Source organism: Chiroxiphia lanceolata, chromosome 7 (assembly GCF_009829145.1).
Source record: "Chiroxiphia lanceolata isolate bChiLan1 chromosome 7, bChiLan1.pri, whole genome shotgun sequence".
Classification (NCBI taxonomy): Eukaryota; Metazoa; Chordata; class Aves; order Passeriformes; family Pipridae; genus Chiroxiphia; species Chiroxiphia lanceolata.
In genome coordinates, this window is record NC_045643.1 from 25,891,675 (window position 1) to 26,468,390 (window position 576,716).

At 38.2% G+C, this 576,716-nt stretch overlaps 1 protein-coding gene across 1 annotated transcript; it reads right to left on the bottom strand.

Moving 5' to 3' along the window:
- Positions 1-84,610: 84,610 nt before the first annotated feature.
- On the bottom strand, positions 84,611-374,748 carry CNTNAP5 (contactin associated protein family member 5). Its single transcript, XM_032692890.1, has 24 exons — positions 374,412-374,748; positions 304,589-304,699; positions 296,556-296,749; positions 247,285-247,432; positions 239,453-239,656; positions 237,145-237,329; positions 233,395-233,538; positions 222,272-222,536; positions 219,427-219,576; positions 218,110-218,281; positions 197,860-197,966; positions 184,628-184,747; positions 172,202-172,402; positions 146,106-146,262; positions 137,253-137,380; positions 136,829-136,999; positions 134,564-134,782; positions 128,473-128,712; positions 126,363-126,587; positions 110,375-110,505; positions 108,773-108,857; positions 99,779-99,997; positions 94,385-94,456; positions 84,611-93,367 (listed from the first exon to the last, which is right to left on the bottom strand). The coding sequence occupies exons 1-24, from the start codon at positions 374,485-374,487 to the stop codon at positions 93,171-93,173; spliced, it is 3,921 nt and encodes a 1,306-aa protein (XP_032548781.1). The 5' UTR covers positions 374,488-374,748; the 3' UTR covers positions 84,611-93,170.
- Positions 374,749-576,716: the final 201,968 nt, after the last annotated feature.

Here is a 576,716-nt window from a genome sequence, read left to right on the forward strand (position 1 = left end):
AGATTCAGACAAAACACTTCCTTTTGTGCTCTTTCTTATAAAAAAAAAAAAAACAAAAAGGCAGTATGACCTGATAATGCTACTGCTGAGAATCCCCTAGTGCTGGACAGGCCTTTAACTTGGAGGGAATGGACCTATTGCTTCAAAACTGAGCTCTTCCCCTGTCTTCCTAAAGGAACACTACAGAAGATCTATTTAGGTATTATGCCCTCATCAGAAAGCGCATTTAGAGCTGAGCAATGAAATAGTCCTTGTATCACTAATTAAAATTCAGTGGTGAGGTTGCTTAATTACTCCCTCCACTGAAAATTCTTACTTTACTTTTCACATTTATTCTGGTAATAATGCGTTGAAGAGCTCATCAGCCTCTGAAGGAAAGCAACAATTTTTCTCATGTACATAATCATTAAACTGACAAAAAGGCACAGCACTATACAGTTATCAGTATTAGCACTGCAGACCCTTCACTATTAAAATTCTTTGCAGCAGAGGATTAAGTGCATAAGTGGGCGGGGGGATACAGGGGGAAATGGTGGGAAACAACCAAGTTTGAGATCCTTCCCTTTTCTGTCCTAGCAGCTACCTCAAATCAATTCATGCTGAAATTCCTCCTTCCTGTACAAAAGCAAGATAATTGAGTGCATTTGATTCTGTAAAAATTAATGACCTTATTTGCTTTTTCTTTGTGGCTTAGACTAAAATGCTTTTCTTTTTTTTTTTTTCATTCATGTTCTTAGGATTTTAAAGCTGATAAATGAGTATAACTGCCTCCTGCACACTGCTTTCGAAAGCAGTCACCAGCTCTGCCAGTGAAATAAGTGGGGTAGAGGGTAGAATTCCCAAATTACCTTGTTGAAACTTAATGTGGGTAAAATAACTGGTTTGCAGCTCCTCAGCCGTATTCTCTGACTTCAGAGAATCAGAGTGCAGAGTGGAGACCACAAAATTTGACAAGAATAGCCTTCCCATGTATAAGCTTTCAGAATCCTTGCTGTACTGGGGAGAAGCAGAACTGCAGCAACTGAAAATAAACAAATACCTGCAGCTGTTTATTGTTGATGAATGCAATGTATCATGAGAGGAGTAGGATAATGTGCATTTTGAAAGCCTGGTTTAGTAGTTCTGAAGCAAACAAATGGAAATTAATAATAAGGTAAAAATTGGATTTAATACTAAGGTTATGAGATAAAATAAAAGGGGAAAAGATTCTGTTTCTTCACTCACTGAGCTGGGAAACTGAGAGAATTCCTAAGCTGCCACTACAAAAAACAATATATTTTAGAGTTGGAGATGAATTATCACAATTAACTCTAAGGGAAATCCATGTTCTGTTTCTCATCTTGGTCATGGCATGCCAAGTTCCAGCTTTCAGTTTTCATTTTGAAAAGCACGAATTAACACCAAACGGGGTTTTTTTATGTTCTTTGTAACGTCCTTTTGGGTCTGGCTCCCCAAAAGGCAGAGTTTTAGCTCTGACTTTGTAAGGCCAAGGTAGCAATAGCACAAAATACAATCACAGCTTAGAAAAAAAAATTTCCTATTTCTAACTAAGAAACTTCATTGTATTGCAGACTCCAGAGATCAGCTCATACTTACGTGCCTCAAAATGAGGAGAGGGCAGTCTCCAGCATGGCTATTTCACACCAGTGTATTCAGTTTTACATATGAGTTTGTCACCTGTGAAGATGTTTGACGTACCATCTGCTAGAGGCAGATAGGCATCTCCTATCCCATTATTTGGCAGATGAGGGAGGGGTGGTTGGGCACTCTCTTGGGATAGATTCTGTCCCTGATGGACAGTGCACCATTATTGTCAGCTTACCTAGAAAAGAAAACATGTGAGGAGATCTCATTCCTACTGCAATAGCCTGCAAAGGGACTGAAAAAAACAATGTATCAAAATTTATATATGGGGACAATTGCCTTCCAGTCCATTCCCTCTCTGTCAGAGGGAGGCTGACTGACAAGGTCCACAATTCAATGCCACCACGATAACTTGTTAGGAAATGGAAGACCCAAAAGATCCCCTGGATTTTCATGTCCATTCCCCCAGGACACCAGGCAACACTGCAACCTGTGTGGGACTGAAGGGAGGTGTGGTGTGATGCTGCCTCCAACTCTTCCTTGCTTCTTTTCAGGCAGAGCTATGGATCCTGAGGTCTCTATACACTACAAATAGGCCTGACAGCGCTGTCAAGATGGGTAGTTTACTAGCACTAAAAATCACTTTGAATAAAGAAGGAAATGATAGCAAATCTAAGCTGCTTAAGAAAATAGCAGCACAATAAATAATGTATGGAAATGGGATGTTTCTTTAACACACGGAGGAAGGAATGCTAAAGCTTTTATTAAGCAGTTAATGCCCTCTCTACTTATTATCTTTGGAGTTTTGAACATTCTGGCAGTCAGACATTTTAAAATTGAAGAATTTAATCTCTTCTACCATGAAAAAGAGGGACCCAAAATGGGATTTGACCTTAAGTTCCAGGATGTTCATTCAGTATTGCAGAGTTTGATGTTTTCTGTTGGTTTGTTTTCTTGGAATCATTTTACTATTGGTCCACAAACAAGGAGGTAAAATTCAAAACACGCACCTGGAGTGTGATGCAGACCTTCCACAGGCATTTTTGCACTGGAAAGTGCAAAAAAATATTTCCTTTAGGATAAAAACTACTGTATTTCCAAGTTTGCTGGTGTTAAGGCAGGTGAAGCAAAGTTCAGCACTTCTAGGAATCATATCCTGGGCTTGTATTCTGAACTTGAGACTTTTGTTCACTGTGATGACTTTGGACTGTTATTTACTTAACTTCATATTCCAATCCTTTGAGGTACATAAAAGAATGATTAAGAGGTAGAAAACCCACATGGCTTATATAATTTTGGCAGCATTGCCAAATCTTTTGATACAGTCTTACAGATGAATGTGCAGTTTTTGTTCGGAATCTGTTCTATATCCAAATTTCCTTATTGTACCATGAAATTTGGAGGCAAACAGTTGAAATACTGTGCTAAACCTGTTGATTTAGATCAGACTCCCTGAAAAGCTTAGAGTAAGTGATATAGTCTATTTTGTATGCATAACTAGAAAAAGCACTTGTAATGATTACAGGAGGATTCAATTTCAGGTAATGGAAGATATACTTTGTTTTGGTACCTCCAATTACTCTTCATTACATTGAAGTCTGTCAGAGTCACTATTGGATGATCCTTCTGAGATGGATGGTAGCAGCTTCACCACTTTGAATTATTTAAAAACAATCTCATTCTTCAGGCAAAAGTCATTGGGTCTAATGAGATACTAAAACAACATATTATGGGTGCTAAAGACCAAACTTAAATGATCCTTCTGACGTCTCTTTGTCTGGCTCTCTGAGTTACAAAAGTACATTAAATGGAGCTGAGGAAAGCAGCATACTCAGGGGCATGGCTTCTGGTGAGGACTTGGATAACTCACGCCCAGCAGAACACACAATTCAGAATTATATTTTCATCCTGGGAGATGATTTGTCTGAAAATGAATACTGTGCTGGACATGTTATAAAGCAATTATGCAGACCTTTATGTTTTCAAATCAAGAGATTTGCTATTCTTAACTTTTCTGAAATTTTTTGGGGGTGTGAAACAAATGAAAGCCATTTTTCCCAAATTATATGCTGGCTCAGCAAACTAAGCAAGCATAGTAATCATTCAGTGAATGTCACAGTGTAGCTGGTTATTTCTATTCAAAAATTATATATAGCACCTTCCCTCCCCAAACCTAGCTGGGGTTAAAGCGCTTTCAGAGGTTTCAAACTCTAATTTGTTGTGCTGGGTAACCGAGGATCTCAAGAATTATTATACTCCGTGGGATTTGCTATGGTGTAATCTTCTTGCTAAAAGACGTTTTCTCTTTTTATGTCTCTCACTAAGCACTACTCAGAACGCAATAAGGATTTGTATTTTCTTGCTTGCTTTCCTGAAAACAAGAAAAAGAGAAAAGCAAAAAAGAAAAAACACCACCACCTCTCCTCCCAAACACACACAAAACAAAGAGCCAAAATAACCTTGTGCTGAAAGCTAGCCTATTTGCAGTGACAAAATACAGCTGATTAATAAGGATGTGATTACCTTTCATACTTTCCACCTACAGGTGTCAATGATGGCATGCAAGGGTTTTTTGGACTGGAAAGAGGCCACCCTCTGAAACTATATTGAGATATTTGATTTCGAAGGATACCAGTGTAATCAGTTACCTCTTAGAATGAAATAAATGGAATTGGCATTGTTCCTGCACTCTGACGCCTTTGGAACGAAAAAAAGTATTTATGGCTGTGTTTCCAGAATTACACCATTCATAAAAGCTCCATTTGGGAAATCATTTGTTGGAAGGATATTGAAAATGAAAGGGGTAAATGGACAAGAGAATCACAACTCATATGGCAAAAAAATGTACCTGGTATCTTTTTAATACTTTTTTTTTTCTTATAACAGTGGGATATTGCTACCTTTTCTATGTCATTTTTAGACCAGAGAATATGTCATTAAAATATTTAGCTATTGAGTTAGCCTTGGGAAAATCCCTGTGACTGAAGAGTAGGAAGGAATCACCAGCTCAGCTGGTGAAATTGTGTCATAGTCAACAGTCCCTGAAGCTGGAGATATGATGTTACCTCTCCCATGTTAAATTTTTTAATTCAGTATTGAGCATATCATCCACACTCATGAAGAGAAGTGAGAGAAATTTCCTCAGTATAGCACAGGCTGCATCAAAAGTCCAAGAAAGAAAGGTATAGCCAAGAGAACTCCACATTCTGATTAGGAAAATATTCTACTTGATCAGTAAGGAGTTACTGAAAAATTAATGCCTGCAGAAAATCTGAGGGTTTCAGTGTAATAAACAGCTGTAGCAGTAATATGTAAAGACATCTTCTAAGTTGATTAAGTGCTAAGACTCCTACTCTTGCAAGCAAAATCTATATGATCTGAGCTATATGCTTGTCCACATTTTAGAGCAAAGAAAAAATATTCTTAAAAACAACAGCTTGAGGTGTTTCTTTTTTTTTTTTCTTGAGAACATGTGAGACAAAATGCTCTGTATCTATTTGTATTGAGAAGTAATGAACTTCTCAACTGATGAAGCTTAACAGTGACTTCGTGCTATCCCAGCAAAGCCGATGAGCCCAAAGAAGCTCTAACTTAGTGCAGATCTCAAAGATGCCAAGTGTGCCAAGCAAGGGGAAGAAATAATAAAGTCAGATTTCCATCCATTTGGTTCTAATGTACAACTCTTTCAGACCCCAGTAAATCTTGAGCTCTAATTAAATATTTTTCAGCACATGGGCTCTTTTCAACATCTGTTTACCTCTCCTGCTGTCAGCTATTAATGTTTGAACTACCAGTGCGGTTTGAGGGGTTGGAACTTTTTACGATTTTGGTTTTTTTCTTGTGAGATAATTGTAGAATTCTTTTTCCTTTAACTTGTTGCTGTTTATTTTCATATCAGAACTCCTGCTGGCAAATCTGATTGATAGTTGTCAAAGAGCTAAAAAAGTGGTTAGGGAAGCACATGCTTCCCTAGGAAAGTCTTCCCTAGGCAGTATCGGTAACATTTGCTGAGGAAATAGGGCTGAATTGGTTCTGATTCCTGGATACCTAGACCACCAGGTGCTCAAGAATGTTTTAGCTGTTAAAGCAGCATGTCAGAATAGAGATGGAGGGATGGAGCTGATGTCAAATCATCAACCTGTGAAATTAATTTTCTTCTTTTATTTCCTTTCAAAAAAAAGAGAAAATAGTGTGGTTAGGATGCAGGATTGAGATGTTCAAAACTATTCACAATAGTAGCTTTGAAGCTCAAAATGGAGAAAATACACAAAAAATATTATTGCAAATGTTCACATTCCTTCCCTCAATCCCTCCATATCACACTCCTTTCCCGTAAAAGGAAAAAAAACCCTAAACTGTACAATATTTGTTTGTCTCTGTGTGTGTGCGTTATAATCTGATTTCTCTTGTGATTGTAGTTTATTGACTTAAAGTTCACACTGATTTCCAGACACCAAATGTTTTACTGGGTCACCAGCTGGGTCTGCAGTTTTATAAGCTGTCTTGTTGCCAGGCTGCTCTCAGTAGACACAGCACTGTTGGGTGTGGGGTTATAGGGATGAAATAGAGAAAAGAAGTAAATAGTAGAGGAGTAAACAAAGGGAGAAGGCAGAGCATGGGGCAGATGGTTAAGTGGAAGATGGTGGTGTTTGTGGGAAGTATTTGTACAATACTCTGCACAGCGTGGTTTCTCTGAATCCAAACAATGCACCAATATACAATTACAGCTTCAGCTGGATGGTCCTGTAGCATTGAATACTCCTGTTGTTCCTTCCTTCTGTCTGTGTACATGCTGGATAAATTTCCTGTTTGTATTATAAGCATGTGACGTTATTTCTTGGGCTGAATCCTTTTGTATTTTATTTTGCTCTTCTTCACAGGACTCTTTGCTATTTCTTTCTTGAGTGGTGTTTGCAGCTTCTCCTAAATTTAAATTATCTGTGAATTTAAATAACATGAAGTTTGTTACTTCTGGAATGTAAATTATTATATTAAACAATCTAGATAGATCCTTTCAATTTTCTGCATTACATTATATTAAAGCACAGTGGTAATTAGGTAATGAACCTTTTTAATGAACCATTCATTCTTAGACCAGATCTGAAAATTAACATCAGTACAGAGCACTGCACACTAGCTTGGCTCAGTCTCTGCTTAGTTAGAGATGACAAAATGCAAACATTGAATCACTGAAGTCTGCTCAATCCATGTGAAGGGATTACATGAAGAAAATAACCTCCCTGATACAGAGACCACACTCTATTTCACCACAGAAAAAAGAAGAACGTATCATTTTGTATTTTCTTTAATGAGGATTTCACCAGGTTTAGTCACAAATTAGACTCCTGCAAAGAAGGGAGGATGATTGGTAAGACTTTATTCTGTTTGTTTTCTCATTTTTCCTTTGAAACTCCTTTTGATTTCACCAATATAAAGAACAGGCATACACATCAAATTAAATGTTTGGAATGGGAGGATCAAACAAATCTTATCAGGCTGCAGGACAGAAGAGAAATTATTTGAAAAGTCAAGATGTTCATGTCATCTTCTGTTCATCTCCTAAACAATGATAAAGGGTTTGCTAAAAGCTCTGGAAGAATATGGAGGTCTGCTTTAGCAAACAAGTAGGAGTTCAGGTTTTTAAGAGCTTTAGCCTCACAGCAGTCTTGTGCCACCGCAAAACTGAGACACAAAGACATGAAGTGATTTGGCTGTGGTTACAACAGGTAGAAGACCCCTCACCGTTGGTTCTCTGCATCCCTTTTTTTTTTTTAATCAACTAATCCCATACATGATTGGAGATCAAATACATCCCATTTTCTTTATAAAAGAAGAAACACACTGAGCTTTTTCTGAACCAGAGGGCTTTGTTTATAGGTGTGTGACTACTTTGTTTCTCCTAGCTTGAGCTGAGAGGAAGTAATTTTCAAGTTTACTTCTTGAAAACGGTTATGCTGTTTGTCCCTTTAGAAGCATCTGATATTATCCATTTTTAAAGAAAAAAACTAGGTTGCCCATTCAATTCCATCTACAAAAAGAATATATTTGCATTGAGACAGTCTTTTTTGTTTGTATTTTAACATAAATATTACAAACAGGTAATATGCAGACTGACGAATGCTATAGTTTTTCTATGATATATTTTGATGTTATATCTACAACTTCAAAGCATTCCCTCCTTGAATTATTTGTAAAGAAAGGAAATGTATAGTAACAGCCCATCATCTGTTTGTGTAACTCCCTCATGGTCTGTTGTAGTGATGCACAGGATGTGTTGTGTACGAAATATTTCTTTGTCACACTGGCAAGGAGATCTGAAATGGGTGGAGATCTGTGTGAGAAGGGCATTTCATTCTGTGACCTGTGAAATGCTACTCTCTCTTTGTCCTAAATTATTTTTAAAAATCCTGGAGGAATGTTGACAATGACTTTTGAAAATTATACTATCTACAAAGCTTGCCTTTCTAGTTGTATTTTATGAAATAAGAGAGAACAATTTGGGAAAATTACCCGGACACTTCAGTACCTGTTTCCAGATGAAATGTGGATGGTTTGTTTTATTGTAAATTCCATCTGATCTTGTCAAATTTCTCTTTTAAAACCAACAAGAGAGAACAAATTACATTACTAGCAATGGTGAATGAAACTGGAATGACTCAATTTTCTCCATGTTTAAGTCCCAGGCAATCCTATCTCTGCTTTCTAGCTTAGTGTTTTCTCCAGTGTCTTCTGGTGAGTACCCAATTGATTACATACCAAGACTCTCATGGTAACAACCAACCAAACCCTTATGGACATGCTGGAAGTGCTTTTCCTTCAGTGTCATACTTTTCCTTCTTGTTTTTTTTCCTTTCCTTTTTTTTTTTCAATTTTCTTAGACCAGCTGGGGTAACTCAGATAAACCAAAGCTGAATCTGTTTATTGTCAAAAGACGTCCAAATAGAATACTTTAACTGAAGTAAGATCAATTATGTTAAAAGGTCCATTGCTCACTAGGGGATCTCAGAGTCCCAAAGTACAACAAAATTTGTTGACTGAACTTGAGGAGTGTTTCCCCTTTTTTTTCAATTATTTTCTTTTTTTGTCTGTTTAATTGCTTCCTCTGTATTTCTACTCTGTGGGAGAGTTAGAGTGATTCTGAAACAGGAGGATGTCATATTTATTCTGTAGGCATTAAGAGTTCTAATTACTCCCTGACGATTCTCATACACAAAGCATTTTATTTATGATGTTTTTTCTTAAATGGTTAAACATCTATTGGTTAAATGCTTGCTAAACATAAGGACATCACATCCTTGATGCTGCTTCCCAGTAGGAAAATAAGAATAAGGAAATATTAGGTAGCTGCTACAGGAAAGTCTTTCCCAATAGACAGTAGGTATTTATCAGAAAGATACAAGCTGTCCTGTTTTTAAAAATATATATCTAATTATACCACTTTTTTTTTTTAATATGTGGTTCCATCTAAATGGCTTTCTTTTTGTTGCTGTTGTTTATGATTTTTCCTGTTTCACATCTGTCTTCTCTTCATCACATAAATAAAACCTTTTGAGGTTTGACTTTGTAAAAATATATCTCAGGTAGCTCATTAGTCACTGCTTTGTTTCTAAATTGGCAACAACATTTCTTTTAAAAGTTCTCACCTTCAGCATTCTGGAGATCAAATGAAGTGTGTGCAAAGAAAACCAAACCAAAGGACACAGAGTGGATGTTAAACAGGGAAAAGCCCTGAGTGGCTGCCCTAGGAATGTGAGCCTCATAAAAGTTGCCTCTGCATTTTCAATTTATTTTGGGACCTGTCCTTGCCTACTGCTTTTTCTCCCTTCTTCCCTTATTTCATATTGACTCTTGGGATTTCCTTTATTTAATTTGTTCTTCTCTTAATTGACATTTTTTCCCTTATCCCTTAACAACTCTGCTTTCTTGCCAGCTCCCCTTCTCCTTTTCACATGCAGATTGCATGTTGAGATTACTCATCTTACCCTGTCTCACAGTATTTTCAGCTGTTTATTTCGTATTTGTAAGCCACCATCAGTGGGAGAGGTGGCACTGGCATCTGATGCAAAACTGCACCTGCGTATCAGCTCCCATCTCCTGTTTAAAACATGGTTGTCAAAAGCCTTGGATGATACTCTATGTGTGTGTGTGTGTGTGTGTGTGTGTGCTGGCACAAGAGGTGGCACTGGGAAGAGCTGGTAGAGAAGCATGGTAGAGGTGGGCATTTTTAGGCGGGAAATGGGTGCTGACTACTCAGGTAAGGCCTTATTCCAACACTCAAGCTGTCTGGTGAATCTATCCCTCCACCCTTGGCAGGTTTTTCATATCCTGAATTTTTGGTAGCTTGTTCCGTGCTCTCAGCGTGAAATACATGCACATCCTAAAATGATGTCACTTTAATCTTGATGAAAATAAGGAAGAAATGATGGATGCCTCTGTTATCATTATATCTCTTTCATGAAACCAATAGCTTTTAAGATAAACAAAAGAAGACAGAGGCAGCCACATAAATCACTCTTGGTAGTGTACAAACTATGTGAACTAAAATAACCATGACCATCATGGATATTTGATTGTTCCAATAGAACATGTCAAAACAAAAGGGACAAAATGCTTAAGGTATAGCTATGTAATGAGAATGGAATGAAGCTTTGGGCTTGACATGGACTTAGGGCTTGAGGTTTTGTAGGTGCTGTATTGAGGCCAAAAAAATTATTTGAAAAATGATGTCTTTCTTGATGTAGCGTAGACAGGCATCCCAAAGAGCTGCAGCAAAACTGATGTATGTCAGTGGGGTAGTAAAATGAAGAACTGTGGGCAGGCAGTACAGCTTCACCATGGCATTGAAGGCTGAAGACTCAGAGCTGTTGCTGCCTTGGGAATGAGCTTTACCTCTTGCAGCAGTGTCTGGGTAAACACTTTATTTTGAGATGTAATAGACCAGTCCTCCAGCCATTGACTAGGTCTTGAGAGCTGAATACCATCAAGAAATGCATTTTTCAGTACTGAGTGATTGGTAAGTTTGGCGAGTCTTAAATATGTAACTCTTTGTGTGTTAGGAGCAGGCTGTGTGGGGGGCTGCAGATAAAAAGACATGACGAAATGGATTTCTTCAAAGCATTTTTATTTCCAGGGCCTACTGTACTGCATAAGACGTAAATTCAGAACAGGCCCACCAAATCCAGGGATGGATGGCATTTACTCTATTGTGGGTGAGATCAAAGTGAGGCTGGAAGATGTATGCACTTTATTGCCTGTAACGTTATGTATTATGCACACAAACCGACAACTCCTGAGTTCAGTTCCTGCTGTTAAGTGCTTTCCTCACAATCTGCAAAGGCAGATTCTTTAATTAACCTTTAAATGATAATTATTTCACTGGCAGTGCACCAACCTAGAATCAAAGTAACTCAGTTCATCCTGTATTAGGCTTGTCTCATGAAAATACGGTAGATTACCTGGAGTACCTTGGTGAAGCTGTAGACTGCTTCACCTACTTGTTTTTTGCTGTATCTTAGCAGATCTGTGGCAGATAGGATAAGGATGGGGATATACATGGGGCAGGGCAGACGATTTGCTTTCCTGAGAAAATTGCGGATGGAAAAGGCAGAGTGCAGTCAAGAGTCATTGGGGAAGCAACAAGAAAATGTACTGGGAAGTCCAAAGGAAAACTGGCCAGCTATTGTGACTTTGGAAATCACCTAAACAGACCTTACTGTGAGAAGTGTTGCTGTGCTGATAGGAAAAGATTTGCTGTGATACTTGAGAGACATACATCCAGGTAGCATTAAATGAGTGACACCATTTTCTGGCACTTTTATGAGCTGACCATGGAGTTGTTCAGTTGCACAGGTGGTTGGTGGACATGCCTGGCCTATTGGGGCTGCAGAGAGCAATAGACTAATTCCTCTCAAAACAAGGGAGGTAAACTGATTACCCAGGCATCTAACGTGTTTAATTTCTGGAGCATTCCCTCACTCCTCACTGAATTTTATGTGGTGAGTCCATGATATAACCTGATAGTTCAGTACCATCACCTAAACCAACATATGAAGAAGTGCCAAAGAAGCAGAGATGGAGGCAGATTTTTGCCTCCTTCAGGTCTTTCACAGTGTTGTGTCCATAAAAGCTGTGGTAGAATTGACTTTCCCAACCTCAGATAGAGATGCCAGTGAGTTGAAAGCATGTGTCTAAACATGTTATTATTCACTACAGACGTATTTTAGGGGAGACAATGATGTCATGGCAAGCAGCTTCTCTTTTCCCCAGAGCTTACTTGTTTCCTCCAAGTCTACAGGAAGAAACTACCATGGGATAAGGGAAGGAAAATGGTGGGTAAACCAGGAAATTTTTTCGCATCTGACTGGAAATCTCCCTGAGAGTGATAGTACTGTCTTTTGTTATTTAACTCCAAATATCTTGTCCCAGGAAGCTTAATGCTCCCATCTCTACCTTTTTGATTCTGTCAGCAGCACATCTCTAGAGGTGTGCTTTACCCTTCACTAAAGCCACAACGTGGCTTTGCACACAATTCACTGGTTCCCATTTATTCCCACGTGCTCATCAGCAAGTCTCTCAACTGAGTGACTGGAATATATTGCTGTGTCTAGGCTAGTAAAGTAAGAATAAATGGATGCGACCACATTCCTTATCTCCAGACTGCAGAAACTTTTGTCAATCCACAAGATAGACCGGGCAGAAGCTGAATACATAACAAGATCATTTGGGGTCACGGTACAATGATTAGATTCCTACAGCCTGTGTTACTGTAGATTAGTACTCTGGCTCCCTGGAGGAAAAACAAATTTGAAATTCTACGCTACAGCCAGATGCCAAGCAGGCCATCATAAACAGTGTGTGAAGCAGAGAAAAGCACACGTCCTTTTTAAGGTACTGAGCTCTTTTCCCAGCAAAGCCTAATCTTGGTCCTAAAGGGAAAACTCAGTTCAGCTTGCAATGCTGTGCTCAAATGGGATGTCTCTGGCTGCTTGTAAGGATCACAGGTGTGGTTTTGTAAACTTTAGGATGTGATGCTTCTTCTTGAAAGAAGGAGGGAGGTCAGGAATGCACAAAAGCTTCAAATGACACAAAGTTTTCAGAAGCTTTGTAGTAAGATCCAGACAAAACTGACCAGGGATTGCCTTTGTGTCATGGAATCAGTTATGCTATCCACAGAATACACGTGAAAGACCACAATCACAGAATATACTGAGGTATTGTACTGTTTAGAAATGAACGAGTACAGGGCATGAGACAGGCCAGGGAGATGGTCTTTATTCAGCACTGGCTAAGGGAAGTTTTCCAGTTTTTGGATGTCTGGCTGGAGTTTCATAGTGGTCTGATTACAAAGTAAAAGGCATTCTCCAGGTCAAAGCTAAAATTAATTTCTAGTCTGTGCATTTGCTCGTGTGACAGGGATTTATCAACTTTCCTGTACCACCTGACTTTTGCAGCATGGCAGCTGCTTTGGATATGGTTTGGCTTACAGAGAAAACGGGCTTAATCCTGATTTTGGGGCAGCTCCTTAGAGTGCTTGAGAGCAAGTGGTTTTGTCCAAAGTCTTGGCATCATGTAAGGAGAAAAGTTCAGATTTCTCTAGACACACTACATGCCTTCCATGGAGAAATACAGTTGTGGAAAGCTGAATTTCTGATACAAGCATCAAGCAGGGAAGTATAATTAAGCCCCATATCATAAGAAGAAAAAAATAATTCTCTTAACAGGGCACAAACCCAAATAATTCCCTAATCTTTTCTTTTTATATGGTAAAAGAAAAAGAAACATTTCATCCTGCCAAAAACCAGAAAGCAACAACAACAAAAAAGGTGTTAGTAAATGTGATCTTACTCCAGCAATGTCCAACCTAAGAGAACAATTTGTGCTTCTGCCAGTAGATACTGCAATTGGATATTATTTTGTGGCAGCAGAATTGTTGTAACTGCTGTGGAGGCACAGCACGCTGCTTAAAACCTGGCAACTTTTATGAACGCCGTTTATATTACTGTAGGCTTTCTATAAACAGTGGCAATAAAAAGCTAAACTGTTTTAGGAATAAGATGCAGATATTAGAGATGAGTTTTTCTGCAACAGTAATGCCTTTTGGCACGTGTGCTGGCCTTTAAAGAAAAAATAAAATAAAAATAATAAAAGTGTCTCTAAAGACTTTCTCACTGCAGCCTCGACAGCAAACAGAACCCCCTTCCCAAGACAGAACAGCAGCTGCAGAAATTAAACAGAGTTAGTTTTCTTACTAATCTTGCAAAAGAATGGGGACAGAGCTCTGCTTCCAGGTAGCAAAGGTATCTATTTTATGGATGAATATTCAGAGGACAAGGAGCAAGTTTCTTGGCTGTTCTCCGACACATGGTTCCACTAGGGAAAGAACAGCTTTACGGGTATTTATGTTGATCCATTTGAACTCATATATTAGGGTTTTTTGGCTTTTTTTTTTTTTTTTTTCCTGCAACTGTTGCATTCTAGGATTTTCCTTTGGATTCCAGTGGATTTTCTATTAGTTTCTAAAGTTAGAAAGGTTTTCTTTCAGTCAAGTTCAGAACAAATTTTCTCCAGAAAATCCCTAAGCTGAAAATGGTTGGAGGCTAAGGAGTGTGCTTGGTTTGGTTTTATATTCTTCACTGGACATGTCCTTTTGGTCATCACCAGAGACTGGCTACTAGGCTACTAGGCTTTAGTCTGAACTATTGAACCCTGTTCGTCTTTTCTTGTGTACTGGTGATGCTTTCCATTAAACAGCTGCTGGCCAAAAAGAAAGGGGAACATAGTGGTAAATATCTTGCTATTTTTAAGCTTCAACATCCTTTCATACAAGAACAGCTGTATACTGAAAAATCAGTCACGTAGACACTGCTGCACCTAGCAAGAATGATCCTTCTATCCCAGAAGTCCCCTCTTTTAAAGGGGGTGTGTATAAATCTGCTTTACGCTTTCCTGTGCAATTTAAACCATTAATAGAATCCCACACATGCCTAAAAGCGGAGAATTTAGAAAATTTCAAGTATGGTAAATTTATGGGGCACTTATAGGCATTTACACTTAATCGTGGGCTAATGGAGAAGTGTGGGAAGTGTTTTTGAAGTGTATGGAACTTTTCCCAACAGAAAGCTGTTTTAAATACATTAGCACCTGCTCCCCAGCCCAGCAGTGGTGCCAGGCTTTGCAGAAGTGTGCCTAAGATTAGGTGATAGTTCATTGTCTGCAGCACTAAAATTATGCCTACCCAAGCTGTGTTCAGTACCTACTATTTATCCTACCTGGAGCAAGATAACAAGAGGCTATGATATCTCTACCTACTCTCCTGATCTTAAGTGATCATTTCTCCCACGTTGCAGGAGGCTGTGAATATAAATATGGTTAAATATAGTTTACTCCCGTCTCCCTATTGTTCCACAGAAGCCTGAATTCTCTCTGCTGCATTTGGTATTAGCTATCTTGCAGAGCAGGGTACAATGTATACCCCTTTTTTTTTTTTTGAAAATCAGATTTTATTTTCCCTTCTATTTGTGGACTGCTGGTGAAGAGATCGATGTTTTCTCAAAATTATTCAGTATGAAAATAATTAGGGACATTGAAGCATAAAATTTGAGGGGAAAATGGAAAAGGAAGGATGCTTTACCAGTTTTACCAGTATATTGCTTCTTTAGGGTTTAAATATTTACTGAGCAGCAAGATTCAACATCCAAGCTCTTTGCATTGGATTGTCTAACTTCAAGGTTTTGTTTCTGTTTCTGTTTGAATGGTAAGGAATCAGGAATCAACACAATAGAGTTTTTTTCAAAAATAATTGCTCTCTACATTAAATCTGAAATATTCGCTTACAGTTGCATTTTGAGTAAAAGTTTAAGTCCATACAGGAATATGTGAGAAATGAGGGATGTGACTTAGAAGATTTATGAATGTATCTTAAGAAACTTATTTAAATCATTGCTGAAAAATGTACAGACCTTTTTTTGGGGGGGGGGGCACTAATCCCCAATTTATTAATTAAATAAATATTTCTGCAATTTTCGTTTGCTGAGAAAACAGATTAAATATAAGAACTACCAGGAGTCAGTCTGCTGTTTGTAGTATCAGTTAGATATTTGCCAAATATGTTTGATGAGCCATGGAGCTGACAGAGGCAGTCTCTGCTTCTTCCATAGCCTTCACATCCTTTCCCAAGTGAGGCCTTCCACTCAGAGCTCCAGGATGTTCCTACGGGATTCTTTAGAAATCTGCATTAAAAACTAACTGGGGACGCTGGTCAGAGTGTACAGCTGAGCCCTCAGCTGTACCCCTACCTCAGTAGGGGTACACTTGCATTTGGGCTGCTTTAAGATAGAGGGGGACCTGTGTGCAGTAAGCTGACGGGAAACAAGACCTGCAGGGTACCAGAATCTCTTCAAAGGAGCAGCTGGATATCACATGTGGATTCCTTCATCTCTGGAATCACCCTAAACATATTTTTATAGAATCACAGCATTGCTAAGGTTGGAAGGCATCTCTGGAGATTGCCTAATTCAAAACTGATGATCAGAGTAGGGACAACTAGGGCAGATTGTCCACAGCCATGTCCAGTTGCTTTTAATCATCTCCAGGGATGGAGACTCCATAACCTCTCTTTGCAACCTGTTCCAGTCCTTGTTTGACCTCACAATGTTGTTTCCTGTATTTTGAGGTGTTCAGATGGCAAGGCCACCTGAAATATAAATCCTGTTATATCTAGATTGAGTGCTGTGGTCACCAGTCTTGTTTCACTAACATATCCAGGTCCTTTTTTGCATAAGAGTGAGAAGTGCAGGAAGCTGTCTGCAGGGCTGGGAGCAATGTATCAATGACAAAAGATGCTTCAAACCGGTGTCCCTCTAGCTGCCAAAATCAGGGCATATTGCATCAAATTCGCAGTGGTCAGATTCATGTGATGGTTTAGAATATGTGACTTTAATTTACCTGAAGCTCAGATTTCTTTGTATCCCACCAGGAAACACTTATGTTTCCTAGGATATGTTGTTGCATTTAGAAATATACTCCACCTGTCCCCTGGGGCACACCGTTTCAGGGGGAAAGGAATCACACCTGTCACTTCCCTTCCTCCACCAGGAGGGCAGGAGCTGCGAAATCTCACTCAACTTCTATCCAAGGGAAAGAACATCAACAAGGTATACATAATTTCTAAAACTTGCTAGTGGCATAAACATACATGGGCAATTCACAAGGTAGGTAGGAATCAGTTATGCTAAAGGTAGGCACCCTAGGCAAAAGCACATTGATGTAGCTTTTTGCAAGGAAATAGAAAAAGCAAATAGCTTTCCTTATTCACTGCAGCAGCTCAAGGATGTCAGCTGCAGGAACTGATTAATCTGAGGTAAACCAGGGTGTGAATGTAGTGCAAGTAATCCTGCGGTCACTACCTGAGCGCTCGCTGTTCCCGACAGTAAATGCAGAACAGCTCATTGTGTTTCTCTTTTCGTGCTCACAGCCAGCTAATGTGAGACACATCCCTGCTCAGGCTTGCCTCGGGTATTCACAACCTGCAGGATGTGTGAGTCAATCTGTATGTCCGTCTGAACAAGCTTGCTTCAGGCTGGGAAACTTCTCAATAGGATCCATATTTTGCTGAGGAATTAGGAAAGGGGCCCTGTAATAGCATTAGAAGTGGTCTGCTGAGTCAGACCAAAGTTCTGTCCTGCGTGGAACTGCCACCAAAGGGGTCAGGGTGACTGTGTGAGCCTGGGCACTGTCTGAGGGTGATTCTCCTTGTGCTTCTCTGCATCTGCAGTCACTGGATTAGCAATGTGAGATGGCACATCCTTCCCTATCCCCATCAGTGTCTGTGGGGACTTCTTAGCCATGATATATTTTATTTATTTTGAAGCTGTTGGTGTGGCTTTCTGCCTCCAGCTTCCTGCTGCAGCAATTTTTGTTGGTTTTTATAATTTAGTGGGTTTATTTATTTATTTATTTATTTATACATAATAGTGTAGCTTTTACCTACCCTGAAGATCAACGCTCTAGACAATACTCACTTAATGTAATAGCCCTCAGTACCTTTCCAGTGAAGGAAGCTGGCCATCAACTCCCTTCTAATCATTCTCTGACTTTCTTGCATCTTTCTACAACAGAAGCAGCAACAAAACCAGAGTTCACCCAAGAGCAAGTTAAGGGGGGTTGTAGCATCTCCTTCTGCTCCAAAATGGTGTTGCATGCCTGCCAAATGAAAGTAATTAAAATCAGCACTGTTGGTTTGGTTTGAGAGTTTTATCTTACGATAACTGGATACTTGGGAACTTACTCATTGTCATCACTAGAACAAAGCTGGCTGAAAAATAATCTATACACATAATCTAACCACGGTGGTGTTGGATCAAGGGTTGATGATCTCAGATGTCCCTTCCAACCCGGCTGATTCTATGACTCTATGATTATTTGAGTCAAAATCTTAATATCTTTATACTAATTGTTATGTATTGATTGTATATACCTAGGATATGGCTTTGCATGACAGAAGATCAGTGTAGGACAAAATATGGCCCTGTGATTCTAAAGCATTGAAGAAAGGGACCATGTATCTTTCCCTTTCTTCTACAGACAAAATATGCCTTAAGTTCCTGAGGAATTCACTGATGCAGCAGCCTGTTACAATCAACAGGAACTTCACTTTCTAATAATGTCACACATAACAGCTTTGTTAGCATGAACAATCAGAAAAAGAAAATTTGAGAGTCATGCATGTGGTAGTGGAAACAAGATTTTAAGCTGGCAGCCCAAGAAAGAGACTAGAAATCATACTGTGTGATTCCACTGACGCTTGGAACAAAGTGATAACATAGCTCAAATGGCTCATAATAATCCTTAGGCTTAAAATTTGAAAAAAAAAAATCAATGTAGAAATCTGAATAATGAATATGTTTGAGGAACTCTATCCTTCCCAGAGATGAGCAAAAATAAAAGGTGAAATTTATCAGACTCACTACTGGGAATTCACTGAAATCTGTTCTGTGAGAAGTGATGTGGGTAGACATCTTCCCACTGCAGATCCACACAGCAACTTTCATAGAAATAATTTAAACTTTCCAATTCCATTGCTGTTGTAAGAACTTTACCACTTTGTACCAGCTAGAGTTTGTGAAATTCAGCTGCTTGCTATTACAAGCACTTGATCGGTCCCTTTGATTGGAATTTTTACCACAGCCACAAGCAACTTGGGTTCTTCACAACAGGAATAAAAGGATTACAGCTTGTAGTTAAAACTAGATGATTTTTTTTTCCCCTGGAGAGGAGCAGAGGAAAATGAGAACTAGGTTTTTCTTGATATTTCCCTGATTATTTTTCATCCTTTTTCTTCACAGAAATCTTAGGAAACAAAAATTTTTCAGTGATAGTGTGTGTCTCTATTAAAAAAAAGGTTCCGTAGAAGCAAAGACATTAAAATACTAACTGTCCTCAAACAACCTGATTCTCAGATGTAGTCCATCCCCCTGAGAATACTTAATTTTGATTTATTTGGCTGTGAGGTAAGGCAGCCTCTGGAACTCCCTTGTTGGCTCTTTCCACTTGGGAGGTTGCTGATATGGTTCCCCTGAGACTTGCTGGCCAGTTCTGCAGATACCTAAAGTGTAGATTTGTTCTGAAAAGAGCAGATCTAGAGAATAAATTAGGCTGTTTCAGTGTACCTCATACTCTTTCTTTGTTTGAAGAAAACTTCCTTTGAAAAGGCTGAAAATAATAGGTGTTTTCTGTCATCTGGCACCAAACGCAGTGTGATTCATGTCTTGAGGTTGTTAGGATGCTTCTCTGCAATCCCTTGGCCTGGTAGCCAGCTTGGAAACAAAGCTGGCCATCACAGAATATCTCTGTTCCGTGTTTGTTCTCTGCATGGCTGATATTTTTCTTACTGGTCCAGAGAAATCTCACTGTCTGTATATAAAACACATCACTGATTTCTTTGACTTCATTTATTTGCGTTCTGACAAATCCTTTTTAATCAGGCTATTTACTAAATTTGTTTTCTCCAGAAATAGCATGGCATTAACTTGTGACAAATGACATTTCAACTTGTGACATCTCAAATTAGTTTCAAGTGATTCTGAGTAAATTTGTGATTACATTAAGCATGGGTTTAAAAGAATATTTTGCCATCCAGTATTTCACATAGCAATGAGGCTTAAATCCTTCCCATCTCAGCTTTCTTTGGCACTGTGCAATGAGCTCAATGACTTCAGGGGCTAAACCCTTAAGGTTTTGTACAGAAGAACTAGAAGAGTTGAATTGCAGGGCGTTAAGAAGAAAATATGATAGACGCATGTCACAATAAATCCAGGTTCTTAAGGACCTGTTAAGGGGAGTGGGTGAGAAGATCCCCAGTAATCTTTATATATCTGACAGGTATCAGAGAGAAGTGTGTATCAGTATATCACTCAAGTGAACTCTAATCCCGCTTTGAAGTCCTATTAATCTGTAGGATTTTATGCATTAAATCATTTCATCTCTAAGGTAGTAGAAGTACATTTAAGAAGAATAAAAATTCAGCAGTTTAAAAAGTAAACATTAAATGAAGAAATTGGTTATGACTAAGTAAGAAGTTTCTGAATAAAATATTCACTTTCAAAAGACTAAATAAAACAAGATATCAACATGTCTCCATTCCTTATCAGGTAGGCAGAAAGAGGCCATCAAAAAAACTTCTAAATCTATAAACCTCTGGTTTTCAGTGTTGCTTATGACTGTTGTGTGGCCTCTGAAGCCAGGAGTAATCCTTACTGTGAGATTCAGAGAGGAGATTTTTTGATCTTCTCTACAGTGGACATTGGTCTTTTCCCAACATGTGCGGAAACTCTGGTGAAGGGCCAGACCTTGCAGCCTCTTTCCATGAATAGTGTGGGCAAGACCCCTGCTGGAACACTTGTGGCAAAAGGCTTAATGTATGGTTTGTGCTGTCTTCAGGACAGACATACTTCCCAAGTATCCTGTGGCAGCGATGAGTTGGCAGGTTCCCGCAGCCCCCCAGGGTGATCTTGGTGGGTAATTCTAACATGCTGTTTTATGTCAGAATCCTGCACACCCTCCTGTCAATGGCAGAAAGCTCTCAAACTGCCTACTATGTGAACAGGGAGCTTTATCTATTGCAGTCATGTGGAAAGAGCAGATCTTTCCTATTCTCCAGTACTGTAGCTATTCTACTGACTAAAAACTCAGTTAAACTAAATATTATTCAAGCTTATTATACTAGGTTTCAGCTGTGTGCCACTCCATATATCAAGGCTTCTTAAAAAAACTTGTGTTAAGAAGCAACTGTAGTGTCTACCCCAAAATGTTGTAAAAGTTTCCAGATCCCAAGAGATTATGAGAAGTCAGGGAAATGTGAGGGTTCTTTTAATAGCAATAAAAGTCTAGTCTGATTTTTATGGATTTTTTTTATCAGTTCAAAGCACTCAATTTGCACTTTTGTCACATTTTCTGTCTTTTCTCCAAAATCACAAGGTATGAAACTCAGTTAAAACCCAGTGAAAAACCAGAAAAAGGAAAATAAAGGCTGTAGTGTTAACTGCTTTTATGTTGCTGGGCTTAAAGCATCAAATATTTTGAAGTCTGAGTTATGAAAGCCAGAAATGCTCTCATATTCTCTTTCTTTGGAAAAAAAAGAAATCCCATTTAATGATAAATAGTTCAGTTTATTTTAAAAATAAAAATTATTGCCAAATTAAATAAAAGTAGCAATCATTCAGGAAAGAAATAATGAATATCAATTAATTTTTTCATATATATTCTTTTTACTAAATGATTGTGTTTAACTTGAAAAAAACTTAAAAATCAGTCACTTTGTCAAGTAACCACATATAAGCACCAGGGAACAATTAGGCTGTGGCAAAAGAGAAGCTTTTTTTGTACTAGGACTTCTGATTTCAGTTACTAGAAACCCTTGTTGCAGCTGTCTTCTTTTGTTCTGATGAACCAATCTCTGTCTTTCTTTTAACAGTATAACAAAAAGGCACATAATTTTAGAATTCAAAACCCTTTCTATGCATTTAATTTTGGCTTGGTTTGCTTTTGGTTTTGTTTTTTAGATCCCTGCCCTTGACAAGCAGTCAATCTTCAATACCAACTTTATGATTTATAGCTTATACAACTGGATCGAAAAAGCTTGTGAGGTTCAGGTTGTTATATCTGTCTTTTCCAGAACTACAGGATATAAATAAACATAGAAAATTTAGGCTGAATATGATAATAAAAAGTCACATATCTTGACTTCTGTATTTAGCTACTAAAGGCAGGAAAGAACATTTAATATGTATGGAAATTTCAACTCTAAACTGGAAACTTTATTTCTCAATCCCATGAAAGGCTTCTTAAGACTATTACAAGTGTGAACAAACAGAAATAATACTGAAGCGAGATGGTATTTGGAAACTCATTTAAAAGGTGAGGCATTGAAAACATTCTGAGTAGAAGGGGGATTTTACGTGTTGGAAGAATCCATAGCCTCCACTAGCTTTAAGGTTTGATCTGCTCTTCCTTCTGTTTTCCACGTGGCAACAGTGATTGTGCTGCTCTCTCAGGATTTGTTTGTTATGGAAAGGCCGGATTCTGCCCTATTCCCTATGCTGGATAACTGTGTAACTGCTGCAAGGTGCCCTGACAGTAAACAAGATGGTACTGGTGGGTGACCAGGGATAATTTTATGACTGGAATGGTATGTGTTTGCATGCATTTATTTTAAGCAAAATAAATAATCTGATAAGAAGGAAAGTCAATGTAAAAGGATAATACCAGACACATCTACTGTTATTTGTTTGGGAAATATGTCCCAAAATATGCTTGTAAGTACCATATTTCTAACACATTTTCCAAATACAGTTAGATTAAGGGAGTGGTAACTATACAGCTGTTTCTCTCATGTGATCAAAGTTCAAATTAATTTCCATAGAGACAGTTACAGAACAGCTGAGACGTAAAAATGCATAAAAAATGTTAGAATATTTTGGCAGTGAGAACAGAGAAAAAAAATCTGAAATCAGAGTAACATTTTTAAAAATATCTATTTTCCATAGAGGTGTCCCAAGAAAAATTCCACTTTAAAAGGTAAAATAGAGATTTGTTTCCAGCTGGCTACCTGCCAGTATATCAATTATATTTTTTGACCTCTCTACTGTTAGACCTCTCTAGCCTATAAAATGTTGTCTAGATCCATCATTTGGATCATTTGGAGAGGCAGTGAAGCTCATACTCTAGGAAGAAAGTTATCATAGGCAGGCAACTGCATGAATGGTTAGAAATTAGTCAAGCTTTTTGTAAGTCTCATCTAAACTTCTGGTAAACCTAATAGATCTTGGCTGGACATTCCCAGTCCATGTTCATCAAAATTTTCTGTCACTTGCAATGATATTTAGATGACTCATGTTACAGTGGGAACCTTCAGGGAGAAAAATGTTGAAAGGGGAAAAGTAAAGAGGAGGAAGAGGCTATAGTCCTGCATTAGTTGAATTTTCAGTGCCATTTGCCTCCCAAATTGCTGTTACTTTTTGCTGTAAATTTTCTCATCTCAAACTGTTTGGAGGATGTCCATGAGGTGGGAAACATAGCTCTTCATAAATCAGAAAGATCTGAACTTGTTGGATCCACCAAATTGCAGATGAGCAGAGTTATTTTCATTAAAAGTCTTTTAATCCTGGGAGTCTCAGAGGATGTCAGAAATAACAGATGAAGAAACAAAGGAGTCTGTGAGTGAAATACCAAACAGTAAATATATTGATCATACTGATCACGAACATTCTTTGTCAAAATGTCTCTGTGGACAGAGTATTTTTTTTTTATAGAGCATATTTGTCCAATAAATTTAGATTTCAGTGTTTTCAAATATTTTTGATGAAAAATATTTCTAAGAACTGACAGAAGTGGTTTAAAATATTTTTACATGGAACAAAGTTAATCCCCAATCAAACAATATCATAGAGGTCTGTGAGTATGGAGGAAATTTCAGTCTTTCTTAAAGTAGAGCAAAAAAATGTATCATTCATATAAATTGGGGATTTTAAACCAAAATCTTATTTTCCATTAGTGAAAGTGTTTTCAACCTTCTGACTTTTTAAACTGAAGAGCTGTCAAGAAGAAACACCTTTAGGTAATCCATTGCATTTATATCTCTCTCAAAGAGGTTGAATTCAGAGTATTGATTTACTTAAAAAAAAAAAAAGCCCTTATAGTCTCTCTGAACCTTTTACTTTTTCAGCTTTCTAACTTCAAGGCTTTATTGTATAGCAGATTTACATCTGACATTTGGAGTAAATTTCAAGAGGTCTCAGAAGAACCTAAGCTCTACAAGCATGTGGTACCCTTTAAAGTCTAACAGCAGAGTCACTCTAGTCCAGATCTGCTTTAAAAAAAGCAGAGCTGGGTAATTTGATGTTCTCAGACTTCAAATTTGTGGGCTGTTATGTCTAATCAGTGCAATCATTATAGTGTTATGCTCAAAAAAATGTTCTACAACACCATCTCTGCCACTCTAACATAATAACTAATGTGGGGCTCCAGTGATGTCATGCAATTTGAATTACTTAGTATAGTATGAGTCCACATAAACAAATATACTAAACTTTTAATGTAATCTCTTTCAAGTAGGAAAAATAGCAATACGTCAACCCATGTAAACTGTAAACCTGCTAAGCAAGATATCAGTGTGTTTTATCAGTCCTACCTCTTCCTATGAGTCATAAAATATTTTGTGACCTTTCCAAAACTCCTCACAGCCTTCATCTGTTTATCCATAGAGTTCTCTGTGACTGACCATGTGCCTTTCTATCCAGTCTCTGCTCACACTCGACTGTAGTCAACATTTGACACAGGAACTAGAGAGACACCTCCACAGACACAAATCGATCTTGCTATTGTTTTTGTTTAAAGCTTTCCCTTATTCATTCCCACTTCTCATTCACTTAGTGTTAGACTTATCCCACTGCATCTGAAGATTTTTCTTTGGTCTGACAACAGTCTGATAGTTTTCCATAGTTAACAGGCCAGTATAGCTGGGACTGCAGATATATATGCTTCTAGGTACACAGTTGTTTTTAATCCTTATTCATTCAACTGATTTGTGACTCTGCAAAATGAAAAGAATTATGCCTTGTTTGTGCTTTAGAGAGGGAAAATGCTATAAGAAAATTAAGGTATTTTTATGACTTTAATCCTGGTCTATCTTCTAGTTTTTTGACTGCATTACAATTTGGAGAAATTATTTCTTTTTGTATATCTGGTTAGCCATTCATCTGCAAAAAAAGCATTTAGTTAGAGGAAATACACAAAAAGCTCTTTGCGGTTTAAACTTTGATTTTTGGCTTTGGTTTTTTTTTAGTCTCTATATAGTTACTTATTTCTCTAATTTTCCAAGAAAAATATTCTAGATTTCTGAGTTTGCTTGTTTGTGAGCAAAGGTGATAGTTTTTTTTTCACACTGCTATATTTCATCTGAAAAAAAAAAATTCCTTTGTAGTAAAAACAACAATGTGCATGCAATTTGGGTGATAGCAGAATAAAATATAGCAGATCAAAGTGGAAGAACAACCCAAAGATCTCATGCCAACCACCGTGTCACTGCATACCTCAGTTTCCCTAGCTACCCAATTGTAGTATCTCACTTTTACCTTTTTGCAAATAGAGTGAATACCAAGGCTTAAACACTTACAAATCCATGGTTTGGGAAGCACTGTGACAGAGTGCTTCTGTCATGTGTATCTATTTTCTTGGACCTGAACCCTTCAAAAGCTGGATAATTTGTCCTTCTTGGTTACAAATTGCAGAAATAAGAGGAATACTAGTTTTTATTATTTTAAAATAATTTGTTTCAGGTCAGAAAACATGCCTCCTATTCACACTGGACTATTGCATTGTCTACCCTTGATTTGCAGTATTTTCTTTTTGTTCTTGTGATAATTGCAATATATTCAGTGTACGTGTACATCTTTGATCACTGTTCATCTGGTACCTCAGTGGGTAGCAGAGAGGTAAGAGGCTTCCCTGTGCATAAGACTGATATTTTGTTGACTTGCTGGTTATTGTATTGGCATGGCTTACAAAAGAACAAAAAACTTTTAAAAATGACCAAAAATCCGTTATTCCCTTTACGAACAGTATCATGAGAGTGACTAGCTGTGACTTGGGAAAAAAAACAAACAAACTAACCAAAAGCAAGCATCAAAAACATGATGCTTGAGGTGAGATAAGAAAGCCTTGCTTTCATCCTATTATGATCATCTGTGGCTGGAAGCCTGTGTGTCTAATGACAGAATATACAAGCAACAGGGTGCCCATTCCAGCTGCTATATGAGGTTGCATTTTCTTCCATCAAGACAAGTCAAACACAGATTACCAGCTGTCTGACACTTCCTTCATGAACAAAGAATTGGATCCCTCAGTAATTACTTTTACTGTGACTTCTATGAGCCCCCTTGTCAGGCCCAAAATTTGGATTAGAGTCGCATTTCTAATAGCTAAAGGGCTTACCTGAGATATGTAGGATGTATGCTGGACGTGTTCATGGGGATTAACGGTGAAATGAATTTCCAGGTTCCACAGAGGCAAGTAGAAAAACTGCCACTAAAGTCACTAGAAGTTGGATAGGACTGTTAAAAAAAAATTCCTAAGCAGATATAGGACATTTCTAGTCATACCTACAAGGAAAAATAGGAGATTTCTCCCTGTGTAATGGTGATGCAACATTTGAAGCTTTTGTATTTCCTTCTTTCTCACCCTGTATCAGACCTGTAGTTATCATGCAGAGCCCAATATGAGCTAGTTTTGGAGATTTGTGCTCCATATCACTACGTTATTTAGAAAGATACAGTACTCTGTATGCATATTTACATCAAAGAGTTTTCTTACACTTTTGCAGTGAGTGTAATACATAAAGGGATAACGTAGATGTGAAAAAGAGTGCAGTTTGAAGTGATTTCAATGGGAAGAGGGCTTTGTACAAATGGCCAATATATTTCAAATAGTCTTCATCTTCTGCAAGCACAAAAATGACTAATGCCTTCACTTTGAATGAAAAAGCTCTAGAAATAGAAGATTTTCATTAGTACTTCTTCCCTAATCACTCACAGCAACCATCAACTGTCTACCGGGAGAGTGGGTGGAGGAAGTATTCTGAAAGCCCATCAAAATCAATTAACAGACTTTAATAAATTCTTTGGAAGTTGAATCATTTGGAGTAAGCGCTGAAGGGGAAATGGTAAATTCTCTGAAAAAGTTAAACTTGCTTGGTAAAGTCCTAAAACAGTCATTACTCTAGAAAGGCTCAGATCTCTTTCATATTCAAATTTGTCTTGTTCCCAACTCAACATTCTTAGAAGTAAAGCATTTAGTATCTTGGGATAACTGTAATAGGGATAATACTTTTTTTTCCTTATCCAAGCCATCCTTACATAGTAGGTACATAATGAGGAGAGTCCAGAAGAGGAAAAGAATGTACAAAGCTATGAGGAAAGATGAGAGAATTTAGAGATTTTCAGTTCAGAGAGCAAAAAATGCAGAGGAAGTTGCTTGTGTTGTTTCTAAAATATGAAAAATATCACTGAAAAGGAAAAGAGAATAAACTGATTTCTGAGGATAGGTTGGGAAGCCACAGGCTTGTATTGAATTGACCTATATGTAGGTTAGACATTCAGGAAAGCTTCCTAGTAGTGGGAATTGGGAAGCAGTTAGAGATTGCCACGGGATGCATAGGTTTCAAAAAAGTTCGACAAATATCTGTCAGGGGAGAGCTGAGTAGAGCCAATCCTTCTCCTATGTTACCTCCTATCCTCTAAATGAAACCAGTTATATCTGTTGACTTGCAACATAGTGCTCTTTGGAGCAATAATTACCTACCACCTGCCAAGATACCGAATACTAAGCAAGTTTTCATTTGTTATTATCCTGTTCATCTACACTCAATTCCCTGACTATCTGTGTATTGCTGGTGATCCAAATCCTCATTAAGTTGGAGTGCTTTTTTTTTTTTAAATCCACGTACAAACCCCTAATCTTCTTTTTATTAAGTATTCACCCTGCAAATTTGAAAAAGTAGTAATTCTGTAAAAGCAGTTTCATGATCTTTGTCTTGCTGAGTTTACTAGCCTGTTGGTTCTGGACTTGCATATATTGCTGTTCAGTGCAGACTGTTGACCTTATTTTTATCATTGTATTCCAAAACAATTTTTTGTCTAAAATGCTAAACTAATTCCCATATAATTTTATACATATTATTTTCTTTGGCTGCTAAGCACCAGACAAAGGAAGATTAATCCTCTTCAAGGAGAGGGGGGGAAAAAAAAAGAAAAAATATGCTCTTGAAGCTATTATCAGCCAACATGTATATTTTTCCCAAACTCTTGCCTCTTGCATTATGCAAGCTCAAAAAATATTATAGTATCTAATGTCTCCTAACAGGAACGGGCTGTATCTAATGCATCAAATTATCACAGTGGCAAGATAACAAAATTAATTTTTTTCATCATTATCATACATACTGCTAAGTATTTTAAATCTATCATGTGTATGATTTGGTCTGAATTTATGTTTTAATGTTTTATGTAGACAATAGTGATCTTAGATCCTCCAAAGCACAAATTCAAAACCAATAGTAAGTTAGATAAAGCCAGGATCTTTATTGACCTGAAATTACACCCAAACTGACAAGTTCATTTAAGAGTGCATTTAAATCTATCCTTTTTCAGTAAATGATTTCATCTTAACTTTTGGCAAAATTTCAAAATTAAGCATAAATGTAGACAATGAGTCTTCAAGCATATTACTTAGTACTTCTCTAAGTAGGTTCTTAAACCCTGATAATGAACAAGGCCATCCTGATAGTAAATATTGAATTTAAAATCAAGCATCCCTATGTTTCGAACATTTTTTATGTTGTTTTTGGGTTTTTTTCCATGTGTAAACTTGATGATAGTATTAAAACCTAGGTATGGAGAATAATTTGCATTTTATACTTCCTCTTTCTGTTAGAAATTATTTTTCTCATAGAAAGTAATTTCCAGAGATTTCCCAAGCTCTCAGCTGAGATCACCATGTGATGCTGCCTTGGAAATGGGGGCTCTGGTCTCAGAGTAGAGTCTCCAACACTGGTTCACTGCTGAGGGAAGTCTCAGAAATTGTAATTGGAAATAGGATTATATTTTTCAGATCTGCTACCAGGTCTTAATTCAATACAAGTGTCAAAGAACTTATTGTTTTTATTTGACACAAAAAAAAAAATGAAAAAGGAATATCAAAGGGTCAAAGAGGAAGAAACAGCCATTTTTGAATTCCAATTTATTAATATAACAGTTCTTCATGGAGCAGTGCATGTCACCAAGCACTGGTTCAGTAATGGAATACTGACTGCTAGGAAACAAACTCTCCATGTAGGTGTGATCTGATATATTAACCAATATGTTCATAGTTTCAAAATTTGACAGGATCTAGCTGACTAAAAAGTTTTTGGTGCATGCTTCATTTTAATTGAGGAGTGATGAGGCTTTTGTGTGGGCAAGTTCCAGTGATACAGGAAAGGTTCAAAAATTACCTACAGGAATGTTTCTATGTACAGCAGACCTGACATGGGCAGGGGAATCAGGACAGAGCAGCTGCTTTGGGGGTTTAGACTTGGAAGGGATGTGATATGAATGGGGTGAACAAATACTAACAAAGTGAAAATATTTCTGAAAGTAGACTAGTTATCCATATCAGAAAACTGTACATGATGGAAGGAAGTTGAAGGCTCTTTTGACTCTTTTATACCAAGGTCATGATGGCTTTTTCAGACACAGTATTTTAATAGTTGGAGTAATTCATGTAGAGAGATATTGAATTCTCCATTCCCAGAAATCAGACTGGAAACCTTTTGAAAACTAGGTCAAATCAAAATTAGAGCCTTGATGTAGAAATGCAGACAATTGTTGACTCAGATCCTCCAAAGCACAAATTCAAACCAAATAGTAAGTAAACTAGTCAAAGTTACTTAGCCTGAACTATAGAAGGTGTTGGAGGAAATGATCAGCTGTCACCTCAGTCTTTAAAAGCGATCAATCTGAATTGCTACTTTACATCATGGTTTGACCTTATTAACATATTAACTATCAGACTATTATCTAGAATTCTTTTATGTTAGACTTTTTTTCTGGTACAGCTTTCTCTCTCCTTTTTTTTTTTTTTCCTTTTTCTTCCGATGTTCTGGTTATGTTATTTTTTGTCTTATAATCATAAAGAAATAAGAAATGCATTTTTAATGTATTTTTTCATTTAATTAAAAGCATCTGCTCATAGTTTATGGCCATTAATTCTCTAGAAAACAAAAGAATGTTCTGATTCTTGACATGACATTTCAGAGGTTGAAATTCCTACTAGGAATCTAGCCCACTAGTGACATGCTCTCACATCAGATTACCTAAACTTGGCAAGTCAACAGCTGAGAACCACTGTAGACAAATGAACCCAAATTTGGTCAGGAAGGTCATTTCCCTGGAGAAGCAGTGCACTGAAACTTCATCCTTCCTTCACTTTACGTATTTTTTCATAATAAGATATCACTTGTACTCTTCTGACAGATGTTGCCAAAATTGCTGTTTGTGTTAAATGCAATAAATTGTATTCAACTCATGGTGCTCCGGGACCTGTCACTAAGTCATTGAAAAAATCCTTTGAAGAGCATTTTTTACATGAGAGAATTTGGGATCTATCACAGACCAAGCAACCAAATGAAAATGTGTGAGTTAAGCAAAATAATAACTTGAGGATTTCAAAATGCCATAGCTATATCCTTTATTGACTCCAGGCATGGGAAACAGAAATACTGACTTTACAGGGTGATCTTTTCAACTCTACTGGAATTCAAATTCCAGTGTAAAATATATCCTAATTTTTTAAAATCCATCTTCTTAGGAACAATACTGCTGTGACTGACCTTGAAAGATTTGTCTCTTTATCAACTCACTCTAAAACATCCTGCCAATTTTTTTTTCAGTGCCTGGAGCTGATATGTATTGATGTCAGTTTTCAGCATTATTATTTGTTCTGCAGAGTGAACTTATTGTGTAATTATATCTACTGGTACCAGTAGCTACAACCAGTTATAATCCAAACAGAATTATTGGGTAAAACAGTCCTTTGCAGAAACCTCCTTCAGTTATTCTTGTGTTAAATCACACTGTGTCACTCCCAAAAGTATCCCACAACCAATTGTGTACTACATCCTAAGGGAAGGAACTGAAAATCACAATGGCTTCTAGATAAAACAGAAATGATGGCACTATCATCTTTCCTTCAAACTCTTTCTGGGCTTCTGTGATCCTTGCAAAGATCTGACACATTTATATGGTCCCTAGCAAGTGCTGATAATACTTTGCTTATGGTATAAAGGTGCCACTGGGAAATCTCAGAGATAAGCAGCAGTTAAAGTCAGGCTGCTTATTTAAGGGTCATACGTGTTAGATGTATTATCCACTGGAATTTGGGCATAAGCCTTTCCTTTGATTACTGCATCAGCTGGTAGTAAATAAAATGTAGGATTCCCAGGTTTGTCATTTTACCAATCAGTGCACTGCAAAAAAAAAAAAAAATATTTGGGGTTTGACTTGATACAATTCATTAGAACTCTCAAATTGCACATCTGCATTACATGAGAGCCAGCAAAGAGGCTCATGCAGGTTGCCAATCCCAGCCTCAGACCCCACGTCTCTGCCCAGAAAGTCATGGTGCACCCACCTCCCAAAAGGGATGCTCTTGATGGCACCTCAGCGCATGCCTGTGGCTGTGGGGAAACTGCTTGAGCCCACGTGGTGCCCTTGATCCAATACCTTATGTCTTCTACTATAAATGTGAGACAAATTTACACCCAGAAAGGACCACTTGAGGACATCACATTGCTAATATAGATATTCCAGCATAATCTAACTGCTGTCTGTACTCACTTCACCATTTTGTACCAGTCCTGGATTTTGGTAACGTAAATCATTCAGTAAGTAAAATGCTAATGTGACAGGAAGAGTTCTCTATGAATTTTTCTAGAACTTCTTGAGCACTGATAGCAGTGGAAGACTCAGTTCATTCAGCATCTGAGTGCCATAAAAAGCATTAAAGAGTTACTGACCACAATAATTACTATCCACAGTCAGACACCAGCACACATAGTGACAGCACACATTCCCTGTGGCAAGGACCTTCTGTACTTCCAAGTGTTCTATCACACTAGATGCATATAAGGTTCTTAATAATATTTTAATAACAACACAAGCATTAATTGTGCTTTGATTTTATGTAAGGCACACTTTTTCCATCTGATGTTTTCAGGGATGGGAAACTTATAAGAATGCTTACTGTTCTGTGTGATAGCAGTGGGGCTTTATTTGGTTCTGTGTGCATGAATAGCCTGAGGAGTTCACAAATGTGTTTGATTTAGCATTGAGTGAAGGATCTTAGAAACTGCTGAGAGGAGCAATGAGAAGCACAAGTTAATACAACAAGCAGTCAGTATGAAACTGTTTCATTAACAGAAAGACACCTTGTCTTTGAAAACTAGGTGGTTTTATTTAGTTCTCCTATGATGGTAAATTCTTGAGCTGAGATCAGAGTCAGATAAGGTCATAACATCTTGTTAAATTCCAACCAAGAACTAAGAGGTACACAGAATTCATCACTCATTCCAGAAATGGTTTGAACCAAGGGTTTTTGCAGCCAGACCCATCTCCTGATGCTCTGAAGACATCTTCTGCATACAGTTGCAGTGCTTAATTTATATACAAACATCTGAAAGCCTACACATTTCACTCTGTCATCACAGGACAAGGCATATACAAGCAGTTTTTCCAGTGGGAAATTAAAGGTAACTCTAGCCCAGCCTCTAGAGTATTTATTGACAAGTGTTTATTGACTGTCCTCTTGGGCCTTTCAGAGTCTGACAAAAGATTAAATAGGGACCTCTATCACATCCTTAGAAGTGCTGATTGAAAATGGTGGATCAGTGATTATATTGAACATGGATAAAAAGTAGTCATATATCACTGGGCTTTAATCTCTTTTTCAGAAAGGAAATCATATTGATCAGAATCAGAATGCTTAAAGTTACACCTTAAATGACAGTATTGGCACCTAGACATGCATCAATGAGGCTATTTTAATGTGTATTATATTATTCTGCCCAATTTTTTTCATTGGCTCTTCTATCATCCTTCTAAAAACTTATCGATTTCTTGTTTTCAGTTATGGTTGTTTTAGGCCAGGATGTTCTTTGTTGTGTTTACAATGCTGTTGCAGATTTCCACTGCTGTTGTAATTTCACCAAGATTGTTATTTGTTAAGTTACAATCCCTTGGTGTAAATACATAGTGAATCTAATGAACTTGCTTTCAATCTCTGTGTCTCTAGATCTCTGGTGCTGTTCTTATCAAAATAATCTTACTTGGAAGTTGCAGAATTATTCCTAAATTGTCAAACAATGCTAAAAAGAAGTCAAGAATACTTTTTTCTAGTTTTAGAAAAGTGACAGTGGGGTAAAAAAAAAGAGTAATTTTATGCTAATTTCTACATTCTTCTTTTTTTGGTAATTAAATTTCAAATGGTGAAGTTTTCACCTTTTCATTCTTACTGCTCTTTGTGCTGATTAACATCAAGAACATGGTGAGAAAATATTGTTGTATGTAAGTTTCAAACAGGTACAAATGTTATCTAAGTATAAATGCAAAGGGACTACTCTAGATCGTCACAACAGAACTCAAATGAACTATAAGCTATGGAAAGGACATCACCCACTTTTTGTATTTTGCATGTTTCTTCTAAAAGGGCATACAAACACTATCAGCATTTCAGGCTCTGGAAAATGTCTCCAAGACTTCACATAGGAGCTGGAAAAGTGCTGAAACTTTCTGCTCTTGCTGCACTAGCAATATTTTCCTGCCATCAAAGGTCATTCATAGTAGAAACAGGGGCTGGCTGAACTTGACATATTTAATAGATCCAACTGGCATGGAATACATGATTCAATTTGCAACAAAAGCCAACACTTTTTATTTATTTTTTTTGCCATATTTGTTGAATGAAGGAGCTTTTTTCTCATTTGGTTTGTTTAATTTGAAAGTCTGTCTGTAGATCAGTCTTCACAGTAATTGTGTCCAGATCATTAAATGTACCCAGCAAATACCATTGTTAATAAAACAGCCTGTTTGATTCCACACAAAAAAATGTTTTGCACATAGGCTACACTCCTCATCTTGTATGCAAATATGTGAAGAGACTACACATTACTGACATTACAGGAAAAGCCTGAAGAATCACTGGTTTGGATCTGAATAAGAAAAAGACCTCAGAATTTGCTTTTCTAGGGCAGAAGGATGAGAAGAATGGTTCATAGTTCACCATTTAATACTTGAAAAACTGGGTTCTTGTGGTTATTCTTTCTGTCATTTGGAGATTCACAGCTAGTTGTAGCTATAAACTGCAGTTTGTTAGGCTGATAGCACATTGGCTTACTAATTCTGCATCAGTTCAGGAAGTAGTCTGCACTGTCGCAGAATGGCAAGGAGTCAATATGACACATATGATGTTATATCTTTCAGCAAACTAGAATTCTTTGGATGTGAATTAAGTTTCAGTGTCACTTATAATCTACTCCAGAGTTGCTTTCTTTGAAAAAAAAAAAAAAAGAGAAGAGTATTCACCCTCCTACTGTCTGCACCATGTAGCTGAATTCACATAGAATACTCCAGGTCATTTAAAACAAGTGTCTTGGCATTCGGGACCATATGCTCCCTAAATAGTCCATCAAAGTCAGAATGCTAATATGACTTGCTGTTTTCTGCTGCTGCCATTTTTCCCAAAAATCAACCTTTCATGCAGACACTGACAATTTGGATGAAATCAGAAGAAAGCACAGATCCTCTAACAAGTTCCATTTTAAGAGATGTTTTTTAATCTGTAAAATGAGTCATAACATACTCTAGAGTAATGTCTTTTAAATTAAACATTTGGCAAGATGCTGTGCTAAGGTACTCCATGATGTTAAATGAATGAGAAGCAATTCTCTGGGATTGCCTTTCTAATAGGATAAACAAACTTACATGTCATCACAAAGACCTTAATTTATTACATTTTTTATTGGATCCACTCATGAACCATTAATTATTTGCACCATATGTTATTTTTCTTTTGTTCTTTGTTGTTATCAGCGCCTCAACTGTTGTGTACACAGTTGTAAACTGCTGGCCTTTTGCAAAAATCCATATTGAGTCAGCCCTTTCTGCTATGTGCTTTCAGGCTAGATCCTTCTCAGCATGGAAGGTGTGTGTTGATGTTTCATTTTGTCTGTTGCACATCCTAAAATCTTCCCTCAAAACAGCTGCATTCATTCCTCTAATCCGGTTGTACTTTCAGGTATCATTAAGTTTTCTGTTTGGATTTCTTTTATAAAGGCAGAAACTTTCTGAGGCCACCAGTGACTTCAAAGGATCTGACACAGAAATTTTTATCATCTCATTGCTTGTCTCCTGGTAGTCACACAGCAAGTTGTACTTTGCCATTATAAAGCCCAGAAAGCAGCTGTCTTTTTCTTATCACTGTCATCATTATCTGTTGTCCTCTAGTTATAATTTCTTACCTCTCGCACTGGTTCCCAAGCAAACAAGGCCACAAGCTAATAAGGGGCAGTCATTTTGCAGAGTCACTATTATTAATCCATGCAGATTAAGCCCCAGGCTTTGTGGTAAGACCTGCCTCCACAGACAGATCTTGGCTCAGTCCATCCTCACCCTGTGCTTCCTCTGGATGTGCTGGCAGCAGAGTACCTGAACTGTGGGGCTTCAACCCTCACCATTCCTATGCTGACATAGTCCTGTGACTGCCAGTCCAATGGCCAAATTCCTGGGAAAGCAAACAAAGAAGAACCTCTATATTCAGAATTTTCTTCTCCTTTGACCAGCCTTGCATAATAAAGGCTCTGTGCTGCTCAGCTGTGCTCTGACTTGGGTCAGCATCTGTCCTTCTCCTTGAAATATTGTTACCAGTAAGGGAATACTGCATACATAGCTGTCATTGCTTTGTACAACTGTATCAGGGTTTACAATCTACACATGCTCCATGTTTTCAAAGTTTCAGAGGAATTTTACCAGAAGGTATCACATACAATGGAATGTTTACTGTATACCCTGGCCACTGATTTGGAAAAGTCAAGAACAGTTTAGGAAAAGTCCTGTCATCCAGACAGCATTGAATTCGAGGGAATCCCATTACATTAACCTTTGGATTAGGTCTCTGCCTAGGTCCAGCTGAAGAAATGATCATCAAAGTTTTTCTGCTGGCAAAATGTATTGCAGATCACTTGTTTTGTTCCTGTCATCTGTAGGAACAAAATTAAGGCTGTTGAACTTGCCTTAAGGGAAAAGTCCTGGGATAGACTTCAGCCACTGAGTCGGGAAGTAGATGGAAAGACCTGTATACAGTGTTAGTTGAGAGTGTGTGATAGATTCTATTCCATTAACACACAAAAAAAGTATCACAGATAGGCCCAAAGATGTTGTTTTGATCCCACTATTCAACCCTTCTTATAATATAGATCACACAGTCATCCATGTGTTTATCAGCTATTTCTTAAGATGTACAGATGTGGATTTGGGATAAGAAAAATATAACTCATTCTCACCTCTGTAACTGTATTATCAAAACCTCAAATGTGGGTGTCTTCCTCTGTCACATGAGAACTTCACTTATTAATGAATGCTTTCTCTGCCTGTAGCTACCTAGTCCTCTGTACTTCTCTTTATATTCTTGTATATTTTTTCCATTTATACAAATGAGGAGAAATCAAAATGCAACATGACTGTATATAATTTGCATACTATACATACTGTAATTTCTCCACACTGACATATTGTCAACATCTGTAAGTTATTTAACTGCAAAAGGTGTGAGATGAGTTCCAGAGGAGTTTGCATTGCTAGGAAATAACTCCCTCTTCAAGTACACACCAGCTGCTTCCCTTTTTCACCAGGGTGTTTGCACCATGTCACCACCTGACATCATTTGCCCTGGAGGCTCCAGGAAGGAATAGAACGGTTGCCATGTTAATTAGAGGAGAGTGATAAAACCTGATGTTTTATTTATTTTCTTGAAGAGGGATTTGTGTGTCTTATCTTGTTTTATGGTAATATTTTTATGATGAATTTTTTGAAGTTTAGTACAGAATCACTTCCCCTGAGGAATAAGTGCTACAGCAAATTACAGAGGCCTCCAGCACTTGAGATTTCTCAGTAAAATTAACCCACCCATGACTGCAGTTAACAAACAGTCATCTCATGCTCAAGGAACCTAACTTAGCTCCTGATGACATCAAAGGTAGAATTACACATAAACACTATTAAAGTGTTTTCCTTTAATGACTGAAAGAGAATCCTTACTGTGTTTAAAACCGCTGCTTTAGATACACTGCAAATACCCAACAGCTGCAGCAAGTTATGTCAGGAAGGGAACAGGGTTACCTAGGAACCTCTCACAGAGGTTCAAGATCCGAACACCTTCATGGATGCTGGCCCACAGTGGCTTTTTTGCCTGACAAGCGTCAATGCTTGTAATTGGTTGTTGGCAGAACTCACGGAGCATGTTGTTACATTGCTGCTGTAACTACAAGGACTCATCATACTTGAATGAGGTCAGGGAAGTCTGGATGTAACAGTGCCCTACGGGAATTAAAAGGACACAACTTTTCTCTTGCAACAGCACTAGGCTTGAAAGCCAAGGAGTAAGAGAGAAGAATAGTTGTGTTTTCTTTGGACTCAGATTTGTTGTAGTTCAGTTTTAGGCTTCAGAGGAACAGACTACACTTCCGCACATAGTAAAACCTTTGTTGAAAATCAAAGGTTTCATGTCTTTCTTGTGAATTTCCAGAGGAATTTATTATTTAAAGACCAAAAGGCAAAGACATGACTTTTATAGACATCTTACTTTAAAGATCCATTTTATGTAAATGATCTGACTGGACCAATACACACTGTTTGGTATTTATATTATATTAGCTCCTAAAATCTCCAACCATGCATGTGGTTTCTCTTCAAGATACAATTTCCAGAAGCATCTATAACACAAAAGAAAGCTTAGGTGGTGTCCTGGTTTCATCTGAGATATAGTTACTTTTCTTCTTACTAGCTGGTATAGTGCTGTTTTTTGGATTTCATATGAGAATAATGTTGATAACCCACCGATGTTTTAGTGGTTGTGAAATCATACACACTCTAAGTCAAGGACTTTTCAGTGTCTCATGATCTGTGAGTGAAGAGGTGCATAAAAAGCCAGGAAACAACAGGATCAGGACAGCTGATCTGAACTGGCCAAAGAGATATTCCACACCACAGAAAACCACTCTCAGTATATAAGAGGGGTTTTTCTTGGGAGGCACCAATTGCTGCTCAGGGACTGGCTGGGCATTAGTCAGTGGGTGATGAGCAATTGTATTGTACACCACTTCTTTTTCTTGGGTTTTATTTGTCTCCTTTTCATTACAATTATTTTTATAATTGTTATTATTGTTGTTATTCTTTATTTTACCTGATTTCAATTATTAAATTTTTCTTAACCCACGAGTTTTACTTTTTTTTTCCAATTCTTCCCGCCATTACACCAAGGAGAAGGGAGTGAACAAGTGTCTGCATGGTAATTAATTGCCAGTTAGAGTTAAACCACAAAGAGTGGAGGGAAAAAAGAGTCCAATAAGAGAAAGACCATTTAGTTCATTCTGACTTTAATCACAGAATAAAATCAATTGCCATTCAGCAACCATTTAAGCATTTGTCTCATTGAATTTACCTCATCATCTATTTGAGCAAAAAGGGGTTTATACTTGGGTAAACAGTTTACCTCAGTAGGACCCCAGTTCTTGATTGTGACTACTTGAAGTAATCAAAATATGAATGACAACAAAAATACCAATGTCTCATCAATTAGACTCACGTCTTGACAATAATACCTCTGAAAAATTCCTTCCCTATTTCAAATTTTGTACAATTTATTGAAGTTTTTACTAAAAAAACTTCTGAGTTTACCCTCGAGCCCTTTGCCCTGGCTGTGATTTTAATAAGAAGTTGTTTTTATGCAAATACCATATTATTCACAATTTTTCAGTGTCTTGTGCTTGATTACATTAGCAGCTTGCCTTCTGTACTTGCAGTCTTGCTGCTAATAATGTTACAGATCATATAATGAAGTTAATAATGAAAGCAACTGTGTCACTTTCATCATCTATACCACCAGTGTACACTGTTGAATAGAGACTGCTGCGATAATTCTGGGAATACTCAATAACCATCACGTGTGAGAGGCTTAACCTGTCAGGTGTGGAAGCTTTTGACCATGGTCTACCTCTCTTCTCCAAGTCCATTGCTTGATGGGAAAAAAAGAAGGATTTTCATACTGTTTCCTAAGGGTCCATCTTTAGATTTTATTAAAAGTATTATTTGGATAGAATAAAACGTCAGTCAAAAGAGAATGGTACAAAGACACAGATTTTGCTCTAATTGTCACAGATTTGAGCAATATGTGCTTGCCAACAATTAAAATGCTTCACGTCACAGAACTGTTTATGCAGCATGTGAATTATTTGGGATAAGTTTCATTATGGTGATTAATATGCATGATGCTGCATCACAATATGAAACCTATCAAGCCTGGATTGTTTATTTTATTGTTGTTGTTATTTTGATGGTATGCCATTTAAAAACAAAACCACCCCCATCAATAAGATCTCAGTGTCTTTTCACAGGCTCAGTCTCAGTTTATATTGCCAAGATGTGATCACATTTTTGAAATGTTAATTTATATGCCTAGCACCTTTGTTACATATGCTTCATGAAGAGTAGTTGGATTTATAATGTGCATGGAAACTAATTTTCACACTGTTGGGCTTTCGAGCTACATAAGAGATAAACACTGTCGAGTTTTCTTGAAAGACTTTCAGTGAATGCTGGCTCAGGGTATGCACCCACAGACCTGTGACTTGGGTTTGTGTCTGAATAGTCCTGACTTCAAGTGAAAAGCAACTTGAATTTGAACTGCCTGGGTTTGCTTCTTTTTTATCAAAGCCTTGTAATGCCATGAATTCTACCAAAACCTTGACCCTGATGCATATTTGTACCCTTCTGAGAAACTAGGAGGAATCTAAAGTATTGAACAAAGCATAAAAGCCAGAGATTTTCCAACTGGTCTAGGTTTCATTTTAAATATCCCTGTGAGTTTTGGTGAAAAGCATCTCAATTGCATTATACCATGAAAAACTCCTCTTCAGTCCAGTTTCTGTAGATCTAACCTACTTCAATTTCTGTGAAGCTTTTCATATTTTGCTATAAGAGAAACAATTAAGATTGAAGGAAACAAAACTAGTAGAAGGCTGGTAAGGTGCATGAGAAACTGAAATACAACAAAGGAAAATATTAGGCTGAAGGGAGCTTTATAGTAGAAATACTGAAACCTTATCTTGCTTAATATTGCCTATCCACTCATCATTGTGACCAGAGTGATACACAATGCTTTTGAAACATGCTAATATTTCAAAGGTAGAAAGGATACTAATAAAGAAGAAGGATCCAGTTACTATACAGAAATTACTGACTGACCTTGAGGTCCTGGAGTAATGGAAACAGAAGGTCATACATGCCAGAACTAATATAAAATTTTGGGCAGTATTTATCAATATTTAGTACTAGGAGAGAAGGAAAATATGCCCGGTTTTTGGTCAATCGTGGTATGACACACCTATGGAAAAAACAAAATATCACTCTACTGTGTCTCAGACAAAATTATGTTGACAATAGAATAAGCAAAGTATTAGCAACTTATGTGCAAAGCCTTTGTAGTACTTATTTTTATTCCAGTATTGGGATTGTGTGGCAAGCTTTTGGTACTGGGGGCTACAGGGACAGTTTCTGTGAGAAGCTGCTAGAACCTTCTCTTTTTTCTCATGGAGCCAATGCCAGATGGCTCCAAGACAGACCTGCTGCTGGCCAAGGCCTGTCCTTATCTCAAGCCACAAGCTTCTCCTTATATTTTCTTTCCCCATCTAGCTGAGGAGGACAGTGATAGAGTGGCTTTGGTGGGCACCTGGTGTCCAGCCATGGTCAATCCACCACAATTCCCTGTATGTTTTTCTACTCCCTTGTGTTAGAGAATAATTTGAAACTTGAACAGGTGCAGAGAATAACAAAGGAGTTGGAGACATTATGTAGGAGAATGAAAGGTTTTTTGCATTTTTAACAGAATAAACTCAAGACTATGTTTGCTCTTTCTAAATTCCTCAGGAGAGGGAATCTACAGGATGGGTATCAGATAAAGGGCAAGGTGGAAAAAAAATAAAGTACATATAAATCAATTATGTTTAAATTGTAAGTAAACACCCCCATTTTCATAGATCAGCACACAGCTATTTTAAAGGGCAGGAATTATATGAGATGTCAAATGTTAACAGGACTTTGATAGTCTGTGAAGGGCCTTGTGACTCAGCTGAATTCTACCTAGACTTACACATGCTTGTCCCCCTAGCCGAGTGTCATGCTGTGAATATGACTTGTTCTTGCAAACTTTCATATTTAGCAATCAATCCTACCATCAAAATGAGATGTGAAAAGGGATATTTCTATTACAGACTGATGCCTTGTAAAATTCTGTGCTTCAGAAGTAAAGAGAAGAGATTGCACATGATGGACAAAATTCCAGAGAAATCATAAGGATGCTTTTATTTCTTTTGAAAAGCAAAAAAGAAAAAAACAGGTTTTTTCCTTAGAAAAAAACAGTCAAGAGAGTAGAGGTTTCCTAAGGAAAAAAATAAATAAATCGAGGTTACTCAATACATGCATAGAAACGACACAACTGGCACTGTCTTTGTCTATAAAAGTGCCCTGGGTTTCAGAACAGCTCCTTAAGTCCCCAGGTATCCAAAGGAGAAAGATCACGCTGCACAGCAGAAGGTAGAAGTGGTGATTTGTATTTCTTTTCCTCAATAGCATAGTCAAGCTCTGGCACACGTCCACTGATGTACAAGAAAGGTGAACTGTCAGGGTGTTGTGACTCAGTAGAAATATCTAACGTCAAATCTTGTAAGACTAAATAACACAGAACGTATTAGAGGCTAATAAACAGCCATTAACCACCCAGCACTCAGATTTACCAATTACCACACTGTTCTGGGCCATGGACCTGCTCGATGTGGCTGACAACATCACATTAATGAATCTCAAGTCTTAACCTCCTGGAATTCATGAATAACAATTTGACTCCATGTAACTTGATTACTATGAAATGGAAACTTTAGTTGAGTCTAAACAGTGGTTATGAGGTTGAGATGAGAGAAAGACAACCCTACTCCATCACTGGTAATTTAAACCCATATAAAACCAAGCACCTGTCACAGTGATAAATGGGTTTTCTTGTTATCTTACTGTCGGTATCATTTCCCAGTCAGATTCCTATCAAACACTGAGACAACACTGTGGAAACCAAGGTACAATTGTCTTCATTTTATTTCTCTTCCAGAGAAACGGGTAAAGGTTACAAGACGCTTATAAATGTGATTGATTTCATTTTCTTTGAGTCATTCCCAGAACACAATTTAATTTACTTGTATATGCAAACGTAAGGTTTTTATAGTCATCACAGAAGAGAGAGCTGCTCACTGTTTACTGATTTTAAGCTAAAACCACAACAACCCTGAATCAGGAGGCATCCCAATGGATTTCAACTTTCAAACTCCATTTCACTGTTTATGATTAAGAGAAAAAAATTTTTAATTTGTTTTGCATTAGATCAGTGCCTCAAAATTTTGAGTGCCCTCGGTTTGAGGAAGAAGACTGAAAGTATAATATGAATAAACTCCTTGCTTGCAACTCCAGTGTTCTACTTCCAGTCACGTTACTTTTTTCTTCAGTCAATTTTTTGGTTTAAATCTTTTGCAGAACAAATATAGAAAGATCGAGAAAGAAGGAAAGAGAAAATCCCCAATATTTAAAAACATTAAATTTGGAAGAATTGTTTGTCCTACAGTAAACAATATGCCTGACTATACAATCACCGTGGTCATTTCTGAATGTAGAAGCCATGTACAAGCTGTCACCTGGTATCCATACGAATAAAGAGAATTGTCTCATCCTGACCTATTTGACAGATTAATAATTAGCTCTATAATACTACAGAGCATTTTTCACCTCTTACATCTTCAGTGCCATGCATCCAACAAGAACATAGTGAACTTTCATTCTCTCTTTCTGGACTGTGGTCTTAAAAATAGAATTTGAATGTTCATGAGTTTTCCTGGAAGTTTCACAGAACAGCTTGTGAACATAGAGTGAGACCTCCAGAAACTAGAATAATATTGTTGATTTCTTTTAAGTCGTAGCTGATTTTCTCTCTTTTATAGAAAACTTGAAATAAGCAGAAGACTCAGATTCTTTCCATCTCTACCTGTTGCTTTTCCATATTCTCTCGCTAGGGTGACACAATGAGCAGACTGTAGGTTTGTCTTTCCCTTTTGAATCTATCTCCATGTAAAGGAAAACATTTATGTTATTTGATTGTGAAACAGAAGATGAGAGGGGAGGAGAATTTTGCCTGGTAATTAACAGGTTTGTCTCCTTTTGTGACAAAGGATCCTACTTTTAGAAGATGCTATAGCAAGTAGTTCTGTATTTTAGCTGGAGGTAAAAAAACCCCAACAATCTGAAGAAGGGAATAGAAGGATCCTTTTTAAGAGTGGCAATGGGGTTGTTTGTACATTGACAATAAAGTAATCCAGTAATGTTTCCTCAGGACAGTCTCCTATGGAGAGGCACTGCCCAAGGCTGAAGTGCAGACATCATTTTCTGGCAATAGACACAGTAGTCCTGTGTAGTCAGAGCAAACAGGAGGAAATTCTGCAGCAAAAATTCAGAAGTGGAGATGGGGAAGTGACAAGATAACACAGCAATTGTCAAAATGTTCAACTGTAGAATTTCTCTGAGATGTGAAATTGAGTCTTGTCATATATAACAGAGAATTGAAACCACTTCTTGAGTGAACCCTCATCTACTAAGTCTCTGTATCCAGAGTAAGTACGTGATACTTCCTCCTCCAGTGAAGTTTGGAAAGAAAGGAATGAGGTGTGCTAAACCCCTTGAAAAAAAGATCTTGTAAGCCAACATTTCAGGAGCATTTTTCAGACTTCATTCTGACAGGAAAGGGGATGAAAGGCACTTTTTCTTCTCTCCTATTACCTACTGGTTAGGAGTAAGATGTTCCTCCTCAGTATGCTCTCTGCCTTGCATACAACCTCAGCATCTGAATTTTCTGTCAATTCTGTGCAAGGGTTCAAATCCAGATTCCTACTGTTTCACTATTATAGCTCTTCTTATTAGGTTATTAGTGAAATCCTCTACTTGATTAAGAACTGTGTGATTTATGATGTTGCATAAGTCATCACAAAGAATAAAATCCTTATGCTTCTTACCTGTTTCCTCAGGTAACCCTTTTATCAATGGCCAGGCAACAGAGTCCATGACTTTTTGGGATGTAAAAATGGAACTTGGAAATGTGTAAAGTTTTACTTCTAGTTAAGTTGAATGTCATCATTTCTTTGAAGAAGGCCAAGAAGGCAAGGAAGAAAAGTACAATTTATCCACTGTATTGACATTTGGGTTTGGAAAGAACAAAAATACGTGAGCTGCACGTACTATTAATATTAATAAAGTTTAAAAAAATCTTCTCACAAGGGCTTTGTGTTAATCTTACATGATTCAGCTCCTGGCTGCATAAAGAAGATCTTACATATTTAATAAGCAAATTGAAGTAGTCCCAAATGAGTGAACAACATAGCACTGTAAAAAGAAATGGGACGCGGGGAGGAGGGGAATTCTTGTTGGAAGAGGTGGCTCAAAAAACACCAATATACTGGCATTTTTATGCCTCCTATCAAATGTCATTGTGAATTGAAAATGGAATGCCTGAAAAAAAGAAGCAGCAACTTTCTATATAACCTGATGATTGTAACTCCATTGTTTCCATGAAATCATATTAAAAAGGTCATCACTCTGTGTACGAAAATACCATGGCAGTTATTCTATTGCTCTTTCAATTTGGAATAGGCACTTGAATGTCATCAAAGAGAAATAGTTGATATTCTATAATTAAAAGTAGATTTTGATTTACAGTGGGGATTATAAGAAGGGATCCTTCCTTGCTGCTGATGTAGACATGCAGCTTATTCAGGAATAAAAGAAACTGTCTGAAGGATGAAAGGAAAATATGATTAAATTAAAATGTCTGGGGTATGAAAATGTGCATGTGAAAGGAACTGAAAAATTCCCCGTTCTTGTGGTGTTCTACAAGTGACTCCTTTGGGTAAAGCCTTTGCCATAGCAACAGATAAAACCTTTATGAGGTGCAAAGTTTTGCTAAGAAAATGAAAGTTTTCCATTCCAGTTCAGCTGATGTCTTGAAATGAAATTAAGTCTGGTATAAGATTATCATCCATTAGAAGATGTATTTTTTAAGGCTATAACAACAAAGAGTCTGGTGGTGTTTTTACAAAGTCAGATACACATGCGTCCTACATCTTTCTGGTGGAGATGAAGAGCATAAATCAGAGCCCAAATAAACTGTGGTTGTAGCTATTGTTCTGTCACTTCTTTCTCTTTCATTTCTCATCATTTTGATATCTGCATTGCTATCTTTGCTTTTAGCCTCTCAATAATGTCTTCCACATTCTATATTTTTCACATTTTTTACAAATAGTTAGATGGAAGCATTGGGAAAGATCTTAGCATTAGGGTGTAACTTTTCTTTCCACTTCTGCTGGATCAGTTCTTTGGTTTGAATTGCATCTCTTTCTACCTCTCTTTCTTCTATGGAAAATACCCAGGACTTCCCTCATGCCTTGTCCTTGATTTTTTTTTTTCAGTCACCAACAGCTCTCCGTGGCACCTGCTCCTTCAACAGACTTTTCTTTTGTTCATGGGGAGGCTCTCAATACCTTTTTTGCAGGATTTCAGCTCTTGTATATTCTCTATATTGTCTCTGTGGAGAGTCTAAAATTGAAATTTTCTCATTCTGTGCGTTCTTATGAAGGCTCCTAAAAGCAGAGATACAAAGGTTTTTATTATGTCATCATCCTCTTCACTGAAGGACCCCGGCTCTTCACAAGATACAGGCAGCTATCTCAGAGGATTAGGGTGAGTCATACGAGGATCATCTGATTGCCTGGCAGTCCTGTGAATTTCTTGGCATTTGCACTCTTGGAATTTAAACTGTGTCAATTATAACTTCACACGGAGCTTTTCCTCAAACTATGCCAAAAAAAAACCCACTTTCTGGTTTTATCTTGCCTTTTTGCCTTTACTATGAGGAACATCAGTTTCTGAATGGAAATTCTCTGTGCTGCAAATTGCTGAACACTCAACTCCCTTTCCTTTCCATGTTTTCTATCCTGGGCCATGTAGTTATTTCTCCTCTTTGGGCCCTTCTTTATTCCTCCTTGCATGAGGGCTCTCTCATGATATTTTGGGAATGGTATTGCAAGATTAGAATTACAACATGTGAAATGGAAACCTCTGTCCATCACTTTGCAATCAGGACTTTGCAATGCTCTTTCCTGGTTGCTATCAAATCACTGAGTTATGCTTTTCCCTGCTTCTTTGCTTTTATTTTTATCATCAACTTGGTCCACAAGTGCTTTTTGAAATCTGGAAGAGCATCTGAGTTGCATCTCCCCTGTCTCTGTCTTGAACACAGATGCTCAGGGTCTCAGCTGGGACTAAAGAAGGCATTGAAAAGGGGCTCAGAATAGAGGGCTGTGCTTTTCCACTGTCAGCAGTGGGTTGTGTTCTGTACCCAGGAGGCTTCCCACTCACTGCCTGTGGGAACAAATGAACTCTGGGGATAGCAAAGCAAAATATGGTACCACTTGGGGGTAATCTCATCACCTCCCTCCTCAGCATCACTGTGTGACTGAGGCCTAAACTGCAGCACTACCCTGTTCTTAAACTATTCTGTGGGATGTGCAAACAGGGTCATACCACAGGATGGAGAACCCACCTCAAAAGTAAAATAAAATTACAAAATAGAAAACAATGTTTTTAAAAAAAGTTTTCAGCCATTCCAACTCAAGACATTTCTTCCTTGCAAGTGCCAAAATATTCTATACATTCTCTTTTCTGAAAACCTTGAGGTATGTGATTAAACTTACTTTTCAGAGTAATTTTGGTATTAAAGTACCTCTTTTACTGCCTCTGGCACTTCATTCAAGGAGAGGAAGTAGAAAGCAAAGTGAAAGACAAATCGATTAAATGCAGAAAAATCAGTCTTTTCTCTAGAAAGTCAATTTTTTTTTTATTAATCATCATATGATTTATTTTCCTTTAGCTGGCATGTAACAGTAGGGAGAATAAGGATGTTGATTAGTGGCTCTTTTTATCCTTCCAGTTCAGCACAGACAAATGCAGTCAGTTACCCACCTGCTTACATGGATGTGACTGCCTCTTGCTTTCAGCATGCATATTGCTTTTGTCTGATGTGTTTGACTGCACTTGAATTTATATTTTGATGTATATATATTAATAACTGGCCTTTGAATTAATTATTGATTCTTTTTCCTAGTGATTACTTTGTTTCCCAAGCACTCTGTATGCATCACAACCTCCTTGAACTATAAAGACTACAAAACTGCCTTTTGCAATCAGAACAGGTTTGAATGAACTGGAATTTGCTTATGTCTCACTGCAGGAAATTCTAGATTTTGGGTTTCTCACAACATGCCCCACATACCATATTTTGGTATAGGCAATCTGATTTTGGAGCAGTCACTGGAATTACTTCTGTTGACTACATAGGCAAAAAGCTGAGGCCAGCAGGTGTCCGGGGATGAGGCAGGAGGATGCTGCACCCTCTGCTCTGCTGAGTGCAAAACTAGACAAGATAAGAAGCCTTCTTCTCAGGAAGCCAATCCTGGCTCAGGACTAGAAATTAGTGATTTTCATATGGCTTAAACTAGAAAGTTAATGTTTACTTCAGTAGTGACTTGTACTTTACAAAACCAGTCATAAGTTTGGTCCATGATGCAGGTGGTCCTTTTCCTTCCCTTTCCATTCAGAAATTATTGTGGGAAAGAGGAAATAAAGTTCTCCGTGGACAAATTCATGTACATTTTAAATTTTCTGAATGTGCCATTTATTAGGCTGCCTGTTAAAAGGTATATGCATCATAGTGATTTTCTCTTGACCTCTTCTTCCTTGTGTATGGAGGACTCCCTATGTGTGTTCCCTCTGTGGTAGAAAATTTGATTTATCTCCTTTAAGCAGCTGTATGGGGACCTGACTTTCCCCTTTCCATTTCTCTCTGAAGGTCAGACCTTTGAAAAAGGTCTTCCCCCTTCCTGTAGGCAATTCCTGGAAACAGAACAAGGTAAGCAAAATACAGCATCTGCAGGTGTTCATTCACTGAAAATGTCAAGGCTATTCAAAAGCTTGTTCTCTATAGCAATTACTTGCCCTGCATGTCAAACAAAGACTTCACCACTTAAACTTCTGCTTTCTGAGCATTGCACTGTATGTGGATCCCAAAATCCAAGGTCTTCTAGGAAATCCAAGTTACCAGTGAACAACAAGGATGATGGACTCTGAAAGTTCGGGATCCAAACTGCTGCTGTTACTATTTTCAGAGTTCTCGAGGTGATTTACAAACCACTTAGGAAAGTGGAAAAGACTCTCAGTCTTTTTCAAAGATGGTAATCTGAGTCACAGGAAGGTGCAGTGAGAGCACATTAGCACAGGTTGGCCATACCTGGGCTCCCGAAAGCTGACCCGAGTTGCTGCTGGGCTTGGATCTTCCAACCCAAAGGAAAGCCAGATGGTGACAAGACCTCTTGTCCATCATCGGGCAGAAGTCCTGTGGAAGCACCAGGATCTAGAGCCAGAGGTCTTTTCAATCACAGGACACTGTTTTTATTTTCATTTCTCCTTCTACATGCATCTTCCCAGCTTGGTATGCTGCTCATTATCTATTATAGACTAATGTTGTAGCTAATGGCTGAAACGCTTTCACTGCAGTTTGTTTTTAGCCACAGTAGTTCAGCAGTGTTCAGTGACCAAGATGTTCAGCAATGTTCAGAAAAAGGCAAGATTTCCCATGGCACTTGCCCTCCTGTGCAGCATGTTTTTGACATCACTAATGAAATATCTTCAGTTTGCTCTGTTATCCAAAGGTACTGTATATCTTTTTGAGTAATGCCTGTGAGTTCATCACTTTTTATATGGTACTGAAGTATAGCTAGATATAAGGCTCTGAATTTTGGCATCTGTGTGTTTTCATGGTAGCAGAACTGTAAATGCCTGGGTTTATGTATTTATTTAATTTTCTCTAAGCAACAGTTGAGTGATGACTTAATATTTTCTGTCCCAGATGAATTCTTTGTGAGCATCAAATAATGAAGAGTTCAGCAAAAAGCAACCCAAAGTGCCTCACCTTTATTTCTGGTATCTCAGTTTTTGTCTCACCCCAAGGATTGCTAATTCCAGTGGTCAGGTTAATGTGAAAATCTAATTGCTCATCTTCCTCTGCATGATCAGACCTTTGGGGTTTTTGGGTTTGTTTTTGTTTGCTTTTGTTCCACATCTCCCAATATTGTTCAAGAAAGTGCAGAAGAAAAGACAGAGTTAATTTAGTCTCTCAGATGAAAAATCCCTCAGCACTGACAAAACCTGCTCTGCTTGTGCCAGGTCTCTAAGAGCCTGAAAATCAAATTAGGCACAGAATTATTACAGACACTGTTTTCTGTCAACAACTTGAAAGAAAAAAAAAGCAAACCCTGAAAAGCCAGAAAAAGCTTTCTCTAGAAATCTCATTAAGAGATGCTTCCCAATCCATTTGCAGCTTCTGACTCCAGGTCTGGTTTCCCCGCTACCAACTGGCTGGATCTGAAACAAAGGTTACAAACAATGTTTTAGAAAGTCATTTAAAGTGAGCAGAGAGATTGCATGCCAACTTGAAAGTATGATAGCAAGAAATCTCTGAACTTGCTTTGTCAGTGATGAGAAAAACCTCAGCAGAGGTTGAGCTCACTGGGGCTGAGGGAAGGGGATTTAATCTCAGTATTCGTCAGTTTTCCACTGCAATGGCTTGTGCCACTGAAGGCATTTTCTCCCAGGGAAGCTGAATGCCAGTGTACTGGAGCTACCTTCTTTCTGGCTAAAAAAGAAAAAAAATTCCCTCCTGCCAAGTCTTTATCTGTGGTCACAAGTGAATTTCTAGAGCAGATTAAGAATAGCACAAACATATATGACACTTCCCCCAGTGCACTCTGAAATGCCATGTCAATAATAATAGTCAATGCATTCTCTGTTATGAACTTAATCACTTTATTATTGAATGCATATCATCTATTAACATCTACAACAGCCTGTAGCTACATTCTCTACAAGTCTCCTGCACCCTGTGGGGCAAATAATCCATTTTTCCTCTTTGTTTTTTCCTGTTTGTTTTGAACTTGGTAATGAGAAGCTTCACATAGCATACCCTAATTTTTTTATTCATGAAGAGATGAACAATTAGTTTATATCCAAACTCTCCATACTCTTCACAGTCCTCATGTTTCCAAAGTCTTTCCTCACCCATAGGAGTCTCTAGATATTTGCTAAACATTGCTGTTTCTCTCTGAAACCTTCCCAGTTCCAATAGGTCCTTGGAAACAAATAGCAGGATGGGACATCTTCCTGCACATTCCATGAGGTCTACAGCATCATCTACTTAGGACCATCTGAGCTTACTTGTATTCACTCTTCCCTTTCCTGCTGGTCTCTTCAGCAGCATGGTAGCTCACAACATATGTGCTGCACAGCTTGTCCTGCCTTTCCTGGAAGATGAAGGGGGCCACAAACTCTTAGCTAGCCCCCTAATTCTTCCCTTAGTGTCCACTGACCAGCAGAATTGGAGGTAAATTCAGTTGTCAGTGTCAATGGAGAGATATTGGGCTAGAAACCTGAGCCAGCCTGGCAGCTCTTGTATGTGTGTAATTTGATGTACTTGGTTTGTTTGTCTGTCCTTGTTCAGTCTTGGCTTGAAGAGGCATAACCACAAATGGAAACCACCTATGGGGAAAAACTTGCATTACAGGTCACACAAGCTTTATTGTTTCAATTGTGCTTGAGCTGTGAGCAGAGGGGTTTGCAGGGTATTGCTGCTGTTGGAGTTGTGCAGTTGTCACTGTTAAAGCTTGAGGCTGTTGGGCAGCAGCAGGTGAGCTTGCAATTTCAGTTTTACAGAATTTTTCTCTTTTCCCCTCCCCAATATCCCTAAGCTAACTTGTCACATTGAGCTGCTTGTTTTTGCTCTCAACTTGTATATGTAAACTTGCTAATGTGTGGTTACTACTTCCCAGCAGGCATGTAATGTAGGCATTGTGAATCAACTCGGATCTTAGATTTTTGTCTTGTTTTGGGAGAAGGGGAAAGAGACAATATTAAAAAAAAGAGCAAATCTAGGAACAATGAGTTAAAATCAAGAGAGAACCTAGGAGAAATATTTGTAAAACCCCATCTTGCTTTCTTTAGTTACTAGGCAAGACTCCTATAAGCTACTTCTAACTAATCAGAGAGGATGTAAAGAAATTGAACTTACAAGTATGGATAAATTTTGTACTTTTTTCTTGTCACTCCCTCTAGACATTTTGCCTCTTTTCATTGTGTCATGTTGAAAGTAAAGTGTTTGTTTTGATCTCAGCTTTTTTTCAGCACAGTGTGCAGCTTGTTTTTGCAATAGTACTTAATGTCTTGTGAGAAATCCTGTTGAGGGCTTTCAAATGACTCTTGTTTGCAGACACCAAAAAATAGAATAGTTAGAAGTGGGAGGAGAAGAGATAGAAATGAGCTGAAGGTAAGGAAAATTTTTCTAGGAAGAAAGTTGATAAAACTATAGAGGAATATTGAATTTTATGTTGTGGGCAGATTAAAATGGGACAGTACAATATATCTTTTGGAATGTGAACTTGTATTGGACTTGAGGGGTAGATTAAATACTTTGATTGTCTTTGGGAATGAGATTTTAAAAAGCAGTCAATCTGCTCTTTCTATTTAACTGATAATAGTGTTCAGTCAGCATTCAGCACACTTTGAATATCCTAGGATTTGTCTCTCTGGTTTTATAAGCTGAATCTTCAGCTCTTTATTAAACAAAAATATCCTGCAACTCAAAGACAAATTTTTCTGAAATTAGATGTGTTTGTAGGCTCCAGGTTGCAAACATGCAGTCTTATTTTGTAGTATTTGAAAACCTATCAGGAATCCCATGTTTTTGCAGCATCTTGGATCACTGATGAACTTCTTTTTGATCATCTGCCTCATTTCCTCAAGTGTCCTCTTGTGTGATCGACTTTTGAAGCATTATTATTCTAATACATCCATCACTGCTACAGTTGTATATCCCTACCTTTGTTATGTTTTACTCTGTCTGACAGAGGAAGGGCAGAAAAGAACCCATTCAAAACACCCCAATTTGATCAGCACTGGCAAGAGGAAACAAAACCCTGCAAAGACTCACCTGACTTTCTTTGAGGAACATATGGGAAAGATCAGCATCATGATGTGCAAAGCAGGTCTTAAGTGTACATCACAGTGTTTCCTGATCCTGTCAAGCTCTGCAGGGCACAACTGCTCTTCTTGAGCTAAGCATGCAGCCTGAGCGAGTTGTTGTAGCAGCCATAATTTTGAATCATAGAATCAACTGGGTTGGAAAAGAACTCCGAGATCATCAAGTCAACCCCTTGATCCAATACTACCGTGGTTACTAGACCATGACACTAAGTGTCACATCCAGACAACTTTTCTGAAGTAGTAAGATAGACTAGATATCTCCAGAGGTCCCTTCCAGCTCAAGTTTCCCTATGACTATGATTCTGGAATCAAGAGTCCCTTCAAGCATGTCCTCAGCTTCTGTAATGACTCACTGAAATTATTGTAGGTCTGTAGTTTTAAAACTACCAAAGGATGGCTCTGGGTACTGACTTGTGAAACTGCCAAGGACAGGGCACTGTCAAGACATTTTAATGTTCGAGACACAGCTTCACTTTCTTCTAGGTTCCTTCCAGTTCTGGGAAGCTTTACTTGTCCACAGGTGGATAGCAGTATTTCCATGTTTCTGCATGCTTTTCTCCTGAATAGAAGCACTGAAAGATTTCCTGCACTTTTTCCCTCAGGTGTACTCCTTGTTGTCACAGCTCTGACTAAAAACACATCAGAGTACAGTTTGATGGAGCTGAAATAAGATAGATATGATTCCTAAGACAGGTGTCAGTCACTGAGAATTAGCAAAAAAGAGTAATCAACTGGGAATGGCTACAGCACCTAGCTTAACTGCAGCACCATAGATGACACTTTTCACCTTTTAAACTATTTGTTAACAAGGGTTGAATTAAAACCACATTTATCCCTGTGCTGCTTTTTTGTTTGTTTGCTTTTCTTTTACCATGCTTCCAACCTTCCCTAAAACGATTATTTATTTCTTTCTAGGTTGCCTCTGGAGAGGGGACAAGTCTCAAAACTTAAAAGACTAGTGAGATAGTAATCATTGGTTCACATTGTTTCCCTTCCAGCTACTTGCTGTAAGCAAGAACAACAACAACAAAAAAATAAATATACAAGACTGAAAGAAACAGAGCCTGAGGAGAGAACATTCATATTGTCATTTAGATGAACTATGCAGCTATCTCTCTTGACACACCTATTCCACAAACATGTTTCTTCTCAACCTGGTATTCATTTTCTGTCCTTCTTCATTACATTAGTGATTCTTTTTTCCTCTCCTACTCTGACTACAGTCTGAGCCCCTTGCTTATTTTTGGCTATATTAGCCAGGTTGTTTGTATTGTTGTCCCACGGGTGACCTAGGAGCTCAAACTAATAACACATATTTCTTTGTCAACATTTTACTCTCCAAGCTTGTTGAAGACATTCTATATGTCCAAATTGCAGTGATGTATTTTGGCGATAATAACACAGAAGTGGAATTAATGCCTTTTGGACCTTTCCTTTCTAGTAAGATTGGACTGGCCTAGATAAATGGTTTTCTCACCTAGCCTATTTTGGTTTTCTTTTGTTTCAAAACCCCTGAATTTAATAATGTTGGGTTGTTGGGGTTTTTTTCTCCTAGACCTCCTCATAGAATTTTTTTGTTTGTTTCACTCTGTTTGTTCTTAGACTACAGGATCTTCAAGTTCTGGTCCTAACTAAAAATAGAATAAACCTGGACATTCTAGTACCATGAAGGTGGGATTGGTTTCATTTACACTGCAAAATGCCTAGGGATAAGACTTATGTATTTGTAGAGTATTTATCATAATGAGGTTTCCTGACTAGGATAAGGAAAATCTCGTGTGTTTGAGATTCCTGACACATGATTGAAGTAATTTTCATGCTAAAGATAAATTATTTTCAGAAAGAAGGTAGAATTATTTTTGGTCTCCCTCATTTATATTATCATTAAACTTGTGCAAACATTGTACCTTCAAATCTATGAAAAATTTGATTGAAAATGGCCAGTACAATCAAGGCAGATGGGCACACAAATGTCAGATGGTCACAGGAACCTTCTGTGTCTTGAGAAAGTAAGGTTGAGAAGAACTGGCAAAGAATAGTTAACTATGCAATAGCGCATAGAAAGATGCATGTCAGAGCCCATTCTCCTGGGAACTCAGTCCCACGTTCCTTAGTAAAACATTAACAATAATAATTTTTTTGCAAGCAATATCCACAGACCTTAGGAAGCAGAGATAAAGACCTTAGGAAACAGAGATAAAATCTGATTCTCTTCTAAGACTCCATCCACATGCAGACGCAAAAAGTCCTGACCTACAAATGTTAGGATAAGAGAGGATAGCGAAGCAATGGAAAACAGTAGAAGAAAATAAATTTACCTTATTCTTAGCACATAGAGGACTTAGACACATTTTAATTTAGACCCAGATGCTCACAGAGAGTCAGGTGCCCTAGGCCCAATGGCTCTCTTGGTGCTTAAATCCTTGTGAAGTTTTGTGGGGGGGCAATTTGCTCAAGGTCATGCACATACTATCTGCAGAACTGAGATCCAAATGAGACTGGACTAAATGTCATTTCACTGCCTTACCCCACTTAATCGTGTAAGGTAGAGTGCTTTTGGATTTCTTTGTTTTTGTAATGCTACTGCTGGACACAAGCAGAGGTTTTATTTCATTTTACATTATTATTTCATTTTACATTATTATATCATTTCATACAGAGACAAGTTCTAGTCATAGGGTCATGCAAAAAAAAAAGTTTGAAATTCAATTATAAACCATTGGTATACCTATTTTAATTTTAGGGTTACAAAATATAGAAATTAACCACTGTAGTTAGAATTATTGCTGTAGAAAGGACACTGGGTTTTTTTTGCCACAGGTTACTACCAGTAACTCAGGCTGGTTATTCATTTCCTCTTCCAGAGGTCTGTGTGAATATATTAGCTCAGGAGCACTCAAACTGTGGCTCCAGTCTGGAGCATCCCAAAAGTGGCATGACCAATCCTTTTGCTGGCTCCATCCTACCCAGCAGTGTGGGTACAGCTGCCTCCATGCATTGTCTCTGTAAACTCAAACACAGCTACCAAAGAGAGCATAGATAAAAGTGGTCAGTTCCCTGAGACTAGAGACATCAGGAAGAAATAATGGTTATTTCCTCACAGGGACCAATCATACTTAATTTATTTAGGTTGACACACAAAAAAAGCGTGAAGACCCAGAAGGCAAAAAGGCAGTGGAAAACTAGGCATGTTAATACTACTAAAAATGGGCATAAACTGGATATGTATATATTTATAATAGAAACTGGATGATGTTTTCTGACCTTCAGAGATTCTTTTCAAATAGCTGGACAGTGTTTAAAAGCCCTAACTTGTTTTAAGAGAGTATGGATCCCTTTTCAGAAGTACTCTGTCTGAATAGCTTAGTAATTTTCTTTCTTTTTACCTGAGCAACATGACTTACCTCACAGGGAACTTTGTGGGGAAAAATGAATGGATGACTGTGGGATGCTAAAACAGCTGTTAAATACTAGGTAGCCGTAGGGGTTTGGCTGTGAATACTGCCAATAACTCAACATGTAAGATGTGGGATGCCTTGTCTCCAGGCTATCCTGAAGTTTATCCTACTGTATCCTTTCAAATTAACCAGATTCCAGCAATATGTTATATAACATACTTGAGCCAGCACATAGTGAAGGTGAAAAGAAATAATAGTTTTCACACTCATATAGGAGATTCATGTAGGTAAAATGAGCCACAGTATTTGAATATCATTAAGAGCTATACATGCATTTGGGTGTTAGTTTGTATTTATCTTTGAAGCAAAAAAGTATGGCAAGGAGCAGGTGACAGGCTTTCACCAAAGTATCTACTTCAATAATTTCTTAATGATAAAAGCATTTAGAATATATCTAAGAGATAAGAGCTTTTCTGATCAACTGAAACAAATGTGAAGGTTAACTATCTCCCCATGGTCATGATATAGATATAGATAATACAGATATAGATGAGATACAGATGATTTAGGAAACCCCAAAGCAGATAGATTTGATATATTGTAAGCCTTTTCAAGGAAGCAGATTTTAACAGCTTGTGCATATTCTGTGAGTTAATACTTTCTTGAAATGCGTAAGGCAAACACAAAGCGTTAACACTTTCAGGGATCTCTGCTGGAAGTCGGGGATATTCCCTTCGCAGTCAGTAAAGTTGTGTCTTTGGGTGTGTGTCAAGCAGCCAGGGGGAAAAAAAAGAAAAAAGAAAGGAAGTGGATTCTACATCAAGGAAACGAGTATCCTTAGCAGGTGTAAAGTGATATAATTCCAACATGCACTGGGATTACAACCCAACCTGCTGATCATCTCTACAGTAGTTACTATTGCAACAGGTCCAGCAGGATTTCCTATTCTAACCCGAGGAAATTGCTCAAGTGCCAGTGTAAATATTCCTAATGTGCTGATTTTTGGTGGCAGCTTGCACTGGGGGCATCAGCCATCTCTCATTGCATGTTCTAGAAAGTAGAAATAAAATGAAGTTATCTCACTTGAGCACTTATCCAAGATGAAATTTTCATCTCATCAGGCACAGTGTTAGTGCCTTGAATTCTAAGCACTTGGCCTTCTGCTGCTCTAAACTGCTATGTGAGCTCTAAAGCAAACCAATGCCCATTTTTCTTATGTCAGTGTTTCTTTTTATTCCCATACCAAGACAATTCTTGGCAAGGTCACACAATGGGCTCTTTTGCCTGCAAGCTGCTGCTTCAGAGCTGATTGGAGAGAGCTCCAAAATCTGAACTTCAGCACTGGTTCTTGTTTATCTCAACAACATTTTCTTTTTAACTTCCTCGTATCTTGAGCAATACTCAGTATATTTGTGTGTTTATGTGCAAGTATGCAAGGGTGAACACCTATTGGCTTGTGACTACTATAAATTAGGCACATAATTAGTTATCATCCTTTTCATAAAACTCCTTCTACAAGACTAAATTGTTGTTTACTGCCCAACTCCTCTGGATTCAAGAGAGAGAATCAATCTTTTTTGTTTCTTTATTATTACTGTTGTAATTGTAGGTTTGCTCACCTCTGAGGTATTGGAAGTACATTGTAGAGATCATTAAATTTATTGCTTGTGTGTCTAGGGAAAAGAGAGAAGTGGCCAGACTACTTACATCTTTATATCAACACCTGAGCATGTCAAAGATTAAAAGACAAGCTTAAGTCATTTTTACAGTTCTCTTCTAAGTACACTTCTAAGTTCACTACAGAATTCTGACTCACGCTGAAATATTTCCTATCACTGACATTTGATGTTTGCCTCAGTTACTTATCAATTATCAAACTTTAGATATTTTGCCAGTAATAAAATCAGGGTGTTAGTGTGGATGGGCTGTTCTAAATTTAGACAAATTGCCTCTTCTATTCTCTTTAGTTTGTACTCTTGAGAAGAGTTGATAAGTGTGAGGTACCCAAATGCTTTTGAAATTCAGTGAGCTTTGAGATTGTGTTGCTTTGAATAAGTACACAGAAACTATGACAGTAATGTAAAAAGACTCTAAAGGGTCGCTGTAGTCTTAAATTTAGCCTTTAGATACTCCTAAAGAACTTCCAATTGTATGATTGCAAATTATATTAGGTAATATTATGGTTTTTCTCTTATTCAGGAGGTGCATTGAAGTATCTTTGTCCTAAACATTGTACTCCATGTTTATAGAATGGTGGCTGCAGTGCCTCTGAGTCACTTTATGCACCAATATTAGGAAAATGTTAAAGAAGCCAAAGAAACACGTTTATTCTTTTTTGTGCAGGTGTAAGTCTTCCAACAGCCTGAGTTGCACTCCTTTCCTTATGGCTGAGAGTAGTTATGCAGCAATCATGAAGTTTATTCACGTCTGTAAATTTGATTTGTCTTGCTCTTCTGAGGCAAAAGGGTTGGTTTTCCACCTTTGCTTCAGGTACACAGGGTGAGATCTGTGGAAAAGCCTGGCAAAGCTCTTTTTGCATTGAGTAGCAACAGGAGATTTTGCCTGCAGGACTTGAGGGATTTTATCTGCAGACTGGAGGACAGTGATTCTAGAATGACTTTATGCAGAAAGGTGTCCTGTCCTCATTATGTCTGCATCAAACAGCTTCCTTTGAACAACAAGGAACTCACTGGAGTTGTGACCTTCCTTGCAAACATGCTTGGAAGTGGCATTGAGGGGCCAACAGTTGAAGTATGGTTATTTTTTTCAGCTTTTCTTCACAGCTCAGCTGTCCTTCTATGTTGTCAGGCTCTCCAAAGCAATTTTTTGAGCCGATCTTTTCCAAAGGATCTGTGTGCTGGGGAAGACTGTGAAAACGTACCCAGTGTTACCTTAGTCAGAGCTGCCAGGAATTCCTTTCTATTACATTAGCAATTGGAAAATTGGGGACTTTTTTTGTTGTTGTGTTTTGTGTTTGGTTTTGTTTGGTTGGTTGGTTTGTTTGTGGTTTTTTGTGAAATGTAGCTGCAATGGTATTTCACATATACAGCGATTCTACAGTCCTTCCAAGTTTACTATAGCTGGAGGAATGGCTAAATGATGAGCCAGACTCCCTGTTGTCAAACCAGAGCACAGCCTTCCAAAGTGAACCTGGTGCTGCTTCCTTTCCTGTCTCCACTGATTTGTGAATCCATAATCATCAGAAAGTGTGATTTTGTTCTTGTTTCTCACACTTCCCCTGAGCTAACTGTGACTGTTATTGTGTTTTGGATTTGGTTTCAGGTTCCAACTGAGATTTTATATCTTTGATACAGAGTGTGAATTAAAAAAAAAATGATGAGGAGGAAAAACCTAGTTTATAATGTGTACGCATCTTCTTGTGGTTTGAGGGGTTTTCCAGCCTGGTCTACGCACATATCTTTTAACCCCACAGTAACCACTGTAATTGGTGCTGATGCCTTAAGGTCCATCTGTTTTTTGCTTTTTCTAGTTTTTATAAGCTTTATAATTAGTTATACAGTAGAAGTAGATTTAGAAGCAGCAGCCCTTATTCCTTTACCCTTAGCATAGTAACTAGACACATTCCCCAACCCTATCACCCCATTCCATGCTCCCCATATCAATTCTACCCCTGAATTCCATTAAAAAATGTTTAGTCTCCTGTCAAAGTAGGCCTATTTTTTTTTTAGAGAACACTTATACCTTGGCCTAAACCGCAAAAGTACAATCAAGAACTGGGTGAATATATGCCCCTTGTACTCTGAAGAAGATGATGATTGATGAAAAGAGGGTCTTGAAAACCCCCAGCCCCAATTCCCCAGGGGCAGACTGAGGGTGGATCCGGACAAAAGCCACAGGGTGGAAACATTGGACAGACAATACTATAAATTGTAACATCTGTACAGAGGGACTGGTGCGCGTCCTGTAACCTTATGCCTCAGAGGTACAAATTAAAACCCTTTCCTTATATCACCTCCAAAACTAAATTGCCTCGGAGGTTTTTTTCTCCCTGAATTTTCTTTAGGCAACAGTGCACTTCATTTCATGAGCATGGATCGAAAGGTGAATGCATAGAAGAGTTCAGCTGCTCCAAGCCCATGGAACAGCTCTTCTCTCACTGAGCTGCCTGCTGGGATGGGCCCTTGGTTCACTGCACCATAATACATGTTTTCACTTAGAGAAAACAAAGAGTAATGAGGGGGAGGTGGATGAAACCTGAAATTCAGGAACAGGAATTTTGGGATTGTTTCCCACAGTCTTCCTCTGCTTGATGCCTCTATTCCTCTACAAATATGAAAAATATTGCAGAAAAAGTGAGGCTCAGGTAAGTGCCAGGCTTAAATCTCCTTCAGACATGGATCTGAAAGAAGTATTTGCATTTGGGTTGGTGAGCTGTTATGGGGGAAACTAAGGATTGTACAGAGTGAGGGATGATCAGACATCAGGAATTGTGGGGACTTTAGGAAAACCGAAAGATTTATCTTATTTATCAATAACGAAATTATATTTTTACACTGTATTCTACTTGGAACACTTAGGCTCAATTCAGATCTCTAGGTATGGGATATAAAGAAGCCAGAAATTCTGTTCTGCTTTCTTCAAGTGACATAGTATCTTCACTATTACAGTTTCCTTAAGTCTAAAATTGAAATAATCTATCTTCTAAGAGACAGCATGCTGATGATTTGTTTCATATCTCACTCTAAAAATGATATATTATTATGAATCCATCCCTTCTTGCAGCAAGTGTGTGATGATAAGGAATCACTGTACCTTTAAAGCAAAGGCAAAACACAAAATAACAGTTGCTCCTTTGGCATTGATGAGTTAACATGGATTTTTCTTTTTTTTTTTTTTTTTTTTGTATCCCAGGCTATCCAGACTTAGGAACTCAGTAGCAAATTGCTCACAATGCATTCCTCTGAGGCTTCTTATTACAGAACTCCTTTGAAAGGTTAATTGCCAAACTTTAGTTTGGGACTCTATAACGCAGTTCAAAACTCCATAACTTTACTTACATATTAGCATAAATATGGCAGGTGATAAAAAGAGTTGTTTTTCATATTATTTTGAAAGGTTGAGCTCATATCATTATTCATGATTGAGTAAATAGTTTTTTATTCCAGAGTACTAACAGCACTATAAATACTCACTTTAAGGCTTCTGGATCTCATCTGACTCCCATTAAAGTTGATGGAAAGGTATATCTTGATATACATGTTCTTTAGATCAGACTCTTCACCTAAGATGACTGTAATTCACCTTTCCTTGGTAGTTTTGGGCAGTATTTTCAAACCTGCCTCAACAGAATAAAGTATAAAAACAGATGGTGTTTAGTCAAATACTTGCATTCTCTCCCTCCCTTCCCATGAGATGACGGAGGAATTGTGCAAATTACCCTGATTTCTGCCTTCCTTGCCCCATCTATCAAAAAGGAATTATAAGACAAATCTTTTTTATAAAGTCCTTGGAAATCTATCAGTGGAAAAATGCTATGGAAAAGTTGGATAAAAGCGTGGGCCAGACTGTAGGGTGCCCTAGATAATATCTAAAATCAATCAAGAATGTTCATATATATGTGTGTATATATATATATAATATGTGTGTGTGTGTCTGTGTTTGTATGCATGTATATATATTTATATATATTATATATGTATATCTACATATAAAAATATAGAAATATATTTGTGTGTGTGTCTGTGTACACACTATGTACACCTAGTGACAGTAAAGAGATGTCTAAGCCAAGTAAAAAATAAATTAAGATTATGTTAGTTTTGGACTCTGCTCTCCTGGCAGGAAAAGTCCTGTAGATCATCCTGTCACTTGACTGTGGTCTGGAGTTGGCTGCAACTCTGAACAAGTCCTCTGCAGAATATTGTCTCCTGCAGATAAAAGTTGAGTGGCTATTTCTGTAAAGGAATTTTGTCTCTCTGAGCACAGTTTCAGGACACAGCTGCATTTACGTGAACCTTGTTATAGCATTTCTTAGATCATACCAGAGAGACTTATGACCTTCATAAAGCCAAGAAGGACAAACATTGCTGCTTTAAAAGCTTTTAGGAACTGATCATTTTTCATGCCCACTTGTCTGTGGCAGTTATAGTAAATTTGCTGTTCTCTGCATGGCTCCAAGATACACTTTCGCCTATTACAGAACCACAACAAAAATACTGTAGTAATATATGACTCTGGCTTCAAATGCAGTTGTACTGCTTTGGTTCATTTCCATTTAACTTAGTAGTATTAGATACACACCAATGGTTCTTCTCCCTCTAAAAGGTGACACCTAGAAGTCCATAGAAAGGAGGTTGTTTTTCATGTGAAGCTTTCCTAGATCCAGATGTCCCTGAAAGTATTCTTTTTGCTCTAATAGTAAGTTATCACTATAATCCAGAATCCTTTTTTGCTCTGCTGTGTGTGTCTACTAAGAAACAGGTCCTCACCCAAAGACCTTTCAGTCTCAAGCAGTGTGTAATTTCCATTGTTTTCGTAATTATTAATTGCTAAGTAGCACAGTGATTCCCAGCCTCAGGATTTATTAGGCCATATGTGAATAACAAACACAAAGTCTTACTACCACAGAAACAGGAATCCGAATGGTTTATCCAGACCTGCTGTGTTACATGCTATACAAACAGAAACAGTGCTCTGCTAACATCAAATATCTTATTACTTAAATGTAAGACAAGATAAAATAGGTGCAGGCTCCGGTACAGGCTCCGTGGAAACAAAGGTAGAGTCATGATAAACTCCCCTGAAAATTCAACCCTTAAGGATAGCAAAGTCTAGCTTGATCTTTCTTAGCAGTGCTGTGATATAAATAATTAACACTTTGCTAGAGAGTGCCCTTCAGGTAGAAATATACAGTCAATTAAAGTGTCCTTAGCGTTACTATTTTCTTTGTTTCTAATAGTTTCCAAAACCAGTATTTGTGTTCCCTTTTTTATTAATGCCTAAGGAGAATCTGCCAGGCAAAAAAGTGCAACCTTAACTGTGCAGTAATTCTAGGATGTTTGTTTTGAGATGATTTGGTATGTTTCAGTTTGTTTGTATAGCAGTGGAATACGTTTTTTTTTTCCCCAGGTGGCATTTACAAGGAGTTCTGGCATCAAGTCTGCAAGGCAATGTGTGCCCAGATTTCAAAAAAAAATGGCTCTATTTCTTAATAGAGCTTAATAGCTCAAAATGGAGATTGGAAAGAGACAGAATATACTTCTGTGGGAATTTTCACAGACCTTGGTCAAAAGCTGTAATATTTGTTTTTATTGATGTTAGTCAATTAGACAACTGAAAAATATTCTCCCACTGGAATGGAATTCTGTAGAGCACTTAAAAATCCCAAATTAACAATGGAACATAAAGCAGGTCATTCTCTCTTAATTTTGGTAGTAATTATTGTTAAGGTTTTTATAACCCAGATATATCAACATTAGAAAACAGTGCAATATCCTGAAAGAGAGAGTAAACAGGAGAAAAATGTAAATAGCTTGACTTTTTTCTAATTTTTCCTTTATTTTGTTTTATTATTTTAGGAAAAAAGGAAACAGTAAGTCACAGGAAAAACAGAAAAAACCTCAAATTATTTAGGAGACCTGACTTAGCATTACAAGAGGAGATGCAGCTAAGAAGTGCATGGGAGTATAGTCTCTGTGTTTGTAGTGCTGTATGTGACCCTGAGTCGTGTTTTCCAGTTGTGTCAGTAGGTCACAGCCTTAGGAAATAAACCTGGGGACATGGGCAGTGAGGGAGCTGTCCACAGTGGTGGGGTTCCTAGGTTGATCAAAGTCCCAAAAGGGAGACGTATACACATAATGTATATATACATGTAATGTATATACCACTGTGGAGGTATAGCCAAAGATTCTTGCCAGACAAAAATGCAGAAGAACTGAATCAGGCAATAGAATTTAAGATCTAGGGAATTTATAAGACTTCATGGAAAACAAACAAAGAACAAGATGCTAAATAAGCAGCCTCAAATATGCAGGCACTTTTTTTTTCCAGAAATAAAAGCTGAGCATTTCTGTGAACTGAGAGACTACAAATACTACAAGTTTAACAATAAATTATTGAGACCTGGTAATACTACAAGTTTTCGGAGTTAAAGGAAGACAGACCTATTCCATGCGAGCCCTCCCTGCAAGCTCAGTGTCTCTGACACTGTATATACTTTACTTCACCAAGGAGGAGAAAATACCTTTTTTTTTCCCAAACTGTGGAACAGACACCTAGTCTGTAGTTCAATAATGATGATTCACAATGTGGTATCAAACATTAATGTTCTTTATAACATCTGGAAAATACTGACTGGAAAATTAAGACGAGATTAATGTTCCTTCTGATGTTTTTATCCTCTTCACGCCTCATCATCATGCCCACTGTACCATGAGATCAACAAGATTAGATATCTTTGAAATATGCTCACCAGCAGAATGTGATATTCAGGCTGAGGTAAGAAGATAAGAGCAACTGACCTGCAAGATTAAGGTGACAAACTAGCCGTCCAACAGGACATCTTTATTCTAAAGAAGTGAAGTATGAATCCATGATACATAGATGTGTTGACTTCTCTTCAGCTGAACCATAACTCATAAAAGTATAGACACATATTTTGTTTCTGATTGTTCATGGTTCAAGTGACAATGAATTACAATGGTCAACACAGAAGGGGGGGGAAGAAACAAAGAACTTTGAGTAAATAAAATGAAAAAAATTAATAAATAATAATGTAAATTGCATAATATATAATAATATAGTGTATATACAAATTATATATGTATAATATATATGTATAAGTAATGTAATATGTTTGGTAGATGTGATTTAAACAAATGCAATATGTTTATGTATGTAAGATATATGTATATCATATATATGCAAAATGGAATATTTGTAGAATGCATATATATACATGTATACATGTAATGTATGTAAAAATCAAAATAACCCATTGTCCATGTTCCTAGAGAAGTAACTCAAGAAATAATGGGCTCAAAATGCAGCTTGATAGGTTAGACATTAGGAGAAATCCTAACAATTATGCTCACTGATCATAGGGAACAAAATTTTATATTGCCAAAAATGAGTATGAACATCTACTGGTCATGATATAGCTATATTTTATACTTAAGATTACCTTTCAACATCCTGCCAGCCTTATGATACTATATCCTTCTAAACTTTTAAACTCTGAACATCAGTAATGTGTTTAACAAAATTGGTCCAGCACTGAAAGGACAAATTGCTTCTTTGGATTTATGTGCTATATATATATATATATATATATATATATATATATATATAAAAGAGGCTATGTAATGAAGAACATGCTCTTCTGTCCAGCAGAGAGTGAGTCATTGCAGGATTTATCCATATAATATAGAAGAACACATAAGCTTAAGAGACAGTTCATTATGAATAAAAGTTGAAAATGGTCACCCCTTCTGACACAAGGGGATGTAAGACCCCAGGATCTTCTCTCAAGCTCATGAAAGGGGTTTTATGTCAAGAAGATACAAGGCCTCAAAACCCACCCAATGGGTTTATTAAAAGGGCCTTTGGTTCTTTTGTACCTTGACGCTGCCTGTGGGAAAAATGCTACAACATTTTCTGGGGGTCAAAATAACACACTTTTACTGACAAACTTTGGTAAAAAAAGGAATTTGGCAAAAGTTTGAAAAAAACTTTCGGTCAACATAAAGCATTTCACAAAGCATTGACTTAGCAAATTCCAACCAATCTAGGTTTAGGTTACTGAATTAGCAATCAAGGGAAGTTAGGAGAAGAGGGAGGGAGAGGGAGGGACAGTTTTATTTGCTCTGAATTCTTGTGGCCACTCCCCCACACAACGTGATTTACCAGTTTCCCACCCCCCGCACTCCAAGTGGTTTTGAGCCAGTACTAACTTTTCTGCAGACTTTCACAGGGGGGCAGGAAAAAGCCAAATAACCAGGTGCATTTGTGCTAATAACTAAATATTCCACACAACGTAAGTTTTAATATGACAATGGGAAACAATTAAGAAATTTTCTTCTTCGTGAGAATTACTGGATTTTTATTGCTTGGAATTTTTGTAATGCAAGCATGTAAAGGGTAACTACTGTGTCTTTTTCACGGCAGTCTCCAAGATTTGTGCAGGAATATTGCAGGACTTTCACGATCAGATAAAAAGGAAGTAGTTTGAAAAGGGTACCACTAAATAAATGCATTCTAGAATAAATGTTGAGTAATTCAATCATCGAAATGTATGAACAGAGTGAGCTCTGAAGTGAAACACAGTGACCAAAGAAATTAGTGGAGCCAAGTTGCTAAGCAGAGATAAATAGGAGTTTAATTGGTTTTATACATCTCAATTGAGGTACTTATTCATGTGCAAAAAACTCACAACATTAAAAATAATTTGATTTAGAAATTGTTTTCATGGAAAGCATTTGGTATGAAGTTCCTCTATCAATGTAATATAATGAGAGCAGAAGAGAAGATATTTCCAATTAAACACTTGAAAGCTTCATATCCATAAATTAGTTGGTAGGCAATAGAGTTTGCATGAACTATGACTCTGAATAGGGAAATATACTCTCCTCAGAAAAATCATGCAGTTGAATGATATAAACATGATTTGAAAATTCTGATAGGTCAGTAGTTACTTTTGCAGTTAAATGAAAATTATGCTTTCTAATATGTTTAGCTGCTGTTTTCTACTGATGGATATCAAAGTAACTTCAAATATTTGGGTTCCCATATGACTCAGGGAAGCAACAGAAGTATGTCCATCCCTCATTAACTACCTCTTTAGTACTGTTTTTTATCAGTCTAAATTAGTTTGGACTGCCATTACCCAGAAATTTCCAAGCTCATGCAGACAAAATAAATTAGCTAATGGCTAGATTATCCAGTATCATACCCTAGTTTTTTTCTCCCATTTCTTTCTTACCTCATTCTTGCTTCTCAGTAAGACAAGACTGGTGAAAACAACATATTTAGTAACTGACATATTCAGTAACTGACATATTCCAGCTGGTGAAGGATGGTAGCTTCAAACCTGTTTAGGTCAAGATGGAATAAAACCTGAATGTCTTCCTGGGGGGTCTTTAGTTGCTAAAGTTTTCAAGGTGACCTCAGTTCTCTTATATGCGAAGTCTCAGCTGGTCAACCTGCTCTTCAATTTGGTCAATTTGTAAGGACCACAAGCACTGGTTCCCAACTATTTTGACCTCACCCCCTTCTTCTTGCCTTTGTGTTATATGTCTTGTGTTGCACTGCTGTCACCTTACCTGCTGGGACTTCATTTTGCAAGTGCTCTGTCTGCTGTCACTTTTCTCTTTGATACTTACTGGCTTTGGCATCACCAACATGGAAGCCACCCTACGCTGTCCAAAAACGCTTACCAGCTGAGATGGTACTTTCACAGAAGAAGAAAACACAGGGTTTGACTTCATCAGTGTGGAACCTGCCATCTAACTCCAGCTCCTGACTGAGTCTATGTGAGCCACCTCTTTCTGATTAAGAGATGTGTCCAAATGAAGAACTTCAGACACTTAGAGTTTGGGGTAGGTTTTCCAATGAATTCAAACATCAGCTTTGGGCTATATGCTTTTATTCCACATAAAGAATGCTGTGGGCACAAGAGCCCTGTATTTGTCATGGGTTTGTGAAGCAAGACATTTAAAAAATATGTAAAAGTTTATCTAGAATATTGAAAAAAATGGCTATACTTCAAGCACTAGCTCAATAATTCATTCTCTAAATCAGTTTAAGATGAAGTCAAACACTGACCTAGATTATTTCTTATAAGGGAACAAGAAACTTTTGGGCACTGTTCTTTGTTGCAATTTAATGAAACATGCATAATTCAATGAAAATAAAAGAAAATAACCTTCTGGTTGAAAAGCATGCTTTCAAGACAAAAAGATATGTCATATAAATACTGGTATAACCGAATGAATGTTGAGTTTTGAAATACTAAGGTTTAATTAAAACTTTATTTCAGTAAATAGAAGGTTATAACAGCTCAGGTAAAAAAAAAAAAACAATGTAGAGACTTTTTCCTAAATGGAAATTAAGTCTGTTGCATAGCCTTCTCAACAAAGTTTTGAAATATGCTATTTTGTTTCTCAAAATAAAGCTTTGTGTTTTGACCAACATAATGATCATTGAGCGTTCTGAACATACATATAATAATTTTTATCTCCTACATAATTTTCATCAAACTTAATGTTCTAAAGTCCATTAGTACGGAAAAAGAGTGGAGAAACATATTTCTGCAGACCTATGTAACGAATGCTGAATGACAGCTACTCTGGAAAACAAGAGTTTCTTGTCTTTTAATGAAAGTCAAGATCATCAGATTGCTAGCTTTGCTAAAGATGATTGTCACATAGTACTCATCCCAGACAAAAAGGATATCAGTGTGAAAGTTTTGTGGCTGAGGTGAAAACATGGACTGATTCATCACACCTCACTTCAGAGCCTTGCATTCTGAACAGCAGAGACTTTTCCCTGAATTAAGAGAATGAAGATTTTTATGAAATTAAAAGCCCCTTAACCTCCTCTTCCCCTACTAGTTAGGGGTTAGCCAGCTGGACGTGGCATTTATGCACAATTTCTTTCAGCATGCTGTGCCATGACTTCAGTCATTTGATGGGTTGCAGTCCGACTGTGTGATGCCATGACTCTGTGATCTGCCGTTGGACAAAACCCAAAGGTTGCTGAATTGGAGAGCACCATAGGTAAGAAAATCTTTCAAGATCATCCAGTTCAACCCTAAACATAACACTTCCAAGTCCACCACCAAACCGTGTTCTGAAACACTACGTCTATGCATCTTTTAAATACCTCCAGGGCTGGTGACTCAACTACTTCCCTAGGCAGCCTGTTGCAATGTTTGACAACCCTTTCAAGGAAGAATTTTTTCCCAATATTCAATCTAAATCTCTTCTGGTGCAACTTGAGGCTGTTTACTCTTGTCCCATCACTTGTTATTGGGGAGAAGAGACCAATCCCCACCTGGCTACAGCCTCCTGTCAAGCAGTTGTAGAGAGTGATAAGGTCACCCCTGAGCCTCCTTTTGTCCAGGCTAAACACCCCCAGCTCCCTCAACTGCTCCTCACAGGACTTGTGCTCTAGACCCTTCACCAGGTTCATTGCTCTTCTTCGGGCATCCTCAGGAATGGAGATAAAAGCAAAGAGCAGAGAAAACCATCTTCTATACTAAAAGCATTGCAAACTTGTTCTCAGGAAACCTGAGGAAGGGATTGTATGTCAACTGGAAAGACAGAAGGGAACAAAATACTTGGGAAAAGTTGTCAACTCCTGTGGCACAACTGGTGTCTGCTCTGCTTTCCTCCAGGTAGCTGTTTCAGGAGGGTTTAGCAGCCTGATTGGAGTCAGTTATCAAAGATCATAAGAAATGACTAATTTTTTTAAATTGTTTTTACTACATGTTCCCTACCAAAGGCAACAAAGGGTAAAGACTGTTGCAAAGCTTGGAAGGCAATACAGGAATTTCAACTTTCTACAGGTTACCTTTGATTCTTCTATTCCCTTTGACTTCTGGGCTTCGTAGCAGAGAAGCAATCAGCAGAAAACCTGCTAATCTGACCACAGTAAGAATGAACTCAGTACTCTAATTTTTTCTAACCAATCCACTTTTATTTTCCAGCAAATAGAGACTGTGACTCCCGCTTTGGGAGTCTATTCCCTTTGCTTGAATTAACACACTACAGTCAATTTTTCCCCTCACGTTTGACACAGAAAGCTATTTCCCAGCTGTTAGAAGTAGATACTTAGCTGCTTTTAAAACTTGAGGAGTTCTGTAATTGAAACACTAAGTTATTCTGTGCACAAAAAACCTCAATAAGTTGCTGCTCACTCACAACATATGCCAAATTTTGGGGGTTGTGCTATTTTCTTTCTTTTTCTATTGAAAACTTAACAGAAAAATGAGCTTTTCTTCAAGAAGAGGAAAAAAAGGAATTTTTTTTTTTCCTCATTTAATAGTTTTAGAGGATATATTTTTTCCTGGGGTCATGTTGAACTAATATGTTTTAGTCTATTGCTTCAAATGAATAGGTTTAAAGTTGAACATATTCAACAAGATCAGACTTACTTGTTGTATAGGATCTGGAGTGAGAATACTAAATACATTTTTTACCAGAGGTAATGCTAACATCTGGAGAAATATACAGTCAAGTGTTGTAATTCTGGTGTATTAAACTGGCTATATAATTTTTAAAAGTTCTCTTGAAATACAAAATAGTGTTAACACCTTGTTTACATATTTTATGTATATATCTTTCTGTGTATGTTCTCATGACCTCTGAAGCTGGTTAAGAAATAATTAGATAATGTCTTTAGAAAATGTATCTTGCCTTTAAAGTTTTCAAGATATTAAAACAAATCAGCCATTTATAAAATATAATGCATTCTAAAGCCATCGACTCTTTCATATCTTTTATCAAATAATTTATAATCTTTCTTGAGGGTATACGTTAATTTTCTTACAACAACTAGAGCCAAACTTCTTAAAGGTATTTTACTCTAATTCCCAGGGAAATCAGTGTGGATTAGGGACTTAAATTTGCATTAGACTTTTAAATAATTTTGAGAATCTGGATATAGGCTCTTAACCACAATGGCATTTGTAGCAATTAAGAAAAATAATACTTGAATTATAAGTATAAAGTAGTTTTCATTATTGGCTGAAACTTTTATCTGTCGATACAGCTAAGGTAGTTATATTTATACAGCTTGTAAAAGCACTGTTTCTCACCAGGCTATTGTAAGTTTTTCCATTTTGACTAACTTCGTGCAACACAGCATTTCTATGCATTTGCTTTACCAATCACTTTTCTTTTTATCCAGTAACTGTCCTTTTAATTAGCTGCTGCTAATTAAAAAAAACTAAAAAATATCCAGCCTGTTCTGAAAACTGGTGATAGTCTTTGTATTTAATGAATAAGGACAAATAGAAGTTAAGCTCATTAAGGCTTACAGGGGTTAACGAGCAGGAACATTAGTTGAGTGTTGCTCAGAATTGTAAAGGGGCACTTCATTGGCATGTGATCCAGCCTAACACAGGGGCCAGATCTGACAAGGGGTATGGGGACATGAACAAAACATCACAACTGAGGGCAAGGAGTTTCAGGCATAGTTACTTTTGTAGAATAACCAGCATGTTGTGAAAACATGTGGTAGCTTTTCCTGTGATAAAAGAAGGGTGAACTGCGTGGTGCAGCGGTTGAGAGCTGTGAAAATTTTGGAGAGAAAGCCTTTGCGTGGAGGCCAAGCACACCCCAGCCAGTAGTGCAGCTAATCATAACCCTTTGGGACTGTCAGAAAAGTCAGTAAGTCAAGGCTTTTGGGAGAGCTGTGTTGTATACAGATAGGAATTATTGCATTACACTGAACGCTGTTGCTGCATACATGAGACATGGCCACACTGGGACTATCGCTGCACATGCGGCATATATATTATACATATATGGGTAAAATGCATATGGTGTTTTAGCTAATTGCTGGGCCTGTGCTCAGTCCTACACTGTGGTACACCAGAGCATTCCCAAAAATCTCTTAAGGTTCAAATTGCAACTGCAATAATCTCCAGGTCAGGTTATTTAAAATAAACAAACAAAAAACCCTAAACCAAACCACATTAAACAAACCTCTTTCCCTATTGTGTCAAACAGACCCAACAAGATCTAACTGCACATAAGTTAATAAATGTTTCATAAATTAGGGTCAGCCACACAGACGCTGTGACTGAAGTATTTAAGGGAATTTGTATTCTACTGTAAGGCGACCACTGTTTTTTGTAAGGCAGCAGAAGATGCTTGCATTGGTAGGAGGAAGGTTATACATACTGTTTCGATTCTTCCAAATTTGGATGATAAGGGGTAATATGAGAGTGACGGGGAATAGAAAACCCAAATCTAAGTAGAAATATAGGTGAAAACAACAACTAGGCAAAAGCAAAATAGAGCCAAACAAGGCCTAACAGCAGCAAAGATAAAAATTTATTAAATAGGGGACATAATTAGAAAAGATTGCAGCCCTCATGTACACACAGAGTATTCAATATTGAATTAGGCCTTTGCGAAAGGTGTTTGCTATTGGCATCCTCTCTGAGCAGAGGCTGGTGGTTTTTAAGGATCTCTGTGAGAGGGAGCTTGACTGGTTTTAAATAAAGGAATGAGCTTGCTTTGCATAAAAGTACTAAACTGTTTGTATTAAAGACTTGAGCTCTCAGATCTCAGAGGAACCAGTGACATTTACCTCGGGTGTTGACCATTCTTTACGCATATTTGACCACTGCCTGGTACAAATTCTGCTAGGGGTAGAGTGCATTGATTATTCTAGAGGAAGCTTTCTCTAGTCATCAGCTGAGAAAGAAAACAAATCCTTGATGACTTGGAAAGGTCTTGGCTTGTCCCTGGTATTTTTAGGTAAGCTGAAGTATGAGGTCTCTGAGGCTCAAAAGTTTCATTTCAGCTTCCCCAGGTCCCAGAATCATGTGTTACAAAACACATAAATAGGACTAGATTTTTTAATCTTCTCTGACCTTTCCTGCACAGATGTGTTTTTCTAATTCTTCATTGGTGATAATAACTTCTCTGCACTACATTTCTATGGGGGGAAAGCATTAATAATAATTAAAAAGAAAAAAGTATCCACTGAGTTATCAGCAGAATGGTTACATTTGGAATTATTCTTTCCTTTTTCTTATGTCTTGGATTTTAGGATCAACAAGTAAACAGGAGGAATAAATTAACCTTCATCTAGCTCATTTATGTGCATCTTATTGACCTCCAGTATGAAAGGAAATGTGGCTGAACAAAGATGGAGATTATCAATATTAAAAGGTCATTTTCATTATAATTAATATAACTGGGGTACTGAGAGATGCTGTGGCAATTAGTTTTGTTTGGGGTCTAGGGAACAGAGAGCATCCAGTCTGAGTAGCACAAAAATATTGTGGGGAGTTTCTTTGAAATAGTGATTTATTATATTGAATTGCAATATAAGATTAGGACTTCTACCAGTGTCACCATCTTTGCACAGTATAAAACCAATCTTCTTAGCCAAAAAGCTAGATCAAGATGGGACAGCCAGCAAATGCTTTACAAAGGCCAGACCAAATGCCAGAAAATCTAATCTGTCTGCAGAAAGATACCACATCTCTGATAAGCCCATGCCATGACCCAGCCTATCTTGAATCCTAAATTGGACAGTTTGTCAGCTGCAGGCCAACCCCCCTCTGTCTGTGTCAGAGGCACTTTTTCCTGACTTGTGATTTATTCTTTTCCTTCATGGGAAATTACATCAATTTGTTACAGATCAGGACCATTACTAGTGCAAAAATACACTTCTGAGACTGTTTTGCAGATATTTGACTTCTTGAGTAGCAGAAGGTTTCTGCATAGAAAACTAACCAAAACTGGGGAGTTTGTAACAAAGGATGTAGTGGCACTCACTACCAAGGTTTATTTCAAGTCCCCATTTCTTTAATATGATTTGAAAACCACCCCATCCTTTTGGTAAGGGTCTGACTTGTTATGTGAGAATATACAAAGGCATGTTTAAACCACATTCTGTAGACTGGGCAGAGGATTATGCCTTTGTATTTTAAACTACTTCCTAGTCTATTATTACTGAGGGTACATGAAAGTGTGTTATACTTTTGGTCCTCTAAAGAAACTAGTCTCCTTATCAATGTGTGGGAGCTGTGAGTGTATGAAATATATAGAATGTTGCTCACCTACTAAGGACCATTATGGATTGGTAGTGGTGGTCAACATCATTAACGTGTTCTGTATGGGTCAGTAATATCATGTTAGATTTCTGACAGGAAGCAGTCAGTCTTCAGGAATTAGGAATGCATTACCATAATGACTTCTAAGACATCTGCCACTGAAGCTTTGAATACTTTAGTAGATGCTCTGAGCTACTTCAGGGTATGAAAGCCTCCAGGTGAGAGAGCTGGGATGATATCTTCAAAGAACTTTTTCAGAACTGAGAATATTCAAAGGTACCTTGAAGATATCTTTAAGTCCACACTTTTCTTAGTAAGTAGTTATCCTTTGCTTAGATATCAAAAATTTTAGCAAACGTGCTTGAAATTTGACAAAGTCTTGGAAAAAAAAAAAGACTCTTTTCTAAAACTAACTATAAAAAGGGAGGGAAGATAATTAGGAAAGAAAAAATGCAAAAGAAAATGAATAAAATATATTCTTTTATTAGTTTTGCAAACAAAAATGATAGAGAGTAACAGAGCCAACTAATAAAGGTGTTTTGCTTCACTGTGTTCAGAGAAATACCATGTTTAGTTAGCTTTTGTAGCAAATCATCTTGAAAGCTCTGGGGATTTAGTCATATGACCATGGAGGTCTGGGTTTACTGAATATGTTCTTTCAAGACTTCTTACATGTGTGAAGAAATCAAAGCAAGCAGTTTCACAAGGAGAAGAACAAATGAAATCCAGTTTTGTGTGGATTTGGATGTTCTGATTGAATTGTCCTCTCGTCTGATGAAATCCTGGCTGAAGCTTTTCCTGGAGAGGGTTCTGTCAGCTGCCTTTCCCCAGACGGCAGCAAAGGAGCTCTCTTTTCCTGCTTTACATGTCTCTGTGCTTCCTTGAAACTCGTAGGAAAACAAATTTGTTGAATCCACGCCCTGCCAAATGCCCGCACAAAGGATACTTGCGTGCCTGAAAGTGGCTCCCTGGTGGAACACCAGCAGATGGCGCTTGGGAATGTAGAATGCTGCTCACTCCATTCGAGGGAAAGGTGATATATTTGTGTCACCAGTCGATAAAGGATAGCAGGTAAGACATGACTATCTTACAGTAAAACCATGGTAACTTGATGACCTGTAATTTCTTACAACAGAGAGAAAGGCACAGTTTGGGTTTTGGTTTTTTTTGGTTTTTTGTTTTGTTTTGTTTTTTTTTGTTTTGTTTTGTGTTTGTTTTTTTTTTTGTTTTTTGTTTTTTGTTTCTTTTTTTGTTTTGTTTTGTTTTGTTTTTTCCAATACACCCTGGAAATATTTAACTCTTTGTATTTCCCTCCCAATACAGAGATCTTCCTATGACTCTTGACAGACTGGTGGTGTTTGCCTTTGGGGCTCAGAAACCTTGGAGGAAGATTCACCAGGATAATGGGTCCTCCCCTGAGGTTCCCCCTTCTCCCAGTGGTGTTTTCTCTCCTTCTGGTCAAGGCATCCCCACCGGCTTCTGCAAGAAAATGCTGCAGAGGAGGGGCGGCAAGGGCAGGAGGTCTTTAGAGAATGGCAACAGCATTTAATTAGGACTGGTGGTGGTGGGAAGCAATGTTGAAGCAGCTGTACCTCCTCCATGTGCTGTGATGACAGCTATCCTGGAGCAAGACACATGGGGTGACTCTTTGGTGACTGCCAGGGAAGTTCCTGCCATAGGAAGAGGTAGTTTTTTACTTCTCTGTGCTGCTTGCTCCAAGGGAAACGTAGTAAAAGTCTGCTACCCTTGTTGACCTAGTCACCACACTTTCTCTAAAGCTCTGCTACCAGTGCTGCAATGCTGACTTTTAAGTTAGCTTAGATTTTTTTTCATGCTATTTCTGCACTATAGAAATCTAGTAAGTTAAATGTCCCATTGCCAGTTATTCCATTACACAACAAAGGCTAAGCAGGAGATATTTATTATGACTGAAACAAATAACAAAAAAGGAGAAAAATTTCAGGTGTTGGAGTGTGCGTGGAATTTGTGTAATTTTTCATAGATATCACTTACCATTTTCCTAGCAACTCTACCACAAGGGACCTCAGAGTTGTAGATGGAGGCAAACAGCATACTTTAATGTGAGAGAGAAATTCTGCTAACACTTTGCTAGAGTAATAGGCAGAATTATACATTTGGGTCCCCTGGAAAGGCTGGCATTGCAAAGGGCCTTTTCATTCCAAACGAGCAGTTGAATAATAGTTTTGACAACTTATCGTGAAGAAAATGCACAGTGTTTTTGAGAAAGGGTTTGTTTTTCTTTCAAATAGTTGCAAACAATTTCACCTTTACTCCATTGCCTCATGATAAACATCTGAGCACCCTCTTCTAGCCTTACTAATATGGTATATTTCATATTCTTTAGAAGATTTTGAATAACTCATGAAAATGTTGACAAAATCTTCACATTTCTGCAAATTATCTATAAGCAAATAAATCACTGTTTTTCCATTAAAACTGCATCCAGAATTCTTATTATTACCCAGATTCACATTTGTTTTCTATAAACTTTTCCCTTTTAGGTGGCTTCAGAAACACTAATCCATAAAACCTTGCAGCCAAATCTGAAATTCCATTTTATAATGGTTTACAGTATTGGTTCAAACAAAATCGTATCATGAGAATCTTTCCATGAATCAAGATCACACAGATACACTTAGGGGTGAACAATCTTGTTTTCTACTCCTTGAAACAGGCAGTATTCCTACTCACTTCAGCTTGTGTTGGAGCAGGAATTAAACATTTTGGCCAAGTTGCACAGTGAGTCAGTTTTAATGGAACAAATTTCAAAGCGTTTTACTACACTATCACCTCTTCCTACGTTCATATAATTTAAATCCTGAATAGAGATCAAAACATCCATTAACCTTCCACAATTAGCCCTAAAATATTTTGTGAGATTTAGAGCCTTCTACTTGCAGAGAGGTGAAACAGTAGATAGAGAGAGAGGGGTGTGGAAAAGAAAGAGAGTGAGATCTCATTTAGTCTATAGTTGACCCTTGAGGACAGATTTAGTTGATGAAGAAGAAAAATTAATAACTGCAAAAGTAAACAAACAGAGAGAATTGGACATCTCTCTGGAGGATGAGGGTGAGAATACATGAGTGTTATGATACATGACAATTCTCAGCATTCAGAGGACACCGGGCTACCATTCAGCAAAACCAGAGGACTATACAATGCTGAAAAAGTGACAATATTTAAAAAAAAAATCTGCAGGTAAAGTAAGAAATTATCTGGAGAAATTCCTGCTGAGATATTGTGGTAATGGTTTAGAAGGTAATGTAGTAACTGTAATCCCATGGAAGCTGTGTATTAATAACAAGGGATGCTAGTTTTGGGATAAACATCCTAGTTGGGTTAACAAACTGCGTCACTATCTATTACCTGGCAGAGAAAAATATAAGCAGCTAATTAATGCTTTGGGGACTTAGGGGAAGAAAAAACAACAATGAAAAAACCAAACCTGAGTTCTCCAACTTCTCCAGGGATAAGAAAATGAAGGAGAGAGAAAATGATTTATTATTTTATGTTATTTTATTTCAGCCAAAACTTTGTCAGAGGGCTACAAAGCGTAACTCAGCTTTAATCAGCAGAAATTTTGAGCTTGATTCATTTCTGAGTAACATTAAGTTTCACTGGGTTTTTAATGATATAAATGTAGAGCTCTCAAGGTGATCTAGTCCTTAATAGTTACTAGTGAATTTGGCCTACACATTAAATTAGTTAACTGTACTATAAAGACGCTAATGAGGTGAAGGGTAAGTCGGTAATTCTTCAGTAGCATAATTCAAATGAACTATGAAGGATTTTATTATGGTATAATTTGTTTGTTCTGAATAGCAGAGTCTGTAACGCTAACTAGTGGAAAGAACTTTTGGTTGGGTGGAGAAGGTTAAGATACCTATTTATCAGTAGAGGTTATTTATACATAAAAAATTTTAAAAAACCCAAAACACACAAACAAGCCTAAACATAAGAAATATAAAAATAAAATTTCAAATATAGTGTCTCTAGAAAAGCAGTTTTTGAGTACTTTGAATGGAGATAAGCTGTAACAATGAGAGGATACTGAAAGAAAGGATATGGACTGTTTGACAATTCTGGGTAATGATAGGAAAGCTGCTGGAACAATAGAAGTGGGAAAAGTAAAGGTCCCTTTTGACTCACTCAGAAGATAGCTTTGACTTACTGACATAATTGGAAAAATTTCTGCTGATTTTCTAGGGAACTAGGGACTTTGACTCAGGTACTGGTGAACTGCTTAAAGGCTCTTGAGCAGTGATGGGGTGGAGTGGGAAGGCAGGGGACAGTTTTGAGTTGAAATGTCAGTGTGTCTCGACATCCCAGATGCAAGACTTGTAAAAAGTAGTCAGCTCCCCTGTTTCACCTGAATGTCAAAAACTCCAGCCTGCATATGGTGAACATTAGCTGTGGAAAACAGCTGCTCGATATTTTTTTAACTATGTTGATTATTTTTAGTTCAATGCCTCTTTAAAGCCAAACTTTTCCCTTATCACTGTACCCCTGAGAAATCTTCCTTCTGGCGGATCCCCTTTGAAATTTGTTTTTTGCCTATAAGGTGCAGATGCTTAGCAGCAAGCCTGTTTTCCTTCCTTTGAAACCTTTTCTACTGAGAATATGATAGGAAACCTCATCCAGATTTCGTGCTGTTCATGAAGTCAGAGAATTATCTTGAAGACTTGTGACTTCACTGGATTTTGTGACAGAGTGTGAAAAAATACAGATTTGATTAAAATGAGCACTTGTACTGCAAAACTTTGCACACTTGATCATGTCTTGAAAGTGTGCAAAGGTGTGCTCTATTTAAGTTTGCAATCTACATGTTCTCTGTGTGTGTATGTGTGTGTGTGTGTGTGCATGTGCACAAGTCAGCGCAGTTGTTGCAGTTTCACATTTTCTGTAAGGAATTCAGCTTCCAAAGTAAGCCTACATCTATGTATTGAAAAGTGAGTTAAGGGTGAAATCTAGTTGCCTAAATACCAGCATATGGTGCTATTATAAGCATTTTTGGACACACTACTTCTTCTTTATCTCCTATTTTGGTCTTTCATATGAAGCCCTTTATGATGTTTGCCAGCTATACAATTGTGTTGGATAGTGCAAATATTATTAGAACTGTATTTTAAGGAAGTAAATTGAACCTCTAAATTATGTTACTCAACATGAAGCTGAATCCCACACTTGTCAATCAATCAGGATATAATTTAGCCTCACATTCACATAATTTCAAGTAAAGGACAGTGTCTCACCTTAGAAAGGCATCAATTTCCATTTAATTATTAAAAGGATTCTGTTTCTGGATTTTTTATCTATACTCAGTAAGCATCAGCATCTGTCTGTTACCTTCTCAATAGACATAAATTCTTTCTAGTCCTGTCCATGTTGCCCATCCTTATGGGCCTACAAATGCTGTAAGTTTGTGTTTGGACTCTTGGTCAGGTATTCTGTGAGAGTGAGAAAGCAACAAAGTGCATAAGTATGAGAGCTAGACTCAAAATATGTGTAACATTTCTAGCTGTGAATGCCAATTTTTTTTCCAATTATGCATAATGCTAAACCTGGAAAGTAACACTGATAATGACACTACTGTTTTTGCATATTCAGGATCAGGCTGTTTTGTGGTGCTGAACATTCAAAAGCCCATGGAAGTGAATTATATATTTATGTTGTTCCTGCCCACTGATCCTGCCCAAATGGATCAAATTAGTGCAATGCTGGAACTGCAAATTTAAACTCTTCTGAATGGAGCTGGAAATTACTCTGATTCAAATCCTTGTGGGTGAATATAATTTTTTACTCCTAGTTCTGGATCTCTTTCCACAGCATATATGACGTACTTTATGTTTGGAGGCAAGGACAAGTTTGTTGTATCTTTATATTTTGGAGACCAAAAGTTACCTCTTCATAATATTTCTCTAGAGACTTTTTCTTTTACTAGACTAAGAAAAGAACAAGAAGACATTCATTAATGGAACCTCTACTCCGAAACTAGCAGATATTGACAGTTTTTTGGCATAAGGTGGTAAATGTCAATAGATGAGAAAATATCATGGAAATTCGGACCCCAAAAGCTTAAAGCCTCAAAAATATTCACAAGTCTTTCACCAAGATTTTAACATATTATGAGAGCACTTTAAAATCTAATGCAAATTTAAATCTAATTAATTTCCTACCGGGGCAGCAAACACCTCTTCTGTTTAGTTTACATGAATATATTGCTAGACTGAGTCTGAAATATAATCCTTAGCCAGAAGGATTTTTGAATAGACTGTTCTTTGAATATGACTCCAGATCCAAAAAGCACTTCTTTGGTACATACATGTAGTACTGCTGTGAATGTTTCCCATTTTCCATCCTGGGAAATAGTTTCTGTAGGCACTCCCCCAGACCCAAGCCTGCCATTGCTGGGATGGAACAGCAGTAGTCACAGAGCTGGGAAGATGCATTGCCCCTCAATAATTCAAAAATACCTGAGCTCAGGAGCCCCCTGATCTCCCTGAACTCCCCTCCAGTTAGGTTCCCTTTCATACACAGTTCTCTTAACTACAAAAACCTGTCTTGCCACTGCACTCATCAGCTCCAATGGCAACAGGAACCCGTTTTGCAGATCTCGTTATGTTTCAGAAAGCTGCTGCCTCTCTTCTTTGAAGAGCATTTCCATAGTCTTTCTCATGGAGCTCCCACTTAATGAAAAATCTTCACAAAACATTAAAAAATATTCTTCAGAGACAGCTTTGTAACGAAGTTGCAATTTGATTCTTCTTTACCTTGAGATGTTCAATCTTTCCTTTTAAGATGATCAGTTTGTTTGATTTTTTTAATAGCAATTTCTCATAATGGAAATATTCATTATTGTCTTCTGTTATTTATTTAATGGCATCAACATGTAACCTCACCAGTGAGCAGCAACCATGCTAGAGTCACAACAGGAAAGATAGCAGCTGAAGTAAATATGAAGGAGCCTTTTTAGAAAACACCATGACATTTATATATTGGCTAATTCCTGGCTTATTATTTCCCATCTCTTTTAGTGAATCATAATACATTCACTAATTGTCCTCATTATCACCATCAAAGGAATGAGTTTCCATTTCTTCAGGCATCTGTCATATTAACCCTACGTGTCACTTAGATTCAAAGCAGCCTTCAAAGTCAGTATTTCCCTTTATGTGGAAGCTGCTCAGCACTTGAACTGTGGTCCTAAATGCATGAGCCTTGTGGGCATTTTGTGCCAGTCAACAAGTGAGATTTAGGCTGTTAAACACCACATGAGATAGGAGGTAAGAAGCAGTGCATAACTTCTCTTGCATCAGCAAACTCAGGTCTTCCTACTGTGAAGGAAGGAATGTATTCCATGGAGATAGTGATCAAGAGTTTTTTTCAATAGCTGAGAAATGGAAATCTATGCCTGAGGGGGCTTATACATATAAACATATATACACACCCCATACATACATACATACACATATGAAATGTGTATGTATTTTATGTGTGTATAGAAGTGTTTTATATATTGGCTGGATGAGTATATATATCTGTATATGCTTATATAAACCAATATTGGTCTTGAGAAGTGATTGTCTTTCTTTCTCACAGTAGTCTCTTAAAGTGAGGTGCTAGGTTTCAGATCCCAGGACCATTATCTGCCCTAGGAGATAGATGAAATCCCTTTGGACTCAGTCTACAGAATTGCTTTAACTGCATAATGCGGAGAAGCCTCTGGATCAGATTGTAAGGATCCTGCACAACAGTCTGCTTGGGAAAAAAGAATTCTCTTTCTGCAGTCACTTTCTTGTTGCAACATTTACTAAACTCTTGGCAGTTTTGGTGGGGGGAACAGAGCCACAACATCATCTTTTCCCTATCACTTTTTAAATTATCTCCTCCCAGTTGAAAGCAGATTTATTCTTTCTTCACAACAGCTTGCAGCCTTTTAGTAGGACAGGGTGAACTAATGAAGGGGTTGAGGTGTTCCTCCATCCTGGGCACCAGTAGTAGGAAACAGAGCTAATGTCTGGTCAAGGAATCTCCTCTCTGAACATGGCCTGAAAGGCACAAACTGTGAGAATACTTGGTGTGAACGGGCATCTCAGGGTATGTGTGTCTGTATATCAATAAAAACAGGCCTTAACTGTGGATCTTAGTCTTTTGTATAAACCTCAGCCATACAGTGCTTGTGGAGGACTTCACATTTTTATGGGTTCAGAGAGGTAGAGAAGTCCTACAGTCACAGTCCTGCCATGTGACTACTTACCATGCCAAACTGTGACTAAGATAAATCAGTAGAGAAGCTGTTTCTGGTTTTCTTACTCCCTAACCAAATTCAGGTGGGGGATTACCTTAAAGAATAGAAGGTCCTAAGCAAGACTTAGGATGGGATCAAAAATTTAAAAGAAATATAAAATTTCCTGCCATTAAAAAAAAAAAAGTCTTTTTGTCATTGTTATATTTTAGGCATCAATTCCTAGGACTGCTACCTAGCTCTGCCAACCATGTGGAAGTAAAAAAGTCCATTGTACCTTTCACTTATTTTGTTAACACTTATATTCTTACCTCACTTCCAGCTGTCTACACAATCCTTCATTCAGGAAAAATGTGCTTCATTTTAACCATATAAACTATCAGCAGACTCTTAACTTAGGTTGTTGAAGCTGAATTGTTTCATGTTGAATTCCTCATTTGTTATGTAGCAGCTTCTAGCCTTTCACACATTCAGTATCCACACATTGTCTCCATCAAATCCTGTTCATTTCCTGCTCTGTCCTGTTTATTACAAATTATTTTACACTAAAGCCTTTAACACACAAAATATCCGCATCCTTTCCATACTAAACATTTCTTTTCTCTGTAGCAGTATCTTAGTAATGGCAGAGATCCAGCATCCACCTTGTGCTTGGATATAGTCTCCTTGTTAAGTTAAGGATAAAGCAGAGATCTAACAGAGCTGTCAGCTCCTAATTTCCTATTGCCCAACACCTTGCAAGGTGGGAATGAACCAGTAATTTGGACAACTGACCACCCCTTTGTACCTCCTAATGAGGCAGAAACACTGTAATCCATCACACAATGGATTTCTTTCCGCAGTAATACTGTTGTGTGTGAGTGGTTTGTAGTAGACTCTAGGTCATACTATTGATGTAGTTTCAGTGTTTTGGCTTTGCAATGTGGTTTGGCTCCCATCACCGTAGAGGTCTAACGACATTTTGTTAGAAAAGGGTGCAGGGAGTAGGGCTAAGGAAAATAATTTGGCGTAGAGAAAAATATATCTTCTGTAGATTAGTTGCACTACAGTGAATTCTGACACCCCAGCTGGTAAAATTAAACATTAAGTTCTTACCAGGCTGTTTTCTGTGACTATACGTTGAAAAAAAAAAAACGCAAGGAAAGGTATAAGGGAAGTGAGGTTGGTTTGTCTGAAATCAAGGGAGCTGAAGAGTATGGGGAGCTGTGTAGATAAGATAACTAAACAGATAATTAAGGCAGTCAAACAGAGAAAAAGGGCTGCTGCATGACAGGAAGGGATAGAGCTATTCTTTCCATTCTTTTGTCAGTAGGACAAGCTGTAACGGGCTTAAACTGAGGCAAAGGCTATTTAGCTTAGGTTTTTATAAAGGAAGAGAAATGATCTCAGTCTAAGAAAAGTTAAATACAGACACCACTGGTATGGAGGTTTGGAAGAACAATGTGGCCGTGTATGGGAGCTTTTTCTGATTACTTGCTAGGCTAACAGGTATAGAAAAATAAGCACTGACTGCAGCTGCCTAGTACTCATGCTGTGGGAAAAAAGCAAAAAAATATCACACCTGACTGCAGCAGGGCTCTCCTGCCTTTCTTTCACAGCAGTGTTCACTTAATGGTATTTGCCTGTATACATTTGCCAATGGGTCTTTAGTTGAAGGAATAAAGCTTTAAAGTAAAACACCTGCTACTCATGTGGAAATTGCAAAAGAGGTGATTTTTTTTTTTTTTTTAGTTCTGCCTGATAGAAAAGGACAGCAGGTGCTGAGGAAGATTTGACCACAACCCTTGATGATATCTTGTCCCTTCTTCCAGACGTTGCTAACTAGCCATAAACTGCAATAAATGATGTTTTGTCAGGCTGCCAAATAGATATATACATTTTCATTACACTAATGCAATTATTTAATGTAATCTTCTGAATAATACTTCAAACTCATTGCATTCCTGCTCAGGAAGAAAGAATCATAATTTTTGGAAAAAAAACTACCAAAAAACCCCAAACTCCCCCAAAACAATGGGGAATGCTAAAGCCCCCATATAAGACATTAAGGAAGAAGAAAATAGTTTCACTCCCTCCACTCAGAAAAACGGAAAATGATTCACACTGACATTTCTGGACTGTAAACCACGCAAACTTAATTTTCAAGGTCTGGATTAAAAATTGTAGGAGTCTGTACTGCCCTTACAAGCCTTTGAAAGGTTACTGTTCCCACTATATTAGCTATGAAGAGGCTGAAAGATTTATATAGCTCTTCCCTGCTTCTTTTTTTTTTCCCCTGAGTAAAGTAACTCAATATGGGATTAATTGTAACTTGAAGTTTTGTCTAAGCTAAGTGATGTATAACCCCCCTTCCTGCACCTACAAGGGGTCACCAGCAGTTTTCTGTTGGTGTAGGATGGCTTTGGTGCCTGCATGATGCATGGTTGGTTGTGGACTGGGATGCCTGGGGAAGGCTGGATCAGCCCCACGAGGTGGGTATTGTGCTTGTAAAACCCCAAAGCAGGTACTGCAAAGCTGTCTTGCCAAATAGTACACCTCCACCCAAGACTACAAACCCTTGTTAATTCTGCCTTCTGGGGATCCATGAGTGAAGCAGGACACACTTGATGTTTATGCAAGGCTGGGGACAGAGCACATGTGTGTGCACACATGTGCATGGGTGCCTGGAAAGCTACAAAGCTATGACTAGGCATGTTTTCTAACCAGAACCAAGACGTCTCTCCAGATAGGACTTTTAACCAGCATGGGAATCTGTGCCCTTATGCACCCCATGCTGGGTGCTGCAAACCAGCAGTTATGAGTTGTGTCAGGTATTTGGGTGATGACCAGATATCCTCTGATATTAACTTTTAACCATAGCTGAAATCAATAAATCCTGGTTGTGGGCACTTTTGTTAATATCCAGTGAGACGTGTTGGCTTAGAGTTAACATATAAACTGCTCAAAATGTTTTCCCGTAATCAGCACTTTTTAATGTTCGTTCAGCTAGAAGATAAAATAAAAACACAGGAGGAGGCATCTGTCTTCCACACAAAATCATACAAAAAGTCTTTTTTTATTAAATATACATTACTTACAGTTTAAGTCTTTCTTCTGTACAACAGTAACCATAGAAAACAAAAGAAGCTAAGGCTAAATTTTTTCAACCCCCAAACAGGGTATTAAGACATGTTACATTGTCTACAAAACTGACTTAGACTGAGGCAACGTCCTGTGGAATTTTCTTTAGAAAACCAGATAGTGAAAGAGGAATAATTTAAATCTCCATTTTGCTTTTTACTGTAACTGAGAGACTCTTACATTAACCTTGGATGGATCATTAAAACAAAAAAAAAGATTTTTTTTTTCACTTTGTTATTGAAATGAACAAAGTTCTGAGAGATTTAGTTAATACAATTTGAGTAAAACAAAGTAATATGAATCATGAAGGGCTCATCTGTAGAAAGACTCAATTTTTTTTAATTACAAATATTTAATCTCAGCTGTCTTTTTGGTTTTTTTTCCTTTGCTTTTTAGGGCGCCTTTATTTTCAAGTATTGTACACTTCACCACAGTCCACCCAGGAATGAACTCCAGAAAAATCCCATAAATTCCTTCAAAAGTCGGTGGGTGGGCTCCCAAGTCGGTTGGCAAGACACCACCTACAGACCACCCTTCTCCATACACACATTTCCAGAAACTCCTGAAGGTGACTTAAGCCATATCATGGGCTTACGTGGAACTGAAGTTCATTGCCTTATCCCAAGTTTTATCCACAGTGCTGCTAGAAGACAACACAATTTCAGTGAATGCAACTCTTGTCGACAGCAGTAAAGGATGACGAATATAAGGTCCTGACTTGAATTCATGTATGTCAACCCCAGTTTACAGGAGATCATCAGTGCCCTTGCCTAGGGCAATATGAGGCTAAATTTATCTGTGATGTATCTACATTGACCTAAACAGGATTACAACCAGGTCTGAAGTTGGGTGTGTTTCTTTCACGAAATGGGTTTCAAAGCAGATCTGGTACTACAATGTTAAGGTTCCCTCTATCATATAGATACAATGGTCTATGTTACATATTTAATGTGCAAAACTCACAGAGATTTTTATGACTGGATGTCTGAAAAAAAAAATGCACCTCTTTGCTCTTGTAAGCTCCTGAAACTTCATAGTATGGGTTTGGGTGTTGGAGTACTACACTGAGTTGTGAATGGGAAGTGAGACTGTGACTGACAGTATCTAAGCTTTACCTCAGAAACAATCATTCTTCTTCTGTAACAATATGTGTGCTGCACTGGCAGCACTGACAAAACACATCAGAAAATGCTGTGCCTAAATGATGTAAGATGGAACTGTAAAGGGCATGCTAAAGTGAGTAAATAATTTCCCATGCAGAAATCGTATCAAATGGACTCTCTTCAGGGTTGTGGGATTCAAATTTGTGAAGAGAGTAATGACCAGCATATCAAGAAGCAAATGCTGTTGCAATGTGAACAGCAACCATTAGTTCAGAGAAAAGCTGCCGCAAGCATCCTAAATGAGGGAGGGATGGGGAGGGGTAAGACTCTAAGTAAACTCCTTTCTTTGGATCACCTGTTGCACCCAGTGTTTCATTAAATATTATTTGTTGAGGGAAACTATCTCCAGTTCTCCTTTGGGTTATCTGGGAGAGTTCCAGTGATCTAAGTGGAGAGTGTCGGAGCAGTATCAGCCAGAGCTTTGAAATCCTCTCCCATGTTTGAAGCATATCTCTCATACTTTACAAATCATCGGGTCAACTAAGGCTATGTTTTGGTAGGGTAACTAGTAATTAACTCCATGGCAAAACTCACCTAAAAATACCTGAAACCCTCATATCCACCTGATGGTTACCATGTGTGTCTTCAAAAAATGTAATTTTTCTGAGAGATTTTGCCTCCTTCACTGCCTCATCACAATTTTAGTTTGGAGTGTTAATGTCCCCATTTCCCCTTAGAGGTCACCATCTCTAGGTGACTACATCTCCATGATGAAGTGCAGTCTCCCTTCTAGTTAAACATACAGCTGACATTTTGGTTTCTGTGACTGCCAGAAGAAAAATCATAATCTTAGTTAGAACTGTAAAACAAGTTCCTCTGCCTCCTACTGCCAATCTGATAGCTCCATATGTTACAGCAAAAAGGAGAGAAAAAGAAAACAGGTGAACTAGATACGGAGTGACACTGTCAACACAAACTGTTGCCTTAATCCTTCCTTAGCTCGGCTTGTAGACTCAGTACATTACAAACAACAAACAACGAGCTTACAAATTACAATAGTTCACCAGAAAGTGTGCTTTTTTTTTTTCCAGTTTTTGTTTTTTGTCAGAGTAACTTAGTGCAAAAGATCACAAAAATAAGTACCAATACATTGATATATCCAGGCTCCTATATGCATGACTCAAAATAAACAATAAAAGAAAAAAGCTACTCCAGACCCAAAAGAACAGTGCGGTTAGAAGTTTCATGTACAAAAGGAGCACAGAGGAGGGGGCCGCCCACACCGAAAGAGGACATGAAGAACTTTGCATGGGGAAAGGAAGTGCAGTAAAGTGCAGGGAACAAATCATGCTTTGAAGCTGTGATAGTAACTTGTGAACAAAACCCCCAAAATCTTCAAGGACATGGTGCAAGAGGTCACCAAGAGGTCTCTCACCAACCTCTAAAGACTCTGGATAAGGCCCCTGGTTTGACAGGGATGTAGCTATATCACTCGGCTTGTTGGTAAGTAGGCATTAAAAAATTGCATGAAAGCTTTGAAATAGCACTTGTCTTAGAGCCTCACAAGGTCTCACACTTTGCTTGAGTCTTTTACTAAGTGTGCTTTCTGAAAAATAAAAAAAACCTCTTTGTCTGTGAAAAACTGGCAGTGCAGAACAATACTTGATTCTGATCTTGTTTAGGGTAAGCTTTGTGTGCATGACATCGACAGACAGCGATGACATGAGATGGTGGAACACAAAGGGATCAAGTTCTGCCTCCTCTACACTCTTGTTGATGTGGAGGACACACGTCAACTGCTTGGTTTACACTGATGAAAAGGAAGTTGATTTTGTTCTGAAGATGGGAATTTTTTTTTTTTTTAAGAGATTCAGCTTATCAAGAGTTTAGGAGTTCTGGATGGGCACTTACTATAATTTGCAAAGCCAACAGGTATCAGACATATCTGCTTGGGGCTAACAGATGCAAGATATGACAGACAGGGGACACGCCTCCTTAGTGGAGCTGCAGATATACCCTAGTTCCTCTCAAACGGCACCAGACATTCAGGACTAGAAAGTCACCTGAAGGGGCTGAGTTAGCTTTAGATTAGGAGATGTGTGGATCTGACTACATGTATTATGTCTGTCAAAGCTCCCACATGAGGCAAAAAATGGATCTTGGATTTAGAATACACTGGAAGGAGAACAAACCTCTTCCAAGCCCCATATATTACTGATTGGATCATCGCTGGCTCCAGAAGGTATTTTGACACTTGATTTTCTTGAATTTGGCTACAAGTAGATGCATGCATTTACTAGGCAGAGATGTCTAGTATAATTTTAGATGCAAAGAGGTGTCCTTCCTTGACCCAGTTGTCATCTCAGTAAAAAAAAAATCCAAGTCACTTATAAGATCTGTGCAGATGTGTCTACTGGATCTGCAAAGCTAGTGTAAAATTCCAACATGTAAGCAAATTCTGCTAGAAGTAGCTAACCTATTGCCAGGAGACTACCCTGTCTCTATCATCAATGGAGAGAAAGATGCATCTCTAGTGATTCATTTAATCTTAAAGGATGTTTGAGACACTTGCCCTGTCTTCGTGGACCACAGGGCTGGACTGGACTGGATGACAAGTGTAAAACAAGTAGCAGGTAAAACCAAATGCAAAATGAAACAAACCGAAAAGACTCAGACAAAAGCAATATCCAAGAGCTTTCATAGGTCTAGGACTCAATCTTATGTTCAGCAAAATCAATAGCTGACTTCATTAGGAGAAGATTCATAACCTCTCACCATAGTGAAACAATATGATGTATTGATTGCTCCTCACCCAATATGTGAAACGTGATCAGCTAAATCCTAATATACTCAAAGATCTCATTAAAATAAGGATTTGTCTCACACTGTAAAAATTGGGCAATTGATAAATAGGATGAATTAAGTCTAACTATATCAGGTTAAAATAAAGCAGAGAGAAAATGTCCTATGGTTGTAATTGGCTATCAGTTTTAACTTAAGTATCAGGGGCATCTCATGACTGAACACAATTTGATAACAGTACAACTCCATATGTCTGGTTTTTACAGTTATATTCACCCAGATAAGAATTTTGGTTTAGCCAATGTAAGTTAAAGCTGTGTCTTTTGTTTGGCTTTGTGCTGAGCCATGGCAAAACCAAGAAAAACTAAAAAAGTGTACATGTAAAAAATTTACCCAAAACACTCACACTGTCTTGACCCTAGTAAGTAAATAAGGACAGATGAAATACTAACTGCCAATTACATAGGTGACTTACTGAGGACCAACATTTTATTTCCAGAAGAGAAATGGGATTCAATTTTCAAAGGTATTTAAATCTCTTGTTGTATATTAAAACATTTCACAGGAAGGCAGAAGCAGAAATTGAACTGGAATTAATTTGAGTTAAATGCTCATCTTCTACAGTAACTTACTTAAGCATTGATCCACCCACATCCACCTCACATCAAATTCCTTTGAAAGCCCACCCTTCACCCAGGTGGCAGCCTATGTCACACTGAAAGCTAGTTGGATTTAGCTTTCCAACAGACAGCTTTCCTTTGTTTTCTATAACCAGGCACTGGGATTCTCAGACAGTCCTTCCAGGCATCCAACTCAGACTGCATGACTAAATATCTTTATAAGCATGGCAGTTATTGGCCAACTCTTTTCTGGAAAACAAGAATTTGCAGAGCCTAAATCCATATCTAAGATACTTAGTAATTTCACAGTCTAAAAATCCCTGCCTAGCAGTAATAATTTTCACAGGTTACATATCGTATCACCAAAAGAAAAAAAAAAGAGGCTTAGTATGCTTCTACCAGTCCCTTACTTTTATTATGAAACTCATTTTAGGATAAGGAAAAAACCCAAACAATGCTCCAACAGTTCTTTTCCACTGAAATGAAACACGACATTTTATGTATAAAAATTATTATTTTATGTTTACTTAAAAATGTTATCTAGAATAATAGCTAAAAGAAAAGCTATCCCATCTAAAGAGAAATTTTAACCAAAATAACAGAGATGGTTTTTAATAAATGGGGAAAAGGTCCAATTTGAACTGTGGAAAATGAAAGAAATTGTATTTCTTCTTTTTTATAAAAAAATATTATTAATTTTCATTAACTGGTACTGAAGGAAATCCAATTATGCCCTCAGTAAAGAAAGCATTACAACAAAACAATAAAAAAAAAAGGAGTTAGTATTAGGTTACTTCATATAGTATCTTTTAGCTACCATTTAATAAGAAGAATTTTGGCATCCTGATTTAGAAGTCCATACAAATGTGCTCATTGGTTCAGTCCTGTAGCATAAGAATATTCCCATCTCAGCACATCCATAGGTACAGATGCACACGTCTCTGTATACTCATGCAAGCATTTATATATGTGCAGTTCTTTCTTTTTACAGATGCACACCAAAGGTAAGTTTTCAAAGAGTTTTTACCAGCCTGGGCTATATTAAAGGAGGATAAGGAAAAATGGACAAATTAACCACTTGACAGTGTTTTGCCAGATGTGGGCTGGCACAGAGCATTGCCACTACACCTGCCTTCTAGCCTGGGACTGAGCCACTGAGCTGTATCTGAAACATTTGCAGCAACACTAATATCTACCTTTGGTAACGAGAATTTGATCCTCCTTGAGAAAGCTTAGCATCTTGCAGAATAAGGTCCTATGATGACTGAAAGCAATTTAGTTACTTTAGGAATGAGAGGACTCTGCTTCATTGCTCAGTCTCCCTTCTCCAGCTACTCTGCTGCTGGAGCTGCTTTTTGCTTTATTGTTGCACTCTGTAGTAGTTTTGTTCCTGGAAACTAACATGTAGAAAAACAGAAGGATGTTTTGCATCTGCTAGTTCATCTAGAGAAAAATACACAATTGGGGGCATTCCCCTTCTTCCTATTCCATTCTCCACAAAGTCAATTAAGCACGTTAGGAGTTCAGAGATGTCTCATACACAGGCCATTTCAGAGAAGATGACTCAAACATGGACCCAAACAGGAGCCCATAAACTCTTATTCCTCCCCTCCAGCCATGCCAAACAAAGCAGCTTTATCTGGGGAAAGGAGAAATAAAAATAATTTCTTTGCCAGGATTTTACTGCAAAAATAAAGCAACGCAAAGGGAGCTCAGCTAATCACAGATCACAGATTATTCTGAGTTGGAAGGGACCCACAAGGATCACCAGACCTATTCTCAAGTGAATGGCCCATACAGGGATACAAACCCACGACTTTGGCATTATTAGCACCATGGTCTAACCAGCTGAGATAATCTCAGGGTCATGAATCCATTATTACACATCTCATCACACAGAAACACTCTCAGTAATCACATGAATCAGCCAGCATGTGGCAAAAGGGCTATTGTTGACTATGATTGAGGAAGAACAGCACTAATAGTAATTTCAATATAAATTGCTTCATAAAATTGCTCAGTTAAGAGGTGGTCTCACATATTCCTCTTTGCATGAGAATGATATAATTCTAAGATTGTTTTCTCTTCACTGGATGTTCCAAAGAAGTGATGAAGAACCACCATATCCAAACTGTCACTTATTTATTCTTCCTTGCCTGCTCTCTCTCCTCATAAAAATCCCCCAAATAAACAGCTACTTACCTTTGAAATGCACTGCCTAGAAAAATAGTATCTGTTGCATGGGTAAGCTCATCTCTAGCTTGCTGTGGCTTATTACCTCATGCTGTGATTCTTTGATTTTATGTAAAAAGGACCCTCATGTGGAAACCCCAGGATGACTGCAGCAGGGTGTAGGGCAAAGAAAGAGATTCAGCTGTAAAATTAAGTGTCTTGAATTAAGAGTACTGCAATGAATAAGGTTGTTTTTTTTCCCTTAACTGTAGGCTTCATTCAACTACTGTCAGGAACCTTCAAGTCGTACAGCAAATTCTATATGCTCTTTAGAAACCCTGAGAAGACAGATGTCACATGCAAACAATACAGTGTGCAAACCTGCCTTGCTGGGACTCCTCCATTTCTGACCCTTAGGATGTCTGTGACTGAAAAAATGGTTTTTAAGCCTCACATTGTAACCATGCAGCACAAGTAATATGGGTGGAATTCAAGTCTTCAGTATTGTTCCCAATCAGGAAAGGACAGAAGACTTTAGAAAAAAGGAGAGAAGATTAATTTGAAGTAAGAGTATTTGGGATCTTTTTTGTTTCCCTAATGTTGTTACTTGTAAACAGGGTTGTTTGATATCGGATCTATTTATCTTTGGAGAAGGTATTCCAACTTCTACAAACAAGAAATACCAATCAATCTTACATGCAGTTTTGGGAGGGTTTTTTTGAGTATTTGGATTTTTTTTTCTTTTTTTAAAAGAACTTGCAGAAGGTGTGCATCATGTTTAAGAGTAAACTATTTTTGTTTTTCTCTCATCTATGTATTTCTTTTTTTCCACAGCAGCAACAGTGTTTAACCTAAGTGCATGATAATCCTCCATATAGCATGAACAGGCATATGCTGCATTTCTAAAATTTCAGACAAATATAGAGCACCTAAGTCCTAGCAGCTTCCTAAAACCCTTGGAGATTCAAGCTACTATTTTCCATGCTTCAGCTAGTTATGCTAGAGTATGTTGGGTCTACATAGCCAGCCTTACAAGATGGAGGTGGAAGAGGTGAATGGGAATGACATTTATTATTGATACATATATTGTTGGAAAAGTGTTGATAAGCCTAAAAGTTACAGTAAAAGGACAGGAGGTTGGGGGAAGGAGCTTAATGAGGACAGTTTTATTCTCCTTTACATTATACCAGCTTCTCAGCTGGTATAAATTAATGTAACACCATTTAAATCAATAGACAATATAACAATTAATAACATTTGAGAATTTGGCCAGTTTTTTATGATTGCTGTAAATGAGCCCATGAAATAAATCAAGTGTTTTGGTCTCATTCTTTCCCTCTATCCTGTCCCAGTACCTCTAGAGCTATGTGTTCAACTACTTTACCTGTACTTTACATAGTCCAGCTCTAATGTAAAAGTGATAACATAAATAGCTCCAGAGAAAAAAACACAAATAAATGTAGGGACTTTGAAACATCCAAGAACTGACAGCAGACACAAGGTATGCATGTGAATCTTATTTTGTGTAGGGTGAGATAACAGGTCTCTTGAGCTGAAGAAGTAAACTGTAATTGCCAGGTTCTTGTGCAGAGAATGAGGCACTGTGATTGTTCTCAGTGTTTCCTGTGCAGGGCGGTCTTTTCCAAATGGAATAGCAAAAAACGAACGTTTAAAAAAAATTTTCAAAAAAGAAAATAAGGAAGGGAGAAAGGAATAAAGAAAGGAAGGTTAGGGAAGTAAGAGCAAGAATAAATTGCATTGTCCATCAGATAAAATATTCCCGTTTGCACTCGCTCACTGTGTTCTGCAAGTCAATGTCAGCTTTAAAGTTGCTCTCGAGGTTTTCTGGGTATTCCTTCTCCTTTTTCTGGCTACTTCGATGTGCTTGTTTGTGCTGATAGAGGAATCTGCTCATGATGGCAATGATGCAAAAAATGATGAATATCACAACTGCTATTACACCTATAAAGAGGTAAAAAAGAAAGGATAGAAAGAGTAAAAACCAAAATAGAAAGTCCAATTACTTCAAAAATGCATTACCAATGCACAGCAGCTAGTAGATATGATAGATAAGCTCATCTCAGTCTGTACACAACCATATGCCTCTATCACACCCTCCATGGCAGTTTTTATTTCTATTTTTTTGATCTTAAGAACACTCAAAGCTGCAAGTATTGATGTAATTGACCTAATTTCCATCAAATTTTGCTTTCACTGGGAGTAAAGTTGGTTCACTGTGTTTGCTTTTGAAAAGGTAGATCTGTATGTTCATACAAATTCTTGCTCTGTCATATTTTCTTCTGTGTTATCTCTGGAAACCTTGCATGAACCTCGTACACTTTGGTTTATAGCTTTTAGATATTATCAAAGGCAGCTTGTTACAGGGCATTCTATAAAATAAACAGAGATAAATTGTCTTCTAGGCTGTTAAAGGAAAATGCAAACCATACATGAAATTACGAGGACAATTTTCCCTAGTATATAAATACTTTCATATGATTTAGTATATATATATACTTCCATATGACCTGGTGAGTTCCCCTACACCACCAGATTGCAAAGAGAGAGTTCAAGAAGTATGGGATATATGAATACTGTGTAGAGGGTCTCAGCAGGGCTGTGTCTAAAACAGTTACTAGTTAGCTGGGTCTTAGAACACAGAATCACATGGAATCAGAGAATGGCTGGGGCCTCTGGAGGTCATCTTGTCCAAATCCCCTGCTTAAGCAGGTAGACAGACAGAGTTTGTTTATATTTTAGAAGACTCAGGTTCTTGATGATCCATGTATGGCCACAGTAATCCATAATGCAGTTGCCTACCTAGGGAGTTTGATACAGGTACACACTAATAGAGCAAATACTAGACCTGCATCATATTACAAAAAAAATTCAGCTAGGTTTCATGGAGCCCAGATTTAAAGTCTCCTAGATGTTTGCTTTGAATTATTTTTCTACTGTAATCTTTAAAAACAAAGTTACCTCCAATCACAGCTGAATCACTTCTGACTGCATTGGTGAGAGGTTCTCTTTCATCTGTCTTCCCGAAAGGATCTGCAGTTGGTTAAACAAAACAGAACTTATTTTCTGTATCACCTGTGTTCATTTTCTCTGTGGCATAGGCAGAAATGTCCTTTTACTCTCATGAATTTTAATTTGTTTTCAATAGATGGGATTTGGGGGATTGGAGAACTGAACCAGAAAGCTCTTAAAAATAAAGTGAGTTTGCAGAACAATTTTATTCTACATCTTCAGGAACAAAGTCTGTTAAGGGTATATTTAGAAGGAAACAGAAAGACTCACACTAACATCTGAAAGTGATGTTTCAGTTCATCAGAAGAGTCAGAGAGACATTTGAATTAAATAGCCCATTAGGAGCTTTTCTCAGTCAGAGCTGTATTATTTTTTGTTGTTGTTACCCAAGAAACAATATTAGAAAGAAGCCAAAGGAAAGGGACACTAGACAGATTTAGACATGACCTACATTTGTAGATACAGATATTAAAGTTGAATTCAATCCCACGAAGAGAAACAGTCTCTGCTTAGGACAGCTTCTTGGAAGGGATGTTTTTATCTCTGTTGCAGAAATGCAGTGGTCAAGTTGGATCCAAAACAGAAGGGGATCAGTAATAAATTCCTATATTAAAGGCTCCTTGATGCTCGAGCTCTCTTGTACTCTGTCTGTAAATGACTATCATTGAAACACTGAGCCAAATAGCTCACGACCTGTTTCAAATTCAGCTCCAAATCCAAGAGGTCAAGCCCTCCTTGAAGTCAGTGGAGTTAGAGTAGTGTACTTTCTTTTTAGCACTGTATGTTTCAGGAAATGCCACGGTTTTTTACTGCTAACTGAATCTAGCTTTTCTGCACCTTCACAATTTTCTGTTCTCTTCAGCTTACTCTCTCCTTTGACAGGATTCATATTTGTGTTTCTCTCCTTTACAAGCCTCCAGAGAATGTACGTAGGGAGGGAGTTAGGGATCACTGTCTCTGCTGTGTACTATATACTGATTTGCCAAACTGATTTCTGATGCAAGAGATGAAAGCCCAATTGAGAAATTTGGTGTTGCAATGTTTATTGTAATTGAACATCCTTGCCTTAGTGACTGATTCAACCACATTTTGGTATGCCATTGCTGAAGAAGATGAGTTTTATTTAAACAAGCAACAATGTAATATTTGTGCATCAGGTGGTCCTGAATTTGTGATGACGGTGGCTTTAGGCTATTTAGGTTCTTAAAGGGCACACTTTTTCCTTAGTCTCTACATCAATGATACCAGCCCTAAAAAGATGTAGAAGGCATGGGCCTCCAAGAGGCTTTGATGTTCTGAAAGGTGCAAGTCTACTTGCTAGTTTTAGGGGTGGAACATACTGAAAGTCAGGGTTCCCCACACATGCAGTGCATGACTCATGACTGAGCTACAGACACAAAAGGGAGTTCTGGGGCCAACTGAATACCTCCAATACACCCATTGTCGACACTGAATGTTAAATGCCAATGACAGATTTGAACACTCAGATTGAGGCCAATTTATTAGACCCTCCTTGCTTGGAAACTGTGTGCCTAGAGTGCCATTCCCAAGAAACAGTCACAGCAATGCTTCATCTCATCTACTACATTTGTGGGAGTGGAATGGGAATAAAAATGTATTTTTACACACATATGTATATAGATAGTATCATAGAAAAGGTTATGTTGGAAAGCAAATCTGAAGGTTATTTAGCCTAATCTCAGGCCTTTGAGCCCAAGGTCAAAACGGCCAAATTCAAAATTAGATCAGGGTTGGTAATAATTTTGTACATGATGAGTAGATTCATCTTGCTTTATTTTTCAGTATCTCAGAATTAGTTATATAAATCAAAATTAGTAATTTAGGCACCTTTTATTTAGTAAAAGAGGAAAAGAATCCAAGAATACTTTATACCCTAGATGGCTGTCAAAGATTGACGGTGTGACTCACCTCTTTCTTTCCACAAACTAGGAGGGGACAACAATCTTTATTTCAGACTCAAGATGATTTACCTTTCAGAGGCTGGAAGTTTGGTGAGGTATTTTTTACCCCTGCCCTCAGCTGACACCAGTGAAATCGGTTGCAATTAAAAATTCACATCTGTTCTACAACAGTCCTCCTGTACTAGAGAAAAATCTCCAGCTGGTATCCAGTGCATGGTAGTAGTTGAAAAGAGTAAAGAAAAACTATTAAGTATGTATGAAAAAGCATGAAATAAATTTCTACCTTAAAAATTATGTAAGACATTATTCGTGCCTAAAAGATTATGTAAGATTTGACACTAAATGTGACTAGCACTCCACTATTTTTTGGCTACTGTTACCAGAATTTAAGCACTGAGAGGAAACCAGAATAAATGTTGAAGGTCAGTTTCAGAATGAAGGCCAACAGATACAGGCCTTAAGAATTATATTTGCCTGAGAAATAAAATCAATATACAAGTAGAGGAGGGTTTGTTATGGTGCAGCAGATGGCATGCAACAGCAGAACCATTTCCAGTGGGAATACAATAAACTCTGAAGTCAAGAGAAAGCAATACTGGGTCTCATTTGAGACCTGAACAGGACATCCTTCTCCTTTTAGATAAAACTGAGGGTGGAAGCACTCCTGAGGTCAGAAGGTCCCTTAGAAATCCTCTAATCCAAACCCCTACTCAAACCAGAGCCTACTACAGCAAGTTTTTCAGGGCTGTATCCATTTGGGTTTTGAATATATCTAAGGATGAAGATTTCAAAACCTCTCTGGGCCTCATGCTACCTTTGGTAGATATCCTGCTTATTGGGATGGACCATTCTTGATCCTGGAGGAGATGATCCTTGAAACAAATCTCCTGGATCCATCAGGATCTCACCAGGGTGGTATCCTGTCGAATTCTTCCAAGCAGGTCCATGAGCAGGTCAAAGGTTCTTCTGCTGAAGTCTGGTGTTGCAGTCATGCTTTCTGTTTTTTTTCCTTCTGCTGAGGGTCCTGAACTTCACCATCTCATAATTGCTACAGCCAAGGCTCTCCTGGCACATCCCTAGCCAGTTACAACTTGTTTGGAAATACCAGGTCCAGCAAAACTAGCACAGTGAAAAAGGGACTTCATCATTTAAGATGCCTTTCTGAAGCAAAATCTTTCTATGTAGTTTCTGACTTACAAAAGTGTTTGACATTTTTTACTTTAAATGCATGAAGACCTGCTCTTCAGCTGTAGTAGACAGACAGTTCAAGACTACATCATTCACACAGCTGAATCTGCACTGTCATTTTAAAAGTATTTTATTATTAAGAAAAAATACCATAGTAAAACTCCATTATCTTGCTGCCATCAGTGTAGAGTTCAGAATACCAAAACCTCTACGTGTGCCTCAGCAAGGAAGAAGGTGATCCGCAGATCTTTGCTAAATATAAAAACCACAGTAAGTCACCTTTCATTCTGTGTTTCCTAATCAGAAAGAGTGTATTTGGATAACTGAGCCATGAGTGAATGGATTTTATTCCATATCTGTCTGAGAGGAAACTTTCTTGAACATGAGTATTCCTTTCTAAAAGAAATAACTTCAATTGTTTTCAAGTTTTAAATATAGAAAGCTTTTTTCACACATTTAAAGAGTTTTCCTAGAGGGCTTTTTTGTTGTATCTGTACATTAGAAAATAGACAGAGACATGTACAGTCTCCTTTGAAGTTCTGTTTTTCTTCTCAGACACTCAATAATGAGAAATTGGGAAGTGATGAATTGAGATAGGAGCAGTACATTTAAAAGTTAATCCTTAACTCTGTTTTCTTTTTATTCCTTAAAATGTGTCCTTTCCATGTATAAATGTAATTCTCAAGTACATCTATACAAAGAATAATTTGCTACAAATTGGAATTTTTTTTAATAAGACTCTACCACCCAGTGCTCTTACTGTAGCATTTAAATACATGAAGTCTTCAGAACTCACTCGTTCTAAAGATCTTATTCAGGCTTTAATCAAATCCAGTGTGAATAGTGAGACAGTAATGTCAGTTAATTCATCATATTGAGAGGAAATCATATTTTAGAGCACAGAGTGACAAAGACAGGGATGAGGTTTTATAATAATTCTGCATTTCTGATGTACAACTGCTTAACTTTGACAACAGTGTGCAACTGATTGTGTGCTTTAAATATTTAAGTCCGAATGCTACACTCTGCTCTGCGTTCTGTCCGGCAGTTCTGAGCCTCAGGTCTTACTGCTTTCTAAACTCCTTACAAAAAATGAGATCATCGAGGTGACAGATCACAGGGCAAGGAGTTCATATTTTCAGTATCATTGCCCATTCAGTACTCACAAGACACATTCCTTCCGTGCATCAGAGTAGATACCTTAGACAACTCCAGGCAGCGAGAGGAAAGTGGGGGGCTGGGGAGAAGCACATGCACACTGCCAGCCGCTCTCAAGAGTAATCAGCAGCCTTTTTCCCTATGCAGAATGCTAATAGCATCATTTGTTTTCTGCTGAATATCTTAGGCAGAAGCAGTAGGAAATGGGGATTTGATGCAAGTACAAATGTCAAAGGAATTGTATTATGATCTAAACCAGAGTTTTATTAGTTATCAAAAAAGAGAAAGTGGCTTTAGAGGTCAAGGTGTAAAAAGCTGCCCTTAATTTGTACCCCTTTCTGGTCATTAAGAATTCTGCCACATCCACTGGTGAATAAAGCAGTAACTTGATTGTTCCTGTTCATGGTGACAACACTTCCAGCTGCTCTCCATTTCCTTCTCTGCATACAAATTTGCATATGCAAAATACTTAAGATTCCCAGAGGACAGTTTCAAGATTGCAAAAGATATACAAACTATTGGGATTATTTTACTGGTACTGCTCAAGTAGTGCTCTTTCTCTTTAGCCTGAGAGAATGAAGTACAAGCATTCAATGGCAGTCACACACATGTCAAGGGATTTTTACAAAAGTTTTTGTTCATTTCTGACAGGGTGGGAACAAATTTGCCTTGTTTTTTCTATGACTTCTATTGCTTCATCACCACTAGGATATGGAATGTGTGTAACATTTATGTTCTCCTTTGAGATCTGCAGCACTGGAGTTATCTGGAGTGGACAGGAATGGCAAATCAGGTGCATAAGGATATTCCAGTGCTGTTTTCACTAGGGCTTTGAGAATTTTTTGTTTGTTCTACGCATGTTTTAGGCAATCCAGGAACTTAGACCGAGAACAATGACTTTTAAAGGAGCCTTGACTTATCCTGGTGCCCATTCTCAACACCCTTAATTCTGAGAGAAAAGGCAACTTTCCAGTTCCAGTATTTATACTGTCACAATTGCATTACAGCAAAAAGGAAGGAAACCCGACTCTACAGCATCATTTGAACTCCTCATTCACCTCTCAGCAGGACATACCTGATGAAGAATATATTGTTGTTGCTGTGTTCACATCAGCATCCATTATGGATGCACAGCTGGATTCAGTCAAGGAACCTTTGACAGTTACAGGAGCAACGCTGGGATGGCGTAAGGCAGCTTTCAGGGGAGCAATGTGGTTGTACTGAACAGAGGACAAGCAGCCAGTGAAACCGTAGGCATTTGCCTTTGAGACTTCAGGGTCCAGTGACAAACTATCTGCAGTACAACAGAAAAACACACTGGGAATTAACTGTTTTAGGAAGGCATTAAGAAAATGAATCCTTTTTTGCCTTATCACCAATTTTACTTCTGTTACCCAGTATTAACTGTTCAGTTTCTCCTTCAGCAGCCTATAAGTTCTCTCTGTCCTAACCCATGAGGTTCGCAACCCCAGTCCTTCCTCCACAATGCTACTTACATTGAATTAAGTTGGCTTGGACATAAAAGCCTGCATTACACTTCTTTCCTCATCCATTTTCTCTACTGTCTGGACAATATCTACCACACCATAGCTTCTAACCATGACAATAACTGTAATAATAAACAATAAAAGAGCAACACCAAATACCACAGGATTCGGGGGATGATGCTCTTTAACTTTTTTTACATCTGTTAACAACATCAGTTTCACAGCTATTGACTGTATCTTCAAGGCATTCTGTCTCTTCCACTCTTCAAATGAAGGACTCTGCTCTCTGTTGTCTGTCATACAATGCTTCATGTGACCTAATACTGAAAGGCTTGCTAAAACAGGTTCCCATCCTTTTCCAAGAGTTTATTATTGAAATTTTCTGGTGCCCCTATCATGTTACTACTGTTTTACAATCAGAATTCCCAGGAATACTCCTAGCTATGAGTCAGGTTCTCACTCTGCCAGCCCCATTTCACTAATAAAGAGCAAAACTATACCTCTTCTTATCTAAGTCAAAACCAAAACAAATGTCTCTGTGTTATTTTCCAGGTTGAAGATGAGATAGCACAATTAGCTTCTCTGTTGGTATGTGTCCATTTAAATTTCACAAAAAGAAAGCCAATCAAAGGCCAGAATTTTTTATATAATCGTAGAATCATAGAATGGTTTGAGTCAGAAGGAACCTTAAAGATCATCTGATTCCAACCCCCTTGCCATGGACAGGGACACCTCTCACTTGACCTGGTTGCTCAGAGCCCCATGCAACCTGAACTTGAACACTTCCATGGATGGGGAATCCACAACTTTTCTGGGCAACCTGTTCCAGTGACTCACCACTTTCACAGTCAAGAATTTAGTTTTAATATCAAAGATTGTTTGGGAAAGTGAGGGAAGGACAGTGAAGCCATCTTCTATTTTCTCCAAACTCTCATTTATTTGCTTTCCAGAAATCGAAATTCATACTGCTCAGAGGTCTCAAACATGATGTGCTTTTTATCTAAGTCAATCAAACAAGAGAAAAACCTAAAATGCACACATGCACAGTATCGAAATTTATTCTGTCTTAAAAATACCTGCTAAAAACAAAACAAAACAAAACAAAACAAAACAACACAACTTCTAGCATTGAAAACTTTGGAAATACTTCCAAGGACATTAGAAAATAAGGATTCCTATCAATTTTGTTTTTAAATTTTGAAAGAACAAGATGCTAAATTTTAAAATAAGGTCCAATTTTTCCATTATCATTCCAATACAATGATTTTACAAGCTCTCGGGATTTAGGCAAAAAAAGTAGATCTTCTCTTAAAGCTGACACTCCTACCTTAATTACATGAATTTCTTTTCTATATAAGAAAATATAGAGAAATCTCAAAACTAGCTGAAATCACACATCATTTTTGTGCTCAAGATCTGTGACTGTTATGCCAAACAGTTAGAGGCAATTATCCAAGAAAGTTTTATAATTATGTTTTAATGTCTTCATGGGAGTATAACATGGAAGAGTCTGGCTGTTTGTCAGCAAAGCAAGGTACAGTATGAGCTTGCTCTCCCAGGACTCTTACAGGAGAGATTCGCAGTCTGCAGACCTGTCACGGAGACAGCCTCTGGGCTCTGAGAGAAATGGAAAGGCAAACAGTGAGGCTTTTCCACTGGAAAAACTGTAGTCTTACAGAGGTTCACATCTGCTCTACTTAAAAGTGTGTATGAATTGACTGCATTCAGGTTTTTAATGAGATTTTGGCTGAGATGTTATAAAACAGACAAAGAATTTTTTCCAAGTCCCTGTAAGAAGGTTTATATATACTAAAAGACCGATTTACAGTATTTGCTGTCTTTGTTGAATTTATAAAACCCTTTGTAAGCATTCCTACTCTCAGCCTTTATTGTTTTCTTAGCTCTGACACAAAAGGTGAATTTGTTGGTATCTTTTTTACGCCAGGCAATCTTAGTTGCTCTGTTCTGCCCCAATGTGCAAAAGGTAAAGCCTAAGAAATAATGATTTCTTTTTTCATGCTACAGTAGTTTGAAAAGTCTAAGATTCAACACTTTTGACAGTATTTTTAAAAGTTACTTTAAGAACCAATTCCAGAAGTCTTTTGTTAAAGTAAGCTTTACATGAATGAGAACTAGGAGTTTGTTGTTGAAAGACTTTGAAATTTGAAAAAAAAAAATAAAATCAAAGAACAAACCAAAACCAACCCCAGAGTCCTCTGGTAAAAATCTCACATGCACAGAATCAGTTTGCTTTATTATACAGCTTTAGGTGTGTGTGTAATATCTGTTGGAAAGGGAGGCTTTCACTGTTCTCAACAAGAAAGGCTGCACAACTTGGATGTGAACGACTTGTGTTGCCCTCTGAATTCTTGAGAGGATAATGTAAATCTGTGATTGTGACATGATTCCCTCTATGAAAGGTTTATTAAAGGCCACTCTGTCCCTTGGAGTCTTTACATCACAATAAAATGTTTTTCCAACAGGTATTTTCAGTACATGACACAGCACTCCGTAACAGAAGCAAATAAGTAAAGTTCCAAGGTCTGTGTTGCGGCAAGGTCATATCAAACTTCTGTGGCCTTCCTCTGACCTGGTAATGCTGTGAATCTTTCCATGCATTTCACTGGCTTGGAAAATCACACTGAATTGCTGCTGATGGCTTCGTTTGATCTTCTGACATTTTAGCATTGCATTGCTGTTCTCGGTATTGGTGAATGAGTTACTTTAGCTAATTTCTCCATGAAGAGTAAGAAGGTAATCCTTTTTAGCTTCTAGTAATTTAACTGTTCATTCTCCACAAATTAAGCTTACCCATATTTTTAGGAAGTAATTTTTTAGCTTTGTGTGGTGAGTTGTGGATAGGTTGTCCTGGCTTCTTGTTGGGTCCTCTAGCTGATCCCTGGAAGCTATCTGCAATGTCACAGCTCAGCAAGCTTTGTGTTGGTTTTCCATGTTTTTGCAATGGTTTTCCATGATAATGAGGATTAATTCTAACATGTAGTTGTATTTTTTAAACTTTATTAATTGTATCAATGTAATTTATGTGCTGATTTATTCCTATTTACAAAAACAGATATCCTGTGCTTCATTGTGCACCTCTGCCATATACATCACACTTGTGATCTTTAATAAAACAATCTTAAGTCTTCATATCTCGGTAATGGGGAATTAATTTTCATCATTAATAGAATTCCACCAGATTTCTCTAGGAGCAAGCATTAATCTACTCAGCAATATATCAACAAATTGACACAGTAAATGATAGCCAGTATGACAGATAACTGGAATCAAAGAGAAGTACTATTTGTGTGCAAGGACAGTGTCTAGAAGACCTTCTTTCTAAAGGAATCATTGTGTAAAAGAGGACCATAAACATTATTAAATATATTTTAGTTCTTTCTTTATAAAAATTATTTCATGTCACTCAGAAACTTAAATCTGAGCCCAGAGTTTACATGTGTGCTCACTTACAGCCAGGAAAGACCATAATGGATTTTCTTAATTGAAATTTATTTTTAACGTCAGTGAAAGCAGACATAGCCTGTTTTAAAAGTCTATGCCCTAATTAATTAATTAATCTATGTAGACTGCAGGTAGAAGCACAAAGGGGAATTTACTCTGTATGCTGAAGCGCTGATTGTCCTTTATTTTGAGGCTGAGAAATAGAAATATGATTTTTAGGGGAGTTGAAATGTATCCATCACCTCATTTTGCCAAGGTGCTGAACAGCACTGCCAAGATTACTTTTTGGACATTAGTACCAGATTTGAACTCATGACCTTGAAGTAAAAGACCCTTGTAGTTTCCACACACTGCACCTGTCTCAGAAGAGTTCTAGCAGGTACTTTGTAGTTACCTCACATAATGTGCAATGTGAAATTTGTTACATGTCACAGTTTTTGATGTTTGAATCCTAATCTGTTGCAACACAACCAGTCCTGTGTGATTCTGCATGGGCTGAAAATATAATTTACAAAAAGAAGAAAATATGCAAGAACATGGAGAGAGGACGTGCAAAAAAATACATGCTTTTCCAGGATCAGACAGCTAAAATCAACTAAAGTAGCAAGAATTCAGACTAAAAATAAAACTTCTGGATAGAAGTAGATGGCCTTGGACACTTATTTAGATGGCATTATCATCAAGAAAAGAGGTGTTTAAGCATGGTGCGATCATATGGTAAATTATATTGATGGAGGAAAAGTTGGAATAGTTTTGGTCTCTTTTTGATAGAGACATGATGGCATATTGGCTTAGACCTAGGATTGTTTGAAGTGCCTGGGATAGCTAAACTTTGCTTATTTTAACTGTTGCCATCTTGGTAACAAATGCCTATCCTCTTTTATCCTATGCAGTAATTTCCATTTTCCTTAAAGCTTTACTAAGCTACTAGGAGAAAAACCAATAACTTTTAAAGGCACTCTAAACTGCACCCAAGAGACCTTTTTGCACAATATGGTCTGTCTAAGAAATAGGTATTTAGGGCAAGAAGACTCTGAATTAAAGAAATGAGTCTTGCAGTGCTCATAGGAGTCTGGCCAATATCTCTTGCAGACATTGCTGTATTGTTTAAACTGCTACAGCACAATATTCAGAGACTGTGACTTTAAAATTATCAAGCAAGTTATGATTTTGTAAGCTTAAAAAAGGGAATGTCTTTCCATCAAAAAAAATGGACTTCAACATTTTTCATAGAAACTCTCTAAAAGGAGGTACTTTAAGACAGCTTTTGTATTTCAGAGTTAATGACAACTTACCCCTTGTGATTTAATGATCCCATTATCATCTCCCCCCTATAATATCATTCTTGGGTGAATTGTTCTGTGATCTCTTCAGTGTATAGATTCCATTTTCTTCTCGTGAACTTTTAATAAGAAAAGCTATTGTAGAAATCATAAGAATTGTACTGCACCTACATAATGATTTTAATAAAATTACTTTCCAGATAAACTTTCTTCTACATATACTTTATATCATAGCTGAATGACTCAGTGGAAAGAATCTTACAACTTTAGTTGTGAGCTCAAGCTTTTAGAGATAAAAGACATCATGTTCCTGTGCTAAAATACACAATCTTTAATGCTAATTGATCACTTCGAAGGCAGACATAAGTTAGGTCAACATTAAAAGGTGCTAAAGAAATAGTTGCAATCTTTTTCTTCAGAATCCCTTTTACTCTGGTATCCCTACACAGCTACAATATTAAATTGCTCAGAAGTAAATACGCAATGAGATTCACTTCTCTGCATCAGGGATTATTTTTTACCATTTCACTATATTGGTGAAAAATTTAGACATGTTGGGGCACAATACAAAGTTTTCAAGGATTCACTAAGGTAAACCCCCAAACAAATAAATTATATTTTCCACTGCGATATCAGCTTTTTGTATAGAAGACCTAAAAATATGCAAATGTGTCTCTGAGATCAGAGAATTACAGAATAATTTAAGTTGAAAGACACCTCTGAAGGTCATGCAGTTCAATCCCTTGTTCAAAGCAGAGCCAGCGTCACAGTTAGGTCAGATTGTTCATGTGGTTAAATACAGCAGTATGATCTCTGCAAGGAGTACTTAAAGTAAATGAACTGGGACTCTGGTTAAGATTTCACTGAGGCTTTGCCATAAACTCTATGACCCTCTTGGGGTTGAATCCAGTACTCACTAAAGCCCACAGAAAATCTCCCATTGATACTGATGAGCTTTGGATAGGTCCTTTTGTACCCTGCCTCTGTATTTGTGGAGTAAAAATGACAACAAACTACAGAATAATAATACTTTTCTATTGCTGTTGGATACTGTGAGGATGAATTCAACAAACATTTGTTAGCTACTTGAATGATGCTTCTTTTTACTCCCTTGTCTTCAAAGCCACATTTATATTTAGATTGATCTTTCTAAGGCAGCTATATGGTCCCATTACTGTGGATCTGAAGAACTCATAGCCTTTAATGCTTTTATCCTCCCAGCACCCCTCTGATGCAGAGATGTTCTATTATCTATGCTTTACTGATGGAGAAGGGAGATAGTAAAGCTCAGACTGGTTCCAGTGGGAATAAAATGCCTGCTTACCTTTATATCTGCACATAAATGGCTTGCCCAAGGTCAGTCAAGTAGTCTGTGGCAGAGTGAGTGTCCCTATGTTTTGAATTTCAGGTGAGACTCCTCTACCTTAAGCAGAGGTTTTTTTGCCCAGAATTCAGAACTAGATGCAGGGCAACCATTGCAAAAAAATACAGAAGGTTTGAAAAGAAGAAAAAATTGTTAGACTGCAAATACCTTTTTACTAAAGAAAGTTTAATGGGGCTGGGGTGGGGGGACTAGAAGCAGGAGAAACACCATTATTTAATAAAACCTGGTCATTGTATAAAAATGCACTTTTCAAAGGTTCCAGCTGTGCTAAAATGGTTATCGTGAGAAAATCTGATGAGGAAGAAGTTTCAAGCTTTTATGATGTCCTGCTGGAAGACCTCTTTGAGATTTCTCAGTCCGTGGGAAATAAATGGTGGAGTCAAGAAAGAAGGTGGTATAATCATCTGGTTAAGCAGCCAGGATCAGGCTGTTAGAGCAGACAAATGAGCAGCAGTATGACAGGAAAGAAGAGAGAAAAATTTTCAGAAGATTATAGCATGGGTATGTAGGACACACAGAACAGAGGTTTCTTTACATGGTTCTATTTCAGTGAACACTCAAATGCTCCCTATGAATGCCTTTAGGTGCATAATCTCAGTGGCATCCAAAATAAACACTACAGGGAAGTCTGTGTCTATGTCAAAGCATCACATGCCTCTGGAAGTTTATGCTTTGCTGAGAACATGAATAATGACAAGGAAGAACTTGAAAGACATTGGTTTAAGTCACTAGTATTCACCCGATGAGCCATCATAAAAGAAGTTAAAATCGACATTTTACCCACATAATAGTGTAAATGATGATTTAACATATTTCTGTAAGTTCTACATTGTCAAAATGACAATGTTCAGCTCTCCTCTTGATACAACAAGGTAAAACACTTGACATTATAGTAGTAGGAATTTCTGGTTTGTTTTAGGGTTTTTTTGGATAAAACCTGAAAAATTAAATCCTAATATAGAAGAAAAATATGTGGAAATTCACTTAACATATGAGGAAGAAATCAGAATTAGGATTAGGCCGGAATTAAAGTGACTTGGGATGCACTGTGTGACTCCCAGTACAGCAATAAGACCTGGCACCATCTGGATTGCCAAGTTCATAGCTTTAGTGTCATTACAGAATATGAACTATTGCTATTACTAAAATAAAATCCCAATAAACTTTAGGGCAAGAGAGAAATCAAAGAAGTTTGTGGTGTTCAGTAAAACTGAACGCCAGACCTCTGAGATACATCTGGGCTTTTTGGCTTTACAACAACTTGTACTTGTGAAGTTAATCATGTTTTTGTGACTAAATCTAGTTTCTCTCCATAATGCTGAGCTGCACCATGCCAGCTTACTGGCTACATTTCTGAAGGTCTTTGTGCTACATTCTGTCTTGCCGGTTAGAAAAGTCTTGGTTTATTGATTTGGTGTCTCTAGCCGAAGCTCTAGGTAGAGGTTGCAACGAGCAATATTCTTGCAGATTTTCAGTACTATAGCTGACCGTTGACAAAATGGGAATTTTAGCTTGTCTCTGACTTGGGCTGAAAAGTGTCAGGTCCCCAAACCTGTCCACAAAGGTTTGGAAGATGACTGCATTCTGAACAAACATTAAATATAAGTAAGGGGAAAATCAGTTCATGTTCTTAATCTACTTAATAAAACATAATACAAAATACACTATTGTCATTACATAAAATTGCATTGCACAACTAGACACTAGAGGACGTCTGTAGTTTCTATGTGGCTGCCAGTCCCACAGGATTTGCATGCTAATAATGGAACATATAAAATTGCAATACTGAGATAGATGTCAGGCTTGATATAGAGGTCCAACTTGAACACAGGACTGAAATATATAGACATAACCAGGGAAGAATTTAGAATCTCATTGGAAAAGAATAAGACTCACACAAAATAATGACATACTTGACAACAAAACTAAAGAGTTCTGTTTTCCAAATTTTAGGCAGAATTTTCCTGGTCTTGTAATGACTTCGTAACGTGGAGGAATAAAGATCAAGTAACTCCATGCACAGAACATGCAGAGCTGTGGCTTCAGTGCTATAAGTAATATTCCTTGCAGAATTCAAATGGGAGTGAAAAAAGGGTAGAGAGGATGAAGGCTCACTGTGCTGTTCTTATCATCAGGAAACAGAAATAGCTGAAGAAGAGCAAGCTGCAGTCAGCAAAATGATATCATTAGGTTAAGATGCCACCCTATGCAGCCACACAGGCACTATGAATTACTTTACTGAAGGGAGCAATGGGAGAAGTTAATATTGCTATCAGTGCAAACAGGTAAAGCTGCCAAATTTTTGCATTGATGAGATATATAAATAGGAGTACTGGAATGTTCAGGCCAACTCTTACAGCAAAACCATCCAAACGAAACTCCAATCCTATCAAAAACCCAACATGCAGCACTATAACAACTGATGAATCAGGAATATTTTTGGTAGGACCTACCTGTGACCTTGCCCAAGGTGAGTGATTTAATGGCCTTAAAATCAATCTCAGAAAAGTTGTGTTTGAGTTTGAGAACTTGATCAACCTGGAAGAGGTCAATAAAATTACTTCATTACAACACCATGTAGACACTCCTAGATCACACTGCACTGCAAACTTCTGGGAACACTCTCAGCAGCAAATCAGTTAATTCTGCCCCCAGGTGTGATTCACTTTCTAGAGATAGTAAAGTGAATGTGCTTTGATTTTAGCATGAGAAGCTGAAAGGTACACCATAATAGTCATATAAAGAGCTTTGAAGAAATTTCCCCTGCTGAAAAGCTTAAAATATTTGACACTGAAACCCCCCTTCTTCCCAAAATCCATGTCTAGTCACTAGTCACTTCTGAATACACTTAAAGGAGACCTTTCTAGAAATGTATTGTGAAGAATTAATTCTGCACAAAAGAAAGCCACAGAGCAGCACATAATAGAAGACTGGAACTTGAGGAAAACCCTGGCTTTTAACATAACCTTTCTTCTTAGATAATCAGGCCTACTCACAGCCCCTAGTTGAGCCTTGTGTGATCATTTTACCACCCAGACATGGAAACTGGAGAGGAAAGAAAAATTGTGGCACTGTGTGTTTCTGCCTTCTTATCATTTTATTCCTTAAGATACAACTTCTCTATAGACTCTGCCACCCTTCCGTGCTAAATGACTGCGACCCAGATCTAGCCTTTTTGCAATATGAACTGTTATAATTAGAGTTAGAAAGCAAGCAGAAAGAGCAGTAAGATGATCCTCTTCTCCCTGCCTTGGAAAAACAGGTGATGTAGGGAAACAAAGTAGAGGAGGGTTCTTGTCTCTCATATGATTGTCACATTCAGCATGGCTTTCTTCTAGCTCTAGGACAGGGCATTGTCGTGCACATGGTGACTTCACTGTGCATTAAGGTAGCTTTTCCTTTTCTTTGAGAGAATGAGGTAGCTGGGGACACATTCTCCCTTGGGACACATACCCTAAATGTAATTACATTCCCAGGTGCTCATCCCTCAGTTGTTTTTCTCCCTTTCACAGCTTATTAATGACCCATACTGTGTTTTTCCTTGAGGACTACAGATCACACAGACATCACTAGGCCCCAGAACCAGCCCAATGCTCTAGATGAACTTCTGGGCAAATGTGTTTCCTAATTCACAAATTGTCAGAAACAAGAGAATGATTCCTCAACAGAAAACACCACTGTTGGGCATTCTACGAAGAAGGGTCTGGATGGAGCTTTGCTCTAACTACAGGGCTGCTCTGCTGCTGGATCAGCTTTGGTTGCACCAGATCGATGTGAAACCTTTGCCTCCTGCTGGCGATCAGGCATTGAAATCAGTGGGTCTGACTCACAGAATCATAAAATGGTTTGGGTTGGAAGGGACCTTAAAGATCATCTTGCTGTGGACAGGGATACCTCCTACTAGACCAGGTTGCTCAGAGCCCCATCCAACCTGGCCTCGAACACTTTCAGGGATGGGACAACATTTTCAGGGATGACACAATTTCTCTGGGCAAACTGTTCCCATGTTTGTGGCACCAAGTATTATTTAACACTCAACATAAGCCGTGGTATACCTGAATGATGAGCTCTCTGCCTTCTCTGTTAATCTTCACATGGTGCAGCTCTCGGTTGGCAAAATTTCCGGAGTCAATGGTGAAAATGAGAAGCCCATCTTTACTCAGCTTGTACCGAACCTGTAAACTTCCTAAAAAGCACAATAAAATTGCATGTATAAAACCTGTGTCGATAACGAGATATCATTCAATAACTTTGCTCAACATATAACTCATTTTCTTTTTATTGCAATGGAGCAACAAGGTTAATAAGTCAAGAAAGATGTTGACGAGAACTGAAAGAGTTCAAACTGTAATGAAAATTGTGAAGAAAATAATGCACTGGAGGAGTTTTCCTTCCTACTAGGAAAGGCTAGCAGGCTAACAAACTCTGCTATGGAGAAACTTAATGAATAACTAACTATATAAAAGCAAGTGTGTCTGTCTGCAGGTCAGACATTGAGCACTGCCACAGAAGCCGATCTACATTATCCTGTAAGGGATCACTTCCAGTAGAGGGCATGCAGGGCTTGCACTGCTCTATTAAACTTATATTGCTGGATTTTACCATTTCTTTTCATCCAGACAATGCAGAAGACTGTGACAACTGTGAGAATTATAACTTAATTTCAGACATTTAAAGGCCCATGATACTCACATTATCATTTACATGCAATAAAAAGTATTTTTACTTTTGCTGACATATTTGAAGGAATAAATGTAATTATTATACAAATGAATGCCAAACATCTCATTCAATCTTTGTATCAAAAAAAACATTGTGACTTCTGATAAATAACAGTACCATAACAAATTGAAGCACACAAGAAAACAAAGAATCCAGTATGAATTTTAGTCCTTTAACAAATGACTACAGGGAATATATATATATATATACAGACATGCACATGGGGCTATATATCGTATGTGTGTGTATATATATATATATATATATATATATATATGTAATCTAAAAGGAAAAGAATCTATTCTGATAGAATCTTTTCAAGCATACTTTTCTGGGAATTAAGTAGCAGGGAGAAAAATAAAATTCTGAAGTTTTTGAACTCTTTTTATGCATCAGCAACCAAAATACATGGAACAACAGTGATATCATAGAGTTTAAAACCTCTTCTGGAGCTACTTTATTACTGTCTCCAAAGAGAAAATGAATGTTGACAGTACCACAGCCCTGGGGAAAGAGTCCTACATTTATTTCCTGTTCTGAAACTCATCATAAAACACCCTGCCCTTCCTCCTTCCATTTCAGTGTTTGTGTTAGCACAAGATGAAATTATTTCAAGTATCACTAGATTTTGCAGAAAGCTACAAACTGTGGCTGTTACCTGTGCTGGATGGCAGGCACTGAGTTCCTGTTCATCCCTGTAGGATGTGTCTGCACTGTTTTAGCCCCAGGATGAGGTTCAGTATTCACAGAGGAGACACTTGTGTGCCCATGGTGATGCAGGGTCATGTCAGAGAAGCCCATGGCACACCTGCACAAGCTGCTGCAGTTGTATTGTGCACTGGAATGTCATTCAGAGGAACCTCTGACCCCAGAAGCAGTCTGGCTGTTAAATGAGGGGCGTGAACAGCCCTGTTGGCTCCTGTGTTCAGCCATATCAGTGCTGCAAGATGGCTTGCAGATGTAGAGTTAGTGAGAGAAGACATGGGACAGTTCTTCAGTACATAGAGTGGACATACTCACTTCCTTCAGCTTTCCAAGTCCTTCCTCAGTAAAGTCAGCTCTGTTGTTCTACAAGCTACTATAAAACCCCTTTATAAAGAGCTTAAAACAAGGTAAAAATTTCCTGCAGAGAAGGAATTTTTCCACCTCTACACACCTCACAGTGAAGTTGACAATCCTTCCGGATAAGACCTCTAGTCTAGTTAAGGTCATCCCTGCTCCTTCTCCCTCAGCAAGATGTTTGGCTCCTAAAAGCTGTCCTTTTAAAACATTATTACAAAATCCAGTATATCCCAGATGAGCACTGAGACCTGAGATTTGTAGGATAGAAAAAAAATCTTCCAAAATTGAGAGGAAAAGTGAGAATGAACTACTAGGATGAAGGCTTTTTAGCTGATTGAGAGGTCTACTGGATCAGGAGAGCTTTTAAAGTGAAAATAATAATAATAATAAAAGCATAAAAGGCATTTACTTTCTCACACATAGTCATGGACATTAGAGGGGAATTCGTGAAGAGATCAAGGTCAGTAAAAACTGCTAAATTATTCAGTGTTATAATGTAGGTTCTGATTCAGCTGCCCCGAATCATACTGCAAAGCTCCCAACCCTCATTGCATAGTGAGGGCAAGGAGCTACTGTCTCTCACCATGAATGTCACACTTTAAGTCCAAACTTAAATCACAATCACATTATCTGGTACTGAATGAAAGATGCATCAACAGGGATTAATATCATAAGCATCTCAGAACCTCTTTACTCTAGAAATACCTGAGAAAAGAAGCCCAAGTGCAAGGAAGTTAAGGGATCTTTTTCAGATTTGCTCACTGGACAGTGGAAGAGCCAAGAAAAAGTGGAAAGGTTGCCCTCTCTATGCAGCATGGCTGAGATGACCACACAGAATAAGATGAAACTAAAACACATTTTATATATATATATATATATATATATATATATATATATATAGTCTAACAGATTAATCCAAACTAAAAAATCATGTTCCAGTAGAAGTACTTTATAGGCTACCTCTTACCCAGAGCCCTTGAAAGGGATCTAAGGCAAGAAATGGAACAGGGACTAGGTTTGGTCTGTGACTTTATTTTGCAAATGTGAAAAAAAAAGTCACTGCTCTTTTTGAATGCTATGAACACACACGTATATAAAATATACTTGGTACTACACATGTAGGTGATCAGCAATAGCATCCAGTACATCTGTGCCAAAAGAGAGCCAGCATGACATAGACATGCAATCTATCCAGGCTCTCAGTTACCACAAACAGGGATTTACCCATTGACTTTGTCAGAGAAGCACTGATTTTAAAGCAGAAACCATCTGTTCCACTTGCTGGGAGACAATGGACGGTTCTTGACATCCATTAAGAACAGATCTTACTTTCTATAGTGGTGCAATTTCACTTTAAATCATGTAAAGACATCAGTGAATGGCATCTAATTTTGTCAAATTGCTTTGAATTCCAATGGCAACTTTTTTTATGGACAACTGCTCTTCAAAACTATCGAAGAGCTGGCATTTTGCCTGGGGTCAAATTTGCATTAATATAAACCAGAAGTACATGGTTTCATTCCTCAAGAGGTGTTTTGGAATTTACACCATTGTAGCTGAGAGCAGATTTTGCCTTGCATTCAGTACAAAAACTTCAGACTTCAGTTTTCAGACTACAGAATAATTTGTCAGGCAGATCGAATTGTCAGTTTACTACTTGACAAGTGAAATAAATGGATTTTTAATTAGGATTATTATTAAGGATTTTTTTTGTTGTCCTCTGAATTTTGATTACCTGGTCCACTGACTTTCTCCATCACATCAGCCTAGAATCAGCAATGGCAAATAAAACTCTGTTCATACACCAGCTCTCCCTGTTCTCTATTGTCTCTCTATTTTGCATCATTTTTGCCTCACATTAGGGATTCACACTAATCACAAGCAGTGTAATTTCTGCCAGTCTTATTGTACTCATGCCTGTCATCCTCTTTTCAGCTGCCCATGTCTGAGCATGCACACCTGGAGTGTCATAATGCTCAAGCAATGCACAGCCTGTTGTGTTCCTTCTCTAATGTATATGGAATTGCTGGAGGCAATTTCTATGAAGTCAATAAAGGAGGGAGGGAAAGGAAAAGAGAGCGATAATTTTTTTGGCCTTGGGCTGAAAAATTTTACTGGGCCTATTACCCCAGCAGTGTTAGGTAAGAGTAGCTTCACACTTGATTATTGCAGTCATCCATCTCCTTCAGCTTCGAATTCCACAAACTGCAGATCAGCATGGAGATGTGCTGTGCTAGCTCCAGAACAGCCTGAGAGGGGAGTGAGCTCAGCTTAGGCACAGTGTTACCAAACACAGTGTGGCCTCTTTTCACCACTTCTGGAGGAAATGATTTCATGTGGGCTGCCATGCTACTGTGATAAGACCACTGCCTGTCACAAAGCTGGCTTGCTACAAATCACTGTGGTCTTCAATCTGTAACCTGCAGTATTATAATCCATGACTATAGGGCTGAATGGCATATCATCTGCCTGAAGATATCAAACAGCTACTAAACCATTTTAACAGGATTCCTGGGGGTTCCCTTGTGCAGAGGGAAGTCCTGGGAAACAGAGACCAAAGGGCAGTATTTATGCCATCTCATGCTGGTGACTAGGTTGGGGGTGTCTTTTCTGAAACAAAACACTCCCAGGACACTTCTTTCAATGACGATGGAGGCCAGAACTAGTGCTTGCTAGAAGAACACTAATGATCCAGTTCAGCATAACCAACCTCCAGTCAGCTACAGGAATAGCATGGTGCCTTCAAGCTGCTAATTTTTGCTGAGGACAAGCTGCTGTAGCAGCTCTTAAGTCTAGTGGTAAAAAGGACGTGAAACCGGTTAGAGATTTCAAAGCGTTCAGCCTGAAGAATAAAAAGATGTTCCCAGACTGCACAGCGTGAAGAAATACCTTGGCCACGATGTTACACATTCTTTGACCCAAACCTCTGCTGATTGAACAGGAGAGCTGTCTTTCTTTTTTGCCTGTGTCTACAACAGGGCTGAGTAAAATATCAGAAACATATGCTAGTTTTGTGGCCTATGCCCATCAACTTTGCATTCATTCTGGACCACATAATCTAGAAAACAGAGCATGGGAAAATGGTATAGAGAGTGCTCTAGCTCAGGAAAAGGCTCCCTGTTTGAAAGATCTCACCCAGGGATAGCTATTTGGCAAAAAGATTAAAGAAGCTTTGCAGGAAAGAGAAATGGGATACCAGGAATTCAATCTGTAAATCCATCATTTGTAAGGAAAATTCTTGTCACACATGTCACCAGGACCACAGGTCTTGTGTCATTTAATTTTGAAGAACCAAACAGCAAGGAAGAGGCTGGCATGCCCTTGGAGTCTGAGACTTCTCTGTAGGACCTTCATTTAAGGAAACTGGTTTTAAATGAGCCCAGACTGAACCCAAAAACTCTTGCCAACTTCAATATCACTTTTTAATGACTTAAACCGACTGGAGCAGCTGGCATGACATCTTGAGACACTGAGAGAAGCTGAGGTTAATTCAGGGAGCACATGTGGGTGGCACACATGAAATGTACAAATTTATCACCATCATGTAACATCAAGAAAAATCATTTAAATTAGGGAAGTTGACAAATCTGATTTGGGGGAAATGTGTATGTATGAAATAGTGAAGCACTGTATTAGGAAAGTGGCCTTGGACTACTCCTGCCTGTCTAGTTGCCTCAGAGGCACCCAGAAAAAAAGCAGAACTCAGTCTCCACCCAGCAGTGACCTTTGTCAGACTGCAAGATGTTGACTATACCACCACACACATCCTCCACATTCAAGTGAGCTTTAGCTGAAAAGGAAAACAATTAAGGAAAGCACAAATTAAACAAAGGGAGGAATATTAGTGAGGCTATTGATGTTGTTATTATGAAAAAACAAAATAAAAAAATAAAGTATTTAGCCCGGAAAGCCATTTGCAGCTCCTAAGGTGTAAATGTCTGTTCACTCCTGATTGCAGAACAGCACATGACAGTTTTCAGTCATCTCTACCAGAAAATATCTCTCTGGCAACTTGCACAGTTTCAGTGAGGCAATGTTGCTCTTTATAGCCTAGATATTTAAAAATGAACCACCGTTTTCTCTGTCAGGAGCAACTGGCTAAGAAACATGCTCCTTAATTAGCAGCTTCTCCCCAGGGATATTTACTCAGTAAATTTACTCTTCAGTGGAAGTGCTGCTGGTGATTCTAAGAACAGAGCCCATCTCTCCAGCGTCCAGTGGTGTTTAACTAAGAAAGTACTTACATTTTTTTAGGAGGTGACTCTTGTTGTTTGTTTTGCATGGAATAAACAAGGAAGCAAAACTGTTGAACATGTTTGCTGATATCATTACTCAGCTATTGCACTTGCTTAGACAACACTGTTTCATCAGGTTTAAAAGAAAAATTCACCCCTCAATTTTTTTGTAGTCTCTTATGGTAGTAAAAAAATAGGTGGTTGTTTGAATGCCACCCACTCAATGCTTGAGACATTCAGGACTTAACGATCATATTTGAGCCATCCTATATTAAAAAATAAAACCCACATAAACAAATAAACAAAAAAACCCAAAAACCCAAAACAACCCCCCCAATACTTTCCCATTACATTGCATTTCTTCAATTTAGATAAAACCACACCCCAAAAGGACCCCATCTGGAGGCCCATGACCAAAGTTCACTTTTCAATCCTGCTAGGCAGCTGGACCCAGATAAAAGTAGCTAGTTCCCCTACATGACTGACAAATGTGTTTGACCTTTATAGATATCTCATTCCCACCAGCCGCCAGTTGGCTTTCCACAGATTGACCAGCAATTAACAAGGAACAGGTTGATGCTTTTTGCTCCAAAGGTAGAAAACACTAAAAACTGTCTCCAGTTCAGCTCACAGGCAAGCATAGACAGTGGTGCATTATGTATCCTGGAGATGATGGACACTGCCACAAATTTGGAATCTACCAGCTTGATGAATGCTGACAAATTGTCTTCCTTTATTGTGTCACAGTTTATCCATTGGTAAAACAGATGAATGTTCACATCCTTTGGAAACCTCCAAACAACCTCCACAACCTTCGTGTGAGGAGCAATTTAAAAACAATACTATTAGTCATTCTTATTATCCCTCCTTTTGTAGGTATTTATTTTTGCTGAAGGAAATGGTTACTGTTTCTTTTACAAAGTGATGCTACATTTACTATTTTTTTTTTCCCTGAAGGGCATTGAATGTAACGATGAAGGAAAGAGCTGAGGGTGTCAGATGCAGTTACATCTCCCTGAAAGTACTTGCTTTCTGATGGTGAGATTTATTCTGGTAAATTTTAACCTATACCTTTTCTACAGATTATTTGGAATTTTAAAAGACTTTCACTTTAAGACCCTTCATTAATGAAGGCTATCTTAGAATCATAGAATAGTTTGGGTTGGAAGGGACCCTAAAGATCATTTCCAACACCTCTACCATGGGCAGGGACACTTTTTATTAGACCAAGTTGCTTAAAGCCGCATCCAATCTGGCCTTGAACACTTTCAAGGATGGGTATCAAAAACTTCTCTGAGGAACACATTTCACTGCCTCAGCACACTCACAGTGAATTTCTTCTTAACATCTATTCTAAACATACCCTCTTTCAGTCTGAAGCCCTTGTCCTATCGCTATATACCCTTCTAAAAAGTCCCTCTCCAGCTTTCTTGTAGCCCCCTCTATGTACTAGAAGGGGCTCTAAAGTCTCCCCAGAGCTTTCTCTTCTTCAGGCTGAACCCCAGTTCTCTCAGCCTGCCTTCACAGGAGACAGCCCAGTCACTGTCTTCAGCCCTCTGATCATTTTTATAGCCCTCCTCTGGACTCACTCCAACAGGTCCACCATGTCTTTCTTATGTTGGGGTCCCCAGAACTGGACAATACTACAGGTGTAGTCTCACTAGAGTGGAGTAGAGGGGTAGAATCATCTCCCTTGGCCTGCTGGCCATGCTGCTTTTAATGCAGACCAGAACACGATTGGCTTTCTAGATTGTGAGAACACATTGTCAGGTCATGCTGAGCTTCTCGTTAACCAACACTCCCAAGTCTTTCTCCTCAGGGGTGCTCTCAATCCATTCTAAGTCCAGCCTGTATCTGTGCTAGGGATTGCCAAGAATCACATGCAGAACCTTGAATTTGGCCTTGCTGAATTTCATTATATAAGGTATCTGTGTGATACTACTGGATCTGATGCTCATATCTCTGCTCAGATCTCTCCTGTCTTTAAACACACACTAATGCCATTAGTCTCACGCTCAGACATCCAGTAGGCCCTATGGCTTCCATCTCCCACTGTACTTTTCATTTAAGACCTGCATAGCAGCCAAGGTGGCAGGAAGAGCTTTTATTCTTTACCCTGTGAATGAAATAAAAAGTATCATCCTATGAATTTTATTCCAAAAGTTCAACTGGGCTTTGAAAATTATGCATCATCACTAACTCTGTGTGAACCGCTGTTGGGAAAAAAGGACTGAGATCTGCAGTTGTGATACCCCGAGGAATTCATACCAACCTGCTTTCACCAAGATGCTGGCTCATTGTTTCCATTTTTCCTAATATCTTCTAACTGTACCTCTTTCCATTTTGGCAGTACAGACACCTGTTCAAGCAAGGACTTGTTTTGTGTTGACCTAACAAATAGCCATTATGTTCAGCAATGAGAACACAGAAAAAGAAGGTATGAACAGAAAAAAAGAAGCAATCAATTTGAGCACTACGTGATGCCTGAGCAGGAGAATGAGCAATAATCTTTTAGACAAGACTAGTGAAAAATAATCATATGCCTCTTCTTAAACCACCTTTTCATTCTTAAGTCATAATAAAGACAGCACATAACTCTGTGGATTAATGGTTTTCTGAGGTTAATCATGCTTATTTGTGTTGAGCTCTACACACACTGCCTGGCTGGTCATGAATCTCTGGGAAATGTCCTGCTCCTCTGACCAGTAAGTCCATCTAAGAACTGCCTATTTCATAGGTTATGTCAGTGTCTCTGAATGAAGTTGGATTCTTTAGAAAGGGACCTGATAATAACCTCTCAATGGAAATACTTGAGTTTATAACAAGCCACAATCATTGGCATACAAAGTACTGACTCCTGTTCTTAAGTCATCTAATGGGAAAAATTAGAGGAAGAATGATACATTTTCTTAGCAAAAATCCTAGTACAAGAACCATATAATGGTAGCATTGTGATGACTTTTCTGTAGCAAAATATATGCCTATACACACATATTTTCAGTAATTTACCTTCAAACACGATTCGATTCTGTGATCTTTCACAGAACCGTAGAATGGCTGAGGTTAAAAGGGATCTCTGGAAGACATGTCCAACCCCATCCTACTAAAGAAGGTATCCTACAAATCAGTTGCCCAGGGCCATGTCCACATGGCTTTTGAATACCTGCAAGGATGGAGATTCCACAGTTTCCTAGACAAGATGTGTCAGTGTTCAGTCACCCTCAGCAATAAAAAGACTTTTCTGATGTTCAGATGAAACCTCATGTGTTTTGGTTTGTGCCCATTGCCTTTTGAGTGGCCTTGTAATGACATCTGCCAGTTCTCTCTCAGCACTTGTGGGTGAATCCTACCAGTGCCCCTGGATTTGTATGCCCAGTTTGCCTAATGCCCATTCCCTGATCTGATCCTCTTTCACCAAGCGTACATCTACCTTGCTCCAGACATTTCCCCTCTTCTCGACCTGAGATTCTTGAAGGCCGATCTCAGTCTGCAAAGACAAGTCTCTATCTTGTAAAGACTAAGATATAATCAGCCCATTTCATCAGGCAAGAAGGACAAAGTCACATTTTCATAATTCACAGAGAATAACTGATATGCTACAGGAAAAATAAAATGTTAATAGGAATACCACATACAAGAGAGAAAAGGAGGCTTGCTTGGATCCAGACTCACTCTTCCAAGTATTATTGACTTGGGCTCTCTGTTGTGCACAAACAGCTATACTACTCCAAGGTAGTACTTAAGACAATGGTTCTGCTGGGCTTCAGCTCTCACTACACACAGCTCTCAGTCCACAACACAGATAATTCTTAAGCTAAAAATAACCGAAAAATTACTACTGTCAATCCTCAGGGTTAAAGCTTTCAATAAAATGGGTTCTGAAAGGCCCTCTTTTCAAAATTACTGAAGAGTTTATATATATGTATATAATCTATATATATCTATATCCATATCTATATCTGTATCTGCAGCATTTATTCAAACATAGGAACTTGTGACCCTCTGTCCTTCCTCTCATTTCCACAGAAATCCAACAATAAAAATGACTTATCAGCTACAAAATGTGAGCTAGGAACTCAAGCTTTCTAGGAGACAAACACCTCCTACAAGGAAATGGGAACACATATTTTCTTCCTAGCTGACTATCTGCAGCCAGTGGTCTGAGGTTTTATGCCAGACACCAGTAAGTTCAAAGTCGGTCTGTATATAGGCAGAGCACACATCAGTTATTGACTGCATGATCAACCTTTCTTGCTCAATATAATCCAATTACAGTTCCCTTGTTTTTCTCTTGTGGGTCTTCATGACGTCTCTTGACCCTTCAGTATGGTAAAATAATCTTCATGAGTACAAACATGTCCATGAATTCAGATAATGAAACAGATTCAGTTCTCTTCTCTTGGAAAGCAGAGATAGAGATCTGCCAGAGTCCTTGGCTGAATGTTGTGGCTGCTACTCCTTTCAAGCTGGTTTTGCACACTTAGGGATTTCGAGTGCCATATGTTAACACAAACATTAAAAAAATTAGTCTTGGGTGCCAAGTCTGCCTCTTCCCTTAAAGACATTTTGGTGCTGGATTTGAAGTGAAAACTCTAATCAGCATTCCTATTTTCTGTGAAGTGTGCTTCCAGTAGGGAAATGTGAAAGGGACCAGAGGTGTTTCTAGCCACAGGAATTTCTCTCTTTAAATAGAAGTTGATTAGGAGATCTCCTGCCACCCAAACCCTTTCTACTCATGGTACCACAGCCAGTCTCTCAATTAACAACTGGGGAAAATTTCTTTTACGTTCATCATTACCAATCAAACGGTCTCTAGCCTCTCACTCAGTAAATAACATAAGATTTCAGGGCCAACTATAACAACTGCATAAATTATATAGTGCCATCTGCCATATGAAATCATTTAATGGCTGCAAACCAGAGCTAGACTGGGAACAATCTTCTGTCAGTCAAAGACAACTGCTTGTCTCCTCCACAGAGCCATCTCCCACACTTCCCAACATGACTATCTTTCTTGCTCCTGATCTGTTAAAAATAACTATACCTGAACCTTGGCATCATTTTCCACTTCAGTCACATAAATTGTGCAGGTTGTTCAATGGCTATTCAGAGTCTGTAAGCCATAAGGTGTTCTCAAAAGGGAAGACAACTGCACTAGTAACAACGTAGTCTAGAGGGTCTTTTGGCAGCAGTTAGTTAAGGTCCTGTGGTATCCATGTCCCAAAACTAGAACCCACAAGGGGGTAAAGAAAAAGAACAAGAAAAATAACCTCCCAGATCCATCTCAGTCTTTCGGTAAGTCCTATTTTACCTAATTATTTTAGTTTTGCTCCATTGAACTTCAGAGTGTACAGCATGAACAGAATCAAAAGATTCTTTGCCTAAAAGACTGAACTAGATTTTTTGCGTCTTTTTACCACTGACTGACAAAAGCTTTGGCTGGTGGAGATGCAGCTCAACAGACTTGAAAGCAAAAACCATAAGGAGAATTCATATGCTTTCAATGATAAGGCTGCTTCTGACTTAGAGACAAGTGACTACAGGAGATTTTGAGTTTATTAAAAAAAAAAAAATCAATAGCTTCTCACTGACAATATTTGCTTCTTTTTTGTAGAGTGTTAATTCAGCTTACCACTGTTACACATTTTTACTTCTTTTCCTATTTACTTCAAATATCAGCTGATTTCAAGACTTTATAGGGAAGTGGAGCTGATATAAGCCCTGCTACTATATGCTGAGCATTAGAGACCTAACACAAGAATTACTCGAGTTGTTTTCATTTGTACTTCTGTTTTTAACTGTGCTTTTTTCCTTGTCTGTAATCTTTCCTATGCAACTTCAGAGTCTTGCTTTCCAAAAGAAATGGAGAACAGAGCTCAGTTTGATGGTGATAGGTGTTGGATAGGAAGAAAGAAAAGGACTCAAATTGTTTAGTTTCTTATGAGATCAGATAGTAAATACAGATAAATTTTCAATCACTCTAGGATAGTTTGAGATTCTATCTCTCTTCTTTAATGCTGGCTATCTGCTGTTTTTCTAGATTAGGATTCATATTGTTTCCATGGAGAAAGCCAACAAAACTGAGAACCAAAATATTTGGGAAAACATTTTCTAGACAAAATACTTCATCATATTCATAACACATTCGTTTACTTGCAGGGTAGGAGGAAGAGTGGGGAAAGGAGAAGCACTAGCAGTTTCTTTCTCAACATTTTTCTCCCCCATCAGTTATTACCTTTAGGGAACAAGGCAAAAATAACAATATAATGGCACTTTGTGAAATATAATAACTTTGTGAAATCATGTAAATGCAAAAATGTACAGTGAAAAGCTAGCCTGGGAAAGAAAAAATATTTTTTTCTTGGTAGTATCTTCCCATGATGTGGATAATTTCTGTGGACTGGTACACTGAAAAGGGTAATTAGAGCTGTTTACCAATTTTCTGTAGCTTAGTAACAGGCACCGTAATTGGAAATTTCTACAGAAATAATATTAAAAATGCACTGCCAATCCTGCCAATCATTACAGTACTGCTAATCTTTTGGATGGGGGAACAATGGGACTATGTAAGCTTTACATACATACCCATCTATATACGTGTGTATGGATTAATAGATAAATAGATAGATAGATGGATAGATAGACAGATATACCCCTATCTATACACAATACATACACATTTATATGTAGGTGTAATTTAAAAATCCATAAGTACAATATGTAAGACTGGAGAGGATAATGCTCTTATATGCACATAATTTTCAAAAGCTCAGGTATGATTTAGAAGCATCAGTATTAACTAATGGTGGAAAGAATCCCTAAGTCGTCTTTAAAAACATCAACTTTCAAAAACTCACCCTTAAACTGTCAGGACATGAGTCAACTGATCAGAGTTAAGAACAACCTCTGGGATATAGATGAGTTCTTTGATTGAGAAGTGCTTCTAGAAATATTATCTGCCAGGAACTACTGAGCATCTCATTTTATATTAAGTCATCTGAATGGGTGCAGAATTGCAACTTCTGCATTGACATATGGTGGTACCCAACATCTGTCATAACTTTACCTCCTCCATGAAGCCCCTGCCCTCTAAGGCTCCAAGCACTGGAAGAGCTTTCTGTGTGGGCAGCATTGATCTGATGGGTGAAGCCAGGAGGGAGTAGCTTTGAGTCTCCTTTTGCAGACCTGGCATTGGCAGGTTGGGTAACTCTAAAGGAATAATTTCACTACCAGAGTTCTGGTATCTCAATCGATACATACTGTTTCTTCTAATAATATGACCTTCTTTAGAGACTGACAGTGCAAAGAATGTTGGGGTTAAATGTACCTATTTATTAAATTTATTGGAAACAAATAATTTTACAGGAAATACTTCACACGTGACTGTATTAGATCACAGCTGCCTATACAAGTCCACTTTCATATAAGCCCTTTTAATATACTCTAACTATGAATAATCCTTGCAAATACTTTAATTTCTTTTATGTTAAATATTTAATACAGGAAGTCTGAAATACAAGAAACATTATTCTCATTATCTCTTTTATTAACTAATAATTTGCCCAGTTATTTTGCAGATAATAGAAAAGAGGAATAACACAAGGATAAAAGAGGATACAAGAGTATTAGCTTGAAAAACTGTTCAAAAAGAAGAAGTATTAAAGTATACATAGACTGTTTTAATACCATTTCTTAACAAGAGGAAAGGGGCTTGGGATTACGGTAAAGAATATTGCTGCTCACCTCTTAACTGAGAATGCCCATTCCCATTTCTCCAGGAACTTAACCTTTATTTAACAAATCAGTTATCCAGAAGGGACCTGCTTATATCCTACTATACTCTGCCAGACTCGGCAAGATTCCTTGAAAATGAGCCAATGAGAGAGATGGAATCACACTCACTTTTAGTGCTACAAAGGACATTGATATTCATAGTCCAGTAACTTTATGGCAAGCATAAACCTCTTGGAGGAAGAAAGAGTAACATATCTGAACCTTATTTTCATTGAAATAATTTCACTTCCAAAGGCTAAAAAGTAAAAGGATATGAAATTTAACAAATTATTACATTTGGGACAAAAGGTAGAGAATATACATGATTGAATTACTGTCTTGAAAGAAAGCCACAGAAGCATGCACAGAGTAATCCTGAAGGAGACTTTCAGGATTTAACTAAAGTCAGCTAGTTATCTTAATCATTCTTTGCATATAGTGCTATGTTTCATAGTCCAGAACTGTGGAGCCTGACATCTCACCAGCCCTCTGAGTAACTGTCACCATTATATTACACGTGAGTAAAAGGAGGTACAGATCTGAAAAAAGCACCATTGTTTATATTGCCTGACTGTGCTGAGAGCTGCTCTACTTAATTTCAAGATTTACTGAATCCCTGTCTCCAACTAAACCAAAGCAGAGATCTGCAGAAGCTGCAGCTGACACAAAGAAAGGTTAATCTCTTCTCCTGCTGAGTTGCTATAAGCTATGTCCTGATCCCAACCCCTTCCCCAACCAACACTAAAACCCCTACTTCCAGAACTTCTCAATTATAGCTTATGTATAGTGCATTTCATCAATAAAAGTCAATTGGCTCATGTTTCTGAGGTCATTTTAGACTACTCTGGCAGCAATAAAGGTGACTTAAATGGATATTACATTTTCATTCACTTTAGGGCTATTTCTAATTGCCTGAGTGGCATCAAGAGACCTGAGTGTAACTGAGAAGCAGATTCCAAGGTTTCACCTCAGCATGGTATAACCTCTACCACCCTGGAGCTACACACTAAAATATTCATATAGCTGAAAATCATAAACACTTGCCTCCAAGGGCAAATTACAGGTGGAAATCTGGGACTGGACAGGAGAGGGTTAGGGTTACCTCAGTAGTCCCACTTCCTTGGCACAACTTCACTTGGAGTAAATTGGTTCAGGCAGTTACTATTCCAGCTGCCTCTCCCAAGGATTAGGATACTCATCCCTTGCCAGCCTGAATGCTAGCCACATAACATAACCAAGAGAAACTACTGCAAAATCCACACAGAGAATAAAACCAGTTTTGATTGTTTGGTTTTTTTGGGGTTTTTTTGTTGGTTCCCCCCCCCCCTTTTATAGTTTCATTTGACAGTACTTGAAAGTGTAGTATTTTGGAATTTGAAAGGCTTCAGAGTGGTCTGGGTCATTCGGTCAAATGTACATATTCAACCACATGACATTAACTTTCTATTGTTCTGCCACAGGGTACTGACTCACCAATAAGCTTACTCATCACTTCCAGTGCTCCAGTGCCTGATAACTCTTGAATAATTCAAACATTCCCATTTGCCTAGGATGATGTTTGTCTGGAGTGATTTTTCTGAAAGCACTGCAAGGACTCAGGAGTCAGTGTCTTTCTGAGAAGACACAGGGCCTGAGCCCCTAAAATCTTTAAATGTTTTCAGAAAATCCCCACCTCATGTACCTTTTAACAGAAAATGGATTTACACCTCCTGTTTTGGTCAGTAAACCTAGAAAACGTTGACATTTTCTGGCTTTAATATTCAGACGTACTGACCATACTACATTGAAAAAATCCAGTGAAGAGCAATACATGTGCCAAGAAAGATAAAATTCTAATATATTTCTGTACCAACTGTTCTTGCACATACGTGGTATTTCTCATTCCCTTATCTTGGTGGCCTAATGGATCACAATGTGGAATAAATAGCAAGGAATTGCTATTACATAGTCTTGCCAAATGGAAGTCAAAGTACATTTTAAGCCCTAACAAAATGATTACTGAAAGACTGAACAGGCAAGTGTAGCCAAATGCCAAATAAAGGGACATAAACAAGAGTGATGGCCATTTTCATGAACCAAATATCATGAAGTTGATAAAGTTGCAGACACAAAAATTAATCAGTGCAGAATTCTATCCTGTTCTCACAAAAAAAAATCCAAAAACCAGAAAACAAACAAACCAAAATCAAAGCAACAAAATCTTTACAAAGTTACACTGGTCTCACTTTGGTAGCAAATCAAGACTACTTACCATTCTTGGAGAGAATCACGGCCAAATATTCATGAAAATAGGTGTTGATGTACAGTAGAAGGCTTGGGGTGTGTGCTGTGAGAAAGCTAAATGCAATATTCTCCTTGGACATGACAGCATCAGCATAAATGGCAGAGCTTGAGGTGCTTGCATTTTTTGTGACAGGATAAGGTTCTTGGAAAATATAGGTAACGGAAGTGCCGGCTTCAAATAATGCAGAAACCTCTGAAAACATATGTAAACCAAGGGAATAATTTCAACTATTGCATTTTAAAATCTCCCAGGAAGGAATGGATGTGAACTGACTACCTCAGAAACAGAACATTGCAAAATGCCCCTGACCCAGAAAACAACAGTATTCCCTCATTTGGATAAGCAGTGTGTCCTTCCTTACAGTCAGTTTGTCTGGCACAGTGAAGGATAGCAAATGGAGATATAAATTCAACAATTTTAGAGTTAGAATCAGAGCTCCACAAGAGGGAACAGCCTGAAATGTCTGTCAGTCTAATAAATGCTTAGTTCACCACCTTCTGACAACTGAATATTCTCTGTAAGGCAATATTCCCTGTCTTCCCTCCCAACAGTAAAGACAACATATTTGTTTTTTCCAGTCTCCTTTTTAAACAAATTCATTATTAAAACAACACATTGACCAAAGACACCCAGTAAGGAAAGCTATCTTTGGTAGCATCAAATGAAGAGGAACATCTACCTATACATGCTCAGATCCCGAGAATTCATGCTTCTGTTTTCAATACAGATAACATAGTCTGACCATGAATGACACAGATGGGATAACAGCAGAATTTTTGTCAGTAAAGTCAGGATGGTAACTCTCCAGTAGAGCAGCTTCACCTCTACAACAGTATCTCCTAATGGGACAATATGTGGGTATTTGGTATGCCTCTTGTGGCATCCGTGCCAAATCCTCAGCTTGTGTGAGGGAGCATAGTTCCATGGACTGCGGTACAACTGCCCCGGTTCTAGCCAGGACAGGGTTATTTTTCCATTAGCCAGGAGGGGGCATGGTCAGGAGCCAGAGGTTATTCTATGCCAACTCACGTCATTTTCTGGGGATGGGGGAAGAGGTCCCTTCTGGGTCGGTGTAGCATGGGGAGTATTGTCAGGGAGTTTTCGTGTAAATTGTTCGCTTCTTTCTTGTACCCTGTATTGTTAATGCCACTTTTCAGTTTTTAATCTCATTGTTGTTTCCAGTAAATTGTTCTTATCTCAACCTGCAATCTTTACCTTTTATGCCTCGAATTCTCCTTTCTAGTCCACTGCAGGGGAGGGGGAATGAAAGAGAGGGGGGAGTGAGCTAGAGCTAAGCCAATTTACAGCAACAGATGATGTAGCCTACTTAGCAAACCCCTCGCATTTGTGAGGTGAGGGGCAGCCATGGAAATTAAAAATTCATACTGCATATTGCTGTCACTGAGAAGGAATTTTGTTAGTTTCAAAAAGCATGCTCTCTAAATTAGAGGTTCCTTATTTGCCCTGCTCATTTTTCTGGTGTTGACAGCATCTTTTACAAGCCACCAGAAGGGTTCAGTGAGGACACATTCACCAAAGACTGAACCATGCAAATCAGTTTTCTCCTGAACGCTTCATGTTTATTTTAAAAATTTCTTAACGTTTGGATGGGTTGTCACAGAAATGGCAGAAGAACATAAAAAGACTACCTCTTTTTGTCACATCATTGCTCTAAAACTTTGTAAAGAAAAGCTCTCAAGATTTTTTTAAGGTGGACAAAATAGGATGAGGTTTAAGAACAACTAAACTAAATGTTCAGACATGGGCAAACACCTGTATGAAAAAAATTCAGCCCTATTTGTTTATGTCTGGGGCAAGTTACATGCAACTGAATACAGGAATCATAGCGGGAAATAGTTGCAAACTTTACTAGTACAGCTGACATCATTTTCATTTCTGAGGCCAACACTGAAGTCAAAAAAAGATCTTGTAGCCTGCTTCAGATAAACTCTTAGTAACGCTGAAGGGACAGCTGATAATAGAATGTATTGCAATACAGGGGACACCGAGCTGACATGAGTGAAACTGTGCTGTAGCGAAACGGTGCTGAAGATTAGAATCAAAGCTTGCTGCCTACCTTCCTTGCAGAAAGGTCCTTCATAGGCTGAGTCGGTACAATCACAGAAGTAACCAGTATACTTCTCCACACATTTACCTCCATTATGGCACAGGTTACCATAACTGCTGCAATGCCCTGGACATCCAGGTTTAACACCAGGTGTCATTTTAGCTCTCTCTTCAAGGTCAAGTTTCTGTCCATTTAAATGCAGAGATCTAATGCATCCCAAAAAGCCCTTCTGTCTGGAAGCTGTTCCTCCTGAAAAGGAGAGAAAAAGGGGTATTCACTCCTTGGTGAGTCTTCACAGTAATGAAAGCCATGAATTTCAATCTAGAGGTACAAATATGAATCCACAATTTTTTTAAAAAAAATTATATATTATATGCCAATACATAAAGTGGTAAAAGATGACAGATGGACAGCCCTGGGAACTAAAGGTCTCTATTTTTATGAAAGGACTAAAAAGTTGTATGTGACACTTTCTTTTTGCCATTCTTCTCTTTTTTGGCTTATCTACTCTCCTGTCTGGCATTAAAACTGCAAATTCATTTGGGAAAAAGATTAGTTTCTTTATTGTATGTTTGCATATCACCAAATACATGAGAAAATCAAACCAAAAACATTGTTGTTTTTTTTTTCCTATTTGTTGCCATAGTACAAAGCATAAATAACACCCCAATCCCAACAGCAGGTGAGTTAACCTGCTGATGAGTCCAGATAGCAGGAATGAGTCATGTTCAGCACCAGGCCTGCTGGCTGAATGGATATGACTTGGGTCAGAATTTATGAATGACTTCCCAACCTGACATGGTACCTGTAAATGGTTGTTGTTGCAAGAAACATGAGTTCAGGTCACAGATGTGCTATTTATTACAATTGTTAAATACAATTGCATTTCTTCCTGAAGACCAGACCTGTATGGAACTATGCAAGAGGGCAGTTTAGTCTCTACAAGGTATCTAGCTTTGCATCTGTCCAATGAATTTGCTAACAGTGTTACAATGAAGGTGCTTTTTCCATAAGAGGTGGTCTCTGAGAATAATAATTACAATTGTTACTCTATGAAAATATAACCATTTTTCTTATCATAGGCTTTTTTTGGGCAGTTGCCATGTTTTGCTTTTGAAGATACTGCAATTTCAATCGCTGCTAGGAAATCTAATTGTGGTTCAGGAGTTATCAGCATTTGCAGACTCTGAAATGTTAGCTTTATTGGTGATTCTCCTGCAAAAGTAGTATGAAAGAAGTTATTATTCTTCTGTAGAAGTTGGTTCTATATCAAATGTATGAGATAAAAGATTACATCATTTGATAAGCCCTTGCAGAAGAGTATCTATTTTTTTTCATAAATTAATAAAGTAAGATTTCTGCGAACTAACAGAATGCAGTAACAGTCTAAAAAGCAACCTCACCCAAACCCTAGTGTTCTGCAACACTAGGGTTTTCTTTCTGGAACACTAATAGCAGAAATACTGCATTCAAATTAGAGTAATTGAACTACAGACAGTATGCATGAGACACATTTATTTCATGTTAATTTTATGGTACTTTTCTCAGAGAAAAAAATATTTTCAAATTTCTCTTTAGCCATTCTTAGATATTCTTTACAGGAGAGCAAATGTTAGCTCACTTATTTTAGAGGCCCTCTGAGGACAAGAATCAGGCCTTCTGCATTTGCTGCACTGTGCAGCAAACCCTTTTGTGCTTGGAGATTTTGTTCCAAAACAAAACATATCATACAGAATTTTCAGTCATGTCCACATAAGTAGAAATGTGATTTCTTCCTTTAAGGCTACTGGTTACTTTGTTTTCTTTTGCACAGGAGGAAACCACAAATATTACAAGGATAAATGACAGTTTCCTTGCCTCTTCTCTGCACACATACAAATCCCGGCTGAATCGTATAAAGAATGAGTAAAAACTATTGCTAACTGTTCCACAGATGTCATGTTTATTGCACTAACCACATTCTTATTGCCCTCTAAAGCATTTGGAAGGCCATGTTTCTCACTCTTCTCCTCTTCTAATGTCTGGAGAGTATAGGGCTTAACACAGACCAGTTATATGATCCTAGATCCACACAGTATTGCTTAAGCAAATCTGTTTATTTTGGGCAGTTTTCTTCAATTCACTAGACCTAATCTTCATATCCATTCCCGCAAAGCAAAGAAAAATGGAAAACAAAAAACCAAAACTCTTCCTCAAATCAAGCTTTGCAGATTCTTCCTACTCAAATATGCCCGATGGACTGGACAATTCACTGTATGAGACCTAAATGTTTTATTCAGGAAAACAGATTTTAGGATAAGCCTATGGACCATAAAAACCGAAGTTAAGAGTGTACTGTGTTGAGTGGAGGTGACAGTCAAATGAGCCATACTGTTTTCAGCAAGGTGTTTATGCAGCTGAATTTTACTGAGGAGCCTTTGGGCAAAGAAGAGAGAATCTGAGAGGACAGGGCAAGAAGCTCACAACTGAGCACGCATAGCATAGCTTGGTGACACAATTGGCGAAATAATTAACATTTTAGCATTGAGTTCAGGATTTGCTTTAAAAAAAAAGGACTTTTTGCTGGAAAAAACTGATTAGGGAGGCTGAAGCAGCATGAATAAGTACTAAGAGCATCCTTGCTTTATGCAACCGATATAAAGAAAAGCAAAGGGCAGAGAAGTATAAGAATCATAATCAGGAGTAGGTGAACTTGCTGTGATATTCCACAGGAGACCTCCAAGTCACAATTGTTAGTCTCAAACTGAAAGATGTACAAAGCAGACAGGATACAGAGAAAGAGTTAGGCGTTAATTCCTCCTCTTGGCCTCCAAGGAGCCTACAGATGCCTTTAAAACCAATAACAGTAAACAAAGTATACCCTTTCTTTTCCTATCCTTTCTTCTGTCTACAAAGAAAGTTTCTCAGATGTTGAGATGCTGTTGGGGTTTGCTCTCCCTGGGGTACGACTGCCTAAAATGAACAGAGCAGGATCACTCAAGGATTCATTCCTTGCTCAGTTGTTCCCAAGACAGAACAAGGAACCCAAGCACTTAATTTTGCCAGTGTCCATAACATACCAAATGAATAGCACAAAAACTTCTGATCAAAGCTTTATTCATAAAATTAATTTCTCAAGACTTGTATTTTGTTTCTCTGATATTACTTCTCTGAGTTCAAATCCTGTTCTCAAAGAGGCCTATGATGACTGTCTTTCCCCTCCCTATGATGGAGTCTTATGGTCATGCCTTTGGCACTAGGCAAGGCAGAACTTCATCTCAGACTATGCCATGAGAGGAGATAATGATCCATCTCCTCCAGGACCACAAGGATATGCCAGGTACAGCTGCACTATACAAAAGTGCACATTTTGAGTGTTGAAAATGACTGTCCGTCGAAAGGAATGATTTTTGCCTCCCCCTTCTGAGCAAGTAATGTGCCAAATTGGCTTGTTACTGGGCAGTTTGGTGTAGTTGATATTACCTAACCTGAACATTTGTTTGGGGTCTGGTCTTTTCACTGTACTTTTTTTTTGTTTTTTAAATTAAGAGAAGAAACATAGCCAGGTGTAAGGATGTTCATGCTGTGACTGAGGATTATAACGTAGCCTAAAGCACTTAGGTATCCAAGACCCACTAAAAGAAATTGAAAAATGGTTTTCTAACTCCTTTAGGCTGCATTAAAATCCAAGTTTGTTTGAGTGTACTGGCAATACAAGTCATTTCTCCCTTCCACTTCCCACATACAGAAAGCTACCTCAGAAGCCTGCCACAGAGAGTCATTAAGACTGGGAACCCCTTAATCACTGTCAGTAGGCAGAATGCTGCAGAGACAAATATGTTGTGGATTATAGGGGGAGTAGGGAGTAATATTATGTGCTGTTGCTTCTTTCCAATTTACATTGCTGTTTATGTATTTATTTTTCAGATGGGATAAAATTCACTCTGCATGGTTGAGGTATTAAATCAGTAGCTTTTTATTAGAGATTGGAATGAGACCTTCACTAGGAACAAGCTATGCCACATCTGTGTATTATTGGAATTCTGCCACATTTCCCTGGAGCACCCAGGGACAAACAGTATCAGAATCAGGAAGCTGTCCAGGTTTCCAACTATTCTGACAGCTCTTAATAAAACTCAGAAAGTCACAAAGAATTTTGGCCTTCCATATGGCAGAGTTAAGGGCTGAAAAAGCACTCCCAAAAACATTTGTTTTTCTGTCCCTTTTGTTCATAGTTCAGTAAAAGTGTGGATGAACAACTGAATGCAATCTATTTATTTCTCGGTGAGAACTTTTCACTTCTTGACTGAGATAAATACCTATAACCTAGAGTTTTCTGTAGATATTAGAGTAAAATCGGTTGGAGTTCACTGCAGAAATCAACTGGTCCAACCTGTTCCTTAAGGCATAGCTACATTCAGATGAGGTACAGATCCACTTCACCACCAAAACTGATGGGACCTTTTCTGCACAGCTGTTACCCATCCACTCAACTCCCAGCTTGTACAGATGCATGATGTTATTCTGCCACAGGTGCAGGGCTTTGCATTTGTCTTTGCTGACAAGGGTTTCTGTTGGCACATTCTCTTGTGAGGTCCTTAACTACCATGGATTTCTATGATGCAATTCATCAATTATGTCACTTTAAAACCACAATAAAGTTGGTTCAGGTAACATGTTTATTTTGCTGAGGCTGAGAAGCAAGCTTACAGGCAGATACTGCTTTTCAGATGTGGAATGGTAAGCAGTTGGTATATATGACATACCTAATAGACGACCTATGATAAACCCTTCATATTTAGTCTTTTATAAAGATACAACCAAAACATTGCAAAAGTCTATCCAGTCACTAAATCTCCAGTTTTTCTAACTGGAAACAGTAACTTGGCTAAAATTCTCTGACATTTCTAAGGTATCTAGCAGCCCTATTGCCTTCAGACCTGGCCTCCCACAGAACACGCTCTTAGGATCAAAGTAGCATTTAAAAAACAAGTGATTAGCAGCATGCTTCATACCAGAAAACAGAAACCTTGCATTGTGATAGTCTTAAGCCTCCCTTCTGTGAGTTCTTCAGTGAGCTCCTCTCCAGCTGAGTCTAGCAGAGATCATTTTAGGGAGTATAAATCAACTGCTATGTGGGAAGGACTCCTGACATTGATGCAGCTGTATCTATTTATTATGGATTAATTCTTTGCATTCAGAGCCCAGTAATTACTGCACACATACACAATAAAAAGCTCAAATAAATACCCTAAAATCTACTTAAATCAAAGCGTGTGAATACACAAGTAAACTATATTAAAATGAATTGACAGATTGAGGTTTGCTACAGCATTTCAGCTAAGTAAGAGACTCCATTTTAAGGAAGGAATTGGTAGTTACCTGAGTGGCCCTGCATAAGATGTGAGATACAGCCCACTCCATCACTGAGCAGATTACTCAGAAAGACAGTGTTTGAATATGAAAAAGAGAGGATTCCCCTTGTAATCCATGATCATATTATCAAACAAAAGCTAGTTCCAAACCAGATTTCTTTTGCACAGGTGATAGGGAAACAAAATATATGCAGAGATGTTTTTCTCTTTTAATTTTTGTTTTCTCCTTTGAAAGATCACTTTTAGGTAAACACCTGTGTTTGCTTTGATTCTGTTCATAGTTCTCTCAGTCATGGGCTCAGTAGCCAAATAAGGGTTTCGGTAGGCACATTTGAAGGACCAGACTTTAAAGACCATACTTTCAATCAGGCTTTGCCCCAGAAATTTTTATGACAAATTTGTGACTTTTACATTGTGTCTAAAGAGAGAGATCTCATTTTCTGCAGCAAAATTACACAGCCAGTAATGTACAAAGAAGGAAGACTGTCAATTCTTTGGCAATAAATACCTTTCAAGTGTTTGACCCTAAAAATACCATAAAGTATAATATGCTTAAACTATGGTTAGTGCTTTGAGTGTAAAGGCAGTTGTTTGGGCTTACTTTGTGTTGCCTATGAAGGAATGGAAGAAGAGAAAGCAAAATTAGGTCACCACATACAAGGTCAAAGGTGAGACAATAGCATTCATTACCAAGGTATGAACACAGAAATACTGTTGCTACCCACGGAAACCCTTATGATCCCTACCGACAAACAACTGGCTGTTGAGCTGCAAGCGAAAGTGCCCCTCAGTAGGTGCCTCCAGCACCTTCTTGGGGAGGCTGTCCACCTGGAGAGAGGTTTGCTTGAGGTTCCTCTCTGCTCGGATGTAGTGCCACTGGTTGTCATTCAGGGGGCTGGGAGACTGCACAGTGGCTTCTGTGGGGCCATTCCCGACATCTATGGAGAAGGTGATCTCTTTGGGGGCTGGAACAGATAAACAGATGTGAAGAGGAGGTGAAGGTCTGATTTAAATTGTGGTTTTGACATCAAGAAATCTTACATAAATATAGGGTTCATTAACTTTTATGTCAGCAAATAGTACAGGATCATTTACCTCCCATCTCCTACACAGCAGCTTATACATAAATTTAAGCCTGCAGCCTCACTGTTTGATCTCTGCTTTGATTACGCCTGGCTGTGGGTACACATCTTTTTTTGTCATAACAGTTACTGTGCTCTAGAAATGGAAGTTCTCTTTATGAAGCAAAAGTGACAAATGCTGCACAAAAGTCACACAATGGTACCAAAAGATTTTGGACAAAAAAATGCTAAGATGGGAGAAAGGACGAAGAATCTCTTTCCAACTAAATCTTTCAAACTGCATGTACTTAACAATTACATAACTTGGCTGCATATGGTAGGAGAGAATCCTACAAGCATTTGTTTGCCTAAGTCTGACTCAAGAAGCAAGAAAAAATAGATGAGCAAACCTAGATCACTGGTGATCCTAAACCAAATTTGTATATATAACACATGTCTAGAGATAATAAGGCACCTAGAAACAGGACAATAGTTGAAAAACAAACCACATAATGGAGTCTACCTTGCTCTACTGGAAGCCTGAAGGAGGCTAGAACTTTTTAACATTCTCGCTACTGATTATTTTTCCTCTTCCTAAAATGCTAAATGCACCACGAGACCAAGAATCAGGTCCACAGATCACAAAACCAGAAGGTTGTAGGTAGACTGAATATTCATAAAAAACCTGTTATTTCAAGCCTCAAAAATCGGATAGGTCTAGTTTTGGAAGCTGCTTCTTAGATAGTTAAGATAGGAAACGCTCCATAGGGATAGACAAAGATCAATTCTGAGCCTCTGCATCTGCTAAAGAGCCGTTTCCTTTTGAAGCAGCTGGTCAGTAGAGTTTCCTTGATACAAGGCCTTTAGGCTGCAAATTCCATCTGGCATGAGGAAGTACAGCATCAAACTACTGGTGAGAAGCCAAAGTTTAAAAGATTTTTCCCAAACTTCTAAATAACTCATTTCTCTAGGAGTACAGATTCAACACAAATCCAGAAACTTTCACTAAACAATCTTAATTTACAGTATTTGTTACATTTGATGCCATTTTTACTTCTATATCCCTGAGAATGAACCACAGTACACTGAAGTACAACCAAATTGGACTTTGATGTGCAATTAACAGTAAATCATACCTCATTACCTTGTGATAATGCACCATGACATTTACCATTGGTTTAATGAATCGAAGGGCCTTAGGGCCCTGTTTTATTAATTTTTATGTTGGGGTTATTATAAGCATATTATCAAATGCATAGCACTCAGTTTGTTTTCCCTAAGCTTGACAGAATTTGGAATACAGAAGTCATATTTCATGTCAAAGCCACAGTACTCTTTTATCACTGATAAATATTTGAAGTTGTCAGAACAGGAGTGAGGCAAAATCTCACTAATTAAATTTCCTACTATTCTCCTTTATATGCTGAGTAGCAGTTACATTGCACTCACTATATTTTCAAGTATTCAAGACTCATTACAACTGTGACTGTCTTATCTTGCATTAGTGTCCTGTCCTTCATAAACTCTCACCTTGTAGCTGTACTACACACACTCAGTTCCTCTGAAATTCTAGGACTGCATCAGACTGGGTACGTTACTGATACAAGAATAAAATAACCATCAGAATGGTTATTTTTCAACTAAACTAAAATTACAGCCTATAGGTACATCTAACCAGTAATTTTTTTCTCTAAAGAGCAAAGCAATAAATATAAATGTTGAAAAAACTACATTCCTACACTTGTTTAAGAAAGATAAACATAACAAGGTTAAGCATAATGACCAAAACTATACAGGGAAACTCTTGACAGGAGCGGTAGACAAGTCTAGATTAATGAGTCTTTATGTCTCCATCTTATCCTCTTCAGGCATCTCAAGACATCAGAAAATATGTCCTTGCACTTGTCAAATTGGGCAAATACCCCAAGATTTCTTAACGATGAAACTTACAGCTTATTTCAATTCGTATGAAGTCTTTAATCCCAAGGTTTTCCAAGAATACCCCAGAGACCGCAGTAGTTTTGAAGAAGAAGGAGATGTCTGCACTGAACTCGGCGTGGAATGTGGGGAAGTGCAGATAGGAGGCCTCTGTGTTGAAGGAAGCAGCGTTCCAGAACTGTCCTGCAAACACAACCCCCTTCTCTATAGTTAATTGGCACAGGACAGCAGCTGTAAAATGCATGTGGAAAGCCACCTTTCATCAAAGAAATAAGTTTAAAACCAAGAAAAAGATAACTACCAAAAAAACCCAAAAAAAACCCAACCAAAAACAAACAAACAAAACCCCCCCAACAAAAACAAACAAAAAAAATCCAAACAAAAGGAAAGAGAGAACATTCTGTACCTATGGAAATTGAGAAGAGCTAGTACTCACTGTCTCCATAGCAACGCAAAGGGCCGATTTTCCAAGCAGCCTCAGAATTTGATCTGTTTGTGTCAGTGATCACTATCTGAGTTACAGGCAAATGGTCTTTGAAAGTAAGGAGGCCGGTATCATTTGTCCTGGATTATAATACACAAACAGAAAGAGACAGATTAACCACAGACAAAACCCTCAGCATTCCTTATGCAATGTAGCATTTAAAAGATGTTTACCGAAAGACAAAAGATCTTCTGCAGAGTTACCTGGGAGAATGATGACCAGTACACACTATTTAAGACATATACATTCATATGTATGTTCTATGCTCATATGCAGTAATGACCACTGGAGACACTATTTGGATACATGATTCTGTCTGGGATGGCTGTAAATGTGCTTCAGCTGTGCAGAAAGACTGTGAAGCCAAAGCAGAATGCTGCCATGTTGACCAACAGGCATTTATGTAAACTGGGCTCTACTGGGTTTTCTCAGCAGGATGAATTTAATGTGCATCAGGCATAAGTCAAAATTTGCATTTCTGTGAGTAAAGTTAGCTGGAGACAGATAACAGCATTTATTCTGGCTTTATGCTTTACCCAAGCAGGAAGAGGACAGGCGATGCCTGATCTAGCACACTTAGCACAGGGCAGCCAGACAGCTACTGATCCAACTTCAAGATGGCTGGGACATGACTGACTCTGCACACTGCAAAACCGGCTGAATTGGCAGAGAGAGTTTTGACTGAATCAGTCCTTTGTATTATGTGCCAGTGGAAATTTTCGTTCAGCAACTGAAATACTGAATGCTGATTTACTACAATGTCAAACTTCTCTTGTTTGCTTAGCTGAGCTTATTCTTCAGCTGCAACTAACTTACCCATGGCTGCTAGAAAGGAAGAGAAAAGAAAGAAAGATTCCTAAAGGATAATTTCTTTGTTTTCACCCTGACAAATTGTGTGCTGGACAAATTGTTGCCCCCAAAATGCAGCGTGGTGCTTCATAGCAGCCCTCAGGTCCTTAAGCTGATCCAGTGGCTTTGACTCTGGCAGGGTATACAGATGTGCATTCATCCCACTGTACTTCATGAACTCAGCTGAGTCCCTCAGGAACCCAACCCTGACCTTACCAGAGCAGAACTGCCCTTTTGAGGTATTTCTTTATTGATTGACAATAGAGAGGTGAGTGCTACTGAATGTCATCTCCATAGTGTTGTTTTTTTCTTCTCCTAGCTTCTTTTCTCAAGGTTAAGATATCCTGTACATCTGGGCACATAAGCATGGCACAGCATCCTTCACAGAACCAAATCTCAAGAGTTTTAGAGGAAGGAAAGATCTCTACCTCTGTATGGCCCAGATCACCTCTCTGCTCAGAGGTGAAAGACTTCATGCTATACATGGGGATAGTAACAATGACCATACCAAAATACCAGTAATCCAAACCTGTTCTTCCAGGCAGGTGTGACACAATGCCTCAGGAAACAGGTATCACTTTTTGAGTGATACTACTGCCAGAGAGTCTGACATTCCAGGCAGGATCCCAGACTTGCCTATATCCTCCTTGTAATGCCAACTTCCACAAACCTACCTCTCGGCGTAGTTCCAGTTATGGAAAAGGACACAGACTTCAGCAAAGAAATAATAATCAGGATGACCACTACAGCTGTGCTCTGTCACACAACCTTGGATGTTTGCTTGGCTAAGTGCTCTCCTCTGATTAATGTTAGAAAAAAACATAAGTATTTTGATCTTTTTTTATAAAGGCTGCATACATTGCATTGTTTTTCATTGTTTCTAATTGCATGCAGCACAACTGATTGTCTCATAATGCCAAGGGGAAAAGGAGAGGCACTCTCTCTGACCCTAACATTTTCTTCTTACTTCAGTGGGTGTCTGACATGCAAATAACTACAGGCAAAGTGCAGCAAGATGAAATTCCCAGGCACCAGGAAGAGTGATGCCTTCAATACAGACACAGAAGGAAAACTACCATGTAGAAATCAAAAGTACATGGTCTCCAAATCTCTTCACGGCAGACTCTCAGTAGCACACTCCTATAGCTTATTCTATCAATATTTGAAAGTTAGTGTAAATGCTCTCAATGCATTATGAAACAGATGTAACAAAAGCTGAACTATTTTAGTATTTCTTAGGAAAGAATGTAACTAAGCTGGCATTTACGTTTTTAAAATAAATTTTTCAAAAATCACAAAATATCTAGGGAGACCTCCTGCAAATTTATTTTAATTCAAAATATAGTGCAGTCTTTTTACTAGCTATGATCAGGATTAAAATAAAAATCAGTATCTTCCTACAACTAGCACTGAAAATATCTACAAAAACCCATGAAATAGTGACATTTTAAAGATATCTATTCCACATCTCTGAAAGCTGCATTGCTTATTAGATATTCTGTTATACTGCATGGAGTTCCTTTATATCAAATTTTATGATTGAGCTTTTATTAGTTATATGCCAGTGTCACAGCAAACTTCAGTAGCATAGCTCAACAGTGAGAGAGAAAAATATTCTAGAACTAATAAAAATCTTCCCTTCTTTGTTAACACCTTGAAAACTCAATCAAGCTTCTCTTCAAGCTCAAATAGCACATTTTATATGTTTTATTCTTTCACACATGGAAAAAATCCCCTCATATAATGATACTTATTTTCATATAAGCAGCCACTGAAATAAAACCTATCAGGAAAATATTCTGTCCTTCAGAGAATGTACCAGCTACAGGAACAACATATGTATTGTTGCAGTTAATTATTATTATTTCATGGTAGAAAATTAAGTTTTTATTGAAAAGTCAACACCTAGGATGTTTCAATTAAGAAAAGCAGATAAGAAAGTTGAAGACACTGTGAATGTTTCAAATTCCTGGTATTTCTTAAGTTGAACTTATTTTAGACTCCACTTACAAAGCACCACGATTCCTTTTCTCTACGTGGTACACTATGGCAGCCTCTCAAATGAAATGCATTATTCCTGAGAGAGGAGTAGAAGAGCTTCATGTACCTGCACAATAACTTCCTGGAGACACTGCTGTGGCACTACAAAATACAAATATACTAGGGCCTGGACAAAATATTTGGAATTTTTGCCTGAAGGGGGCTTGGGGATCACTTTTAATGTACTACGATTTTCAAATAAAATTGCTATTTTCTGATAGAAAGCATCTACAATATGATGTGCATATACATGATTTTGTCTTTTAAACAAAAATAAAACCTTGTTAGAATAATCATTTTTGTGTTTATTCTCAGAACTCCTTTTTACTTATATGTATTTTAATTTAGCAGTTAACACACACTTAAAAACAGATTATATTTGCTTTTCCACAGCTGCTTCTCGGGTTAGCCAAACCCACCACTTTATTTCTGTTCACGTGTTTCACATAGCACTCTGTGACCACTTCCACCAAGCATGTCCTTTGCAGCACACTGTGTCCTGCTTCTCAGCATTGAGAACTACAGGAGGGTAGTTCCCTTGAGGAACATCCTTGCGGGGTGATGTTCCTTGGCCAGGAATGTAAATTAAGTCCCGATTTCACAAAAATCAAGGCAGGTTTAAAATCACTTCCGTGAAAGGAGTGCTGTATGCACAGAAAATGGTACAAATAAATTAATAAACTTGAGAAGTAGACCTCCTGCTTATCTGACTTGGCACTCAATTTGGCACAAATTCAGATGAAAATCTGAAGGTTTTTGAAGGTGGAAAGAACCCTCAATGAACAGATATTTCTCTGAGCTCTTAACATAAAGGATAGTATCGATTTGTACTTCCCACAAGCAAATCCCAAACAAAACATATCTAATAATGCCCTTTAAATTAAATCACTGAAAATTTTTTATTTATGGGTATTAAATAAAGTTGGATGTCATTCGTTTACCCATGTCTGAAGATTAACGTCTGCATCTACCCAAAAGACTTCCTTAATAAGCTATGAGGCATGTTACACATCAAAAAAATGCTCTATTTATGGGCTGATTTAAAAAAGAAAAAAAAAATTTGCTGCAAGCACAGCAATGCTAAAGGTGATAATGCAGCAACTGGATATTTTAGGATGTAGTAAAGGTAGACTTACCTATAAATGACAAATAACTATTTTGATCATAACATTATGAAACTATTTTTCTTCTTCCTGGCTACCAATAAAAGCATGCTCAACAAACTCTTACTCTATGGTGTCCTAACAGCGTGAGCCATCATAAATTGCTAATCTCCAGGTAGCCATTTCCATATTTTTTTCTAACAGATGGTAGAACAGTGGTGCCATTAAATATAATTTATTCTCATATTATCCCCTATTGGTACGTTTTCCTCTTGAACATTAATGAAAACTCTAGTGGGAACAGAGCCTCAGTAGTCAGATATTCAGTACAGATTTTCATGACTACCACACATTTGGGGAATGGAATCAGCAGATGGCAATGAAGTGCATAAGGGATGGGCCTGTGAAACAGGCTTCCATCAGAAAAGGTTTTGGGGCCTGTGCAGGACATACCATTAATAATCCAAAACAATAAATTTTAATTGCTATGTTACCCATGATCTGTATAACAGGTGTAACAGTTGAAGGCAAGATGCATTGCCTATATTTGGCTGAATTAGAGAAGAGGTACAGAGTTTGGTAATGATAGTAAAGAACTGATTCCTGACACCTCAGGGTCCTGCTACAGTCAGCTCTCTGCAGGCATCTCTTTTCATTTGTTGACAAATGCAGTCATGACAGTAGATATCCAAGACAGCTCTATACAGGCCAGGTCACCTCTGGCAGGGTTTATTTATGAGCTCACAGGCTCTGTGGAGTTGCCTGCATTGCTTCTGGGGGAATGGATTCAATGTGGGATAGTGGCTGAGTAAACAAAACCTGTCAAATGTGAGCTTGTCAGGGTTTCTCTGCCCTGCTCTCCTCAGCCCTTCCAATTTTAGCATCCTGGCTCTGGCACAGCTTTGCACAAATACAGCTCATCCAAGCAAGGCTTCGTTCATTTCCATGTGGCTTTGCTCCTCCTCATACAAGGCTGGATATGCTCAATATATCTCTGCAAGACAAACTGTGTTTCACAATAGCAGTATCTATCTTTCTTTTTGTTCCCCTCCTTTTCATGTCCTGTGGTTTCCTTACTCCATGGAGTGCCCCAAAGACATGATAAAGAGGTGAGCACGTGTTTCTTTGGAAATGGCAAAGGCTTAGTTCCCCAGTGAAGGAGACTATTCTGGAAGATAAAAGGACACTCCTACAGTTTGAATAGGAAGACTGGAGAATAGAAATAGAAGATGGCTAATCAGCTACTCACTGGAATTAACAGTCCACCACACTTTGTTGAGAAGCCTGAGCTTCTTGTACAAAATGAGTTCCAGAGATGCCTCTCTTTCTATAAAAAATAAAAAGCTGTGAAGTTCTTCAAATTCACAAGGTTTCCAGGTGATAACTGGCTTCACTAAATTTTTTTCATTTGAAGTGGAAACTGGATTCTAGAGAGACCAAACCAGAAACGGACTTCAGGACAGTCATACATCACCACGGCATGGAAGTTTCCTCCCATTTAAATGCAAGGTGTTGGTGAGCAGCAAGGCTTTAATTGCCAAGGCAAGAGAACTTTGCTTGAGATGGAAGAAAATCTGGAAGAGGTACTTAAGAATCCAAACAATCTCATTATAACACTACCCTGTCTGTATTTCAGTAATGCTTTATCCTTTAGATCAGTTTAACACATTTCCCCAGTTATACCTGCATCAAGAATGCATCCTCTGTTTGACAGAGGGCATGTGTTTTGAAATAAAATTGCAAATCTGCCTCCTCTATACACAACTTGTCTCAACAGTTAACTATTCTCAGTGTGGGGGAAGAGGAAGAAAGAAAAATAAAACATTTTATGAACTAGATTTAGCTTCAGCATGAAGCCACTGGATCTCTATGAATGTTCCCAGCCACTAGCAAGTTTTTTCAACAGTCAGAAATTTCTCTTTTTTTTTTTGAAGCATGCATAAACTACAGTCAAAGAGCGTTTGACACCTTTCCAGATCCCTTGCTTGGTTCAAAAACTTAAGGTGGCAACTTATGCCTCTGCTTCCTCATCAGAGATCTTCTCCCACTCTCCGGTAAATACCATGAAGATGCTCCACTATCCTGCAGCGACAGAATTAGCTGTAATCATACTGCAGAGCTTGGAAGTATGATGGGGAGCTGGATAGAAGAAGATACTTATCAGTATAATGCTTTAATAAGAACAAAGGTGAAAAATACAAAAGCCTTCCCCATAGAGCACGTTTAATTATACATTCCTGTTCATCTGGCCAGGGGGACTAACTTGTTGTCAAGTAAGAGCCCAAAAATAGCAGCAGGCTCAGGTGTCTGCTCAGATATCATTTAAAAGTCAGCATGCCTAGAAGTGCATATTGTGTGCTGCCAAACACCTGGCTCAGGACTTTGTCAGGTCTGCCTTCCATTGTTTATGATTTCTTTGCTGCTCTGAGAAATTAGTAGCTCCTTCTATACCTGAGATTTAGTCTATGGAAAGCAAATCAAAGCAAAATTTTAGGCCTGTCTCCTCTTCAGAAGGACGTTCCAACTATTCTGGAGAGTTCCTACCTTGGAGCAGCATGATTTATCTAAAAGAGCAAAAATGATTTTCTGGTTTTCCACTCTGCAGCACCCATTTTATTTCATGCCGAGGCAAATAAATGCATCTACTGCTGTCTTGCTCCTTCCACTATAATGTATAGCAGGTTAAAGTCACAGTTCAGATCTCAGCAGGTTTCAGGTTTTAATGCTCGTTATATATCAGGGGGTCAGTGTTCTAGCAGGGAAACACAAAAGCAGTCTTCAAGAGGCATGAAATTTCTTATGTTTAGAAACTCTTCATAAAGGTCAGAGGTTTTTCAGCTTTTAAAAAGACAACCTGCAATTTAGAATGCTACCAAAGTAAAAATTTCTCATGGATTAAACACCAAAACAACTGAACCTCCAAACCAACAAATAGTAGGCAGTTTAGCAGAGGAGACTTCTGAACATATTCTGCTATTATCATGGAATTAGGAGAAACAAGTAGCTCTGTGAGCTGCCAAGCTAATGACGCATGATTTCCAACATCTCCCTCCCATGAGGGTTTTCCAAAATCTAATAGAAGTGTACGCTTCCTTAACTTCTTTCTTGTGCATTTTAATTGGCTTTTTCCCCTCAGCCTGGCATAAATTTTCATAGAATGTGTAATTTGTAATACTTTCGAGATTTCTCTTTCTCTCTTCAAGATGTTTGAAATGTGTCTTTTTATTCAAAATCATTGGGTGTGGGGTTAAAATGGAGATAAACACCCATAGCATAACATGTTTGGGTCTCATTTCCTGAGGAGACTTAGCTGAAACATTATAAAACTGCATTTAGCTTTCACCTTGCATTGGTTTGTATGACCTAATGGTGCAGTCCTGCAATCACAGACTGCAATCTAAATGTCTGCCAGCATAACACCTTGTTCTACTTGAGAAGTAGCTCACTGAAAAATGGAATGTGGATTATGAAAAGAGCCAAGCACTAGTAAAAACAGATGCTCTTGATGCTCATGTGTAAACCTTGTCAAAAGCGCATCTGATAAACAAACATTAAAGAAAAGATAGATTAACATGCACAGCCATCCTATTCTGTACAAATCACATTCATAAGCCAACATTTACATAAACATCTTCCTGAAGAAATCCCCTTACAGTTATAATTTTTGAAAACGAATAGTGACCCCAGGGAAAAAAATGGTCCAGGCAAATACTCACACTGTCTGGAAACCAAGCAACCAAAAAATCCCAACACTTACAGTGACAAGTAATTTCTGATTTTATTTTTTTTTGTATTTCAGGACTCTTTACAGTTCCTTTCTGCTCATTTTAAGTGAAGGTTTCACAGGGATAATTTGGACACTATTTCAAACACAGCCTATGACAGTAAGACATTTCTTGTCTACTTCTGTTATTCATAATTTCTGAACTACTCAAGGTTAAAATATCTTTTTTTTCAGAGAAAGGACAGCAGCTCCTATCAGTGAGTGGTCCAAAAGTAAGAGTGAATGAGAGTTTTCACATGAGTGTTTCAAATTGCACTTCCAACAACACTCATCTGGCATTTCAGTCCCCTCAAACATAATTAGGAATTAATTAGAAAGTTCACCAACTATCTCTTGGTGGTTGGAGTTCTCTGAAGGTGCAGAGAATGAGAGAAGATTGTGAGGTGGCTTTCCCAAATTCATGCAGCATCAGAGCACACCAAAAGTCAAAAGCCAGGGAAGGCTTTGAATATTCATACTGTAACTAAAACTTCCTATGGAAACTAAACCAAAGCCTACAGAAGCCAAAGCAAGTCTTATTGTTGACTTTAAAAAGCTTGGGATCCAATGTAAAAGAACATTAAGGTATATACAGATATACTGTCTCTTAGGAAAAATACTGTTCTTTTCAATAGTACATATTTCTTGTTTAGCTGTACCTGACTTTTGCTGTCTATGCTTGAATTTTCTCCTCTGATATATGCCCATGAACCAATCTCCCAGAACCTTTATTCATGCAATGCTCGAAATGAATAAAAATTTTTAAACAAATATAGTTACTGGATTCAGCATTCAACGAGAAATATTTTTTTTAAGACCACCCATTCCAGTAACGTGCTTCAGCCAGATATCTTGGTTTTGGTTCAAAAAAGAAATTTAAGATGAAATTAGAAGTCCAAATTCTAGTTTGACTTTCATTCTTGTCTGATTATACTCAAGCAATTCAATCTTCCTGAACTGTGAATCAGGAAAGGATTTAACCCTTCCTTTCCTACTTCCTATCACCAGCTCTTCATACAGACACTGCCATTTACATGTTAAAATTATTACCATTCTTCTCTATCTGCGTCACAGTTGCAAAAATATCTCATATCCAGACAACTTTCTTCCAGTCCACATGCACATTGTTGAATGCCCGGAAGAGATCCTCCCCAGTAAAGATGCTTTTCATTGGCACGGCCAACCCACCAAGCAAATGGCATTCCATCTGGATGAAGGGGAAAAACCGGGGAAAAAGAGAGAAAGAGAGAGAAAGAGAACTTGATAAGCAAATCGGATTCTCCTGAGAATGAAAAAGAGAGTGAAGGTGGACATGTTGGATAATACCGAAAGAAAAGATGTAAACTACAAAGTAACCAACCATAAACTTTGCCCAAGTTCCATTTTATGGAATAAATGTTGGGAAAGCAGCAGTTCAACTGTAATCCCATTTGGAGGAGCAGATGTTTTCCCCATAGGGCTCGTGTGCTAATCATATATAAGAACCTTGGTGCCTTTCAGCTGCAAAGACTTTTGACATGCAAACTCAACATCACTGTCTGCATCATCTGTGTCCAGTGTTTCTGTGTGACACTGGGGGGAGATCTGACCACTGATGGAATCTGAAAACAAGTCTCCTGCCATGACTCACACTGGGCAGCTGTCTTGTACCATGTAGTATTGGCCAAGGACCTCTTGTAGAGTCATCAAGTTTTGCAGAAGACTCTAGCTCTTAGACTGGAATTTCTTACCTTATATATAAAGAACAAAAATCTTCAGAAATAACGCACAAACTGATCTATTACTATAGGCTCCTCTCAAAACCAAGACCAAAATTTCTTTCAGTTTCCAAGGGAGTAGGACTATTGTTCTCCAAGGGCAGAATTTGTAAATGCAAAGCTCCGTAAGATATTAAACAAGGTAGGACAAGTGGGAAAAAGTATTTCCCTGCTTGAGAATCAATTTATCTCCGTGAAGCTATTTTCTACCAACAGGAGCTCTAAGATCTATGCATTTATACAAACAGAGATATTTTTTTTTAAATTTCAGAATCTGTAATGCATCAAGAATTAAGTATTAATAGTCAGATACAGTAAGCAGAATCAGATGTAATGAAAGTCACAGATTAGCATTTTCTAAGACTGAGTTTGTCTTCCAGCTCAGATAACTTTTTCATTGACTTCTTAATCCTTAAATCAAGAAATGTAATCAGTTATACTTAAGGTAGATGGCAAAATTTAGCAAAATTGACATATCAAGACTTTTTGATCAGAGGAGCCTGGTAAATTGAACTGCACTGCTAATGTAGAAAGATGCATCATTTTATTCTTCCACTTTACTAACATTGTTAGTAAGGAGTATTTCTCCTTATACAAAGCAAGAAAGACTAAAATATGAAATGCAATCATGGTTAACTGTAGAGTGTAAGGGACTAATTAAAATGAGTTTTAGAATTACTTGGCAAAATTAATTCATGTTTATTTTCCTTCTAAGCTTAGACTGCTGAACTGTAAATTCATGAAAAAAGGAAAATAAAAATAGGAAGAGCAACTGCATCCTCATGATACCAACAATTAAGACATGATGAATTTGACCAATACCCAGAGGTACTCATTAGAAAAACACAATTCAAGAACATCTAAGGATTCATCTTACAAAAATGTTCACACTCATTTTTTGTCTCATATTATTATCGACACATTTATGATTTCTTTCTTTTCTATTCAACTGATTTTTGTACAGAAGTTGATTGTTGCAAACAGTGAAACAGTTTTATACTACATTACTGGGAAATTACTTGGTAAAGCTTGGAATAGTAATGTTAATTGAATAAAAGGGTGATTTGTCTAGGAGTAGAAATAGATATTATACAGAAGTGCTTAATCTAATTTTAAAACTGTCCATTCTGAAAAAAAATATTTAGATAAAGATAAATATTTCAGGCCAATAGCAAATAATGGCATTCATTAATCAAATGCAATATGTGTCAGATTCTTTTGGCAGAAGTCATTATACACTTAAACATAACAGTGAAATAAGCAATCATTCACATAAATTAAGAATAAGCAGTTTTCTGATGTCTTTTTCAGATCTGTTGTTATTTGTTTTATTGAGCAATACCAAACAAACACATGCACATTCTGATTTATGATATAGACTGCGGAAGTGGTAGCAGAACCACAGTTTGAGTAATTTACAAGGAAATTAAATACAGTGCTAAAAAATAGAGCATTCAACATTATAAGAACAGTCTTAGATTGTCAAGGGAATAGACTATAAAAAAACAGTGTCTTTTCCAAAATTCTATTATGCAGAGTTCTGCCACCCTTTTCTCAAGATGAGCAAATTTTTCTCCATAACTAGTCCCTTAGAAATCAATTGTATTATTAAGGAATATTATGCCCTGATTCTTCAAAACGCTTTCCCACATGCTTAGTTTTTTAACACATGAGAAATCACAGAGGTATTCAGAAAAGCTCTTAAATCTAAGGTACTACAGCAACTTGCACAGTTTAGGAATTCTGAAACATATATTGTATGTCATATACCTGTAATGTTGAAGCAAAGCAATACTTCACTAGCAATGCCAATTAATCTATCTCTGATTTCTTTCCAGAAGTTTACTCTGTAATACCTGGGTAGAGCTGGAGGACGTCTTGCACTGAGATTGAATTTAGCCAACTTCTGTCGATTAAGATTCTTTCTTATTAGCCTGTATATTCTTTGCAGTAACTTCACTTCTGTAATTATGGTATTATCATTTTTTCAAAGCATTATCAATTCTCCACCACCTCAAAATTAATTAATTCCCTATGTGTGATGAAGCCACAGACCAAATCAATGACATTAATCAAGGATTTAACTGCACCCCATAACCTTATGGTAACATAAGTCAGTAAAATGCTACTTAAAAATTTCTAAGCTAAAAAGTCCACTAATAAGAAGCGCTACTAATTCTTTTTTGAGACTGGATGTGACACTTAGTGCCATAGTCTGGTATCTATGGCAGTAGTGGATCAAGGGTTGGACTTGATGATCTCAGAGGTCCTTTCCAACCTGGCTGATTCTATGATTATATGATTCATTCAGTGCTTAAACTGTACCTAAAAATACATTATTTAGAAAAAAAGTTGTCAAAAGCCTACTGTGCAAATAAAAGTATTCTTTTTTATATATTTTTGTCTATTTATAACAGTAAAAAAACTCCTATAAAATTTTTTTAGGGTTGTCTTTGAACTCCATACTATGATTTTGAAGGAGAACATGTGGGAAAAAAAATCTCAAACCAAGCAAAACGAACAAGCCCAAAGTGACTTAATTCACCAGTAACAGAACAGAGACCAGTTTCTTTTGAGTGATTTCCTTCTGTCCTGCTTAAGCTGCCTTTGGTAGGTTTTAATTTTAATAAAAAAATCTTTAAGAAAGGCATTTTTTTTGTTTTATTTTCTGCAGAGGACAATAACATTTTGAGTAATTATATTGTCTGGAAACCTCTGCGAACAGCTGTGATATTTATACTACTCTTTTTACCATAATTTAATATCATATGGAATAAAAAAAGTAAACAGGCACACTGAATACTGTATCAAAACAAATACTGCTACTCATTCACACTGCCAGGCAGATTGCAGAAAGTAAGGTTTTGGCACAGGTCTTCTGAAAGGAAAGAATAAGGGGTATCATCTTCAGCTGATCATCTTGATGTTTTCCTCTATCTGTCTCCATAGGCTGGTTCTTTGTGGTCTATTCAACAGCTGTATATGTGTGTCCAAAGAGCCAAGGCTCTGAAAACCCTGACATATACAATACTGCCATATATATAGACAAGAACTCTGTGTCCATCCAGCAAGGCACAGAGAGTAAGCTCCTCCCAGATGTCAGTTGTTCAGCAGATCCCCAGTACCTACTCTGTCAATGTGTTTAACTAAACTGTTCATTGTTAGCTCTCTGTATGAAATCTGTTCCAGCAGAAGCAAGGCTGGCACAGACTGTACAGTTAACAAGCACAGAGGCTGAGCACTATGAAGAGGAGAGCAGACACGTGAAATTGGTAACCAAAGATCCTTTGAAGGAGGTGCAGATTGAGATCAAATTCACCTGCATTCACCTGAGATCAAATTGCGTATCTGCCTCTTCCAGTGACAAGAATTGGTGAAACATGTATTCGGTGTCCTTCTACCAGCTTACAACAAAATATCTGTCTTCTTAAATCTCCCTCTTGCTGACAGTTCTCTCATTTTCTGTATTAGGAGACACTGACACTGCTAGAAATACAAGTTATTTTTAAAGGGTTAAGGATTGCTCAGGTTTTAAATGCCAAAATATATTTTTCAAAAAGTATTTGTATAGGCACTCAGAAGCTGGAGGAGACACAGAAACAGCATATTCCAGAAACATTTAGGACTATATCACTATATTTATAAATTCCAAGCAACTTTTGTGAACTCAGTTTGCCTTTATATAGGCAGAAATTCTTAGTATTGACTTTTATGTTTATACAGCATGAGTTAAACAAAAGCCATGCATTTTTAAAAGTATTATATTTAAAATATTTGTCAAGATTTGTCTGCATCATTTTCCAGGTCATTCTTGCTATCACAACAAACAAAAAATCTGGAAAAAATTTATGGAAATATAACAAGATAAACTGGATCCCGTGTTATACTCCTGTGCTTTACAAACCTAAAGTCTGACAGAGCGCTTATATACCCCTAACACAGCCAAGGTTTTTGGGGTACCCAAGTTACTGAAACAGGTCAGTTAAATGTCTTTTTCACCACCACATCAAGTCAATTTATTTGCATTTGTCTATTGAAACACTGAAACCGCATTGCACTGAAACAACATTCTCTTGGCAATCTTCATGCTCTTTTTTCCTTCCAAATTCAAACCAAGTTAAGCAGAATTGAATTTGTTAAAACTTACATCTATCAATTTTACTGATGAAAATGTAGATTAATTTACATCCATGCTGTTTTCTTCTAAGAGGAAAGATTCACATATCAAGAGTTAGTGAGAATTAGGAAAACACTGATTGTAGAATTGCATAGAGCAATCAAACCCAATTCTTTGAAACTGTACTCAAAAACATAAAATGTCTTTTTACACCAACTACTCCAAAAATATCAAATTCTGCAAATGGCTCACCTGATATATTGAACAATGTGAAACATGCAGTTAGCATATTTTTTATACATGTATCTGTATATATATATATACACATGTATATGAGGTAATTTCAACCTGAACAACTGAATTCAGAAGCCTATCCAGAGTATAAATTATGGTCTCAGCTAATCAATTTTTAAAAGGCTCTGAATAAATGGAGAAAGGGGTAAGAGAGTGAAAACAATGGATAACTGTGATTCAGTATTTTTTGCAAGGGTTTACCAAGATCTTGTTTTCCTATGTTTAATTTTTTTCCATTATACCATTTTCATAGCCTTTTTATATTAGAATTTTTAACATTAAATTGATGTAAAACCAAATTCTTCCACTTTTGCTTTTCAACAGAAAAAAAATACTGTTTTGATAAATCTAAAAAAAAGTACTTATAATAATTCTGGACAAAAAATGGACAAATTGGAGAAACATTTCATATTCAGTGGAAAACACAAAATTAATACATTCTCAGAGGCTGTTTGTTCAGTGAAGAAGTTTGTGGTATTAATGACTCAGAATCCGTATTGGTTTAAACAACAACTCACACCACGGGGAAAATATACTAATAACACAAAATGGGGAGAACTCAAGCTGTGCTGTATTAACCAGTACATGCTACACATTCTTTGAAGTGGGTGCTGACATATGACAGTGAAAAAAACTGCTCTTTGGTTTACAGCCCTCAGTGAGGGTCTCGTGGCTCTACCTCAGCAATTATGGAAGCAATACCTACCCTCTCTGCACTTCACAAAAGACCCTATTTGTAACTCAAGATCATGTTATCTTGGGAAAAAATCATTTATGTAATAAGGAAAAAATGAGAGTCCCCAGTGACATGGTTCCTTTGAACATTGTTTACTCAGTGAGCCATCAAGTACCCACTTGTTTTTGTACCATACTACTCTGCTTCCATATACCTCTTTACAGTACAGCCATAATGACCAACAAATACTTCCTCCTTTTTACTCAATGGCATGAGTAAATGCCATTTACTTCCCCATGGCAATTATGCCACTTTTATATTCCTTTTTCTTTCTTAAAATTGTAACCCACTGCCCTAATTTTCAGAAATGGCAAACATGGTTGTGCTGGAAATCACAGTAGGTCAAACATTGCAGCAAGACAATCACCACTGTGATTTGCTACTGAGTAGCAAAGGTGCTGCCCAATGTTACTAAGACTCTCACTGAATTTGATTACAATTTCTGGTCAGGTCCTAGAATCCTTATTTAGAGCAATTATCCGAAAGTGAAGTAGTCCTGCTAATACCAGTGGACCAACTCCCTGGGCAAGATCTATTTAATCATAAAATCTGTCCCTCATTCCAGACTTATTTTGTTATTTTCCTATTTGGTTAGGAAAAGGGGAAAGAAAGGCAGCACTTTGCTGACAGTTTTTTCTCATTATTAAGCTTTGCTGCCAAGGTGCACTGCTTTCACAGAGTCCCAGGCTGAAGTAATTGCTTAAAAAAAAAAGAAAAAAACCAAACAAAAAACCAACCAACCAAACAAAAAAAACCAAGACAAACAACAAAAAAACCCCATGCAGCAGCATTTGTCTGTTTCTCTTAAGGAGAGAAATCACTCTGCTTCTGGAACAGCTGTTATCACAGTGCGCTCTGTACTTCATATAATTGTTAAGATATTCTCACAGATGACAATGAGTAGAAAGAAGGTAAATAAACATGGACTTTTGCTTCTTCTAGATTTAACAGGAGGCTAATGAACAGAACCACTGAGCTGCAAAGACAGAGTTATGCAATCACACACAACATTTCAGTAAAAGCAAAATCTTCATCAACCCTTTGAGAGACAGATTTGAGGATGGGTGTAAGGATTTAAAACCCAAACACTTTGAGATGCTGAGGAAGATTAAATCTACATCCAAACGAAAATTTTATGCCTCATGAATGTCTCTGTTGAAGGCCAAAAAAGGCTGAAAATATTATGAGTACTTGCATTCTCCTTTGCCAGCTCAGGCTGGGTTGTTTTCTCAATAAATTTCTGGCCAAGTGACAAGTTTCCTGAAAGATGCAAGTGAGATTTCAGCCAGTAACAGAAATGATGCGAAGAGCTGAAGGCATGCAGGTTAGGAAAAACAACAATAACAAACAAACAACCCAAACCAAAAATGCAGAGAAGATTATAGCTTACAGGGACAAATGACAAAACAGAAAACAGCAGCTTTGAATCTCCAGCAGTTTTGCTGAAGATGAACTGGATACCTGACCCTGATGAAACCAAAAAATTATCTCATTTCCTCTATTTTCTGCATTCCAGCTCACCTTTCAATTTGAAATTTCAAGCACCCTCTTGCTTTCAACTCCTTTTCCTCTTCCTCATTCCCCTTTTCCTTTCCCATTTTCTCTGTTTAGCCTAATTACTCTAGGTAAATTGAGATAAATAAGCCTTGCATTGCTTGAACAGACAAGTCTATGACATCGTTGCATGTCCTGCCACATCCTTACTCTGTACTGGGACCAGAAACCCGTCAGTGCCCGGGATTCAATTGCAAGTGAATAATGAACATGGATAAGCCACAGTGGGCTCCAACATGACCCTGCCTGGGCCAGAGGAGCAAGACCTGCTCAGTAGATGTCTGGATTTTTTTTCCTGTGTCGTAGGTATAGCCAGTAAGAATAATGGCAATAAGATGAAGCCATCATTTCTTGCCCTGACACTGTTCAGCCAGCTCCTATGTGTTCATTCTCATCCTCATTCACCAGTACCCTCTTACCCATTTCCACTGAAAGGTCATCTCATGAGGTGGCTCAATACAGTGCCCAGGAAAAGGTCTTTCATTCTTAATCAGTTCTTCTGCATAAGTATAAAAATAGTGAGAGTAAGTAGTAGTGCGTGCTGAATTAATGGGCTAATAAAGAGAAGATAAACCAGATCATGTCATTCCAGTTCTTGTGGGGTTCTCTGCACCTGCAGCAGACCAGCATTCCTCTAGGGCCTGAGGAAGACAATAGGAATGAGAGTTACAGCCACACTGTATGCAGCTAGTAACACAGCCCACTCTCTCAATGTCCTACTGAATCCCGCTAACATTATCTTATGAGCTAACTGCTTGAGGTGCCTACGTGGAATGGAGGAAAGAGTGGAAGAGATGACTGAGTTTATGAGTTTAGACAGATCATATGCTCTTCTTTAGAACTTACTTTTTAAAGCATTTTATAATGGATGTGAAAGGGCTACAAGGTAAGGAGAGAGTACTGAACTAAAACACCTTATAAAATATTGCGAGGTGAGAATAGTAGTTTATCACAGCAATTTTTGTTCTTAAATGCTATTTAAGATTTCATAGATGAAAGCAATTTCAAAGCATAGAAATAAGACTGCAAAGGACAGAGGGGAATAGTTGAAGCATCAAAGACTGTGAATGGTGCATCGAACCATAAACCAATCATTTCACCACAAGAAAACCTGGTATTCAATGATTATTCATGGAAACGTTGAAGTGAGAAAACAACTTTCATAGAATGGTAAAACTACATTATAAGCAACTATCCCAGGAAAGACTTCTAGGAAGAAACACTTTGTAGTTCTTTCTTTTACTATTATTTTTCAGGAACAATTAAGTCCAGATACAGCAACTGGTACAAAAGCTTTCCAGTTTCACCAAAATCAGAGTAGTCGTGCTGATTTACAATGAGTCAGCATCAAGCTGTTCACAGGAAGACAGAATGGTTAAGGTTGGAAACTGTTTTGTCCAGCCCTCCTCTTAAACAGATTCAGGATGTGAGAATTCCTCTGAGAAACTCTGACTGTCACTGAGACAGGCAAGAGAACCATCCATAGGTATGCAGCAACTGAAATACAGGCCTGAAGGATTGATTTTCAAAGGGGGTAAGAAAGAAAAATTAATTATATATTTGATCCATCTTGAGTTCTGCATTGTCACAGCTCAAGCTCTTGGGACAGGGCATGGATGAAGAGTAACAGAGGGACCCTACCTACAGCACTTTGCACCTCATCCACTCAGTGTGGTACACCATGGAGCTGTACAGCAAAGCCCCCAGCTCTGCACAGCTGCCAGGCTCAGGTACTCTCACCTGCCTACCAGCCTGGGCCTTTCACCAGGAAAGCCCAAAATATGTAGGGCTGCAGCCTGACCTAATAGTGGTCTGAAAGTTGGGGCATAACTAAGAGCAGGTTGATTGTTTATGAACACAAGCAAGCTGGAGTAAAGTTGAGTGGAATTAATATACGGATTAATCCAATTCTTGCAGGAAGCCATGGACAGCTTGCTGGATCCTGCCCATGACAAAATGCAACTTGATAAACTAGGAAAAGAAAATAGATAAAATGAGGACATTTGGGACATTTAATAGGAGACTGGATAAGTTGCAGAAAAACATGCTGTGGAAAGCAATCTTTGCTCTGTCCTTTGGGAGGAACTACATACGCTAATAACAGTTCTTCTCCTCTCTTTATTTTGAAAAGTGTCTGAGTAAAAATGGAATTACCTTACTCAACAGAACTGTTTCCTATATGTGCAGTTTTAACTACCAGCATTAATAATGAGAAAAGGATCCTTATTATTGCTTTCTCACCCCTTCTAACATTTCACCAATACAGTCACTAGTGACTGAAATGGAGTGTCTTCGGATTTGACAACCCTCCACAAAAAACAGATTAATTTTGTTTCCATTGCACTTGCAATGGCAGCTTCTAGGAATAATAAAAACTAGATTTGGGTATAGAGAATCTTTATCAGCCATATTGATTCATGAAGCAATGAGAACACACCTTGTCCTTCAGCTCCCAGGTTAACACAGCATGGCTGACAGTTAGAGAATAAAATCTATTTACACTGAGTGAATCTGACCAGAAAGTCATTAGGACAATGTCATTTCCACAGTGCACCTTTCTGAAGTGCAACTACTAACTGTTTCCTGTAAGTGGCTGGTAATAACTGAATTTCATAGCTTAGATCGATCTTAAAGAAATCAGAAAATATCATCAGTAAATATGCTGAATTTCTGAACTGGAATAAAAATAGAAAAACGGTCTTAATAGAACATAAATTAGAAGAGATAACATATTGCCAATCAGTTTGAAGCCCCAATCCCTAATTAAATAAATTAGAGGATTTTCCTAAAACTGATAATAGCACTCTCAGATGTTATTGGGATGGTGTTTCTGTTTTGGACAGAATCCTTTGGAAAATGAGACCACATCTCAAGTTCCCTGTAAAATTATTTGGTCAAATGAGCATCTTTGGTAAGAGGGAAATCCAGTATCATGCTCCATGCAGCTCTAGATAAAAAGCCAGAGGGCTTTTTAATTATTATTTTGTTGTTTTGGGTTCTTTTAATGGCAAAAAAGGAAGATATTTAAATAATGTTAAACACCTGTAAAAGTCCATGTGCAGAGTACACAATATATTTCCTGTCTTCTGTAAGACAGGTATTGTAAACCACCACAAAATGACACCAACACATAGAAAAGAGTTTAGAGAATAATATAGTCACATTTCTGAGTCTTGCACTAATTATGAGCCAGAAAGGCAGCCTGGACAAGCAGAGATGAATCATGCTCTAAGCCTCTCCTCCTACTCTTTCTTCACATCCCTACTGAATTGAAATCTCACAGGGCCAGTTGAACTGGATTATTTTTTGCTCCTAAAACGTGTTAGTTGGCAAAATACTCAGTTGTGTTTACTATGATCACGAAGTCCAGCACAGCAGTGGAAAGAGTCCAGTTTTAAGTTCTTTGTCAAAAAATCCTTAAACAACAAACAACTTGTTGAACTACATTCCAGTATCTTTGGGAGGCTACAAACATTACTGCAACTCATTAAACTTCTTTATAGTCTGATGTGTTACAACACATTACAGAGCAATGTTAAATAAATAAATGTTGATTTGACACTGCTTTCCACTGCAGAGCAATTCTGCTTTCCTCAATATTACAATTAATGTCAGCAGTTAATGTCTTAAGTGGTGGAATTGGAAATTCGGGTACAATAAACAAATGCAGTCAAATTTTAACTTAAAGATATACCCAAACTAAAGCATGGCATTAGTTCAGCTGTCCCTGTCTCAGGCTGCAATTACAGTTTTGTTGATCAGAGCAGCAGGGGCACCATTTGTCATCCTAAGGAAGGTTGGAGTGCTGTGAAATTGGGCACTTTGGAAAAATGCAGCTGTAGCAGAACATATGTATACGCAAGACCATGAAATGAACTGGCTCCAAGCCAGCACATAAAGAGAAAAACAAGACAATGTAAATGAAAAAATTCATAGAACACTGTACTCAGAAGATGCTCCTATTGATATATCCTGAACAGCCTTAAAGGTCAGGATGATAACAATCTGTCTTCTCTGTGGAATTGCTTAATCAATTTGCAGCTCTTTTCTTCAGTCTGTTAGCAACAGGTTTCTATCTTTCAACTAGATCTTCTATTTAGTTTTTGATATTTAATTGGTCTCAGGTTGCTGTGTATCTCTCTATACTGTAACAAACATGAGTGTGTATATATATTCCTACACAGACTGTACTGGATAGAATATGAACTGCTCAGCTATACTCAGCAGGTCTACTGTCACTAACAGAGATTATTATTCAGCTGAAGATGGTTTTCTGCTCCTACAGCTGAATGCAGAACTCAGCTGTAGCTTTACCACTGCGGTCAATACTGGAATGGGCAGAGGCTGCAGAAGAACGAGAACCATGCAACCGTGAGAAGTCCTAGTCCTTCCTCTCTTTCCAAAAGCAGAACAGGCCTATGTGTCTTCTGTACTTAATGGTGAGAAAAAAAATCAACATTGGAGCCAATCCATAATCTACAACCTTCATGAAGTAAAAATTAAGATCTTTGCATACAATGTAACCCTCTACCACAGGCCTTTCATCACAGCTGATGAGACAAATCTTTCTGTGGGCTGCATTAAGGCTGTGAATCAAAAGTCCACAAGATCATCACATACATTATCATCTTTCCTTCCAACAGTAAGGCTCCTTAAGAGTGTACCTTCCTCAAGCCAAGTATAGTCTAATACAAATCCTGTCAACTACTGGTTTGGAGAGATGCAGACATCTCTACCAGATGGTAATGCTTGGGTGGAAACAATACAGCTGAGGCAGGTAAGTCGTAAGCCTCTTTCAGATTGGCGTAGGATTTGGACAGGGTATACATTAATACATGTCATTAGAGTTCTTCAACAGCTGTACAAAAAATAAATGGCTCAATCACTTCCATATAACTCTCTACATCATTTACCTGCTTTCTTTCCAAGACATGGAGGTCCAGCGGGGCAGGCAATGAAGTCATGGATGATCAGACCCAAGACTCGTATTTAAAATAGGAATCTCTGAGGGGAAAACTTCTTTAAAAAATATATGAGAGCCACTGCCACCAACCTTTTCTCTCTACACATATGCCTGTATGAGTATGCACACCTCCCTAATAATGGAAGATTTCTACTCAGATTTACATTAAGGAATTTATAAATACAAGTTACATATTTATGGCTGTAATACACTCCTAAGGATTATGGTTTTTCTCCCATCTGAAGAGCAGAACAAATGCAAAGGCAAACATTACCCTGATGTATGCTTCATTACAGAACAGACTGCAGAAACAATCAGCAATAAGAAACCTCTTTTAAAGAAAAGTGGCAACTTCCCTCCCCTCCTCTTGTCTCAGTACTTTTTTTCTTTCTTAAGTCAAATAATGTTTCTCAATGTTGATGTTGTGCTTTGTATTTTCTTCCATCTGCATTCAACTGGTCAAGATAAGGTGCAAATGCCCAGAGATTTAGGTAAGAGTTGTTGGTATTATGTAAATTCAGAGATACAGAAAACTGACATGCGTAAATGAAGCCACCTCCTAACAGGGGAAGAAATGTTTTTGTCTTTAGGTTTCTTTTCTCTTCCATAGTTGAGTAAAGGTTTGAACCATACAGCTTTACTTTAAATGAAATACATAAATGATTCCCAAACAGCTGGCCTACTTAACACTACTATGTAAACAACTGTTCACATTCATGCATGCAAATAAGAACATCAGCTAGCAAGTCTCTTAGGCTCAGATTAGTCTTTATCAAGTCCTCCCAGAAAACACTGGGGTGGAGGCCAATGAGTGAGTGAAGTGGGAGGAAAGAGAATTCTTGAGCTTTTTTTGGAGAATTGATCTTTGGAGGAAAGATAGATGATGGAGAATACAAAAAAAACCCCCAACTACATACAGAAAACTACATTTTTCAATGTGTTTGCTTTAATGGAAGTTTTATTTCCGGTCTCTTTGTAGTGGTTTCCTACTTTATCAAATATTTTAGCAGCTTGTTTTGTGAATGGACTTTGTGGCAAATTTTTATTTTTATCCTCCTTTGAAAGTACCAGGGTACCAGATCTGCTCCTACTGAACTAAATGGGATTCTTGACATTGACATGACTGGAAACAGGCCCAGGCCAGCTGTATGCCTCATTAGATACACAATTCTATAGCACCCTCTAAAATTCTGCTGAACTCTCTCTTTCAAGCAAATAAAGCAAGTAAACTCAAAGGCCATGAAATGTCACTATTACATTTCAGCACTTAAACTGAGGCACCTGATGAATTAGTCATCTTCTTGCCAGGCATCTTAGAAAACTGCAGCCCCTGAGGGATTTCCTCTGGCCGTTACCACTTATTGCAAAGTCAAAGAGAGAAAGTTAAGGTTATTGTTTTGCCTGTGGAATCAAAATATGCTGAGAGTGCATGTTATTCCCCAGACTTAGAGGTTTATTGCGTTTCTAATTCACACCTAAGGTCACCATATGTCAAGTGAGTATGCATTCTGCTACCATGGCTACTACCATCATTTTAACACTAATGCTAAATAGTCCTAGATTGGAACAATATTGTCTTAGAAACAGCACAATTTAGTGCTCATAGCAGAAGACTGGTCTTCTGATTAAAGATTGGAAAGCCCAGTGGTTCCATCTTTAGGTTTGTCAGACTCTCCAAAATCATAAAAATGATTCGACCACTCTGGACCTTTGTTTTCACACCAGAATGTCAAAGAACTAAAAGCCCCGAACAAACAAAGTAAACAAAGCTAGTACAGCAGCAACTGGGTCTTCTCTATCGAGAAACATTAATAAATTAATCAATCTTTGATCAAATTTCATTTAGCATTTAAAAATACAATATGAGGTTTGAAATCAGTTACTTGTGACCTGACAGGATGAGACCATGATGGCGATGCTTCTTCTGCATAATTCAGTAATGTGAATTTGACCACACAATTGTCATTCCTTGTCATTTAAGGAGTCTCACAGTTAAGCAGCCATAATTGTCCTTTGGGTGTTATCTTAAATACATTAAAAAAGAAATTAAATGCTTTCACCACATTATAGTTGGGACATTTTTTCAGAGCTAATTTCTATGTCTGTGAATTATTCATAACACACTTCAAACAGGCTCTTCTGGATAAGGTAATTGACCTTGTCTGCATGAAGCACCCACTACCTTGCCTTGGGATAATTAAATCTACGATTTGGTCCATTATTCAAAGGTAATGTCTTTTCATTAGGTTAGGCAATATATTATCACTCAACTAGTCACCTAATTCTGCATTTAACATATTCAAGTTTTCACTGTTTTGTCATAGGTTACACTCATCATAGCAATATCTCACATTTAGTAGCAGTGTAACAGCAAGACAGCATTCTCTTGATAAATGGAAGCAGGACTTTGAGGACTACAATTTCAAGATTTACTTGCATATTTGCAACCTCAGTTGGCTTTGTTTTTTCTGTGGATAAAAGCAATAAAGGAGATCTACTCAGTAAAAACTAGTGTCAGGTCAAAACTCAGGTACAACTATTTTACCAGGTGTCAGTAGTTTTGGAAATTCACATATTATCCAGTGGAAACACTTATGTGCTGTAGAAAGATATGTTAAATTACATTCATTACACATATATGGCTTCCACAGAGTTTTATTTTGCTGTGTAGAGAAACTCTTGGTTTGCCTGCCATCCAAGAATGCAATTAACAATGCTGGCTGTTGCTTAGGCTAGCTCTGAACCCTTTTGGCCTTCCTTGTAACAGTCTATCATTAGGACTCAATTCCCTGCTACATATTCCCTCAAAAAATCTTGCTCAGTTAAGACCAAAGTAACTGATTAATTTTTGCATACGCATGGAGTGAAAACCTCTGACAGAAAGCTAAACAGTTGAGCACCCAACTCTCTCCTGTGCTCCAACTACTTCGAAACACTTCAGCAGAATAAAGCAGCTCTGAATCTATTTTAGTCAGTCACTGTCAAAGTCCTCCTGCATGAGTAAACCCTTGAGTGGCACAGCGATCTGGAGGAGCTCCTGCATCAATCCCTCTCCTGGCTACAGAAAATGGCCAGAGATGGTATTCTAATTTATATTGCACCACTCCAGTAACCAGGCTGAAAGATACTTCTCCACCCCCCTCTCCTCAATAGCGTGGGGGACACCTCTCTATTTTAGGAACAGAGTACTGTCTTTTTCAATCTATCAGTGCTTAAGTGTTTAGATGCTGATTGCAAATACTGCACTAACAACTATGAATGAACTTGTTAACTTCTCTACATATCTCAATTTTTAAAATGTTCCTGTATTTTGTAGTTTGTTTTAGACTAAAGTGGAATTTAATGAAAGATGTAATAACCAAGGAGTTAATCCAGCATCTTGCTTGCCTAAATCCTTATAAATATATTGAATCCAGTGGAACTGATCCTGCATATCTTTGAGCTTTGCAATTTTTTAGTCAAATCATTCATTATTGTAGCTTTTCTCACCCTGCCCATTAATAGAACGTTATGATTATGTTAGCTATTCAAAGCTTTTTAATCATGTTATACAAACACAATTCAGTCTATGAATTGTTTATCTTGATTAGACATTGTTTGAGTGTTCACTTAAAGTTATGAAGCATTGTTTTAGAGTAGAAATAAAGACAAGGGCATCAAAAAGACTTCAAGGGTGTTACAGTGAACACTTACTCTGAAGGCCTTTGGCTGAATTCCTATTTGCATGAATATTCAGGAACAATCTGTTCACTCCTCAGGAACAAAGAAAAAAATCTCAGTATCATGGTCCAGAGTAATATAAAAAAAAGGACTATGAAAATTGTGAAATTGAAATGAAATTCTGGTAGGACGGGCAGAAAATAGTTGACATTTATCAACTAAAAGAAAGTAGCCAAGGGAAATATTGTTCTAAGCAAGATTACCTGCAACTGGCCTGGCTGCTAAATCGTATTTCATAATGGTTGACTGCCTACCATTGTGTAACCACAGTTGTGTACTGCACATTGATGGCTCCTGTCGCTATAATATGGTTATGTTTACCCATTAGTTTCTGCTTTTGTGCCACAACCCAGTAACTATGATATTATAGTGGTTCTAATGGTCTGTTTCACTTTGTTCATTTACCTATTAATTTTGGCAATGGCATATTTCACGGAACATAAATTTCATCCTCTGAAAACATGAAAACCTGTAGTACAATATGGTCAGACAGATTCTGGAGCTTTGTACAGAAGTAAAATGAACTGTCCAGGGTGGCATTTTGTGAAGAACATACCTCCCTCTGGAGGCATAGGCTGTATCTAGGGTGATTACTTCAGCAGTAACAGGATGTAATTATTCACTCAATAAAATTCTGCCTCTATTAACTAGGTACTTCTAATGTTCTGCAGATTGACTGGTGGCCCTAGTGTGTCTCACAGAGGTAGTAAACAAAATGCAACACAATCTTTTTGTCTGAATTCAGAACACAAGTGTGCAGTGGGAAGAAAGTGACCTAGAAAAGTGTTGCTGCTTTGAACACGGAGACTCTGGGAAACAGGACCACAAAACAGAACTTGAAAAATGCTCATTGAGGGAGAACCTTTCCCTGCTTGGCGACAGATATTACAGTGGCAAAACAAATGGATCAAACTGACTTTTCACAGCCAGAAAAAATGCCAAAGGGAGCTGAAACAGAGCCTACTTCATAAGAAGACCACTTGTCCTAGAATCTCACCCTCTGATGTTACATTAGCTTTCAGTCATAATGATTTCTCTCCAAAAAACAACCCCTAAACTTGTGCCTCACAACAAAGTAGTTTCATGTGGATAAAATCTGAGAGCTTGAAATCACAGTGACATGGGAGGCAAACAAATGCTAATGTACAAAAAGCCTTTAGCTCAAAGCCAAAAAGAGTAAAACTACTGGTCTTACACTAGGCCTGACAATGATCCAGCTAGTTCATTCTTCCCCCAGTAGCAGAAGGGCAAGGCACAAGAGGTACCTGTATAAATCCCACACACTTCAGAGATGTTCATCCGGGAGGAAATACTCTTCTTAAGGTTATTTATGTGGCTGCATGAACTTGGCCAGTGGTTTTAGAGTGGTACATTCAAATTAATCTAATGGTCCATACCAGTTTCAGGCCAAATTGGCATCAGTTGCTGCTAACCAAGAAATCTACCTGCAGAGGAAAACTACATTGGTTAACCTTTCTAAACACTAATGTTAAAAAAAAAAAAAAAAAAAAAAAGAAAGTCTTCTTCTGGGACTTTTGAATTCTGCTCTTGAGTGCAAAGAAGGCTCTTGGTATTCCTTTGAGTCCTGGACAGCTCATGTGGGAATATACCCCTTGGCTAAATCAGTCTGAGCCTTCCTCCTATCAAAGGGGCTTGTTAAAAAAACAGGCTCAAAAGCTTTTTCCTTTTTATTCTCAAACTTTCTGGCCCAGCAGATATCAAAAAAGCTTCTCTAAAGAAGGTTTTTAAAGTGTTATTTTCTTTCAGGTCACCACATCTTTCTAGGTACTTGTCAACTTTCAGCAAAATCTAGTCCTCTGCAAATCAGTCCAAGTTGGGGGGATGTAAACAGTTTTCAAAAAAAACATGCTTCTTGGAAGTGGAAGAATTACACACCTTTGTTTCCCCAAGGTCTGGAGACATTTTCTCCAAGCTTGCTTACCCTTAGCAGACACCTAGAAGAGCTATTTTTATGCTTCCCTTTAACACCAGAAAGTTCATATAAGAGTAATTTAATGTTTTACTTTAAGAAGGTTTTTATTCCACTGCTATTTGAATCCCAAGCATGAAGTAATCTCAAAATACAGCCTTCAGCTGATCCTCATTGTTTCTTTTCTCCTGTCTTTGCCTTCACACTTTCAAATACAGAAAATTCATTTTCCATAGGTTAGCTTCACACTGTAATGGGGTAAAATTCCTGGGCTTCAGATTAACAAGTAATGAATCTGAGCTCTAACTTAATCTATACAGAGTAAAAACGTGACTCCTTTTTCCATGTGCTTACATTTTCTTTTCTCCTATTTGCACTATATCAATAAGTTATGCCACTGATCATTTTGTGTATAGCCTATTAACACCTCTCTTTTCCTGGATAGGTCAGACCAATTAAAACAAAATCAAAGCATAGGGGTTCCATCCCATCTGATTTTCCACAAGTGCCTTGCTGGGAATGTACTTTAAAACAGGGGTCAAATGAACTAAAAACAATCATAAAACTGAGAGTTTACAGCCCCAAATGCATTTCTATCCTAAAAAATAATGTAAATAGAAATGTAAATCACTATTGCTCCATTCATGTGGCATAATAGTAGAAGAGGTCAGCTGAGCACTCTTCCACCTCTATGACTTACATCTGCTATTCTCCAGAATCAGAAGATTCTATGCACTCACCCAAATTTGACAGAGAAATTAGTTTAATGTCAGTAAGACAGTCTGAGTCCAAGATGCTCAAAGTAAGACAGCTGAAGGAAGCAGACAAAGGGAAGTGTGATGAGAACACACTCCCCACTGTGGCTCTAATGAGGGAGAAGGAACAATTTTCTGCTCAGGCAGCAATCCTGCTTTCTTTCTTGGATGGTGGACAGGTTGCTGTCATAGCTAATGACTCATTAATATAACAAACCATGGATTAGCTGTTTGTTTCTAGTCACCATTATTTATTAATTGTAAACAATATGCTGAGTCCTGCAAACTAAAAAAAAAATAAATAAAATACTATCACTGCTCACGATTAAGTAAATGCTGGCTGGAACAGCCTGAAATAATTCTGTAATTCTTCTCTTCCTCAAACTCTGTGGATGAATAGTTTATACAACTGAGTTTGTCAAGCCAGGGGTATAATTAAGACACATTTGGTTCTGGCATATATGTGTGTGTCATAAAACTATCCATTTCCAAACTCTCATTTGGACTGCAGAATTCCCTGAACTCAACACTTTGTCATTGCCCAGCTGGGAGCACTTCACTATCCCACAGGTGTCACGAGCTGATCAAAAGATATTATCAACTTTACTCCAAACCAGAGGTTTTTGAGATCAAAAGTCCCAAACTAACAGGTTACAGAGGTTAAGTAAACACCTTGCAGCATCAGTTCACAGCACTGACTTCCTTGCACTGCCACCAATAATAGTGCACACAATGAATTCCAGAATCCAGGCTCAAAATCTCTTATCTACATTTATATTACATTTACCTGTCCTATGTGCCTTCATTAATACCCCTAGTCAAGCTTCCTTTATATTGGAAAAGATCATTTCCATGTCAGTAAAACATAGTAGATCTATTCAGTTTGAAGTGACAAATTTCTTTTGTAAATGAACCATAGGTCTTTTAAAATAAAATAAAAATTAAAAAAAAATTAAAAACTGTTTTTCCAAAACTGCTCCTTAGACTTACAAAAAAAAAAAAAATTCAAGGGATGAAAACAAACAAACAAACCACCACAAAAAGCAAAAGAAATGTCCAGCATCAGCAGAATGAAGGATGTATTCCATAGAAGTAAACAGGAGTTACCCATACAAGCTCCTTCCTCACTACTCTATCAGTCCCCACTGTGAGAAGCATTTTTAAACTCACCTGACACATTGTGTCTAAAGAAAACACAGATAATGGTGCTCTAGTGTTCATTGGAGTAATCCTGGGAGACTCATATCCTTTTCGTGTCACTCCAGGTACCATTATAAGCCTGCCCTCTCCTGCAGAGGGGTTCAAAGAGGGAACACAGTTTCCTTCCACCAAGTTAGAATCCATTCAGTGTATGACTGAGCAAGGATTTCTTCTCATGCTTTTCATGGGAAGAAATCCTTCATTTGGCATCTTGGCTGCATTTCCCTCTCAGAGAAACACAACAGGACTGCATGAGAAGTAGCGCAAGTAGCTGCTATTCCTTCCCTGGCAGATATAGCATACCATACCTCACTGCCAGTCTGGAAAGATTGTATAGGGCAAGGGAAAGAAAGGGTCAGAAATGGGAATAATGATATTTCCATTGCTCACAGATGCATGCATGCAGGATGCCAAGTTACCTCCCTCATGAAACAGGTTTTTTATTCTGCTTAGACTACCTGCATTTTAATCAGCTGCACACTAAAACCAACGTAGCATCTTTAAAAATGGCCTCTGCATCTCTCCCTCCAAATAAGGGAGTATGTGGCATTGCTATGGCGAACTCTGTTCAAAAAGTCTCTAAATATAGCACAAGTTATCTAAAACAGTGCTTGTGAGAGAAGCTGTCAGCACTGCCATTTCGGAGGGGAGAGACAAGGTATAGTGATGGACACACAGATGGCAAGTCAGTCATTCTCAAGAAAGGAATCCTACTTGCTCAAGAATAATCACTGCACCTACCAATATAATCTACACCTACCACCTATCCACCACTCCTTTCAACATGAGCCACTTTTTGAGGGCGGACTGCCCTGTTCTATGTTATTTTGTGCAATGACAAATAGTCTTCTGGTAATGCAATAACAATTTAAAGTTATTTTGTGCAAGAACAAATAGTCCCCTGGTAGTGCAATAGCAATTTAAAGTCCCTGGAATGATAAATTGGAAATTATACTTAAAAGGCATAAAATAATAGTGAGCAAAACCCCATTGGTAAATGATGGTTTGTTATGGGTCATCTGAGATCACCTCATGATACATCTATGTAAAATGATTCATCAGAATCCAGGTTTCACACTCCTTTCTCCGTAAAGATTTACACTGCTCTAAAAAGTGGTGCAAACCACATCTCAAAAACTGTGGGCACTTCAGTTGAAAAAAATATTAGACCTAGTGAAAGTCCAAGAAGAGTAAGAGCACTGTAAAAACACTGGATGAGCAAAAAACTCTCTTTCACTGCATACTGCAATATAAGAACTCACTGCACTGAGCAAAATAGCAGCCAAAACCACATTAAAAGCCCCACAAATGTAGTTCTGTGAAACAGCAAGTGAGGAACTCTTGGAACTTGCTTTCTTAAGAGGCTGCAGAGGCAGGTAACATAATAAAGTTCAAAATGTGATTAGACAAGTTTATGAAAAACAGATCCATAAAGGGATACTAAAAGGGATTGGCAATAGCATAAACTCTAATGCCCTTAATTGAGCAATGGTGGGTGATGGGGACATATTGAGGGATGTGCTGAAGACACTAGACTTGTGTACTCACCTTAAGCTGCATCTCGCCAGCAGCCTCTATTGGAGGTAGCACCCTGAAGGACATTTCTTAGCAGCTTTGACATCACTGGCCTCATATGGGACTAAGGAGGGAGTGTGCACAGACAGAGCTCTAGCAACATATAGGGCTAGAGCTTGAAAGAAATTGAACTGTCTGAGCAGCAGAATTAAATCTTAAGCCTAAATTCAGAAATTAGGACGTGTTCCCGGCTGTGAGGTAGCGCTACATCTTTCCCTCTAATAGGGAGTTACAAAATGCAAATGCAGTGGTTCACCAGTGAGGGCTAACAGCTGCCTGACATAAGGGGTCACAGAGCTGGTGATGGCACATGGTGCAGCTTGACACTGAGATACGGGACTAGCTGGGAGGGGAAAGGGGAGAAGAGGAGACGGAAACCTGGGCACAAGTCATATAATAGTGGTACTTGACAGACCATAAGAGGGACAGGTAGGAAGATCAGGAAAGAGGTGAGTAGCTTAGGGGGGATGCTTGAAATCTAAGCCTGAGGTGACATGTTGTGGTTATTCTACTAGAAACAGAAAAATAAGGAAGAAGGCAGGAAAACCCCACCACCTACAAACATTCCTATTTATTTGATTTTGCTCTAGGACTGATCTTTTCTCAGTCCCTGCCTACACAAATGTACTCTGAACTTGACAGACTGTCAGCCAACTATTGTAAAGCAAGCTATCCTGCCACTGATATAGCCATCAGTGCTAAGTCCTTGATAAGGTGGATGTGAGGCAGATTCACAAATGTTAAGCATTTGAATACATCTACTGCTTCCAGAAAACTGAGCAAATTCAGTCAGATCCAAGGGTTTACTCAGTTAATAAAGTGTTTTCATACCTTCAAACATCTTGTATGTTAACAGTTTAATAAACATGCATGGGCACACAAGCATCTACCCTTGCACACATACTCTTTTCCTAGGTATTGCCTGAAATGCTCCATAAAGAAAGGAAATCAAAGACCTAAGGTGTTACATTTCTTTTCATAGTCTCGGAACACAGACAGAACATTTAGAGGTAGCCCAAGCTTCCTGCCCACCCCCCCTCTTCTCCTCCTAGCTTGACTTGGTCTCTGCATCTAAGGATAAGGTGGTGGTAAAGTCTGCAATCTTTTCCTAAGAGTGTGGATGACTTTCCTAATTAATGCCAACTGTCAGATTTGCTCTGGTTGTGTGTCTCTCTAACAGATATAGAAAAGTCACGAGAAACTTGCAATAACCGGTCATACAAGTTTCATTTGCCAGCACCATAAGAAATCCAGCTATTTCTTTGATGAACAGACATCTACTCTGATGTTCACAAACCTTCTTAAAAATCTGTCTGATGGCAGAGATGTACAAAAATGTAGTTCAGGGCAATTTAATTTTTGCTTTCAAAGACATGCTTGCAGCTAAACCATACTATGACAGTGAGAATTGATAAGGCTGTTCCAGACAGCAGGAGGTGGAGATGAGTAAACTCCTTTGCCAACTGCCAGACTGCATGTCTGACACGCTGCAGATGTAAATCCAAGTAACTCAATGGGGATACTACGCTCAATCACACCCACTGGGAATGTGCCTGTCTTTTCAGGGCAAGAGAGAATATAAAGAGAAGAAAGACAAATTCCTTGATATAAACTGGAACACCTTTATGTAGTCCAGAAGCCTTCCTGGGTTTCTCTCTGAGGCAGTCCTGCGTGCCTTGCTTGTCCCTTTCCCCCATGTCAAAGCTGTGAAAGCCAAAATTACTATGTAACAGCATGCAGCTTTTTTGGAGAGCAACACTACCAATGCAAGAGGAAAGAGAAATCTTTTTATTGCTTCTCTGTGAAACATGATAGTGTTTAGGTCCGGAAGGCAAAGATTTGGTGTGTTGGTGCTATCAGCTGAAATATCCTAATCATGTGTTCCATCTCCTTGAGAAATAAAACAAAACAAAACAAAACAAAACAAAAAAAACCCAACACCCCAAATGAAAGGAAGCTTAGAAATGGATTAGATTTCTTGAAGGAAGGGGAAATTTTATAGCTTTTTGTCAAGATCAGATGTACCTCTGGGATATGCCTTTCCACCAAGCATTCACCACTGGGCTCAGTCCAGAGGTATTAGTGAGGGGTGATATTGAGCAAACTGGACTAGGTCAGGTAACGTTTCTTTCTGGCCTATGAAAGCAATATTGTCATCAATACATGTACATCGTATACCAGCTTCTGAAGGAAGATCTGAAGTGTGGTTTATTAACTGCATTTACACATTATGGCAACACAGAGAGAATGTAGTGCTTCAGGCATTCAAAAGCCTAGGCCAAATCAAGAAACAAAACCTAAGAGTTTTGATCTTTGTTCTGTTGCTCTGACCCCAAATCAAACTCCCTCCAGTCATTTCTGGGCATAAACAACACAGGTGAGAACCTTCTGCAGCGAGTCCAACAAAATACCCTAAAGTTATTCACACTTGTAGCTCATATTCAACTTTAGGAGCAGAAATTCTTTAAGTCTTAGAGCTCTTCAAGACACCTGGGTCTCTAGGCTCTTCTATAATATACTAGCAGTTCACCTTAAAATTAACATCAATTAATAGAACTTTTAAGACTTTGAGGAAAACAATGCCTAACATTTAAAAATACTTAATACTAAGCTAAGAACAAATTGCCCTTATTTTGTCATTTCAAGGACTGAAACAATTTATTTTTGAGCATGTTCCACAACTTGCCAAACTTAAAGCATTAGACTACTGAGAAAGCTCAGGATAAAAAATCAAAAAATTGTAAGTGTAATTATAATGTATACAAAAGGAAGAAAAAAAGAGTTAAAAATGGCACTGTCTGCCACATGCGCAGCAGCGGCTTGTAATTTTTTATTATTATTATCTCTCAGATGAAGCTGTTGTAAAGAGTAATGAGTTGTGCAACTCTTGTGTGGCCAACTGTCAGGACCACAGTGGCACTACACCAACTGCAAAGGCGCAAGTCAGAATGCTGGACACCATCCCCACGCCCTCTCCTTTGAAGGATCTGAGTCACAAATTTGGTCCTTGACAAGTGGAGAACAAGCTGCCTCTCAGGAACCATCTTAACCAGTCTGCCTGTTGTTTGATAACTTTAGGCCTGAAGATGGACAGTTTGCATATTGTCAATTTACACAAGATTATCATTATTTTTTTTTACTAAGGTTTGGATTCTTAAGAAGCATCCCTAGCTTTAGAGAGGTCCCACATTCAAGGGGTGTCTCAAAACACACTCAGAGTGTATGTTCCTGCATACACATGACCAAATACCTCACAGAAATGTGCAAAAATCAAAACACATGCAGACCTGCTCTAATACTAGTCATCCATAAAAAAACATTTCAGAAATAATTCCTGTGGAATTTTATCTTTATAACATGTCAGTTGAGGTGTGGGATACAGAAGTCAGCAACACTGAAACCATGTGTAAGACATCAATTACCCCTCTTTATGAGCAGGTATGCCTGCATTTTGTTTTCCCTTTGTGCTCTACCCTGGATGCTGATATTAACATTTCATTCTTTAAAAAAAAAATAGCAATACAAGTAGTTCTTGGCTGGTAAAACTGATAATAACAAAAGACATAACTCACAGCTTTTAAAAATAAACTGACTGTAAGGCATCTGATTACTGGATACATAAACATTCAGTGTTATAGTAACTTTTTTGAAACCAGGAGAGTTTTTGATGCATCTCATTAGGCAATGTGTTTTTAACACAATAGGAAATCCCATTGCAAGGTCCCCTTCAGGCTTTCTGTGGGATGTCTTCTACACTACTAACAAATGTAAGAGTTGCTAATAATCAGAGAATCACCAGGACCATACAGACATTACAAGTAACCAGAGGAGATTTTGAAGACAGCCGGAAGCCTGCCCTTAATTTCATTCATCTCTCTGGATAAGCAAAGGTAAAATCCTGACATCAAGACAGAGCTGAGTAGAAGGCAGACATTCTGAGTAGCCACTGGAAATTTGGTACTGCAGAGAAACACAAATAGATCAGACCCTCTGCTTCCTTTTTCTGCTGCATTAAGTCAGGGCAAAATATATATTCCTGCTATTGCAAGGGCAAAGATAGCTTTAGCTCAGAAACTGTACTACCAAACTGTACTTAAACATCATTTTCAGGGCTGTGGGACTCAGAAGAGGGTACACACCTCCCCTTCATAACTTTAATAGTCTGGAAGCATTTGGGTGCTTTTTATATTTAATATAAAGATAGAAACAGTAAATTAATAAGCACATTTCTTTGCCAACAGCTAAATAAAGTTTTTGTGGTTTCTAGGCAGCACTTTCCATTGTAGAAGTTTTCAGGGTCTGTGCACACATGAATTTAGGGACTGGAAACTCCCCTGCAGAGCCCGTACACTCTTGCACCAGAGGACAAGCACTGCACAAAAGTATCCAAGAAATTAAAAGGTTTTTCACTCCATTCTGCATTGCTACTATTAATTTTGTGTTTGTTTGGTTGGTTTTATTTCTTCTCCTCACTTGCAGGTGGCCTGTACCTGCTGTATAATCAATAAGAGTTAAGAAGGAAAGATTTGGGATGGTGGCACTTACTCGGGGTATTCAGGAGACGTGACTTTTTGCAGTGGTAGGCTGCCTCCTGCTCGCAGTTCTCTGCACTGCTTATCACGGCTTCCAGCTGCTCTGCGCTGCTGTTGTAGTTGAAGGACATGGTGTACGGCTTCTCCCGGTCAGCTCCTTGGACTCTGGTTAGCCCTGTGCTGTTGTGCTGCACTGTAGTCCAGATCTTATCTTCTGTTAAATGAAAAATGATTGAATGGGAAGTTAAAAGCCAAACCCTTTCAACAAGCTGGGAACAAAAACCCAATTGAAATCCAATGCTTTACTGCATTGGAGAGAGCATCAGCAGGACCCTGGGCTCCAAAATGGTTACTCTGTGATGAAGACCAATAGGTCTTCATTAAAGGTCAACGTGACCCACAGAGATGTTTCTCCCTGAACCAACTCAAACAAACACTACAGTGCCTGCTGAGCAAGAGAGAAAGTACAAGCTTCCCGGGAACCACAGGAGATCTTCAGCATCTTCTACTGCCAGGTATCTGAATAAAATTAGATACCTTTCAGCTGCATTTATCCCTGAGAGAAAAGACATAATAGTATGGCTCATGGGGGTGAGAGTCATCTTTTGCAAACATATCTGTATCTGAGAGAACAGCCCACGCTGTTGTAATAACAAATGGAAGTAGAGAACTGCAGCTGATGACCTTGCACAAAATCACCACAAGCAGAAAGCAGTTTCTTGCCAGAAAGCTAAAACTGAGAGTATGTTCTTACCGCCCAGTTGGAAGTCAGATCACTCATTTTACTCAGTTCTGATTTTTCTACATATAAGTTGAATGATGTCCTACTTGGATGATGGTACAGAACACCATATGACTCGGCATCTGTAGTTAACTGTAAATATTGATGCTTTACCACGCTGGTGAGCCCATTCTCATTTCCTTCATTGCATTTACTGGCAGAGCAAGGCATTTTGTAAGCGAGAGAAAGTAGAATGTAGGCTTAAGCACAACCTGCACCCTTACAACCTAGGTCACGACCAGCATTGGGGTTGGCATGATAATGAGAACATCACACTTAGGAGCATTCAGCTTAGCAGGTAGGCTTTTCCTCAGCTGGTTCTGGGATAGCAATGGGCAAGGTAGCAAGGACAACTTGAACGTCTGGTTTTTGAGCTGGCCTGGAGTTAAAGGCAAACTCTTCAACAAGGATTCACAGGACTGAACCCTGCATGTGCCCCACACTATTCCTAAGAGTCACATCCAGTAAATTCCCTCTTTATCAAAGACCCTACTTGCCTAGGGAGGATACAAGATATTGAGAGGGCAAAAATTTAAGGCAGTAATTTCTAATCACCTGATGAGAGGGAGATTTCAATCTCACTTGCAGAAACATACAGACAGTTACAGAGGAAGAGGCGAGATTGAGGTAAGAGATTTCTATTTTGTTATTTAAGCTTCATCTTTGAAATCCTAGATAACACTGAATAGGATCTTTTCTAAGCTGATCTTAAAAACTGTGCATTTAAGAATTCAGATGGTTTTACCTGGACTGAGTTCTTGCAGAGCATGAGCTATCCAGTCACTCCCCAATACACTGGCATGATGAGCCCAGTAGCTCTGTGGCCACTGCAAGGCATTGCAGTCAAAGTAACAAATATCGGACAGATTAGTTCAACAGAATGCTAATAGGTGTATAAAAATCCTAAATGGACTATCTGTGCAAAGACACTGAGATGATTTAATGAATTGTCATTATGGAGGCATTCAGATGACAAGCAAATAACAACAACCATCTGGAGACTATTTAAAGAGGTTTGTTTCAAGACATGGCTGTGAGTTAGAGAGAAATTAACTGGCATTAACTGTAAGAACAGTTTACACAGAGTAAACCACACATTCACTCACAACCTTCTCATAATTTCTGTCATGGTAGACAGAAAGTTTGCTCATAGATCTGCAATTCTGTGGTTCTTATTGCCTTCAGGATGCTGCTTGTGCATCCTTTGAATTTGAGCTCAAAGAAACATTGTTGCAATGTGTGATACACAAAAGTTAGATTAAAGTCATAAGAAATACTACAATTTATTGCTTGTAATGCCTGTCTCAGTGGTTGTAATCACAGCCAACACTTTACCCTCTACAATCCTGCACATATATTGCTTCCAACACAATATAATTCAATGACTTTGTAACAGACATCTTGTACATCTTAAAGTACTGATTCTTATCAGCCAGTCTCTCTCTATTCTTTTGTTCTCTCGAGGCAATATTGACAAGAACAGAGTAGATTTTTCAGAAGCAGTTGAGGATGAGTTAACTTTCCTCTCACTGAAGCTGGTACAAGTTTAACCTCTGCCTTAACTGAAATATCTACCAAAAAGACAAACACTAAGTTGTTGATAATGTGAGGCATAAAACCAGGAGATGATGGAATAAACTGGTTGCTAAATTCCAGGTGAACAGTCAGAAGCACTTCCCTGCTGAGAGTTCTTAACATAATTTTAAGAAAATGCAATGCAAATCAATGCTTACAATAGTGGCTACAGTGCTGCTCAGGAAGAACAGCAGCCTAAGGCTAGAGTTTCTATGGTTAACACTACTGTACTTTCCAGGCTGTGCACCGATAAGGTGCCATGTGGGTACCTGAAAAGTCAAAAGCATCAACATCTAGTAATTTAGAAGCAAAAAAGGGTTACTAGGAAAAACTTACTAAAATAGCATAGCATAAAACTGTCTCCTCAAAAAGTGTTAGAAATTTAATTAATTGACATGTTTGAAATGAGATTGGACAAGATATCAACAGATATATTGTTAGCAGCAAGCACTCATTAACAAGTGTGTTGAACAGGCAAGGCAACAGGTCTTACTCATATTTTCCTCTATGATTTTTCATTAATTTTCACAGTCTTGTTATCATTACAGCTGCACTCAGCTGTCCCTCTGAGATCTAAACTTTGACATTCCAGAACTGCATTTAGATCTTTTAGAAATAAGCTAACCTGTTTTCCATCTTCCAGTTTATACAGGGAAAAGGAAAAAACAAATTAAATTTCTTTCTGTGCTCAAAGTAATTGTGATTTAGCAAGTACTTCAGAATGGAGTTAAAAAAAGTTATAGCAGATGAAAAGAATCCTGTAGTTACATTTCAGAGATTTCCTAATCTACACATGCCTGATCTGTTATGCTTAAAACTTCCACAGATTAGATCTATGCTTTGCTAGTCACTTCAAAGTTTCCCTCTTTGCTTCATCTTTGAAGTAAAAGTAACCATCAGTTCAGCTTCTCAAAAAAGATCTATGTTTGTCTCACTGATCTAGTGAAAGGAAAGTAACAGCCACCAGCAAGCAAACCTCAGACCAAAGAGGCAGGCGGCTCAACACAACACAGATGCACAACAAAAGTGCTGGTGGCAACAGGGTAAGAGGAGAAAGAGAGAGGTTTTCAGCCATCTCAGTTATGGTTCTTCCCATTTCCTAGGGAAAGAATAAGTATTTCTCTTTTAGAAAGAGGAACGTGAGGTGTAGAGGGGTTAGGTAAGGCACATGAAGTCACACACAACCTGCTGGAAGAATAAATATTACATTCACATCACAATAAAAAAGTTAGAGAAAGTTCCTTCTTTCTAAAGGACGCCCTTCTGTTTACATGCAGCAAATGTGCCTGAAAATGACTTTAAATTTAGTTTGCTTTGGATAGAGTGGGAGAGCCAACACTGCTCCCTCCTGCACCTCTACTGACTGAGGGAGAAGTAACTAAGAGCTGGAGGGCAGGAAACCCTTGAACCATTCCAAGACAGCAGCGAGACCATCACACCTGCTTCCATAGATCAGAAAAACACTCAAAAATAATCCCAGAATTTCTTCTGAAGGCCATCACCTTTCAGGTCAAGTCTTAGGGTTTATTCAAATACCATTTTCTCCAACTCAAACCTGGTATAATTTAGAAAAATGATCGTTCTGTTTTCTCAAATTCACTTGCACAAGTTCTGCTAGGGTTGCTCTCAGAATAAGTTCAAGGAATTACACGCTTACTGCTCAATCCCTGTGTACTCTGAAGTCTACTGAGAACAGTCTGTGAGCTTGGGCTTCAGGCATGATTAAGGACCTATGTAAGACATGGAGCTGCAATCTGGACATGCACACAGATCACTATAACTAGAAAGCAGTGCAACAGCTGTCTGCAACTTTGCTTCATGTTTTGCATGTCTTTACAGAGGCACACCTCTGCACCAATAACACTTACAGCTTTTGAAAGTGAGGCTTCAAATACTGTTCCTATTTCATAATGCAAGGATTTTTTTGTTTGTTTTGTTTTTAATTTCTGCTCTGTTTTGTTTACATTATATTTTAGGCAATGACACTGTAATCACAGATGCAAACCAAGCTGAAAACTGTTAAACTAGATAGATAAAGTTCTCGTTTCGTTTATTTCAGTGCAGAAGTTATCACTGTATTTTTACATCTGTCCATACTACATTTTTTTCCTGTTTACTCAACTTAACAAGCTCTTCTTGCACTTGTGAATCTGCACTGAGAATTAAAAAGCTGCGCTCCAGGCATAGATTACTGTTTATTTTTATCTTCCATTATTCTGCTTTATTATTTTGTTGCTTTCTCAGCTTGGTACAATTTCAAACTACACACAAGCTGAAAGTCATTCAAAACCAAATATGAGAGTGCAGCCACATCCTCTACTGCATAACCTGGAAGAGTTTATTGTAGCCTTAAAAAGCAGATTTCCTAAATGCTTGTTAAATTGTTTCCATAATTCAAAGGTGACAATGCTTTAATTTCAGGGCAATGCTACAGCTTTGCACCTTCACAGTTTTCTTTAATGGTCCAATTCACTAGGATATTATGCTGTCTGTATTTGGCCCTAGGAGATGCTTTTACAGCATGGAACTGCAATGCATTAAGCACATTTTAGACTCTGTCTAGCTTCGCCCATAGTTGTATCATCTTGCTGGAAACCTCCAAGTTGCTTTTGACTGCACACAAATTAAATTATGGGAAATTAGAGCAGCTGGAAAACTGGCTTTCAATGAATTCTGTATTGCCTAATTCTCATTTTTATTCTTCAACTTGAAATATCCCTGTAGAGCACATTCCACCCATACAAACTGCATCATTCCTTTGTGATTTAGGAGGTTTGTCACAAAACAAGATTATTCAGACTGATTAAATTGCCAACAAGCCAAACATATGGTAAATGCTACATGAGAGAGAGAAAAATAACTCTCAGAGTTCATACAATGCATTTGTTTCATGGTGCTCTACATTGAATGCCAAATTTTATCCTGAATGCTATACCTATAACTACAAGAATTACCACCAAAAAGGCAGATTCTCCTCCTTAAACACTGTACTGTTCTAAGCTGCAGTAGCAGTTTAAACCGTGCTGTAACACACACCTCCTTCAAAGAATATAAAAAGACCCGTTTCTTATCACAAGCAGCTTTAATTCACTGATTCCAAGGAAATGTTTTCCAAGTCTTCTATGAAGACTTCTATTTTTTACCTATTTTTTTTTCCTGCTGGTTGACCCAGCAATACATGCTTTTGCTCCTTGTTTTGTGCTCATCGGCCTCCTCCTAAATTCTGATTTAGCCACTTCCATCCAGTGTAGAAGAAGTGCAATGCATCTCCAATGAAAAAATTCATGACAGGGGGTGTGCGGGGATGGTTCCAGTCACCCCAGTCTTGCATGCAGTCCACTCTCTGACAGTACTGGCAGACTGCACCTGCCAGTGTGCTTTCCTCAGGGTTGTCCATGCCTGGAATCCTCCACTGTCTGTAAATCCTTCCTGGAAGCCAGTAACTGGCTCCAGGAAGGCACCAGACCCTCAGGTCCATAGACCTGCTGTCCCAGCCCTGGGTTTTCAACTCTCCTACACCCCAGACATGAAGTTTACTCACTCTGAGCCCATGTTCAAGCCAGCTCTGTCAGCAGAATGGCCATGCCAGGCAGCTCTGATGGATGAGAATGAGACATCTCTTCCACGGCACTTTGCATCATGTTGTGCTGAAGCCCAGAGACAGCAAACTCTTATCCTGACAGCCTACTTCTTCCATATTTCTTCTAATACAGGATATCAAGAACAAGCAGTGAGAAATATTCCTCTCCAAAACCTGAAGCAGCAGACACTGATCTACTTCCTAGTACAAAATGGACACTTCTCCACTTGCTGCACTTCCGACGAGTGCAGTCCTCTCTGCCTCAGTCTCCTTCATCTGAGTTGCTGAGAGACTCAAATCACTCTTCTGCTGTTTCACATGTCTTGTGATGGCTCAGATATCTGCATAAACCTGGCAGACAAGGAGAACCCATAGGAAACCTGCTGTTCTTCAGATGCCATACCAACAGGGTGGGTATGATATCTGCAGATGCCCAACATGGCACGAGACACCTGTGTCTGGGGCAAATGGATTCACCCCTTGCAACCGAGACAGCCAGAGTGACTTTGAGAGAGCCATAGGTTGCTTCTAACTTCTGAGCATGTAAACGTGGTAGGAGACTGATTAAGCTGCAGTGACCTTTTGTTAAAAGGTAGAGGCTAAAGGAAAATATCTACTGTTACATTTTTCAGTACTAAAACTTCCTTGGGGGCCTCCTGCAAATGCAACAGTGAAGGCAGCCTTCAGGACTTCTGCTGCGATGCTCATCAGAAATACAACAAATTCACTGAAAACAGCAAGGAAGCTGTTGACAGCACAATGCCTTTGATGTAATATGCCCACTAAAGATTTTTTATTTTGTAAGTTCTGGAATATTTAATGAAAATTCAAAATAGAAACATATTAATTGTCAAAACTGCAGTGTGATAGAAGACCTGTAGTGTTTGACGGGGTAAATTGTAAATCTTTAAGGGCTGCCTTTAATCTAAAGAGTTGTAAATAATTTGTAAGGAATTTCCATTCGTTTTTTTTCTCTAGTGATGAAGTCAATCACAGACAGTAAGCTGAAAGATAGAGTCCTTAAAAAAAAGAAAAAAGACAAAAAAAGACAAACAACAAGCAGTCAATCTAAATATTTCCTTAAGAAATTCAAAGCTATAAATCTTATGTAACTCATTCTGAGAATCTCAGGGAGTTTTACCATTTAAGTTCTTGTCCCAAAATTGTGTAGCTGCAGGTATTAAAACTAGAATTAAGGGTATGACCAACTCCCCCTCTCTATTCTTGCCTCAGTCTGACTGGTAACAGCACTTCTTTCCATGTGAGAGTCTACCAAGTCCATGGGAAACATAAAAAGGGGTGAGTCACTCGGTGTAACTGCAATACAAAGTAAAAGGATATGACTTCTTATGGAAAATAGAATAAGAAATTATATAAGCACGTGAACTGAGATCCTTGTGTAGAAACAAAGGGAAAGATAGATGCCATGGACAGTAATACCACTAATGTCATTATTGTTTTGAGAACATCAATGGGCATTTCTAATAAAAGGACTGAGGTCCAGTTAGCTCTGCTTTGTAGCAATCCATCTCTGTTACTCCAGTCTGCTCCTTGTTCACAGTGAAGTGAGCAAGCTGCTATAGAAATTTCCTCAGATAGTTGACCAAATATCATACTATAAGTGGGACTATTCAAACACTTAAAATATTTAGGCACTTCAACTACAAACACAACTTGCATTCTCCTAAATTCAGCCCTCTTTGCATGCCATGGAATACATATGGAAGAACAAAAATATAAATCATTGTTAGCAGAATGAGAAAAAAATAAAAAAAAGGAGGCAATTTATAAAAAAATGCAAGTATAACATTCATCATCTCTTTTACATTTTCTTAGAATCCCTTACTTTGAGATTTAAACACAGTTTCTATACAGTTTTTTGAGATAAAGAAAATAAAACTTTATTTTTTCTGCATCAGAGAAATAGGCAATATCTGCATTTTGAGAGGAGACTGCAAACCAGAGATGATCTGCCACAAGAAGAGATATATTTCTGTTAATTAATGATTCTTTCATTATGGCAGTTTCAAAAACAGGTCTTGGACTAGCAGCAAGACCTGGGATAAGGTTTCACCTTTCCCTAAGCTGCAGCCCCAGAGTAAAAAAAGGGAAGAAAAAAAATGCAAGCTATTTGAAGACTGGAAAAATATCTGGCTAAGATAAAGTTAACCATTGATTCAGTCATGGCAATTTCTAAGTGTTATTGATTTGATAGCCCAGGGTCTGCATACAGCAAAACAGCATCAGTAGAGAAGTATGGTGACAGGATGACTCAAGTGTACTTTTCTTTCAGATATCAAGGGTAAAATTTACTCTGGAGGAGAGGAGAAAAGGTCATTACAGACACTTTTCAGACAGTACAGTAAAACAAGTACATGGATGTAGATTGCATGTCTATAGGCTTTGTACTGCAGAATATGGTTATTAAAAGTTAAGTAGTACTCCAGACAGATCAATATATTTCTAAGCAACAAGAAAAAAGAACAAGCCTCACAATGATATAAAGACTGCCAGATCAGATGTACATAGGGTCTGTTAGTCATCTTCTATATTGATTGTTATCAATCTTCAATTAAGTGGAGATTAATTCAACTGGGCTAATTATCAAACAACCAGCCTACTGGGAAAATTTCATTCCCAGCCCTGGTGACTGTTCATTACATCAAAGCATGACATGATGCATTTTCTCTGTACTTAATTCCGAAAGAGTGTGGGCATAGAACACCATGGATGACGGGAAAATCCAGGTAAAGCAAACATAGCTAGTTTATATTCCCATGGAGATGGCCTGGAAACATGTTAGATATGTTCCCATAGCACTCAACACAATCATTCAAAATTAATAATCCCTGCACAGACCCGTTCACATCCTCATAGTGTCTCTCATAGCATTCAACTACACATGATCATGATTCAGGCACCTACATCTGGGTCACTTCCTGCACACACCTACATCCTACATTTGGTGTGGATTCCTCAGTGCTTCTTACAATTGATAAATTTCACTGTGAAAGTGACTTTGCCTTGTGTTCAATGGGTATTTAAGGTGAAGAAAACATTATGTTAATAAGATGCTGTCTTTTTTTTTTAGATCTAGTTTTGAGTTTGTTGTCTTTCACTGTCATTGAACTGTCTCTTTACTCCTATTGTAAGAAAATGCAAATTAGAGTGGCTTCTGTCAAAGAGGCCCATTCACTTTGAGTCTTCCCAATCTAAATAGCCTTGGATTATTTACTTTTGAGCTCTCTTTATACAGATATCTTTCCGTGCCTTTAATTAGGCACTTTACTGTTCCTGACAAGTTCCTATTTCAACAACATATTTTATTTTAGTAGAAATAAACAGCCTTCAAGATAAGATCCTTTTAAAGTGCTTCATGCACTCTTTCCTCTTCTTGACCAACTTAAATAATAGCGTGTCATCTACAATTTTTGTCACCTTGCTTTTTTAGCCACTTCTTCAGACAATGGATAAGTACATTTACCCACTCTAGTATCAGCAGATATTCTGTGACACTACTGTTAAATTTCTTACCATGCTGAAAATTGGCTTTATATTTTTTAATACTTTTTTTCCGCTTTTTTTCTCCCTGCAAAATTTCCTTTCCCTTATATCTCTCTTTCTCTTTGTATGACTGTCCAATTCCCTCTCAACACATACAATCACAATTTTCTGCTTTCTTCAGAATTTTTATTCAGCACTGGCTGCTAAAGTTGACAGGCTGCAAAAAATCACTGGAAACACAATAAATTAACTTGTATTCTTGTTACTTTCCACATCTACATCAGACACTGGATATCTATGACCAGGCACCAATATGCAAGAAAGCTGGTGTTTATGCTCCCCTGTTAATAACTGGCTACAAAAAAGTTCACTATCTGTTCAATTAAACAGAAAAAAATTAAAAATAACTTTAAACAGATGTAAGTGAACATTAAAGAAAACACTTTTCTCTAAATGCAATGATGCTGCTCATTTCTGATGATCTGATTTCTTCTTTGAATTCATCCGTCACGGATTCAAAGCACTGTAATTCCCAGAAGTCATTAGCTCTCTGCACCTCTACTTTAAAAACACCAAATGAGTCATTGCCCTGAATTTTCCATTCTAGCTCCAAATTCTTCAGCCTGAACACGTTTTGGGCATAGAGAGGTTACTGTTTCTTGAACTGTATACAAAAAGAACTGTCAGCCCAAGTAAAGTAGAAGCATCATTTAGCCCAGGAGCCCAACTCTGCCTTTGAAGGTGAATTGATATCCAGGGTAGCGAGGGAAGTCAAAAGATTTTCCTGAAAGTCATTCCCATTTCCCAGTGGTCTTTGCCTCACAGCTGCCTGAACAAGGAGCTCAACTAAACTTCCATATTTAATTGCACCTTCTGAATCTATCAGACAAGATTGGGGCTTTTCCAGACTGTTTTTACTCCCTTTATTTATTACATCAGCCTCCTTGCTGTCCTGTGGTACTGTTTCAAGTTGAATTCATTGCATCAGGAAAGAGCAAGCAAAAAAAACCCTCCCAAATCCTGCTGTCTAATCATTTGAGTATCCCTTAGCTCCTATATGATGAAAAATAATCAATTCCTATGTGCTTTCTGTATACCACAAGTGATCTCCACGCTTTCCTCTGGCAGTTCCTCCAACCATTTTTTAATTTATTTAGTCTCCCCATAGATGGAAACATTGATGTTCCCAACCATCTGTGTTTTTCCATTCACAGAAGGATTTGTAGAGATTGATATCACTGGACAATAATATTTTCTTTGTTCCTTGTACATACGTAATATAAAACCACAACTTCATATTTTGCTTTTCCCTGAATATAGGGTAATTTCAGAAAACTATGCAGAAGCATCACCTGAAAAGGGTAACAAATTGAGAATCCATTCCTGTGTACACAAAGTTATTCTTTGTATATTTTGCATTTAATTGATTATTGTAAACAATTTTTATGAGCATAAAAATGAGGTAAGTTCCCAGAGAGAAAAGAAGCTCTTGTGATTAAGGCACCCAAACCATATTTAGGTAACAGAGAAGTGTATTTTCTGGGCTAGGAGGTTCTGCCAGTTTTCCCCATCTCCACTCTCTCATAACCAAAATAAGAATGTCAGCAAGTTCATTACGGATAGAGAGAAAATCAGGTATATGCCTTCTGGATTTCTGCCAGATAAAATTTATTTGAGGAAAGCAAATGTAAGGTGTTTGTCAAAAATCCTACTTCTTCAGCAGAGATAAAAAGCACTGACAATGTTTTGATCACACATATTTATATGATAAATAATAAAAATGAGCACATTTTCTATATTGGAGATCAAGGAAGGATATTCAGACAGAAGGGTGAAACGCTGTTTCAATTCTTATGAGATTCAACAGTGAAGGAGACACATCTTATTAAATATTTATTACACTTGAATAAAAAACATACTTAATAATTAACTGTTGTGCATTTAATTAACATAATGATTGCCCAATTAAATAAAAGTGAAAATTTAATTTGAGACACTTTAAGCACAAGGAGATTAAGGATAAAATATGAATATCCTGAGTCCTCAGTTTTCACCACTGAGTGTGGAGGTGATATGTGGTGAAGCAGCTCAACCAGAATTAGCAGTTTAGAAAGAGTAATAAAACATTCTTTCATCTGCATCTGGCCACAGGAAGCAAAAAATGCCAAGCAGGAGACGGTCTGCGAAATTTCATCTCCATTTCAAAAATAAAAAGCACAAAAGGAGCCCTGTCATCTATCCCCATCCACAACAAGGGCTGTGTAATCTTTTCTCATACCCTTGTCATGACAGTCTCTTATACAAAATAGAACCCACTTAGGGGGAGAATTTTCCAGATAGGTATATTCATTGAAACGACTTTTATTTAAAGCTATAGAACTATAAGGTTAAAAAGACTCAACAACCTTGCCAGGCTCTTGCTCCACTACCTGTCTCTTTGGTGTCCCTCCTCCTAAGATTATCATGCATTCTCCTCCACACAGATACCAGGGACAATCAAAGTTTCCACACTTCAGAACGTCAAAGGCAGCACACTTGTATGAGGGGAGGTATTGCTGCTTAAGTCAGACTAGAAGATTTTACTGCTAGCTCAGTGCAAGGAGTTTAACAATAATTCCCAGATCTAGTGTTCTAGTAAAGCAGAGAAACTATTCAGTTACAAAAGAATGGTTTGGATTCTAAGTTTCTACTTCTTTATTAAAAACCATAAACTTCTCATCAAAAGTTATGATGTTATGAAGTGCCCTTTGTACAGTGCAGATGCCATTGCAACTTAACAACAGTACAAGGAGAGTTCTTCAAACTTAGTTTAAAAATCACTTTCGCAGGGATCCTATTTAAGGAAACACCTCAGAGTCAAACCTAAGTTCCTACAAGTTCTCTGCTTCTTCCCCACTAGAGATCTGTATTGTCGACATGTCTATCACTGTACTATTAAGACCATCTCACAATCACATTAGAGCCAATATAAAGCAGCCAAGACAAGGTTAGGTCATTACCTGTGATATTGCAAAAAACACGGAGTGGTCCAAGTGGTCCACTTCCATCAGAATCGATGTAGAAGAAACCTGATGTCTTCCCTTGGTGTCGGTAAGCCTCGCAAGAATGTTCATAGATAGCTTTAAAGGAAAGAGAGAGTCATTGCATCACAAACAAGGAGAAAGCAGTAAGTACTGCTTTAATTATTGTCAAGGCATATACTGGTTATATGCAGTTGATTAGCATGTGAAAGCTTACTGCATTTGGACCTGAATCCATGCTCAAAATCACACATGTATTTAAGTAATTCCTTGAAATTAATATACGCTGGCTTTAAAGATACAGGTATTTGTTTTGTTCTGGATTAAAGTGTGTAAATACTTAAGCAAATTAATATGAACTCTGAAATGTACCACATCTAGTTATGGAGTGGTACATATATGCATCCATATAAAGGTGTTTCAAAGACATAGATACATGCATGTAGACATCATTTATCACCTAGGTATGCATTGAAGTCTTGTCAGCACAAATAACAGATTTTTTGGCAGTCTACACCTTCCCTGTATGATAATTTTAACAGGAAGCATTAAAGCCCATTTGCCAGCCAAATGAAATCAAGTCCTTGTCCCCCAGCAGAAAACCTTAAGCTCAGATATGGTCTCCATCACAGGTGGTGTTTTTATGCTTTAGAACTAATTTTATACAATCAACTTTTTCTCTCTGCTTATCAACATTCTTTTCTTGGAGTATTAGTGCCCATGAAAATCCAAGTGGTTAATAAAACAAGCAGCAGGTCACCAAGAGCAAGAACAGAATGAGAAAAAAAATCTCATAGGTCAGTACAATTCTTATATTTGAGGCATGTTTTTAGGTAAGAGGTAACCGTCACTTCATATGGGGCAAAGAGAAAACTCCTGCAGAAAGGCAGTCCAGTATCAGAAAGTCACATGCATGATCCTAGACCTTGAACAACAAAAGCCTTTAATCTCATTTCAGATGTCCTGATTTTTTTTTTCTCACCTGCTTAAACACTTACCTGATTATACTGACAAAATTATTCTCCCTAACAGTTTATGATTGCAGTGTTGAGGTTGTAAATGCAACTGCAAAGTTCCTGGTTTGGAACTCAGGGAGCTTTGCAGATTGAGTGAAGGGCCAGACTTCCCCTCTGCTTCTGAAACACGGTCCCAGCCTCTCCTGTAGAAGGCAGGAATTACTCTGCAGCAGCTGGAATAGTTCCTCACTCCCACTCCTGTGCACATATGGATTCACATCCCTCCTTTCCCCTCACTTCCTAAAAATAGTTTCTCTAATGAAACAAATTTTAGAAAGACTTAAATGCTGAGCCCTGAAGTAGTGTTGTCTGACTGTTACTCTGAAAAATGCTACAAGATAGTTCATCACTCGGATTTTGGACGTTTCTTCACTTCTGCCAACAAAATAGAACCACTGTTCTAGGGGTTCCAGAATAAGAATTAAGTCTCACCAGTTGATCACTTGTACCACACACAGAAATATGCTTTTTCATTGTAAATTTCTCTCCTCACCAGATATCTTTAGCAGACAGAACACCACTGGGTTAAGATACTGCTTAAGGTACTCAGCACCTGGTGAGGTAGTGCTTTAATTAGCATCCATCCTATAATAGACAGAATTAAGAAAGCTTCATCCTTAGCCTGATGTAGAAAGCACTGTAGGAGTCTAGAATATCTCTAAATTCCCACTCTAATAGCTGGCCAAGAGTATATATTAAATGCAAATTAAGTAAAATCCCCAAACCAGAACCAATTCTTCCACTATTCACAACCTGAGGGGCTAACAGAGAGTCCCTCAGTTGCCGAAGTGCTGACAAAAGCAGTAGGGATATGGAGGTCAGGAGAGAAACTGTAACAGGCAATTAAGTAAGCAACCAAGGAATCATGGTTTGATCAATTTGCAAAGTTCTTAAACTGCAGTTCACTTACTAAATTTGCTGTCATCATCATTATAGGACACTTTATCTTGTCTCATTAGGGAATATGCCAATTGCTTCGTCTAAATTGTTTGCTGAGTATTTTTGAAGACAAAAGATGGTGTGAGGGGTAGAGATATAAAACAAATATATTGTCAGTGAACTGACAGCAAAACTTTTCTTTCTTTTTCTTTCTAAGTGTTCTTCTTCTTCACCGTCATTTTGTCTGGAACCCATATCTACTTTTTACAAATTAGTAAGGAAAGATGTGAAGATTCAGCCATTAATAATGCAGGCAGATTCAAAGAGAAATGATCTATTTAACTTTAGATGGCCCCTTTGTCATTGCAACTTTGGAAAAAAAAAGGCTATATGGAGCTAGAAGTCAGGCTGGGAGCGCTGAATGGGTATAAATCTGAAAGGATGCACAAGCTTCTGTGAAACTACAGTTATGTCTGCCAGAAGGAAATCCATCCTGGTATGTTTTCCTTTCAGTTATATGAGAAATCCAGCACCACATACTGTGAAGTAGCAGAAGTGGGAAAAGGCTATAAACGTCAAGCTAAAGCACATAAAACATATTCTATCATGACTTAGAGAAAAGTAGTTTTGGTGGACAGCTTATTTCATAACTGTACACTGAAAGCTTCACATACCTGTAGCTTAAGCATTTGGTACTGTGTACTTCTAAACCGGAAATGTATGAGCCATTGATTTTAGTTCTCTTTTTTGGTATTTTTTGCTGTATAATGCATCAAGGAGAAAATTACATTTGTTTTCCAGTCACTGGCAGATGCCCCCAGAGACATTTCGAGTGCACCATCCATTCTAAGCTCTGCTGAACTATTTTGTGGGCTAAGACAACAGCCTGCTTCAGAATAAAGTTATGCAACTCCATTTGCTGAAAAAAGCCCTGTTATGCCAGTGAAAACAACTTGAAGCTGTCTTTATGGGCCCATGAAAGACAAGATCTCTTTGCAGTCATTCTTCACTTTATGCAATCAGAAATATCATATGAAAGTAAAAACCAGACAAAGACTCAGCTGTTAAGACCCCAGAACCTTAGCTTTGAAAACTGCCCTCATATTTATGTTCTGTTTTGTGTCAGACTTCTCTGATATAGATGAAGTTTTGGGAACAGTAGGGAAACCATTATTGTAATTGTCATTAAAGAGTCACCAACAATTACGCATATAATAAGCAAAAAACAAGCACCAAGCATAATGATGGAACTGTTGACAAGTGCATACATTTTAATGGAAAACAACATTTGCAGTAATTACATCTTTTGAATAAAGGAGAGGTATTCATCAGCTCATTCAGACTAGAACCCATCATCAATTTTCAAACATTATTTTTAATCTAAAAAACTCCAAATAAATATAAAGAATAGTGATTTTATTCCTTTCTGGGAAGTCTTTTAATAGCATTTATACTTTTTTTTTTAAATTTTAAAATGTTTACCAAAATGGAACAAAAACAACAAAAAAAATTCTTGATAAGATGCTCATAAGATGCTTGTTTTCTCATTTAAATACTTTTTAAAAACATAATTTAAAAAATTAAACCTCTCAGTTGTATTTTGTCTCATAGAAGCAAGACTTGTTTCCTTCTCTAAGCCTTCCACACATTTTTTTGGCTAATTTTGAATAGCACCAGCCATTGAAGATAAAATGATAGTTTCCAGCAACGTTCGTTTCACTGAGCCAGAAACACCGTAAATCACAGTTTATGACTTTCAGCCCCTGCTGTGTTTCCTCAGGCCCTTCTGAGAATAAGCTGCGTTGCCACACAGCAATAACCCTGCTGTTCCCACAGGCAGGCAGGGTGAAGCTCTTTGCTTCACAGAGCTGCATTATGCCAGTGCTCAAAGGAAAGCGATGTCAGCAGCGCACACGAACTCAAACTCCCCCCCCCCCCCCCGCAAGTATGGCTTGGACCTCACAGGCAGGTATGGCTGGTAAAAACATTAGGGTAAAGTACAGCACAAGGCAAAACCCAAGTGTAAAAGGTTTCACAAGGCTATTGCTGGTAACTGGTTACGCCAGGAAGACAAAACAAGAAACAGCTTGACTTCAAGGTCCCAGATTTAGTAAGGAAAACTGGACATCAGAAGTGCCTGTTTTACTTGGTCACAAAGGATGTCTTTTATTGCTTTTTCTTCCCAGAATCACTTACAAGTTATAACATTGGACCTATGCTGACATTTTTGCTCTGTAAGGAATTTTTTTTAAAGGCTACTGCTGTGTTTCACAAAGAAATTTAAAATTCTCCCAGAACTACCTGCTGAAACCTGTGCAGCCTGAGAGCTCCATTCTTCACAGCAAGTGATGCTTCTCTAACTGAGTACTGTTTGTGCTCTTGCCTACCTGCTAGGATGAGCTGTGCTGATGGTGTTCAGTCATGCACAATACTGACAGAGTTCAAGATATCTATTTCCTAGCCCCTTATAATTTTCTGTGAAACACATATACCCAATTTCTCCCTCAGGTATCTCTTTCAGTCTTAAGCATCTCAAACTGAACTAGCTTTTCAGATCAACAACTCATCACATCAGAGCATTTGTTCTGAACACTGCTTTACTCACTGATCATAATGGGCATCTTTTCCTTTAGTTCTCACTTTTCTGCTTCCCAGGTGCTTAGGAAATCATTTGTCAAACTTTGAAGAGCATTTATAAAATAAACACTTTATCCCCAGACAGATCAACATCACCAAATTCTACACATTCTCTTATATCATCTGGGATAGAAACATTCATAAGCTCAAAAATCAAAACTATGGATCTGAAACATATACATTCCATGTTTTTTTCAAGCTACACACTACATCCCTACAGAAGCATCCAAGTAAAACTATAAGTATTCACTTTGATTGGTCAAGGTTCAAGCTACAGATCCATGATTCAGATTTCAGTGCCAGAAAGGCATTATCAGATTTTAATAATAATAACCTAGGTTGACCTTTTTGGTAAGAAAAAAGCCTGTAGAATTTAATTTTCTAATTCCTGCATCAAGATCCTCATGACTGGTCAGCCAGAGCACAGGCAGGAACTCTGCACCTCGCAGTACCGTCTGACAGGCATGGGGTTGCTCTCAGCTTGGCTCTGCAATTGAAACTTCAGCCTTGATTCAGTATGCTTCAAGAGCCTGAAAAATTGTAAATATGACAAATTTCATCACTGCTCAGCTCTCTGAAGTATCTGTTAAGTAAAGTAAGCTGTTAATCCAACTGTTTTAATTACAGTCCTTCAACCAAAGATTTTACCTCTACCATAGCTGAAATCTTTAACAGTATATGACTGAGCACAAACATTTGCAAGGTCAAACTTCAGTTGTTTCCAATAAAACATCTTTTCACCCAGTTTTTCATGAATTGCCCGTTACTATATTGCCATTTGGCTTCCAATCCTACTTTTGCTCTATGCAGTTCAGCTGCAGTCTCCAAGGCAGCCTTCAGGCCTCCCGTTCCGTTGTGGAGCTGCCCAGCAAGCCCCCATGTTCCTAACTTATAAAACCTGTCCTCTCCCTCAGGCCACTTTAATTTTGATTTTCACCTCCAGTTGTACTTTGACTAAAAAAAAGACAGTTCTTTGTACAAAGATTTGCAGTTTTGCAAATACCTCGAGTAATATATTTAAAGACCCCTGTCTTCAGTGCAGGAACCAACTTGTTATTCACCCAGTAAGATGCACCTCTTAAAATACTTCTTCCTGCTGGACTCAGTGTAAAGGTAACAGTGACACTCAGACTTCAGTTTTGCTACTGGGAAGACAACCTCTCTCTGCTGTGTACAGCAACACATTACTAGTATAGATACCACCAAGAGGTAAGTTCCAAATGAAAAGCAATTTGTTCGGTTGTTTTTTTCTTTTTTTTCCCCTCAGAGGATTCTGTCCTTTTCAAATTTAATGGACACCAAGATAACATTCCTCAAAAAATAAAAGTAAACCTTAAAATTCCTAATATTTCTTTCCTACTGTACTCCTAATTACTTTGGAAACATGAGCTAGAGATTCAGAATTTGACCTGTACTATTTATGATTACTGAAATGAATCCTGTAGTATTACTGTTTCAAGATTGGTTTCAAATAATCTAATAAAAGTAGCTGATAATTTTCAATTTCTCAGAAGGAGAGAACATTTTATGGTAATGTAATAAATAAAATACATTAAAGAGACCTAAAGAACTTTAATTCTTGATTTCATTGGGAGGTGCTGACACTGTCCACTTCCCAGATAAAACTAGCAGTGAGATCTATGTCACTTTTACCACCTCTAACAGTTGTACAGTTTTGAAAAAAGGCAGACAGAATACTTGCTGTCAGATCATTTGGGATTCATTTAACTGTTTTGTAATTCTCTGCATCTTAGACACAAAGAGTAATAATAACACCTTTAATAATAATTATTATTGTATTCAGAAGTGAAAACTTACGTTTTATTTAGACTGCAAAGGCCAGTAAGAGTTGGGGTTTCTGATGGGATCTTCAACCAGCCCTAGACTGACCTTGGACAAATAGATATGTACAAATGCTGACCAGACAAAATTAAGCATTCTCAACAAAATGCTCAGAGCTCCCGGAGCAGACTGGAGATGACTATTTCACCCTCTGCTTGTGGACCTCAGGCCTGACAGATTTGCTCTTACAGACTCAGACTAATGAGCATTCAACCAAGGATTTTTCTAAATAGCAAATAAAGCAATATGCAATGGGAGATTTCTTCTCATTCCAACAGCAGAGGGATTAGTACAGGCAATGAACTCTGGGAATGATCATCATTCTCACCCTTATAATACAATTGTCTTATTAAATGCCAGAAAATGAAATCTGTATTTTCGAAAACTGGATTTTGACAGCTCTGCTCTTGACAGACTAATGCAGTCTCTGCTATGGTGTGCCTGGATGACAGATAGATTATTTTTTCTTTTTAAAATATATAATTACTTTTACAAGTGTCACCTAAATGGATGTTCAGGACAGACACTCCCTTTGCACCTGGGGATTAGACAATTTCCTACCATCCAAACTAAGGCTTCCCCTGATCAAGCTGGGAAAGGTCATGTCAAGCCATCCTCCCATGGTACTCCCCTGCTGAGGTTTGGAGGTAGCTGTGTCAGTCACATAACCCAGCAGCCCCTTCCTGGCCCTAGTGCAGAATGACCTGCAAGTCCTGCTGCTGCAAGAAAGCAGTCAGGGACACCTACTCCATTTTAAGAGCAGTGTTGGAGGGAAATGAGCAATCAAAGACTTGGAGGATACTGTGCAAACCGTGGTATTTTAGTCTTGCTCCCCAAAGTACTGGTATCCCTGTGGTCATGGTCACACCTGAAGAAGGCAGGCTTCAAAAAGAACTGAGTTAGTCTCCCGCATACTCTGTTCTGCAGTAAAGCCCCAAAGCAAAATATTCTCTGTGTTATTTATAAGGAAATGTCAGGCAAAGGGAAAAACTTTTTTTAAATGAACACTACTGAGAAATGCAGATGTACAATTTACAGATACACGTACTGAAGGGAAAGCATTAATAACACAGTAACTTATTACAAAATAAACAATGAAAATTCATACTCCAAAAGCATGGTGCGAACAAAAATATGCAGGAACAGCAAGTACTGAAGGTTTGATATGAATATTAAATGCATTTTCTTTAGTCAAAGAACACCAATTGTTTAAACACACATGGAAAAAAAGCTGTTCCAAGAATCTCAGGTAGGAAAATTGGCTACTCAGGACATTCAAATTACATGACCAAACTCACTGTTAGATATCTGTCAAATCAAAACTCTCTGAACCTGATTTGCCCAGCCAGCAAACTGTGTACATATCTCCCTACCTTGGAATACAAGAGAATTACCATTGCCACAGCTGGCATTTTAAGATGCAGCTCCAGTACTGCTAACAATCTGGCTGAAGCTATATTAAGCTTTTCAGATCAAAAATGATATATGCTGTAAGCATATTAATATTAAAAATACATTTTCAAAGCCTGAAGTTATGTTAAGTTTATGCCATATCAATGACTTTGTGACATTTCCATTATTGGATGAATCTTTCCTCCAGCAATTACCTAGGCCAATAAGACACATACCTGTATGTGCAAGATAGATAACACACCAAAGCAAATATCCAGAATTAAATTACATTCTGTTAATTATCACCTTGCAAAGCTTTGGGACATGTTGACATCCCCAGAACATGAAGAATAAAACCATTATTTTATATTTCCCATAATTTTTATATCAATGTTCAGCAGTCTATGGAATTCAAAAATCCACCCAAGACTAAAAACCACCTGAAATAAAAATAATAAAAAAAACAGAAGGGGAAGATGAGGCTTTCTAAGGGACTAACATAACTCACAGAAAAAGGAGATTATTAATCATTATCATGTAATAATATTATTACAGTATTCTGTATCTCAGGGCCATTTTATACCGGTCTACTGCTCTCACTATCACATGATAATTACAAGAAATAGTAGTATGAAAGAGATGACTGTGCGGCTTTTCGACTATTCCCTTTCAATTAATACATATATTAATTTAAATATATACATATATAAATCAATTAAGACCTGTAATTCAATCCTCAGTTTCTCTATATACACCTATAATTCTGACCTACCTTTGGTTGCCTACTGTCTGTCTAAGCTAAGACAGTCTCCCTCTGTAGATGGCAGACACTGAAACATTTCAGGGGTGGTCCATAAATTTACCATGGCCACCCTATCTCACAGTGAGGCTAGTTAAGTTCTGGAAATAGTTCACACTTTTTACATATAAAGAGAGAGCAGACCACTATCTTAGATTGGATGTCACAGTATCAGACAGCAAAAGACAGATGAGCTGAATCCCACCCAGGCTTTTTTTCTCAAGCTGTGTACTAACATCAGTGTTTCTATTTAAAAGGGGAAAACAGAAAAAAATTATCTATTTTGCTATGGTTCACACATGTGATTACATAAGGGATCCTCTCCTATCTATCTGGATTATATCAGACTACTCCAATACCTGACAGATCAGCAGGCTACCCACACACTGTAGGAATGGGGAAATCATCTATCCCTAAAAAGGCTTCAGCTGAGCTAAACTTCCAACCTATTTAAATGCATGCTGTGTGAAACACATTTAAAAGATAAAGCAAAAAGCAAACCCTGCATTTTACAGATTGAAATGTGATTGTATCCTCAAAGCACTATCTCAGGTCCAGATAAGCTCAAGTAGCAACAAGCAAAGAGTATTTTCTAAGGAAAGAACTCGTACCATTTCAGTAGACGATACAGATCACACACCCTTTAATATACTCGCAAATTGGATCTTATTCCCAACAGAGGTGGAGAAACTAAGGCATAACAAAACTCATACACAATCAAATGTAAATCACCTACAGTTGGCTTTATATCTTATAGGGTTATTCCATGACTCTCAGTTTCCCCAAGCTGTGGGCAGTGAAATAGGTATCTGAAGACAGTCAGCACAAGGACATCAAATTGCATGTCCACATGCATTTGTGACAGCATGGCACTGGCACAATCTTTGGGGTTTCACAGCTACACAGAATACAGAGACGGAAACACAAGTGCCCATCAGTGCTGTGACTAGCCAGGAAGAAGATGTTTGCACTGGAGGATATAAGGATGAGAAGTAAATCCACAATGGAAAAAAACCCAATCAAAAAGTAAGAAACAAAACCCAAACCAAACAACAACAGCAACAACAACAAAAGACTTGGAAGGTACTGAGAATATTCCACGTGGCAGTTAGTGAAGAATGATTAACCATTACTAAGCAAAGAAACGTGCCTATGCATCAGGCAATAAGCTTTGCAGGAAAGAAAATATTAAACTCTTATATGCTAGTGAAACCCAGAAAACATGGGTTTTAGCACTATTTCAGAGAAGAGGAGAAGAACAGAAGCAGGACCAGATGAGACTTCAGGGTGAAATTTGTCTGCCACACAATAGCTATTTAATGGGACAGGACCACACCCATTTAAGTGGCAGACTTGCATGTGGATCAGGCAGATTGCCAAACACTCTGTGACACTTTAGGAGCTTCCGGTATCATAAGGGATTGTGAGTGAAGAGGATATCTGAGGTTTGCAGAAAACTAGCTGCCTCTGGTAAGATTATGTTAAGGCCACACCTAGAGCCAGTTATTTCTTTACATGTATCTTCAGATGCACACTTTTGCTTCATCCACACATCTTGAATTTCAACTACTCATTTTTAGTCATGACAGACACAATCTTGTCCCGCATATCTGACATGGTCTTGCAAACATTGTCCCAGCTGTGTCTTCTATCAACTTACTGTTCTGTTCTGACACTGTCTAATTCCCCTCTGTTGCATCAAATGCAAACTATTCATCTTTGCTTTTCATGGCACATTTCAGAATTATCTACCTGTCGTGACTCTGACATTTGCCTTCTCAAAAATGTCAAACTCTTCTGGTCATAGCCTTATATTTTTCAAACATGCACATTTTTTTACTGCTTTCTCCCATGTCACTCCATGTCTGCAAGCATTCAATTTCTTCCTCTTTTTAATCTCTGCCTTATGACTATTTGGCTACAAGAAAGCCTAGAAATAATTATGTACCTAGTAGACTGAAACTGCCACCTATGATGCTGATGAAGCCTTTCTGGCACTCTGCCACCTGTGCCAGCATGTTTTTTCCCCTCAGAAACTTAACTGCCAACTCTTTAGAAAAGGGATAGTATGTATTGTTAACTGTTCCTCACAGCAGGATCCAGGGTGGTCCAGGAATATTTGGAAGAAAAAAGTAAGATTGCTTACATATCAACCATAAAATGCATTTCAACACTTCACATATGATGACAGTAAGTTAGGGATACTGTCTCTTTAGATCTCAGTTCTTAAAAATGGAAAGGTCTCCCAGTCTGAGGTAGTAAAACATAAACCAATTAATTCTAGGTTGCAGATGCATGTCATACAGTTCTTCCTGGAAGCAAGGCAAAGAATGGGTCTTTTTACAGTTTTCAGCCACCTGTTACCACACCAAAAGGAGGCAAAACTCATGGTCGTGCAACTCACACAAAAAAAAGAAATTCAGACAACAATGAAACAATTCACCCTGTTTCACTTGCAGCAGATTGCCAGGTAAATCTTTCCCTTGTTGCTGCATGGACTTGGGTCTGAAGGGCAGTTTAATGAAAGAAATAGCCTCTCAAAAGCGGTACAAGTTCAATTTCAAGCCCGTCAGCCTCAGTGTTCAAGTAAAAATGAAAATCTCTTGAGATTATATTTCAAACCTTACAAAATTAGATCTTTTACTTGATAGAACTACACTGAATTACATGATTGGAGACTTTGCTATACGTTGAGAATATGAGTTATGCTGTGATCAAATCTGTGGCTTTAATTCACCTACCAAAAGGTACTCCTGTATGTCAACCACTATCACCTGAAAGAGATAATGTCTCTTCTTCTGCAAATTTCTTATCAACAGCCTGCATTTACCCACTGGCCTTTGAATTTGTTTCATTGCATTTCAAGCACATGAATGCATTTCTCTAGACTAATGCTGCTGTTTATCAGCCTTGCTTGGCTTACAGGGCAGCTGGCTCCACAATCTATCTGGAATCAAATTAGCTGTTGATAAGATAGTTGTAAATAAGCTGAGCAGGTGAATAGCTGTACATCACATCTATGCATATCTTGATCTACTGAAAAGTCTGAACACAAGACCTTCCTGAGAAACTTTTCAGAGTAGTTTCTACAGCAGTGAACCTTAAATAACTACAGCTACCTATGCGCCTTTGAGAGTGCAAACATAAGCTGACAGCAGTAGGAGGCTTCACTAGCTCCACAGAAATATGTATGTGGAAAACTGGTCATGAACCAGTTCTATGAGGTAACGAGATGGTCTCCTTCAGACAGAAGCCACACTGAGTTGGCACAGACATAGTGAGCCTCAGGCACCGAGCTCATATGACAGCACAGATGTAGCCTAGAGTTAAGTGTCCCTAATCACCTGTGATGGTCAATAGTGACAGCTCTCTTCCTTCCCCAAGGAGCCTCTCCCTTCTCACCAACTGACTTGGTTCAAAGGTTTGAAGAAGAGTGCTGCCTTTTGGAACAAAAAAAGCAATGGACAAGAAGTAAGCCCTCTTTTTAAAGCTATAAACTCAGTGGTTTTCTTCCCATCCTTCATCTGGCTTGGCATGATTTCCACACCAAGCCCCTGGCTTCCTTTCTGTTTACAATGTAGAGTTCAGGTTGACAGATCCACGAACAGACCTCTGAACAGCCTCTCCTGCCAGCTGCAGATCCCACAAATTACTTCGCCATTAACTAGCAAACCATTTACAGTCTCCAAAATTACAATACAGTTGCCAATATTCTCAGCTTTAAACCACTAAGTACCTTTCCTTCTCTTCTGCCTTTTAGCTTAACAGGGGGAAAAAAATGCATATAACCAATCTCATCCTATCTGCGGTCCAAGTGTTCATCAAACACCCGGAGTGGTTATAGTTGTATTCCTGGAATTGTTATTCTTACTCACCGTTTTTTTCTCTTTATTTCCCATGTTAGAACTGGAAGTTTGCCCTCATTTTCTGTTTTGCCTTTCAGTCAGCTGTATAAAGAGGCTTTATTTTGGCTTTTCTTTTCTCTCTTCTCTATTTTTTAAGAATTCACAGCATGTTGTGCCTCTACTGTTTGATAGGGTTTTTTTAACCTTTAAAACACCTTAATATTCCTTTTGCTGTGGATTTCAGGAGCTGAATGTTTCATGTACTGTCAGTTTCAGATACTATTAATAGCAGCAGCCAAAAAAAAAATCATAAACAGTTGAAAATTGGGTTCTTGCAACACCAACTTTCATATAATCTAGAAACAAAGAAGATAAGGGAGGCAAAATTGACATAAAGGCCTAAACACAGACTAAAATCAGCCAACTCAGCCCAGCTAAATTCAAGTAAATGTTGAATGACCAATGTGTCTATGATGTGGATGTAATATGCATGACTTTATGATTCTCCAAATCAATGTACAGTGTGAGGAAAAAAGCCATAGAAAAATTAGTTAACATAATCTGGTTTTGTTTTCTCCAAAATATTTGTCAAAACCATGCATATTTGCAAATGTATTCCTGTGTACTTTCCTTAATCTTCGTTTGGAAGCCTAGCCATGATGATGATGTCCTGTGTCCTCTTGACCCATTCAAACCAAGTCAGGACATGTTACGTGACCTCTCACAAAGCTCCTTCCTGGTTTATGTGCACCTTGACATACAAGCTGTAGTAGAAAACACTGTAGGTGTGGGTTTACTTACAGTTGTGACAGGTCGCTCCCATGTAGCCCGTATCATTACAGTCGCAGTAAAAGGTGGTCCAGGACTGAGAGCATTTACCTCCATGTTCACAGTAGTTGGGTAAACACCTAATTTGAGAGAGTTTTAAAAAATATAATTAATTATAAAGATTTCTGTAAAAACAATGTGCTGTAAAAAAATAATTAAACTCCTCATTCAGGCAAGAGTTTCCCAGAGCTGATTCACTGTATAATACTTATTCCTCTGATCTGTAATTCACCTCCAGTGCAAGCATCGAAGAAAACAACATTTAAACTATCCAGTAGGTAGGTTAAGATCACTCTGAATAAAAGTATTCTACCTGTTAGCAATTAAAGTGTCACAAACTTTCTGAGCACAGAACAAGAAAAGTAACAGGCAAAAATGCTATTGAAATCTTGTTTCAAAGGAGAATCCCCTGTTCTCTGATTAAACAGGAACCACTGTTATCAAAATTAGGCTGAGTTACATTTGTGGTAACACAAGCAGCATGCAAATCTCTGAAGTGAGAGGAAAAGTACGCTTCAGTTATGAGTTCTGTACTCTCTCCTCTTTTCCTCATTTTAGTTGCTGTGCCTCTGAAGTATTATTGTTAAACAAATTAATAAAAGAAGAAAGAGGCACAACAGCATGCAGCTCAGGAAGTGAACAGAAACAAAAGCTGTGGGAGATAAATTCAATCTCCAGGACAAGAAGTGAATGCTGATCTGAACTCCCCTGGTATAAATGCACGCAGTGCAATGGAGTTACACCAACCTAAATGGAAACAGATTGTTCTCTTGTTTGCTGTTTCTTTCATTTTTTTTTCTTCTTACTGTATATTAATCTCTTTTACACAGTATGTCTGACTTTTGAAAAATAAGTAACTTGTTTATACTGCTGATTCAGTTGCGATGGGTGGGTGGAGAGGAAACAGGCAACCAATTTGTCTCTTACACTACAGAATTCCATTAGGGTTTGCTTTGCTGTAATTTGAGATTCAAAACTTTTTATGTCCAGAGCTTTCTGTGGTGTTAGTGCTGAAGTCACTGATGCTACCTAGATTTTTGCCAGCTGAAGACATTGTATTGCAGTTCATCTCATCCTTAGAATTTTTTTTGCATATAAGTATGCATTTTGCCTTTAACTGTGGCTTTCAGTCTGTTTCATCTAGATTACTTACAATTAAAACCCATTTCATGCATGCAAGCAGAAAACCTGTATGTCCCTAACAGTCATCCATCTTCACCAGCCTTCTGAGCCTCACCAGCCAAGTTTTCATCAACCTACCTGAGCACAAGGCTGTTTAGAGCTGTCAAGCATTAACAACCCAAAGAAACCTGTTTCTGTGCCCAGAGGCCTATCAGACTAACCTTTCATTCTCAATATGCTCCAGGATAGTTCACACAAACATACCTACATTCATCTCAGTGTGAGTCTGGGATTCATTTTAGAACCCAGCTTCACTTGATCACTATTTATACCATCCTACATAAAATTATAAAGATCATAGAAAAATATTAAGATGAAAGATTAATTATTTTTATTAATGTTTACTCAATTATTGCCATTATTTATTATAATACTAGAGAAATAAGGAATTCAAGAAGAAAGTATACTATTTATAACTATCTGTAACATTTTTTAAAACAATTATAAAATTTATAACTCTTGTAAAAATCATTGTCATGGCTTCTATTAATCATTGGGCTCAAATACAAAATGAGGAAAGAGTATGGCAATTACATGGCTGGTTTTCCAGCTCACCAGGGAGCTTTTTCCAGTGCTGTGGGAGAACCTGTTCTTTCTAAAACAAGAAACAAAGGGGACGGCCAAAACCACTGGGCTTCCCCCACTCTTACAAGTCAGCTATTCTGAGAAGGGATAAGATTCTGTCTTTTAATGGTATGCTGAGCAATCATCTAACAGCCAAACAGGCTACTGGTGCAGTGACAGCCCAGCCAGCCTCTCTGCCATCACGTCTACTCCTAGTAATAGCGAAGTGAGATTTAGAAGCTTTGAGTCGATGCTGAAGAAAGCACAAGAGGCGTTACAGGATGGCACAAAGAGGACCTGCACCCTGCTATGTTCTGTAGGACTGTGACAGCTCCCTGAAACCAGTAGCCCCCCAGCAGCTTCATTCCAGAGGCAAAGCACAGTGGTACACCACCATTGTGGTGATACATATGAATTTTGCCAGTGAGAGAAGATTTACTCGTATTTGTGCTTTTTGTTTAGTGCCTGCCTTTGCCTCAGCGCACTGCCTTTACTTCTACTTGCTATTTAGTGATAAACATTCATTTATATCACCTGTACAACAGCAGTAGTTCTATTCACATCTCAGGGACGCTGGTGACATGAAACATCTGATGTTAACAGAGCTCTTTGAAGAGGTAAAAGAATAGCGTTGTGTTATTATCACAATTTACATCATCAGTGTAATGGACAAATACGCTTTCTGCCTATTTTAAGCTACCTTTTATTAATTAATCCAATGCAGTAGAGCTAATTACTAGTAATTTGCAGTTTCCAAAGGCCTGTATGTAAAGGCTTAGCCACATTTATTTCGGTAAAACAGTTTCCTTTAAAGAGTTTACAAAGTTGAAGGTCACTTCTCATTTCTACTTGTCTTGCAAATGCAGACACTTTTTCTTCCCCCAACAATGCACAAAATTCAAGTCAAACAACCATGTAAGCTTTTAATGATATTCATAAATTCAGAATTAAACTTTTTTTATTCCTTAGTCTATTTGCCTTAATTAGCACCAACTGCACTGATCTTGTTTTCGGTCAGATAACCAACCCTTCTAAGAGCTTATGAAAAAAATTTCTTTGCAACTCTAATAATTACCATAATCCCATTCTAGCTGAGCAGTTGTGTCTTCATTAGAAGCAAAATTTATCCTAATTGTCAGAGAACTCATATTTAAGAAATAGCTATGATTAAAATTAATCAAGGCATGCCTAAGTCACAGGTTGTTCCATTTGCGAACTGTCTCAGATCCTCATATTGAAGAATTTAAATATATGTAATTTAAAATTTAAATTAATATTTTCATTCTAGTGGAAACAAACAATTTTAGAAAAAAAAAAAAAAAATGCAGTGGTATCACAGAATGTTTCACAGACAAAAATTTGCAGGAGAGAGCCCCTGACCTATTTGCAATTGAAAAGAACAAACAGATCAACTAAATTTTTGTATCATAAATGAGATACTTGGAAATTTAAGGATTTGCCTAAGACATTTGTGACAGCCTAGAGACTTGATCTTCCAGATTAGTTCACAGAATATATTGTGATGAAAAATTCTTATTAAAAAAAAATAAATGAAGCAAATAAAATTTTCCCTCCTTAAGCTAAGCTGGAAAACACATCCCTCAGCCATCTAAGTGAGCAATATACAGAGCCTGCACAAAAGCTTTCACTGTCCTTAAAATGAAACATTCACCTCCAAAACTGTATGTGTGTTTCCTTTGCAATCACAGGACAAACTGCATAGACATTGTGAGGGGGGGAGAAATTTGGCCCTCTGATAGGAATGATGAAGAAATAACAATGACAAAATTACTTGAGTAGGAAGGCTGAAGGAGTTCTACACATTTGATGTTACGTTTGACTAGAATAAACCCAGTTGTGAAGGAGCAAGATTCAGGATGGGAACAGTTCCAGGCGTGGAGAAAAGCATACAGCAATTGGTAGGACTTTATTATATGGACCTTACAATTATTATATGGAGTTTACTGTTATTATGTGGTTTCATTGTATTCACACTACACAGTGCACAGCCTGGACATGCCATGAGTTTGCCTGCTGCCTTCTGCCTGCTCCCTGCTTCCCCCGCTCCTCCCCCTTCTGCCCGTGTCCCTATCCCGGTTTGTCCCCCTGCTTGTTTGTCTCATGCTCCGCCCTATGTTCTGGCCCTTTCCCCTCCCGAGCTGACAAAAGACAGTGTGCACGCGTGAATAAAGGATTCTACTTGCACAGTCCCTCGTGTCCCATCCCCTCTTCGGACCGAGGCACCCAGTATAGTCAATAAGCACCTCTGAGATTTTGTTATAGTCCGCACTACACATCCTGCCAGCACTACTCTCTGTCCTTCCTAAATAAACAGGAAAGAAAGGGAACCATCACAGAAAGAACAAAAACAGGTGCACACCCCCTCAATATTAAGACTGTCAATATATATAATTTTGAGAAAAGCACTAAATCCCTAAAACTCAACAACGTTGTAGCAAGAAAATACATGAAATTTTAGAAGCTTTTCTATCAAGAAAGTATTTTCCTGAATACTCTCTCAAATTAATTTTTATTTCAGCATGTTTCCTTATTTAAGGCCAGCAGCTATTTAATGTATCATTAACAAAATATAACACGAAGAGAGATGATTTCATATAGTAGGCATGCATATATGATGAAACTCCTGGTGTTGCTGTAACAGACTGTATTTTCCTTTGGTAAAGTGATGTCTTTCCCCTAAATTCCATAAATTGAGGCCAATTGCAATAACATGGGTTTTGTCCCTGTTGTGCTGAGCCACAAATTTGGTAAATTCCTTGCCAAAGGTTATTTTTGGGTTCAAGGGGAGACCAGACAAACATTTCGAAGAAAAATCTACCAATGGTACTACATAGACAACATATAACAGCTTCAGAGGTTTACCAAGGAGAAAACTAATGAAGATTAGAGAGCATCAGAAAAAGCATTGCAGAAGAACATCCCATTCTTATTTCCCCCCAGATGACTTTTTGTGGTAAAATAGTGGGCTAAATCTCCTTAACTAAAGGGAGAAAAGAGAACTACCAGAACCAGAGGGAGGATGGGAGAAAAAGTGTGTAAAAGCAATATTACAACAGGCTCTAAAAGAAATAACACTCTTCAGACCCTTGATTTTCCTCAGCAGACATTCCCTCCTCATCACCCCACCTTCCATCTTCTCTTTCCTCTTGCAACTTTAAAAAGCCAATCAACAACGTATTAAAAAGTCTTTTGGCATACTTAATCTTTTATTTTTAAGTCATCTACATTTTCTTTCCTAAACTTATTATGTTATGAGATCTCAGAGAATACAAAGAGAACAAGAATAATGTGAACAAAGACAATTCTTCTTTCCATGCTGGAAACCATATACTCTATCCCACTGAATGGAAGAAAAAAAGCCTGAAAGAAAAAAAAAAAGTATTTCTGTCATCTTAATAACTTGTCACAAAGGTAGGTTTTTCTTCTTTTTGAGATTTGCAAAACTTGATGACTGGACTTCTCAAATATATTAGTATTTCCATTGCTAGCCACCTTGGTTTTCAGAATCTGAACTGGCATACCACTGAGAGACCAAAATTTAGAAGATCTGAACATTGATGACAACAGCCCTCAGGGGTGTGACTGGGACAGAACTGTGGGAGGAGGTTGTGCTGGGACTGGCACGGGTGAAGGGAAAAGAGCCTGTTATCTATTCCTTAGATAAAAGGCATTTTTTTTAGGTTTGATTGCTTTGTTGTTAGAACACCTACATTTTTAATAGAGGTAAATGTGCTGACAGTTTGGCTTGGCATCAGCTGAAAGGATTTTATAGAAATAAATTTGAAAATGAAAAAGGGAAACGAATAAACCATCCTGTACAGACAGCTGTTCCATTTAAAATTCATAATTTTACAAAGCAAATGCAGAAAAGCCATCTGCAAGAATCAAACAAACAAACAAGGATAGGATATTATCTCCTACATATATCCCATATTTGGCCTTTAATTTACCAAGGCATTGCACAGTCCATGAATTTTGACTCTAAAGGAATAGCAATAGAGGTGAACTCTATTCAGGTACCCCCCACATCTCAATTCCACACTCAGGTTGGATTCCAAAAGCCACTTAAGTAGCCCTTTACCCACCTTCAAACTGCCTTCTTTCTCCACAAGGGTCTCACTCAGTACAAATCTCTCTCCCATGCAAGTGGGAATTCCCTACACTCTTAGAGACAATGCTAATTATCTCAAATGTCAGCAACTTTCCACAAGTAGAAATCATTGCAGTTATAGGAAGGAATTCATCCTGCTCAAACCAGTTCTTTACCTACCACTTACAGGATTTACTGAACGATACTGATCAATCTGAGAAATCTATCTTTATTTTGCTCTGAAACACAGTATTTATACAGACCAGTGATGCTTCATGGGCCTGAACCGTCATTTTCTGCAGCTGGTCTTGCGTGTATGAAACAAAGCCACGGAAAACAAAGTTAAGGCAGGGCAGGCAAAACCAACTCACGGCATTATCCAAGTAATCTGAGCATTCATTTTCATTCCCATTAAACAAACACAAAGCCTAGAACGCTGCCCCCTTCTCAAAGGGGGATTTTTGCACTGTGACTGCCTAACTTTTCAGGGACTTTGCTCTGTAAAAATATACTCTTATTTTATAACTACCACAGACCAAGTGCATCTGACAGCACAAAGATCATATACCAGTCTAAGAGCAGGAAATTGTTCTGCATAAGTTTATTACACTTCATTGTCAGTCAGCCCTCAAGCTATCACAGAGAGAAGTACTGCCATTACCTGCATTATTCAGCTAAGTTTAAACATTAGAATAGGTATGAGGAGATGGGGGGATGCTCTTCCGAACTGTGGGGATTTTAATTCCAACACCCAGCTTTGGATGCCTGTGGGTTTGGATTTTTCAAATCTTGCTCAGTTTTTCTGCATCCTGTCCTTCCACCCCAAAACCTGGGTTGTACTGAAAGGATTTCCAAGACTCACACTTCAAAATGAGATACCTGCAAGGATTTAATTCCATTAGTTAGGATGTCTAATTTGTGATGTAGGTGCATACTTTAGGGAAGGACCCAAGAGGTTCTTCAGCTCTCACAGAACTTAATGTATTCCTCTATTTCACTGTCTAATGATCTTTACAAGGGATTAACACATTATTATTTCCAGTGTTTTGCTTTGGTTTTAGTACAGAGAAAGTGGAAAAAACATAATTTCTTTAAGGACAATTTGATGAAAAAGGCATTTCTAACAATATTTTAATTTTTGCTGGACAAGCACAAAGTAAGTTGTCAGTGTCTTACAAAGTACCAAGTATGAAAAAGGGGAACTTTTTAAAAATTTTCCACAGTTTCCTTAATCAATATATAAACTGGAAGAAGATATAAAGCTTCATTACACCCTGAGCTATTTCTAAACATGTTCACTGACTCCTAAAACAGGTAAGGGAGACAAAAGGTGAGGGGGAAAATAGTCACTCACAGGACTGAAGTGATCTTTTTAAGATTTTTAAGATGACACAAAAGATCAGAAGAACTATTAACCTGGACCATCAGATCCTTATAACTAGGCAGGACAACTCCTCCTGTATGTAGCATTTAATGGAAAAACCCTAGATCCAGGTATTTCACAATCTGAAGGCGTGCAGTACAAATGCTTTGTTTTGTCTGAGGTGGGCAATATTTAAACCAATTTTGGGATTTAACCAAAATCAGAAATGTTTTAAAAAAGGACACATGACACCCCGTCTTATGTCTTCAAGTCATCCCAGCTTTGATCATCATCCTAACTAAAGGAGAGTAATCTAAAATATTCAACTTGTTGCTATAAGCAAAGAGAAAATAATCTGGACTATAACATAATTGCAATTTCTGAAAAAAAGGTGCTAAATACTGAAAATAGAAAAACTATAGAAAATTACAAGAATGGATGCCAAATTGTGTGTTGCTTGTTTTTTTTTTAATTATTCTTTCTACAATACACTGCAGGTATTTAGGTGGAGTTGAATGCAATGTTATGTGTTTGTTTTTTCAATCCCAGCCTGGGACTCTAACAAATAAAATTAAAACTCACTGGACATAATTAGCCAGGGTATTTTCTCATTTGCATGGCCAAATTAGGGGGCATAGAAGGATCATATATAGTTTGACTTCTGCTGCAGGGAATATGTTAAATCTTGAATGCGATTTGGGAAACATAAAAAAACCACTGAGCTTCCATTGTATTTATCCTAACACCCTTCACGTGAATTAGTAATTAATTTCCCAAAGGCCCATTTTGACAGTACAACACATGAAGCAATGTTAAGTTCAGCACTAAAAGGAAAAAAAAGTAAAATAAATACTATTTCTTGTAAGTAAAAATTGATGATAAAATCTAATAGAATCTACAGAGAAAATAGGCATAAAGAAAGATTTAAAAGGTCAGCTCTATTTAGCAAGGAAAAAGAACACTTTAAGATAATTTATTTAGAAAATATGATGAAGGATTTTCACATATAAAACATAGGTATGGTTAAAAGGATAGGACTAAGGACAATATTTGTGCTCTGCAACTCAAGCAGTACAGGGGAGCCAACTCCAATGAATCAACTCCGTACACTTCTCCCTAATGAGGTAAACTGCTAACACCAATCCCATTGCAGTGATGATTGAGTATACCACATGCTGCTCTCTCCATTTGTGTTTGCTAGGAGAATTGGAATATGCAGATGAATCTTGGTTTAATAAGGATGGTAACATCAATGTGTGCTTGTGTCTGCCCACTGATGCTACAGAGGTGAAACACTGCCAGGATTCATAAGAAAATATCTGAGATCAGGTTTTGTGTTCCTCATGGCAGATCAGTGGAATTCCCAGGATGTTCTACAAGATGCACCATTCGTCCATCTGCTAAGGTGGATTCAATGTGAACATTTTTTAGCTTCCCTCCCTCCCCCAGGTCACTTTATGGAACTGAAGTTCCCAGTGTTGCCCTTGACAAGTAGTGCCAGTAGTTGCTATAGCAAGGGAAAGGTGCCAGCCAAGGGAAAACAGGACAACTCTGTCAAAGCTTCATCAGTGCAAAATCAACATAAAGTGCAGCAGTCAGACTACTGTACCTCAGCAGTTGTAGATGAGGAGAGCAGCACATGCATTTATCTATGCATGCATGCAAACCTGAGCCTAAAGAAAAGCAGGCTCTGACTATGCTGGTAGTTTGTTTATGAATAACAATAGTTCAACATATAAAAGACCTTCCTAATCCAAAGACTACCTAATGTTATATACTCAAGTACAAATCACGTATAGAATTTATGACAATATAACAGTGGGTGTACAACAGTGTGCTTTTGCATCTGCCTCAGCTCTACCTCTGTCCAGCTAAACTGCCAATGAAAAGTTAACTGCTTCAAGCCATTTCAGTCCTGGCAGGAACAGCAGAATCATAAAAAATTTCAGACTCCTTAACAGAGTTTACTCTGTCACGGTGCAATTCTAATACTTCATCCTTTGTGATGGGGGCTGACAAGTTCAAAAGCATTAATGGAACCAATGTCATTGTTATGGGTGTGTGCCAAGAAGATTTGCCTCAAAAGCCTTGGGGAAGCAAACATTTGTCTAGCACCACCTTGAGGGGCAAAGGAGACTTCCATGAGATGTACCAATTCAGGGGAAGAGAAACCAGTTTTCTACTTACAGGGAAACTGTGCTCTTTAGCACAAGTTATCCCAACTGCAATACCTTCTAAGCACGTCTCTTTATAGACTTCAGAGGAGCTAGTAAGAGGAACCACACCAGATCTTACCTGTTTGTGTACATACAGAGTACAAGCACTCCTGGAAATGGAATTTTCTTCTCTGTGACTAACACTGCAAAGCAGTTTGTCCCGCTGCATGTAAGTGCATGAGATTAATCAACCCATGCCTTCAGACTGCAGGCAGCATTGCAGTCCTTGCTGCTGTTATTCCAAGGGGTCCATCTGCGGTAAGAGCAGCAGGCCTTGCTCAGCCCAAAGGGAGCATCTGTGCCGTATGATGAAGGGCTCGAAATCCAGTGTTTCTGGACTGAGGTATAATGATTTTCTGGCACATTTTCCTAATATCCATGGCAACTCTTGAGCTGTAATATCTCTTGAGCCCACATTCCTGCGTCTATTCTCTGAACAGAATGCCAACCACAGCAAACAACCAACTCAGCTTCAGGACTGAAGCTAGTATTTCTAGTCACAAAATCTGGCATTCGAGCCAATTGCTGAATGGGAAGTCCCAGAGCTTCTCAACAGTGTGGCCAAATCCTCAGTGTCTGCATATCTGTTTTCCTACCCATTTCATTTATTTTTAAATGAGTGACTGACTGAGTTTTCCCCAGGCTATGCCTTCCATTGTTTGCCCCCACACAGACAGACCCACACGCCCATTATTACACTGACGGGTAGAAAGAGAAAACACAGAGCAGAAAGTATTGGTATTTAGCAAAATTCACAGTCAGATTCTAATGCATTTTGAGATTACCACAGCTATGAAGTAATATATTTTGGTTTTGAGCAACAGAGGTACAAAGAGCTGGGCACAATGAAACTTTTGTTTTAAAAAACAGTGAGGAACTTGGACTTTGTAGTCCTAAGTTTATCACCTCCCTCCAGACTTGCTTCAGATCAACAGTGCCTGTCCTTCAGTTTCCTTACTGTGACAAGGTCACAGCAAAAATGCTGATGAAATAAGTTCAAGAGCATCCCACTGAACACTTTGCCAGCTTCCAGCCATCTGTGGCTTATGGATTCATGTACGCCTTGCTGGCTTTTTCCTTTACATTTGACCTCCACAGCATCTAACGACATCCAATTTGATGTAGTGTAAGATTTGAATTTGTGAGAAACAGCAAATTCTTGTTTATTATTCACCTCCTTCATGCTGCTCCTCATCACAAAATTCTGCCTAGCTTTTTCTTCTCCAGGCTGAAGAGTCTAAGCCTATTTAATCACTCTTTGTAGAGAACAGTTTGTGGCACACAAAAGAATAGAGTGTCAGTTTTAGAAACAGCCATGAGGCCTGAAAGACAGACTTATAGACTGCGTAGTCAGAGCTGCATACAGAGCCTCCTCTGAGTAGCCCAGAGAGGATGCATTTCTCAGAAAGGGCTGGTCAGGCCAAGGCTGAAGTCAGTGAATACATCCAACTGGATTTCAATTTCATCTTTGAGCAACTGAAAGAGAAGTTGCGAAGGGATCAACACACAGCTGTTGGCTTGATTAACTGAGTAGGAGATGTTTCTATAGTTATCCATTGCCTCAGTCCCTGCCTTCTTCAAGCAGCTTACAAACTTCTCACCCTCATTTTCAGTACATCTGAAAGAGAGGCAGACACCTGAACTCCAAGAAGTCATAGGATCTCATGAAAACAGAGGACCAAGCAGAAGGAAATCAAGTTACTTTTCATCAAAGAAAAATCCCTGCTTGAGCTTAACCACCATTCTAGGTATCACAGAATTTGCAAAGAAGATAACCCAAAAAAACCCAGGGCAATACATTCTGCAATCACATAGCTTCATCCTGCAGTTGTAAAAATGAATCAAGCAAGTTAGGGAAGTGACATATTAGTAAGAAGTGTTGCTCCTTTCTCCTTCATATATATATCTCAGGTTATAAAAAAAACCACCAAACCCTACCGTGGGCTACACAGTCCCTACTGCCCACTGCAGCACTCACTGCCTTAGAGTGTCTGAGAGATATATGTACTAAATGAGCTTTCTCACAGGTGTGAATATCCTGAGCTGAATACCTGAAAGATATTTCCCACTTGGTTTTGGGTTGGTTGTTTCATTGTTTTTTGGGGTTTTTTTGTTTGTTTGTTTGTTTGTTTTTCTTGAGCAGTGTTATGGTTGTTGACACTTCAGAACCCCCAAAGCAAGAACAAGACACAGCTGTTTCAGCTGCTGGAGAAGCCTGAGCAAATGCAACAGAATTGCACAGAGCTGGAGGCAGCTTGGAAGATCACTCAGTCCATGCTCACACCCCAAGGTAGAATCACCCATACCCATGTTCATTATTTCTCACAGACTCATCCAACTTTTGTAAAGCCTTCCAGTGACAGAAACTTGACAGTCTCCTCAGGCAATCTGTGTCATGGCTGCTTTCCTACACATCTTGGTCAGAAAAGATGATTATTCCCTTCAGTGCTGCAGCAGCCTTTGAGCACCTGAAGATCATTATTCTGCCTCCCCTCACCAATCTCTTGTGGTTGTTACCAAACAAGTTATATTTCTTCAAAAAGGAGTCTCTGCAGCATTGGAGGAAGATGTTGGAAAATTCTTTTAACTTTAGCACAATAGTGTTTGATCCCTATATCCACGGTTAATACTTAGTTTTGTACCATACAGGGCTTAGTAAAAATGTGGAGATTAATGTGGCTTTGTATTAACTCCCTAATAGCCAGCTTTGCTTCCTTATTTACCTATATCAGTGATTAATATGTACTAGCAGATGCCTTAGTTTTGAGAACAAGGATTGTGTGTCTGAGCAAAGAATGATAAGAGAAATACATTAGGACCTGACCACATATTTGAGGTACTCTCAAGGTGAACAGATTAATTAGAAGATCTGGAACCATATCCAAATAAGTCCACAGAAATAATTAGCATATATGCATACATTCCAGAAATGCAATGAATATGTAATAGAAATGTAGTGAATGTGTATTAGTTTCATGGATATAACTTGTTCTGTTAGGTTGCTGGGTGTGTACGTTAGGTCAAATGACCCCCATGCACCCAGCACCGAATAAAGTAGTATTGGCTTTCTAACCTAAAAGAGAGTTTATTTCCTGGTTTTTGGTGACATGGTTAAAGAACTTAATCAATCTGTCTTTGCAGGGCATGTTTTCCAGTCCTATTTTATGGGTTTTTTTTCATCAAGAGTGGGCCATTCAAGAAACAGTTTGGGTTCTGTATATCTTTATAGAGAACAGAAATTTAGACGCATGACTGATAACCAAGGACAGCTAAATGCCAAGTGGAAACTCTGGATAAGGTTTACTTTACAGTGTTTGCTTATCTCCCTGGTGCTCCTCACTTGGACACATTAGCATACCTGGTTTTTTTACCAGCTGCTTTTTGGTTAAAAATTTGTCCAGCTGCCAGTTATATCAAATTTCAAAATGAAGGCTCTACATAGTAAGAACCTAGTATTTTGGTATCAATGCTATGGTTCAGGGCTCCTGCTTAGATCAGGGGAATGGCATCAAGCATGTTTTCCTCTAAGCTAACAGGATAAAATGCTGCATGAAAAAAACAGCAAATGATCTGAGTTTCTGGCCTATCACAGCACTGAATAAACCTCAGGTTAGAGAATTATTATTAGCACTAGAGAAACGAAGACATTTGTTATCATTCTCCTGAAGAAACAGGTTAGGATTTGTCAGTTTGAGAAGGCTCAAGAAGATTCAACTCGCCTTTCTGCCCCGTGCACACACATTAGCCATAGAAGGGAAGCACTGTCATCTCCAGGGACAGCAGCCTTGTGCCTTTCATCAGTGTTAAAAAGACTGAAAGAAGAGATCTATGCCAGGCACACTGCAGCCGGCTGCTGCACTAGATGCAGCTGTGATTTCTTACCCTGCTGAGTGAGAAGTTTCTGTAACCACATCCCTAACCCATTTTCAGGAGGCTGCTTGACAGGGTCAAGAAATCTTTGCAAACACCATAAAATACTGAAGAGGGAAATGCATTTTTCCATTAGGAAAAAAGACATTCTCTTGTATGCTGTTTTGTTTTTTAGTTCTCTAAACCAGAAGTACTTATGAAAGTCTTTCCATCTTGTATTTGTAAAGGCTTAACACATGACCTGCAGGTGAAGGACAGGGAGCCTGGCCGTACACTTAAACCTAGAGACATAGTGGAGATCAAGAGAATGGAGTGAATCCTTTCTGACTTACTGCATCTATGAGAAGCAAATGAATTTTTTGTGCTGCTTACTACCTCCCCATCCCTTGACACTGACATCTGCTCTTTAAGGCGTTAAGGGCCAAAGACCAAAAACATTATTCCTTTCTTATTTCCTACTGCTCAGATTTTCTCCTGGAAACTTTAGGTTTAATATGTCTCTCCCAGAAGATGCCTCATTTCCCAAAAAAACACAGTTCAAAACACCAGGAGTGAGAGATGAATGGTCCCTGTAGCCATGGACTTAAATCTATATCACTCTGAACTGAAAATAAATTCAAAGAGAGTCTGCATTTTTTTGTTTAGGCCCATATGAGATGGCTTTTGGTCAGAGATGGTAAAAAAGACTGCATCAATGCTGAAAGATATCTCCTTTCCTCACCAACAAAAAGTCTCTGAGTTCAAGGACTTCATGGCACCTTCACTTCCAGACATCTCTGCCTTGTTACTTTCTGCTCTGTACCATGCCTCAGAGGGGAAATGCCAGCATGCTCTAAGAAATTGTATTTTGTGACTTTTTAATTCAGTGTGAAGCAAACAAGCCCTGATGTGCACCTGCCCTCCTAGCAAAGCAGAAACCCTGAAAAGGCAAAACAAAAGAGATGGATAAAATGAAATCTATTTCCTTTTAAAGATGGAGCAGACCTCTATGGCTTAGCACAATATTGTCTCAATTTTTCTTTATCTCTCACTGGAATGGGGATAAATGCACCACAGTCAGCTATGATCTCTAACACTTTATAACAGGAGCAGTGTAAGCGTCACACTTTTCAATATCCTTAGAAAAGACTGAGCACTCTTGTGGTGGGGGGAAACAGTTTTCCCCCTGCAGTTATAAAATGGTAAAACCCTAGGGGGTGGTGACCCTTGAAGTTTTGAAGTTTTAGCCAATGAGCGCTTCTGCAAAATATAAACATATTACAACCAGAACAGAAGAGAAGGTAGTTGTAGTTTGGTGTTAGAAGGCAGCCATGCTGTGAAAGCCATGAGCAGAAGGGGCAAGAGCCCCTCTGGGGGGCCACGGCCCCCCAGCCCCTGGGGGGAAACTCGGAAACAGTGTTAAACTGAACTGAGCTCTGTGACTGAGAGGCTGGAAGTTTTTCTCCCCTCCACCGTGAGCAGCAGAAGCGGCGGCAGCGTCCAGAGATTGTGGCTAAGAGCCAAGAGATAACTGAAGGAACAGTAAACAGCATGCAGCCAAGGAAGACTCAGAGTTGCTCGAGCCGAGATAGAGAGCCAGCAGCAGAGAGAGAGAACTGAGTTCTACAGAGGAAGTTGGGGTAAGAACTGAAACTAAAACCCCAAACTCCTTTTGTGATCTTTCCTAAGTGGAAAGGATGGACTCCTACTGAATGGAAGTCCTAAAACTGCAGCAGCACTGCAGAGAGGAGCTAAAAAGCTCAGAGAAAGAATGCAGAGGGGGGTGACCTTGGCCCCCCTGCTGCTTGAGGCAGAGCACGGGAACTCTGCAAAGGGGCTTGAATCCCCTGAAGATAAGGACCGTCACGAAGACCCCTGAGCTTCGTGATATGACGTAGTGAAGTGACCCTTGTCCTGGTGAACACATCCTATGGAAGAAGACCCTTGCTTGAAACTAGTGGCTGAGGGGGCTGGATACCCCCTCGTGTGTACTGGCAGAGATCCAGCTGCTGCGTAGAAGAAGAGAACCTGCTGCCTTAGAGACATTGCTGCTCTGAAGAAGGATCTTTCCTTCTTCCCTCCTGGACTTTTATTTGGAGGGGAGAAGAGATTTGATCCATTGTAAATACTTATGTCATGGTAGAGATAATTAAGATTGTATATAATGTATTGTAGTATTTATTTGTACAGTCATTTTAATATATTCCCTTTTCCCCCATTTTGAGTCGTGTGATTGTCTGGAAAACTCATATCACACCAGGTTGAGATGTAGGAGGGGGTTTGGACTAGGGAATTGGATTTTTGGGGTTCTCAAACACACTCTCTACTTGGTTGTATTTGCACAATCACACAAATATACATACTAAGAAGAAAAGAAAAAAAATCTAGTTAAACAGGATTAGTAGTAGGCAGGCAGTGGGGATAATGCCAAGAATCCTATACGCACAATGCTACAAGAAAAATTGCTTCATTCTACAGATTCGAGTTTCTGTTCCATAAGGTATTGGGAACATTGGTTTTGCAGGAGCAGCTTTGTCTTGAAGGAGGTGAAGAAGGGAATACTTTGCAGGGCTTGTGAAGCAGACACAGCTCTGACTTGAATAGACTCGGGATGTCTCTCCTTGCACAGGATGTATAACCTAAGGACAATGTCTAAGTACCATACAAGACGATTGCAAGTCAGATATGCAACAACTTGATATGCAACAGTGGAGACATTAGTGATGCTGGCATTGACGTGAGGACTAGAAAAAAGAAGTCTCTTAATAGGAGGTGGTGCTAATGGGGCTTCTTCCATCATCTGGACAGCCCATACTGCTGTGTTCAACTCAAGACTGTACAATGTCTTAATGTCCTACTGAAAGCACAGAATACGCAAGGTTTTCTGTTATCTGCTAATCTCAGATCTCACAGATACGTCCTGAACTGCCCATTCATCCAGGACCAGAACAACTACAGGGTGGACTTGTTCACAGGATTGCTAAGGCTGCAGGAAGCCTCTCAATGTCTCTAGCAGAAGCTACCTGCTTAAAGCAGGTTCAACAAGATGGTTAAGGTCACTTGTATCTCCAAAAGCATCTTCACTTGGCACTGTCTCACCAGCCACCAAATGGAAAGAAGGCTAAACTCTGCATACGTTTATGAACAGCCCTATTTTTTGTGCGTACTCTCTGATGTCCTGAGTAGTGTCAGGGGCATTTATTTCCAAAGAAATAGTTACTGAAGAATAGAAATAACAAATACAGGGAGACAGAAGGCAATAATGCCAAGTTCACCTGAACACACATATTGTTCAAATGCTAGAGATGAGTGATAGCGAGATAGTAAAGCTCAGTCCTTCAGATGAAGGTTCATCACTTTATACAGAGAGTCCCAGGGTGTGTATTTGTGGTACATGTATAATATACTTGCACAACTGGATTCTCTCTCCAAAACATACTGTGGGCATCAATAGTCATCCTAGTTTGTCATTTTTCAAAATAAAGTCGTTAATTCTCTTTTTAAGAGCAGGCACAAGTTGCAGTAAGCTGCCTAACCACTGCTTTCAGAGCCCAAGTTTGAATGAGCTTGGTCTACAAGACTGTAACAAATAAACTGCTTTCTAAATAGAGGATATTCGTCAAAAGAGGTTTTTTGCTTAGATAACGAAGACAAATGTCCCATTTACATGGCAATTAAGTTACACGATTCCCACATGCGCTAAAATTACAAAAACGTGTGCTATGCAGTGCACACAGCAATAAATCTTATAATTAAGAAAGGCAGGATCACATTTCTTGGAGAAGAGATTTTTACAGATTTTTAATACTCCTTATACAGACAGAACAAGCAGCTGGATCTTGCACAGCTGGAGCCAGATCCCAGCTTTCCTATAGTCCAAAGCCTCTGTGATACAGAGCACTAGTTTAACTACAGTGACTAGTTGAATTACAGTTACTGAAAGTGTCGGACATTTTGTGCATTGAACCAATTTGAAGAATATTTGAAAACTACTCAAGAGTACAATGTCCAGTCTACAGACTAGACATCAATGGAGTCTTTAGATAGAATCATAGAATCCTTAAGGTTGGAAAACACCTCCAAGATCATTGAGTCCAACTGTTAACCCAGCCCTGCCATGTTCACCACTAAAGTGTCACATCCACATGTTTTTTGAACCATTCCAGGGATGGTGATTCCACCACTTTCCTGAAGAGTCTATTCCAGTGCTTGACAACCCTTTCAGTGAAGAACTTTTACACAGCCACTCCTTATATGATTCTCTCTACAGACCCCTCCCCAGATCCACTGCCCGTCTCTGGACATGCTCCAGCACCTCACTGTTGTTTTTATAGCGAGGGGCACAAAAGAACACAGGATTTGACAGTGTAGCCTCAGCAGTGCAGAGTACAGGGGAAGAATCACCTCCCTAGTCCTTCTGGACACACTATTTCTGATACAGGCCAGGATGCCTTTGGCCTTCATGGCCACCTGGGTGCACACTGGCTTCTGTTTAGCCGCCGTCAAAACAGCACCCTCACATCCTTTTTTTGCTGGTCATCTTTCCAGCCACTCTGCCCCAACCCTGGAGTATTGTATGGGGTTGTTATGACCTGAGTGCAGGACCTGGTACAATTGCATTTCAATCTGTTATCTCAAACTTTGCACCTATACTTTGTTACAACTGATTATAACATAATATAAGCTTGCAGAACCTACAATTTTCAAAAATGACTAGGAGAAACACACTCCACAAATACTTTCATGTTCAGTCTTTCCCCAGCTCATCCCCTGGCTTAGGATCAATTTCCTTATTTATTTTCTTTGAACTGAACAACTTAACTTCATGAAATCAATTCTGTAAATTTAACTTCTCTCAAGATTGTGTCCCAGATGTGTAAAACGTATAACATGATTTGGACTACAAAGACCCCAAACATATATCCTTTCTTCTTCCCAGCAAAAGCACAGCTATTGGAGTTTTCAGACAAGGAGGGAGCACTGGCCGTTTCACTGAGTGAGAAGGTTTCAGTCTCCACGGTGCCAGTGAGGCTCACACCTTTCCATGATGAGGAGTATTTCTGAAGTTCAACCCAACACTTTCCCACTCCATAGGCTTCTCTCTTCCCCTTCAAGGCACCTCCACTGATACATCAAATCCATCTATAAGACAATAATTTTTGCCAATTGTAAATAACTTTTTTTTCCTTTTTTAAAATCTACCTTGGTTTTGTGATCATATCTACTCTATGATCTAGTATATCATACCTACTAGAGATCATAACTACTAGGGATCATGTCTCGTATAGATCTATCTGGATCATATGGTATGGACACACAGATTTAAAGCTGCCCAGAGAAAAGCATTTGAATAAAAAGTTTAAATCTTTACTAGATTACATATAACTTTTTTTGTGTGTGTGTGATATTCCACAATAATGGTGGTGTTAATGTAAAGCACCACCATTCTTATTATATTTGGATTCTTGTCCTAAATAATTTTTATGGTATGATCAGAGATTGATGCTTGTCATCCTTGGTACACCAAAAATAAGGAACATAATTTCAGTAGAACCACAGAGTTACACTGTAGCCGGCACTTGGTGACAGTGAAGGCATTGGGGACATCCCTCAGCACCTCTGCAGCATGCCAGAAGAATTTCCTTTTGTTTCAGCATACAAACACACCAACTGGTTTTGAATGGTCTACTTGATTTTAAAAAATCTGTTTTTCCAAGAAAACAACAAAATTCTTCCTGTTAAGTCTCAGGAAAAATGGTATTTTAAGTCCTTTTATTAAATCAGCTTTATCTTATGAATTTCATCTACCATTTCAGGCACACCAAGTGTGAAATTCACGTTCCCCTGAATTCAGTAACCATTAAACCTGGAAAGAGGTTTGATCAGCAAATTGAGTACTTTCTCCATACAAATTAACAAACATGAACATACAAATATGAGCATAAAGGCCTCAGATCACAGAGGTTTTGCCCACTTATCAAAAAACTGCAGCTCCAGCAGGCTGTTCCCTCCTACAGTAAGGAATAATGGAGACTGGCCTTTGGCTCCAACTCTCTAAGCAACATATCTGAAAAAAATACATTAAATGCTTACAGTCTTAATGCATTTCCAAAATATCCTTACTACTCCCTTAACTATCTGAAGCACATTAAATTTCCAGCAGTTCCATTTCCATTTTTCAGAACTTAACCAGATTAAAAAAAACCAAAACAAAACAGAACCTATTATTCCACATACTAACTTCAAAGCATACATTTGCAGAAATAATTCAGAAATATTTAGACACTAAAAATCCCTAAGAAACAAAAGAGAAATTATAAAGTACTTTAAAAAAATATCAGTTGCTCATTTCCTCTCTACTTTTACAAGAAAATCTGTGGTTCCTCTCAGGTTTCAATTTAGAAGGGATTTGGATTACTAGTTAAAGGTGTCTCTGGCAGATGCAGACATTTCATCATTATATTGTCTTGCTGAAAGGGCAGTATTGCACATAAGGTGTACCATATCTTCATCACGAATGTGCTGTAATGGCTAACAAGAAAAATTGTAAATTATTTACTTAAGCAAAACCAGCTAATATATTAAGGGGATGACATGTTCTGATAAATCAAGTAATTTTTCCTTCTCTTTCATTTCCTCCAAAACTTCAAAGCAATCTCATGTTGTTTATGCATAAAATTTAATCCTTTCACCAATCTGTAGTTTGATTGAATTTGCATACTCTATTTCCTACAAGTCAATGTGAAGAGAGCCTCCTGTAATTGAAACCATTTCCCCTCCAGTCCTCCTATCTTTGTTGTGGTATTTTCTATTAGTAGCTCTGTTATGCCTAATGTCCGTAATGTTGGCAGATTAGAATTTTCACTTAATGCAACCTGTATCTATAAACCACTAGGATGAAAAAAGAACAAATACAAGAAAGAGGAAATAATAATTACCTGTCTTTGATGCCACACAGATCAATGTATAAATCACTAAAATTCCCCAGGGAGCCTTGCTGAACTAAAATGAGGTCCTTGGGCTGGTTATCAATAAAGATGAGCCTCATACAGCCTTGAAAAGCAGTAATGGGATTTAAACACTGGGAATCAGTGAAATTGTCAGGGCACCCTGTGGGAAAAAGAGCAGAGGCAGAGAAGAATATTGGAATGTTCAACTATTTCTGCTGGGATTTCATAATGCAAGAACTCATAGGCTTATAATTCCAAATGTTTTTATTCCTTGCGCTACGCAACCTCCTGTGTTATAAATCCAGTTAGGGGATAAAAAATAGAGAGCAGCTAGCTACTGGAAATATCAGACTATGAGGTTTTCATAAGTGATAAGCAAAATCAAAATGTGATTTTTTTCATCTTTAAACTCCACAGTTGATAGCAACTAACTCACATTGAAAAAGTTGTACAAAATGTAAAATCATTATGAGTTAAATTCTGTTACTGAAGCAATGCACACAGTAAAAGGATGAAATCCTGTGGGTAGCAAGAAAGGCATTTGTATCTCTTCCTCAATATTTAGACAACTCTGAGATCCAAAGCCCCCTGTGCATCCTCACTTAGTGCTGTATCCAGAAGGTTCATCAAAATCAGACCCTCACTACAGGAAGCACTACACAGAAATGTATTATATAAAAAGACAGTTAATGACACTACTGTTATCTAAATTAATACTTGCACTCCAAAAAGGAGAAGATAGTATTTTTCAAGACTGTTCTTTCCATTTTAAAAATTGAACTAAATCTATATTCATTTCCACGAGAGTACCATACCTAAATACCTCTGTAGATGTGAGCCATGTCATCTAAGTTCTGAAGTCTAGAGCCACCGAGCCTGATCAGAACTGTGCTATCTACAGAAATATTGATAATACTAATAGTTCTAGGGCCTTTTAACAAAAAAGAAAAACCAAAACCAAACCAAAAAACCCCCAAACCCTAAATATCCCACTTGTGGTTAATAAAGTTTTGTAGATTTTGCATATTTTGCCAGCTAGATGTAGGTATCCATTGGCTACCACTACAAGTTATCCACTTTTACAGCTGTGCTTTTACTTTTACAGTTCTGCTTGTTCTCTCTCTGTCAGGCTTAACCAACACCCTTCAATCTGCCCACAGTGCTGTATACATTGCAGCTCAATTGGCTGTCCAAAATCAGTCATTCCGTTTGCTCTTAGCTGCAGAGTTCTCCCTGCACCTGGGGAGAACTCAATGGTGAGCACCTGAGGATCTGCATCACAAAAACCTGTCTGAAACAACCTACCTCCAAAATAGTAGCTGTTCCCAGAGTAGATCCTTGAGACAGTGGTTGCATGGCTGGCGGTGGCAGCGTTGTTATCCAGTGTCAGGGTAATGCGATGTCTTCTGGCGTTGATGTTAACAGAATGCCAAAGCCCATCGTGGAGGTTGGTGCCTGGCAAAAAACAAGTACAAAGAGTGAAAAAAGAGGTGCAAGAGACAACTGTGGTCTTCAAACCTCCTGTTGCTTCCAACAGGTGACCACAAATATGCAGTTGATCCAAAAAGAGGGAGAACTTTGAGTTGAAAAGAACTCATTACCTCTGGAAACAAACTGGCATAGAAGGGCCAAAGAAAGGGAAAGCTTTTAAGAGTATTTAAGTAGGTCATCTCTATTTTCATCTAATCTGGTGCTACAGGGACTCATCAAGCTAGCCAGATCCTTCACCTTTGTGGTAGTACATTAGTATCATTTTGTGCACCTTTATGTCTATCTTCAGTCTGTTGATAAATGCTTATAGGTCCCAGGAGCATGCAGAGATCTCTACTGAGCTTCTGGTACTGAACACGTGCTTGAAGTCACAGAGGATTAGATTCAGTGAGACAGTCATACCCTGCTCTCGGGCTCCATATGAAACCTGGCAGTCTCCAGTAGGTATTAGCAGGATTTGTGTTCCTTAAAACCCTTCAGCATCAATGCAGCACACAGTACTATTAATGGATGCACTTTGCACCTTTCTACATTGGATTTCAACATGGATCTTCTGAGAGCTGTGATTGTTTCTCTGACCAGGAAAAGATAAATGAGAGATAACAACACGAGGTAGCCTCTTTCTCTTTTACACGCTTGTGCGAAGTGGGATATGACCTCTCTGTTTCCTTATTCTGAAAATCGGTTTTCCACTGTGGCTCTTGAAACAGCACCACAAAGCTACAGAGAAACTCCACATCCACTACTCTGACAGCTGTAAAAATCACTGGGCAAGCTTCTGAGCTCACACACAGTGGTGCAGATCAAAAGTAACCTAATAACAGTTCAAAATATGCTACTGTCAGGCTGTAGGCACTGAGATCAGGTACAGACAACTAGTATTTACTCCCCTCCCTAACAGAATATTTTTGTTAATGCAGCTTTCAGAGAAAACAAACGAGCACTTAGCAACACAAAGAACTGTGGGAACAGTTCAAAACACAATAAAAAAAAATGTGGGTGTTATGTGTATGAAAAGCCATTTCATTATGAATTCGAAAATGAGACTATTTCCTCAGTAATGGCTGTTAACACATGCACAATTGCCATAGAATTAGAGGCTGGTTTTACAGCAAAAATGTATGATTTTTCAACTAGAATGAGTCCATTTTGAAGTGAAATATGTTGCTGAAGTTTGAAACTGTGACAAAACAAAATAGGTCCCATTTGGGGCAAAAATAGGTTCATTCTTGAGCAAGTGTGAGTTTATTGTGAGTACCTGACATCTGTGGAACATGGCATTTGCACTTTCTGCATATTTTCCATGTGTAAGTAGCCAGTTTAGCCATGTTTTGGATAGTACCAAAGGCTGGGCTAAGGTTCATGATTTCAGAATTACAAAAAACATACACATCCAAACAAATATTGACTTTGTCTCAGTTTTGTCAACAATTTAATTAGGACTGCAATAAAGGCTGGAACCTCAGTTTTCAATGTTCAATTGCAGCAAACTATGGCTGTGGCAATCCACATGAACAAGAATAGATGCAGGGCTGCCTCATTTTCTATAATAAAGGGGAACAAAACACACAGGGGAGCAAAACAGAACAGCTCTGCTTTGACAACTCTGTCAGTTTTTATCTCTGCTTCTTTTAATAGATACAACTATTCTCTTTTAGTCTTTACAGGGGATATTTTAATATTAAATGTTTTAAAACATCTGCTCTCATATCTAATAACAGTTATTATTATAACAATTCTATTTTATATACACGTAATAGTAGATATTTATTATTATTATTGTTATTATTATTATTATTATTATTATTATTATTATTATTATTATTATTATTTCATTTCATCTGAGTTCCATCAGTCCACCTTTGGCAACTGGTATTCAAACAATGCAAAAAATTAATTTCCCACTCTCCCCCTCCAGCATGCCTACATAACAGTATGAGGATGTGCAAAGGCCCTAGACTAGGAATATTTCTGTTTGGGATGCCAGCATGGCTTATGTAAGTCACGCTGGTATGGCAGCAGGGCCACTCTGGTCCTGCCTTTGTTGTACATCTGAAATTGTTTCCCTGATGTCTCTGTAATCCAATGCAAAGGTGTTCTGGTAAGAGTTTACAAGCAGTTTCCCCACAGTTTTAAATTAAAGAGGCATCCCACCAGTTGCACTGAAAAAAGCAACTTGCAAAGTGACTAAGGAAGCCCATGAGGGAGTGTAAGGAAAGGAAGCCCATGCTCACTCTCTCTGATGACTGTAGCACAAAGGGAGAGTGTAAAGCTACAGTCAGAGGAAGAAAATCAGCTTCAAGGCTTCCTTAACTTGTGCTGGAGAAAAGTACAGTGTCTGAGCTGCCTCCCAGCTGACTATTGAAGACAGGAAACAGGAAGGTCTTCATGTGACCTGACTGAAGATAATTTAGCATGACTGCTTAAGAACACAGAGGCCAATCTAATTGTCAGACAGTTCGAGTCTAGAGATCTCAGGATGCCAATTTTCCATGCTTAGGTCAAGCTGTACCGGGTGGCTCTATCACTGGAAATCAAAAGAAAATTTAAAAAAGAAAGTAAGATTCGATGCTTCCTTATTTCTTGATTCTTTCATCCTGTGGAGCTGAAACTCTGTGTTTTAGAGGGAGACGAACGAAAGTAAACAAAAAACAAGCACCTTCACTGATTTCCACTGGGTTCTCAGTCTCTTTTTGAATAAGTAATGTCAATCTCCCACCATGGAGGTAAACCAGGAGAGGTCCTGAATTTTCAGACAATTCGGTGAACAGAAGTAAACCATCTTTATTCCATGTTCGAAACTGGAAGCTGACTGACAAACCATCAATTTGAGGAGTGCCGGGTAGTAGCAAGTAGCTTCGACTGGTGCTCACAAAGGTGATGGGAACAATTTGTGGTTCTGAGCAAGAAAAGGTCACGTTCCCCTGCAAATCAAACATAATCAGTATGACTTTTTTTTTTTTTTCACTCATCTAAAAGCATTTTTATTTAAATAAGCTTACTGGATTTCTAATGGCCCTCGAGGCTGAAATAGGTATTGTTATTCAGACACAAATCTTGGGAAACCATTAGGAAATGTATCTGTCCATGCTGGGAAAACACATCTAACTTCAAAATTTTACTTTCATCCTAAATGGGAAAGATCGAAAAATCAAACCAGTTCTTAGAAGGATCTAGATGTGTCTAAATGTCCCTTATCAACACCACGCCTTAGCTGATTACGTCAGTCATCCAGCCCTGAAATCAATGGTGCTATTTGCCCAGAAGAGCAGCACATTTACTCAAAGCAGTCAGCAGACTCTGTACCAGCATGTATCACTGCAGTTTCTAGAAGAAACAACTCCATTTTGCTCAGCCATTGTAGATTACCCAACCAGGTCATTCAAGACGTAATAAAACCTTAACAACATATAAAGCCAGGAGGCATCTAAGGAGCTATGTCTTTTAGAGCCACTCCAGGAGATTGTTGCAGCCACCTTGCTTTGAACTAGGCTGCTTTGTAAAATACTAACTGTAATCTGACAAAAACATTGGAGTGTAAGGCTTTCTCCATGATAACACTTCTCATCAGAGCCCATACCTCACTATTGCAGGATAATTATAACCAACAGCACTTGATGGATGTGCAGGAAGTTGCACAGTGCTTGGGGAATTCCTCTCTGCCATCTCAGACAGCTGATGGAACTGTTCCCTATCACTTTCAAATGTCTTTCCATCTTGTATTTTAAAATGGAAAATAAAGTGTCAGAAATAGACTAAGTTATCACTGAATGAAAGAGCCCTTGATAGATATTTATCTATGTAGAGTTATTTACATATTACCTGCCCTGTGAGGTTCAGAATGCTACATACCAGATTTAGCAATGGCAAAAGGAATCCATGAGCATATTATATTAGAATGAGTTTTGAGATATAATCCAAAGTTTATCCAAACTCCACTGAACATCAACTACGAAGGAAGTAGGACAGAAATTTGTTCTCAGCCTTTAAAGTTTCTACTACCTGGTGGGTTTTACCTGCATAAGAGTTGCCACAAGCTTTTTTTTGCTATTGTTGTTGTTATATATCCACCTCAATATTCAATCAAAATCATGCCAAATTACAGAAAACAGTCAACTGCAGGATTATAAATAAATACAGTTAACCTTCTCTAGAGCTGTTTTAAGTTTAGACACTTTAAATGGCAATGACTATTTTCCTTTGGAATTTTAGACCTTTACAGTGCTTTCAGTACTTTACACAAAGTTGTAAGACATTTATTGATCATAGAATGGTTTGGGTTTGAAGGGACCTTAAAGTTCATCTCATTCCAATCCCCCTTCCACTAGACTAGGTTGCTCAAAGCCCCATCCAACCTGTCCTTGAACATTTCCAGGAATGGGTATCCACAAATTCTCTGTGAAAGTTTTTTCAGTATCTCATCACCCTCACAGTAAAGAATTCAGATACGATTTTTGTCTGAAAGCTCTTTCCAGATTTTTACCTACCTGCAGAAAAAACTATGCCTAGGCTGACTTAATGGTGCCAAAGAAGGCAAATGCTAAGATGAAAAAACATTTTGCAGTGCACAACAAACTTTCAGATGACCTTAAAACAAGCCAGTAAAGACCTTGTGTGGTTAATATGCTTCCAGCTGTTTGTAGCAGCACCATAACAAAGTATCACTGATGCATAGGCATATGCCCAAATATAAGGTAATGTTTCCGTCTGCATTTGACACGAGATTCTGAACATATACCACTAGTCCTAAATTCATGGGTTGCCTTCACACCTTGAAAAACTCAGCAACACTCCAGTCATTCACAGTATCTAGCAATTCATGTAAGCTGGGATATGCACAGAAGTCCTGTCCTGACACATGATCAGCAAAGAGTGTTGACTCCATGGCCAGCGCTGGAACATATGGACAGGAGCTACATATCTCTTCCCTTGCTTAACCTGGCGAGACTTCAAGCTCTGCAGCCTCTCCATTGACCAAATTGAAGAAGAGTGTGATTCTACCTGCCACAAGAACAAGCAGGTGGAAACGCGTAAAGGTGGTGCTGCAATATTCTATGAACATGAGATTAAAGGTATATATTTGGGATGGACAAGAGGTGTGTCTGCCTTTTGGGGGAGTTCTTTTCAGAAGGTATTTCTGTTACTCTTATTCAAAAATTGAGATCTCCATAATGTAAAGGCCTTAACTAGTTGCAGTCAGAGCTAAAAACTAACCAGTGTTTGTGGGGAGAAAAAAAGGTTAAATAAAGTTGATGCCATGTAAACTTAAGTCAGTTGAACTGACTCATTTAGGAGGGAAACACCTTCTAAAAGCAGCATTCTAGAGTAAAACCAGATGATGTAGTTAATACACACCAACAATAGCTGCTCATGTCCTTACACTGACCAACGCTGTCCACCTTCCTAGAGACAATAACATGAAAATCCGATTAAGAAATACGCAACTGTTGATTTGAAAAACATTTGTCCGCTGAAGTGGGATAGGTCCCCTTTACAAAAACTGTTAAATTTGTACTGAATTTTGTTCTCAAACAAGTTTTGCCAGCAGGTCTAAGTCAGAAAAGTAAACAGCTCCCTTTAAACCTGCATCTGATCATGAGCATTTTGCTTTAATTGGCAGCAGTTCTAGAACTCTCCAGGGTATATGCCAGATTTCTGGCAGACACTTGATTTTGTAATTGAACCCAGTTTAACTGAAAAGTTGAAGCTCATTGGCTAGGAAATGGGATAAGAACAGTCTAATCCCTAGAGACAATAAAGGAGATGCTCAGCTCTACTCAGCTGCTGGAAACTCTAGCTATACTATGGCATTCGAGAATTCCATTGAGTCCATCCTCAGACTGATTAACGACTCCTCTAACAAGCAGTGAAATCTTTCCAAAAGAGTTCTTATTGTTCTTACAAGAGAAAACTTCTGAACCTAGAAATGCAATGGAGTTATTTACAATTTTTTCACTGGCTGCCATGGTACTTGTCTCAAGAAAAGAGTGGAACCATCCCAGATTTCTGCAGGCAAGGTACAGTTTTAGAGATGATTCTTGTTCAAGTAAGGTGTTGAATCAACAGGCAACATCATGTTACAGTATTTTAAGAAAGAATCAAAGCTTTCCTGTTAAAAGAGAATGGAAGAACGCAGTTGCTAAGTGATGAGGATAAAAGTGGATTACATTAGAAGATCCTCTGAGCCATAAAACTCATCCAAAACTGACTGGAGCCTTTCCATTGACTTCCGTGGAACTTCAATAAAACCGGTATAACTTTAATGAACCATTTCAGTCTTTTCTGGCCTTTCTTCATGTAATACTGTGTACTGTTCAATGAAGAGAGAAGACAACACCATAGCCAGGGCAATTGGTATCAAGTTTCTTATACATTCTCCTTGTTCTCAGAGAATACTAATCAAAAATAAGATGCACTTGGGAAATTATTCAAACTGACAGCTGTGCTGAAATCCTCAGCACTTAGCCTACCAGAGGATCCAGGCCAAGATCACAGCTTGAAAAGAAAGAAGAATAAATGAGTATTTCTGAGCTCTTATTCTACCTGCAGATTAGAGCATCAAATGGGCACTTAACTTTTGTCATTAATCACTCTATGGATACTGTCCAATAAAAAGGATATCTTGCTTTCTGCAGAAGATTAGAAAGGAATACTTTATATGACAGGTAAGGGGACTAAAATCCCAGGCCTGGCTGAGATACAAATGTGGTAAACTGGCCAGAATATCTCCAGCTTAGAAATTGGAGGAGTATTTCTAGCTGTGAAGAGACTGAGTTTGCAGATGAATTTGGGAGCAACGTGACAGAGGAAAAAAGTGACCTCTGATGCAGTTTCAAAGGATAAGATGAAAAACTGTCATTCGACTGAACAACTGGATTTTGAGAATGAGGGAAGTCCCTTCAAATCCTGTTTTTAAATTAACTATCTCAAGCAGAACAGATGTCAGGAAACCCACATAGATTTCAAATACATTTCAAGACCTTGCTAAGCACTGAATGAAAAGCAAATCAAAGTGAGATCCCAGCTCCAGCCTTCTGAAATACTGTTGGAAACTGTCTTCAGACAGGATATGGGAGCACCAAGGTGCACAGTGTTACTCGAGTTAGGAGTAGTCCACTGAGTGAGCAACCAATCCATTCCAAGAGCAGGGGCCCATACCCACCCTATACTGAAGGGGATTCCTCTTTCACTAAGCAAAATTATGAAAATCTGAAAGCTTTCCTGATCCAAGTTTCATTGAAACTAATATAGCCCTGTGATAATCAGTCTCATGATAAAGAATTGCCCTATCTTCACTTACTGTAGGTATCATGAATGATGATAAAATTCTAATTGTTTATCATATTGCTTTAAGTTGTTTACACTAAGATAATGTTCCTAATGTGGAAAAAGTAGAATTTAGCAAAAAAAAAAAAAAAAAGAAGAAGGCTTCAAAAAAACTGAAACATTGTGACTGTGAGAGAATCAGGGATTAGATGCTTGGCTAAATGTTTATGGATGTTCTTTATCTCAGAGTCCTAAGATATGTCACTGGCCAGAAGCAGAACAAAGCATTTTACCATTTTTATGCCCATAGTAACTGTACATTATTGTTTCATTATATGGTACAATAGTTAAGAGTTGTTGATAAAAGATGGGAGCAAATATAGACGTAATTTGGAAAAATTACATCGTTTCTCTCAGAGAGACAGGAAAAGGAAAAAAAAAGACAGGAGGAAAAGCAAAAAAAGTGTGACCAATTAATATTTTCCCTTTGTGGTAGATTTGCCTTGTCTGGATGCCAGGTGCCCACCAAGGCACTCTATCACTTCCCTCCTCATGGGGCAGGGGAAGAAAATAAAGATGGAAAAAAACCTCTTGGGTCAAGATAAAGGCAGTTTAATAAAGCAAAAGTAGAGGTCATACACAGAAGTAAAGGAAACCAAAAGATTTATTCTCTACTTTCCATCAGCAGGTGATGTCCAGATACTTCCTAGGAAGCAAGCTTTCAGCAAAAGCAGTAGTTGCTCCAGAAGACAAACATCACAATAATAAATGCTATCCTCCTCCTTCTCCTTTTTCTTGGTTTTTATTGTTGAGCAGATTTATATGGTATGGAACATCGCTTTGCTCAGTTTGGGTCAGCTGTCCTGGCTATGTCACCTCCCAGGATCTCACCTACCCCCAGGCTCCTGGTGAGGGAGGAATATTGGAGAGGTGTCCTTGATGCTGTGCCAACACTGCTCAGCAGTAGCCAAAACACTGGTGTGTTATCAATACCTTTCTAGCTACCAACACAAAGCACAGTCCTCTGGGGTCTGCTAGGGGGAATTAACTCCATCTCATCCAGACACCCTCCTTTGAACAACAAGAAGGAATCAAGCCAGCCTTTCAAATTCACCTTGCCAGAAGTGAATAAAATAGATGTCTTAGATTAAACTGGCAAATTATTACAATCCAAGTCCAATTTTTGTTCCAGCTCAAGGTAAAGATATCTCCAGCTTATTAAGTTTTATTGCCTGGAACAAAACACAGCAGCAAGGATTTTTTAATTATTATTATGAAACAGAATCACATCTACCTTAAAATAGAAAAAATGTACAGAAAGCAATTCTTATCAGGATTTTTTTGGTTTGGTTTTGGGTTTGGGTTTTTTTTGGGTTTTTTATGTATTAGTTTCCTTTAATAGATTTTCCTCTTTTAAATTCCAGTTATCAGTGTATCATGGTATAACACCATCCTGAATGACTGGTGTGAACTGAACACAATCCTGGCTCTTGATTGTGATGGGTCAGCTTGCCCCCTTTCTGTTATGTCAGGTAGCCAAGTACCAAGTAGTTCCCAAGGCCTTACCAACTGAAATAAGACCTTACAAAATACATTAAAGCCTTGGCTTTGAAGCAAATTGCATTCCATCCCATTTTCCTTTTTCCCTGCTAACTCCTCTGACAATAATTAGCCATCTCTCTTCCTCTCCTTCAGGGACTAACTGCCTTATCACGTCCCACCTTGAAACATCCTGCTCCACTCAGCAGGTACTAACTGCCCTATTCATTCAATTTGACTATCCAGATAATATAATAAATAAACCCCTTGTTTTATTTATTAGAACAATTGTTTCTAACCTGTAATTTGCTGAAGGCTGATGACTCTCAAAAAGACCTTATTTGCTCAGAAACATGTCATTTTTTTCTGCATGTCGACTAGTCTTATTAAAAAATATGGTCTCTCTCAAAAGTCTTGCTTCACTTGTCATCACAATTATCAAAATCCTAACACAAAAAAAACTTTTATATCAAAGAGAGTTTATTATTACAGGTGTGTGCTGGATTATATATTTGCACTCTGAAACTCTAGAATTCTAGACAAAGCCAACTGAAATCAACAGGAAAAATGTCATTTAAACAGACTTTATTTCAAGACCTTAATTGCAGTGACATACCTAATTTCTTTCAAAATAATCCTGTTATATCATTCAGCAACAATAAAATGTGACCTTAAAATGAATGCTATTTATATAGACTTCCTTGCTACTCCACACTACAGGTAGAATGTGAAGGAGACTCATCTGAAGACCCAGAGAGCAGAAAGGGACACAGAAGAAAATATAAAAAGCTACTTTTACAGGAACCAAATATTTCTGGAATCTGAGTTCACCTGCCCTACCTAAAACCCAGTAAATTCAGTTCTCTTTCTAACTGTGTGACTCAAAACTTTCATTAAATAACTTAATAAAACTTTTTTTTTTTTTTAGAAGTTTGATCTAGTCCTTAGGAAGTTGTCACTAAGCATTTCAAACATTTTTTATTTATGATTCCTATAGTCTGACTGCAGTGCAAAAACTAAGGAAAAAAAATCTAACTCCTGATTCTTCAAATCCTAGTAGAGGCCTTCACAAATCACCAGCCTGATATTCAAAGGTAGATCAACACTTGCAATAGCACTTTGGTAGAACGAGACAGGCATAGACAAGTAAATACTTCTCAGGATGAAGGTATCTCAAATCAGCTTAATAAAATAGCATGTTTGGATTCTCTATAAAGGGAATGAATTATTAGTTTACATTCTTCTGTCACTAAGTATCTTTCCTTGCTCTTTGATGCTGGCAATTGGTTATTTCCCCAAGGCACTACAGTGATACATTTACATGTCACCACATCCCTTGCTGTGCTGAACTGTCACTCCCAGATTCAACATGGCAGCCCAGAGTAGAAATTCAAGTATATCTGAGGGCTGACAACTTCTGCCTTACAAATATCCTGCACTATTCTCAAGTCAGCACAGGGTTTGCTCTGCTAAATAAAAATACAGCTTCAATTTCTATTAGCCAGAGGTAATGGAAGAGAAAAGGGAGATTGTGTTTCTCTCAATTTCAGTAAGCAGAGTGAAACACAAGATAAAACACAGCATTTTTTCATGACCTCTTAATTTATTTTCATCGGCTAGACAACTTCCTATTTTGACATCACAAATCAGTGAAGCACAAAAAGACTTAAAAGGCTGGTCACAGGTCACATTTGAGCGATTTCTAAAGGTGCAGCCTGAATCTAGCAGTAGGTAAGCACTGGTGGCCAGGATCCTATAGCTATTTTCAGGATGTTATAGGTATCTTTTCTCTCATCTACTCCATTAACGAGATGTATTTAGCAACTCTCAATAGGTTTCTCTTCCTAGAACTTGTTGCATCTCCTCCTACATCTACATACACCCTTAAGCAAAAAGCCTTCAATGAGGACTTCTCCATCCCAGATATCAGCAGGCCAAGTTTCCTTCTGGGAAGAACAATTCTCTTCTGCTTCTTGTAAATGTGGCTCTTACGTGCATATTTTCCTGCCTCTAACTAATTGCCCAAGAAGCACAAGTAACTGCTGTAAACTCTGACAGTGGCAATTACAGAAATTTGACCAGTTGACATTAAAACCAGTAATCACTTTGGAAAGCACATAAAAGATCCCCTATTACTTCCCTATGCTCAATGACCTAGGGGAAGGAAAAACCAAACCAAACCGAACCCACAAACAAACAAACAAACAAACTGAAACACACACAAAATAAAGAAAACCCAAACAAAGAACCCAAAACACTTTCCCTGATGCTATCCACCCCCCAAGAAAAAAAAAAGCCCACAACATACCATCAGGGACAGAAGAAACCCCAGAGAGTAGACAGATATCCTGTCCAAACAGACAGGGCCATGCAGAGAGGTTAAGTATCAGGCAATATAAAAATGGAATTCTGAAGGCAAGTTTCAGTTCAAAGAGACACACTGCCTCGTTATCTTGAGATCCCTTCTCAAGGGGTTTTATTGCAACTCTGACAAGTGCAAATGAGTTACAGAAAAGAACAGGCAGAATGATAATCACAGCCACCACCCAAGAGTACAATACATACTGCAGTAATCTGTTATTGACAACCTGTAGTTTCTTCCTCTAACTCTAAATGCAGCTGATTTGAGACCATTATTTATATGGATGAGGAACTACATCATAAGAGGAAATCTATACCTCCAAAGCTGATGTATCATTCAGCTGCTTGTGTGAAAGATGTCAACAGTAAAAAAAACAAAAACAAAAAAACAAAACAGAGCTGATGGGTATGAAAACCCACAAGTTTGGCTCACTGACTGTGTTAACATTCACAAAGGCATAGAGTGAAGCAGAGACTGAGTGTTGAAGTCTGCCTGCCTTTGGAGGACAAAGCTGGTATTTCCGAGCATAATGGCTTTCTAATCCCACACTAACCAGTTTGTCCTCAATTATCTTTTCCTGGGAGACAAAGGTATTTTGGGGACTAACAATGCAGAACTATCCCTGATGGTCTCCAAGGCTGGGGAGAGAGCACAAGTATACAACACATTTTTGGAAGAAGTGATTTCAAGTCCCTGCTACATTTAATTATTTTTCTGTGCCTTTTTTTTCATCGCATTTTCACTCCAGACAACCTTAGCAACTACAAAGACATGAAGCAGAGAAGCTTGCAGCTCCCTGGGGATATGGCTGGTTGCATGACAACCTCAACGTGCTTGGAGTAAAAGCATTTAGTGCAGAGTAACTCTGGCAGGCAAAAGACTACATTTAGCTAGAACAAGTTATTTTAATTTGAGTAAGTTAATTGCTAAGGAGTGGCGAAGAGCAGAAGGTGGCAAAGGAAGACCCTGTGTAACCTAGAAGAACATGAGCATTGCCAGAGGAGAGAAATAGCTGTGATGCAAAGAAGGTTGAAGAACAGATTTACATGGACCATTTCTCATAGAAGGGTGTTCATCTAAGATTGTGATGTACCGTTAAGTGTGGCAACCTTTCCATGTATTTTGCATACACAAGTGTCACAGAAACTGCACACAGAGCCCCATAGACCTTGAGAAATGCAGTACAGCAGCCAGGCTTCGAAAACTATGGCATTATGTGAAAGAGATTGAAAAATGGAGACACATCCCCACTCCCTTACATTGAGGAAAGGAGCCGGATTCTGAGACTGAACCAAGTATTGCAGTAACGGAGTTTCGTTGCTTGAGGCCACTTATACCCAGACAATGCTATTCAGAGAAAAAGTGCATTGAAAATTTTTGTCTTTCCCTTTAGAAAGGCCTTCCCATTATCCAGCAGCAAAACAACCAGCTGTTTAATGACCTAAGAAGCAGACTAGGGCTCTTTGCTTCCCCCTTAGAAAGTAAGCTGAGGGGAAGAGAAATTTAACACAGTTCATAAGACTTGAGCCTTTTGAGTCCTCACTCATAACATCAGACTCTAGATTATTATAGCAAAGTCTCTCAGTCCCAGGGGAGCATCCTGGAGGCAGTCTTGACTGCCAGCAACACAATGCAGGACTTCTCACCCATCACCTTTCCATTTTCTATTTCTCTGTGTATTCAGCCTTGCCCTAGGCAGGGAAGGTGCAGAAAGAATTTCTTTGGTCTTCTGGCTTGCTTTGTTTTAGGTTCAGCATGTTCATATACACTACTACAAACCAGAAGATGCCATGAGAGCCAGAAGGAGTTTCATCTCCACGTTCTCCAAAGACACAGTATTGGCCAAAAGGCACATATCAAACATGGAGGGAGGCACAAGCTAAACAGAGAGCTGAATTATTTACAGTTTGTCAAGGCTGCATGGAAGTGTACTGTTCCCTCTTCTTGCAAAATAAAATGCTCCTTATCTTGCTCATAATACATTTAAATATATTTGTAATTTTGGATATTATTAGGTGTGAAGTTGCATTTGTGTTTTTTTGTTAGCAGATGGATAAGACAATAGTTCCTCTAGTTAGCCCCCACATTTAGAGACACTAGTACCAGATCAACGGTTCTCAGAAGTGTCAATATATTGACTATAAGAAACAGCACAAAGGAAACTATTTCCAATAATAAAAGAAACATTTATATCTTCTCTATAATGTGAACTTAAATATAAGAGTAAAATTTTGCTACTACTGTACTACTCAACAGTGATAGAGAATGATCCAGAAAATGAGACTTAATCTGAGTTAACCAGAAAAAAAACCTCTATGATTTCTATCATGCCATCAAAAATATACATTTTAATCTTGGAAAATTAATTAAAAAGTTTCTCCAAGCAATTTCTAATACACCTGGAAAGTCAGAGAAATGCATTAATTTCCACATGTGTCTTTCAATAACTCTCACCACAGGAGTCGGCACTGGCTGGTGTTATCCTCATTTTAACAAGCTAATCATGCCCATAGCTATCTAAATCTGAACTCTGATCATTCAGTGTAGCCAGCAGCACCAAGAGAGCACCAACAGCATGGAAGCAAAGAAGGAAAGCATGCAGTATTGCCTCTTACCACAGTATAGATCTGAGGTTTGCGCCTTTTTGCCAGGTCAATTATATTGACTCCATTGTAATAAAGGTTCTCAATGCACCCGTGGAAATTTTTCCTCTGAAAGGTTCCTGGTTTCCCCGGTACAGGAATACCTCCAAAACTGAGCTTTTGGAAAGAATAAGAACAGTATTATTTATAATATTATAATATATATATATTTATATTTTTATATATATTATATTATCATCCCAAAACCAAGACAGCAGAGCCCCACTTCATGCATCCAGCTGGGATATTATCTAAGAACAAATTCACATCAACAGAGGCACTTGGGAGCATGAAGAAGGATCTGGCCACCCCACAGAGGGAATCACAGCCCCCATCACAGCTGCTGGAGAAACACCTCTGCAGCAGACAGCTCACTGACTTGGAACAGCTCTGAAGTGCCTTGATACACCACCCCGGTGTCACCAGCTACCCACTCAGGAAAACACAACGCCCAAGGAAATGTTCACACAGTGTCCAAATCACAGCCCCACTGTCCTGAAGGATGACACCCAGCTGCAGCCCACGGAACTGCTGAGCAATGGGGGAATAAATTCTCCCTGCCTACAGAGCACTGGATTTGCCTGCGAGCTGGGCTCACCCCTTTCTACCAGTGATGCATCTGAACAATTTTTGTTTCAGCCAGTGGAGGGTAGTATCACAAACACAAAATATCCCATTTGTAGCTTGCATTCGTTTTCCCTAAATGTCATTGTTCTTTTGCCTTTACAATAGTCACATGTGGCATTTGGAACTGAGCAGTGTCATGAAGAAGCTCTGCAGGTTACACATTTGCACAAAACTTCTGCTGAGTTGTTGTCTAAGTATTGGCAGATGTTAGTACTGTGCAGGCTACCACTCATCACTCAGCTGGAGGGTTGAAAGTCCTAGGAGGACAAAGAGCCTAAGAAAATAAAGCTTCCAAAATCCAGCATAATTGCCTAGAATTCAAAGAAAAGAAAAAAATAAAAACAGCTCCCAAACCCCAGAACCCAAAAACCCTCTGATAATCCTACCTTCATTTTCCGAATGTCAGTGCTCATTTCTAATGGATCTACCAACCTTTCTGGCAAAACCTTACTGGTGGTACTACTCGGGTTTTATTCATTTTTCCCATCACAGTCAGCAGCACTGCGAGTGTGATAATGCAGGTGAGGATCCTACAGCCGTCACACTTCACAGAAGATGTGCTGCAGTCCTGCTGCATCCACTGCAGCAAGGGCAGGCACTGTGTGGCACTGCTCTACATGCTGACAGCTGCTGGAACCTGGTCAACCTTATTCCTCTGTCACAACTCCTAATGCCTTACTTCATTTCATTATTACAAAAATAAAGGGAAATTTGGGTGTTATTTTCCATTCCACTCTACATAACAAGCTGGTATACATAAGCAAATGAAATCTCCCTGGGTAACCTTGAAAGCACTTATTTGAAAACAAGTCCTTAATGAACTTGCACCTCAGTTGTATTAATTGATTACTTCAGAGAAATAGAGTGAACAGACTGCTACTTGCAGGTTTGTTATTGGCATGAGGGCTTCTGTGGTAGCAATTTTTTTTCCAGTGAGAATCATTAGTTCCTCCTAAAACAGCAGACTTTCCTTCTTTCATGTTCTGTTCTTAAAGTTTCCTGCTTAGGGACTCTGTACTGGAGTTTCAAAACCAGAAGAAAAATCAATACCAATTACACCACTGCATTATTAAGAAAACAGTTTCCTTTGTGAGTGGTAATAATTTTAATTACAAAAGTAATGGTTTTACTACCCTCAGTAAGACCTTTAATCCCTAAAGTGTGCTGAGATAAACTTTCAGTAGCCTATATTGCTGTAGTGTTTGACTGAAAGATTGTCCAGTGCAAATGGAGAAAAAACACACTGTGAAAAACTAAGCACCAGAGACCAGGTCTGAGTGCTACAGAGGTCAGTGGCGATGCTGATTAACACCAGCTGAAGAACTTTTCTATCAAGCTCCTTATTTTGGAATATGTGGAAAAAGTATTCTACAAATTAAATTGGAGCTTGAGTTTCCCCTAATCAACATCAAGCAGGAAGCAAGGAATTTTATTAATTTGAAATTAGGAAAGCTGATGAATCAATCATTTGTCTTTCCTCAAACCCATCTTAAAGCAGTTACAGCTTTGGCCCCTGATGGTTCGGTCTGAAGCTGTTGCAGAATCCCAATGCTCAAATGTGCTGTCCCTATTAAATATGCTCATGATTTGGTACAGCAGTGCCATGGGACAGGTACCATTCTCTCCATCCTGCTTTGTGAAATGCAAAGAAAGGAATTTCAGCTGGAAGTTGAAAGGAGAGAGCAGGCACCTGCCGCTGCCGAGACATCTGCTTTTTTCCCTTTGGTGTGCTGGGAAATGATTCTTCCCAGAGAAAAGAATTCAAAGTGCAGAGGGGAAACCTGTGGTCTCTTGAGCAATGAACCGTGCCAGCTCAACACATCTGGACAGGGTGATGGCTCTGACTGTGTCAGCACAACCCTGTGCCTTGTGGGTGATGGAGACTTGGCAGACAAGCACAGGGGGACAAAAATGAACATGTGCAATTTGCACACAAGTGTGCATTTTTGGGGGGAATGGATGAGGAACTGCCTTGCATACAGATATGATGATATATAATTTTTTTAAGGGTTTTTTTTTTAAAACTGTCAGCCATGAGCACTGAACTGTTGGAGTGATATAAACTGCACTCTGCCACACCTTGGTCTCATCAAAGGAGAGCACAGCAGCCTTGGGGTTTGTGGGCAGGCAGGATATTTCCTCTGCTCAGTCCTTCCTTGGCCAAGTTGCTCTGGCTCCCTAGATCAGGATGCTCTGCAGCAAATCCCCAGATGTGAAGGGACCTGGGTCAGAGCTAGTTGTTGTGAAAGTCACAGAATCATAGAATCACTAAGGCTGGAAAAAACCTCTGAGATCAAGTCCAACCCAGCATCACTGTGTTCATGACTAAACCATATCCCAAGTGCCACATCCACATACCTTTGGAACACTTCCAGGGGCAATGATTCCACCACTTCCCTGGGCAGCCTATTCCAATGTCTGATCCCATTTCAGAAAGTAAGTTTTTCCTGCTATTAAATTTAAACAGATCCTGGCACAACTGAGGCCATTTCCTCTCATTCTGTCGCTTGTTACCTGGGAGAAGAGAATGATTTCCACCTAGCTACAACACCCTTTCATTCTGAGGGTCTTCCATTCCTAGTGGGAAAACAATAGTTTTTACCTGCTCATCTCTTTTTGGAGCACTGTAATCCAAGCCAAGCTGTGGTTGGATAGAGGGACAACTCAGGGCTGGTATCCCCATGGTCATGTCAATCAAATGCAGGAATGGCGCATAATGTGCAAACAAAATCGTATTGGAGACGATGACGCAGCACCTCTCCTTACAGATAAGGGCAGTTGCTCCCTGAAGATTTGACTAGAACCTGGGCTGTAACTTTTCATTTAGTTCAAAATCTGCTGTACTTTGAAGTGTAAGCATAATCCAATGCATATTTGCACAGAAACTGGTCATTTTCTGAGACTGACATATGTAGAGTTGCACTGATATAGTTTATGCTTGTGAAGTATGAAAGAACTCTCTCTGGAAAGAAAGTATTAAATAAAGATCTTTGCTGGAAAGAAACAGCTCATAGAGTGGTTGCTTTCCATCATATTCATTTTATACCAAAATTCATACCTCATTTCCCAGGTTATAACCTAAAGGGCTTCACACACCTCATAATCAATATCCAAGTGATCTGAATCCCCCTTCGTTCGGAAATGTTGGGTGTGCTTGTCCACTGTGAAGTTCACTTGCTTGTTGAAGCGTTCTATGAGAACCGAGTGCCAGTGCTGGTCATCCAGGAGGCTGCCCAGGGTGACAGATGTGTGGCTGTTACTGAAGTGCAGGTTGGAGTCCCCTGGAATGGCATAGACAGGCAGAAGAGACCAGAGTTACCTCCAGGCCCTTTAACTGAAGCCTGGGAACTCAAAGGGAGAAAAGAGCAGAGTTCCCAGATGCAAACTGGAGCTCTGCAAACTGGAAACAGCCCTTCCCAAAGATTGCCTTAGATTCTTTGGGCCTCTTATTCACATATATGTTTGTATGCCCATAGGCACACATTTTTTTTTGCCATGAAATCCTTGTGGTGAACCAGGAGGTGGTAGTGATGCTGCACCCACACATTGCCGCACATGGGATAACTGCTCTGCCTGTACTCTTGGTTCTGCCATGTGTTTGAGGCCCCTGTGGTTTAAGAGCTTCCTTCACACAGCATCAAAATCTCCTGTCTAGTCACATTAACAGACCACTCCTGACACTTGAGTGTCAACTATGTGCTTTCTGTATTTTAAAAAGAAAATTGCACCTGTCCATTTTCACGGAAAAAAAGAAAGGCACAAGTCAGTGAGGCTAAAAGAGTGCAAAGTGTTTTGTTCAGTTCAAAAATGTTCTTAAACCTGGCCCAGATCTCCAAAAGTATAGATCAAGAATCATAAAAATATTTAAGCTTTAACTCAATAATTTCAAGCACTCTTGTGTTTTCCAGCTGGCTACACATCTGAACACTTCAGAGCCTCTCATTGAAAGGGAGTATGTATCCTTTTTGATATTCCAGCAGAATGGAGAGAATACATGCTCCAACACTGCAAGGCAAGCTGCAAGAAGATTCAAGAGCAGATAACAAAACCCTTCCTCATGACATATGAATGCACACAGAGAACTTAAAATGACTAAAACTGTATATCTAGGGCTACGGGTGAAGAAAAAAAACACAACTAATCTCAGAATATGTATTCATAACAGTATCTCCTCTGGAAGAAATTACATAATATAATTAAGAGTACTATATTCTTACCCTAAAATGAAACATTTGTAAGAGGAGAACAAATCAATAGACTCAAAGATTCCCACATTCAGAGGTTCAGGATGCAGCTACTTGGTCCACATAACATCCAAATCCCAAATCAAAAAAATGCTGCATTATCATTTCTACTCTTTGATGAAAAAAAAAAGAAAGAAAACAAAAATTGGAGACTAAACAATTAATGAGCTTATGTAAAAATAAATTCCAACAGCTGTGGAAAATCGTTACTGACTTTTAAAACAAACATAATTAAGCACAAGGGGAAAAGTGCCTAACTCAAACCCCTCACTATGAGAAATATGAGTCATTAGAGACTGCTGAGGCCAGTGCCACGGGTCACCCACAGATGAAGCTTGTGAAGATTCTGCAAGAAGGCTGGGAGAGGGGGTATGATAATTCCTACTGCAGTAGCTCCTGCCACTATCGAAGTGCTTTAGTGTATTAATCAGGAAAAAAAATCAAGCATCCTTTTATAGGGAGAAATTAAGCCAGCCTTTCATCTGTCACTCTTATCCAACATGATCATACGGTGATGGCCTTACAGCTATTCATAGTTTTCAGGAAGGAAAGTTCTAACAGTGTGCACAATTTTTCAACCGGAATGTTTTTATTAAAATTCTGTATTCTCAGCTCAGTTCTGAATCAATGAGTGAACGGAAAAAAATTAGACACAAACCAAAAATAAACCTTTTGTACTCCACAGCAAACTTTCTGGGAATGTTATTCATAAAAATAATACGCCTCCCCCCCAAAAAAAAAATAAAACAATGACAACTGAAAAAAGGAGGTAGGGAAAGAATCAAAACTTTTCATGGGTTTTTTTGTTGGTTTTTTTTTTTTTTTTTTAAATCACTGCTGGAAAGCATCAGCAAACAGAGGTCAAAAATAGTCACTGAGCAGTTCAGCCTTGGTCAGCACTAGTCAGAAGAGCCAAGGTACTTTCTTGGCTCAGCTACCATGTCCTGCATGACATTTGTCAAATCTATTCTCTTTTGCTTCCTCTCTCAACTTTTCCAAGTGCTACTTTAGCCATGAGCTGTCTTAAGTCACGTAGCATGTTATGTTGATATCAGCTAGAGCTTCCAGATACTGTCTAATAGAAACAATAGATTTATAAAAACAAACCAAGACAGTCCTTGTTCAGTAACATGCGAACCAATAACCCTAATTACCCTTACCCAGGTTGATGTGCAAGGAGAGCTTCCCTTTCTGAAGTTCCAAGGTAATGTAGTCTCCACGCTGTCCTTCTCCGTGGAATAAGACTCCATCCCCCTGCATGCTCTTGAACTTCAAGGAAACCACATCTTTGAATGTGCTCATAAGCTTCTGATTGAACCTGTAGAGAAGTGAACTTCTGCCATCGAAGTCTGCAATATCTGACTCTGGAAGACAAAGAAAATGACAAGGAGGGGCAGCATCAGGAGAGGGACCATATTTTTTTCAGAATCTTTTCAAAGACACCTTGGAGCCAGGTATAGTCATAAGCATTTATCCACAGGACATATGAGTTATTTGGGCAACCACAGCTCATCCATCTCCAGTCCTCTCCCTCTCTCTGGGGAAAGGGAACACCAGGATAAAACCAGAACTCCTCTGTGCCTGACTGCCGCATGCAAGACTTCTGTCTCATTTAACTTTTTGGAACATAAGAGGTGCCTTCCATCATATTCAGATTTCCAGAGCATTCCTTGCCACATTTGCTGTTCATGTCAACTACATTCAGAATGTTATTCATTAGTTTAAACACTTCAGTGCTCACTCCACTTTCGCAGCTTCACAAGTGTCTGTTGAGCCGGTCCTGCATGTCAGCCATGACTGCACCCACCTCTGCACTCAAATAAGCATTATCTTAGCTTCCGAGGGTTGGCTGCTTGCTTGTGATGGGCGTTTATCAACCATGTTTCTGCATGCAAATTCAGTAGGCTGGCAGGAATAGTCAAATATCAATTCAAAAAGCTTTTGAAAGGATTTCATGGGAACTGGGCATCTAAACTGATTATACACCTTTGAAAATCGTATTAGAAACATATTTTCCCCTTCACTCAGCCTCTAAAAACCCAATCACTGTGGTAGGAAACAAACCTTCAATTCCTCAATTGCAATTAATATTTTCTTTGGTAGCAGCAGCCTGCAGTACTCTCTTCACTTTATAAAGTGGTCTTTTAAGCAAAATGTATTTTTTAAAAAAAATTCTAAGATATATATATGTATATATAACCAGAATATTTTAGGTAGCTTTAAATACTTTTCATTAATATGTTGTATACAAACATCTGACATACATAAATTCCATTCCAGTTTCTATCCAACTGCAGTTTGACACATAAAATACCTACTTGTAAATGATAACTTTGTCAATTGGTATTTCCTGTTGTTAAGAAAAATATTAAAAATTAATAATGCCAGACAATGAAAAATCTGACCAGAGGTTTACTAAGCCACATAACTGCTGGGATACATGCACAAAGACAAATAATACCTTCCTAGTATCCAAGAAGAAAGAGCATAGACTATCTTTGTTTGCAAACCACATATTTTAATGATAACCCAAAACTATCAGTTTTCCACTTCCTTCTGAAAAATAACTGAAAGGTCTACACAATCAAGGATTCCATTCAGCAACTGTATTGCGATTAAAGTCAGTGATTTAAGTCATCTAATCTCCCTTGAGAGTTCTATCCTTTTAGGCATTAACAGTAGTTTCATCTTCTTCTCTTTAAAAAACAGAAATAATAGGACCTGGGGGGGGTCAAACTTTTCCCCCCCCCCTTTTTTTTTTTTTAACTGGACCAAAATTTAAAGAGGTTTGCAATTAAAAACTGTTACAAGCTCAAAAAATAAAACACCTGTTAATGATTTGTTACCATGGAAACTACCATCAAAAACTTCTGCCTGTCAGTATGACAGTTTGTACAGAAGTTTGATGGCACACTTACAAACTTGCAGGGAGCTCAACATTTAAATTTGATGCAAAATTCTGTAACTCCAAAACTGACTTCATTCCAAATCAGAAGGCAACTGATTATTTTTTATGAGAATAAAACTACAAAGAAACTAAATCCTGTAGCAAGTTCACTCCAGAATAAACTAAGGCCAATTTCTTATCTGTGATGGCAGAATTGTAACATGCTTTTTAGCATAATTTGTGGAACAGTTGCTAGTTTAGGAAGTATCATGAATATTCATGCCATCTGCTTTTATTGTTTTTAACTTCCGAATTAGGTGTTCAGAAACAGCTCCTTCAGAATTTCTGATTTCTCTCTATTGACACCTTGAGTGCCAGTTTCTATAACGGTAATTAAATTTTTAGTTTAGTTTTTTATGAATTTCCCCTAAGTACATTAAATGCTTCAATTTGTTTGAAGTAAATCACAAGTGTACTATAAAAATGGTTCCATCTTAACACAGGCAGGAGTTAGGAAATAGCTTATAAAAAATTTACAGTCTTTGATTTTCAGAGCATTTTGCAGTTAAAAGTTGATTTTCCTCCTATCTCTCAAAAACAAAGATACTGTAAAAGTAAGAGTGCACTGATTCAATGTCGCCCTAAGAACAGCCCTTTTTTCTTCTTCTTAAGATCCAAGACTTCAACCAGTCTCAATTCACACAGTTCAGTCCGTGTTCTTAACTCTCCACTAGAACACAGAATAATATGATTTCTTGAAGAGCTCTACTACTGACATTTACAGAGTATAACACAAAGGAAAACCTGCTTCTGAAAAGTTCTCCTCCACTAATTATCCGTTGTGAGCACCCCGGCCAATAAATAGCCCTGAATGGGAAGATGTCAGATAAATGCTAAAGATGTCAGGTAAATGCTAATCCTGCAGCGAAAAGTCGTTAGTGACAGTTTACATGACAACAAATCTTTGACTTCTTGTTAAAAACAGCCACTCCAGAAAACCTGCTTAGTGTTTACTTAGTGTTTATTTAGTCCATGTATGTCCATAATCCACTTGCAGCAAGAGAATGAGGATCAGAAATGTTTCCATTTTCAGAAAAACTGTAGTAATAACAAACTAAAACACAACATGTGATTTCATTCTGCACTGCCTGCTGGTTTACTTAAGCTCCCTGAAGACAGATTTTACTCAGTCTGGGTCTTTTCTACACCGTCCTCATCAACAAGGCTGTTGACAGGCTGGGAACAATATGAGAGCATAGAGTTTACTTGTGCAGCAATCTGCTCCCAGCAGACAGGATATACATTCATACTAAAAGAGACAGTCCTCTTAGTGATTTTGGAAAAGGTGAACACTTACGTAGCAAAGATATTCTACAACAGGAATAACTTTAGGAACAGTTGCCATGCGAGATAGGAATTTTTGGTCTTGCACTTCCACCACTGATCAGAAGCTTTAACTTCTGGCAGAAGGGAAAAGGACTGCTCCTGGGCTGAACGGATGTCTCCTCTGGCCGGTCATGGCTTACTGGCTTGAGTGACCCCAAAGCAATCTCTAGCTCCCTCTCCAAATCCCTCTCAGACATGCAACCCAAGGGATGATCATGGAACAAGCACTTCAGAGGTGAAGCTTTATCCCTATCACAGATCTATGCTTCTTGGTAAGCAACTGTTTGGGTATTTACCTTATACATTTGATTACAAACACTACTTGTCAATGACAATGAGATGTTAAGCAGTTCTCTGCAATGAGTTCTTTTCTATCTCATAGGAAGACAAGGGAGAGAATGGAGGAAGGTGGGGGGAAAAAAAAGAAGAAAAAGAAAAAGAGAAAGAAAACAGATCCAGTAAAAATGCCATTTAATCAAAAAGCACAATATCAGATCATATTCCCTAAAGCAATGACAGCAAAATACGAGAAATCAGAGTCCTGAACGGCTAATGAAGAACTTTGCTCTCAAAAGCAAAAGACACCCTGTCTCACAGCCTATCATTGTTTCTTTCTCCTGTAGTATCCCAGCCTATTAAGTGAACATATACCCAATTCTGCTGATGCTGTTAACCAGTTATAGAATATGATCAGCATCTTCAATGCAGCTATATATCTTATCCTATAAAAGCAATTGTGTCAGCAGATTTTTTTTCCTGTGCTAAGCTAACAAGACTTTTCCCAAGTATAAAGTTATACTTGTCACCCCTTGCCACCCGCAGCATCAAAAGCAATTGGTTTGCCATTTGTCTGAGCACATCCTCTGCTGCAGCTCTGCTTATCTGTTACAATAACACTGCTGAACCAACTGCTGCAAAGGGACAGCTTACGCACACTTCTACATGGAACTTTCCATTCAACTCATCATAAATCCTTTTCTGAACATGAAACATCGGTACATGTTTTCAGATCAAGATCATCTTCCTATTTCAGAACCTATTTTGAGGATGCAAGATGGAATCTTTACAGGAATTTCTAATAAATGTAGTTAACGTTCATTTAAATATATGCTTTCTCTGTAAGGAAGTGTACAACAATTAGCACATATTATCTGTGAATTCCAGCTTATATGAGGGTCTTGGAGGGCTTTACTCACAGGAACTTCGTTCTGTATAGGATAGAATCAGGCATAATTACAGTCTGAGATAACTTTACTGTTAAAAACATGTTTTATCCAAAGAAACAATGTCAATTGGCACCCAATTAAAGAGTGAAAAGAAAAAGGGAAAAGGTTAAAAGAAAAAAAAAGCAACAAAGCTTGTTGTTTGACAGGGAGGTTTTGGGAATGAATTCGTAGTAAATTGTTTCTAGCAGGAGCAACAGGAGCAATAAGCAATGGTAAGTGCCATTCATCAGCACAGTGCCATCACATGTTAAGTTAGCCACTTTGGCATCTAATGCACATAGCATGATTCCTCAGTTTATTTTGTTGTTGTGTCCTGGCAGAATATTTGGTGACCTACAAGACCTGATGCCTTCCACATGCCCCCTACAAAACAGTCATCACTGAGAGCTGCATTTGCAAAAATTAGGACAAGATTGTGTTCCTGGGACTTCCTGAGCAGAGGGCAGTCACACACAGAAAACACAGATAACAGAGCCTTCAGATGCCACAAGACTGTCACATTCACCTAAAAAGTAGCAGTGAAGCCACAAAACTCTCCTACAGCTGTCAGCTTCTACTCAAATATGCAAGGTCAAAAAGGAGCTGACGCGAGCAGAGACCACCCAAGGAACCACATACTATTTTGCACACCTTGGTGTATCACAGCCAGGTGCTCAGCTGCATGTTTGGATGTAGCTTCAGGGTTTAGCAGATGTGCAGCACCACATGACATTCACATAGTCTAACCTGCCCATGTCCCCAGACTTCTGGGGACAATGAATGGTGCCATTCACACAAAAATGATTTTCAGCTCACCTGTAAATGAAAACTGTTTCTGCAGTTTTCTGCCACAGATATTAATAAAAAACAACTTTGTTTTCAGATCAACTGTTGTGCTTCAGAGGCAACTTTTACTTGTAAGGTGGAATGGACAGCAGGTAGTCCAGCATCATCTGAATTTCACTTTGCTTCTACAACCAGACTTAGAGGCAGAAATCACACATGTACATTTGAGAAAAATTTTATTCACATGTGTTCTCCATGAACATATTCTCCTTTTTATCTCACACTTTAAGACTGCATCCAAAACTAAAATGCTGTGGCAAATCTTTCCTTCTACTTCAGTGGACTTAAGATCAAATACTCAGTGTTTTTTTACCTATAGAAGCCTTTAAGTCATTCCAACAGCTCAAAGAGAATTGGGGATGACTGGGAATTAGGCTCCGACAGATGGACCTTCTTTCATATACATACAGACACTTGCATGAAGATTGTGCATATTCAGGATTGTTCTTTAAGCTCAGTTTACTTCCTGGCTTGTTCAACAGCCTGTCTCTAGTAATTTGGGTTTTGTAATTTTTAAAAACTTTTTTTAAGATTATTAATATATTTCTTGTGCTAGAACTGAACATGGTGAATGAGTCTGTGTGCTATCAACAGTACATTACAAAATGCACTTACATAAGTGCAGCTCAGGAGCAGATATTCTGTCATTATAACACTAAAGTTGACATTTTATAAATGACCAAACATCTTTTGTACAGTGCAGTAGTGTCTGGGTGAAAATAGCCAAGATGGTGAAAGCAAATCTTGTAAAACGGGTATTGCTTGGCCTATGCAATTTACCAGAGAGAAATTTGAATGGCACATTTATATAAATGGAATAAATATTGCAACACTCTGTAAAACTTTTATGAAGCCCTTTATTTCTTTTCTTTAATCTCATACCTTAATTCTGCACAAGCATTTTTATTTCCTGTAACTGCAGGGTACAGGACAAAGATAAAGACTTAGATGACAGTACAAGGTAATTCAGCCTATGAGTGACTCTGAAATCTACTTTGTATCATATAAAATACAAATAATATGACATGAAAGTAGTGCTCCTGCAGTATATCACATGGACTAACACCAGAACAAATTCAGCCACAAAAGTTTCAACCTGCAGTTCAAGTTCTATTTGTTCCTGGTCTATTTGGACTATACTCTTCACTGCAGAGATTTGGGCGTCATTAACAGAAGAAAGCTCTTGAAAAGAGATTAGATGGCAGCTTTGAAATTGTCATCAAGGGCAGTTGATTTTGAATTATAGGTTTCAGTTCACATATTCACTGGTTCACCTGGAAAAAGTCTCTTGCCCTAATGACAAAGCATCTAGACCAGACTGTTTCAGGTCTGTACTTAATTGATAGTCCCCAGTGCCTGAGCATCAAAGTAAGTGGAGAAGCAGTATTTAAAAGAGGCTGAATCGATCTTACAGACCTACACACAGACCATAACAAGGATCTTCCTGTGAAACCCTGTGAATCAGTCCTAAGATCTGAGTGCAGTGATGAGGCCACTAAGAGTCCTGGAGCTGTGTCTCTGTTCAGTGGGATCATGTTCATTCATTCATGGCTAGGCTTTGCAAACGAAGATTTGGGAAGGGCTTTACCCACATTTGCTACAAGTGCGCTGGTGGCTACAAAGGCCAATATGAGATAGACAGGTCCTGTTGCAAAAGGTACAGCAGAGGGACTCCTTAGGTGGTATCATGTGAATCAAAAAGTTTAACAAACTTTTCTCTTTGATTCTGCTCAGATGAATTTGTCTCCCAAATATGTTTATGCTTATTCTCTTACAACCTCTCTCTGCACCTGGGAAAAACAGATAAGGACTAAGCTAAATGAGGAGGTGCACCAGTACAAGTGTCAAATGATAGTGACTTGTGCCATACTCCCCCAACAATATCTCACCTGTCTCTAGCAGTGTCTCAAGTCACATTTGACCATTTCACAAATAAAACTAGAGTCACCTAAGAAATAAATGCCAACTGGACTTGTGTTCCCTCATGTGTGAACTTCTGTTTTGCTTTCTTTTGCTTTACATTCACACTATTCCATGGTGACAGGTCATACATCTGAAGCACTATGCTAGGACGTTGCCAAAATGCCCCACGGCAGAAACATTTATAGGTTGCTCCAGAGCCCATGTGACAAAGCACTACAGACCATGTCTTAAAGGATCATCATCACACGGTGGCCAAAGAAAGCACTCATGCAAAGGCAGTTAGAGCAGCAGCAGATTTCTCTGCGCTCTGGAGCTATAAAATCATCAGCCTCAAATACAAGTATTAGCTTCACAATCCACAGCACTTCCCTCAACAACTAGTTAACGTGCCTTAAAAACAAAACCGAACAGTTTAAACAAATATAGCCCTACAAAGATCCCAATTAGCTTTGTGTCCTCCAGTGGGGTGGGAGGTTTTGCAGCATCTGACTGCCTTGCACTTGCAAGAAGCAGCAAATTGCTCTGTGGTGGGCTCCGCTCTGAGAAAGCTTCAGCAGCTGAGCTTGATGGGCCTGCACATCCCTGAGTAGAAAGGCAAGAACAACTACTGAAAAAAAATAATGATGTCAAATGCATTTCACATTACATTCTAACTCATAAAAATTGTACTGCAGCCTTTCAACAGCACTACCAGCATCAACAAAAAGCTCTTTGAGAAAATGTGGGTTAAGATGTAGCCACTTACTATAGGAGCAGCCGAATGCCTCAACTCTCAGCCCTATCTGCCCACCAACATTCCACTTCAGAGGGACGAAGCGCAGGAAGCGAGCTTTCATGGAGTGCAGCAGCTTGTGGTGAACCACACTGTCAGCGTTGCTGTTCCCTGTGAAAACCTGGAAGGACAGAGAGCCTTGGTGAGACATTTAGCAATGAGAAGCGAATGCAGCACTCTGAATGAAGGCTGTGAGCTGCCACCCCTCTTCTCAACTCTCAGTCTCACTAATTACTCAAAATTATTTAAATTGATTGTCAAGTTTTTTTCTTATTGCTGCATCTCTTATGGAGGGAGGGAGACAGCAGCACGAGGGAGACAGCAGCACACAGAGCACCTCAGCACAGTAGGGGGATGTATACAGGGAGTTACAAAAGCAGGTTGTAGATGGGGATGCTACAGAAGATGCTGCACGATTTATCCCAGCCCAGGATATCCCTGTACATTATAATACTCCATTATAAATACCCAGAGTCCCTTCAGCACAGTGAAGGACAAGGCCAGATTTAGCCTTTTGTGCCTTCGTGGATAGCAAATGATGGTCACAAGCCACTGAGTTTGTCCACAGCCTGGGAAGATGAATAGAACTGTGTATATATAGATATTCAACAGAAAACTCAAGCAAGACACAGGAAGAAATGAAAGCCTGAGTCAGTACACAGGAGAATCAGCATTTGACTGTGTTTGTACCTGAGAGAGTTAAAGCTTCCAACAATAGTCATTTAACTTTTTTACTTACCTATTTGATTAGTTGCCTGCAACTGCAAGTCAAAATTAATGACCCTATTTAGAATTATCACTTAACAAGAGCAAATTCTCTCATGAATGAACAATAACCAAGGGATTGCAAAGACAAGCCTTAAGACAAATATCTAAGCTGTATTCCTGCCTGAATAATTTTCAGTTCACCTTTACACCCTTACTCTCTAATATTGGCCCAGGAATATAATAGACTTCCTGCAACCCTCAGTTAGGACTGAACTTTGAAGCTAACAGTTTTGAAAAACATGAAAAACAAAGACAGAATTTACAAAAAAAAATAATCTCACAGGAGAGCTATATTTGTAAAAGAGGTCCTTTGCTTCGTAAGTATAAAATTTCATCTCAAAAAGTTGTACCAGTTTTAAATGTTTCTGCAGTTCAAAAACGGGCACCATTCACTTACATAATGCAACTGTGACCAAAAATTGCAATAAACCCATTAAAGCAGACCTACAATTCATTTCTGATGGCTGAAGGATGAGTTAAAGAGCTTAGGGGTTTCATCTCCACTCAGAAATAAAAGGACTAATTCCCAACTGTTTAAATATTTACTCAAATGAAAGCATTCCAACCTTTTTCCAAATGTTATTACAGATGGTGTAAAACTTCAAATTCAGTGTATTCCTTTTTTAATAAAACCAGCATTCAATTGTTTTATTAGAACATTATCATATATATATATATTCGATAAAAAAATATCCTGGAACATTTCTAAGGCACAATCCTTCAAAACCATACCATATTTATTTCATTTCAGCTTAAAACCTGTAATCTGGGAAAATTCTCTTATACATACAAGAAGCCTTATTTTCCACCCAGTCATGAATATATGCAAAAGACTGCATACATCTCACTCCTAAAACTTTCTTTGCATTTCATTGCTGTTATTGCTTGCCTCTGAAGAACAATTTTACTGAAATGATCTCTCACAATCCCAGATACGTCAGTGAAGGGCAACCCTTCAAAACATGTGATCTTGTGCTGGTTTTGGCTGAATTTTCTTCATGGTAGTTTGCATGGGACTGTGCTTTGGATTTGTGCTGCAAACAGTGTTGGTAATACAGAGATGTGTTAATCATTGCTGAGCAGAGTTTACAGAGTCAAGGCCTTTTCTGCTCCTCACACACCCTGAACAGAGAGAAGGTTGGGGAGGCAGAAGAAGGTTTTCCTCTTCTACTTACCTGTGGGTTTGTGTCTTCTGCTTTAGCTATTTAACTGTCTTTATCTCAACCCACAAGCTTTCTCACTTTTAATCTTCCAGTTCTCTCCCCCATCCCACCGGGGGGTGGGGGTGGTGGGGGGGGGAGGGAGAGCAGAGAGTAAACAGCTGTGCGGGGCTCAGTTAATGGCTGGGGTTAATCCACGACAGACCTATAAAATTATTTTTATTAGGAGCTTATCAGGTCAAAAAGAGCAAAAAATTTGGCTATCTCAATTGTCCTCAAAGCTTTGCTTATCCTGCACCTCTACTTCTGAACTTTTTATGCACAAGAACTTGTTTTCTACAAGTATAATGTAACAGCTAACTAATCTCTCACCAATTAGGCTCAGTTATATAATTAATTCTTTAATGGGGATTCTTGTTGATCTTAATTCAATTTTAACCAATTTTAATTCAATTTTAAGCAGTTTAACAGCTTTGTCCATCGGGTATGTTTTGAGGAGTGGCACAAGTAGCACTTCTAGATGTTCTGAGCTCATACTGCTTTTCACATAGCAGCCAAATTCAAATTCCAGCAGAGAGTCTTTCAGAGTTTTTTTCCTTATATTTCAAGTGAAAAATCTTGTTCTTCTTTGTAATGAAATTGTCAACAGAGGTAAGCTTCACAGTCAGAGCTGTGACAGTGCTCACATTTTTAGTAAGACAGTCATGGATATATAAGATGCATGAAGTGGAATGCATGGTTTTCTGTTTGCTCTGGAGGCTCATGTTCTTGGAATCCTGTGATTATGTAAAAGTCTCACCTTTCATAAGATAATAAAGAAAGAAGAAGAAAGAAGAAAAAGAACAGAGGGGGAGCAAAGAGTTTCCAGTCCTCCTATTGTGAGGACTGGATTGCTTAAAATACAGTGACTAGAGTACAAGCAAAGGTGAGAATTAAGAGCCAAAAGAAAAAGTACACTTTAATATAGCAACACTGTGAAACAAGGGTCTGTGTTGGTTTTTTCCTCATGATCTTCTCATACACAAGGCTGTCAATACTGCACATTGCATTACAAGCCCACTAGGTAATAACTTTTTTGGTTTACATAAACTCCAAAATATTCTGCGAGAAACACCAAGTTGAAAAAGCTCATTACCGCCAGATGTATCTCCTTGTAGTTACAAAGTAACGGGAAGTAGGTGATTTGCAAATACCATCGTGTGCCTAACAGCCCACAAATTCCTGCTTAAGACAGATAGGAACAGCAGTCCTAGTCAGCACAAGGGATCAGTGGCCCCTGGTGACTGCTGGAAGACCGTAGAGGCAGTTCACAACTGTAGCTGTAGGTACTAGCAGTCTTGACACCCCTCTGGTTGGGCAAACCAGCTGTAAAGACATTTTTTGCAAAGTTTGTGCAAACTGCACAGTCAAGCAAAAGGCATGGGAGCATCACTGCTATTTGCAGACACAGAGGCTGTCCCTGCCTCCAGGCAGACGGAGTGTCCAGTGCACTTCAGGGACTGCCTGTGCCATCAAAGGAGGCTGTGGTTTTGCCAGGTAAATCTGACACAGCTGTACCCCACCATTTGCAAGCTGCCTACCTGCAGGCATCTGTGCTAAGTAGCTTCCCTCAACACCTCAAAGAAGAGACAGAATTACCCATGTTCAGCCTCCAGATCAGTTAACTCCAAACCTGATATGCAAATATGTAAAAACATCTTCCGACATTGAAACAGTCACATTGGTAAACATAAACTATTCAGAAGTCTAATACATCCCTTAGAGCACTTTTTCTCAAGCTTCTCTAATAACCAAAAAGCTAATGACGCTTTAGGGGGAAAGAAATCAACAGGCAATGCTGTATCCATTGATCTGCACCTATGAGATGGTTCTTTGTGCAGCTAGCACACCCCTGCTTGCTGCTAACTGCTGGGCGTGACTGTGTATGCCCCTGGGATTGCTTTGATTTTCACTTTCAACTCCCACTGCTATACAGATCACCTTCTCATGCTTTATGGACCACTTGTGGGTTGTAGACCATTGAGTGAATAATAACACCAATTGTCACAGATGATCACTTGAAAACTTAGATCCACAGCTGACATAGAAATAATCCATCCATTAAAGAAGATGATACTAGGATACAGTACCAGATTTTGTAGCCCTGGAGGTTCAAATATTGATTAACAGTAAAGTTATTGGTGAGAATGGCAGAAATATGTCCTCTTGAGAAATGGCCTCTATTACAACTTTTTGTTGATAAAAGGATTAATTCCCAGGAACAAAAACAAACGCGCAGAAAACGAACCTTCACACCATTTCCCATGCAACACAGTTGCTCTGGGAGGGAGCATAACACTGAAATTTATGTCCTTTAACAAGCCCTGCACACACAACAAACTGATGATTTACCTGGGAAATTCTGCTTCTGGCATTCTATGGGGCTTATAAATCAAAAAAGCTCCATTAGTGCCAAATGTTGCCACCAGCTTCTTGAAGGCAAAAGTTTTTCCCCAGTGCCAGTGGCTGCAAGGTTAACAGTTTGCCATGGGCAGGGCTGCCTCAGACCAAGCTTGTTTCACAATGCCTGGCTGCACAGTGCTCTGCTGTGACACAAACCATAGCACCACAGTAATATTTTATGAGGCTTTTTTTATGAGCCAGCAAAGGCAGGTCCCACTGGCACGAAGAGGTGAGGTAAGAGCAGCTGCAGTGGTTTGGAACAGGGTCCAAATAGCTCAGTGCTGCCTCTTTGGCAGTAGCTGTCAGCATGTGGGAAGAATGAGAATGAGACAAGCATGTACAACGCTTTTCCCAGTGCTCAAGTCACCTAGCTCATGGATTACAGCGAAGTGGAACGAAATAAAATTCCAGTTTAAATGAAAAAGAAAACTTTCAAAAGAAGTTTAAATCTCAAAACAACCGTTCTTCCCTGGAATTTGCATGCATGACTCCCTCAGGAAAAACAACAATTCAAATAAATGGCCTATTTTTACAACTCTCCCATTCAAAGGGATCCCAAAAGCTTTCCAAGTGCAGCTCAGGAAAATGTCACACGACTGCGGTGAAATATGACAGTTGTTTGATAACCCTGCAGACACACATTTATTTCTTTACCTCATGCATTAATTCAGAGCTATGCCAGATCATACCAGTGAGATCTGATGTGCTTTAGACTGCCCTTTGGCCAAACTCGTAGATTGGTCTCCACCTTCAGACAGACAAGTGGAAATTGGGTGCAAGTAAAATGTCTGCTCATGAAAGCCTAATCAATTCAAAGGACGGGATCAGAGTCAGGACTTAGTCTCCCTTGCACGAACTCTCTGCACACCAAACAGCAACTTATTTACAGAGCTGCAGAAGGTGGTTCCCATAACAGCTCTGCTGAACACATTTTGCTCTCCCACTTTGTTAGGCAGGTAATGGGATGGGTTCAAAATGAGTATGCAAGCAGCAACATCGGCACAATCATCAACCCTGAGCGGTGAGCAGGCAGACCTGAGGTTAACTATCTTGTAGGGGAGATATTTTAAGACATATTGAAAACTCTCATTTCTGCCCAAGGAACTCTGATGAACTGAGTTGAGGGAAAAAAATAATCTGATTATAAATGTGCAGAGGGCATATAACACAGATGTTAGCAATTTGCAACATTTCAACCTTCAGTAAAAGAAATACAAGCACAGAAAAGAGCACTCCACCTTCAAATCTCACCTGTGACATCACAGTATGCTGCCTCCAGTGCCTGCAGAAAAAGGATGGGAGCACACTTAATTCAAGCTATCCAGAGCCTAGAGAAGGAACCAAAGTGAGATAAAAAACAGCAAAGCCTGTTGTAAATCCCCAAACTGCAGTACTCAAAGTAAAACAATGTCATTCTCCCCTTTAAACTTTCTTAACAGTATGAGAAAGATCAGGAGCCAGGAGTTTGCACTGTGATAGAGAATATGCTTCTTGGTGAACACCTCCCAGGACGTCCTGGACCATGACTTTTCAATGAAGAAACAATATGAAAATCTGAAACCAAGTAATAGTATGGGCCCTACATCCCTGCTTGTATGTGTGAGAAGAGATTGGATGCTACCACAACAAGGTCACAATACAGCCACAAATGCACCATACAGAAATTCAGCAGCCTCTGATTTTATTGGGATGCTACAGGGTTTCTTTTCATGGAACAATTATACAGCATCAGTGCCTGCTTGCAACACGTAAGTGTGGACAGGTTTGTGGTGACTTTTTGTAACAATGAAAATTTAAAAATACATTCAGATTCTGCTGCAAAATGAAACTAGCTGTCAGTTCGGACAATTCTAGAAACATCCCAGCTCTGACTCAGCCCGGCCCTAAACCACAAAAAGACGTAAAAACTAAAATATAACTTCAAAGCCTAAATGTTTTGGGGTTTTTTTACATTTCACCATGCCTACACCCTGTGCATACCAACAGTGAAAAACGCTGCTTTGCTTATGTAATGGAAAAAGTCCTACCTAATACATCGAGCTAGAGCTGTTAATATCTTGTCATGAAGAAACACAGTGAAATGGTTTTGCTGTCATCTCAATAGCTCTGTGCCCAGACTGGGAGCTGCTAAAAGCTCCACCTCATTTGGAGGGTGAGTTAAGAGCAGCTATCCAAGCACAGGGGTTCATGACAGGACCTGGTCCCTGGGAGTTGCTGTCTTTCAGCATTTGACCTTTAAAAAATCCTTTTGCTGTTAGAGGGGGTCAGACCATGGGGAGAAGGAAAGGATGACAAGGAGGACTGCTCAGCTCCTTGAAGAGCTGCAGTTTAGAGCTCTGTTTTTAATACTGTGCAGCTACACTTGGCACATGGATTCTGTTTTCTCACCTCTCTTTCTCAAAGGACAAGTTATATTTTGTTTCAGTGTTCTTTCAACAAATATCTAAAAATTAAGTACATTTTTTACTTCCAGAAACTTGCCTGCTTAGGAGAGTCAATTGGAGCCTTTTCTACTGATTCAAGCAGGTTTCACTCTGAGCCCAAGAGGAAACAGCTGTCAGCCTGGTCCAGGGACCAAAAGCTGGAGAGCGGGTTGTGTCCTCTTAGCACATCAGTCACTTCTGAGCATCTCTTTCTACTTCATGTTTCTTTCCTATTAATGCATCATGGTCTTGATGATAAAAGGTAACCAGTCATTTCTGGTTAACAGCCTTCTGAGCGGAGTTGCTTGTTTCCAGATGCATGTTTTAGCTTCCAGGTTGAATACTATGACTCCAACTAACCTGAAGTCTATCCTACCTTCATAAAGAGAAACCTCCATTCTGCTTATGTTTCTTCTTTCTTAACAGCAGCTACATTTTTCTCTCTGAAACATCCATCCTTGACAAGAACCTCAGAAACAATATCCTCTGGCACATTGTCAGAGCTGCTATTAGGGAGGAGCAGAGGGGAAAAGAATACGAGAGGTACCTGTCAAAATTATCCTCCCATAACATATTATCTGAGTAAGTGATAGCTTTCCATCTCATTCCTCCACCCACAAATGGAAAAAAAAAAAGTAAAAATTGGTCTAAAAAGAGGTAGTTTAACTTCCCTATACAAGAAGGATTGCAATAAATGGTTGCCATATGGTTGATCAAGCAGACGTCCTACTGGGACTGCATTACCTTTGTTACTTATTGAGGGGCTGACTGCTGTGCTCCACCAATGCAACATCCACCTGAGCATTAGTTAGTCACCTCTGAGCTACTGCCATTTTCTGTAGGCGGCAAGGTAGTCCAGGGGAGAGAAGATGCAGTAATGTGGCAGGGTCCATACTCATTCATCACTTCCTTGAATAATCTGCTCAAGTGAGAAGGTTATTTGCCGCTAACCTACCCCATTACACTGCATGCATACCTTTCTCTCTGGTTAGTTACTTTCCAAATACAGGAACAAATGCTGTTAATAACATCATTAACCTCAGAGAGATGGCTGCCCAGTGTAAACCACATTTATATTAAGGATGTTGCTTATTATCCTTCTGCTGACAGTTAGTAGAACTATTCACAGCTATTCCTACAAAACACATAATTTTTGCATCGTCAAAATCCTTTGCAACTAAAACCACTTTAAATTTTTTTAAAGAATATCCATTAAGACAATCTATTTAATATTTTGTTTTAAACAGGTCTGTATCAAACAAAAAATGTTTTTAATGATTGTGACATTAAAACCATGAAATTTCTTGGGTCCCTAAAGGACAATGAAACATTTCTATTTAGCCCAAAGAAAAGGAAAAAAATATTAGAGAACTTTATTTCTTTGTGCCTTTTTTTTTTAACTGTTCTGATTCACCCTTAGAAAATTCTAATTTATTTTCTTGCTTTGTTCAGCAGCACCTTTCCTTTCCACTTTCCAGTGGACAATTTGATCTTCAAACAGTTTGAATTAACATCAATCTATTTCCAGAGTCTATCAGACTGTATCTTGGCAAAGTCTGAGGTATTGTAGCCACCAGAGACCTTTCCCAATAGGCACCTTGGATATGGTGATCTCTTTTGAAGAAAAGGAAATTTACCAAATAGATAGTATATGAGCTACATCACTTGACCTCAGAACGAAATAACGGTCTCTATCTTCTACTATTTACTCATACAGATGTAGCCCAAGTGCCTGATCCAGTCTGTACTTGGGCAGGTTGCCCTCCTTCTTCCCAGCAATGAATCCAGTGCAATTTCCTTACCCTACTGAGACACTCTTTGCATACGTATGTGAAGTTGCATCTTGCATGATTGCATTTCATTGATGGAGAATTGATCCCTATCTTTAGTTTTTGGAATCAGCTCACTCTTTGGAGTACCTGAAGATGAAGCTGTTATCACTGTTAATATTATCACTGCTACATAAATTAATAATAACAGAAGCAAGAAGCAGCAAAATTAAACCTGTAAATTACAAGTCTAAGCTAAAAGTCGGCAGCTAATTCCTGTTTCTGTTCAGCCTCCTCCACTTTATCTTAAAGGCAATCTTACATACAGATAATATTTTAAACTATATCACAGCAAGGATAAATATTTCCCTAGTACCCTGACTAGATTAACCTTAGCCAACAGACTGAAACTGCTCTTCCACTGCCAACACTAATCATAGATTTCAGCTGCTCTTCTGCATAAATCTCATGGAGACCTTCATGTTTTACATTAAATTAGTGGGATTAACAATGCAGTGAATGTGTTTATGTCTGGCAGTGTTGGGGAACTCTGGGAGCCTTCCCTGTATTTAGCTTCATCAAAATACATTTAAACAGCTAGTGCTGTACACATGGTATCTCTCTGGTTATAATTTGCCAGACGGATCCAGCAAGATGACACCAGAGAGGTGTTAGTTCTTCCATGCAACACTGACCTCAGATGAATATTGTGCTCCATTATCTTATGTTATTTCCCTGTTATAAAGTTGGATAGCATTTTCATTTGGATCAGTAAAGGAATATATGTGGAAGAAGAAAAACAGGAAGGCCTAATTTTCTCCAGTGTTCTATAATGCACTGAAATACACATACATATCTTTTGCTATACTCTATGCCCACCTGCCCCATGGCAATCTCCACAAGGAAGAAAACACAGGTTGTAGTTGTAGGCAACTGCCTTCTGAGGGGAACAGAGAGTCCAATACGATGATGGATAGACACTCCTCTTCAGGAAGTCTGCTGCCCCTCCTGAAGTGCAGGTTAAAGACATCACGGGAAAATTTCTAGCCTGTATGGTCCTCAGACTATTACCCATTACTGCTCTTCCATGAAGCCACAGTTCGTAATTCAAGGGTGATCAAAAGACGCTTCAGGGCCTTGGGACTGTTGGTGAAGGAATATGAAGCACATGTTACTTTTTCCTCTCTCCATCCAGTTGTGGGCAGCAACATAGGAAAAATCAGATAGGCTCAGACCATTAATACATGGCTCCATGGCTGGTGACATCACCACAGCTTGGGGTTTTTCAATAATAATATGGCCTATATGGCACCAGACTTACTGGCATCAAACAGGATTCATCTATCTCAAAGGAGAAAAAGGGTCTTTGCCAAAAGCTAGTGGGACTCACTGACAGAGCTCTAAACTAGACTTGAAGTGGGAGGGAATAATAACACCCAGAGGGCTGGAGCACCTCTCCTACGAAGGCAGACTTGAGAGAGCCAGGGTCGTCCAGTCTGGAGAAGAAAAGGCACCTAGGACACCTTATAGCACCTTCCAGTAATTAAAGGAGGTTTGTAAGAAAGATGGGGACAAATTTGTTGGCAGGGAATGTTGAACAGGACAAGAGGTAATCATTTTAAACTAAAAGGAAATAAGTTTAAACCAGATATAAAGAAATTTTTTACTATGAAGTGTAGTAAGGCACTGAAACAGGTTGCACAGAGAGGTGATAGATGCCCCATCCCTGGAAATTTTCAAGGTCGGGTTGGAGGAGGCTCTGAGAAACATGATCTACTTAAAGATGTCCCTACACATTGTAGGAGGTTTGGACTAGACAGAGGATAGGAGAGTCCCTTCCAACCCAAACTATTCAATGATTCTGTATTTCCTTTTTCTCCTTTGAATAGGAGAATGTCCACGTAACAACCAAGATAACGGTTATCATTAAAAAAAGGCATCATAGACTGATCTTGTTGTGCCATACTCAATATCTTCTCTCAGGAATTCCATCATCATAAAGTACACAAATATGAGGTTAGCAATAACAATGCTTGTTTCTAAGGTTTGATATGCTCTGCTTACAAAAACACCATATAATTGCAAATTGGAAAATAATAACTTTTTGCCCATGTATTTCTCAAGACTTTTTTCAACCATGCCATGCTAAACTGCAAATTCTGCTGTGTTAATTCACCACGAGTTATGCCCTGTATCGGTATAAATCATTACTGCACCCTTCAGAGAAATTTTGTGGCTGTTTGTGTACATCAGTCATAGTCCTGGCCTAGTGAGTTACATAGACTTGTCTCTTACCACAGGAGAGCTAAATTTAATCGACATATCTTCCTCCTACAAAACCACTACTGTAATGTTCGTAGCATCCTACATTTGAGTCTTGTCATTCCACTTTCACGTTGAGGTCCATCACTGAACCACATTAAATTAATCTCGAGGATACTAAAGCAACTTAAAGAAACCACTTCTCTTCCTTCTGCAATACAGTAAGATGAGCCTTTGGCAGGTATATTTGCAATGTCTTCCAAATGTGCATCCGGCCATTAAGTTTTGACCACACATTTCATTATGCCGACCACACCAAATGATACTCAGCAGTAGGCTCTGAAGATTGTGATGTTCTTTAAACTATAGCACATAAAAAAAAAAACTTTCTGTTAGTGATCCAAGAAGGAGGTGGCCTGAATTTCTGATTCTGAAGTGTAGATTTTGCATGCATACATAGAACATCTGCAACTGTGGTAGGACATATGGAGTCATGATACATTTATCAGGTCCATGATCACAGTAAGTCATAAATAAAAAGTGCTCTATAACTTTTCTTTTATAAATTTAAAGAGGATGGGAACTTCTCAGTGAGTTGGAAATTTCAGGGCTTGTAAAAAATATTTCAAAATTAGCATAATCACTGTGTGGATAAACACAAGGAAAGGAATGTGGAAGTAGTTCCTTGCAACAAGAGTAGCTTCTCTGCAACTGCAACAGAGGTTTCTGTAAATGTGCAAACTGGGTTCCATTATGCTAGACTGCCCCTAGGACCTTCAATAAGAGTTTCATTCTTGTACTTTACCCTAGGAGGATCATCCTAGGGAAACTGTGTCTTTGCATCCTCTAACAACAAAATACGTGATGCTGATTTACACAGCAAGATCACCATTTTTTAAGAAGTTTTAACTCCCACACGAAGGCAAACAAAGACTGATAGTTGCCAACCTCTGCTGTACACCTCCTTTTAAAAAGGAAGTAACAAAAAATGAGATATGGAAATATTCCTAAACCTTGCATGCCACGCCATTAATTTTAGGAGCCTCACTTGCCATTTTGGAAATATAAGTATATTAAGAAAATGAATTTATTTCTGTACAGACCTGTAGCCATCACTTACTTTAATGGATACTTTTAAAGAAATCAAATCAGACTTATAGCTTAAGTGAAGGGAAATAGTTTCAATTAAGAGAAAAGTAGAATTTTAAAACACCACATCAATAATTTCAATATAATGCCTCTTGATACAAATTAAGAGGCTGCTCTACTCTGCACTGGTGTGGTCTCACCTCAAGTTCTAGGGGAAGTTTTGGACATCACAATATGAAAAAGATATCAAGCTATTAGAGAGAATCCAAAAGAGGGTCAGGAGTATGGTGAAGGATCTGGAGGCGAAGACGTATGAGGAGCAGTTGAGGTTGCTTGGTCTGTTCAGCCTGCAGAAGAGGAAACTGAGGGAAGAGCTCAATGAAGTTGCAACTTCCTCATTAGGGGAAGAGGAGGGGCAGACACTGATCTCTTCTCTGTGGTGACCAGTGACAGGACTCGAAACAGCATGAAGCTGAGGTGGGGGAGGTTTAGGTTGGATATAAGGAAAATGTTTTTCACCTAGAGGGTGGTTGGATACTGGAACAGGCTTCCCAGGGAAGTGGTTACAGCACCAAGCCTGACAGGATTCAAGAAGCATGTGAACAATGCTCTCAGGCTCATGGTGTGATTCTTGGAGTATCCTGTTCAGGGCCAGGAGTTGGACTCAATGATCCTGATGAGTCCCTTCTATCTCTGCATATTCTGTGATTCTATGATTCTATAAATTTGACAATTCACTTTTTCAGAGTCCTCTTTTGCCACACTTCTTGTAAGATGCCCTTTCTCCTTTCCCTTCCATATAGTTTTTCCCTAAATCATAGCTAGGCAAACATTGAGAAACTAGAAATCTTAGAACTGTCTCCGATGGTACCAGTATTTCGCATTTAAGTGTGAAAAAGAGGGAGGCTGAGGAGGGAGGAGATCAATTGGTGCCTAACAAGCTCTTCTCCTTGAGCTGTGAAATCTAGCACATGGGGCTCTTTTATTCTATCTCCTGATCATAGGTGAAAGAAAGGATCCGTGAATAGGATCCGTGAAAGAGCTTGCTTTTAGAACAAGAAATAAGAACACCTAACGTTTTTTGCAAATATTAAGATGAAGGCATTGTGTTTAAGACGGTTTTCTTTTTTATCCTGAAAGCAGTATGAGTAGCTACACCTTGAAAAGTCACAAAGAAGGGAAGAAAGAAGTAAGTGTTTTTAGACAATGTAACCCACAGGGAGGAAAATTAACCTATTACAAGATTTCCTTTCAATTTTTCTGCATACAGTGAGGCCTGCATAATAAGCTGGGTTAGGATATATGTTCACAGTTCAGTCTTCAAAGATGAGCTTGTTCTCTGGCAAACAGAGAGGAACTGTGAAAATACACAAATTTACCTTTTAATAAAGAAGGACACTGATATGCTCTTACGTACATCTGCATCAGTAATACAGTTTCATGCACATTTGAACCCACCAGGTTTCTGCAGTGTAGCATTAACAGACATCTGGAGCAGTACCCATGTAGAGAAAACAGAGAGTTAAAACAGCAGTTCTTTAAAACAGCATTAAACCAACACATAATGACTAAAAGAATATGCAGCTATTCTGCAGGCTCACAGAACTTTTATTGTATGATATCCTTAGATAGTGTCAGATTAACATTTTCAGAGTCAAATTTCTCTCTATGATGGTGTTCATAAAACTTACTGAGGAATGAATTGTGCCAAATTCCTTACTCTTGATTACAGAACAAGGCAGAAACAGACAAAAATGCATGCATTTTAACCAGTAAAGCATGGTCTCAGGAAATTTAGGCAGTGCGTCCATACAGGTCTCTAGGGTTATGTCAAACATACATGTGCTAATTCTGGAAGTCTAACTAACCTGGGTTATGCATTTTGTGTTTGAAAATACATCCCAGCAGACATACTAGTGGAAAACAGCCACATTAAGGAGGCGATGCAGTTGCAGGGTACAAAGTTTGTAAGAGTGGAGTGGGAAACACTGGTAAAAGAAAGGTGCTATGTTTAAAAGAAAGGTTAGAAGCCAATAGGGATAATGAGTTACTATTGATCATTCCAATATCTATATGGATTTAAATTCTTCCACATTAGTGTTAGATCCCGGTAACCAAAAACAGGAGCATGTGATGTCATTATTTCACAAAATGGTAAATAAGGCATTAAGAAAAGATTCAAGACTAGAGAAAAGAGGGAATCTTTTGTCACCTTTGAATAGGGAATGTAATCTTAAAGACCAAATTTTAGAAAACAGAAATGCATAATTGCTGGAGTTGATAGGCAAGGTACCCAACACGTAGACACAATGTGTGCTTTAGACTTATATAGCATGCAGGATAAAAACACTGCTATTGAGGAGCTACTCTGCAACACTGGCCACATGGCATTCAACACACAAGTGCAGAGATAAACACACAAACAAAGAAAAACTATTCTTTTAAAGCAGAGATTAATTTAAAAAAATAAAATACATAAAAAAAATATTTATTAGAAGTTAAAATTAATAACAGGATGAATTATTTTAAGAATGATATAAGTATTTTAAAGTTGTCATATCAGAGATTTAAAATAAATCAAAACCACTTATTCTGAAAACATATTTCTTTAAAAGGAAAGAAGTAAAAACCATTTGATAAAATCAGAGACTAAGAGAAGCTATTTGAAGTAGGAAGACTTCTTTCTAAAGAAGTCACAATTAAAGGATGAAAATGGAAACTGGGATCAGCTCTGTAAATACAGAATACCAAAAAAATGTAGAACTTTACAAAATTGTAAGTCATTCCATATAAGGCATAAAAACCTGTAATAAATAACTTCTAAAACATGTGATCTGGGAAAAAAAAAAAAAGCTGATAAAAACTCTGCAAGACAGCCTTGAAAAAGACAAGGCCATAGCTCAGATGGTGAATTTATTCTTTGCATCAGAGCAGAGTAGGATACAGCTTAGAGTATTTCTAACTTTAAGCTGTTTTTGAGGTATGGATGAGAAAAGTATTTTACATTGGAGCACTGAATTAACATATAGAATGAACAGAGGAAGTCCACTAAGGTCAGTTAATTTTTTCCACAATATAGAATTGCTCAACAATTAGCTGTGACATCTGTCCTATCAAGGAAATTTACTTCATTACCAGAGAAACAGAAGGTGGCAAATACAGGAACAAGTTTTAAGGGGCTTTGAGACAGACTGTGATACCAACATTCAAATAAATCCATAAATCAGTAAAAATTATTTTAAAAAATCAGAAAAAACAAACAAGCAGATTGTTATACAATGACTAAAATGCATCTTGTTTTTTAAGAGGGAATACAGAGCTCACAAATTTATCATTAGTTTTCAAAGGAATCAATTTATGGATTGATAACAATACAATTGCTACTATGCAATAGTACTTGTACTTCTATCAAGTTTTTGTTGAAAACCACTGAAAGAAAAAAACAACCCAAACCAAGCTGATACATGACAAAAGGGAATGTGCCTTTATGGGGATCTAGTCTGATCTACGCTATTTCTGTCTTCCTAAGTGTTGTAGAAGGGAGGACAGCACTAACACAATTTTATGACAACATGAAACTTGTTGGCTTGTGAAAATAAAGGCTTACTGAAAGCTGCACACGAATCTGATGAAATGGAGTGATCAGGCAGTAAAATGGAAAATAAATAGGATCAGCAAATGTACTACAGCATACAGACAAAATCCTTCTCACCACACACCCCCTTGAAATAGGTTGTAAATCCACTACTGTCATTCAGGAATCCTGAAAGCTTGTAAACTGTTGGAGGCAAGTATCAGTTCTGGACTCAAAAATGGCCAAAACCCCAAAGAGGTTATTAGGAATTGCAAGAAAACTTCGAGAACCAGCCATCCAGAAAGCATCAAAATAACATTATGTATTAACAGTTATGTGATTCCAACTTAAAAACTGCGGAGCTTTTGCCTCACCATCTGAAAAATATACAGTTGAATTGGAAAAAAAATATAGGAAACAGCCACAAGGTAAGTCAATGTTATAAAACCTTTTTTGGAATGTGGAAAGATTAAACAGACTGGGATTTTTTAGCCTCAAAAAAATGATGTCTGAAGTAGAATACAACACAGAGCTTTAAAATAATGAATAACAGACATAGTAGGAGATTGGGGAATGAAAGCTAAACAACCAACATAATTTTCAGAATACTTGTGGACCCAGCAGCTTTTGTTTTACTAGGGGTTTCTGGACATATGTTTTCTAGTCAGATTTTTAGGTCTGTCTCTACAAAATGTCAAATCTACTGCTAAATTGTGCTGATCTCTTCACCAATCCTCTAAAGAAAAAAAAAATCATCAGAAACCACAAAACTAATAAAATATATAAGGTCTTAGATAAAGAAGTATATTAAGATTCATAATTATTCAGTGTCTCGGAGCATATACTGACAGAAGAGTTGAAAAACATCTATTTCTTTTCCCCTAGTGAAATGTATTAAGAAAATTTCTTTTTTCAAACTTGTGACATTTCATAGGAAATTGTGAATAAAAAAAACCAAACAAAACCCACAACAAAACCTCAAGTAATTTTATTTGTGGATTATTTATTCATTAGCTTATTTTCCAACAACTAGACTGAACAGGAGAAATCTGAAAAACAATAAAAATTTGATTTCAAACTTTCTCCTTGAAAAATGTCACCAAAAATGTTCCTTTTCCTTGAATAAAAAAATCCCAGTACTGACATAGGTCATTTTTCAAAGAGAAAATTTATCCATAAATTGACTAGTCAGAACCAGGGATCTTAACTGGAAATTTATTTGGAAATCAAACACAGACCTGGCATCATGGTCCATTAGTTTCCTTCCTCGCCCTCCTAGCTGTCCATCCTTACAAACTCTATCACCCTTAGGAACATCGGTAGCTACATGGACATCCATGTAACTTAAGAAAATATTTTATACAATTTTAAAGACATCCTGATTTCTCTGAATATATTCATTACTTTAAGCAGGCATTTCTGCCTCCAATTCATCCAGAATTAAAGAACTGAGCAGAAGAATATTACTTGAATATTTTCACACAACTCTCACAAAAAAATTGTCTTAGGGTTGGACACACCCTGCAGGCGTCCCTGCTGGGGGTGAGGGTGGAGGGAATCCACTGGAAAGCTGCCTGCAACCTCAGACCAGTTTGCCCAGTTGGCCCAGCTTCCAGCAGCATTTTATACCCTTATGCCTGCCAATGTGCACCAAAGTCAACTGCAAACATCTCAGCTCCCCCATCTCTGGAAGACTTTAATTATGCAGTTGTCCAGACAGTTCTTCCTGCAATACTCTCCTGGCGTTCCTATCTTAGGACAAACCACACTGCGCCTCAGAGACAGCAGAAAGGGAGAGGGTGCATGTGGGAAGGGGAGGATGTAATAGGACCCAAATATCCATCGCATTTTGACTAAATTGATGCTACAAAAGCAGCACCTTTCTTTAATATATCTAATTTTTGCCATTGTTCTGGCATGGTTTAGACAAGCTCATCGGCATTCCAGTGAGGACAACCACTTATTTATCCTCCCCTCTGTCTCCAAGCCATAGGAAGTACCACACTTGACAGCTCGCAGGAATTTGCTGCTCAGTGCTGACTTTCTCCAAGGTTCTCAATCCAAACGGTATTTACAATCCCAAATCCAAACAGATGGAGTGGGACAAAGTGGGGAACACTGGGTCTCCAGGCCTAACAGCTACACTACCAGCTTTCCCTTACCCAGTGGAGCACAACTGGTAGATATCAGGAGGGTCAAGACATTCCCGAGAGCTGCCATTATCTACTAAATAAAACCAGAACCGAACATTTTAAGCAGATGAACTCTTTCCTCATTTTTTTTGGTACCGCAAAAGCGCATAGAAAAGATGTGATCTATTTCTAAGGTCATGCTAAGCATTAGTTTTCGCCGCAATTAAGTAAAATACCACAAACTATGCCCTTCTTTACCATAACCACCCAAGACAGAATCAATCAGGTCACCAAATGCAAACTTCTTCAAGTATCTTCACATGTTCCATATGTCAAGTTCCACACCTGGTGCTTAGGACAACGTCTGAGCCTATACATGCCCCAATCTATACAAAGGAAATAACAGCACAGAGTCAGGAAAACCTAACTGTGAGCTCTGTTAATTAAAGAAAACTAAAGAAAAATGGGATTTTGGAACCCACTGACTACAAAAGTGACAAACTAACCTAACTTGTGCCCAAGAGATCCCATTAATTATGTATTATTTATGTATTAATTTCTCTTTCAGTGAACTTTGCTAAGCCATTCCTGTCCCGGACTACCATAACATTAGGAGATTGCTGGCCTCCTAGACAAATAGAATTACTGTAAGTTTTGCCAGCAGAGCTGGAGGTCTCTTAAAAGGACAGACAGTACCATCTGTTAATTTTGTTCCGTCATTATTTCTTACAAAATGATGATCTCAAATCAAAATCTACCAGGAACTTTGCAAAACATCCAAATTTTTCATTCATACAATGTATCATACCCAACTAGATGGGAGGGGGGTTGAGCAACCAATCTTGTTAATTGCCTTCAATCAATTAAAACAGATTTCTGTTATTTCAGGCAGGAATGTTTGTTCTTGTTTGTTTTTAAACTCAGAAGGAAAATGTTTTATTTATGTGAAACACCCTAAAAAACTCAGTCTTCTGTTGGATAAATCTTGCATTTGTAAAGGCAAAAAATAAAATTTATGCTCATATGATGCAAGGGGATTGAGAAGTGAAAGAATTAAAGTAGAAAGAAAAGGCAATGGGAATGTTTAAAACTGGGACTCAGTCTTCTAACTCATATGATTTCATATGTCCAGATGGAGGTTTTTTTATGATACTGTCTTCATTTCCACAACTTTTTTTGGCTAACACACACTCATCCTGCAATTGTGTAAGCAAAGAATTCCCCACACTGGCCCAAGAAACTGGAAAGGGCTGTAGCATGACCTATGTTTACTCGTTATGTTGATGCTATAGCAGCTTTCAAATAGCCACTTGTACTCCTGCAAAAGGCTGACTGCAATATAAACAAATCCAGATGGCACTGTTTTGACATATGTAAAATCTTAAATCTGCCATTGGAGTGATGTGAGAAATCTCTAGCTTTCCACCATCCAATTAAATAAAAATAGCCTATTTTTAATACTCAGGCAGATGAGCACACAGCTATCACCAGGGAGATGTCCAGGGTATTTTAGACTCTCTCCAAAGATCCAGAAATCCTAAATGTATACGTATTGGTATCCCCTCTCTGGGAATGCACATCAGCTCTAGCATTGAAAGACCCATAGCAATTAGGTTAATTGACATTACATCCTATTGCTCCTTCCTTCTAATCTGGCAGAAAAATCATCTGGCCCCAGAAGGAGTTAATAATACAACACTACAAAGTGATCTGTGTCTGTAATATTTCCTCAATGCATCATGGGAAGAATGTGTTTAATTGAATTGTATAAGTGGGAAGGTTCTTTGATTTGATTTTTAGCCTTTCAAGTTTTTTCTGCATTTGCTTGTGCTTGTTAGTTTTAAATATTGAATGAAGGAAACAAATTAAACAAGAAAAAATGAAATAGGGAAACGACGTTAAAAAAAGAACATTTCTAGCTATTCAACCATTTATCCCAGATGACGTGACAGCACACTAAAAAGTATTTCACCACAATACAGAAACCCCAAACCAGAAGTCTGATTGCATTCTGCCAGGAATTTCAAGGAGCAATGGTTCCCCACAAAATACTCTCAAATCTACATGAACAACACAAAAGTTTAACTGCAGATAATTCTCATGTCTACTGTTATAAAGGGTCGCTGAACCACAAAGAAACTTGCCCACGATGAGGACAGGAACCTGTAACAAGATGCAAAAATCGATCCTTTAGCTCAAATTACAACCTTCTTATTAAAATAAAAATCAAAACCAGAGCATATTTTTAAATGTCCTTGGTCCTTGAGGACCAAAATTCAAAACTTACACTTTGGAAGCTGAGAAAATCTAGATAATATCTCTGATCAGGCTCCTCACCTCAAAAAGTAAGAAGGATTGGCCAGTGAAATCTAACAAGTAACATCACTTTACGTCAGTGTACCAGTGGGGTTACCAGTAAATTTTATTTCACTTAGAATTTAAATACAGGGTTACAGCCAGAGGAAAGCTTAGGGGAAGACTTTCATATGTGTTTGGACGACAATACTCATAGACAAAACACTACAGCTGCTGAAATATGTATCACATCCCAAGAACGTGATTAAAGAACATCACTAAAATGATTCTCAGCAATACATTCTTTCATCACTTAAATTCTGCTCATTTCACTGGGACATGCTTTAATCTACACTTGAATTTTGGTTTCATAGAATCATAGCATGGTTTGGGTTGGAATGAACCTTAAAGATTATCTACTTCCAACCTCCTGCCATGGGCAGGGACATCTTCCACTAGTCCAGGTTACTCAGAGCTCCATCCAGCCTGATCTTGGCTTGGCATTGCTGCAAACAAAAGACGCTGCATATGCTGTAATCACACTTCTTGTGTGTATATATGCAAAATGAAAACTGGTTTCACTCACATCTAAACTCTTGTGCCTTACACTTTCTAATGCAGAATTGTATTTCTTCGGTAACAATCATTATGTTTTGGGTGGATATAGTTTTTAAAGTAACATGTAATTTAAGAAATGATACTGAATCCAAATAGCTTCCTATTAAAACAAACAATTCACACTACGGACAACAAAGATGCTTTTGCAGTCTATTTTTAGAGAAGCAGTGGTACTGCTGAAAATGCTTTTCATGGTGAATAGTTGTATTAAAAGACACTCAGACAGGTTGAGGAGATGGACAGCAAACATTTTAAAAAATAGCACAGCTTAAACTGATAATGTGATGAAATGAGGACATTCAGTGTGAGGTTTTTCCACAGCTGTTTTATTTTCCATTGTCCCTTGAAATAGTATACAAGAAAGTGTATCTAATTTATTGCAGTAATATGACACTTTACACTGAAAAGCAGCTCAAGTAGAAAAGCCCTTTCAGGCTACAATCTGGCACTAAAATTTCCAAGACGGCAGTGTGCTCATTTCACCTATCCCACAGACTTCCTGCTTGTGACTCTGATATCTATGATTTTAAATCTGGAGTCTCAATTTCTTGTGTTTCAGTGCTCATGTATCTTACAGTAACTCCGTTTTGCCCTTAATGACTTACCAAGTCTGCATAATACTCAGCAATGAATATAAAAGCACGAATTATATATTTAATATTATTATAGTCAGGAAATCGTATTTCCTCTCACAAGTGATCTCCACCAACAGCCCAGTTCATTCTGTGCACATCCGGAGTTACCAATAGAAATTATATCCCTTATATACCATTGAACTACTTCTCAGTCTGACACTACAATCGCTCAGCTCCAGCTCACCTCAGGTAGCATGGCAGGAGGGCTAATTCAGCGTTCCAGTGTAGTCTACTTCCAAATGAATGCCACAAAAGAGGCATGTGTAGCTGTTACATCTCTAACCAATTTCAAGTCATTGTGATCCCACTAAAGTGAGGGAAAGCACATGAACCTCCACTGTTGATTGAACTGAAAAAATTGTATGTCTTTCTCCAGAAAACATCATGTTATTTCTATCAAATAACATTTTGTTTTCTCTTTTTCCATAAAAAAAATCCCTGCATGATTTTTGCTGACAGTGAGAAAAAGCATTTTATAACAGATTTGATATATGATTGACTTTGGCATCTGTCAGTTAAGGTGCAATATATACCCAGATAAATATTTCAGAATTAGCCACTACAGCTATTTAGCAGTTTAAATACTAGGACTAGGAAGAAAGTTCACCTGTCTGTAGTTTAACATACCTGGGTTGCTTACAGAGTGGGCACAGTCTCTCTGGTGACATCTGACGCGCACTCACTGACCTCATTGCTTTATTTGGATATCTTGGCCTTGTCTCAAAATGCTATACTGACTCCTTATCCATCGTTCCTGTTTCTGCATCCCATGATAACAGAAATTAACTGCATAAACCATAAGAAATTTCTCATGTGCTCCAAATCCAAGTCCCTGAATGAACAACAACAGGACATTAGGACTCAAAAAGCCATTTATCATTTTTTTGCCACTTAATCCAGACAGTCCCTGGGTCCTGACTCCTCATCTTTCAAATAGGAGTAAATAATACCTTGTCAGTCTTTTTCACCTACTTACAGCTTCTCTTAAGGAGAAATCATCTCACTTGGTGGATGTTTGTGGTACATGACAGTACACAGCTCTGATCTCAGCTGAGAACTCGTTATATACTTCTGTAAAAATCCTATAAAGTAATAGTAATGTAGAAACATATTATCTTTCTATCTCTTGCTAGAAAACCATTATCCAGTGTCCACTAAGCTATTACCACTAATTGTAGGTGTCAAAAAACTTGAGATCACTTAAAAGAACTAAAAATTGAAAAAAAAATCCATAAGTCAAAGTATAAATGGATTCTAAGGTATACAGAAACTGCAATAGCTAAACAGTGGATGAAAAAAATGGATAGAAGTGTTGTGAAGTTACAAAACTTTAAGATTAAAATTGCTTGTGAGAGGAAATTAATGGATTTCAATATCCTCTCCTCCATTGCCCTCCCCCCGAAAAAAAAAAAAAAAAGAAAGAAAGAAACATCTCTACTTTCAGAACCTGCTTGGATGCTGCATAATATTTGCATGGAGGACATCTGATGAGGAGTCTCTCACCTGAAAATGAAGTGAATACACAGTGATGATCCTAGGAGTTAGAAGAATCAAAGAAATTCAGAATCCAGCATATCATCTAAAAGGTACACAATGTTTACTTATTTTAGAAGAGATACTTCAACCATTTTTAGTGGGACTAAATAAAACAAATATGCTGGATTCAAATGGCTTATTTTAAGTGGGAGTAACTTTTACTTCTTTGACAAGATAAATATGCTGTTTCCTGTCTAGAAGTTGAAATTACTGACACAAGCTGGAGTGTCACATTTTAGGAGATCTAAGTGTAATTATTCTAACTTGTAGTTGGTCTGTGCACTTTCAATCGAAGGCAGAATTGATAGCAATTAGCATCTTAAATTCTTTATCATAAATCCATCTTTTCCTTCTCCAACAAACAGAATTTATGTTTGTAAGGAGGCATCCTAGGGAGGATAAGCGAGAGCACCTGCAGGGATCACATTCCACTCTGGATCTTTTCTCCTAGACCTTGCCCATTATTCGAATGGTTTATCCAATCCAAAAGACTGCAGAGTTCATACAGCTGACCAGAATAAACAATATCATTTTATTGTGGTTGTTTTTATTTAAAAATTATCACCTTGTTTCAGTGATCTTCCTGAAAAAACTCTGATATACTTTTTCAGGGCTTTTTACCAATGGTCAGGCAAGGAAAAACAAGGTGCTCCTGCCTGTTGCAGATACATTTAATATCAGCAGATATGGACCTCTCAGCCTAGTTTTGAGCTATGCAAGGCTCAATAAAACTACACACTCAGGCTTGCTTATTCCACTCATTTTTATTCTCAGGTTTTTGTTTTGTTTTATTTTGTTTTGTTTTAAGGCATGGTCATACAGATATCCACATGTTTGCATACCAACACATGCACACCCATCCATCTATCATCCTTTGACAAAAATATTAAGGCTTCCAAGCAGACTAAAAAGCTGGGAAGCATCAGCAATCACTGCCATAGAACCTACCGTGGACTCCTCCCCTCCTCTCTGTTATATGGTCATTTATTTTTTCTGCAGGACCTTGGTTTCAGTCAGCATGAGGAATGTTCCTAGAAATCTCTACTTTTAGATGCATTTCCTCAGGAAAGCAGTTGTTGCGTCTTAATACCTTCATCTTTTCATAACTTGGGGGATCAACAGTAAATGCTCAAGAGGAAAGGAAGCCAGAAAAAAGTAACCGTTTCATTCAAAAGGCCTGGGTGAATACACTTTAACGCTACCTGTACCTCAAAGATGGAACCACCAATTATGAGGTATCAGCTTTATGGAAACAAACTAAAAAGACAATGAAGAGATTTGTTCTAAAATACTGTTTACATTTCATAAAAAAATGCTTATTTGTGGGAAGAGTTCCTACAGTCTATGACAGTAAGTCAGAATAACTGATATTTTAAGGCTTTCAAGAACAATTTTGGAGTTTTAGGCTCAAATCCTTATTGACCCTCATCCACACCTGGAATGTGGGCATTTAAATGGATATCTGGAAGCTTGTTTTGAACTGTGCCTGAATGGATAGAGGGCCAACTCACTTCATTTAGTGCTGGTGCCTCTATCCCCTTGCTTTAAAAGTTAATCCTCTTATTGAGAGATTCATCTGGAAGCAAGAGACATGGTCTCAGTGTTCCCAGTGACAGGTCACTTCTGCCTCTCAGGTAACTACTTATACTACTTTGCCTTAAATTATTTGGGTGAGGCCACCTTGTGGAAAGGGTATGAGGAAAACCACACAAATGGAAATGCCAAGAGGAAGGAGCAAGGATGACTCTGCACATCAACAAAAGGTTCAGGCCCTAGCTGTCAGGAATATGCTTGTATACCAGCCAGTGATTTTTAAATGCAGAGCAAGTATCCATTCCTGAGAATAGAGAAGGTATTTTTATTCTGATAGCTACCTCGCACTATCACCAGGGTTGGTCTTTCTGATTCACAGCAACAATTTTAAATGCATCTTTCTACCGTCTCACAGAGAGCGGCTTAGTGCCTTAATGACACAGCTAGGGAGGCAACATCTCTCTCTGGCACAAGGCATGTTCTTGCTCTCATTTGCTTTTTTTTCTTTAAACAAAGTCTTGTCTTCAGCCTTCAGCTGGGGTGGGGGGACAAAAATCTTTTTAAAATGCTGTGATCTGATTTTCTTCATCAGGTAGCATATACAATGAAATAAACTAAATTTTTTTTCCAAATGCATATAAATCACTGAAAGACAGTTTCATTTGCTTTAAACTAAGATTCCAAATAAATTTTTCTTTGTGATACAATCAACTTTCCAGGAAATCATCATAACCCATCATATCGTTTGGATTATGTGAAAATAAACAAATATTTGTAAAATAAATTTTCTTGTGAAGTACACTTCATAGAATTTCCCATCAAGAAATGAATAATTATGGTTTTGGAGCTGGGTTTGAAGAGCATACAGTGAGTAAAACTTAAGACGGCATGTTGAGGAGAAAACAAAATATTGAATAGTTGCTTATTAATTAAAGACTATCCGGTTTCTATGCTGAAAGGAGTGGAGGATGCTGTGCAAAAAATAGTTTGTGATCAGGTAATTAAAGCCTTCCTAGTGCATACACATTAGGGGGTCTAATTAAGTTTGCAATGACATTTTCTATCTTTCAGTTTTCTAACTTCACAGCTTAATAATGTTCTTTTAACATTTCTTTTTCATTTGCAATAGCTCTCTGCAATACCTCAACAAAACAGTTATACATTAAAATGTTACATATAAGTGCATCTGCTTTTGATCTTTCTTAAAAGAATTTCTCAGTCTTTATACCACAGACATAAAATGAAATATGCAGCACTTTCTTGCCTACTAGGAAATTCAATACCTCATTTTTTTCTCCATAGTCACTTTGAGCCCTTAGAACATGTTTGGGATCTCCATATTCAGTTTCACTCCAGCTTTGCAGATAACCACTAAAGAGCTCTCTGTTACACAAGAAACAAAGTTGATGACACCTGTACCACAGATCCAGAGACAGGTGGGCTTACCATAGAAAACAGCTATTTCCCAGACTTTTACAAAATTATCTGTCTACAGAGCTCTCTGCTTTTCGTATGAGCCTGGGCAAGCCAGGTAGGAACAAAGAAATCTTCAACCCCATTTTTCTTCTTTCCTCCCTCTTTTACAGAACCAATTTAAAGCAAAGAACATGGTGTTAAGTGGGCAGATGCAGGAATCCTCTGCTGTTCAAAACACTCCTGTCCCAACTTTGCTTCTTTATCCTAATAAAGAGGGAAGCTTTTCATATTCAGACTTGAAAAGCATTCAGTCATAACCAGCTGTACCCCAGGAAACAATCAGGTGGATCTTCCTGGGCAGAAACTGATGCACAGAAAGTTCCACCTGAAAATGTGGAAGAACTTCTTGATTATGCAGGTGATCGAGCACTGCAACAGACTGCCCACAGAGGCTGTCTCCCTCACTGGAGATATTCCAGAACTGTCTGGACACAATTCTATGCAATGTGCTCTAGGATGACCTTGCTTGAACATGGAGGTTGGACCAATTACTCACTGGGGTCCCTTCCAACGTGACTCATTCTGTGAGTCTGTGAAACATGATATATACCTCAAAACAGAGGTATCACTTAGTCTGGTGCTGATGAACACCATATTTCAGCACTCACTTAAAATCTTCCCTCTTTCCTCCAGACACTCCAACAGGGCACAGGGACCCGCAGCCAATGGGCCCAGATCAGATGCCTTTTCCTCTGCAACATTTGGATGTGCTGAGAATGCCTGAGGCTGAATTGCCCAGCCATGCACTCAGTGCTACTCGAGAAATAGAGTATTATAACTAATATCCACACCTCTTCTCCATAGCCTCCATTCCTCCCCTAGGATTAATAGAACCAACCACACAGGATAAAGTACAGGTTACATATATATTAAAGAAAGCAATGCTTATAAATTACCTCTTCTCTGCAGTGGACAGCTAGAGCCACAACATCATCTTATCACTAAGATTTTTCTCCATCTAATTCTATTTGCTGTTCCTCAGTGAATATCAACAATAACTCATTTAGCTTTAATGACATTAAAAGTAGAGCCTGTCCTTGAGATAGCATCTAATTTTTCTTTATGAAAGCCAACATAAATTCTATGTACGAGGACTCTGACAGCCTGGTAATAGAGGTGTTGTTAAAGAGAGCTAAAAATACAAACCAAGAAAAAAAAAGTATCTTTCAGAGGAATCATTAGAGAAATTGATGAGGTCTGTTTGCTTTCCTTGCAATCTCTGAGGACACATTATGTATATAAAGCATGGAGCTAACACTAAGTCTGCCACACAAAGATACTAGTTGAACAGATCTTGACCTTTCCTTCTATCTACGCAATAAAGATAAAGGTTATTACAGGAGTTCTGCGAGAGCCCCTTGTTATAGTTATCTCAAACTTCATATGAGAGTTAGTAAAATTTTAGCTATTCTTTTCCCCTCTAGGCATCCCCCATGCAGGTGTCCTAGTCACAGGAGTAGGGGGGTTTTTTTTGTATTTTATTCCCTTCTTGTCAACATTGCTTTGAAGAACTGTCTCTTTAAGGACAAATTTCCTCCCGCCCTCCACACAGTGCAGGAGGCAACAGTGGCAGGGAACAAAGAGATTGGAGTTAGTACCACCTCTGCAGTTAAGACCTGAGCTTGACTGGATGGTGAAGAGTGGGTAGTTTAATAGCATAACTCCTTGTGAGCTGCACAGTTTTCCTAGTTTTTTTTTGCCTTTACCCTTGTTTTCCCATTGTTTCGTTTGGTTGGGCAGAGGCGGGTGGTTGGCAGGGAGGACCCTCTGCCGTTTTTTCCTCTTTGTACCCAGGGGACCACATGGGGCAGTGAATTCCCATTTTTTGTGGGTAAGCCATTTCCTTTGTATCTTTGTGGTTGCTGATATTTCTTTGCCAGTAAACTGTTATTTTTTCAATTATACCTCCTCGCATTTTATCCTCTCCGTATTGATGGGGAATAAAAGAGGAGGGTGTTCATTTTATTGGAATTCCTGCCCCAATATTTATCTTTAAACCAACACAGCAGGGGGAAAAAAAAAGGTCCCTAAATCCTAGATCAAAATGCAAATAGTTAAAGGAACCAGACTAAGGTTGCCCAGGCAACTAGTTCTAGTATTTCCTAAGTTCCTAACTTTCTGCTTGGCTTTGTAGCCTTGCTATTGATGTTTGCACATAGCTGTGTATATGAATGCAATCATTAATAGATTTGTGAGTTTGCGATATGCTCAGCTGAGCATTCCCTATTGCAGTGAGTCAATTTATCACATGTTAATTACAGAATTGACAGTACAGTCCTGAATTGTACATAAAATTTGAATAGAAACAACACCAAAATCTATAGGAAGCTTTTTACACAAGTGGATGTGGCACCATTCACCACCGTTCTCTGGGCCCAGCCATCCAGGCAGGTTTTTACCCAGTGAAGAGTGTACCTGTCTAAGACATGGGCTGCCAGCTTCTCCAGGAAAATGCTGTGGTAGATGGTGCCAAAGACTTTACTGGTGTCAACATCCACAGCCTCAACAGGTCCATCATATCCACTCAGAGGCTTACCCTGTCATAGAAGGAGATCAGGTTGGTCGAGCAGGACCTGCCTTTCACAAACCCATGGCTGGGCCTAATCTCCTGGTTGTCCTGCACGTGCTATGTTGTGGCACTCAGAATGCTCCACAACCTCCCCCAGCACTGAGGTCAGGTTGACAGGCCTGTAGTTCCCCGTATCATCCTTCCAACCCTTCTTGTAGATGGGTGTCACATTTGCAGACTGCCAGTCACTTGGGACCTCCCCATTTAGCCAGGACTGCTGGTAATGATGGAAAGTGGCTCAGCAAGCATTTCTACCAGCTCCCTCAGTGTCCTTGGGTGAATTCCATCTGGCCCCATAGACTTGTGCATGGCTAAGTGGTGTAGTGGGTTGCAGACCATTTCCCCTTGAGTTACAGGTGCTTCATTCTGTTTGCTGTCCCTGTCTTCCAGCTCAGGGGCTGGGAACCTGGAGAACAACTGATCTTACTACTAAAGACTGAGACAAGGAAGGCAATATGTACCTCAGCCTTTTCCTCATCCTTTGTCACTGTGTTTCCCCTTTATTGAATCCAATAAAGAACGGAGATTCTCCTTAGCCCTCCTTTGGTTGCCAACGTATTTAGAGAACCACTTTTTGTTTGATTGGTTGGTTGGTTGGTTGGTATTTACAGCAGCAGCCAGATTAAGTTCTAGCTGGGATTTGGCCCCTCTGCTATTCTCCCTACATAAGATCTCACAACACCCTCCTATGAGTTGACTTTGACACTATTTCATCAAAGACATGTACAGCAGGAAATATGGAGTGAATAGAATAGAGTGAAGGAACAGAATTGCCGTTATAAACTGAGATATGGAGAACAGGAGCTGAAAACAGAGAAGGTGTATCATAACAATCGAACTGCAAAACTGCTTAATGCTCTGTGGTGACAATACCAGAGATATTCCCACTGCCATTTCTATAGAGGAAATGCCAGTCTATGTTTGCTCTGAAGAAGATGCCCCAGTGCTGGGCAAGGACATACCTTCAGGTTGTTTAAATATGGATGGAAATTTTATGTTCTTAAGTGAAGCAATGCAAACCTCCAAATGCTTCCTAATGAAAAAAAAAATCTGTTGAGTGGAGCATTTTGTGGGAGAGAAAGCATCAAAGTTGCATATTTCTCAGTAGCTACTACCAGAAGAGAAAGTATAAAGTAAACACACCCAAGCTGTGCTTAGGCAGGCTACCCAATCTAATACTTCATGTCTTCTTATGCCAAAGGTATTACCAACACACTGATTTTGCTCAGTACTTTTATGGGTTTGAATTACATATGTACCTCAGGAATATGGGGTCAACATTACAGTTTGTCTTGTATAGCTTTAACTTAAGGAAGTAACAGGAAAAAACCTCAGTGTCCATGGGACAATTTTCTTGCAACACCTTCTTCTGCCATCTCTAACTGCTCTCCTTGGGGAAAAAACAAACACAACTGTGGAATTTTTTAAAATATATTTTATCAAGGACATTAACTGCATTCTTACTTTTACTGTCTGTGGGAGAAAACAAATCATCCTATTTACATAAAATGCTGATGAGAGACAAGAGTTGGTTCCTGAAGCAAATCAAAATCTTGTAGTATGTCAGTGGTGTATTTCACTGCCGTAAATGTTATGCATGACTTTACAGTTTGCCACACACACATCAGCCTGCAATAAGGAAAGGGCATCTTTAAAGTTACCAAGCACGACTGCTAATAGACTCTTTTTACAGAAATCCCCACTGGAGTCTGTAGATGCAAATGCAGATGCTCTGCCTGAACTGCAAAACAAATAAGCCTCAGAGGCAGCCCCACTGCCCCAGCCCTCTGTTTGTGCCCACGGGGGGGGGGGGATTTTTTTAAGTGTCTGTGCCCCTCCTGGCCAATGCATGCAACAAGCATGCAACATGGAAGATAGCAAGGAAGAGGATGATGTGGCTTAGGCCACATGTGTGCTTTGCAGTTTTTCCAAAGTCCTGCATTTAGGGTGGCTGAAGAACCTTGGGAAATTTCTTAATCTATGTCCCTCTTAAAAAAAGAATCAAATACATCAGTTTCTTTCATCATAAAGGTCTAATCTATTTTTAAGAACACTCATGGGAGTTTCCCTTTACTCCCTTAACTTAAAAAGCCAAGAGAAAACAGAATTAGGCTTCGTGCACCCATTCAGACAAACTATGATTAGACATGGAGTGGAACCCAATGAGTAAAATACTCCACAAAGAAACATTGAGCTGTGTTCTTGTATTTGACTTCAGCTTTCTGTAAGTCTTCGTGCAAATCTTTTTTCTCTTTGTGCTTCAGTTTCTCCAAGTTTGGTTCCTGCCTATCCTTTACTGGGTAGCAACAGTAGCAACATACTGAGCTTCCCAGTAACAACATACAGAGCTTTACAGTAACAACCCTTATTAAACTAACTCCTTGTTAATTTAAAACAAAAGTATTGGGGTTACTGCATGTAGTTGATCATAGTGTAGATTTAAAGCCAGTATTCCAAAAAACACAACACAATACTTTTTTAAAAGATAATGATACACTGTAAAAAATCAAAGTAGAGTGCATATCAAAGAAAGAATAGTTAATCATCTCTAATTAAGACTAGGCGTGTCAACAAGCTATCACTGCAAAACATGACTTTCATAAACATAATCTGGAGATAGCTAGTAGGAAAGACCTTAGAAACAAATTTCTAATGATGAGTGAAAAAAATCTGTACTTTCTGGCTGCTGTTCTGGCTTACTGGCTCTTGTTCTGCCAAAAGCCAGCAATTTTCTCTGAGTCTGCAAACACTAGCATTTTAATGACCCAGATGAGTAGTAACCTTTGCCAGGTTTGGGCAGATAAGGTGGAATTAATGTCAAGTCCTTTCTGAAGGGATTTATTTACTCTCTGTTTTGTCATGGATATTAAAAGGTCAGATCCAGCCCTGATCGTGAGCATCATTACATATCTCTTAATGCTTCCAGGCCACTTAGATCATGAAAACTAAGAAAAAAAATACTGCTAATATTCATGTGAGTCCTGAGAGTATCTGACACCCTCAGGAAGAGGAAACATCCCATTTGGACACCTGGCAAGAATACATTATAAATCTAGACTTACATGAATCCAGGCTAAAATTCAAGCAAACTTTGTGAAGTCATGCTACAGTAATCACTTACACAGAAAAATATTAATTTGAAAGTTGATGATTAGCCATCAGTGATACAGGAAAGTTGAAGGTCATGATTTTGCCCAGAAAGAATGGGGGGGAGGGGGGAAACCAAAAAACAAAACAAAACAAAAGTATCACAAATAAAAGACAAGAAAAGACAGAGAGATTTTTGTACTATAGGTAAATCTTGCCATGTTTATTTTTTAAAGTGAGTAGTAAAGAATTATTTGGAATTCTGGATTCATAATTTATTAATAGCACTGCAGGGCTACATGTTAAAAATTGATGATAAGGTATATTCGTCAATATAGTAATGAATGTAAGTGGCAGCACATAATTTCAGATCCTCTCAACTAAGTAGCACTGATATTCTGTCAGTTGAACAAATCCTTTTTCTTCTCCCTTTAATTTTAAATTAAAAAAAAAAGACAAAACCCTATATGCAATATTTTTCAGCCCAAAAACATAAACGTTACTAAACAGATATATTATCTATTAAAAGAAGTTAAAGAAAGCTTTTTTCTTTGTTCAAAAAATTAAATAGAGTAAAACTTAATACCAATATACAATAGAGTTTTAAAGTTCTTATAAGTATCCATGCACACAATAGGATCCTTTGGGGTTGTGTATTCTTATCAGACAACACTGCATTGTTCAGTGTACAAATTCCTTCCTCCTCCAAGTCCTACCTCTTTGTCCAGGATGTTAAGGAATTAACTTCCCTGTCCAACCATCCAGGAGCCACTCTGGCAGTCACTCTTACACTTCACAGCTGCTCCCTCCATAGTCAGACCAGGTCTCCTTACCATCTCTTAAAATAGTCTAATCTCTGTGCAATAACTAAGTAACCAAATAACAGCTTGATCTGATGCCTCCAATGGGAACCCTGAACAAAGTAAACCCTGTTCTTTTATACCCTAACAGTCTAAGCATGAGAGTCTGGGAGTCATCAGCTCCTGCTGTGTCTCTGAGTGCCCCCTCACCTGGCCGGGCCACAGAGCCCTTTCTTTATGCCACGGGTCAGCAGCTCACAGCCTCTTGCCTCAGGGACCTGCCACCCACAGCTCAACCCGCAGCTCATACTGCAGCTGCACACCTAGATACCTGCAATGAATGTATCTCTGAACAGGGATACTTGTCAGTACCTTGCTGAAGAAAATGCAAGGTATATCTCACTACAGTATTAACAGTTTCCAGGATGAGAACAGTTTAAAAAACTGGACAACAGTGGTGCTAGTTCTTAATAGTGAGGAAGTCACCAGCATTCAGAACTGATATTGGAGCAACCAAAATCCAAAGCAAATCCAGACTAACTTGCAACATACTAGCACATTAACAGCATTACTCAGTAAAAGGATCCTTTAAAACTTTGCTCTCTGTGTAGCAGGTCCAGAACTGCCTCAAACATTGTTAGAAAATTGCAGCGTATAAGGACTAATGAATCCTTGTGATGGCAGAATGAATTCCAAGGTCACATATAACAGACACAAATAAAAGCCCTACTTACTGCTTTCATTTTGAGAACAGTAGTGGACCAGAATTTTCGGTTGTATCCTACAGTCAACGGAAAACAAAAACACTGCTCTCAGATTTGTGGCTATGTCCTCTAGTAAAATTAGGATACAGTGACTTTTAGAGAACTAAGCTTGATAAAATTGAGACTTTTTTTTTTCTTGGTTTTTACTCCTGAAATCTTCAGTTCATGGTGTTTCTTACAGGAATGGTACCAAAGTATTCCCTTTGCTACTTATCGCAGCAGTGAACTATATTTTTTGTATGCACTACATTAATGTTTAGTAGCTAAGTGGCAACAAAACCTGTGCTATAAAAGTTAATAAAAATACTACAACAAATAGTATGTAAGGAAATTACATCCAACAAAACTGCAAGAAAGACTAAATAATAGAAGCAACAAAGCTACACTGAAGAGTGGGAGAAAAAAAGTATATGTAAAAACTAAAGATGAAAGAAAGAGGGAAGGGTTCTACAGAAGGAACTCTACCAGTCTCTATAAGCAAAGAAGATGACTCACTGATCTAAATAAACACTGAAATATGCTGATGTCCATGTGAAGTGAACACCTTCATTGACATAACCTTCACTGTGTCCCCCAATAGCACCTATTTTAACACTTGCAAATTTACTAGCTGCCATTTTCATATATAGTTTAGCCATTTACAGAATGAGCAACCCCAGGAGCATAGTGCCTTGCCTCAAAATATTCTGCTCATACATCTTAAATAAATCAATATATTATAAATATGTTTTTAATAGATTTATTATTACCTTCCTGTTCCACCTGCTATCTCACCCATATGCAAGCTGAGGGAATTTTATGCTAGCTCAAGTGTTTTGCTCAGTGTCACTGACCATCTCACACAGAGGCATGCCACAGAGGCCCAAGAAATATGTGTCTGCAGCAGATTTTTAAAGAAAAGGTCATGTCTACAACACTGAATTAGCCCTTTAGTGCAGAGTGATTAAGCAGCCTTTGCTCCTCTCTTGCTCCTGAATCTCAGCCCTGCTAATTAGTAAACTCAAGCAACTAAGTTCCCATTCCTAACACGCTCTTCTCTACCTTTTCCTGGGTAGTCTCCTGAGCGGCAGCTCACATATGAGATAAAAACAGACAAGCAAACAAAAGAAATGCTTTTTATTCCCTCATACATATTTTTAAAATGCTCTGATCTTCTACCACCTCTGAAGCCCCACAGAGAAAAAGGCCAATTGGCAGTTCAGGATGGTCTGAGTGCAAAGTCAGCTTGCACAAAGTAACTCCAAAGTTCTGTAGTGAGCTCCAGAATCCAAAGCATTGAAGGACACAGCTGCAGCTCCTGTAGTGTAGAGACTGACAGAGACAACCATTTATGTGGCTTAGTGAAATGCAGATGCATTTGCTCAGACAACAAGTGACTGAGTGGGTTTAACAAGCAGGATAATAGCTCAGGGTGTCATTTTGATCTGAATACATAATTAAAGGGGATAAAGAAAAAGGCTCAGGTTTAGAAGTGTCCTTGAATACCTGCAGCCTAATTAAGATTGATTTTGCCAATCACTGCTCAGAACATGACTGTTCTGTTTGCACTTGTTTCCAGCAAAACATGTCAGCTGCCTAGACATCAGCATAGGTTATACAGACATTCCCCACGCAAAAAACGGAGTGGGTTCAAACCTGGCCTATGATGCTTATATACAAATCTTACGGGCTGCTATCTTTTAGCTCTAGATTACTCACGACAAGTACAATCAATAAGGCTTGTTAGCCTGAGGCTCAGAAGGTCTGTAGCTGTTTTTTTCATCTTAGCCTGTATGTGTAATATGATAGGGCGGTGAGGGGGCACAGATGAAACAGTTCGTTATTTATGACAATATCAATCAATGCACTCTATTGCTAAATGAATTAAGTAGCACTGCAATAACTGGCTTTTCTGCTGCAACTTTGGTTTTTAAAAATTGCACAGAAGAGCGATATTGATCTGCCTAAGTCTACTGCCATTTTATTTCAGTTCTTTTGCAGTGGAACAGAGTCCCTTCTACCACTGCCCCAAAATTTATGTAACCATAAATCGAGATTCATCTTAAGGTCCACAAAAGGACTTGAGCAGATGCTTTCCTGAGAGGTTTAGAATCACAGTTTTGAATTTCAAAGGCATCTGGTTGACCCAGGAGGTTGGACTCCAGACCATTTCACACCATTTCCTGCAGCCCTATTTCTCTGGATGCCCAGACCTGCAAAAGTCTGTGCCGTCAGATATATTGATGCTGCTAATGTTGTACCAACTGAAGGTGGACCTACTAAAGACACAGTGGTCTCCAGTGCTAGCAGTGCCCTTCATGTCAATACAAATGGAAGTTACCAGAAAAGAATAACAAGAAACAGGTACTTTGGGAATGAAACACCTGAGCTCATTTGGAAGTGAAGGACCCAGGTTTAGCTCTGCATCTCATCTGAAGGAAGTCTCACCATTTCTTTCATTGTTCCCAGGAGAAAAAGAGTAATTTTTTTCTGGCTCACCGGGTCAGATGATCAGAAAACAACAGGGAACCTGAATGCAGCTCTGGGACAAAGCAGCTCACCTTATCATGGGAAAACCTCAGGAGATGAAGCATTTGGTGTTGATCAGCTGTACTTTCATCCCTGAGGGAGGTCCAAGGCATATCAAGAAAAATGACCCAAGATAGCAAGAAGTATATGGCTGCACAGAAATGAAAAAACTGTGATTTGAGCAATATAAATGCTGCAATTTCAGCCTTTAGCCAGCTATTAAGAACAAGGGAAAAGTTCAGTCTATTTGCCAAATCTGAATTACAGTGAACCCATTTATATAACAATGTGCTTGAAAGCTAGTAGGTATAATTGGGCCAGGAAGGTAGTGATTAACATATGATAAAGAAACAGGTCTAATTGCATGATTTAAGATGAATTGATAAAAGACAGACCACGGCTCACTGTCTATGGCTACTAGACATGTAGGACTGACTTCACTGCTACTGACTGCACTGCTACTTCAGCTGTGACATTGTGATGTTTTGTTTCGTCACTGTGCCTGCTGCTGCTCAGAAAAATAAACCCTCTAGAACCATTTGATGCTGTATTAAATTTTGTGCCTGAATGTATAAGGGTCCCTAGAAGGCAGCAAGAGGATTCTAGTTACTTGGTATGATAGATAAAACAGCACCAAAATTGTTCAACTTAATGTGGAATTGTGTGGTAATATCCAAAAATTTGGCTTTTTACCTGGACATCCATCAGTTACTCTTTAGCATGTCTCTCTCTTTTTGACTCAAAGACAATGTCATTTTTAGTTTTGGTAGGGTATTTTGGGGAAGAGTACAAGGATTGACACAAAATATTTTCTGGCAGGTACAAAGCTATGAAAAACACAGTCTGGGATAAAATGGCTTAATAAATAACAAGGTCTTTGGAGGTCACAGAATCAGCAAGATTATTCCCTTGAATGACAATATTAGGATGCATATAACCAGAGAAAGGCTTTGGTGGGCCCGGGATCAAAAATGAAACCTGGAGTCCCCAAATTCCATCTAATTTGACCACGGAACACCCAGATTTTATGCAGATAAAATGCAGAAAAGAGGTGTTTTGAAGTGCGAATTTGTTTATTTTTAGATACCCACTGAGAACATCCCCAAAGAAGAAACATAGGTGGCTTATGTGTGAGGGTTTGTTTTGTTGTTATTTTTTATTTGTTGCTTTTTTAAAACCTGGAAGAATAAACAACTATTGCACTTGATAATAAGGATTCTGTTAGTACAGATCAGACTTTGACTTGGTGTATGCAGCTAGAGGAAATTTGCTTCCTTCTACTTCCCTTTTACAACCAACTATACGAAGTAAAAGTCTGGGCTAATTCCAAGGGACTAAACCAATTATGATAAATAGCTTAATTTGTGAATATGTAAAATCAACTGATCATCACATAATTACTCAGACTCCCAAGGCTATGGTAAAAATGTGGCAGCAGAATCATTGTTATTTTTGTCACAGTAATTATAAATCATCATCGTTGCATTCTTGCAGATATGGCTGGATGAATGCCACCTGAAACTCTGCCTTTCCTCTGTGTCTCAGATTTGCTTCTTCACTGTCCTATGAATTTAATTTATTTTTACACACACACAACTGCTCTGCATGTTTGCCAATAACTCTTCAAACCAGCCTTAAATATCTGCGAGTCTTTAATTTCATAAGAATATTCCTTGCAGATCACCATTTCTGTTAACCTTTATAATGATGTATGCATAACCACATGCACATATTTCTCAGGCTGAAATAGTGCACATATTTCTCAGGCTGAAATAATGCACATATTTTACAAGGCTATAACCAAATAATGTCCATGGATTATAAACATTGATACCATTATAAGCCTTCAAGTACTAAGGCTAAGCACTAAAAGCTGACCTCCAGCTTGGTAGAGGGAAAAGTTAGGTGAAGGATAGTGTGAAGTCAAGGCCTTATTTCATGGCAATGTGCTGCTGCTGCAGTTTGTTTTAAAAATCACACTGCAGAGATGCATTTACTTCTAATGACTCTGGCCATGCCCAACATGTAGGCAGAAAGCCCCTCAAGATGTACAAATTGGTGGAGAAACAGCTTTCCGAGAGGGAGGAAAAAAAAGAAAGAGAAAAACAAACTGCAAACTTGAAAGCAAATGAGAAAACTAAGTAAGTAACTTTCAAGTTCAGCAAGTATGTAATTGCATAGTCCCTACTCTACAATATGTTATGTTCAGTACCTAATTACAGGTGTGGGATGAAATCCTGGCACCACTGGAAGTTTTATTGTATAGTTATGTGGAATCAACATTTTAGATGTCCTCATTTCTAAATTGCTATGCTTCATGGCTCATTCTGCAAATGTAAATGCATGAGTTAAGTGCCCATATGTCTGGCAGATCATGGCCTAAAATCTTCATTCACATGAGTAGTTATTTCTACCTGAATAACCTCACAGATTTTATAAAGTATTGTTCAAATCTGTGTACTGTTTGCTTTACATAGAGGTAACAGAAAGTGGTCCCACTAAAAAGGAGATATTAAGAACTTCCAAACCCCTTGTAACTGTCTTTAGATCCTTTTTCACTTGATAATTTCCACAGAGAAATTAAACATACCCCTGAATTCTAAAGAAAAGTATCCAGGTAATCTTTGCTATCCTCTTTACTATAATATATACTCAAGTTGGACAAAGAACCATAACAAAAGCAGTCTACTGTGGCTCTGTCCAGTATGATAGAAGAACAATTAAGGGCAAAAGTAAAACGAGAGAAAGAAGAAAAAAAATAGGGAGGGGGGAAACAGCATGAAGGGAGAAGTCATGAACATGCCTTTTTCATTCCTGCAGTACAGAAAATTCCCCTTTTCCTATAAGGAAATTCATAAGCACACCCAGAAGCTACTAGGTGTGATCTTCAAGGCCAACAGATTTCAAAGAATCAGTTTCTCAGAGGGTGACTATTTTCCCTTTCTTTGTGCATATTTCCATGAGTCCCACAGGTTCTTCAGATAGTAGGATGGGAGAGCACATGAATGCTTTCTCCTTACCACAATACCTAATCTCGATGTTTACTGCCAACAAGAAGTTGCTACCTGTAAATGTACCAGTCATGAATTATGTGACTGCTATACAAAACAGAGCTACTTGAAATTTTCAAAACCATTCTATGGGGATACTTTTGTCTTTGGCTGACTGAACTTTGTTATGGTTTGTCAGGTGTAATTTGTTAACACAATGTGCTCTCTACAGAAGTCAGCTGCACATTTCAGCTGTCTGCACTGATGTAATAAAAAACTTGAAAACAGATCTAACTCTGCTTAGACATTATAAAACTGTTCTCAACACCAAAACCAAGAGTTTTTATTTTCCTTCCAGAGGAAACAAAACCAAGAAGGGGCTACACATATCAGTGCACCAGCTTCAAATCTTCTTCAGCATAAATCATTCATGCCTTTGGTAGTGTGCTTGGAAGCACGTAACAAGAAATAAGCTGAAGTTAGAAAGTGTATAGATATTAGATAGTGTTTATGAAGAATCACATTAGATACACATAAAAGCTTGAATATATACATCTGGGGCACAAATTAAAAGCAAGGAAAACTACCTATTGTAAAGACACCTAACGAACAGAGTGGCAGATGTTTGAGCAATGATTCCATTGTAAAACAACATAGAAACCACGAGGTGGAAATCTCTCCTAAATTTCTAAAGAATAGTTTTTTTTTCTACATACTGATTTATAGTAAAAATACTGAAACGTGCTCTCTTCTTTGGAGAAAAAGTCTTTACCCTGAAGTACCAGGTGATGCAAGAAGACAGTATCTGAAAGATATTCTTCAGGAGGGTGATTCTTGGTATCTACTCTTCCAACTAAATTCTCTCTGTACCCATTTACTGAGTAATTAATCACAGAAGGCTTTTCAAGAGCCATGTTTTCAATATTTTTTATCTCCTTTTCCTATTTAAGTTTTTAACTGAAGTTCAAATGAGAAAGCGCTAAGAAGCATCTGCTGAGCATATGCAACTTGCAAATATTACCATTAATGGATACTCCTAACGGAAAGGTTTTTTCACCAGGCACACATATATCCTGACTGGTATGCAAACACTCGGTCTGAAGGACTCAGCAAGGAGAGCTGAGTAAGTGTGGACCAGCTCAGATTTATGGAAGGAGATTATACAGAATTGCTAGACATTGCCAGAGTCGCTTTAGTCTTTATAACAGTTCCCAAGTGGAATGTGCAAAGTTCTTTTGGATCAGCTTTCTTAAATTAACTAGGACAAGTTTGGATGCTTTCTTGACTTTCTATCAAGACAAAGACCCTCCCGAGGCAACCATGACATGTATTTTAAACTGGTAGGTTTAATTTCCAAATGGAAGTTATTGTAAATGAAACCATTATTTTTGAGAGCTGAAACTAAACATGAAATACTCTGAGGCAGTCAGTCTTTCCACAAAAATTCTTCGAAGTCCAACTAAACTCATCCCTAGAAAACAAGTATCTTCTCTGGAGAAGATTTGTCCATTCTTACCACTGATATGGGAGTCTGCATATTTAAAAATAAAAATACATGACTCACATTTAATGTTCTCTGAGCACAACAATTGACTAGTTTTTATTTGAGTCAAAGTTCATCTCTCCTTCAAGCATTAAAGGTATATATATGGAATTTTTAATTGGGTTTCCAGAATTGCATTTGTACCTTCAGCTCAGTACAAGAATATTTATTCTCTGAAGGTTGAAAGTTCTTCAAGTATTACTATTATTTTCTATTTTGGTTTGCTAACACTTTATTTTCACCTTGGATTACAAAGTCCACAAATGTAAACTAACTCCTGTAGAAAAGGTGTAGACAGCTCCCCAAAAGTGTAGGACACACATCAAAAAGTTTCACAGTTAAGCTAAATTTCAAAGGAACATGGACAGGCTTATTTTTTCTGCAGATAACAAATTTTGTTCTTACTTTTTTGTACCTGAAGGGATCTTCTAAGGTCTTCTATTCTTCCCCTTCCATGAAAAACAGCTTTGAGAATCAAATGTACAATTGGTATAATGACCTTCAAGATTAATGATTATATAAGTGTTTTTAAAGTTCTTGAAAAGCCACTTGAAAGAATATAAAATTGAAAGCCACTGAAAGAATATAAAATATGCACTACATATTTGGAAAGGTAATGTATTAAAAGAGGTCCTTCATACTAAGAATAATACTTGTATTCATTTTTTAAAATATCAGTAATCTCATTAATTATTATTTCTTTTTTAATTAGGCAGCATATCTAATAAACTATATTAAATATTTATATTTTATCTATATGAAGCATTAGAGAAACATTATTTTCAGACTTGGAATATTCCAGTACAGGCACTGGCAGTTTAAAAAGGATAATCTGATAAAAGATGTTTCTTAATGAGAATGAAAACAAATAATTTTAAATTTCTTTACACAAGGTAAAAAGTACCCTCTTCAGCCTCTGAAAAAATAAATTCATAATATGTTGATGTGTCTAGGGGGTTGGGAGAAAGGAATTCTGCAAAGATTGTATTTCCAACACTGTAAAGATGATGTCACTACAAAATTTCTGGGTTATCACAAGAGCATAATAAGAAAATATTACTTACCAGAAAATTCTAATTATGTGACTGTACTTATTTTTTTCTTTTGTTTTTGTTTGTTTGTTTGTGGGTTTTGCCTTTTTTGTTTGGGTGGGGGTTTTTTTTGGTTGGTTAGTTGGTTGGGGTTTTTTTAACATATAACAAGGTTTCCTTCAGCTTACACTTCAGTTAGGAAGAAAAAACAAAAAAGGAATTGATTCTGGGATAACGTAACCCACACTTGCACAACATGGGACTTTTGACAAATAGCTTAATAAAATTGAAGTTTTAATAAATTAGGGTCCTCTCTATAAATCATCCAGATCTATCTGATTTTCCATTTCTCCATTTCTGCACTGCCACTACACAAAGATCCAGTCTTAATGTTGAACTTTCTGTGAAAACAATGCTTTTTCAAGGAAGCACCTCAGAAACAGTTTGTAGGGGCATCTGCAGCTAATGGTAGGAAACACCAAGTATATTAACCCAAAGTGGAATACAAATCTGCTAATCAAGGAAACAAGAAGGGGATGAGCAGAAATAAAAGGTCCTTGGTTTCCTCTGATACTGACTGAAGATGCAATGACACAGGTCTATTGCCATCTTAGATACTGAAGCTCCGGTCATTGACTGTAGCTTTCTATCTCTTCGTCTGTCTCTCTTCTCATCTCCATTTCAAGTATCGTGGTGATTCTGTCCTTTCTCCTCCTTCCAAGGTGCTCACCAGTTTACAAGTATGTCTTATCACTTATCCTGGTGTCTGTATAATATCACACCCTTCTGCCCATTTTGAGGGGTTTACAATGCTTGCCTCTCCTCCATTTTCACTAGCCACAAGCAACAGGTTTCTATTTCTCTGTTCATGAGTTTGTCACTAGGGGAATAATCAAACGTTTAGAAAGGGCTCAGGGCAAAATCAGTACAATCTTATAACAGCTACTGAAGACCTGAACACTTCGAGTCAAGTCATCTTATTTATTTGGATTAATCTAATCTAATAGTGAATTAGTAGAAGTGACACACTGTTTAGCAGCACGAAAATCTGTCTTATTTTACAGTAAACAACAGTACGAGTACTCTTGTTAGGCTGTTTCCCACAAAAGAATTGGCTTTTCAGACAGCTAAAGCCACTCAGTTGTTCCAAAATATACCAAACAACTGGAAAGAAACCTACTGAACTCTGGAAGCATATGGATTAAATAACTATTTGTTCCATATTTATTCAGCATTTGTTAAGGGCACCTATTTGTAATTTCACATACCATAAAACACAATTTGCAACCAAAAATGATGAAAATTGGTCTACTGATATAAAAGACATGCTGGTTAAAATCCACTGTCTGAGAGGAGATGTCCATTATTTTCCACATTAGTCATCTAAGAGTGCCCACCACTAATATTTACTCTCTTAGTAGATGCCTGGAAGGGAAACCAACAACTTTCTGGCTGTGGCAGAAAAAACTGCTGGAGGTCATTGGAAGACATGTATGTTTTAGGGCCAGATGTTACCAACCAGAACCGTGCCAAGCACTCTTTCCACTCCAATCCGTTACAGACAACACTACAGTCACACCCTGTGTGTGTGGCACACACACACATAGTCCCTGGCATGAAGCACCAGAGCGACAAGATAACACAGAAAATCTGGGATATAGGAATGAGAAATCAAGGAACATTTCTCAGCCTTCCTGTGCTAAATGATTACAGAAAAGATTCATTTCAGGCAATTTGCAAAGGTGTAAGATTGGGAGGTCAGTAGCAACAGCACAAACTGTCAATAACCATGGTTTTTGTATTTTTTTCTGGGCCAGGGTGAACTGCTGCCAAACACCAAGCACAGAGAATTGCTGAAGGCATTACTGATGGATATCATGTTAATATCAGCATTAAATTCTCTAGACTCCACCTTAATATCACTTCACAGTTAGCCAACTATAAAAGTACAGTGTAAGGTCATGGAATTCATATAAAATTCAGTTAGCTTAAGGCTAACTTCAGTATCTCAACAGTAAAGGGTAATTTGCTATCTAAGTATAACCATTTTATTCAGGCATAAATCCATACAGAGTGCACTTAACAAAAACAGATAAACTGACACTTTGAATTATCCTCCCAACAGAAGCACTGCCCTGGTGATATCAAGAAAGACAGAGCTCCTGAGAATATACTCAGAAGACCACATTTACAGCCAGCTCAGTAAGCTAAACCAGAATCAGAAACAAATTAATAATATCCAAACAGCATCTCAGAAATCAGGCAGTCTTAAATCAGAACAGTCCTAAATACAACAAATGGATAATGGTTACCTCTTCAAAACTTTTAATAACATAGTTCTTCCAGGAAAAACAATGAAAAACTACTGGAAAACGTTGCTCGCTTCATTCCTATTTCAAAGTAGCAATTGTCTTCTTTTTTTTCTTTTCTTCTTAGAGCAAAAGTGATGGAAAAGAAAATAATCCATAGACACTTACCATTTAACACCTATTTGGCTGGCAATAATTACTGTACATAAAGGAGAGTAAATATATCTTAATACTAGTACAGCAGGAAGCATTATAATAAGACAAGCAGAAATTCATTCTCTAATCCAAGCAAACAATGTAGGACTTCTCATTGATACATGGAGAACTTTTCCATGCTTGGAGGGCATTAGGACTAGGAGCTAAAAGATGCTTTAGAATAAATTAGCACAACTATAAATCTGACAAGAAGATTAATATTCTAACTGTGTTCACAATAATTAACTCACCAAAACAGTCCCAGAGTCATTATCCAGCTAGGGTAGAAATGGGAAAGTTTACAGCACCCCTGTAGATTTATAAGCCAATTAAGAGTGACCCTCTTCTAGATTTCATTAGAAAAGCCTCTGGTTCAGCAAAAGCTCACACATACAAGTAAAAAGTTTCCTGATGAAAGGGAATGCAGGATCTTTATCACCTCTATTAAATACTTTTCCTACTCCCCTGTGAATTACATATTGCTATGGCATCCTCAGCTTCCTGTCAACTCTCCAGCCCTCACACAGCATTCTCACACCTGCAAGAAGCAGGACTGCCACTGTGGCACTTCTCCATGGGGTAAGCTCTGCTTTATACCTTGCATGACCGAGGTGTCATGGTCCAACATTAGAGAAGCTCTTCTAATATTCTCATATAGCTCTGTGCTTAGGGCTTACAGCCTCCCTTGTACCCAGAGCCATCTTCTGCCTTCCATGTGCAGTGGATGGCAGATTTGTAAGAAGTTTCACCAACCAACAGCCAGCAGCCAGCCACTGCTTGTGTATGTTTTTGCACACAGTATGAACTGTCCATGCTATCTACGCCATTTTCCCCCTTCATTGCCTTTCTGCACAGATTCATTGTTCTAATATAAAAGCCTTCTCTGCCATCGTTAGATCAGCCTCCCTTTATCTCCAATTCCACAAATTCTCCTTCTTCTTTCAAAACTTTGTATAAATAACAACTCTTTTCTCCTTTTGTTGCATACATCTATGCTTGTTTCATCTCCTCTCCTTTGTGCCTTCCTGCATAATTGCATTTTTCAGCTTGGTAGAGTATTTTTCAATACAGATAGCATAAAAATTGCTATCTAAAATGAAATAGTATTGTATCACAGTCTACACTTCTTTCCCAGTAAAATACACAATTTGGACTGACTCAAGCTGCGATGTGTATGCAGGTAAAGAAAATTCTGAATTATTCAACACTTAAAAACACTGAAAAATCATTTACTTGTTACAAGCCATAAGATTTATGTTTTATGTCTCCCAATCAATAGCTAGTGTGTCCACACATAGCTGATTTATCCATATTGAAAATATAATTATAAGTCTAGTTTCCTCTGAACCACGGAGTCCTTTTGTAACAAGATTATTTAAATACAAATGGGGTTGGAAAATTGGTTTTAAATGGCTAATCTGTCTTGTCTTCAACTCCAGCTGCAGAATTTACTAACATCATAAACACAGGCTGAGTGAAAACTTAAGAGGTTTTCTGATTCTCCTCGCGATCTGTCTATGCAGCACTCATTAACGGTGAAGTTGATGGGAGCTGTATGCATGCCATGAGAGGAGGATAATAAGCCTTGTAATCTCTATAAAGAGAAAGGGATTTTTACTAGTGATATGTCATATATGCTGGAGTGCAAGCGTCTCTCTTATCAGCAGCCCAGTAAAGAATTTATGTACCCCAGTCTCAGATGCACTGAAGGACACCTATGACATGTGGGTGGACAAAACCTATACCCATGTGACTGGAAACTGCTCAGAAGCACCACTTGCAATATGGAGCCTCAGACATTTGTGAAGACGTGATTTGGAAAAATTTCATTCGGGCAGAGGTCCTTGGGGATTATGAAAGGCACTACTGCCTTCCTGCTGTCTCCACCAAGTGTGGCCAATGGTCCACGACACGTAGTGGGGAAAGGCTGGGCCAGTGCATCCTCCTTCAAGAGACACTGCAGTTCTCCCAACTGGGAATATGCCGTGACTCTCTCTCTGGGTCATACAAACGGACTGGAAGAAAAGTACAGATCAAATCTGACTTGGGTTGAGCAGAGATTAAGGATTTCTGTGAGTTTTAATTTAACAGACATAGTGGAAAAGACATTTCAAGACCCTGTTTTCCTTTGCTGGAAATGCAAACAGATTAAAAGCGAAACCTCAAATTTCTACTTGAAATGCAGGTAGTTCCTACACCCTTCTTTTCAGCAACTCAATATATTGTTACTCTGTCAAGTGTTTCTCCACATAGCTATACTGCCTTCAAAAACCAGACAAAATAAGGGTATCTTATACTGATACATAATCTCCCCTTTCAACAGCTACAAGTGAAAGACAAATGGTCACCAGTGAGCAACTGGTGTGAGACATTCACTAGTATCCATATAGCAAAGCACAGTTTCCAGTTAGCTTTACTAAAGTAGAAGATATAACAGTGAACCTGACAGGCCCAGTGCACACTGATACTTTATACTGACAGAGCAGATGTCATATAATGATTTCCACATACTAATGATTTATATTTCACAGTCCCATCTGAGCTATGAGTCAGTGTTGACCACCACTCAAGTTAGGAACAGCACAGATTTTTGCAACAAAAAAGGCAATAAAGAAGGTAAACTTCTAGCCCTTTTAGTTATATAAAAAAATTTAAAAAGGAAAGTTTGAAAAGTTCAAAGTCCTGAGGGACATAGAGAGTACAAAAATCCTGTCCTAAGGAAAGACAAAAAGGTTTCAAAATTAAAGCCTGCAAGGAGGATGTATTTCCCACCTGAGATTTCTGAAGTGGTAAATTTTCCACAATAACCTAGATTTTAACCCCTCCACTCCCTGTAGATGTAAGGTAACCTGGTAATTTGCCACCTTGCCCAGACATAAGAAACTACTAACTTAAATCCTGCTGTGACAGACCACCCCACCCACCCAAAAAGCAGAAAGGGATTAATGTGCTAGGTTTAGCTGTTTAATTTTTTTCAGAGTAGCTGGTATAGGACTGTGTTTGGGGGTTTTGCGGGAAACAGACTTGGTAATTTGAGGATGCTTTCATTATTGCTAAGCAAAAAATATCACTGAACTAAAAACAGCAAAGATACAGATTCCTAAGTCTGAAACTACCAAACTTGTGATAGATTGGTACAGTGTACACTGTCGCTGATTGTGACAGTAGATGCTACCCTGGGGTGCTGCTTTCCTAACCCTGTGAAATGGTCCACTCCACTGCCTTGCCTTAAGTGAAGGGCAATGGTTCTTTCCTAGAGGTGTGCAATGCAGAACTTCCCTTGCAGTTATTCAACAACCACATGTTTAGGACAAGCACCATGTTGTGCCTGTCCTCATTTCATTCAAGGGTTTGGAAAAACTTCCAACACTCAGCTGGACAGCACACTTCTATGTTTCTTCTTAGTTTGAAAAAAACATACAGAAAGGATAACTGCCAATAAAACAGAAACATTGCAAAATTTGAGAATATAATTCTAAACATGCTTCCGAAAGTCTCTTTGGCTTCCTTCATTGTGTTCTGAATGGCTCTCTAGATCTAATTTAATTCAGTGAAGCAAATCCAAAAGTGTCAGGGAAAAAAAAAAGCAAATCAATTTTGTCTTTAGTTAGAATAAAAATTGAACAGAAGGAATTCTTGATCTTCATTAATTCCATGGGCAGGCATACAAGCTCCTAAGTGTTAATGAGACTTGCCAGTTTAGGTGGACTGAGGTGTCTAATGAAAAGTTAAATGAGCCCACTTTGGATTTTCATTATCAGATATTTCCACTAGTAAAGTTTGGCAGTGCATCCTAACAAACCCTTCAAGACCCCTGGGAACATGGAGCAAATGGTTCATCTGGACTGGAATTAAGTTACTGGCTTGCATGGTCAGAGTGACTCCTAGAAACTAATGTGAGGGGAAAATTATCCAAATCCTTTCTTAGAGTTACCTTTTCCACATACAAATTCTATTTCATTTTCCCCCATTTATATAGAAAATTAACCCCTGTAACCTATGGCGTTTTCCATTAGAAATATGTACAAAAATTACCTCACCAGAGATCAAGCTTCCAGATCTGCTGAAGCTTTAGAACTCATGTCAGGATCTGCCTTGAATCAACTTCATGGCTGATCACTCTAGTAAAACAAAAGAGTTCAAGATGTTCCTAAACGCTAATTTACCATTAAATGCCTGCTAAGCTTGTTCTTACTCTTGCGTGCAATATTAGATGTCAGATCAGAAACTCATAAATTGGATCCTTAGGACATGAAGATTCGCTATAGTAAATTCTATATGTTGTCTTTTCATGTTTCCCTTTAAGAAGAAAAAAAATTACAAAAGAAAATAAAAGTACAAGAGCTTCCAGAAAGGACTGAAAATTTTGACATGTAATAAAAAATTAATTTGTTTTATTATGAAATTTTAACAAGCCACATAGTATTTTCAGGCAAAGAAGCACTTAACTGACACCAAATCTGTAAAAATATCTCAGTTATGGATTTCTGATTCCCAAGGGTGGAAGTAAAGAGACAGATTAAATGATTACTATGTTCAGTCCAAAATTAAATTCCACTTGTTTAAAATATATTAAAAAAAGTATAAGTATCTGGAGCAAAGACAGCCTAACAAAACATTTTAAGTGATAGGTGAAGCGCTTGACAACTTTATGACTATCTTAGGGCCAAAGTTGCCTTTCTAAAGGAAGAAGGATTTTCACAATCCATAAATCAAACCATGATAAACCAAGGACAGTGACAATACAGTGGATTTTAAAACCTCAGAAGTTAATCTCCCTGTGCATGCATCCCCATTGCCTGTAACATGCTCAGGGAAAAATTAAGCAGCCCTTCTCTTGTCTTCCTACCGCACCACAGCTCTCATCATTCGCAGTCACTTTGTTCTGGAAGCAAAATCTGCTTTTGTGACATAGCATTTAACCAAAGTGTAAATCAAAGAAAAAAACATAAGTCTACTTGGTCACTCTTCACATGCTCCCTTTTATTTTCATGAAGAATCTGTTTCTTTTATCACCACATACTGCCATGCCACCAGGGTTGTTACTCTCAGAACCACAGAACATAGCACAGAAAGGATGCTACCATTTTTTACCGACTCACTAACAATTGCCATGCTCCGTACAAATGGAAGGTTTGTAAACTTTTCCATCCACACCTGTGGAGGCACTGCTACCCCATGCACTCCTGCTGACAGCATCTGGCATGGCTACACACTGAACTCGTGACACAGCAAGCATCAAGTCTGCATTAAAATACCAGGCAAAGCCTTGAGCACTTTTAGTGTATATGCTAAATCATCCCTTGACTTGTCCAGCTGAGGAGCAATTTACCACCCATCTCCCCCAGCATGAGCTCTGTTGTTCTGGTCAAACATGTATAAGACATAGAATTAATTTCCATATTTCCTGGAGAAAGCACACAGGTGATTAGCCCCATTTACCCTGTTGTGCCTGAATCAAAGCCAACCAGGCACAGAAGCATGTAGGTCATTTTGAGTGCCCTGAGCATCCTCATAGTCTGAAAAACAATGTAGTCCTGAGGGCCTAAACTTGTATTACACAGTCAGTCAGTGACATAACCCATTTACATCAAAACACTCTGTGGAGTCACTCGGGTCGGCTCTCTCACTACTGCAGCACTCCACTGATGTGAATCTGAAGCTGTTTCTCCACATGCCAAAACGAGCCTGAACCAGAAAGGTCGGGGGCCAAAGGGATTCACAGTTCAGACCTACCCAGATGATGTCATCTTGTCTGTACTGTTTCCAGTTGTGTCCGGTGTCGCTGAACATCAGCGTGTAACTGGTTACCCAGTCTGAGCTCCCGTACCGGCCCTGTGTGGCGACTGTGACAATCTCCACTCTGTCCCCAAGATCAACTTGCAGCCACTGCTGTTCATTTGACTCCAGAGGGGACCAACCACCAGCTCCTGGAAGAGATTAGATGAAAAGAATTTAGATGACAATGACAGCACAAGAAATTATGTAGAACCACATAATTATTTCAACTCATCACAGAGGACTCTAATTCTTGAACATGCAACTGTTTATTCATATTTTTGTATTAGGAAATATGCTACATGAGATGTACTTCCTTCAGGTTTTCTCCTTTAATCTATATTTCATAAGGAATTTCAAATTTCTAATAAATTTTAAGGAAATTTATTCTTTTGCAGCTGGACAAACATCAGTGAGGTTGGCACACCCCCTGTCACAAAAAAAAAAAAAAAATCATATCTATTCCTTCATTGCAATTTTGGGAATGCAGGCTTGTAACTTTCAGTTTGCTTTGACATCTTTTTTTTTTTTTGCTATGTTTTGAAAGAAATGCAAAAATGTTAGTTATCTTTATTTGAGCCCTACTAAGTATTTGAAAGAATGGTTTTACTACAGCTTGTAAATGCATTTCAGATAATTTGTTATAAATCTAGAGACCATTTGATTCAACAACTTAAAGTGCCTTCACACTGGAAAGTGGCATCTCTTACCCGAGCTTGTAATTCATGTTTGTCCTTTAAAAGTAAAGATATGCGCTATTGCTTCAATTCTTTCAGAGGTTAAACAGGCCTGCAGTAACACCAAGCCAATGAAACAGAACTGCAACCACTGCTTGCGTTTTACCACTTTGTTCACTATGAGGGCTTATGGTTAAAAGGCAAATCATTCCAGACTGGAATATATTATTTTATGTTCTCTTGCTTTCTTTTACACCCTTACATTATAGGCTATGTTTATTTTCCTTCAGCTTGTTTCTACTTACAGACACTTATTCTCCGTATACACCCAGTGTTCACTTCAGGCTTACAAATAAGCGAGTAGTGCAGCTGTGAAGAATACAGAAGCCATCAACAAAGGTTCCAAGGCAGCAAATTCTGAAGCTGCCTCTGCAACCCATCTTCTTTTTGTTTTGTCATTATTAATGAAGTTTACAAAAGCACTTACGTGTGACTACAGTGAACACAATCACATTGAGAAGGAAAGGGGGAAATACGGAGTTGATAGTAAAGGACTAACAATTCCTCATATAAACTACGGGAATGATTGCAAATAAGCATTCCAAACAAAATGCATCTCTAAACTTTGGTTATAAATACCTGTATTTATCTTAATATTTTAATATTATTAACTGATCTGTCTCAAAGTTGCTCCTTGAAGAGTTCATTGAAGTAAACAGAGTTGAAATATTAATAATGTGGTTTACAACAAAGAACACAATTTCAATACCTTTGCACTTTAAAAAAATGTCTTTGTTCTCCTAGAATGCATTGTACTTTCCTACTCATGACTGAAATTTCTTTGTTTAAGAATAAATGTTAGAATATTCATTATTTACAATACATTAATATAGGATTTATCCTAATTCCTGAAACAGAAACATATCTATTCTACAGCTCAAATTGAGTATTGTGCCTGCTCCCCCAGATGACTCAGTCTTCATTCCTCTACAAACACTCTCCAGGGAAAATAGTTTGCAACCAAACCAGTGAGTACTGTTTGTTAGTGCTATGATTTATCTTACCCTTTTCAATCACAATAGAAGTTGTCATCATTGTGATTATTTCACCTGCCTTAAATAGAATATGTTCTCCCATGAGCATACCATGAAAGACCTAATGAGAATATTAGGAACTTCATCACTCAATATTTCTCTGCCTACTGCATAGTTCTTTTACCACTAAACCTAGATATAGCTTATATAAGACTATAATACTTCCTATTAGAAGTCCTAATAACGTTTCTTCTCCAACCACCTTTTTTCTTTTTTTTTTTAAAGTGTCATATAAATAATACTTCTGTCTGCCTTTAAGACACAAAATTTGTAATTGTATTCGAAGGCAACAAACTGCAGATTTCTCCTACACCAAATTGTGAATAATGTACATACAATCCAAAGGCAAAATTCCTTTGGCTTGTAATATCCAGTATCTGAAATAGACTCTGAAAACAATAGTCGCTGCTTTTTAGTTTTATTCCAGGAACTGACCTGATATAAAAATTTGGTTCAAAAGTTGTGATAACAAAGTTGTTTCCTTCAAGGCTCCAAAGAGCCTATCCTAGATGTTTTCATAAATATTAAAAGAAATTTGGGAGTTTTTATCTTTCCTTTATTGTCTTTCTATAACATAAACAGCAACAACTGGATTGAGAAAAACACTTATAATAAATAACTTATTTGATGAGTTTCCCATTTAAAAAAAAAAAAAAAGCTTTGCTTTCTCTGTTCAGGTTTATACATAAATTCTTAAGTCAAGCTTATTAGCACAGGTACTTTCCAGTAGGATATCAAATATCATAACTACTATATCAAATATCATAACTAAATATTTACTCTATGTACTTTATGCTCTGCCCCTTTTGCTGCAAGAAGTGGCAGGAATGTGATATGCTTTCCACAAAAGTGTTTGGCTTTACTATGCACTGCTATTTTCCAGTTTGAGCACAGCGCCTCTGGCTTATAATTTCGAAGTCAAACAAATGATACACACTGAATGGAAATTTGGGAGATCTGTGGTGAGCTTGAGCTCTAAAATCACAGATTATATGGTTTCCCTGAACTATCTCTTTACATGAGCAGATTTGTCTGCTGGAAATGTCACTCTTTAGATGTAAGCACTGCATGACACAGCACCGACACCTGCTTGTAGCATCACCTCTTCAGAGCTGGTCTTGCAAGAGAGGTATCAGTTACAGACCATGCCTTTACAGAAGAGTAGCTGCTTCATATATCTTTTCCAATGGAGAAAAAGGCCCACTGTATTTTCCTCTCCCAAGCCTTCCATCATTACCATTTCCACAGATGGACAGTAATTCTACTGTTGTAAGAATGGCAGCTAAAATCCCTGCAACAGCAGAGCTGCATTGGCTGCATGACTGAGGGCAGAACTAAAGCTTTTCCCACTGGGCCTCTCTCACTTCTGCTAATAAAGCAAACATGTAGCCTCTGCTTGCTTTTGTGGTTATCCCAAATCCTCACCAAATACAGCTGTGAGTGCAAAAAATCAATATATTTTCATCCATATTTGGTCTGTTACACAGAGCAGGTGGCACAAAGGATACTGGATACTGCCACAATCTGTGTCTACACATCTCTTTTATGCACATCATTCCTTATAGTGTTTAAATATCCCATCCCATACTTTTTCCAATAAGTAGCAAAAAGGAACATCCAAAGTATAGCAACTATTTGCAGCCATTCGCTCCTCAACCCACTAGTGAAGCTTGTCCTGGGGATCGTTTGCAAGTGCAGACCCAAGACAAAGGACAAGAAAGCTCTAATACACAAAAACATGGGTTATTGGAGACACTATTTACAGGACATCAACCCCTTTGAACAGACACAAGAATAGCCCTGATATCCTTTTCCTGCAGTTGGGCACAAGGAAATTGAAGAGAACCTTACAACTTTTAGTAAGTGTGGCATAAACACAAACCAGACAAAATTTGGCTTTCATTATGCCCACCAGATCTAAACATTTGTCTTAGGTAATCTGGAAAGTACTAATATATGAAGATGTCACACTGCCTCTCACATGAAAACAAGAGAGACAGGATACTCGATAAAGTCCACGTTTGACATTTTACAACATGTCTGAGGGACATAAAATTTCTCCTTCTGCCCATCAGATTCCCACCTGCATTGACAAGATTCTGTACATTGTGCTACACCATCATTCCTCATAGTTCACACATTTCACATTTTCTATGGATCATTTCAAAGGAGACATTCAACATGGTATGGAGAAAATGTCCCAGTGAAGAAACAGTACCACAGGAATTTGATATATCGCTCATATTCTCCATGGCAACAAATCAAAATGCTGGAAATATGAGGAGAGCAAAGATCTGATGGTTTCTCAGTTGGAGACCCACATGATTCTAAGAAATATGATCAAATACTTTTTTTTCTTTTTCAGGCTATTTGTACATTTTGTCACAGTTGTTTCAAAAATTGTATTTAAGCCCAGTGTTACACAGTCAGTGCTTCTTGCTGTTCCCCAGGGCTGCTCAGGATGCCCATGCTTATTTGTTGTTCATTAATACAAAGCAAAAGGAATTATTATTTCCACCCTAAAGTGCCTTGCAAACAGCTCAACCGGCTTTAAATTGCACTAAAACTCCTGAACTTCCTGCTGTAACTAAGTGCTTCCCTGCTGCAGAATTTTACTTTAATGCCCAGATCAAACACTTCCTGGCCACAAAACAAATTCTTTTTGACATTATATATGTTTTATATTCTCATACATAATTGCTTATACTGACTATTCAGGCTAAGAGCTAATAAGAACTTAAAAATCTTGGGTGATACAGTGCTATTATAGCAATTTTCTTATTATTTTTTATTATTTATTTACTGTAAGTAAAAAAGCTGATAAATCCCTCTCATGGATAAATAATATATTTCATAACTTAGAATCACATTTATCAGAATTATATTAGCTGCTTTACTATTACAAGTACAGATTTATCAGCGTTTTAATTGAGCACTTTCAGTTGTTCACACTAAGCTTTACTCATGGGTAGTTTGTGTGTTTGGTTTTTTAAACAGCACATTCCACTACCACAGGCCTTTTTTAAACAACAGCCTTTTAGTTACTTAGTTATCTTTTACTGAATTAACTTGATGAATTAGAACTTTGTATTGATAAAGGTCTGGGTTGAGTTTTATAAATTCATCTTCACTTATTGTATTCATATTTACATTAACAAACATATTGGTCTGGCTTTCTACCTGGAGGCACTGCTCCTTGCAGCACTGTCTTATCAATTACAAAGCTAAACCAACTCATCAAAACACTCCAACACTATCAGAAAGCCATAGCCCAGTTCCTGTTAGTGGATATTATTTCTTGTAAAGGTATCTACTGTTTGCATTCAAGTGACAGTCAAAGAAAGTTTCTTCAGCCACCATCTAGTACTGCTTGCTGCTCCAACCCAAGATGAAAAACTGTGCTGGTTCTAGCACAGGTGACTTAGTTTTCTTCAAGTAGCTGATATGGGGCTTTTCCTTGGGATCGTGCTGGAAACAGTGTTGATTATACAGAGATATTTTTGTTATTGCTGAGTTTTATTTTGTTACTGCTGTGCTTACATATAGGTCAAGGCTGCTTCTGCTCCTCACCCCAACCCACCAGTGAGGATGCTGGGGTGGGCAGAAGAAGCTGTGAGGGGACACAGCTGGGATATCTGACCCCAGCTGACCACAGGAATATCCCTTCCGATGTGGTATCATATATTTCCCATATAAAGTTGGGGGGAAAAGGAGGAAGGAGGGAATGTTCTGAGTGATGGTGTTTGTCTTCCCAAGTCAGCATTACATCTGATGGAGCCCGTCTGCCCTGGAAATCACTGAACACCTGCCTGCCCATGGGAAGTGGTAAATGAATTCCTTGTTTTGTTTTGCTTGCACATAAGGCTTTTGCTTTACTTTTTAAAATGTCTTTGTCTCAATGCACAACTGTTATAACTTTTACTCTTCTGATTCTTTTCCCCATCCCACCAGGGGCGAGTGAGTGAGTGGCTGTGTGGAGCTAAGTTTCTGGGGTTGAGCCATGACACGTGCCCCACGTGGGTCTCAAAGGGTTTGAGATAATTACAGATTTGATTGGAATGTGATAGATGGAATTTATAGCTGTTACTGCTGTTTAGCTATTAATCAGCAGGCTTCTGTGTTTGCCATGGGGCTTGCTTCCCTTACTGTTTATTAGAGTCTAGTGCTCATTAGTAGCTACTTTCTGCTTTCGCTGCTTGCTGTACTGCTTATCATCCAACTCTGCTGTGCCTGGGAACAGTTTGATAACAGCAATGGCCATGTGCCTGGGCTGGCAAATGGCCAGGGCATTGCTGCTGCTCCTGTGCTACTCTACTGGACAGGCTGGAACTCCAGTGTGAACTCCAGTTGAAGGGGCTGTGACCTGTAGATGAGTCCACGTGGCAAAAGGACACCTCGAAGTGTCTGTGGCTGTGGATTAGCCCATGCCAGAGCAGGTACATCTCAAAGTGCCTGTGGCCATTGTTGCCTCTGTACACAGCTGGTGCACCTTTGGAAGGGATTGAGGCCCCAGGATAAGTCCACACTAGAGAAAATACACCTTGAAGCATCTATGGCTATGCATGAGGTCACGCTGAAGTATGTCAAAGCACGTGGCCATGGCCAAGCCCCTGACAGAGCAGGTACATGCCTGAAGAGACTGCAGCCATGGGTAAGGCAGGAGCAAGTTTACTTCTGAAAGGACTGTGGGTAAGGTCACGCTGGAGTGAGTGCCTATGTGGGGTTACATTGTTGTTGGGGGTTAAGCCATAATAAGTAGCCACATGAACTCTGCTGCCACCACATCTGCACATTCCTGCAAAAGCCCATGCAACAAAAGAATTAAGCAAGGTAGAATTTAACTTCTAGGTCCCTGAGTTGGCTTCAGCTCCTTGGTTACCATGTAAGCCTTCAAAACATGAAATAAACGTTGCTGAAACAACTCCCTTAGGGTTTGGTTTCAATACTCTGTCTTCCTGTTCCCATGATTAGCGCTAAAGGACAACATGCAATACCAAATCTCTAAAAAACTACAATACCTTACCCCTCACTACATGACAAAACTACTGTATGGCAGCTATATACAACCTAGTTCAATTTCTGACGTTAAATTGAAATAATTTTCATAATTTTAGATATTATTAATATCACTTTAAAATACAGTACAACCAGAAATAATATTGACTTTGAATCTCTTCCTTATTTCTGCAGATAAAATTAGTCTTTAGAGCCATTTGCACAATCTTATCAGCATATCTATTCACCATCCCAGCCAGCAGCTGGAGACAAAGGCAGGGAAAATTCAAACATCATGCTCAGTGTTTACAACTTTCTTCTGTTGAGCAACTACCACATGCCTTTTTACTTGTTGAAAAACTCTAGTTCAAGAGTATATATATGATATAATAACTCCCATCTAACACTTCTTTAATGACCTAGCAACTCCTTTTCATTACTGATAAGCATATAAGAGAGAGCGCTTCACTGTCTTTCTATAGATTCATCCAATAGTGTTTGATTAAAACAGACACTTCAGAGATGTTTAAGAAGGAAAATTTTCATTTATTTTCAATTAAATTCTTTTTTTCTAGGAGTATACTTTCTAATGATTCTTAAATTTTAAATCACATGAAATATGATAATACAGGCCTTTCAACCTTTAGAGGCTCTAACTTGGGAATAAAATGGGAGCCCATAACCCAAATTTGCAGTGGGATGTCAAATGATGCCCTAGATACTGCCAATGTCTCTTTTCTGGTACCAAGTTTCATCCTAATAGTTCCTCCTTGTGTGTGAACTCATTATCTGGCCCTCAAACATTGTTCATTGCAAATGTCTGCAAAGTTTTTATCATATTCACTATTTTTACAGTTGTGTCATCATTGAATTCCACTGGAACTTTATATCTAGTCACTACTATCTTTAACACCTACATTTTAGAGTAGGGCCTCTAAACTAATGACCTTCAGGCTCTTAAAATTATGGAAACTCATCAAAAGCAGAAGGATTATCTGAACTTCCTTAAGGGTGTCTCTACAAGAGAAGTGGAGAGTTTTGAATTTAATAGAAGCTTTCTATAATAAAGAAAGAAATAGCTCCTACGTAGCTCACTCTCAGAAGCATAAATTAATAGCTCTATTCAATTTGTCTCTTAATGCACTGCACACATACAACATAAAAAGTAACTCTTTGCAAATGTACTTAAAAAGAATAGTTTAGGCATGTCATACTGCAACCTTACCATCTCGTCTGTTGAGCTTTGCAAAGCTGGGACTGTGGGTACTGGAGAGCTCAGAGGAACTGGTAAGGGCTGTTGAAGGTAAGGGAGATATCAACGCATCATCACAATTATCTAAAAAAAAAAGCAAAAAACAAAACATAGAGGTCATTGTATGAGCAACACATATGTCAGCTTGTGCTATCTCCAAGTGGTGGTTGTTTCTGCTTAGTGGACAGAGACTGGAGTCAGAGCACAGTTGTGTTTGAGTCCTTGTGAGACTGAAATTTAACCTCCAGAATGACAGTCTGGCGGGACAGCAACTGATTGAGAGCTGTTGTTATGACATTGAATACTTCAGAAGCTGAAAAATATTTTCCTTTCAATTAATGAAATTTGATAGTCTACACTGCAGTTAGAGGGTAATGACTTATTGCAAAAGCCACTGGAAAAGTTCAGCAATGCCCTGGCAGACTTTAGAGGACAACCCAGGTGGTGTGTTCAGTAAAGTTTTTCCACAAAACAGGTATGTAATGTAGGAGTTACAACTTCACTATTTCTGTGTAGAACTGACACACAGGGACATGCCACCTGGCCTTTTGCAACACGTAAAAGTGTGTCCCGCACTTCACAAGAGTCACATGCTGCACTATCATCACAAAACCTGAACATTTCTTCCCCAAGCTCACACACAGACGCACAGCGAAATTAGTCTTGTTCACTCACATGAGTAGCTTCTATGTCCCTCCCCTCTTTCTTTTACATCTACATGAGGACAGATGGGCTAGGCTAACATTCAAGTTGAATCTTTGATCCCATAATATTTGAATAAAGATGGAATTAAGTAGAGTAGGTTTCCTCATTACAATGCTGTCACATGCACACTCAAGAACATAACGTGGGGTTTCAGCAGGTAATAATAATAATAAACCCCTCTCATTTTTAATTGAATATCCCATAGAGCAAAACATGGATCTAATTACTGGAAAAATCCTACAGGTCAGCAGAATCTCAGGCCACTAAAGTGTTCTCTCACTCAGAGTGTAAATATGCAACTTGCAAGGATTGGGAAAGCAGGGGATGGGAGAAAGGGAAAAGAAATAATCCATTCATGATACTTCAGGGCTACAAAAGACAAGAATAAAAGCAAAACTTGCTTTATGGTTATGACAACAAATTCAGAATTTCTTAAACTAAGTGATACCTTTTCCATAATGAGACAGATTATGCTAGAATATTCCTCCTCTCTTTTACAATGACTCTTTAAAACAGTACAAATATTTTTGTAATCAAAATCCAGCTCTATATGAAAGACAATCAGTGTAATCAATATAATTCATATCAGTGTATTGAATGATGGATATCAAAAGCAAAATTCTGTACAGAACCTTTTCCACCTCTTTGATTACCAAGAGCAAAAATGCCTAACAAGATCTAAAAGTTAGACAAATTAGGGACAACTGTGCCACCAATGTTGTAGCCCTGAGGATAATTAGCCAACAAAACAAGTTACCATGGTCCTGAGCAAATTCTCTATGACTTGTACCCTTTGAATTGCAAAGAGAACTTCTGACTGCAATGCAGAAAGGTCTGGGGAGGGCTGGTCTCCTGGTACACCATGAGATCATGCCTTAAATGTTCTATTTGGACTTTAAAAAAAAGGGACCTGTAAATTAAAATAAGGGTCTTAAATTCATTGTCACTTGCAACCTGAACAGAGACTTGAGCAAAAATCTCAAATGGTGAGTATATCAGAGCACTGAATTCACCCAAATTTCTGCATTCTTTAAAAACCAACAGAGGGAGTTGGAACCTCTCAAAAGAAAGTTCAAAGTCTTAGCGACAGACCTACATGACTATTCAGCAACTCTTAAAATGTGAATCTGGAAATAACTGAATGTAGAGATTTCAGTTTAAATAGTGTTTAGACTGCTGGCTCTCTTCAATCTCCTGTGGTTACTTCTGGGCCACAAGAGAACTCAGCACATCAGCCTGTGCTCCACAGTTGCTCATGGCAAGAGTCTCAGTGACAGTCTCTGGGTTCTCACTGTTCTCCAAAGGTAGGACTGGATGCCTGTGGGACACTGAGCGTCTCAGCATCACAGCAAGAGTAAACAATTTCAGAGTAACACATTTAAGGTTTTTCCCTGGGATCTCTGGAGGCTCTAGCCTGAAAAGCGACAATTAGTTCTACCTACCAGATGCTTTGTCTACATTTCCACATCCTTTGTTTTTGTCCCCATACACACATACCTGGATCTTTGCTGCTGTTGCACTACAACACCATTTTCACACCAAATTCTAGGATCCCTATTTTTTTTTTCTTCTACAAAAGAAAGGGAGGAAAGGAAGAAAAAACAGACCCACTACATCTAGAAATTCTTCTCACAAATAATATCTAACTATGTAAACACGTTAAGTTTAATGCTTCAGCATTTAGGACAGCGTTAAAAATTTGATGATAGTTCTGAGAGCACCAGGACTAATGCAGTCCAACTTCCAAGAGATAAGAGAGTAACAATTGATTGACTCCGTGCTTGCAGGAATTTCCTCCAAGTGAAGTTTATTTTTTAATGGATACTCTGACAAGATGCAAAATCACTCTTCTGCCCTTCCCTCAGTCAAAACTAAACTTGCAACACCTGAGGTTGCACCGACAGCTCTACATGCACAGACCAACAGTGCAGGACATGGCACAGTTTTTACATGTCAAATGAAATTTCAAAGTACAGTATAGTAAAGTGCTTGGGATGCTTCAGTCCCCTTGTACATGCACAACAATCCAGATCACATGCAGAACAGCTCTCCTTGTTGGAGACCATACATGTACAAACTGTACAGATTTGAGATTGATATTTCTTTGTAAATTTAGCTGAAATAGATTTCAAAAAGGTGGAATATGCACACAGTGAGGATCATCCCATTGGTCCTGCTTCCATGAGAAGGCAGTATTGAAAAACAAACAAACAAGCCATCCAACACACACCTCTCAAGATTAGAAAACTCTCACAGAAAGGTTGTTATTATCATATCTCCTTTTGTGATGGGTGCAGACAAGAAAGAGATGAAACATTTTGAGCTTATGCAAGATCAGAAAAGATCTATGGCAAAACCAAAAGCAAAGCCAATGTATCCTGATTCCCACCATATAATCCCAGCACACACATTTCAAGAGACTTTGTCTCCCCCATTTCGTGTGACAGAAAAAAGCTATTATTGCAGGTGCTCCCATATTTATAGTTCCTGACCTATAGTTCTTTTCACTTTGGAAGTCTGCCTGTTAGAACAGGAATTTTGCTTCTTTGAGCCAACTGCATTATATGTCTGATAAAAACGTAGGTTTTAACAATGAAAAATTCTACACTACAGAATTTAAAACATCTGGATGCTCGTGAAAGAGCATTTACTAACCAGTTTTCTCTCCTGTGTTTCTTTGTCAACAAGATAATTAGCAAAGAAATAATGACAAAGGTCTAATTGTATCTATAAGCCTTCATGCAAATAACATAATAATACAGATGTTTACTTGCATTTGAGAAAAGGTTGGTGACCTTGAATATGTTGACTTCTGAGAAAAAAGCAATTATGGAAAGCATTTAGAGTATGGTGTATTACCAGAACTTTCATAAGCAATCTTGCTTTAGAAATGAAGAAAAAATATTTACCTTTATCAACTTGTTTTTTCTGATTTTTATTCACTAATGATTTTTATAAAATAATGATAAATTAACAAAAAAGCAAAGGAGAAATTCATCAACCTGTTGTGAAGTTGTTTTATTGATCAGTTTTGATTGCTTTCTTGTAGCTTTAATTGCCTTCCAAATAAAAACAAGGAAATCTTTTCTCCCTCTTTCCCATGTATTTTAATTTAAGAGAAATTTTTTCAGACAAAACCACAAATATAATTTTTATCAGTTCAAAAGCATCTAAGTAAGATAACTAACTCTTAGGCTCCTTCAAAACATGCCAGATAATACCAGCTTTAGCGATTAGTACACAAAACAGAACTTCAGAAAAGGCCTTTTTACCCAAATATCTGAATAAGCTCTGTATTTTGTGAAAATGTGGTGGTTCTCTGTTCAGTGCTGCTCCACCACCGTTTTCAGTGTTTCTCGCTGTGCACTCACAGCAAGGAGATTTCCTCCAGCTCTTAGCTACAGTACTTGGCCCAGTTTAACACTGTTCAAGGTTCCTGCAGCCCCTAGCCGTGCTCCTGGCTCCTCTCTCCTCATGGTCTCAAACCACGGCTACCTCTCTTCCAACTACATCATCTCCCTTCTTTTCCGGCCTGTTGCAATATGTTGATTTTCACAGTGTGAAATGTAGCTTCTGATTGGGCCCTACACCAAGTACACCACCCCCTTGGGGGTTACCACTTTCTAACTCCAGGGGAAAACACTTTTTTTACCCCACGACAGAAAGCCTTTGACATCTGTGATAAGTATAAAAAAAAAATCACTGAGAAAAGTGTATACAAGTCCTAGAGAGACAGGATTTCAAATGCTTCTGAAGAATAACAGGTTTCTGAAATATAGATAACATATTACCAAAACTGAGTTTGCACAGAAATCAGAGATTCACACCAACTTTACTAGTTCTTGTAGTACATGTTTTAACTTGGTGTTGGTAGGCATGGCATAACCCAGTCTATAACCTTCTTCAAGGCTGACCCAGCATTCATCCACAGCAGTTGGTATAAATTTAGAAAATTTCTGATTAGTGGACACTGAAGATATTTAGAAAATCATAAACCCCAGAAACCCATCATAGTGACACTAATGTTTCTTACAGCGTGCCCCTTGAAGAGGATCCATCCCTGGCACACAGGTAGGTTCATTACCAGCCACAAGTGAGATGTCTTTACAAAAGCTTTGATGAAGACGACACAATTAGTGAAAGATTACTAATCCCCAGGCTTCACAGATCCCCCATACGTCAGATTTTAACTGCTTTTAGTAGTACTGTACCATCACCAAGACAAATGTGCAGAAAATATTTGACTGCGAGGTTCACATTGTTTTTACATGGTAGTATACTTTTAGTCATGAACTCCTATCATTATGATAAATAATTACTTACCATACTGATGCAGCAACAATCTCATATCACCATCAATGGAAAGTATTTGTCAAGCCACAGTAAGACTCAGGTCTGTGGTGCAGGTATTCTATTAGTGATCATAAGCATCATGAATTAATTACAAATGCTGTGACAGCAGTACCCAGAGTAAGAACATAGGACTAGTATCACCCAACAATGCAGTTGAAGGAAGTTTGGGGAACAGAACATAGCATGCAAACTATTAACAGAGCCAAAATTGCCTCCTCTCTACAAAATATACAAATTGAAGAAGATGAAGAAGAAGGGAAAATTATAACCCAGAGACTGGTGTGGTTAGGTCTCACAGTGGAGTCCACAAGACAAATTCAGAAGACAGTAAGTGACATGCCTCCTGCACCATCCTGTGGTAATAAAAGGCTTTTTAAGGGACTATAATGGTTTCCTGTAGGTGCTCTTCTTCAAGTACACAGGGCCTGGCATGTCACTGCTCACATATCTCTGCTGAACCAGACACAAGTGGTGTAGTGAGGACAGGAGTACTTGTGACCAGCTGTGCAAACCCTTGCCTGAACTGTGATTCCTGGACTTCAAAGGTAGTTTAACGAGGGCTTAAAATCACACAGACCTTTTGCCACTGTTAACTATTTAAATACAGATATTTCCATTTTATAGTAAACATGAAGGAGATTTCAGGGTAAACCAGAAGCCTTGTTGCTTACTCTTAGAGGTCTCGCTTGGAACTTAAAGATATTTTATTTGAGACTTTTGTTGCCAAGATATAATTTTATTCATTATTAAAATACCAGCAGAGTTACAGATGGTACTGAAGTTAAATTGTGTGCATCATTTTGATTGCAATTGTAAATTGTGTCTGTACTGGGATTTGAAGTTGAAAAGATTCGCTGGTATTTATAGGCTAGATAAAATTCCTCTTAGCATTACCCACTTAATGACATACTTTGTTTTAAAGACATAAACCATGCGTTTTGTACTATGCCTCTAACAGTCCTCAGGAGTGACAACTGATGCTTTTCACTTCATCTGTTTTTCTCCTGCCTTCTGTAGCTGCAATTCTCATTTGAAAATACAAGAAATACATACTTGGACTTACTGCGGAAATTACCCTTCACTATTATAGTCCAATGAGATATAAGTGTATGGAACAAGTAGGAGTGCTAAAAAAACACACACACAAAAGACACAGACAGTGCAGTAACATGGAGTATGGTTACATGTTTGGAAGAGATTATTTCTGTATTGACAGTCCCCACAAAAAAATCTCACCAGGACTACCACATACTACTACATTCTACTACCATTTTTACTACCATGAATATCTTAATATCTTAGTAAATGATTTTTGAAAACATGAAGAGAAAAACAACAAAAAACAAACAAATAATCAAACCCCTTGTTCTTCTCTAAAAAGAAATTCCTTTTTTCCTCCTTTTTTTTTCCCTAGAGACTGGCTACATGTACATGCACAGATGTGAACTCCATCTGTTGGCTGAAAGGCATGGCATATTTTTTGAGATATAAGACACTAGAGAAAGTACTTAACAACACAACATTCCTTTCTCTTTTCTTGTTGTACTGCAAATAAATATCAGTAGTTAAGCTAATCATGAACTCTTCCTAGGTGACTGTAAATTACATAAGTATTCTTTCATATGCCTGTAAAGGCATAAAATTATTATTCAATCAGTGCATTATAGAGTATCTTTTATGATACAGTGTGCACACATTTTTTTGTGTCTCACAAAAAGTGGTCAAGTCTAATTTTGAAAACCTCAAGGGGCTCTCATAACACTGATTCAATAGTGGTTCTTATTTTTTTACTGAAACAAGCATGTCTGCCATGTAACTCCTACTCACAATAGTAAGTAGGAATAGAATTTGAGGAACAGAGAGGCTACATGCCACTTGGGTTCAAAATGTGAATTTCAAATAACCATCAGTGCAGCTCCAGTAAACTAATATGCAGAAACAATTCTTGTTTTGAGAGGGTGAAAGAACATCAGGCTAAGTCAACTACAAACAAAAATTAGTTAAAGAAAAGTGGTCTGAATTTTAAGGAACAAATATTCTAAGAATCCAGTTCTGTCATAGTCCGTGTCATTTAGTTGAGTCATAATGTCTGCAGCTACAAAATGAAGATACTCATCACCTTATCTTATACTATATGCTCTTCATTATATCAGAGTCTCTTTGTAGAAAAGGAATGTGATGTTTCCAATGAACAGCAAATCCATCACAGAAATCCATTGAATAAGAGGATGGTCTGATATCTCTACAATTACTGAAATCACTCATATGGAAAATAAAAATAGACCACAACAAAAGGATGTGCTGACTCTGCCTTTCAACATTCATATTCCAATGAACAACCTGCAAAAGCATATCATTGTCCAAAGCCGTGATTTACTCTCAGCGGTTATAACAGCAGTTGTCAGGGTTTCTTACTACTTCCTTCTCAGAATATAATGTTTCTTGTGCCTATTTGGCTCTCCCTTCAACATTTCTGAGATCCTGTTAATATTAGAGTGCTTTGGTCTTTGACCTGAGAGCAGAAAGCTACAAAGCTGACCCAGCGAATGGAACAGGTTTTATACCTGAAGTTTGCCCTTTTGACATGTATTACACTTCAGGGAACAGACGGCATAAATCCCTTCATACAATAGCAGGAAAATGTATCCAAAGATTACCCTTCTGTACAGGAAAACAGAGGTAAGAGATTTTGTCAGAACAGGGCAGTTTTTGCTGTGCTATTTAAGAAAACCATGCAAGAACTTTTCTATGGCCTTTTCTACAATCCTTTTCCATGGCCACACAGCATCACATCAACATAAGCATCTTTTTTATCCTTGCCTGCATGAGATTTGTTACTCGTGCATTTCAAATGAAGTTTGAAAGTTTATATACTCCAAAGACCAAGACTGTCTTTTAGCATTCCAGAAGTTATAGCAGTGCTCACTAAAACAGAAACTCAGTCCCCTTCGGAAGCATCAGACTTTGCTACAAGCATGGTCTGTTCACCACAGGTCATCACTGAAGGAGATCAGGGCTCCATCAATTAAACTATTCCAAAAAACAGAATGGTATTTGACTTAAAATACGGTAATACAACAAAAACAACACTCAATTTGCAGGGAAAAAAATGCTAGTGTATGTGCACCCATCATCAAGGCTGCCAGGATCATTATTAGAAGAAAAACACAGAAATCATCAGAGCCAGTTGGACTGAGTTCTGTAGGCATTTACCAACAGAAAATTAAAATGCAGAGGGATACAGAAGATTTTCTGATGATGTTACTCAGTGTTAAGATTGTTCAGGAATTCACTGATGAAGCAGTTTTTCCAAGTTGTATAAATACAATTTTTTAAATGGAATGTAAATACCTGTTTCACTGAGAATCAAATTTATTGGGAAAGAAAAAAAAAAAAAAAACAAAAACAAAAACCAAAAACAGACCAAGCAGTAGAGAAACAAAGAAAAGCTTTCTGCATAACAGCAGCAGCACCTAGGTTATCATGCTGACTAAAACATGAAAACCAGTTTGAGAAAGACAAGTGCTTTATGTGCAAGTGGGGGGAGCTGACCATCTCAGGTAGCTTAACACAACTGGTGAAAAAATAATCCATTTTCTAGTCCAATTTGGAAAAAGAATAGCTCAACAGTCTAAGTAGAGCCATTATATCGTCTACCACCTTATATTCAGCTGAGTGAGACAGAAACATAGTTTGACTACTTAGAATCATAGAATAGAATCATAGAATCGCTAAGGTTGGAAAAGACCTTCAAGACCACGGAGCGCAACCTTTGACCAAACACCACCACATCAACTAAACCATAGCAGTAAGTGCCATGTCCAGTCACTTCTTGAACACTTCCAGGGATGATGACTCTACCACTTAGCTGGGCAGTCCATTCCAACGCTTAACCAACATGCCAGTGAAGAAATTCCTCCTGATGTCCAACCTGAAACTCCCCTGGCACAGCTTGAGGCCATTTCCTCTTTTCCTGCCACTGGTTCCCTGGGAGAAGAGGCTGGCCCCTACATGGCTGTAACCTCCTTTCAGGTAGTTGTAGAGAGCAATAAGGTCCCCCCTTGAACCTCCTTTTCTCCAGACTGAACACCTCAGCTCCCTCAGCCACTCCTCATATGATTTACTCTCTGGGCTCTTCCCCAGCTTTGCTGCCCTTCTCTGGACACACTCCAGAATCTCAATGTCCTTCTTGTAGTGAGGGGCCCAAAACTGAATGCAGGATTTAATGTGTGGGTCACTGCCCTAGTCCTGCTGGCCATGCTATTTTTGGTGCCATTGGCCTTCTTGGCCACCTGGGCACACACTGGTTCATGTTTAGCTGCTGTCAACCAACACCCCCAGGTCCTTTGCCACTGGGATGCTTTCCAGAAAGATTTTTCTGCTCTGGTTCCTATGGACCTCTACGGAAAAGGGCTCATTTATACAGGTAGACCTTGCAAAGACTGTCAGACAATGCCATATCTTTGTCTGGTAAGGTTATATTGTGCACATCTAAATTTACAGCTGCTATATCTAAGCAAACAACAGAGGCAGCTAGAAACGTGTGGAATGCTGATGAATTTCACAGGCATGCCCAGGTAACAATGAACAGCAATTTAAAAGCCGTCAATAACCAAGAGGTTGCCCCCTGAATTTTCAAATCAATCATGATCAAATGAATTCAATTTTTATTTTCCCTTTGAATCATAGTGAACTCATGGATAAAACTGATTAAGAGGGAAAGAATAGACAGCATGCTTTCTGTTTGGAGCGGTTCACCAAACGTTTTCTGTTTGGAAGAGAGCCTCTTCAAATTGTAACATGCAGGATAGCACACTGAAAAGCAATTATAACTCTGAGAATTTCAGTGCATCCCATAAGGCTGAGAGAATGTTCAATTTGCAGGCTGTGAGCAGGGATTAACAGAGATGAAGGTAGCAGTAAGTGCCCATGTACCGTTGCATTTAAATGTAATGTCATTTCAAGGGATGATAAGTAATCATTTCATGTCTCAATAACCTCCAACAAAAATGTCCTATTTAGCCCCAAACCACCAATTTTTAAGACTTTTCTATGCAAGTAAATGGTTTAGATAAGAGACTGGGCTGAAAAAAGTTCAGAATTCCCATTCTAAAGCAAGGTGAACGCAGCTTTGATGTCAGCTTAAAGATGAAAATTTTCTTCCAGGTATTTCTTAGGACAGCATGTTCCCTCTTCATCAGTCACAGTGGCACTTTTAGTGCCAAAGGAGAAAAGAAATCTACAGATCTCTTAGATCTAACATGATAGGAAGCAAGTAAGACAGTTTATAAACAAATTTTTCTAACTAACTGTGATTATTTTGGGAATCAGTACTGAGATCCTGATGCTATAGTCTTTTTTACAAGTTTATGTAACTTTAGGCTATAATCCCAAGCTTTGAACAAGATTCATGGCACTGTATGACCACAGTCCTCAGCCTTTACACGACCATAATTCTGGCCTATGACTTAGACTCACTTCAGCATCTCTGTCACTGAATTTTCCTTTAAAGTGAAAAGTATTTCATAACCCTCTGCAAAACTTCCATCACCCACTGACATTATGCAAGATGTACTAGAAGAGGCTCCCAAATGTAACAATAGAAGACTCCCCAGTAAGCAGTCAGAAGACTGTGTCACACCATGAGTGTGGTGGCAGCATCATCTTTCCCAGAGATGTCCTATCCATCACCTCAAATACAACCCAGAACTTTTAGGAAAGATTTGTGGTCCAGATACTTAACAGGTACAGGTGTATTTTAATCACCAGTTCAGTTACAGACCCATTCAGGATTTGAGTCTTGCTGAGGTCAGCTTTTCAAATGCATTATTTCCTGCCTTTATTTGTTAGGACAACACCAGTTTGAGGAAAAGGTGCTTCTCACTCTCGTAGCAAGTTGCATAGCAAGAGAGCTATGCAACTGCTTGATGATACAGAGGTGTGTGGATGAAAACAGAGAGCTACTGAGGGCCCACAGGGACTATCAATGCAGAAACAGTATCTTCATTCAATAATGATGCTTTAGAGAACAGATATGCCCAAAAAGATCCATTAAAATGGATAATATTTATATTATCTATTCTTAATAGACTCAGCATACACGTTCCCTTTATCAACATTAATGATGCTTTTTAATTCAGTATTCAGAAAAATCTGTATGAAATCTGGAATGCCTTTGACAATTCCAAAGAATGTGATTTTCTTCCTCAGTGGAAATCTGAGAAGCCAGCTAGAGTGTGGTGTCAAGGCCATACTTGTCATACCTAGTTAGTGACTCAGTCCTATTCAAAATCAACTTGCAGTTTAACATGCAAAGGGACAGACTTGATACAAACATAAATGCTAATTATTGTGATAATTTGAACCCATCTAGTGTTTTCTGCGTCATTTTCAGAGACAGATAGAAAGTAACTCTCCAGGATTTAACACAAAACATGGGAGTACTGGAGCTGGAGGAGCATACTCTCATAAGCTACGTGAGCACAACACAATAGAAAAAGAAGTGAAAAGGACATAACCAGAACAAGCAGGACTGTTCACACTAGGGTTATGCAAAACTTGCTCTGCAACAAGCTAACAGATATTAATAACAGAATTAACAAATAACAGATATAAAATGTACTAAGGATTGCAGTGCAGTATTTCTGTCACATGGGATTAAACAAAACCAGACACTCTTAATTTTAAAAAACATGGTAAAAATTCAGGCAATTAAAAAAACAATTTCAACAAGATGGCAGTTTTGATTTAAAGTATTGATTTAAACGCCAGCAGAACTCTAAGTGCTCTAAAGATGCCATTTTTCATCCAACAAGGAAAAGGTTCACTTTCTATCTGTAATCCTCCTTGTGAGGAACTTTACATACAAAAAATAAAAAAGTCTGAATTAAAGAAAAAAATCAACCAACCAACCAAACTTCTATGTTCCATTGTCCCCTGTGATAAACACTGTGCAAACCTGAGCCATCTTTGCAAAGTTTCCATAAGGAGCATTTGTAGATACAACTCTCAGATGTGGAACAATTTGGGTAATAATTTGATAACTTTATTTTCAGGTATGACAAACAGACAACTCCCCCATGCTTCTTAATTGCATGTCACTTTGTTTAGACAGATCCAGCTTCTTCAATACTGAATGACAAGCTCAAATGCTTTCATATATAATTATGGTGCAATACAGACATGCTTCCTTTAGAACAAAGAAACTGTATATATTACAGGTAAAAATCTTTTAAATACAGAGAAAAGCTCAGCTGTGTATTTTCTTACTCTCTTTAAATCAAATTCAGATCCTGCTTAGATTTCTGCTGGTTCACATCCCATTTTAATTCACAAACTCCCACAGGTTTTATCTCTTCAACAAAGCAATTAATAAAGCATGGCTCAAGCCATTAAAGGTTTCTTTTATGCCCCTCTCAATCCCTTGAGATAAATAGAAATTGATGTTTATTTTGAGCCTTTTGAAATCTGAATAATTTCTGCAAAGTTCTGCAGCCTTGAAACTAAAATCTAATTACCTGCAAGTGTTTGCAGATATAAGTATAAATTTAAACTCACTCCACTATGTGGTAAGCTTTTAAAGATCAAAGAGTTACCTCTAGCCTTGAGGCTCTTTATTTGAAAATGCACCTTAACATTTAACGGTGTCACATTCCAAAGCCCTGCACATTGCTTTGAAAGCATACCTCTCTGTGGTGGAAACAGCTTCTCTTGCTACTAGCACTAATCAAAAGGACCAGGAATATACCTTCAGAAGATCCATGGCCAGAGCCTCCAAACCAAGAAATGCAAAGCCCAGTCATCTCACAAGTAGTTATTTGCAGCATCCCAACTCACTACATCAGTGCAATGAAAAGGTGACAGTGATCTTTCCCTTCAATTTTGCCCTGGAGGAGTCAGCTACCAGATCTCACTCCCTTTCTTGCCAGTGAATAGAATCACGGATGAAACTCAGAATCAAAGAATGGCTGAGGTTGGAAGAGACCCCCAGAGATCATTTTGTCCAGTCTCCCTGCTCAAGCAGGGTTCCCTACAGCAGCTTGCCCAAGGCAGTGTTTTGATTTATGTTTGTGTTAGTAAAGCTCTTCCTTAACCCTTATGGGCAGCAAAGTAAGGTTGAGTTTGTAGGTTCATTAAATCTATCCTACCATACAACAGAACATGGCATTCAGGAATAACAAAGTTTTTCCTGATGAGCTTCAGGTGTCCTGATGGGCTGTAGTCTGGAGAAACTCTATGAAAAGCTGCCTTCTGTGTCCTACTAAGAGGAGAGCTTCAGATAAATTAATTTTCCAGGACACAAGAAAACCTTTAATATGATAGGAACATCTCAAAAAATTTGTTTATATGATAATGCAGAGCATTAGATCAAAGAGATGATTACATGGAATTTGTCACATGTTTCTGGGGAAGAGTCAGGGAAGCAGATCATTTTCTCTTCATCTGTATTATTCCTATCTGTTTTCTATAGAAATCAGTTCCAAATCAGCATGCTCTGTAGTCACATTTAGGTAGGTTTGTTCATTGGAAAGACACATAGAAAACATGGAAAGATTCAGGGATACTATTAAATAATGGGGGAAGGAGGGGAGGAGGGTCATAATTTGTTTTTTAACCTCAGGATTTTACAAATTTGTGAAAAAAATGGAAAAGAAACATGTCAGAAAGTTAACACCAAGGCATATTCTGTTACACTCAGTATTAACTGTATGAATCCTGTATTAGGTTGGACTACATGATTAGAGACCATATAAGACATTACACTGTCTTCTGCTACTATTCAAATTACTCCTTTCACCTAGATTGGTAATAAAGGGAATAATGAGGGAAAGTGTTAAAGCCCCTCCCAGCAAACCCATGAAGCTCCAGAATGACCTGAGCAGTCCCTGTCACACACTCATCCCTGGAAGGTTAAGTGGATTTTGATGAAGCCATCAGCTTGAGCTGCAAAGAGCTTGAGCCAATGCCAAATGAGGTCAAAGGGATTTTTTTCCCCTCCATTAGCTTCAATAGGCTCTGAATAAAACCCAGTGGGCTCAAGCGTGCCTACTAATTGTTAAGGGAATTAGAATTCCTGTAAATCATTCCAACTATGGTCACTTGAAACTGGAATGACAAAGGGAAATTTCATGATCCCCTGCATATCTCTGTGTGAACCACTGAACTCATGTTAAAACCATGATAATGTCTCAGAATTTAGGAATACCACCTCAGGCAATGCAAACCAGCACCTAGTACACCAGATTATCTCCTGTCCCCTTGAATTCCAGAGCAATAATTCCTCCTAAATTCAAGTGACTATTTATGTAGCCACATGAAACCCCCTAAATAACCTCTCTCAATAGTAAACCTACTTTTCACAAAAAGGTCTTGAAAGTTCATGTCTATTGGTATAAAGCAGAGACTGATTCAAAGGCCATGAGGCTATATTTTTTATGAATAACAAGTATCAAGTGATAAAGTTTTATACATATGTATGTATAATATCTTATTATACATTATGTATTAATATATAATAATACATATATATAATATTTTTTACATAAAGGTAGGCCAATTTGCTGATCACATTTACAACACAGTGCAGATAAGCTGTTGCCACTTGAATTTCATGCTGAACCGTTCTTTAAACATTGGAGACCAAAATGATGCTACATAGCCTTTATTTAGCTTTTTAGTGTTTTGCCATTGCCCTGGCTAACATTTAAATACAATCAGAGTCAGGTTAGTTCATTTTAGTTTCTTGTCTGCACAAGTGTTTTCAGAACAAGTCCACATTTGTGTGACATTCACAGACACACTCTGCAGATCTCTGTCCTAGCAGGGCTATGAACAGCAATGTCTGTGGGCTGCACACATGAAATCAAGCCAAGTCTAGTGAAACAAACAGGAGCAAGGCCAAGATTGTTTGCTGTTCAAGTCCTATACAGCAGCCCTAAGTGCAGTAGGGACCATGCAGGGCAGCAAATGCATACAGCAAGAGACAACTTTGGAATGGTGCTTTATAAAACATTAGGCACGCTTGCCCTTTCTCTGTTACTTTCTCCCCACATTGCAAACACGGAAGTGAGGCAGGAGACAAGGTCACACAGAAATCCTTTGGGATAAGTGGGAATTGAATGGCCTCCCAGAGCCCCTCAACACTGAACAGCTTTGCTCCCATTACTCTTTTTACTTGTTCTCACAGAATCACAAGAATAAGTCATTTGAAACTCAACAAATGCATGAAAAGTGCCAGAATTGAGTCAGGGAAAAGGACAGGGAAACTAAAGGAGAAAATTAGGAATACAGGCATTAAGAGAGTTGAATGGGACAAATACAATGAGGAGGGGACAAGCAAGAAGAGTTATAACATTCGACTTTTAAAAGAGCTCAGATCTGTTAGTGTGGTGTTTGAATGAAGAAAAATGGAGTGCCATGAGGATTGTAGAGCAGGAGCTAATTTAGGTATGTGACTGGAGCTTAGGTTGATTAGGTCATTCACAGCCTGAAGGTTTCTGGCTGTAATAAAGCGTATTCCAAACCATCCCTGCTGTGTCTCACTTCTGTTTATTTGACTAGTTCTGTTCAAGGTCCAGATTTGGCAGAGCTTCTGTTTCTCCCAATGTGCATTTCATTTCCAACCATCTGCTAAAGACTCAGAGCCTCTTCTCGAAAATTTGAAAGATTTAATGACAATTAGCTTGAAAATACTCTTTTTAATTTTATTAACAGATTGTAGAATCAAGAAAATTCACAGGGGAAAAATGCATTACATAGTATTGCCTTTCCCCATCACTAGACCTGCCTACCAAGCAGTGCATACAAGGCACATATGGGCAGCTGAAAAGCACTTTGAATTCAGAGATACAACATTAATCCTGTAAGAATAATCACAGCAGCCAACTTGTGCTATCATATAGTTTTACTGACTCAAATAAGACCTTGTAGAGATGCACTAAGCCATATTCAAGTCATTCAACAGAATCATGTTATTTGGTTTTAGATCCCCTACCTCTGGCCCAATCTGCTAGCACCCCACTCCCTCCCCAAATATCAAATTCAATAAATGTTGGAGTAAAGCATGTTCTCACACCAATGGTCTGAGACGTTTAAGTGGAATAAGACTTCACGTGGAAAGTTTCGTTGTTACATGATACAAGTACTATATGGGACAACATCCATATTTTTAATAATTTAAATTAATTTTTTTTAAAAGCCACTTAATAAGTTTACTTGTTTTAAGAGATCCATAAATTCATGACATTTCCATATGAGTCAAAGGCACTTGGTTTTCATTCCTTGGAAATTGAATTTTTTTTTTTTAAATATAGACTGTCACTGCACAGACTCTCAGCTTCATAGTAATTCATGTCATTGGTAACTTTTAGAAACTTAACTTATACTGTTAATGCAGCAAAACAAGGCAGGCATGTAATTATGCCCTGAAAATAAAAGCTTTTGTAGGTTTTAACAGCATCTCAGGTATCAGTTGAATTAATGTCACCTATCAAAACTACAAGTGGTCAAATAGGCATTATTGAGACATTATCTACTTGAGAGCGCATGTGCAACTACCTATACTTATACTTCTAAAGGAGAAATTATCTCCTTTGGTATGCTATGAAGCCACAATATTTTATTTTCTTCCAAATTAGAAGAGACATGAGGTCTTTCCTGCTGCAAGCCTGTACCCAACCCTGCCTTGTGGTCACAACAGAAGAGTACAGCTGCAGTCTATGGTCAGATGTGTGTATCACTTGGATTCCACTGTATACTCCGTATGCCCAAGCCACTGGTTCTGCACAGAACCATCCAGATCAGTGAAACTCAAGTCTGTTCTCAAAAATAGTTTCTCCACAAAAATCATACAGACCCAGACTCCTCAGCTGGAACTGGAGGTCAGTCAGCTTTTCAGAAAACTTGACATACAAAAATGACCTACAGTACATCAGGAGTTCTGTTTACTTTCTAGGCCTCTGAATGATGTAATCTGGAAACTTTTGGTTTCAATAGGCTGAGGATAAAACTCAGAAGGTGAGTTACTTGTGTTCAAACAAGGTACATTTTTCAGAAACAGGCATAAAATCTTGCACACACCCCCACTTCCCAAGAGGAAGCATTTGTGCAGTGTCCCTTACTGCAAACACAACTCAGTATTTTTAGAAGTGCAGAGGGAGAAGGTTGGATTTTGGAGCTAATGGGAAAGTAATAGCTAATAAGCCAAGCAACTGCAGCATGAAAATAGGACTGCTGTAAAATTAGCTTCTGTATTTCCATGCCAACCAGAGCGTGCTTACTCATTCATAATTAAGCTTTTCACACCTTATGGTCCAAATGGATTTCTGGCAACTTTTACTATCATAACACTCCGCTTAATAGCAGAGGTCTAGAGGACTAGGTCTCAGAGTCCTGCTTTCATATTTTATTTTATTATTTAACTACTAGTAAACAGCTTTTGTTTTAATTTCTTCTATTAACCAAGTAGCATTGCATAATCCCACAAACACCTCACAAGAATATAGGTAATTTGTACAAGAAGAAAAGTTTTTCTAATTCTAGAACTGGTTTTATTTTGAAAACTAGTTCATTTCCAATCTTGCAGAGCAGTCATTCTTTTCCAATACATTCCACAATCTTTTAACGTGCAATCTCAGTAACATTTAGTTTAAACAAACACTTTTATATCAACTTGACACATGGAATAAACTATACTTATCTATCTATAATTCAACAGACTGAGTATTGAGAAAGCTCCAATCAGCAACTAAGATAGAAAAGTATTGCAGGAAACTAGAAGTATCCAACACTTGTTAAAACAAAATTCAATATATCTATCTGCATTCCCCCCTTGGGGAAAGAGACCTGAATACGTGCATAATTAAGTCCCATGGGTATTCATATTCTAGAAGGAATTTCCACTTCAAGAACATATTTAAAAAAAATACCTTCATTGATTTTTATCTTTTTTTTAAAATTTCTCATTTTAAGGCCTTACACTAGAAATCTGAATTGTTTTAATGCAGTTCTGTAATGAACCTGTCATTTACATGTTTGATGCAAGGGGATACATTTCTCATTTCCTGATCTGACTTCAACAAACTACAAGCTGGAACCTATTCTCAGCTCAGACCTGAAACAACCTGGCATTCCACAAAACAAAGTTTGATTATTAAACATGGCAAGTTGTTTTGGGGGGTTTGTTTGTTTGTTTTTGTGAAACTTACCAAGCAATATTACTTGCATTGTTCTTACAAGTTCTCCAGCACCAGACCATGTTTTACCCTTATTATTTCTTCTTATTTCTTATCTTTTATACCTAAAGATGGTTGTTTCTGTTCTTGATGGCTAAAACATTTATAGTCAATTATCTTCATCCCTTTTTTGCATTAAATCACAAGTTTTCACCAAAATCTGGGACCCAAAGGTATTTTACATTATGCTATTCTGATGCACTTTGTGGTCCAGCCGCACCTCAGCATGTTCCCTGCTGAGAGATGACAGCCTACAGAGCAGATTTTACCCAATAGCTCCTTCCTCCCTTCTTCCCAAAGGATCAGGGAACAGCTGATTTCATAGTGAAAGGTTATCAGACAAGCTGAAGCCTCCCCAAGCCTGACAAATGTCCTGTCACTACTGCTTCTAGCTCATCCTTTCCTCCTTTTTTGGAAAGCAGCAGTGGAAGCACCTTGTGTGGTGCAGTACAGCAAGGTACCTTTGTTGCCCACCTCTGGTGCCACTGAGAATCAGATATCAGTGATAGAGGAGCCCATGACATAACCCTTTCAGGACCTCCAGTTTTGCCTTTTCAATGTGACACTGAAGTGCAGACAGAGGCCTCTCCCTCCACAATAAGGTGCTCCAAGCCATTGCTCAGTTTGCTCTATCTTTTAGTCCTCGATCATTTCACTCGGTTTTCGCTAGACTTGCTAGAAATTGAACCATCACATAACATTCAAAGTGAGTTTGTCCTTAGGCTATTTCTTCATGATTTTGTAGATGATTTCATTAACATGCAAAGGAAGAGAATCGCAGGTCTAGCTGAACTAAATGCACCAAATACTGTCACTGACTTTTTCCACCAAGGTGTTTTACTGTAGGCTTCATTTCATTACCAACTCAATAGACACAAATCCAAATCCCAGAGGATTCATTTATTCTTGGGATTATTCCCAACTGGCTATTAATTATGGGTGGCATTGGAAGAAACTCCTACTAATGCATCTTACACAGTCTTGCTCTGCATCTAGATCTATACATTCCTGAGGACTGAACGGACTGTTACCTTGTTTAACCTCCAGCATACCTCAGGCTCTACAACTCTGCATAGTCATTCTTATACCAAACACAACAGACTGTTGTTGGATGAAGTACTGGAAAACTTATTAGAGGTTTGCGTTTGGGTTAGGGATTTTTTTCTGTTTATTTGTCATTTTTTGTTTTCTTGCTTGTTTTTTTTTTTTTTTTTAAATTAGTATAGCTGGTTTATTTTAAGAGAAGAGTAAATTAAAAAAAAAGATACAAAAAAGAATTTATAGCATTTTTTTAAATGCATGAGGAACTACTTTTTTTTTTTTTTTAATGTGCAATCTTGTGCTTCCTTCCTGAACTGTAAATTACTGTAATCCAACCATTATTTTCATCTCTGCACATTTGCAGGGTCAGCACTGACTATATCTAGCTCCCCCAAAGGCAATTATGAAAATGTTCCTTCCTGTACTTTTCCTGCATAAGAACCCTAACAAAGGTGTTATTTAAAGATTCCCCCCAAGCCGCCGAATGGCACTGCTGCGTAAACACGCAAAAGTAAAGATGTGCTGATAAGATGGCAAGGGCAAAAAAAAAAGAAGGAAAAGAAGTCCAACATGGGCTTCTGGGCATGATTCAGCCCCTTACATTTTTCATGGAAAGAGTAAATGCATATCCCTACAAATCTCATTACACCTCTTTCATACAATCCATATCAGTCAAGATCTTCAAACACTGACACTCCCATGCCGCATTGCAGACCCTGGATTACTGATGATACACAACCAAGAAAAGGGGACATGAAGAGATGGACTAAATTAAATATTTTTAATATTAAAATTAAGCTTTAATATTTTGTTGTTATTTTAGGGAGGGGGAAAAAATACAGGCTAAAACCCTCCTTGTTGTTGATGCCATACAAAGCTGAAACCATCAGTGAGCCTTGTCAATTCCGCCCTATCAAGCCAGCAGTTTGCTCCTAAATATCGAGCAATTCTGGAAGGTGGAGGTCTAGAACCAAGCATGGAGCGTGGCGCTATCTGCCAGCATCAATAGAAATGCAAGTAAGGAGGGAAACACAGTGAAACATGAACTTCAGTTGAAGGGGTTTTTTTAAAATGATGAATGACCTGATACCTGAGGCTCTCTGCTCTGATTGCAACACACCAGGATAATATTTTTTCAGAATATTATTGCATTATTAACCAGAGAACGCATTAGTTCTCTCCAAGCCTTGCAGATCAGAGAAAAAGTAATAAAGACTGAGTTGGGTAGAGGAACAGCTGCCTACAGAGCAACTTGCTTCCTTCAGAAAAACAGATGAGAAAACTGTAGATGTGGAGTCCAGTGATGAAGGGAAGTTGCCTCTCAGCACTCCATGGAATAGGACTGAAATACAGAGAATTTTATGATCAATAAAAAGGTCAGAGAACTGCACAAGTGCAATGACATATAGATTATTTTCTCACTTCCAAAAAAAGACAAAAAGAAAAAAGGAAAATCCCAATATTTTTTATTCTAAAAAAACCCAACCAAATATTTTCTCCAAGTGTGAAATGCATAAATCATCTGATTCTCTTGAATAGCATTTTTTCCTCCAACTCATCTCAATTTTCTGAGGAATATGCCTAAGAAAGGAAATTAAATAAGCAAATTAGGAAAAACCAACACCTGACTACTTCAAAAATTAAAGATTTTAGAAAATTAAAAAGAAAAAAAAATGCACACCAACAGAAACAAGACACACACACACATTTTAGAACATTTAAAACAACTGAAAAATCTCGTTTTCCCTTTGATGCAGTACCATCAATCTGCAAACACCTATTCGCCTGACAAAAGACTACAAGCAACCAGAAAATACTCTAGGTCATTAATCTTTTCTATTTATTTCTTCTTGACCATATTCAATAAAGACATGATGCTTCTTCTGAAGCATCTTCTGAAGCACTGAAATAGCAAGACATAGTAGAAGGTACAAAATTTACTGATATCGCTTTTTAAAAAAAAGGCAAAAAATCACAGCCAAGGAACTCATTAATAATTACATAGATCCTCTGCTTTATTTTGTATTCTCCAAAATGCAACTCTTCATCATACTGTTTTTGTTCCCACATACCTAACTTTTGAACTCAAATACGCACGAATACAACCATCCACTTTTTCTTAGCACAAAATCAATCATCTGTAACTCCCAGCTAATTGCACATAGCCCCAAGTGTTATACAAGCCCTGTGAAACTGCCTGTAGAACCTACACATTTCTACTTCCAATTTTAAATGAAAACAGTTTAAAGAGTTTAACAACATCACAGCACCCATTTCTGTGATCACCCTCCCCCATCAAGAATCCTTCTCTTATTTTTAGCTGCTCTGCTGTTTCAGCTGTTGGGTCTTAAAGACAAGTGCCACACAGAGGCTCAAACAAGAAATATTGAAAAAATTGTTCCTGGTGGAAACAAACAAACAGAAAACAATACAGTGGTCAAGGTATTATGAGGGATAAATTAAAGCAAAAGGTATTCCCCTGTCCTAAGAAGATTCTTGGCTGTAAAGCTACAGCTACAATTCTGTACATTACTACTAGCAATAAACCCTCAGGGTAATTTTATGGCAATGTCTTCCCTTTCAGCCAATACAGTTTAACACAGCTTAGAACAGGGAAAAAGTAACTGTTTTTGCTTTATCAGTTTATATTTTAATGTTGGACATTGAGTTTAAGGATTTTTTATGCTACCAGTGGGAAGCTGTAACAATCCAAAAAAAATGTTCAGAAGCAACAACTTACTACATGCTCAGCCAAAGTGCAAGGGAGAGCAATTAGCTCTTAAGGGAAGAGACAGGAACATCTCAAGGTCATATATCTTTCTGGAGCATAGGAATACAGTTATCCCATACATTAAGAACAGATTCCAGTTGAGTAAACAAGAGTTTTTCCTCATGAAAAAATAACCATCAACTGGAGGCAAATAAGACCCATTTTCATGTGGTTTGTGTCAGTGGCTCAAAACCAGGCATCTCTGATTGGTACTTCATCGTGATTATCAATTCATACAGGGATGATGCATAGTAAACAGTAAAATACATCAAGTCCTGTCTACACAGAGTAAATCATACTTACAATACACTAGGAAAAATTGGTAATAATTGTAAAGGAGATGTCAGGCCCAGTTTTCATATTTACATGTGGGTAGGTTCAGGGAAAACAATGCCTCAGGGAATGAGAACAAAATGCAGATCATTCGGGTTCATCCCAAGAGTGTTTCAAGCAATGCTGGAAATAGAAACTATACAGCTGCTACTATTAGGAGACCATGAAGTTGTTGAAGTCCCAATTAATATTGCTCTTGAGGGAAAAATACACCTCCTTTCCCACCATTCAAATTTTTTCCTTGAGACTGAGCCAGCATACCCTGAAGGACAAGATTCACGGCAAGGACAAGTTCACTAGATGAACACTGCAAGAGAAAGCCATGCATTAGTAACTAGTACATCCTGATGTACTTGGTCACTCAGTAAAATGTGTCCTATTATCTTCAGTCTTACTGGTAAGCTCACCATGGCAAGGTGAGCTTTCTTCACGAGCTTTACAGGTTACAGCGAGGTTTGTGTATCCTGTCATGTCTTTCGGACTTGCTCTCCTAAGAGAAGCCTCAAAAGGTAGGAATTTGCCCTTCATTTCCCTACAACTAAGCGTATGAAAATCTACATCTTTACAAAGTTTTCTTTCATTTGAAGGTCAGTTTATCACCTCCGGAACATTTAATTGTAAACCGAAATGCGATATAAAAAATTCTCAGTACAGCCCTAAATGTGAGGACCTGGCTGAAGAGAAAAAACACCCTAAGAACATATGATACAGTGTTTTTCTTCAGCTTTGCTACTTCCTTCCATTGCTATTTTCTACCCACTTTTAGAAACAGGTGTTTCAAAGAGCAGTTACTGCAGTTAACATTTTTCTGAAAGACTTCATTCTTCAAACCACGACTGGGTGATAACCTCAGCAGAAGCAGCACTTTTACTGTGGTCATATATTGAAGAGACTACATTTATGTCTGAAATTTCTTCTACAGTGTTGTGCACAATATCTTTCCCCCCCCCTTTTTTTTTGTTTTATTTTTTTTTGTAATATCTCTTTTCAGTAAAGTGTAAGACCTATCCCTGCAGGGAAATCATCAGTATGGTTTTTGTTTGTGCACTGCTTTAATATATTCTGGTATTATGTAGAAGCCAGAAACCCTAATTTTCTCACCAAAAACAACTTATTCACTGAAGTAACAGATAGAACCCTTTATCTCCATCAAATTCACCTGCATACCCTGGCAATCAGCTTGTCATAATGAAGGTTGCCTTTGCTGATTCACCTCTGCCCACCAGATATTACCTACATCTATTAAAAAAAAAAAAGCAGCTGCCACTTGATAGTACTGAAAGTCACGGTATGTGCAGGAAATGGTGTCCTCCCTCTAAGTCCTGATAGCTTAAAATGTATTTGCCACCACAGATATTTCTGCTTAAAAGTACCACAGATCTCAATTATTTTAAAGCTTACTTTAGCTCAAGACAAAACTGAACAAGGAGTTAAGGACATACAAAAAAACCCCCAAACCAAACCAAAACAAACAAGCAAACAAAAAAACCCACAAAAAACCCACACAAAAACCCCCAAACCAAAACAAAAAACAAACAAAACCCCAAACCCCAAAACAGTTGATTTAGATTTGCACACTGGATTAATTACCTCATTTCATATCTTTTAAAGAGAGTATCATTGCACAAACCAAAAACCCTCTCTAGGTCTGAGCTGGAATTAAATGTGCTAAATCACTGTCAACACAGTAGTGAATATTTTCATAGTGAACACTGAGTGGCGAAGTGGAGCTTCACATGGATAATGACAGCAATCAGAGCACACATGGACTACAAGCAGTGAGCTGGTTCACTAGAGAGCACTTACAAGCAATTCATTGCTATAGAGAAGCAAGTAAATTCAGGACCATGTTTAGAACTATTAAAGGTGCTATAATCAACAGCTACTGCAATTTTTAAAACAAAAATGGTTCCAATGTCCCTGAAGTGCCAGAATAAATATTAATGAAATGCCGGCCAAACCCTCTTGAGTCTGAAGTCTTTCATTACACAGCCCTGGGGTCGCTGGCTACAGTAGGGCTCCAGGTCACTCAGCTCACCAGATAAAAATCAAAGTCTGTGTAATAAAGTCAGTAGGGTGAATGATACAGTCACCATCCTCAGTAATTTTTCTACAGGACCACTCCTCTTCGCTCATGTTGGAAAACATGAAGTGAATACAGAAGAGAATGGAATAGAAAGGCAGTTTCAACCCTCACCTTTACCCAGGAGACCTTATAGTTGGGTGAAAAAGTAGCAAGACGGTTTCTAACAGGTAGAAGGGTTCTATGTGGTAGGGTTAAAGTTTACACAAATTTGCCTGCTATCTGCAGAGAGGGGATTAGCGTTAAGTTGAGGAAACACAGGGGTGTGAGAGGGCCTTCATGTATCTGCCAATCAGCAAGGGCTTTCCTCAGTTCAGAACATATAGTTTCCACTTTCATCCCCTCATTCTCCATTGATTAGCTTTTGAAACTATCACCAGTTCACTGAAAAAATCTGAAGTAACATCATATTATATTAACTTTTGCTTGTGCATGTCAATGCTCACTACAGCAAGATCCAGGCTTTAAGGTCTCAGTCCTGAAAACAGTTTAAAGTGTCTTCACCACCCTGGAGCTCTTCTCATCCACCTGTTGGGCCAAGAAACTGTATAGATGGCATAACTAACTACTTGGGGGCTTCCCAAGGTGAAGATTGGCTGCAGGCTAGCATCAGCTCTGGTTTATCCCTATTTTCAGTCTCCTGTGTACAAGGTATTAATTTATGAATTGATTTAAAGGTATATATTGGATTGAAAAAGTATAAATAAGGGTATATAATATAAATAAGGGTATTATTAGCGACTGTTATTGGTTACATTAGTTTTAAAGATAGCTTTGGATACAAGAAATTTAATTTTGTTTTTACATCACCTTCCTTTTCTACTTCATTGCTGTAGAACACGTTTTCATCAAAACAGCTTAAAGCATGTGTTCTCTAAAAATCACAATAGGAACAACACCAAAAATGAAAAGATTACATTTTTATTTTTCTACCAAGATCTACCTGACCTGGACAAAGATCTTTAAATGAATATTCTGTAATATGCATGTCTGCAAGGAGGAAAGATGAACACAGTCAGTTTGAGGTAAAGTACCAGCTACTGAAATCTAAAAATCAAATTTATCATAGATGCACTAAAGTTCTGTTAATCCTTCAAAAGCCATGAAGGTTTTAGGAGGGTTTTAGTGAAAGGAAATTGAAGCACTCCTGCCTTCAGACAAATTAGGACAGAAAATCTTCTCCTCTGCTGAGCTGGTCTGAGATTATCAGATTCAAAATGATATCTCAACTTCTATTGTCACTTGCTACCAATGTCTGCAGAAAATGGTGTGTCAAAACACTTTATCATTTATGCAAGTATTATAAGCACAGGTACACCTGAAAGTCAACAGATTTTTTATTTTCATAGTAGTAAAATTCTGTGTTAACTTTACAAGAGTGATACTGATTTGCAGTAATCTTTAAGGTGAGGACTAATAAATATGTATGACATTCATCATCAGAAACATGGCTTCACTTACTTTCAGATTGCAATTTCACCTCTGCAGTGAGAAGTATGACTTGAGGCTTTTAATTTCTTCTGTTAAACAATAAGTTATGCAGAGGTAAACAAATTAGATGTCTGCAGCTTCTAGTATCAACTCAGACTGTAGAAAGGAGATATTCTGTCATGGTATTGTACAAGAATTGTATTGTATTTCCAGTTTCAACCAGGACCTTGAATCATCCAAGCTAGATGAATACAGAAATGATCAAGAGTATACAGTAAAGTATATAGTTAGTTTTTCTGAATATGTTTTTAACTCCTTTTAAAAAGTGATGCTGTTCTTCCTAAACCAATGTGAATCACATGCAAAATATCAATATATTTCCACATCTTCTTCAAAGAAAGGCTGTGCTTCTGGAAACCCAGCCTGACATATTTCCATCCTCATGCCAATTACTTCAGCCAAAAGACTTACTTTACATATTTAGGAAGGATTTATTTTTATTTAATGCTCCAAGTAAGCAAGGACAAGTCCTGAACAATGAATGAAACAGTAGATGATACTGTAAACACATTATTAAGTTCAGCACAACACTTCAAGTCAATAATACCAAAGTTATCAATTCTTTTCTCCTTTGTATCTGACTCCCTTAAGGTAGGATACTAGTTAGTGGAAATTAAGATCATTTTCTACATTCCTAGAGTTGTCTGTAAATTTTCTGTCATGATTTTCAGCTTATTAAAGCCAATTTTTACAGAATCTTAGTCTTCTATTGAGAATGCTTTCTCTGGCTGAAAACCAAAGTGAAAACTGACTGTATAATTTAAACTCAAGCCAATTCTTTTGTGCACATTTTCTTATTTAGTAGACTAAACTCAAAACTTGGAGACCCAAATGGGTCCTTGCTTTCTGCTCAGTTTGCATTTAGGTATTTTGGTATAAACTGAATAAGTAAGAACTAAAGGATGTGACCTCTAGTTTGCAATTACAGATTTTGTGATTATATCAGGAGCCCTTTTCTTTACAGATGAGCTTTCTAATTTTTCATAAATACATTTCTTGTTAAACACAGTAGAAGTACCTGGTCAGATTTTTCAGCTGCCAGTTTTCAAAATTGCCCCTGGGGTTTTGTGTGACTAAGCATAAGTATGTTCTTCTGTATTGAGATGGTGACACTGTCCATTAAAGTGTTATGGCCTGATGAGATACAGGTCATCATAAAGAAAATAATTTTCTCAATACATCACAAGGAGCAAATACACAGTGAAAGTATTAGGTATGTCTTCGTCAAGGAAGTGTCTAGTTGTCAAAAGGAGAGAAGATACAGAGATGAGTAAATTTTCCTTAAACTACAACAGACAACACCAGGCAAATATGGGTGACTTGATCCCACCTCAAATAGTTCTTGGGTATAAATATGTTCATTACATATACACAGCTGCACAAAGTATATTGAGGTAAAGTAGTAGTTACATTTTTTCGCTCTTGTATTCATCACCTAATGCTGTTCATTACACAAGAGATTTATGGATACAACTTCAGTTCACTTATACTATTGAACATCTATCTCATAGGTCTGTAATTTGAATACTAGCAGGACTGCCAACCTATCTGCAGCATATTTACATATTTAGAAGGAAGCAGCCACCATTCACTTGCATCTCAACTGTAATGCAAGCCCACACACCCTTTGCTCCAGTCTCCATAACTGGAATTAAATTCAGCTTTTATTATGCTATTCTGTAGAACAAAGGCATTTCCATAATAGCAGAAAAAAAAAATGAAAGTATCTGAACCCATAAGCACGTACCAGAATTCTATTTTATGCAGCTGTTGTTGTTCATGTAATAAAATGCCAATCTACAAATTCCACAGACAATTCACATATGGGGTTTTGTGGGAGATTCACATTGAAGGACATAACAGTGCCAGGCTGAGGATAAATGCTGAAAACAGCAACAGACCAGAATTGAACCTGCGTGACATTTTAAATCAGCAACATTTTAGGACAGCAACACTGAGGAAAATTGTTCTTAATCAAATCCCAGGTGATACTCAGGAGGGAGGATGACGACAGCTACATTATCAAGCCACTTCCTCAGCAAAAAAAAGCTTGAGATTCCTCTGACTAAGACAAGAATATGACACATTAAATTTAAATTTTTAGAGCTATGGTAAATTTAAAGCTAGTAGAAGGAAAGCAATTGGCTGCAGTGAAAATTAATTTCTCTGTATACTTAGAGAAAAAGGTAGAAGGTAGTCAGAGCAGGACTAATTTTCCCCTCGCAGAGCTTGTCCTGCTGATGTTATTTCCACCTTCACCCTGACAGTCAGCCTCAAATCTAAAAAACTAAGAATGAGAAGGCAAAGATGTGTTAAAAAGTATCAAAACCACAGCTAATCCACAACTTTTAAAAAGAAACAAACACAAAAGAAATTAAAGTAAAATTTCTTACAGGCTGAAAGAAAATGCTAAATTGTCCTACAGGCATAATCTTCTTTCTAATTGAAATATATGCAACTGTTACAGTGCATTGCATTATTAAATGCAACTCAGTAATACAATTTGCCTTAATGATAACTTTATAATAACCACAATGAAATATCACATATGATGTTTTAATGAGGATTATGGCATGTTAATTTTAAACTGAACAATAGGGCGTGTAATGTAATCCATGCCCTGTGCACAGTTCAACAACTGCTAACATGTTGGACTCATTCATACTGGTGCCTGGCATAGGTAAATAATGATCCAATTACAGAGCTGCTTGGTACAAATATTTATGGTGTCAACTATTTTTCTGAACGCTGAAATGAAGTTCTGAGGGCCCCATTTAACCCTTTTCTTGATCTTTTGTGCTGCTACAATGAGGAGAGTATTTACAGTCCCAATGTTCATTCCTGTATTTATTTTAACTTGGGAGCACATAAGTCAACTACCCAATATGGGCTATATTGACTGGTCTTCATGAGGATTCTCAGATATTTCTAAATAAAGGTTTTCTTTTCATCCCACATGTGAAGTTTCAGGAAATTTGTTATTCTTCTACGTTACCGTACAAGTCTGAAACAAGTTCGTCCCAGCCATTTAATAGGTGATGCTTCAAAATGATGCAGACAATCATTTGACATGGTCCAAATGCAGTTTTACTTCCACTGCTAATGTCATCCACTACAAACAGTTCCCACAAAGTACAGGACTCTACAGTGTAAAGCCTAAGCATGAAACACAATTAAATGCTACTCCTAAGCGAGCAGATGTTGAAGGGATTGTTCTCATTAAAACACAGTGTCACCAAACAAATCAAACTGGCACTATCAGTCTCCTATAGATTCAGGGGACTACAAATGAGTGAAAAAACCAAGACAGGTTATCCTGAGTTGCAGGTCAAAACTACCATGCTTTCTAGAAAAACTTGGATGCTGGAGTTTCAGATAAAGTAGGAGTTGTATTCAAAAGACAACCTCTGGGTTCAGGGAAAAAAAAAAAGCAAACCACAACAATAAAAACAAACAAACAAAACCCCCAGACCAAAACAAACAAAAAAGAACCCCACCTCTTGCCAGAGCTCCCAGAAGAGCCAGGTAGAACATAGTCCTTCCCTTGCACCAGGGTCACACCAAAGTGACTTCAGCCAGAGCTAAACCTTGCTCTGCAAGGCACTGCCCATTGTGAAAAGACAAAAGGGGCTGCAAACCTTGACAGCATTGATGCTTCACTTCTGTTACCCATATGTTCAAGCCCAAACCTGGCTTCTCCTTCAGCAAATCCCTGGATAAAAATGGCAGCAACAGGACATATTTTATTAAAAAAAAACCCAAAAAAACAAACCCACCAAAAGCAACATACACCCCTCTCTGGTACTTAGAACTAAATTAAGATATCTTTCATCACAGGAAGGCTAAGTAGCTGAGTTTTCAAAAATCCTTCCCTCCCCTCTGCATTTTCAGATGATTACATGACAAGCAGCAGACTAACGTAAAACAAAACATCTTTTCATGCTAGGAGGTTATTTTAGTAAGGCTTATGACATATCCTGTTTCATCTAAAAAAAAATACCAAAAATATCATTAAGAAGCACACACACATGCAAAAAAGCCTATCCTCACAAATACATAGGAGGAATGACTGATATTTCCCTCCCAGCTTAACTGTCGGATGAAATATGAAAATCTAAGAGTTGATTTTTTTTATTTTTAAAATTAATTTTTTTTAAAAGGATAAAACATTTTTACATGAATAAATGCTTCATTAGATCTCTTTATATTCTAGAGTTCTAACATGTCTAAAACTAGAAGTAGGAAGAGGAAAAAAAAATTTTTCACATTCCACCACAGTTGAAATTCAGGAGAGGTTTTTTAATGTTTCTGCCCTTCCTTCCCCAGGAATAGAGAGCTCCAAAGTGGTATCCCCAGATATGCCACCCGAACACAGTAAGTTCATTATGATTTTTTTCCCATGCCAGTCTAATTTTTCTATTTCGAAGGGAAATCTTAACCTGCAACGGACTATTCGGCATAAAGTTTCAGGAAAAAAAAGTCAATTTGCAAGAGGGAGAGAATTTAAAATAAAAAATTCATTTACATGAGTAATTTTGAAAAAGCAATAATGACTCTGGTGAAAAAAATGCCATTATCTTTCGGAGACTGGATTGCAATATATCAGGTCTTGATGGTCTTTCTTTAACTACAAAAAAAAAAAAACACAAAAAACCTTTTTTATGGAAAGGTCTGACTTAGAAAGAGAAAAAACCCTTAGCTGATAGTTTTCATATCTTCCAAACTGTTACAGTAAAACATATGGTACATACTCTCCTTCTTTGCTTCCCTCCCCAAAACTGCTTCCCTTCTCTGTTATTCTAAAAGGTCATCAATTGATACAGAAAAGTGCAACTTCTTACCCCTTTTATCTTCACACTGCAGACTGAAAAGAATGAACCAGGCTGAAGAGACATTTCTACAGGGAACTGCACTGAAGATGGAAAGCCACCAACTTACCCTCCTCAGAGCCACAAAGGTGCTGAGCTACCAGCCTCAACCCAGCTAGACAACGTCCCACTAAAAACTCCTTAAACAAGCCCAAATATATCTGGGTTGTGGATGATGGACATGGTACAAGATGGCTTTCTTCTATTCACAGAATCCTACTTCCTGGTGTTCAGAGACATATGAGATATACTCTTGAGAGAACCTCAGCTTCCCCAGTCACTGTATTGCACTGAAGCACAACTCTGAATGAACATAATGGCTGTTTTGAATTATTTAGGATTAAATGAACAGGTCATAATGTACTACTCATAGTGTAGTTAAACATGACAGGAATGAACAATGCAGAATGTTGGTGCCTACAGCTGTCGGGCTTTAAAAGGAGAGGCTGTGAGAATGTTTATTATTTGTTTCAGCAGCTGGTTACTATAGAAGGGAAAAACTAAGCTCCTTGGAATCATGCTTGACTTCTTTTGCAAATATTGAGCAACTGTATTACTGAAACACAAACACTACTGATACGGTCAATATAAGAACAGGAGTGTCCAGCACAGCAGATTTTCTACTGTATAATTCAGAGAGCATGTGTTTTCTGTTAAAAATCTATGAACAGAAAATAGAATTCAAGGGAACTAGTCCTTGTGATTCACTTGAAATAGAGATTTTACCTTTCAATACTTGCATGCACTCAACACTAGCACAAGTAACCAGCAACAATAATAATCTGAGCTTTCCTTTATCACTCAGAGGTACCACTTCAAGATTTTAGAGCACCTAAACCTCCTTTGACAAGGGTAGGGCAATAAGGAAGAAGTGAAATAGGAACCACCTTGGCTTTATCCTTCCAACCCAAAAGCACCAAACTGACTGAATATCATATCCTCTCCACAAGTATCCAGCCTTTGGAAAACAAACTGCAAAGAGACATCACCCAGAACTGAAAGGTGGAGAAGATGCTCAGGTAGTTTGCCAACAAAACACCTTTTTGAAGAGAAGCTTACTTCTAGATGAAGCGCATACACAACAACATACAAGAAAATCACAAACAGGATACTGGAATATTTTAAGTTGGACAGAAGTTGTTTTCTCAATGGTGGTATATGATTAAGAAAACTGTTTTTGAAAGGGTTTAATTTCATTTTTTAAGATATGCAGTCCACTTGTGTAATACTGACAGAAGTTGTTATTGACAAATTAGGAAACCAAACTTTTTCCCCTTGCTGACAATTCCCCAGTAATTGCAATGCAGTTCATTCATAAAAATAAACAGAAAAAGAATTTCACCTTTCTCTAGATTTCATGAAACAAATAACACAAACCAAACCCGTAACTCTTAACTGTGAAGGCTTTCACCAATTTGAAACTGGTTCAAAAAACACTTTTGAAATAAATTTAAAACACGCACGATAAGATAACACTTGTAACAGCTTCTGAGACAGCCCAGACAGATTCCAACACAATAAAAAGGAGTGGGTTCTTCTCCGTAATAGAGGGAGAATACCGTTTTTTAAGTATATTAAATTTTTGCATTTGCTCTTGAGGCATTGTCCTGCTAAAAGACAATAGCATTATACCAAGGTAGAGTGATAACATAACCATGCTTCATCAAGAAGATAAACATTAGAAAAGTGGTATATATTCAGTGGTATATATATATATGCTTTGGAATAAAGACCCACTCTCTGTTGAGAGTCAGCTATTAATTTAAAATGCTTAAAAAAGGGCATTAAAATTCACTTAACATTTTTTTGAGTCCTGTGTTGCACCTTAAGTATTTCCAGAGCATCTTACACTACAGTATTCAAACACTAAGTAGAGCAGTTCAGAATTACAGAGTATTGTGCTCTGAGGATTTCACAAGTGATTTTGCTCTTTCCATCTCCTTTCATTTTGCAAGTTGATAATTCCATATCAATGTGATGGGTTTTGATCCCATCTTACCTTTTCTCAGACAAAGAAGCACCTGACTATTTTCTCCGCAGATCTGTCAATGATTGTCCTTAAGCTTTCTTGGAACAGGATATTGTCAGTAAGTCACAAATGGAGCAAGGCTCTACTGTAGTACACCTTGTCCCATCAACACACTTTGCAATTGAAGGATTTTAAATGCAAAAAAACCAGCAAGAGGATACACACAACAATTTGCTGAGCTGAGGACCTGGCTTGCTGTACTGGCCCAATCTGGAAGGAATAAATCCAAGTTATATCACAACCAGAGCTAAAGGGGAAAAAAAAAACAAATGCACACACCTTATGCAATAGCAGAAAGAAACTGCTGCTCCACACACCATCTCTCTTTTACTTTGGCAGATTAGGTGGTGATTTTCTTGCCACACGTAGCCTGCTTCAGAAGAAACAGACTTTTTGACTAGAAAAAACGCTTTGGTCTATCAAGGAACAACAAATACACACAATAACCAATGGTTTCACTTGACAAGCAACCATGAAATGGGCTCCACATGGTTTAAAGGAAAAGATTCGGAACACAATAAATACCTAAGTGAGTAGCTGTGTTGAGGGCAGAAAACACCATTGATCCATTGATCTATCCCTTTCAAAATATTTCCTGATATTTCCCTGCCCACCTGCTACAGAGATATAAAATGAGTTAAACTTCCCCGCTAAAAGTAGAAGTTTTTTCTGACTTTATGGTCTGGATTCCTTTCATCCACTGCTTTAATAAGCCATGATTCAATACCATCAGATACGACTTTCCATCAAAGCTTTTTGACCAAACTTTATGCAGGTCAAAGACATGCATAAAACACTACGAGATCTGGTGATGGCACATCTATGACCCAGGTATAGTTCCGTATAACCGGAATTTCTACACATAAATCCTCGCCTAAACAGCACACGTGGCCCTTCAGAAATATCTTGCCTTGGGGCACCATTAAAAAACACTAAGCAATCCTACTGAAGCCAAAGGAATTACAGCTAGTATGAGAATGATTTAGGTGAAAACTAAAAGAAGTATCAATAGTAGCTACCCAGTTTTCCATTTACATAACTAAACAGGCAGATATTTTTCTGCATTTCCACCACATGACTGTCTTCAACTGGCAAATCAACAAACAAGGACTGGTCTAACAAGCACTCACTTTAGGTTCCTAGTGCAGCAAGAACTACATAAATCAGTCATTACTCTGACTTCTCAGAAGAAAACTAACCTAATAACACTCTGACATTTCAGCTGAAAGAATAAGAGGAAAACTAGTAAAAAGGGAAAAAATGCACTTCACAACTTATTTCATGAATTTCACTTTTTTTCATCATTCAGTGAGTTTCTACAGCAACAAACAAATTCAAATACTCCTTCTTCCCCAAAGCAGTAATTTATCTTTTAATCTTTGTGACTTCTCTTTTACTAATAAATACTGCAAAAATTGTGTTCTCTCTCTACTGATGCAGCTCACTTATTGCCTTACTAACTCTTATTACAGCTGAGACTTCCATAATTCTCTTCATTTCCACTCCCAGTTCCTTTAGCTAATAGGCATAATTTCCTTTTTTTTTCTTTGGGCAGCAAATATAATATTTTCTTAGTTTGCCTCATTATTTTTGACATCCATCTTTTTCAGTGACATATACTCTGAAAATCCACGTTCCTGCTGTTTTTGTTTGCAGCTTTATACATTTGAAACCTCTTTGGGCTCTGGTACTTGGGACTGCAATCTTTGAAAAATTCATTAAAAAAAAATTAAAAGAAAAAGTATACACATAGGCAAAGAAGTATCTGCTCTTTGTCCAACTTGTTGCAAACATTCAAAAAACCCCTAACCCCCAACTAATTAAGGAAGACAGCTTGAACAATTTAAATATTAAAAATGCATTTTATTATTTAAACATTTCATAAGAGGAACATGGAATCACAGCAGCAGACAAAACTGAGGTACAGTCAGAATTCCAAGTGCATAGTATGCTGTCAGAAAGAAATAGGATTTTCCTGTATTTGGTACAATATAAAATTTACAAACCCTGCAGCACAAAGAGGGAAATTGCCTCATGTTAACCTTAAGCACAGGGCTCTGAAACAGAGCTTTGGTCACAGCGTGTGAGCTCCTTGCTTCGTAGCCATCATAAATTCACTGCCAGTGTCTACTGAGGTACCATTCAGTTCAAACCCAGAGATCAGCTGTTAATTTTGCATTATTTACAAGATATACAAATGCCTCTCCCCCACCTCAGCTAAGCCTTGGTCTGTATTGCCTCGAGTGACCATGTTACCAACGTAGCAGCTGTGGATGAAAGGCAAGTTTGGCCTAGGGGTTTTTTGTTTGTACTGGGCTTTTTTGAGATAAAAGATGAGAAGAAAAAATTGAGGGCAGGACAGACCCAGATGAGCATCTAGCCTCCTTGATTCCCCCAGAGATTCACTTGCACATTAAACATAAATTGGCAGTTGGAGTTTAGGAACATCATCTCTTAGTGAGTGGATGAAGCTATAGCACCAAGATAGATGCATTTGTTTCTTGAAACACATATGTTGTGGAGGTTGTGCCTCATTCCTTGAGAGCTGATATGGTGGCACTGCTCTCAAAATGCTGCTGTCTTTGCTTACAGCAGCAAGAACAAAAAGAGGACTTTCTCGTGCACATCTTGGTCAGTCACCATATCGTTTTAGCTCTGCTTTGTCTTCCCAAACCCAAGTGAAACTGTCTCTGTTACCTGGTCTCTTCACAGATTCAGCTCAGTCTCATACCTTTCATACTGTTTGACAAGGGCCACAGTTTTCAAATTACTTCATTTCAAATATACTTTCCTTTACACCTCAAAGAAGTGTCAGCTCTCCTTTCCTCCTCCTGAAAAAGGCTTTTAAAACTCTAGAGTTCTTTTGACCTTCTATTCTTTGGCAAATTAAGGCTGGTAGCCTATTTGAAGCTGAAGACAAGAACATGGAAGTAAGTTAACAGCTTTCTTCATTGCTTTCTGAGCATCAGAATGTCTTTAGCTATTATATGCCTATCTTGATTGGGTTTCACACAGATCCCATTAAAAGTCACAGCACTAAGTGTTCATGCAAGATGTGCTTAATAAGGTACTCGTAGTTAGATGAGTTTTATTTCCCTGATAGATCCCTTCCAGACCCACACTGCTACTGTATGTTATCAGTCAGAAACCAACACTTCACAGCAGCTGTACAAGCTCCACAAATTTCATAATACAACTCCACATCAAGCAAGATCTAAGTAGTTCAAAGCTAATTTTCCAGGACCTTCAGAAGCTTTGACTAAACAACCAGCTACTGAAGAACAGTCCGAACACCAGAGTTTAACCAAAACATCTGCTATTTTTGTCATCACAGAGCTCTCAGACTTCAGGTCTAAATCATTCCAGGGTAATAGGGCATTTCCAAGATGCCACAGATTATCACAGGACTGCACTAAGAGACAAAAAAGAGTGATTGCTGGAACCTTTTTACTCCTGAAAATCACCATCGTTCCCAAGAGGTTGCCCCATCCAGAAGAGAAGCAGCACAACATTGATCTCGTACAAGTTCGAGCCTCCTCTTCAAACTCTACACAGACAGATTATTCCACTTTCTCACTAGTTCCTCAGTCTATGTCTCACTGCTGCATCTCAACAGCTTTCTCTCCAAGGCTGCTCTCTCCAAAACTTCCCCTGAAACCTATCCCACCGCAGCAGGCAAAACCCCTTTGCAGGCCTGGGTCTCTGCTGGCCGTGCTCAGGTGTAAATGGCCTCGAGGTCACAGCTGAGCAGGGTAACTGGGTCACTCTTGCAATCCTGTCAGTTTGGGCCAGTCCACAAAGACTACAGCATTTCCACTGTTATAAAGCAGGGTTTCTAAGTTTTGCCTCTGTTTTGCAAGCACTTCCATTACTCTGTTCCTTCAAAAAATTGCTACAGTTTTTCTCAGCAGGATAGGACAGAATAAATAATTTAATTTCACTCCAGTTTGGTACTGGATGTTGTTTTGAATGTGTTTTCCCATGCAAAGTTTTATCTGGCCTTCAAGCTGTGACCTAAGCACTACATTACAAACTACACCACTATTGCAGAAATGGATGGAATGCAAATATAAGCTCCTTTGCACAGTCTGGGGAGTCCTTGACAGTTGGACACCTGAGGAATCAAGTGAAGCAGTAAGGGACTGTGACAAAAACTTGTTAGCAGTGTGTCCTCCTAAAGCATTGGGCAATAAAAATATTATAACCAGGTGCATTTCTGTTATATCCCATACAATTCCATCATGCATAGTTGAAAATAATATCCTGTGCTTTGGACTACAATGCAGCATTAGAGAGCAGCAGTCTTTACTTTGCAGTGTCCTATCTGTAAGCCAATATCATAACAGCAAGTTGAAACCTTGAATATAGACTATCAAACACCTCAAGAAGCTCCTGCATTGCAGGAAGAGACCATAGAAATCTGGGTGATGCAATAACAGGAAACCTTCCAGGTGAATGTTTCTGCTTGGTCTCCATGTCTCTGCATACTCAGTGAGATTTTACAACAGTTCTCTTGGCTTCCTTTTTCCCCATCCAGCCATAATCCAATTTACTAGACTTTTCTTATTTCTGTATTACCACTTAGAAGATTTGAAAAAGGACATTTACCCCTGGATTCAATCCAAAAACACACTTAAGCAACTTGAAACATGAAGAACACAATTGGTTCAATTGTAGTCAGTGAAATAGAGCATACATCTAATTTTCAGAACGCCAGCTGTCCAGCAAAATCCTTTTTTCTATTTATTTTATGAAATTTTAAAGCAAAATGAAAACTTCAGACCTTCTTGAAATTCTAAAATGTTGCTATTCCTTTCTAAATAAATATGACATAAGACCAAGCTTTTTGACAGTACAGAAAACATTAACTTAGAGAAGAGCAGAAAAGTTGGCTTATTTTCTCTCCTCTACAACAAGCTGTACCACTCAAGTTGTTGTGAGGTTCTTTCTTTGTCCCTCTCCTTCTCAGAACCATGGCCCCTGCTCAAAGTTCATTTCTTGTGATGTTCTGTGGCAGGATCAGAAAGGAGACAGACAGTAATACAACATGAGTGACATAACTGAGCCAGAGACCCTGATGTAAGAGAACCAGCACACCAAGAACCTGAAAAATCCAATTTTGTGATGCACCAAATCATCTCCTATCTAAGTATTGAATAGATCTAAAGCATTCTGAACAAAATGGTTCACTTGGTGTTCCTGCAGAAAGAAAATTATAAAGATGGGCTTCTGGGAAACTTTATTTTACACTGAAGAAAAGTCTCAGACAAGGATGTTACAATCTGAAAATACTGTGAATGTACAAAATATAAAACAACCAAACAAATAACCCAGCACTGAATATAAAAAAGGCCATTCAGTAAATCTTAAAATAAAGAGAATGAGGTGAAAAAAAAATAAATTTATCCACTTCAAAGAATCACAAAGGCTGGGAAACTAAGTAATATTGTCAACAGGTATATACCAAATGCAGTTCATTTGCAGTATGTTTGGCTGTGCCCAGTTTGTTTTATATATGTGCTACAAGAACTTTTTCCAGTTTTTACCTAATTTATATACAAATTACAGTAATTAATGCCGTGACACATATAAATATACATGTACTTTGTAGCTTGCTTGGCTCCAAAATTGAGAGTTATGAGATAGGCAGAATGACAGCAAAGGGATAAGCAGATTCAGATGGCCAAAAACATAGCTTTTTCAAAAGAAAATTTGCAACTGTAATTATTCACTCCATGTCTTGTCATTCTGTAGGTTCTTATCTCTTCTACTTACCAAGGCACTGAATACTTGCTCTCTTTCCTAAAACTGAGAGCTTTTTGAGAAGACCACTACTGGCTGTAGATTTTCAAGGGTTATTTTTAAAGCTTAGAACTTTATTCTTCTTTCATTTACACTTATTCAATATAAAGTTCAAGATTTTTCATTCTTGCCTTCTTATTTTCTCTGCCTTCCGTTTCTAATACAAGCAATCATGTAGCTTGAGGTCTGCATATGAATTAAGTCATCCTCAGTTAGCAGATACTTCTGTGCAAAAACATTGCTCAGATGTGCTTTGTTAGGTTGAGCTACTGATTGCTTATTTCCAGAACCTGTCCTAACTGTCCGAGTAATGCACCTCAGACACCTGTGTATTAATATATAAGGGGTGGGAAGAAATTTTCTCACTTCTACAGGAATTAGTTTCACCTGTGAAACATGGCATTTCATTATTTACAGAGCAAAATGATTGTATTCCAAACATGAGACTTTTCCTTAATCTCCTGAAGTCACTGCCTCACTGTCTATACATTTAACTCTAAGAATATGTTATGTACTTCTTGGTGGCACTGATAGATGCTTTCATGATATGTTAGAATGTGTACCTAATCACCTAGACATAATGGAAATTTTCCTATGGCCTTTAACTCTCGTAAATTACTTTCTTGATAACCAGAAAATAGTCTTGCTGGTCATTTCTCCTTCATTATGTAACCTGGAATTTTGTAGATCTCCCTATTCGAGATCTGTCTCTTTTCCTCTGTGATTTAATTACAGGGTCTCTGACATTTTATGTGTGATAGCTAGGTAACACAAAGATGACTACTCATAGGCTTGTCTGTAAGTTCTAGGAGCTACAAACTTGTACCTACTTTCTGATGATCAGCCTCTTTCAGAAGCTCTATCTCTGATCTGACATAGCACTATAGAGATTCATATTTATTAACACTGTAAGTAGAATACAAACAGCACTGAAATTTGTATATGACCATGTGTCTTTGGATCTTACTATCAAGTCTGATTGCAAGTGGGATGAATCTATTTTACACTCACTTTGGTAATCACTGTAGAGAGATGAAAGAGAGCATACGGAAGAAAGATCCATTTAAAAGAAAAAAAAATTAGTGCCCTCAAATAGATACTTTTTCTTAATTCACAAAGGGTCTTTTCCACCAAAATACAGACAAAATGTAGCCATTCTGAATTAATTCTCAGTTGTGATACCCACAAAGAGAAAAACAAATAACTCAGAGAGCAAAAAGAGAACACCCTATTGACAAACTGCAAGAGCACAGCTGAAACCACAAATGTGTCTCTGCTGAAGCATCTGCAGTTCTGTTTGTTTCATGGATCAGGATACTTACAACTTCAAAAGATAATTTCTGCATTTATAACCCAGGAAGTTCACTAGTAGTTAGGCAGTGACAAAACTTCTCTAAGACAACGATGTAGCAACTTCAGATGATTGTGGTGTTACACTTGGTTCAGAAATTGCACACACATCTGAATTTTTGGCACTATTTCCTACTGACCAGCCCTGGGGGACTGTTTCACACTAATTATTTTCACAGCATACAGTCACACACATATGGACTCTGCAATTACTTTCCTTGGTGTTCGTTTCGTCCCTCTGATGTTTCAAAGAAGGAACAATACTGGTTATAACTCCCTATTAAATTTCAAAACTTCTAGTTTTTCAAATGAGCACTGCATACTGCCAAATAATCTGACTTTGTTAATGAATCTGAATTACAAAATGTATTTTCACTTTATTGCTAGTCCTTATCTACTATAATGGATAGAGACTCTTCCCTGCTAAAAGTGCAATGGAAATTAAAGCTAAGAAACAAACTGGGTTTTTTCCCAAAACAGCAGGAAATATATATACAACAACTTGACAGGCAGTAATTACTCTAAAGAAACATGAAAAAAAGAGTCAGTTGAAATGAGTGGTATTTACATGGACAAGATGTTTATTTTTGCATTGAATTATTTGCCATATGCAGTTATGTGAAATGGATCCAATTTAAATTTCCTGAATAAAGTCAACCCACACATACTGTTCAAGATCATGGTGGATTTTCCACTGAACAAACCACGAATATAGCAATACCATCTTAATTATGTTGCTCTAGGACATGAAAAATATCAAAAGGATAAATTTAATCCTTGCCATGCAGCTTGAATAACTGCATTCAGGAGAGAGGAAATGAGATTAGGGAAGAAAAGAAACTCACGCACATACCCACACACACTTATCGTCAGTCCTTTGTCTATCACTAAGTCACACTTGCCTGAAATATGCATGACCCAAAAAATCCTGAAATGGTACATAGGATGTAGTCATTATGAGATTCAGATACGGGGGAAATGCAGGTAAAAAGCTGAGACTGACTCTGAGAGAATCTCCCTTGGGTTGCTCAAGCCATCAATATCACAACACCAATCTTATGATCTGAACCAGCCCTAAAACGGACAGTAGGAAGCAGGAGTTCCGGCATTTAAAAAACACAAATATTTAATAGACAATTATTCAACTGATGAGGAGATATGTATTTCTTAAGTACTTCAATTTTCAACTGGTTTATATCCTTATTGATAGTATTGGTAGGATTAACTTGCTGCCTTTTGGTATGTTTAAGTCAGAAAATTATATGAGCTGCAGAGGAGTACCAAGAGAGGGCTAAGAAAAATAAAAAACTAACAAAGGCAGCAGAAAGCAAATAGTTCTGTGCTCTGCTAAAGTAGACTTTCAGTTCCACATCTACAGTAGAAATCCAAAATCAAATACAGAAGTCCTAGAATGCACTTATCTATTTACAGTTAGAGCAGTATGAGAGAAGGGATTTGGGACACCTTGTACAGATGTATTTCAGTGGAGATTTTGCACTCAACTCCAGACATAACTATAGCTGCTTCAGACACCTACTTCAAAACAACAAAATGACTGAAAAGGCGTAATTAAAGATATAAAAGACCTGAATAACAGAAAAGAGATGTTTGGCATTGTTTGATCTCTCTCCTTGCCTTCAGTGGTACTACAAAAGCAAAACACATGAGATTATTAGTAACAGAGAGTAAGACCCCTCAAAGGTCTCTATATCAGTCAATACAGAACCAGTCTAAGGAGGGACTTCTGCAGAGACTCGAAGAATAGCTCCTATCTCACTGTTCTCTGAGCAGGTAGTTAATTTCCTGGGATTTTACACAATGATTTTCTCAATCAAAGTGCTGTATATACAGCCTATCCTGAAAGCCACTCAGAAGTGTAATGGTGCCAGGTGTGGCTACCTTGTACTGTCTCCAGATCAAATGTCTCATTTGCAAAATTTGCAAACTAAACTTGGTAAATCATCACGACTTTCCAAGTGAGCTTGCTCTAAACGTAATGAAGGACCTAACTGGAGCAGAAGTTAATCTCTATCTCCATGAAACTCACCTCTACTAAACTGTTGTGAGTCTGTCTTCCTAGGAACATTAACGGTAACTCACAGTAATGTAGTTAAAACCAAACAAGTTCCTCCTGAAGCAAATGGGGGAGATTGTATCAACTACACACCTAGGAGGAGAAATTAAAACAGATGCTCAGTGCATTTAATCTTCTCATATTTAATAGACTGAATGTTGAAAAAAGTATTTCTTAATAGGTTTGTCATTAACAGGTGATGTGAAGTTTAAGAACTCACTAGAAAAGAATTACGCTTAGCACCCAACAATTTGAATGTGCTCCATGTGTACTCGAATATAAGGTGAAGTTAAACATTCACCAAAGAAGGGTCATATTTATTGCTTGGCTACAGCAAAGCACATATAAAGGATCTGTTCATTAGGTGGGACTCTCTTGTGCAGAGGTACCAGGGCTATGCTTCAGAGCAGGTCCCTCAGGATAATCTGAGAACACCCTGCTTCCCAGAGACAAACAATCCCATGACATTTGGCCAGTGTGGTAATTATTGTCATTTTTTCCTTGCATATGATCTTTATGTAGTTTTAATCCATATGATTAGGATACAATCATTCATATATCAAAAACCTGTACTACTTTAATTGAAAAAAACCCAAGTTCTCCAGAATTATGTATTTTGCTTATTGGGTTTTCTTCTTATGCTGTAGCCATAAGAAAGATGTAGAAACACGTAGACATAACCTCAGCCTCATTGGCTGAAGATGTCATTTGTTCCTGCTACCTGTCACCACTTAGGATCTGGATGTTACCTCTCCCACACTGAGCAAAAAGGATCTTGCACCTCCCCTGTTGTCTGCTCCAGACCAAGCAAACTGACCCTGCTCTGAGCAGCTCAGTGAGCCCAGACAGGTAGTCCCCGTGTGGTGAAGGAAAAGCTCTCACAAATCCCTCCAGCAGCACAACTGTGAGAAAGGCAGTGTCTAGGGGCTAATAAAAAAGGAAGGGTGCCGATGTCTCCAGCTGCCACAGCTGTTTACCTTAGGAATGTCTGTTCAGAGCATTAGATGGCAATAATGAACTGAAAAAACTGATAGGAGGTTATGTGTGAGTAATAACTGAGATTCTGTTCCTGGCTCTGCCCCTCCTTTTTCACAAGGGTCAAGGCAATTAATCCACTTCCCCCTGTATAAAAAATGGGATTAGCAACATTTATTAATTTACCTTAGAGTTACAGAAATGATTAGTTAATATCTGTGTGGTAATGTGAATATGTCAAATGGGCAATAAAGACTAAGTATGCTTTCCACCTCCATCAAGAGGCAGCTCACACCCACCTGTAATGTGTGAATTATGTATTTAACATTTCAAAGGTTCTTTCATAAATCACTCCCATTTGCCCAGAGGAGCCCAGATGGATTCTTGAAGAGCCCTTACAGGCCAACATACAAAGCCCCTAAATACAGGCATTGAAACTAAATTTGATTCAAGCAGGAATTTTAGATTTTCATGAAATTTGCTGGTGTCATAACCCAGTCTGAGAGAAAAGGTAGAAAATAAGATTTCATTTTTTGGGCTATAACCACTAAATTTGTCATACCAAAGACAGATTTTTGCCTTTTGTATTGTTCATTATTTTGGTGGGGTTTTTTCACACACACATTTAAAAAAATAAAAATGGAGGACTTCGACTCAAAGTCTGTATTGTGTAAAATGTTAGTGAACTTTCCTATAGTCAACTTTTGTTTATATGCCATCATTACAAAATTTACTTTACATCTAAACAGCTAATAAATAAATAAATACAATGACATAGTCTTCCATCTAGTGGAAGTTTCCTATGTATTGTTCCCAAACTACTTTTGCAGTAATGAAACCATTATTACTAGCCACAGCCTAAGTGCAATTAATGTAAATGCCAGGAAGATTCTACTCACATTTTTTCCACAACTTAATTGGGATGGTGAGAGTTTTAATAGCTCTGCACCTCTTTTCTCCTAAATGAGGAAAATCTCATTGTCCTTGTAATTCTTACTTTCATTACAATAGCAGCATGAGAGATGGATTAGGTCCCTAATGAGCCTTTCGAATGAACAGCCCTGTGAACTCGCTGAGGCATTGTAGTGAGAAAAGTACATTAGTTAGGCTTTGGCCTTTACAAATTGGCAAAAATTCAACGTGAAAATTTTCCCCCTTCATTCTCCTATTACATTGTCAAATGCAGGTTGTTGAAAAAGTGGGAGAAAATAGTCCCATGAGCAACTGCATCAAAGCATGGTATCTGTTCTCCATTAAAAAGTGTCTGTTTTTTCCCTTCATGTTTTAAGACTACTGGATCAAAGATTTTAAATCTCAATAAGCTAGAACTATGCATTAAGTATCCTTTTGCCACTGCATTTTCTTCTTTTATTCTTAATTTTCCTCATATAGCCACCAAAGCAAAGGCTAAGAGCAGGACTAGGAACACTATGGGTTTTATAATAATGGAAACTTTTGCCCTTGTTAGTAGTTCACCTTTAATTTTCATTGGAAATCTGCAGAAATTTGTGTGTTTTGATATCTGTCAAACAAACTACAATGCAACAGGGGACATCAAGTACAGAAACAAGAAATTCTGCTTTCTTGATCTGAAACTCAAGCCCCTGGAAAGATCAGTCACGGTCAAATGACCTTGAAGTAGGAGTTTGTCTTACAAAGTGACCCACGAAATCTGAACAGCAGTGATTCTTTTCCTCCCATACACTTTGCTGGATGAATCACAACAATGCCTCCATCTCTTATTTAAAGCCCAAACTCTGACCTAACCTGTCCTTTACATTTTAATAGTGCTTCGACTCTAGTGCTGAGGGAAACTATCTATGGTCCCTCTGACTACACTTGTTCATACTATGAATATTCATACAGCATAGTTTACATTAATACTAAAGGAGATGTGTGAATGAAAATTAGGTATGAACAGAGGCAAAGACATGGAGAATGTACCTGAAAATACAAGCCCACATAAATTCTGACGGGAAAAACCCCTTTATACTTCTCCAACCATTCCGGGGGGGGGGGGGGCATGTGTTCAACACCCATTAGCAGAAGAGTTACTTAAAAGAAAGTTTTCATCTTGAAATAATTTCTGTAACTAAAAAGAAGTAACTTCACCTTGGCAGAGAAGACAAAATGACAAGGGTTTCCCTGGGGCACAGCTGATGCTGATTTTCATGATGCATGAACTTTTCCACAAGGAAATCACCAGGGAGCAGTGTGACAGCCATCAGACCCCCCTGCCCCCAGCCCTTCTCTTGCATTTCTATCCCCTGTGCACTGGTCCCTACAGACAAGGTCGAGGCCCATCTTCAGAAGTTCAATTCTGACTACTGAAAAGGTGCAACAGCAGGATGAAACACACAGGAATTAAACGTAAAAAGACGTAGGTAGGCCCATGAGGCTTTTGAATCCACAGAAGGTCAAAGTCTTCACACACAGCCTCAGTAAAGCTACTCCAACAGCATCCCACCATGGTGAGACCGGAGATGGACCTGACAGAGTGCCTACCTCTTCTCCTGAAGTACCTCCATAATTCTAAATGGGCTTCCAGATAAATTGGAATGAAGAAGTTTTTAAAGTAAAGTATTTAAAAAGTGTTTCTTATCTCAACAGAGTTAAAGGTTTTATCTCAAATACATTGTAATCAAGTCTGTGGAAACCCTAGGTTTAATTTAAATATAGTAACAATAATTAAAAAGGAAAAAAAAACCACAAAAAACCAACCCCAAAACTGCAGTCATATGACCTCAGCCATCTAAAAAGGTTTCTTAAACAAGGCGTCTGGCTAAGTTTTGGTAATTGCATACGTGCCAGTTCTCAATCATTTCTTCAGCACTATAACTTGTAAGAGTAAATATTGCTAGCCAGACATCTAACAAGAATTATGTAAACATAAGTTCTTCTTTGAGGATCCACTTCAGAAAAAGCAGAAAAGGAAGCAATTAATATTTTTCACATTGATGGTAAAATTGAGACACAAATATTTACTTTGATAATGACATATTTGTGTGAGCACACAGAGAGCACCACAAGGCTTCTCCATTCATACATGCAGAGAGACACATAAGGTTCAGTGCCCTCAAGAGAAGGGAAAGGCAGGGCACCTGACATAAGTTCTGTCAGGCTGCTTGACCCCTCCTCCTGCTCCCCACATGGCAAACAATGCCGAATAACTCAGTATGGCACAGGGAAAAATCAAATGCCTCCTCCTAAGTCTCCCTTCCAGGCAAATAATCATGGCCAGATCCCATCCCCCTTCCGCACAAAAGTAAAGTCAACAGAGATTGTCAAGAACCTCAGCTCTAATTAGTCATTACTGAATGTTTTGACTGAGAAACTTTATGATGTAAAATGAAACTGATTTGCAGTATTTCTAATGCATCACAGTTTAATTAGCAATATCATCTCTCTGGGCAAGCTTCTGTCAATCAATCACATTTCAATTAATTCAGTTTGTAGCTGTCTAAATATGGGTGCTCCATGAATTCATGTATTAGTCATGAATGAAGTGTATGTTTGTATGAGGGGAGGAAACATCATCAGAAAGTAAAACTGTAAGAAGGCTGGGCCAGTATTTGAGATGCATTCAGAGGTGGCTGTAAAGGCTGCCCTTTTTTCTGCATTTATTTTTCCTCAGTGAATTTCATGATAACGTCCAAGTTAAAATTTTTCCAACTGGCTGCCCCCATAGTGATTTTGAATCTGGAAAGGGCTAGACCCCTTTTCATATAGCTCACTGCAAGCAATTTTCTCATGTATCTAAACTCTGAAATGCATGGAAGCTGAGAAAAATACAGGGTATGTTTCTGCACAGTCTGCACAGTGCTGACAATAGTAGAACCAAATACTTTCCTTTGGCAGCAGACCTTAACAGATATAAACTGGAAGATATCCAGGAAAGTGATATTAGCAGCACCAAAGTACAGCTCTAATGGAATCATTCTTCTGATCCTAGAAATGCTTTTGAACCTGCTGTTCATCGCATTTCTCATCTGTTCTGTCAACATAGGAACTATTAAAAGAAACCAAAAAACACCTCCTTGTTTTGTCAAAGGTAATAGGTATCAAGGTAAATGAAAATCTGCTCCCTAAGTCTTCTGCCAGAGTTTAGGGTCGGGCTGAATTTATTTTTCTTTTGAAAGTAAAAGTTATATGACAGAGAGTTGAATACATGGAAAAAATATCTGAAGGAAAAAAATAATTTCCTTCACCTGAAATACTGCTGACTGGTATTTACGACCAGTTCCTGGAAGCAGTGGCCTGTGGATCAACTGTGACCCTCTACTGCAATCATACAGTTCACATAAGATTACTTTCTTTCATACTACTACCAGTGAATGCTAACAAATCTCAATGTGCTGCTCTGTGAAAGGCATTTGAGAAACCTTCAGAAAGGAATAAGTTTCCTTTCCAGATGATGTATAACACAGAGCTCATTGCACAACCAATGCCAGACAGTATCAGAAATGGTCTCTCCTTCTATCAAAAATGTGAACCAGAGTTAAATGTCTGCATGGATATAAATATATGGAGATGTGTAATGTGAAAAGCCTTGTGATGTTTTGGAGACAAGGTCCAACATACATAAAAAAAAAGTATAAGGGGAAAAAATACAGAAATCTTTTTGTAGGCTCATAAGAGAATTTCTGCTGAAGGTACCCTGGACCCTTGTGCCAGCCTCAGTTTGGAGCTTTCCTTTGATACTCTACAAACTCTGCCCCTGCCACACATCATACTGTTATCCCTTCCGTATTTAATTTGCACCACCCCTAAATACATTTCTTAAAACTGCTCTTATACTTTGGTTTTTTTGATTGTTCTAAGAGATCTTTGCAAGTCATATGATAGGAGGGAAGATTTAACCAAACTCCTAAAGGATAATGTCATCTTTAGATCATGCTCATTATAATTCATAAGCACTTCTCTATTTGACAGCTCTTTGGTTGCAGTTTCAATCTTATGCTAGTTTTTTCTTGAGAGCCCTTTTCAATTTTCCACATTGCTAATAGAGCCTGAGGCGAAGCTAAAAATCATTTGGGCTTCTTGAAAGGATCAATAATTTTTGTGTGCTATGCATTTTAGAATACGCAGCATCACCAACACAAGTGCTGTCATTGCACTGATAAATAGAACACATCAAAAAACGTCAGAGGTTTCCACAAACCATTTAAAAAATTTTCAATAACTACCTGCAATCCCATGTGCAGAAAGCAGTGTTAAGCATATCAGAGACAAAAACAGGCTTAAAATAAAGTTACCAGAAGATTGATTATTAAATTCTTTGCCAAACACTGTCATTTTCTCTCTGTCCTGGCTTACATGAGAGACTACTCAGATAGAAGATCTGACAGTTTTGCTATTTTTAGGTTTATACTAGAACAAAAGCTGATGGAAACAAGTTCATTCAGCCTTCCCTATCACCCATACAAGTGCTGATCAAGTGCTTAGACATGCTGTACTCAAACAGTCAGCTCAATAAATTATTTGTTCAGCACCAGCAAATTATATTTAGGCGGACAGCATTTTTGTTCACGATTCATCCACTTACAAGACAAGCAATACACTGTAGTGAAAAAAAGAAGAAAGTATCACTAACAGAACTCTGTTTTTCTCAATTTAAAAATTCTAAAGAAACAGCTTATGGAGCACACTGGGGCTGACAAACTGAGTGTTACTCTTCTGGTGTCTATTTAACCCTTGCTGAGACCACATTGCTCAAGATATATTGAAGCCTCTAACGGACTAAATGGAAATGCATATTTCTCAGGAAAGTGACGTTGAAGTAGCATTAAACAGGCCATATAGCAAGTGTGGGTTTACATAAAGAATTCTCTGATAAAGACATTGCAGGTTTGGAGCATAAGAAAGGAAAGAAGCATAGCAAACATTCTTATGTTGCTTTTATCCCCCCACTAAGCTCCATTCTTTGCTTCTGCCTTCTCTGCTACCATTGCCAATATAATGTACACTGTCTCATCAACTGCCAGCACTTATGATGTCCAACCTTCATTTTCATTGCTTTACTCTTGAGATCGACTAGGAAACTGAAAATCAGCACACTTGGTACCATTCTGTGAGCAGGTCCTCTGCGCAGGCATCAGAAAATAAAGGAATGTCGTGTTGATGTGTTAGTGTTTTGAATCTCAAGTTGATCTTGCCTATACAGCATTCAACAGAATAGAGTGCAGTGGATTGTACACACATGTCTGACTTTTACTGCAATTCAAATACTTTAACTGAAAACAATTCACTGAAGAAAGCTCCAATGAAAATATCTACAACTGACCAAAGGCCTTTCATGGAAATATTAATTTTGACCAAATATTTTTTAGGCAGTTCCTAAGAAACAACAAATTATTTTTAAGAAATGGGTTCTACATCTCACCCCAAATGAAATTATCAAAACTTTCCATTGATTCAAAAGCTTCCTTTCCCCCCCTTGTGGGAAGAAATGAAGGGAAAGATAAAAATAAGAAATGGGGAAAGAACTGAAATCCGTATTTAGAGAACGAAGTATCATGGGGTGTATTGGATCCAGATCAATTGGATGAGGCTGAGCCAGATGCATAAATGAAGCCATCTCAATATGACTATCTGCACAAAATGCAACTTTTTCTTGCCATCAGGTGGGGAAGCTCGTTACCCTTTTCCCCCAGCTTTTCTAATCAACTGTACAAGCTGTGAGAGACCAATCCCTGCCATGCTGGAGATGTTCTCCATGCTGGAAAGGAGAGCTGTGCTTCAGCTTTCAGATCCAGAAACATTTCCCCACCTTGATGCACACCTCTGGTTTTTGGTGTCAGGAGAAGTCTGAGGAGCTCAGTGTGGCAGAAAAGGAACCTCCTGAGTAGGAGAGGGCTGGGCACTAAAGATGGGAAACTCGTAGGGTACTGTCCACAACGAAAAAGGGCACAGCTGGAGTTATGCATAACTTGGGCTGGGAGGAGAGATGAAAGAGAGCAGTGACCCACTCTCTTCCATGCCAAATAATGCACAGGGATGGTGCTAAATGCAGGGTTACAAGCTACCTTGAGACCCGCTTGGCCCACAATTAACTATGATTCTACTCTCCCTCCCAAGGAAGGTGTTATAGCTCTTCATTAATCTGACTGACAGATCTCCTACTCCCTATTGATTTAAATAAAATTTGTGAGGTAAAATATGAGATTAACCTAGGCCTCACACTTGAATAGATTTTTTTCTGGTATGTAAAGGGAAATTGTCTCAGTTAACTGCTGTAGAAGTAAACACATCTTCTATTCACTGCCTTGTTTTCCTCTGGCTACATATTTTTTTGTCTAGCCTGTTCCTTTGCAGAAACTGTTGCTTTTAAGTTTTAGGAGACATGCCTTTAATAACTCCCACATTTATTCCTCAGTTACTGTGCTACCACCCTTTCCTCAAATCAGCTCTCTTTCATCATTGTTTCTGAGCTAATTATTCAACATTAGCTGAACTGAACAGCATTTACCATTCATTAGGTATTTCTGAACCAGAGGCAATCATAAGACCCAATACTTCTTGGTTTTCACTGTGGCTTGTTAAGTGCCACGTTCCCATGGTTTAGCAGTACGTTTAAATTTGGCTTTGAATACCATCATTGGGAGCAATTTGTATGAACATCACAAATTGCAAGACATGAAAGATAATGTAGAGCAGGAATAGGAATCTTTACAGCATAACCTGATCAAGCCAGCCTGCTAAAACAATGCTGAAAAATCTCCAGTCTCTTTGGTGATACAGGGCTGAATCCACTAACTGGTAAAACAGGTTTGAGTCCACTGCTATTAGCAGGCTAAATGGCAGAGACCCCTAACAGGATGACATACATTAGAGACAGTAAAAAAAATGTTAAAGAGCAGGGAAAACAGTCTGCCTTGTGTCCCACGTTTTTGAATGGTACATTTCCATTTGCATTGAAATTTTCATTTTTATGTTAAAAAAATGGAAACAGGTTTTGAAGAAAAAAACAATTATCAAGTCTTTCCTTCCTGTTTCTCTATTTTTCTCCCTCCAAATGGAGGGACTAATTTTCTTTTAATATACCCCACCTTTGAGAAAATTTCTAAGACAAGAAGTGAAACAGGGAAAGGAGAGAAAGCAGAGAAATAAAAGGGATAGAAGAGTAAGTCTAACTGTTTGTCTCTTTGAACTAATAATAAAAATAAATGAGAAGCCTCCTTTTTATTAACAGATCAAACTCATTTCTCAGTAACAAAACTTTTAGTTCCAACTGTCATACTTTTCATATAAAAATAGTTTGAAACATTCTTAGCCTATTTCTCCGGTAGGATTCTGTGCGATGCTGCAGAAATCATTATTTCTCTGCAGCTTTTTCTCTGCGTGCTTGTTAATGGCTTTTGGAGTTCATATCCCTATGAAAGGTTAAAAGGGGATTTAAAACTGTGTCTTCCTCCTTCATGTCTCCAATTATCTTGGAGTTAGTTCTCAGCAAGGAGTCACAGAAATCCGTTTCATTTTCAGACAAAATTTAACATTCTGCATCCCTCTCCTCAGTTTTCTACCAGGATAAACACTGCTTTGAGACCCACCGTTCTGTGGGTACCTTCAGCTCCAGCCATGGATTCTGAAACTAGGACCTATGTCTAGAGTAACACCTCCCAGACCTACAGCTCTATACAGTTTAACACTGGCTAACCTCCATCCCTCAGTCTCTAAGAGATGCTGAAGTTTGAGTTTCATACTGAAAACAGAGGTTAAATATTATACAGGGAAAAAATAGTCCAGGTTTCATATTGATTACTTTCTCTAATTCAGAAGGCAAACAATTGAGCTTCTCTGTGAGGACTGTTTGACCTATCGGAGAAAAAGTTTTGGAAATCCTGCCACCATGCTGTTTTCTCCTTCCCAGCAATTTAAAAATTAAAAATAAAGAAGATGCCATCACTGATGAAATATCACACTTCTGTGTCATCCCTGACATGGTCAGTGTGTCAAGACACATGATATGGGACTGGAGATGAGAAGACCAAGGTTATATAAGAAATGATACAAAAATGCACGTTTGAAAGAAGACTCTGTGATAGAAAAATATGAAGGGCAGTACCTTCAGATACCAACTGAGAAGTATTTCCCAGCTTATCCTGTACCACTATTTTTCTTGATGACATATATGTGCACAAACCACTGGAGGAGATGCTACAAGTAAAATCAAAATAGCACAAGTGGCTTTGTCTTATTGGCAGAGAAGAGACTTGGGCAGCTCCCTGTGGAGAATGCAAATTAATGAGATTAGGGATGAAAACTAAGATACTGTACAAACCCAGAAAAGCAAGCATGAGAGACACCTGAGGTTAGTTGTGGATCTTTGGCCTTAATCCCTGTGTTTGCCAACAAGAATGAGCAAAGTAAGCCATGGGATATTTACAACCAATATAAACAAGGATACAGCACACGGAAGGGCCCTGGCACAGTGCCTGTACAGTGCTGTCAGGGCTCTTGCTTGTTCTTTAATGTTCAGTGTGTTGGTGTAGGCACATATGTGCTTATGAATATTCACAGGAATCTGCTTATTTCATATTGCCTTTTCACTATTCTACTTTAGTAACACCATACAAGAGGAAAGTTATTGGATTTTTGAATATGATGGTTCAAAGTTTTTATCTCTTTATTTCCCTTAATAGTTAACCTTAATTATATTCTCGATAATTTAATATTTGTAACCATGATTCATTATCAGAAATATGATTTATATACTCATATTTATAAATATGATAGAATATGTTAAATATTTTTCCTGCAACAATTTCTCCTTAAAAACAAGAAAAGTAGCATATTTTATAAAAGAAGCCACATAAACTTTGATTCTCAAAGAAGAATCAAAAAGCATATCCTCCTATCTCAAGAAAATTTTAAACTTGAATGCTTGGTTGTGGTCATTTCATTCTCCTCCCACTCCACTCTAAAACAGAACATAAGTTGAAATAATAAAAACAGTTTGCAAAATAAGATAGGTTTTAGTTCAGATCATTGGAAGATGAAATGAAAAATAAATATACCCATTCAACAAATGGAGTATCTTTATAAGTCAAAGCATCCCTTGATAATAACTCTGTGGCTTGACTGAGTCAGCAATTTTGAGGGGAAACAATTAAATTGAAGCAATACGAATCCACTCTCCTCCTTCTTAAGACTATTCAGGAAGATCAAGGAGAATCTAGGGTGTAGAAAAAGTTGGTAATTTGTTCAACCTCACACAAGAAATCTCTCTTTTCTTCTTAATGATGTCCAGCTGCAGTAACTTAAAATCCTTAATACTGCATAAAACAACCACAGAGTTTTCACAGAGAGGACAAGTCTTTAGACAGCATATTGATGCCATAAACTACAAAATCTTTTAAAATATTCTAATCCCATGAATTCCAAAGTTATTATCTGATTTACTTTTCCGATGGGACGCTAAATACATCACACAGAAAGGCTCAAGCTCTGCTTCATATAGAGGCAGTAGATAAGAAACTCTCCGATCTCCAGAGGGGCACACAATATTCTATTGGCTCTGTACAGGCTTTTAACATTTTTTGATCATGAACATTTGAAGGCTGCCACATAACCTATATATATATATAACTATATTTATTTTTAGGTACATCTTTGTATATAAACATATAGATACATATACATAAAGTGTAGATAATTACCTTTGAATGTTTGTATATAGACACATACTTGAGTGCAAATATAAAAATATTCAAACGAAATGGGAATTAACTTTGAATGCCAGGTTCCACAAAAGTTTGGACCTCATGACTTGGAAGAAAGGACTTTCCAGAGCCAAATCAGCAATAGATACAGAGAGGAGGTTGAAACAGATAAAGCAGACTCTGCTGCCTCTGAGCTGCACTTTTGGCCTGAACATTAGCAAACCTGATCTGCAGTTTCAGATAAAATTGTATACCTTCCTGCTTCTAACAGGGCTTGTATATCTTTATTTCGAAGGAGATTTTCCTGAAATCAGGAGTACTGCCAATGTTTTTCATTATTATCTTTATATCAAAAGGCCCTTGGTTTCCCTTTTCTTTCTACTTCATGTACACTTTCATCATAAACCAACACTTCCCATTTTATCAACCACCTCCAACAGAAGAGAGGCAGGATTGTATCTATCAGCATGACACGGAGAGGTAGAAAACTGTATTTAATCTTGAGGAAGAAGTAACAAGACTGCAGGACACAGGCTGGGCTGCGGGAAGCCAGGGGACTCTATGGTGGTAAGCCTGAAGGGCACATATGACAGTGATCCTGTGCTAAAAAGTGATGAGAATTAGAGTGATCGTGGGAGGAAAAGCAGCTCACCGTTTGGTTTTTCTGACTCTGAGACACAGATTAGTCATTGAATCAGAGGGCTGAACAGAATAAGCAAGAGGAAAAGTAAAAAGAAAAAAAAGAGGTCAAGCACTTGCAGCGTGACTGAAGACAAGGTGAAAGCTAGTGAGAGAACCGACTAAATGGCAGAAACAGAAATCAGAGCACATGGCCTGCATGAAGGTCCTTCTGCATGTACTCTTCCTTGTTATCAGAAGCAGCAGCAGGCTCTTGTGCAAAGGGCTCAGGAGGTGTAAGGGTAACTAATGATGTCCCTTTCTAGGCAGCTTCTTTGGTGTTCTTAAAATGGGACATAATGAGTACAAAGAGTCCACCCCTGACACCGCAGAAAAATATCAGTGCATGAATTTTATAGCGAAACAGAGAGTTTAATCATAGCAGATTCCTTTAGCTCATCACAACGTCTTTTTCTTGGTATTGCAGAGCATCAGGAGCTCACTAGCCATCATTAAATGAGAAATGATAGCAAGTCACAAATTAGCGAAATTCTTGGAAAGGATTGCATGCAAGTCAAATTCCTAATGACTCATCTTCAAAAAAATTGTAAATGCCTGATTAAACAGAATACTGAAGTTAGTCAGTCTCAGAAAATTATTCTCTCCTCAATAGAAAAAGCAAGAATAAAGGCAAGAATAAAATACAAAAATATAAAAATTTATTGATTTAATCAGGGAAAGCTGAATCCACCACCTCATTTTTTGTTTTATTCTACTAATTGCAGCAAAATGGGTTTCTATAAAACCAACAACATCTAAAATATTACCCTGCTCTGTATGAAGTACTGAAGGTATGAACACATGCAGCTTTTCTGGTAAAATGTATAGGTAAATGCATAGACATAAATCAACAGAAAGATCTGGACATACTTATTCAACATTGTGCTCCATTTACAATAGGAAACTGTGAACTAAAGTCACCAGAATTCAGGAGCAGCGTATTTTGAGGATTTGATGTCTCGTGGTCAGGGCTGAACACTTGACTTCAAGGTGGAGGAACTAACATTTAGATGATACAGTGAAATAAATAAAAAGAAGTTAAATTCCTTTAAAAGAAAGGGAAGAAGGAGAACTTATTTTCATCAGCTCTAAATACTTTTCAAAACTCAGAGTCTATTAGGAAGTATAAATACTTTTCTTCCAGTTGAACCATTCTGGTTTCTGATACTGTTTACTGGAATATTTGACTTCAGTGAGCACACACAGTACTCATTTCAGTTTACCATTATTTAAGTGCTTAATATTGCTTTTCTGAATGTTACGCTAAGAATTAAATCCTTTGGACCCAACTGAAACATGTTTATACTGTAAAACCCAACCTCAATTATCCTAATGAGATTCTGTAGCCACTTGCTTTTCAAACTATGAAGGCAAGTATTTAAATGTTAAATAAACAAACCATCAGGCCCAGAAACATAATATGACCTGAAAAATGAAGATAATTTCCCCAAAGATTCTTAGAAATAACACTGAAAGTGCTTTCTCTCATCCTTTCATCAAAACTGACCAAAAACCTTAGAAAACTATTCAGTCATTTCTAAAAGACATCTATCTGAGACAAGTCCTTTACTAACCTGAAAAATACCAGCGCTTTTCTGTATTCAGAAAAGTCTCTTCTATTACCTTGCTTATTTGACAGACACTTGATTCTACCAGAATTTCAGTATTTGAGGGACACAGCTTTTAATCTAGCTGAAATGATACCACAACACCCAAGGAGGTTTAATGTTGCATCCTGCCAGATCTCAGGTCTTTTACCAGCTGGTGTAATTGAAACTGCTTTATCCAGAAAAAATAAAGAACAAAGCTGGGGAAGAGCAGCCACTGTTGACTTTGTTGATATCAGGAAGGGGAAGGCTGAAAACAGTGGTTAGTGCAGATGGGAAGGTCCAAACTCATGAAGGAGGTGGTTCTATTCCTTTCCTATTTACACCTGTCCCATGAGAAGCCACTGATTTTCCAAGGTTCTGGCAGAGACAAAATAGACATGACTTATTATTCTGAATTCTCATTGAATCTCTTTTTAATTAAAGTTTTCCTTCCCTCCAGGGAAGCTTAATTAAAAAAAAAAAAAGTAAAAAAATCAAATTACTGACTTAACATAGGCAGATTGACTCAGCCTGATGCATTGCATAACTGAGGACTGTTTCACTTTGTTTTGATCTTCTTGGTCATTTCAGTGAATGAAGTGAGGTAATGTGCTATGTGGTATTCATAATAGGTACACTAAATAAGTAAGATTTATTCACTAGAATATGTAAGAATATTACAGGAAGCAGGTTTTAATCATTCTGACAAAACTACCATGGAATGGGATAATTATATGGTTGCGTTTAGCTTTAAGGATACTAGTACTAGCCTCAGACTCTCTGTTACTGTGCTTTGTACAAGAATAGCCTCAATGAAATATATAGACTTATTGATTAAAATAATGCTTTGGAGTTTCACGAATTACGCCCACCTTCTTTCATATATTTACACTCAAAAGTAGGTTACAGACATGGAAAGGAGGAGGGGGTTTCTATTTTTCCATTATTTCCTAATTGAAGCAAATAGAAATATATAGATTGTGGATATCTAAGAACTACTAAACTCTTGCCTTCAATATCGGCTTACTGAGTTTCCTATTTCTTAGCCAAGGGCTATTCCAAAAAACTTCTTATTCCTTGAGGGTTGAAGGTTTACTTTATTAGTCCCAGAATAGAAAGGCCTGGATATTCTCATCAAACTAGCTATTAAATATTGCCACCAGTCAGTGACATACTTAAAAATTTTCTGAAGAAACTGAAGAGACATTTGCATTTATATGTAGTCTTCAGAGCAGAATCTTTGCTCTTACCATCACCGGCATAAAGAGACCCCCCCACCAGGATAAAGACCTTGTGCTTCACACTTACTAACACAGAAAACCCATTCCTATCCTGAAGGAGTCAAAATCAATTACCCTTCTCTGTGCATCTTGTGGAAGAGAAGAGCAGGCATTTCCAGCTGTGAACTGTTTTTCTCCCTGCCTGAACAATGAAATAAGTGCCTGTCTTGGAATTTACAAAGCTTAGCTTGAACATGACTTTATAGATTTGCTCTAAATTTCCTCTAAGCTAAGATTACAGTTTCCCTTAATATAAGAAATAAAAGGAATAACCATTCCCTTGTGCAGGTCTTCTTGGCTATCTTAAACCAGTACTTTATAGTCATATTTAACTGGTTATTATTCTTTAACTTAATACGAATCCACCACTTTCATCACACAATTTTAGTTTAGCACCCATGCAAGCAACTTGGTGCAAACTTCATGCTCTTGTAGGGAAATGCAAGCTAGCTCTACCCACATGCCATGTAGGAATGACTGGAAGGACACACTGCTCAAAAAAGATGTTTTGCTTTCCTGGCTCTCAGCCAACAAGCCCAGAGCTCTCATGATGAAGATTTCATAACTGCAGATTTACACAAAGATCCTTTACGTTTTTGTAGACTGACCCCTATGGAAGTCACTAGGGAACAAGCACAATCACAATGGTTTGGAGACTGTTATTCATGGATGTAGTTAGTACTTCTAGAAGAAGCACTATTGCTTACATTATCTTACCACCTGGCATAAAGACCTCTTTCTCCAACCACCACTGTTAGGTGAAAGTCTGTATAAGATGTGAACATTTAGCCCTAATGAGATAAACCAGGTAAACTCAAGCTCAAAGCAATTAAGCACATCACCTAATGATACCCGGGAAAACTTTCATAAAGTCAATCATCAAACCCATGCCTTTCAAATTTGAAGAAGGTGCCTCTTCCCTACAACCCACAATTTCATCTTAAGAGTTAGGAGGTTTATGTTAATTTTCACATGTTACATTTTCCATGCAGCAGAAAAACAGATAATGCACTTGTAATTGTGGTGGTCCCTGATAAAGTCTGTCAGGTGCTAGAATACTGACCCCAGTGCCTGTGTTGATTAGATGAAGTTGTGAAAAAAACAGGCACTATAAATCAGATACTACTAAGGTTAGGATGGGTGCAAGATGGAGAGGGTAGGAGGAAAATCTGTTCTCTTATAGCTCTGACTCATTGTCTGCTTGCAATCAGAGAAAGGATTTCAAATTAGGACTTCCTTATTTAGTGCACACAAGTCACTGATGCCCCAATCCAATGGCAAAACTGGCAATGTTTGGATCAAGCCTGTTAGAGGAAGTGAAACAACATGTATTTGCTGTGAAATGAGATGAGTCATGGCAGTTGATACCTCCTTCTTCCAAAAGCTTAAGTGGAAAATGACTCGTGTTTAGTGAGAACATCTTTTTTCTTTCTTTTCTACTGAGGTCTCAAGAAAGTAGGTAACTCCTTTCATATGGGTTAACCTTGCCCAATAGAGCCAACCAACACTCCTCAGCAAAAGCACGGATGAAAAATACATCTCTCTTGCTTGTCTGAAAAACAATGTGGGCTTTTGCAAACACTCTGTGATGAATGTGGGTGTGTAAAGGAGTTTGTAATCCATACTCCTAATGATGCAGTAAAAAGACTACTTCACTCTCTGGAGGGGGCCCTGGGGAACAGTGTCAGATATCGAATGTAGATTTCAAAAAGAAAAGAGTTGATAATTTAAAAAAAAAAAATCTCCTTATACTTAAAATGTCTAATGTTAGTAATTTAGCAACCCCATGTACCTAATGTTATTAACAAAAAACTAGCTATATGGTTTCTAGGCAGGAACAAATTTTCATCAGTGGACCCAAGAGCACCAGCAGTGTGAGCTCATATCTGCCTGGAAGAAATACAAGCAGGAATAACCTTGGACTATCAGCTTTTCAAAGAATTTGAAATGTTTTCTATAAAGTTTGTGAAAAGCTATTATCACATAACGATCCTATGTGTTATAGTGGCTAGTGTTCACCTCAAATCAACAGAACAGGAGGATTCAGAAAACAGAACAACTGTTCATAAAAAAATGCAAGAAGTACACAAAAGTGTGTGCAACTTCAGCTTATTATATTGTCAGTAAGTTGGATACAAGGTTGGCAAAGAATATGACAGTAGGGCAAGCCAACACACTCTCATATGATTTTCTCAAAAGGAACAACAACCATCAGGAAAATGAACTGTTCTTTCTACTGACAGGTACAAACACAACTTCGATTGCACACATTGCCAGTCAGATTTTAAGGAAAATAAACTTTGCAGGAGAACAATAACAAGGATTTGCATGCTAGATGAACAGATTCCTGAGGACAAGATGATCTGAAATTCAACTACAAGTTATTTCCTTCATTTGCAGGAAGTTTAGACCAGGTTCTAGATGAACTGAGTCTACACAAGAATTCAGTGAATAACTGTCTAAGAATAATGAGAATTAATATTACATATAAGATGAGCTCTGCACTTAAGAAGCAGAACTGGGAAAAGAGAATTTGATAATCTATAAATATTTGAATGCTGCAAGCTACATCTGATTGAAATTCATCAAATTTTCATTTTCTTTTCCAAACAAACAGTCTCTGTGAAAAATGCCGTAGCTGTTTAATCTTCTTCAGGGTTGCTGAAGGAGGTTCTTCCTCTAAAATTAAAAGGCAACCTAGTTTTCTACAAAATTAAAAAATAATAAAACAACACAAACCAACCCCTCTGAATTTTTGGGGGCAGTTAGGTAGAAATCCAGTGCCACTGTTCTCTCTCTGTGTGAGGTTTCTCCCTTCTCTCTGATGCTCTGTTTCGTGTCCACATAGCAGTTGCACCTAGGGTAGGGCAGTCAAAGGGTAATGTACCCACCTAGAACGCAATACACCGAAGTTCATATTCTATTTTTTCAGAGATTTCCTCTGTAGCTTTACACAGAACACCTTAGCTCCTCTGGAGCACCAGTCTCTTTAGAGGCACTGATGCTCCCCTTCCCACTGACATGTCCATCCAGGAGGAGATGGGTAGACGTCCACCAGTATTTTCTGAAAATACAGCATCCTGCATGTCCCAGAGAATGAACTCTGACTAAAAAAGGCTCACTACAGGCATTTTCACAGACATGTAGAGATCATGTACCCTTACAGTGACTAAAAAGGCACTGTCACTATTATTGAGGCTGTTTCTGCAGGATTATTTAGAATAGCAGGTGCAATACAAGTTCTCCCAAGGCCAGTTTTGGAGGACCATATCCTGTGAACAGAAGCTCCCTCTCCATTCTGCTTCCCATTTCTGTTGGGTTTAGCTTACCCTCTGCACTGTGGAGACTGAGTGCTCCTTAGCTCGTTATCCTGTGGGGTAGGTATTTATCAAAATCTATTAAATATTTAGACCTTCATATAGCAACTAATGCTGCCAACTTGTTTGACTTAAATTATACCCCACTGACAAATCAAATTAGAGAAGATTTGAGTAAATCTACCTTTTAAAATAAAAGCTGATTTTCTCCATGTTCAGCCATTTGTGGGATTAACTTTTTTAATGGGTTCTTATGTGCACAATGTTTTTGTTTTCACAGATACTAGAAGAGGATGAATTATTCATTGGGGGGGAAATAAAATCTACAACATGCATTTTCATAACTTATTTAGTCCCTTTTGTCCTATTCATAAATCAATCCTGATTACTACAAACGAATGTGTTACTCCTAACTGTTCACTCATGACACACTTGGACCATTAATTCAGAGACCTCCTCATAGAGTGCATTAGGAAGCTGCCACTAGTAATGGGCAACCAGAAGAACATCCTTTGTGATCTCCCCTCTTTGCCTATGCATCCCAAACTCCATCTCCTGCTCCATTTCTTATGTATAATTTTACAGACAAAATACATATTCTCCAGTTAAAACGTGCTTTCCCCCCTGCTGTTCCAGTGATACATTTGCATGGAGGGAAGGAAGAAAATTGTATATTAATGCTCAGTAGGTTTCTTTTATGACCTAGAAGAAGGATAGAGAGCAATTGCTCAGTATCTACATCAGAAGTGGGGGCAATTGAGGCCAAAACATAAAGACATCACTGAACTAATATGGGAATGACTACAGATATGTCATTGGTGACATAGATCACAAGGTATTTATCTGTTCCTGGAGTGCTGACGAGCTGTCATCAGTGAAGAACCATTGTCATCGAGGAACAATGCTTCACCATTTAGAGCAGTAAATGGAACAAGCCAATTTTTATCCAGGCAGTACTGCATTTATCAACCTGTTATTGCCCAGCTGGGAACAAAGAGAGGATTCTACCCATTTGAAAATTATTATTATTATTTACTACTATATTGGCAACACAGTGCACTGAATAGTTTTAGAAGAAAAATTTATGCTCCAGAATTCCTAAGGGTCAACACTCAATCTTTCTCAATACACACAATAAAAGAGAGAATGAAAACACATTTGTTTCCTTCCCAGTCCAATTGCTGCAGTGCCACAGTGGTTAGCATCGAACACCATTCCGTTTCATGTGCTGGAGCTCTGTGCTGAACCCTAATTACCCATGTCAAAAGGGGAGCATCCCTCAGAATGACACCAGTTGTTCTTTGCAGCTTCCACTGCTGTGGTTGTTGCTGAATATCTTTTGAGCATTCCTAAGTACCAAGCTGAACGGAATGCAGTGCGTCCCACTGCAACTCTATGCTCTTTATGTCATAAAGATATCACAGATCCCAGGCAATTAACAGTTTGGAAAAGAGTACATTAATACCAGCTACTAAAAACCTTTTATAGTCTTGAATGGTATTCACCGAGCAATTACAAAGTTAGCTTTTCCTTGTTATTGCTCCTAGGAATTTATATAACAGTGATGCTCATTAAGAATACTCCTTAACCTCAGATTCAGAGTTGTGCTGTCCAGCATGGACATGGTGATGGCATTTTATTAGCTAATCACTGGTATAATGTGTCTGATGTTAACTACGACAGGAAGGAGTCACAGAGACTCTTCTCAGCAAACCTCCAGCATCTATTTCCATCTCATTGATAAGCCAGCCTCTGTGGTCAGGAATCTGGACTTTCCTAGCCCAAGACAAGCACACCAACACAATTCTGGAGTAGACACAACCTGCACATCTTGAATCCCAGTGATGATGTTGAATGCTACTTTAAATCTATTTACTTAAGTCATCTTCATTCCTGACAAAACAGAAGTTGTTGACCTCCTGTTATCCAAAGCCTGTTTCTATTAGACTCAAACTGAGGGAAAAAATCTACTAGTTCACTTAAAAAAAACATTTTCACCCTAGTTCACTAGAAGTTTCCTCCCACCCACAGAACAGCACCACACAAGGGTGTGATTCCAAGCCGGACTCCTCTCTGATTTGGCACGTGCAAAATGAGGGCAAATGGTATACTGCCACTGATACAGAAGGAGACTAAGGGCTCTAGGTCTGCTTTTGCCATGTGAATCATTTCTTGGCATTTCTTTCTAACACTAAAGCCTTAGTCTCAACCAAGAAACAGTCTCCAAATTCATATACAGCGTCTGAAAAGGAGTAGAACAAGTATCTCTCTTCCAAAACTATTTCCACAGACAACTTGTGTCATAGAAGAAAGAAACCTTTTTATCACAGATGTCCATGAACACATCACATCTTATTGTCATGTCTGTAGCACACTTGTAGTAATTGGGGTTATTCAATGACTACACAGGTTGAGACCTCTTGGGTTGCACTACAGACTGTGAGGTTGAACACTGGTGAGGTCTTTATTACGGTAGAGCACCACTGGATAAAATAAAACTTACCATTACCTAGAAGGCCACTTTGTCTCTGAGCTCTGTACCTTATTTTCAGTTTAAGTACTAAAATTGTAGATTCAAAAAACCCCAATTCTAGAGGCTTTTAATTCACAAGTTATAAAATACAATATAGTAAGTGAACCAGCCAGTACTCTAATACCCATTTAGTATCATAAATAGATAGGTTCATACAGACTTCCATGGCTTTATTCAGAACCTGTGTTGATAATACCTGGGCACAGAGTTCTGTAGAAAATGGACCAAGCTATCCAAATTCCAGAATACATCTACAAGAATGTAGAGAAAAAGCTAGAATCATGCAAAGACAAAACACAGCCAGAAAAACAAGTTTCACCTCTTGGAACACAGATCAAGCAAGATCCTTCTTGACATTTGCAAATGACTTCATGCTCTCTCTTTTACTAAGTTACTTTCTTTTATTTTTGGAGAAAATACCTGTTAAAATCTTAGATACTTTCTGCTTATATCTAAATATATCTATTCAGAAGGACAGCTAGATCACCACACTAGGAAATACTAATTTTTTTTTAACTGCTTAACAGAGCAGATAATTAAAAATAAATAAATCAATGTTTTGGCATTTTTCTCCCTCTCTAGATTCTAATATTGAATTGTTTTCATTATTTAAAACATCATCAGTTGCACTGATCTAGCGAACAAATGGCATTAACAGCCCAAGAGAACCTGCACAGGGCAATTAAAAAATTCAGAGACAAGATTAATACAAGTAAATTAATTATCAATGATATCAGTGCAGCACTGCATAAAAAAAAAAAAATCTCATTTCCCTCTAACTTTACAGAGATGTGCTAATAGGTCTGCTGTTTCCTACTTTACCAAGTGATGCCTTCAAAGTCTCCAAGAATTGCCTGTGATTTTAAACCTTTATTACGTCAGGATTATTCTCTTCCCTTCTTTATTGGTTTGAGTGGAGGGAGCTTAGTGAAGAAGGAAAAGGAAACAGTTCATGTCTCTTAAAGATACTTTACTGACAGCAGAAGGAAAATGTTCATGCAGACCTACCAGCTTGTTTCTCTTTTGCATTCTTCTTTCCTTCTCACATTAGACCCAGAAGAGATGTGTCCAGCGAGACACGGTGCAAATGTGGCCCTCGTATCAGTAAGACAGCATTAGTCTGAAAAAGTGAATGCTACGGGACCAGAGAGTCATTCCCCTAATTCTGGGGGTGGAAAAAAACCTAACAGAGTCCTTTATTTAAAAGAAGAAAAAAAGAAAAGAAAAAAAATAAAATAAAAAAAAAAAAGCACAGTAGGTTACCTGGTGCCCTACTTAGACAGCCCACTCCCTGTAATGCTTGGTAGAACTCCGGGGGCGGGTACGCCAAGGGGAAGCAGATATAAAGAGAGAGCCTGTCACATGTGATGCTGGCAGATACACCTGCAGTTCTCTGTTTCTCTCATTCTTGTCTCTTCAAGAGGATAGGGGAGGGTTGGTAAGACAGTAATTCAAGTTTGCCAAGCAAGCTGAAACCTGTCACATCTATCAAAAATCCATTTTTGGGGCTAAAAATAAATAAATGCTACCCCATGCTCCCCCTGCCTTCAGATTCTTATTCAGTTCAGTATTCAGCTATCCAAACTCCACTTGCTTCAAATAGCAGCAGAGAAAGGAGAAGGAGGGGAAGAGGAAATGAGAAGTAATCTGTGGATTTAGAAACTACTACATATAGCAGGGCAAATATGAATATGAACTAACAACAGAGAACAGGACATGACTGCACCATGTGGGATCAACTCAACTGACCCCTAAGGATTCTAGATTCTTAGATTCTCACATTGATTGAACATTTGTCTCTTGCTTATATATACTGCCTCAGTTTCCCATTGGTAAGAGAATGATTACAGTGATTAAAAAACCATCACTAGTCCTACACTGACTGGAGTGCTGGCAGAAGTCTGCACATGCCATGTGCTGGGAGAGCTTCACAAGTATGTTGTTCTACCCAATCACCATATTTTCCATTTGAAGTCTATACTTCGTACAGATGTACCAAGCACATTTGAAAACAATTTGTTCTTGCTGTTAATTTATAAGGAAAAACCTGCTGCATTTGCATGAAATTAAGAGCAAAAAAGAAAAGAAAAATGTCCAAGCAGACAATGTATTTGATACTGCGATAATAACCCTGGATAGATTCCTGTGGGCTGGTGATGCCATCTGCCTAGTCCACGCAGAATCCAAAGACCATTGTACCACTTAGAAAGACCATCTTTTAGACTCATTCAAAGCCAAAGAGTGCTAGTTGAGTCAAACTGATTGAAAGCTGGATAGTGACAGTCACACAAGAAAGGCTCTGATCAGCAGTGGGACATTCACAGCCTTTCTCAGGAAATCTCATTATTTTATACCATTTCTTCATTGATACATCTGAAGGCATAAAAAAGTAACATTTGTATATGTTTTTCTCCTAATATGAAACTAACAGGGGGAAAGTATGCCTGAATACTATTCTCTTGTAAAGAATATTTGATGGTGAAGGGCCTTGACAGGAAGCCATGTGAGGACTGGCTGAGAGCACTTGGTCTATTCAGCCTGGAGGAGACTGAGGGGAGACCTCATTGCAGTTACAACTTCCTCATGAGGGGAAGAGGAGGGAAAGGCACTTATCACTTCTCTGGGGTGACCAGTGACAGGACCTGAGGGAATGGCCTGAAGTTGTGTCAGGGGAGGTTTAGGTTGGATATTAGAAAAAGCTTTTCACCCAGAGGTTGGTCGGGCACTGGAACAGGCTCCCCAGGGAAGTGGTCACAGCATCAAGCCTGACAGAGTTCAAGAATCATTTGGACAATCCTCTCAGGCACAGGATGTGACTCTTGGGGATAGTCCTGTCTAGGGTTAGGAGTTGGACTTCAGTAACCCTTGTGGGTCCCTTTTAACTTGGCATATTCTGTCATTCTGTGATATGTAAGTACTGCAGCCAGAGGAAAAGATGTGTCAGATCCTCTTCACTGAGCCTGCAAGCATATGAGCCACAAACTGAGATCAGATAATCAATATTCTACCTATTTCAGCAGATCTCTTTAAAACTTAGCATTTCTGACCACACAGATAGAAAGGTCACTGTTTAAGAGACCTCATGCCTCTACCACAGTTGACCTGACAGGTCTCATTTGTGCTGTTACAAATCCCAAATACACCTCCTGATCTTGATGGCCTCAAGTATCCAGAGTCAAATTTTCTCCTGTAAGTCTTCACTTACACTTGTCTGACTCCGGTACAATTACTATCCCTGCAAAGGAAGGCTAAAATCAGAGTGAACACCCTTGTTGCCTAAAAAAAGTTTCCTTGTCCAAGAAAATGTATAATTTCTTCAGGTCTTTTTTCTATTTCACAATAAATAAAAATACAAACACACACTGCCTATCTTTTAACTGAACAGAGTTATTAAAGACAGATGTATCCTGTAAGGCCATATCTAAATCTACTGCAGAGTAGTGGACTGCACATTGACCATATATTTCAGTAAGGACTTTAATAGGATGTCTGATTCTACCACACACTGAATTTCTGCTGCTTCGACGGACAGTTATGACTGGGTTTAATTAAAAGGGTTAAAAGCCTCAGGATCAGCTAAAAAGTGCTAGTGAAGTGGAATAATAAATGCTAGTGATTCTGTGGGAGGAAGAGAGGCTGGGTTCTGGAACAGATACATGCAATAATTTCTGAGAATAACTTTTGCAATGGGAGTTAGAAGGTGCCACTTCACCAGGAGGTGTTTTAATCTGCTATATCTTCCTATCTTCCACATGTGAAAAATCAGTCAAGAAAAATAAAAGTAGGGGGGAGAAAGGCATAAGGTGTAAAATAGCAGTAGGTAAAATTTTAAAGATACACAACTTCAAATCAGGTGGAAGGTCACTAATGGCTCCTGCAATTCTTTTCCGCAGCTGCAGACTAGCCCTGAACTGATATAGCAAAGTGGTTGAGAAAAACATGAATTAATGTCTCTTTTTTTTCATTTTTTTATTATTGCTCCCTCCTTTCAACTTTAAAAAGGGAAAAAAAAAAGTGCTCAACAACTGTAAATCTTGACTTACTAAAGCTACTAACATTTTCAGATCACAGAATATGCTGCTAAAGGGCAACTAATTTGTCACATAGCAGGCAAGGCTTTGTGTCTCCTTTTCTACCTGATAAATGTAGAAGCTTCCGTTCCCCCAGATGTTGCATGCAACACATTTCCAGTGTTATGTACATGGCTATTTATTAATTTTCTAGTAATTAGTATCCTGGGGAGAAATCCTATTACTACTCTATTTACATAATTTAATAAAATATTGCAAAAAGCAAAGTGGGAGGAATTTCTTATGTTTTATTAGCATTTGGCAATTTTGGTCTTTCTAATGATGTCTGCTGACCTCTAGCCAGTAGCTGTGTTTCAAAGCAGTTTCTTTCGAAATTCTTTCTTTAATTAAAAACTATTACCAAAGAGGAAATTGGAATCAAATATCTCAGTGGCGGGGAAGATTTTGACCTACTCAGGATTTTTATTTTACAGAAACTAAATAAGCGGCAGGAAAATAATTTTTAAGAGTTGTCTAATTTAGAAGCAAGGAAAAAACCAAATTAGACTAATGTCATGCTAGATATCAGGAAGAAAACTAAATAAGTTTCATAATCCTTTTCCACTGTAAATACTGTCCCTAGGTCTCTTCTTGTTCACAAAATCTGACAGAACCAAACCTGTTGAAGCCATCGTGAGCATATGAGTATTGGCATCCAAACACAACCCCTTTGGCCAAAGGGCAGAAGCAATCCTTTTCCCATTGCACTTTGGCTTTCAAATAGAAGCTCCTGACAGTGGCCTGCACTGAATCTTCCCATTTACGGAATTTAGTTATTTCTTTTGGAAAGTTTACTGGGTACCTGGAAGTTCAGTAACCCTTTAAAGCAATGGCATTTTCATGCAGCTATTTAAATATACTTCAGGATACTGCTTCAGTATTTTAGCCCATATATAACTTTCTTGGCCCCAAACTGAGAAAGACAGCACAGCTTCCCTGAGCTCTTCCATACGGAAATGATTTATTTAATAAGGTGATGAATTTTCATACTGGATGCAATTATTGAGGTCCATGCAAGCACACAGAGATCTTCACATGCAAATCTAACGAGGCTTCTAGGGAACTTGCAGCTATTACAGATTCACAGGCTCCTTCACTCAGCTCCTGGGAAAGCACTTACAGCTGATTCCATGCTAATTCATTGCTCAATGAATAAGTAAAATCTGTACAGTATAATAAAAACATTGATCATCATGCTTTAAAAAGACTGACTCCTAAACATTTAGGAAGCAGTGTGTATTCAAGGGAAATGTTTATTGGCACTGGGAAATTAAACTGTCACTCGTGAAATAGTAAAACTCATTAATGCGGACTTTCTTTTTAAGTGTTAGGAATTAACTTTATGGCCGCATCAGTAACGAGCAGCAAGCCTCAGCCTCAAATCGCCTGCCGTTTAGTATTCACGAACGTTATTAAAACATATTAACCATAATTTAATTGACTGAGAATTTAAAAAAGACAGGGAAGGAGGGGAGGGGGGGGGAAGGAAGAAAGCCCGAAGCCCCGAAACCGGTCAGCGTTGGGAGTGGCAGGAGAGAGGATGGCAGGATGGATGGATGGGAAGCCGGTGGTGCCCCCGGGGCTCACCCCGGGCCGGGGCCATCAGGACGGGGCGGCCCCGCGCCGCCGGCGGGGCAACAGCGCCCTCTCGCGCCCGCCGCGCCGCGCCGGGGCCCCCGCCCCGCTCCGCCCGACGGGCCGCGGCCAAGGGGGGGCCGCGCTCCGGGAGCCCCCTCCCGCTCCCGGCGGCATTTCCCCCCGGCGCATCCCCGGGGGCGCAGGTCACGGAGCACCCCCTCCTTCTCCTCTGGGCTCCAGGACCCGCCAGCACCACAGGCACCCGGATACACCGCGCTCACCCAAGCGCCCCTAGAGCCGCAGCGGCACGGCAAAGCCCGGCGGCGACGGATGCTCCTGCCTGCGGGGAGCGACCCCCACAGGGCCGGCAGCGATACGTGGGCAAACTTACGAGGCGCTTTCCCGAGGAAGAGGGAGCGAGAGGCGATTTCCCACGCAGAATATGCTGGGGCACACCTCGGGACCCAGCCGTACCTGTGGGAAGCGCCCGGGAGAACAGACGGCACGGCGGGGCCAGGGGAAGACGCTCGGTGCCACCGGCGTTGCTCTGCCAGGCTGGAACCAGACTGCTCCCGCGAAATCGCACGCCTTAAGAGAAGGACCGACCCGACCCTCCAGGCAGAGGTGCGACTCCGGCCGCGGCTCCGTCCCGGACAATGGCCCGCAGCCGAGGCAGGGTGAACGGCGGCTACACTGACCGCAAAAAGATGCAACCAGCGGAAGGAGAGCAAACAGTGCGGGAAAACCTACGAGCAGCTCCTCGCAGGCTCAAGCGGCTCCCGGTTACTCCCACGTCCACACCGGCAGGACGGTGGAGAGCAATCCCTCCGTCTGGCACCAACTTTGCATTTCTGAGCTCCATTAGCAAAGCAGAGCCGAGCTAAGTTTCTTAGAGGTCATGGTGCAATAACCCTCTTTTCCAGAGTTTTCCCCCACCCCTCCCCGCCCCAACCCCGGGCAACTCCTCGCACTCCCACTACTCACAATTTGTTGCAGTTAATCCCAGGTGCCATAAACTGAAGAGCAGCAAAGTGAAGCCCCCGAGAGCTCGGGAATCCATGTTCAGCCCTACAGGGGGAAGCCAGCCGCTCGCCTGTCTCCCCTGGTCCCGATCTCCGAGCGCCCCTCAGCCTCTGTGCTCTCTCTCTCCCACCGCTCATTTACTCCATACAGCATCCAAACACTCCGGGTGAAGGGAAGCCGGGGGCGGCCGAGGGATCCTCCTCCGCGGCCCTTGGAGGAGCCGCTCCGGACGCGGGCGGCAGCGCCCGAGCCGAGCTCCCTGCCCCGGCTGCCGCCGCGGCGATTCACCTTGCGAGCGGCGGCTGGGTGGGAAGCGACAGCCGAGCGCTGGGCACCTCCTTATAGGCGAGAGCCGCGCTGCACTCCACCTCCTCCCAGCCCCCTGGAAGTCACTCCTCCTCGCCTTCCAGGGAGGATCCTTACTGCAATCTTCACGCGTTGTTGATAAGCATCAGAGTCACGGAGTAAGTCAGAAGCCTGGAAAAAAAAAAAAAAAGACAAAAATAATGAAAATCTTCTTCTCTCCCCCCCCCCCCCCCTTGTCTTTTTATTTTTCCTTTTCCCTCTCCTTTGGGTACCACTGTGGCTGGAACGTTTTAAAGATCCCCCGGCTCAGATGTTTGTCCGTTTGTGAATGCATATGTTATATGCACATACATAAAATATACATATATATCCTGGCATACAGAGTGCCGACACAGCCCGAAGAGACCCAGCCCCGCTCCCGCGGCTCAGCATTACGCCCAGGGAGCGGGGACGAGCTCGGACTGATGCTCTATTCACTCTCTTAACGCTGCTGGTTCAGAGCCTTCCTGCCTAGCCCTCCTGGAAGGCGAGCGGAAGTGGTCCCAGCAGAGTCGGGGGGAGCTCCCGTTAGTGCCCTCGGCCCAAAGAGGAAGGCGGGCCCCGAGGTAGCGGACCAGAGCCGCAGACCCCTGGTCTGCACCCACCTCCCGGCTAGCGAGGATGATGCTTGCCAAAACCAGATTTCGTGAGTGATTGACTGATTGATTACCCGACTGCTCAGCAACTGAACGGGATTATCTTCCCGAGGGGCGTACACGAAACCAGTGCTGAACAAACATCCTGCCCTACCCCTGACAGGCTGCGCGCCGCCGGCCGGAGCACTCGGAGCCGGCCCCGCGCCCCACGCTGCTCCTCACCTCTCCGCGCCTCCCCGCAGCCGTATGGGCGGGGGGAGGCACACCTCCGCTCAGGGACTCCAGCTTAATCACTGCTGAGGTCTAACCTGTTGCTTTGTTGCGGCGTCACCCCACATCAATAGAGTACTGCATCAAAGTCAGGCCAAAATTGCATTAGCGATTCCGCTGTAATCTGCAAGGAGATTGTGTTTGGATCAAGTCTTTGTGGGGGGAAAGCCGCTGGTCCTCAGCCATAATCCCTCACAGTGGTAAAGAATAATCAGAAGAAATAAACTGTTCACCAAAGCCATCCTGACTTGACAATGGACAGCAGAAGTTTAAATTGCTGGCATGCTGTAAACCTCATTTTGAAAAGTAAGGAGAGTGGAGGAAAAGCATCGTGCTTAGCTATTAGGCACTAACTGTATCAGAGAGGTGTCAGGGGGACATTTTAGCTCTAAACGAGTAGTCAGCTTGGAAAGCAAAAGTCCACATTCAAAAATTGACCTAATTATTTCACTTTCTGTTGTTGTAAGTGACACAAGTGACACAAGGTTAAACAGGAAGGATAGATGCCTACTACCGAGACTTTCAGCTGGAGTCAATAAAGGATTTAATCAGACAAAACTAAGACTTAGGAGGAACTTAAAAGCCTAATGAGCTCTACAAGTGTTTAATTTTTTACTTCAAACACATCTGCACAAACCAAGGTTTCATCTTTGCTCATCCAAAGACCTGATGCATAGCTCCACACCCATGTCTGAGCACAGTGAGATTCTGGAAACTAAGGGTGGCAGTCAGTCCAAGGCTAACACACCTACATGAGCTGTCTTCTTTCCCTTACACAGGTTCTGATCAAGGTATCGAATGAATCAGCCAAGAGAGGTTTGTGTAAGAGCACATACAACATTGTGTCTGTCAGGCCCATTTTTTGAAGGTAGGGAGATCTGCTCATTTCCCTCAGTGGATGGGGAGACAAATGCTCTCTCATTCATGTTTTCTTATCCTAGACAAAAACATCTCATTCTTCTCTATACCAATCTTCTATGAGACTCTGGCCCAGAAACTAAAATCTGTATTAGGCCAGGAGGCTGGAGTACTGAGAAAATTCTGTTATTAACTTGGCTTTTTCAGGTGAGTGATCAAGCTTTAGAAGTTCTAGCAGTGCTTCCAGAGCTACCCACTTCAGTAAAGCTAAGCAGTAGAATATATCAGAAGTCTTAAACCAGAGTGTATTTTCTCTGGAAACACACATCTTTGACACATTCACAATTTTGCAACTATGCATTCTGAAATTAGCAGAGGAATTCAGAAGAAGGGGATTAAAAATGGGTAGGAGAGTTTCATGCTTTCCTTTTAAAAAAATAATTAAAATTAAATGGACCATGTTTCAAATGTTTTCAGTGTCTCTTTAAACTATCTGGCACATTGGTACACTTTTTGCCTGACTCACTGAACTAATTAGTGGTGTGTTTATAGGAAAACAGATGTGGAAATGAATTATGCAGACTAATTAAAAGCTATCAGTAAATATGAGTCCCGTTCTGCAATCCATCCCAGTGGTCACCAATATGGATCTGACAGCAGGATCTGGACCCCAGTTATACCATTGGTTTTCAAATCACCCTTGTGAAACAGACCTCTTTCATAATCTCCTTTGTATCATAAATGCCAGAAGGTGCCTTAAGATTTGTGAATGTTTGGGTGCAGGAGTATTACAACTGAGAAGTTACGACCAGAGTGGAGGGCTATGCAGCTGTTTGTTGCAGGAAATTATGTAAATAATGTCATCTTTAAGGGCTTTTTGCCAGCAAGATTTTTATTAGAGTAAATTTATTAATTACTATTAAAGCTGTTCAGACAAAAACTGTGGCTCATCATCAACCACAGATCTGAGTACTGTGGATTTTGGGAAAACTCAGTTGTTGATTTAGTTTTAGTGTATCTGGACTTAATTCAAAATTAGGGCGATGGTTGCCACTGAAGGTGTTTCAAAGCCTTGCCCATGAGTGGAGGCTTTGTTACACATATAGTTATTAGTCCTTTTTAACTCAGCAATAACTCTTTTCTAACTCTCACATTCACTGTAGCACATTTTCTCCGCCTCCATGAAAGCAAAGCTGACCTTAACAGTGAAGACCCTGAGATCTTTCCCTTTGATTCCTGCCTCTTCTTTGAAAAATTTAATTTATAGCCTTTTACCAGTCACTCGATGTTCACTCCGCATTTCTTAAACAAAGGGAACACACCAGTACCTAATCTCATTCATGCTGAGGGAGGAGAAATATCCTAATGTCTGGCACCCATTCAGAATCTGCAGTCACAGTGATCATATGAGCACCTTTATAATTTCAGAGTCAGTATAGATTGTGATTAGGTTATCTGGGACTGTACTGAAATGGCTGCATTAGCTCTGGGTGAGAAAGCCTAACATGGGCATTAAGTTACTCTCCCCTCCACCGCAGATGGCAGCTGAGTACCCATGTTAATGCTGCTCAGGACAATCTTAGTACATGATCTGTGTGATGGGAAGAGGAAGATAAGCAGCATTACACCAGTAGCAGGTCCTATCACAGTCTTACTTACTTTACAATGCAAACCACAAATTTCTGAAATTGAGCATTTAAGTTTTCAGCCCCAGTGTACTACCCAAGTCTATTCTACCAGTCTGGAGCCTTGTTATTTGAGCAGAAGGAACCATTTGTGGGAATTAGGTGAGAGAATATGAATAGGAGAGAAATGGAAGAACACTAACACATAAGGAAGAACCGCCACCAGGGAACTAAGGGTATGCATTTTTGAAGGAGACAGTTTTTTTATTTAAATGTTTATCTGAGGAGGTAAGTTTATCTGTGATCAGATAAACTTGTTTTCTTTCCTCGAGTTAGTAAACAACATTAGTGCTGCTATATCCCATGTTGAGTTTGCCACTAGAAGCAGTAATGGTTTAGCCCATGAATTCAATCAATCCAGCTGTTTGGGTAATTGCAGCTGCAAGCTTTATCTCTGACCCCAACTGTATAGCATTCATGGAAGGAGAATAGCATTACATATAAACAAACTTAATTGTACATGGCTTTTGGATCATATATTGCTGTTCACATGTTTCTGTTGATAACTAGGAATTTGTCTGGAGAATATGTTTCTCATCAAAAAACCTAAAGGTCGCATAAAAAAACACCAAAGGTCATATTATTCCTTTTCCCCTTAGAATATTCTCCTATAAATAGAAAGGACTCACTCATTAAAGAGAATATGTGGGGAGCTTTCATAAAATGCATCGACCCCAACCAGGTGAGTGTAACAGCAGGATGCTCATTATCCTTGGATAGTTCCACAGCATACCTAAATCCAGAGGATAGGAAAATTTAATGATCTACTGGGATAATCTGATGGCCAGTAGCATTTTTGAGATGCATGCTGAGATTAGGTAAAAGAAATCAGATGTCAAACTGTGCAGTGATTATTGGAAGACAAAGAACTAAAATCACCCCTTCCTCCCCCTCACCTTTCCCCACATTATTTTACCACTGTCTGCTGGTATTATGGCTTTCATTACATTATCTTGTCTGCCCATAAAGACGCTTGTGTCTGTCATGGCCAGATACAACTACCAGACTTAAAAGATCAATAACCTGAGTAAATAATAGTCCAAATGCTATGGCTGCAAATTACCTAGGGACTTCAACAGATCTTATATAAGACACATTCCTCCCTGGGGTTATTCCAGTGACATTGTGTCTTGCAGTGCAGGACAGAGCCACAGAGGACACCATCCATGGTCTGCTGTCTGTGCTGGTTCCCTACGCAACGGTATTCAGTTCCAGCAGGGTCACTCACAGTTGTTCCTGAGCAATACTGCTTTTTTACTAAAATCCAGCATCATCCTGGTGCATTTATTGTCTCAGAACCAGCTCTCCACCAGTGTTTAATGAAAGGATGGACTTCATGAGGTGTTGGCATAAATGTAAATCCCATTCCTATGATCTAATCAACCACCATCAGCTCCGAAGACAGAACTCATACACAAACTGAGTGATGTATTTTTTTCCCCTTGTTTTGAAGCCACACAAATTAGAATGAAGAAACCCCTACAAGGTCCCTGGACAGTTAGGTCTCACAGAATGGATATAATCCTTGGAGTACAGCTGGCTAACTAATGGGAACATACTATAATAAGGACTATGAGTCCCAGCTGAGGTAAAAGCCCAGAGTCTGCCTCATAGTACTTAGAAACTTCAAGGCAAACAAGAGCAAAAAAAATCGCAGAACATGGGGAGATGTTTAGCAAAAATCTCTATTTGATAGACATCCCAGCTGAGACTACAGAGTTGGAAGGGAGAAATGTCTGTATGAATGCTTATTTCCATGCGTAAAGAAGGCAGCCTTATTTGTCACTCATTGGTGGCTATCAAGTCTCCATTTTGCAGAGATTCAGTCATTCAGTCATGCAATTATAGAATCTGCCATGTCACTGATGTAAGTAATGACATATAATGAATAGGCACTGGGATAGATTTTCAGAAGCAATTAGTGATTTTGCGTGAACAACCAATGTATCTCTTAAGGGGCATTTTTTCAGAATGATTTGGACCTTTACTTGCTGAATATCAGTACTGTGATCTGTCTGTCCAAAGAAGATAGTTAAAAGGAGAGGCATCCAAAATCATTAGTCTGTATTGAACACTGGCACCTCAGTCTACCACTAATCTGGTCTCTAGGAGAGATGCTCTAGGAGAGAAACAATCACCTGGGCCTATATACATAATGAACAACTTTGAATGTCTCCATCATTTTACTGAGGAAGTTTCAAAGAGTGAAAAAGAGAGCTAATTTCATCAAATAAATCATTTGTGACAAATGGTTCATCCAGTGCTTGCACTCAGAAAATTATTATTAGCAACAGCTGGGCTGGGTATGACAACCTATATTCAGGCATTCTCTTTACATTTCTAACTGTCCTTCACTAATCTTTCATTGTGGATAGAGGTCAGAGAGGAGTGAAAAGAGGAAAGTTGTGTGGAAGCTAATGCAATCATTAGGTCATTTTTAACCTTGCTGCAATTATCATACAGAAGGAGCCAACTGAGAATAATGAAAGGCGAGACTGCAATTTAGACTCCCCTGAAAAAGAAAGAAATGAATACACCTTCTCTCAGAAGCCATCAGGATTTCTAGGTTCAATCCTTTGGGAATGAGCAGCTCCAGCACACTCCTGTGTTGCTCACTTCTCAGCATAGACACAGGATATTCAGAATTCTGGGCCTAGGTTTTTGCAAAAACCTGCCTTTCTAAAGGCTAATGCTGTCATTTCATTGATGCAGACATTGAAGGACCTGGAACAGAAAATAAGATTAATAGAAGTTCCTTAGTCACAGTATCACTGAGCTGCTTCTGTACAAAGTACTTGCCTACGGCTCAGCTGAAAGTTAATCTGGACTAAACTATGAAAATTCCTGTGCATTTGTTATGTTGTTGTATTGGGTTTCTGTGGCCAGGTTTTGGTGGAGGAGGGGCTACAGGGGTAGCTTCTGTGAGAAGCTGCCAGAAGCTTTCCTCATGTCCTGCAGAGACAATGTCAGCCAACTCCAGGATGGACCTGCTGCTGTCCAAGGCCAAGCCAGTCAGGAATGATAGTAACAACTCTGTGGTAACACATTTAAGAAGGAAAAAAAGTTATTGTGCAAATGAAAATTGCAGCTGGTGAAGAGTGGAGTGAGAACATGTGAACAACTCTCCAGACACCAAGGTCACTGGAGGAGGGGGAAGAGTTGCTCCAGGTGCCAGAGCTGAGATTCCCCTGCAGACCAGGGTGCAGACCAGGGAGCAGTTGTGTCCCTGTAGGCTATGGAGAACCATGGGAGCACAGAGATCCACCTGTAGCCCACGGAGGAGCTCATGCCAGCACAGGGGGATGCCTAAAGGAGGCTGTGACCTTGTGGGAGGCCTAAGTTGGAGCGTTGTCCTGGCAGGGACCTGCTGACCCATGGAGAGAGGAGCTCATGATGGAGCAGGTTTTCCTAGTAGGACTTGTGACCCTGTGGGGAACCCACACTGGAGCAGATGGTGCCTAAAGGACTGCTCTCCATGAAAAAGTGACCCATATTGCAGCAGTTTGTGAAGAACTGCTGCCTGTGGGATGATCTTGCATTGGAGAGGTTCATGGAGGACTGTCGCCCACAGGAAGGACCCCACACTGGAGCAGGTCAAGGAATCCTCCCCCTGTGCAGTGCCAGAAACAACGTGTGATGAACTGACCATAAGCTCCATCCTCCATCTTCCTGTATCACTTGGCGGGAAGGAGGTAGAACTTGAGAAGGAAGGAGGGGTGGGGGAAGGTGTTTTTAAGATTTAATTTACTTGTCATTTTCCTGCTCTGATTTTGTCAGTAATAAATCTAATTAATATCCCTCCTCTGAGGTTGTTTTGCTCATGACAGTGATCTCTCTCAACTCATGAACCCTTCCTTATATTTTCTCTCATCTCTTCCGTTGCAGAGGGGAGTGATAGAGTGACTTTGGTGGGTATGCATACACACAGATGTATACATATGTATACACATGAGTACATGCAGGCAGATATACACACACAGAAATTTATGTAAAACAGGAAATCAAACAAGGTAAACTCACCTCTCACTAGGAGATCCATTTATTTCACACTTACTGACTAAAAATGTTTATTTTCTTCTAGGAAGTGGATGCATTTGCATCAGAATGAGACAATTCCGGGTAGACCTACCACTGTCTTTTTAAAGCAAAGTGTTTTTAACTCCATGAGGGATAGCTGATTACACAGTAATGTGTAGGCCTGAGTCAGACATACTCATGCTACCTCTGACTGAAGCCAACTCGAGGTACAGGGTGCCTCTGCTTTCTGCCAGTCTGGATTGCAGATTGCGCTGGAGTTAATGAATCCCTCCTACTTGGTAAAGATCTGCTGACAACTTGAGAATATTAAAATGATGTAACTATGTGGAAGGGTGGTTATTCAGGGGTTCTTTTGCAATCGATGTTTTTGCGCTAGTTAAAAAAAAAATCATTAGTGATTTGAGCAAGCACAATCAAAACTAAGCCAAAATTAGAAGTCCTACTTGATGCACCTTCTTTTTTTTTTTTTCTCCTTGACTCTCAGAGTCTAGTTTTTGCTTGTTATAAGGATAGTCATGTATACTTGGATGGTGTTGTGAATTCCAGGGTAAGGAAGAAAATCAAACTCACTATAGAGAATTTTTATACCCAGGATTTAAACTAGAGCACACAAGTCCCACTAGGTTCCCAACAAGGAAGGGAAGTCCCAGTCAATCAAGCTTTTTGTTCACTTCTTAGATACGTGTTGAATCAGTTGAGGTTCAGGTAGAAAATGTGAAAGAGTACCGCAGAGATTTCATTTCATTTCATTTCATTTCATTTCATTTCATTTCATTTCATTTCATTTCATTTCATTATTTCATTTTCACATCAAGGGAGCTTTCTTGGTTGTGTGCAGGACTGAAGATCAAGGGGTGAAGTGTGGCAAACCATGCCCTGGAGTTCACCAAAACCCCAGACTTTAAACTGTCATCTACACAATTTGAACATGAGGTAAATTTTAGTTTGAGACTGGATTCAGGCTCACTTTCAAGGCTTGCAGAGATGTACCCACGGTCAAAAGACAGGATTAAGCCACAGTGAAGGAGTGTGGTAGGGCTAGGAGGCTAGCCCAAGTTTTCTTTACTTTTTTTATTGGATTCTATGTTCTATACTGTCTCTCCTTCAGTTTGCAAATCAGTAAGAACTCAAGAGAATGGTAGCCATCTGAGGCAACAGCATATAACTCTAATCTTACCCAAATCAGCAGCAAAATACAGCAAAAACACTTTACTTGACTGACTTTGTTTCTCCATCTTATGGCTTAAGATGTTCATTTCAGGCAGTTCCAGGCAGCAGAGAATTTCAGGAGTGACAGGAAGGTCACAGGCACTCAGATGTGCTCCATAGAAACCTTTAGAATTGCTTAATATGAAGAAGTAAATGTGGAAATGAGCAGTATGTATTGACACGTACATGTGTTAGTACTACTTATGCAATTGAATTTATTATAAGCAGCTTAATTCCCATAGTGCAATTATAACAGATGGATAAACAAGATGCAATATATTGTTCACTTTATGACAATGATCACATAATTCCAGCTTCAATGCTTTTAACTGTTTGCATGAAACACTGATTCATAAAGCTTTGAAAGGCTGTCAGACAAAGATATATGAATGTGTGACATGAGTGAAATTATTCCCCGGTATAAAAACCTAGTGAAGCTGTATCAGGGATGAACACAATCTATTCTGTCCACTGGGTTCTCCTTGACAAAGGCTGAGCAGCAACTACAACATTCAATAATCATTATCCTCCACTTTCATTCTTTTTGAATTTACTTTTGTGTCCATTTGGACCATAAGCCTTTGAGAAATAGGCACTATTTTCCCCATCTATATCTATGTGCTGTAGTTCTGATCCCACTGTGAAGGTTGTAGAGGCTTGCACAATATTACCACAGGTCAACCATTATAACACTGTGAGCACATCAGTGAGCAAAAGTCATAATACCAAAAAAATGAAATAAGAATCACAAAGAACTTAGGAGTCTGGAGGGTTAATTCATTTACTACAAGTCCATGCTACTGGAGATGCATTCTGCAGATTAACTTTACTGATACATCCATTCTGCTAAGTGGATACAGTTGTCTGTTGACACTTATTCACTTGCAATGACTGAATTGTATTATAAAGGTATCTCACAGAAACTGATACCAATTCACATTAGTGATTTTAGCAAAACTACAACCTAGCTTTTAAGATTTTGAATATTTGGAAATTAAAGAATGAACCGCTTAACAATTATTTTGGTTCCGAATTAGGAAATGTGTTTCTTATTAATTAAATTATTGGTCAGTGTCAGGATAAAAAGAGATGTTTAAGAAAAGATCAGATACCTGGCTATACCTAGGTGATATCTTTCTCTTTTTATCACCTCAACGGTGATTGAAATGAAAAGTCAAGGTTAAATCTGTGATGTTGTGCCTGTTAGGTGATATCCCATGAGTCTAGTTTATGCTTCTGGTATCAAAGATTTCCAGAGGAGCTCCTGTCTGAGAATTATTCAATTCCCAAATCTGCTGAATGTACCCTGTTGCCCTTGGGAACTGCTATTTTGAAAACTACTTCTTAAACTTTCTGGGTTAAGCATCCCCTGATGGAACTGTATGTAGCTCCACCTAATTTTAATGCTGTCTTACATCAGCTGGGTGTCATATGGTGCTAAAATGAAATGCAGTAGCCAAATTCTAAAGGTTTTATATAATTTTAAGCAACCCAGAGAAATCAGGAGTGTTTAGCTCTGGGAATCTTTGTGTTACCTTATCTCGCTCTGATATAGAGGAAGATAACATCAAATGAAGAGGACATGGAGAAAATGGATTTTTTAAATTCTGTGCTAATCTTCACAGTTCTTTTTCTTTTTCTTTTCCTTTTTTTTTTTTTTTTTGTTCTTTCATAAGCTCCTCTTAAAGTGCAGATGATAAGCTAGTTACTGGGAATAATCCTGTTAGGAGGATAGTGCTGTATACATATATCTCTATAGATCTCATTCTGTAGAGACACCAACATTTGAAATCAAAAAGTGATATCTATCCTGATTTTTCTTAGAGAACTCATCTTATTACACTCCATAATCTGTATCTATGTCAAATCATAAAGCAAAAACTGTAAAGAGGAGGTGAGAAACACACTTTAAAAAGTTTTGTCTTTCTGATGTCAAGAGATTTAGTGTGAGAGGGCATCATGCAACATCCTCAGTAAGTTTTGAACAAGGAATCCCCTGAATGTCAGAGGGGTCTTGAAAGAGCCTGAATTGAACTCCAACAAAGGCATTAAAAATCATTGGTTTTATTTTAATGGCTTTTGGGGGGTATTGTTTAGTGAGTTTTCCCAATTTTCTTATACCAGAATGATGGGCAACAAACATCTCGGCCCTGAGACTAGCTTAGTTGGTTAGAACATGGTGCTAATAACACCAGTGTTGTGGGTTTGGTCCCTGTATGGGCCATTCACCCAAGAGTTGGACTCAATGATCCTTTTTGGTCTCTTCCAACACAGAATATTCTGTGAAGCATCTCCCAGTTCCAGAATACCCTGAAGGGAAGAAAAATCTACATCTGGCCACAAGCTCTCTACTATTTGACTTTTAGTCTGCTGAAAGACTAAATTACATGTTTTGCTTCTCTATTATGTACTTCTCTGGAGATTGAATAATCATTGTGAAGTCCTTGAGCTTTCTGCTGGCTGCAGATTTCTCTGTTGAAGCCTGGATGAGCTATACAATGCAAAAATATATCTGACAAGTTTTTCATTGACATTACTAGGAAGGTGTAATGACTGTCAGTCTTATGTCAGCAGGAGGTGCTGTCAAGAAGGGGAAGGAAAAAACTCCCTCACAACCCCCTGCAGACATTCAAGAAGAAATCTTGTACTCTTGAATAATTACAATTCTCAAAGAAAAAAATAGACTTGGATAAACCTGGAGGCACCTTTATGTTTTTCCTTTTGAAACCTTCCATCTCCCTGACATGATGCTTTGCTGTTCTGTCATTTCTGTCATTGTACCATGCTGGGATAGTTCTTTTTTCAAGGGGGAGGGAGTTTTTTTGGTCCAAAGACCCCACTGTGCCAATATTTAAAACAAAATCTCTGTTTAGATTTTTTTTAAAAGTCTTTTAAACAACAAAGAGATATATTCTTTGTCTGTTGGAAGAGAAGCTGCAATTATCAGGGGAATTTCATTTCAAATGGCATGTACATTTTTCATGTGGGTGGTTAGGTAGGCAGTCGTCTCAATGGTAGGTTATAGTCATGTTTGTTGTATACTTTGAATGTTGCTGATTTCATTATGGTAGGTTTTTTTCTGAGGTGCACAGGAAGCCCAGAGCAGTAAAGAGCCTCCCTTCCATGCCATTGTCCCACTTGTAAAGAAATCACGACTGAAATTGCAATTGTGAAGATATGCAGTCACAGAAATTGTATCCCAGGGAGGTGTCATGTCTTGCTGCAAAGTTATTGCTGTCCCTTTGTCTAGACAGAAAATGGCTGAAAAACTCTCTTGTGTTACTCCATTCGTTCCCCTTCTTTCCTGTGTGAATCCTTTTAACTGCTTTCTTTCTCATTCACTTTCTTCTCACCACTCTATCAACATCCTTTTCCTCTTGAGTAGTTCATGGACCAGTCAGGTCATGTGCCATCATATTATGCCCTCACTTGCAACCTCTTTGGGTCTTATATGTTTTTTAAAATTATCAATTATGTGGTTTGGTTTCGATTTGGTTTGGTTTGTTCCTTTTGTTTTGTTTTGCTTTGTTTTGTTTTCCATGATTGAAACTGATATTCCCTTTAACTGCTTCTTTCTTCCCTTGAAGTCCATTGTACTGTCTGCCTTGTTTCTATCTCTGCTTTCTGACTCTTCCATTAGTGCTCCTTCAGTCTTAGAGAGCTCCAGTGGGAGCTCTGCTGTCTTTGGGTTTGCTTCCTGTTTTCCAGTTTGGGACAAACACTTATATCCCACTACTGGCAATTTCCGTATTCACTCTTTTTCATTACTTTACATGTTGCTTTGTTATTACTATCTTTACAAACCTATCTTCACCTGTCACTGTCTGCCCTTGATTTAAAAAATGGAGGGCAGGCCATGTATCTTGCTGCATGGAGGAAATACTGTTGATAGAAAGCTGCAGGGCTAAAGCCAAAGTCTAAAATGCTCAAACTTTTCTATGCAAGATTTCCCTGCAACATCGTCTTCTTGATCTATGGCTGTTTTATGACAGTGAAGCAACCACAGATTAGATTCATCTGGCCTAGTGCTTTCATATTTCATCTCTGTATGTGTTGGAACGTATTTGCTCTTTGCTGTGTGTATTTGCTATCACTCTTTTGTATTTGATGAAGTGTTTTTTCCATCTCATAAAGGCTCTTTGGGTGGGACTCAGCTGTCTAAGTAGGGGCATATAGTGTTATTTTAACCATTGCAAGGGTTCCTGTTTGGCCAGTAATTACCTTTCCAGAAGGGTATGAGGCTTGCACAGGTCGTGTGCTCCATGCAGATGGCTCATACTGCTGTGTTATGCTTTACCCTGGTGCACATTCCCTACTGCAACTGTGTATTGAATGACTGTGACTAAACAACACAGCACCCCTCATCTTATCTTGCCATCTTAAGCTTCCTCTGGCAGCTTTTCAGGAAGTCAGAGGAGTCACACTTGTGCAGAAACCAAACGGACAGACAAATTATAGCAAGTGGGAAAGCAAACCCCTACTACAGAGCAATACTTTCCTACTGCAAACACCGCTGAGTGAAAATGTAAAGTCAGGCATAATAATAAAAGCAAAAAATAGGAAAAGGTAAAATAGAAGTAAAACAAAATAAAACATTAAGAGCAGCCTTATCAGAAGGCCTTTTTAAACTCATCCATCATAGAGGTCAGACTGGACTGCTGTATCTCTCTCTGTGGCTTTTGTTGGCTTAACCCTCGCCTTGAGAAATATGTGTTCATCCCTGCAGGTCTTCTGCATAATAGTCTACTGAAAAGCTTTTTTTCTCCTTTTCTCTTAAATGTTTTTCCTGAATCAGGTTGTAGTCCATTTCGGAATAGTGTTGCTGTGTGTACTAAGGTGAGCATGGCATACATTTGTTTATTACTACAAGGGCAAAATGATTTTCACAGTGTCTCTTTCAAAGATCTGAGACTCATTGTAATTCCACTGAATTAGGTTGATTAATATGAGGAACTCACTCATATTTATGTTTCATAAAAATATTATTACTGGAAAAATTAGAATGTAAAATATGTCTCCTTCTTCTGGCATATGTTTCCTCCTTCCTTTATGGAGTTCATATTCCACATGGAAAAGTCAAGACAGAAATTTTCACCTATTATTTCTTAAAAAAAAAAAAAAAAAACCAACAAAATTTTCTGTAATTACAGAGTCTCAAAATGTTGGGGGTAGTACTGAAATGTTGACAGGTGTCTAACTTCTACTGATGAGCAATGAGCAATTTAGATAGGATGAGCTAATAATGTATTTCCAGTGGTAAGTAGCAGCTCTCCATTCTGGATAAAAATTATTATTTTAATAAGGCTTGAAATTGCTGGCATGATATGTGATGTGATAATACGTAAGAAGAACTAGTAATGTAAAACCAAAAACACTAAATGGAGCTTGAGCAGCAATCCTCTGAGGGATTATTAATGATTATAACAGTAGTCTGTTAGCCATGGAAATAAGATTTATATGACTTCACATAAAACAATTATTTGCAATTTGCAATCTGGAAAAAAAAAAACCCACACCCCAAAGCCTTTTTCCTCCTTGTCTTTTCTTGCCTTTAAAAAAAATTTTGCTTTTTAATATTTAAATACCTTTTCACACTTTACTGTCTTTTTCCTGTTTTCAAGGATGATACACAAATCAATTCTACTACTAGTCACAGACTGCAGGATATAATCCTGCAGGACATCCCAGGTTATCATGTTAATATTGCAGGAAAGGCTAGCTTTTTTAGGGTGCAGGCTAGGGTTGCTGGTGATGTCCCTGTTGTGTTTTATCAGCAACAATATTAGACAGAAACTATCCCTGGAAGAAGCTCAAGGTCTGTTACAAAGCATTTCTTGTGGTAAACCACAGCCCTCCTGGTAGCCAGTGATGTTAAGGGCACATCAACTTATTTGCTTTCTATCTCTCTAATTGTCTCCTCACTCCCCCTTTTCTTTGTAAGATGAAAGGCATTTTGGGAGAAGCTGACAAAATCTACTGCACAGGGCTGTGCTTGGCACAACAGGACACAGATCTTGGCTGGAACTTTTTGGCAGTGCAGTTATACAGATACTACTGATAATAAAGGTTTCACACAGAAAGATCAATAGGTACAAGATGTTAGTGCTTTAAAACCTCCTCTCTTTTATGATTAGTAGGGAACAATTCAAATATAATCCATCACCCTCATAAGAGTTTTGTGAGAATTAATTATGTAATGCTTGCACAGTGCTTTGAAGATGCAAAGGCAGCTCCATGGCTCTGTTAGAGCTCAGATAGCACAAGGTAGCCTAATACAACCAAAGCAAAAAATCATCCACTGGATTTCTTGGCTACTGGAGAGCAGTTATAAATAACTGGAGGTTATTTTACTGGTTTTCCTAACCTGGGTGTAAGGGTGAGAAGTCTCTTGCCTCTCTCTAGACTCACCACTTCCCAGGGATGAACTCAAGACAGCTCTTGGCAGAGAGGAGCCTGAGGATACTCAGTGCTTCCGAAAACTCTCCTTCATGTGATCTGGATAGAGCAGGACATTAGAGTAAAGCACAAAACTCGGTCCAGCAGCATATACTCAGCTCTGCATTAGCACAGCATTGGGCAGTGCACTTTACAGTAGGGCTGTAACTCCCATGTGCACTGAAGGTACAGAATTCCAGAGTTAAACATGACTTGAGCTTTCCTCATTTTTTCCGGGCAGACATAACTTCAGTGGACTAAAATTTAGTGTTGGGCTTCAGGGCAACTGGGTCTACGCCGTGACTCCTCCTATCCCACCTAACTTTTCCTTTCCTCGTTTTTTGACACAAGATCTACCTTCCATGTCCTGGGTATGTATAAAATATATTTAATTCCCAGAAAATTAATTCCAGGTTTAGCATGCATATATGAATTACAACTGCACCATTTGAAATTTATAGGCCTGGGCTGAGATTCAATTCGGATGGAGAAGGCTAGAGGAAAGAAGTGACCATTTTATGTACCAAATCTTACCTTTCTCAAGTCTTCTATGTGTGGAGTTTTATTTGTTGCAACTCTCTGTCTCCATGTCATGTTACCATTTGTCACGGTGTTAAAAATAAGGAAAAACAAAAGCGAAAATTAATACCTAAAGCAAAGCCTAACCAAAAGAATGGGGGAGAAAATAGCCTTTTTAAATAATGTGCTCTTATTAAGAAAAAAGCTGATGAAAGCTTGCTGTTATTGTTTCATAGAATCATTAAGACTGGAAAAGACTTTTAAGTTCATCAAGTTCTGCTGTTAACCCAGCACTGCCAAGTCCACCACTAACCATGTCCCTAAGTGCCACATCTACACCTCTTTTATATACCTCCAGGGATGGTGACTCAAGTACTTCCTTGGACAGTCTATTCCAAAGCTTGACAACCCTTTCAGTGAAGTAATTTTTCCTAGTGTCCAATCTAAACCTCCCCTGCTGCAACTTAAGACCCTTTCCTCTTGTTCTATTGTTTGTTACTTGAGAGAAGAGACAATACCCACGTCACTACAGTCTCCTTTCAGGTAGTTGTAGAGAGAGAGAAGGTCTCCCTGAGCCTCATTTTCTTCAAGCTAAATAATCCCAGCTCCCTCAGCTGCTCCTCATAGGACTTATTACAAACTTTTGAAATTTCAGAAGCACTTCCGAAACACAACAGAACTAAACAACTCATGCTCAATTCTGCGCACTTAAGCTTTTTAATGGGTCTAGATGGACATGTTTCAAAACTTGCACAGAGTCATAAAATAAGGCCAATTCATGCTTTTCTGATAGCTTTTTTTTTTTTTTTTAACTGTAAAACAAAAGAATTTCTCAGAAATAGAACATTTCATTCTACTTTAGAATAAGCCACTGGAACATCCTACCTATAGAACTGTACTTGAGGTCTTCTGATTGTATTTGTTGTCTTTATAACAGAAGGAGTTCAACATCAACACAAGTTATTAGTTTGTCATAAGTCACTTCACAAAATTTATTGCTTGTATAAGGCTTATATTTTCTGGCTTAAATATTTGAATCCATTAATTTCTTTATGGGAAATCACAGCTCAACATCAGCATTCAGCTGTTGGTGGGGCAGAGCTGGGCACTGGTCCTGATATTTTCCACCTCTGAAAACCTGTGCCGTGATTTTGATGGGGTAGGCATGGAAGAATGAGTACATTTACCATCAAATGATGGGATTCAGTAAACAAAAGTGATGGCAGTCAGGGTAGAGAGCTGTAAAGATATTTTTTTCCAGAAGCAGAAAAGTTACTATGAGGAGTGGAAACCAAGCATTCAAAACAGCATTTGTGAGTGCTCTGATTTTGACCAAGCATAAAAATGTGAAGAGCTGCTTCACAAGCACTTCTTGTCCTCCATTGACTTCCATTAAGAATCACAGTTCTTGATAGCCTGAATAATATCCTTCTGTGTGTGCTTGTGTGTATGTATATACATAGGTACAAGTTTTGTCATCAGGGAGGATGGCAAGATCTAATGCAGCCTTTTCTTCAGAGCACTCACAGAGCACCCCCTGGTTTCCTCTTATTTAAAACCTAAGCACTTCTAGAGAAGCTGCTTCTTCACAGAAAGTTGAGAGGCTTTATTCTCAAAAACATCCTTTATGAAACACTGAAAAAAAAGGCAAACAAAAAACCCCACTTCTATGAGTATTGCACAGAAGGCATGACTCTGTGAGAACAAGGTACAGCCCACCTTCATTGTGAACACAGAGTTGTCCTGGGGCTCATAAATAAGTTTTAGTGTTAGGTCTATTCCTATTACAGTTAGGATTCAAAACAATCCTTGCTGTCTAGATTTCTGTTTAAACTGCACATAGGAGTTGTTCTAAAAATAATCAAACCAGAATGTTCCTTCTGCACAAAATATCATTATTTTTATTACTTTCCATTTGCAGGAAAATGGAAAATTAAAAAGGCATTTTTTTGTATCAACACACAGAGATTGGAAAGTTTTAAATTGATGATGTTAATGTGGACTCTTTTGAGGATGTTTTCACACAGAAGAGTTTGTTATTTCAAAACAATTTTCTTTCCCTTGAAGTTTATGAGATTTTTGAATGCTCTTTTTAAGGGAGTGTGAAGGAATGCAAGATTTTTTGACAGGAAATGCTCTGACAAGTCGATAGAAGCCTATTAAGATCTACTGCAGATACTGAAGAGGCGGAGTGAGTGCCACCAGCATCTGGAAAAGAGAGGATGGCCCAAGCTAATCCTGTTTAGAGTCATGGGCCCATGGAAGGAGTTGGCAGCAAGGGAAAACCCAAAGGTCAGAGCAGCACACTGTAACTTCTGCCTTTAACTCCCAACAGGCATGATTTTTTAAAAAACTGAGCACTTCTGATACCACTTCTAGTTGATATAACTGCAGATATTCAGCAACTGGAGAAATTGCTCTGTTTTGTTTGGGACCAGTCTTAAAGCCTTTCTGGTCAGAAGTTTAACCCTTTGTACAACATAACTAATGATGACTTGCCTCTTGCGCAGAGACAGGCAGTAGATGGGAGATGCAAATAATTTTAAAGGATCTTGTTTTTCTTTGCAGAAAGCTATTCTAGAAGTGGGAAAATACTGTTCTACTACCATTTTTAAACAGATTTTTGAAAGGTCATTTAAAATGGAAATACTGATTAAAAAGGCAGAAGACTAGTTCAATACTACAAAACCATTAGGGAAAAAAAAGAAGTTATATTCTCCTTTTTATGCTGATTATTTGCGTTGGTTGCATTTTTTGTTCATAGCTATTGTAAAAACAAAATGTAAATTGCACAATTAAACATTTGGAACAGCCTCCTTTATCAGCGTATAATTCACAGTGTGTCAGGGACATCTAATAACATCCTATTACGGATCACTTATCAGATAGTTGTTGAGTTAACTGCTATTATCTTCTTTGCCATCCCCCATAATTTGATACGAATAGTTTCTGTTATTTGCAGGATAGTAACATTCTTCCTACATTGTTATGCAGCCCTTTTCCTCTCATTTTTCAGGCCTCATCTCCTTGTTCTTGTCTGGTTTGTATCATCACCTGGAGGTAGGACTATATAGGACTTCATGCTTGCTCTTTCCTTATACCCTTCAATTTGCCACTGGTGTAGATGCTTTTGTTTTGGTTTGATGGGGCTGCTATTATATTTTCAATTGCTGCTGGTGATCTGTATGCTTTCTAATGCAGATTTTCCCAGGATGGCTAGGAGCACTAAAGCTCCTGCATTAGTGCTGCCTGCTTACAGTGGACATCCTGATTGTCTTTGACACTCTTACCATCCTATTATTTAGGCATCTGGCTGTGGCTGCCTTGAGTGCCTGTCACTAATGCTTCATAGATGTGGGTGAGCATCTGTTTTGAGGAGTCACTTCCCACCCCCTTTTTACTCCCCTTTCACTAGCAACAAGCACTGCTTTTTGACTTGTCAAATGCTGGGATCACTCTGCTTCTGCTCTTTGGGACACCCGCCAGCCCAAAGGGGTAGGAGTGCTGAGGCATGGTGAGATCACCACTTGCACTCCTGAGGCCAGGCATCTCACTACCATGAGCAGCCTCTGCTCCTCTGCCTTCCCAAGCACACTCCATGGAGCAGTCAGCTCCCAGATCTACTGGGAGAAGCTGTCTGCAGAGAGCATTCAGCCACATGTAGGCAAGGGAGGTGGGAAGAGGCAGGAGCCACAGGCTCTGTGATCATCGGCCAGCCTCCAGCTGGCTTTGTGCCTTCTCACAGCATTTTTCATGAGGATTTGCATAATCAGGCAGAAGAGTTCTGGTCAGGAAGCCCAGGTGGCGAACGCTCTCTCACTCTTAGGAAAGCGCCTGTGCAGTCTCTGGTAGCAATCAATGCAGACATCTTCCAGAAAGTTGATCAAGGTCTTGAGAATTATAGTGCAAACTTCTTACTTTTTATTGCTCCCTCTCAGTTCTCATTTTTAAGGACTCAGATTCTCTGGTACTTCAGTACTACATGTTTTTCAGTATACAATAGTACACATTGTATCAATTATAATGTCCAAATATGCATCTGTTGGTTAAAGACACCTTTAATTTTTCCAGACTTGCATTACTGAGAAATTTAATTTTTAATCAGATGGCAAAGCTGACTAAGCAGTGATTTTATTATACTTTCTCAACAACTGACTTCAAGTTGGAATGCTTAATGCATCATCAGTACTCACTATAGCAAGTCCGCCTTGCAGTGTTAATATTCCCAGCTAGAAATACCCCAGACTCACGGGTTAACTGCTGCCTCTCTCCCTGTAAAATACTCATGAAAAATGCTTGAGAGTATTTTGGGATCATTCATAGTAAAATAGCACAGAATGTCTTGTGGTGCATATCTTTTTTTTTAACTGTCCATATACAAATTTAGCACTTGGCTCAAGTGACCATAAAGTACATGAACACATTTCCTAATAAAAAGTGAAATTTCCCTACAGGAGCAGTGAGCTGTCAGCTATCTTTCTGACTCCCTTTATTTATTTTTCTGCCTTTCCCTTTTGCTTGCTCTTGTCAAATTTCTCTGGAACATTTTTTTCTCTGCTATTCTGCAAAAGCAGAAGAAAAGAAAATTGGGGAAAAAAAAAGCTAGGGGCTTTAAAGTTTAAAAAATAAACACAATTTGGGAACTGTAGAAGCAGCTGTTAGTTGCACAGGCCATAATTTACTAGAATACACATGGCTGTAGTCAGCAAAATTAGTGTTTGCTTGGGTTTGCATTTCAGGCAACTCACCACTTTTGAAAAAAGAATATAACAAAGACATCAACAAAAGCAAAGGAAAAGTGTTTTTTGCTGTGTTTTTTTTTTTTTATTCTAGCACACTTGTTCTCTTGTAAATTACTCTTCTGCAAAAAAATGTATAATTTCTTTCATTTTATGATCACCATCATCATTCTGTGAATATCAGCAGTCAGTCTAGTTACCAGCAGCATTAGCCTCATAGAAGCCTGAGTTCAGCATAGGAGTGACTGTGGATGTGGAAGCTTTATGAGTTGGGTGAAAAAACTACAGTTGTTTGGCTTGACTACATTTCATTTTCCTTTCAGCAATGTGTACACCTCACAGTAAAAGATCTTGATGAGAAAAACATCATTTGCAGAGCCCATTCCAAGGACCGTCTCTTCCTCTGCTTATTATTAGGAAAAAGGAATTGCATTTCAAATGCTTGGAAATTTAAAGCAAAATGAGCTGATTCCTTAATTTCAGTTTGAACCCACCAGTTAACAAAAATAAATACACCTTGGGAGGTTCTTAAGCTGTTGCTGCCTCAAAGTGGGCCAAAAAGTGACCCTGTGCATTCCTCCATTCCCTCACAGCAACCCTTGGGACCTGGCCTGCCACTCCATTTGAGGGTCTCATTAGACTTGTAAAATCATAGGTTAGCTCTGATATTGTACAGATGAAATGCCAGTGCTGTGTTAGTACTCACATGGTTAGTGTGAAGCATGGACAGCTGAATATGGTCATGGTTTGTTTATAGAGCTGGAGCAAAAGGTGTAAGTAGAGGGAATGAAAGATATTCCTGATAGAAGAGAAACTGCTAAAAAGTTCAGTTCAAAATGCAATCTAACTTAAAAGAGGCTTTGCTCAGGAATGCATATTTGGTATGTTTCCAGTAATGGAAATCCTATTTCTTTAGAGGGTCCAAAGATTTAGCGTGAGTCCCATGAGACACAGATGAGTTTAAGTCCCCACTCTACCACAAATTTTTATTTAATCTTGACAAAACTCTGAAGATAAAATTAAGGCTCTTAATTAAAGGCTGAAGGAAGATAGGCCCCCTAATTACTGCAATACTTTTGGAAATGTTTAGTCTTTGACCTTCTCTCTTTTCCAAACATGCTTCAAAGTCCTTCCTGATAATGTTGCCAGCATAAAGCCATTAAAAACTGTGATGCTTACAAGAGAGAAGACAAATAGCTGTGGTATCACCGTTGTAAAAGGCAACCTCCCCCAAACAATCCACTACTACAGTATTACACCCACTACTACCCACCACTACAGTAGCAACTATGGTTGCTACTGGGCTCCTAAACAAAATGAGACATAATAAGAGAATATGAAATAAGTGACTCTCGAAAAACGGTCAGTTTTTCTTGCCTTTCTTCTTGTTTTCACCTTAAAAATCATTATACTGAGTAAAAATTAACCCTAGCTGCCCTTCAAACCACTGTTCATTATGACATTGCCTATCTGTACCACATTACCACAGCAATGTGTGATCTAATAGATATCCCACAAGCAGAACTGAGCCTAAACAATAAAAATAATTGGAAGAAACAACAACAAAGATAAATTTTCTGATTAAATATTGATGTAGAAATGATTATTTATGTTTCCTGACTTTCCTACATTTAGTACTTGTTAGCAGTGTCCCTCAGTCATGAAACATTAATGATCTATTTTTATAGCTTACTTCTGTTCTTAATCTGAGTTATTTTATGAAACTGCTTCTTTTTATGGTGCTGAGGATTCATTCTTTCTGCCTATTGAGCTACACCATTATTGTCACCTCAAGTGAAGAAAATTTTTTAAAAACTATTTTTAGAAGGAATGAGGATATTTGTTACCCTCTACAGATTAACCATTGCGAGGGGTTTGAGCTTGCCCATGTTCACAGGCTGCAGAACAGCTTCCGGACACATTTCATTAGGTGTTGCACCTCTGTCAGAGAGGTAAATCCTGTAAACCTTGACACATGTGAAGTACTGAATCAAAGCAGTCTCAAATGCATGTGATATCAGCCATACGAGATCATAAACACCATAAACATCAGGACAGTCACAAATAGTCTGACCCAGTCAGACTGGGTTCATTTAGTTCAGCACCTAGTGTCCAAGCCAAATTATACAATTAAGAATGTTTTTTCACTGTGTCTTCCCAGATTTCACCCAATCTGTCGTTTAGAAACTGTCTGAGTCAGAGATAATATCTTGGAGTTTGACAGCCTTTGGGTAACTTTTAATTCATGTATTTGTCAAAAGCATCTTGTGGGCTGCACAACCTTCTGCAGCACAAGCTATGCAAACTCATCCTGCAAAATGCTACACGCTCTTCTTTGTTTGGAATGCACCACTTGAACATTTAATTGCATTCCTCCAAGTTTTGTGTTTTAAAAAGCAGTGAACAATAATTTCTCACTGACTTTCCCTGACCTACTCATGATCGTGCTTCCAGTGCTTCTTTTCAAGGCCTGAGTCCCAGTAATTTTTGTCACTGCTCAGAGGTAAACCATTCTTTACATTTGATCATTTTTAGAGCACTTTGAGCATTTCAATTTTTTCTTGGAAATACTGGCTATGATTTTTGCACATTGCTCTTCCTTTTTTCTACCAGTTCTGTTAATACTCCTTCCATAAAAGTCTATGGGGAAATCTCACTTTAAAATAGCTTTAGAGTAACTAATCATTAGTAAAGGAATTTGGATTTCTAAAGTCTTGAAAAAATTCTATGATCTCCCTTAAGTTTCATCTTGCTTATGTGCAGAAAAAAAATGCAGCAGTTCAGAGCAGATCTTCCTGGTGTAAGTCTAATGGCTCCCACAGCTGGTGTATATTGATGTAGGTCTATTGATTTAGAGAGTGCTACACTGATTTATATCAAGCAAGGACCTGGGCCTCTATGTCCCAGAAGAACACAGCGATAAACTTTGTTTTAAAGCAAGTTAGGTGGAGTAATTCTGTTGAACCACATCCTCATGCCAGGTACATACTCCTAATGAGCAATTTGTGGATGCTGCTGGCCTAAGAAAGGCACCATCTGTGACAGAAGCAGCAGATCTGCGGCGTGGCCACACGGTGGCCGTATTTCTGAATGCAGCTTGTCAGGAGTGTTCCAGCGCAGGAAGTGGATTTATTCCTTTCAGATGGAGAAGGCAGTTACCGGCGACAGTACCATTGTGCTTAAAGAACTTGCTGTGTCCCAGCTACCTGTCCTATATCACTGAATACAAAAACCAGCAGGAATTAGCAGATGCTGATGTGCTTTAATAGAGGGAAGCAGTCTGGTCATTGCAAGAAGCGTGTGAACTGGATGTAATTCCTGATACCCCACAGGTGACAGACCACACTCTTAATTTTGCTGTGCCAGATTATTAGCTGGTCTAAAGATACTCACCATTAAACATCTACCTGTCAGGCACAGCAAAACTGTCCCCCACAATTTGTGGCACCAAGAATGGGACACTGAGGGAACATACGTGGTATGTCAATGGCTGTCAAAAAGGACGGAGTTAAGACATAACCCATTTGTAGTTTGGGTTTGAGCTTGAAAGCATGATGTGGCCAAGACAGTGCTGATCTACACCCAGTTATTGGATCAGCAAATCAATTAACCACTGTGGCAAGCTGTTCATTGGGAAATCAGATTGATAAAGCATAGATTTCTGGTATGTACCACACAGCTAAGGTTCAACATTACAGTGAAGGAATGCAAATAACTGTTTAGTCTTTAAGGCTTTTTTTTCAATGAAATAATTCCTCCATTTTATAATTGGAAACTGCAAATCACTCACTAATCTCTCAGCAATTAATGTCTGAAGTTTGTTCTTTATCTATTTTATCAATTTACATTTTATTAAGAGCATCAGAGGTTTACATATCTGTTTGTTTATTTATTTATGTATCCACTGACTCATGCAACAGAAGAATAGAGGCAAGAATTTGGAAGTTTCAGTCCCCTAAAAAGGATTTAATGAATATGTCTTTGTCAACTCCTGCACCCATCCTTCAAGCTAAACAGATAACAACACTGTCTCTGTGTTCACCTACACGTGGATAAAATCTGCCTGATTCGGTTCACAGTCAATTAATCTGAAGTAGAAATAGGATCAGCACAGAAGAAGCAAGAACAGGGTGGCAGTAACTGCCTCTGTTCACAGGGCACATTAGATGATGAACTTTTGATGCCTAGTCTAGTTCTTCAGCCATGTGGCTGCCTTACAAACTTCTCTTTGACACCAATTTAAGAGTATATACTTAACTACATGACAGCTTCAGGAATGTGTTGCAACAGGACTACTTATGAGCTTATACTTATACATGTTCTCAGGTATTCTGCTAAAACTCCATTCACTCTTTGAATACATCTTTAAGAGATCATCTTTTCCTTTTATTTCCTAGAGTATATTGAAAAGATTAAAAAAAAAACCACCACAACAAAACAAAGCAGGAATCTAAGCACGGAAACTGATGCTAACTTGCAAAGCAGCTTCCTAGTTCATTACAATGCTTTTGTAATTATGACAGAAATCAAGAGATCATAAATGGAATAAGTTGTCTTCATTGCTCATGCCAGTCTCAGTAAGATCATAAAGTCTGTTTTAGAGAGGTTCTTTTATATAAATGGTTTTATTGATTGAAAAACAGTGATACCAAACCACATATGAGACTTACAGAGATCCCAGACAAGCACTGAACAGGAAATCATGTAGCAGGAACATGCTTCTGAGCTGCTACAATGCTTCATCTTCAGTAGTACCTGCCCAGAAGTCTAATTGGCATCCTTTTCACAGACCTATACTATATATAGGCCCAAGACCAGGAAAATCATAATTTCTTATATTTTAGGAAAATCTTCAATTGTATCAAGCAGCTCTGCAAATTAAATGTTTGCAGGAAGTATTTTTGTATGTCAGCAGGCTGATATTTTAACACTATAGAGACTTCTAATTTAACTGTAGATAATTTGAGTGTACTTAAAAAATGCACGTGCATTGCAACTCCAGTATTTGAAGAGAAGTAGCACAGGAAATATTAAGGTGGTATACATCTATTATTTTCTCTCTGACATCTAGAATTCAAAAGAAACAAGCAATTTGCAAATGTAAGTTTGAATTAGATCAGGAGACCAGTGAATATTTTAGCACTGTCTGCCAGAATGCTTTCTGCACAGTCCAGCTGTCACAAAAAACTACTGGAACATCAAATACAAGCAGTATGCGAAATGCAGACACTGTTCTTCTGATATCCCTATGGCAAGATCTCAGGTGCACAGAGAATGAATGGTATGGAGCATTTCATGCACTTGTGATCATTATGTGGTATTATCACAGTCTTCATAAGTTTTAGACTTGAGGCAAGATTTTGTGAACACAGTTTAAGGGTATGGAATCAAAAGAAGGCACTCATTCCAATTCCGTGAAAAAATAGGAGAAAACAGGTGTACAGCAAAAGAAAATCTAACAGAATATTTGACAGTAGGATAAGTCATGTCTGTCAATTTACCTGTTGTCAGTATTTTTTGCAGGCATCTGGAAAACATTTTAACAGATGGTCTGACAGAGAAAAATGAAGTGGCTTTATGGTTTCCTTGGAAAACACCTCCCAGACAGCAGGACAGAATGACAGGAAAACTCTAAGTACTTGCTTGAAAATTTAACAAGTAAAATGGGGACCAGGACACAGTGGGAATGATGAGTTTGTTTCTCCTTGGTACATAAAAAATATGATATGGAGGGCAGACTGGAAAGGATTTACAAGAGGGAAAACTCCCTCACACTTAAAAATTTGAATGAAACCATTAAAATCATTAACATGAAAATTGCTGTGATCCTGAATCCTCTCCACGAAAGGAAGTCACTGCTCGGGACAGCAGTTAAATAGATGCTCATTCTGCAAATCATTAGGAAATATATCTTACTGTCCCTCTGCTAGACACTGAGGTTGCATGACCTCTCCTTAATCTGCTTCAAACAGACTCATTAAACCATTAAGGAAAGTGGATTCAGTTTACCCCACTCATTTCATCTGAAGCAGATTAGGGAATGCTAATCCATTCCCTACCGATTAGGGGGCCCTAAACCTTCCAACATCATTATAAAATCTAGAAGATCATCTTTATTTATGACCACATGAAAACAAAACAAAAAAAGCTTGGGCCTGACATATCCTTTAATCAAACAAGAGATTTAGACTTTTACCCAGCCCTAGATCTTGCTACATATCTTACAATAGGCACATATCTTGCTACATATCTTACATTAAGGCACTGGAATACCTAGCAGAGCTTGTATGGCATGTGCTTCATACAACCAGGTTTCAAACAGTCCCTAGAGCCTTCATCCCTTTCCATAAGGAGAAGGAAGACCACACAAGAGGCCAGAAAGGTCAACCCTAACTACTTGGACTGCATCTCCTGGGAGTCCTTGTACCAGGGCTGGGAGCAATGTGGGCAGCAAGTCCTGCAATAGGCAGAATTTCACAGAATTTCACTAAGTGTTGAACAAACTCCTTCGAACAATTTTACAGTAAGATCAGTTCCTCCCACATTCCCCCATGCCCCAGACTTGCTGCTTCAGGCTCTCACTAGCTTCTGCAAAGACATCAAACTCACACAAGTTTTCAAGCTTCTCCATAAAAATATCTGTCATTACCATTAGACTGGAAACACAATACAGTCACGTTAAGAACTCTCTTAGAATGGTTTGGGTTGGAAGGAACTTTTAAAGGTCATTCAGTCCAACCCCCAACACTCTCTCAATAAGCAAAGAAAAACAAAGCAAAGCAAAGCAAAGCAGCCAAAAAGCTGCAGCAACTTTCCCCTCCTCAGTCTCAGCATGTCAGTAAACAGCTTCCCCTAACGCTCACCTGTGTATTGAAACAAACTAAAGTTCATTGTTGAGCCTGTGGCTCATCCTTTGGCAGTTTAAAAAAGTTGAAAACGAAGCTATGTTCCAAAGCTGAGGGAACTGAGAGCTCTGCACCACCCTACAGCTCAAGAGAAAAAGAGCACAAGAACGACACATCCTGTGAGGTTGGGCAACGCGGAGCCAAGAAGATAAGAAAGAATGAAGAATGGCCTTTGACACCCACCAATTCTGTCATCTGTCAGCTCTAGTATCTAGAATCATATTATGTGTCTATCAAAAGCCAAACTTGATCTATGTTTGCGTCATTCCAAGATTCAAACCCCAGTTTGAACCAGTGGGATGAGTTGGTTCAGCAGGTTGAAAGAACCCATCCTCCCAGCTCCAATGGTGGGACTGAAACTTAGCTGAGCTGAGGCAGAGCAGAGGTCTAAGAAGAGGTCCCCTCTGGCTGCTCCTCCTGCTAATCCTGTCTCTGTGACTTAGGGACATGCCCCTCTATCTTATCAGTGATTTCCCATGGCAACAGTTAATTAGGGGTGAGATAAGAAAGGGTTTATTTTGCCAAGGTTAAGATGTTACAAGACGCGCGCCCCTGTGCCCGAGAGGTTACATTTTATAATACCATCCATCCAATCCCAGGTGTGTCCACCCTGTGCCTTTACTCTGGACCGCCCCGGGGTCCACGCCCTGAAAATGGGTCTGGGGTGCATTTCGGGACCACCTACTTCATCACCTTCACCATCATCAGAGCACAAAGGGTACATAGTTACCTAATTCTTGACTTCATTCTGTGGTTTAGGCCCTGATACGCTGTTCTGCCAACAATCTAGGCCTTGCCTTGACAAAAGACTAAACATTTCTACTGGATTCGGGAGTAGGGATGATATAGGGAGCATAGAATGGGGTAAACTAAGGGTGCTAGAGGGAAAGGGAAAGGGACAAGGGAGGGAGGGTTGCTGCTTTTAGAGTCTACCTATAAAACTTACAAGGTTTACTAATATTAGAAAAATAAAAAAACCATTAGGGGCTTAAGGCATCAAAAACGAGCACCCAATTGTTTCAGTCAGGTTTGAATTGTCTCCTTTGCACAAGTGAGGTGTAATTCTAAGATTTGTTTTAGAGATTGTACTCTGCATTTAAAATCTCCTTTGTGTGTAATCTTCTGCTATCTCCTTTGTTCTTGTCAAACAGATGAAGGAAGGAACTCCAATTTTTTTGTTCATCGTTTGGTATATTGCTATAAATTGTACACACAGACCTTCAGAAAAGCTTTTATTCACCATCTTTTATTAAGAATCTTTATGCAAGTGTGACTGTATTTATAATCATTAATATTTGCATAAAATGGAAGAGCCCAGTACCCAGAATAAAAACAAAAAAGAATGTAAACTTTAGCAGTCTGAGTATTCAGCTATGAAATTGGTAGGCTCATTAAAGTATTTGGACTAATTCATGAGAGGTTTCATCTTTAAAACTTCCTTCCTACATACATTTGCTTACACAAGTCCAGCAAATCAGTTAATAAACCAGAATTCTCCAACAATCTTTCCATTTTTTTCATGCAGTTTTCCAAATAGTCTGATATAATGAGATGTTCTCCATTAGAATTGAATGCGGTTCTTTACAGCTATTATGCTGAGTAGATTTATATATGCATAGTGCACTCTAGAAATACAAGGTAGCACCATCTAAGTGCAATGTATTTATTCAGTGCTGTAAATATTCATGGTGCTTCTTATGTCAATAGAAAATAACAAATTATATTGTGCTTTTGGTTACAGTGATACTGATCTCTGATTATTCCACTGACTCAATAGATGTTTCTAGACTTTGATAAGTGTAACTAATACAGGGGTATGGCCTATGTAGGAAAATATAGAAATAAAAAAATAAAAAGCATTGAAGTACAAGGCTTTATTGGTTCTGTGTTCATTCTGCTCTAAGATGTAACCTGGAGATACATGACAGGAATTTTGTAGTCAGATTTAAAACTGAAACTTGAAGTGTCTGCCTTGGGAGAAACAGCAGGAATGTAGAAAACCTAATTTCTAAGTACCTGGTGAAGGTTGTTAAAAAGAAACCACTGTTTACCAATCTGAGCTCTAAATTTTCAGATAATTACTGTGTTAATGGATACTGAGGGAATTAAAGTAGTTAATGTCAATATGACAAAAGATGGAAGAGGAGAAAGGAGGTAAATGAGCAAACTTTTGTCCAGACTCTCTAGACTGTCCAAACTTGTCATTTGCAGGTGAGCCTCTCTGTCGCTCTTTTTCAGCATCCTTTGCATTCAATCTGGAACTCTGCAGACACTTCATATTTTAGGTAGTTGAGCAGTCATCTGGTACATTAGGAAGTGGCAGATGAATAATGGTAAGTCTGAGCCTCAGTGCAAATATATATAGCAGGAAAGCAAAGGTTTGCAGTAAAAGCACTCTGTAATACCTGTGACTTGGGGGTTTTGAAATCAAACAGCCTTACTATAGTTTTAACAGTAAAGGGTGCAGATCTGAAGTTTTCTCACGATATCCAGGCATTTAGGGGAAGCTGGAAGGGCTGAGCCTGGGCACACAGCAGTAACATCTATTCTGGGAGGTCTTTGCAGCAGGATAAGATGAACTTATGCCTTGTTGCCTGCCTTTTCTTTAGAAAAGAGGTTTTTTAAAAAAAATTGATATATATTTTTTGTTCCTTTTTCATTTTTAACACTGATATGATACTGCATCTACATTTGCCAGAAAATCAAGAAAATTATTAAATGACATTTCACTGCCTAGCTCTTAGATGGATATCTTAACTTTCACCAGTACCTTAACGGTGCTGGCTCTTAATTCTTTGTTATCAAAACTTGTAAAACATTGCAGTTTCTTGATTCTGAACAAAAATGAACAGCTGAAATTTTAAGAAATAGTCTACAAATTATGAGATTTCTAATAAGGAGCAACACCATTAGGTTCTAATATAACTGATGTTACCTTTGCAATCAATTTATATTAAATTGGATTCTCATTTTTTTCATAGATTATCTGATTTTTTTTCTTCTCTAAAACTCAGAGGTATTCTTTTCTACTATAAAATAATATTGACATGCTGAAAAGGCAGACAAGTGTATAGCAGACTAAGGGATGTTTTACAGATAGTTTATGGACATTATAAACTAATGAAAAAGTAAAGGTGACACTTTACCTGGTTGCACTCGATTATGAGTGACCTGCAACAGTAAAGCCACAGATCTCCCTGCTGAGCACAGCCTGTGAGGGAATTTAAGGCTATCCGTGTCAGACACTTGTTTCTCTCATCTTCAGATCTTAAGTATGAACCGTATTGATAGTATCATAGAATCATAGAACTATTTAGGTTGGAAAAGACAGTTAAGATCATTGAGTCCAACTGTTAACCCAGAACAGCCAAGACCATCACTAAACCATATCCTTAAGTGCCACATCTACATACCTACAATCCAGGGACAGTGACTCAACCACTTCCCTGCGCAGCCTGTTCCAATGCTTAACAACCTTTTTGGGGAAGAAATTTTTCCTCATATACAATATAAACCTCCACATCACATTTGCTAACTTCGAGTCACCTAGGACCTCCCCATTTAGCCAGGACTGCTGGTAAATGATGGAAAGCTACTTGGTGAACACTTCCACCAGTTCTCTCAGTACCCTTGGGTGGATTCCATCTGGGCCCATAGATTTATGTGTCTAAGTAGTGTAGTAGGTCACCAAACACTTCCATTTGAATTGTGGGGACTTCGTTCTGCACACTCCTGCCTTCTAGCTCAGATTTAAAGAAGAGACACATGCATTATGGATTTCCTTCTCAAAGCCTTTTTCTTCTGTGATTGCTTTAATGGTCACTAGGCACATGTGTCTAGTAGTTTTCAGAGCTATGTCCTGTATTTGTTAGGAAGACATATAAAGGTTTCTATGCTTTGTCACTACCTACTGCCTCTCAACTGGTGAAGCACCTTTGGGATATAAATACATGAGCTGGTCTGTGTCCTCTTAGGCCTCTTGACCAAAGGAACACCTGTGCATGCTAATATTGATGGTGGTTTCAGTGATACAGATCCAGAGATCTCAGCCTTTCCAGCTCCTTATGTCCTCATTTCTTACAATGTAATCAGAAGCTTATAAAAATGGAAGGTGGATCTGGTTATTGGGACCACTGCCTCAAGTACTGCACCTCTCTGGAAAAATAATTACCCCAATAACAATAAACTGCAGTTTAATTTCACCTTGATTTAGGAAATTTGAGCTGCCTAGGGGGAATATATCTGATCATAATTACAGAATCAAGCATGTTGTGGGTAAACAGAACTTCCAGGGTTGGAGTGGCTTGTAATAAATAAAGGGAAATCCCCCACATTCACTGGCTGTTCTGCTCACTGCTGTATTTCTCCTTCTTCATGGCATTATGTTTATACTGCCTAATTCTGTAAGCAACCTTTTTTTCTTGCCCTCAATATCTCATGGCACTGAGGCCCAGAGCATGCTCTGTGGAGCAGTAATTTATCCCCTGCATTTTACATCTGGACAGAATAATTTCTTTGTTCTGGGAGAGTAAATAGAATGTCAGATTTACCTTCCTCAGGTCATGTCTCTCCATATTGTGATTTTTCCAACTCTGCTCCTCTCTAAACTAAGCAATATTAAGCTATTTCAATTTCTTCTATCATTAGCCGTAATGGTCTTTCAGAGCTAAGAGAGGTGAGAATAAATATGAGAAGAGAACATTGTTTTTTCACAGAAAGCTGATTATATAACTTTTGTTTTACACAGCTCTCAGCTGTATGCTTATTTACTGATTTAGCAGAGGAGTAGGAGAAGATAGTACTGATGGAAACATCTATAATGAGAGGGTACTGTAGCTAAATGAATTTGCAGAAGAGATTGGAAAGGAAGGAGTGAAATCACTGAGCAAACAGCATAAGGAAGACCGGAGAGCCTGAATAGCATTCAGAAAAAAAGCATGACAATGGTAAAGGAAGGGTATAATGGGCTGAGCTGAACCTTCTATAGGTGGTAAAACTAGCTGAAATATTTAATTGATATATTGCTGTAGAATGTTTTCCTTCTTGTGATCCAAACAAAAATAAATAGATCATGTAAAAAGCAAAAACCAAATCCTACTAATTATTAATATTAAAAATACTTAACTATTTTTCCATTGGAATATACATGTTATTTCATTTAAGAAGTTATTTTGGTTACTGAAAAATCAAACCAGAAGAATTATTAAAAATAATTTTGAACAAATTACAGCATATGTTTTTAATAGTTGAAATAATAAGAGACACAAATAATTAGATATGAATAACAGGCAAAAGACATGCAGAAAGAAGTGAAACCTAAAAATACAGATTCCTCTTATTTTTCTCTTATGACTTACAACCTCTTTATTAAATTTGTTAAGAGTTTTACTTTAGATTTTGGCTTTTTTTTGTGGTTTTTTTTTGGTGAATCTGGAGTATTTATTTTTACAGTTTACCACGAAGATATGAAGAACATTGGGGAAATCTGGAGTTCCCTGTGCTGTGGTAAGCTCTATATTTTATAATCACTAGAGAAGAAGCTCTAATATCAACTATATTATCTCTATATTATAGAATTTCTGCGTTAAATCTGTCAAGACAATTTCCCCATAGGAACCCCCCTGAAGCAACTCCACAACAAATATGACCATAGAAAATATCCTATGTAGCTTTTTGTTTTGATGAACTGGTTTAAACAGAAAGACTTTGGGAACTAGCTGCCAATTTTGCTGAGAATGAAAAAAGCAGACAAAAACTCAGTTTCTGCTCCTTTACGCTGAACTGTGTCAGTGAAATGCAATTAAAAACTATAGCAAAAGGCAAAAAGCAGATGCCAGCTTCCATGAGACAGTGAACAAGTAATATTTTGGCTGGTCAGGCCACAGAAGCAGTGAATGATTTGGAGTTTCAAGCTTAATAGAGTTAATAGGGCATTTGGAAGAAAAAGAAACTACAATGAGCCTCCTACCTTACTCTGAAGTCAGAGTTTTAGAGAGAGGGCTTTTTAGTACCACTTTTGCAACTCTTCTGGAAGAACTGTGCACAAAGGGATGCTTATTACTGTCATTTAATCTAGATCCCATTAAAATCAAGGGAACATTCAGACACTTAACAGTATATTTTCAATTCTAATATATGCTGCATAATCACAAGAAACAGAGCTAGAAGTAACATTGAAAGTAAAACTAGAGATAATTTCATGGATGAAGGATGGTTTAAAAATCTGTGAGGAGAGTTCTCTCAAAAATCACATTTTTTTGTCTAGGCTTAAATGAGTATTTTAGGAGAAATTACATTATTATCTGAGGCAGACTATGAAACAGAATTTCTGTATTCTCTACCTTGTTCTCTTATTCCTCTGCTATACAGACTCAGTGACTTTATCTATCTGTTTTCTTCTCTTGTCATCTCTCTGTGCAACTAACTACTTTCTTAAGAGATATATTCACAGTGTTAAGTATACGGAGTCTGATTGCAGTAACTGTTGCTACTATATAGTTTTCTAACACCACTACTCACAAAGCTACAGTGTTGTTTTGTGATGTAATTGTCTCACAACCCTTAGGAAAACAAATGATCTAAAATATTTCAGCTTTCTCCTCTCTCCCCACTATAATGTCAGTAAAAATAGAAGGATAACCGGAGTATGTTGCCATAAATTTAAAATTTAAGTATCTAGGACAGAGTTCTGGGTATATTGTTGTTTTTGTTTAGAAATCATACCAGATCATTTCCTTAAATGGAGTGGAGTAATTTAACTTAAAATGCCACAGCTACCCTAGTTTTGTATCTATATGAAGGACAGTTCAGTCTCCCATTCAGACAAGTCAGGATGACTAGTAAAACCACAACACATAAAAAAAGAAAAAAAAAATACAAGGATCTGAAGAAACTTTTAGTTCAGACTCTCAATAACATCAGTAATATCTGTTTGTTTCCATGGAGCCTACCAGAACACTTTGGAGAGCTGGAAACCAGTGGGCTCCAGGAGTTCCAGTCTCTATTATCATCCCAATCAAAACAATGTCTCAGGTATATGAATAAACAAAAAAATTAAGTCAGTATGGGATGGTAGGATTGTATGCGTCTCACTCTGAACCCGTTCTGGGAGTTTTGTACTCCCTGTATCCTCTAATCTGGAATTACTTGGTGAACACACAAACTATCAGCAGTCCTATCACTTTCGTGCTCTGAAAACTGAGAGCAATTGATCCTGCTTCACAAAGATCTCTTAACCCTTTCTACAAGATATGGATATGTTATTTCCTTAACTTATGTGAGCTAGAAAACTCTGCTTTGAAGTAGACTGTCCTGAATCACCTTGAATTTTAAATCTGAAATTGAGTTTCTTTAGTATGAAATTTGTATAAAAGAAGACATGGTTAATTCCACTGAACTGAAACAGTGTGGGGAGGACGAATCTCCATGGACTAGGAATCTCTCTTTGCATAAACTTTCACATATCCATTAGTTTCTGTGGACATATATGAACTAGGACTTGTAACTTACTACTTCTGTATAATCTGCGAAAATACATTACATGGAAAGGGCTCATTATTTCTGCAAGCAATCAAAGAGAAAAGTGCCCAACAAATATTATATGTCTGTTGTCTAAAACAAACAGAAAAGGGCTGTCACTTACCTAGAGAAATTCCACAGCTGCTTAATCTGTTTATTTAGGGACTCCTGGGAGAGGTCCTGAATCCATGTAGAACTCTATTGATGATAATAATGTTAATAACAAGAGCAGAAAAGCTTGACAAGAAAGAATGTGATAACGAACTGACAAAAGAAGACCTGGTGGTAGATTTACACTGCACCACATTCTATTGGTGTTTTGCTTAAAGAGCATTTAATGATGAAGAGGAAAGGGTGGGACTGGTAGGGAAGACAGTGGGTCATCTTGTCCAACTTCCCTCAAGCAGGGTCATTCTAGAGCACATTGCATAGGATTGTGTCCAGAGAGTTCTCAAAAATCTCCAGTGGGGGAGACTCCACAACCTCTCAGGACAATCTGTTGCAGTGCTCAGTCTCTACACAGTAAAGAAGTTCTTCTTCATACTCACGTGGAACTTCCTGTGCCTCAGTTTCTGTATTCAGTGGAGTGAAGAAGGAGCAATTCAGGTTTTGCTGTACCTCCTTTATAATCAGCGCATGCACCAGTGTCTGGATAGGAACAATCACTCCCTGAGTGATTAATCTGTGCTCTTCATTGGTTACAGGGGAAGCTGAGACAAGATCCTGAAGCATTACAGGGCTGAAGTTAGCATACTTATCCCTCTGAAGGTCTAACAGGACCACAAATACAGTTAGCTTCACTATCCTGTTTTTCTTTGCACTCATCCCTTTTACTTCATTCACTCTTCCTTTTTTCTTCAGGAATATGAAAAGTAATGATGTGGATCCACATTCAAGGCATTTTTTACAACTTTTAGATTTTGAATGGGATGAAACAACATTTCCTTCCTCCAAAATAATAATAAAAAATGAAAATATCATATTTAGACAATCTAAGTGTCTGATCTGTGCAATTTGAAATTCATCCTGTGAATAAAGGCAGACTCACATGCTCTCTTCACAAAAATAATAATATTTTGATTTATCTTGCTAGACTTTTCCACAATTACATAAAAGAATAAAACACTTTCCTAGAGCTGTAGAAATCAAATACTCAGCTATTTTTCCCAAGTTCTTTAAAAGGTATCAGACACTTAATGTCGTAGCTATTTCCAAAGCTCACTGTTTCAAAGGCTGGTTCACAACTTCAATAGACAGTATTATGAACTGTGGCAGCAGCCCAGGTGTGTCAGGGATTAGGAAATGTAGGAGGGGACAGACATGCTTCAGCCAGTCTTTGGTATAAAAGAATTCTGATTTACTGCAATGAGCTTTGATCAGGCTCTTAGTTCATCTACTGTTCTACTGCCTGTTCACCACAGATCATCATTACTTAATGGGGCTCAGTGCTGCCCTTAACTGAGCTTAGAGAATAATAGATAATGGAAAATTAATGGTGAGGAGAGCTGGAGGGATGTTGGGGTCTATACTACTAACGAATCACTGATTTTTTTGCCCACTGCCACCAGAATGGACAAAATATTGATGGAGTTCTTTGTAGAAGTCAATGATATTAATCAAGGGATATTTTAGGACTTCCTCCAGTTTAAATGATGCTTTGGAGCCAAGGAATCAATGTAAGGTTTGTCTCCTACTCTTGGTCAAACTTTCAGACAAATAATCTCCATTCAAAATTGAAAGACAGGCTATTTCCTTTTTGTCTGAGTAGTGAATGATATTGAATTCACTGAAATTCTTTCTTTTTGTTTCAGAAAAAGCATTGTCTCTTTGCTTTCCCTCCTTAGATCTTCAAATTCTGTTGGGAAGTGTCCAGATCTTAGTAAACTGGGAGGTAAAGGAAAAGAAAGTCAACAAAAAGGAATTTTTACAAGTGGGGAAAATCCAATTTTATTATGGTCAAAAATACTTCAGAAGAACTAGTTTTAAGTGAAAATAATTTTCTGTTTGGAATAATACAGACAAAATACTACCATTCCTTATTCCATTAATTCTTTTATTTATTTATTTAAGGTTTATTGTAGGATTCCCTGAAAGGAATAACGCATCATCAATGAGGAAATCCCATCTTTAAATATATTGTTGCTTTCTGGCTGAGTTTTGCTATATTTTGGAATTTTAGTTTGATGTAAAGCTGCCTGATGTGTGACTTGTTATTTAATATGATTGTTAGAAGGACTTATCTGCAAAGTAATTGCTTCATATAATACCTGTAGCATGAGGATATTTTTTTTTTTAATTTTCCATTTTCAAAGGAAATCCACTTTGTTTTGCTCATTTCAAAAGGCAATGCAAGGTTCTCAGTGTATGTAAAACTCTCCTGGAACTTAATTTATGCTTAAAAGACCGCCTTCAATTTAGGTGGTTGCATCCTTCATTTCAAGCTACTGCAGACTATTAACTCCAAAGTAAAACTTTCTTATAGTAAGCTAGTGACCTTGCTTTCTGTCCCAGCAGTCCAACCATAGTTTATTTAGTACTTGGTGTTACATGGTACTTTGATCCTGAAGGATAAAATGTTGTTACTGGATACACTTTCAACTGGCCTTTATATGGCCCAGAAAATGATGCATCAAATACAGATATTTGAACACATAACCTGACTTTTCAAACTACTGTTTTCATGCCAAACCCATTATTACTAGAATCTGACTGGATAGTCATCCATTCAATGTGCATTGCCTTCACATGGAAACCAGCTACAATTGCAGAAATAGCACAGAAGTTATAAAAGCTTATTCAATAAAATACCACCTTTGACTTGGGATCAGCATAGGTCAGTTTTTGTCCTTCATAGTCCAACTGGGGAAGAAGACAGTGTGCAGTGCTCTTTTCCAAGGACAGGTTATATTGGCCTTGGCACAGTGCTGTTCAGATTTCCTTTCTGCTTACTACATTGAGAGTTAACTAAGGCACTCTGTACTGTGCTTCCTAAGTTTCAACCACCTCCACTCAAGAGGTGTTTCTCTTGAGGAAGAGAAAAATATTTAATCCTTTTCCACATGCTGCTGTTTTATGCATAGTCCAGAATGTGTTTGGGTGGAGAAACTCCCACTCCTATTCTACAACATTAGATGAGCAATCCCCACTGCACCAGGCAGGGGGCTGAGTAACAGTTCTTGGCTTCCCAGCTGAAGGACCACATCCTTATTTGAATGGGAAAACTGAGACTCTGAAGTGTATGTGTAAAATCTTTAAAAATCAGTTTTAAGAAGCTGGGGAACCTTTTCATGTGTCACCAGGCACTTTGGCTGAAAACATTCTTAGCAAAAAGAAAATGCTGAGAAAAAAATCATTTTCCTGCTGTGAGTGGCAACATTATTAATCTATGTGATTAATTCTGTGACTAGTAAAGAAACTGCAAGGCACTCTCTATTTAGTTAATATCATTAACAAATACACATCTGTCACTCAAAATATCGTGTACTCAGCAATGTTGTTCTTACAATATTAAATATTTACTATTTATTATGATTGTTCCTTTTGTCATTTATTGGCTTGCAGCAGCCAAAAACATGCCAGGCAGCCTAGGGAGCCACTAGAAAAACATTTTTAAACCAGCCTGCCTTAAAGTGAGGCAATTAAATACAACATTAGCTATTTTGGCCTTCATTCACGGAAGTCCTTGTCACCGTATGTCCAAGTCCCGCAGGGTGGGTGTTAAGCACATGCTGGAGTTATTGGCTGGGTAGGGGAAGAACTAAGAGGAGTTTTGCTGGATCATGCCTGCAGTCCATGGTTAGAAGCATCCTCCTGCCTTTCACAGCAAAGGTCTTTCACCCTTAGTGCTGAAAATGTGAGCAAAATTTGATGGAGATTGTTTATCTATAGAAACAATTCCAGCAGATAGATCATGATATTGTATTTACACTTATTTACTTCTATTTTCAGCCTGAGTAGTTAGAAATGCTGGATATAAAACTTCCTCTCTCTGAGCCGCACCAGTGGTCTGCAATCCATTTACGGAAGACCCCACCAAACCATTAATGCATTTTTTAGACTCCACAGCCCTTGTTCGTCTTTGGACCTACAATTCTGAAAGCAGAAATGTAGTGGATAAGAAGGAAGCAGTGAACCATCTTATAATAATAATAACTTAGAAGAATACCTCTGATGTTACACATTAATTTCTGTCCAAAATACGTGCATTGATTTTGAGGTAGCTTTATGCAACTGCTATTAAATCGTGGATGAGTACAAATACTGCTTCTTATCATGTCATCATCTCCCTTTTCTTATGATTCTTGAGGAGCTGAATAAAGCTATGATAATAATTGCAGTGATGTTCAATTTCCATGCCTCAAAGAACGGCAGAATTTTGACAGGAGGAATGTTTCCCTTCATGATGTACAATTATTTAACTTTTCAGGTTCTTTCTCTTGCCTGTAAGTTCTTATACAGCTGACACTAAGGACAGATTTTAGAGAAACAAAACAGACTAGATAGACCTAAATGAACATTCATTCAAGTATTTACTATAAGTAAGGATTTTGCAAATTGTTAATGAAGTTAAAGAAACTTCAAGTGCAGGAAAAATATGTCTTCTAGGTCCTGTTTTTTGATGTTTCCTGCCTGTTATGACTTTATTTTTCTGTGAAATTTGTATGAAATATTTTTTTATACCTTGTAAAATGAAGTCAAATTGTATTCTTACAGCATTTCTCTCTCAAGGTTTGATAATTGACTGTATTTCCATGGACTTCCCTGAATTACCTTTAATTGAGACCATTTGTTAGAAGACAATATCAGACCTCAAGACCAATGGCTGTGTTTTCACAATGTTACTCCCAGCAGAAGATCAAATTGGAGATTCCTAAGAAACATAGATTCTTTTTTAACTAGCAATATAGTAAATATAGAAGGTTATAGCACTAGTAAATATAGAAGGTTATAACATCTTAAAATAATTTATAGTACTGTCAAGTCTGAAGAAGAAAAGACTTCTCTTGGGAAGCAGTTTTGGCAGGAACTTCAAAAATTGTATGTTTGACAAATAACACCGCAGCTAACAATGCTCAAAGTGCAAGGATCAAGGGAACTTTAAATTAGAAATTTAAACTCTCAGGTCCACATAAAACTATTATGGAGGAAGATGCTGTGACCAAGCAAAACACAAACCTTTAATGTGTCAATGAAATCAACATGAGAAACATATCTACCGATCTTTTGGGATCTGAGTTTTGACCTGTCTGTACACCAGGATGTCACTGATAAAAAGTGTGAAATTTTATCTTAAAAGAATAATATTTTCCTCCCATCTAAAATTTTTGAGAATCTTAACCGTTTTTCTATGTCATATTCAGACCAAACATTCAACATGATAAAAACCCCCACCTAAATATAATACAAATATAGCTGAGAAAAATGAAATATTAATGCTATATTATGTTGCAGTGCTTGTCATTTTTATCTTTCTGAGCTGCTTTTTAGCTGATATTTTAAAACAATAAGTTGTATCATGTGGAAATGGTTTCAAAAAAATGCTTATATTTTAAAATCTGCTAACTGGCATTTTCCAATGAAAACATTTCATTGGAAGATTTCTGAAAAGTTCGATCCCTTTTTCTAGGCTGCGGCTTTTGGAACAAATGCATTACTGAGGAGCAGGACTTACTTTAAAAGCATGATCTCCTTATTTATAGGATATCTAAGGATGGATGAATAGATGTGCTTGAAAATCAGTTCTTCTTGACCATACCAAGGTACATAAAGTGTTAAGGTTTGTTCAGGCTCCTTTCAGCTCTTTTGGACATAACTTAGTACCCTGAATTTAAAGGACTTCTGCATTAGGCTACTGTTATCTTAGTTCCTTTGCTAGGACCATATGCTTTGACAGAGATAAGAAAGAGAGGATTTGCTGTTTGTGAATACTCATTGTAATTGTAATGAATGAGATAACACCGATTAACAAAGAAATTAAGAGTTCTATTCTTTGGAGAACAAGGTACCCTACTCCATCAATCCATTTAAGCACTCAATATTAAACAGGTGAGTTGTTCTACTGATCTTAATTTCTTACAGTTTAAGCATCTGTTTTAGTGTTTTACTAACACACAGACCTTGCAGCGATTCCATTTTTCATCAAAACCTTCTTCTAAAAATAAAGTTAATCAGAAACAGGAAAAATATGTTTTGACAGATTGAACACAATCTGTTCACACCTTGATGTATCTAAACAATTGCATAAAATATTGTATGTATCTAAACAGTTGCATTTCTATGTTCTCACCTTTGTGTATTTGTGAATTACCTTTCAATGTTATGCTCTCCTTTGAAAGATTCCTTACACTGTTAGTGTTTAGAACAAACTCCTTAATTTCCTATTTAAATTACTATTTGAGTCATGGTGCTGATTTCAGGATATTTCTATTAAGCAATCTCTGTCTTTTCACAAAGAAGAAAGAATGCAAATAGCATCCCTGAGCTACAGATACCTGAGTACCAGAGAAGAGAATAGTAGTTTCTTTCATGGCTAAAGAGGTTTCAACCATCATGAACATTTCAGGGAGGAGCCCAAAGGCAGGACACAACAGTAGCTTCATACTGGAATGACCTACATAATACACAAAATTATGAAAGAGAAAAAAAGACCACCTTCCTGCTAATCCAAAGCTTTCAGTTTCAACTGTGTAAACCCCCAGATACTTACACACACATACTTCCCTTCATACACCTATGCCTCTCACTTCTGTAGTGAGTCTTACAGAGGTGAAGACAGTTGGTTTGCACATGATTTGCATAATAAGTAGTCTCATTGGGACTGTTGTACTGATTGTAACACAAAAACCTTGGAATTTTTTTTCAGCCTCACTTGAAAGTGGGTCCAGCAGCCCATCTGCCTGTCTGTCTGTCCCCTGGTATTTCTAATGAACTGATCACTAAGGACAGTTTTCCCAGATGTGCAGAGGCAAATTACAGTGATGTGAAATCTGTGCATTGAGAAGGAAGTGGGCATAATAGCAGTCCTTAGGAGAGAGGTTGTTACATGCTCCGCAAAGACGTGCTTTAGTAGAAACAAGTTGCCCATGACCTGACTTTCAAAGCCTCTTCTTTATCATTACAGCTTCTATGGTGGTGGTGGTGGTGGGGAACTGAAACAGACAGAAACTACAAAAAATCCCCCAAAAAACAAACACCTCTGGGTAAATCTTCCCAGAGGGGCTGGGACAACCACTTGTCCCACACAGCGCTCTTTTTTCATTAAGTTGTTATGTTCCAAAAGTCTCTGTTTAAATGTCTTGCTCTCATAGCAGTTGAAAACCATCACAGATGTCTAAAATGTGTGCCAAGTCCCACACTGTGAGACATGTACAAAGTAGCCATGCAATGCTCAGGAGGCAGCCTGGCCTCTGCACTACTCCTGATTGCTGATGGCACAGTGGATCTTATTTATACTCTAAGTTTTACTCTCTTTAAGTTCCTTTCTCATACCAGTAGTTTTAGAACTTAACTGTGCTGGGTAAACTATGATCCAAAATGCAATGTCAGGGAACTGTTTCACCAAAACTACAAGAGCAACCTCATTTTAATGCACGTTACCCTTATGTGCTCCCTCCGGGATCCGGGCAGGCTTCAGCTGAGAGTCACATTCAGGAGTTTTGCTGATGTGATCCTTTGCCAGCTAGATAATCACCTCTTAAACCAGGCAGGCAGGCAGGCATCATTGTGAAATGAACACATTTCATGATCGTAAAGTGCCATCTTCAGAGTACTTCCAGACCTCACACTGTGATTGCAGGCTGCCTGTCCCACACCCTCCCTTTAATTAAGAAGCCTCTTGTGATCATGCTGGGACTGTTACACACGTTGAACCTTGGCATTTTCAGATCTATTTCTCTTCTTTAAAGCCTTAGTGCTTCTATGCAATCTGCAGGGATTGTTGCATTTCAAATGCATCTTTAATGCATTCATTTGTACATAACTTTGCCCCAGAAATATTCACAGCAGCAATACCAGTCATCAGCTTGATGTACACACGAGTATCAGACTTAGTCTGACTCTGGGTAAGTAGCCATCTTCTTCAGAAAGTTTCATCAGAGATGGCAAAAAAAGAGAAAATTTTCAGCATATTTATTGTACCCACTTCCCATCTGTGATGTTCACTGTAGGTCCATCAGGCCAGATATGGAGGAGGTTGTGGCACATTGCACTTAGTGGTATAATATTTCTACAACATTGCAGTCATTGAACCAGGGATGAGGATAAGACACACATATAAAATGAGATGGAAGAGGAGAAATTGAGACAATCTCAACAGCAAGTTCAGCCTTATGAAAATCTTTTCCCCCTTCCTTCCCCCTCCCACGGCAGGAAGGTCACCCCAACTCCTTTTTCGAAGTGGTTACATTCACTTCTACTGATAAGAGGACTGAGTGTGCAGAAGATTTTGAATCCAAAGAGAGTCAAAGTCAATCTCAAATAATCTTAATGTAAATTTTCTAGTCTTGTGGTAAGATTACCTCATTATTCAGGGATTTCAAGACATATCTGCAGGTCTTTCAAACTGGAATAGCTTAAATTCTCTCAGGCTAGTCTATTCAGCTGCCCATGGCCTTAGAAATCAAGAAAATAAATCACATTTTTTTATAAATATAAAAATAAGATCTGAATGTACATATTTATTTATATATCTCTTTTTGTCTTCTTGTACCATTTTATAGAGGGCTCATTCTGATTTTAAAAAAGTGGGGGATTGGTTTGGGGCTTGGTTTGTTTGTTTTTTAAACAGTCAAATGTCAGCTGTAGTGGCTCCTACAAAACAAGATGCAACCTTAATAATTTATTAAACCTTTGAGAAAAGAAGGGATTAGTGTGGTATATCCTCAAACTAGAAATTACTAGTCTTCAAAAAGAATAATAATAATGAAAAAAGATTAAGCATCCCTATCAAAGCTAGAATTACTGTTGTAAAGGAGGTTGTAGACAGAGGAATTGACCATCGCGGGCAGAACAACTGAATCTTTCTGTGAATTATGGGATACCCCTACCAGTTAACCTCTTCCTAGAGCCTGTGATGTTCATAATAGCTAGAGAAACAATGTGCTCTGATGTGAACCTTGCCACATGTGTAATGTAGAGTACTAAATCTAGTTGAAATATCCCAGACAAACTGTAGTCACAAGGAAGTAATTCTGAAATCTCAGGACTTTGAATCTATACTTTCTTTCATCTTGGGGAATAAGAGAGGAAGCCCTGCTGCCACATTAAGACCATCACCCTTTTGTGGCAGTATGTTTTCTTCTTTTGCTTTCATTTGACTTTTAATAATGGAATAATCATTGTTGCCAGATTTTCTCTAGGAAGTCTGAGTTGCTGGGAAATCAGGGAAATCAGTAAGATGTCTGTTTCCAGGAAGCTTTTCTTTATAATCCCAGGCTAAACCTGCTAGAGTCAATGCTTGTAATACTGGCACAGAAAGAGATATGCAAGGAAATGACATTTCTGTAGACTTATCATAAGTCACAGTCCTTGCTTGCTTTGGACAAGCCTGCAAAGCAGGAGTGAGGAAACACTTGCTCTTCTATCCGTTATGCAATGGCATTCAGTGAAGTATTCCCTGGAGGCAGGGTGATGACTTGGGACGTGGAAGATTCAGGTTCAGCTCCCTGGTTCACTGCAAAGGCAGCAGATAGGAATAATATGTGCCTACATTTCATCTGCTCTAGTTCACAGCCACCTCTGAGCACAAAGGCACCTTCCCTGCTTAGCCCAGCAGACAGAAGCTGTTAGTTTTAACACGGATCAGTTACCACACCGTTGCTCATTGCACAACTTGCAAAGTTAGGTGCTCCTTCAGTGGCTTGTGAGTGTCACAGCCTAAACTGAAAAGGAAAGGATGATCAAAATATATTCCCACTGAGCTTGCTTAGATGGTGATGTCTGCATTATTAAGTACTGCGTAAGTCTCTTCACCTTTTGATTTCTTATTGTGTCTTCAGACCTGCCTGTAAGGCACTGAACATAATTCTAACAGTAGATAAATCATGAAAAAGAATAGTAGTTTCTGATCATTCACACAACATGATTTTTTGTTCTAACCTGTCCTTTCTGACAGCTTTCCATAGGTTCCAGTCATGGGCTTGTATGCTGTTTTCAAATTCATGTACTTTTGACTGCAGCTGAGATATCTCCCACACAGCTGAACAATTATTTGACTATTGGTTCTTTGATGTTAATACCCACCTTTTATTACTTCATCAATACTGAGTACAGGGTGAAATAGAGCCAACTACAACTTTTTAAGGCTTAGAGATTGTGGTCATGAAGATGACAGAATCAAATTCTCCTTGTCTATAGTTTATGGGGTTTGTGCTATTCCTCACACCAGTGACATATTTTTGGCCACAAAAGTGAAATAATAAATTCACTTAAGGCACCTAAGGAGAGATGCTGCAAGTCCTCCTGTTGAATAAACATCAAGTGGCCTCAAAAGAGTTAGAAAACGATGAAATTAGATGTGTAGATCTTCTGTTTTGTGAAGGTAAAAAAATTAAGCCATTCTAGCAACACATTCCTTTTCATTTTTGTCCTTAGTAGATTAATTCTCTTCTTTGTATAAAAAAATTTTATAGTGTTTCTGTCCAGATTGTCAGCTGGGAAATTTGCAGTCCCAAGTAAACGAGATGTTGAAATGTTACAAGGAAAGCAATTCGGTCCCAAGTCAGTAACTGTGTATGTGTTTTCTGATCTGTTTTTAAAAGCTGTCAACTTTTAAAAACAAATAAATGAATTCCGAAGAAAAACTTTATTCCTTTAAAACTATCTAGTATTGTAGATAACTGAAACCTGTTTCTGTGCTTATATTGTCTGTATTGCTCAAATGAGATATAAATTAATGAGAGCATAAGAGATCGTCATTATAATACATGAAACCAAAGATCAAAATTCTCTGGTGAAAATCATGGCCTGTAGTGAGTCAATAAAGCTGACATGATCCTAGTTTGGAGGTAGAAACTGGAATGGTTTATTGGGCTCACAACTTCATATTTTAAAGGGTTTAGGTTTTACATATTTAACAGGGTGTTTACATACGCATCAGGAGGTTTTCATATTCATTCAATTACAATTGGGGACTTTACAGAGATGAGGTAAAAGAGGAAATCCGAAATTACAAACTTTTGGGTCTTAGCACTTACATCATAGGAAAACCCCTACTTTATACTTTTTTCCTGGGGGATTTCATGGGGGGAACAGGTAATACAAAGGGAGAGATAAAACACAAAAGGTTTTCTGCACAAGTTTGATGAGATTAGGATGTGGATTCTCTGGCTAGGGCAGGACATGTGATAACATCATATAAGGAGTTTCTTTATATCCTGCTGAAGAAGACAGGAAAAGTCCACAGAGATGAGGTCAGGGAAGAGAGGTTTTCCCAGCTTCTGTTCTCCATGGCCTTCTACAGAGACCACTCAATCTTCTTGCTACAGATATCATATTTTGGAACCCAACAATGGCCAAACCTTTTCAAAATGAATATAGTTACTTGCCAGATCTTGGGATATAGCTGTGTAAGATCAGCTGAGAACTCAGAAAAATGAGGTCCAAAAATGGTGAATAAAAGAAAAGAGTTTGGAAATTTGCCTAGTTCAAGCACTGCTCGTCTGTCAAGCACTGCTTATTTGTCATCCTGCTGCTGCAAAACCATTTACATAGAATAGCTGGGAAATTGTCAAAACAGACTGAGGCTTCCTCCTCAGAAAAAGTACCAAAATCACAGAATAGATGGGTTGGAAAGGACTTCTTGAGATCCTCAGGTCTGATTGTCTTGGCTGGTTAGTCAGGGAATAGTCATACTCCCACAGTGTTTAATATAAAGTCTGTCACTCAAATGACAGAATATGGTATGAAAGAATAAAACAAACAGGGTCAGGTGGATAAGAAAGCACTGAAATCCAATTATGATTCCTAGTAAATGTTTTCTGTTGAAAATATCGGGTGGATAATAAGTTTGGATTAAAACTAATATTTTTGCAGGTAATATTGACTTTCTGCCTTTATTTGCTTTTTTAAAAGAGCCAACCACTCAGAAAGGCTTTTTTTAATGAGAAATTGTATTTCTAAAATAAATGTTATCGAAATGTCATAAACAATGTACCTATATATTTATTAATATATTACAAATATCATATGTGTATTATATATATATATATATAAAAAAATATATAAAATAATTTCCAAGTAACTATTAAGCATTGATCTAGACCTAGTTACAATACTTTTTCACACAGATTCCTGCTGCTTATATGTCCCAAATTCAGTCACCTTCTGGAAATACAAAAGTCCTCAGTCAACATAAGAGCGTGTTTAACCCAGAGACATGGAGACGCTCCCTTTTTTTGGGGCACTGTGTCAGCAGCACAGCTTCACACAGAGAGGACATATGGTAAGGGCAAAGGCAGCCACCTGTGCACAGATCCCAATCACTTAGCAATACTGCTAAATACGGGAAAACAGAAACTCCTGAAAATAACAATTTATAGTGCTATTATGGCTTACGAAAGCCTGAAGAGGATTAAATGGCCTTTCCCAAAAGAAAGAGAAATAGTTCATTCAAAGACACTATTAAAGGCAGTCATGAATGCCATGTCCCCATCCTTATCTATAAAAACATTCCTCTCAATAGGTTTGGATGAGCAAAAATGAAGGAGTGGTGTATTTTCCAGAACTTCCTCTTTGCTATTTCTCAATAACAGGAGGCACTTCCCTGGCCTGTCTCCTAATGAGTGACTCCAGACACGAACATAACACAGAGCTGACTCAGCTGGTTGTGTTTCCTACCCACACGCAGTATATCTGTCTGCTTTGAAGGATAGCACTGCAGCAAGAGATAGAAGCACTACATGGTTTGGAACCAGCAGCTGAACCATGGAGAATTAGTTTCAAGGTAGAAGACACTTAGCAACATAATCATCTGTCTTTTTACAATGTTTACAATGCCAGGGGTTTGTCGATTTCTTCCCATGCTTATGTTTGTGACACTCAATTTTATTAGAATGAACCTTCCCTCTGGGTGCATTGGCCAACCATAAAGTAGAGAGATACAGTGAAGTCTATTATAAAGCCAAAATCTATAAATAAATTTAAGTCAAAATCTATAAATAAATTTAGAGTTACACAAAATGTTGCTAGGCATGCTGAGCATTTTATTACTCAATATGTCTTTTTGTTAGTGGCATATCTTCTTAATTCTGAGAGATCTGTATTTTACTAAGCTCAGCAAGCATTTAATAACCAGCACTTCAGAGCAACTAACTCTTTTCTTCAGTAGACAAATGGAAATACAGAGCTCTTTGGAAGGTTACGGACAATTTCTAGTTCATGATTAAAAAAAGAAACTTGGTTTGATACAGTTGAAACCAAAACTCATGCCTACTTCTGGCAGAGCAGAATGTTTTTATACAGACAGATCCATAAACTTACATGCAGTTTGGATACCTAAATGAGATATTAGTGCTTTGTAACAACACAGCTTTCAGTTTACTAAAACTAGCGTTTTTTTCTCAATTTCTTATACAAATTATCTCAATCCTACTCAAACCCCTTAATTTAGATGCCTAACACTAAAAGATATGAATATTGTATACAGTTATATTGGTCTGTCATGGCATCTGGAACTCAGAATTTTTGAAATCAGTGTCATTCAGACCTTGCTATGTAATCTTTTTCAGAAGAAAACCTGTCCACTGAGACCTATTCTCTATTTAAATCCACCGTGTTTGAAATTTACTGCTATATGAACATTGACAATTTAAATTCACAGCCATTTCCCCAACTTAAACAATGTTTCCTTGATTCATATGGAAACCAAACCACTATAATGAAATGCATCCATTTATACTCTCTGCATACTCAAATAACTAATTTTGGAACAGGTCCCATGTCGTATAAGACTTCCTCGATCACCATAATTTTTGAGCTGCTCTGTACAAAATTGAAAGGAAGATGTCTTATGTAATCTCAAAGTTCAAAGATGTTAAAATCAGTTGCAGAAATCAAAGATTTAATTTCAAAGATCATTATTTTCATGATTGAGTGTCCTTAGGTAGGGCCTACTTTTCAAGTGGACTGCCAACAAAAAAAATCATTGTGACACAAAGGGATGGGATCAATGCTCAGTACTTTTGAATGCTTGGCATTTTCTATAGATCAGTTACAGAGTCACAAGTGAAGCAACCAATAAGTTCTCTCCTATTATGTCACATTGACATTTGACTGGAGATCAGCAGGAATTAAATACAATCCTCCACATGTCTTTGAGACACAACTTAGTTGAGCAGGAAATCTTCACCTATTTTGTGAGTAGATAACCCAGGTCCCAGTACTTCCACGAGAAAAGGAGAGTCCTGTCTTTAGCTGCAGAAAATCTGAGGACCGGGGTCAGGCTGTGTCAGCTGAGGTTCTGCCCTCTGGATTTGCCACTGCATTTTTGTATAATTTGATTAAGGCCAGAAATTCCCTCAGTCATTACTAAAGCAGAATTTCTCTGAAGTCAAAAAAATTTCATCCAAATAATTTAGTAGGAATTTTTTTAACATTGCAATTTATGAAATGATTAATAGAATCTATAACTGAAGGCATCTTAACTTACTAATTTCAAAGCCCTAGTAAATGTCAGGGGAAACTCAAGTTGAAGTCTCTGTCAGGTTTGAAACAAGATGAGCAAATGGTTTTCCAGGTAGAAGAGCAATTGAATATCTGAATGATGCTCATGTTATTAGTATTCCCAGTTCAAACTGTCTTGAGCTCAGAAAGTTTCCCTTTGCGAGTACATCTAGACCTAAATGGTTGAGCCCTAAAGCTAAATATATAGTTGATCCATAGGTCATGTTAAGCACTAGACTTGCAATTCTTAATGAAATCATTTTGATACTACAGAACAAGTAATATTATCAGCAAATCATCAGCCTCCACGGAGAGTTGTAAATGCTACTGCTCTGCATATTCAACACTTAATACATTAAAAATTATTCCAAAGTCAAATAATATATATTATTTGTAATAATTAAATTCTATTTTCTTTTTCTTTGTACTTATTAAAAACATCACTCACAAAATTTCCAACTTGTAAATAAATTACTACAATCTCTTTTACTCCCTACACTTAATATCTTAATGGAAATAAACACGACTCTCTCTTCTCAGAATGCTACCATATTTTATGTGTTTATGGTGCATTCATTGTTTACTGTTCTGTATTTAGTGATGCATAATAATCTTTAAATCAAACACTCCAAGCCAAATACCATTAAGTACAATCAGATGCTGTATGATTTTGAAAGCATCAGCCCAGATGTTAGGTATGGTCTACTGCAGGAAGAGTGGAAAAGGCTAATAATGCAAACAATTATAATTGCAACTTGATATCTTCCTTTATAATGAATTTTTGTAAATCAAAGTCCTGTGTGGAAGAAGACAGGGAGGACAGAGAACTCCTTTATAGCAAAGACATATTCTGTAAAATAAAATAGTATCTATCATCCATTGTATTTTTCATACATCTCCTTGGTTTTCTGGCACCCTACAAGTCACGACTGCAACAGCTTTGGTTGCTGCAGTAATTTATATTGATTTACCAAGCTGCAGTTCTTCTTGTCATTGTTATCATTGTGTTTGGATTTGTTGAATGAAATTAAAAAGTTCAAGAGGCAAATAGATTACACCAGAGAGGTTAGCTGGGAGATTGTAGTTCAGTTTTCTGCTTCAGCTAAGAGTCATTCTAAAGACTAGTTTTGCAGCACAAGCTGAAAGTAGGTGGAAGGTAGAAGTAACTATGGTCCTTGCTCACTACTGAAGTAATTTGAAAAGAGTTTTCCAATTTGCAGAAAGCACTGCTGAATAAAGAATTTGACCTTTCCCTGAGAAAACAGCAAAATTTAAATGGACAGTTGCCAGTCTGAGAATGTCTTTGTGATGATACTTGAAATCAAATGTACTTGATTGTGCTTGTGCCGGGGTTGAAGTCGCCTTGATATCTTTTTTTCCTGAGCCTTGTGATAATTAGACAAACCAGATTAACAAAAGGAACTGTCCAGCAATGCTGACAAGTAAGAATAGCTACAAGTTCATGAGAGAAAGAAAATGAAACCCCTATGCTCATCCTGTGAGGACTGCCTTGCCACTGAAAAAATTTTGCATTACAGCGGGATAAGCACTGAGAAAAGTTTGTGCTTTATTTTGAATGTTTAGTTTACTTTTTTTAACATAGGCAAAAAATGAACAATTGTGTCAATTCTATCATCATCAGGGAGACAAAATTTCCACCACATGAACAGGTTGAACAGATTATATACAGCCTGTCCTCTCTTCAAATGCTGTGCTATTGATAATTTGCATTCACAATTATTTAAATATATCCGAATTCTGTTTTCTATTCCTCAGGCATTAGTGAATTAGCAAATATTGTCTGTTGCAAATCATGAGCAAAGCCCCTCATATATATTGTGCCTGAAGCCAGCAAACTTGCTGAGCAAAGTGTGCAAGGACTTGTTTAAGGACTAAGGTTATCCAGTGATTCTACACCTTGGTCAAGAGTCTTAGGTTCCTTGTTTTTCACCACAAGAGATATGAAAGACTGGAGCCTTCCCTGGCATGTGACAGGCTTCATTGCAAAGGTTACCAATTATTTTCAGAAAGAGAAAATTGTCCCCAGCCTGTTCACAATCCCTGCGAGAATCACCTGCATTGTCATTTCGTTAGGCTGAGATCAACTCTCTCCATCATCTAATGATTCTGCAGTCAGTAGTGACAACATGTTTTCTCAGTATCCAGTGAGAATCTTCCCGTGGACTTCCAATCAAGCCAAGATTTTAAATTAAGTTTTCAGATGGTGAAGAAAGTAGGTACTGCTTTGGCTCTCAGAGAAAATAAGGCAGAGAGAAAGTGATCCTGTCTGGTGCTGTAACTCTGATATGGCCCCACATGGTGTGAAGTGGTATCAGAGATGCTCATATATTTGGAAGTCATGACAAAGATCTGTTTTCTGAAGTCCAGACTGTAAGCACTTAGAGGATGAGTGTACCAGAGGGCACGGCAATAAGTGAGAACATTTTGAGACGGGGGCCTCTCAGGCACCGACCTAAATCCCTCCCCTGTCTGGGGAGAGGACAATGTGACTTACACAGATCCTCAGGACTGTCTGAGTTTTACAGAAAGTCTCTCCCACCCAGAGAACCCAGGCTATCCTTCAGCCTTCCCTTTCCCTCCTCCGCCTGCCCTGCACCTTTATGGACTCCATGCAAAGCTTTACCCAGAAACAGGGAATGATTTGTGTGTACCTGATGGCCTGTGTGGTTGATGGGTTTGCTGTCACAGACTCAGTGATATAGAATGACAGGTCTCAGACAGGGTAGAAAATCTCTGGTATCTGAGTGTTTATGTTCTTTTTCCTAAAGTAGTAAAAATTCATCCTTTTACAGCTTCTGTCCAATCAGAACACAGTGTTCATTGCCTTATTTAAATGTAAATGACATGATATTTTTATCTCTAGACCTCTACTTACTTTATCTAAAATTCCTTTTTGGGGCTTGGGTCAAATTTTTTTCTTTGTTTGCTTTTTTCTTTTATTTTTGACTGATGTTTAGTTCATTTGATCATATGATTTAATTTAATTTCTAATAGAAGTGTGGTTGATAATCTAATGCTTGAAAAATAACTGCAAAATTGCTATGTATCACTGAAAAAATAAGGATTTAAAGTAATACCAGCATGAAATACTAATGCCAGGAGAAAAACTTTGCTGTTTCATGCCTTCAAAGAATCAAGTCTTCTCATCTCAGTATACTTTTACCCTTCCTAAACATTTTTACTTTGCACCTATAATTTTATTTTTTTTAGCATATAAAAGAGGCCTTAAGAAAGTGCATACTGTCCTATTAAGTCAAGTCCTTATATTACATTCTACAGCTTAGGTTTTGTCATGAAAAAAAAAAAAAATAAACCACATTTAATGAGCCTTTGTGTAATGATATTATTCATGCAGGTACAATAGAAGAAATGGTTTTCTACATAGCTTATAAGCAAAGAAGTTCACTTGTGGGCATGTAATTTCTGAGGAAAACACATTTATGATTCACTTAGTGGAAACCTGAAGGAAAATAGAAAGGGAAAAAAGAGCTAGAATAGAGCTTTTGGGAAATGCAGCTCTCATCCTCTTCTCAAAGGAAATTTAAATCAAATTAGAACTAGTATATTTTCATGCAGCATTTATAAGCGTGTCGATTTTGGTGGGAAAATTATGATCTGTTTTTACTAATTATCCAAACCACTCTGACTTTTACAACTATTCACAAAATTCAAGGAACCCACCTTCAGAAGTAACTCTGGGTAACTACCCAACCCCCTCCCCAGATAAGTCCATACCACTGCTCTGCATGTCACTGCTTACTGGAGCAATTAATCACTTTTTTGGACCATTTTAATCTCTGACCAGATCAGCTGCTCAAAAATAGTGGTAAAGCAAACAGGAAAGGCATAAAACAGCAGTTCAGATTTAAAGTGGCTAAGTCAGCCCCTTCCCCAGACAAAGCAGTAGAGTCTGGTGAGTTCTCACATGCCTGGTAAGGGCCAGAGGAGCTGGGCAGCCCCTGGAGGCAGGGAAGTCAGTCCACTCTTAGGGTAAAGACAGGGAAGATGAGCAGATCATCATATTGTAATGGAAGAGCCAAAAATAGAAAATTATATCAATTTACAGACTGTAGTATATGTTGTTCCAGTTTTGGAGATGAGATTTTTAAGCATCAAAGGATGGAGAAATGCTGAAATTGGGGCTCTGCCCCAACAGTGACCACAGTGGATGGATGTACGTCCTGACTGCCTCAAGACTTGGGTCCATCATGGAGCTTTACATTCCACCACAACATATAAATTTATTGTTTCTCAATAATATTTTATTCTTTGTTATCCTAAGCTTTAAATCCGACACATGAGCTGTTTGGAAGTTGTTCCTACCTCAGTATCTCTTTAAGTCTTCTGAAAGTCACACCATTTTAAAGAAGTCAGTGGACTTCTACTCTAACAGAAATACTGAAAAAAACAAGAATCCCATGCAACAACTGAAAAAAGTAAAGATATATGCACCATTGCATTGCACTTCTTTCATTACTTCATTTTGTATAAGGATATACAAGCAACTTACATATAGTTGTCAATAACTATATTCTCCCGTTCACAATACATGAAGTTGGCTCAATCCTCAAGAAGAAGGAATCATGAAGTTTCTATGGAAACTTCCTAATTAATAGCTCACAGTGCTAAGCCTTTTTTTTCTTTGCAGATTTCTAAGTATTTTCCAGTGGAACTGCAGTACAACAAATACAAGCCTACTGGACAAAGTTTGGCTTTTCTACTTATAGACCACTTGGAAATATTACATGGAAAAAATCTGACCCACTTCCCTCGTGCCCTTGACTCCAAATCATTTATAATTTAGCTCAGTAAGTGGCTTAGGTCCCACTGAATAAATATGCTATGTCCCATTAAATAAACATAATCAATTACTTTGGTTTCAAATAAAACCCCTTATGTTAAATGCCAGCACGTACTGATAGATGTTTATGGATTAAGGCATCAGTAATTAAAAGATTTAAGACATAACTGATGTATTTGCACTATTTTCATAACAGAGTCTGCTGACACAACAGAAAAAGAACAAAAATGGTATTGGGCATTCCTAATTTGTCTGTTTATAACTGGAGTACACTTCGATGCATAAACATTTCAGATTTCTACTTCAATAAATTAAGGAGAGAATATTTATACCAAACATCACTGGAAAATTAATTACCTTTAGAGGTCCAATTAAGGTCTAAATTATTCCTGCTTGTCTGTGATATCAATGATCTTCATTTAGGTAGTAAATTTAATTTGTAATATTTAAAGCCATTGTACTGACATTTTTTTAAATGAGATGACTAAATGAAGAAAAAATTACGGATGCCCTGAAAAATTTGCTCATTTATAAAACTGAGCTTATTAACCTTTATTAGCTCTGTTGCTTACATGGTAAGTCCATTGTCTCATACTGAGTTCTTACGAGATTTGTGAGAAAAAGTATGCAGGGGAGAACTCCTATGAGAAAGACACCAGTCTGTGAGTCTAAACCACACTGACCCCCAAGTAATTCCCACTTGCAGAGGACCATCCTCCTGACAGACATTGGTAGGATGGTTCATTTATTACCCCCTTATTTCAGAACTAATTATTTTTAATTTTAGAAACATGAACATGACTGCATAAATAATTTATTTGGGTTTATTTTTGTTCTCATGAAGCACCTAATGACAGATGTAGAAGAACTTAATTCTATTTTGATGAGTTTAGTGGAAGGTTTTAGGTTTCTTTGTTTCTCTGTGCATCCAATCAAAGAGCAGATGGTAAGATGCTGAACAATTGAGGAAGAGAGAAATATTGTGGAAAAAAGTGTTGGGCACTTCCAGCAGTGGAGTACAGGAAATAGCATATTTTTCTGTCCATATATTCTTCTTGCTTTGGCAGTTTAAATAGGGATTACAGTTCCTCTTTGAGAAAATAACTGAAAGGGTTACAAATCCTTTGAACCATCACTGAAAAGCCAGAAGGTGGCCTATCATACAAATGTGAAGACATTTAAAGGATTTCCAATTCATAGCCAGATTGCTTCCACAATTTTTTGCCTTACTAGTTGCTTTAATACATAGATACATACATATTTTTAGCATATTTTTAACTTTAATGGTTCATTACCATAATGGGAGAGTGTTTAATCAGAAAAACCTTCTCCAAGTCAAATGCAGGTTGCAAACCTACACTATCCAAAACTGGAGGGTTTTCAAGGACCTCACATTCTGTCAGGTTCACCTACTTAGTTTAATCATGCAAATAACTAATGGGGTTAGTGTAAGAGGAAAATTCAGGCTGAGTATCCAGAAGGGAAAAACAATAATCTGGACAGTCGAGATGCACTGAGCTGTGAAATTAGCCTCCCTGAGGGATGTGGAAGAAACAAGAAAATTCTAAAATACCAGAAAGCTGCTGTGAGGCAAAGAGCTACATGGGTCTGAGATCTTCGGCAGGCACCCTCTGTCTGACACCTGGAGTGATTTAACACGTTGCTGCGCTCACTCTTCTGCCAGATAGGATCACCTTCAGAGCAGAATTGGAAGGAAAATGGGCGGTTTATCAACTTCAGAACCCAGCTGTACTTCCTACGTTGAACAGCTGATAAAAATGGGGTTAAGCTCATGGTTCAGGCTGTCAGTCAGTGAATGTGACATGTAGGCTCCTTCCGGATTTTGTTAGGCCTTCTACATAGTGTGAGGGAGAAGAGACAGGGGTAAGCTTAGGAAAAATAACATTTCAAACCTCCCTGGAAAGATTTGTCAGAGGACACCTGTCAGAGCTCTGATAGTTTTTGAGTTTTTGTAAGTTCTTTTTTTTTCACTTTTGACTCCCACAATAGCTTAAAACTATGAAAAGCATAGCGAGGAAAAAAATAGGCTGAGGCACACATCTCCAGAAATAGCGAAATAGAAACAGATTTAAATAAACCAGGGTAAATAAAATTGTTAGAGGTAAATTCACACAAATTATCTTCCACCCACTTCTGAGTTGGTCCCCGATGTTTAAAGGCTTTCTTCCGTCCCAAGTGCTCTGGTGATGGCTAGGACAACTACTCTTGGCTCTATTTACTTCCTTCACACATTTTATTGGGTTAGAAAAGCTGTCAAAAGTGGGAGTTTTATGAAAGCAGTCATCAAATGTTATGGGTAATGCTAAACAAATTATGTTTTACTCTACAAAAATGGTCCTTTCTTTGGGTAAAAATCAACAGTTACCTGAGAGAAATCAGTTTGTCTCTCTTAAAGCAATGATAAACCTATTGTCAAGGGCTAGAGCTGGCAACTGTAGAGGCTGTGGAAAGTCAACATTTCTGAAAAGCTATTAGTGATTTGATATCTTGATGTCACAGTCTGCAACAGGTATTTCCACGCATAAATGATGCTCAGTGCCCTACCCTAGGATTGAGGACACCTCAGTTCATTGCTTTTTACTGTCCCAGTAACTGCTGGGACCTGTACTTAGACATTTTCCTCTTGGTCTATCAAGTTTATTAGCACTTTGCTATGCAGGAACTACCTTTACTCTCCCCTCTCTATGCTGTCTGACATGATGGGACCAATTATCAGGACCATTACACAGTTACTATAAAAGATGCTGTTAACAATATTTGAGCTGCTGGGCATTACAGTTTTTATTTTTCCACTGTTTTCCTTGTTGTTGTTTTGGTTTGTATATGCTATTCATGTATAATGCAGGCAGTTTTTAACACTATGGAAAATAGTTCAATTCAGTCCAGCTCTGACAGTCAGCACAAGCCCTTCCTGTAGCCAGCCTGCCATGCTTCTAGACCATGCCTTATAACGCTACCATGCAGAGTTCTGAATGGAATTTTAGAAATTAAAGTGAGACCTTTGCAGCGTATATAGTATCTGGGTGAACAATCTCAAAAATTGCCATTTAGCTGGCATCAAAATTTGGACGTGAAGTGCTTTGGTTGCTTAAGTTCTGCTTCTCCTGTGCTAAGCTAAAACGTGCTTCCAATCTGACTCATACAAGGAGTATTTAAATCCTCAGCCATTGGAAGTCCACGCATTGGGCATTTCTCTAAGTACCACACCCAATTCAGCAAATGTTGGGGCTCACCTACCACAGCAGCATACACAATATGCACCCACCTAAAGTGCCTTCCAGCTACACTATGCAGCTGAAAAGGAAGGGACCTGGATTTAACTCTTCTTTTTGAGATGCAAATCCACTATTCTGGAGAGTGCAATAACTACTAATCAACTGGCTAATGGGAGTTGGCATTTTCAATTTCTCCTGTAAAAACCTGTTCCACATTGCACAAAAGACTGGAGGGAATGGCAAGAGAGTGCAGCAGAGCCTGACTCCGTCTTCTCATGATAGGCACTCACCTGGAAACAGAGAAATATGGCTCTCTATCTTCTCTAATAGTACTGTTTATGCATTTCATTCCATGACTATTTAATGCAAAAGATATAAAATTAGGAGTCCATGAAGCATTAATTAATTTATAACCATTGTTCACTGGCTTTCATCCTCTGAGAGCAGAACATTTTGTGCTCTGGAATAGGAATGACAAATGCTGCTTCTCCACCCTCTCTGTTTCCTCTGCTTCCAGTTTCACCAGATCACAGGCTCTTTTACCTGCGCTTAAACCTTCAGAGTTCTGCAGTGATACCTCATTTCAGATTACCCAATGTGGAGAGCAAATAGTGGGATAGCATTGGAGATAAATAAAGGGAGATCCCAAGGGCAATGCTTCTGAACAAGTGACGTTTTAGAAGCACCATAAAAAGTTCACAGTTCATATTAGCAAATATAGTATCTACCTGTGAAGCTATTAAGCTGTAACAGGGAACACCTCCATATCATTCCTTCTCTTCAAAGTAATCCTTGCCATTGATGCAAATTATAAATTATTGAAATGATAAACATTCACAAACTCTGAAAAGCGGGATTCTACATGAAATTCCATAGTGAAGTTATGCATTATTTGCATGATGGAAAGTGCAGAAGCACACATTGTTGTCAGGATAAACAAACAGTTTATTATTCCAAGCCTTTTGGCTTTGCGCTTACCCAATCACATTCATACGGTGTAATAGTCTCTCCTTTTCTGGTAACTCTTTCTAGCCTCTTAAAAGGAATGAAGAGAATTTTATTTTCTTCTCTTTGCTCACTAGTCTGTATGTATCCCATCATCATTAAGAGGGGGTTAGGAGTTTTACCCTAATGGAAGTCATGTTATAAGACACAGCCCAAGACTTCAAGCCACTGGGTGCCTGTTCAGAGTGAATGATATTTCTGCCTGTAAGAGTTTACAGGTGAAGGTGAGGTGCAAGGGTTATATAAGATCCATGAATCCTTTAGTTTGCAAATATGAATATGATTTGGCTTTTGTTGGTATAATCAGAACTTTAGCTTTTTCTGTCCATACAAGGAGTAGAAAAAAGCAGTAAATAAGTTAACCTATTTTAGCTGTAGAAACAAGGAAAAGTCAGAAATCATGGTAGTTGCTTCTAATATTCAGAAAGACACTATTTTATAGAATCACTTCTGTGTTGCTCTTTCTATTTTTTAACTACATAGCTTAAAGCAGGAGATGAGGTAGGTTCTATTTCTATTTTGAAATGTTCCTTTTTCTTATAAAGAAGAGATAATTGATTTTTATTATTGCCTACCTTATTTCTGTTTCAAATTATTTGTTCTAAAATGTTAGTTATTCAAGAGGAGTCTATTTTATGATGTTAAACTTGTGGAAAACGAAGACCTCAGTCCCATGAAAAAATTGTGTGGTGAGAGAAAAAGCTTTTGGCAATTGGAGGGAAAAGTCATTTCCTTACATGACATATTGCAGTGCTTGAACCCTAGTCTCAAACAAGAAGGAAAAACTCTCTTGGTCTTCATAAAAAGATTGGGATGTGATGTTTACTACAAAGATTGAGTTTTTCATTCTTTCTTTGTGGATAACATAATTAGAAACACATGTGTGCTTACACATGATTTGCACACACTGGAACACCAAGGCAGACATCACCTGAACAACACTGTTGAAGACAACTGATCTACACTGATGTTTTCAGCTACAGGGTTGTGCTGCTTGACCCTAATGCAAACATACCAAATTTTTCAACTGTTTCTGGAACCAATTTAATTATTTTAAGCCACTACATTTCTTCAAAATAAGAGCTACAATGAGACACAAACATCGTGTCTGCAAGTTCATGGTTTTTACCCAGGTAAATCAAGCTTTTAATGTAAAGATCAGAGAGAAGCTCAAATAGACATATTAGTCTTGGACAAACTGAACTTAAAAAATAAAAGCAATAATTGCAGTCCTTGGAAATCAACATTGTCTAGACGTCTACATATTTACCCAGGATCTTGGGTGCCTTTTGCAGCCCAGGTTGAATGTTACATTATTTCAACTACACCATTATTACTATTGTGCTAAGATGTGGAAAACTATCTCAAATTCAACCTAACAAGCAGTCCTACATTCCTCAGAAGCAACATTACTGAACAGGGATTTGCAATAATTTTCAGAAATACTTCTGAAATGTGATATTAATATAGTCAGCCAGCCAGTTTTAATTCCCACATATGTATTTTGGGTATAGTCAAGTGCTTGATCCGAAGAAAAACTTTCCTATTCTGAACAAACATTTATTTTAAAAAGCGCAGTTGCAGGAATTTATAAATATAATGTAATTTCAGAGAAACAAATTCATTTGACTTAAAAAAATTACATACATTTTTTTAAAAGAAATTTTAACAATGATAAAGAGAAAATTTCTCCTTTTCAAACTTTTTTCCCTTTTTAATTTTTTTTTTAACATTTTTTGATTTTTTTTTCTCCACAGGCAGAGATAAATTAGCCTCAATGCCTCAAGGCTAGCAACATTTAAATTCAAGAATTCATGCATATAATCCATAATGACAAAGGGCTGTAGCTGAAACTGCCTCTATTAAGAGGAATTTTGAACACTAAAACCATATCCACTAAATAATGCTGGTTAATATTTTAGGTATTCTGAAGAGACTGTGAACTTTTTACTCATTTAAACTGAGCTGGATAAATCCCTCTAGCCAGCTCTGCCAGGGAAATTGGAAGTTAGGAGCCCAAATTCCTTTGAGGGTCCAAGGCAAAGTTTCCTAATGTTGGAGAAAATCAGGTTCAGTTTCTTAAAATGTCACAATTTTAATATTTCAATAAATGTCATAATTTATTTTTTAGGCATAACAAATTCTAAGGAAGATATATACTGCTCTTTCAGGATTCTTTTATACGATAATGATGAAAAAACTCAGAATGACACTACTTTAACCCATATACCACAAATTACCAAATAGGAATAAAAAAATTACTCCCAAAGCCTAAAAAGTATATCATAACAAATAAAGCCATAATATTACTAGCAATATGAGACAAGGTGCATATAAAGATTTCCTACCATGAGACTGAAATTATCTCTTAAATATTTTACTCTAATGTCTTTTTCAAGTTTTTGCACATTTGTCAAGGCTGAATTTGTTTCATTTTAAGACAATCTGCAAACACAGCAACTGTGCTTATTCTCTTTGTTCAGTCTTGGCTCTGTTAAAAAAATATCTACTCCTTACTTTTCCGTCTATTAATTTCTCAGCAGCTATGAGCAAACTTCCAGTACTTTCGCAGTGTATAGTTTACTGGAAGAATTAGTCAAACTTTCTGGAAGGAATGGGAGCATTAACAAAGCCTTATGGCTGTTTCCATAGTCATAATTTGGAACAAATGCCTTATTTTGTTACTGAAAAATGGAGGAAATGGGCTCATAATGCAGCGCTTATATTTCCATACGTGAATGGGTGTGTGTTTTTATGTAAGCATATAGAACTTACAATATTAGAAGCTAATAACTGATTATGGGGCCAAATTATAATCGAGACAGTAATGTTCTGCCTACCCAGTTTCCCCCACGTTTTGAATTTTAAATGCTATTCTCCACTTACTGTCTATACACAATCATGTAAAGTGGATATGTCCTTTAAATGGGTGGTATTTCAATTGAAGTTGAAAGGTCATGGATCTTTATTTTCAAAAAAACTTTTGTTTAGATAATGAAGCAGTAAAACCTTTATTTCTTTTCCACCATCATTCATGAGACTCATGGGGTTTAACACTCTGAGGTGTCCAAACACTTTTACATTTTGTAGCAAAAAAATTTCCAACAAGCTCAGAGAAATTAAGGAAGTTTTAAAGGTAAAATCCTTATCTGGCTATTGAAAAGAGAGCCTGCAAATGGAGAAAATGCTAGTGTAGCCATTCAAAATCCTCACAATGCAATGTGCACTGAGAAAAACCACCTAAGAATTTTCCAGAATACTCAGTTGTGGGTCCTGACATCAGAGATTCACTGCGACCATTTTGCGGACAAAGTTACAAGAACAAATCTTAAGACAATTCAGGACTCTAACACTGTTGTGTCTTTCATCTCCCTACTTTTTCTGTCATGTTGGAATCAGACATTTCAGGTGAAATCTCAGCTGAGAATATAATCAAAAGAGACGTTCCCAGGTTTGATTAACCTACGGCCCAAATAGGTTAATGATAGAAGGAGCTGGGTCACTTGTCTCAGCTTATATAGAAAATCAAGGCAAAAGCTGAAAAGTCCATTTAGGTCCAAACCAGTCTGTGTTGATAACTGTTGGACAGTGCAGCTTCCCACGTGACCTGTTTGACAGCAGTGTAAGAGAGGAAATTGTGGCTTTCAATCTTCAAGCTGATACTACGCCAGAGAATTTCGTATTTGCTCATTTGGGCATGTTTCTCCTTTTATTGCCTGATGTGGCCTTTTGAGATAGTCCCTGTAGATGACACCAGCAGCACATTAAGACAAAAGCCAACAGCCTATGGAAGTAACTTGCACCACTGTGTTGCTTGCAATGACAAGCAAAGACCCTTAACCCCAAATGTAGCTGAGCACTGGACACAGGTGATAGTTCTGTGGATACAGACCACCAATAACAAGGCCAAGGCCAGTTATTTATTCCACTTACCAAATCTGCATCACTCAGAAGGCAAAGATTTTGAGTTTTTATCTTTCCTTACAGTGGTGTTTTAAGGAACTATTCCTAAACTAACTATACTGTCGTTTCTCAACTGCTGGGTCAGATCAGATGATGTAAGTCATAAGGCATTGGAAATATTATGAATCTGTAACAGAAAGAAAATTTCATTCCCAAAGTATTCATATCCTTTGGGGCCAAGTGCTCTCTGTAACCCCTCATAAATCGAATTAGCACTGTTACCATGGACACTTTCTCTTTTCCCTTTAATAGGAAATATGTAAATTTGGAAATAAGTAGAAAGAGTTCTTTTCCCCTATTCTTTCTCTTATGTTTTGTTGTTTTTTTCTTAATTCATTGACAGCATTTCTAAGTGAAATATGAAACACTTTCCCTCCCACCTTTTTCCATCAAATCTAAACGAATACTAGTTAAAAAGAGGAAGTATACTAACTCAGTCTCAGTAGTTTAGTGAAAGAATAATCTCTTGCCCGTGTTAAGCAGCACTAAAATCTTCATATGCAGCAGGTTAGAAGACCAAAGAAACACCAAAACAAGAGGAAAAAAATCCTAAGGTTGCAAATTCTTCTGTGATGGAAAAGCAAAGCTATCCAGGTGAAAAAAATCATGTTGGTTACGCAAAAGCAACTTATTCATTTATAATGAAGAAGAGGAAAAAACCGCAGGAACAAACAGCAACGAAACCAATAAACATGCAAATTCCTAACTTTGCCTTCAAAACATATTCAATTTTAGAACCTGTTTATCCTTCAGACCAGCTGAAGAAATAGGAGAGAGGAAGAAAGAAAAAAAGTGTAATCTCTAGCTTTAAGAAATAGCTTACGGAAAAAGCTTAAGCCACTGAGACTATAGAGTGAACAAGATGATTTCATAATACAATTTGTGCCAGTTTGGTAATGACACTAAACATGTAGAATAAAACCCAAGAACAATCATCTAGCAATTCAAGTCAAAATTTATTTATTTTCTTTTAAATGCTTTTTTTTTGCTGGTGCCAGACTTCCTCCAAAAACTAGCTGGATTGAGTGAACCTGGACATTGCAGAGTTTTAGTCTAAGAAACATTCCACCACTTAAATCATCTTCCTGTGGGTTCCCCATTTTTATAGAAGTTTGGAGGAAAAATTTTTCAAGGTGTTTTCGAAAGGAAGGAGTGATCCAGGTTGCAGACTGCTTTGCAACTGGGAGCTGTGAAGGGACCTCAGCCATTGCATTGCATAGTAGGCAAGAGGTGAGAAAGGGAGTTTGATCTTTATGTATGTGCTGAAATAATAAAGTTAGATACAAGTTGTACTTCTTAAAGGCTACTGAGAAAGTCAAGAGTCAAAGATTTCTTTTAACTGCTGGGTATAGTGGACCTGCTTTATGATATAGATCTCTCCGAGAGGTAGAAAGATTTAGTTTAAACACTCTTTGTTGGTTACTTTAGTTTTGCAAATTCTGAAGTCTGTTGTGGCAAATGTTGCAGTAGAAATTCACCCCATCTAAATGCAAATGGATAATAAGCAGCCACTTTATGCTGATTGATTGATTAATTGATTAGAGAGTGAGCTGAGACATAGTGGGAGAGTCTTCGCTGATGGTAAACACACAGTTTAAGATGTGTCAGTTCATTTTCCGTAATATCTTTCTCTTTTCACTGATAGGAGTCTGTTTGACACGCTTGGACTTGACATCTTGCAGGTAGATAAGATGAATCCCCCTACCCTTTGGCTCATGCTTGATATGATTCATCATGTCCAGTTGTAGCCAGACCTCACTTTGCTTCTCCTCTACTTGTGCCTGTTAAGACTTGCACCTGCTAGAGAAAGCTTGCTGGGAAAAGATGAAACCCAGATGAAGAGAGCAGAGGGAAGGATGAGTTCAGGTTTTATCACAATTGCCGTGGTTTGGTGTTCACACAGTGGCTTTTGTAATTGAAAGCTTTCCTTCTGACACTTACATCTCTCCTTGTGTTCAGGGGCTTCAAAGTGATTTTCAGAGGGGCATTTCGTGCCCCCTTGGAGCTGATCGATGGCCCCAAGGATTGATGCAGAAGAGAAATTGCTATTGCTATGGTCCCAGGAAAGCCCCAGGAGCACGGCTATAAGGGTATATATAATCACAAAACGTGTCTAGACTTTATTTCTAACAGTAGGTGACATCTGGGCAAAACAAGGTCATCTGGAGGTAAGTAAAAAAACATACTGGTTATCAATAGAGCCATTCAAGTGACGCCACTCAGAATTCTGACTAGGAAAAACTACAGCTAAGAAAAGTTATGAAACCAATCTTTAGCTATAAAACACCAATACTATGGTGGCAGGTTATTTCTGATCTTTTCTGGGTATTCCCTGAGGCCAGTAATCCAAATTAAATTGTTTACACTGCGCAGTATATGTAGAGCTGAATGATTGGAAAGGATAGGTAGAGTGAATATCTGCTTCAGTATTTTATAATAGCTTTTCTATTAAAATATAAGCACAGAGGTCTGTGAGAAGAATATAAAAGACAAAATCATGCAGTCCTGGGGTTTAGATCTCATTCTTTCACTGACTTCTTTTTTCCTTTGTTTTTGGACAAATCATTTCCATTGCATCTCTTTGTTTCCCTAATTTAAAGTCTAAAACTCACAAAATACAAAAAACTATTTTCCTGCTTTTCATGTTTAAAGTATCAGTTACTGATAGCACAGTACATTGAACTTAAAATGTTAACTTTTATCCTGTCATAAATAGCAGGTCTTACTAATGATTCGCTGAAATGGTTACTTTACAGTGTTATAAAATTTAGTTTTACTAGCTGACCTTATCACTCTGCTTTTTGCTTTTGTGTGATTTCTTTTAATTCCTTAGGTTCATTCAGTTACATTTAAATTAGTTCATTTCTCTTTCAGAAAGCAGTTATTAAAAAAATAGGGGTTTTTTGAGTTTACTAAATACATATGCTTAATATATTGCTGGCAAGGCCTGACTTTTAAATTTTGTTTTTTAAGTTTTTCATTTTATGCAGAACTGTAGTCTTCACAACAATCCAGATTTTTGGGTTTGTTTTGCCATACAGTGTACTTTAAAAGGGGCTTATACTTAAATCTGCTCTTCAGATTAAGAGCAGCTTAATGGATTGTTGACAAAGAATGTAGAGCTCAAGCAGGATGTGATAATACAAGGTGTTTTCTCACTTTTATACAGTTTATACAACTTTATTTTCGTTTCATGCCTGGCTGTCACTTAGCACAGTGATCTTCATACTAAAGACTTGGAAGAGAAAAACAGGGAAAGAAACTGTAGAATCAGAGCTCACATCAGAGATAACCATATGCTTCTTGTGGCCAAAGGAGATGAGATGTCTGTGACCAACAGCATTATGAAGGAAGTTCAGGGAATGGCTCATACTCTTTTCAGTCCATAGGCCTGCAAAGAGACTTTTTCATGTCTACAGGTAAGGATCAACTTTGATTTAATAACTGAAGTTATTAAGTTTGAAGTTTACCTTATGAAATTTCAGCAGATGCTCTTTTCAGAAGGAACAGTTAAATGGCTGGGCTGATAGGAACACTCACAGAGAGTGTCACTGTTGCTTCAATAGATCACTTCAGAGGAAAATTCCTAAGTCAGCAGAGGAAAGGTTTATTTTGTGGATGTACATCTGGATATTGCATGGCATCACCAGCTTCCCGTTCCACTCCGAAAAGCCCCTGATGTAGTGGCTGAAATGCAATATGGGTGTATCCATCCACTTCTAGATTCATGTAGATTGCCCCCTCAGATGAGGGGCTTGTAAATTATCTGGAGACCTCTCACCATTATATTCGATTTCTATGAATAAAATAGAAGGCAAGACAAAGACATAGAGACAGTCTGCCTGTCCAGGCTCCTATGACATTTGCTCTCATGATTTTATAAGCTTCCTGGTCATTTCTCCATGTATTTTCCAGGTTTGTTCATACTAAATCATAATTACCTGAAATTGCCACAAGAGACACTCTAATACCACTAGAAAAATCGTCATCTTACCGAGAGAAATGTAGAGTACTGCAGCAGTTGTACAGAAATAGTTTTTCTTTGCTTGCTAATTTGATTTTTGGTAAAGATTCAGGAATATTTTGAGGAATTGATTGTTGTTATGCTTTAAAGTCAGCTGAATATATATATATATATATATATATGTATACATTTAGTGGCCATTTTGCATTTACTTACCTTAGGTAACAAACACATGAAAACATATCTTGTACTCATTTTCTGCATTTTTCTGTTTCTTTGGAAAGCCAAAGTGACAGCTTGCAGCCTGTGCAATCAAACCAGTGCCTGTCAAAGAGGGAACTGCACTATCTGTACACTACTTCTGGCATGCAATAAAATGCATCCAGTTCCACAAAGAATCAAAAACATTTTTGTCAAAATATTTATCATGACACTGGGAATTCATTTAATAACAAAAGTTATCAGTCACAGAAAACTTCAAATGCACAGGTGGAGTGAGAGTTAGCTGGTTACTAAGAATGAAGCCTCTCAGTCCTGGCCTCTCTTGCTTTATCTTTTCGTTCAAGTGTATTTGATGTCCAGAAAGTGAGTTCTACTAAAAATCAAGTCAAGAAGACACTACAGGGGCAGGCATTGAGCCATTCCTGTTGGAGAAAGGCCCTATTTACCTGCCAGCTGTGAAAACGGACTAAAGTCCTGACTCTTTGTACTAAAATTAGTCTGCTGTATCCAAAGTGGTCTTGAACTGACATTCAGGTCCAAATTCCCATCAACTCACAGCTGTGAGCAAAGTCTCTAAATTCATCATACCTGAGGATCACTTTGGTGGATGGGGGTCCTCTAGTGACACCACAACAATACAAGGCACTCTGGTATTTAGGACTCCTCATGAGCACAGTTGTTTTGATTTTTATGCTGCTCTGTTGGGTTCAGTTGCAGCTGGTATGCTGTCAACCATTTTAACAGTGGTTGGCACTGAGAGATGTTGAGAATTCAAGCCCATATATGAGGATTTAGAAGTATCTTTGCAGTTGCAGACTGTTCTGTGTAGACATCAAGCTTTTCTGTTATCACTGTTCTCACTAAGGTTCAACTAAGCCATAACCCCCAACATTAGAAGGATATGGATCTGTTGGAGCAAGTCCAGAGGAAGGCCACGAAGATGATCAAAGGTCTGGAGAACCTCTCTTTTGAAGAAATGTTGAGAGCATTGAGGTTGTTCAGTCTGGAGAAAAGAAGGCTCTTCAGGCTGGAGAGAGGTGTTTTACAAGTGTATGTAGTGACAGGGCAAGCGAAAATGGCTTTAAGCTGAAAGAGGACAGATTTAGACTAGATATTAGGAAGAAAGTCTTCACTATGAGGGTGGTGAGGCACTGGAACAGGTTGCCCAGAGAAGTTGTGGATGCCCCATCCCTGGAAGTGTTCAAAGCCAGGTTGAATGGGGTTTTGAGCAGCCTGGTCGAGTGGAAGGTATCCCTGCCCATGGCAGGGGGAGTTGGGACGAGATTATCTATAGGGTTCCTTCCAACCCAAAGCACTATATGATTCTATAACTCTAATCCCAACTTCTATTAATAGTCCTGCCAGCAAGCAGAACTATCTAGATATATCACTGATAAATATGGGTAATGATTTCACACAGTAGGGAGATAAATTACAGGCAGCTGGGTTTTTTTGTTGTTGTTGTTTTTTGTTTGGTTGGTTTGGTTGTTTGCTTGTTTTGTTTGTTTGGTTTGGTTGTTTGTTTGTTTTGTTTGTTTGTTTTTAATTATGCTAGGAGATCTGTGAGAAATTACATTTGCAGTCTTGAATCTTTAGGGTATTGCAAGGAGACCTGAGAAAAGAATGGGAAGAGGTATCTGTAAATTACCTGGGTATAGGGTAGAGTCCTTGAAGCCTGGAAGCAAGATGAAGACAAGGAAAGAAGGAATTCTAACCTTTCAGATGATTTAGAAGACAGATCAACTTGTTGACTTCATGTCAGCAGAAAACGATGCAAGACAGATGACAAATCTCTTCTGTGCTAGTAAATTCCTCATTTATTAACACTGTCTTAGCCAGTAGGAACCTCTGACTGGGGAAAGAACCTTAGTGATGATTACTTCTATCTATCTATCTATCTATCTATCTATCTATCTATCTATCTGTCTGTCTGTCTGTCTGTCTGTCTATCTATCTATCTATCTATCAATCTATCTATATATATATATAAATATACATAAAGAAACGTACCTTTCCTCTGCTGCATAGAGATGTTCTGAAGCAACTTGTAGTGAAAGACAACATACCTAGAATTTCAGATAATATTTATTCTTACTCCTACACCTCAGATGGAGTTAGAGAATTGAGATACAACAGTTATTATTCAAACATAGGTGGAATACAACAAAGATCACGAAATCTTATACTTTGGAGATTTCAGATATGCAACCTGTCTCGTCAGAAAGTAACTCTCTTCCTAGTGTAAATCAGCCAAAGTACATATGACTATATTTTCCTGTATTTTTTGATATTTATCAAGTACTGGCAAATATCCTTTTTTTTTGCCTTCATTCGGGTGCGAGACTCTTAGAGACCTCAGGGAGCAGATGTGGTATTCGCAATTTTGTTCTAAACAATCTGAATGTTTTGAAAATATTCACAGGAAAACCATCTACAACACCAGATGTGAATGTAGTAAAGCAGCATCTTGTGTTTACATTTTAATTTCTCCAGCTAGGAAGGCTGGAGTGTTTATGCACTGGGAACTCATAATACAGGCTGCATGCTCTAATAATCTATTACTTTTATATGATGCTGTGCACCTCTCAGTGCTCTGCAAGCCTTCTGTGCAGAGGACCCTCCCACTACAAAACTGAGTCCCCCATAGGTCTGTGATACAGCACCTGTATATTAATTCTTAATAGTAATAACGTTAGTGTAGGAGTAAAGGGTAAGTGAGAACTGCATCTAACAGCAGCTGCTTTGAGCTGGCAGATCTCTAGGTGCTTGTGTGTGTGTGTGATTTTTACAGCTTTAGAGCATCTGTAAGACACGCTGACTTTAGTGTTGCTGCAAACACCTCTAAATAATCAGGTCCCAGGAATCTGAATTCAAAGCACACAGAATGGAAATCCCAGCTCATCTTGTGTTGTGAAACTGGTATTTTTCTGTTCTGCCTGTTTTTTGGGAGCCAAGTAATACCAAAGCATGAAAAAAACCCCATCTGGCATTGTGGCAGCCCATGTAATTAATACTGCAGGCAGTAGTCAGGTAAAGAATCCGATTCTGAAATTCATGCCAGGTTTGAAGTGAGGCAGAGATACTGCTCTCTGTGACAGAAGGATGACATTGGACAGAGCTCATATCTCTGTATTTCCTAACAGTGGTTTCAGAGTGGTGCTTAGTGTCTTGAGAATGCACAAAACTAGGAGATAAAACCAGAGAACTCAAGCTACTGTTAATGGGATGTGGTGAAGGCAGAGGTATGTGCTAATGGAGAAAGGATGCAGGACAAGGCTGTATGCCCTGCCAGAAGGTCTCCACAAGTCACCACATTTGTCCTTCTGTGTTTGTGCAATTAGGTGGGTGAGGGTTCAACTTTGGGGATTTACAATCAGTGTGTGACTAGTAAAGCCAACAGCAGTACAGCCAAAGATGCAGAAGAGCTATTTATTACTAAAACATTTCTGATAGCTGTAATAGAGACCTGACCATGAGAGCTCCTGTTCTGAAACCCAAACATAACACCAATGTGGGAAAGGAGTGCAGTCTTCAGCAGAGGAAAGATCTATGGGAAAGAATAGAGATGTAACTGCAAAGGTAGTATCTCTGCAATGCCAATCTCTCAAATGCTGAGCAAGCCACCAACATCCTCATTTCATCCTGCTCTGCTCCACCTCAGTCTTGAGACTAAATTTTTCCCTTTTAGTCAAGACCTTTAATGACAAGGAGGAGTAAATTGAAAAACTTTCCTTCTGATTAAATCAATGAATTCTCACTGTGGCTGTTAGAATAAATGTTCAAGGAGCCATGGAGCACTACGTCATTGAAAATAGGCTGAGTTTACATGGAATTGATTTGAGCCTGGTGTTTTATGACTCCCATGTGAACTTCATGTGGCCAAATTGGCTCTCCCTTAGGACACTTTATCAGGGAGTAATATCTTTTGCCTAATTAACATGACTCAGCACTAAAAGACATGACTGCATAGAGGATTCAATGTGCAGGCTGCAGTGGCAAAGGAGTGAGAGGCAGTGGTGGTTTTAAGAAAACCGCTTGGGGGAAAAAAAGAAAAAAAGATCCTATCCTGTTTTTCCCGACATCATATCTATGTTTGGAAACTTCCTCCCTAAATCTTTAATGAAGGCAGAACGGGGTTTGCAAAACAGCTGGAGGACATTGATCTACACATTCCAATTTGTTTATGTATAAAACATGCATAAAGGATTAAATGCTGCTTAACAGTTTGTCTGCTTTCAGCTGCTTTCATGACTCTGGTTTGCTGTAGTACCAATCCATGTCAGAAGATACCCCGTGGGCTTTTAAATAATAAATAGGTTTCTTTGGAAGATGTCTTTTTTTTAATCTAATATTAATTGGCACACAAAATGGTAATTATACCTGCTGTAGAAATATGCTGTGCCACTCATTCTTCCCTGGTCGATGGCATTTGCCCTGTCTCACAGTAGATGTAGGAGCATGGAAGGCCAGAGCTAAGGCTGGAGAGTGACATCAGACTAAATTAAGTGCTCATACATTTATGTATCAGCATAAAGCAATGCAAATGCATTTATAAGGAATGAATGATTTATCAGGAAGTCATTTTGATGCCTTTCTGTTGCATGTGACTAATATGGTGAACAAGTCAGTTCATTGATTCAGGTTCAGAATCCTGGTTCGTCTGTCATTATGAAGGGGCTGCTTCAAAATCCTGAATTTTAAGTACTTTTCTTTTTTTTTTTTTTTTTTTAGCCTATAGAGGTTAGTTCACCTCTATCAGTCTGAATGATTTGTTAAGCAAGAAATATAACTGGCTCTTCTTACAAGCTAAATGCTGAAAATGGTCTCTTCAGAATAATACATTGCATTTCCCTCTCATCTGATCCTATTTTACAGAGAGGCACACAAAATAGATTGGAGAGGCTGGTAATTTTAAAAGATAGGCAGCTGTCCATGCTATGGGAGGTCACAGGCACAATCTGTGTATAAAGAACCAAATAAGTTACCTGTCACTCAGCTCAGCAGGGGCAAAATTCTACTTCGTGATGGCCTGAAATCTAAATCTTAGCTGTTCTGCAGATATGCCATGGAAAACTGACAGCTCTGGGGCATAGCATGGAGATAAATTTGTAGATAAGATCAAAACACTTCTAATAGGGATGTGAGCTTCAGTCTTGTGTTGGATATGCAAAATTTATTATCTCCCAATGATATATCTGTCTCCAGCGTTCTTGGTTCACAAAGTGAGCCATGCCAAGTTTCACAATTGCATCCTATAACATAGTAAAGCACCATATGGTCACATTCTTTATTCTTATCCCAACTGTCACCATGACTCCAGGGTCTTTTATGATCCAGTATCAGGCAGTAAGATCAGCAGAGTTAAAACTGAGTAATCTAATGTCTCTAATAGGATGTGTTCTGGTAGCACAGGTAGTCCAGGCTCTCATCCTAATGATCCATCATAACTAGTACCAGCACACTCATAGAGAAACATCCAAGGAATCAGGAGCATAAAGAGTTAAAGGTCCATACATTCAGCATTCTGTGTTATCTTTCTATTGAGGAAAGACAAATGCTCCTACAGTTTATAGCACTGCTAGAAAAAGCCACAGAATACTTTAGGAAAAAGAAACCAGGCCTTCTGGGAGAAATTCCCCCAGGTATAAACATAAGAGTGGAAAACTTGTGAAAACCACAGACTGCAAGAAAGATTTGCTGATGAAATCCCCAGAAAATCCCTGCACAGGCCAGATTTTGCTTAACTCAAGGCTGAACTAACTTAACTGATCAGGGGTGCTGTCAAGCATTCAGGTTATCCACATGATGGAAACAAATGCTTACCACTGATCAGGTGACTGCAGCTTACAGTACAAATCTTGTCTCTTCAACCTTTCTTCTTATTTACAGTTGAATGTTATTCCTGGCTGGTTTAAGCCAAAATTGTATCTGTTTTAATTAATTAGCAGAAGAAACGCATTCACATCCTGTCAGACTCTCTGACCAAAGCATAGATTTAAAGGACATAAAGGAAGAAAAAAGAAATCTTAAACTCCAAAGTGACAAGAATGGTGGATCATTCACTTGGTGGTAAATATAAATTGGTTTATTAAGTTCAGTAGAACTACAGGGACATATTTGAGAAAGATGTTGGTTCAACCTATACATCTTTCAAAGCCTGATTGGGCCTTTCTCATCCCTCTACCAAATGCCATCTAACCAATTAGGCACAGAGAAGTGAAACTATTTATCCCATGTCAACAGAAAATCTGCAGAGGAACTCAGAGATCGGGTTTTCCCACCCCCACAGTCCATCGCCTAGTTACATAAGGGCTTTGCCTATCCAGAAAATAGCTTACAGTATTACGACTGGGTCAGAAAAGCAGCTGAGTATTTTGGTGTTCATTTGCTACAAAATGATTAATTGAAAATGAGTGCTAGCTCCTTTCCCATGGAAAGGAGATGACAAGTGTCATTGCTTTCTCATTTACATAATGAGATTATAGCTTTCTTAATTTTAGTCAAGATATGTTCATAACTAAGCTACAAGGAAATATTTTGGTAGCCAGGGTGCATGATTCCTCACCCCTCCAACCCCTTGTACCCAACACTTTCAAGATTCAAGCCCCATGGTCACCCCTGCCTGAGGATCCTTAACTGCACGTTCTTCTGTCCCCATGCATGCACATTTCTCACACCTCACCTGCATGGTATCTGAATCGATGCTGTTGCACACAACCAAATATAGCTATTCCTTGACTCCAGCCTTCATTCCTGGGCATAGTTCCCACAGGTCTTTTGTTTTACCTGCCAGCCTTCAGCTGATGTTGAGGTCACCTAGACACATACGTTTAGGAACCTGAATCCATCCTATGAAAGAAATTCTTTAAGGACCTTAGGATTACTTCATCAGTATTATTATTAGAGGAGTATCAGGTGATTGCAGAAAAACTGTTGCATATCTCACACTGAGGTCTGTCCCAGTCCAAATTTTCTACTCTGGTACGCTTTGGATCTTGTCCTAGGTTCATTTGAAAAAGAAAACAAAATTATTATCTTTTTTCTTCTTTTCAGTGTACTAAATATAGATGTATAAACAAAATCCTCAGCAAGACAAAGATAGCAGCAAACAGATGGCATAAAAAATAAAGCATTTAGCAAGCTTTGAGACAGGCTGTACCCATATACACTTTGCATTACAGTTTGTTGCCAGCCAATATAATTCCACAACAGTTAAAATCTCACTCAGCCTTATAAATTATCTCACTTTATTAGTGAATAAATATTACAAATATGTCTCTGTGACTCTTCTATAAAGTCTGAGTGGTTTGGGGTTTTTTGTCCTAAAATATTTACATTTTATTTTGTGGGCAATCAGTTTCCTGCTCTCAAAACACTTTGTTGGATGCTTTCCCTTTCTGACGCATGACTCCTTCCAGTATGTACACTTGTTAGTCCCAAGAATGTGGGAACTACGGGTGCTGAGGTAGCAGATGTTCTCAGTCTATTCTGCCAGGCAAATATCGTTATCCAGAGTACATTTGGCATTAGATGAGGGAAAGAGCATTCCTTCTAGGCTTTCCAGAACTGCTGAGCTAAATTCTCCTATTCACCAACTAAACTAGTTACGCTTTTCTTCATGCAAGGTAGAGAAAAATGGTTTTCAGAGAAAGGTCTGGTTCTCTAAGTCTGTATTTTTAAAAAAAAACTTGACATTTTAGTACCCATTTTTAATTTAAATGATTTATATTCACATTTTGAATGCCAATAACTTTCCAGATTTTAATAAATGTAAGTTAAAAGTAGAACCTTCAAGATCTTTATAATGAAAAATAAATACATATCAGACATTTTTTAATATATATTTTACAGGTTTTGCTATTTCTTACTTATTCTCTTTCCAGCCCATTCTCTACAGCAAATTGGGAAACATTTCAGCAAAAGAGGAAGTAAGAAAAGTAGGAAATGGGTAAGGAGAACTGGAAGCCAAAAAGGGAAAGATAGGAAAACTGGTCATATACTCTGTGTATTTGATATACAAAAATATTAAATATCTAAAAATAAAAAAGTTAAAGAAAAAAATCCTGAGAACGTGAAACATTCATACTTTTTAAAAAATATCTCCCGTATCATTCTCTCTTTTTTTTTTTATTTTTTTTTAATTTTTTTTCTCCAGAAGCTCCAGAAGCTTAGAAAAAGCTGTTAGGATGCCACTATTTAAAAAATGTAAATGGGATTACTTGCATAATTACAGGTCTGTCAGGTTCACATCGATCCTGGGCAAATTACTGGAACACTGGTACAAGACTCAATGAAGAATTAACAAAACTTGAAATAATTAATGGCAATGAAGAGTTTTGCATTGAGTTTTTGCAGTCCTGAAGTGAATACAAGGTATTAATGAAACTCCATGGCCAAAAGGTAGGGCAAGATCTGAAGCAAAAGTCAGAATATGAGCTAAGAAAGAGGAGGGTATCCATACTATGGTGTAAGTGTCTGTGAAAGACTTGGAGTGGAAATTCAAGGAGGATATTGAAAAATTGAAGAGTGAGTTCACTGGAAGATGAACCTTATAGTGAAAAATGCAAAGAAATCAGTAATATATTTAAGACCAGACTGGATTTTCCCCCCCGAAAGTCATATTCTCCTACAGATAGGAGTTAAATCTGAGTGCCTTGCCAATGTTAAGGAAAGATAAACTCAGTATGTCGATGAATATGTTTTATGAAACAGATACAGGCATTTAGAAACCAAGACTACACTTCTTAAAAATGCTTTTACATCTCTTTTCCATGTTCTGAAGATTAGCAGATACCCTGCAGTAGAAACCAAAGGAGTGGAAAAGAAAAATAATGGAAGTAAGGTTTTAAAGTGGGAAGTGGGCCAGGAAGGAAGAGGAAGGGAAGAAACTTAGCTTTTTTTCCTCAGATCTTACCTAAAGTGTTCAATTGTACAGTTTTTGGTTTTGTGACATACAATAGGTAAAGTCATTTACCTTCCCCTTCTTCTGGCACAGACTTAACTTTCCCAAACACAAGCATTCACTGCCTTGTTCAAGACTAAAGCACCGTTCATTAATCTCTAGCTTTTTGGAGGTTATCGCTTTATCTTTTTCTTGCTTATCTTCATTATGGAACTCAATTATAATGACCACATTGGCATGTCATGAATCACACGAGCAGAACACAAATCAATGTAACTGGTACACTTAGTTATAGTGGAGGCTACAGAGAACAGAGTTAGTGAAAATCCATGAAAAATTTCTAAAAACAGGGTGGAGAAAAAAAACAGAGCGAGAACGCCACATTTTCTTGGTAGAGATCGTTTTCCCAGTATCAGAAATTGCTGCAATAACCTTTACTTGAGATTAAACTATTGTCCTTTACAGTGCATTGCATAGGCATGGCTTTTGATGCAAAATAGACAATAATAAGAACAACAACAACAACACTTAATTAATTATTGGATAGGATTAATTCCAGATGACATAAGAGAATTCAAGTCCCAAATCAAAAATGTCCTTGAAGCACTATGCAAGATGAAGTACACCTACAGTCCCTTTGGACAGCTTTGGTGATGCTACACAGATGATTTAAGTTACAAAAAGCCTTCCAGGATCAATTACTACTGCATAAGAGGTGAACTCAAAGAACTATTTAGTGTTAAGGTTAGACTTTGTCCCTTCACTGGAATGGTTCTAAACAGCCTCAGTCAAGTTGATAATATAATCCTTCAGCAAAGACCATGCTTTATTACTTTACTGAGTGAGTTGCTGACAGAATTAGTGGAACAGAGAAATGGTTTTCAAATGGAAAGCTGAGTTCATAAAGCAGACAAATTATTTCTCTTCTTATTCTCTCACCTGCTGGAACCATGAGAGAATTTTTGACCCAAAATTGTTTCATTTTTACTTTTACCTGTGAAAAATGACCTTTAAATCTTTTTACTTTGGTATTAAAAATATAATTCCTTTGCTCACTCAGAAACCCAGTTTAACTTTTCCAAGAATCAAATCCTTTTATTACATTCCTTTAGTCTCCTCTGAAATAATTGATTAGTCAATAAACATAAAAAGGATATTCATTATAATGTGAGAAAAATTTTACCTCAACCTCCAACCTGAAACATTTTTCTTCCACAAAAGCTGCTAAATTGCTATGAAACAATTTGATACTGCTTGTAATAAATTTTTAAACCTAAGTTGTGTAGATATAAAATGACAAATTTAACTGCATTTATATTAAAGCAATTTTCTGCCTATCAGAGAGATGAGAAAATTAATATGCAAGCCATTAACATACAGTCAGAAACACTGTGCACTGCAACTGAAATAAGGATTTTTTATGCCACCATTTATATTTTATTGCATTCTCAAAAGGAAAATACCAAAAATTACAATCACTGCATTTAAAGGAGGCTCATTAGAAGAATATATACTTTGTGGGAAAGCATTAATGAATTATGGGGGAGTCATGTTTACAAACCCTTAATCTATTATTTTGTTTTTAAATTTGTTTCACTAGTAAGCTGCTCAGTATAGCAGTCAGCAATCACTGGTACACAGTGTAGCCTTTGTGTTCTGTCATGAACCTTGCTGCTGACAAAAATAAAGCTGACTTGGAGAAATTAAACATATTATTTTAGGAGCCTGATTATTCAATTTTTCTGGCAAAAAAAAAAAAAGCAGATTTTTTCCTTCTCTGTGTCAACCCTTCCTCAGCCTTCATTCCTTCTCCATGCCATGGCATTTTTGTTTGCCTTAGCTTTCTCTTGGGTCTCACACACACAGCACCACCTTGGAGCTCTGAATGAATCTGAAGCTCCTTGCCCTGAGGATCCACTAGCTTAGCTTAGGTTCCAGGACTGCACCTGTACATCATTAGGGCTTTCTCACTGTTTCACTCACAAGGAAAGATCCAGTCTTGCTCGCTGTGCGCCTACTCTCCTTCCAGTGTTTGTTACCACTTCAGTGTGGTGGAGGTGAAACAATCACTCCTCTGTGAGGTAGACAGGGTACTGCATCCTTCCAAGGAATCAGTTTTGAATTGGTTTAATGTGTATTAAAGCTAAGCCTAGGACTACTACAACTTATTAAATCAGAAGTCTAGAGCCAGAATGATGTCCCTGAACTGGGTTTATCTTCTTTGTGAAGATAACTTCTCATCCTCATGTCCTCTCACCCTGCTACCCTTCTTGTTACTGATGACTGTTTTTTCTCATTTGTGGAAAATACATCTCACCCTACTCCACTGCTGTCTTATCCATCCAAATCAGAACAGAAAATAATGTTTCAAAATTACTGCTCTGCTGCAAAGTATGCTTGCTGATTTGGCCAGTATTACTCTGTCTTCGTTGCCAAGCATCTTACCTTCTCCACCTCAGCTTTGTTTATTCGAGATACTACTCCTTGTCTCTTAACTAGTGCCTCCTAAGACAGGAGCAGTAACCAGCTGCAGAAAAGATGGGACAAAAGGACAGTGTGTCACTGAATAACTTCAAAGTTCTAAGAACAAGTTCTTACCTTTCCTTCTCAGCTTCCCCCTCAGGAGGACATTGTTTCTTTGTGCAAAAGTGTATTTTCCCTTAATATAGCACCCAGATGGTTCACACAGGGGGTGAATTGTAGAATCACAGAATGATTTGGGTTGGAAAAGACATTTATAGATCAGCTAGTTCAACTCCTCTGCAGTGGGCAGGGACATCTTTCACTAGATCAGGTTGTTCAAAGGCCCATCCAATCTAGCCTTGAAGAACTCTAATGATGTGGCAACCATAACTTCTCTGAGCAAGCTGTTGCAGTGCCTCACCACCCTCATACGGAAGAATTTCTTCCTTATATCCAATCTAAATCTACACTCTTTCCTTTTAAACCCTTTTCTCCTTGTCCTGTCACTGCAGACCCTGACAGAAAGTCTATCTTTCTTACAATCCCCCTTTATATATTTAAAGGCTGTAATAAGGTCTTCAAGGAACATGTCCTCACAGCCAGTCTTTCTGCAACTGATGGCCGCAGAGAATAGACAGCGAGCAGGAAAAATCCTCTCCTCTCCACCCCCATGGCTCAGATTTGAGGCCAGTCTGTACAGGTAAGCCTTTTTACATGAAACAATAATACTAGCCTTGAAAAAGGTGGATAGGTGGAAAGCTAGGCTTTATCATGGAATAACAGCTCAGTTTCTTGAAATCTTTCCTTGTCTCACTTCTGCGTATTTTTTCTTTTCTTGAAATGACACAAAACTTCTCTCTCAGTCTGGGAAACCAGACTAAGGAATAGTACCGTAAAGTGAGAAAAAGTTGTGTGCTCTTCCTTTGTCTTATGACTTTTACATAGTACTTTCTTAGCTAGTAAAATATGCAAAATGTACAACTGAATTTAACAACAAGCTTTATTCTAAAACAGACAACCATAGGCTGAGTGACACCTTCTTGTTTGCAGCCTGATAAATGAACTCCAAGTTTTCCATTTACAGATTATAAAGCCACTGCACTGTCAAAGGGTGTGCATTCTCTTTTGAAGTTCATAATGAAAAAAATCAAACCAATATGTTATATTTGGATCTGTCAAAAGGCCACTTTGACCTACTCACTTTCTCATGAAAATTCATCTTGGCAAAAAGGTAAATTTTCAAACCTAGAAATACTTGTGGGAAATGTTTCTTACCTTGATGAGTTGGGGCATATCTTGGGGTGAGGGGGATGGAAATTCCATCAAGACTAAGTGAAGCTGCTTTTTTTTTTCCCTGGAAGAATTGGGCAGGATAAGATGAATAGAGAAGGAATTATAAATGTGTAATTGTCCTGTAATTGTCCTGTTCCACAAAGCTGTGTCAAAATTTGAGTCCTCTTCTGTTGGAACACATGAACACAGAAAAGTACAAACTAGAAAGTTCTATTTGAAATTTTTTCTACTTCTTGAACTAGCACTCAGAGAGGTGGAAATCTGGGATTCACATATGTTTTCTGTCTGTGGGACTTTTTCTTGGATTGATTGTTTGCAAGTACACAACATTACCTGTGTCTTTGAGGTTCTCTTGAGTCTATTTCAACACACTTAAAGTAAAAACAATGGGCTTTATTCATATTTCACAGCTATTGCTGCAGCTGAGTCAAGTAAAGGGCTGTGTTCTCATTGTCTCGAATACAGAACCAAAGAAGTTCAAAATGAGAAAACACTAGTAGAAATGATTTCGTATCAGCCAAAAAACATTGAGTTGATTTACAACCCGATGAACTGATGATCTTGACTCTCTTCCCTCAGTTGCCAACTTCAGCCATCCTGGAAAATGCTTCTCTGACTTTCTCAGGTCCAAGTTTTGGGTTACTCCTTTTTTGCTTTGTTTTTGTTGTTGTTTGGCTGGTTGGTTTGGTTTTTTGTTTTGTTTGCTGTTTGTTTGTTTGTCTATTAGTTCAAGGTTGTTTTATACTGAAAAAAAATTCACAGTGTTTCTTGCAAATGCATTAACTAAATTATATATCACAAATTAGCTCAACTTTTTTTTATAGAGAAGGCTTGTGTAGTGTCCCACACACATTTTTTCAGTGCTAGGGTTCTGTCCACAAATGCACCAATAGCCTCTTTTATCTGCTGGGGCATCTTAACTCCTATAGCCACTGCTATCACAATCTTATCAATGTTACCTCAACATGAGATTTTGTAGAATTGTCAGAGTGAGAAATTGCAGTAGCTGGTGGAATAAATCCTCACTGCAGGGTAAACACAAGAAAAGCCCCACCAATATCACCCTTTTTTATGCCAGTTGGATATGGGGTGCCTGGAGAGGAGAGAGAAGAAAGGACCAGTCTCTTACTCCCTGAAAACTTAATCAAGTCCTGTGGCAATACTTTACCTTCCTGCAAACATGATCCCTACAAGAAGCTATCCAGTGTGTGTGGTAGCTGCAAACTATCCCACTATTTACATTGAATTGCAGAACAGGGAAGCAGAGCAGAGGAGCTTGACACAGGAGATAGATGAGGTGTATGAATATGATTTCTCCCACACACAAATGAAGGCAGCAAATTCAGCTGCAATATGAGGCATCAGGATATTTATTGCTTGCAGGTGTTCATGAAAATATATGAGAATCCCATGAGGTTCACAGATTTTAGAAGGAATTATTGTGCACCTGGAAATTTGTCCTGCAAAGTGTGGTATTTGTTTCCTGTTGTTATTTGCTGTCCATTCTTTTCTAGTCACTATGCATTATTCATGGCTGTACTTGTAGGAGAGCCAAATTCTACAGATACTCTTCATCAACAAGAGGGAACAATTCAGATAGAAAATCCTTCTTGGGAAAGGATGACTCGTTTGTTTAAGAGATCTAATACAGAGTGAATTTACCTTCTTGAGCTTTTCTTTTAAAGCTAAAGTTCTGTAACTTATCTCCAGGAAAAAAAAAAAAAAAAGACGACCCTTTTATAAAGGCTTTGGGAAACCGTGTATAATTCCCTTTTCTTGAAAAATTTTTAATGGAAAGTGTGTGCTTCCCTCTCTTTGCTGAGGAAGTAGAAACAGCAGAAAAACATGCCCTGGTGAGCCCTTCCTCATACATCAAGGATCCATACTGCTCACAAGCACCACACAGGCCAGTTCTGTTACTGTAATGTATTGTGGGTATATCTCAAGGCTTATAAGACACTTACATGACAAAAACTGTAGTAAAAAATATGACAGTATACAGATCTGACTTTTTGGCAGATGACAGGATTCACAACAGAACCTGAGGAGTGTACAAGAGGTGCAACCATTAGTGTAGTCAGAGGGATGCCTGTCATGTCTGCATTTTGGCTGAGGGATACAAATGATTTGGCATGCATCAACTCCCCACAGCCTTTAAGAAAAGAGGTGATGGTGTCCCTGGAGTTGTCTGGCCAGACAGAATGGAAGCATTTTTTGCAATTATTTAAAAATCACAAAGCCTTTCCTAAAGGTAGGACAAATTAAAAAAGTAGCTGCAAATAGGAGGAAAAACAAATCAGATCCCATAGATTGTTAATGTCATCAAAATACTGAGACTGACAAAATTTCGTCAAGTAATATTTACAGAGAAAAAAAAGATTAAGCCTAAAAATATTAATAAAACATTTCAGGTTTTCCTTTGTCTTTTTTTTTTGTACTATGTTGTACTCAAATGTCAGCCTTCTAAATGTTATCAAAAATTGAAAAAACTGTGTGAAATAATATAAATTTTCTTGGTGTTTCTGTAAAATGTACTGCTGTTCTCTTCAGTCATGTCTAACAGTTCATTTTTGTATTGGATTTGCAGGGAAAATCATTGGTAACAGGAAGGCAACTGGGGTGGCCTCTGTGAGAAGCTGCTGGAAGCTTCCTCCCTGTCTGACAGAGGCAATGCTAACTGGATCCAAGATGGACCCGTGACTGGCCAAGGACGAGCTCATCGGTGGCAGTGGTTGCACCTCTGGGGTGTGAGATTTAAGGGGAAAAAACCCCACATGCAGCTGGAGAGAGGAGTGAGAGAATGTGAGAGGAACAGTGCTCCTGGTGCCAGAGCAGAGATTCCCCTACAGCACGTGGAGGATCCCATGGCGGAGCAGGTGGATATCCTGAGGAGGCTGTGACACCATGGGAAGCCCATGCTGGGGCAGGCTTCTGGCAGGAGCTGTGGACCTACGGGAAGCAGGATTGCTGGCAGGACTTGTGACCACATGGGAGACCCACACTGGGGCAGTTTATGCAGAACTGCAGCCAATGGAAGGACTCACACTGGAGAAGTTCATGGAGGAGTGTCTCTTGTGGGAGGGACCCCACGCTGGAGCAGGGAAAGAGTGTGAGGAACCCTCCCTCTGAGGAGGATGGAGCAACAGAGAATGTGTGGTGAACTGACTGCAGCCCCCGTTCTCCATTCTGCTGCACCGCTGGGGGAGAGAGAGAGAAAAGAGGGAGTGAAGCTGTGCCCAGGAAGAAGGAAGGAGTGAGGGGAAGGTATTTTAAGATTTGATTTTATTTCCCATTAGCCTATTCTCATTTGATTAGCAATAAATTCAATTAATTTTCCTCAAGTCTGTTTTGCCCTTGACAATAACTGGTGAGTGACCTCTTCCTGCCCTTTCATTATATTTTCTCTCTACTATCCAGCTGAGGAGGGCAATGACAGAGCAGCTTTGGGGGGCAATTGGTGTCCAGCCATGGTCAACCCACCCAACATATTAATAGATCAATCAACTGTCTAGAGTCATAGCTAAAATTGAGCTGTAGAAGAATGAGAAAATTCTGTGTTGCTAACAAAGCATTTCATTTTTATCATTAGTAAAATGGTTATAATTACGAAATAGAGCTCTTTTACCCTCTTACAGGACAAGAGGGACAAGACAGCTTGACATAATGGAAGAAAATTATTAATGAAGGAATATAAAGAACTTTTTGCATGCTGGCCTTTCCCAGGGAGAGAACAGTGGGGAGTCAAATGCAAAGTGTTATTGCATCAGAGAAGGCAAAGTCCTCTGTTTAGCTTCCGTATTTTCATTCAATTTTATGTACCATACCATTTTGAAACTGTTGTTCAACCTTCATCTGAATAAATCCCAGACCCATAAAGGGGGTGCTATCAGCTTGCCTACAGCTATTCAACATAGTTCATCCTGTTCTTCTGGGTTTTTTCCCCCTTGTTTTCATCTCAGGTTTAAAATCTTCTATTTTCCTTTTGAATTAGGGGGGCCTGAATCTGCAGCAGTTTCACTCATCTTCTCCTGGATGAGGGAGAGTATTTCCATTCGCTGGAATTCAGCTTCCATTTTTACATAGCAGTTTCTTAATGCTATCTTCTCTCCAGTTTCATAATTTGTGAGAAAAACTATTACTCTATAACTACATTCCTTTCATTAGCACAGCAAAACAGGTCGGAGGCCTGCTCACAATTTGGTTTTCAGTCTGTTTTGGAGGGAAAAGTAAGACTGCCCCTGTCTGAGAACACATGGCAAAGTGACAGCTTTAATTTTAAATGCTTTGCAACTCTAGCAGCAGTGCCTTATCAGTTCTCAGAAAATAGTTATCTGATGGGGGATGTTTCTTTTTATGTTAGAACACATCCTTAAGTACCAGATCACAAATTTTCCTCTTGGAACTCCTGCTCCCTGATAAATGACCATCACATGCTATTAAAAATCTCTGCACTCTCTGCTGTTATTCTTACAATTTAGACGGGATGATAACAGTCTCTCCAGATAGCTTTGCTCTCCTGTCTGGAGAAACAAGCCCAGGTCTCCATACTCCAAAAGAAATAATATTTGGACTAAGGCAGCCTTGAAACACACTAGAGTAATTAGATTAATTAGGAAGTCAACAGCCTTTGAAAAGCTTGGAGTAGAAATCTTTGCCTCTGTCCCAAGGCAAAACCCACAATACACCTAGAAGCTTTGATGCATTTGAATCGGAATTTGTTAGTAACAATAGGGTATTTCTTTAGCATGCAAATTGAAACTGGGGTAGGTGTAAATATATAGACAACAGATTGTGCTGAAGATTTTCTAATTTAAATAGACAAAGAGTGAAAAATAAGCCAGAACTCAGATGCACAGAGATTTGCTTAGAACACAGGCCGGGAAGAGAGCTAGAAACAATCTCAGATGTTTTGACCTCCAGTCTAGCTGTTCTCTGAATCCTTATTTCTCCCTTAATATTTTACAGAGAAATAGTAATAGTAATGATGATAATAATAATTCTAATAATAACAATATTATTATTTTCTTACTCACTGGGGGGAAAAACCCACAACCTCACATAATTTTTCATTCCATTTGCTTACATGACTGATATTTGCATAGCTAAAACCCTCTCCCTCATAAACACTATTCACATACCTAACTAAGAATTATCTTGTGATAAAATTATCTAAACTTCCTCATCATTAACTTCTTTAAATTATACTGTCTGAAGATGTTTATGGATTTGCTAAGTAATCTACTGTGGAGCACAAACTGCAAACCAAAGTGAAATTGAGTTCCCAACTGACTGAGAAGGTAATTAATGATTTAACTGCACAACTGTTAGCAGATCTATAATGCAACTTAAAAGCTAATTGAGAACTGTACAGCCAAAGGAAAGAGGAAAGCGTAGTGCAGCCACAGAACTCCTTTGAGTAGTATTTGGTCAGTCTGCTGTCAGGGAAATTGGAAAAATAGCTATCCCTACCTCGTATAAAAATAAAGACACTATACAAAAATATGTGCTAGCTTTGGGGAATTGGCATTTTATGATCACCTCTTTAAGAGGGCAAGTTTCTAGCAGAGCACTGAATTCCACAACTTCCCCTTCTCCCTGGCCAGTAGCATTAACATGCTCCATTTCTCTCCCCGCTCATAATGCATCAAAACCCACTCCAGCAAATCAGCTACCCAGAAGAGCCAGGAAATGCTTTTCACTGCCATTTTATAGCCCAGTTATCTTAATTAGTCCCAGCTGACTGAGGAAGCCCAGAAATAAGGCAGTAGATTGGGTTGTGCATCTACCTGGAGGAACTTTTCCAGATTCTTGGCAGCTGCTACAGAATCTTTAAGAACCAACAGCTCTTTTGCCACCTTATGTCTGGGCAAGTGTTAATCTTTGCACAGTATATGTGAGCATTTAGCATCCTACCACAGCCAAAAAAGTGAATAATTATTTAAGATGCACAAGGATTTACTCCACTCTGGCAATCAGCAATCTGGAAGGAAGGCTGTAGACTACTAGATTTACCAGAGAAGGTGGATACCTAAATCTCACTGTCATAGCCCTCAAGCCTTATAACATATATAGAACTCACAGATCCTGAATGTTTAGAGTAATAATTATTAGTAAAGGTGTTGAGGACAACTGTGTAAAACTTGGTAGTGTTGAAGCCCTATGTATTTTTCAGTGTGAGGCATTTCTTTCAGCAACAAGTCAGGCTAGCACATATTTTCCACACCTATTTAGTAGTTTGGACACCAGTATACAAGGTATTTCAGAGGGACAGGTCGATGTTCCCCTTTGTCACACAGTTATGTAGTTAAAGGGCCACCCAGATGCAATAGAAATCTGTGGTTACTCTAGTTCCCTCTCTGAAAGGATGTGAACTGCATCATCATCTACTGCCAAGGCAGCTGCACTAACCTGTACCTCACAAGTTGTTCTAAAAGTCAATATTGAAAAGTGAGAATATGTATGTACTAACATTTCCTCCAATAGAAAAAGGGTTTCAGCTCAAATGAATTCACTCTGGGTAGCTGTTCTACCCAGTCCCCCAGTGTCAACCACCACAGCTCTCTCTAGCCATAGTTCATAAGCCAGAGGGGATGCAAGTGTGTTAGTACCAGAAATGGATCACAGACCTTGAATGTTGCTGTCTCTACAGGTCACAATAAGGCATATGAAGGTCATGTCTCAGAGCATTCCCTCCTCAGCATCTACTCTTGTCTACTTTTGGTGTCTTCCCACTCCCTGTGTTGGCACTGACAGGAATGTCCCTTAGCAAAAGCAGCTCCCACAGATTTATAGATGACATTGATTAGGGCTCTATATTCTATTAAGCTAACAAGTCTCTAAGGGTGAGGCCCATCAGCAACTATGGAGGTACGTGCATATTTTATTTTTACTGTTAGCAGTAAGCGATCCTCTTTGCCATAGACTTAGCCTGGTTTGAAAAACCCATTATAGACTATGAAAGCATTACATGTGTCAACAGAGGGATAGGAGCAACAGACAAGTAAGATCCAAGGCCAGCCCTAGACCAGCTCTCTGTCAAAGATCTTGATACCTATTTGTTAGTGTGAAATAAATACAAAAGAGACCTCTGCCCAGAGAGGTTATGGACTCCCCATCACTGGAGATGTTCAGGACCAGGTTGGATGGGGCTCTGAGCAATGTGGTCTAGCGGAAGGTCTCCCTGCCCAAGACAGTGGAATTGGAATTAGGTAGTTTTTACGGTCCCTTCCAACCCAAACCATTCTATGATTCTATGTCTTTGAGATATGAAAAACGTGCAGCTTTCTCCAAATTCCTCTGAATTTGAAGTAAGAATCTTGGCTTAAGTTCTTCCAAATGAAAGCCAGTATGCTATAGGGAATTACGAGTCTCTATAACCACAAGGTGGTTGAGAACTGCAACTGACTCTGTACTTTAGGTGTTTGTATTACCCCTTAATCTCCTTTAATATCCCCAAATGCCCTTTAATTATTTCACTAAACAAATGGCAGAGTTCTGTATTTGATCTACATTCGATCCTAAATCATACACATTCAAGTGCTGCCTGTATATAGTTGTAAGGAGTGTCCAGTATGTACTTGTTTAGTAACTTCTTCCTCTTGTAACAGATAAAGGACAGAACTAGCCTTTTGCAATTAGGAGCCATATTTAAAAGTTTTTTCTCTAATCCAGTGACACCTTCTGTGAAGTTGTAAGAACTGTCTGCTTGACCTATTTGGCTGAAATTCATCATAAATTCAAGAGGTATTGGGGGTGAAATTTTATTACCAAAAAAAACCCCAAAACCAAACAAAATGGAGAATAGAGAACATAGCCTTTGAATATCTAAGCTAAAACACTAACTGAAAACTGAAACCCATCCTGGATCAAAATCTTGACCTTGTAAAAAGTCCAAGCTGATTATATTTCAGTCCTGACAGTGTTTTACCTTACATGGTCTATAAGTCAGCCTATGGAATTGTATATTAAAAAGACAGCTGTTTGTTTTGGTAATAAAGTAAAAAGAAGGTACTAGGAAATCCATCAGTGTCCTTCCCCTTCCTAATAAATATATTGTCCACATTTCCAGCCTCTGAAAAGGTTAGCTGTCTCCTAGAGGCAAGAGCAATGAAATCACAGCATGCAGCTTCCTGCCTTCCTGTTTCACCTAAAACTGTTTTATTTGGAGGAAAAGGATCCTACATTTTCTAAAACCAGCATTTCATTGTGCACTTGAGGCTCACAGTTATAAGGTAACCACAACAGGTCTTTGATTAGACCCTAAAGTTTTCAAACACTGTACTTTTTGTTATGTGTACATACATGTGCACGAGATTATCAAGACAAAGTCTTTCCATACTCTAACTCTATGCATAAATAATAAAAAAATATTATTCATAAATTGTCCCATGCAGACAAATTTGAAGAATCAGACCAGTAGTGGTTTTCTTTTCTCCTTGCTTCATTTTGCAAGCCAGAATTACATAGCTAAATAGAATGCAGGAAGCGTCTGTGAACAGATAGATTGGCTGAAGGTACAGGTTGTTAATCCCTAGAAATTATCTGTTATCACTGTTAACCCCCTCTCTTCAGAAAAAAAAAAAAAAGGAAAATCAGAAAACAACTCCTGTGGTTATGTTTGTGTTAATTTTTGTTGTTTAACTGTCATCTTGCAATACAAATAAAGCTTTCTACCTAGGTCATTCACAGGACATAAAAAAGGCTCTTCTCTTCCCCCTGCTCCCTTCTTATCTGTGTCCTGACCAGAGCTATTGAAATATAACAGGTTTTTAAATAAAACTGTTTTAATTTTAATGTGGTTTGTTCAAAGCTTAAAAGTGCTGTTGCTGTTGCACAAGTAGAAGGAGAGCTAAGGAAGATACAATCTAGTAAAAAAATATTCCCTTTTGTACTTTCCCTGTTGGTAATGTGTTTTTTAGATAAAAGAAGAAATCTTGCTTGCTCTGTTTGGAGCAAGGTGCTTGAAGAGAAGGAGGAATGTTCTTCAGATACTTGTCAAGAGAATAAGAAACAGTTTCATCATCTGCAGAGGTCTGAGTCCCTCTAAACAGAAGAAGTGAGGGTCTGCAATAGCAATATACTATCAAGGTATGTTGCAGGTATCTTAGACCTATTAGAATTTATGTAACAATACCAGTAGAAAATACCTGAGATGCCCATATAATACAGTAGTTATGCAAAAACTACTGATGTGCTGAGCTGCTCATTAACTGAATGCTAACAAGTCTATTCTGAATTTAGGATTTCACTATTTACAACCCTCTCCTTAATGTGAAGTGTGAATAAATAGCATCTATAAAGTGACTGTGTATAATCAACAGAATTAAGATGATGTTCACAGTGAGTTGGAATCTCAATGTATGAAATTTTGAACCTTATTGGATTTCTTACACATACTTTAGATCCCAATTCAGCAACGGAAATTGTTTTCCACATCATGACAAGTTCTGGCTCTTATAATATTTCATTCACCCAAATATCAACACAGTGTTGTTGTAGTTACTCTAGGAAAGCTGTGTGTAGCACTTGGTCATGCTGGGTCAGAGAATGCTGTTAAACTATCAGAACCAAAACACTGGTATAAGAATATCAACTTTCTCATGTACTGCTAATGCCTCAGCCCAGATGAAAACCAGTTACAATGTCTGTTTCAATTAAATCAGATATGTACGTAACTACTTTGCTAAAGAGGAAGAAATACAGGCACGTGCCATGGAACTTTGCTGAATCCAGGCCTGATATAGAATTTCTCCTTTTTGGAAAGCATTGGGAACAATATGTTCTTATGATATTAATATAACCATCTGCCAGTTGCATAAAGGCTGGCAAATTATCTCATCATTTTCCATCCTACATTAAAAGTAAAAAAGGGAAAAAGAAACTCACCTCCAGTATTCTTGGGATGCTGCAAAGCTGTGGAGGAAAAGCTTGATGGGTTCTAAGCAACTCTTACCTTGCTTTGAGCACAGACCCGCACTTCTAATTAAATAAACAAATCCACGTTCAGAACAATAGTACCCCTCAGGGCTTAGGAGGTCAGGTGGAACACTGCACTAGTAAGCTGGGTTTATAGTCAAACAGATAATTTCATATGAACTGACTTAGATGTTCTGCTCTGCTAGGTCTCTCTAAATCATTCCCCACTTTGACCTTGGTTGGGAAGGCCAGTTTTTATCCTTTTGACGTTAGGTTTTCTTGGAGAGAACAATCCTATTCATCTCCTCCATTGCTGTGCCCCAGAGACAGAGAATGATTCTATTGAAGACAGATTCAGTTGAAGACAAATCTGAAATGGTACCCAAATTTTGTTCTGCTTCAATAAACATGCAATGACTGAAGCAATGTTATGAAATTTGATTCTCTGAAACTGAGTGAAGCTAGCAAGGAAAAGGGTTGCCCTCCATGTGGGCTTACTTATCATACTGCTTATACTACTTATTGAGCTAAAAAATCTTGGAAAAGCAATACTGAAATATAAGAATAATGCATTTTAATTATATGTATGTCTTCCATTCATGAAAAAGATTTTACATAAGAACATTAGTTGGTACCAAACATAAACTCATCAGTTTTCAAGGTGAAAAAATCATAAATGTTAATCTTGACTGGCTGCCTGCAGAGTTCAAGCCAAAGATCATCATGCATTTGCAAGGCTGGACAAGCATGAGAGGGTCCAGGGAAGGGCCACAAAGATGACCAAAGAAGTGGGAAGCTGCCACGTGAGGAGAGGCTGAGAGAACTGCATTTGTTCAGCCCTGTGAAAAATAAAAGCCTTAAAAAAGACAATATCACCATATTTCAGTACCTAAAGGATGGCTAGAAAGAAGATGTAGACTACCTTTTTACAAGGAGTCACATGGGAAAGATGAGGAGTAAAGGGTACAAGTTACTCCTGGGAGGATTCTGATCAGACATGAGAATTTTTCATAATGAGAACAGTCAGCCTTTGGAATAGTCTCCCCAGGGAAGTGGTAGATTCCCTAACATTGGACACTTTTAAGATTCATCTGCACAGGGTGCTGGGTTGTCTTCTCTAGACCATAGTTTTGCCAAGAAAGGTTGGATCAAACGATCCTTGAGGTCCCCTTCCAATATGGTATTCCATGATTTGCAACTAGATTGACAGCTTTTAGCTGGGCTACATCTTAAAAAAGTAAATTCAAATACCATGCCTAGTCCTGATGAAAAGATACACAGATAAAAATCTTCCAAATGCCATGCTGGGTCATTCCAGCGCTTAATTTTCCCAGTGTAAAAATAATGACTTAAAATTATTAATTTCAGTAGAGCTATAACAAATAATACCAGCTGTGCTTTTGGCTCTTGACTCAAGTTTGCTTTGCATTTGCCAGGAACAGTTCTGTTTATTTGTACCAACTTCACCATTGCTTTCATTACAAGGGCATGAATCCAGTTCAACAATTCTAGAGACAGGACCTCAATAGAGAAAACTACTTAGAAAAACTAATAATAAACTTCTTTCATAAGACTTACACAAACCTGCTATAAAACAAGCAGTAACAATGTTTGTGGATACTTTTATTATCCTTTGTTTTATTTTCTTCCAGGAATTGTTTTAAATTTGAATCATAATCATGCACATCATGGCTCAGAAAGGAACAATATTACGTTGATTGAGAACTGGCTAAAGGATCACAAACAGGAGGTAAGAATAAATAATAATGCATTAAGACGAGACACACTGTTCAGCAGGAAGAGAGAGATGAGTGTTAGGCCTGCTTTTACTTAACAGTATTATTAATGGTCTTGAAGAAGAAACAAACAGGGCATTAATTAGTGTCTGCAGACCCAACTGAATTGAGATGTTTTGCAAACACCATTGAGAAAGGGAAAATTATGCAATGGGAAAGAGACAAGTTAGAAAAACAAGCAGGGATCAGCAGAGGCTTCACCTTGACCAAATGCACGTAATGAGATGAAGGAAAGCACATTTGAACATACCTATTCGGTGGATGGAAATTCCCAGAAAGAAAATATCAACATAGATAGACATGATAAGGTGAAATAGAAACAAAAACATACTGTGACAAGACAATAAGAAACAAAACAAGACATTCTGAGAAAGGATGTGGCAGCAAGGCCCTGAGTCAGGAAAGCATACAGCCTTAGCCACAGGTATCAGCAGAAGTAAAATTTGTGGTTTGGATCTACAGTTGTTTGGTTTTCATGAACAAGGGCTTTACATGGCAGACCAAGTAACACACCTGAGACTGACTCTGGAATAATACTACTTTCAGATGCTGGAGATATATTGAGTAAACAACCAGAAGGTTATTTGTGGGGAAATACAAAATGAATCCCTAACTCTCATTTTCAAAAGAGGTTAAATCATAGAGCTGTCAGTGCTTACTTCAAATCTCACATCAGTGAGCAACAGGTACAGCACGTTCTTTTAGAGAACGTATATCTTGATTGAGTTACCATTACAATTAATATTTCCTATTAGTATCTGATATAGATATAGCCCCCATGCCAATCACACAGAGACTGATTCATCACCTCTTACTGGAAAGATGAAATAATTATAAAACATGGGAAGATGTAAAAATAAAAAAAAAAAATCCAAGATCTTGCAACAATTAAAAGGTGTTAATTGCAAAGTGCAAAAAATATTAGAAGCTCTAAGCAAGTAGGTAACCATTGTAATTTCAACTTTGCTGGTGAATTCCTCGGTTGTTTTTATCAACCCTTACTGATGAACCATTTAGCTACCACTAAAACTCAACCAATCATGCATTTCCTGTAGGCCTTCACTCCCTTTTCTGTGCTCGCTGCAGGCTCAACTTCTTTCTCTGCGATAGATTGGCTGATGTAAATATCGATAGGTCCATTGCCATTTTGCACCAAGTGAAACAGATTGTGTGCATAATGAGGCAAAGCTGGTCTATGGAATGCTCTACTCATTTCTCTAGATTTTGATTTAAAAATTCTATCAGATAGGTACATTTATTAATGACCACACAACACAAATCCAATATTTACAGAAGGCAGGAAAAAAAACAAGAATGAGATTAGCTTAAAAAGGTTAACAGCACTTAACAAAACCTGAAGGATTTAATGTTCTATCATTACATGTGAACAACTTTACTTTCATAAATCTCAGTTGGCAATCAGTTTAGCAACAAAAATCCTATTGTGACTGACCATAAATGTTAAGAGAAGCACATGAATACAGAAAGTAAATATGTATTGGATACCTCTGTTTAGTAGCAGCTACTAATTTCAAGTGGCATGAAAATCATTGGGGGAGATTGAATTACACTCTTTCTGAGCACTCCTGTTGAAATCTGGAATAACTTGAAATTCACAGCAAATCCTCTGTATTTAGGCTGATACAAGTGCGGAATTTGTAAAACTCTGCTGTAAATGGCTGAAGTTTTCCAGTTTCTCAACTGAGTAGAGAAGAAAACTGTATTTATTTAAATGCAAGTCATGATAGATTTACAACTGGAGAAAATGAGAATTAGCTTTGAAAGCAATGCAAAACAGAAAAAAAATCCAGATGTAGAGTAAAAACAAGAGTACAGTTTTGCCCTTGTTGTGTTTTACTCTCCTTTCCAGGAAATAATGACCTGAGATCTTGTGATCTTGTGCTAAACTATTCTTGTCCTATTTTGATGCTTCTTCACTGAGAAGAAAAAAGGAAAATTAATATAACACTAGCACTGAGTGCAAAGGAGAAGTTGCAACTGGTAGCATTTTGCAGAAGTCTATTCTGTCAAATACATCCACCTTTGAGAATCTGAAATCTATCGAGGGATATCAAACACAGCTAAGCTGAACATTCTTGGGGAGCAGGAGAATATTTTGAGAAATATTTACTCTAGTACTGTATTTCTTCATTGGTTTCACTTTTAACTGTCACAGATGGGTCTTTTGTCTGAGCAAATACTTCTTTTTTTTGAAGTCATATGAAAATGGTTTTACCCATAGAGGAAAGCTGAATGATGGAATTACTGGATTTTTTTCCTGATGTTGTGGCATGTGGTAATTTTATTTGTTTAATGTCTGACAGAGCACTCCATATCATTGCCCAGCAAAACATTTAAGCACACAATAATTTAAGCCACAGAAATAGGATCTTCTGAGTTGTTATGCAGAAAAATATGCCTATAAAGGATATTACATATAGATTAAAATTTTGGAAAAGAATGCCTGAAGAACATCTTTTTCAGAGGAGTTCAAAATAAGGGAATTGAGGATGGCTCAGGGTTTTTTTCGTATGTGAAGGGAACTAAAACCTGCAAGCCCTTGGTCACCTCTCTCCCCTCAAGATGCTAGAAAATACCTTCATTATCTTTGGCAGCCATAGAATCAGATACATTTGGATAACACATTTTTTGACGACTTTTGCTCTGAACAATACCAGGTTAAAAGTCTCCCAGGACCTCAAGTAGTTTGCTGGGTTATTATGGTAGAAGCAAGACAATTTCTTTGGTGGGTTGGCCCTATGCAAGAGGTCAGATCACCCCATTAGACTCAAATCTAACCATTTCCCTGAGAAAGGAGATCAGATTCTCATTTAAAACACTACCAGCTGGAGGAAGCTCTCCACATAAGTTCTAGTGGGCTGAGACTCAAATCCCTAGGTTTGTAACAAGATACCTTAATCATTCTGCTTCCAACTTTTTCTCTGCCTGGGGCTTTAGAAGAAAAGAGTAAATATAACATTTTAAGAAGATCATAAAATGCACCAAGGTGTGTAGCTGTTCCAAGATAATTACATACTCAAGGGGTATAATGAGGGCCATGTTCCTTAAAGATATAAGAAATGTGGGTACTTCAGCTGAATAAAATCCCTGCAGAATATAATTCTATGCTGAACATGGTATAATGCACTTTTAAGTGGACAAAGCCAGAAAGGCTAAGTGGTTCTGAGCTAAGTATTGTCCCATCACATACAGATTGGGCTCTTAATTAGTCAATTAAATTACCTTCTCTTTCCTTTTCATTTTCTTCTCTTAGATGTTGTTTCATCTGCGAACACAATATTCATTTTGCTAAGGTTGATCATAACCACAGAAAACTACAAGAACTCACAGCACTCTAATATAACCTCCTAATTATATGAGCACATTAACAAAAAGAATAAAATGTTACTTTACATTCAACATCACAAAAGTAACAAAAAAAAAGTAGAAAGCAAAGATAAATAGATAAACAGACATTGTCTGTAATGTCAGAGCCATATATCCATGGTAATAAAACTAGAAACACCGATAATCATCTCAAATATTAGATACCATAATTATTCTCTCCAGGTGGGACATCCTTTCTGACAGTTCTTTTAGTACTCTTCTTGATTATACAACAGTCAAATTCTGTACTCACACGTGTTAGTACAATACACAAAATGGCACCAAGCAGTAAAACCATTCCAATCGCTGCTGCCACCACCAGCTGCCTCCTATCATCTATTCCCTCATTTTGTAAAGGCTTTTGAAAAAAGACCTCTGAGATCTTCACAGTAGTCTGGGGATTAAAATATTAAATTAGTTTGGATAGTTTATTTATCCCTTTGAGCACTTTGATGTTTAGGTTTTTAGTCTCATATTGTTCATGTTTGGCAAGTTTTTTGACAAAAAGAATCCTATTAAAAGCATATGCTTTTTATTCTACATTTTACTAGCACAAATGAATGCACAACTCCAATTTAACATGCTGTATCAGATAATCAAGATCCAGAGTAATGTATTATACAAGATACACATATAAAACTAATTTTAAATACTGTTACCAATAGTACTAACTTTTATGATTGTGTAAATGACATGTTAAGGTAAAAATCCAAAATTTTGTGTCATCAGATCTCGCATAAAAATGGGTGCTCTCTGATCCCAGGACTCAAAGTATATAAATTAAAAAGAACTTCTTGGAGCCTTTGGTGGAACCTGTCTCAGCTAATTTCAAGTTTCCCTCCAGACCTTTATACCACTTTGTGTACTGAGACAATGGAGTCAACACATCTAACACATCTGTTTTGGTAATACTTGTCTGGTTTGTGTCTTCTCCACTGACATATAGAAGAAGGACTGTAGATGCCTTCTACAGGACATCTACAGTCTAGCTGGTATGAAACTAGAAGCGACTTGTGATCAAATCCTTATGTCGTTTGATAAACACTATCAGCTCCTTGGTCTTTCCAATCATTATCTTCGATGAAAATGCTCAACTGTGCAACTGCAAGCATTCTCCCATACTTAGAGACCAAACTGAGCTCACAGTGCCAGCATACACTCCAAACTGAATGGACAAAAAACCAATATTCCCAAATTGTCCTAGGCTGTGACTTTTTTTTTTTTTAATAGTTGAACACAAATCAGTATCTTTTCTAGCAGGACTCCTGGAACAAGCTTCTAAGCTTAGCTGTGTCAACAACATGACCTGAGATGGATTAAGTTCTCAAGCGTAATAAAGTAAGGAAACTCCTTTTCTTTATTCAAAGATGTAAAAATAAGATTTGCTTTTGTGCTTTTGTATTTTTTTATCTCATTCTATATCTGATTCTATATTTATTTCCGTACCACATTACATATAAGATACACTTTATCAGAAGACAAAATAAGACTGCTTGATATCTAGACATGATTTCCCATCAGTCTGGAGAAACAGAGGATAACATCTGATGTGTTTTATTGCCTGAGATGGGGCAAATACTAATTTGACTCATAAGGAAGTAATAATATGTGCTATAAATTTTTAGTGCATAATTGGCACATTTGGACATATGGAATGGTAGGATCTCAAAATTTAATTTTGTCTCTCTCTTTTCCAGGAACTCTCTCCAGCCCACTAAATCATCAATAAATATTCTTGAAGTATACATATCTGAAGCATTCTGGGAACACTCAAAAGCTTGGCTTGGCTCTCTTTTCATCTCTACTCTTTCTCTTTCTGAAAAGGGAGGATTTGTTCCATCTCAGTAGAATAAATTCATGAACTACAGTGGATCACATTGTTTTATTAAGTAGCCGTAGAAAAATGTCCCATAACCATGCACATATATTCCTTTTCTTAGAAGAAAAGGTCTGTACAACTCTCTCAACAGAGGAACAGATGCTGAGGTATCTCCAATTAAGTTGCTCTAATACCTGCTGGGAAAGGGGCCTTCAAATTATTTCTGATCAGTGTTAAGAAAAAAATTTGCATTCCAGGAAAAAAAACCCACATTTCGTTGATGTAAAAAGTAAGATATTTCCTATATACTTGCTGAATAAACATGATATATTTATGAAGTAATAAATTTAATTGTGTCTCTTTCCTCCTGATCCAAGGAAGTCGAAATTGTAATATCTCATAATATTATTAATATTGTTCTTACTGTTCTAATCACAGAAGGTTCATCTACTACAATATGGCATTTGTTTCTACAGATAATTGCCTTCCTTCAGAGTGTGGTCTGAATAATAAGCTGGAGTAATTAAAATAAACTGGTATAATTTCAGAGTATATTGCCACTGTACAAAAGTAACCAACAGGCACATATTGGGGAAGTAAACTTCAGTATGACTTATTCACTCACAGATGGCAAAGGCATTTTATGGCATCATAGTTTAATTCCTGGTATAGTGGAGAATTCTGCAGAAATTTGCCTGGATGTGTAGAGTTTGAAGAATACGAATGAGGAATGTGAGTTGTTAAGTATATGGTTGCATGGATGCTTTCAGCCAGTTCCCTCCTCAAAAAAAGAGTCATCTGGACATTAACCTGGCAAAAAACTGTGCAGCCATTTGAAAGGCATTTTCTTTAGCTACACATGCCCTTAGACAGTGTTCTTAGACAGGGTTACAGCTTCATGAAGAATTAATACATATCCATGATTCCTCAACCCATTTTGGCATAAATCCATTTGGCATATGCGATAGGCTTCAGGCTTGCGTTTTCTCATACTTAAGAGAAGAATTAGGGTGAAATTCTTTCTATTTAATTTTACCTTCTAAAAATTAAGCATCTAGCTACCAGGCTCTCTGTGACCCATGGAGCATGGATTATACAAAGAACATGATACAAGACTAACCTAAAACAAAGCATCAGACAAATGCGTGAATCATCTTCAAAAGGTGGCAATATCTTCCCATTGTCTATGGGGAAGAACTTAGAGAAATAGCAGAAGTCTGGACTTCAGATTTTTACAGAGTTAATGTTAAGAAAAACAAGTTTCTTCATCTACATTTATGGACCTCTAGTTAGCATCCTGTCTCTGTGTCCACTCATTCCCATTCATGCTGGGCATCTTTTGTAGAAAGGCTGTACTCTGAACCAGATGCTAACTAGAGGTCCATGAAGTTCTTTGACATTTTCCCTTTTGTCTATAAAATTTTATTATTTCCTACATCTGTTCCAGTTTTGCAACAACCTACTAAAAATATGACCAGAAAGAGACAGTTTAAATTTCTCATTCTTTTAGTGCAATATATAAACTTTAAAATAACCTCCTTATAACTGCTTCTTCCCAGCTTGTAAGCATAAACAACATATTGTCTCAGCATTGTGTCAGACACAGAAAGACAGTTTCTTGCTTACAGATTTTTTGTCAGGTATCTTCCCACACTATAGAATGGCTTCTGCCTATGGAATCAAGATGTGAAGATCTGAATTTTTTAAAATGTACTTTATCTAGTCCATCTTTGCCTTTACTTCTACCACCCTTCACCTCAGCTCTCAGTTTTAGCAGCAATAATATTATATGCAACTTACTGACTAACATCAGGCCCACTGCTACTTCCAGCAGTGAACAATTCAATTAGCCAATTTGCAATCTATTCAACATGTGCCCTTTGAACATTATGTAGTTTTATTTTTTCAAGGCTATTTTTCAGTATCTAATCAAATACTTCAGAAAATTTAAAGAGTAGTTCATCTTTTCTATTACTCCTCAAACTTCTAAAGTCATCAGATAAAAGAAATTATTTGATATTAATTTTCCATAAAATAATTTTGCTTTGATTACATTCCTTGGTCTTAATTCTTTCTTAATGGAATATTGTATCAAGTTTCCTTTATTTTACTTTACATAGAATTGCTGGTAAACTAATGGTCCACAGTAACATCAGTTACATTCCCTTCCAGGACTCTGGCTTTTCTCCAGGGATCAAAGTTAATGGCTAGACAAAGATATTCTCAAAAAAACCTTCTGGGATTCCTAAGGGAATTCATATGAGCTTGCTCTTTGAAAATATATTTTCCTTGTTGAGAAAGTTTGCTTTATTTTAAAGTTCTTAATTGCTTGTTGACTCGGAGTTGTTTTATTATTTTCACCTGCTGAAAGAATATCCTCCTTCTTCCCAGATAATAATCACAAACATTTACTGAACACTTTTCCTTTTAATATATAATAATAACTACTTTATTAACAACAGGTGTAATACTCTTATTCAAGGTTTAATATTTTTACCCCAATATGCTAAAAAAATCCCCTTTTTTGTGTCTAATTTTCTTAGTATCTTTAGCTTCCCTTATTAATGTCTTTAATTGCTCTACCAGTTCAAGTAGACAATTTCCTCTTCCTTACCTTCTCTGGAACAAAGTGTTTTGTTACATGGTTAGCCAAGGTTCCTTTCTGAGGTTATCTGTCACTGAAACTCCCCTCATTGTTCATCTTCATAATATTTGATTTGGGATACAAAATTAACATGAAGTTAAAAGTATCTCCCAGATAATGTTTCCATTTAAAATTATCACATTTTTATAGTATTTACAGGAGAAAAATCAGCTACGGTCCTAATCGGCAGTGAAGAGGACATTAGAATTATGTGGATGCTGCTTCAGGTGTCAGTATGGAGACCACTGGACACAAGTTGGAACTTACAAGACAGGCAGATGGGAAAAACTCCCTTAGCTTTGCCAGCTCCTTACTAAAAAAATATGCCTGATTTAACACAAGATGAAAACCTGAACACAGTAACTAATTTAAGATAATTTTTAATTAGTATCAAGTTTTCTTCCTGAATATGACATATGTCAAATTTTCATTCCCTATCATCTTGCTTTTAGATTTCCGAGCTGTAAAGTTCGCAGTCGATCTGAAAGTTTTCATGAGTTTCTTGCTCAGATGGTTTTTCTAATCTTTCTGTCTTCTTTTACTGTGTCATATTGGGCAAGAGTTGTACCTTATAGTTCCAAGAAATCTTCACTTGTCTGCAGAAGCCAAACTATTTGTTGCTTTAGTTGTTTTGTCAGATATTTTAGAACAGTTTTTATGTATAATCCCATAAATCTCTGTGTAATTTAAATGAGTTTATTTCTCTCTGCCTGGAATGGATTTCTCCTTCAAGATGCTCATACAGCTGCTCATAATCCACCTTTCATATTCCAAACATTGCTTTAATCTCTTTTTATTGACTGCATATATTCTTCATATTTGTTTTGAGATGCATAAAAAAAAGCTTTCATATGATCTTTTAATTCCTTTTAATAGTGGTCTTTAACATGGCATTCATAGGTGAAAAGTTATCACAGAGGATTCTTTGTTATTGGTCACTCATAGGAATTTTGAAACCTACAGCTGAAGCCAACAGCAAGAGTACAATCCAATACTGTTTCTATGTGTTACTTTGTTCATCACTGTTGAAAGTTGGGATCACTGTTCATAGAAAGCTTCCAAAAATTTTTCATTAGTGATGACCAATTCTACTTTCTGCCAGCCACTTGAGCAATCTCTTCATTATTTTCTCTTAGAATTTTGTCTTCAGACATAGCAGATATGAAGGTTTTGATTCTTGGGTAGCTCATGAAATATGCTGTTTTCATTACTTTTTAAGATAATTTCTTCTGATCTATTTGCTCTCTGACGTTGGAACCCTAATCTGTTCATCTAAATCTGGAACAAACCCTGTGACTGCAGGTTGTGAATTGCAGTTTTTATCATGTGGACATCTGTAAAATGCTTGTGATAATTCAGATTTGCCTGAATCCATAAACAGTGAAAACCAAAAACAACCCAAAGAGCAATAGTTTATTGTGAGTTCACATCAAGTCCTTTTGGAAAATTATAAGTTACAATGCAGAGATACTCTCAAAAGAGAAAGACAAAAAACCCTGCTTCTTTATAACTTTCATGTTAGGTACAGCTGAAATAAAATATTTGTGAGCTTAGAGAACTCTATATGTTCAGGTAGAAAACTTGAAAGGAAAATAAAAGTTCCTAAAATAACTTGCACCTTTCAAAAATCTAAACTACTAACCTGCTCATTGTTATTGCTAATGCCCCGACATGTCTTTTCTGTTTCACAAACAATTGACTCTGTCCACTAAAGTCAGACTTTGTTTTAATTTGAGGGCAGTTAGAAATATGGAATTATTTGATAACTAATAATTGTACCTGCTAATGAATTGATAAGAAAGATAAATCTTAAGTCTCTATTTTGTTCCTCCAACTTTGCAATGCAGTTGAATGACGTAAGCAATAGTGTAACACTGAATTAATCCCTATAGAGTGAGCCAAAAAGGCAAACAGTTTCTGAGGGTTTTTTATTCCTATTAAAATTATTAAATAACTTGATTTTAAACACATATAAACAAATTTGAAATTGCTTATTCAGGAAACAGGCATATATATACTGCAAGATCAGCAGATGCTCAGTGGAATTAATACTTTTCTCAGGATCAGTCGAATGGTTTGCAGTTCTGGTTTAACCCACATTTCCAGGGTTGAATAAATCCTCACTTCATATTCAAGAACTCAGAAGCCTATGTCTGTCTAGATGGACTCTTGGAGTAAGTTCTGCATTCTTGGGTTTCAAGTAGATGATCAGGAAACTTGCCTTAGGTCGGCAAGACACTGGAAAGGCCAGGATGACTCAACAAATTCTTATGTTTTTACTTTTGCTAGAATACATCTCATTAACTGCTCTGGTGGATGACATTAATAATTTGCATTTAAGCTTCAATTTAGCTTATCTTCAGTCTTAAGGAAAAAATATTTAGTTTAAAAATAAAATTGCTCATTAATTTGTATGTAATGCATAAAATACACAGATGAGAATTACTCAAAAATAGCATGAAAGTCTGTGAGAAATGTCAGCAGAAACAATTTTTAAAACCATTTTTAATCTTTCTGCAGAATATTTTAGTTACTGCACACCCACATAAAATAAGCAACCAAAATATATAATATGTATGTGAGGATAATTCATTGAATTAAGTCAGGAAATACAAAGCAGAACCAAACTCTTCTGTGGAGAATTAACTATATAAAAATGAATTTTTAAAATAGAAAGAAAAGTTCAGTCCAGAAATCCCACTAGTTCTAACTCAGGGGATCTTCATCATCCTTTGCTTTTGAAATACCCACTATGAAATAGGTTCTCAGCAGTGTTGAATTCAGAGAAAAGAAAGATGCCTGTGAGTCACTTCTCCATTCCCATGAAGAAGTCTTTATAAAGTGAAATGTTGACAGCTTTTGTGGTAGAGGTTCTCAGAGGAACCACTCAGTTGTAGAGGGAACCAGCTGAATTACAGCGTGCACTGGCTCCACTTCATTTTCGACAACAAGTAATAGAAAGCCCCAATGCAGGTGCAGCAATTCTGGCTGATTCCTTTGTTATCATTTTTGAAAAAGCTTTAAATACCCCTGAGTGATTGGACAGAATTACAGCCGCACTTCTTCTTTGGCTGACAAAGCCAAGTTTCCTTGTGCTGCCAAGAGATCTATCACTGCAGTGAGTAGTTTATCTCAGGGATGGCAGTATTCAAAGCTAAACTAATTCATGGGTTTTCCTCTGGAATTCAAGTCTTCTGACCCAAGACTGTGAAGGTACCAAAGCAGAATTCTGTATTTCAACCATTGCAAGATTCACAGCTTTCACTGTGACTTTTGAAAGCCTTGCATGTATTTTTTATTTTAGCTGAAGTAAGGATGGTATTCAAGTTCAGAATATCATCTAGTGGACCTGACAATGTCCTCGCTGGCTATCCTCTGCCTCCAGAGCACGTAAATATGACTAAAGCTCAGTAGTGAAGTGTCAAACACTTCCTTCCTGCAGAACTTGGGACAAGGTGGTCTAAGAGCAGAGACTTGAAGATTAACCTTGTGGATGGTGAGTGAAGCCAGTCTTGGAAGTAAGTCTAATTTCAGTCTTACATAGCACTAAGGATAGAGTCAGTGGTAGAGCCCTGGAAGGCTTCTGCATCTCAACATAGCTGGTTGTAGAGAACCAGATGTGATCTAAATGGGGTAGAGTGGGAAAACGCTGGCATGTTTTCTAAACTGTCTCTGAATTACTCTAAGAGAAGGACAGGAAGTGGGAACATTTTATGCATGATCCCCTACACAGGGCTATGCCTGAGGTTGCAATCTAGTTCTTAGAGCAGTAGCTAAAAATATAGTGATGACTCTTGCCAGGATAATTACGTAGCTCCAGTGTCACATCTTTCAACAAGCAAAGTAATACAGTGGAGCTGGGAATCTTAATATGCACTATCTTGTCATTGCTTCTTCAGTGGGAAGATAAGGGGGATAAAAATGAGGGGGAAATTGTATTTCAGACATACAGTGTGGGTACAAAGGCTACCAGGTCCTTCAGGGAATCCTAAAAACAATTTTCTTTCGCCTGCAAAGCTCAGGGGTCTGGTTAGCCCTCAATGACATTTTCATTTTCATGGTGGGAAAATAAAATGTCCCCAGCAGCGTAAACTTACACTCTTAATAAGTAACAGGCTTTTTAAAGCACAATGTTATATGATGACATTTTACGCAGAGATGTAACTCATAAACTCAGAGAGCAAAGGATAAAGAAAATGACAAGCTAGATACAGCACACATTAATATATGGCAGCCATAAAAATCACAAAGGATGGATTGGCCCCTTATACACAGGGGTAAACATGGAAAAAATCTGTTACTACCAATAAGCGTATGCCAGCTTGGTGCTCGTGGGAAATGAAATCTGAATCAAGCACCAATAGCTCAAAACTTACTTGTCCATAAACACTATCATTTCATACAAAGGCAAGGAACTATCAACATCTGAACAGCTGTAAACATATGTTATTCAGCTGCTATGATCAATGCAGTTATTAGCAACTTAAGCAGTTGCTTTGAGAGCAGTTCTTGCTCTCAATGTAAAATCATTTCTCCCTGCTATGTATCCATCAGCTGGAGATCTAAAGGAGAGCTGGGTGAAGGCAGATAGCAAGCATTCAAAGAAATCAAAATGGAAAAGTCCCTGTAAACCTTTTAAACAAAAAAACTACTAGATTGCAATCTGTCACTTCAAACTAATACAACTATGTGTTTAAATCTGTGTGAGTATGTGTAATGAAGACCTCATTTGTGAGGTGAATAGACTCTTGCCCTTGTATTGCTTTGAATTTTAAGATTCTAGTTCAATTTGGGCACTGGGTATTTTCACATAGCTAAAACCCTAATGCAGATATAGGGATGTGTGTATTTATATTTATAATGTGTATCATACACATATGTATATTTCAAATAAAATGTATCTCTAAGTAAACTCATTTAATTTCTAATCTGTCTCTGGAGGTCATCTCAACACACTCCATCCTGCTCAAAGCAGGGCCAGCTTCACACTACCTACCTAATGTATTTAGTGAATCAATGATCTCTCTCTCTAAATATACAATTTAAAATATGTGTATGTATGTAATACAAATACAATGTATTGCCTTTAAAGGAGAGGTCTGACCTGGTCTTGAAAATGCAGCACTAAGACAGAGGAACAAAATGCATAACACGTTTTTGGAAAGGCTCTGGAAGAAGAGCCCTATGTCAACACAGCAGAGGTGGGACACTGCTTCCATTCATGGGTGAGAAGTAGAAGGAAACTGTCCTGTTGCAATGTCCCAATATCTCTTTCTTATGTTTTCATAATTACAATTAAATATATAACTTGGAGGAGATGCTGATTATTCTTTAAAAATCGGATGAATACAGAAATCAGTTCATAAACTTAGAAGACTAGAAATGGAGAAAGCAAAGCAAAACCATAATTGAAAAGTTACTTTTGCACCAGAAGACTTTTTCTGATTCACAGTTCCTCACCTTGTTCAAGCTCCTTCTCCTCATTTGGTTTCCTCCATTCTTTGCATTTTCAACAGTACTTTTCTAAAGGCTTTTGCAGAGGGCTGTATTTTATTTCTTCTTATGTACAGTCATAATTCCAAGGACATTTTTTTCATGAAAGCATTTCACACCCATCCTGTGCTTCCTCCTCTCCGATTTTATGCACATTTATTCTCACCCCTGCACCACCCATTCTTTATGCTGATATATACATATTAAATAGATGTTTTTGAAGGCTGGCAGGGAACCAATCTCAAACACTTATCTATGTTAAAAATACGCTTGTCACTTTTTTTTTTCAGGGTTTAGTTTTATCTTGGGTCAATTCCATGATTAACTTCTCTGCCCGATCGCATACAAAGTTGCTGTGGCACAACCAACAAAGATATGTGGCAATAGGAACACAGAGTAGCTGAGGACAGAAATCACTACTGTTAGCTCTACTTTCTAGGGACATTTCCATAAACCCATTCCTGGGAGACAGCCCCTTCCTTTCTCTGTTTCTGAAGATCGGTTTTGATTCAGAACAGAATGATTAGGGTTAAGACCTGTAACTCACTGAGATGAGAAGTTCAAGGTCAGGCTCAAATTTGACTTTTAAAGTTTATGACGTATCAGGAATTGAGGATGAGAATGTGGCTGAAAAAGAAGTAAATCAATTGACAGAGTAGTGGAGGAAACCCACTCATCATCCATGGACGGCAGGTGATCCACAGAGCAGGCAGAGCAGGAACACTTACCCTGGAGGATTTATGGTGACTGCTTTACTTTGGCCTGGAGAGGGTAGAACAAGCTCAGGCATCAGAGAAAGGGGGCTTTTTTAATGGCATTATTTGTTCTTTTTGTCCAAGGACATCAAAGAAAAGATTGGCAGATAATCAGAAGAAGTTTTTGACAGGCAGAAAGACAGATGATGGTTTGAGAGGCCTAACATAGATACTCATTGAAACAAACTTAAAATAATCCACGACAGAAAGATAGTCTACATGAACCCAGACATCCTGGAATGTCCACACATTCTCACTGTATATATGTCAACTTTTGATTAGTTTCACATACATTTTAACACACATGCTCAAAGTGTGTTTTAAATACTGTGTTTTCTTTGAGAGGTAAAATGAAAGATACTCTCAATTTCCTTATTAAGTCACTGCAAATTCCTCTGCACTAAATGATAATGCATGCAGTGTTTACAATACCAGAATGCTCAAAGTGCATGTAAGGAAAGAGATGGGAAAATATACACTGAGTGTTTTGCAAAATGACTCATAAATAAATTATGCTGATTGAATCGTTGTGACTGGAATGTTTAATCCTTCCATTTATTTTCATTTGTGAAAAATTATTGAGCAAGCCATGGGTGATAATATCAGGGTTTGAGTCTAGGGATGCTAAGATTTTCTCACCTCATTCAAACTGTTAAAAAGGTAATTATTTGTTGCAGGTTTGGCTGGATTAATTGCCTTTTTTACAACTACAGGAATCATATATTTCTCATGCTCATGTGACAGTGGTGCAAATACAAAGATTGTAAGGGAATTATTTCTGCTGTGTTGCTGTAAGTAAGATCTCATTTCATCTCAGATCTTGCTCAAGCTATTTTCTACAAAAACAAAGGAATACACTAGAAGCATATTGGCTTATTTTCATCCTTTTAATAACAACAAATGTATTCTGCTGTGTTACCTAACCACAACATAGCAATAAAAACTGGTTTATTTATATCAAATCATCAAAACATGCCTTCCATTCTTTTTGGGATGTAGCTGCTGCAATTCTGTGTAGTGAACTTACACTCCTTTGGCTGAAAAATCCTCTGAAGTCTTGTAAGTTACAGATGTATGGTATTGTAGCTACCTTATTTAACTTCAATGTTGAATTAGGTGGATAATCCAAAGGGCCACGTCTATAGCCCTAGCTAGACTTTATATATGTATGACCTGGCATGCAGAAGTTTGACTGGCCTACGCAGAAGATAAAACACCAATCAGCAGTATGCACATGATATATATAACATATGTTCCTGTACATGTTACATATCACAAGAGGATAATAGGAATCTCTGTTTGCAGTAAGCTAAATAAATTTGTTTAACAGTGAATCCAAACTTTGGAAACTTATTTTATTTCTGAATTGCAAGCAAAATATTATACAGCCCTTGCCCCACTGGATTTAAATTACAGAACCATTACAATGCTCAGCTGAGAAAGTTCTTATCTGGTAGCACTTCCTCTACCAAGAACCTCCTTATGCACTAAACAGGTTAAGGAAAAAATGATTTTTCAGCTCTACTAATTAGTTCTACCACATTTCTCTTCATTCTATTTCTAAAATGGTGGTGATCTCAGCTGACACCACCATGCACTTCTTAAAAGAACTGCATTCTCTCCTGCCATGCAGACCTCAGAGTCCTTAAACAACACAGAACAAATAGCAAACTCTAAACCGCAGACAAGAGTCCTGGGAATACACCACAAGGTGGACAACTTAAAGCATTTATACAGCTTATAAAAGCAGTATGAGGTGGAAAGGGAAATTAAGAAGCACAAGCAAAGAGGAAAGGACATTTTAAAAATGGCATTTGAGAAATACTGAGATTAAATGAAGTGGAGAAATGTTGCTATAAGTACCATATTTTGTTTGATCTACTGAACATTCTCTTGGAGCTGCTGTGAAAGTGTGTACATATGGATGCTTACACATACACTTAAGGTGTGTGCACTAATACACATCAGCATATACACATAGTTCACAAATCTAAATGCACATGCACATAGAAGGTGAAGGCAAACTGAAATCCCATGACCAAGTCATAAAATGTCAGAGATATTACATAAAATTAATGGTCCGTGTTCTAAAGCCCTCCCTCCCTAAAAGGTGTTTTAACTAAATAAGAATATCACTGTTTCATGTCACTGCATGATAGTGATACTTGCAAAGTAATTTGAAAATCTTGATAGAAGGGCATAGAGAAGGTTAGAATGTCTTTTGAAAGTGCTTCTCTTACATTTATGGATAGGAAAACATAATGCCTTAAAATCTTCAGTGTTCACCTTCTCAATAGCTTCTGAAAAAGAGGGGTGCAGGTTCATCACATACAAATAAAAGAAGCATCAGAGGCCAAAGCCAGGCCTAAATTGATTAACTGAGTAAAGTTGCAGATCACCTACAAGGCACCAAAACCTGTATGCAGTATCTCCTAATCAAATAATTCAGCTGAGCTTCTGGCATTGAAGTTGGCTTTCCCGCCACACTCCTTTTTTCAAACTTGGTCATGCTTCAATCATGCAAGCAAAGGAAGCAATTTTGGCTGAAGAATCCCATAACACCTCTCTGACTTTCCAGAGCGCAGGCCTCCTTCTCTAGTTGTCCCTAACCACAGACGGCGCCAGAGGGACAAACAACACATCTGCAAATAAGCTCCTAGAAAGATTTTCAACTGCACACATTCCAGCAGAGCCTGGATACATCCTAATGTGCTCAAAGAATGAGTAACTGAAGACGGGTGGCCTTGGTAGGGACTGATGGTGGAAGTACAGCAGCAATGAGCATTGATATTTCAGTTTTTATTATGGCCCAGTTGGCTGCAAGCAGCACCACTACTGGCTATTCCAGGTGCTGTATACCACTTTTGTAACTCAGGACAGTGAGGGGACAGAATACGCCACCTAGATATTTCTCTTGGCATGAATAGTCTAAAAACAGATTCCCTTTCTATGTTTTTTATTTACATTTCACATTAAGCAGATAGTCTTTTTCTCCCCTCCTCTCGCCCCTATACAACTCCACTTTCTCCCTTCTAGCACAGGCAGAACAAACAAGAAAATTAAAATTTTATTATGACTCTTTCTAAGTCAAAATTCTCTGTAGTGATTCCTGGGGCCCTGCAGGCTGTTGGTGCTACCTCTTCATCAGGGCATCTCATACTGTTACTGTCTAGCCCAATAGGAGGCTCATATTAAAAACTCTCATTGGTTTAATGAGCTAGATAAAACATAGTGATAGTTTTTACCAATTTTTACTGTTTGGTGTTCCACGAAAGATGGCTATAAAATCCTACACTTCTTAGATAACTGGCTATCAGTTTTGACCTTCAGAGGTGAAGTTATAGAAAGCTATATAAATATTAAAATTAGAGGTGAGGCTGAACTGAAAAGTTCATACCCAGATATCATATCAAACTAGCCCAACACTTCAGTGCATTGGGAATGACTGATTTGGTTTGGGACCATCTCTAATTAAAAAAATATATGTGTCTAATAATCTCACATCATTCCCACTGCTATTTTTGCTATGTACCTTGCCCTAGGTCTCTCTCACTTATTTCAGAAGCCTGAGTCATACGTTTGGGCTTTGGAGAATTGAGAGTTACAGTACGGGTAGCTCTAGCTCATAATGAATATACAGTATCCTTAGGAGAGCCCATGCACAAGCAAAGAGTGAGAGAGAAGAAATATGCAGCTGCAGTGAGAATCTACACAAAAGTTGGCAAACAGAAAATACAACTAAACTGATCAACTTTCTCTGTAGCTAGGAGGCAAAGAAAATTCAACCAAGAATGAGAAACAGTGGGAGAAACAACAATAAGCTGGAAAGGGGCATCAGAGAGGGGCATGAAAAAGGTGACTAATCTATTTAAGAAGACAAGAGAGAGGGTTACCTATTTCTACCCAGGTGAATTTGCCATAGGCCTATCCCTTTGGATCTGTGTGCTTCTTACCACTCTTTGAATCAAGAACTACCTCCCTCACCATGGGTCCACAGTAGCAGGGCTCTGATTTCTTCTGGCTCTGCAATGTTGTGATAACACTGGGCAAAACAAAAACAAATGCAAGTCCAGAGTTATGATCCAAAGCGACAACACAAAGTAACACCATTCTAGTCAGTTAGGAAGCTAAACCACATAATTTAAAACTCTATGAGCATAAAATCAATTGAGTTCATTAGAAATGTCACATCTCACCAGTCCTTGATGACGATAAATTATGCCCTGCCTGTCGATAGCCAGAGATCAAAACAGGTAACACGATCCACGACAGAGTAATTTTTCTTATCACCTGACAGTTCATCCAGATATGAGGAAACAATTCCAATAACATGTGGAGCTTCACAAACATACTACAAGCTTCATTTAAGAGTTTCATCTTTAGATATCATGGCTAATTCTTTTATTTTCTACTCCACAGACAGTAGTTACATTTTTATAATATGAGACAGAATATCAAAATAAGTCTAGTCTAAAATTATAAGATTCACAGCTAGAATTATCACAAGCCAGATCTCCCCTGATCAAAAAACTCCAGGTTTTTAACAGAACAGATTCACAGTACTTCAGGATCTTCCCTGGCAATTATTTTTCTGTTATCTGAAAAGCTGCAAATATCACTAAAATCATTCTTAATAAGGATGTATTGAGGTCTTCAGAAAAAAGCTATTTATGTTTGAGGAGAGTGAATTGATCAGAAAATTGGTTTATTTGTCCTACAATGTTGAGATTATTTCATTAATATTTCCCATAGTACATCAATGGGTTTTGTGTACACTATCCAAAAAAGATTTTATTATTCTAAGAGAAAACAAAAACTTCCTAAATGAAATATGTGCATTCTGAAAACACATAATAATTTTTTAAAGACTGCTTCCCCTTAAAAAGATTGATAAGAACTTTTCAAACCAATCCTGCTACTATGGAAAGAGAGCCAGTAGTTGGTAGGCAGCTTATTGGACGTGTTTTTCCACATATAGTGCAGTGTGTAAATGATCAAAAAGAATTGTAGGAGAGAGGCAATTCATGATTAGCTTACTATAACACAAATTGATGATAGATGAAAGGAGGAGAATGTAAGTTATAAGTAATAGGGGCCATAAAAAGAATAAAAAATAATAATAAATAAAGGCAGTGAATTTCAGCAGAGATAATTTGTGTAGACGTGCAAGAAGTATTCACTGAAATCAATGGAATGAGGCAACAGAGGTAAAGGACACAGAGGAGAAATGGAAAGTGTTCTTAGGTAAATTAATGTATACCCAAAGGGCTGTGAGCTACCCAGCAATAAATATGTTTAGAGTGGGGGGAAAGAAGCAAATGGATGACCTGTGTAGTGAAAAGAGTAATCAAATGCAAAGAAGAGGCACATACAAGGAGTAAAATAACAGATCTAGAGGAAGGAAATTATGATTATAAACATTTGAGACTTCTACTCACTAAAATTATTAAAAGTTGGTAGGAACATGCTGATTGTTCCATATGCACAATCAGGTAGTAAGGGGGAAACAAGGAAAAACAGAAGAAAAGCATTGATCTGAGTGAGAAGAATGGTGTTAACTGACTGAAATGTGCCCAATGTTTGTTGCCAGCTTATTATTGCTGCCGTATTTTGCTTTTCATCATGGTTGATGGTGTAAAAGCCAGAATTCAATCCCTACTGAAACTGATCTTGCTTAAAACGGATCTAAAAAGTGGTAAATTGTTATTTTGTACTGTAAAATACCAAAGACCTTCAAGAACATACCACAGACATAGATGTGTTGTTAGCAACAATTTAAACAGGAGGATACTTTTGCACATCCCCGTTCTTCACCCCCTTTCCTGTACAGTTTCAGCAGTAGTTGTGAGGCAAGGATGAAGGTAAACCAATGGGAAAAACTGTGTTATTTTCTGTGAGTTCATGTCAGATTATGCTAAGGTTGTTGACACTAAAATTATAATGATGTTTCTGCACAGAAAACCTCTACCATGCCAAACCTATGGGCAGTGGGAGTCACACAGCTCTCATGCTGGAGTCTTAGCCTAGTTGGAGGGTACCTTAGTGAGCTGTACTTGTCGTCTATATTGGCAAGATACCTAAGTTTGCAGGCCCAGAAACTGAGCAGAAACTTACCTGAAAGACTTTTCTGTAATCAGTTTGATGTTAGTGTCTATTACATGTGTTTGGGTTTTTTTTTTCACTGTAGGAATCTTATGTTTCTATGTTAGGAAGAAAGTAATAATATAAAAAAATACAGCCTAAGCCCTTTGGGAAAAATAAAAATATTGTAAGTAAAAAAAATAAAATAAAATTTTTGTGGATGTGTTAAGAGATATAAAAAACTTAGAACCAAAAAGAATGAGTAGAAATTTTTCTACTTCTGCGTTAGAAACTAATAGCACATTAAGGCTATATTGTGAAGATCTCCCTAGGTTAGTGCAGAAAAGAGTACTGGTAGACAACGAGAAGGTGACATTGAAAGAAATCCAAATGAAAGGGGGTCAAAACTTTTAGTTATTCCACAGGAAGTTAGGCAAATAATATCTGAAATCCCCTGTAAAGTCAGAAGGGTTCAGCAGCTTTTATACAGTAAAAAAAAGTGTAGTAGAGATTATAACAGATAAATTATACAAGTTTACTGATCTGAACACCACTCAGAATTAGAAAGGACACTGCTGAGTTAAATAAACAAGAGTGAGATTGAACATCATGCATGTTCGTAACAAATGATGAATTAAACTCAAAATGGTCACTAAGATCTGGCTGTGCAGTGCAGATTTCACACTACGTCTGACAAGGTCACACAAAATGTCTGTGGTAGAACAGCAGACATCCTGCTTCTCTGCATCTGTTAGCCAAAGTCTGACAAGTAATTTACGCAGGTTTTGGGTCAGCCTCTCTCCAATATCACACACACATCCCAGAGCATTTCAAGGCTCAGTATGTGAACTGCTCTCCTATGCACAACTCTCTTTCCCTGACTTAACGTATCTGGTGAGACTTTTCTTTTCCTTTCCACAATGGCATAAGAAACCATTTCTCCCTCTGATTGGATCCGAAGCTGTTTATCCATCTGTGTTTTTTTCATTCCTTTAAAAGCTACAGGCTCATTAGTAAAGATTTTTAGAAGATGTTTGCGGGTGCTCAGTCTTTCCCCCTTCCTTGTATTTAAATCAATGTTTTGGATTCCCTCCCAAGGGGAATTTGACTGAAATGTTTATTTATTTATTTCCTCATTTATCTTTTAGAAAAGACAATAAATAGCTTTGGTTGTTAGAGGTAGAATAATCCTTTGATTTATGACCTGGATTAAGGGATATCTTGTAAGCCATGTAAATTGCATAAAGTCAGAAGGGGAAAAAAAAAAAAGAATTCTTGCCAGTTTGGCACTTGGAATGAGCATAGAGGCGTTGTCAGAGCAAGTAAAAATGAGACAAGGAAGGCCAAGGCCCATCAGGAACTAAATCTTGCCAAGGATATTAAGGGCAACATGAAGAGCTTCATCAAATACATCAATAACAAAAAGAAAACAAAGGATAATGGAGGGGAGTAACTCCGTTACTGAATGGAGGGGGGACTGTGGCAACAAAGGACACAGAGAAGGCAAAGTTATCAAAGGCCTTCTTTGCATTGGTCTCCACTGACAAGACCAGCCCTGAGGAACCCCTTAGCCAGGAGACCAGGCTAAAGGATGGTTGGAAGGAAGCCTTTCCCTTGGTCAAGGAGGATTAGGTTAGAGAACACCTAAACAAACCTGACATCCAAAAGTCCATGGGTCCTGATGGGATGCATCCATGAGTGCTGAGAAGTGGTAGACACCACAGTGGGGCCACTTACAATCATCTTTGAAAGGTCATGGCAATCAGGAGAGGTGCCTGAGGACTGCTAAAAAGCAAATGTCACCCCAGTTTTCAAAAAGGGCAAGAAGAAGGACCCAGAGAAATACTGGCCAGTCAGTCTCACCTCAGGTCCTGGAACTCATTCTGGAAGCCATCTCTATCTGCATGGGTGACAAGAAGGTGTAGTCAGAATGGATTCACTAAAGTTAAATCATGCTTGACCAACAAGATTGCCATCTGCAAGGAAACAACAGCCTGTATGAAAGAGGGAAAAGGGAATAACTCCAACTGTCACTTTGGTAGCTCTCTTTAATCATCATAAGATTAAAAAGACAAATAAACCAAATAAAACAAAATCATTATGAGGTTGAAAATCTCCAAAGTGTTAAGTAAGGGTAACCACAATCCATGTTAGTTTGCAGAAAGACTGATACCATGCCTCACAGAAAAAAATTCCCATTCAGTTAAACAGGGGATTCCAGAAATCAGTGATAGTATCTACTAATCTTTCCTTCCTCAAAGCAGGGGTGGAAACACAGATTATAGCATGTGATTTAAAATAATATCTTCCTGTGTTTCTCAAAATTGAGAGTAAGAACAATATGATAAAAGTACAAGGACCTGTAAAGCAGTATCTGAAAGTTTATAAGAAACCACAGCACAATTAAAGGAAAAATTACTTAGATTTCTTACTCCTAAGCAGATATTTAATTTCCATAAAGTGCTGTGCATCCAGTTTCTGTATCACATAAAAGAGCACCTATTCATACCTTAGTGCCCTACTGCAGAAGGACTTGCAATGTAGTCCTCATCACGGCATAAGCTCTCTCTCTTATATGGAAATTAGTTTTGCCTCCTCTCTTTGATACTAAGCAGTATTACAGTATTTAATTCATGTTTTTTGGAGGAATTTAATGTTTTGCTAAAGAGTTCCCTAGAACATTATAATTGTATAAAGAGATCAATCACTCATTCTTTGCAAGCTCTGGGTAGACCTCAGGGAGGTGGGAGAAAGAGAAAAGAAAATAAAAGACAAAATCAACATGCACTGATTCAATGGCTGGAAAAAATATTGATCAGCTGTGTCATTCTCTAAGCTCATTTCATTCTCTGTGTGAAAGAAAACAACAGTCTTCTAGGAATAAAAGATACTTTAAGGGCAGCATCTTAATGCATTTTCACAAAGGGACATGCTTTAAATCCTCAAGGAGCACTTACAGTATTCATTTTTAAGACATCATTTTAATACAGCTTTGGAATAGGCACATAATTATTGCTTTATACTGCAGTACCATCTAGAAGCAAGCAGTAATGGTCAGCTGGGCTAGGTGCTGTGCTAATAATAAATCATAGCCTGGCTTCCTACTGAGGGGCTGTCAGTCTAAATAGCCAAAACAGGCTAAAAGACAGGATATATTTGGGAAGCCATTTCACAGACATGGAGCAGACACACCGAGAGGCTGAATGACTTGCCCAGGACAACACTACAATGCAAATTTCCCAAGTCAGTGACTAACACAGAAAACATCCTTTCCATTGCAGCTATGCTCACATTTTCAGTAACACTTCAGAAAAGGCAGAGTTTTAGAAGCAGGCACTTCCTTTACTTAGTAGAATTATAAATACTAAGCTGGGCTATAAAAGTCCCGTCTCTTCTGTTTCTCAGAAAAACTAGAGACATCTTCAGTCCAACTGCGATGTGTCATTTTGTCAGATGGTGTCACTTGGCACTCTGGAGTAAGAAGAGGCTGTGTGACTCAGCACTGAAGCACAGAAGAGCACCTGGCAGTGCATGAAAAGAGGGAGGAATCTGGAGAGAGGGAGACACTTCATTTTAAAAGGTACTTAATACAAGCTTTTGCCTATGGAAGAACACATCACATCTCTTTCCACAAAAGCCATCTGCCTCCCTCCATCCCTGCAAAAGCACCCTTCTGCACAGCTGGAGTGCTAATTAGAGCAGTGCTTTCAGGTCCTAACTAACCTATGGCTCTGCCCAGGAATGAGACACAATCAAGAGCTAACTAATGCTTTTGAAATGTTACAGTCTAAATTAACAAGACTGAGCCATGAAGCATGACAAAGAAGAGCCAGGAATTAGTTCTGGATCATCCAGTTGCTTTCAGAGGAAAGGTCTTCTGGCCTTAAGGAAAATCCTGACATGCTTGATCATTTTGGCCTGGGAACATGAAGGGAGAAATGCATCAGTGAGATCTTTGTTTCCAGAGGTGCCTCACAGAGGTTTTAGTGGCACCATGGTATAATATAAGTGCTGAACGGGAACATGAGCTCCATGGTCATAGTGTGCACTCTTTCAGTGGAAAGACAGGAAGCAACATTTGTTAATAGTGTGTGGGAGGAAACCCTTCCTGACAGTAATGGGCTCTCAGCTCTTCCTATTAAAAGCAGAGCAGTGTCCGAAATAAGCTTCAAAGCATCAAGTTCAGGGAAGAATATCCACTTAACAGAAGAGGAGAGGAAACAGGAGGATGCACAACAATGTGAAATTCCCCTTCTCTCTCAAGCTCTACTCTTTCTGGTGCTCTCTGCAGCAATTAGTAGGGTCAAGAACTCGAAATCAATCTCTCCTTCGCATCCTCCTTAGGTGAGATCACTGCTCCTTTCTTGACTTTGAGAAACCATCTTTTAAAATCACAGCTGGAGAGGAAAGTTATGATGTGATCTGTCCAACATTGCAATTCATTCAGGAAGAAACTGCAGCTTTTCACATTTCAGGCACTGTTTGGATGTTCTGATGCCCTGTGGCTGAAGTTGGTGGGTCAAAATATTATAAGAGAATACATTTTGATAGGTTTCTTGGCTATTCAGTCCAACCACAACCCTAAATCTCTGTTTCTAATTGAAATGGAGGAACACTGTCTCTCAGGCTCTGCAGGGAAACAGAGAAGTAGGTGTCTACCTACCCTGCAGTTCAGCATTGCAATTACAGAAGACATAACTTTTCATCATATTGTTTGTAGCAGTAGCCATGACGATACAGCAGCACAAGCTGTGGGGTGGTAGCAAGCCAAGAAAATACCCAGAATCCCAGTGCTGCCTTTCTGACTGTGCAGTTCTTCTTTCATTTTTGTTGCTACCTGCACTTGCTAAATTAGATCTAAAGCAAATATAACTACCTGAGATGCAAACATACTTTGGGAACGTGGAATGAGCATACCCTCAGGCAGGGAAATGTTGGGAATGAGAACAACCTTTGGTAGCAATGTTCGTTTCTAAAAATAAGTGCATCACAGCTGACAATAAGCATTTTTGCAAAGAATTGCCTTCAGATCTTAGATTGGAACAGCTGGATTCCAACTCATTTTGCTTCTAGAGACAGTCTTTGAGTCTCTAGAAACACCTAACCAAAAACTCATCAGCTACTGAAAAACTGACTGTTAAAGATTTTATTGTTTGGAAGAAATGTTTGCAAATTCATTCATTTAAAAACAATTATATCCCTTGATATAGGTGAACTTTATTCTGAATGCTCTTGTGAAAATGTATTCAGATTAAACCCATGAAATCTTGGAAATCTGGATTTTTTTGCTTGCTTGTTCCTTTCTGAGGTTTTCAGTGTTTGCTGCTTTTTTTCTGAACCACTTGGAAATACAGAAAAAGAAAGAAAACATCGCAAGTTTTCCAGCCATAGATAACAATGCATTTCGGGCCTGGGGTGAAAATTTAGGTCAGTTCTAATTTCTTCTGGACTAGTTCATCCACTGCTATCAGCAACCCAGGGCAAGATAAGCTGCAATTGCCAGAGTACATAGAAAAGGGAAATGGCTATTGTTATAAATAAGGATTGTATCATAGAGGCCCTGGATTTATAGCAGACAGAGTGGCAGTGTTTCTCTGTATATGTGCTTGCACGATTGCACTTCTGATTGGTAAGAGAATTACATCTGTAGTCCTTGTTTTCTTGGTGCCGGATTGTGGATTTTTCATTATTTCTCCAGGTTTGTTTCACTCACAGACCACAATTCAGATTGCACTGATGATTAGCAATATCCATTTACATGAGAGCTAAAGTACAACAGACAAAACCAAAATCTGTGTTACAAAGTAAAGAAAGTATAATTCTTGTTACTACTTATCTACCTATCTCTTTGAGTTCCTTTATCTTTTTATTTTGGCATGAAAATGAATACCTAAAAAGTTTAAAACAAGAGAAAAAATAGTAAATAATATAAACTCTAATCTGAAATTCTGTGCTTATATATAAAAAACCAAAGGCACACAGTTATTTCTTAAATATGCAAATGTCCTTGGCATGTCTGGATATGGTATTTTGGAGATACTATCTTTATACACTCAGAAAAAGAAGGAAATTAATTTTTGCAGCTAGTCTTTTTTTAATCTGTGGTGTTAACTAAGATACTTTATTTATATTTTTCTACAATATTTCTTTCTTTGTTCTCACACCAAATCTGCTTGCAGAAATACTACGCAGAGATTTTTGACACTGGTCTCAGAGCAAAGGCCCAGTACAGCTCGTACACTAAGCCCCTGTTTCTGTATAGAGGCTGATGCTGGACAAGCTGTGCAGGTTAAACAATCACTTCCACAGGCAAAGAAGTCCTTCTATTCCTAACATGGCTGACCTAGTAGAATAGGAAGTATTTCATCAGCATGGACTGTGTGAAGCATGTTCTCTGTTGTGGAATAGGCTTTGATCTGCAGGGGTGACAGCTTAGAGAGTTTGTGTAAACAATATCCTGTAATGTAAAATCCTTTTTCTTGTGCTGTGGTGAAAATGCAACAACCTGTGATAGCCCTCCATGCCAGACATCACACATATTTTCCAGTACATGGATAATGTCTATAGAAAAAAGTTTCAACCTGGATCCCTACAGTTAGATTTCAAGCAGTGTGCATGTATGTACATGTATGATTAACCTTGTTTGTTATTGATCTTATTAAGGGGTAACTTTGAGCAAAACAAACTAAGACTTAATGTCCTTGCACAAAATTGTAGTTTTGTTCTCCACTTCAAGAGGTTTTCCTTGGCATACTGTATATCCATCTTGGAAACAGAACTTCCTACGAATTTAAGAAAGTACAGATTATGCCCCAGATGACTCCACTGTAGATGAGTGAGAAGAATCAGGTCCTTGATTGGTTTAGGTTTGGCTGCAGGTTACTTTGTGTTACTTTGGATGAGTAGCATACATAGAAGAAAAAGAGTTTTCACATCATGTATGATCCATGAGAGTGCTGGAAGAGCACTCACAGACCATTTGCTGTAGAAGAAGAAAAATAGTCAGGGTCCCGACTTGTGACTACCAACTCTACTGCACAGTCATATCAGAAGGACTTCCACAGTTCTTAAAACTAAGTTTTCTCCTAAGCTCCCAGCAGTTACTGAAGGATTTTTTTCTTGTTGTCTCCTTGTTCTCCGTAAGAAAGTATACCTCTCGCAACAAACTTACTTTTTTTAGAGGTCTAGTGTGCTCTTATTCAACTTATAGCGAAAACAATGTCAGTGAAATAATACAGGAATTTTGGGGTTTGGCTTTGACTATTCACCTTTTCTGTAGAATCAGAATGATAAAGCAAGGCAATGCCCATTTATTTTGGCAATGCTCTCTTGATTAGCGCTCAAATATTGTAAAGAATATGAATAGCCTTGGGTAGAGGTCCCTGAGAAAACATACTTCTATGAGTCAGACCAATCTGTGATTGTATCTGCTGTAATTTTTTGTTGTTTCAATGACTGCTTTGAATCTTTGAGACACTAAGAGTCACTGTACAACTCTTTAGTTCTGTCTGACAACAGGGATTTCTGCTGTGCAATCTGTGCCTTCTCAAGTCTCCAGGAAGAGCTGGATGCTCAAATGGTGTGATGTGTGAAACATGTATCCAGTGAATCCACTCCCACTTTATACATATATTTTCCCTGAAATAAAAATATCTGAAAAAGTATACATGATGTTACTTTGTGGTGCTTTCTTTACATTGTCACAATGCAGGTTGATACTTTGCTTCAAGGACAGGAAATTCCGGTGTCATCAAATGTTTGGGTTTTTTTCGGTAAATAAATTGGCAACCCACTATATTAATTTAAAATCTGCATATATTACTATGTAGGATTCATTTATGATACTAAAATTTGCTGTCCATTTGTTTCAAATTACCATTTTTTCAACACAGGACTTTTCTTTTGACACTCAAATAAAAGAAATCCCAGGCTAATGTAGTTGTGAGGGTTGAGGCATGGAGGTGTGAATTGAAATCCCAATAAAAATAGTAACTTTTTTTTATTGCCATTTATGGTCTTTGGATCAGTTACAATTTGGGTTTCACAGGATGTTCTTTTGTTGAGAAACATTCTGGTGTAATCCACAGCTAGAGGCAAAAATGTCCATTATGAACCAATATAAAGTCACCAAATTGATTTCCTGCTGTATTTTTAATGATACCCGTTTGCATTTGCAAAAGGGGACATTGGTGTTCTAAATATTAAACAGAGACAGAGAAACTGCATATACTAAAATACTCAGGTTCCAAATAAACAAGACTAACATAAAGCCAGGAAGCTTAAAAAGTATTTTCTGGGTTCTTTAACCCCGAGCAAGTAAAAAAAAAAATAGTGACATGATGATTTCAGACCCTGAAAATACTTACTATGAAAGTGGGTCCTTAACTTCTATTAATATCTTAAATGCTTTTTCAGAGTTTTGCTTTGTCAGATTTGTATATATTCACACCAGAATTTAGCTTCAGATAGGAGCTTTAAGCAGAAATCTAGAAACAATATCCTTGATAGTTTCAAAAAGCTACTTGACCACTGGGAAAACAAAACACAAATCTTGTGTCTCAAAGAACAGTCAATAAATTATTCTGGAAAGGTGCCACAATTTCATAAACTGCATATGTACATATTTGAGGTCTTTCAGCCTTAACTTGTACCTAATGCTACCACAGAGACCTATAAAACTTCCTGCTCTAATAAGTAACACTTGAAAGACTTGCTTAAAACGATTTTAAAAGATCATTTTTGTCTTAATAAAGCTGTCTATTTACACTGGGGGTTTTAAACATTGGATTCTATTTAAGATTTAAAAAAAAATTGAGAGTGTACCACACAGATAAATCTACACATATCTTTACCTCTATTTTGAAATAACAGGCTGGTTTTTTTAATATAAAGAACCATGAAAGTGCTAGGGGGACACAATATGAATAAGCTACTTGCTTTTTTTTGTTAGTTTAGTTTAGTGGTTTTTTGTTTGGTTGGTTGGGTTTTTTTTGTTTGGGGTTTTTTTGTTTTGTTTTTTGTTTTGCTATCGTGATGATTTCTAGAAAGTTTTCGCGTGAGATATTGATTATATTATTCCCTGTCCCCTTCTAGATCAGTAAATGAAAGATTTGTAGTCACTATGAAAAGGATTTCACAACCAAACTGTGAATTGTTTCCTGGTAGAATTCTGTTTCAAGCAGTTCTCTTTCTATCATGGGGACTGACTTGACATTCCATATGCTCTTTAGGACATGGGATGGTGTCCTGTTACTATGACTGACCAAATGTAGTGACCAAAGAAGTTTTCTGGAAAAATGCAAAATTTTTTAAATCATTATTTTCTTCTTAAACCAAATAAGTCAACTTTAAATATACATATACACAGAGATCCATATATTCACAAAAATACATGTATGTTTAATGTGAAAACCTGAAACTAAGAGGAAATGTTTCAAATGCCGTTTTAAAATGCTGAAAATATAGTTAGTTTAAAATGAAATATTTTTTCTTCATTGCAGCATTTCTGAAGAAATATTACCCTGATAATTGCTGATATTTAGACATATTTCTCATTAGAGATATTTCTCATCCCATTTTGTGCAGAAAACATATGTCAAAATATCAACCTTCCCCATGGGACAGGGATTTCGAACAGCTCTAATCAGTGCCATTTTCATTAGCTTTTGCTCTGACGTTTGTACCTGTATTCAAAACAACTGCTGCTGCCTTTTTGTCATTCAGAAAAAAAACCCCAAAAACCAAACAAATCCAAACATGGAATCAGGAGATAAGGAAGGGACCTCATGAGTTCATCTAATCTGTTCTCCTCAGTATCATGTAAACCTGATATATGTGTTTTGTTATCAAAAACTACTCTTTTCAACCATGTGCTCTTTTATGGGGAAGAGTCATGGTGTATCCTCCTAATTTTATTCTTGCTCTTTCATCACCAAGTAAGGATTCACCTCACCTAATCTGTTGTTAACTGAAAGCTGGGCACCTAGTTGAAAATAATCAGCCATTCTCTGTCAATAATTGTGGCAGAGAAAGAGTTTTCTATCTTCCCTCGATATCAATAGGCACTGACAGAGAAAGATTTATCCATGGTAGAATACACAGAAGGACTTAACTTCCCAATGCACGTTCTCTCCTCTGATTATCATGGGAAAAAGTAGATGAAATTAAATGCTTGCCTGGATATTAATTTTTGCTTAGGTCTTCACCTAGACATGCTCATTTTATGTACTAAAGAGTGATGTGACTTTTACTGTGGGATTCAGTATTAGTATTTTTACCTTTCTGTATCTCTTTTCACCTGAGAACTTCTTAGTGCTTTATAACCTCTAAGTGGGCGTATCATATGATTATTTTTAAAGTTAGGTTGAATATTAAATGCAACTGACATCACAGAATTTAATATTCAGTCTTTGCTACTGATGTTATGAGAATAAGGGATGATTGAGGGGAAAGGATACAATGGAATTAAAAGATCCTGCATCATCTTTTTGTAAGCAGATACAAGCAAGATGTCCACCCACAAGCATCTTCAAATAATAAAATTAACATTTTAAAAGAGAATGTTCATGAAAGCTGAAGGATAACAAGTGAGCAGGATCAGTCAATATTAAATGGTGAAATAAAAGTTGAAGAATGATATAGGATGTAAAAGTGAGAAGCAAGCCTGAATTCATTAAAGAAAGTTAAATCTCTACAGCCTTCTTGATTCTTTATGAACATCAACATGAAGCGAACTGACAACTCACTATGCTTTTGAACATCCTTTTTCTACCACCCTGAGTCACAGAGTGAAAGATCTATGTCAATGCTGCAAACTACAGCAACTTTGTACCTTATGCTTCTGTTCAATATATAAGTAGATCCAGAGAGATCAAACAAACCTTAACAAATCAGGACTTCAGGACATGTATTGTTCAATATACTACAGAAGAGTCTGGACTGTAGGAAAACCATTAATTAATCAATCTTTGTTTTTCAGATGAGACAGAAGAAAGAAAGGTAAAAAAAGTGAAGACAGTCAAGAGCATTGGATAATAAGAGTGAATAGCTTAGTGAAATTCAGTGTTGATGGAATTACATGAGAAGGATCAATCCTTGTCTAGCAGGTGGATTCTAAATTCAAGCTACACTAACCATAACATATGAGAAAGTGTGAAGAACAGAGAATTGGAATTTGATAAAGAACTGGTGCAGATTGACCTCTGAATCTGGGAATCATCTCAGTTGCTGTATTTCACAAGCAAAATACAAATGTCTAGATACTAGTGGGGAAAATTTTCAGATGTTTTATTTCTATCAGAGGAAAGATGGACATAATGACCACTGGAAAGCTAGAGATAAGAGGAAAAGACAGAACTGACTTCTATGTACTAGTACATGGTATGTCCATATTTCACTGAGCTGGCTTTTATATTTTTTTCTTGTTAGTACCATAAACATGAGTGGAAAATCAGTAAATATGATGAATTGCTTACTTCAAAACTATTCAAATTTGTTTAAATTTCCATGCTAAAACTAGTCTCCATGCAATTCTGCAATATGAAAACCCTGTATATATGAGATTTTTGAGATTCAGGCAACACCTGGTCATTTATTTGGTCAATATGTAATAGCAACAGTTAGACATGATGAGACAGAAACCATGATCCATGCTTCATGGCCTAGGTCAAACACTAACGAAGTCTGAAAGGAAAAAAGAAAAGACATACATTTTAAAGCAGTTCAGAAATACTTAGATTCCTCTATATGTTACACATATATGTGTTATATATATATATATATATAACCACCTATAAAATATGAATAAGTATCTTGATACTTATATATACTTGACTGTATAACTTTATTCTCTATCATTCTCTAAAAATGAAATCTAAGAGAAAACATTTAAAGGGACATCTCTTTTAGAGCACACCACTTTGATGAATTTCACTCAAGTGCTGCTGATGGAATTACTTGCACTTTGTTCTTTCTGGGAAGTCAAGATGCTTTTTGTTTGTTTGTATGTTTTTCAAACCACCAAATTTAATTGTTTGCTTCCCTGGCTGTAATGAAATAAGAAGATAATGAGTTTTTCATTGTTCACTAATTGTCTACTAAAGATGAGGCACAGTCAGCCAACTGTAAATTGCTCCTTTACTGTAATGTTTAGATATTTCAGTGCAAATAGTCACAAATACATCTTCTCCTGCATAAAGTGAAATGTTTGTATTATGAAAACAATATGATGTAGACCACAATAAAAAAAATAACTATGATGACTTCTGTTGATTAGAATTTGGTGTATTGTTTGACTTGCTTTTGACATCTCTTGCATGTTTTGGCACAATAAAGACAAGCAATATTTGAGCAGCTTTTCTTGCTCTATAATATTCAGAATTGCAAACCTGGAACTGATATTCACGGATAATATAAATCTTAAGACCTAAATAGCTTTGTAATGTAAAATTACACAACCTGTTAAGGATCAACAGGCACCATCTTTTCCTTATCTTGGATGTTTCTAAAAATAAAGATTCCCAAGGTGAGTTAAGCATCAAAATTATGTTAACTTTGAATTTCCTGGCACGTGTGTTCTCAGGTTTTTTTCTGTTTGTTTTTAAAGTGGGCTAGATTTAACATTCTAATCTGATCCAAACTTTCTTGAAGGATCCAGATGGAAATTTTAACCCTATTGAGTTTAGTGGCAGCTTTAGCATTGATATAAAATTGACTAGGATTTCATGTTAAAATTTTCAATTAGATCATCCATAATGTATAAGTTTCAGTTCAAAGGTGGAAAATCATTGTTCCATCAGCAAGTCCGTTTCTCTCTGGAACAGGGAGGTGTCAGTAGGCAATGTTTCATAATGGACTTGACGCAAAACTCATAGAAGAAAAAAGAACAGACACATGTAAGAAAAACAACAGACTCTAGTAGATTTTTGGTGATTTTGACAATATTCAGTATGACCATTGTTCAGAATTATACTGTTTCTTTCTAACAGCCCACTTCCCTTTAATAAAATACACAACTTACTTCATTCTACAGAGAAACACATTTAGTAGTTATTTAGTGACCACAAGATACTGTAGCATGAATTTATATTCATTAAAAAAATGTTATTTAATTGTGAACTTTTCAAGCATACTTTGCTCTGTCCAGTTTTTCTATTAGGAAAAAAAAAAGAATTATTTTGAAAGTATTAAATTCTCCATATACTGTAGTATGGGAAGGCATTAATATTGGCTCTAGAGGGTTATATATCCATATAAACCCTTTCTGTTTGTCATGCCATTAACCATTCTACCACTCAGTACAGCACGGCTGGTGTCACAGCCTGGCAGCCAGTGGGGCTGGAAGCAGAGCTGACATCCAGCTGCCTGATGTGTGAGATACACCATTCCACACACTCTCTGCCTTCACCTGCGAGCTGGTGTCTGCCCCAGCTCATCTGAGACCAACAGAAGAACCACTGGGGAACACCAAGTGGGGATCATGAGTTAAAAAGCATAGTTAAAATCCAAATTGTGTTAGGGAAACTGGAAGTATAGCACATTTCACTTAAGTTTGACTATGAACATTTTTGCTTAGATGATTTAATAATAAAAATAATAATTTTATTCTTAATATAATCATAGTTGTTATCATTATTATTACTGTTATTTCAATGTATTTTGAGTTCTGGTTATCTAAACTTACAAAGACTGCTTTTATTTTTTTTAAGGGGTCACTGAATTTGCACATTTTTTATTTGTTTTCTGAGCTCTTCTACCTTTTTTTCTATCTCACTGAGGAGAAAAATGAAAGCCAAGATAGTTCACAGTTTGGAAACAGCTGTGATAATCCCAGATTGGTAGAACCATTTTCATATTTACTCTTATATTTTTATATGTTTATATGTGTCTTATCTAGAAATATTAATATTTTATGTACATTTATACTTATAGGCCATATTTGCAGTCACTGGCATCTAGTGCATTGTTTTGGTAAGAAGGGACTCAAAAAGGTCCAACGGGCAAGTTAACAGAATTAGACATCTACGTAAAGAATAGGTGCCTAAATATTTCTAAGGATAGGAATAAACCAGAGTGACAAGAAATCACTGCTTTATTTATTACCAGCCCCAGCTGAAAAGATGATCCTGGGGCTATCTCTGAGTGTGCTGTTCAGAAAAGGAATACTACTTTTCCTAGGACTTAGTTTTATTTTTTCATCAAGGCCTTGCCTTTGAGTCCTTTCGAACCAATGAACATTCAGTTTATAGCAATCATTTTTGGCTTAAGCCCACAGTTGCAGCTCATCCTCAGAGCAGTGAAGAAGCAAAGCTTCTCCAACAGAAGCACCTCCAGCAAAAGACGTCCTGGGTTCAGGACCAAGCACCCTGTTCTCTGGTAGAGGCTGCTGCTGCCAGTGACTGAAGAAAGAATGAGCAAAATATCGGATTGGTGTTCACCATTATATCCTTGAAGCAGGCAGAAAAAGGATTTAATATGCTTAACAGCATGAAGAAGAAACACAAACATAAATTCCGAAAAGGAAAGGAGCAGAAATCACACTAAATCCAAATCCACATACAACTAAACTCTTTTCCTGGTGCTTGGGGGGGGCTTGGAGGAAAAACAGACATCTTCCCATGTTTCTCCCCAAATAAAAATTTTCCAAAGATCCTACCAAGTAATCCAGAAATCTCCAGGAGATAGAATACCTGTTTCAGAGAGCAAAGTGAGAGCAGCTCTGAGAAGAAGACTATTCAGAATTAAACTGCACAACCATTTTCCATGCTTCCTCATTATTAGTGGCTTTAATAACAGTGTTGCCTATGCATTGTACTTCTTCTAAATGTGTGTGCATTTGCTACTTACAGTGGCCATTATAGTTACTCATAGCAAAACAGATCAACATTTTTTTCACTGGTTTTCATCTAGAATATGTGCAGTTCGCATTAAGATTCTGCAGGGACTAGAACCAATATTCTCTGAATTCCCATTACAGAGAACCTATAACACAACCAGTGAACTAAACTCTTTCAATGACTTTGTCATTTGTTTACTTGAAGAATGCAAGGAAAGGAGTATCAGGATAAACATACATGTGTGTAGGTGGGTATTAATCTTTGCTTCGTGGTGAATAGTCTACTTGAGTTTATGCTCGGCGCTTATTACCAGGTAAACACTGCCAGTCATGATAGTGTTCACTGTCTGGCTCAAACAGAAAAACCACTAAGGAAAATACTTGATATGATTTGTAAAATTCAGACTATATTCAGCCTTGAGCTGAAATTAAATTTTTGCTGTTGATTTCTCAATAGAAAGACTACTCCACTACAAAGACTTACTTGCCTCCAGAAGATTGGTTCTATTTACTGTTAAGTTTGAATCTTTTCTGTCTCAAGTTGGTTGGGCTGTTTCCAGCTTTGTAGAGAGGCCAGTTTTAAGGTCCACCAAAGGAGCTTCACCACAGTCCTACTTGTGTAGTCTGTTTGATGCATATTTTGAATTAATCTGTCTCTATGGACCACAAACTTTACCCAGCTACTGCCAGTGAAGACCTCAGCAAAATGCCAGGTCACTCTTCCTATTTTGGTTTTTCCTTTGTGCCCTGCATCCTGAGTTAAATTTTGCTTAGAATGATGAGTTCCTGAAGGTGACTTCTCATAAAACACAAAAGAAAGTAAATATTAATGAAAACAGAAAAAATGTAATTAAATTCCTTCACAAAGGTTAAAAGAAAAAATGTGATTCTCTTTGAAAAAATATATAATGCCTTTTTTTTATCTAACCCCTTTTTTTCCCTGTAGGACCTTTACTTATTGCATATTTCAGCAGCTACTATCAGGTGATGAGTCTATCAAATGATAATGTAACTGCTGACTTCATTTATTAAACTTCATAAGGACCAGGCATGAAGTGTAAATAGAAAAATTACTATCTCTGGATGCCAACAATGATAATTGCAGCTACAGTTACTGTGAAGGCAGTGGAGTGCTTTGCAGAGTAATGAGAGACAGGGTTTTTTTCAGTAGATAAAACATCCTGCTATAGTTCTGAATGAGTGGAGTGATAAAACAAGTAATACAACTATTTAGCAAATGCACTGCTTATCATTTCACTAGTTGAAGGGAAAAGGTGGGAATTATAAAGTCAAGTAAAAATATAGGAACGATTATTGAACCCTGATCAAGGAAGAGATATATGGTCTGACTTATCTCCAGGTCTACACCACATTGAGAATGAACCTCCAAATTACATCTCTGCATTATTCAAATAATAACTACCTGTTTTTAGCACAGCATTCTCTTCTACCTCCCCAGGGACATCTGCAGTGAGTCCCCTTAGGTATCTTCCAGCATTTATGACTCTCATATATCACTCTGTTTTGAAAGACTAAGCTCAATGCAACACAATATTTAGCAGGGTTTCAGGAGGGAATGAAAGAGGGAAGATGGACAATTCATTACAAAGAAAGCAGATTTGGACACAAGCTGTAGAGGTTTCATTTTCATGCACAAAGCAAGGCTCAAATGCAAGCTTTGAAGGTTTTATTATGACAACACTGAATGATTAAAAATGCAAAGCTTAAGATATTGTCAAAGTAGCAGAAAGGAAGTTGTACCCCACTGTTTACGGACTCATACCTGGATGACTCTTCCATTCAGTGAGAATGAACAGACCTGTCATTACACCAGGAGCTGGAAAGTCAGGAGGCAGTAGCTCAGTTCAGCACTCCAGTGATGGGCCAGTGCTAGGGACAGATAAGTAAAATAGCCAGCAATGGGGTGTCCAAACCTTTTTCAGCATCTCCTCCCAGGCTTTTACAGGAGAGGCAAAGGAATTAGTAAGTTTTACTAACAGCAGCAAAAGTGCCAGAGGGTAGAGTTTGAAGACTGGCTCTGCTTTCTCTCTGAGTGACTTCTGAAGTCCCAAAGATAAGGGAGAAAGTTTAATTGTTTACCAACACCAATAATAAGCTTGGAAGTAGTCTTCATTTTGCCACCATCCTTTTAGTAACATCAGTTGAATTAGACTGTTCATTTGTGCTGCAACTTCTGAAGCAACAAAATGGTAATAATACTATTAGCCCATTGTGTATCTCAGATAGAATGCATTTTAGCAGCACAAAGATGCTGTTTTGCTATTATCCATCTTATGGTAGTAGGAAAGGCTGAAAGTGTTGTTATTTCTGAATATATTTGAAGGCAGAAATTATTGTTATTTTTTTGCCAGCAGTAAAAAAACAAAAGCAGATTTCAGGGCAGGTGGTAAAGAACCAGATGCCATTGAAAAATTAATAAATCTTCAAATAATAGCAAGAGTAAGTTCTCAAGTGAACTTAGACTGAAGTTTTTTTGGGAGTGGGTCAAGCTAACATATGGTAGGCTTAGACACTGAGATGACAGACAGAATCTGAACAGAAGCAATCAAAACAAAATCTGTTAAGGAAAAGACAGCAAAAATATGATCAGTGGAGGCAGGAAAATTAGATTGACAGCTGAGAGAAGTTAATAAGTGATAAATAAGCCATTTGGCTTTTTTTTTTCAATTCAAGCAATTGTCTCCCCGCTATACTATTTCATAAGCTTTGGATATCTCCACAGGTTGATAATAGGAAAGTAATTTTAAAGTAAATTTCCTGTTTTCATAGGGAGTGTAACACAAAACCTCACTGATCCTGTTTTCAAAATTATATACTTTTGCAGTTGCCTAAACTTAACATCTCATTTGCATCAACAGAAAATAGATCTATATATATTTCTTGCCCATTTTTGCCAGACTTTCTGCCGCGTTAGACTTTGCTGAACACATGGTGAAACTGAAAGGCCCACACAAAGCACCAACAGGCAACTGTAGCAGGAGAGTCTCAGCTTTGGCTTTTTTCATTTGCCAGTTGCTCCTGCAACCTTCTTGGGAGAAGGTCAGGCGAGGTAAGTGCAGCAACACAGGTGTTATCCTTCAACTTCTGTCCTCCTGTCCACTGACACCCCTCAAACCAAAACAGACCATGCAGAGCTGAAATAGCAGAACAGATCTTAAGAGCACTTTTCACCTGTTTCAACACAAACTCAGACAGCTTAGTTCAAACACCCTCTGAAGTGAATCAGCTACCCAAGTCCATTACCTAGATCTGGCAAATTCAACATGCGTAGCAAAATGTGGGTAAAAACTGTAGCTCCAATAGAATAAATGAAAAACCTTCTTCTTATGTCAGTGAAATTCAAATATGTAGTAAACACAAAAAGTGAAAACCTGTTGTTGCCATGAGTAAAATTGCAACCAATGCATAGTCTTATTTCAGGCTTCCCTTGAATTCTTGAATTCATATCTAGAGCAGTCAGTGTGTGGAAGGAGATTTAGTTGAAAAGACATAGTTAAGGTTTCAGTTTTGAGGTAGCTGTATATATTTATTTAGCACAATGTCATGAACTCAAGGAATTTCAACAGTTTTGATCAATTAACCAAAGTAGCTACAGAACTTCTTCATTCCATTTTGCTTCACACCCTTCTAATTCATAAAAGAGCAATAAACTCTTGTGAGATGTTTGCTAACTCTACTGTACTACTCCACAGTTTCCAGCCACAACATAGTTTTATTATCTGTAATTACAGAATAGCAGTTTGTATGAGCTCACGTGCATGCTTTCAGAAACGCAAGAGTAATAATAAAAATTAAAAAGTCAATCTTTGTTCAGCTGCATCTAAGCAGTCCTGTTTAATATCTTTATTGATGATCTGGATGAGGGGACTGAGTCTACCGTTAGCAAATTTGTGGACAGCAAAGTGGGTTGGAGTTTCGCTCTGCTGGAGGGTAGGAAGGCTCTGAAGAGGGATCCGAACAGGCTGGATTGATGGGCTTGGTCTGGTGAGCCAGAACTAGAACTAAATCCCACTCTCAGAAGTAACCATCCTTCTCACAGTCTTCCCTTATCCTCAGTAAGGCTTTATTTCCTTCTTTGCACAGTATTAAAATCTGAACATGAGGGACAGAAAATGTTTCTCCTTTAGGTTGGATTGCATTCAGGTGTTTAGGGTCCTCCCTATGCAGTTTTTTTAAGAAAGTGTTAAACTGTGCAGATTCAGGGTTTCTTTTGAGCCACACATCCCCACCTCATTGAGGTGCATAATTCCCACAAAGGGAACAGAATTTAGGACTCTCTATCCATTCTAACAATTTTTTAGTAAGTCAAGGTGACTTCCCAGTCAGAAAGAATCAGATCATCGTTCTGTGACCAGACAGTATCACGGTCTCCACTTCACTCCCCAGGACAGAGTTGCCACCTCACTCCCCAGCAGCTGGGGACTCACAGCTGGATTCCTGGGAATCCATAGGTGAAACACTGGAAATGAAAATGCCAAAAATGTGCAGCATTCACAAGGATACTCCTCGGTGAACAAAATCCTCTATTGGTAGAAAGAGACATTGCTTCACTTTTCTCAAAAGAAGACATTCATTTCCTATGACTAAGTGCTCAAGCTAACAGGACCGGTGATGGTTATTCAACAATTAGTACAAAAATGAGACCAATACAAAATGGTATGGAGGTGCAGCTAATGAAGACTTTTCTCTCTCAGTGAATAAAGACAAACTTGTTTGCCATATAATGTCTTATTTTTCTCTATTTTTATTCTTCAGGCAATTCCAAGTTGTATATTTGCATTCACAGATTTCAGAAATCTCAGCTTTATTTCTATTTGTGCTTTTCTACACTTCCATGAATAAGGAGTTGGATTCCAGAATAAGAATGCTGGACTGTTATCACAGTCATGAAATGTCAGAATGTATATATTTATATCTTCTAAAGAATATATTACCTAGTGGCGAAAAGATCATAGAGAAAATAAAATACATGTGAAACATGATAGTATGACACATACAGAATTTTTAAGTCCTCTGAAAAACCAATAGAAAAGATTTTCTGCCTAGAGATAAAGAAAACAATTTTTAAAATGGTAAAACAATGGGATGTGCTTAAGTATGTATTAAGTAATCTTCAAGTGTCTTCAAATGGATGAAAAAATCCATAGAATCCACACAGATTGTGCAAGTTAACTATGTTCAGATTATGATTTACACTGGAAAGAGGATTATCCCTGCATTGCTATGGTGGATGTTACAATCAATTGTCAGACAGTTGAAGTGAAAACAGCTTAAACTGGACAGATTGGTTCATGTAAGGTAGAGCTGAAATTAGAATAGAAATTAGATAGAAACTCTAAGGTCTATGAAATAGTGTTTTTCATACTGGTTACTGTAATGTTATGTTTCCAGCATGTTACATTATAGCATGATCCAAAATCCATTAGACTCTTTCCTTTTGTGGAACTGTAAGGTTGGAAAATGTTTCTGATTTGGAACTTGAAGGACACACTTCACTTAAATATGCCACTCTGACTAGGTTCAAGAGCTTTACTGAATCAAAACCTTCCCTTTGTGTTGCACATTTACACAGAATTAAAAGGTTATCATTCCTCAGCTGAGCTGCAATCAGTGTGCAACTCAATATGTGAGCTGTCTCCTACAACAGAAAAACAAACGGCCTAGCTGAAACTTTTTGTTGTTTACTTTTTCTTAAATCACTTACATCGTTTGCAATTCTCAAAAGTTCACTTAGTCTCTTACCTGAGAAGACAAGAAAGCCCCCATATTTGTTTGACTTGTCTAGAGTTATTGCAAATACCAAATTCCAGTTCCAATTCCAGTGATGCATGGACAAGTATTTTATGTTAGTTCTCAAAGCACACTGGTTAAAAAGTCCATTTCTTTCAGTGGAAGCCTGTTTGGGACTCAAGCTGTCTTTCTGCAAAAGTGAGACACTATACAATTCAAATTTTCCATTTGAGAACTGCAAAGTACTAATAAATATTTTACTATCCATTTTACGATTTTTTTGTAAATGAAGTACATAAAGGAGCTAAAGAGATTATAGCATTTTCTGTATTTCTATTCCTTCTTTATGATCCCAAAAATATTAGGTGAAAATCTGTTCAATGATACAGCACATAGATTCTAATAGATGGTATTACACTGCATAGATCTCACAAAGCAGGGGCTGATGAGAATGAATATCACTGCATGTGGAGTTGGAAATGTACTTGTCAACTAAGCATTTCAACAATATTAAATTCATAATAAAAAACAAATAGTCATTCTTATTCTTGGTGAAATTCCATAGAATTGCTGATGTATCTGGCTGCCACTCTGATAGAAACAACATATTTGAAAATGATGGTTTGTCCAGATCACAGACTGCATGGGAAGAACTGCAGAGCTGCTCTACTGAGAATTGATTTTAACCCTATGTTCATCAACATGAACATTTGAAAGAGGAATTTTTAAAACCAGTGATAAACTCCCAGTCAGTATTGAGCGTGTATAAAAAGATACTTTATGGAATTATTTTTAAGTACTTTTTTTTTTAATCACTTTTTGTATCTCTTTGCCCTCCCTAATTATTTAGTCAATACCTGTGGTGTTGAATTGTTTTTGCCAGAGAAAGCAATCAATGGCATGACTGGAAGGATACTCAATCTGATCTTGCTCGGATTTAGATTTCAGATTGGCTAAGCCACTTTCTAAAGGTAAGGTGGCTGTTATTTTCAGTTCACCTTGAAGACAGCTACAGGCAAATTCAACAATGAAACATGGTAAAGTATTATTTTCAAATAACTTCAGCAGCAGTAAGCTTCTCAGAAGTACTCAGAAGTGACCAGAGAGAATATTTTTGAGCTATTTCATTACAATAAAAATAAATTTTCAACAGATTTCAACCATAAAATGTGTGTAACTGGAAAAGCAAGAGAGCAGAATATTTGCCTTGCTGATTAACACACAGTACATTTATGAGCAGTCCTGGCTCTTAAGTTGGAATTAGCAAAGCATGATTAGGTCACCTTTAGATGACCTGGCCACCACAGTCCCTCTGAATATCCTAGACTCTTTAGATTGCATTTAATCTACATCAAAAGTATATCTTGTAGGTCTTATTTTTCTTTAAGTTACTCTATCCTGGACTAAGAGTATTGCAGTGATAAAGCCACACTGGCTAGTGCAGTCACGTAGGAACCATAAGGTAGGATCACAGGATCATGTCATTATCACCTGAGATAAAGAGGGACTCAGGAGGTCTGTAGCCCAACCTCTTGGTCAAAGTTGGATCAGGTGTGGGATCGGATCACGTTGCTCACGACTTTTATTGAGCTGGTTACAAACTCCCTCGATTAGACCCTCAGCAATCACTGCAGATATGCTGGAAGGCACTGAGTCTTCTCTTCAAGGAAGAGTGGGAATGCTTACACAATCATAGTTAAATTGTCAGGTGAAAAGAATTCTTTTGATTCATATTAGGCATGAATAGGCTCAAGCTGCAGGTAGCTGTCTGCCTGCAACATAAAGCTGATGCTCTTACTAAAGCACCAGTTATGTCTGGACTATGCAAAAATGACTAAGAGTTGAGAAAAAAGTAATTTACCATGGCTTGAAATGTAACAGTGTAGGTGGATGGCAAATCTAGTTTTGGCAGCAGGACTGGATGTACGTTTATCTAACAGCATACATGTATCCTGCTTTGCTAGTGGATACTTTTTACTTAGATATGTCTGTCACACAAAGATGAACACAGAGCCCCTGAAAGAAAGAAAGAAAGATAAAGAAGAAGGAACAGTCCTGTGACAGCAGAAAAAGAGAGAAATACAGTCTTTAGATTCTGATGGATGTAAATGGGATGTTTTGAAAAAAGAAGGCGTTATCACAGTGTAAGAGAAGGTTGATAGGCAAGAGTGTGTTAGACACAGCTTGCAAACACAGGCCTGTGATTTATTAGGAAGGCCCAATGTATTGCTGTAAGCCTTGAGCACCATGGCTTTCAAAGTTTCCAGTTTCACATGCACAGAGTAGATTATGCTTGTTTTTCTCTGGTCACATGTGTGACCCTGATCCACAGCTCAGTGGAAGCAGCATTAGAAAAATATTCACTACTATAAAATCACAAAGAGGTGATAAGAGTCTTTCTACACACAAAGCAGATATGATGAGTGCTTTTGAATAAGCTATGCTGCTGAGGTGATTGTATTGATTGGGAAAAGAGGGATAATCATGCGCTGATTTTACTTTTTTAAATCAGATACGCTTCTGAATTTTCTAAGCAAGAAAATCTAGTGGGTAAATTTATTACAATGGTATAAATTTATGCACTGACTGAGGCAGTCGTAGCTAGTATTTTTGCGTTTCCTGTCTCAAATTTTTCTGCAGTGTGACAATGGTTGAGGTGTTCCTTTATGGAAGTGGCTGCATTTCAGGAGTGAGACACCATTTGAGTGACCAATTCATCTTACTAGCATAGTGTGATACAAATGCATCAGGCTTTATTGCTATCTTTATTTATTCTTGCATTATAAATACATGCATGTATATCTATGTATATATACATGAATATATATATGTGTTTGTGTGTGTGTGAGTGTGTATATGAAAGATAGCAGCAGCAATGTTTATTGCATTCTTTCATACACATGGTAGTGCACAGACCACTGAGGATTTATCCAGCGTAAGGACTTGTTAAAAGGTTCCAGAAGCACAAGGTAGTGAATAACAATCTCAAGAAACTGCTCTAAAATACTTCTGCTTTTGCACAGAGCAATAAATATAATTAATTCATGCTGTTTTCAATGATTTCCGTCTCCTCTTTTCACCCCAAGAGGTTTCACTTTGTGATTTGATTTTCTTGTCCAGTGTGACCCACTGAATGGCTCAGAAGACTTACAAAAGCTCTAGTAAGGAGAGATGGGAGTGCTAAACATAACAGTTCTGCTGTCAGATCACCTTGCAAGATTGCTGGTCAGGTAGGTTCTAATAGGCAGCTGCTTCTTTGACCTTCCTCTGCTGCTCAGAGAAAGAAGACTCTAGAGTAAGCCTTTAAACCTAAAGAACTGTATGTTCAGTTTCAAGTATACCATCTCAAGATACCTGTGTTTAGAGTATATCTTCCCACTCTGAGACTTGTAAAGCTTTCATTGCCGCAGTGCACTTGTTATTGCTGAACAGAGACCAAAACAATACCTTGGTTTTTGAATTATTTGTTCAGATTCGTGTAAGACATTTATCAAAGGTATAATTTGCTCAGTCTTTCTGTGAGGTCCCCAAAGCAAAGTTGTGTGGAGCAGAGTCAGACCCATTAAGAGCACTAAAGAACGTGGGTATATTCCATACTTATCCTTCCTACGGAAAAGAACCATGTTTAAAAGAGTTGCAGAGGCTGGATTTGTAACAAAATTTGTCAGGGCTGGCTGGATGTATGGCAAATATTGTGGAAACATGCTTTCATGCAGAAGACTGAAGTGAAGAAGTGCCAGGTGCTTTGGCTGATTCCATGGTCATAGCAAAATATAAAGCTAGACAGAAATATCTGCTCTGCTTCAAAGCATTTCTTATCAATCCTTTTTGAGTGCAAGCCTCACATGATATCTACCAGGGTAGATTTAGACTTCCTCTGTATTAATCTGGTGGAATAAAATTGATATACCAAAAAGTGCAAAACAAACATTATTGATGTCTAATGATAGATATGTAACAGAAACATAGCACAGCTGATACCCACAAACAAACAGAAGAATTCTTGCTGAATAGAATCACAGCCATATATTTTAGGCCTCTGTTTAAGTCGGCTGCCCTAACCACCTCATTAAAAGAATCCTTTTTCAAAGTGCAAAGCTGTGTGGCAGTGCTCATAACAAATATAGTTTATTTGTCAACTGAATAAGACCAGGGGATCTTCTAGCATTTAAATAGTTCTCATGATTGCACCAGAAGCATTTTTTTCTGTGGTTAATTCTCCAGTGAGCAGTATCATGCCCTAACTTCAGAGCCTCTTGCCGATGCTAGTACTAAACATCTTTTTCCACAAGCCTCATCTTCTGTTTCCCAGTCTGTGTCCTTTACTATGTGAAGACACTCTTTTCTGCTCTTCCTTCCCTGACACCACCTGTTTTCTCCCAGTAATTAGAGGAGACTGATGTAGAAAGAAGTTAGCTGGACTGCCAGGGTATTTATTTCATTAAAGGGCTGTCTCATTAAGGAGCCATTTACATGTTCTCTCTGCTGCCACATTACCTGCATCTTTTCAGAAGAAGCAAAGTCTCAAAGAAGTGCCTCAGCTTACAAGGTGGATAAGTATGCTCCAAAACCCCAACCAGTCAATCTCAGTTTTATACACAGAAATCTTCCGCTTTCTTAAAACTTGTCCCAGTGTTTAACTTCTTCTCTAGCATTCCTGGAGTCAAACTGCTGCTTTGTGGGTGCCTCAACACACTGCATCCTGATACACAGATGTAAAAAAATTAGCCAGAACACAGATCTGGGCATGAATTTCTGAGCTTGCTTTCTTTAGGAGAAGGTCAGGCGCTGCAGTTTTATTTTTCACAAGCAATCAGGATGCATTTCCACCCCTGCTGAATGGAGTGCATTCTCTGCAACAATAACACAGGCTAATTTATTTTAGAAGGCTGGGCAGTCTCAAAACCTGTGTATAATTTTATATTTTTTCCCGTGCTTCTAGGCCTCTAGAGAGATGTGCCAGCATATCCATGGGAAAGATGAAGTGCTAACCCTCTTTCTACCACTATGCTGTAGTGAGACTCTGCTACCCAAAGAGGAGTTTCTGGGCCATCAGCAGAGTCAATGGCTCCATGACAATCCAGCTTTATTCCCTTGGCTCACAAATTGCACAAGACTCTCACCCATGAGATTTCTTTGTAATACATTAGTTTTTGCCATAAGATTTAACACAGTAACAACAAATGTGAAATATTTTTTTTATAATTTTTTCTTCTTAGTTTTCTGCAATTGAAAACAGCAGTTTCCAGTTGGTTCTGTAGTCAAATAAAATTTAAATGTGTATGAAGCAGCCATGGCAATAGGTATTTGCAATGAAAACAACCATTTAAACCAAAATGTCACCCGCCTCCTTCCCTGTCACAGCCTGCTTGGGAAATCAGGCCATTCCCCTTTCTGCTTTTTAGTCTGACACTCACTGATAGGTCTCTGCCTTTCACTTGAAAGGCATGTGATGAGACAGCCATACTGAATTTTCCTTTTGGCTGTCCTTGTGGACAGCCTTATTCCAGGAAGTCCTCTGTCTAACTTCCATTCCTCGTGGAGAGGCAGGAAGCTGTAAAAAGGGTCTAAACTCCTCCCCCTTGCAGCTGAGAGGAGGCTTTTATCCCTGACCCATGAGCCCATTGAGGTGTTGTGGCTGCATAGCAGGAAGCTGGGATACTCATTAATTTCTTCTCTAACAAGATCTGGGAGGCTGCCTCATCACAGTTTGAAGAAGCTTCCATGAGGTAAAAAAAAAAAAAAAAAGGCCGCCTCTGATGCTGCTTTTACTGTTTGTTAATCTATTCTCTCCATGATAGACTCCTCTTGGGACTGTGTTGACTTGGAAATAAGAGCAGTAATATTGTCAATATGCCTTGAAGCCACACAATTAACAGGTTTGACTCTGTGCTTTAAGACTATGTTTTATCCTTATTTCTTTAGTGACTATGCTTGTTATTTAAGCTAAAAGCAGATTTCACTTATAGTAGTTCAGGAAATGTGTCTAACCAAAAATGGTATAAAAGATTAAGATGCACAAAAGCTACATATCCTTCAGATATAAAATTTAGGGAATAAAAGCTTTTGTAGTTCTTGCTAAATAAAATATAATGAGATTGAAGAAACACCAAACTAATGGAATTGCTATGATTTTCACCTTGAAAAATAAGAAAATGTTTCAACTTTGTACAGGTGCGCAAAGCATCCCCATTCATTGCTTCTATAGACAAATCTGCTGGACAGCCAGCTGGACACTTCTGTGACTCACTTAATTTTATAATTCACACTGTAGCCATGAGTAAAAAGGGTATTTCTAACAGGTATCCACCTGTTAGAACCACAATACATTTGCCAGCTTCCACATGTGAAATGGTGAGAAGACTTTTCATGTTCTCAAAAATTACATGAGTGACTCTGCAGTCATAACAGCAGAGGTAGACAGAGAAGTTTCCAAGTAGTGACATTTCATGTCAGCAGAAGCATTTTGCAGCTGAATTGCATTTTTATTTACCAAAAAATATAAATAAACTGGAGAGACCCAAAATGTTCTAGCGATGACCAAGGAAGGACATGAACCCTTGTGGTTGAAGACACAGCCTCAGGGGTAAAGACACTTTTCCCTCAGACTGCATTAAAGTGGGGTTTTGAACCAATTGAACTAGGATTTAATCTTTGTTCTCATAGAACCACACGTACAGTATCACAGTCTCTCTGAAGCCTACATGTTTTCCTCAAGTTAAAAACTTAGGGTTAAATCACAAAAAAACCTCCAGACATTTGGAAACAATACCAGTTTTGTGAGGGTTTTTTTTACTTGTTTTGAGCTATCAAGTAAATTTTCAAGCTGCAAGTGTTGTTTGGAGTGATCAGCATCCAACATTTCATTAATAGCTCTAGTGATGAAAAGTACAGCCTAAGAAATACCCATGTCAATGGATGGCCATCTTTCTAAATCCTGAGCAGTCACCAAATACAAATGTCTAATGGGGAACAATACAAATGATTGGAACAAAAAACCCCAAAACTTTCCATATTTTTATTCATAGCTTCACTTGGGTTATGCCATCCCAGCCTATTATCTCTCAGCCATCCCAGCAAGCATTATTTCTTTCCTATGTTGTACGTTTTTCAAAAATTTTAAAATTCTAGGGGTTTTGTCCCTCTTTGGGGAGATACAATTGTGTATTCCACATTTATGGGGTTCTAAACATGTGATCTGGCTGTGGCAGACATTCAAAAGAGTGAACAGCACATGTTCTAAAAATCACACCAGAAACATAGGAGGCAGCCAGCTGAAAAGATCTGAATCTTTACGTTTTCTACAGCTCATCACCAGCTTTAGGCACATTAAATTATAGGCCCTTTCAAACACAGCTTCTACCAAAGAGGGAACTGTGTCAGACTACAGTAATAAACAGTCAGATAAAGGTCACTGCCTTTAACACTACCAATCACATTAGCTATTCCAGATGTTTTGGCTTAAATCACTTCTCTGAATATTAATATCTTTCCAAACTGCCTGAAAGGATGTAGGAAAACTTCCTGGTTTATTTAGAAGATAAGTTTACTGACCCACTAACATTTTACACAAATGAAGTTTCAATCCAGGAAACCCTTTTGCTTTTTCATGCTTCAAAACTGGACCTGGCATGACTGTCCACACTCTTAAAGAATTTGCCCTTAGAAAGTTGCTATATGGTCTGACCTGTAGAGTTAAGTAGCACTTTCAATAGACTATTATAAACACTTATTTTGGACGTTGCTGTGTTAGAAGACAAATACACTAATACCACAGAAGGTTTTTTTGAGATAAGCTTTCCTTTTCTCTTCCATGCCTGCCACTTCCACTCTAGAAGCAAAATGTAGCTGAAGCACAAAACTATCAAAACAAGAGTTGAAAAACTAAAGTTGGTTCAGACGTTTTGAATTCTTTCGTATATGAAAATATGTATTTGTACTTTTTACTATATATACCCGTGTCTCCATTTGTATATGGAGGAGAAAAAAACCCCAGGAGAACATCTAAGAAAATTTTAGAGGAATAAACACCAGTTTTGTGGTTTGGTTTCTTTTCTTTAATTATTGTTATTTTTAATGTCTGACATTTGTCTTATTCTGCCCTTCAGAATTAAGCTGATCACCTTTCTTGGCAACAGAGAAGAAAAAGAAGAAACATCTTTTTCTGGCTTTGGAGGTTAAAGCTTATATTTACTTTTCCTGCAGGATTAATACACTTAACCAAAGAGTAATATGTGTTTTCATGCTCCTAAGGAAAGTTCATTTTGTGTTGCAAGTCTATGGATTAGGACAGCTTTCCCAACAGGTGACTCAAAGCTGGTATCTTTGATTACAAAAACGGATCTAGGCCCAGTCATCAGAATGATGTTAGTGGGTACAGTATAGACACCTTTTTCCAGCATCACGGGACAGCTGCTGTCATCTGCTTCCATCTCTCAGGTGCAACCACAATGCACAGAGTTGCTGACAACTGCTTAATTCAAGCCAGGGTTCAAATTGCACCAGTTAATCCTCAAGATCAAACGCAGTCTGAGGAGCTCTATGTTTAGCCCTCGTGGCCAGCACTCTACAACTGAGTAGCACTGTGACTGACATGCATATTTTTGGGCAAAATTTCATTTTTACTACAGATTTTAATCTATGTGCCATAAAATTGTCATGCACAAGCCTGAAAACACTTTCAACATAACTCTTTAAATTTCCAGAAATAATTACAATTTGCATCATTTGAAAACTAGCAAGATCCCACAAATCTCAAAGCAATCACTGTGGGTAAAAATTTTTCTTCACCAGCATTGGACTAATTTTTTCTTCTGAAAGACAGAGAAAATAATTCAATAAGAAAATTTGGTAAAACCAGAACAAAACTTCTTTTTTTTTTTCCTTTTAGGTACCATGAGTATTTACGAGCTGTGTTATGCATAGTGCCAGTATCAGCCAGCAGTGCAAAGGTAAATGGTGCAATATTCTAACAAAACTACTTCTAAAAGACACAGAGAAGAGGCACTAACAAGGCGGATGCCAACTAAAGAAATTTAAGCATTCTTTTTTCAGCTATTGAAACGGTAGCGTGATTATTCTCATAACTAAAATTTCAGAGGACTGTGAAAAAGGTTTTTTTCTTGAGTAAGATCCCAGTCAGCTGAGCATGAGGGGTTTCTTTATTCCTTCTCTGAGAGGCATAAGGGAACCATTTAAAGGTATGGTGTTCCCTTGCCTACAGTAATCTACCTGACATCCTTTTGTTTTAAGGCCATGGCCTACAGCAGGATGGAACAGTGACTAAGCTACTGCTTGCATCCTGACAGACTTTCTTCCACATTGTTTTGGAGAAGGATTCACATTGTCTGACCAGGGGTGAGATCACCCACAGCAAGAAATTTATACTCAGGTCATGATCTAGGGATGAATGCAGGGCAATTCACAAAGAGCATCAATGCACAGTCACTGGAGATGGGCAGGTGTTTGGCTGTTGGGATACTTACTCTCATTACTTGCTCCAGTTCTCTATCCTGTTCGCTAAATTCAAGTCTTAATTTATTAAAAGAAATAAGTTTATGTGAGTGCATCTTGTGCTCTATCCTTGCAGCTGGGAAAGGAATCTGACCACTGGAAAAAGAAGGCTTCAAAAAATCTTCCAATTGAAATGGTCCTTCGTCTCCATGGCTCTCATCTACTCTAGTCCCACAGTTGCTGATCCACTTGCTGGTTGACTTCTGCCTTTTAGCCCTGCCTCTTCCCTTCAAGCTGTCTCTACATCCTTGTTCCTCTTACAAGGTTGTCAATGAACCTCATGCTTACACTCATAAAGCACAGTCTTCAATAAAAAAAAATAAGTTTTGGTGGGGGAGAGAAGCTGGTAAAAAAATTAAAACCAGCAATAGCTATGAGAAAAAAAGTTTAGAAATATCCATATTCCCTCAGCTGGAGGAGATTATATATACAAATAACGCATTCATAATGAACATAAGTATTTATAAATATGAAGTGTTATTTTGATAATTTTAACTCAGCCTTCATTAATTTCTAATGTGTAGTTCTCTGAAGTACGAGATGCCCTGTAAACAGGAAGATGTGTTGTAACATAGGGAAAAAACCAACCCTCTCCTAGGTAAAATATTTTCTGAACAAGCTGCAAACTCAACAGCTGGTTCCCATGAGAGCCATGCTCTCAGGGTGATTTATGCTGTTGAAAACCGGCAAATGGCCCTGTAAATGGGTACTGTGCTTTAGCAGGCTCAGAGACCCAAATAATTCTGACTGTGACAATCTCAAAGAAATAATTCCACCAGGAAGGAACTTCAGTCTTTGTAGTTGGGTACAACCTGTCTTGAATGTTGATGCAACCTAAGTATGTCCTATATGTAAGGTTAGTGGCGTTTGCTGGCATTGCTGTAGCTGCATGAATAACACACCAGCAGAGAATTCCCATGTGTCAGAGTAATTTGCAGCAGGATCTCTCATAAAAGGAACAATATATGCCTTAAGGCAGATGTATTCCAGTTCTGGTTCAACAACTGGTTCCTATTCAGCATGTATTAGTGCAACTGAGCTGGTACTACTGTCCTGAAGAGATTAATATTAAGTGGAGAAAAATAGCTAGAGGTACACAACTCATCACAACTGGTGATAATCCCTTTAGATCAACAATTGGGATATTCCATCTTCTAGCCATGGGTTTACTCTCATCACTAAAATACCTCTTGTAGTAAAGTGGTTACACAAGCTTATTTTCTAGCCAGTTACCCCAAAGTAATGTAATCTAAGCAAGCAGAAAATGGTGAAAGTCTATCTGCAGCACTGGAAACTGAGTTTAATAATTTTGAAATTGCTCTGTTTGAATGAATCTGAACTCTTACCAAAGAGAGAAGGGGAGGAATAAATCAGTCAGCAAATCAGAGTTACAAGATGAATCTGTACATCTGCAGTTTGGAAGAAGCTCATATTTAAGCTTTTAAATTCATGCCAGTCAGTCATGAAACAATCAAAAACAACATCAGAAATTAAAATTATTTTGCTTTTCATTACCTGAGATAACATTTTCACAACTTTTAGTAAAGGGGAGACTTCATTAAAAAAGTTTGAAAAAATGAGAAACATTTCATTAATTTTTCAGGCTTTTGATATTTTGGGCTGTAACAGGCAAATAAAACCAGAATAGTTACTCAATTTATTCCATTGTGTTGAGTTTTTATAATTGCTTCAAGAGGGCTGCTGATTCTGCTTCTCTAAATGGACACCAATTTATTGTTAATATTAACCAGAAACTATATTAGATGTATTTAAGGAATATGATGCTCATTTGACTGGTTTTCTTTTTTTTCTGAATGATGGGTGTTGGGCTACAAACCGAACAAGAATATCTTTTTTTATTCATTATAAAATCTTTATTTTTTTGACGTATATTCTGCATAGAATGTGTATATATCTGTTATTATAACCCTTGTACTTCCCACATAAAACAACAACCTTCCCACAACTTTATATAAACAAAACGAGCATGGCCATGTTGCATTAAAAGTTGCACAATCAGCTCCCAGCTTTTCATATCATGAGTACCTTCTCTCCAAAAAAAACCCCCCAAAAAACCCAAAAACTTTGTTTAGAAATGTTTAATTGTCAAATATTTTAATCATTATTTACTTTTGGATTGTTTCCATATGCAAGCACTGATAAAATAAAAGCATAAAGAAAGACTTATTATTTATTGACTTGCCCATAAATCTACAAGTACACTTCTTCCTTTCACGTACACAGGTGTCAAGCCAAGCATTCTTTCACAGCCATGACAGTTTCATCTACAATTACTTTTTCATAAGTAATTGGAACAGGAAAATTCATGTCTCTTTATGAAAATATCACAAGTCTTTTGCAGCTTTTTTTTTCCCCAGAGGAAGATGATTTTCTGGAAAGAGGAATCTCTTCCTGTGGTCTTTGGATTGATAAATGTGAAATTGCTTTTTTTGTTTCGTAAAGGGTATATATCCCATGGAACTGTCAGAACACCATACCTATTTTAAAGACTGAAAATTATGGCATACCTGATCCTGCCTGTCTAAGACCATACATTATAAGCAACCTAAAAGCTCTCTCATCTCAGAAAAGGACAGCTAACAACTTAGTTTTAGTCTACATAAGGCATCAACAACACAGCTGATTCCTTCTTGCAAAGAGTTTTGTTACCACCTTTTTGATTGATTTTAAAAAAGTCAAAAAGTTATCATTAAGTCAAGATCTCTAAGCTTTGACAGAAATTGCATGTGATTTATAAGCAACAAGTTCTCTGAAAGGGATCTTAAACCATGCAGTAAAACTCCATGAAAGGAAATTTATCACTCATCAAGGGTTAGTCTTCCCTCAAGACATATGATGAGGGAGCAGGGGCAATTAGGGAATGAAAATTACTGTGTTGCTTACTAAACAGAATTATTCTAGGGATTCTTGAACTGGACTCTGGGGAGCAGCTGAACTTTACATACTCTTGTGGACCTCGAGAGAGCCTGTTAAAATTTCACTGTAGTTCAAAAATGGCCAAGAGGGGAAAAAGTAAACTCCAGCTGCATGGAATAGAAACCCTAGTGACTCTTAGTCGTTGTTTAATGATAAAGTTTAACATGACAAAATTAACAAGTTTCTTTAAAAAAACGTATTACCTCTACCATCATTACAGAGCACACCTACTGGTATATTGCTCATACCAAATGGAAATCTGAAGTTCCACAAAGCCCATTGTGTTTCATGTCAGGTGGCACTTAATTGCCAGTATGACTCACGAGACATTACAATGTAGAAATCTGACATGCAATACGGATCCCAGGGCTCAGCCCAGTATGCCTATGAGAAGACACTCTTTTTCAAAGCAGGGTGCTTCAGTAAGTCCTGACTGACAAGGTGAAGCCAGAGCTGTCTGCCAAGCTGTGAAGACTAGTGCTGACATATTTCTTCTTTTAAGCCTAAAGCAAAATTTAAAATACAAAGATCTCATAGTGACAGTGTCAAACTCAATGCATGTCCAACTTCTGAACCACAGGAGACTGTAATTCAGCAGTGCCCGGGGAACACAATAAGTGGGGAATCTGATGAACTTCAAGCTGACATGTGCTGGAGTATCACTAACAGACGTTCATTTATCACTCCGTTAGGACTCATTCATCCCTCATAATTTGGTTAACTGATCATCAGCTTGATCCACCTCTGTAGTCCTATGAATCTGAGTCCATTCAAAGCTTAAAGAACAATGGAAATATTGTACAAGCACATTGTCCCTACTTTAATCGTGACATAAGAAATGTTTCTCCCCTGCTTAGCTAAATCTTTATGGTATTTAATTGATACACAGAATTCAAGTTCTTTTGATATAATGGTACCAAGTTATTTTTGGCTCATCAGTTTTAATACCTCTTGGCTTGATAACTGCCTTGACAGCTGACCTTCTGTTGGTTCTCAAATTTAAAAACTGATCTTATATATCCATGAATCAGATAGAGATGAAAACTGAAAGATGGTAAAAACAGGTTTTGAAGTATAGGAAGTTAATTTTGTTTGTCCATCATATTGTTTCACTATTATTATTATTACTAATACTATTAGTACCTTTATTTTATTGTTACTGCAAGTTCTCCATACTGCGCAGGCTGCCTGGAAAGCACTTACTCTGACACTTCCTCAAAGGCATCTGCAACAAGAACCACAGCATAAAGCAGCTTGGTTCTTCAAGGCCAATTCTGGACAGAGAATTTGTTTTTAAACAAATGCTGTGTATTGGAAACACACACACAGATCCAGTCTATATATGCCACCTGTGCAATATATCTCAAAAGAGAAATCTAGCACCTAGAGGGCAGGCTAACACTGGCAAAATAACATCTCACACAAAGCACCTTCAAAGTTCGAGTTCTTTCAGGGATATGGTGTGCCCAACACTTTGCAGAAACACCCAGTTACTCTTCTTTATGGCTTAAGATCTCACTTGCACATAAATCACCCGAAGGAGTAAATGAACATGCCTGGAAAGCACAGGGCAGCATGTTAAATGCACACACTTTGCTCTCAGTTGCTTTGACAGCCTAACTCCAGCAACAAGCAGCAAGATCTCAGATGTATATTGTGCTGTTCTCCATGTGAATGTATGAAAGCTTCTTCACTTTCACCAGTCACACTATTACATGATTTCATGCATATTCACATTTATACTTATGGATTTTTAGAAAGAGGAGCTACTTGCAAATAGCCACAGTTTGAATAAATACATCATCTGGGTTAATTTACTGGGCAAACCTGCCATAGGATTTTCGTCACTGGCTGCACAGACTTGCCTAAATGGCACAAAGAAAGTTAAACATTTTTCTGAGCACCAGCTGCTTCTTCCTTTCCCTGCTTCTCTCCTTGTTCTCTCACAGAATCCCACTAGGGTCAAATTAGAGAAAAGCTAGATAAGCAGATAATCTTAGATTTACCAAATTCACCTGAGACCCAGGAAACCTATATTTTTAATCTGTGTTGCTAGCCTTTGCTGCAACTTGATCTATCACTTCATGACAGTTTCTCTGGTTGCCCTCTGTCTGTCTCACCCAATGCATCTTTGCTATTCAGTTTGCCTACAGCAGTGTCACAGCAGACATCTTGGTCCTGCTTTCCCACCAAAGGTCTTCTTGTGCTGTTGTGACTCTATTTATTTTACACTCAGTCAGTTCCTCCTGTGTAAGACTCAGAGAACTTGTCTGCCCCGCACTGGGAATGCCAGAAAAGGCTTTGGGGGAGAAGCAATGACACACTGACAAACCTGATTCCACCCTCGCTGCAGTAACACAGCCAACATTCACAATGTGCTGCAGTCATCCACAGATGACTCAAAGCTAAGGCAGGATTTGTAAGTGGAGCTGCACTACCCAACCAGCAATTTGAGCATTTTTCAGGCTTTTGTAGAAATGGCCTCACAGTGACTTTTAAGGAATAAAGTATTATAAAAACATCAGAAAAAAATTATAATATAGGCTTGATTGGAGTGGAAGAAACTCCTCTATATTGTATCATAACTTCCCAGGTCTCCTTTATTTCATTTATTGTCCACAGAATTAAATGATACTCATCTAAAATTACTAGGTTCATGAAGCATAATGTAAAATTAAGGGGCATGTCAACTTAAAATACACAGTTCTCCATCACAGCAATTAGTTGCTGAAATTAGTCATTGTTTCATAAACTGAAAGCAAGTAAAATATATGTTTTCAATTGACAAAAATGTCACCAATATCCTTTAATTATTTTTCCAGCTAAGTCATTAGTATTTTCTTTACTCTTATAAAGACACATTTTTCACAGTATAGTATTAACTTAAAGATATCACCACCTCTGCTTCCCAGGTTGACTCCTTTCCTCTTTGTGCTGAATAAATACCACTAAAATACAGCAATTAAAAATAAAGACCACCTTCAGGCTGTACATGAGTGGCTCCAGATTTACCACAGCGTGCATAAAAGCAGAATTATGCCTACCTTTGTAACTAGGTTCAAATTATTTCCTTTTCTTATTTTGCCTGTGAATATCATGGGGCCATAATGAACCCAAACCATGTTTTCCAATCCAGTGGGAGGAAGGAATCGTTACTCTATATTTTCTTGATATTTCTTCAAGACTTTTGATGTTTTCAGTAGTTCATTAGTTTCTGACTGCTCCAGATATGCATGGATTGAAAAATTGCACTTTAAAGAGAATGCTCTGCCACTGAGAACATCCATGGGCTAAGAACATCCTCTGACTTAATTCCCACAAATTGTCACTCTGAAGTCAATTACCAGTGAGCACAGGTCATGTGCATTCAAGCATCCATAACTCATTTACTGTACTACTTGTGATTTTGTAATATTGACCCACTGAAACAGCTTTTTGACCCTTCTACAACTATTGTTAATGGAAATGAGATTTGACCCTGTGAAATTGGAGCTTCGACTTGTGCTTCCAAAATTAAATCATCCATCCTTAATCCTATTGCCAAAGACCCAGCCCAAGATATGATTATACACTGTAGCCCAGAGAGGCACTGCACCTGATGAGAGGGACATGCCCAGAAACCAACAAACAATGCACTTTTTTATTTAAAAAATTCTTTAAGTCTGAAATAATTAATTGGAAGCAGCTTGACTTTACCAAATCTTAGAGCAGTGTCTAAGGGAACAAGCCTTGCTGCGGTTTTTAGGAAGTGAGGCTAGTGGCACCACATAAACTGAATCTCCATCCATTTTTTACTGTTTTACAAAGCAGAGATACCTGTTAAATGTACCTGCTGCTGGGCACTGCAAAATCTGTCCATCAATCCTCAAAGGCTGCCTGAGACACCTTACCTTTGTACCAGGGTCCGTCTGCAGCTGCAGGTGCCAGGAACGCTCCTTTGGACTAACCAGCCCCCGAGCCTTATGAAGGCTCAGATTGCCAGAGTCTGGGGAGAAGAGAAAGAGAAAATGGCTTCTATCAAATGTGGGAGACATTAAAAAGTTCAGCTCAGAAACACTGTAATCTTTCAGCTGCTTCCTCTAACCTGGGAACAGCAACAAGCTAAAGATGCCGTGCTGGAGTAGCAGCTCCTTGCCCAGTCACCCACAGAATAAGCTCACATCCTACCACTCAAATCCTCGCAGACCTGCCTCTAGGAACTCAAACCTCATTGAGAATAGATAGATTTCAGAACTCTCAGGCACTGGTACTTTGTCCCCCTAAGCTATACTATTTTTTGGTCTTACTATGAATTGCTTTAAATGAATGCACATCAGCTAAGGGAATTCCATTCCTAGACTGCTTGAAGGGTCAGGACTCTTACTTCAATTTAATTAGTGAACATTAATTACTCAACAACAGTTATGAAACATTTAAATGGAAAATGAATACCCAGGAATACCATTAGTAAATACATTCCTGAGGAAATTATTTAATTAGTGTTTAATTACTGGTAAAGAAATTTATTAGTTGCTAAACATTAATTACATAAAGCACCATTTTTAAGCTGCTGGTGCTATTCATAATTTAAATAACTACTTTTATCTATGTATTTATTTTCCACTGTTAAGTGGATTGTTTCTCATTAAGAGCAGAACATAGTAAATGCTTTATACGAAGGATTGATTGGTATTCTGGCTTGACCCCAGCTGCAAGCCTGGCATCTTAGATACCAAGCACCTTGGAGTTAAAAAGCAACCTTCTTATGTGATAGCAGAAAGCCATTTCTGTCACCTGTGCAAACCGATATTGTCCTTTGATTGAAGAAATATGTACTAAGTATCCAAGGAGTCCTGGATATTCAACAGCTGACACAATGATTTGCATCAGAGACTTGAACCCAGGCCTCTTTTACTGATTTCTTCCCCCATCAAAACTGAGATGGCTTCACTAATAGCTCCAGGAATCCTGTGTCCCCTGCACAACCAGCCCTTGGCCATGATGACACTCCTTTGAGATCGTGTTACACTAAATAATAAAATAAATCATGGGACTATTTCTGTGAACAGTTTGGCGATGGGGAAAGTGATACTTATCTTGGTGTGTTTGCACTTTGTGAGATGTACTGATGATTCTTGTGTTCTGCTTAGGAATAGAAAAGCAGTAGTTTCCCCCAAGTCTTTATATTGGATAACCCGTATGGACAAATAGCAAAATAGGTACATTTAGTGCCAGTTTATTTGAACCATTAGGGATAACAGTGGAATAAAATGGTCACTGAGGAATTAATATAATTCCTTTGTTTTCCAAAGGCTATCTGGTATTTTGCCTTAGATTTGATTCCATCCTTCCATCTGTTTAAAGGTGTTGAAAAACAGCCTGACTCCTACTGGGTTTAATTACATTTCTTATCTTACAGATCTCCAGTTATGACTTTTTTCAAAATTCTTTGCAATTTCAATCCGAAGCAGGAAAGAAAAAACAGTATTTGCTCATGACCCAGATTGCTCGGTTAAAAAAAAAATATTCTCCTGCTGTTTTTTAATTGGAACCATCTGTTATTCCATGTCTTCCCTGAGAAGAAGAAAAAATTTAAACTCTAGTCTAGGTGTCATCTACATGTAGCATGAAAAGCATCTATATGTGGCCTGAAAAGTTAGAGCTCTAATTTTGGGATGGAAAGATGTTAGGAGACATTGCAGCTGATATACTAGGTATCAGCATTGTTATTAGAGACAAGGAAAAACCTTTTTAAAATTCTAGAATAAAATGTAACCCTTTCCCCCTCCTCATATCCTTTACTGAATATATTTGTGTGGTTTTATCTTTTTTTTGTATCTCTTCTAGTGAGGCAAAACCAAAATGCTGTAAACTCCTCTTTCTCTTGTTTTCTTGAAACATTCCAATTACATTGTTTTAAATATTTCTAAGGACAGAAATTGTGCAGCTTCTCTAAGCATCCTGACACAGTGTTGAACCACTCTCATTGTGACTTTTTTTTTCTTCATATCCAACCACAATCTGACTTGCTGCAGCATGTGTTCAGCTCCCCTCAGATCCCCATAATTTAAGAATAATCTGATTTACTCCCTAATGGGTGATAATAAAGAAGATGAGGATGGAAGACGCTACCCTTGGCCTTCTTCTCTCCAGGTTGAACAAAACCTCTCCTACACATCCGGGCCTTCAACCATCTTGGTGATTAACCCCTGAACTCCCTCCAGTTCATCAACATCATTTCTGTACTGACCCAGACTGCACATTATCCTCCAGATGTGGTCTCACAAGCACTGAATAGAGGGGATCAATTTTTTGCCTCTGCCTGCAGGCTGAGCTTTTCCTAATGCAACTCAATACACAGTTAAAATTCCTTATTCAAAAGTAAGACACGCCATAGTCTATGGTAATCCTATTAAAAATAGACAGGAAAATTACTTAGGACAGGAGACTGAAAATATTACATTAACATCTTGATTGTATATGAAATTGGACCACAAAGAGGTGTAAAAACAAGTGAAGCTAAAAATTTATTCATTTTCAGATCAGGAAATATCAATGCAAGTAAATTCCATCCCAGAGTGCAAAGATGTAATCATCTGTGTTAGTTTACAGCTAGTACCTCATTGCTATTTCTGAAATTACATTATTGTTCATTTCCTTTTTTCATCTCTATTTCCCCCCTGGAGATGATCAGGGGGGCACTGAGGAGGAATGAGGTGGGGAAGAAGAAAGGGGAAGGAGGAGGAGAAATCACTCTGTAGATCAAATGAATTAAATTGTTAAAATTATTAATGAAGAAAAAACATTTCCTGCATACATCAATAGGAAACTTTAATAAAATAGCTTCAAGGTAAATTTTGCTTTTACTGGAGTATCACATTTTTTACAGATTTGCTATTAGGCAAATATCTATGACCACTTAGCATTCCTTGTCTTTAGAACTCTTCCTTTCTGGTCTCATCAGCAGCATATTACTAAATTAAAAAAAAAATATACACTGTATATGTGAAATGTTTCAAAAGCTCTTTATAGAAACTTCTACCCTAGGCCAGCACAGGTCTGACAGTGTATGTTTTCTGGGGTCCTGTCTCACTAGAATTTATAATGTGCTTTCATATCTCAAAAGAAGGGAAAAAAAACCAAAACATGCTATATTTGTTTTGCTTCCTAAGTACCTTGCCAAAGTTCTAATTTTGGGGTATTGCAAATCTGAAGTATCTTAAAATATTAACTTTCCTGCAGCCAGCCAAGGCATGCTCTGAAGTAAAACAATGTTCCTATTGACATATCACTGACAGCTGACAGCTGTTGCAAATTTGTCCCAAAAAATGTTTGATGTCTTTATAATGATACCTGTTTTTTCCACTGACAATGACAATAAAAGTCAATTACAGTATTTCTTTTTCTTTCCTGAGTCTCTTTGAAATCCTGTGTAGAACAAATATTTCTTTGTCAGAAGGCAGAATCGCTGAAAATAGTAGGTCATTAAATGGAATATTCATAAGGTGTTTGCACTTGATGTGATGCAAATTGCTTCTCGTATTACTGCTTTTAAACACCAAAGCATTCTGGATCAGTCTGTCATTCATTTCCTAATTCCACAGAAAAATAGTTGTATGAATTGAATAGCAATGTTCAGACCTTTTTTCATCAATTCATGATGTAGGATGTTCATCACACCCCCTGATTTTAGGAAGCTCAATACAGAACTTAAATATATGTAGCCTAATTAAAATCTCCTGAGAATTGTCTGTTCGGGTAGAATCAGCTTTATCCAATCTTAAACATTTAAATGAGATAACTAAGTGTGAAATCCAGATGCCTGAAGCAAGCTGTATAGTCAGTGAGGAGAAACATGAACACCTAGATTGTGAATCAAGTAATTTAAAATACCACCTTATTTAAAATAAGTGTCTTAAGTCAGATAGATGAGTCTGAGTCTTAAAAGTCTGTACGTATAAGAAAGGTCAGGAAAGGATTTAGGGTAAAAGAAAAAGGGGGCAATTGTGGATCATGATTCCCCTCTTATAGTCCTGGCAAAGTTTCAGGATAAAATATTCCTGCTGATTATCTCCAATATTTGACTTAGATTCAGTTTTAGGTGAACATTTATTCATTAATGTGGCTGAAAAATTTTGCCCATGCCTAATAGATAACAGAGGATGTTGGTGAAATAATTTAGAACTCAGTAGACAAAAATGCATTAGAAGCAAGACCAAAACATTACAGCAAAAGCAAAACAATGAGATGTAATCCAGTCTTGGTGTTTCCAAATACAGATTTGTACATTCATCTGTGGTCTAACTTCTTTCAGAATGCCAGTTATATTATTTGCAGACCAGATCTGGGAAAAACAGAAACTCACAGCACAGTGAGATGATGGTCAAGACCTTCAAAATAGTTTGATAATTTTAGTTCTTTTTTCCAGATTCAGTTTATTGTATTCATCGTCCACAATGGAGGCATCCAAGAAAATTTGAATCTTAAAAATGTGTCATAAATACCTTTCCATGGTGATACAGAATGTCCTTCATAACCCCTTATATGGACTTCCGATCTTCTTATTGCTCACCCACCAAGGAATAATCAAAACACTATGAAAAGTAGAGCACCTGATACTGCTGTATTTACATATTTAGCACAATATAGCTATTGGCACTCTCCATTTGGAAGGCTTTTTCTGAAAAGCCCCTAAAACATCTTGGCTTTTAAGCAGTCTTAACTCTCTCTTACTCATATGTCAAAGGGTAATCGCCTACTAACGTTATCATATTCCAAATTTAAGACCAGCTGCACAGCATGCTTCTCTCTCATCTGCTCTTCTACTCAGCCTTTGAGGGCCTCCCTGGCATTTGATTTGGTGTTAAGGATGTGGTCTACGTTAAGACTTGTTAGTAACCTTGCCCAGCTGTTCAAATCAGAGCCCCAAAAGTCTGCATTAACTCTGCATTATTCCCATGACCCTGTTTGTTGATCAGCAACAAAGTGAGCCAAAAGGGAAATACAGACTTAAAAGCTGACATTTGGAAAAAGAGTTTGTGTTGCTTTTGTTTCCTCTTACCTTGTAATAATTCATAGTGCACAAGTTGGTCTTGCAATTTATCTCTTCCTTTTTTCCCCTGGAAGCTGCTCCCAGAAAAACCATATAAGAAAACAGACCATGGGTTCAGCCATGCCATTAAGATCTATGTGCCGAGACCACTACGTGTCTTCCTTAATGTGAGACTGAAGGCCAAAGTATAGTCTTGGAACAAACATCTACTCTTTTCTGCTGGGGCTCACAGAAATCCCCCTTCCTCTTAATCCTCCAGACGTTGCTCCCCGAAGCCCTGCAGAGCTTCTGTGACAGTTGTGTTAGTTGTTAACAACAAATGCAACAATAACTTGTCAAGAAGGGCTTCCTGCCTTAAATCCTTGGGACTTTGAGATGGGAGAGGAATGGGGAAAAAAAGGAAATAAGCTCTTAAAATCCACTGGCAAGACTGAGAAGGAAATATTTTTTAAAGTATTTAGGTACCTAGAAATGGAAACAAGCGCCTAGTGGGATTCCCATTAACAGTCATGAACCATGATCCCTGTAAAATCAACTGGGCAATTAGAAAAAGAAATATTCAACGCATGAGACACCTACATGAGTAGGATTTTGGCCCATATGGGTGACACTCTTAGTGGGACAAACTGCTTTCATCTACGCTGCTGGAAATCTGGGGTCACTCTGCTGTGGTCATATGCAATTGTGGCTTTTCTGAAAGATCTTTTCCCTACAGCCAGTGCCATCAAAATATGGTGGGAAACATCAGCACGTATTTCAATTCTTCTGTCCTTTCAATCTGCCTGGATTTCCGTGATAAGGAGATAGCATTTAAACTGGAGGGACTGTTTTATCAATGCAGGGATAACAAGCAAACACCATGGCCGAGTTCTTTAAAGGCCCATTGCCTCAGAGCATAGTTTATGACTTGAAACAAAGACACATGAATAACAAAATAAAACTTTGCTGATAAACTGCTGGCTGCAATTCCCAGAAACATATCTTCCCCCTGAATCCCTCCTTACTCTTTTCATTTCATAACTCCCAAGACACAAGATAGGAAGAAATCTTTAAATCCTTCCTGGGACTTTACTCAGGATAAGCCTATACTGCAGTCTGCAGTGTTATGCGAATACACTGGATGTTGCTTTAAACGAGACAGGTTAGATCTTGGAATCAGTCACCTTGCAGTAGCCCAATACTCAGTATGAGCTGATTCTCTCCACTTCTTCAGGTTACAGAGGGATTCATTCTAAGCAAACAAATATTCCTCTGGTTGGGAATAGACTAGGAGGAAGTGTAATGGTGTGTCTCACCATCAAACATAAATGAAAGTGGTGGTCAGCCAAAGACATTTTTTGAAAAGAACAAGTTTCCATCAGAAAATGATGATTAACCCTACACCACAAGAGTCCTTGGGAAGACAACAAACTTACTGGCACTTAAAATGACAGCAAAGAAATCAGAACAATTAAAGATTTTGTTTGCTCTGTATTATGTCCATTTTACTTCTATTTTATATTTCTGTTTGAATAAGATTGTATCAGTGCTTCTTGCACTACATTGATTTGTTTTTAAAGAATTACTTCACAGGAAATTTAAAGCCCCTCTAATTGCATTGCAAGCGGAGACCTGGACAATGTATGGTGGGGTCTGCTGCGCTCAGTCTCTTCCTTCAGTCTCACCTTAGATACCAGGCTGGTTATTCCACTTGGGTTCTCCTTTACAGGCTTGGACTCACAGACACTTAAATGAAAATTTATTGCACTTACACAGTTCTGATTTACTAACACTGTAACTGTGAGTAGTATCTCTGTAGAAGCTGCCATAGCCCTGATGCTTCCCAGTAGGAGCTTTATTTGGGTATTATATGGTGGGATGGAGGTTTGAATGGGTGTTTGAACATATAGTGAAGCCTTGTAAATTAAACAATGAAAAAATAAAATAAAATTAATATGCAGCCTTGGCTCTTCCACTTCCATAGTTATTCAAAGGCAAGATACCTTCTCTTTAACCCATTACACATTGCTTGCTCTGTCAGACTACTGACTTTTCAACAAAAAAGGAAGTAGTCGAAATACCTTAGGGGTCATTTTCGCTTCTCTGCATTACTGTATGACATTACTGTATGTATTCACTGATTTGAAGAGACGAAACCAACCACAAAAATTAGTGAAGTACTGCTCACAGGGTTAATTCTAAGTGTTACCACTATTTTGATTAATACTGAAACTTGGAACCTCATTGTAGGGACAGTACATAGTCACTATACAAGAGAATGTGTGCTCCAAAATAAAGGACAAAATCTTGACCACGCACTCATGAGATGAATCGCGAGAATACTGCTTGGCACGACTAGAGATATCAAGACCTTTGTACGAACTGTGAGTACAAACTGCTAGTGAGCTTCTGAGAGAAGGAAAGACAATGGTAAGCACAAATATGACTGAGTGGATTTACTCTATCTTTTTGTCATTCAGAAAAAGACAAAATTATGAATACTGTCATAATGAAGGCATCTAGAAAAAGAAGGGTAATTAAAGCCACCTGAGACTGGTGAAGTCAGGAACACCTGTATTTTATTATTAATTTGTTTAATACTCTCTTGTCATTAGCTGACCCAAACAGGACTAGGCTACTTGTTAGCAACATTGTATTACTTTCTTTGCTAACAATAGGTCCAGAGGGACAAATGGCACTGACATGCTGTTAAAAGGTTAATACTCACCTCTGGAATCCGAAAGTAAAAAGTCCTATAGGTATTCAGAATATGGACAATATCCAATCAGACATTAACTGTTTGACTTTTTAAAGATGTAGAAAAGCTTCAGCTCTCAAACATTTCTATCATAGGGAAAAGTGGGTCAACAAATGCATACAGAACTGCAATACTGAATTTTATTACCATAACTATTCTCTAATAAACTGTAAAAATAAAACAAGGAATAAACACACAGAGCGGACTGATATTTTACAGTTTTTTCCACATATGCATAGAGATACATTGTCAGCGAAAAATCAAATTAAAAGCAGTTTCAGGATGTGTGCTGGTTCCAGATTCCCTAAACCAATTTTTGACAAGGTTATATTTTCTATTATAAACATTTTTTTCCCCTCTATGACTGCCTGAGATACCCACACTAACAACAGGATGTTGTATGGATACTTATGCAAAACTGAATGAACATAAGGTCAAATGGAAAACTGAAATGTACTGACAAAGTACAGAGGGACTCTGTTTTTTGTGATATTACACGATTGATGAAACTTGAAGTGGAAAGATATTCTCATGTTTTGAATGATGGACATGGATTCTGACAACTGTTCTCTTGACTTCCTGGTTAACCTGGAGTTAATTCACTTTAATTACCTGAACAATGCAGATATTGTTCCTGTCTTTTCTGGCTCATACTAAATAGTAAACTCTTCAAGGCAGAAATCTTCTAACATTATGGATGTGTACAGCAGCTGACACAGAGGGCTCTCTAGGTCTACAAATGCAATGTTATCAGGTAAAACATCTCCATTCTTTCTTTCATTTCCTCCAGCTGAAACCACAGAATCTTGGCTAGCTCCCCTTTCCTGCCTGAGGAGAGAATCCTTCCTTACAACAGTACTAAAGTAACAGAAGAGAGTCCTGTTCCCTTCACAAGTGTGTTCCCAAGGTTAGCCCTTACCAATGAGAAAATAGATGCTTAGATTCACAGAACAGGGCTAGAAGGGGCCTACGGAAACCATCTGGTTTGCCTGCTCTGCTCAAAGCAGGACCAAGCTCAAAGCCAGGTCAGGCTGCTCTAGGTTTCATCCAGTCAGCTTTTGCTTTATGGACCTTTTAGAATCCATAATTGTTGTTTGTGTGTTGAATTTTTAGGGTTGGTGGTCATTTTGGTTTTTTTGGTCTGCTTTGTTTTGGTTTTTTCCACTTTTTGCAAGGATTTCTTAAATCTTAGCTCTCAGTCACATTTGTCTTTACACCAAATTTTCTGAGGTGATTTTAAAGCCAACTGAAAGCCGACTGTAAGTTGACATGGTTGACTGTGGTTTTCTCTCTCTGTATTTTTTCCTTTTATTGTGTAATGTCAATGAAAATTTCATATAAGAAGCTGTTTCCACATCCAGAAGTAGTGACCTTAAGCTTCACCCTTATATTCTTAGTCTTGTTTCTTTTTTCATGCTTTTTAAATTAATCATGTTAATTTGTAAAAAGTCTATTGATATAAAGGTAATAGGGTTTTGAGAGAGCTGTTAACACTAATTTGCTTAATTAACAAATCATGTATAAAATCATGCTCACTATAAACACTGCTGCAGAGCAAGCACAATCTATTAAGATTCATAGGAAGTCATCCCGTTCTGCTCGTTCTGCTCTGTCAAAAAGGTTTAACTGCTAATGAGCAGGGTTTGAATCCTGAAAGCTGGAAAAATGCATAGTTTCCTCTAGTACATCCATTAAACTCTCCCAGACTGTGGGCTACCTAGATCTTAACCTGTCAACTGTTGTCATCTGGACTGAAATCCTGTACAGCTAAAGGGGATCTGTCATATTGCATAATGTACTCAACAGTATACCATTTGGAAGTCAGTGGTGAGTATCCTGCTTGTGGGAGGGGACTAGAACTGTTAGGAATGGCGATAAAATGAAGCGGCAGGATGTTATTAAGGCATATTAAAACTGAAGACAGGGCAGAAGAGGAAAGTACAGCCCACCACCTCAGGTTCCTCCAGTCGTAGAAGAGAAGAATTGCTTCAAATCATTAAAGCAGATGTAAAGTAGATATTTTATTGCAGCAAACCATCTGTGCATTGATTAACCAGTTTACAAAATCCACCAGTTTCAACTTGTCTTATTAGGGCCTTTCTCACTCTGCTAGGTAAGCATGACAGCTCTGCCTGCGAGTCAGTGAGTTACCGGCCAGGGCAGGGGCTGGTCAGAAGCCAGGAACACATTAGAAATTTTCCATTCACCAGAGTGGATTTACTTCCTTTAGAATGATATTACTTTAATGAAGGGAATGAAGCTGCTCTGATTTATTCTATGAAAGAAATTACTTTTTCTTTCAGCTTCATTTTACATTTGATTTAGGGCAACATTTTGCTGTTGTCCTCTATGATATTGACTGTTCATTAGCTTGCAATGACCACTATAGTAGTTGACAGGTTTCAGATCTTGCTTTGCCAAATTCAGACCCACACTTCCAAGGTTTCCATCCTTGAGATATCAGAGACTCCATTATTCAGTTTTGACCAAAGGCAACAGACAGGATCATCTTTCTCAGCGATATGAGAACTATGAGGCATTTAGACATGAAAAGACATGAATCAAAACCCATTTTCTGGAGGACATTTTGTAAAAAAGGCAAAAGGCCGGGAAAATTGTATATTGATGCAAAATTGGGCAGTTCCCACAAATATAGTTCCTAAATAACCATCTAAGACTTCTTAAAGATATCTGCAAATACAAAATAAATCATTAACAATAAATTATTTATATTGTCATTATAGCGATAGTCATTATAAAAATGTGGTTTTACACTTGTTTTGCTAAAAAAATTTTAAAAATTCCCTTGGTCCACAAGAGGGTGGGCAAACTGTTCTATATTATATGAACTTGCTTTTATACATTAACAACTGTGTTCATTTTCCTATTAATTTACAAGCATCAGACAGAGTAGGGAAACATTGGGAAGGCTTTATCCACATCAGCTTTGAAAAGCAAAAGATTTTCTGAAATTAACTAAATTATAATCTATATAGCACCCATTCAAGGTCATGGATACGTTCCAACAAAATTTGGTGAGGGACACAGAGTTCACAAGCTTCCTGAATGTTGTTACTGCTTCTGAAACTTTAAATCTAACGTGCATAAAGGATGTTTAAAGAGAAACTTGACTCCACTTGAGATGAGTTTGTCAGAGATTGCCCTTTTCCCAAATTGAAGTCTTTCTATATAAGCTGTATCAGTCACCATTAGCTCGTTTTCTGTGTCAGTCCCTCTGGTACAGCACACTTGAAGCCAAGAGAGGATGAAGGCAGGGTTCTTGAAATCTGGGACCCTTGCCTAGAAAAGCCATTGATGCAACTGAGCCAAAGTCATAATGTTGGACAAGGACTCACTACACATCTGGTTTCTGCCTGCCAGCCATCTGTTAAGTGGATTGGGTGTTGGCTGGAAAGCCCCAGTTATCAAGGGAAAAACAAAGAGCTATGAATTGGGAAAAGACAAGTGAGAAGTGAAAAGGCAATAAAAAAGGAAAAAGGAGAGTGATGGAAAGTTCATGAAGAGCATACTGACATTTAACCAAACATTTTGCAGTCAACTCTAATTCTTAAAAAGCCAGTTGGGTGCAAAAATCTTCTGTCAAAGAACAGACAGCCTTAAAAAAATTATTAAAAACACAGGGGATGCTGCTCAGGGAAACAGTAGTGACTGCATAATACAATATGACCAGAAACACTTAACAGTACAAATTATTCCTTCAGACATTCTGCTGTACTGTGTATAGCATTACTTAATAAGGTTTTATAGGAAAAAATCTAGTCCAACTAAAAAAAAAAAGGATGTGTCTCTGTGTGCGTATGTATGTATAAATATATATCTATCACTCTGCAGTTTCACTGAGACTGTATTGAGTTGCACAAGCCAAGGAACTGGTTGCTTTAGGTGAAAGGGATACAAAATATAGCCATATTCCAGAGGAAAATGAATATCAATATACAGCTTCTGTGTGATACTAGTATCATTGATTTTTGACAATATGTATGAATGAGCTATAGTTAATAGCATAGGAAGTTATAACACTCCCTCTTATAAGTACTGCTTATTTGTTACAGAACTCAGCTACTGAGTGAAAGGCATCTTCGGCTGCTGGATGCCTTGAAACTCAGTCCTAGTGCTCTGTGTGCCACGTCGCAGTAATTGTTTGGGAAAGGAATACAGTGTGTGCACGTGGGGGGGGGTGTGTGAAAGCAACGCAAATCTGCCTAAAATTCAGATAAAACTCTGAAGAAAACCTGTAGATGCTCTCTCATTTTCCTGGGTGTTACTCACCCATTGTATACGGGGCAGACAGGTGAAATTATAACGTGGCACTCATTTGCTCAGGGTCTGTATCTCTGTTATACAAACCACATACCACTAACAAGCTTTCACAGATATTCTCTGTAGATCCTTCAATAAGTCATATTTAGTACTTGATTAATTTGTTAACAGGACAGAGTTATTTTATTACTCCATGTTAATGTTCCCTAAGTAGGCTAAACATTAATAAACTTGAATATGATAGTAAAACTTTAAGAGGCACAGTACCAGCTGAATTCCTCCTCCTTCAGATCAGATGCTACAGAATGACTAAACATTACTCTGCTAGTTTTATGTAAATGAAGGAGACGCAGAGATAAACCTTAAGCAATTTAATATTGTCTTGATTGTACGTAATTTAGGATTAACTAACCTTATTAAACAAGACCTTACAAGTACACCAACAGTCTGCAATTAACATGCTGTTGGTAAACACTTGGAATCACAAGGTTTGTTTCCCACACTGCAAGAAACATGTATAAGTATTTCTTATACTTCTGCCTGCAATATCTAGTAGTTAAGATCATGAAACTTCACAGATTATAAGCACTTCTGATGTGTTCTTAGACAAGTATTGTGAAGAAAAAAAAGGTTGTATTTCTAATAGTTTCCTAAAGTATAGGTGTTTGATAGGTTGTACTGCAGAGTCCTCAATAAACCACAACACCAAGCAGAACAGTGGAGAAAGCTGAGATGGTTCACAATTAACTTTCCAGCAGCAGCTTCAGACTGAAGGGCCAAAACTTGGAAACCAAACCACAAAAAAGGAAAGGTGCTCTCACAAGGTGCATGTAAACTCATTTTGTCCTGTTAACAGGGAAATCTGCCTCACATTCCTTGAAGAACCACGTGGGATAAGAATAGAGGAATGGCCACTCAGGACTACTGGAGCAGGGCTTCTCAATCCCCTTCCCAGCAAAACCAGAGGGCTGCACCCAAGTGGATGCTGCTACAGTGGCGCCAGTGCACCCTAGTGCTTCTTTAACAGGACCTACCATCAATAATACTGTGAATCCCAAAGTACTCCACATCCAGCCTTCCAGTTGTCCTCCTTGAGTGTTGAGGTCTGCTCACATCCCCTTTCCCACTGTCTTTCTACCAGCTGAACAAATTACTGACCTCACCTCCCTCCAGCTGTGCAGCACAGCTTTTCACTCTCCTTATCTCTACCTGCTGAACCGCTCATGTGAATTCTCTTAACTTGTCTCAGGTAAAAATAACTGAGGTTAGCAAGGACCTGCTGCTTAAAGTGCTGTGGAAAATTCAGATCACTTTGACTTAAATGGGTGAAGAAGCAATTCTTACAAGCAACTGAGCTTGCCTGTCACCAAAGACCTTTAGCTTGGGTAGAAGTTTTAAATAAGTTTTATTGACACCTAATGTAAATGCCACAGCACACTTCCCAGCTACAAGAAAAAATAGACAGAAAGCAAGGCACTGTAAGCTTCAAAAGGAGAGCCAAAAGCAAAAAGTCCTGACAATATATCAATTTTTCTTTTTAAGCACTCCTTTCCTCAGAAGCACTCTGCTCTGCTAAGGATAGTCCGAATTACCAGGAATTACAGTACATTCCACCCAGTCAGACTCCTGTTCTCTGAAATACTAGCTTTACATCCAGAAGCACTCAAATCATGAGCACAGTTAGGGTGGAATAGATATCCAAATCATGACACTTAAATTCAGTTATTGGTGTCTTTCCCCTTCCTCTTGGTAGTCAGTGGCAGTTCTTACATGACATCTTCATTTCTTACTTAGAAGTCATGTTTTCCTGAAGTTAAAATTATGATGATAAGGACCAGTTTGTAAAAGACTGACTATCAATCAGAATCACAAAGGTCATTCGGTAAAATCAACAGAGGTTCACCTGTTAGCTCTTATAGAGCTAGTCAGAAAATTTGGTTTTGATTTCTGTTTTTGTTTCAGATAGGAAAACAGCAATTTCACAAAATCGTACAATGGTTTGGGTTGGAAGGGACCTTAAAGATCATCAGCAGTTCCCTGCCATTGTCAGGAACACCTTTCACTAGATCAGGTTGTGCAAAGCCCCATCTAACCTGCCCTTGAACACTTTCAGGAATGGGGCATCCACAGCTTTTCTGGGCAACCTGTTCCAGTGCCTCACCACCACCCCAGTAAAGAACTTTTTCTCTAGGATCTAATCTAAACCTACGCTCTTTCAGTTTGAATCCATTCCCCTTGCCCTGTAACTACATGCTCTTGTAAAAAGTCCCTCTCTATCTTTCTTATAGAGTTCCTTCAAGTACTGAAAGACACCCCTAAGCCTTCTCTTTTCCAGGCTGAACAAACCCAATTCTCTCAGCCTTTCCTTGTAGGAGAGTTGCTCCATCCCTCTAATCAACGTGGACTCCTCTGGAATCATTCCAACAGGTTGATGTTCTTCCTGTGCTGGGGACCCCAGAGCTGGATGCAGTTCTCCAGGTGGGGTCTTGCCAGGACAGAGTAGAGGGGCAGAATCCCCTTCCTCACCCTGCTGGCCACACTGCTTTTGATGCAGCCCAGGATTGGCTTTCTGGAATGCAAACACACGTTGCCAGGCCATGTCCAGCCCCTCATCCACCAGCACCCCTAAGTCCTTCTTAGCAGGGTTGCTCTCGATCTGTTCATCCCCAGATGGACTGAATCACAGAATCATAGAATGAGCTCGGTTGGAAAGGACCTCTGAGATCAAGTCCAACCCTTGATCCAACACCACCGTGGTTACTAGACCATGGCACTAAGTGCCACATCCAGTCTCATCTTAAAAACCTCCAGGGACAGAGAATCCACCACTTCCCTGGGCAGCCCATTCCAATGCCTGATTCTCTGTAAAGAATTTCTTCCTAATATCCAACCTAAACCTCCCCTGGCAGAGCTTAAGACCATGCCCTCTTGTCTTGCTGATAGCTGCCTGGGAGAAGAGACCAACTCCCAACTTGCTACAACCTCCTTTCAGGTAGTTGTAGAGAATGATGAAGTCTCTCCTAAGCCTCCTCTTCTCCAGGCTAAACAACTCCAGCTCCCTCAGCCTCTCCTCATAGGACTTGTGCTCAAGTCCCTTCACCAGCCTAGTTGCTCTTCTCTGGACCTATATTATTATATAATAATAATAATAAACAATTTTTCATTGAAAAATCTTGAGTGTTCGCAACAAATAACTTGGAGATTTACTTAAGAGTGATTTTGGGTTTGCTAATAACTACTTTTGAGGGAAATACCAAAAAAATTTATTTATTTTATTTTAACCAGAATGTTCTTCCTGTTTTGTTGTTTGGTTTTTTTTCCTCAATGTTCCCTAACAGAATTCATCCCTTAACATGATGTTGTTAGAGAGCATGAAGGTCAAATAAAGACTGCCTTACAGTGTATTTAGTTTCTTGGAAGTATTCAGTCTCAACTTTAAAGTTATTTTAAGAGATTTTTTGCTTTTCATTCATTTTGAACTTACTGCCTGTGACTATACAAACCATCACACCAATTGCATAAAGTTATGTAGTGGCAGGACCTAAAATGAGTTTCACTCAATATTTTAAAAGCTCTTTTTACCTCTGCATATGCCACTTAGCCTTGAGAAAAAAAAAAAATCCATCAATGTAAAAGAACCATGAAAGGCACTAAGTATTTCTTCTCTCTTTGGCTCAAAACACTGAGTTCCCAGACCCAACTCTTACTGCTTTTCCAACATCATAAAATTGGAGTAACTTCATTTGAGATACTGGAATTACTTTGGTATAAAACCTGAGCCTTTGAGAGAGGAATCAGAGTTTCTAACATCTTAGTATAGTGAATTGTAAACACAAATCTATTTGATAAGACAAAAAATCTTTTGTTTTACTGTTCCATATGGCAAGGCAAATAAATCAAAAGCTTGCATAGTTTATACTTTTGCTGAAATGTTATCTTTAGTCCTTAAAAGAAAGGTTTTTCAGTCACTTTGTGTAAATCTGGAGTACAGTAAATAACAACATTGAAATCACTGTGTCATGAAATCAATAGAATCACTCAGGATTTATGTTTGACTAACTGTGATCACTATGTGTTCTGTCTCTGTCTTTATACAGACAGCAGCTAGAATAGCAAGGCACCAGCATAGCATTACAAACAGTCAGGCTCCCAAAGTTGCCTCATTAAAGAAAATGAACTCTACACTTAGTAAGATTTAAGAGAACTTTTTCTAGTTGTTATACCTTATTCTACAGAGTTGCACTGTCTATGCATACCACTCATTGGAAGTGAGAGTGATTAATTACCATTTATCTTGTTCTTCCATGTTCTACAAACACATTTGCCAACACCTCCCAGGAACATTAGCCATAGGGAAACTTGTGAAAAGTGCACAACCAATCTTCAGGTCTTTCTATGGGTTGGGGATTTTTAACCAGTCTCCACTGTTTGGGAAGGGACTGATGCTTTTAGCCCAGTACTCCTCAACTCAACTGCTTAGCACTACTACTGTTCAATTAAATTAATGGAATAATCTTAATCCACCCTTGAATCCTTGTGGTATGGGCAAGGAAAACATGCAGCCTGATATGCTTTGGAAACAGAGCATCCTATTTTTTATTGGCCCAAACCAAATTCCACAGCTATCCACTAAAAGTTTCAAAGGTAACAGGGAGATCTCAGTAACTCTGTGGAAAGCTGCTATTAATTTATGAGCTCTTAGTTTAGCTTTGTATTCTCTGGACATTCCTTGATACTCATTGAGTCTTTCCAAAATCAAGTAGACATGGAAAATTCACGTAAACAAAGCTCTGCCATCAGTCAGCTGAATAGATATGACAGTGAACAAGCATGGTTTAGTTGTCAATAGTCAAGGGTATAATGGTAGAACAGTATTCTTACTGGTGCAGTTTGGTTCTGTCACAGGGGATAGTTTTCTAACCTTGGTAAGGAGCACAGTTTACTGGCCCAGTAGCAGCTGGACAATTTGTCCTTCTGCTCCACAGCTATTTCTATATCCTGAATTGTTGTGCTGGTTTGGACTGGAATAGAGTTAATTTTCTTCACAGTGGCTTATATAGAGCTGTGTTTTGGAACTGTGCTGGAAACAATGTTGATAATTCAAGGATGGTTTAGTTATTGCTTAGCAGCACTTATACAGAGTCAAGGCTTTTTCTGCTCCTCACACCACCCCACCACCACGGAGGAGGCTGGAGGGTCCCAAAAACTCTGGGAGGGGACACAGCCAGAACAGCTGACCCCAACTGACCACAGGGATATCCCATCCTGTATGGGAAGAGTTTGGAAGGGACATTTGGAGTGATGGTGTTTGTTTTCCCAAGTCACAGTTACTTGTGATGGAGCCCTGCTGTCCTGGGAACGACTGAACACCTGCCTGCCCATGGGAAGCAGCGAATGAATTTATTGTTTTGTTTTGCTCGTGTGCATATCTTTTGCCTTATCTATTAAACTGTCTTTGTCTCAACCCAAGAGTTCTCTCACTTTTACTCTTCTGATTGTCTTCCCCATCCCACTAAGGGCAGTGAACGAGTCACCGTGCAGAGTTGAGTTGCTGTCTGGGGTTAAACCATGTCCAGCACGTTTAGAGCTGGCAACTCATATAAATAACACTCAGCACAGAGGAAGTTAATGGACAGGTCTTTGGTTACTGTAAAGTTTTTTTTCATATGTAGTAACTTAATGTTACCAAAAATAATAAAACTAATGTCTTCAGATTATATTATCCATACTTTCAAGGGCGTTCAGAATAACAAAGTTTTCCCAAGTACAGTCTGTCTCAGAATAGATCTTGTCTCTCCTCATGCTAAATGTTTACCATTACAGTATCTGGGGTTTGACTGAGTTCCCTAGGCCTTTCCCAGTATTTTCTCTTGGCTGAGGGTTTTTGTCACTTGCCTTTTTTCAGATCTGAATCATCCAAATTTAAGGCAAGTGAGGAGATTTCCAGGTTTCCCAGTGTATTAAGTACAGTCCTTCACAAAGTTCTACTGTGGGGAGTCAGATGTAGGGACCATGAGAATTAGGAGATCACTGTAGGCTGTCTCAAGGATTCATGACACTTAAAGATTCTATTAAGATCTTCAGAAAACATTTTCTCTAGACTTTAATCAGTAAAAAAATTAACTAGCTTGGAAAGAATAAATCAAAAATATTCCTAATCCTCCAAAAGATTCTTTGGTCTTCTGGCAGAAAACTTTCAGGAGCTTCACATTGTCATTTTCCACATCTTCTCCGTAGGATACAGAGAAGCTAGTCTCTTAGCATTCAGTCTCAGCCTAAAAACAACTGAAAACCCAAAATAAACACAAAAAAATAGGGGTGGAGGGGAAGAGGGAGGGGAAGAATGAAAGGAAAATCTGCCTAATCTGCTTCCTGGCTTTGGCAACCAGCTGATACTCACTCAGTGGTGTTGCACCTAAATGGATGATAAACAGATTTTAGCAATTGCATGTGGTCAGCCTCACGCCAGATACAGAAGTGCCTGGTGCCGGTGCCTGTGTGTTGTGCTCACAACAGACAGCGAAGGAGCTGAGGGAGCTTTGCTTTCACAGTGGAGTTTGGCAGCCTGTCAGTTATAGAGGCTCCAGTACTTACAGGAATTTGTGAGCTGCACATTGTCAGAATCCCCACATCACCACAGGCCCATACAATGGATTCTATTGCTTTCCTTGGTCTAAGACGCATTCACAGAAGTTCCATTATATGGACACCCATTATAGCTAATTCAGAATCTGGATTTCATTTAAAAAGACTAGACTTTTTCCCCTAAAAACACCTATGTCATTAAAAGCAGTTATGAATATTTAATTCTTGAAATTCTTTTCTAAATACATTGTAAGAAGATATAGATTAGTTCTCACTGAAATCTTAGGGATATACAAAGTGCAAAACCTGCACATAGTCTCAGCTTTTATCTTTTCCTTTTTAGGTGTTTTCTGGTTCTTCACTGAATATCTTTTTCCTTTGGAACACGTACAATGGCAAGAAGGTGTGTGCAATATGGCAGATCAAAGAAAGCTGTATGTAATGCTTTTTATTTCTCTATATTACGTGAGTGTAGCGTTTAATAAACAGTAAATTTAGCCTAGATCCAGCACATATCAAGTTAGTTCTCTTCTTTCCCAAAATGACACTTTGGTACTGAAGGCTCTGGGTGTTTTTTCCCTTTTTTTTCCACATTTATGCAAGCTGAAAACATGTTACTATCTGTACACTGATAAACAATACTGATAAATAAGACCGGTTTTCAGCCTGGTTTGAAAGCATTATTTTCCAGTTAGCAAAGATTGTAGAATGGCTTTGAAAGGTTAAGCTACTAGATAGAACTCCTGCAATTGTGAAGCCTATTGTGAGCTGATTCACAAGTATTCAAAATGATTCATGGAAACAGGGAAGAAAAAGGGGAAAATCTGACTTTGAAAGTGAAGACAGATTTGAATATAGAAAATGCACAAAAAGAAATCTAACGCATCTTTCCAAACTAACAGAGCATGGCGCAGTAGGAAGCTGAACTTGAGGCTCTGACTCAGAGCTTTGCAGCGTATCTAATTTAACAGCTTCTCAGACAGCTTGTGTTGTGGTATTAAAGGGCTTCATTGGGAACACAGAAATCACTGCTCTCCCACCTCCCCCATGGGACCCTAATGAATTAACTTGCTATTTATTTCAAGAGGTCACCAACAAGCCAAGTATATACACCATGACTGCGGTGTGAAGAGGCCTGCAAGAAAGCTTTTACAAATTCTCTGATGACATCCAGGACAAGCATTTAGGGAGCATTCAATCAAACGCCACTCAAGAGATTGCAAACTACTGATATCTACCTTTTGACCTGCTTCAGTTCATCAGTGGTTTCACTCACGCATGTACTGCACTGCACAGGGGAGGAGAAGACAGCAGCAACAGAACTGGGGAGGGAAATGACTCAAAGTGTGAAGCCTTCTAAGCAGTGAAAGTATTTTTTTGTTGTTGTTTAAGGTAAAGGAATGCCACAAATAAGCTTTGCAGAGCACTGTGGGACAAGGAGTATAGGGGTAGGACACTCGAGCTGCATCTGTCTCACTGTGTTAAACAGTTTGCTCTGTAGATCACGTTTCCTTTTGAGGTCTTTCACAGTGCCTCAGCTTCCTACGGTAAAGCATCTCTTAACACATCTATCTTGTTGTGAGGTGTCTTGGAGATTCTACCATACTGACAACGTTTCTTTTCACAATAGCCTACAGAGAGGCATCTGTCTCTTCTACAGATCTGCAAGCCCTTTCGCAGATGATGAGTAAGCTTATTCTGTGTACAGTGTATTATTTCTTTTAACAAAAGTATTTATTGCTTTGTGGTGTCTGTATTGTGTTGTCCATATTTTAGTAAAATGTGTGTTCTTTCTTTGCGGTGTTCTAGTACAGCCCCAAGTGCTGTAAAATATAAAAAAATAAATTCCAAATATAAACCACAACAACTGAACCCGCATGGATAATTCTTAACTCTCTTTGGTTACAACAGCTCATTCCCATCCCCCCTCAAAAAAAATATACTTAAAAGCCAATCAGACAACCAAGCTACAAGCAAGCAAAACCCCCCCAAAATCGTCCATGTCATTTTCCCCCTGCAGGCTTACTCACTATGCCTCTCACAGAAAATGAAATCTTACAGAGAGCATGAAGTGCTGAAAGGAACTCCACACCTAGGGAATTGGAAGTTACACACTTAAATGGATGTCCAGAGATTTTAAGAACAGTTTATAAAACATTTCCACATAGTAAGTAAAGCAAAAGCTGCCCACACCCAGTTTCTGCTGCCAAGAGTAAAAGGCCACAGGAGGTTGTTTCTGAGGTGTTATTTATATTGGATTTTAAAATGGTCTGAGGGGACAGAGGGTTAAGCTATCAATTATGTAATTGTAAACGAAGAACCTTTGGGAAGAGAAGCAGAAAATTGTACACTTAGAGAATGAGCAAGACATTTAGGAGAGGTTCAAGGTTAATTCCTTTCCTTTGCTCCTCTGAATTCTTTTAAGAGTTCACATCACAGTATCTAGGGAACACTTCTGGAGCTAGAGAAAAGCAATTCCTAAAATTGTGGTTTGCTCAGCACCTCGAGTGATGCAGCAGAAGCTGTTGCAGGAGGAAGGAAAGGTCCCTAGTCCAGGGAGACCATGTTGTGGCCACCGCAATTCAAATGCCATATGCTTTCTGTAAGGCTGTTGTAAGGTATGCTGTCAGTGTGTCTCAGACTACCAGGCTCTGTCTTACTGCCAGAACTGCTGGAAATGTGAAAAAAGTGCACAGTTAATGTGTAAATGGAAAATTTCATAAGAAATTAAAACAGAAACTAGTCTGTGAGTATATCTGTGCAATAGGAAAAAGAGAGGGGCATGGTAAATGTTCTTTGCCAAAACATTGTAAAGTAGAGCTATCCAGCACTTTCTTCTCAAAAGCTGAGACAAATCCACATGAAGAGTTTTTATTGGATAAATCTTGTGGTTTCTCAAAATACTTAGCAGTATTTTTGGATACACAGGCAGGAAGCAGTGAGCTGAATTGTAAACATTTATTCTCCCTCCTCCCCATTTTGTTTTCTATTATCCAGCCTAAAACCTAAGTCCCACATTTCCACCCTGAAGCGCCATTCATTGGCCTGAGCACCTCAGCTGTTTCTTTCAGGTGATTGAATCCTGCTTCTATACTTGCCTAGAAGCACTCCAGTTTAGCCAGGACTTTGCAGCTGGGTGCTGAAGTAGCAGGCAACTGGCTGGGCAGAGAAACTGTCCCACCTGCTTCCTATCTCCTTCTTTAGCCAAAATGAAAGAAAAAGAACAAGTTCCTACTGGCATTTCCATTAGGAAAGTCTGAGACCTTATCAAAGTACAGCTCACTGCAGCTCAAATGTCAGGAAAAAAATTGTGGAGATACTACTCCCAGTGATCTCTGTTTGGGTTGTAGGGTTCAGGTGCCAAAAGGCAGCAAAGATAACATTCTGGGGTTCAGACATCAGTTTCACAGGCTGCACAAGGTGATCCAGCAGGTTAGGACAAGAGGTGCTTGTCAGATGCTTCCTCTTTCAGTTGGGAGATGCTGTCACTGTGTGTTTCTTTTGAAATGATAGCACAAGAGGGTCACAGAGCACGGAAAGGATGTGCCTGTCCTCCTGTATGTTCTGGAATCTGCTTAACATTATTCTTCCTTATGTTTATGAAAGTACCAGGTTTATGAAAGTATCAGGTCTGACATACATATAAAAATAAAATGATCACTTTGAGTAATACTCTGGGGGAATTAAAGAGCACAAGTTCAAAACAAATATACATTTTTCTCTCTGGTTGATTGATTTTATTTTTCCCTTGATAAAGAATATGTGGAGTACAGTAGACACACATTTTTAATTGAAATCAATGGTCTAGTATTTCCAGCCACATCACCTAAACCAGAATTCAGTAAAGTCAATGGCAGTCTTTCCATTCACTCCAGCAGGCTTTGGATGAAATCCATGCAGCAGAAAGTGACGACTTGCACTTTCAGGTACAGTCAATACCTGCATTTTTTAAATGCATTACTATTATATTCTTGCTATGTCTCTTTAAAATGCTGATTATTCACCATGGTGTAGAGTAATACATAGATATACTAGTACTGAAAACATGGCCCTCCATTTTAAAACTCAAACTATTATATTTCTCACATAAGCAATTTTTATGGAATCACATAATATAATTTATCGGAACATGAATGCTAGTTTTCTTTAGTTTTCATCATTCTATAAAAATGTTTATTTTGTTAAAAAGTTATGTTCACTGAACGTTTAATAATACTTAATTCCAATGGCATCATTGGAATTTAATGATGACTTTTGTATAAGGTATTCTAAGTAGATATACCCTCCAACTTATTCAGTATTCCAATCCTTTGATCATCTAGACCAGAACATGTCATTGCAGACTAATTGGTGTTCCCTCCCAGATAGATGATGCATTCCACAAATGTTGGCCACAGAAAGGGTTTGGATGCATCAAAGTATTCACCCGGTCCCAGGAACACTGGGAAGCACTCCCAGGTCCTGTATCTTAGACAAAGCCATAAAATTTGTTCTCAGGCTTGAACTAAAACTTGTGGTGCTACAGACAACCACACAACACAAGACTGTCGCTATGCCAGAGGGTAAAAGAGGCCAAACCAAGCATACACAGCTAGTCTCAGGAGTGCTGGCCAGAAATCAGCAGAGTAGCAGCTGAACTACTGCAATCCTGCCATAAAAGAGAGTTTTAAGCAAGAGCTGTGATACTGTAGATACTGTGTGAGCCTCCCTGATCTGTGTGTTCACTTTGTCACTTTGAGAGATGTCCACTGTGCTTACCAAAAAAGACAAAATGGTTTCTACTAAAATATAGTTTCCCTTTCCCACATAAAATCATTTAAAATTTGTAATAATTCAGCAAGTTTTTTCACCTCATAATGATTGCTAATTCATTAACAGAGAAGATTAGTGATGACTAATTGCAAGGAGTATTAGTTAATTAAAGTTTAGTAGAATGAATGCCTTTGCTTGAATGAATGGCAACAGTGAAATGCCAAGTATTTTGTCACTGACAACCAGGGCTCTAAACCTTCCTCACAAAAATATCAGAGCTGCCTTGTGCTCTTGCTGTCTAGAACAGAATGGCTGCACAAGTAAGTGTTTCTTTAATCTCCACAGAAAGTACACAACACCAGAGCGTTGCCAGGTAGATCATGTGAGCAGGCTAAAATTAAACATGAACTACAGTAAGTGTTGTCAGACAGGAAGAGAGTAACAGAATTAGCAGAACTTGGATTTTTTCCATTTGTCATTGAAGTTGTTTCATCAAACGAACAGGAATTTCAAAATCTCAGGCCTGATTGAAAAGATGAGAAACAAATTCTTGGCTAAAAGCACAACTCCCTTTTCTCTTTGAAACAGGTCCTCACAGGAGTTTTTATAGAAGTGACTAATATCTTGACCCTGTCTGTAAGGAGAGCTTCTCCATCATACACATGTTCAAAATATACCCAGGGGTGTTTGGCTTTTTACAAGTGATGACAAGAACACTCAGCTTCGATAGGGAATAACTGCCTGTAAATTGTTGTCCTGAGTCCCACAGAACAGGGATTTCAATCCACATGTCCCTCAGACTGTAAGGAGCCCTCTGACCAGCCAAGGGCATCTCTCTAAAGAGTTCTCAAAAAGACAATCAGATTTAGTCATCCAATTACAAGGGAAAAAATTGCTCATCTCAGTGAGAACATACCACAATGTCCCACTACGTCAGTGCACCCTTGAACAAACAGGAATGCAGGTCAGATTGCAGGATACAAGACTATGGCAACTTCAGGATGATCTTGCAAGTCACCAGTGGTATTATTTTTCCTACAGTACATCTGGTACATGCCACAGGTGCTCATCTGGGATGTTATCCGGTATTGGTTTGGCGGGGGTGGGGGTTGTTAATATAATTATTGGATGTAAATTAGAATTGAATGTCAATGGATCAGGAATCATTAAATTAACTCTAACTCTTTGTTCTACTAAAATCTCTTTAAGATACTATCATAGGGATTAATCAAGCTAGTGTAGGGATGATCAGAGTAACAAGTCCACCTTGCACAAACATTTTAATTTCGGTTTAGTTTCTATAGAAATATTTGAAAACAGAGATAAATCAACAATTGTTCTCAGATTAGAAGTCTCATTTCTGCTTTATAAGGAAGTCTTTTACAAAGAAAAAGACATATTCAAGTATTATGTGTAAGAAAATTAACTCAGGTGCCAAAGACTGGAATTTTGTGAAGACAAAAGCCAAATGAAAATAACTTTTATTTCCTATGAATGGGCACAAATATAGTTGATAATGTAACCCTTTGTAATACCTACTCCTCTCCCTTGCTAAATTAAGATAGAAAAGATAGGGCTAAAAAAAGAGGTATTTTCAGTGTAGGGATTATTTATGGATCGGGAGTTGTAACTTCACACTGATAGATATATATTGTTCATCTTCTTCATCCTAAAAGTAGGAAATAATAATGATTTTGCTTATGTGGCAAGAAGGATCTAACTGCCACCAGAAATATGATGTGCACTCACATCAGTCATGAATCTGCCATACAAACTTCTCCTGCTCAGCTTAATGTGTGCACCGAGGGCTGAAAGCTCCCTGCCTTGTGGTGTTCAAAGAAGCATCAGTACCTCACAACCTGGTAGTTTTCAGGCTTTTCCTGGACTGCACGAATCTGGACAAATTCCAGGAAACACTGATCTACTTTCAGTCATAGTTTTGGGCTCAGAAAGTTGGTGGTAGCACACAAACCCCCACTAAAACACTGTAGTCCCACTGAAGGTTACCCTTAAAAATCTGAAAAGAGTTAAATTGCTTATGATGCCTTGTTTAACATCTAGCACAAAATATAGGAAAAGTGTATTGCCCCTTCTTGAAGAAAAGATGACAATGCAGTGAAGAATATGACTCTTTAAAACTTGGTTTGTAGAGATCTTAACATTAATAAAACAAAAATTTTTCCCATCTCCACAGGAAAAAAAACCAACAAAACAAAACAAAACAAAACAAAACAAATGATCTAATGGCCCCAATCAAATTATATATTTTGTTTTATTTCCCTATAGAATAAGGTTTGGTTTTGTCTTTTCCTCAGAATTTCAACCACAACGAGATAAGATTTTTTATTTTTTTTAGAGAAAGAAGTCTGGAAATTGAACAATAAATCAATCAGATACTGTAATATAGAGAAATGGCCCATGACTGGATGAATGAAATAAAAATAATACGCTAATTGGAAAGAAAACCTGAAATGGTACTTTCCCCAAAGGAACCAAAGCAAAAGCAGAGACATATCTGTGAAAACACAAGGCAGATGAAATTAAAAAATTGCCAGAGTCTGAAATGTGGTCATTTACTTTCATAGAAGCTAAAGGTACTTTATATTACACTAAAAATAAGCTCTCATAAATAAGTTAACAACAAACATTACACCAGAAAGGTTAAGACATGAGAAACATACACTGACTCTGACCTCGCTAAGAAACCTGCCCAGCTAGTAATGTCTGGCTTTTTTTATGCTCCCTGTGTTTACCTACTCCCATCCAGATTAGAGTTCTCCTAAAACTTGGTGCTTGTTTCACACTTGCAATCATTCAATTGTACTACAAGACTGTGAGGAATACACAGAGTCCCCCAGGATTTTGCCCTAGATCATTAGCTAATTTTCCAGGATGTTTTCAGAGAAATATATAGACCAAGGCTTAGATCAAGCTGTCAACCTAAGATATTGCTGTAAAATTTTAACTAGCAGTGCACAAATAAGCTTTGATTCTTACACTGTAATTGCCTGAGGAGGTCCAAAGGAACAAATAATTACTGCTAAAATGGTTTAAAATACAATCAATAAAATAGATCATGACAGGTCTGCTTCTAATTAAATTTATTAGTAGGTGAGAAAGATTGAGATCAGATGCTCAAACTTACTTTAAATAATTTGAAGTGTCTCAAATATCATGCTATTGTATTTCTGTGCACCTTTTAATAAGAAACTATCACAGTATATTGATTAAGAATGTAATCCTAAAACATGTTAATGCATGTCTCCTTAGGGTCTGTGTAAAACTCCTTCCTTAATATAATGCACAAAATAAAAGGTGTTGTATAAAGCAGTAACATACTTTGCTTTTCAACCAAGGCATGGAAGATATTATTGCTACATATTTGACCAATCTCTATTATGAAGTAAATTTAATTTAAGGTCACCAGTTATGCAGCTTAAACAGTGGCCATGAGAAGCAGACCAGGTAAACTTTTTACTTCTGAAAATTAGACATTTTCTATATTATTGATTTTCTACAATAACTTTTTTATCTGATTATTTTTTAAGAGCACCGATTCTCATCTGCTTGTGCCACTTTCCTAAATGGAAACATTTTCATCCACAAGTGTAGGGCAGGGGATAAATTAGTGTCATCTGAGTGTTGAATAAAATTATCATTTTACCAGCATCAAAGTTCTTTGGAGTATGTGAAGTTAAAAAAAAAACCCACAATTGTTATCAGAGAAGACACTGGTGCATAAGCAATAATGACTGGAACCTGGTACAGTGCTGGCTGCTTGTAGAGGATGCGAAGCAGTTTGAATTCTGAAAAGCCAGTTGTCAATATAAGAAACGTGGTAATTTCCTGTGCATCATCTAGGAGGACTCAAAAAGAAAATTTGTTTTTCTAGATATCTCTGGCTATCTGAGGGAAATTAATTGTTTTGTATACTTTATTTACCGTATTTATTTATTTGCCTGTTTGGTTTTTAACTAAGGAAGCTCGGTGATGTAGGTGTTTACAAGAAATATTTGCAAAGGACCACAAATCGAAAGGAAGAAAAACAATCTGCTAGTTCAAACAAACATACAGGGGCTGTGTGTTTCAGCACACTCTAGGTCACACAGAGGTGATGAATCTTCCTCATGAAAAAATATGTCAAGAGAAAGGTATCACAACCCAGCTAGAGGGCATAAATGTCCTCACAATCCATCAGAAAGGAATCATATTTCCACTGTTTGGACACACCAGCAGTCTGACTTGACTTTGACTACTTGCACAAACTAAATAAGATCAGTTGAGAAAATTCTGTTTATTCCATGTCTTCTCTGATACCTGAATGAGCATTTTCCCCCACAAAAAATTATTTTGGAGGAATTTTTTGTTCACCTGTAGATCAGGAAATCAAGAGAATATTAGCACCTGAATCATTGATCAGTGACAGCGGAGCACACCAGGCCCCATGGTATTTCAGCCAAATGAAAGACTGAAATTCCTTGCAGAGGAACTTGAGGTAAACAAGAGGAAAGCCTTAAGGAAACATGTCAGAGAGATGTAGAACTACCACTCCTATACGCTACAGCAGCACAGTATGGTATCGGCATGAAATGAATCAAACCATTTTGACATTTTCAAACTCCACTTTTTCATATAACTTTTTATCCCTATGAAAAATTTTGATATTTCAGTTTTATTTTTTCCTGACTCGGGACCAAGTGTCAAAATATCAATCTCTTGTGGGGCAGAAATTACATTTTATATTAGCTTTCTTATGAAGAGTGATATCTCATTTTCTTATTTGAAGCGTCTCTATTTGAAGCTTCTCCCATTCAGCCTCTGGAGAAAAAATAGTATATGGTAGAACACAGAATCATTCAGGGGTTGTTGCTTTCATTTTATATCTTCAGTTCACATGTAGTAGTTCAGATTTAAGAGATTCAGTCTATTTCTTTTCACAAATTCTGCTTTACCTGGCTACGTTAGAAGGCACAAGATATCCACTCTGCAGCTGGGAAGGCTCACCACTCTGTGCAGAGGCTTGTAAATTTAGCCCTGTAAAGACCACTCTTGGGGGTATTCCACTGGGAAAATGTAGTGAAGAAGAGCACACAGATCTTAAAATGCTTAAATATCATTGAGAATCCAACAAAGGTGTTTAAGCTGTGTGCTCTAGTGCCTTTCTGAGTATATATTTTGATAAATTTACATCCTCACTGGAGTCATGTTCTAATTTTAACTGTAGCGTTTTGCACGGTCAGTTACACTGGGCTGGGGAGCAAACTGTTTCACTGAAAATGGGAGATCCACTCCATCTCAAATCAAAGGTAAACTTTTCCAGCTGTGTGGCAAATATAATGGCAAGAGGTATAAATTATAAAATACTCTCCCAAATTTTTTTTTGAAAAGAAACCCTTTGGCCACATGAAAAAATGTCTTTGAATCATTAAATTTTTCAATTTGGGAGCCTGTGAAGAATCTAAATCAGGAAGAGCCAGATTACTCTGTCTGTAGGGTAGACTTTCCCTCTTTCTAAAGAGAAAATATTATAAACACAGAAGTGTGAAGCGTGAACAGAGGTATATAGAGAAGTCCTTTACATATGATCTGTCAGCAGGTTCATAGCCAAGTCAAATTTGTAATTCTCATTTTGATACCCTATCCAGGGACCTTTCAACTCTTTGATGCAAGTTGTTATTAAAGAAGTGTGACCTTCTAAAGCAGTGTAAGAAAAGACTCCAGAACATCATATGATTCTTGGAAAAGAGAAAGAACAATGACTGTGAATAAAATCAGTAGATTTGTGACCAGCAGAAAGAAAGAAACTTTGCCTCATATGGATTTATGCCATCTGTTTGAACAATGTGCCCTCTCAGATGTTTAATAAGCAACAAGTTCTTGCTACAGCCTCTCTTTCGTGAGAGGAAAGTAAATGGGTCTCTTTGTTCATTACCCACCTTTCTATTTTCACACTGTAGAAAATAATTTCCTTGAGACCTCTGTACTCCTGTCAAAAATGTGGTTGAAATTGCCAAGTCAGCTCAATATTATGGTGGAAAAGGGACAAAATCAGGCATTTAAGCAGTTACACTCATATTGGTTCACACGCACTCATGCATACAGTATGATCAAAGAAGCCATATTTCCTTAGGAAAACAGGTTAAAAATAAATGTAACACTACTTTTCTGACAGCCATTTGGAGCATTGGCAGGACAAATTGTTTTATTCAATAGCATTTCATACAGAAAAATATAAGCTACAATGTTGCCATCCAATACTCCATGAGGAAAATTAATTTGGCCTCCAGGGCTCCTTGCTATTAATCTCCATCAAGTATCCCTGCCAACACGGCCCCAGAGGCCATGATCCCGCAGAAGCACTTATGCCCATGAGCAGCCCTATAGATTTCAACTGTCACAGGCTTAAAGTTGAGCATTCCTGAGAGATCACTGTCACAGTAAGTTCAATTTTTAATAAAATATTGAGAAGGTAGGTATGGGCAATATGCATCACCCAGATATTTTAATGAAATCCCTCTAACCTGCTCATTCCACTCTGAGGCAATTTTGCACCAGTGGTAAAGGCATTCTGGTCAGTAAACTCAGGTTAGGATGGATTTACCCTGTACCTACGAAACATCTAGTGCTAAGTGCACTTAGCAAAGCACCTGCCATACTAAGATGGGAAATCAAAGCTGGAAGACTGAGTCCAGCTCTGAGGCCCTAAATAATGCCACAGATACATTAAAGGAATCAGAAGACATGTATAGAGAGTTTCTGCTGTGCTAGCTAAGAACTGTCAGTCAGGTGGGTGGGCTTTTTCCCAAGTTAATTACACTTCAGAGTTGATCTAAAATCCATAGGTTTATAAAGGAAAAGCTTTGGTGGGATTATTTTCAGAGTGATCAAGGTCTTCCGAAAGCCTAAAAAGTCAAGTATGACACAAGAAAATATATTATAAGCTGGCTGTTGCAATTATAAATAATGCAAATTAGGTACTTTTGAACTCCTAATTCCTACAATACTAAGCACTAATTTGGCTGTGCATGGCTATTTAATTGTGTAATTTTTGCAAGAACTTCAGCTCTTTTCACAGAACATATAACTAAACGAATAATTTCAAATTTTTGCTAGCTAATTAAAGAGTTTTGAAGAAAAACAATACAGAAGATGTATTTGCTTACCCTGTGAAGTGGAGCAGAGTGGTGCAGCTGAGGATGCAGATAGGTCAGAGGTCTCTAAGATAAAAGGTTTGCCAACAAGAGACAGAAGACTTCCAAGTCATACTCCAAGGTCATGAGGAAGAAGGGATAAGTCACTTCTTTTGCCACCTCTCAAGTGTCTTTATGTGCCACCAAAGAGGCTCTTTTTAGCTTTACTTTCATCAGTTAAGCAGGCAATGCCTTCTCTGTAACAGATCCTCAAAGAGTTTGGAAATATAATAACAGCACTCATTTATTGATTGCTTTGATCAGATACTAGGCAGGAGGGAAGAAAACCTCAACATACACATCAATAAACAACCTGGAGCCTCTAAAGTCATCCTGAGAGAGCTTGAGAAGCAACAATGAGGCTGAGATACTCAAAAAAGAAAGCCTATGACAGCGAATCAATATAAAACCTTGTGGTAAAGATGTTGAAGTAAGAGGAGGAATGTAGGGTCACTGTGAAAAGAACTCTGGCCTGCATCAAAATGCTGAGACAACAAATAAGGGATCTTTCAAATGCAGGGAGTGGGGGAGACCACCTCCCTCTCTCAAAATGATTGTGGAGGAAGCTTTGAGTGACAAGGCCTCGGACAAGGATCAGGTTAGGCTGAATCAAGGCACTGATTTTGCTGTATATTTCTGACATCTGGCAAGTGGCTTGTTTTCATATGGGCAATAATGGTATCTGAAAGTAGAGGGTTTAGATAAACTCTACAGGGCTACATGAGCTTTTTATGCTAAAGTTTTTCCTGGAGTGCTTATAGTATAGATATACTGGGGAGTCGTCCAGAAAAAAACACATGGTAGGAGATATGTAGCCTTTTATCAAAAATTATTAGGATAAAATGTTAGGAAAAGGCTTTCAAGTGAGATGAAAGGAATGCTTGTTGGAAGAAACTGAAAGAAGTCCCACTACCTTAATAGTATTGTTTGAAAGATCCAGGTTGTGATACAGTCAGAGTGTCTGAAAATTATAGTATCTATTATGTTATATTCTGTATGATAAGCTGTAAGGTAGAGCTGCCTATAGACTTTTAAAATTCCACTGATGTGCTTTTCAAAAGCTCTGTTTCTTCTGTAAATGTAGACACACAAGATGTTATTAGAAGTCTAATCATTCCCTTGATACAACCGATTCTAAATTCTCAAAGGGAAAGCTACTAAGTATGCAGATACACAGTAACCTCAAGTCATACTCAGCCTTAAAGTACAGAAAAGGTACAAGGCCTAATACCAAAGACAGTGAACTCAGGTCTGAAATGGCCATGAAATAAAATGGAGGTTCAGTGAGTCCTGGACCTCTAACACTGCAACAAGTTTTTGGAGTCTGTTACAAAAAATCTTTAATCTTCATGGTCAGATTTACAAGAAGCTCTAATCTTACTTTAGATGGGATTTGGGAGTCAAACTCATCAGTGTAAGACCATGAGTACACAAACACTCCTTGAGTGGAAGCATGGCCATGAAATAAGCACATTTATTATCCTCTGGTTACTGTCTGCGTGTTCACTTTGTCTCCATTAGTTTTGGATGTTTTACCCATCAGCAGAAGACATGTAAATTCTCTTTGACTTACTAAATGGGTACAGATATGCCTGCAGGCTCACCTGGAATCGTGAACAGAATAGCAATTGTGACCACTTTTGTGACCAAATTTTTGTGACCAAATTTGCTAAAGCAAAATTGTAAGGAATCAGGTAGTATGTGAACACTGGAACCTCCAAATATTGATTTGACCTAGGATTTGTGTCTTCTTGAGTATCTTTGGCATAAAAAGCTCTATCAGTGTGGCAGGACTGCCTTGATTTGCAGAGCACCCTGCAATCTTGGTCTCCTGAAATCTTGGTCTCCCAAACACATATTCTGATCTTTTCCAAAGCTGTGACAAGATGGATTACACACATCTGTCCACTGCCAGAAGGAAGATCTTGAGCTCTCCAAAATATCTGAAGTAAGTGGCCCACCTTCCCTGTATCAGGGATTCAGCCTTTGAAGGTCCAAGCTCCAACCAGAGCTTTTTCTACTTTTTCATTGCATGTGAATGCCACAGTGCCTAAAACAACTTGGCAGCACAGAACAGTTTCCTACTCATATAGGATATAAATAGATGCTCTCTTTTTCATCCAGCTGATTAAATAGACAGACAGTGAACATGTGAGTTTCATTTCCCTGGGAAACAGGTCTAGGAGCCTCCTGTGAACTGCTGAAGATCAAAAGTAGCAAGTTTTACCAAATCCTGTTGCTAATGAGGAAAACCTTCATTACAAGTGTTTTCAAGAGTAACAGTATGTTTGCTCCCAAAAATGGGTATCACTGACAAGCACTATCTGTAGATATTTGGTAAATGCTTAGAACTTTATTTTCTAGTGCTATAATAAACCCAATGCAGAAGCTAATGAATCAGCAAGGCTGTGATACTTTTTTGCTAATTATGTGCTAAGTTTTATGAAACTAATAACTGTTTTTAATAATAGTGAGGAGGAGAAAACTTACATTAAGAGAACGCATTAAAATTTGCCCAGGTAATTGGATGGTATGGGAATTCAAGATAAGAACAACTTAATTAAAATGAAATTTTAAAACAAATAACTCAGGTTGTTTTTTAATCCCTTCACACCACCTTGAAAAAATAATTTACATCTCAGTGTAATCGATACAGCCATAACTGGGTGTTATGACTACTAGATGAGAAGAGCTAGGCAGAGGATGGCTATATAACTGAGGAAGAGGGGATCAGAGCTTCCAGAGTTCATCTATAAAAGTTATGCTCATAAATATCCAGACCACTGGAGAGGCAAACAACCTCTAAAATAGTCCCCTAAACCAGGCAGTCATATTTTCTTGTTTCCTTTGACTCTCTCCTATCTTTTTGCTCTTTTCTGACTACTTTCTTTTAGGCCATCCTCACCAGAGCAAGTAATCTTTGTTCTTGGCAAGGTCAGGTCTGTATTCCCCTATTCTCACTCCACTTCAGAGCTAATACCATCCCCCTTCCCTCTCCTAATACATCTTATGCGTTAGCTAGCAAAAACTCCAGCATTTATATGCTGTGTTTTCATCCCCCAAATTCCAGTTTGGAAAGGTCTTTTCTCTTAGTCTTCGTGTGTCGCATTGCCTCATCATACAATACTCTTTTCAGATTCATATTTGAAATGTTTCTAGAGGAACACAGAGGATACTGCGCTTGTTTAAGTGCAAGTCTTGATGATTAGAGAGTGCTCAGAAGACATCTACATGATGTATGAAAAAGGAGGTTCTCTAAATTCTTGTTCTGGCTTCAGTACCTGTAACAAGAGATTGGAGATCCACAGTGCTTATGCACCCATACCCTGGCAACTGTTACCCCAAGCCCAGTAACTCAGTAAAAATGAACAAAGGTAAGTGAAAAGAATCAATATCCCCACTTACAGACAAGATGGAGAGCGCAGGTGACATTCACAGGGTCCCATAAGCTTTCCCAAAGTAATGGAATGAAACTAAACTCTTGGAATCCCTGCCCAGGAAGTTTTATTCTCCTTGACAAGGTACAACAATCCTTCAACCAGTGCAATCCTTGAATGACATATCATACAAGGAAACACTTTTTTACTGTGCAAGTGACTGGACACTGCCACCGTTTTCCCGGAGGAATTTCCATCCTTGGCAATATTAAAACATGTCTGGACATGGTCCCGGGCAACCAGCTCCAGATAATGCAGCAGTGCGGAGTTGTTCAAGATAATCAACAGAAGTGCTTTCCCATTCCAAGATTTTGTGATCTACAGCTTTCCAGAACCCCAGTAAAAGCAGTGACTGCTGTTCCCAGATTTGAAAACGTCACTCCCTTACTGTCTATCATTGTTGGGAAAGTCTGTTGCTAAAAAGGAGGCCAGGCCTAAGGTGACATAGTGTTCACCCCTCTGCCCAATTTTACAGTGCCTTTTACAGGACATAGTTGGGGAAATGTGGTCAGTACTTGGCTTTTATTTTGTTTTTGTTTTCCCAGAGAAAACTGCTTTTCTCCAATAGGATAAAAATAGCCTTCCACAATTGTTCTATCCCTTTAGACTTAGTGAATAATTGAAGAATGCTTTCCCAGTAGTTAGCAATGAAAGAGGTTTACTCTGAAGCTTTCTCCATTATCCAGTGCCAGCACTTTCCTCCACTGCTGAGGCTGCAAGAGAAAGCAAGAGGTGACAGGTGCTTGTATATTTCTTCATGAGCAAATGAAGCAAATTCTGCTGCCATGTCACTGGGAGTAAATCTGTAGTAATTCCATGGGATAACTGAGAAAGACTTTGGACCTACTAAAAAATTACTGAAAGCAAAATGTTCAATTATATTTTTCATCTAGCGTGTTCAAAAGAACATGTGACTAATGGGACTGACATGCCTATAAATGTATGACAAAGTGTCAACCCATATGGCTTGCTTCTTTTATCAGCCCTTCCCTCCTACTCTTTTGATTATTCACCTGTGGGTACCAACGTTAATCTCAACGTGGTTTTCCTGCTGTTATATCTTGATTCTTCTCTACCCATATTAACCAAACTTAATTGAATTTCTTCTCTGTTAAATAGATACTCCCATTACAATAAAACAGTTTTCTAAAGCAACCACTGTCAGCTTAGACTCTCAGCTTACAGAAGGAGGAATTTGTGCAAAGTTCTACCTCCATTCCCAGCATGATTTGATGTCCCTTCTCTTTTACGGCAAATATCTGCCTGGTTACAACCCCAGATCAGGGTCTCCTGCCTCTACATTCCACTGAAAGATTTAATTTTTGCCAGAGACAGGCTTAAACTACCCCACTGTACAGAATTCAGAAAAGATGCTTCATATTCAGCTGCTTTAATTTTCTTCTAATTTCTTTTCATGGCTGTAATGGCATTTATGTAAGCTTCATCTTAAAAGAGAAGACATTCATGTTATCATTGGGGGAGAAAGAGGGGGAGTGAGATATTTTTGTTCAGTTGGGCCTTGTTTTTTGAGGTGTTTTTCTCTTTTAGGAGCCTTTCTACTTGCAAGTTAGGAAGAGCAGGGGAGCTTTTTGAAAGTGTAGAGATGCTAAGGGACACGTAATAGATTAAATATTCAAGCCCCATAAATTATGAAGGATATTTAGCTTTCATTTATCTATAGATTTCCAGCAGATTTAGTTGTATAGAAAAAGCAAAGGAAAATCCTGCAGCTTACTTCTCTTTTCAGAAGAGGAAATTAAAGATATGGTACTGAGACATTTGGATGAAGCATTGCCTCATTTTCTGTTACTAGAGCATTATGGATACTAGAAATCCTAGAAGGAGTAAGGTTTTAGGAGAGCTTAGTCACAGAAAAAAATAAGCTTCTAGAAGCCCCATGCTGAGAGTTGATATTGAATTGAACTGAGCCAGTTTGTTTGAGGGTGAAGGAACAGGACACAGAGTAAGCCTTCCTTTGCTTTGGCTCAGACCTTAACCTGCTGTCTCTAGGAAACTGAATGTTAAAAGGAATTGCTATGCTTGTGTATGCTGTAAGATTGCAAAAAAAAAAAAGTCATTAAAACTTGTCCTAATTAAAAAATAAAACAAACTACTGAGGAAAAATCATAGCCCATATTTGCGGGATTGTTCCTTCCTTTTTCTCTTTATTTTAAATTTGCTCTGAAATCAAACACCATTGGCCTTTTCATTCACAACACTAAACCAACAGACAATACTCTGTTCACTTTTGGCTCTGCTCATAATTTTAAAATTCTAATGTTGACTCTAAAAAAAAGTGCAATAAAAGCAAATTAATAGAAAATTAACTCATATTTCAGAATGCAAAAGTCATGACTTTGTTTAAAGTGCCTTGTAGCAAGTTCTACATATTTTTCAGCTGAATTACCCAACCTTTGGGAGGTTAATTGATTACAAACCATTGCAGTTGTCAGTGTTTCTGGGATGATCTCTGTCATTCAGTGATGAGGTGTCATGGAGAAGAAAGGGCAAGTGAAAGAGGAGGAAAGGGATCACACTCTTTGAAAGGCAATGAGGAGGGAATTGGGATCTTCTTAACCAAAAACAGTCAGCCATTCGGTTATGCAAGAGCAGGGTAGGAAATAGTTGAGGTTTTCAGTCAGTTTTTCCTGGCTCCATAGGATTTCATGGACCAGATTTGTGCCATTCCTGTACCTCAGAGCTCATATCCTCCTACTGACTGTCTTTCTCAGTGAACTACTGTTACTCACTCTGCTGGTCTTGCTAGGCTTCAGAATGTGCTATGGCTATATTTATTCTTTCTCTTTTATGTTTTTTTTTAAATAACTTGACCAAAAATCTTTCCATATAAAGAGGCTTCTGGGATCCCTGGACTTTTATTATGTGTAATGCAAAACTTAAATAATCATTCGGTATTCCCAGTATCCTCCTATGAGTGCACATGTGTTGGGACATAACAGTTTCTTCCTTTAGATTCTGTTAAAGTAGATGGAATTAGCTGGAACCTGTTAAAACTGTGTGACTTGTGTTAAAATACTGGTAAGACTTAAGGGGGTAAACAACTGGTGCTGATCAAACAATCCACAAGAAATTCGGCTGTGCAGGCACTTGTCTTCACTCACTAATGAAGCTACTTATTACTACAGGATTAGGGACAGTTAAAGCTTTATTAGCTAAATACAGCTATTCCTATATTGCTAAATACAAACCACTTGAGTAAACCAAGACAGCATGCCAAGCAAGATCACAAAAGACTCTGTGGTCACAACCATCAAACAAGGTTGTGGGAGTATTACCTGTGGAACTGCACATATACCATGTTAAGAGCATTTGGGTGCATGGTGAATAGGGAAGATTGATCTTTTTCAAATGGAAAGTGTAATAGAAACAGAGACAAACCGAACATTAAAGGAGAACGAGATGAAAAGAACAACTAAGAAGCCTCAGTTGGAAAAAACTCACATGTGAGAAGATATAACACATATAAGTGAGACAAGTTGGTGGTGTGATAGTATCATGTTTTTACATGGAATTTATGGCATCAGAAACAAAAGAAAAGAAATGCTGTTTTTCAGTTTCTCAATAGACTGGATCAGTGTTGCAGAAAGATAGGGAGGTCCTTCCATAGAGATATGCTAACAATTTGATTTTCGGTTTCTGTTTCAAAAGAAAAAAAGAATAACAGACAAAGGGTAAATGTTAGAAAATTACCGGTGAGGTGGAAAAACTCAAGTGAAAGGAAAACACACCTAGCATTTTCTGCAGCCTCTTATTTACACTATTCAAGTCTCCATATGTTGGGTTTTTTCTTTATTTTAAGAATTGGAATTGCATTTCATCTTTCCCCTCTCCCAGCTTAGTTTGACATCTTGGAAATACTCCTGATTCCCTGTTAACTCTACATGAAAGAGTGATGTGTTGTGCATTGCTCTGCCTCCTAATAATATTGCAAATATTTTTTAAGCATTTTTTAATCATCACTACAAGGAAGAAAAAAGCCAATGAACATTTAACCATGTGCTAAATTCTGACATATTATTAATAAAGGAACATGATTTTATTTTAAGCACAGTTTTTCTGGTTCTAGTGCTTTGTATGATAATTCTGCTTGATGAGTTAAGTTCTATTATATGAATTCCTTGTTACATGTTATCTTCTTCCAATGCTGCCAACATTTCTTCATGGCTTTAATCTTTGGTCAAGTAGATTTTGGCAGATATGACAGAAGTTAAGCATGAAGAGACTTGTCACTACTGAAAGGTATTTCACATTCCTCCAGGGCACTGTGTAAAGAAAAACCTTCTGAACTTGTTTGATTAGGAGCTAATTTAAGACTACAATAGTAAAAGGGGGAGTGAGGGTGAAAAATCAATTTTTGGAAAGGGTCTGTTTGTTGAGACTTTGTTTCATTTATAGGTTGAGAATCTTGAAAAAAGCTGATCCCTTCTGAATTTTGCTTTTCCATTTAGCCATATAATAAAAGTATTTGTATAAAACAAAACTAATAAAAAAAATTTTTTTGCATTTTTTTTGTTTGTTTGGGTTTTTTGGTTTTTTGGAGGGTTTTTTTTTTGGAAGGAGGGAAAGAGAAAAATATACAGCTTGATACTAAAAGCTGATCGACTATCTTGCGGAATGAAAAATTGTTTTAAAACCTTGGCAAACCTAAGCTGGCCTGAAACCTATAATAAAATGCATTTTTCAGCATAATTTACCAAATTTTATCTTGTTTTAATAAAAAATATTCCTACTCTTGTAGAGATTAGGCATCATGGCTTGGTGTCCATGGTGGGTGAAGGGGGAAAAAAACAAAACAGGGGAAATTACTGCCCTAAAAAGGTTTTTACCCTCTTACTGTATCCCTCTATTTATCAGGCAGGGGTTTATGAGTAAGAATACCTTCTACTATATCACATATACCTAATAGCAAGATTTTATCCTGCAACTGCAGAAGTCAGTGAAAAACCCTAATTTTGACTTTAATTAGAGAACAAATCTCTCTTTCATATGCAACAGATGTATTTATATACGTGAATAACCCTAAGAACCTCATTTAAGTCTGGCACCAAAAGTGACTGGACTCCAGCTATTACACTCACCTGGTAAATGGGTCAAAGAAAGCTTCTCTTATGCTACCTCTTACAGGACAGGATTATAAACGAAAATGACAAATATTATTTACTTCACAGTAACTCCAGCATCAATTTAAATATTCTACATAGCTTAATATATATGTGTGTACATGCACTGTCCTACAGTATTGATTATAAAACATTGTAATACCACAGTGAACTGTACGGAAGCTTTGCAGCACTTGTTTTGGTAAAGTACTCATCATCCCTTACATAAAGGAAAAATTGCTCAATGAATTGTAATGCAATGATCCTCAGATAATTTTCCAAAGATTGGGCTGAGTCATACATTATATCGAGTGGGGAGGGGGGGAGACTGCACCCATCAAAATGAAAAATAAAGTGTGGTCAGCAGACATTTTCTGAAACAAGCAATTATAGAGGACAACTATTTGTTAGGCTGCCTGTAACCATGACTAATAATCATTAATTATTTTCTTCTAATGTATTTATTGCTACCTAGAAGTCATATTATGCATTTTAAAACCAGCAGTACCTAGCAATATGTATTAACTGGTACTCAAAAAATTCTATGCTTTCAGAAAGACATATTATTACCCTGTGCTGGAAAAAAAACCAGCTGTGACAAGCCACCATCTTAAAAGCTTCCAAGACTTCAGTGATGGAAATGAGCATTTATAACCAAGAGCAGTTACATAATGAACCTCTTATGAAGGCTTTCTAGGTATGTATTAAAGCTGAAATATTCAAAATAAAATTAAATTATAGAAGTCTTGACCTGAGGGTCGTGTTAAATATGAATAACCAGGAGATCTGTGAAAAAGCATCATTCAGACCTGAAAATAATAATCGAAAACATTTTTCTGGTTTGATCTAACCTACCATACTATTGCTACTTTCTCAACACGGAGGTCCCCAAGCTATTTTAAGGAGCCACTAACATTAAGTTCATTTGACAAATACAGTTTTTTAAGCAAAAAAGAGTTGAAATGCATTGGGAAAAATAAGATTATGGAAAACATCCTCTGTCACAACCTTGGGGATGAATATTGTTTACCTGGAGAAGACGCACAGCTCTTTATCAACTACACAGCATTGCACAATATGTCAACATGGTCATCTTTGACACATGGTCTCTTTAAATGTGGGAGAAAAAGAAAGGTTACTATCTCCTGCTCATTATTTTTATAGGGGACACTTCATGGTAATGCTGCTTTTCATGATTTGGATATCAAGAGAGGCTCTGTCTTCCACCTGCCACAGGGCAAGGAGAAAGGATGGTGGAAATTCTTACTGCTTTTACTGTACCCTACCAGTAGACATGGTTTTGAATGGATACCTGATTAAATAGGTTTGAAAAATAAAACTATATGGATATAAATTTCTCTCTTGAACACTGCTGGTTACAGGAACTCCTTGATGTAAATGCACAAGGTTTAAACTTGGTCTTTTTATTGAGGCCACTGTTCCCATTGAAATCCATTCTCTTGATGTCAATGTGACATAAATAAGTGACTCCCTTATGCCAATCTACTACTCATCTGGTAGACTGTATAACATTTGGCTCCATGCCACAAGATTGATTGATTTTCTGAATGGTGAAGTGCCTCAAAATTAAGTTATGCTAAAATCAAGTTACACCATTAATTGATTCAGGACAACTATTTGGGAGTCATTATGTTCAGGAAGGGTCTGTCAATACCATTTGCTCTCAGTTGTCACTGCACTATCAAATGTGAGGTGGATTGGGCGCACACAGGATAGTAACTTGCATGACTACAGCAGTATTTGCCAAAAAACCATACTGAAGAAACATGGAGAAGGTGAAGTTATATTTAATCTTCTTTGTACTCCAGGGGGTGCACTAATAGATTTAGTTTTACTGTGTCTTTGAAAGCTCTGTTCATTTAAGTATCAAGGTAAAGGTGTTATGTTGTTAATGTAGCTGTGTATTTGTACACTTTAGGCTCAAAACATTAAATTGTAGCGCTGAGATAGAAGACTGTACAAACACAGGTTGCCTGCCTAATCTCAAAAATAACCTTTGGAAATGCATTAAATTGAGTAAATGAGGAAACAGCAGTTTAGAAAGACTCATCAGGTGCCCAAAAACTCAGTAGGAAGGTCAAGTTTAGAACTTAAGTGTGCATGGCTTAGGGACCTGTTGATCACCCAGTCTCCTGAAGAGGAAAAATTTCCAGTGTGTTCAAACTCCTAAAACACAGAACCTGGAACACCCTCAATAAGCCATCTTACAAAATAGTAACATATGAACACTGGCTTCTGTCACCTTCCTAGAGGATTGTTTTGGAAATATGTCGTTTATTTCTTGCTAACATGTAGAGAACTGCACACTGCAGTCTTTTCCTGTTTTGTTTGGTTACAATCATAGATGGGCAGATACATTGCAAGATTTTTTTTTTTTAAAACCCAATCAATGTCGTATCTCTGTCACTTGTTCCCAGTTCGTCTCACCGAATTAAAATCTACTCCATTTCTTTTAGTTACTAAAAACTTCTTCACGGGTCTGCTGACCTTCATTTTAAGGAGACTCCTTTTCCACAAGTAGAACTATTTTTGCCTGTCTCTAATCAACAACAAGATAAAAGCCAACTATGACTGAACCTTAAAAGTCATAGGCACTAGGTGCATTCTATTCTCTAGACTCAGCCTGTCCACTGTAAGTTAAGAATTTTAATGTTCAGAATCTTCCAGTAAGGCAATTTAACAGTCTTCAGACAAATGTAGTCTCCCTCTCACTCTTGTATGAATGCATTTAACTTATACCTCACCTCTTTTCAAGATCAACATCAGACCCAACAAACCCTCTTGATTTCATTCCCTGTTTTGGAATAAAAAAGTGCCTAGACACCAGGCTAGCTCATACCCCACAGGCTAATATTCACCTCCAGTAATTCTACTAAAATTAAACTGGAGAGATAAGTAGTGATCACAGGTGTATAACACAGACCTATTGCATAGATGTATCATAAAACATCCACTCTTGATTAGGTTAACTTCTTTTTCACCACTGAAATTGTGGCTATACTCCTCTTGTGCAGCAGGAGTGCATGTTGGCCAGGGATTTACATCATTACTTCTGTTATTTGTTTACAGAAGAGGATTCAAATACCTGTTAATTTGCTGAGGCAGGTGTTTCTGTTCATATTTTCTAATCAACCCTCTATAGTTTGCATTTCTCAGCTTCTGTAGGGGCACTGAGTTAACCAGTCCAGTTCATATTTCAGAGAAAAATGTAATCAATAAATCATCTATATTAGTCTGATGTCCACACATAGGGGTTTTATTATTAAGGATATTTTGAAAGGTTCACTGATTATTACACATTGAAATAAGTGTCTGTTGCCTGGGAGCAATTTCCAAGCTGTCTTCTGGGAACTAGGACACACTTAAAAGGATTTAGTGGTGGAAATCTTTCATTTAGAAAATCCATTTCTGCAATTCACGTTAAAGAAATAGAAAATATTTCTTTGGCAACTTCAACTGCAGTAAATGCATGTGAATAGCTCTCCACCCCTGAAACAGAGCTAATTTCTGTAGAAGTTCATCCCAGATATGTATTTCTGAGCAGGTGTTTTGCTTCACTGTTCACATCTTGAATTGTGTGCAATCCATCATATCTATCATTTTGTCCTTACACAGCCAAGGAATTTGGTCTTTTCAGTTGAGTGAGCTGGGAAAGGGGAGTGCATCACTTCTTGTTTTAAAACATTCCAGAGTACTTGGCTCCTGTGTATGTCTGAAAACAGTAAATGTATAATGAAATAGCTGGGAAAAGAAAGCCCAAATTACCACATGTATCATGCTCCACATTTACAGTAGGAGAGGCGGAACACTTAGGAAGTATTTCCCTCCCTCCTTCCTGGTAATTGCTGCTGTTGGTTTTGTCCTTGTTTGTAGAAGTCACAAAGTCCTTCCATCTGTCAAGCCATCATTTCTCAGAAGTGCAGATGATCCAAAGGTAGCTCCAGTTACAGGAGGCAAGTATCTCTAGGCACTCAGTTGACTTCCTCCTCTGGCTCTGTCCTTAGGCAAGGATTTGGGGGACTGGGAAGGGAGACGGTGTCACATTGGGTTTTACTTAAAAGAGATGTCCTATCTCACTCTTGGTTTCCAAGACTAGAATCCTCACCGAGGAAGGTCACAAGTATTAAGCAAAAAGGGATGTCCCATCTTGAAATCAAATGAAAAGTCTAAACGCTTGATTTGCCTTGCTGATAGCTGATTTTCAGAACTAATTCTACCTTTCTTTCTTTGGAAATTAAACTTGATGAAAGAAGAATTGATCAAATTTCCAGGGCCAATTCTACCTGTAGAAAATTTGAGCTTTTCAGATATGCACTCTGTCAAGATACCTCCTGTGAGCCTTGAGGCCAATTTGTTACCTTCTCTAAGACTTCTCTGTCTGTGAAGGGTGGATTACACTTCCCTGTCCCATGAACAGATGGTGAGCTAAATTTTCTAAATGCTATTGAGCTCTCTGATGAAGAGTACAAACTCCGGGTTTTCAGACAGATCTAAAGCAGCTTTCTGATCGATATAATTGAAACCTTATTTTGGTGAGTTTTCTTAGTCATTGTACACATGAGATTAAATTAGAAACCAAAACAATAATTTTCTCAATATCTGAGTGAAAGACTCCAAAAGATGCTTTGGCTGTAAGACTCAATCAGAGCAATTTTTTTCTTTCCATCTTGCTATTTTTGACTGAGAAATGATGCCATGAAGCAAGCCACTATACAACTTTCTTCAAATTACTGGAATTTAATACAAGTCAGAGACCAAAGTTAGCTCCATCCTCAGAGGAAAGCTGCAATTTGTGAGGAAAATATCACTGCAAAGGAATCTGATAGAGGAAAGATAAAGCTCAATAACCTTTTAGCTGTCTAGGATTTCTCACCACTCACAGAAATTTCTAATGGAAAGCTATTAAAGCTAATTCTAGGAAAGAGCCCCAACTCTGAAGTTTATTTAGGAAACCAGCAAGAATAGACTGCCTGGGTTAATCACGAACGCAGTAGAATAGGAGGCCTCTGCCAGAAGGAAAGCCATCTGAATATTTGACTAGGGAATGAAGAATGTATCCTAAAATATTACAGTGTCTTAATTGCAACTATTTTAGCAATGACTGGGAATTCTTACTATCTACCTGTTGCACAGCCTGGAGTAAACAGACAAAATGGTATGTGACGGAAAAAGCAACTAGTCCAAAGTTACTGAATGGGACAAAGGCAGGATTAGATTGCCTATCTCCTGGGAACTGACCCATTGAGCCAACTTTTCCTCTGAACAGAGCTGTGCTAAATTGTCCCCAAAAGAATAACAAAAGCAAACATCCTGTGGGCTGAACCTTCTGATCTGAATACCTTGCCTCCAACTTTGAATCCATATCCCAGCATTCCAAAATAAAACTTGGAGTTCCCACCAAAGGAACTCCATGGAAAAGAATACAATACAGAATTTGTCATTCTGTCTTTGCTTTGCTTTTTTTTACTGAAACATTCTGCACATCAGTTTGTTTGATTGGGTCACTTTCCTCAATGAATTTTGTCTTCCTTCCAAACAGATGGTGTGAGCCTAGGAATGGTTTTAATAAAACTCTTTGTGTGCTGGTTATATGGCACTTATTTGGCAAATGTCACTCCACAGACACACTTTAGGTTTAAGATGATACTGTAATGGCTTAAATCTCCCACCAGCTGCCACAAAATTAGAGCCACATTAATATCAACAGAGAAGCTAGGGTTCTGATAATTCAGCTGGAAACTTGAGGGCAAATTTATAGGCATTTGAAATATTTGCAGTGGGAGGGATTGTAAAATCCTGCCCTCGCATTAGACAGTGACAATATTAAGGTCTGAAAGTCTGAAATACATTTAGTCCTTTACTCTCTGAGCTGACCAGCCAATGCAGGTGGTCCCTATTTTATTGTTGACAACCTGGAAGGAATGAAGGCAAGGTGTGTATATTCCAGATGAATATTATTCAATGAACTGTCAGCAAAATGTTTTTGAAAATAAACTGAAGTTTATGCCATACAAGGCTTTATGTGAAGCATTTCTAAAATGAGAATTTCCTAACACCTAGATAAGGTTTCTATATTGCATGGAGATGCAAGATTGGAGACACCGCCACACTTCACCGACTGTGTCTCATCTGCTTCCCCACTCCCATTCCAATTAACAGATCAGCATTAAAAACCAACTATAAACACCTGGGAAGTCAGAGCAAGGTAAATCTTGTCATTCTGCATCCTGCATCTCCCACAAAGACCAGGCCAGAAAACAAAACACAATGCAGAGATTACAGCATAACTGGAAAATGTAGGGATAGATGTGCAGAACATAATGGGATACAGGCAGTCCAGATTTCTATTAGGAGATGGGGTACGTGGACAGGTCAGATAGTAGAGATGGTATTACGTAAAATCGGAATAATTCAAAGCAAAGACTGAAGAGTGCAAGTTTGGACACTGCTCTGGATGTTATGTTCAGACTGACTGCAGAAAGATACAATTGTTTTAATGAGATATATTAGTCTTCCCCCTTCACCCCCCTGGATCTCCAAAATGTCCCAGACATCAGTGAATTTAGCAGGACTGTGTACTGGGAGTGAATGATGTGGATGATATGCTACAACAGTTAAATGCAATTGCAGCAAACTTCCCTCATGGGTAAGGCAGTGCTATTCAGTTATTTTTACTGTTACAGCCAATGGGGAAATTATATTTTCTTTTGGAATATATGTGATTGGCTGTGGTCTGAGATGGGATATCCCAGTAGACAGACCACTACTGTGGTCTCTTACGGTAGCTCCTCTGTTCCAGAGTGTATGCGCGTTATTCAATAGCCTGCTAATGAACATATAAAAGTTAAGAGGCTTTTTGAAAATGATGTTTTTCAGCCTCCAATATTACATTAATTACACCACAGAGGCATGAGAAACTATCATTAGTGTGATCACACTATAATGATGGATAAAGAAACCATTAGAGCTAGAAGGGACTGAGTAGCCAGGATAATTAGGAGGTTTTCTGTTGAAAACAGTAATGACAAAAAGGCAAAGAGAAAAAAGTAGTGATAATAAAATAAAACTTAAAAGGCAACTTTTAATATTATAAGAGAGGTCTTAAAAGTAGGGAAGCTAATGGGGGTATCCACTCAAAAAGCTCATTATTATAAATTGGCATTAGCAGTAGTTTTTCAAATCACTGCTGGATATGAAATCACAGTTTACAGACTGTAGAGAACCTAGTTTTTAACAGTCAATCTGTAGAAATATGGGTCTGTGTCAAACCAGCTTCACAGCCAGCAAGTGCACTTGGCTAAATGTCTCCTGATATTCAGAGCTGAACTAATGGCTATCATACTGACTGTAACAGGACAATCTGTACTTTTATGAGATCCTCTTCTGGGTCCTGACATTTTGAGATGTGTTTTGGGAGAGTTGTATGTATTGTTATTAATTTAAAAAAAAAAAAAAAAAGGAGCAGTAACAAGCATCTTCTAGCCAGCAAACATTTAAGAAGCCCAGAAGGTAATGGTGAGGTTAGTGAAGCCAGTCACAATAATAGCTGAATTTTTTGGAGTCTTCCATACATTAAAAGCAGAGTTTAATAATTCCATGGGGTTGTGACCCACTATTTGGGAATATTTCTCCCAGGAACTAGTTTTTGATGTGTTATCAGAAAAGTAGTTTTAAAAGCTTTGTAAATTGCAAGTCAAACAAAATGGCATCTTCTTTTTATTTGAATGAACAAACAAAACCCCAGTAATTTGTCCATTTTTTACAACAGTAGTCTTTCAGAGAAATAAAAGTGACTACCAATATCTTCAGGGATATCTGTCCAATTACAAACTTGCGTACAGAGATTTGTGGTCCAACTTGGTGTACATCATCATCACACAGTATTTGTGATTGCTGTGACTGCATGACAGCAAATTAATGGAACAGAATTGCCTTACCAGTTTACCTAAGCCTAGTGACTGTACACCTGCAGACCAGGTTACCAACCTTGCAGAGCTATTTGCACGTGAAATTGGAAGTATTGGTATGTGTACTTCCATATGCAATCACATACCAAATAGGAAAACACAGGAGTGTCTAGTTCTGCCTTACATAAATGTTTTCTTCAAAATGGTTCTTGCATTTGGGAATACTTGAAAAAAAGTTATGTTAAAAAAAAGTATCATATACAGATATGCATGTTCACATACATACGTGCATATATGTACATCAATGCACATATTCAGAGACATGTATTTGCATATGTCTGTATATAGATACTGTCATGAATGAGTAACCACTGCCTGGAACCTCCAGGATTTATCCGTATGTGGACAGCACTATATAACCATTAACAGAGCAGGGAAGGAATTGAGTATTTGATTTGTGACTGTATAGAGATTTACTTGGCTCTAATTGAGCAAACACTGGTTCACTGGGCTTGACATTGTTCTTGTACAGGTATAAAGCTGAAATAACTCTATCAAGGGCAGATGACCTTTGAGAACATAAACAAGGAGAATTATGTTCTCCATTGAATAAAAAGCATGAAGGAGCACTTCTGAGATGCAAGCAAGGAAATTCATTAGGTTTAGGTGTTGTCTTGTCCTCCCTGAAGGTTGTCATTGTGACTCCAATAGAAACTTCATGTGGATATAATTTTCAGAGGTTTTCATCTGGGGATTTTTATCTCATTTTGGTCTTATTCTAGCTGCTACACATCAAGTACTATAACTCAGATATGTTCTGTTAAAAAACTTGACTATTCTCACAATGAAAATGCCCTCTGACCTACCTTATATGAATAGACCTTGAAAGACAAAGAACTTATTTGGAATGGAAAAGACCTGAAGTAAATTTCAATTATTTATATTCTAAGCAAACATCACTAGCCTTAACTATAGAGTTAAGGAATTTGTCTCATCTTCTCTAGTACCACCTGTTTTAAATAGACACCTCTGCCACAAGATGTGATAGCAATTTTCAGTGCTGTACTTGGACCTCATGAGAGGAGCCAAATCAACCTTCCAGTGAAGATCAGCCTCTTAAGACTGATAAACATAAAACTAATGCTGCCAACTTTTTTTTTGTCTTAAAAGTGGACAGTCTGGGGACAGTAGCCGAAGCTGGATTTTTTTACTTTAAATGAATTGTATCATTTAATATTTTTCCTGTGAATTTTTTTGACCCATTTTGTGCTTACAACTGCAGAAGACAGTCAAATGAATATAATCATTATGATTAAATGCAAATGTTGCTTTAGGTGTTACTAATGGAACTTACCATCCTGCTTTTCTAAACAGATATTCAATTTTCTGTTCAATTTTCTATTAGAACATTTTCCCTTCTCCTGAGTTTAATTTGTTTCTTGCTGCACAGAGTAGAAAAGAAAAATGCTTGCCACCTTGACTCCTACCTTACCTCTAAGCTAAATGCTCTTCTATAACCAAATAGGGAAGAAAAACATCCTTTTAAATTGTTCTGGTATACAGTATCTTACATTTCATGGCATTACACAAATCAAAGTGATCATCTTTCACTCATATTGAATTTACATCCCTGGTTTCATGTGAAGACCAGTAAGATATTTGTTAGATTTGTTGCGTTTCAAATTATCTGTCAGGATTATCTGTCTCTATCTCTCTTTGTTGTAGTTCTGAAGAAACTTTTTTATGCTAATATCCCCCATTCCTTAAAAAAAATTATAGAAACTTTTTGTACCAATCTTATATCTTCATGCAACAGACACACGAAGAAGCAAAACCAGGGCCTTCTAGCCTGAGAGTGAACCTATCACTGATTTAGAAAAAAAGTAAATAAATAAATGTTTTTATTTATTCCTGATTCCAGCCAGGACAGGGTTAATTTTCGCAGTAGCCAGGAGGAGCATGGCCAGCACACAGATGTTTTTCTATACCACCTCATGTCATTGCTGGGGGCAAGGGGAAGGGAGCCTTTTCTGGGGAGAAGGGATCCCCTTTGATCGAGTGGTGTGGGAGGGAACAATCAAGTATTTCTATTGTTGGGGGTTTTCTTCGTGAATCGTTCATTTCTTGCACTCTCTATCATTAGTATTGTTGCTGCTACTGTTCAATTATTAACCTCATTATTGTTTCCAGTAAATTGTTCTTATATCAACCTGTGATTTTTACCTTTTGTGCTCCAATTCTCCAGCCTGTCACAGGGAAAGGTGGAATGAGCAAGTGGCCCATGGTTTGGAGAGTCTCAGTGGGAGCACTGATTTGGGGAGTTTCATTCTTAAACCACAACAATAAAAAATACAAAGCAAGGTTACTCCAGGAGCCCTATTTAAAGTTGATTCCAACCTAGCAGCGCGTGCTTATATTGCTATTGCCAACTTCTGAACCTTAGGTATGTTGAATCAAGGTCTATATAGGAATTAGAGAGGTGTACTCAGTCCAATTGATTTGGCAGAGAAGAGCTACATTCAGGCAGGAAAACAAAGTGAAGGTGAGGTCATAGTCTTGAATTTATTCCTTACTTCTGACCTTATATTAATATTTACTATAGTTTGGGTTCTTTAAGAGAAATCCACTCTTTTGCAAGACTTAATTACGAGGCCCCATGTAGGTTCTTTTCACAGGGATATACTTTTTCTCTAGAGAATGCATTGCTAATGTAATGCTCCAGGCTCCAGGGTTTCTAAACCAATTTCGTGCCACGTATTTTTATTACATTGATTGGTAGCCCCATTGACCAAGGCTAGGAGGAAATCAACATGGAGAATTAAATTGCTGAAAACAGTTGAGTTGAGGAACACAAACAAAAATAATGGACAGAAGGAAAGGAAGCTCTCCATGCCAAAAGTTGTTTACAAAGAGCCATTTACATCACATAAGGATACTCTTCCCATTTATTTAAAGCATGAGAATACTTTTCTGTCTGGACACCTCTGCATGCATCTGTAATGCACTTAAAGTAGCTTTTTCAGCCGAGTGTAACTGGAGTTGCACCAGCACAGCTAATAACTGAAGATGTTGTGGTTTAGAGTTCAGACTGCACTGGAAAAATCCATTAAGTCCTTAGCTCCATCTTCAAGTTATTAGCCTACTCCTTCACAATGTCTCTACTGCTGTTATTACCTGTACTAACTGGCGTGATGCTGCCTGTTGATACCATATCAATCTTGGATTTATGTAAAGGGATTCAAAGACCTTATGCCTAGACAATAATGAAGATGTTCTGTAACCCAAGAGAGGTATCAAAGGGATTAGTACTCAGCTGTAATAAATCTCACCTCAACTTCTGCGTAGGTGAACAGAAAAGGCCTCTTTTACATCTAGCAATAGTGATGTCATTTCATGTGGGGAGCCTGATACCAAGGGGACATACTGTTAATACTCTTCTGAACTGCTGGGCTCACACATGGCTGTGTAAGGCCTGTACACCAGACAGGTGAGTCTGAGATGGAGAACACCCAATACCTAAGAGTGACATATGTTCAGAGTACCCTACAAAGTAATGATTACCAAGAAGCTGCTTGAGGATTGCAACAATGTGTAAGGAGGCCCAAATATTTCTTTGGCACTTAGGCATTTTAGCCCCATTCATATTCAGGAAGGATCTAGCTAACTGTGCTATTTTATGGTCCTTCAGCTCTAGCTAAATTGTTTAACTGTAGCTATACCCTATAGTTTAGATACCATGAAATGTTGAACACTTACTTACAGCATTTAAAAATAGCAGAGGATAAGCAGTCACCCCTGGCACTAGAACTGCACACTGACCTTGAGAGATATCAAAGTTCTGAAATGTAATGATCTAACATTTTAAGACCTGGCCAACACCATTTAAATAACAAAATTCATATTTTTGTTGATTTTTATTGGTTTGGACTCAGTTCCCAGATTATGCATGTTTGTGCTCTTTAACCCTATTATTCCCTTGCAGTTTCTCAGCTGAATGCTAACGTGATGCTTTTGCTTTCAAACTCCACTGATCTATCTGCGCCTGACCAGAAAAAACCACTCATATTGATAATTTTATGCACATTAGTGTTAATATTTTTGTCTCAGACCCTCAAAAATACCCAGAGACAGAGCAGGAATTAAATTGTGGCTAGTCTAAAATTGCAATGTAGAAATGTGTTCTGTTCTGCATCCATCCAAACTCATTAAGTACCAAAAATGCCTGTTCACACTTCAGTGCTGCTGGGTATTCACAGGAGTATCAAGGAATTTGTACTTTATGAAGTATTATGAAGTATTTATGAAGTATTTATGAAGTATTTTATGTTATGTTGAATATTCTTTTTTTCTTGATTTTCCATGCTGGTCTTGTCTCTGATTTCTACATCATAAGCATATAATATGAAAGTTTCAAGAAGGATCATCTCAGTAATGTTCAAAAGCTTTCCATTGAGGAATGTAAAATGATTATTATCTGATTATTAAAAATTGCTAAACATGGATAAAAAATAGTAAGCATTCAAACTGTTCATAGAAGGAACAGTTTTAAGAGTTTTCCTACTGGTATTAATGAATATTATCACCCATAAAATAATAAAACTAAGTGCCTCCTTCCTTTTCAAGAGGAGCTCTCATAAAAGCATCACCCTGATAAATTTAGATAGCAAGGCCAAACATGGTATCAGAATTTTCTTCACAAGTACTGAACTGATTATGTTTGGAGAGCAGTATAACTTCCAAAGTACATCAAGGGCTTTTGGCCACACTGACAATTTCTAGATTTGAGCAAAAACCTGAACAAGACTGTTGAGTTAATCATATTAAATAAAGGCAACAAAACACATATGGTTTTGATACATAGTTGTCGTCTCATTGAGTTGCAGGCCTGCAATGGTTGTAACAAATTACAGGTTCCCAAAGAGTGCTACTACACCTGTATTAACCTTACTTTATAGTTATACAAACAGTAAAATAGTCATGTCTCTAAAGATACACAATAAAACCATTCCATAATCTAGATTCACACCTTCCTTCCCCATTTAACCTTTTCAGGTAATTACATTTATATTTTAGAAATACAGCATCAAAACCCTACATCTTTTCTATTTTGTTTCTTTTTGTCAGGACACCACAAAGGCCAGGAGCTCAGGGGAATCTCAGGCCTAGCAGGTCTGAGCCCAGGACATCAGGCACTTCCAACGAGTCAGGTTAAGACAAAGAAGTCAGCTTGGGGGGGTCTGCATAAGACCCAGTGAAGGCAACCAGGGTCACACGCAGCTTTATGATAACAAGGCAGAGTCCTAACATCAGCCCATGTGAGGGGAAGTCATAATTAGCAAGACCCATAACCAGGCATAAAGACCAGACCAACAGCCCCAAGCCAAAGCTTGGCTAGAGTCAAGCTTAAATAGAATTCTTGAGCTCATGGTTCTGGCTGGAGGCCTCAGATGAGGCTGGTCAGAGTCATTAGGGCCTATCAGTGCCCTCAGGGTTCTGACACAGGTTAATCATTACAAATGTTCCCTAAACCATATTTGGTTATATATCTCACCCATGACTTGGAGTATTATATTCCATATTACTTGACCAAAGCGCTTTCAGGCTCACATCTAGTAGTTGTTCTAATATTGCAGTGGCAATATTCTTCATTTACAGCTGAACCTTTCACTTGCTCATCAACTTATTCAAAGGGACAAGAGTTCTAGCAGACAACCAAACATTTCTGCTAAGCAAGTAGCTTAGTTTTGATTTTCTACTTTCTGTTATCTCTCAGCCATCATAAACTGCAGGTAAAGTATCACAGGTAAAATTTTAGGTGGAATTATGTCAACACACTCAGCTAAGCCTAGGGTTTAGCTAAACCCTTGCTACTGCTATGCTCTTAATCTAACAGTTTCTTTACGTGCACTCTCAGCAAAGTCCATTGAAGTTAATGAGGCAGATTCCACACACATAGAACTGCTCTGAATCATGATGAAAATTATTTACTACTGAATTATTACAGGCCTGAGTAGGGTTTAGTGTTTGTAAAGGAATTTGGAGGAGTAAATAATACTCCTGATTGAGTTAATTACACTCTGGACCAACACCAGGAGAAATAAACAGGCAGTGCAAGAATCCCAAGGCTTCCTCAACCTCAGGAACACTTATTTATCTGAACAAAATTAGGTATCTATGTCTATAACCATGCTTAGCCACAATTCATCATCTACTCCGAAGCAGATACTTTGGAAGCCAATTTGCACAGAGAAAAGCACTAGGGACATGTAGAACTCAGTTTCAAGACTTCATCTGCCTGCACTTTATTGGGCCATACACTCAAGCAAGTCAGCACACTCAAACCATAAAGCCACACACATGCACCTTCTATGTTTTTCCACTCATTCTCACTCTTCACCTTAGTCATCACAAACACTTTTGCAGAGACCCTGTTTTCAAGCAGAAATGAGACCCTTTATATAATAAAATACATGAGAAACAAGATACACAGAGAGAAAAGAGTAATCTCTGTCAGACAGCTCTGAAAGCATGAGGGTAATTTTCTGCGTCAAAAAAGAAATCAGCAGAAAGTACGCCCAGCAAATAACCTCATATTTTCAACAATAGACTCAGTGGGTGGTAAACACCAGGGGAATA

Coding starts and splice junctions, on each gene's coding strand:
- CNTNAP5 (XM_032692890.1), bottom strand. CDS start 374,487: ATGGATTCCCGAGCTCTCGGGGGCTTCACTTTGCTGCTCTTCAGTTTA. Junction 219,577..222,271: donor CCCAGTGGAAATCAGTGAAG/GTGCTTGTTTTT, acceptor GTTTTTTGCCAG/GCACCAACCTCCACGATGGG. Junction 197,967..218,109: donor CTGTGTGGCATCAAAGACAG/GTAATTATTATT, acceptor CTCTCAAATTAG/GTGTTTACCCAACTACTGTG.